At 38.5% G+C, this 481,640-nt stretch overlaps 1 protein-coding gene and 1 long non-coding RNA gene across 4 annotated transcripts; one reads left to right on the forward strand and one right to left on the reverse strand.

Annotated features, from left to right (window-relative positions):
- Nucleotides 1-98,890: 98,890 nt before the first annotated feature.
- Nucleotides 98,891-351,629, forward strand: CNTNAP4 (contactin associated protein family member 4). 3 transcript variants are annotated; one of them, XM_039227582.1, is made up of 24 exons: nucleotides 98,891-99,040; nucleotides 134,267-134,377; nucleotides 172,255-172,448; nucleotides 227,133-227,280; nucleotides 243,092-243,295; nucleotides 243,841-244,025; nucleotides 244,836-244,979; nucleotides 247,951-248,212; nucleotides 256,225-256,374; nucleotides 261,955-262,126; nucleotides 268,842-268,948; nucleotides 272,320-272,439; nucleotides 283,850-284,047; nucleotides 288,629-288,785; nucleotides 294,233-294,360; nucleotides 312,190-312,360; nucleotides 313,078-313,296; nucleotides 328,997-329,236; nucleotides 331,832-332,056; nucleotides 333,470-333,603; nucleotides 334,278-334,365; nucleotides 344,308-344,526; nucleotides 344,844-344,915; nucleotides 349,407-351,629. In XM_039227582.1, exons 1-24 carry the CDS (start codon nucleotides 98,956-98,958, stop codon nucleotides 349,598-349,600), a joined length of 3,927 nt encoding a protein of 1,308 aa, XP_039083513.1. In that variant the 5' UTR covers nucleotides 98,891-98,955; the 3' UTR covers nucleotides 349,601-351,629. The 3 variants fall into 3 exon arrangements, with proteins under 3 accessions (XP_039083513.1, XP_039083520.1, XP_039083527.1); XM_039227589.1 differs by lacking the exon at nucleotides 312,190-312,360; XM_039227596.1 differs by lacking the exons at nucleotides 243,092-243,295; nucleotides 243,841-244,025; nucleotides 244,836-244,979; nucleotides 247,951-248,212.
- LOC120228935 lies at nucleotides 224,098-226,490 on the reverse strand. Its single transcript, XR_005527628.1, has 4 exons — nucleotides 226,196-226,490; nucleotides 225,916-226,035; nucleotides 224,765-224,861; nucleotides 224,098-224,251 (listed from the first exon to the last, which is right to left on the reverse strand). It is a non-coding gene; the product is annotated as an uncharacterized LOC120228935 (long non-coding RNA).
- Nucleotides 351,630-481,640: the final 130,011 nt, after the last annotated feature.

Consider the following 481,640-nt stretch of genomic DNA (forward strand, 5'->3'; position numbering starts at 1 on the left):
TCAAGTTCCTCCTAATCCTCCTATACGTGCAAACATATGATATTTGTCCTTCTCTGCCTGACTTATTTCGCTCAGCATAACACCCTCAAGGTCCATCCATGTTGCTACACATGGCCAGATTTCATTGTTTCTCATTGCCATGTAGTATTCCATGGTATAGATAAACCACATCTTCTTGATCCATTCATCCGTGGATGGACACTTAGGCTCTTTCCATGTTTTAGCTATTGTGGAGAGTGCTGCTATGAACATTGGGGTCCATGTGCTCCTATGCCTCAGCATTTCTGTATCCCTTGGGTAAATTCCTAGCAGTGCTATTGCTGGGTCATAGGGGAGTTCTAGTGTTAGTTTCCTGAGGAACCTCCACACTGTTTTCCAGAGGGGCTATACCAGTTTACATTCCCACCAACAGTGTAGGAGGGTGTTCACATGCTCTTTTAAATGGATGTTAATTTAAACATTAAATGAACAAAGAGATTTATTTTCCATCACATCAATTTCTTTTTAATACAAACAATAGAAAAGGAGCTGTTACTACTCGTTACTAACCGTTTGTATTAAGTTATGATTATTTAAATTTTAATAGCATTGCTAATTCGGAAAAATATTTTCACTTTAGAGTAAATTTTAATGAAGAAAAACTAACCATTGTATTTGGGAAATAAACTTTATTGTTTTCACTAACACCACCAAGGCAAAGGTAAACATCCACTGAATAACTAGACAATGCAACATTGACAGAGAAGAGCATCATTAAACTAGGAATTTTGTAAAAATGCCTCAATACAGCAAAAATGAGCAAAAAAATATGAAGTCAACATATTTCAATTGAGGAAGATTCCTTTTGAAAAAATTACAAAATAGAAATAAACTGCACTAATAATAAAAATAAAAAGCAATTGATTCATAAATTCAGAAGCTAAGAATATAAATGGACAACAACAGATGAAACCCAGGAAGAAAGAGAGTTTACTGAACAAGGGAAAGAAGTGGAAGAAAAAGACAGGACAATGTCACAAACAGATAATAAATTACAAAATGTCCAAGGAAGAGTAAGCCGAAGTTAAGCTTTCATTATAAGCATTGTAGAAAGGCAGGACAGCAAGCAACAGAATAAAAATGAAATTTTAAAAAAGGAATAAAAAGGATAAAAAAGAAAGTATTGGGAATGGAAGACAGGAGGAGAAGGAATAACATACACATTATTTTAGTTCCTGAAGAATAAAACAGAATGATGCAACAGAAATATTTAAAACTCGAAGGAAACTTTCCATACCTTTAGTCACATGAACCCATTCACACTAATGTTTTGTGTGTGTGGGTGTGTATATACACATTGTGTATCATGGATATTTATACACATACACATGTGCATACACGTGCACACACACACACACATCTAAAGTCGTTCTCTTATTTCATGAGAGACAGTAGTGATATTTCAACTAAGAACAAGGCAAATATACCTACAATCTCTGCTACTAATCAGTACTTTAAGGAAAATAATAATATTTGGTCAAGAGAAATGACTTAGAGGCGTAAGAATAGGTAAGGAAGGAGTAAAACTATCTTTCCTTTTTCTTTCTTTCTTTCTTTCTTTCTTTCTTTCTTTCTTTCTTTCTTTCTTTCTTTCTTTCTTGCAGCGGACATGAATGTATATCTGGGAAACTAACGACTCAATGATGAAACTAAAAAAATTCAAGAAGTTACAGGATATATAATTGACATGCAAAAATAATGGAAACAGAGTACCAGTTGAGGAAAGGTTTGAAATACTTCTGAAGGATACAAAAGTAGACTTGAACAAAGGGGAAAACATCTCCTGTTCTTAGGATAACTTAATGTTACACTGTTGTTAGCACTGGCCAACTTACTTTCTAAATTTTAACTCCAAACCTGTCAAAAAGAAAACTAACAGCAATCATTTTTCTTAGAGTCAGACTAATGGGCACTAAACTTTGTATAGAAATAAGAAACTGTGGAAGAGCAATGAAAATAATGAAAAACTATGAGGGGAACAAGCCTTACCAGGTATTACTATGAATTCTCTGTAACTCAAATAGTTTGGCACTGGTGCATGGATAGACAAATAGGATTGTGCACTAGAACAGAAAGTCAAGAAATAGACCCAAATACATATGGAAATTTAGTATGTGATAAAGGCGACACATGAACTTTATAATCAGTGCTTGAAAACTGAGTACATGTTTACAGGAAGAGAAAATTAATTCATGATGAAGTAGAATGCATTATTCCCCCAAAATATGAACCAAAAGAGCATAAGGAATAAATTGTAATGTCACATAAAACATAATTTAGAATAAAATGTCAGAAAGGAGAGACAATGATGTTGCTTATTGATAAATGTTACAGAAGATCAAAAAGTAAATATTGGTATGTAACATTATAGACACTATAACATGTGAACACAAATGTATTTCTAAATTCAAGCATATACAAATGAGAGAGAAGAAACGATTCTCTCTTACTGTAGAATGCTATATAATAATTGTAGCAGGATTGATGGTGTTAAAAAATCACCAGGTTCAACCATCATAGTTATAATTTATTCAGGCAATAAATAATATTGGATTGAGGCTGAAAACTAGTGGGTGAAATTCAGATGAGAAACAGGATATTTTTGTGGTTTCAAATATCTCCACAAAAAGTGCTTGTTAAATTACAACAGGTAGATGTCATTCTACTCAAGTGGTCAAGGTTAACATCACCAGTGTAGAGAAAACCCATCATTTGATGCATGATATGTTGCACCTCTGTAGTATTCCTGCTACAAATGCATAAGCTTGATCTAATCATAAGGAAACATCAAATAAACTCAAATTGAAGGACATATTATACAAAATAACTGGCCTACATTCCCCCCAAAATGCCAGTGTCGTGAAAAGTAAAAAAAAGTTAAGGAATGTTTAAGATTACAGGTGAATAAAGAATTATGACAAATAAATGCAATGAATGTACGATTCTAAATTGGACCTTAAGCCAGACAGATTATCTAAAGAGCAATTAATTTTGACAAATTGTGAAATCAGAACATGGACTGCATATTAATACCAGTATTTAGTCAATGTTAATTTCATGATTTTTATAATGTTTGTGAATATTTAAGAAAATATTCTTGTTAGAGAATAAACATTGAAGTGTTTATAGGTAAAGGAACATAATGTGTGCAAATTCTCAGATGGTTCGGAAAAAAAATAAAGAATGTGTGTATGCTGTGCACATTTGCACATATATAAGAGATAGAAAGGAAGAGAGAGATGGAAAGAATAAAGAAATATGACAAATATTTACAGTTAGTGAATCTAGCTGAAGGGAATGTAGGGGTGGCTAGATAAAATTCAGGAAACCCAGTTAAATTGGAATTTCAAACATAAAAAAAATTTTTAGGACAAATATGACCCAAATATTGCTGTGACCTCCATATACTAAATAAAATATTTGTTGTTTATTGGAAATTCATGTTTAATTGAATGCCCTCTCCCTCCTACAAACTCTCTCAATCTCTCTCTCACTCTCCATTTCTGACAGCTCTTCTGACTGCCATTATTTTGTAAATGTGAAATATTAGCTGATATGGTAAATAATCTGTGTAAGATTAGAATAACTAGAATAATATGTAAGAATAATTAGTAAGAAACTGAGAATAATATGGATTCTTGAAATTCTAATTTCTCTTAACTAATTTACATATGTTTTAGAAGGTGAGGAGCAGATGAAGTTGGCAAAATTTTTTTGAAGTTTTTGTTTTTAAATTTACATGTTAAATTTAAATTTATATTTAAAGCTTATTTATCTATTTTGAGAGAGAGAGAGAGAGAGAGAACGCGTGTGTGAGTGCATAGGAAAAGAGCAGAAAGAGAGGGAGAGAGAGAATCCTAAGCAGGCTCCACACTGTCAGCACAAAGCCCAATGTAGGGCTTGGACTCACAAACCATGAGATCATGAGATCATCACCTGAAGTGAAATCAAGTCAGATGCTTAACTGCTTAACCCAGACACCCCTATGTTTTTAAAAATTTTAATTGAATAATTGCTGCATAATATTTTATTAGTTTCAAGTGTACATAATTGGTTTAACAATTCTGTGTTACTCAATGCTCACCACAGTAATTGTAGTTAGCCTCTGTCACCAAACAAAATTACTACAATATTATTGACTATATTCTCTATGTTGTACTTTTCATCTCAGTGACTAATTTATTTTATAAATGGAAGTTTGTACTTCTTAATCCCTTCTCCTGTTTTGCCCATCCCCCAATCCCCTCCCCTCTGGCAACCACCTGTTTGTTTTGTTATACCCAGATCGCAGTATCCTCAATGACCAGAGACCACAGGGGAGACCGAGTCACGCATGCAAAGGCAAAGGGCTTTATTATGGGCTCCCAGACCTCACCAGCGCAGTGGATCTGTGCTGAGAGCCCCGAACAAAGGCAGAGTAGGGTTTTTATGGGGTTTGTGACGAGGGAGTTACAGAAGTTGTGGCAGGGGAACAGTGATCCAATCATAATTATTCAACATTATTGACAGTGGGTTTAACCATACACATTGTCTAGAGTATTCGTTAACTTTTGGCGGGATCCAATTACAACATTTAGAGTACCTTTAAATTCAACCAATCACAGAGCGAGCCTAGGGTCTTGTTCGGAGACTAATGGGTTAACTTTAACATTAGATAACAGGGTCCTATCTATAGTTTCTATCTCCAGGCCTCTCCCTTAGTAATGTGGAGAGTGGTCCCTGGCCTTTGCGGATTGGGTGTTGCAAGGGTGATTTCTCCTGCCTTGGGCAATGTGTAACTGCCTGATAGTTTCTGGGAAGCTGAAACTTAGGCCTTCTAGTTTAGAGGGGAAACTTAAAGCCTGTCATGGAGTCAGTTTGGTTTAGACTTGTGTCCTTACAGTTTGTATTTATGAGTTTCTTTCTTTTGTTTGCTTGCTTTTTAGTTTTCTTTTTAAATTTCATATGTAAGTGGAACAATAAGGTATTTGCCTTTCTTTGACATTTCTTTTAGCATAACACTCTCTAGGTTTAGCCATGTTGTTGCAAATGGCAAGATCTCATTCTTTTTTATGGCTGGATAATAGCCCATTTTGTGTGTGTGTGTATGTGTGTGTGTGTGTGTGTGTAAATATATATATAAATACATATATAAAATATATAATACATACATAAATACATACGTATATAAGTATATGAATATGTATATATAAATACATATACAAATATATATATACAAATATATATACATACACAACTCTTTTATCACTTCATCTGTTGATGGACACAGTTTGCTTCCATATCTTGGCTATTATAAATAATGCTGTAGTAAGCATAGGGGTGCTTATTATCTTTTCAAATTAGTGTTTTCATTTTCTTTGGATAAATACCAGAAGTGGAATTATTGCATCATGTGGTATTTTTAATTTTTTGAAAAACTTCCATACTGTTTTCCGTAGTGGCTATATCAGTTTGCATTCTAATCAACAGAGGATGAGGATTCTTTTTTCTTTACATCCTCAACAACACTTGTTGTTCTTTTTGTTGTTAATTTTAGCCATTCTCAATGGTGTGAAGTGATACCTCATTGTAGCTTTGATTTGCATTTCCCTGATGATGAGTGATATTGAGTATCTTTTCATGTGTTTGTTGGCCATCTGTGTGTCTTCTTTGGAAAGATGTCTGTCTATTCAGGTCTTCTACCCATTTTTAAATTAGATTATTTATAGGTGTTTTGGTGTTGGCCTCTCCATACATTTTGAATATTAACCCTTATCAGATATATCATTTGTAAATACCTTCTCCCATTCAGTAGGTTGCTGAAGTAGGTACATTTTTTAGGCATCCCCATAAAAAGATATTTTTGCGTGTTTAAAAAATGTTTTATTTATTTTTGAAAGGGGGGAGGAGAGAGAGAGAGCTTGCGCGTGCGCGCGCGCACACACACACACACACGCACGTGTGCGCGCTTGTGGGAGGTGGAGGGGTAGAGAGAGATGGAGACAAAGAATCCAAAGCAGGCTCCAGGCTCTGAGCTGTCAGCACCGAGCCCGATGTGGAACTGGGACTTGAACGCACAAGCTAAAGAGATCATTACCTAAGCCGAAGTTGGGTGCTTAACCAACTAAGCCACCCAGGCACCCCAATGTAATTCTTTTTTTTTAATGTTTATATTTGAGAGAGAGACAGTGTGAATGAGGGAGGAGCAGAGAAAGAGAGAGACACAGAAACTGAAACAGGCTCCAGACTCTGAGCTGTCAGCATGAGATCATGACCGGAGTTGAGGGTGGATGCCTAATCTAGCCACCCAGGCACCCCTGCATATTTCTTTATAAAGCAAATAACCATATTAGGTAATTACTACTATATCTATTATACTGAGCGTCAATAAAGCTAATTAATTTTTCTGAGGTATTGGAATTTAGCAAGATCCTCAGAGCATATTGCCAAAGATAACCTTTAAAACAGTAAGTGAAATATCAAATATATTTCCATGAGTTGATTTTTTTCACTCACTCTTCCATCAGCCATTATAATCTATAGATAATTATTAAAATATTTTTATATTAGGAACTATGTCAATTAATATGTTAAATATTAAAGCTGCCTCTCAGGTAAACTGAGTTTCAGTTAATAGTTAAACTGAATCTATATAATAATTAATTAATTAATAATTAATTTCTATCTAAATTCATTGAAGTATAATTTAAAAACTCGTGTATCAACAGAATAGAAATTAAGCATGATGAATCAGTGAATTCTACTCCTGAAACCAATATTATGCTGTATATTAACTAACTAGAATTTAAATAAAAATTTAGGGAAAAAAAGAAGAAAAACAAAATCCTCAAGAAATCTTAAGAGGTACTTTTCAGAGGCTAGTTAATATTAACTGAAATTAAAAAATGGAATTTGAATTTATTTACACAACTTATGTTTCAGTAGGATTAATATGGCTCTATCATCCTTTATTAGATTATATTAAATAATCATTTTGTTCTCTGAGAATATTCTACCTACTGCTTCAGCTCTTAAATGCTCATTTGTAACTCTAAAGTCAGACATTTGCCTGTGGTGAGAAACCCAGTCTGCTAATTACTACTATTAATTTGGATGGTGACTTTGCCTTTGTATATATGAAATATTAGCAGATGTGATAAACAATGCATTTTGAATCTAAAAAATTCAACAAACACATAAATGCTTTTTACAATTTTATTTAAATATGCCTCTGTATCAAAATGTCTATGTAACATTTTAAGACAGTAACATTTCTCAGTGTCTTGTCTTTTTACATAGGTGTTTATATATATATATATTTTTTTTTCTCTCCATAGGAAAATGTGATAACTACCTTTCAAAATATTTTCAAAGGTTTGAAAACAGATGTATTTAATGTCCTTTTAAAAATGAAGTTATAGGGGCGCCTGGGTGGCTTAGTCGGTTAAGCGTCTGACTTTCGCTTAGGTCATGATCTCACGGTTCGTGGGTTCGAGCCCCGCGTCCGGCTCTGTGCTAACTGCCACCTCAGAGCCTGGAGCCTGTTTCAGAGTCTGTGTCTCCCTCTCTCTCGGACCCTTCCCTGCTCACGCTGTCTATCTCTCTCGCCTAGAAATAAATAAAACATTAAAAAAAAATTTTTTTTTAAATAAAAAAAATAAAAATGAAGTTATATTTCAAGTTTAACACTGAGAATCAACTGATTTGTAACTGAGGGAACAAGGACTCCACTAACAAGAAATCTGGTTTTAGAGAGACCTTGACAGACATCCTCTGAGGTGGCCCCCTGTAATCTCTTCTTCCCAGTGTTCATGTCTTTGTGTGTTCCCCTGCCTTGAGTGTGAGTAGTCCTGTGACTTGATTCTAAACAAGAATATGACAAAGGTGATGGATATGATGGCACACACGGGATGCTCCTCCTGTGATTACATTCTGTAAAAGTTCATCTTGCGTGTATACTTGCTCTGGAGACTCCTTGCTGGCCAATGAAGATAAGCCACCAAACTGACAAAGTCCACAAGGCAATAAACTGTGGGTAGCCTCTGAGAATTGGGGGTGGCCTTGAGGAATTGTAGGCAACTCTTAGAAGATGAAGGAACTTCCAGCTGACAGCCAGTAAGTCTGTGTCTTTAGTTCACAGACGTAAGGGAATCAATTCTGCCTATAATTTGAGTAAGATTATGGAAGTAGTTACTTCCCCATTCTAGCTTCCAGATGAGATGGCAGCCTGGGCTACACCTTGATTTCAGCCTTGTGAAACTCTTAAGTGGCTGATTACCCAGCTGAGCTGACCCATAGAAACTGAGGTTTTGTGTGTGTGTGTGTGTATGTATGTGAGTGTGTGTGTGTGTGTGTAACTGCTAATTTGGTGGTAATTTGTTACCTAGTAATAGCTAACACAGATAACTTTCTTTCATTTTCTGTAATGCTGTCCCAAAGAGTTTACAATTAGAGAATGTCAATATGGCTAAAAATAAAGCACATTTTAGCTCTAAATTATTGATTAAAGAGGTTTTTGTTAATCATATTTTTGCTAAAATATTAGGCAAAATAAACTAAGAAGAATCCACTTTCAAATAATTCCCAAGAAGTTTTAATCTCTTTCTTAAAACAATTTTTTAATGTTTTTAAAAATTTATTTTTGAGAGAGAGAGAGAGAGTGTGAGCAGGTGAGAGGAAGAGAAAGAGGGAGACACAGAATTAGAAGCAGGCTCAAGGCTGTGAGCTGACAGCACAGAGCCTAATGGGGAGTACGAATTCATGGACCTTGAGATCATGACCTGAGCTAAAGTCAGAGACCCAAGTGACTGAGCCACCCACGTGCTTCAGTTTTAATATTGTAATTAGGATTTTGGGAAAATTATTAACTTTCAAATGGTTGATAGAGTATTAAACAATCTCTGTTATGGTTTTATGAAAGAATTTGAAAAAACAAAGCTTAGTACCTTTGAGCTGCAGATGGAATGATAATTGTTAAAAAAATAAAATGGTTTTGTGTTAACAAGGTCTGTATTTATATTTCACAATTTCCCACTGCAATAATGAAAAAACTCATACAGTATGGCCTTAACTTTTAAAATATTTTTTCAGCATGACTGTATACAAAAGTATATGATAGTTTAACTATTCTTGAAAAATTAGGAAGGGTAAGAGAAGTTAAAATTTACAAAAGACTTACCTGATATATTGGCAATGATGCCTCAAATAATTTCAAGTTCTACTTTGGGAAATAGGAATTTTAACTAGATCTATTTATGAGATGACAGGCTCATCTGAAGCAGTACTGTTCTTAAATATCGGCCTTAGTATCCTTGTAAGACAGCAACTATTCTTAAAAGTTCTAATTCTTTGGAAACTAGTAACTTAGAAAATAATGTCGACCAGAATCATAACAGATTGTCCAAATGAATTGAGATACAAATTGTATATTTACTCACTTATCAGTTTATTTGTTAAAAAACCCCACAACCATGTACCCATGTATTCATCAATCTGATGCACATTTAGGTATTGTATTATACTTCCTTGTTCAATACTGAGGTTAGGCCATTAAATCACCTTTTAAAATACCCGCTATCTATGCCAATAGAAACCTGGTTTGCAGGTATACTACATTCATAAAAACCCAACTGCATTAAAACCCACTTATTTGGTTGCCGTCCCATTCTTTCCACTAGATTCTAGAAATTTTTTTTATTCCCCTTTTCATGCTCCTTTTCATCAACCCCTCTCCCTCCCCGCACCCCAACTGCTATACAGTCTTGGTCATTTTCAAATTTCTAGAAGTATTTTATTTTGATCTTTTTAAAATAAAATATTTTTATATTTTTCAATGAATGATATAATTAAACATTAACCAAAAAATTAATATACTCTACAGAAAGCAAATCCTTTCGGGTTGTGGTTGGTTCTTTGAAACCATGTAATTCGTGGCCTTTTAGGTCAGATCAATAGGCAATTTTCAAGGCTCAGAATTTCTTTCTAATATTTTCTCCAGGCACTCTTCTTGAGTACAAAGCCCCTGAATGTTGCCCATTCAGTTTACATCCCGAGGTAAATTGTGAACTTGTCAAACACAAAACAAATGCACCATATTCCTTGTGACTAGCAGGTGGGCTGAGAGGGGAGCTTGTTGCTTATACAGACACTGAGGTGTACTGTTCAGCTCAGCAGGAGGGCAAAAGATGAAGGCAGCCACCAACCTCCCTTAGAAAATCTTTGTTTTTTCAGCCTTGAGAAAGTCAAATGCAGCACTTAACCCCATTTCTAGACATTAAGTGCCCAAGTGTGCATGTATATGCCATCTCCTGCTGGTTCAGGTAAGGAACAACTGTTTAAGAAACATTCATTGCCTCTCTATGTAGGCAGAATGCAGCACAGTGTCACAGGCACTTGTACTAAATTCGCTTTCTGGTTCCTGCTGCTGGGAAGTGCATCCTTTCATTTCAAAGATTAAATTTTCTTTTGTATATATCTGGTCAAAGTTGAGGAAAGGATAAGTAACCAATCACAGTCATCATCATCATTATTGTCATCTCTCTGTACATTTCCATTCTTGTATCCTGAGTGATATTAAAGGTATACTTTGTTGTAAGAATGGGTTTTCCATTTTCACAGCTCTGCAGACCAGACAAGGATTCCCAGTTATAACCAGGATGATGGAGATCACCCTTTATTTCAGGAAACTGTTCCTGGAGTAAAGTTGGTTTTGGAGCCACAAAAAACCTTATATTTGTTCTGTTTAGATAATACACTAACATTTGGCCTGCCTGACATCAGGAGTGTATGTTGGGCTAACCCGTGATGAGAAATCATAGATGTCAACTTTATGTACAAACAAAAGTCAAAACTTTTCTCATTTAGAAAAGTTTCTCTAACTTAATGGCTCTGTTCTGTTCTCACATCATGTGCTAAATATACGCATTTATTAGTAATTTTGCCTCATAAAGATTTTATAAAAACGATTCATTGCCAAAGGGAAAGCATTTTGATACCAGAAACACTTTGAGAAACATGTTCCTCCTTCTGCCCTATTTTGTAAAGAGTTTCCCCACTTTATGTTTTTCATTAATATTCTATATTATGGTATACAAACATCAGTGTGGATCAGAATTTCTAAGTTAACATGCATTTTAAAGCCATTAGAAAAAGCACAGACTGTGGTTGCTCTTTTTATGAGAATGGGGATTGAAGGCAGCTGTTTCAAAAGCACTAATGTACTTCAAACAATGATGTAATATCTAATGTACATAACCTTTTTAAGCCTGGTAATATAGAAGACTTTTAGATTTACTATGAAAATGTGTCTCAATTTTATTTCCTGCAAAAAAAAAAAAAATACAGAGAGACATGTGGAGCTTTGTTTTTCTATTTGTCATCTAAATGTCATGACCCATAAATAAAACTACATATAACCCAGAACAGGGATAAATTTGGAATTACTACCCTAGTCTAACAAAAAGTATAAGAAGCTATTCAGGATCATTTAAGATCATATATGGTGTCCCTGTAGACTAACCAGAAGACCCTTTAGACTTAAGTGGGGACTAATTAAACTGTTTGCTGGCTGTCAAAAAGTCATCCCTTCTATAAATATTAATTGAGCATCTAATTATTTCCAAAGACATCTGTTGGAAACAAGTAGACAAAACCATAGTCTGTCATCCTGGAGCTTCCCATATGGAAGGGAAGACTTTAATCAGGTCAATACAAGATGTATTAGTTTCCTATTTCTGTTGTAACAAATCACCACTAACATAAATTTATTATCTAAAAGTTATGGAATTCACAAGTGTAAAATTCTTTTGAATTTTATAATGGGTTGACATTTTCAATGGATTAACAGTTTGTGTTCTTTCCAGAGGCTCTAGGGGAAAATCTGTCTCCTTGCTGTTTTTGGCTCTAAAGTCCCCTCACATTTCCTGACTCTTGGCCTTCCATCTTCAATGTCAGCTGCATAGATAGCATCTTCAAATCTCTCTGGCTCTGCTTTTGTCTTCACATCTTATTCTCTGATTCTGACTATTCTGTCTCCTTCCTATAGTGTCCCTTGTGGTTACATTGGACCCACCCAGATAATGCAGGACAATCTTCTCACCTCAATATCTTCAACTTCATCACATCTGGAAAGTTCCTTTTGCTATGTAAGGTGATATATTCACAGTGGGTGTCTGATTGGTGGGAAGGCATATTCTGCCTAGGACACAAGGTAATTGTCTAAAATGCTAGAGCAGTGATAAGAAACAATATGGAGTATCTAAAGGTGGGAAATGGATTGGAATGGGTGAGAGAAGCTAGTGCTGAATGGGGCATAAGAAGAGGTCGGTATAACAGGAGGCATTACTAACAGAGCAAACTATACTACCCAAAGCAAGAAGGCAAAAGATTCAGATTATGTCTCTGACGTATGTGTTTATGAAGATGATGGGCAGGAGGAAGTCTGTTAAATCCTTCTTTTAGGAATATAATGTTAACAGTAACATAGAATTATGTGATGTGGCTCATCTTGGTGGGATATGGGGGATGCCAGTGAACTGTGGTTAAGGGAATACATTTTTGAATTTTAATTCTTACTCATTAGTATATTCATTTCAATTTCAAATTGTTTGATTTCTAAGATGCAAAAGTTAAGTTTAGCAGAACATGAATTACATTATAAGTACTTAATATACATATGTTTATAATGCATGTATTTTTTTTTTTTACTTCATTTCTAATGGCTTAACCCCAACAATATCAACAATAACAATAGTAATACCCTGCCCTTATGATGTTAGAGATTACTGGTTCAAGGTACACCTCAGATGGGAGAGAAATGGGAAGTTAAATATTGTATTATATCTACTACTACTTTGTGAGTTATTGTATGTGATTTCTTTTTACTGTAAGTCTGAGGAATGTGAATCCCGAGACAATTTCAAAATCTTAGACCTTAGTGACTAGGAGTATAATCTGAATTAAGGCACAGAGTGTAAAATACAAAGAAATCAAGGGAGAAAATAATCCTAAAGAAAGGATCTCAAAGAATAAATGTGCCATACATTCTCCTTAATCTGCTAAGCATGGAGTTTTGGTGGATAAATGGATAATTCAGCTCTGTGTTATTATATCCTAAGTTCCTTTAATCAAGAGATGGAGATGGTTAAAGAATGGTAATTCTAGGGCAAAGTGCACTTCCCATTGTTTTGACATTTACTTAATCAATGACTGCTGATTATAAAACACAGTTTCTTTACTATAAGATGTGGATTATACTATTTCCCATGTCTTATTGTTGTTTTTAGAAACCAGTGAACTAATAACTATGTATTACAAATAATTAGTACTCAGATATTAGCCATTATAAAAGAATACCCTTAAAAAATGTTTAAAAATAACTATCACATAAATAAACAGTAAATGTTTATTCCATTATGAGGAAAACAGAAAAATGTTTAGCTGGTTAAAGCAAATTCAAAAGACAGTGTATATACAAACACAGAAACAAAGAATGTTGACATGAGATCATTAAGTAATAGTGCAAAACTGGTTAATGCCCTGAAAGACAATATAGCCTTAAGTTTTGGGGCTATCTTTCCTACTAGACAGAAAACATTGGCAGCTTTAACAGACAAAAATCAATGAGTTAACATAAAACTTCCTAGAGTCTGGATTCTAATAAGTAATAAGTGGAAAGTAAAATAAAGGTATATTTCCCTTTAGAATTAATAATTATTATTTTGTGGAGACTCGTTTGATAGCGTTCCAGTATTGTCATTTTATTGTTAATGACACAGAGCCATCATTTCACCTCATTTCCAAGTTTTAAATAATAACGCTCTTAAGTTCATTATACAGTGAGAAAATTGAGCTCTAGAAAAGATGTAACTTATCTTACATAAAAAAAAAAAATTATAAATGCAATGGAGGAGCCAGGATTTCAACATAGTAGTTTGGATCTAAATAATTATTAATAAGGTGGCTCTGTGGTGCAATGGATAGCACATTGGACTTCTAGTGTAAATAATTATTAATAACAGTGGCTACTATGTACTGCGTCTTTTTTTTCTTATTTGAGAGAGAGAACGAACGAATGAGCTGGGGAGTGGCAGAGAGAGGAGACAGAGGATCCAAAGCAAGCTCTGTTCCAACAGCAGAGAGCCCGATGTGGGGCTAACTCACGAGCTGTGAGATCATGACTTGAGCCAAAGCCAGATGCCCCACCAACTGAGCTACCCAGGTGTCCATTGATGTAGAGTCTTAACAACATATTGCAGACCCACCGAAATGTTTTACACATATTAACTCATTTAATTCTTGCTGTAAACGTGAAGTAGATGCTGGTTCTATCCCCATGGACTAATAGAATACTACTGGTTGCCAGTTCTGTGTGTTAATTGTAATGACAAAAAGCTAAGCCATGGAAGTACATGGTGCACTGAGAATTGTCAGTCTTCATCCAGCTGTATTGCTTGAATAGAAGATGGAAGAGTAGATGTGATGTTCACAGCACTAATTGAATTTGCCATGTCCTGCAAATTACCATGATGAAGAGATTAAAGAGAATATATGGATTATTTGTTTTTTGAGAGTCTTAATTTAGCGATCCATACATTCCCTTGATTTCCTTCCTTTTTTGAACTTTATTTGTTGATTCATATCATATTAGTTTGATTCATGTCTAAGCTTTGAAATCATCTCAGGGTCTCCATCTTCTCCACCTATTTAATTATATATATGTATTGACCATATCTTCTACTTCATACAGTTCTATTTCTTCAAAGCAATAAGAGCATGAGATTAATAGCAGCATTTCTCTAACTCAGCCTGATTCCATTTATCCCTTTCCAGAACATACTCTATATCACTTATCTCCGATCTCAACCAAGATGGAGATAGGACTGTTGTTGGTACTGGTGATGTTAGTATTTTTAGTATCAGGTGTGAGATATACATACAAATTTATAACTTATGTACATGTTCTACTGTCCTAAAATATTGTGCACATTATAACATAATAACACATTTGGAATAATAGATATGAAGTAAGAATAAATCAACCCCAGTTGATTTTCTTTCTATTTGTCTCTATTTAGGTGTCCACAACTTCACTTAGGAGATCATAACTCTAAACTGCTGCCAAGTTATCTTTCCCAAAGGAGTATCTGATGGTTCATCTTTCCTGCTCAATGTCTTTAAACATTCCCCAAGACTCAAAGTTTCTTGCACCTAATGTTTCTTTATTTTTTTATGATATGGTCCTCTCTGTTCAGAAAGGCCTTTTTCTCGTCCATCTTTCTCCACAGCTGTCTCCAGATTAATTAAACACTACCATGTTAACACATGTTTCCTGATGGTTCTTTCCCATTCTCTGTTATAATGATCTTTTCCTTGTTTCCTTTTTGTTTTTTTCAAATTTTTTAATGTTTATTCGTTTTTGAGAGACAGAGACAGAGTGCAAGTGGGGGAGGGACAGAGAGAGAGGGAGACACAGAATCCAAAGCAGGCTCCAGGCTCCAAGTCAGCACAGAGCCCGGGGTGAGGCTCCAACCCATGAACTGCAAGATCATCACTTGAGTCGAAATTGGATGCTTAACCAACTGAGCCACCCAGGCACCCCTTCCCTACTTCTATATTAAGCACTACCATTGTTATAACAGCATGGTAGTGTACACTTTGGTGCCACTGTCAAAGTCTTTATCTCCCCAAGAGAAACTCTAAGAAGTTAGACTGTGGCTACATTTTCTTTGTTTTCTTAGCAATACTTGCACATAGTAGATACCCAATAATGGGATGTCAAGTAAGTACCTTGTTTTTAGACAAAAAGAGTCACACTTGAATTAGTTCCCACTTGAATAAGTATTTTAATATTCACTTGTGATTAAATCCCAGAAGTATCACCGTCTGTGTTTATTTCATGATCCTTATTCATTTGTCATATTTTTGATCGATTCAGATGGTGACTTGCAGAGAGATTCATACTATTGCTAGCGGGTGGGTTTCTATAAATGGGTCAAGATATTATTGGAGGAAAAGTTCACATAATTCTCAATTATTCTCTTCAAGAAATAGGATTGAAACAGGGACTCGTACTGAATCTAAACCCTCTATATTGCTGTATTTGAAAATGTTGTTTGAAGGAGTTTAGTAATTTTTAAAGAGCTTTCTTCTATCTCCACTTACATAAAAACAGCAACCACAACCTCTTTGCTTTTTCTAATGGTTTTAAAACGTAACTTAGACATTCTAATACACTGTCATGTTTTCATATCATGATAAATTTTTAATGTTAATGGAAAAGAGGCATATATTTTGAACATAAGTGTGGGAGAAATCTTTAAAAAATAGAGAAAGGAGAAATTTAAGTTTCTAAAGGTATTTTATTTCTCAAAATGCTTTCCTACTGCCAATGAATCTGGTTTTAAAAACCATTATGATACAAAATTACTAATGAATGCGTGTTTAGTACAGGAACAAAGAATAGAGCAAGCAGCTGCTTTTGAGAAATAACTTTTCAGGTCTAGAGGACAGTTTCTGTTCATTTGTGTCTGAGTTGATCTCCTACCTTAAAAATTCACATGTTGGGGCGCCCTAGTGTGTGGAGTGTTGATGAGCATAGGGCTCGTGGCATTTGAGGGTTGCCTAAAATATTCAAATATAAGGACTTTTATGATGTTAAGATAGACTTTCTTTCCTTTGGCAACATTCTCCCAAAAGAATGGGCACATATCTAGTCTTTGAAGAATATGATCTCCAGGTTCTTATGTAACTGAGAAATAATAAGGAAGCCCAGCCTTTAACTGGTTGCACAATAGGGAGGATCATGAGACATCACTCAAGAGGCAAGGATCAAAACAAACTAGAAGTTTTTTGCTTATTTTATACAACTTTACCCATTTGGGGAGAAAAAAATACCAAAGAAAATCAATCCATTTGAAATGAAAGTTTGAACTGGGCAGAAGTAAGACTTAGTGTCAAACCCAAGAGAAAATGAGCACTGAGATCCTCCATCTGGTATTACTTGTGCCTGAAAGGTAATGAGCATTTCTCCAGTGCCTGTGCTTTACCTAAATTACCAAGGTGAGGGTATAAACATGTGAGCTTCATGACTACAAATGGGGCCACATCTGCTGTGGGTACTGATACTGAAATAAATTGGGGGTAATTACATGCATATTAGGGAGCTCCAAGGGCCTTTCTTGGTCCTTCATCTTCATGCAGACCTGAGCATCATTATGTCAGTGTCAGCATAAGCACCAAGGACTGATCTGTCACCTCTTCTCTATCTCTACTCTCTGGCACCAGGAGCTGATTTCATGAGCTTCACAGTGTGCTTGTTTGGGTCCTGACAAATTTATAGTATGCCTTGGGATATAAATTTAATTGACTATCATTTCAGGCTTTGTCATCAGAAAGGTCACTGGAAAAAAATACATAGGGAAATTCTGAAGTTTGAAAATCGTCAGTTAATTTGAGCTTTTCATTTTACTAGGTCTTATTTTTAGGTTCAATTTTACTGTGCTGTGCCAAAGGCCATTGTAAAACTTGATAGAGAAATAATTTCCTTTCTAAAATGACATAACATTTAATTGTAATTCTAATTATATTTAATTTAGTGGTAATATTAAGGTAGATGTGGAATGGAGGCTAAGAGTCCTTTTTAGTTTTACTCCTTGGCAACAGTGGAATTGTGAAGCTACCAAAGTTGAATGGCATTTGGAATTATGTACTGACCACTGACAGTGCTTTGGATGCTAAATTCTCTGCCCTGGCTGGTGTGAAAAAATGTTTAAATATATGCACTTTAGGGATTACTTGAATTTCAGGTTATAGGAAAAAAAGATGCATAATTAGAAATGTGGTTTTCTTGGACCCCCTATTTATTTTTATTTATATATTAAGGTATTTCTGTGGTATAGTCTGTGGGTGGCATTTTCCTTTCTAATCATTTCCTAAAATTTATGCACAACTGTTGTCTCTAGTCTTCCTCATTTCTGCTATAATTGTTTTACTTATAGTGTTTAATAATTCTTCTTTTCATGGGTAACTAAATAGAAGTAGAAGTAAATATTAATTTACTGTCTCCAAAGAAAAGTCAACATAACAGCCTCATCTTATATCCCCTCATTCACATGTTCATTGTTTTTGCTTTTCAATAAATACTGAGTGCTTCTTGCATATGTAATTTACTGGGTGCAAGGAAGAATTAAAATAAGGTATATGGCTCATACCAGCTTTTAAAGAATTCCTGAGGAATGTAGACACTCTAGGATGTGGTGACACATCAAATAATAAGAACAGCAACAATAAAGAAGCTAGTTTTTTTTTTTTAAAGGACATGATGTGCTATTAGAAAAGACTTTTCTAAAGACTATTGGAAAATGTTCATAAAAAACAGGAAAGTGTTGTAAGAACTGAAGAATGAGAAGAATTTGGGTAAGTCGCAAGTCACAGAGGGAATTACAGGAAATGAAATCAGCAAAAGCCAAGGCAGAATTAGGAATAGGGTGGGCAACAGAGAAGTAGGAGCGAAGACGGTTTGTGTGGAAAGAAAGAGAAGTTATTGAAATGGAAAAGAACTGATTTTTTAAGACTTTGATTTCCTCTATGGAAGACATAGTCCTAAAGGATGATGGTGCAGGACACTTCAATTTCCTTTTGTAATAAAACCAACAAAAACCCTGTGGTACTTTTGCAGCACATGAATGATCACATGATACGTTTTGAGAAAGGACATTGTTTTCTTAAATAGATTATTCCACCCTGAAACTAATGGGAAGTGGGAGGCCTAGCATTATGCTCAGACATACTTTCCTATCAATGCTTTCATCATTTTTAAAAGATTACTAATTGTTGCCTCAATCACAGATACAATAAAGCAGGAAAGGGTTATGCTAATTGTTCTTCCTTCTCTTTTACATTATTCTTATTTTATGACGATGATTTTTAAAACTTAATTTTTAATTATAAAAATGAATCATTTTATATTTCTCATATTCAGAAATGAAACTCAAACGTGTTATTCAGGTATTCTTTCTTTTCCTTTTTCCTGTCTTAAAAAAGCTAAATGTAACACTTGCTTTAAAAAAAATGCAGCAAAGTTGAGGCGCCTGGGTGTCTCAGTTAAGCATGTGACTTAGGCTCAGGTCATGATCTCATGGTTTGTGGGTTCGAGCCCCGTGTCGGGCTCTGTGCTGACAGCTTGGAGCCTGGAGGCTGCTTTGGATTCTGTGTCTCCCTCTCTCTTCCCCTCCCCTGCTCGCACTCTATCTTTTTCTCTCTCTCTTCTCTCAAAAATAAACAAACATTAAAACAATTTTTTTTTTAATGCAGCAAAATTGATATTGATAGGCCCTGGATTTCTTCTGGCTTTTTTCCCCTCCTGCTGGCTGTCCTAAATGATTGTATCATCAGGCAGATATTAGAGCTATATAAACACATGCATTTTGCTTACAGTCTTCTAAGTCAGGTCTCATCTGCTAAGGGGTAACCCAATTCTCTGATGTATTTAAATCCATCTGGTGCTTTCCATGTTTCTCTGATGTATTTACTCACTGCTGTTATTTAGGTGTCAGCAACATACTTCTCTGTCTTGAATTATCCACTTTTGTCATTCAAATTATTAGTCTGTTAATTAAATGAGGTTTCATTTACATATGACAATGCCTTTGTTACTACTTTTAAATCTCTTTAGGAATTTTGAGATGTATATCTAGACTGTGGATTATGACCCAAATTACTGTTCATCTATCCCCACTAAAGAGATATACCATTGCTTCATATTTCTGATAGCAAGTACTTGCACATCAAGATTACTTATAAATCACCCAGGGGAATAAATGCAAAGCCAGTGGTGAGAGATTAATTAAGTAGGATGCTACTAATGTCCTTCAAGAGAATTATTTATGTATAAATATAGAGCTATAAACCAGACTTTAAGAAAATCAAAAGGAATCATCCATTAAGGGAGTGAAAATGACAAGTGAAGCCCACTCATCCTAATGATTGGCAGTTATCTAGAGCATGAAATAGGGGAAAACATGGAATATGAAGTAGGATCCAGTGAACAGTTGACTTTTCAAGAAAGAAACATCTGTGTATCTACAAAAATGAGAGCAAGGACTGATAAAGGATATTGCAGGCATGTAGAGAGAAATATAATTATAGGGAAAGTCCATGGAATGATGGAAGGTGATATGGGTCAAGGGTGTAAGTAGAAAGGATTTAAATGTTATTGAGATGGTCAGGTTGATTGAGAGGGAGATAAGATCTTAGTGTATGGCTCTGCCTTTTAAAGTAAATATGTTGTCCTCTTAGCATCTTTTATCTTGAATGACTGAAACTCTATACCCATTCAACAGTAACTTCTCATTTCCCCTTCCCTTCAGCCCCTGGCAACTACCATTCTACTTTCTGTTTCTATTAATTTGGCTTATATGACCTATGTCATATAAGTGGAATTGTGAAGTATCTGTCCTCCTGTGATGGGCTTATTTCACTTAGCATAATGTCCTTTAGGTTAATGCATACTGCACCATATGACATGATTTTCTTCTTTTCTATGACTATATAATGCTCTGTTGTGTGTATATACCACATTTTCTTTATCCATTGATCGGCTGATATTTTGGTTGTTTCTTCTGCTTAGCTATGGTAATAATACTGTAATGAACATGGGAGTGCAAATATATCTTAGAGATTCTGACTTCAATTCTTTTGGATAATGTTGGGCACTGTTGCTATTATCAGGAGAAGTCTGAGCACTTCTGACCTCTGCATTGTGGTATTGGAGTCAACAACAAAAATGCAATGGCAATTGAGCATTGGGTGGAAAAGCACTTTACTCATTTAGAGAAGAGACAAAACAAGATCAGTTTCAATAGTGGATGTCAGTTCCCAGTGGCTGTTACATCCCTTCGGGCAGCTGATGCAGGTTAATTAGCCAGTGCTGCAGCAGAATGACTCTGTGCCTCCTTCCAGGGTACATATGTAGTCATGGGGTTGACCAGGTGCCAGATGATGCTTAAATAGAACAAAGGAATGCACACAGAGCCTGAAACAGGGGAAGGTTTCCCCACCTAAGGTACAAGTGCAGCACAGATTGTCAGGACTCTTTGTCTTGGTAAGAAAGTGTTCTAGGCCTAAACACATTCTTTTCTTTTCTTTCTTTTTTTTTTAAGTTTATTTATTTTGAGAGAGAAAGATAGGCAGAGGAGGAGAGAAAGAATCCCAAGCAGGCTGCACACTGTCATAGCCTGATGCGGGTTTTGAACTCATGAACAATGAGATCATGACCTGAGCCAAAACCAAGAGTCTGATGCTTAACTGACTAAGCACCCCAGGCCCCCCATGCCTAAAAACATTCTTATGTGGTAGAATGTGAGTTGAAAGACTGCATGCATGAGACTAACTTCGCAGACAGATGGATACCCAGAATTGGGATTTCAAGATCATATTGTAGTTCTATTTTTAATTTTTTGAGGAAGCTCCATGCTGCTTTTTATAGTACTTGTACCATTTTACATTCCCACCAACTGTGCACAAGGATTTTAATTTCTTCACATCTTCACCAACACTTGTTATTTCTGTTTTTCTGATAATAGTCATTCTAACAGGTATGAAGTGATACCTCATTGTGCTTTTGATTTGCATTTTCCTGATGATTAGTGATGCTAAACATATTTTTCATATTCCCCTTGGCCATTTGTATGTCTTCTTTGAAGAAATATCTTTTCATGTCCTTTGCTCCTTTTAAGATTATTTATTTGTTTTGTATTGTGTTATTGAGTGGTAGGTTTTTCTTTTTAATTTTTTTTAAAATTTTTTTAAATTTTTAATGTTTATTTTTGAGAGAGAGAGAGAGAGAGACAGAACATGAGTGGGGAAGGACCAGAGAGAGAAGGAGACACAGAATCCAAAGCAGGCTCCAGGCTCTGAGCTGTCAGCACAGAACCCAATGTGGGGCTCGAAATCACAAGCCGTGAATTCATGACCTGAGCTGAAGTCAGATGTTTAAGTGACTGAGCCACCTAGGTGCCCCAGTTCTTTATATATTTTAGAAATGAATCCTTATTCGATATATGGTTTATATATATTTTTTCCATTCTGTAGGTTACCTTTTGATTTCATTGATTCCTTTGTGTTGCTTTTTTTTAGTTTGATGTACTCCAGCTTATCTAGTTGCAGATCTTACATTTAACTGTTTAATCTGTTTTGAGTTGACTTTTGTGTATGGCATAAGAGAAGGGTCTTATCCAATTGTATGTTCCTGGCACCTTTATCAAAGATCAAGACTGTATACATGTGGGTTTATTCCTGGGCTGTCTATTTTGTTCCTTTGGTCTATATGTTTACCTTTGTGCTGGTAACATACTGTTTTGATTACTGTAGTTTTGTAATATGTTTTGAAATCAGGAAGTGTAAGGTCTTCAGTTTTGTTCTTTCTCAAGATTGTTGTGATGATTTAAGGCCTTTTGTGGTTCCATATGAATTTTAGGATTTTTTTGGTATTTCTGTAAAAGGTGCCATTGGAATTTTAAGAGGGATTGCGTCAGATCTATAGATTGCTTTGGTAGTATGGACATTTTAGCAACATTAAGTCTCCAAGTCCATGAACATGGGATGTCTCCCCATTTATGTGTGTCTTTTTAAATTTCTTTCAGCAGTGTTTTGTTGTTTTTAGTGTATAAGTCTTTCTCCTCCTTGGCTAATTTTATTTCTAAGTATTTTATTCTTTCTGATTCTGGGGTAGTTTTCTTAATTTTCTTTTCAGATTGGTCATTGTTAGTATAAAAACACATTTGAGGGTGCCTGGCTTGCTCAGTGGGTAGAGCATGAAACTCTTGGTCTCAAGGTCATGAGTTCAAACCCCATGTTGGGTATGGAACCTACTTAATAAAAAGGAAACACAACTGAGTTTTGAATGTTTTTATACTTTTTGACTTTAAAAAATGTTTTAGCATAGAATCAGGAGAAGAAAATAAGGAAATTGCAAAGACCAGGTAGGGAAGGGGGGGGCGGCGGTGAGTGATGGCAGAAAATCAGTGGAGATCTGGGCATATAACAGGGTAATATAAGCTGCAGTGTCATGGATAATCAGATTCAGACCTTCAACAATGAGTTCATCCATCTTCCCTGGGTACCTGCCATCTACTATGTGACAGGTAGTGTGATGTGCATTGGAAACACAGTGGTGAAAGTCCAAGGACAGATGACAGTAAGCCTGAATATCTGAAATTTTCAGGGATGGGAGATATTTTTAGCATAGCTGAAACACAGAGTGTTAGGTTAAGGCAATAGAAGATTTTAAGAAGAGAGGGGTCAACACTGCCCCAGGCTGAAGAGATATTAGTTAAATTAAGGGAGCATGGGCTTTGTGTTAGTGATAAAGCAGGCAATAGTGATATTGACAAAAGCAGTTCTAGTGGATTTATTTTGGGTTGGAAGCTGAATTATAGAGATGTGGCAGGTAAATGAAAAGAGTGGAAATAAGTGGTGAACTGAGCCAAAATCAGATTAAGACTTAGTGCCTGTAAGCATAAAAACAATAGAGCCTACTCTCTTAAAGGTTATTTTCAATACAATTGTAGTTTTCAAAATGACATAAAATTTACATGACTTCTGGAGTTGGAACAGCTTTCTTGTACGTTATCTAATTGCACAGTTCTGCATGAATACACTGTAATGGACTCCTTGGTATTTTTGTGCTTTTACTTTCTTGATGCCATGCTTGCTGCTCACCACATGTGTGGTTGTCTAGCACTGACAGGGGCTCATTTCAGGGGACTGGACTTTGAAGGAGAGGAATTAGATGGACAGAAAATGAGTCGAGAAATCAGGACTGAGGGTTTATCAGGGAAGCAGGGTATTATTTTGTTTTTCATTTGGGAAAGGCTTAAGAATATTTAAATGTTGAAGGAGTGCAATCCATAAAAAGAAAACATTTGGATATGCCTAAGAGATGACAAGATTGATGAAGCAAAGTTTGCTGAAAATTTGGAAAGGGCAAAATTGGGAGAATAAGTAAAGCTACATACACTCCATTGGATGCACCCAAGGTGTCTGCTTAGATGAAGGTGCATTTAAGACAAATCAACAGAACACAACAACATAGAGTATTCAGTGGTTTAAAATGTATGTGTTCCTGCTTAGTTCACATACATTTGGTTTGTGTAAATGGAAACATATGCACGTGTATTCATTTATTTTTAGTGAAGTGCATTATGTTTTGAGGAATTTGATTAGAGAAATCAGTTGAACTAGACCTTATGTAGTGTTATCTTAGAAAACTTAAAATGATAGCTAGCAATTTTTAAATGATCCCATGGACTAGGCACTCTGCTACATACTTTACAAGCATGATCTCACTTAATTTTCCTCACAACATATCGGTTAGCGACTGTTAATATTGGCAAAGGTCATGTAGCCAGAATGTAAACAAGGATTTGATTGTAAAGGCCCTGCTTTTATCTTAGTGACATACTGTTGCCAATCATTTGGCATGTTTAAAGTAAGATTGAACATGCAGAGAGTGTTCCTATAACCAGTTTTGTAGTCACTGTGTGTCTCAGACTGAAGTGCAGCTAGATGGGACCACAAAAGTAGAGGGCTGATTGGAATTCAAGAAAGGTTTGGTTACACATTATCAAAACTCTGTACCTAAGCATTAGTTGAAGGGATGCTTTATAAGCAAAAGATAGAGATCATTTTAAAAAGTGAATTTTTCATGGTAATTGACAGATACGTAAAGTAATTAAGTGATACCTACCACAAAAATATCTACTGAAACTCATAAAGAAGCTTGTTTGAAAGGGGCTAAGGCAAAAACTCAAAGGCATATAACTGGTGTCATGTATTCACCACCCTGTGATCCCTGAGGCAGTCTCTACAGAGTGGTTCTCTAGCTTCCTGTCTGCTTTCCTCTGGTCCACTTCTCTGATGCTCCCTGCTCCCTTCTCTGTCCACTCAGAGGCTGTATATTCTTGAGTTGTGTTCCATTATCCCTTACTCTGTGTCCGTCATAGACTCTGAAATCTATACTCCCCTTGCACAGACACGCTTCCATCTTAGCAATGATTTCAGTTCAACCTCCAGCTAAGAGGCCTACTTCATATCATTTTATTTAGGCACATAATTTTTCTGGGCAGGGTGGCCTACTATTTTCATTTCCCAGTTGATAAAACTGAACCTGGGAGTGATTTTTCCAAGGTCCAACCCAGAATAGCTCGTGTTTATAGAGCTTAAATTTTTGCTTCCTAATACCAAGTTTCATAGCTTCCAATAGGAAAATGTCACCTGGATGTAGAATTCTCCCAAGACACTTTGGTAGCACAGTATAATTTGCCTTGTGAATCTCGCTCATTTAGATCATAATTCTTGGGTTTGACAGGTAAAGATGCTGAACTGTGAAGAGTGATGGAAACAATGTGTGACTATAGATAAGGGCACAGATGGTTGCTGAAAATGATAAAATCAAGGTGCCAGGGGTTATGAAGAATCATACCCTGAGTCTACATATTTTGGCTGTTCTCAAAATGACAGAAACTTATGATAAATAGATGAATGTATGACATCCTTGATGTTACTTTTTCCTATCATATTATTATCAAATGTTCTTAGTGTCTAATTTATCACTATAAAATCTCAATAGACTACAGTATTGTAGAATACATATAAAAATATTACTAGTGCAAACCCACTATGACACAATGAAAAATAACTAATATAATAAGAAATATCTTTAAGGATGCAAAGGAGCCCATTAGAAGCATTTGACTCTGCTTTTCTGTTGCTGTGCTTTCTATTTTTACTTTACTTTCTCTATAATTACGAAGAGAAGAAACTACTATTACCACCTACTTAAGAGTCTAGAAAGGAAAATGAGTGACAGATTTTTTTTCCTGCATGCAACAAACCAATTTTAGATGACTTTTGTTGTTTAATTGTTAAAAGTTCTTCTGATAAACTATTTCAAAAGTATCACACAGTGCAAAAAACATTAATTCAAAAGAAACTAATGCACTAGTATTACCCAATCTATAAATTTCCTGGTTGATCTCTATTTCTTTAAACAAAATCAAATGCTTTTTTCTCCTTATTATTAAGTATTCTGTTAATGAATCAATCACATAGCCACATAGAATAATACCTTTTCCTCTTGCGTATGATGCGCTAATTGTGTGCACTACTTACTTTCTTTCTGATGCAGCAATGTAGATAACCAGTTGGAAGTCTAAGATTCATTTTAAATATTCAATATTCAATAAATATTTATTGAAGTGAATTTAAAGTAGGAGAGTCTCTATTAATGCTTTGCTAAGAATGGAAGTGCAAAATGTACCAGCTCAGTTACTAATTTGTAAAGCCTAAGGAAGTTAGTTAACTCTCTGAATTCAATTTTCTTCATAAGAATAGCATAATAATTTTTTTCATAATGCCAAGGATTTCAATTTTTATGACCTTGTATTAGGCAAAAGGTTCTCACCAAACACCAAACACAGAATCCATAGAGGAGTAAATGGCTATACCTGACTTTAAAATTAAAGTTTTGTGCTCCAGAAGACATCTGTAACGAATAAGAAGACAAGAGACAGACCAGAATAAGATATTTGCAAATGATATATCTGATAAATGATTTGTATCAAGAATATCTAAAGAACTCTTACAACTTAACAATTAAAAAAACAAAACTCAATTTAAATTTTTGGGGAGAAATGGAATGGAGAGTGATTAGGGGTACAAGCTTTCTTTCTGAGATGATGAAATATTCTAAAATTAGGTTATGTTGATGGTTGCACAACTCTATAAATATACTAAAAACCATTGAGTTATACTCCTTTAATGGGCGAACTACATCTTATGTAAATAACATTCAATAAACTGCTAAAATGGGCAAAATATATGAAAAGACATTTCACCAAAGAAGACATATGAATGACTAATAAACATGAAAAGATGTTCAACGTCATTAGTCATTAGGAAATCATAAATTAAAACCACAATGGAACAATACTTCACATTCACTAGAATGGCTGTAATAAAAAAGGATAATACAAGCATTGGCAAGCATGAGGAGAAAATGCAATCCTCAGACATTACTGGTGGAAATGTAAAATGATATAGCTACTTTAGAAAAGAGTATGACAATTTTTTTTTTTAAAGTTAAATGCGAATGTATCATACAACCCAGCAATTCCATCCTAGGTATCTACCCAAGAAAATTAAAACATATGTTCACTAAAGACTTGTATGTGAATGTTTATAGCAGCATTATTCATAAGAGACAAAAGGTGGGAACACTCAAAATTTCTATGGCTTGGTGAATGAATAAGCAGAATATGTTATACCCATATGATAGGATACTAGTCAGTCATAAAGTGAACTAACCACTGGTACATACTAAAACATGAGTAAACCTCGAAATACTATGATAACTGATCGGGCAAAATACTCACAAGACTACTTGTTGTGTGATTCCATTTATATGAAATGTCTAGAAAAGATAAATCTATATGGACAGAAGGTTAGTGGATGTCTGGGGCTAGGGTGGAAACTGAGATTGAATGCAAATGCACAGGAGAAGTCTTTTTGGGGTGATAGAAACACAAAGTAAAAATAAACTGGAAGTTATTTAGAGTATTAAAGAAGTACCAGGGTGCCTGGGTGGCTCAGTCAGTTAAGTGTCTGACTTCGGCTTGGGTCATGATCTTACAGCTCATGGGTTTGAGCCCCATGTCGGTGGCCTACTTGGGATTCTCTCTCTTTCCCCCTCTCTCTGCCCCTCCCATGCTCTCTCTCTCTCTCAAAATAAATAAGTAAACTTTTTTTTTAAAAGAATCACCAGGAAGTTTGTTGATTTTCTTTATACATCCAGATCAGAGTGTTAATCACACAAGTATATGTATAAATACATATATATATATAATTGAATTATATGACTAATAGTCTGATGTTGATATGCTATTACTCTTATATTTCTATAGGAGTACTGCTGGTTAAGTAATGGAAAACCTTCTTAGGAATAGTTATAAACAAGAATAGGTTCTTTTAAAGGTAATGAAATCAGGAGATTCTGTAATATAGTATAGAACACTTACCATCTTTGCCTTATGACTTATTGAAAGATCACTGTTGATAGAATGATCAATTAAACAACCTCCTGGGGTTTGCTTCAGGGTTACGAGTTAGGTAATTGTGATGATTAAGAAAAGATGTCTGTTTACTGACATGGTGAGGATTGTTCATTTTTCTTTTATTCTTTATTACTCATAGGAGGAGGAATAGAAAATTTGAAAGATATTGCATTCAAAACTCAGATTCTTGTCCCTTGAATTGTATTTTACTTACGGAATTAATTCCTGGGAGATGTTAAGAAAAACAGCTGAGTTGGCCTATATAACAGAAATATAATCTTTTGGATTTTCTGAGACCTAAGAGAGACGTAAGCAATTTGGGAACTGTTAGGAGTCATTTATACAGTGCAGAGAAGGGGCCCAATGGTGAGAAGCCCCATCCTGAGTCACTGAAAAAATTCTAAGCTGAGTTGTGTGTGCTTGGCAGGTTGGAAGGCTCCAGAGGAGGCATATGGCTCAGCATCTCTCACAAGCCGTGTCTTCCCTTTCTAACCATCCCTTGACCTCTGTCTGAGTAATGTTTCAAAAAGTGAAAATTATACTTCCTAATGGATGTATGTCATTATTCCTCTTGGGAGAAGATTCCCATTGTTCTCTGGTGTAAGAAAATGACAATCCAGGATATAATGCCCTAGAATTTACAGTCCGTTGGCATTCTTCCGGGGTTGAGTATTCCAGATGGTACAGTCCATGTCTCTGCATGTTGAGTTTCCCCTAAAGTTACTTTTTTGTGCTAATGAACTTGAATATCAAGTGCATATGCACTGGTGACCTCCTAACATAAAAAATTCAAGGGTGCCTGGGTGGCTCGGTTGGGTAAGTGACAGACTCAGGTCAGGATCTCATGGTTGGTGAGATCAAGTCCTGCATCACCTGCTTGAGATTCTCTCTCTTTTCTGCTCCTCCCACCTCCTCAAAATAAATAAACTTTTATAAAAATACGTATTCCCCCAAAAAGTGATGTGTAAATGTATCTTGCTCTATAGTAAAAGCGTACTTCATCAAAAATGCAGTAGAATGTCTATTTTATGATGTTTGTTAGAATTCTGTGAGAATAGAAGAACATTTCCTGAGCTGAGACTATTTGGTTTGCAATTTCCAGACAATGTATAGACATGCTGTATAGTATGAGTAGGAATTGCAGATTCAGCTAAATTGCTAGGATAACAGGATAACATAACAGGGTCCGTCAGTCACTATGCTGTAATTGCCGAAGGTAACAGCCACCTAACGCAGGAATAAATTACGCCCAATTGTTAAGGACAATTACGTGCCTTATCAGCTGGTCAGCAACAAGTGACTGGAGTATATGGGCCATTAATCTGTATGTGAGCAGCTGTTCTAATGTTCCTTCCAGAGAGAAAGTGAGATACCTCTTGGCCTCCTTTGTCAATCATTGGCAAATTAAAAACAACCTAACTAGCATCTTCTGTATCACAGGTTATTTTTTAAAAGAGAATATTAGCCTAGATAATAGACCTACATTACTGTTTTATTTTTTAAATTTTATTTATTTACTTATTTTTTTAGAGGGAGAAATTGCCTGTGAGTGGGGGAGAGAGGCACAGGGAGAGAGAGAGAGAGAGAGAGAGAGAGAGACAGAGATTGATTGATTCCCAAGCAGGCTCCACACTCACTCAGCTCAGAGCCTGATTCTGGGGCTCAGTCCCATGACCATGGGATTGAGGAGATGACGTCAGGGGATGTCAAGAGTCGGATGCTCAACCCACTGAAACACACAGGCGCCCCAGACCTACATTACTTTTAAAACCAATCAATGTTTCAGAACCTTTGCCTTCAGTGCTCCCTCATACTCGGTAACTAAAACATTTCAGGGAGAAAGAGGCTCAAAACCAGGAGATTTCTGCAAGTCATCATGACCTTAATTCTGTCTTTCTTTTGCAGCCCAGCCTTGATCCTAAGAGGATACAAAACTGATCAAATTATAACTAAAACAAATACATATTTTAAAAATGAGGAACAATGGGAAAATATAGGTAGAAAGAAGGGAAAAAACCTGGGAAGTTAATTGCTAAATTCATTCTCTGAAGTTCAGTATGTTTTCTAAGTCCAAGTTTTAAATTACAGTTTAGAAAGTTTGCCACAAACTCACCTGGTTTTATAGTAGCAGAGGAAGGATAGAAATGATTCATACTGTCTTTATGACAAGAGCAACCAGATGATAAAGAAAACACAATTCTTAATACTGCCACTGGAAAGAAATTCATCACGAAGAGACTGTTCTGTTCTGTAGTGACTCATCAGCATCAGCAACCTTATCCATGAATTCTGAGAGCATCCAGATTCTTTTCTTTTTATTTCTTTTAACATTTCTCAAGGGATGGCATAGAACCAAAAAATTGTTAGGTAAAATAATTGGTTCTGGAGAACACTTGGAAGTTAGACCATGTTTCTAATGAGCTCCAGGGGCAGGGGTTGGCAAAAAGAACCTTAGTAATGCATGTTGGCATGCATTATGGACTCAGAAAAGGATTGGCTGTTCTACAAGGAGGAAAAGACCAGGTATCACCTGGAGAGGAACTGAATCCAGGGACTGGGTGGCCTCTGGGTTAACCCCCTTGGAAGAACGAGTGTTTTCATTGTTTGTGAGGAAGAGTCAAGTGAGGATTTGGGTATGACACATACAGATGCATGATGGGGCAGCGACTGGCAAGAGAGTCACTAATCTCATTGGGATGTCTAGACATTTGAGAAAAACAACATGTCCCAGTCTCCCTTACAGGTAAATTGGGGCCCTGGGCAAGTTTTGAACAGTGGAATGCAGTAAGGGGGTAATACATGCTTTCTGTAGGTCTTGGCCCTTAGAGAATTTGTGTATTCCATGCAAGCTTTTCCTTTCTCTTATCTCTGTTGCCCATGTGCTTTAAGGTGAACATGACATGAAAGAAGACTGGTTTTCTGAGAAACCATATGGGAAGGGAGGGGATAGCCAGCCTTTTACACCAAATTGTGATGTGAGCCAGTGGGTGTTACCCTGACTAATCTAGTTGATGAAAAGAGTAGTCATATTTTTTAATGAAGAAATACCTAAGAGGCAGAATTTACCTGTCATCTTTAACATTTGTTATCATTGTTTAGTCTAATATTACTGATCACATTTAAGTTTTGTATAATTTCAGACTTATTTAAAGTTTTTCTTACCTCTATTATTATCAGAATTTGTTTTGCTTTCCATATTTGGAAGGTGCAAATATGTTAAGTGGCCTATCAAGTTACAGAGTTCATGGAATTATCTATTAAATTTTTGGCCTTTTAATTTATTATTGTTGTTGCATATTAATTGTTTTTAATGTTTATTTATTTTTGAGAGAGTGAGAGACAGAGCATGAGCAGGGGAGGGGCAGAGAGAGTGGGAGACACAGAATCTGAAGCAGGCTTCAGGCTCTAGGCTCTGAGCTGTCAGCACAGAGCCTGATGTGGGGCTTGAATTCACAAACCATGAGAACATTACCTGAGCTGAAGTCAGATGCTTACTGACTAAGCCACCCAGGCATCCCCTATTATGATTATGATTATGATTTTAGTAGGGAGTGACTTGATAGCTTTTTCTATTCATTGGTAATTTGTTTAGATTATATGTTTTTCATAGGGTCGATTGTGGTTTTATTATATTTCTTAAATGTTGTATTTATAATTATATTTTCCTAGATAATTCATTTTATTAAGGTTTTCAAGTTTATTTGGGTAGAAATTAAACAATGTATTGTCAGGTGGTATATGAATAAACATTTTGACCTGAGTGGGGTTGTCTTTACCATTTAATGTTTGTATGAAATTGACAGTCTTTTTGAAATGATTGAAAAAGTCTCTGTTCTTAATTTTCTTTATTTTTTTAAAGCGTAATATTAGTACCTACTATACATTTGTTATGAGAATTAAATACATATATGAAGTCATTAGAACCCAGTAGGAGGTCGCTGTATATTAGGTACTCAATATCTCTAGTGATTTTTCTACTTGCATGATTAGTTGTGTTCATTTGCTCCTTCTCCATATAAAAATTTAAATTAATTAATTAAAATTAGACTCATTTCCCTAGTCCCACATCCCATCAATTCTCTAGCCAGATGGGAGGCGCATCTCTCTCTCTCATTGCCTATGGCAAATGGTGGAAGGGCAGGGGAAGGATGCAGAGTGTGTGTGGTACATGGCAGTTCCTCTTGTGGGTTCCTTACTGATTACAACTGATCTTCAAATCCTTGAATGGGGGAAAGGGCATTCTTTTTGTCAGCAGGCCAAAAAAGAAATGGGAGAGGTTGACAGAGATGAGCTAAATTTAAGTTTTGGAATCTCAATAACATAAATTCCTTTTTTTTTTTTTTTTTTAATTTTTTTAATGTTTTATTTATTTCTAGGAGAGAGAGAGAGAGAGAGTCAAAGACTCTGAAACAGGCTCCAGGCTCTGAGCTGGCAGTCAGCACACAGCCCGACGCGGGGCTCGAACCCACAAACCGCGAGATCATGACCTGAGCTAAAGTCGGACGCTTAACCGACTAAGCCACCCGGGCGTCCCTCAATAACATAAATTCCTAAGGTATATTGTAGAGAATGAGTAATTAGAAGGAAAGTGGTATAAATATTAATGTCTAGGACAAAGGGTTTGAATTACTTACATTAAAAAATAACATATTTAATGTACCAACAGCCTGTCATACAACCTAAAAACAAGGATCACTAACTTGTCTTTTGGTAAAGATACACAAAACAGAGTATTTTAGGAAGCAAAAGTTTTTATAAAGATAGGGAAAACTAGCTCTCTGTTTTGATAGAACAATATTAAACATTGATTGGACATTTCTAGCCATGCTGTTTGTTAACTATATAACCTTAAGCAGGTCCTCTTACAACCCTGACTCTCAGTCTCCTCATTAATATAACAGTAAAAATAATAATTTTTAATGAGATATTGAATCACTGTATAAGAAGTACTATATATAGCACCTAGAGGGGAACAGGAGCTTAATACATGTCAGTACTCTTTTCCTTTCTTTATTATTCCTATCTTTTATAGATAGACTCAAGGTGAGAGTAATAAAGAAAACTTAGCTGTGCTATGTATTGCAGCAGTGTGTAAGCGAATAATATAAATAGTAAGTTATTAATGGAATTTTGATTCCAACTAAAATAGAGGTCACAGCATAAACACTGAAAGGGAGAAACTATATGAAAAAATTACTAAATGGTTCCAGGCAGGATTTTGTTTATATTTTTCTTACTCAAAATGTATGATTATGCATAAGGCCATCAGTCTTTGAAAGTGAAAAAGAAAACAAAAAATATCAATTGAAGTACCTTTCCCATAAGGAAAGCAAATATTCTAATAGAAAATATAGAATCTTTTTTCTTTAGGGAGCATTCTAAACAGAAAAAACATTCTGTTATTTGTAAACATTGTATGTACATGAAATTTTCCAAGATGACAGCTGTTTTTTGACTGAGACATAATTGACATGTTTCAGGTATACAACAGAATTATTTGATGTTTGTGTACGCTGTGAAATGATTACCATGGTAAGTCTAGCTACTATCTATCACTATACAAACTCACAAAAATTTTTTTTTTCTTGTGATGAGAACTTTTAAGATTTATTTTCCTTTTTTAAAAGTTTATTTTTGAAAGAGAGAAAGAATAGGGGCAGGGAGAGAGGAGAGAATCTGTACTCAGTGCAGTCTGGTGGGGGGCTTAATCTAATCTCTTGAACCATGGGGTCATAACTTGAGCTAAAACCAAGAGTCAAACGCTTAACCAACTAAGCCACCCAGGCACCACTTAAGATTTACTTTCTTAGCATCGTTCAATTTTGCAATATGATATTACTGAACATAGTCACCATGCTGTACATTTCATCCCCAGTAAATAACATTTATTTTATAATGGGAAGTTTGTACCTCCTGACCCTATTCATTCATTTTGCCCACCCTCCTGCCCTCTGGCAACTGCCATTGTTTTCTCTGCATCTATGGGTTTTGAGGCTTTTGTTTGTTTTATTTTTTATTTAAAAATTTTTTAAAATGTTTACTTATTTTTAAGAGAGAGAGAGCAAGCGGGGAAGGGGCAGAGAGAGAGGGAGACAGAATCCAAAGCAGGCTCCAGGCTCAGCTGCCAGCACAGGGCCTCATGTGAGGCTTGAATTCATGGACCATGAGATCATGACCTGAGCCAAAGTCTGAGACTTAACTGACTGAACCACCCAGGCATTCTTGTGTTTTAGATTTTACGTATGAATAAAATCATACAGTATTTGTTTTGCTCTGTCTGACTTATTTCACTTAGCATATCCTCAGGGTCCATCCATGTTGTTGCAAATGGCAAGATTTCATTCCTTTTTATGGCTGAGTTGTATCCCTGTGTGTGTGTGTGTGTGTGTGTGTGTGTGTGTGTGTGTGTAACACATCTTTATTCATTCATCTATTGATAGACACTTAGGTTCTTTCTGTATCTTCTTGGCTATTGTAAATAATGCTGAAGTGGACATAGAGGTACATATATCTTTTCAAAACAGTGTTTTTGTTTTCTTCAGATAAATACCCAGAAGTGGAATTGCTAGATCATATGGTAATTCTATTTTTAATTTTTTTCATATACTAAGTGTTAGAAATCCAGAAGTTTTATACTTGTAGTAGACATTAATTTGGACTAGGTACGTTTCAGGTCCTCAGTAGCCACATGTGGCAACCAAATTGGATGTTCACACATATCTGTAGCATTCTTAGTTACACTTGTCTGTCTCAAGTAAACAAGGTTGAAATACATATTATTTCCAAAATTAAGCACCTGATGAGACCAATTAACTTAAGATTTTGAAGTATTTATTTTTGGATCTACCTCAAAGATCCATCAGATTTTGTAAACTGTTGTTTTGAAATGAGATTTGCAGATTACTCTGTCAAATGGCAAGGAGAGGTGGATCTTACAGGTGGTGTTCCATCTGGATTGATCAGTAAGTAAAATAATAATCAACTAAGAGGAAATTGAAATAATAATAAGATAGAAACACCAAAAACAACAATGGAGAAAATAATACTATAGGTTGGAGTAATAATTCCGGGAGGAAATAAATATTAAACACAGATGAAACAGAAAATAAACGGACAGAAAAAGTAGGCAATGTTTCACCACCATGTAGAGAATATTATCTAGAATGATTCAGTATTGGTGAGCAAGTGATCCATGTCTTCTCTTTTCACATCCCCAAGTAACATGTATAATGAAAAAAATTACTTTTAATTGGAGTTAAACAGAAAATAGAATTAACTAGAGTTCTTTTTTTTTTTTTTTTTAAAGTAGGCTCCATGCCCAGCACAGAGCCCAGTGCGGGGCTTAAACTCATGACCCTGAGATCAGGACCTGAGCTGAGATCAAGAGTCAGATGCTTAATCCACCAAGCGCCCCAGTTGCCCCATGTAGAGTCTTTTAAAAATGTTGATCACTTCAGTTGCCTACTGATATTAGAACTTTGAGTCTTATTCCTAAGAGTTTAATAGGTCTGTTTTCCTGTTTAGAATGTTGTCTGGATTACCTTTTGTTTGTCTCTTATAGTTTGAAGTTAAATCATTGTGAGTACTGTTGGCAGAGTTTCTGTACCTACACACTAATCAAGGTACAGAAATCATGATAAGTGACACCACCTTAGTTCTCTCCTTCTAGTTAGTAATATAGTCATCACAAGTAGATAAAGAAGTAGAAGGCACTCACTGAATGATTATTTCAAATGTTAAGGACTCAGTGCATAATCATGGATTGGCTATGAAGGATAAAAGTCTACATTTACTTGAGTTTCCGAAATAAGATTTTGGGTGCCTAAGATTAAAGTAAGTTTTTTTTTTTTTTTTTTTTTAACTCAACTTACCTTGTAATTAAAAAAAAAAAAACCTGGTGTATTAATTAATCTCACAGTGTTCAAGGTAGGTGCATGAGATAAATCATGGGCTTAGAATGACTTACCTTTCCCACTTTAACATTTTTTGAAACTAAAAAGAAAGGAGCATGTTTGTAGGTAGTGTCAATGAGAGAGTAGAAGTAATTCTGCCTTAAGAATTTGAATGAAATTTTCAGTTTAATAGAGTAATAGATCTTTCTTTTTCTTTCTTTTTTTAAAATATTTTTATTTATTTCTAGGAGAGAGAGACAGAGAGACAGAGTGAGCAGGGGAGGGTCAGAGAGAGAGGGAGTCACAGACTCTGAAACAGACTCCAGGCTCTGAGCTGGCAGTCAGCACAGAGCCCGACACGAGGCTCAAACCCACGAACCGTGAGATCATGACCTAAGAGAAAGTCGGATGCTTAACTGACTAAGCCACCCGGGCACCCTAGAGTAATAGATCTTTTATATGCCATAGTAACTCCAAAAAGGATAATAGATGAAAAAAAAGCTATCATGACTCTCATGGTAAAATCATGAAAGTGATTTTATTTGGCTGATTTCAAATAAAATAAACATATAAAAGAAATAGTTTGAAAATCAGAGTTAAAAACTGTTCAGTGAAAGGTTTTATTAAAAGGTACGCCACTTTGTCTTTGAAGATTTATAAACATGATTGTGTATGTGTAAAATATATTGTGCAACACAGAAAGTGCTTTCTTTATAAGACTGGATATACTCTTTTCTCTTTACTTTTGCAAACCTTTTACTATGTTTACCAAATTGATCATGAATCAGCCTGATAGGAAAAAAATACATTTTATTTTTTCCTCCTTTTAAAATCAGACTCTTCACTTTGAGATAATTATAGGTTCATGTGCAGTTGTGAGAAATAACATTAAGCAATTTTGTGTACTCACCTAGTTTTGCCAATAGTACCATCTTGCAAAACTGTAGTGCAGTATAATGACCAAGAAAGTCAAATTGACAAAATTCACTAATTTTATTTAGATTTCCCCAGTTTTACATGTATTCTGTGTGTGTGTGTGTTTATGCAATATCACATATATAGGTTGGTGTATCTACTACTACAGTCAGGATAGAGAATAGTTCCATCACCACAGGGAGCCCTATTACAACCACATCTATCTTTCTCTTGTCTTACATTCCCATCCCTAACCCCTGAGAATCCCTAATCTTCTGTCTCTATGATTTTGTGATTTTAAGATGATATAAATGGAATCATACAATATATAACCTTTGGGATTGGTTTTTTTTACTCAGCACATTCCTCTTGGGATACATTCACATTGTTCTGTGAATCAGTAATCTACTCCTTTTTATTGCTGAATAGTATTCCATGGTGTCGATGTACCACATTTATTTCACCATTCATCTATCAAAAAACATATGGTTTGTTTTTAGTCTATGGCTATTGCAAATAAAGCTGCTATGGATATGTGTAGGTTTTTATGTGTTCTTTCTCCTTTTTTAGGCATACAAGTGTAAATCCTATGGAATTTTGCAATGTGGACTTTAAATTTTCTGGTTTTTAAAATTATAAATTAAACAATTGTAAATTAATCAAATTGAATAATTTCCTTGAAGATAGTTAACAAAAAGGTGTTCTGGAATAGTCATTTAAACATAGTTTTTAGATTTGTGCATAAAACAAAATTATGCATATTTGAGATCAAAATTTCCTTGAGAAGAGAAGAGAGATGAATCTAGAGAGAACCTTCTAGATGAAGAAAATTAGAGGGGTGCCTGGGTGGCTCAGTTGGTTGGTCGTCTGACTTCGGCTCAGGTTATCATCTCACGGTCCGTGAGTTCAAGCCCTGCATCGGGCTCTCTGTGGACAGCTTAGAGCCTGGAGCCTGCTTTCAGATTCTGTGTCTCCCCATCTCTCTGACCCACCCCTGTTTGCACTCTGTCTCTCTCTCAAAAATAAACAAATGTTAAAAAAAAAAAAAGGAAAAAGGGAAAAAACAAAAGAAAATTGGAGTTTGGGGGTTCTTCTTGAATCAGCCTGTAATGCCTGTGAACTCCTCCTAAGCAGGATGGGCAAAATGTCCCTGAGTGGTCTGCTCTGGGAGGACAAGGACAGCAAAGGTCGGGCCTCTGGCACCCTTACTAAGTTGAATCTTTCCTTTTGCTCTGGAAGGAAGTGAATGAGAAGTTGGCATAGGACTGATTGTTAAACTAATTGAGGATGTCTCTCTACTCTCTCTGTGGAACATAATAGCAAGCCTTAGAAACCATTGTTTGTACTCTCAGTGAGCTTATAATACCAAGTATTATCATGTGAATGAATGCCATTTTGGATTCCTTTAGAGTTACTTAAGGGTGGTTTACAATACTAGAGATCTCATGAAGTCATGTTTCTCTTTGTTCAGCTCAGGGGCAAGACCTTGCTGAGGCAAAAGCTTTAATACTGTTTACAAGAGATTCACAATAAGAGTGACATCTTCAGAACTTGGAGTAAAGCAAGTTAGATGTTTTTAGATCATTCTTTGTGTCGTTAATAAAGTAGGGGACTCTGCAAACTACTTGCATAAGATAAAAGTATATTGCTTTCATCAAACGAAACTAAACAGTACAAAACCCAGAGATGTGACATATTTTAAAAAGAAAGTTAAAAACCCACAAATTCTATACAAAACCCACTTGCTTTCTAATACAGCTCTCTTTCTACAAATAAGTTGGATGTTTGAGTACTGCATTGAACTGTAAAGCTGAACTCATCATGGTAAATCAGGTAGATGACAGTAAGATTACATGTCATCCTTTCCTCATTCAGTTTTGAAGAGGAAGCAATTCCTAAACCTCCAGTCTGTCTGTGTGTTCAGGGTAGAGGCTATATGTTGCCCTTCAGAAGTGGGGACTGTTGGGTTTTTGTGTTAAGGTCATTTAAGTCACAAAAAAACCAGAAATTTCTCTCTTTCTGCAAATTAAACACACTCCCCTGTTGTGTGGTAATGGATTTCAGTCCTTTGTAATTAAAGATCCAACTGTTCACCTCCTGAAACCAAGAGCTTTTTACCACATTGTTGCTTCATTTATCTCTGGGGAAAGACACTGATCCAACCATTTGCTATTGGAGTGACACAGCGCTCTCAGTATTGCTGGCAGTAACACAGTAATAAAAGCAAACAGTAGACGTTTTGGAGGAGAACCATTACCTCAACTCTCTAATGAGTTTTGTTTTTCAAGACCTTTTCAGTAAAAAAGATTTACAACAGAGGAAACCTCAAAGTAAGATGACTGGCTCTTCAGAGTATTATCTGCTCAGAGTGATTAAAATATTTCCTCTCAAGTTCTTCAGCTGGACTTTGTTTCTTTTTTCTAGTATTTCCTTTCATTTTTCATTACAAATTTCGTTCCTTGTTTATTTTCTTCTCTTTCACTTCTGACTCATTTCATGTTTCCATATGACCCATGACAAATTCCTCTTTTTACCGTGTCCTATTCTGGGTTCCCCAGAAAGCAGATCCCAGGGCAGAGGGGATATATTCTATTCCCAAAGGAAGCTTGAGTGAGCAAGAGGGGAGGGAAGCAAAGGAAAAAGATCGAAGGTGAGGATGTGTTTTCTTGCCGATGTTACTAAGTTTATTGAGTGTTGACAGAGTCTGGTAGCGAGCCCCTGAGAAGCTGAATAAACTGCCTTGCAACCAACTTTAGAGTTGAAGGGAGAAACTTTCATTGACTGGATCCCATCTCTGGTTGTTCAGAATTTCACCCAGTGTGGTCTCACATTTCTGGTGATGCGTGTATGAACATATACACACTGTTTGTTCTCCTAGAGAAGTTCACAAGGAGGGTTCACAATGAAGTAGAGGTGCTTTGAGGGGGATGTTTTTGAGAAGCCAGCCAGAGCTCCTGCAGAGCTGGACATCACAGGAGCAGTTGGACAGAAGCAGAAGACAGTTGAAACCTGGAATATGTAAGGTGTTGCCTACTATGTGTCCAATGCACATGGCAGTTACTTGCTATAAATTGTTAGTCCATGCAGAAGCATAGATAAAACTAGCCCCTGCAGTTGAGGAGGATTTAAAATAGACTTAGGAAAATGGTCTTGGAATTCTGTTCTTAAATTTCAAGAGATCATGAGTTCTGTCTCTCTGAGCAACTAGGAAACAGGGATCATACATGATTCATTCTGCATTTCCAAAATGAAACAAAAGATTTGCCACAAAACAGATGCTCAATACAATTTTTAGTAATAATGAGTATTTATGCCTAATTTGCATTTTAGGAACACTACAACTTTAGTTATCAAAAAAATAACTTCAGTAGACTTTTATGACACTACTTGATATGACATGACCAACCAATATTGGAAGCTCGGTCTCTGACATGCTAGGGCATCTAAGAGGACTACTCTTAATAATTGTCATTTCAACTCAGAAATCTCTGGAGACCATAATGTGCCCATTTTCATCTGACTAGTCTGGTTTGTTTAAGCCCTCAAGTCCTAGACATGGAGAGATGTTGTCCAGTATATGAGCTTGATGGCATATGCAGTAGCTCAGATAATAGCTGCTCATGCTTATTTGTATTGATATTGCCTTAGGGAATTGTAGTTAAAATGATTCATGAAGAACACCAACATACTATGTGCAAATAGAGGTTAGAGAATAATTAAATAAGTATATAAATTAAATAGGTATGGTAGATCAATATTATGTTAGGCCATGTTTATTTGGCTTTTTATTTATTTATTTATTTGGCTGGTGCTGCTGAATTATTTTTTTAAAGATAACTGAATTATGTGTGGTTTGAATCTTAGGACATATTTTGCTGTTAGATTAAATAATCTGATCCTTATTGCTATAGAAGTATTAATTTGTATCAACCAAATGATTTATGTCTCCTCCCAATAAAATTCAAGCAACAGATTTTTTTCAACTCTGTTAACAGAGCCTTTACTTAGATCTTTTGTATTCTTTAAAATTTTTCTTTTTCAGAATATATCTCACATTCATTTAAAGACATATAAGAATTTGAAATCATATTCTTTGAATAATGTTTAATAAGATGGATGGCTTTTGATTTGTCCAGTAGCAGAAATGAAAAAAAAAAAATCAAAAATTTATATTCCCAAATCTTCATTTAAAGACTTACTTGTCCATAAAATCTTCTGAATTCAACCATCCAATTGATAGGGGAGGATTAGTTACTTTTTTGCTCATTTGCTGTTTTAGGAATAAAATAGTGGAAATAAGCATGCTACATGGGAATGAGAAATGTAGCACACTCATCCCAATATCTACACATTCTCAGACAAGAGACTTTGTAATTTCTCTTGAATATTCTATCTATTGGTATAGATATAGGTATGATTTTTTTCCATACTTCATAACTCTGGGTTCCACCATATAACCAAGAAGGTCATCTGGAGGTGATTATGCCTGTCCAAACTGGGAAGACACATGAAGGAGTCCTTGTATATTTCTGCTTGCTCTCTTGTGCTTCTGATACTGCCATTAGAAGTATATGCTCAGGCTAAGCCACTGGCCCCAGGAAGAATGAGAGACACAATGAGCAGAGCTGTCCAGCTTCCATCACATTCTTCCACCTGATCCACAAGCACATGAGCAAGCCAACCAAGATCTTCACAGCCTCTCAGCCAAGGCCACTCTAGATAAGATGACCCCCAGTTAACCCACAGACATATAAGACATATAACAGTATTTAAAACTGGTATGTTGAGAGATAGATAGGAAACTGATACGATAAATATGCATCTGCTACCCACAGTTTTCATGAACTCCCTCTAAAATATGTCATTATGTTGAATAACATTTTTGCCAAAAATATAGCTATTATTTTACCTATAGGTACGACATAACTAGCATTGGAGATATGGTACTCTCCATCCTTTACTGGAGGAGTCTCTTAAATGCACATATAGAAGGGTATCTTCTGATAACACTAAAGTAAATTTAATTAGATTCCATTCAATGGGTGAATTTGGAAGTGGTATCATCCATAATGGCCTATCCAGCCTTAGAATGTTTTCGAGTTGATGTAGAGCATTTGTGGTGTAGCATTACTCATGGGGATGGTTTCCATTAACCAGTCTAACTTATTAAATCTTTATAGAATGCCTGCATAAAAATACAAATATCAAAGGACTAGCCAATGCCTTTGAGAAGAATATATTATCATTGTAGAGATCAAATGTAAGTTAAGTTCTATGAAAGAATTTGAGAAATATGAAGACTCAATACCATTTTGGAGTTGGCTTAAATAAGAATGTTTAGATACTGGTAAAGTGTGGTATTTTCCAGAAGATATTTGACATGGTAAAAGTAGTTTTTTGGAGACCGAGATGATTTTCCTTTAATAAAATATGAGAGAATGTATACCTTAGTTTTCAGTGTTAATATTGGAAGTTTTCAACAAGTATTTTTTTAACCACTGTCAAAAATGCCACAAATGAAAAAATTAAAATGATTTTCCTCTTTTCATTTACTTTTTTCTGTATTTACTTCATGAACATCTGTCTTCCCTTGAAGTCAGCCTATTTCAATACCTAAACAAATATCCCATTCATTGTAGAGTCTCAGAAATTGTTTCTCAAGTAAATAAATCATTTAATATCACATTATTTGTGGGATACCTACGTTCAATCACTTGAAGTGAAGTCATTGTTTTGAAAGAAATATTTTAGGGCTCCACATGTGAAAAACACATGTTATGATAAATTGTGCCCAGATCCCAGGGGTGAAATCAGTGGCACCTATTTAATATTTACCAGTGTTGCTTGCTAATCAGAAGTGGCATCAAATACTTTCTTAGGAGTACTTCTGGTCCCTGTGTGATTTGCTAATAAGTCATGGCACATTTATGGAATACAGACATAGGAAAACCTTTCTTCTGAGCCGCTACCTAAATTGTTTATAGATAAAAAAGAAGCTCCCTATTTCCTAAGCAATAATAACAGGACCTGATGCCATCTTTCATATTGCAGTAGCAGAAAGAGGAAAGTGTAGAGGATAAAATTTGGGGTTCCAAGACACAGGTTGCCTCCAGGCAGACCTGGCCTGCACCATTCACTAGCTGTGATGCCTTGTTCCTTGGTTTCCTCACCTGTAGAATAGGTATCTAAAAAAAGCCCACAGGCTGTTACAAGGCCCTGATGAATTAACACATGCAAGGTGCACAGGACAGTGTGGTGCAGGGAGCTTGTTTTCCACAGGGCTGAGCTGTGAGTTTGCTTGGAGTACAAGACATCTACTTCCATTTTGGGGCTTTCTTCTTCATAAATCAGCCCTCTCCATGGCTTTGAATGTGTTGGATTTTTGTTTTTTTGTTTTCTGCCTGTGTCTATCAACTCCTCCTTTGATATGTTAATAGCACACAGAGCTCATCTTCCTTTTGTAAAGGCTGATAGGAATGTAAATAGTTCTGCTTTCTGAGTAGAGAGGGAGGCCACATTTGGGAAGAGGCACCAGACTGCCTTCAGTGCTTTTGCCTTGCAGATAACCTCGGAGAGTTTAGGAAGAGAAAGTGTGGCCTGGGGAAGTGGCCATAGCGTTTTCTACTATAACTCAGAAGAATCTAGAAACAATGCACTGTTTCTAGTAAGCATTGCCTTCTTCATTTGTAGGGGGCAGGCTCTGGAGAGTCTTGTGAAAACAAAGCATAACGTGCCTGAATGCAAAACCCTTCAGTCTGTTCTTTTCTCTAAACATATCCCGTTTTCAGTACCCTCTCTATTTTATTATGTCAGGGAGGAAAACTCAACTGTGCACCGTTGTGACTTGTGAGTGGGGTTACATTCTCACGTTGCACTCTTTGTTCTTGGGCTAGGGGAGCTCTGTGTCACATGATGGAAGAGTAGGGGACTCTGGAGAGTCCTTCATGGGGCAAAAATCTCATCTAGCAAGAGTTTTGAACTAAGCAGTCTACCTTTTTCTCTGAATCTTGTGTCAGCAGTGGTGACAGGAAGAGGTCCTGAGGATGAGGGAAAGGTCCTACAGAGCTGACACAGGCAGTTCTTTTGTTCAAAATGTGTTTTCTGGGTAAGTGTTGAGGCCATGAGGGTCCGTGGCAGCATCAGAAAAACCAAAACAGTGTTTTCGTTTGTTTGTCTTTTAAACGCAAGACACATGAGAATCACATTTTTGTAACATTTCTGAATTTAATGACATGATTTATGCTAGCCCCCAAAGTGAAGGAACAATTAATAGACCGTTATCTTCAGTTGGGACACACATGATTAATGGTTCGAAATTCAGAAACCTGTCCTTGTTGATGCTCGTCGGAAGCCTTTTACCTGGTTGGTGGTCAGAACCTCTATTACATTTTGTCACAGATCATAAAACAGGTCTGAATGCTCTATTTCCACAAAATACAGTGGACAGAATGCAGTGGTGAAATAAAAATAACATCTGACAAATCCAGACTTTGGTAATATTCTCATTGCAATATACTCTCTGTTCCTAAATGCTCTGGTCAAATGTGTGAACAGTTCAAGAGCACATACAGCAGCCCCCAGAACTAAACATATGTTTCCTGATTGGCTGGTACGTGCATGCGCGCAATGCGAGAACACACACACGCTCGTTCTTTTTCTGTCATTTTATTGCAATTGCTCCTTTGTTTTAATTTTACTCTTTTATTCAAAACTTTGATGGATAAATGTGTTCAAAGATTAAAGAAGCATTATGATAAATTAGAAAAGTAAGTGTTGGTATCATTGGCATCGATTCTTAATGACTGCAAAATAATTTGATCTTTATTCCTTCAAAGTATCTGACCTTGATCTCCCTTTACAATGCAGGAAAAGAGAGATGAAGATCTAAAATAGGACAACCAGCTGTTCAGTAACTCTAAAATAAAGTCACCAGTTTTTTTTTAATGTTTGTTTATTGTTGAGAGAGAGAGAGAGAGAGAGACAGAGAGACAGAGAGCACAAGTGAAAGAGGGGAAGAGAAAGAGAGAGGCAGAATCTGAAGCAAGTTCTAGGCTTCTTAGCTGTCAGCAAAGAGCTGGATGTGGGGCTCAAAATCATGAACTCTGAGATCATGACCTGAACTGCAGTCTGATGCTTAACTGATTGAGCCACCCAGGGGCCCCTAAGCCCACCAGTTTTAATAGAGTTTCTAGTTTTAAAAAGTAAGCCTAACACATTCAGGATAAACAGCACAGCTTTCTAATATTATAAAATTTGCAGTCATCATGAAAGTTTATGAGAGTCACTTGTGAATAATTTTAACACATACATGCACACACACACACACACACACACACACACACAAATTAAGATGGGTATTTATATATGTTGATATACAAAGAAAAATTCCCAAATGTTTTAGGTATATTATTGCCTATCTTCTTACAAAGTTACTGTCATTTGCCAGAGCAAATTATTTTTAAACATTTGCTTATGGGTTGGTTCACTAGTATTGCCTGAAAGAGACCAAAAGAGTCCCCTGTGTGAATTTAAGTTGTTTCCTCTAAATAAGGTACCTTTTGTTATGCTCCATTGTGTCATTCTTGCAAATTCTCTTAACTGACTCCTCTTTAAAGTGATTTGGTAAAAATAGTCACAAAGTAGGTTGGTATGGTGTTGGCTGCTAAGAAGGCATTAGTGTGTGTGGTTGTAAACATCCCCATCCATCCTTAATTGTATTCTTTATCACAAACCCAATATGGGGAAAAACTATATTACAGCAAAGCAATGTCCAGTATCATCTGATACTCTCAGCCTAAGAACTGAGTAACAAGTTAAAGACATTATTATTATGATTATTGCTCTTATTATTATACAGATTAATAAGATGAAGGCAATACAGTTTTGGAATTGGTTTAATCTTCAGTTGAAAGAGCACATGTATATAAATTTAGTAATTGTTCTCCAAGTCATATGTTCATCAGTGAGAACAAAGTTAAAGGAGAGAAACTCAGCTCATCGAAATAAATAATATTTTGCACAGCTCTGAAGATAAGGCAACCTTTCACCAAAGCCTGTTCCCCCCCCCCCCCGGGGTTCCCTAATATCCCCCCCATGTTGACTCATTGACCAGAGGAGCAGTCCCCCATTTTGCAAACGCCTACCACTAGGGGCACCTTTAAGGCCAGAGTACTTGTCATCAAACCTGCCCACAGTTCGGGTACTAGGGAGTGGGCAAAGCTGAGAGACAGAAAAATACGGATCTAAATTCTAAACCAAAGATATGAAACAGCTAAAGGAGGTTTTATTATTTGAAAAACCCATTTTGGAAAGTTGGTGGTCTGGCCTTAATCCCATCCTAATACCCTCCCCTGGCAATTGTGCCATTTTTGTAAGATGTCAGAGGCAAACATGATGCAGCTCATTTTCTCTCCTGTCGGATCAAACAGAACAGGGACCAAGAGCCACAGTCCTGGGAGCAACACCAGCATGGAGTAGACTCACTGTCCCCAGTAGGCGTTGTAAGCAATGAAAACTTAATATGCAGCAGGGTCCTTCCTTTCTTCCGGCTACAAGTAGGAATATTCATTGTGGTTTCTTAGCTGTCCCATCATTAGTCTACATTCCATGTGTCAGAGTCAGTGAGATGATCATTTGGCCATTGGTAACTAAATGATAAAGAGTTACTTCTGGATCTCTGTAAAAGGAATGTGCATCACCCTAAGGTCCTGGACCAAGTCCTGGAGCAGTCTGTGGGCCAGACTATGGCAGGATTATTGTGCACTTGAAATGCATGTGGGAAAGTTGCATCATTTTGTTCAGAATTATTTGTTACATTATATATAGGAAAGGGGAAAGTGAGGATACTAAGAAGGTGAGGAATAACACAGTCACATTTTTGTCTGCTGAACTTTCTTTTTTCTGTTGGGAACCCTTAATGTGAGCTATGTGGTGCTGTTATCTGTCAGGTGGGCTGGCCCAATGGGTGTCTCATCGCAAACAGGCAGATCAGGGCATGTCACCCTTGGGCATGTTGATTCATATGTAGGTGGACACAAGAAGAGTCATCAGGAGTTTCAGGGAGACGGATGGGGGAAAATGGAAGCCAGAAGGTTCCACGAGCCTCTCCTGGCTGCATGGAAATGGCCATGAGAGTGAAGGGAAATAGAGTTTGCATATCCAAGAAATCCAGCCATACCCCATGCCTTACCCAGGGGTTTGTGGCAGTAAATTAACCATTGTATTAGTTTCTTATTTCTGCTGTAACCATTTATAACAAACTTAGTGGCTTAAAACAACACAAATGTATTACCTTATAGTTCTGGAGATCAGAAGTCTAAAATTGGTCTTATATAGATTAAGTCAAGAGCCAGAGGGTCTAAGGGAAAATCTGTTTCCTTGCCTTTTCCAGCTTCTGGAGGCTGCCTGCATTCCTGCCTCATGCATGGCCCCTTCTTCCACCTTCAAGATTACTTAACGTAGCATCTTCATCTCTCTCTACTTCCAATGTCACATCACATTCCCTGACTCTAACCCTTCTGCATCATTCTTGTAAGGACCCTTGTGATAGATTGGGTCCACCTATTTGATACACGGCAATTCCCTCATATCAAGATCCATAACTAATCACTTTCAAAATCCCTTTTGCCATGTAAGATAATATATTAACAAGTTGTAGGGATTTGGACATGGACACCCTTGGAAGGCAGCATTCAGTCTAACACATCTATTTTCAGCTGTTTGAGTTGGATTTTGTCATTTTCATCCAGGAGAATTCTAATTAAGGCATAATGATTCTACTTTCTTATTTCCCTTAGAAGTCAACTGTTAATAATATATCCTCCTGCATTTAGTGTATATGGTAAATTCTAAGAAGCAGAAATATTTAGAAGACATGACATTAGCCTGTGAATTATTAGTATTTTAATTCACACTAGAGCAAATTACATGATTTCAGGCTTAGTTTATTCATTTATAGTATGCAGATAACTCCTGATTTGCCTGATTCACAATGTTATTGTGAAAATCAAATGAGATCTTAAAAATGCACTAAATTCATACTGCATGCAGATAGAAGTTGCTTTTGTTATTTTATCTTATGTATGTGTCAACCTTTAGGATAAGTCATTTGCCGAACAATATTAATGTAGTTTTTCAACATGGAACTTGCTTTTATGTTTGTTATGTTTTATAATTGCTTTTATGTATTCCTCCTGCCTAAGGGGGGAAAAAGCTATGTAGGTGCCCTCTGGTTAATAAAGGCAGAGGATATTGCATCTTTTCCTCTGCTTCAAAATTCACTGGAAAAAAAAGCAAAACAAGAAAAAATGTAGAAAAACCCAAGTTTTATGGGGGCAAGGAAATAGACATATCCCAACACTAAAAATTGGGAAGAAGATGTGTTGAATATTGTGAAATATGCTTGGAAACAAGTGAGGACCAGAGGAGCAAGAACATTCCTTTTCAGATATCAGGGAGGCTAAAGATTCTCCTGTGAACCTGTGAGATCATGGCCTGAGCAGAAACCGAGTCAGACGTTTAACCGACTGAGCCACCCAAGCGCCCAAGGATTTAGTTAATCTTGGAGGATCAGTCTGTACCAGTGTCACCGAGGTCCCAGATGTCTAAGTATCCAGAAATACAGAAAACAAAAAAAAAGATAAATATAGTTTATAGTAGGAGGGCATTAACAGACGATGAATTACAATACAAATAAATGATTTCTCATACTATGCCAAAATTGACATTTATTATACATGTAATATTTGAAGTCTAATGAAGATGCATTATATATTATACATTATGAGTAATATACATTACATATTAGATCATTGACTAACAGGAATATACTTTTGACAATTTAATGTTGTAGTTTTCAAAAAGTAGTTTATTTTTTCTTAAAATTGGATATTCTATGAATGTTCTGTTTTATGTTTTCAAGGCAGAACATTGGGAATGCCTACTCTGAAATTTGTATTTCGCTCTATGTAAATTAACACCTGAACAAAGAAGTAAGACTAATACATTTTAATAACAAAAAGTAGCAAAAGAAATATATAGATGGATATATTTCATGCATATACCCCCAGACTCCAGGCTCATAAGAGTTTGCATGTAATTGGAACCTCGGATGTGCAAAAATCTGGCTCCCTGCCACAAAGATAAAAAGGAATTTAGGATTCCAGACAAAAAGAGGAAAGACAAAGGGAAAGAATATTTATTAAGTCAGTGGGAGAACTTTTCATCCAGACTCAGCAACATAAACAATTAAACCTACTCTGAAACAGACTTCTTTTGTTAAAATAAATGCTTTTGGTATTAGGAATCTGGGAACTGATCAGATGCCATGGTAGAGAAGGAATGAAAAAGAAGGAATGCAAAACTACTTTATTCTGCAGAAATGACTAGTCAGTTTACAGCATTATGTAGACCGTATAAGTATGAGATAACTACTCAATAAAATGACATTCAGATACTTGTCAACAGAGTAAAAAAAAATCACTGGCACTGTTCTTCAGGGGGCAAGGATTTAAAAATAGGTATCAGTGACAAAGGAAAGCATTGGGGATATTTCTCATTAAAATCACAAATGGCACTATGTTAGATGTGAGAACATACAGTCTGTAATGTAGAAATACGATTCAAAATTTCCTTTATAAGTTGGAGAAATGAAATGAGCCATCAAAATAGAATGAAATTGAAGAGGGACATCATTGGCTCATTGACTGTGCACTTTCATCGTTAAAGTTTCTCATCTGAAAAACAGACATAAAATCTGTAAACAGACAAAGGACAAAATCCCTGGTCATGGCATAGTTACTAGTAGCATGAAAAATTTTGATATAAAATCTATATGCATGCTTGACTTGCTTCTAAATGCCATGTGTACTAAATTCTTTTAAAACTCCATAGAGTAAATTTCAACTATTTAATTTTTGTGGAGGATAAAGATCTTTGTATTTTCAACAACTTTAAAAAACTGTTAAGATAATTGGCACTTCTTACTTTTAGATTTGTGACTTTATTTTAAAGAGGGAAAGAAAAAGATAATTTGAATGTCTGCAATATTTGATATCCAGCACTTACTTTTTTGTGTATTCATGTGTATTCTGTATTTACTCTGATGAGATTGCAAGCTCATCTGTTTATACTGAAACCTAATCAATAAACTAATTTATGCAGGATCATTGGGAATATTCTTAAGAAGCAATTGATACGATATAGATGTGTGCTATGTTTGGGCAGAACATGTATCTTCTTATACATTTTATTGGTGTGTCTCGAGGATCAGTTATGTTGCTTAAGCAACTTGAGGGGTTATCTTGTTTGTTCATTGTAGAACTTTAAGGAAGGCAAGGTAGGAGTTAATGTTTACTTAAAAATGAGAAATTTGGAGTTTAACAGTGGGAAACTATGGTACAAGAGAGGCACTAGATATTAAAAAGAGTACCAGATAATAAACCAGGAAGAGGTCTGACATTAGTTTTCACACCAACTGGATGGATGGACATCTCTTGGTATCCCTTGGCCTTAGCATTTGCTAGTGTTGCTCTCACCTGCTGATTATATCTAAAATATGTAGTAATTTAACACATCCTCACCATTTCCTTGCCTCTGGGGTTCTTCCCATCACATGTATGCTCCCCTGCTTTGTCATTCATGTAAACATTTCAAATAGTACTACACGCACAGGGAGTAATAAATGCCAATGCTTAATGTTGTAATTATTATTTATTCAACAAGTATTTGTTGAATATGTATAATTATTCTGTGCATCATATTTAAAAAGGGGAAAACACAACACACACTCATGATTTCTGTTTTTATAGATTTCTGTCTTCATACTCTAATGAGGCTACAAAAGGCATCTATTCAAAATCTAATTCTCCCCATCACGCTGCAACAGCTGCTCAGGTTTTATGTGACAGAGTTCATTGCTCTGACATGTCCCCCAAAGCCTTCCATAATCTTACATTTCCCACAACTTTAGCCTTACTTATTGCCGTTTGCTGTTTTAAAATCATAGCTTTCAAAGCACCCATGTTTTGTTAATTTCCTTGTCTTATCTGCAAATTAGTCATGCAGAATCTTACCTCTTTGCCTTTGTGTATGATATGTCCCTTGCTTAGAATTTTCTGGAAACAATATAAAACTAGCTAATCGATGCATATCCTTTAAGACTAGGCCCAAATTCTACTTTTTTTTTTTTTTTCAAGTAGGATTCACACCTAGTCCAGAGCCCAATGCTAGGCTTTGAAATCATGACCCTGAGATCAAGACATGAGCTGAGATCAAGAGTTGGATGCTTAACTGACTGAGCCACCCAGGCACCTCAAAGTCCACCTTTTTAATGTAGGCTTCTCTGATTTTTTCTCAACTTCCAACCCTCGACCGTATGTTATTTCTGAATCTGTCATATTGGTGTATAACAGTGGTTCTCAACCAGGGGTGACTGTACTCCATAAAGGACATTAGGCAATGTCTGGAAACATTTTGGTTGTCACCAAATGCAACTGGCATCCACTGGTATAGGCCAAGGATACTGCTGAATGTTTTACAGTGCACCAACCAGCCTGCCACAACACAGAACTTACCTTGTCCTCTATGTCAGTAGTGCTGGGGTTGGGAGACCTCATGTTGCTAATTCTGCCTCATCTACTATGATATCAGCTTCCTGTGGCTAGGAGCTCTGTCTAATTTGTCTTTATATCCTTAGCCTCAAGTCCAAAGCCTGCGGCATGCTAAGTTGATATTTGCTGAATAAATGAAAGAAGGGAGTGAAAGGTGCATGACTATATGAATAGTCAGAAAGTGTTCAGTAATAGACATTGAGTGTAGTTAGACCAGTAGCAGTGCTTCCCAACTTGGGAACAAAACTTTTGAATAGGTGGGATTTGGCAGAGGGAATAGGGATGGGGATAGAGAAATCACTGTAATTGAGGATTAAAGTCCTATTTGCAGAAAAAGAAAACTAAAAAAATATTAATTAGAGACCCATGTGTATAGTGACGTTCTCAGTAGTTTAAACCCTCATATATACGGATGAAAATGTTTGAATAATGTTTATTATTGCATCCAGTCAAGATTAATGATATATAGTTCCAATAAACATGGTTATTTATCCTTTTATTAAAATTAGAGTTAATATAATTTATCTAAATATTAACACAACATTGATTATTTAAGATGTGCTGTCTCAGTCTTTCCCTTTCTTTATTCTAAGCATAAAATTCCATGTAAGCAAATGCTTCCTTTTTATGACGTTAGTTGATGGTAGGTGAAAGAATTCTTATAAAATAAGAGCTACTTTAAACTGTCAAACTAAAACCAAATGGAAACAGTTTTGAAGTTTAAAATAGTTCTTTAAATTTTTATGCCTTTCTGAAGTGTGTTATTTCCATCAGTATCAGCCAGGAAAGCATTGAATTACCACCAGAAGCAGTTCTTGAAATGCTTCCAGGTTGTGTAGAGAAAAATCCCCCCAAACTTGAAAGGGCTGGAAATCTCATGGGAAACAGGTAGGAAGAGAGAGTTAAAAAGCTATGACAATTAGAGAATCTGAGATCCCAAACTTCCTTACAACTTTTAATAATACCACATTTTTCCAAAAAGGCTAACTGAAAGTATAGTGACAATTTCCCATTCTTGCTCATAGATAATTAGGAAAACTCACTTATTAATGTATCTCCATGACATCTCATTCCAGAATTGCAGGCTTCCCCCTCTGTGCCTTTCAGGTTCGTAATGTATCCTTTTCTCCCATATTCTTTCTTACCCTTGTTTTTTAACTTCAAAAAATAATTTGTTAAGTTCTTACATATGAATAGTCTCCACATAGATCCATTTTTTAAATGGCCTCCCTTTTGAAAGCATTTAACTAAAGCTACCCATCAAGGAAATGCTCTCCACAGATGTTGCCTGTAGTCTTTCTAAACAATGTTTATTATATTTTAAATCACCATTTTCATCAGCACTTAAGTTTTATAAACAAAATATTCTCTAAAATTCTTTCTTCTTTGGTACAAAAGAATTTGTGTCTAACTCTTAATACCACCTATTGGTTATCACTTAATTGCAGTTACATAGAAATTTCTGACCTTAAATTTGTACACAGTTGGAGTAACAGTTAAGTCATAATGACTTACAGTAATCTTCTACATGCCTGTAGGTGCCTCTGTGGCTGCCCACAGATACCAAGTTTGAAACCCCAGAAACTGTAATTGTTACTTTATGGGGTAGAAAGGTCTTTTCAGATGTGATGAAGGAAAGGCTCTTGAGGTGAGAAGATGATTTTGTATTATCAGTATGAGCCCTAAGTGCAAACATAAGTGTTCTGTTAGGAAGGGTACAGGGGACAATTTGATACAGACAGAGGAGGAGGCAGTATGGACATGCGGGCATAAGCCAAGGAGTGCTGGCCGCCCCCCGACGCTGGAAGAACGGATTCTCCGCTAGAATCTCTTGGGGGAGTGCGGCTTTACTGACAGTTTGATTTTGACCCAGTGACACTGACTTCAGATTTTGGCTTCCAGAAGTGTGAGAGAATTAATTTCTCTTACTTTAAACCCTTAAGTTTGTGGTAATTTGTAACTGCAGCCTCAAGAAATAAATACATGATACATAGCATCAAAATATATCTTAAGAAATGGGAAAAAAGGACAAAAAATGAAAACTCCACTCATGGGTCAATGTATGAATGTTAATGAGGCCAATTCCCCAGTATATATGGAGCTCTAGAGTCAGGTTTGAAAGAGGATTGGGAAATCATTTAGTCCATATTGCTTCCCAATATAGGAACTCTCTGTAATAACTTCTCTATTGGTCGATCATCAAGCATTCACATGAGTCCTTTCAGAGCCAGCAAGCTCACCACTTTTAAGATAGTACCTTTAGTGGTTGGCCAGCTGTGATTCCTTGAAAGATGCGTGCATCATCATGAAAATGAAGACAAGACGAAGTTATTATGTGACAGATACTAATTGAGCATCTGGAATATATCAGTCAACTTTTCAGGACACGGGGGTACAGCACAATGAAGATGAAAAAGAGAAAACCATTTTGTAACTTGTTACTGCAACCATAGGAAACTAATACATGCCTGATATAAATTAAGTGGAAATAAAGTAGTGTATAGTGACCGAAGTAAGAAATCAATAATGAGAATAAGGGAATGCTAAAAAGAAAAGGAAAAAGAAATGGGTTGTTGACAATAAAATAATGGGCTTCATACATATAACAAGGTGTTGAGGGAGGATAAAAAAATTTTTAAGTGGAATATCAGGCCTAATGTTAAAGCAATTGCTTTGTCATTCATAGTAAAAAGTTATTAATAACCTCTGGGTAGTGGAAAGTAAATGGGTTTTCATACAAGTATAGTTGTTTTAAAAGTACTTATATTTAAAAGTATAGTTGTTATAAAAATACTCACATTAGTTAATTATATCATGTTCTTCTAAAAAAGGGAAAAAAATCCTGAACATTATTTCATAAGATTAATATAGTTTGCTCTTCTGTTTAATTTTCACATTCTTAATTCAGCATAGTGCTGAATAAAGTTGCTTAGAATATTATATCATGGCCTCTCTTAATACAGTAGAATCATATTAAGGGAGTGAGCTTATATGGTATTTGTGAGGAGAGGCATGAGCAACAGTTGTAAGACTTACACTGTCTATGCCTTAACGACCAGATGAGCCAGATTATGGAGCACTTGCATGGCCAGATTGAGGTTTTAATAACTGGGCAACAGGAAGGACTTGACTTTAAAAGTTAAGAAGTGGAAGAAGGACATGGCAAGAGTATCATTAATGGAAACAGCTTAAGGCAGATGAGAAATGCCGGAGATGTGAGGAAATGATGAAGGAATCAGTCAGTGAGCACTTGGTCTGTTTTGTACAGTAAGAAACATGGGGGAGTGAGAAAGGCAGACAATCCAAATGAAGACTCTACAGAACTTAATGACCTTTTGGACAAAGGGGAATGAGTGAAGAAGAGTCCAACATTTCTCCAGATTTTTTCGTAGCAGATGATTAGGGAAAACATGAAAGGGAAAGAAAAAGTATGGAGGCAAGATGTGGTCTGATAAAAAATAATGAACGTGAACTTCCAAATAGAAATATTCAGTGAGTAATTAGTCATGTGGGAATAGAATAAAATAAGAAGCTAGAATTTTGATTTTCCCAATAGAAACATACCCAGGGGCATTAATCAATTTTATATTTGGACTTATTTTAGCTGATGGGTTTCAATTCCTCTGTGGCTCACTTTGTCTGACCCTGACTAATAGAGAGGAAGGTGAACATACGAGATTGAGCCCAAGAAGACCATGTGTGGCTTTGGTGAAGTGTTCTATTGGCCTGTAGGTAAGAAAGAATTTATTCAAGCTGAACCTGAGAAACAATTTTAAAAAAAGTCTGACTAACATGAGGAATAGTATTTGTAATGATAAAACTCATTAGCAGCAGTCTTGAAAAACAAACTAGTGGAACTGGATTATTTGATCATGAGAAAACAATTTCACTGTGCATGCCAACTTAGGAAGGTAGAGAGACAGACCATGGAATCCCATTGGAATTGGAATTCCAGACCTCTGTTTACAAGGTGTGGGTATTGGGCAAGATACTTCATCTGTCTGTATTTCAGTTTCCTTATCTGTAAAGATAAGTGTTTTCTTCACAGGGATACTGTGAGGATACACTCATACTGTGAAGGAACAACACGGCAATGTCTATCACAGTGCCTGGTTCTTTATCGGTACTCAATAAAAATTAATTATATTTTTCATACCCCTCTCACCTCCCACACACATAAAGAGAAAAAAATCTATTTTTAATAGGTAGTGCCTGGTTAAGAAAAATGATCATATTTATATTGCTTTGTGAACAGAGTTTCAGATCAATATATAGGTAATAAAACTCTACCCTCAAGCTTATATTGTTGTACCTTTGAATCTATGGTATTGACTAAACATTTCTCAGGTTTTAGATTACACTGAGATAAAAGAATTAGAAAAAAATGTGGTATAAAACAGAAGACTTTCATTTGGAAATGTTGAACTTTAGTGTTCAAATGTTAGCCTTTGAGAATTTATTGGACTGTAAATTGATTACACGAGCACTTTTCTGCATATGTAGTTCCATAAAAACTTAGCATTTTAAACTTTCTTAATTTAAAAATTCAGCAAGAGTAACAATAGCTGCCATGTATTAAATAGTATGTGCCAATTGTGAATATGTTATCACACTTAATCCTGGGAAAAGAGACTTTTCTCTTCCTACTTGATGAAATAGTGTCTGATTTAAGCAAATGGAGGCAATATCTACATGTTCTAACACTTGAATAAAATAACTTCACTGTGCCCACACTTAGGTCTAGGAAGCTTAGATGTATTTAAAAGTGTTGTTTTATATCATAGACACTCAAGAGGGCAGGCATATTAGCCCATTCAGAGCCTAGAAGAGAAGTGAGGACCAACATATTGCAGGATGAAGAAGAATTGCTTAAAACTGACTTTGAATTGATAGTTTGGTTGGAATCCAAATGAGTTGTCATTAGAATTGACTTAATCCAGTGTATCATCCAGCATTTTATTTGAGGTGTATTTTAGGAGTTTAACTTTGAAGGCACACAGGATTAGAATTTTTTAAAAGGGTGCAGTCAGGACTAACATCGAGAGGAGTGATGAACTCTTTTCAAACACTGGGTCCAGTTAGAGTTTTGGTCATTGGGAGACTTAATGCAAAGTCTGAATCTCCAGTGATGAACTCTTTTCAAACACTGGGTCAGTTAGAGTTTTGGTCATTGGGTGACTTAATGTGAAGTCTGAATCTCCAGTGCAGCTTCAACAAATAAAACATCAGCTGCATTTTAAATTTCTCAGTTGGAAATGAAACGTGTCTCTGACATTTTTGTGAAACAAATCCTGTGATTGTGTGTTTGGCCTGAGGAAGAGTAAATAAAGCACATCTCACCATTTGTGGCCACCTCTGTTTTGTTATTTAAGCATACTTCAGTCAAAATGTTTTAGACCAGTTCAAGCAGGACCGGTTCAAGACAGAGCTCTAGGAGATGGCAATCAATAGGGATTCAAATTACTCTAAGACTTCAATGTTTGGAACATTTAAGGGAGAAAACAATGTGAAATTAGGTAAACAAGCAACATGCTTAACAGAGGGTGGTTACACAGTTCATTAAGACAGACCATTAAGTCAATAATGCAATGGCTCTGAGCATTTATTTGGGCCCTTTTTCTAGCTTTTCATAAGCTGATCTCGGCTTTGCAATAATTTAACTATTTTTTTCTACAAACGAATACAGTAAATCAAATGTGCAGACAATGAAAAATCAATGCATTCTGTCATATGTTCCCACCTGTCTTCAGATAATTCTCACTTTGGAAAGAAACCTAAGCCAGCAGATATTATGTTTTTGAAGAAATAAAAGGACAAATTGAAGGAAAAAATCATGTAAGATGTGAGGTCAGTACAGGAAGTGTATTTGTGTATTTGTCTGAAAGCACCAGTAATGTCTTCTCTCATATTCAAGTCACCTTTTTTATTTTTTATTTTTTGAGAGAGATAGAGAGCGAGTGAGCAAGCTTGTGAATAGGGGAGAGGGACAGAGGGAGAGAGAGAATCTTAAGCAGGCTCCACACTGATATGGGCTCAATCCCATGACCCTGGGATCATGACCTGAGCTGAAATCAAGAGTCAGACACTCAGCTGACTGGGCCACCCTGGCACCCCTCAACTTATTTTTTAAAAAATCATTTTAATGTGCATTTCCCTTTGTAACCAGTTTTTTTTTCCCACATAGATTCATTCTCTACATTTAAAATGATGTGACTTGAACCTCAAAGGAGCTTATTCCTTCAGCTGTCTTCCATTTGTAAATACTGGCAAGTAGTTGTCTTTCTATCCGTTCTTTTTATTAGTTTGCATATTTTATGGGTTATTTATTTGTTAAATCACCAATGAAAATTTATTTTCTGGATTTCTGTGGGTCTAAGAATTCAGAAGTGGCTTAGCTGGGTGTTTTCAGCATGGGGTCTCAGGAGGTTGTAGTGAAGTCAGACAGTGCTACAGGAATCTGAAGGCATGCCTGGGTCTGGAGGATTCTGTCTGAGAAAGCTTATTCATATGGCTAGCAAGTTCATGCTGGCCACTGGCAGGAAACCTCTGATCCCTGTCATCTGAACCTCTCCATAGGGTTGCTTAAGTGTCCTTGCAATGTGGCAGTTGCCTCTCCAGAGCAAATAATCCAAAAGAGAGCAAGATGGAGGCCTCAGTGTCTTTTATCACTTAGTTTTGTCAGCCCTGTTCAGTGTGGAAAGAAGCTACACGGAAGGATGAATACTAGGGAGTAAGAATCACTGGGGACTGCCCTGGAGGCTGGCTCCACAGGCCACCTTCTGGCCCCCTTGACTCAAGTCCTTTCCATTGAAAAACCCCCCACCCCAAAAGCCCCCGAAGTCTGATCCCACTAGAGCATCAGCTTGGAATACCGAATCTTGGCATCTGTTAGTCCAGATATGGAGGAGACTCCTTGGGTGTGGTTCCTTTACTACAGCTCCTGTAGTACATTTCCTATTGATCTGAAGACAGTGGCAGTTCTTGGTCAGGCCAGGCCCAGTACCAGGTACCAGCGTGGTCTCCCTGGCAGATTCCTCAGTTCTCTGGAACTCTCTGGCAGTGACTCAGCCCTGCCCTGCAGGTAGCTGAGGATTGTACCCAAGGGGTGGCTGCCCTGGTCCATCAGCACCCAACCTATCACGTCATTGGGTACCTCCACGGCCAGTGAGAGTACACAGCATAGTGTAGGCAGCGAGCCGCCCACATTCAGCTTTATGTACTTATTAGGGGTCAGTGGCTTGAGATCTTTGCTGGCGGAGCCAGGCTTGAGACCCTGAAGCTTTAGGGGCTTCCAAGGACGTGGCCTTGGCCGACAGGCCAGGGAGTGGTGGTGGATGGAGATCCTAGGCTCTCTCCATGCACTCGTAGGCTCCCAAAGATACCTGAGACCCCTGCCCTTGGGCCACACTGCCGGGCCCACACCGCCACACTTAGCCGCCACACAGCTGTGCTGGCCCTCTGCCACCACCTCCTGTGACAGTTATTTTGGAAATATGTTATTAAGAACATAATAGTTCACTTAGTACATACTTTCATCTGTGTTACAACTTTGCACTTCAATCTGATAGTTTAATTGAAAAATGACCTATTTGAAAAAGGAAAAATGACCAGAAGCACATGGAAAATATTTCATTGAGAATAGTAAAATACAGACATGAAATTTACTTCAACAATATGCAGTGTTTATTTCAAATTCCTGTGCACTCTCAGAGTTGATATGAACTAAAGAAAAAACCAGCCAATGTTCTTTTTTTTTTTTCATGTTTCTTTTGTTTTCTAAACAAAAATGTAATGATAAGTTCCAGAGAAGGTGTATTTATTTTTCCAAAAGTGAGAAAAAGCACCTCCCCTTTCACAGAATGCCAGCCTGTATCCATTATTCTGGGTGACTCACAGAATTCTAGGACATATTTGCCAAACCTGGAAAGTTCTGAGCTTGCTTGATGAAAGAAGCATGAAAGCACTATAAAATGATTTTTAAAAATCCCATCCATATTTCTAGAATATATTACCTGCTGATTTGGGATTCTTGACTGTACAGACTTTAGTGTCTATTTTAACATTATACCATGTAAGAGGTAATAAGCCAATTTTTCAGAAAGGAAAACAGACACCCAATTACACAGCTTTCCTGATGCTAATTTTGGTAACATACATCTGGTGATTGTTGGTTCATATAAATAATCATACATGTCTATGTTGAGACATGGAAAAGAGGATTAGTTTCTAATGATGTCTGTTTATACTGTTACTAATTCCAATGACTTTATTGTTTGGATAGGCTAAATATCTTAATTTACATATCTTGTATTTCACCTAACAGTGTTTTAAGAGCCGTTGTTACATAAAACTCTGCTTGCTTTGCTGAATTCATAACTGTGAGGAGCAACATATTTATGATTAATGATGGAAAATATGCTTTCAAGATGTTTTTATTTGCATTTATAGATATAATTTGCTAAAGGATTTATGTGAGCACTACTCATAAATGTTCTGATCAGATGTTTGACTATAAAACATTTCTAAATGCCACACTCCACAGGCTAATGATCTATTCAACTGAAATAATATTCTGACTCACATAAGAATATCCTGCTGTTTTAGCACATCCTAGAACAAGAACATGTTCCCTGGACAGTTGGGAAAATTCAGGATAAAGCTGATGACGGACCCTGACCTATGAGTCAGGCAGGACTTAATGAAAGGCCCAGGATAACTAGAGATTAATCTCCAAAATCCAGGTCAGAGTTCACACACAGCTAGGAAGGCCAAGAGTACATGGAACATTCAGAGTGAAAAGGGACAAAATGAGGAAGTCAGTTACATGATGACAAAGTATCGCATATGATTAAAGACATCCATGAGAAATTGAAAGACATCCTACCTAGACAGATAAAATGAGTGATATGCCTGGACCATCTCAATTTATAGATAAGGTTGTACATTTCAAGACAATATTTGTAAATTGATTTTTTCCCCACATAACCACTGTTACCCCGGGTTGGCTTGTAATATCATATCCTATCTTTTCCCAGTGATTACTAGGTAGCTTTTTTCTCATGGCCATAGAGAAAAGCTCATAGTCTTTTTTCTAGACTTTTCAAGGCAGTTTAGCTGGCTCCATTATTACCACCTATGTTCATTTTTCTCTACTTTTCATTCTATGTCTGATGTTATTTAGCTCTGCTTTATTTCCTACATTATTTTTGGAGCTCAGAAAATTATGCTTTAACAAATTGTGTCAAAACAAAAATTGCACCAAAGTTAAACAGGGAAGGAAGACTTTATTTAGGCTGCTGCAAAAGGGGAGGGAGACGGAACTCATATCCTCTGAAACAAAAGGTGGGAGGGATTTTTGAGCATTGGAGGAGCTAGTGAAAAAATACTGGAAGACATTAAGGGGGAGGTTGATCAATGGGATGTGTTGAGCACATTAAATTATTCCTGAGCTTACAAATGTTTTTCACTGTGGTTAGGCCATTTGCTTACTAATTGGTGTCCATCAAAGTTAGACTCCCACTCTCCTACAGAGACTGAGAGAGAGGGCTGCTGTTTCCTTAGATGTTTACTTTCAAAGAGATGATTCCCACACACTTGAGAAATATTTCCTTGGTTGTAAAGCCCCTAAGAGCTGGAAGAGGATTTGCATACATTTCAAAGGGGCAGAGAAAGAATTTATAATTGCAAGTTTTTAAAATCAGCTTCCTAAGAATAAGGAAGTCAGGGCCTATGGTCAGGAAGAAACCTGTCTAAAGTTTAATGAAACTGAGGAGAATACTCATCTTGTCTTTGTCAAGTATTTATTAATGTTCAAATATTAACATTTATATGTATAGTGTATCAGCTGCATATTTTGTATTTGAATATAAATTTTGTAACAAGCAAATTTCATTTCATTCTTTAATCTTCTGTCTGTATTCTTAATTCCATTTCCTGCTTATAGGGCTCCATCATCATTTGTTGAGCCAAAATTCACGAGAGGGCCCCCAGTGCCAAACACTGAACAGCTTAGACACAGTCCCTCCTCTCTAGGACCTTTGTCAACTGGCTGCAAAGATGCTTGAGTCTTATCACCAAAAGATCACTCTGGTCATAGTGGAGAAGGGTGGAATAGTGTATTATCCAGCAACCTTACTGTAAGCTGAACCAGAGTCCAGAAGAATATACAAAGCAGTTATTAGTCCCTGTGCCCGTTTTCTATATTCCAGGGCAGAAACTGTCCACAGTGGAGAAATGCATTGTTCAGCTTGTTCCTGACTCCCCATAGCCTGGGCAATCTGTTCAAATCTCTAGAGCTGCACTAGGCACATGTGACTACTGAGCACTTGAAATTGGACTCGTCCAATTGAGAAGTGCTATAATTATAAAATATACCTCAAATTCCAGGAGCTTATTATAAAAATAATGTAAAATATTTCTGATAATTTTTATCTATTGCCTTCTAAAATGATATTATTTTGGTTATATTGGGTTAAATATTAGAGCAAATTTTACTATTTCATATGATATGACTACTAGGAAATTCAAAATTATAAATGTGATATGCATCATTTGTCAATGAGGCTTTGGAAAGTCAGATTTCTACCTCGCCAGTACCTGGAGTATTCCTCTCCTTCATTTTGGTCTCTGTTAAGGGACTTCCCGTTTGCATTTCTTTCTGCTTCTCTAATTCAAATATCAGCTGAAATGGTACCTCTTTCCTACAGCACACAGTTACACTAGTTTATCATGTATAATGGCCATAATATGTATCGTCTTATTCCTTATGCTAAAATATACTCCATTTTGTGGGCACCTGGGTGGCTTAGTCGGTTAAGCATCTTACTTTGGCTCAGGTCATGACCTTGCCCTTCCCGAGTTCAAGCCCGTGTCAGGCTCTGTGCTGACAGCTCAGAGCCTGGAGCCTGTTTCAGAGTCTCTTTCTCCCTCTCTCTCTACCCCTCCCCCACTAGCTCTCTGTCTCTCTCAAAAATAAACATTAAAAAAATATACTCCTTTTTGTATCTAATCCCCCTAGACTTTATAATTATACACATGTAAAGCTCAATAAATATCCATTTAATGTCTTAAATTCTGATTAAACAGCTAGCTGAAAACCCACTGTCTTCAATTTATCACCACATTCTTATCATTCACTTGGGGGAAAAGGAAGATGTAAATAAGACCTTTAAGTATGCTGCTGCTCAGAGTTCAGAGAATCTGAGAAGACCCAGAATTCCCTCCCTCCCTACCCTAACCTGGTCATTAGGCCTCAGTGGAGGAGTTGGTGCAAGTTACCAGATGGGATCTGAATTCTTATTCCTCTAAAGGTGCTTATGCTGAATTCAAGGATAAGTTGAGTAGAAAGTTTTCTACTATGTGAAATCAAGGAAATGATGAGAAATACATTTTTTATTGATGTGCAAGGTTTTTTTTTCTTCACAAGGAATCTTACTCAATGTTGTGATTGTTCCTTTCTTGTAAAAATGATGTCCAAAGGCAGGATTCTATTCATGTAAACTGTCAGTAAGCATCCTTGATAAATGAATGAAAGAAATCAGAGTATTCACTGGAAAGAATTTCAACTCCATGCTGACTTCAAGCAAGTACAATTTAATGGAAACATCAATGACAAAATATTTCTATGGTCAATGTGCAGACCTATAAATTATTAAATTCTCCGAGGCTGTGAAGGAATGGTAAAACTCAGTTTTCAAAGTGTTTTAGGTAAATGTGTTTTAAAAGAGTTGCTGCTTGGGGCACATATAGAACAGCTTACTTTGTTGCCTTGTAAAAGCCTAATCGACTAGCCTAGAGCGTCATAAGGATGATCATCCCCACCCCGGGGAATGGAAGGCACCACTTTATCTTTCACATTTCCATTCTGGGCACACAAGGGAATTATACTTACTGCTAATGCAGAAGATGAATAAGCCCTCACATAAAACCACCAAGAACCAAGATTTATAGAGGCAGATTTTATAGAGGACTTTAAGATTACGCATTAGTTCACATCAACTGTCCTCTAACAGCTGACCCTGCATCTCAGCAGAGTCCTCCATGTCCTCCACACCATGTAGACCCACTTCAGACCCCAAGAGCCCAGTGTGAGGAGCCTGGCCTAGAAAGACATGCTAGAAATAGAAGCTTCCTTCACTTTTCTCTAGTTTCGAGGATGACATTGAGTCTATATGGATTGAAGTAGTTTGATGAAGCTAAACATTTTCAGTTCCAGCAAAAGGAACCAATACATTACTTGCTCTGAATAATAACATATATCAAACATGTTAAGTTAGGGGAAAAAACGTTTTACACTTCTTCTGTATTTAAAATTTAAAGGTCATGGTTTCAGTCAAGATTTCTTAGTCTTGGCACTATTAATATTTTGGGCTGAATAAGTCTTTCTTTTGGTGGTGGTGGTACATTGTAGGATATTTAGCAGTGCTCCTGACCTTTATCTGCTAGAAGCCAGTAGCCTCTGTCCCTGGGTTGTGAAAACCAGAAATGTCTCCCGACACTACCAAATGTCCCCTGGAGAGAAGGGCAAAATTGTCCCCTGAGAACCACTGATTTCACTTACACCTGTGTACATGTATATAATGCAAATACTCACCTACACTGGATAGTTATCAGGGCATAGAGGTACATATGATTACATAACATTATAACATATCTAAATACTTGACAAAATACATGAAATAAAACTTTAGTGCAATCAGTGTCAAGGAAAATCAAGAGGGACAATAATGATCTTCTCAAATTATGTATTCACGTGCCAAATTTTTTTGTTGAAAATTTGCTTTGAATATCATTATGTTAATTATAAAGCACCTATCATTATAATTAAACAACATGCAATATTCTAAAGGGGTATATTGAGCAAATCGAACGAGCCTGAAACTCTTGCAAGATTTGGGCTGAAGTACAGCAACGACACAAATGGCAGCCTGCTATCATGAAGCTTACAGTATAGAGGTATCATCTAAAAATCAAATAATCATGCAAGCAAATATGAAATCAAGTTAACAGTTTTGACATGCACCCTCAAGATAAGGTTCATGGTAGGAATATTTATCCAAAGAAGTGAATTATAATGCATATGCTATGCATAGCCATACATATGTCACAAGTCAACAATGGCTATTATATCACTTAATTTAATGGTGATGCTCATGGAATTCCGACAGAGTACTGGAATAGTTGTTTGGAATTAAAGGAGAGATAATCTCGGTTATCCATGGAGGCAGACGATCTCTTGGCTTCAGGTAAGAGGAAGAAAGATTAGGGGTCAAGTTAAAGTATCAGTCTATAGGCTGAAAGAGAAAATGGAGAGCGCAACAAGTAAGAAGAATGATATTATACAGTAAAATAAAAAAAGTCTAATGCGTTATAATAAGAACTACAGTTAGAATAAACACATATATTTGTATACCCATCCACATACATACATATGTACAAGATTTTAAATAATACTTCTATCTGGTAAAGATCTTATAAAGAAAAGGGCTTGGGGATTTTTTTTTTTTTTTGTCAGCCTAAACTTCCCTGGTCAGCATGATAAAGAGAGATAATTTGTATAGTGACTCATAAACATGAGATTCAGGGGTACAGTTATATTTACAGGCTGTCTACTTAGTGAGCACCCCAAACCCCATGGACCAAATGTCATGACAAAGGTGAAAATGTTTCTTGATAGTAAATTATTTTTCACTCTTGCTGGAAGTCCACTGCAGGTTAGGATTGAGGGGTTGTGAGGGAAGGTTCGCATTCACGTAGCCAGTCAGATGGAAGCTCCTCTATCTTGTGGAAACTTCTGGAACATTCAGATTCCTGGTTACCATGGCAGGGCAGGGAAAACAAGGAGGATCAAATCGTGGACTTTGCCTGGCCATTTCATTGGATACAGTAGTCACACGGTATTGCCTAACCACACAGCGAAGAAACAGTAATGTATGGAGAGTATTAGTATGTCTACTACATATGCTGAAATGTATATTTGCAGAAATATCTATACACATTGCAACAGTGTTTTATCTAGTATTATGGTGTTAATGACAGAAACAAAAGAGAAGGAACTAAATGATCATCAGTATAGACAGGTTAAATGCAGTTGTAACATGTAATACTACAGGGTGGGTTCTCCAGTGATTATTTGGAAAATAGCTATGAGATGCTTGTTAAGGACCAAATTAAATAAATAAATAAATAAATAAATAAATAAATAAATAAAACATAGAGACAACTCTGCTGGCAAGTTTGGGGATTGGTGATCAAGAGAGAGACTTTTATTTATTTATTTATTTTTTTAATTTAATTTTTTATTTTAATTCCAGTACAGTTAATATACAACATTATACTAGTTTCATATGTACAGTACAGATTCAACAGTTCTGTACAGTATACAGTGATCATCATGCTAAGTGTACTCTTAACCTCCATCACCAATTTCACCAATTCTCCCATCTGTCTCCCCTCTGGTAACCATCTGTTTGTTCTCTATAGTTAAGAGTCCGTTTTTTGGTTTGTCTCTCTTTCTTTTCCTTTGTTTGTTTGTTTTGTTTTTAAAATTCCACGTATGAGTGAAATTATATGGTATTCGAATTTCTCTGAGTGGCTTATTTTGTTTAGCATAATACACTCTACATCCATCCATGTTATTGCAAATGGGAAGATTTCTTTTTTGTGGCTGAGTAATACTCCATTGTATATTCATATACCTCTTTTTTTTTTTTTTTTTACAAATAGTTTATTGTCAAATTAGTTTCCACATAACACTCAGTGCTCATCCCCACAAGTGTCCTCCTCCATGCCCATCCCTCCTCCCCCGCAAATCCATCAGTCCTCAGTTTTTGTCAGCATTCAAGAGGAGAGACTTTTATTTTTAATTCGATAGGCTTCTCTACTATGTGGATTTCTTTCTGAGTTTTTCATTTTTTGCATATGCATTTAACCGAGCATTACTGAATTAATAGGTTAAGAAAATATAAAGGTTGCATTTTGACTCCTCAAAAGAGAGATATATTATGAATGTAACAATATCACTAGAGCCCATTCAGAAATCATAGTGCATAAAGGAAGAAATCTTTACAAGCAATACAAGCTTAGAGCAATTTTAACTTGTTCTTTTTTCTTGAGCCTAAAATTGTTCAATGTGCTCAGATCCCAACTGGCATTTTGACCATCAATTATCACTGTGTATTTATAGATATGCTCTTTCCCAGCTATTTCAGAAGGTTAAAGCAAATGTATATAATCAGTCTATTATTTGCCAGAAGATAAAGTGCCATTGAGATTTGTGTAATCAAAGGAAAATGGTTCCAAAGATAACTTCAGCACTAGCTGGTGTTAAAATGTTGAAAGAAAGAGCTTTTCAAATATAAGATAAATGTATATATTTACTTTTAAATCTAGTCAGATTGGGACTTAAAAAATACAGTTCTTCATGTATGAATATGGTTTTATTGATGCACCATCACAGGAGTATATTATTGGAATTGTGCTTTGCAGGAGTGATGGATGTGTCTTGAGTCTGTCTTATTCAGCCTTAGAATTGGAGCAATTCTAAGCCTGAAGAGATGCTTCCTTTGGTCACAAGGTTTCCTCTTTCACCTAGTCAATACTTATGGTTCAGGTAAGAATTCAGTCGCTTCCTCAGGGACACATTCTCTGACCCCAAGACTAAGTCAGGTCCCCCTGTGTGGACAATTTGAACATGCCTGAATTGTCTTTTGCTCTACTTATTACACCATCCAGTTAAAGATGTGTGTTTGACATGACTTGTCTGCCTCACATGACCAGCTCCAAATCTGCTTTGCTCACCACTGTAAATATACCCCTGATCACAGTGGGTGAAGCATAAGAAGTTTCTAAAGATATCTATTGAATGAATGTATTTGGGCAAACAAATGTGCATGTCCTATCCAGAGCAACCTGAAAGAGGCTGGCGGTACTGCAGGTCATGTCTTTCCCTCTTATGTGGAGAGAACTCACAAAGAATGAGTGTCAGAGCCAGCTCTGAACCATTCTGAAGGATGTGGAGAGTCAAGGCAAATTGCGCACTGTCCTGCCCAAGTCCAATTATGGCTTGATTTTTGAAATCATGTCTCAGATTTGGGAAACATGTCGTGTTTCCCATAGACTGATTATATGTATGATGTTATGGACTGCTGTGTCTACCAGGCTGTCCTGGTTAGAAGTGGGTGGGGAACACATTAACTGATGTTAGTAGGAGTTGGATTTTCCTAAAGAGATAAAGGTATTATAGGCTGTGGTGCTATTAAAACATGGTTTTAATCTAAGGGGTGAGAAACCATTAAATAACATGGAGAGAGATGATTAGAATTAGTGGTGGGGGACTCCATGAGAAGGTCTTGGTCTTCTTTTCTCTTCCTGTAGATAGTCACATTTCATTTGCTATATAGTAATTTCCTCTATCCCTAAACCATCAGTAAAGTCTGTTCCTCATACTCCAGCCTTTCTCTCAGTAACAGACTGAGGAATTAAGACAAGGTTATAAAGTGATGGTGCTGTGCCCATCTAGGAAGTTCTGGGATCCTGGCACTCCAAGCTGGCATGTGTCAATTAGGTAAGCTCAAGGCTGATGATGATGGAGGTAGATTCCTGAGGAGGGCAAAGGAAGAGTAGAGAATGGATGGCACAGGAATTACAGGGGTGTTGAGGGGTGAGAAAAGGCTATGTGGAATTATATGTAGAAAGACAAGGCTGCACTGAAAAGGTGCATTAGGCTCTATCTTTGGTAAGGAGTTTGAATATCATTCTGCAACCAAAGGGGGTTGTAGGTTTCAGAAAGATAATTCAAGAATCAGTGTAGATTATATAGAAGGAGGACAAGACCAATGCCAAAGTCATGAAAAAGTCACATAATAGCAAGAGAGTAGTTTCTAGAAAATGGAGATTCTAGTTTCTTATATTCTAGTTTTTTACATATTGTAAGTTGATTTTTTTTTTACTAATGAAATAAGAAATTATTTTTAGGAAAATTATCAACTTAGAATGCTTACCTGGGTTAGGAAGGGGTATTTCACAGGTATCAAGATTTTACTAAAGGATACCTGTTTTGTGACATTAGAAAACAGAAAAAACAGAAAATGTGCACAAGCTTAGGATTGATGAAAAAGAAATAGCCATGCATTTCATCCATCGATCAGCACTCGACTACATAGTTTGATCAACTGAATCATGAAAAGAGATGTATTTGTATGGTTAAGGAATGAGGCTTTGTTCTAGCGCAGGAAAAGGTATGTGTGTGCGTGTGCACAGTACACACACACACACACACACACATTCATCTCCATGAAATCCATCTTCAGAGATTATAAAAATCTGAATACTGTAGCAATGTTAGTTTTATTATCTGACAGAACTTCTCTTCCCAATAATTGCTCTGCAAGAATTAAATGCTAAATCAGCAAACTTCTAGAGTATTCAGTCGATCTGCTATTATGCAAGATTATGTAATTTCTGCTAAGTGGTTCCCAGAGGCTTACAAAACAAGTTAACTTTGTCCTAAATGTGGATTAATTTCTTCACTGTTTTCCAGCCTCATTTAACCTCTTGAGTGTGAAACATGATTAGTTCATCTAATATTTTATGTGATTTAAATAAGAAGAAAATTAAATTGCAGAAAAATTTAATTCCTTCCATATATTTTAGGTGGCATAGCAATAGAGGTTTTGATATGGACTTTTGTCAGGTTTTTCTCTTTTGGCTTTTTTACCTCCAAACATATATATATTATATTGTATAATTTCTGATGACATTCGGGAAAGATTATTTCACGTTGTTATAGAAGAGTTTCTCCTGTGAATAAAGAATATTTGCTCAAGGAAATAAAGGGAATGGCTGCAAATCTGGCGTGACCTTTTGTTCCGTGTTCCCTGTTAAGTTATATATGTACTTTATTTGGCCTCTGCTTCCTTGGTATATAACTCCTTCAAAATATGAGAATATAGCAACATCAGCTTGCCCAGAAGCAGTGCTATTAACCTGTGTGGTCAGGGCAGTTGGGGACACGAGGGAGCAGTTAATCAGCTAACGGGCATTTCTGTAGGGAGAAGGTGTCTAGTGATAACATATGAGTCCCGCAGCCCCAGCGGACAGCATCATGCTGCCTCCACTCCAGAACTAAATCCCGTTCTCCGGGTTGTTTTGCAGCCGGTCTCTGTGGACTTTCCTGCTCCTGGGCCTCTTTACCATCCACCCCCATTAATTTATTAAATATGTTGTTCACAGAGTTACCAAATTTAACAATAAAATAAAGGACGCTTTGACTTCACAAAGACACAAGTGAAATTTAAATCTGTCCGTCCATAACTTGTACTGAACTAAGACTAGTTTTTAAAACATTACAGTGTATTTTCATTACTCAGGTAATGCATTTTGTAGTTTTATTTTAATACAAGAAACTACAATAAGCAATAAATAATGGGTGCCAATCTCACTCCCCAGGTAAACCCTGAAATCACCCTTTCTAGATGTCCTCACCTTCAACTTCCACTAATAGGGCATAGGATATAATAACACATTTTAGTTTTTACCTTTCTGAAATAGGAAGAATGGAATTTCATTGTTGTTTTCATTTGTATCTACACATGTGATGTTCTCTATTCTTACTGTCCATGGCCAAAAATGTTTACTGCATCTAACTTAGGTGTAAACACTTTAAAATCTGCTTTTTGGATAGAGCTCTCTATTACATGAAACTCTCAGGATATGGGACAATTTTCATCTTGAATATATGTGTAATGAATAGACTTTAATAACCCATTCTTCATGATAATTGGTAAACTCTGGGAAAACCTATGAATAGTATCAGTTATATATGTTATATATCAAAACATGTTTTAGATTTCTCATCAAGCAGAAGAACAAAGCAGTAGGCCATCAGTATGTTATAAAAATCTGTTGAGGCCAGTGGTTCTCAAAGTGGGGTCCCCAGACCAGCAGCATCGGTATCACCTGGGAACTTGTTAGAAGCCCGAAACAGGTTACACTAAAGCCTAGGAATCAGAATCCTGGGGTGGGGGGTCCTGCAACCTGTGTTTTAACCAATCTTCAGGTGATTATGAAGACCTAAACTGAAGTTTGAGAACAACTGGACTAGATCAACATTAAGGAACCTCATGCGAATGCTGCTTCCGTTACTTTTTATCACTCCCTGCAACTTGTCACTATGCACATTTTCTGATAAGACCTTCTCCTCTCCCTTCTTTCTTTCTCTCACTCACACACACTTTCCATCTATTTGTGTCTTTATTGTTTAATCTTTTCTGATAATAGCTTCACTAATGTATTGCTACATGTGGAGAAATCTATTAACTTTTAAGATAAAAAGTTCATTTGCTAAATTTTCCCCATATGTTCAAACTCATAAAGTGCTTGCTCTGATTGCTATGTATAAACAAGAAGCATATCACTCAATTTGGCATAACTTTAAGAATACTTTCGTGGTCTTGCATTATCACAGGGTTTTGAACATGAGCTATTAAAATCTAGAATCTTCCATACTAGAGGTCATTATAAAAGCCAAAGTGTATATCTAGATTTTTAAATTAAAAACCTCAAAGTAAAGCATATTTATTCCTATCGGCAATAGGTGGAATGTAAATACTATTTTTACTTATGTTATTATCTTTCCATGCATTACTTCCTTCAGTCCATACAATAGTTCTCATATTCTCATTCTGCATGTAAGCCCGCTAAAATATACATCATCAGAAAGAATTGGATAGACACTCGAAATTTAAAATTTGTAGAACTGGGACTATTTAATTAAATTCTAGGGGCACCTGGGTGGCTTAGTCGGTTAAGCGTCCGACTTTCGCTTAGGTCATGATCTCACGGTTCGTGGGTTCTAGCCCCGTGTCGGGCTCTCTGCTGACAGCTCAGAGCCTGGAGCCTATTTCAGAGTCTGTGTCTCCCTCTCTCTCTAACCCTCCCCTGTTCACGCTGTCTCTCTCTCTCTCTCCTAGAAATAAATTTTAAAAATAAATTAAAAAAAATAAATTCTATTCATTACAACAGATTCTAAATAGACTTTAGGTTGGTTTAAGGCTTTCAGTGAAATAAAATTATTAAAAATTTTCATTTTGGGGTACCTTGGTGGCTCAGCCGTTAAGTGTCTGACTTTGGTTCAGGTCTTGATCTCATAATTTGTGAGTTCGAGCCCCATATCAGGTTCTCTGCTATTAGCCTGTTTCGGGTCATCTGTCCCCCTCTCTCTCTACCCGTCTCCCCCTCACCCACTCTCCCTCTCAAATAAGCAAAAACTTCTTAAAAACTTAAAAAAATGTTTATATTTAGCATTTATGAAATTCTCAAATCTACTATTGTTCCAGTTAAAGTTGGCTTTCTCTAATAAGATTTTTAATTTGTAAAAGGTTTTAAAATTTTGATTTTTCTTTCTATGTAAATAATTATTTGGAAAGATTATTTACATCCTAAGGAGTTATATAACTATGGTGTTGTGAATTTCTGCATCTTCTAGACTGGGAAGTTTCTGGAGAGATCATAAAAATTCCCCTTTTTATAGTACATTCCAGTCCAACTCATCATTTTTCAAATGTTAAGGGTCTACACATTCATGGACTTCAAGCATGGTACAGGATTGAAAGTGCAATAAAGTATAAGAAAATGGAGCGCATTCTTTCCAAATAAATTCACTCTGGTCCCATTAAATCTAATCAGAATTTAAGAATACCGTAAGAGCACAGTGCTAAATATTAAGTGTTACATTATAAGTTATGCTTTCATAACTAAACTGATAAAGAACTACGTTTACTTTTGCTATTGCTATGGAGTTTCACTTCAGAAGACAATGCAAAGACAATTGGAAGTACACATTTTCTCTTTTGCAAAAAAAAAAAATAACAAAATGGGGTTTTTAGACAAAACTGGAAGACAAAAACAATTTGATAGAGAATGGTACTTCTCATATTAAATACTGGATTTTTTGGAATTAAAGTTTGAGATATTCTAAACACAGATAAACTAAGAGATCTTGGTTTCTATAAACAGTTGTCAAATAGAGAGGAAGTCTAAGATACATGAATCATCTTTTAAGGAGAACTTAATTAACTTAGGTACTTTAGGATCATACTAATGAAAGAAAAATGGAGATCAGATATAATGGTTTTACAGGAGAAATGGACATGATCTAGTGAGCCTGGGCTAATGAGACCTTGCTTTCTATGGAGGACAAATGTGCATAATTTTATTTGTAAAAAATCTATTCCATTACATTCAAAGGAACATTCTTGATTGGAAATGTAATATAGGATAAAGCATGTGTGAGGTTACTAGGCAGTCAAGTTATAATTTTTTGCCTGCTTAAGATTTACCCCCATCCTGGTTTGGGAGATTCCCCAGTGGGTTGACTGGTGAGAAAGAGAGGGCTTCCTTGCCCAGAGGGAAGTGTCCTGGAGGACCACATCTCCCTTCTTGATTTCCTGGCAGCTAGCATGTGAGCATGCATCTGAGATTTGGCTGGTTATTTGCTCCCCACTCCGGCCAGGTACTGGTGAGTCAAAGCCAGGGGGACAGCTGGATCCTAACTCCAAGCTCCTCGGGGCTGCCTTGGCTTCTGTGCAATTTCTAACCCAAGTCCTTAAGAATCTTGTGAATCGGCATTATCGTTCCACTGTATTTCCTTCGTGCGTACATATGGTGGCCAGTATCAGTTTCTTTTGCTTGCAACCAGGATCTCTTATTTTGAAAAAGTATTTTTGCATATAATTCTTAAGGGTTTACTACAGTTTTAGTAATGTGCAGATGTTGCAGTTTTATTTCCTAAGGAAAATTATGGTTTATGCCTCCAAAAATTTAGAACCTCAAGTAGGAGGTGAATCAGTATGGAAAGTGCTATGTACAGAGTAATAAAATAATCTGAATGTTAATATACATATTAAGAAACCAAATATTATACAGGAGTTTGAGGCAACTCAATAAAGTACCAAGAACTTTTTCACACATGGTAGCCCTACTTTCATTGGGAAATTTTGCAAAATAACTGTGTGTGTGTGTGTGTGTGAGAGAGAGAGAGAGAGAGAGAGAGAGAGAGAGGAAGGGAGGGAGGATATTTGAATATTTTAGGTTGGTTAAAAATCTGTGCATGGCTTCCTCAAAGCTACCCAATCCAAAAACTTACTTTTTAAATGAACTGCTGTCTCCAGAAAACAAATATAATTTGAAAGGAACTCTTAAGATTAAGATCGAATGACTTCTCCAATAAAAATAAAATCCATGCAATTTTTTTCCTGCTTTCTCATGTCTGAAAACTTCTCATTTTAAATACTAACAATGCAAGTGGTTTGAAGCTGATAAAATCCAGGGAAGTTTGTTTGCCAGATGTGCTGATGACTGAGTGCATATGTGAGTGTACATAACCTGCCTGCTAGCATGACCTCTTACTCGAAATGAATAAACAGATATATGTAAGGCATATTTCTTCTTTTATAGACTCCGAACTTAACACAGCTCCTGTGTAAAGATAAAAGGGAAACTACTGTTTGTTTCTGAACACTTTCATCTAAAATAGATAAAGTTATAACTACCAACTTTGATTCCAGGCTCAACAGTGAGACCTGGTTACATGTTTACAAATATGAAGATTCCTGGCATCAAAACTTTCAAAGAAATGACTCTTTTATAGTCTTGCAGGGAACTGAGTAAGGGGAATGAGTAGGGACTTTTTGAATCTTATAATATTTAATCTGTAACTAAATCTGTACGTATATTATTTTCTTCTCTAGCATATCTTCTTCCTTAATAGAAATAACAAGATATCTTTGTCTTCAAAAATGTTGTCCAGAAATAGAAAGTAGACAATAGGATACAAAAGTATGAAGATTTTTTGAAAGACTGTTTTTTATAATGCAAAACATTCACTGAATTGGAGGTTGATAAAACCTACATCCAAAACTGTTGCCCATGGCCAATTGCCTGGAATGAATAATACCTAGTTTTAAAAATTAAGTTTATTTATTTATTTGGAGAGAGAGAGAGAGCAGGAGCACGCACAGGCAGGTGAGGGACAGAGAGAAGAAGAGACAGAATCCTAAGCAGGCTTCCCACCATCCACACAGAGCCCAATGTGAGGCTCAAACTCACAAACTCTGAGATCAAGAATCAGATGCTTAACCAACTGTGACACCCAGATGCCCCAGTAATACCTAGTTTAAAACTTATTTTCATTCTAATACCCATGGTACAGATGAAGTCACTGTGAAAGAATAGATGGTTATTTGAAATAGGAGGTGACTTGTTTTAGACAAAATCCTTCATTAACTAGGGCATTGTTGGCATGGAGAGGGGCGGTGATAAGGTGAATATTAGAACATCCTGAAATATTAGATATCTGGCCAGCGATTGGAGTTTTGTGTTGTCCAAAACATATGGTCTCTCACAATCTTGGGTATAAATGATGGGCAGTCATGTATTCTCTAATTAAAGCACATCCTTCATATGGGATAGCACCTGGAATTCTGTATTTATCATTCCTTCTGCCACTTAAGTCATTTTCAGGATCTACTCTGGACTTCTAGTTGAAAATGTTGCATCAACACTTTTTTTTCCCCTTCTCAAACTTCACTGCAATTATAGGAATGTAATTTTTAAAATAATCAATGCATATGGAAAATAGAGTTCTGAGAGTCTACCATTGATTAAAGATATGAGCTTCATGGAGAATCAGAAGGCAGCTGAGGAATGGTAACTAAGAAAGCAGAGTAATTCTGAACCTGGAACTTTCTGTGGTTGAACAGTCAAGCCATTGGCTCCAGAGGAACCCTTAGAAGCTCAGTGCACAGGGCTTTCCAGGACCCCTTGTCGGGGGTCAAGCACAGAGCTGAAAAGAGAAAAATTTGGCTAATATTCTGTTGACAGAGCACTTGTTGCAAAGGAAATCATCCTCCACTCTGCATAGCTCTTCCAGGTGACAGGAGTTCAGTTCTTGAGCTCACTCAAGGCAATTCCTGGCTTCTCTCTTAGATCTGACTACCTTCTTTTCCAGGATGTCATAGCTTTGTGAAGCAGGATTTCAAGTGATTTTTGTGATATGTAGAAAGTACTGCATGGAAATCAACATGGAATACAAAAGAAGGAGTTAGTGTCTAATCTAATTTTAAAATTCAAGAAGTCTACAATGCCCAACAGGCTTACACTTCGATTTATTAAAAATTGTTATTTTACAAGTGGTGTATAGTGTTTACTCAAGTGGCTACTAAGTTATAAAGGATATGAATATATATCACGTTTTTTGGTCTCAACTACTTAAGAAAGGGGAGTTATTGGCATTTCTTTTGCCTAGGGGCACTGTGAAAATAATCACAGAAATGCCACTGGAGCTGCAAACTGACAAAGTTTGGGACCCTTTGAACTAGGCCAGTTAACACAATGCCATTCTTTTGTGTAAGATCCTGACTGCCCCAGCCTGCCTTAGAGTAAGGGGCCGCCATAGGATTCAGTATTGGTCAGTGAGATGCAGGAGAAATTGTACTGGCTAACTTTTTAGGAAGTTACTTCTTTTCCTAATAAGAGCAGTCCACAGGAGATAAAAGGGTTTTGCCACCCTGGCTCGCCTCTGCGTTCCGCTTTTGAAGGTGGTCCTGTTGCCTGGAGCAGAGTCAGCCATCATGCAATGTGATTTGACAACTGTAAAAATACAAAGCAAAATACTGAGGACCGCAGGGGACAATAGTAACAATGTACCTCCAAAATTACTGTTAGATGGAAGTAGAACCTCTGCTTGTTTAAATCACTGTTATTGGTTTTACTATTACTTGTGTCTGAAATTTCTAACTGATGTAATGAGATACTAAACACGGATGAATTGCACATTAACCAAAACTATAAAATAGCAATTTAGTATGGGTAGTTTGAGGGGCACTGGGGGATGGTGAGGATGCACTGTGGTGTCCTCTGTCGGAGTCCAGAGAAAATAAATAATGCACAAAAGTACATCACTTTTTAAAATATGGAGGTAAGTACCAGGGGAGGGATTAGGGTGGCTGCCATGAAAATTAGGACAGGGAAGATGGGGGTCATGATGATAATTACTAACATTTATTTTGTGCTTACTGTGTTCCAGACATTGTGCATAGTGTTTTACACATCTGTTCACAGCAATTCTATGAGGTAGGACTTTGTAATATCTCCATTTATCTGATGAAGCAAGTGGAGCAGAAATATATCAAACGACTTGACCTAGGTCACAGTTAATGAATGTGGTTGAAGTAGGAGACGGCTGTCGTTTGTTGTAAACTTTTTAGTGAAATCTCACTTTTTCACAAAGTACCTTTATTCATGTAATGAATACAAAATAACCATTTAAAAGATTCCAACTACTAAAGATTTATTCACTTCTTTTTTTTGAAGAAATTAAGTATTTGTGAATTAGTATCCTTGAATCATTACTTTGTAATATTATAGTCTTAAAATATAATAGAATGCTGGATCTGAAAAGCCTAATATAAGGCTTTAAGTTGATGTTTGTGATGTCAGGCAACAGGTTTGGAAGTGGGCTTTGTCAGCCGGAAATCTCCTGGTGAACACTATTCTAGAATGTCAGGCATCTTGCGAGAGAATCATGAGTTTGGCAAATCTTGGATTTACACATGACTTAGGTAATTGTTTCTGTTTCATTGAGCACAACATATCCAAATAGATTGAGTTAATTTTAAATTAAAGTCAGATCAGATAAAACTAGGAACAATGTAAAATAAATTAACTTCATTTAAACTTTTACCCAGAGAAACCAATGTTATTTCTTTAAGATAATTTCTCATAATTTCTTCAAAAGTAATTTCTTCAAAAATAATCAAGAACGTAGATACTTGTAAATATAAACTTCTATTCATAACACTGGAACCTAGAACATTGGATCTGAATAAGGCTTTAAGCATTGCTTAGTCCAACTTAGATCAGGTCTACATATATTTTTGCAAACAACCAGAAAATGAGTACCTGTTAAATGAATTCTATAAGAAGGAAATCAAACCTTTTGAGGTCATCCACAGGCAATCCGATTATGTATTAAAGACTCTGACTTAAATAGGAATTACCTTTAGAATTAATAATCTTGATTAAGAAAGCTTGAAGTAACACATATTTATTTAACTATTATACAAAGATAATTATATAAAAGGCACTGGGGGCTTTCACAAGATCTTTTTTTTTTCCCCATTAGAGTTTATCCAAATCAAAGTGGCTACGAGGTATAGTTAGTCACAAAAAACTTTTCTTTGGAGGGGAGATGGAAAAATAACACTGAACACTCGAGTTTTGTTGTTACTGTTTATGTAGGGAATAAAGTAAGTGATTTAATCCTGTCTTTATGATAATTTAAATCTTGATAATTTGTTTTATCTATGGCAACAAACTTTGTTTTCTTCCATTTGAAAAAATTACGATCATTAAGTCATTCTCAGTATCCAAGAATATCTTCTATATCAGCAATGGTTTTCACTACATCTCCCTCATGGAGTGCTACAGAGTTTATGGCAGTTTTGTAAAATAGAAAACCTCTTTAAAACGATGAAACCATCATTTCGTGATTTTCATTCTTGAATACATTCTTTGATTTCACTGATTATATCCAATATGATTTTTTACATTTTACTAATCTAAGAGAAGGCAAAGAAAGGGAGACAAGATGGATTTTAAAGTTGTATATGGTACAAAACCTGCATCTTAGCCTTTTAAAAATAGATGTTTATACATCAGAAAGAGTTGTCCTTAATTGATTTTACATGGACATGGATTTAAAAAAATCATTAACTCTGATGATTGGAATCAAAATTTAGGAGTAGAGGAAAAGACAACATTTGAACATAAAAGGTGGTTTTCCGTTTTCACATTTATTTTTTAAACAGTAGAATCACTCTTGTTAAATGTGGTCTTGTGACATTTCACTACTATAAGCAAGAAATAGCTCTTATTTGAGAATGAGGATTGAAAATGGATGATGATAGAAAAGAGTCAGTGTGTGAGAAATAGATTTAGTGAGTTGAATTTTTTACTGGTTCACCTTTAAGTTACCTCCTTTGACTATTGATAACTCTATAAAAGATGAAGTAAGCTTGTTTGATGTGAAGACTTACCTTTCATGCATATGTAGGAACGATTTCAGATATAGGAGTCATTCTAAGTCTATTGAAGCAAAGTCATCCTAATGAGAGGTCATTTATGTACTTTAATGTAGGTGTTCTTCCATAGCTTAGGGAGCATTAAGCATGGTCTTCATGTACACTGTGAGGAAAGCTTCCTAAATGTATGACTTATACACACAGTGGTGGGTCATAAGCAGCATTTCATGACATTGGATTTTAATAATAAAAATAATTAAAAATTTCAGAATCTCTTTAATATTAGGGTATAAACTATCTCTGTTGCAAACTAGTATTAAAAGTTTGAATACATTACATTTATATATATGAGATAGTGAAAGGGAACACACTTATCCAAGGTGACATCACCGTAAATTGCTATTTTAACACCCAGAGAGTCAAGGTGAAAGACTGGTTAATGTTCCAAGTAAGTGTCTAAAGCCATCTACACATTAGCTCTTAAGCTTAATTCAGGATTCAAAGAGTCTTACATTCCTCATGGATAAGAGGAAGAGAAGAAGGGAGGAAGAGACAGTAGGGAGGGAAGAGGGGAGAAAGGAAGGAAATTTTATAGGTCTAAGATGTATCCAAAAATTTAGTTTTCACTATTTTTAATGTACACATAGGCAAAAATATAAAATAACACATTTTTTCCTGTAAAAACAATGAACTCAAATAATCTTCTTATGTGTTATTTATATTTATAGCATGTTTAATAATAACAAAGCCATTATGTTGTGACGTTGGTTTTTCGGTGTGTCCTTTGTTTTCCCTGGCTTTAAAATAAATGTTACGCAATTATTTATTTTGCATTTCACTAACCCAGTAGAGCACAGTCATTATGCAACTAAATACACAAAATATAACAAAGAATCAAAGCAGTGGTAAACCAAAATAACATGGAGTTCATTCTGTCCATCATCTTCCTCTGAGGAGGGGATGTGAGGTAATATTTAGACATGCTTGTGAAAGTGTATCTTGTCAGTAATTTTCCTTCATTTCATTTCTATAACAGCCACGTATAGTAGATATTTTATAGATGGAGAAATAATGGTTCATACAAGGAGGCTAGCAATGAAGTTGGATATAGGATCAATACATAAAGCGAATAATTTTTAAAATCTACCATCAACAAACAATTAGGAAACACACACATATGTATATATGTATATTTAAAATATATAGTTACAACTAAAATTATAGCAGGTCTAAATAAATCTAACAAAAATTTTGTAAGCCTGGCACAGATGTTTTTGAAACTTTGCTATTGTACATTAAAGAAAATGTTAACAAATGCACACGTATTCCACGTTCATAATGGAAACACTTATCTCCTGAGAATGTCTGTTCTCTCTAAATTGATTTATGGACTCAGGACTTATCCAGTAAAAACCTACAGGACTTTTCCATGAAACTTGACAAGCTGATTCTAAAGTTTATATGGAAGTACAATGGTCCTAAAAGAGAAGTTGTGCCTGAACACAAAGATGGATAACGCATAATTTAGAGAGCAAGATTTTAAAAACCAGGGTAATTAATATAGTGTGCCACTGGTAAGGGTATATAAATTGACCAACATAATAGCATAAAAAGCCCACAGATGATGCCAGTAAAATTATGGAGAAAAATATGAACTTGTACTTCCTCAAAAGGAAGGATGTATGTTCAATAAGTAAACACTTGAAGGAAAGTTTAAATTGAGCATAGTCAGAAACATACAGAATGACCCACTATGTTGTGCTCATTCAACTGGCAGAAAATTAGAAGAGGGGAGAATTCCCAGTGTTTGAGAGGATGTGGATCAATGGAATTTATTACCCATTACAGCAATTTAAATTGGCACAACCCTGTTCAAACTGGTTTAAAAAAACTAGTTTTATATTAGCTTATGAATTTGAACATATATACATTTATCCATCCCTCGACACATCGCATGTAAAAATTTTACACCTTGCACCAGGAGACATAAAGAGGATAATTCATAGCAGCGGTGTTGGTAATTTTAAAAATCCAGAGATGACCTAATTAATTGTAACCACTGAGTGTATATTCACAGTACAGATAGCAATGAAAATGAATGAACTACACTACCCGAAGGCAACAGGATAATGTAGTTTATTCTTAGTAACATCCTGTTGCATGGAAAATAAAAAGCCAAATGGCATGCAGTATGACTTCTTTTACATCTTCAAAACTAAGTAAAACTGGGGCTAGTTCAGGTGTATTCCTTATAATAATGATCATATAATTTTTCTTTCAAAATTAAGAAATAGACTCAAGGGTTCCCGGGCAGCTCAGTCGGTTAAGGGTCTGACACTTGGTTTTGGCTCAGGCCATGAGCTCACAGTTCATGAGTTTGACCCCCACATTGGACTCAGCTCTGATAGTACAGAGCCTGCTTGGGGCTCTCCCTCTCCCTTTCTCTCTGTCCCTCCCCAGCTTGCTCGTTCTCTCTCTCAAAAAATAAATATATACACATAATAAAAAATTTAAAAAAAGAAATATACTCAAAATATAAATGAAATTAAAGAGAGAGAGGTGTGTGAACTCCTGGTGACATGGAATTATGAACCAAAGATTATTATTAATCCCATTCTGTGTAGCTGATAAAGAAATTTTTAGAGATCAGAGAAGTTATTTTGTCTAATGTCATACAACTATAGTAGTATAGAGACTGAATTCAGTCAGTGGGATTTAAATCCAGTATCTTTCCACCATCTCAACTTACCACAAAGAATGGGGGTATAGAAAAGAGAAGTCCTTTAAGACAGCTTTGCACCAAAGTTCTAAAATTATAGGAAGTGAACACTAGGTAACTATTCAGTATAGTTCTCTAAGACACCTATGTCTAATTTTTACAAAATTTGTCCCCCCTTTTATTTTTCTATCCTCATTTGAAAAGAAGAAAATAGATATACAACAATGCTGAGACCAGAACTGACATTTTAAATATTTACAATAAACTGAAAGCACATTTTGTAGTGCATTCTTCCATGCACTCCAACTCAGACATCTTTTAAAGCATTTTCATAACATTTTACCTTATCAGAGCTGAAAGGAAAATTTGAGATCATCTCTTCAGATCCTTTTATTCTACAGATAAAGTTCCCCAAGGTTACAGTGTTCATATCCGAATCTGGACTGAAGGTCACTGCTGGTATCTAAATCCCATGGCGGTTTCTAGCCCTGATCTAGTGACCTGAGGGATTTCTGTCATTCTGAACAGAATAATGCTTTTAGAAGCAATTTGAGAAAGAGAAAGTGAATGCCAAATATTCTAGTGTATTCCTCACCCGGGAGATAGCTCTACCACAAATGTATTCTGCTTCTACCAAGTGCAGTCTTAGTAGAATTAGCAGGTGCTCCCACTGAGCTGGCCCCTCTGCTGCTTCAGGTAAAGTTTCTTAAAAGTAGTGAGGATAGAGAAGTCAATTAGTGATCTCTTATAATATGCAGGAATGAAATTAGTATAACAAGGAGGAAAATGTTCTTAGTCTAGGAAGTGTTTTAAAATACTTTATTGAGGGGTGCCTGGGTGGCTTAGTCAGTTAGGCATCTGACTTCAGCTTAGGTCGTGATCTCACGGTTCGTGGGTTCGAGCCCCACGTCGGGCTCTGTGCTGACAGCTAGCTCAGAGCCTGGAGCCTGTTTCGGATTCTGTGTCTCCCTCTCTCTCTGACCCTCCTCTGCTCACGCTCTCTCTCTCTCTCTCTCTCTCAGAAATAAAACTTTTTTAAAAAATAAAATGCTTTATTGATGTATTTGAAAAGGGATGCCACTTTGAGAAAACTCAAATTTAACTTCAATATCTTGTCAAAAAGTTTTTTATTCCTGTTAATAACAAATAAGCCCTTTGGATGTTATCTGGTTCAAGAAATAACTGTCTTTCAGATATTTCAGGCTTGCCTAAAAAGAAAACAAACACCTTAAAATGTCATTTCCTCTATCTGGAAATCCCTTCTGCCCAGATGGTGACTTAGACTCTTGTCTATCACTCGAATTCCAGTTTATATTTTATCTCCTTTGACCTCTCAGTTTGTTAGAGGTCTTTCCTAGAATTAGTCTGGATCCACCTCAGTTGCACCTTAACGCAGTCATCATTAGAAAAGAACTTGCCTTAGGGGAGCCTGGGTGGCTCATTTGGTTAAGTGTCCAACTTTGGCTTAGATCAGGATCTCACAGTTCGTGGGTTCCCGCCCTGTGTCAGGCTCTGCATTGACAGTTTGGAGACTGCTTGGGATTCTCTCCCTCTGCTTCTCTCCTCCTCTCTCTCTCTGCCCCTCCCCCGCTTGCATGCTCTTTCTCCTCTCTCAAAATAATAAATAAACCTAAAAAAAACTCCAAAAAAAAAAAAAAAAGACAGAACTTGCTTTAGAGTTACTCACATACCTGTCCACCATTGTATTATGACAGGTGGAGGTAGGTAGTATGTCTTAGTCTGCTTGTCATTTGCCATTTTATCTGAGCCTCCCGGCTTGCCTCTCCATGTTCTGCCTTGTGTTGTAGGAGGTTGGAAAACTATAGGCCACATTTCCCAGGCTCCTGTAATTTGTTGTTCTGGTTAGCTTCAGCTAATGAGAGGTAGAAAGAGGGAGAAGATACTCCTTTCTTGAACTTTATCTTTTTTTTTATGGTTTTTTTTTTTTTTTTTAATTTCTAAGAGAGAGAGAGACAGCGTGAGCAGGGGAGGGTCAGAGAGAGAGGGAGTCACAGACTGAAACAGGCTCTAGGCTCCGAGCTGGCAGTCAGCACAGAGCCCGACGCAGGGCTCAAACCCACGAACCGTGAGATCATGACCTAAGCGAAAGTCGGACGCTTAACCGACTAAGCCACCCCGGCGCCCCTTGAACTTTATCTTAAGAGCAGCAAGAATGGCACCAGGAGTGAGGGAGGCTGTAGCAGCAATGGAAGTGCTTGGAAGGGCAGGCACATTTCCTTCTGACCCCCCAGCCATTCCAGTACCCACGTAAGCAAGTTCTGTAAAACTCCCTGTGTTTGAAACTCATAGAATGGATCTGTTTATTCATATTTGGAAGTAGTGGAACGTTTAATACAAAATAAGTAGTAAAAAAATAATAATTTGGTTGAGAGAGAATCCTTACTCATAAAATATGGTTTTAGGTCTGCAGTTGCAAGACTTTCTAGGGATACAAACTCTTAATAGAAAAGCAGTCATTTAAATAAAGGGTTATTTTGGGGCGCCTGGGTGGCTTAGTCGGTTAAGTGTCCAACTTTCACTTAGGTCATGATCTCGCGGTTTGTGGGTTCGAGCCCCGCGTCAGGCTCTGTGCTGACTGCCAGCTCAGAGCCTGGAGCCTGTTTCAGTCTGTGACTCCCTCTCTCTCTGACCCTCCCCTGCTCATGCTGTCTCTCTCTCTCTCTCCTAGAAATAAATAAAACATTAAAAAATAAATAAATAAATAAATAAATAAATAAATAAATAAATAAATAAAGGGTTATTTATTAAATCAGACACCTCTCAATTACCATTTTTCCATAACACTAGAATAGATACCCCCTCACTCACTGTTAAGTCATTTGTAGGTTAGTTGGTTCATTGTTGAGTTTAAGATGTCAACATTATATATACACCCAGCAAAATGAATATAAATGTATTTTAGACTTCAAAATATAATGCTTTGACTATCAAAAGACTAAGAAAGGCCCTTGGAAAAATTGATGAAGACTACAAATATTTTTGCAAAGTTTACCTTTTGTGTTTATGTTGTTAAAGTCAGACAGATGCGCATGATGTCTTATCATGTTGTCACGCAGTTTTGTCAGAAAAATAACACACTGATAAAGAAAAAGAAATATTAGCATGAGTTAGATTATTTAATGGCCATGCATTCTTCCTATCCTCTCTTTGCAATGCGACATTGCTGCTCCCCCAACACTGAAGTGGAATCTCTTTTTCCAGCCCCTTAAATCTGAGGTAGACTCGTGACTTGTTTTGACGAATAGAATGTGTTGGCAGTGACATATTGTGACCTCCAGAGATTAAGCTTCAAGAGACCTTGAAGGTTATATCCTCCTCCTCTTTGATTACTGTTCTGAATCATCCACATAAGGGAGCCAATTTAGCCATGTGGAAGAGAACTGAAATGCTCCATCTGGCACCAAGTCACCAAACATGTGAAAGAGGCCATTTTGGATTTTCAAGTCCGTCTAAACACCAGGGATAGGAGAAATAATAAGTCATTATTTTCTTCAACCACAGCATTTTGGGGTGGTTTTTACACAGCAAAATTTGGCTGAAACATAATCCTTGCTTCAGTTTTAGATTATTTTAATAACTAGCAAAAGAGTTGGAATATTTTCAAAATTGTTCCTTTTTTAAAAGACAGTGCCCTTTTTCATATAAAACAACAAATAATTAGGTAGTTTACCAATCCAAAGCTATTTTTATAGCCAGTTTTATATTATCTTTGGACAGTATTCCATGGATGAACAGATTTTTGTCATTGTTATAAACCTCCATTTCTGAAAGAAAGTGAATGGACAAGAGGAATGGGCAGGTTTATGAGTGGTCACAATATTTATCCCAATACAGGTCCACATCTTGAAGGAAAAAAAATGATTGTTTAGTATGCAGACCAGTGATTTGGATCATATATGATACGATGTGATATTTTCAATAAAATGTATGAGTTTCTTAAAATTTTCCTTTATGCGTTTAATGAAAATTAGGAGAGTCGTTGGTCAAAGGTACAGTTTGTTCAAGAATGTACAGCTTTATAAATTACATATCTCCCTCCTTTTGAGGGAGATCCTGTGACACTGAAATTTTCTTGAAAATGAATTAGGTGAAGAGATAATACCTATAAAATTACACACCCAAAATGTTGAAAGGTTGTTAGATATGTAACTATACGTTTATATACGTGTGTTTAGATATATATGTTATATATAACATATATAACACATGTACTATATATAACACATGTATCACAGTTGTGTTTTATGACTTGTGAGAAACACAAAGTTAAGAAAAAACACAAATAATAAGAAAATTAATAATACTAACCTGATACTCGATCTGTGGCATGTAAGTGGAGGTCCTTAAGCAAGAAAATGTTGACTTAATTCAACCAGGGCATTCAGTGAAGTACAGATCTTCCTCAACATAGGATGGGGTATGTTCCGATAAATATATAGTAAGTTGAAAATACTGTTATGTTGAAAATGCATTTTATAAACTTAACCTGACAAACAACATGGCTTTGTTTAGCTTACCTTAAATGTGCTCAGAACGCATACATCAGCTTGTAGTTAGGCACTACCTTCTGAGTCAAAGCCTGTTTTATAATCAAGTGTTGAATATCCCATGTAATTTATTGAATATTGTAGTAAAAGTGAAAAACGGAAAGGCTGTATGGGTAAGACAGTGGCCATTCTATCCATTCTTGACCCCCGTGATCAATTGGCTAATTAAGTGGGAGCTGGGGCTTGCCACTGCCCTGCATCACGAGAGTCTGATTGCATATCACAAACCTGGGAACAGGTCCAAATTCCAAATCTGAAGTACACTTTGTATTAAATGAGTATTGCTTTTCCACTATCTAAAGCTGAGACATCCTAAGGTGAAACATTTTAAGTTAGAACTGTTTGTAAAGGAATTTCACAGGGACTTTGTAACTTAAAAAGGCTCACATCATTTTGTGGGTATTTTTTGCAGTAGAGAACATGAATATAATGGACTTAAATATTGTAATATTTTTGGTGCAAAGATGGACTTAGGGTAACATCATCTGAATATACAACATACAACTATGGGCATTTGGGGGGGGATCTTGGATGTTCTATTCTACCTCACTGCCCTTTGACAAATATTGTATCTATGATATGTATTTTAAAATCTAAATGTGAGTATATTAAACCTTTGGTTTGGGCTAAACAGTGACATCAAACGCTTTATACTAGATTTTTGGGAAAGTTTTTAAAAGCAGTTTTCTGGATTTATTTTATTTTAGTTTTTTATTTTTGAGACAAACAGAGAATCCTAAGCAGGCTTCACATCCAGCACAGAGCCTAACATGGGCCTCGATCTCATTTCTATGAGATTATGATCTAAGCCAAAATCAACACTTAGACACTTAACCAACTGAGCCACCCAGGAGCCCCAGGATTTATTTTTTTAAAACTTTATTGAGGTATAATTGACACACATAAGGCTGTATATATTTAATATATACATTATATATAATATATAAAAAATATATAATTATAATATATACAAATACATATATTATTATATATAATATATATTATAGAAATATATATTTAATATATACAGCTTAAGTGTTCATGGGTTTATTTTTATATTCATAATGACAGGACACATTTATTTACCCCTCATTGTGTTAAAGAAACTAGAACTTTGTATTAATTACTCTTTTTTTATTGAGGTATAACTGACACTATTAATTATCTCTATATAATATTCACAACTCACCTGGAAAGCAGGTATAAATATCAAGGGTGAGAGAGATTTGGTGACTTGCTCATGTAGATGAAAGAAGAAGAAATTGAGAACTCTTGAGAACTCTTGATCTTGGGTTTCTTCTTCCCATTTCATTTAGTTGGGTCACAGCGCTCTCTGTATTTTAGGTATCATCAATTTTACTCCATTTTCTAGTGTTCCACTTTGTTTCTTTTATTTCTTCATGTCCAAACTACTCTGTTTTAAAATGTTAACCAGAGTATGTACACTAATCTGTATAAGAAGACTATTGTATACTTTAGTTATGCCGCATGCAATCTGTCACTTTTATTTATCACCTTCGTAAGAGTATTCAACACACACCACCAAAATATTGTCTATGTATACTCTAGGTGGTTATTTCAGGCAGTCGAATTCACTTTTTACCCATAAAGAGCATAGCAACTTTTTTCCTCTTTTGAGACATTACAATCTGAAATTTTAATGTACCTAGTTTCAATAAGATTGGAAGGAGAATTGCTTTTTAATGAATTTAATGGAAAAATTAGCTATTGAAATATTGGCATATTATAAAAATGTTACCCAGCCTTTGCAAACATCAAGAGCAGCACTGCCCAGCATGACTTGCATGACTTACTGCTCAGATGGAAATGTTCTCTATCTGCATTGTCCAACATGTGGCTAATGTGACTGAGCAACTGATCCTAATGTTAATATGGCTAGTGGCCATGTTGATTAGCAGGTCAAATAAAAATGACCACGCATCTGACCACCTCCTAAGGCTTTTGAGGCAATACAAAGAAAGGGAGCTAGTCTTTTTAAGATTGTGTGTGAGTCTTACAACAGTGCTCTTCCTTTTTCTTCTTTTTTTTCTTTTTTCCTTTTTCTTGCCACTGTAAAGATGGCACCATTACCATGTTTGCAAAAGTAAGGACCAGTTTTACTTGTAGGAAATTAACCCCAGGTACCCTCTGCCTTCCATTACAGCAGTTTTCTACCTGCAAGCTGGAGAATTGCTCCCTTAAGGCACTTTAAGGCACATCAGCTGCCAGGCATGAAGCTTGCTGTGTGTTGTGGATCTGAAGATCTAGGTAGTGGGTGGATTTGATTTTCCTGGACCTGCCTGAGGCCAAAATTGTTTCCGCTTCATTATTCTGAGAAATGGAAACATTCCATGAGGCAGTCTAGAGTTCTGAAACATAAATGCTAGTAGATATAAGAAAATTTTCAAAGTCCTTATCTACCAAATTCTTTGTTTTCTGCAGTAACTGTGTTCCCTTATGCTTAAATCTGTTCACTATAAAGATATCACAAATCTAAGCATGACATTTTCTAGCATTATGTATTCCTACTGGGATAAGCTTTTTTTTCTGTCAGAGAAGTAAAACTGAATGCTGTAGTCACAAGGTTTCACCAAGACAAACTGTGCAGGAGGCAGATCTTGGACACCTACCTACCCCTTTCTTCATTCTCCCCGTTCCCCACCGTTCTCTACCCTTTATTCTGTTTTTCTTTTTTGTCTAACCATCTGGAGTCTGGTGATCTTTGACCCTTCCTAAATCATGATCAGTTCCTAGGAAAAGTGCTGAAATTCAGATGAAGGTGATCAAAAGCAATATTTTCTTTAGAGTACTTGAATTTTAAGCATAATGTTCTATATGTTTAAGAAATTGAGCATTTTTTTAATGCTAAAACAGTTTGATGGAATCAAGGATTTATTTTCTAGCTCCTGAAGTCTCACCCTAGTTTTATGTACCTGTTGCTATTATGTGTAAAATTAACCCTGATTAAGGGTCAGCCTAAGCCTTCTTTATCAAAGAAGACATCTAAATCATGAATGATAAAACAGGAAACCTACATGTCAGTGAATGTTGGTGTAATGACTTATGATATTCAATTAGACATGAGATCATCCATATAGTACCTAAAGACGCATTCAAGCAAATTGTTTAGAAAAGAGCTTTAAAAAAAAAAAAAAGGAATTTTTCTCTTTCTCTAATCTCTCAATTCCTCATGGATAGTGAACTGACTTTTGGTCAGGGACACCATTTAGAAGGAATTCTTTATAAAACAGCATGCCTATCTTATGTATAACAGAATTATGTAATACCATCATTTAACCTGCCACCCAATGTGGAGGAATAGGCATTAGATTTATCTTCTTAATTGGAACAACCAAAATAAACAGACAAAATACATAAAATAATTGGTCTTAAGACACTAGATACCAGGAGACAGAGGACAGTGATCTTTGAAAGCTGAGAGATAAACAAAGTGAAATCTATAGTGGCCTCAACGTGTTGCCTGTAGAATATTTCCAGACAGTGGTTACAGAGAGGAGAGGCCCAGACAGAGTCTGGTGGATTCTCTGAGTCAAGCAATTGGAGCTTGGAGTTTGAGACCAAAGCGGTTAGAATGCACAGGGGAGAGCACCAAGGAGGAAAATGTTGCACAGGGGGAAACTCAAACATCTGTGGAGGGTTCTTCTAGAGTATTCAGCAGAATGCCAGTTAGTACATGTGTATGAAGAAATTATCAGAGACCAAGAACAGACATTCAAAAATACTGGAGGGAAGAAGTTTTGGCACTTGCATGGAGTGTGAAAACATGTCTATGCCTACCAGCCAGACAAGGAAAACTTATAATTCACAGGGCACTGGATAGAATATTCAGGAAGGTCTTGCCTTAGTAGTGGAGAATAATTAGTCCCAGGCTAAGGACTATTCCCCATTCACCTAAAAATCATGAAAGCAAGACCTGAATGGATCAACTTGTTTCTAAGTAATTTGCATCTCAGAATAAAGCTAAGAAGTTTTATGCAAAAATATCCAGTAACCAGAAAAGTAAGATTAATTTCACACAATATCTGGCATCCAGTCAATGATTAACAGGCATGTGAAGGAGCAGAGAACACAACCCATAATGAGGAAAGTAATCAGTAATAATCTAATTATTATAATCAAACATGTTAGAATGAGCAGATAAGGACATTAACATACTTAATATAATTGTATTCCATATGTTCAAAAGGTCAAGTAGTGTCATGGAAGAAGTACAGAGGATGCAAATTGAAGTTCTTGAGCAAAAAGTTTTAGTGCCTAGGATAAAAAATACTCAAAATATAACAGCATGTTAAATATGGCTGAACAAGAGACTAGTGAACCTAGAGATATAGAAATATAAGCTATTTAAAATAAAATACACAGAGGGGTGCCTGGGTGGCTTAGTTGGTTAAGCATCCGACTTTTGCTTAGGTCATGATCTCGCGGTTCGTGGGTTCGAGCCCCGCATTGGGCTCTGTGCTGACTGCCAGCTCAGAGGCTGGAGCCTGTTTCAGAGTCTGTGACTCCCTGTCTCTCTGACCCTCCCCTGCTCACGCTGTCTCTCTCTCTCTCTCCTAGAAATAAATAAAACATTAAAAAAATAAAATAAAATAAAATAAAATACATAGAGAAAAATGGAAAATGAAAAAAGCATCTGTGAGTTGCAAGACTATCTCTACTGGCCCGATATACATGTAATTGGAGTCCCTGAAGAAAGTGGGGGCAAACAAATGTGAAGATACAGTAATGACCAAAGTTGTCCAAATTTGATGAAGACTATAAAATGTAGATCCATGGTGCTCGTCGTACTCATGGGCTAGAAGACTCAATACAGTTTAGGTGTCCTATCTACCCAAGTTGATTTACAGATGCAACACCATCCCAAATAAATTCCAGAGAGGCTCTGTTGCAGATACTGGCAAACTGATTCTAAAGTTTATACAGAAAGAGAAAAGACCTAGAATAGCCAACACAATAATACTAAATAAGAACAAAGTCAGAAACTGACACTCTCCAACTTTAGGACTTAAGATAAAGCCATGGTAATCAAGACAGTATGCTATTGGTGGAAGAATATACAAATTAATGGAAAAGGAGAGAGAGAGCACAGAAATAAGCCCACACAATATATTCAACTAATTTTGAAAAGGAGCAAAGGCAATACAATGGAAAAAAGGTAGTTTTCAAACATTTCAACTTTCACAGAAATGGACTCAATAGGGACTATAAATCTATATGTCAGAAGCAAAAATATAAAGGTGGAGGAAAATTTTGGAGAAAATCTAGATCTCCAGTTTGGTGAAAAGTCTATAGATACCATATCAAAAACAAGATCCATGAAAGATCCACAGATGGGGAGAAGATATCTGTAAAGCATATATTTGATTCATGAATTATATTTAAAATATACAAAGCTCTTAAACTCAAGAATAAGAAAAAATACCCAATTAGAAAATGGCAAATGACCTGGACAGATGTCTCCCCAAAGAAGGTATACAGATGGCAAGTAAGCATATGTAAAGATGCTCAAGATCTTTTGTCATTAGAGAATTGCAAATTAGCACAACAATGCAATACAATTACACTCTTAGTAGAATGGCTAAAATCCAGAAAACAGACAATAAAATTGCTGGCAAGGATGTGGAGCAACAGGAACTCTCCTTTCTCGCTAGTAGGAATGCACATTGGCACAGTCACTTTGAAAGACTGGCAATTTCTTCAAAAATTAAGCATCATCTTACTATATGATCCAGTAATCACTCTCCTAGAAATTTATCTGAATGAGCTGAAAACTTGTGTCCACACAAAATACTGCATGTGAATATTGATAGTAGCTTTATTAATAACTGCCCCAAACTGGAAGCAACCAAGAAGTGCTTCAACAGTAAAAGGATTAACAAGAGCGGTGTATCCACGCAATGGAATATTATTCAGCAATAGAATGAAAGAGGCTAATAAGCCATGAAAATTATGGGTTTAATCTTAAATGTGTATTGCTAAGTGAAAGAAGCCAGACTGAAAAGGCTACATAATGTATGATTCCAATTATATGACAATCTTGGAGAGGCAAAACTATTGATAGTTACCGTGGAGTTGGAGGAAGAGTAGGAGAAGGTTAAGTAAATGAAGCATAGGAGACCTTTGTTAAGGGCAAGAAACCATTTTGTATTGTCTTATTTATAATTATGGACACATGACCCTATGCATTTATCAGAAGAGTTAACCTTACTGTGTGCAAGTTAAAAAAAATACGTAGCAGTGTAGGATTACCCGGATGGAATGCAAAATGTGACAAAACAATTATCTGTATTAGAAATATATGAAAAACCTCATTTAAGGGAAGGAGTACAAAAGATTCTTAACTAAGTAACTTTGGAAGTGAGTAGAGTCTGCAAGACTAAAGGAATAGTACCTAATCACTGTAGTTTAGTTGATAAAAATTTCTTACATGAGAGTACAGTTTAAATATTGTGACACTGCTCCAAAGCATATTGAAATTGAACAGTTAGGTAAATGAGGGTGGATGGGAGTCAAATTTCTCATCCTTGGAATGGTAGTTTACAGATAGGAAAGAGAAGGATGCTAGAATCCACATGGTAATAGACTGAAGTTGGAGACATGACTGTGAAATTCTATTTAGCCTAATATAGATACAAATAAAAAATGACACAGAAATATTTATAGATATCTGGATATACACAGGTTAGTATATACATCTGTATATCCTTGCTCTTTCAGCAGAGAGGATTTAGAAGTAAGGATACTAATAGCAACAAGCACAATTAGGATTCAGATCTTGGTTTCATTTCTAATACAGATAATTGTTTTGTCACATTTTGCATTCCATCCAGGAAACCTACACTCCTACATATTTTTAAAAATTATTTATTACAGAAGTCTTTTTCATTCAAAGATGGAACAATTTGAGCAACAAAGTAGGGTAGTATTGGATTATAGACCAATATATAACATATGAGTGATTAAATAAATAAATTGGGAGAATAGATGAATCTCTCATGCAGAACAATTCCACCTGGTTTGTACAGATATTCTGCTCTCAAGTAGGTGGAGTATAATTCCCCATCCCTGAGTGTGTTCTGCACATAGTTCCTTCCTTCCAAAGAGGAACAAAGAAAAAGATGAAAAAGAAGAGTAATCTGACAATGGGGAAATCTGACACTTTCTCCTCCGAGTGATCAGGTTCAACATCATCAATAATAAGTTATGTTAATGGTACATACTCGATATGATCCGATCAAAATGGCACTTTACCTCTGCAGTCTTCTCCTCAAAAGCTCCAATTCTAGTTTAATCATAGAAAAAAAAACAAAACCAGACAAACTCATTAGAGGCTCATTGTACAAAATAGCTAACCAATATCTTCAAAACTGTTAAAATAATAAAAAATAAGGTAAGTCTGAGTACCTGTCACAGCCAAAAGGATCCTAAGGAGGCATGGATATTAAATGTAATGTGGTATCCTGGAAGGGATCCAAGAACAAAGAAAGAAGATTAGGTAAAAATGAAAAATATCTTAATAAGATGTGGATTTTAGTTAATGATATTATGCCAGTATTGGTTTATTAATTATAACAAATGAACCAAACTAATGTAAGATGCTAATAATAGGGAAAACTAGGTATAGAGGGTAAATACGTACTTTATGTATGATCTTTGTAATTCTTCTATAAGTCTAAAACTTTTTATATTAAACTTTATTTTATTAAAATATTTTATAACTATTAACTATTTAAAATATCTTAAAATATTTTTAAAAAGGGAAAATTTCAAGTCATTAAAGAACCAACACTCACTGTATAATATATAATATTTTAATCAGACCATCTAAAAATCTTACTTTCTATTAAAAACAAATTACATGTAATCGTAAATATTGTTAAATGATCTAAACTATATGCATGTAATAGATGCCTATGATAATAAATATATGCATATTATATTTATACACACATTATATGGGATACATAATAAAATAATACACATCATTACATAACTCAGGAAGGCAAGAGTTACAAATTTTCTTCAATAATATTAAGAAAAAAAAGAAGTGAAGATGCAATACCACATAAAAAACATGCATATTTTTCATTATTATTTTTCTGAAGAGAACATCCAGTGTTGCCTATAATTTTTATCTGTATCTGCCAATTAAACCCTTATTATGGAAGGGTTGTGTCAGGTGAGATGTTAATAGAAAGAGTGCACTGCTAGAGCTTCCCATGCTTGCAAAGTTGCAAAACTCAGTATGTGTCTTATTATCAAAGTCATCACTTACACGATTTGTAACATACTGATTAAAAGAGAAAATAAAATAGTAGCACTTAGGGCAATAAAAAGTCGCTTATGAAAAAGTGTGTTTATGTTACAGAATGTTAAATCCCTTTACTGAAAATGCAATACAAAATAAAAGTAAATACCATTAATAAAATATTCACTCAATACAGGTTCAATCCCAACAATGACAACAATGAATATTTTTGTATGTTTACTGGTTATAGCAGAGAAAACATCGTTTATGTTCAATATAAATATATTTGGGAAGGGTCTTTGGCAAAAATTTTATTGTCTCATAAATAGCTGTTCTGAGATGAATTTCAGTGGGTGGGGGTTGGTGATTCCTCAATACCCCCTACCGGCAGACAATTCTCAGGACGCCAGCAGGGTGTCCAAAAATTCAACTCAATTCTGACACTGTCAACCCAGAGATCACATCAGATTAACACAGCTTAAGGGCTCAGTTACAAGACTGCCCTCCCTCCACTACTCTACTCTTCCTGTACTTCTGACCAACTGGCAGTATATAAATTAGAGGTCCCCACAACCCCCTCCCTCCTCCTTGGGTTTGATTATTTTGCTAGAGTGGTTCACAAAACTCAGAGAAATCTTTTAATTATTAGATTACGGGTCTATTATAAAAGGATATAACTCCAGAACACCAGACTGAAGAGGCCGTTGAGTAAGGTATGGGGGAAAGGATGCAGAGCTTCCTCGCCCTCTCCAGGCGTACCATTGTCCTTGAATCTCTACATGTTTGCCAACCTGGAAGCTCTCTGAACCCAATTACATGGGCATGATTAATTAGATCATTGGCCCCTGGCAACAGAACTCTATCTCTAGACTCCTTGTCTTCCTCAGAAGTGGGGAGGCAGGGAGGGACTGAGAGTTCCAAGCCTGGGGCGTCCAGTCTCAGTCCTCAAATTACCTAAGGGTTTTCCAAAGGTCATCTTGTTAACATAACAAGGATACCTTTATCACCCTTTATCAGAGGAAATTCCAAGGGTTTGGGAAGCTGTGAGCCAGGAACAGCAGAAGACCAAATGTAATACGAGAAATATATTTTGGTCATTTGGATGACCAAATATATTATTTGTTATAAACCACAGTATTGTACCTCAAGTATATTTTAGTTAAAAAAAAAAAACTATTTTGAGTAGTGACATCAGCAAAATTACAGAATAAGAAGCCTACCTTGAAATCCCGAAACCAGTTAGGAGATTCAGGCACCAGATAAAACAGTTGTTACTTGAATAAAGTAAACAAAGGAGGGGCATCTTGATCTCTTTCTAGTCTTCTGATGTGACTTTGTTCCACTATGGCCTAAAGGTCTTTTTCCAAAATAAAGTATAACCTAGGAGCCTCCTCGTACACTGTGGTGGGACACACAGTTCTCTGGCAACTTGTACCAACAGGAAATTGCAAGCCTTATTTTACAAATTCTAACACTTTCATTTGATTTACAATGCTTTCTCAAGCAGGGCCTGGCCCGTAATATGCATGTGCCAAACCGTAAGCACCAGCAGTTGTGTTAATCGGTGAAAAATATAACCACAAATGCATGCACAGGGAGAAGTGCTTCGTGGAGTCTGAATCAGCAGTACAGTAATGTGCAAAGTTAGGGCTCTATGCTTTTCTGATTTTCCCCATTCAGACTTTTTCCCCCCTGACATTAAGCACCACCTGGTGGGGATGTAGAAAAGAAACACAGGTCAGTAGGTCTTGATGACCAACCCTTTCCTGCCACTAATGGGTCATGGCCTTCTGGTAAGTAGAATTCCTGTGCTCATCTGATTTCTCATCTGTGCCAGGTGAGGTGTAGAGTACAGTCATGACAAGAACGTGATGGTTGTGTAACTCCTGAGGGCTTTCACTCTATGGCATTGTCTTGGCCATGAGGTTGATGGTCTATTTATCCTTGGTGCACAGATGAGGAAACAGAAGCAGAGGTGATACACAGCTTGTCCAAGAGCATGTGCTGGTCAGTGGTATAGGCGGGGCCGACATTGAACCTGGGCTGCCAGACTCCAGCACTGCCTGCTCAAACCACTACTCTATATGGTCAGAACGCAGAGATCTAAGGCCAGTTTGTAAATGAGGACTCAGTTAGTGCTAAGTACTTAGTAGGAGGTTGTCAAAAATGATAACACAATGGCTCTTTAGTCATTATTCCCTTATTTTGTAAAAAAAAAAAAAAAATCAAAGATCAAAGTAATGGAGTTACTTAATTAGAACCGTAAGTGAAAGCTGGATTCATATCGAGGCTCTTCTGTTTGCAAAGTCCATGTTCTCTCCCTGGCTTCACATTACCAGGCCATCTCTCCCCTGTATGGTCATTAGACGGGGACTGGGGTTGCAGAGACTTGACATGCTCCAGTCTTGTCTCCAGGGCCAGCCTCCATCTCATTTTGTAGCCACAGCCCACCAATATGGACATATCCATCATTTGTGGCTGCTATGATAATTTATACTTTGTCCTAAAGAAGTTATTATTGGCATGAAAGGTTCAATTATTTTTCATTTATGTGTACTGATCCTTTTAAAATGTATTCTCTCATTTGTTTTATGAGAACAACTAAGTATAAAGTTTTCATAGGAAGATAACTTTTTCTTCTGGAGAGCCCAAAAACCTGTGTGGAGTCATTGAAAGTAATGATTTTAGAGCTTTGCAGAGCAGAATGCCACACCCAGCCTTCTCTCCTACTCACTGTGGCACTCTGGGCATACTGCTTGCAGCTTTCCTGAGGTTCAGTCTCTGCTGTGTAGACACAATGATATTTCCCTCAAAGATTGCTATAATAATTTAATTAGATAACAAATGACATATAGTATATGTTCAATAAAATTTAATCCCCTTCAGTAATTACCTATCAGAAATTGTCAATTTGTATCTGGTTTTGCTTACTCTATTATATTGGAAAATAACAAAATTAGGGATGTAGGCCTAGGAATACAAGTAAACAGTCAAGCAATGACCTTTCTTTTTTCTGCTTTTTTTTTTTTTTTTTTTTTTTTGCTGAGGCCTCTGGTGTTAGCCACCACTGATAGGCCAGGGAGGTGTACTGTGATGTGAGGAGCAATGAGTTCCGGGCTGAGAGCATTAAAACTGGAGTCAGAAAACCAAGCTGCAATGTTTAGTACTTTACTTAACTAGCTCTATGACCTGTTCAAATTATTTAAATTCTCTTTTCTTGTTTTCTCATCCGTAAAATAGGAAAAGTAAAAATATCTGTTCTGCTTTGTTTGTAGGCAAGAGCTAAACTTATTTGTTTAGCTCTTATGGCTAGACAGGAGGATGCTTCTGTCATTTTTCTCCTTATTTCATTCATTCCATAGCAAGGGTACTGCTGCTCCAGGCTTCTGTTTCTTTTAATTTGCAATCACCAAGAGATGCTTAACAACTCTCGGATTCCTGTTCTTATAAAATCTAGCACATTATCAGTTAAATATCTTCACATTTCTTTTAAAGAGATTAGTTACCCTCTCTGATACCATGTGATATACTCATCACTGTGTATATAACTCCACTATTTAAATATTTTAGTATTCTGTTCAAGAAATAGCAGTATTCATGGATCAGCCATTAGAAGAGTAATTTTTCTGTGGTTGAGGATCTTCTGAATTCAACTTTATTCCTCTCTCCTTTTGAGCATTTGAATTGCATCTTTAAATTGTTTAGGTTTGGTGTGTGCGTGCGTGTGTACACGTGCATGTGTGTAGGGGTTCCCCTTCTTTAGTATCCCAGCATTTTTCATTTCAGGCCTTTGGGGGGAATTGTTATTAAAGAATTTGTAGGATGCAGCTGCCTGTTCACAGCACGATGCGTTCATCAAAATAAATCCATCCAAAGCGTTCAATTTGTGGATTTGTCCTCCTGATGCACTAAAATAAGAAATGTTAATTTCTCACAGACTATTACCAGATGATTCTAAATATCTGCCAAACAGGAATGTCTGTTTCCTTGTGAGGAATTTCCATAATAAAATCCTGGCACCATAGCTGAAGAGGATAGTTTTATATAAACAGAGAAAAACAGCAGCAAGTATTTCCCCTGAGGACAGTTTTAGCTACAATTTACCAATACTGCCTAGTTTTTTCTGTCTTCTTTTATGATTTTGTTTTGAAACATAATGCAGTTTTACCTGGATGCCCTCCCGGATATTCAGGAATTAGCTCAGTGTGTTGACTGGCTCGGCTAAAGGCAAGACCTCCAGAAAATCGGGAGGCTCCACCGCCTCGCCCCTTCCCCCACCCCCACCTCCAGAGGGGAGAAAGGGTTAAGGACTGTTGGAGAAGAGCGGGGCTGGGAGGGAGCCCTGAGGAGGCCTCGGAGCAGCAGGCCGCGCCTGCAGGTGCAGCTTCAATCAGCGGCGCAGCGCGCGCGGTGGGCTCCGAGCGCCGCTGTGAATTTGGAGGAGGGACCGCGGCCACGGTCGGGGACAGCGGCGGCGAGGAGTGGGCGTGGCCTGGTCGGTGTGGATGCTTGTTAGGAAAGATGCTGGGTGCTTTTCAGTAAGGAAGGAGCCAGGGCTGTGTGTGGGGAGCGTGTATGTGCCTGTGTGGGGAGCCAGTGTGTATGTGTGTGTGTGTGTGTGTGTGTGTATGAGACAGAGAGAGTGTGTGTGAGAGAGAGAGAGAGAGAGGAGGAGGGAAGGAGGGAGACCAACTGAGAGACCCAGAGGTGCTGAAGACCTAGACAGCGTGCGGAGAGCCACTCAAAATCTTTTGTGGGAGCCCAGTAAATGTGAACATGGGGTCTATCACCGGAGCTGTCCTCAAGACGCTACTTCTGTTATCTACTCAAAATTGGACCAGGGTTATAGCTGGGAATTCCTGTAAGTATACGGCAAATGATTTAAAACTTGCAGTGGTGGTAGTGGTGGTGGTGGTGGGGCTCTCTGTGAAACTTTAATTCTGTTGTTTTTATGATTATTATTTGCAACTGGAATTGCTGCAAAGCATATTGCTACAAATGAAGCCTCACTTAAAAATCATGCGAATATGACTGGCTTTACACATGTCTTTCCTCCTGGTCTGGTCAAAATATGCAAAGTGTCATTTCTTTTTTGTCCATGAGCACACTCTTATCTTCTTGCCTTTGAATATTCATTGAGAAAGCTCAAGTTCTAGTAAAACATTAAATTAGCATCTTAACCAGGGAATAGCCTGTGAATGTCTTCATTTCTTCCTTTTTAAGGATTACTGAATTTTATTGGAATTATGTCTAACAGGAAAACAACTGGCAGACTTCAAATTATGCTGCATTAGCTTAGTCTTCTGAAGTTTGCATTGGCAGACTGGTAGCTGGCTGCATCTTTAAAATGATGCCAGGCTAATAACTGAAATGCACTGCAGAATTCAGGAGCAAAATTGGTGGAGTGAACCTCAATATTAAGAATTGTGCCCTCACTTCCTATAGAATGAGATTTGAGTACTCTTGAAAGAGGGGGCTTGATTCCTACATTTTGCCTAAGGGAAGAACATTCAAGTGTTTTGTCTAAAGCATTGATTCTTAAAAGTATTATTTTTAACTATACATTTGTGATTGAATATTCTAAGTTATTTATTCAGGAAAGATTTATTAAGACCTTATTTCTCATTTAAGTATCATCCAAAATAATTTGGCAAAACTCCCTTCATCCACTTTTTATTGGAGATAGAAAAAGTTTTATAAGTTGTATTTGGCCTAAAATCTCTAAATGAGAGACTTTCTACCTTCTCCATGAATGATACATAAGCTCTGCACATTCAACTTTTTATTTCTTTCTCTGATTTAAAAAGAAAAGCTCATTTGCTTTTCCAGGAAGGGCAGTGAGGCCTGTTGAGGAATTTACCCTGCTGCTGTATAACCAGGGTTAGGTTTAGGGGCTACAAACAAGCCAGTAGTCAGGCATTTGGCATGGCCCATCCCTTGGGCACACTAAAGCACTTTGATGTAGGAGAAACATGATAAATGATCCTCGTAGCACACGTCAAATGCCCATTTACACTGCATGGCTACTGTGATTTCAGGCCTCCATGCAGTATTAGCTCATTTAATGGCACGGTGTATTTATCACTCTGCATGAAGAGAACATCCCTCAGATGCTGACTGTGTTTCAGATTCAGTTTTAATTTGGTTGTTTAGGAATTCCATGAGACCAGAATATTTGCATGTTTTCACCTAGTCACAATCTTGGAATGCTGTAATGGTAGCATTTGACAAGCATTGTAATAGATAAACAGTAACAAGACAGATACGCAGCCCCCTGCACACAAAGTTTTGCAGAGAAGGCATAAGTTAATTCATCGTCCAACTACAGAAGTTCAACAAAAAAGGAAGGCACTAGAGGTCACTCTTACAATGTAAAGCACATCACTTGAAGCATCCTTCCCTTCAGAAAATTAGAGCTCAAGCCTGGCCTAGACAGTCATGTCTTCCCAAGACACTGCCTGCATTTGGGTTTATAATATATGAGTACGATTGATATTTCTTTGATTGCTGTTTGTTTATTTGATTGATTTGCTTTCTTGAAGTCCAATAAAAGGCAGATCAGATCGACGTTAGACAGCTTTCTTTTTGTAATGCATCTTTTTAGTGAAGGGCTGAGGAGCTGCTGAGACCTGAGGAGAGCAGGAAATTCAGGGGTGCATAGCTTTGGTTGGGCCTCTGGCTGACACTTAAAATTCTAGCTCTGGTTCTGTATTCTCTCAGCTTTCGTTTGTTCACCAAGTGGTTTAATGCTCATCTGAGTATTTGAAAGCCTTAAAGAACCAATAGAATTTTAAATTATTAGGAATTATTTAAATATTAAAGTTGGAGTTCTTGGTTACCATATATATTGAGTTGACAGTCCTTAAAGTGTCAAAAATGCAATAAGTGCCCTCCTGTAATTAAAACTGCATCTAGTAATTTCTTGTTAGTATCACTTAGGTGGTATGGTTTGCAGTAATATATAAAAGAGAAACAGTCATTGCCTAATTTTTATTTCATTCTTTAATACTTAGTAATTTTTTTTTTTTTTTTTTTTTTTTTGGTAAAGAAGCAAGGTCTACTTACTTCTTAGGTGCTTCATATGTTTTGTCTTGTTTGGAAGAACAAATGTATACGTTTACCATCAAGGGTGGAATTCAGTGTATGGAAAAGTGACCATCAAGCAGCATAAATATTTTTAAAGTGTTACAATAACTCCAGTAATTCTTCTGGAGAAGGCTTTGTATTAAAAAATATATTAATCTCGAATACCAATATTAAAAGTCAGGGAGAACTGAATATAAATAAAGAAAATTAAAGGTCAGTCTCCCAGATGAATACAAAGACCTTCTCCCTTTATTTACAGCTGATTCCCCAGGAGCAAATCTGTTATCTACTGAGTCAGCCCAAGACTACCCAGGGCTGCCAATGTGTAAGCTTTCATGGGGCAGCCCTCTGTAAACCAGGGACAGCTCAGGGATTAGGTGCTCTTTAATGTGAATGTTAGATGATCTTGTTAATCAGCACGGTGGCTTTACATCAGAAGGGTTCTGTGCAAACACACACAAATATACATGTATATATGTGTATGTGCACGTGTATATACATATATAAATCTGTATAAACCACCAGACCCATGTGTTCACACATATTTGGTGGCTCTGATTACTCCTCACCTGTCTAAAGATGAAATATGAATGGGCCACATTCTTTGCCTTCCAGCGTCCTACTTGACACTTCAAAAGCAGTGAACCAGCCCCAGGTCTTTCCTCTCTGTTCTGGTCAAGACAGATTTTTTTCTATATTGAGATGTTCCTTTCTTGAAAGTTTAGAGACACATCATGGTGGAAGGGCTTGCTCTTTGATCCACTGCACAGGCTGTTGGTTTCTTCAGTTGCTACTAAGAGACATGAACTGAGAAGAAAGATATCTATTTTTATAAGTGTTCTTATGGACTCATAGTTTCTTGCTGAACATTAAGATGCTTTGAGGGGAGAGGTTGACTCACCCCAAAAGAAGAAACAGGTGCATATACTAAGACAAGTAAGAGTCTTGTTGTGATTTTTTGTTCTTGCAGATCATGTGATGAAGGTTTTCTGGCCTCTTACTGAGCCTTACTTTGAAAATATTTAATACTCACCAAGTAGCTTATGAATGACTTAATTAGAAGTTAAGTTCTTTCTTTTATCTAATTGGAAAAAAAAGGCTTATATGATATCTACCTTAAAAGAAGCATGGAAAACATGAAGGTCATTGAGTTGATGATCATCACTCTTGTGGGCTCTGGGATGCTATGTGAATGCAACTGGACGGATTCCCAAATTGTTGAATTGTTGTGATTCTTTCCTGAAGCTTCCTTCTTTTTCCTCCTTCTCCCAAGAGTTTGTTTCCATGGCAAAAAATAACTAGACTGGAACAGTAAAGTATTGATGACATATAACTCTATGATACAGTGCATAAATAGCTGAGCTTTGGACATACAGGTGAGCGTGCATTTTTCCCAGTTCTCTAGCAACAATTTGTTTTCATCGGTTTGGTGCATTCTCCCTACTTCTTATTGTATGCATCCCCAATAATTTCTAATAAGGGCAGCCTCCAGCTCTGGGGATAGGTAACACAGCTCATAGCTAACATGGGATCAAAAATATGACTTCCACATTATACATAGTGCTTACTCTAAGTAATAAGCATTATTGTCTTCTAAAATTAATTTCAGAATTTGTATCAGATACAAAAACTTCCTTTATGGGACCTGGTCTCTGTATCAAGATTGAATTAATTTACCTCTTCAGTGAAAACAAATTAATAGAATTGTACAATATCAGTTGTAAGATAACGTAATAATATTTAGCTCAGAGGTTGGCACAGTATGGCCCAGGGGCCGAATATGGCTTGCTGCCTTGTTTTGTAGTGCCTGTGAGTTAAGAATGGTTTTATATTTTTAAATGTTTAGAAAAAATAAAAAGCAGAATTCTTTGTGGTACAAAAAAGTTATATGAAATTTAAATTTCAGTTATCCGTTCTTCTCATTATTAGACCCATATGGCAAAAATTTATACTCAATTATTATTGTTATATTTTGCATTCTATTGGTAAAATGTTCTTAAAATTGTTGTCCCTCTATATAAAGACTTACATGGTAGTCTTTACTCTCTGGCCTTTTATAGATAAGGCCCTTAATTTAAATAACATACAATATAATGGTGAGACATGGGCAGTATATACATTATACTTCTATGATAAAATTCAGTCTTAATTATTTAGCACAGAAATACATACTTGTGGGATCATGATACTGCAAGTAATGCTACTATTACCAGGAATTATTAAAGAAGAGACCTTCAGATTAGTATCTTCTTAAAGATATCTTCAAATTGTGTTTCTTCTTAAAGACTTTCTTGTTCAGAAATCTTGTTATTTCTCAATAACATATGGGTTTGAATTATTTGTAACTATTTGTAAAGCTTCAGCAGTCTTGATTGCTAAAGGGTCACCTTCAATCTCAAATAATCCCATTAATATAAGAAGTTAAAGTGAATAAGTAATTGCCCCTTAGATATTTTAAATGAAAAATCTGTTGTTATTTTATACTTTCATGAGTGTAAATGATCCCATTTCATCCTCATCAGAAACTTGCATTTGGAATCACTGATTGTTTTAGGGAGATGATCTCACTGGAAGAGTATTCTTGTCTCTGTGACTTTTACAGTAGCAGCTTCCTACAAATTCTGAAACTGGCAAACTTTCTAGAATAAATTAAAAAATAGATTTTTCATTTAAGCACTGCCCACTGAGAATTCATAATAATTAAGCAGGTGCCTTTCACCTCCTCATGCCAACATAATTAATTTTTATGTAAATGTCTTGTCCATTTGGAGTTGTATTTACTTTTCATTTCCAAGAACTGCTCATTGGCTTCGTTTTATTTACATTACACTGTTTTAATGTAGTTTTTTTTTTTTAAGTTAAAAATTTGATGTAGCATCCCATTTTACAAATTCTTTTCACTGAAATTCCAATGTGACATTTTTTCCCGAAGTAAATAGTCATATGTTAAAATACTTTATTTTTCAGAATTTTGTTTTAAATAGCTCAGCTTTAGTGAAGATTTTTGTCTTATCACCCAAAGACCAGTTCCCAAATCAAAGACAAGCAAGGACAATCTCCTGGAGCTCACTATAACATGACTTACTCTAGGTGTCAGCAAGAACTGTGGCTGAGCTCATGACTACCATGAACTGATCAGGGCCAGCGACACCGCCATTTCATGGCTCTGAATTTTTTCATAGTAGAGTATCAGTATTGCTCTGTAATCTATTTTTCTCAGTTGGATACCGTATGTAGAATATGAATCACTTTTACCTCAGATAAATCAGTATTAGGGCCTTAAGATGATCAACTAATGAATTCTGCGACCTTTGGGTTGCTAGCTAGTCGGTTTATCTAAGTCCTCCATTCTCCTTTTAAAGTCTCTTCCTTTCCTCCTTACTAACTGGAAATTCAGACTGGCCCAGCCGCTGGAAATAGTAGGGGAAGAGTTATGAAAGCATATCCAACATTGTTATATACATCCCAGGTATGCATATCCAAGTGGGTAGTGACTATCTCTGGTGAAATATTAAATAATGCAGGCTTTGATCTCATTTTTTCAGTGGGCTGGTGTTTCAATTCTTGCTTAGCCTTTTTTTTTTTTTAATTTTTATTGATTAAGAAGTTGTGGCCTCCATTACTTATTTAGTATTTATCTAGAATCACTGCTGTTTTTCAAGACAAAGAGTATGATAGAGAAGAGGAGGCATGTGACAGAATATTTGCTTAGAACAGGAGATGTTTGAAGAATAAGCCACATTTGAGAGGTGAAGTGAGCTGTGGTGGTGGTGGTGGTGGTGGTGGAGTGAATGCTCAGAGCATATATGGATAATCGTTTGAAGGGCTATTTCAATTAGGAACTTTTAGAAATACTTTGTAGCAAACGAATCTGTAAAAACAAGTCTTCAGTTGTAGGATCTAATGCTAAGGTCACTTAAAAAGGAAGATCTAAGAAAGAGAAATAAATGCCCCAAACTAAGGGAAGACAAAAATTATGGAGCTTTAGGAGACCTCATGATTATCACTGAAAGTCCTTCTTAAAGAATGAATGCATTGGAAAGCCTCAACTAACTAAATAAACGAAATAACTTACTCCGGAGATATATATTGTAATTTGAAGGCTTTGAGGGTTTTTTCTTAAAAACAGATTTAAAACTTCTCAAGAAATAATAGTTTAACCAAAACTCTAAATGACAGTAATTTGCATTTCTAAATAACAGAGGTATCATTGACCATTGTATAAATTTCTTGACTGCTTTTTGGGGGGAAAACTGATGTCTCAGTTTGCAACATTCAGACTTCTTCCATGGGTTCTAAGGCTGTAGCTGTCTCTGCGCCTCAGTTAGGTATACATGTATGTGTGTATGCATATGTATTTTTTTCTTTGGCTTCTAGAACCAGCTTTCCTTGTTTTTTTAATCTGTGAATTTAGACTTTCCACAAAGCTGGTTGCTCCAGGCTCCATTTGGTACAGACCAAATCTGATATGCTACTGCACAAGTAAAGATATTTTTGTTTCCTAATTGATTTCTGGAGGATAGCGTTATTGTCAAAATGTCTTTTGCTAAAGTATTCATGTACATCATACCTGAAACTACAGTATTATTGAATCGTAAAGAATGTATATGTGAAATCCATTACAAATGATCATTATTCCTTTAGTCCTCTTGAAGAAAAATGTATTTGAAGAGGAAGAGTATGTGTTTGTTTTTGTTTTTTGTTTCTCCCAATGAATTTTTGTCATGGTTCATGGAAAAGTGGTACTCGGGTAATAAAATCAAAGACATAGCGTAACAGGAGGTAAAAATGGGTCTGTTTATGTTATAGTTAATGAGTCATTCCAATGTAATAATTGGGAAAGTGAGTGAAGCTTGAAAACATTTGACATTTTAAGTAGTTTAAAATTAGCAACTATAAAAGTTTTTAATGCCGTAAGTATTTAATAGAGCAGTGATGAAATTTACCTCTAAGGTTTTTAAATCACAAAGGAAAAAAATAGTATGATACATATCGGTTAGCTATAGCTCTAATTACTTTCTTTTATTAAGTAACTCTCATAGGGCAGCGCTCTAGAATAAGATATTATGTGCTTCTAAATCATAAAAGACATATTTGTTTCTGTGACCATTTTTCCCCCCCACTGGCAATTATGGTGCTTACAGCTGAGGTCATAGGTTGTTACTAGTTTAGAAACAGCATGTAAATATATAAATTCGCCTGCCTTTCTAAATTGCATTCATCGTATAGTTTCAAAGCAAATTATAACTTATAATTTTATTACTTGATTTACTCTGCAGTTATAACCTATGTATGGAGATTTTTTAAAAATGCCCTTTGACTAAGGGCATTGATAAACTCTTTTCACAATTGATCACAAGCCTTAGATTGGTAGATGCCTGAGTTAACATTGAATAGATGTCTAAATTGAATGACCCACAACTGAGAGTGCCACAGTTTCCTGTCAGTGTGACCTTTGCTCTATCAGACTCAAGAGATTTTGGGGGAATTTTGAGAAAGTTAAATTTCTCCCTGGGCTAATAGTTGTGCTCTAAGGGGTGTGTGTGTGTGTGTGTGTGTACGCGCGTGCACACATACATATACATGCACATATGTGTGTGCATACATGTGCATGTATATGTATGCACACACACACATACACACACACGTATATTTAGATCTTCAGGACATCCTTGGTTTTCAAAGATACTGATATGTGTTTGTCTTTAAAATATGTTGATCAGCAGATAGCCAAACAGAAAGAAGGAGCTAAACTGAAAAAGGTCTGTAAGGGAAATGAGTTGCTGAGATGAAATTGTCATTGAGTGTGTGTGTGTGTGTGTGCGTGCGTGTATGTGCGCGCACGCGTGCACGCACATGCATGCGTGCTCACATGTTTATGTTGGAGGATACTGTTGGTGGAAATTGGGGAATGGTTCATATTGGTAGAGAAATGGAAAACATTGCCCCTGAGTCATACATTTTTAATTAAGTAATCTTGGAATATAGAATAGGATTATTTCTTAGTTGCTACCATACCAGAATAATTTCTAGTATGGTTTTAAAACAGCTTGTGGGATTAAAAATTAGCAAGAGGACTCTCTGGATTTAATTTAAACTCATCCCAGAGGGAGGGGCAATGTTGCTCTTTTGTGATCCCACATTGCTTTATTTTCTATGAAATGACATGGAGAACTCAGAGACCCCAGCATTTAACTTCTTTTTTTAAAATTTTTAACGTTTTTATTTAATATTGAGAGACAGAGAGGGACAGAGCATGAGCATGAGAGGGGCAGAGAGAGGTGGAGACGCAGAATCCGAAGGAGGCTCCAGTCTCTGAGCTGTCAGTACACAGCCCAATGCGGGACTCGAACTCACAAACCATGAGATCACGACTTGAGCCCAAATCAGACGCTTAACCTACTGAGCCACCCAGGCGCCCCAACTCAACTTCTAACTAGTACCACATCGCTAGTCTTTCAGAACATGACAATGAAGGCAGAAAATGGCTGGGGAGATTTTGGCTTAAATGCCACTGCATAAATTGAAGCAGAGTGTAACTTTCGAAGACAGGGCAGTAAAGTGACATGGTGGCAAGAGAAGGGCATTATAAACAAAGTTTCACGTTGTTCACATCATTCATTTATTATCTCGAGTTTAGCTGATTTTAAACAAAAAGAGTCTATCTCTAAGGCGGGAAGCTCCATGAAAGCTTAGCGATCCTCATAATTAAGGATTTATAATACATATTTACATTTGCCATGTTTTAGATGTTTAGGACTTAATTAAAAGAACATTGCTGAAATAAAAACAATTCTATCTTAAGTGGTGGTGAGGGAATTCTGTGTGAGGTTATAAAGCTGCTCAGATAGGCTCTTTTGTTCCACTGTGTATAGGATTTCTTTGCTTATTTGAAGTGTTGTGCTTTAACATGGAGCCTGTATTATAATCCTGCTAAGAAAACGTCAGGCACCTGTAAAATGTCAAAACACAATCTTTTAAGTATCATAAGATGTGTAGCCTTTCCTCAAACAAACAAAAGAGAGGATGATTTGGGAAAAGAAGTAGGATACATTTAAGAAAACCAAGAGCAAACACTCAAGATAACATTAGGTTTCTTAATCTCATAGCATCTTATAGGACCTAATTACAAAATAGAACACAGTGGAATAAAATATCCCATAGTCAGATATCTATTAGAGGAATGGGAAAAGTGGGCTAATGAAATATGATATAGAATTTTAGGTACTAAGAATAAAATGATGATCATAATAATTTGCTCTGCTTGACGTAGAAAACTGAGCCATTTACTGGTGTGGCCTTGTAAATGACCACATTCATTTCTTGAAAGCCTTGCTGTGTGCTTGCCTATGGAATGGTGTCTCTCTCTCTGTGCGTGTGCGTGTGCGTGTGTGTGTGTGTGCAGTTGCAACATGAAATAGATTAGCATGAAAAGAATGTATGTAGTACTAGTAATCAGTGAGATATTCTCCAGAGAAGATGCTGGCAGTTCTCTGATTTTCTGAATTAGCAAAATTGAGCCTTGATCATTTTCCTTTTTCCTTCTCCTGGATGTGAGGATGATCTGGCTGTGGCATCTGTCATCTTACAGATTGCCAGGGTTGATTTGGCTGGTAGGACCAGCACAGCAGCTGTCTGCCTCTTCCCCCATGACTTCCTGTGACTTCAGTTCCTTCCGTTCCACATCATGCATGATTTTCAAATAGTGCACATATTATTGCATTTTGAAGGAAGCCTGCCACAACACATTGATATCTTCAATCAATTTTAAGGTTTTTTTTCAAAAAATAAAGTAACTCCTGCCTTGTAGCTCTGTCTCACTGTTAAGTGTTTCCAGCGGTAAGTTCAGCCTTGCTAGCACAGCAAATATCTTTGTCCTCTGTATTCACAGATTGCTCCACGTTTGTCTGAGCTGCTGTGTCTCTGTCACGGTGCAGCCCCTCCCCATGTCCTCTGCCTTTATCACCTGGCCTTCACATCTGCTCTTCCCTTTGCCTGATGGCCATCAATCACTTCTCTCTAAATTCTTCTGGAAAACATCTACCTAAAGCAAGCCTGACTTCCTTCTTCTGTAGAGTCTTACTTGATCAAACCATCTCACTGTCACCATCTTGGCAGATACCCCGTAGCACCTTGAGTGTTTGCCTATTCCTGCCCCGATCACAGACTCTCAAACTGTATTTTTAGAGAAGACGTCTCCTTTACAAAACGGTGAAATCTCTGAAAGGCGAAGGTATTATTTTAATCATTTCTGTGTCTGCAACATCTGGCACAGTGCCTGGAGAAAAGGGGATATTCAGTAAATGTGGAAAGAATACACCAAAAGGTGTCTTATCTGTATTTTTTCAGTTGAAACACCCAAAAAGAGAGGAATTGAGCAGAATCAGGCTAGGTAAACTGGAGCAATATGCGTTATTTTAAAGATAAGAAGCATTTTATAGCGCCTGGGTGTCTCAGTCGGTGAGGCGTCCGACTTCAGGTCGTGATCTCACAGCTCATTAAGTTCGAGCCCCGGCTTGGGCTCTGTGCAGATAGCTCAGAGCCTGGCGCCTGCTTCGGATTCTGTGTCTCCCTCTCTCTGCTCCTGCCCTGCTTGTGCTCTGTCTCTGTCTCTGTCTCTGAAAAATAAATAAACATTTATTTAGAAGACCACCTATTTTTGCTTTTTCTAAAAACACTTTTTTTTGGACTTTGTATTTATCTCTGTTATATTTCATTTAGATAGGATGAGTAGTTGATTCTGGTGTATCATAAGCCATTAGGATGAATGTAATCATGGCCAACAGATGCTTACTGGCTCTTTGCGATTTCTCTCTTTCCCTCCCACCCCCTTTCGTGTTATAGTTTGAGGGGCCACTGTCTCATATCATGTTTGGACTGAGGATCCTCAATGGACAGGCAAACACAAAACACATCCCGAGTATCCATTGGAAGTGCACCTGCCCCTGTCTGGGTCATCCTCACACCGCCCCATCTTCAGCCCCGGCCAGGTGGTCTCCTATGATTTGGAAGTTGTACCACAAAGTTGTCTTTGCATTCTAGAAAGAAATCTTCAACTTCTTCATCTATCTTGGATTTTGGTTTCTTTATGTTGGCTTTTACATTTTCCCATTCGAAGACTTCTTTCCTTTTGAGAGGGTAGAAGGAAAATAAAACTAGTTCTTTATTTTTTAAATGTTATATCATTAACTTTATAAAGACTGTAACTGCAGCTTCCTTGGTCTTCTCTTGCTGACAAATATAAGCAAAAGTTTTCTTTATGGCCTTTACCTATCTTTACAAGCACTCATGAGTTCCGAGCTTTTATTTTCCTCTCTGAATTGTACATGTATTCTTTTTGTTAATTTCCTATAAATCTTCATCACTCTTTATAGATTCCCATCATGTTCTTTACTCCTCAGTGTGTACCTTATGATTGTCATTGCCAGAATTGTAGAGTTCATAGCTTCTCGCATATGTTGACCTACGTTATCATTAATATTGATAAATATTCCTTTTGCGTGGCACTCCGTGGACTCTAAGGTGGTGGAGGCAGACATTATCATTATTTTACAAAGTAGAAATGGAAATTTAGGAGGTCCTTCCAAAGCCATGGGTAAGGAAGAAGAGAGCTAAGACTTGGACTCAATTTCAGTGATGCCAAATCCATTGCTCTTTGAAATGGAATACACTCGTGTTCTCCATGAGCCTTGGAATCACCTCCCTTGAGTAAGAGGACCCACATGTGCTTGTTCTCAAGGTTCCCTCTCTGACATGATAAATTATAAGGTACCATGCTTACTTTCTTCCAAGGATTCTGTTACTTGCGTTTTATCAACAAGCTCTTTTTCACTCTTCAGAGGGACATGTCAAGCATCACTTGGTGTGTATACCTGTAAAATATCCTCCTCTGAATGTCCATTGATTCCTCTTGCTTCTTGGTACCAAAGACCTACCCACTCAGTCTAAATTCCTTCTTTGAGTCAACAATTCCAGTAACAGGTTATAAGGGACTGAAAATGCTCAAATTGCCAAGGAAAAACAATTCCTTTCTGCAAGATGGCAACACACTGTAGCCCGGGTCTTCTGCTAGTATTGTTTCTTTCTCCATTAAGCCCCTATCCTTCCCCATTCCCTTCTCTATTCCCTTTGGGTATTGTCTCCGTCTGCGAAGGCCGCCATAACAAATACCACAGACCAGGAAGCTTAGACAATGGAAAGTTATTTTCTCGCAGTTCTAGAGGTTTGGACTCAACAAGCTAGCAGGGCTGGTTTCTGGTGAGGACTTTCTTCATGGCTTGCAGATGGCCACCTTCATACTGTGTCTTCAAATGGCCTTTCCTCTGGGTGTGTGACCAGTCAGAGAGAGACCTCTGGTGTCTCTTCTTCTTGTAAGGACATCAGTTCCATCCCACTAGGAGGGCCTGTCCCACTGAAGGTCCTACTCTTATGATTTCAGTTAACCTCACTTATCTCCTTAAAGGCTCTGTCTCCACATAGAGTCACATTGAGGGTTAAGGCTCCAATATATGAGTTTTGAGGCAGAGGGACACAATTCAGTCCACTATGAATGCTCTCTTTCTGTCAACTGCCTGAATAAAATGAATCTTCTCTCGATATTTGGGAGAATTTTTGAAAATTCAACAGTAGATAGATTGCTTTTACTGGTTGAAACTTAGCAGGTGTGTGAAGTCGTCTTCCAGTTGAATCCCTCCTCAGTGGCATTGTTAGGATGACACGCAGGTTGCTCATCCATTAGCTTCTGCTGCCTGGTTACCATGGGTGCTAGCTCCCACTGCCCTGTCTCTTCAACGTCTCCTTCCTTTTAGCTATACCTGGTGCTCTCTACCTGTCTGCCTGAGACTTTCTGATACCCTTTAGAGGAACGCATCTTAATGACACCAAAGAATGCCTTCCTATCATTTCACAATGGGTTTATAGCTTTGAAACACGTCATTTTCTTTGTGTGTGTTATTTTGTCCTAAATTCTCCTTCCAGCAAGTCTTAGAGATACACAGGATGATAATTTACTTCCCTTTATCACAATTACCTCTTTATTTGTCACCCACACTCCCACATCTTATATCACAAATATTATTTTTTTAAGTTTTGTTTTATTTTTAATGTTTGTTTATTTTGAGAGAGAGGGAGTGAGAGTGAGTGAGCACAAGTGGGGGAGAGGCAGAGAGAGAAGGAGAGAAAGAATCCCAAGCAGGCTCCGCATTGTCAGCACAGAACTTGACGTGGGGCTTGAACCCACGAAACTTTGAGATCATGACCTGGGCTGAAACCAAGAGTTGGTTGCTTAGCAGACTGAACCACCTAGGCACCCCGATCACAAATATTATTTTATCCCTCTCCAAATTACTTTCTCCTCTGTGTTCCCCAGCTACAGTTGTGTTCTGATTTGCTCTGTGTGTTTCTCACATCCCCTTCTCAGAAGTTGATTTTGCAGGTTGTTTTTTTGGTACTTTGCTGCTTTCTATCTGCAAATCTCAGAGCTCACAGATTCTCTCTTTTCTTCCTGGGATCCTCTATGTCTAGCCACAAACAAACAAGACATAAGTAAAATGAACAAACAACCACAATTCTAATAACTTCATTAAATTCAATTTAAAATTTGTCTGATTTTAAATTTGTGAAATGCCTTTGGGTATTGGGAACTGGAACAGATGTTTGCCGTACATTATTTCACTCAATCTTAACACAGCATCTGTTCGCGCCCAGTCTTTCCTCTTATGGGTGTTTTTCCATCCTCTCCAGTGCATTTCTCTTGTGGCTAAATAGTCTTTGTATTTATCTTTTTTAATGGTTCATAATAATCTATCAAGTGGATGCGCCCTTATTTAAACATTCCTCTATTTTGAGCCAATTGATTGTTCATTGATTGATTTGTAAATTCTCCTAGTCCACCAGTATCTGTCCTGACATGTGGTGATCTTCAGATTCGTTACACTATCTTAAGCCATTAATAAGTGTCAAGGTCACGAAGTGTTCCTTGTCTTTATGCCACTTCATCTGGCAAAATATCTGAATTTCTTCTGGAAGGAGAAATTTAAAGCAATAGCTGTCTTACACCCTTCCCTTTCTTGCTCCAGGATTTATAACACTTGAAGATGGTTCTGTGTCTCTTCTAGTGGTATCATTTATTCAAGCCTGGATCAGAGGAGGTGGGTAGAGATTGCTGCGTCTGACACCTTTCTGAAGCGCATCTGTCATGCTGCAGGAAACCCGTTCACTCATCAATTGGTCTTGTCAGCTCTACACACTGCTGTCTCTTCTCTGCAGCCCTCAGCAGCATTACTGATCCCCCCTACGTGTGTCCTTCTCAGGAGCTCCATGCCCCAGCCTCTGATGGGCTGTTGCAAATATTGCTTTTCTATTCTATTGTCCATGAGCCTCGTGTTTTCTCTGGAAAGCATGAGTCACTGTTAATGGAAAGAACCTCTTAACTGCCATACCACTCCTCCCTCGGTACTGATTTTGGTAATCCTTCTGGTGTCTTAAGAGTTTTGTCTTCCTTTATACAAACCTTATGATTTCTTCCATCTTTTTGAGAAAATTTTCAGCATCTCATGAAAACACACTAGTATTCCTCAATATTTTTATTCCCTCCAAAATCAAGGAAAGCGACCCAAATTTATTGAAGATCAAAATGAAAAAGAAAACATTTCAGATTTACAGTTTTGAATGAGAGCTGTTTCTGTTGTTTAACCAATATCTATCTGTACTACTTGAGACTGTCTCCCGGAGAGTCGACAGGATTGTGTGAAATATCAGATATGTCTTTGAATGGGGCTCCTCATTTATCCAAACTATATAAATCCAACCCATTTATCAAAAAGAAAAGTATCAGAGGCATTAAGGGCACTTTGTGCCTCCCTCTTTCTCTGATTGTTGACCCCTATTCATCTAGCCCAGTTCTTTTTATAGTTATGCCTGAGGCTTTTAAAATTTCCTTCTTACTTTGTACAAGCAGTACACTACACCTTTAAATATTTGCCCTCTCAAGCAAAGCAATGAGGCTCCCATTTTAATACTATTTTCTTGGATATGACAATATTGATGAGATGCTTTCTAGTTCCCTTATCTTCTTGATTACACAAGTGAAAAATATTAAGGGAGAATGATTTCATCAGGCATTAGTTAATTGGTCTAAAATGAATTTCTTAATTTGTATAATAAATTTGTTGGGTGGACTTCTGTGATTCTGCACTTAAGGCAGTCTCTCGCAAAGTATACCTTCATAATTTTATAGCTTGGAACTAATTGGATATTGTTGAAAATAAATGTATTTAATAACGTATTTCATATGCTTGGCAAGATACCAGATGAACTACTATAAGCAAATGTTTAAACTTAGCGTTGAAATTTATTTCTTCTCCTGGAATGAACTATTTTTTTTTTAGTTAAAAGACAAAATTGATGCCCAGAACCAAATGTAGCATTTTTAGTGGAGTGCTTGAAACCGAGAGTTGTGATCAGTCTTGTAGTTTACATTCAATGGATGTTTCTCAAGCTATACCTTCTTCTAAATGCGAGAGGTGCAAACAGAGTAAGTCCCTGCCTCTCTATCCAGTTGCCATTTCAAGGATTCTGCTTATTTCTAAACAAGCTTCCAATGAATGAGATGTACAGAAAAACAGATAGCAGAGTTACCCTAGAGTTTCTGGATTTCGGTGGTTGGGTAAGCAAATTATCCATCCATCCACTCAACCTCTCAAATAGCTACTTGTGAGTTTCTTGTTTGAGTCAGGGTAGGGGAATAAAATCATAAATCCCTGTGTTCAGGGAACCAAAACCAAATGGGGAAGACAGAAAGACGTGCCTTACAGTAACTAATAAAAGGCAGACTGTGACACATAGTCCACTTCAATCTAGATTCCTGGTGTAATGCCATACTGACTTACTTGGTAAACTCTTGTTTACCTCTCATGTGCTTCCTCTCATGTCCTTTAAAAATCAATAAATGAGCAGTAATACTAATCGAGTTGATATCAGATGAGTTTTTGTATTTTTCACTGACTTAGAGTTTGTAGTTTGGAAATTTATCCCCACGAATGGCACTGGGTGAATATGTTCCCTGTTAAATGAACCCTGAAATTGCATGTTCTGGGACCCTGGTTATTTTTCAGTTGGCGCTGATGATTCAGAGGATTATGCTTAAGAAAGAAATACTAGTTAAATATATTATACAAATTCTTGGTGAAATAACGTTTACAATCCCTGGATGTATTTGGTTTCATACAATTACTCTTCACTGGGTTATGTGATTGTTCCTTCCATTTGTTAAAGCATTCCTTACCCTTGTAATTTCTGAAGCCTCTTGGGGTTTCAACGTGCTCTACTCATTTTATTCATTTATTCACTCAACAAATATTTAGTGTGTTACCTATCATTACACATGTCTTCAGCATCAGTGGTTTTGAAATGTTAAAATGGTCACAATCAGTAACTTCTTGCTAACAATTTGAGAATGGAAGTTTTGACTCCCAGGTATGTCAGCCTTAGAAATCATATTTTATGCCTAAGGTTTTGCTTTCCTTTACAACAAAATGTCACTATCGTTCAGGGTGCTGATAGGGTGACCGGTGACATTACAGGCCATGTCCTCATTGCTGTTTTGGCTTCAGGCTCAGCTTTGCCACTTTCTGGTCCTATCCACACAACACAGGGTGAGAGGCAAGGCATTTCGGTGGTTCTAGGCAGAGTGCCGGAGAAAGCTTTTTCTTGAAGGATGAATAGGAGAACCAGGAGGGGAAAGAAGGGAGAGGCGCATTCCAGTCAGAAAGAGCCCCATGAAAGCATGGAGCATCTGAATGTGCCACAAATAGTCCAGAAGGACCGAGGGTGAGGAGTGGCAGCAGATTAAGCTGAAGGCCTAGTCAGGAAGCAGGCAGGTCATGGAAGCCCTAAGTATTTGATCTCTGTGGGTCATCTTAATATTTTAAGTGTTATGTGCACATACATGCATGGCATTGATGAGATTTGTATTTTGTAGAGTTAAAACTCCTGGCAATATGAAGGATGGGAATGATGAGGGAAAGGAAAGGCCATAAGATCTAACCTGGAAACATAGAAAGCAGATATTTAGCCAATAAGTTAATTCATGTAAGAAGTAATAAGAGCTATGGAATAACCCAGATAGTGCCCATGGCGATGAGGAGCAGGCAACAGACTTGTTCCGTGTGAGCATGTAAGACTGACAAAATGTCAAGACTGATTGAAAGCAGAGATACATCAGAGCAAGGAGAGGTCAATTCCAGCTCATTGTTTCTACTTTTGTTTTACTATTAATGTGTTTACATTCCAAGAAGTATAATATGCTATTTCTGTGTAGCTGCTTTCTTCCTGATTAAGGAATGTTAAGTGCCTTCATATTTGTTTCTTTTTTTTTTTTCCATTCTTTTCTCCAACCTGCCTATGAAGGATCATATTTAAATTTTCTTGAGATTGTGTGTGATATATATAATGTAATATTTTACAAAGACTCATGCCATGGCGACATATTGAGTAAAATCTTTCTGAGATAAAGCTCATACAGAATACTTTCTGGTGTCACACATGGTTGCATTTTAATGAAGTCTTTTACTTTTGGCAGGAACAAGAATATATCCTGAATTGAGGATTTCATGGAATATTCTTCTTCCCTGTGACTGATGACTATGATGTTTTCTTGTCTCCCTCTCAAATACCTACTCCTACCCCAGCCACTTGGCTTACACAGTAGAGATTCAGTACTCGCCTCTGATGCCAAAAGGCTGAACTCCTATAGTTAGGTTGTTTAAATACTTCGGGACAAATACATTCTGGGTTGAAGTATCTATCACTTAATGTGTAAAAGGAAGATGCAGATAAAATGGAATAGCAAAAGTCGATTAAAACTTTACCATGTTCTCTTCAGGTTATGTTCATTTTAATTAAACATTTGCCCAGCGCTTGCCCTGTTGAAGTGTGTGCTAGAGAACAGGCATACAAAGATGGAAAGACTCTGTTCTCAAAATAGAAGAGGAAAAGAGAGAGAAAAGGAAAAAAGAAGTGGTACAGTTCATTGCATGTTACTGATTGTACCAATTGTAGATATGCCACATCATTTTGAACACATTTCTTTCACTGTATCTAAGGATTTGGAAGCCATAGGTGATTTCTGTTGAATTCTTGACTATATTTGATATCCCAGGCACTGAGAAGAGCCGAAATAACTGCCCGTCTAGAGAGCCTCCATTCTCCAATATGTTCTGTAGTGTTATACACTCTTGTGAGATTTAAAAATCTGAAAGGAAGCATCTGAGGCTTCGAATTGCCCTCTAATGGCAACTATTACATTTTTGAAATATGGTCCTGGACATGTCCAGCTGTGAAGAAAAACCCAGAAGGTTTTTACTCAACAGTGTTGTAAAGAAATAACCTTTACTAATATATAAGTGAACATATAGGATTTACTAAGAGTAAGAAGGAAACCTCTCTTTTTTTAAAAAAAAAATTTTTTTTTATGTTTTATTTATTTCTAGGAGAGAGAGAGAGAGACAGCATGAGCAGGGGAGGGTCAGAGAGAGAGGGAGTCACAGACTGAAACAGGCTCCAGGCTCTGAGCTGGCAGTCAGCACAGAGCCCGACGCGGGGCTCGAACCCACGAACCGCGAGATCATGACCTAAGCGAAAGTCGGACGCTTAACCGACTAAGCCACCCAGGCACCCCGGAAACCTCTCTTTTGAAAAGTGTTTTAATATTTGAAAATCCAAATTTCAAGTCCAACAAAACCAGCAGCTGGTCTTTAGAAAGCTATTTCAACTGATGATCCTGTTTAGCTTAACTCTTCTTGGTAATTTACATTTCAACAGTGGTAATACAGTATTATTTAAATTTTGCTTGAAAGCAGAAAACAAATATACAAAATTCCAGTAGGTAGGAATGTGCCCGAATAAAAGTTAACTATATTGCAAACAACTTGAGTTATTGAATGGACTATAATAAAAGATTATTATTTATATTTATTTTTATTCAACCACAATACTATATACGATTTGTGATGTGGTAGCTCTAAAAAATAACAAAGGACCTGTTCTTCCAGATGTGCATATGATGAGTTAATTTATAATGGTAATTAAATCCTTAGTACTAAAGAATGAGCTAGGAAGTTTATAAGAAGATCTTGATTCCAGTCCATCACTTAAACTTCCCTCAACTTAATCGAAATGTATATTTTCAGGCTATAAAATAGTTGGTTGTTAACTCTTAAGTTTGTCAACATTTGCTAAACAAAAGGAAGCCCCTAAATTTATGATCAATCCATTGATTGATCAGTCAGTAGATAAACTTTACTTTGTTAATGGTCATATGTAAATCCTCCAGCATGCTGTTTTCAGGTCACCTTAGCCAAGAACTCCAAACAACTTGTCCTTTATGATTTTGTTTGGCATTCGCAAGACATAAAAATGTCTGTTTTAAATATTTTTTTAAAAGTATTATTTATACTCCAAGACCTGATAAATCAGATACTAACCTAGAAGCCAGAAATCATGTCTGCTATTCCGTCCCCCTCATCTTTGTATCAGATGCGTCATCTTTTTCTGATAATCCACCATTAGAAACCCTACCATGTTTTCTAAAAAAAAAAACCCACCTTTCTCTGCTACCTTCACCCATCTATTTGAGTAGTTACAAATTACTGGCTCTTCATCTTTCAGTGTTGCTACACCCACATTTTTCATTTTACTGCCACAGCCTTTCTAGCTGCACCTTGGGGTTGAACATTGAGCCAGGGACAAGAAACATGTGAACAGAGAATTTCAATGTAATAATTACTGTGCACTAGTCTTACACAGGGTGCCAGCAGGACGAGGAGGACATTTGACAATGAGGAGGTCAACCAGTGGCCCCTGGTGGAGATTACAAGCTGATGGTCTTGCAGCAGCACAGAGCAGTGGACCCGAAAGGAACTGCTCATTTAATCAAAATGTAATGGTCTCAGAGCATTCATATGAAGCGTTGATGGGACAGGGTAGTAAAATTGAAGATAAGTTTAGAATGAAAGTTCTGGGTTTTATGGAGGGCAACTAGATTAGTTAGGTTACCCCATTCATGTGTGTAGGGGTGGGGGGGGGAAGAAGAGCAGTGCTAGAGGTCGCGAGAGCCTCAATGCTAGCCTCAGCTTTCAATCTCTGTGAGAAATAAGCCCACTGACCCAGTCAGTGGAGGAACACGGAGACTTGGGGCACAATGAAGCAAGGGTTTAGTCAGTGTTCTTGCAAAGGCAGGCGTCTGATGGACAGGCACACTCGGGGCAGTTACAGCAGACAATTTACCTCCTAGCATGCCTGTCCCTCCCCTGATTCCTCATTGGCTGAGTACTGTGGAGGTTACAGCCTTACCCAGATATCGCCTATGCCCACGTAAGGCAAAAAGTAGTCTGATTGGAACAAATGTACATTTCCTGAAGTGACGCAGAGACTTTCAGTCCCCCCTTTGTACTTTGGCACTTGCTCATTGCAAAGCCTGTGAAAATAAGTCTGTGAAATGGAGAGGGGAAGAAGAACCAGGAAGTGAAGTGTCCAAGATTTTGGGACTCCATTATGGGGGGGTGGGGATTCATGTATATTATTTCCAATAGGTTGTAAACTACTGTTAACTAGACAGCACAGCTTTTATTTGGTATTTCTGAAAATGAATCATCTCCCTTACTTCTCAATCTCCAAGTGGAGAAATCCATTAGAATGTGAAATTTAGGCAGAAAGCCAGTGAGTAGAGTGACCACATCCTGGAAGTGATGATGGCTGCAGGCATAGAATGCTCTCCAAGGACTTGACTGCCCACAGGGATACTGGCCAACTGGGATGCAAACCATCTCCAGGAGAACCACACTTTTACAAGTTTTCTGATATGCAGACCCTCAGGGTCTCTTTAACCAAGCAAAGGAGTGGACCAAAAATCTGGTAGAGATTTTTAATTTGATTTATTACAGTGTTTTATCTTCAAGAAGTTAAATAAGCCAACTTTTTGCAAGTGATGTCTGTAGTATCACTGATGTACATTTAAAGAAATGTCACGACAGAGGCTATGTTCCATTGTCTGTTATTTAAGAACCTTACGTATCCCAGGTTGGGTCTAGCCTTCAAGTCCACATCTAGAAAATGTAGATAATGTTTTCCTCACAGTGTTCTTGTAAGGATTTAATGTGGCTGGAACATAGCATGCAATACATATAACTATTACTGTTCTTAGCAATTTTCTCTAGAGGGCTCCAGTTAAAATGTCATTGGTGTGGATCAGTTCATCCTACTAATGCTTTAGCTGCTATACATGAAGATGTAGTAGATTAGAAGCAGTAGATTAGATGCTATGACATATGTCAGGGAAGTATCTGAATGGTGGGTCAAGGAGAAGATGTGTTTTATATTGGAGAGGTCAGGGTGTGAACAAGTAAACAAATACTGGGTCAACCCAGCAGCACTTTGTAGGAACTAACATGAAAGTGATAACTTCTATACATGAAAGCAAAGTAAGAACTATACATTATTCTGATTCCAGAGAAGTGTGGGTAGAAGTATACAAGCAATAGCATTAAAAAAGAAAAATTTTGAATGACACAGTTGAGTTTTGTCTTGTGTTACAAGAATTATCAATTTTAAGGCATGGTAGTCTTCAGAAAACAAATGACATATCCTGGCAACTTGTAATGCCATCAGCATATTCAAAGTTCTAAGGAATATTTTAAGCTAATTATTTATTCTAAGTTCTAAAGTCAAATGGCAGCTGTTCAAAGGTTTTTTTTTTTTTTAAATTATGTTTTGAAGCCAAAAGCAGATGATGGTGGGATATGTGAAAGAATGGAAATGTGTGTTTTCTATTTTTAAATAATTTCTGATCTAATTTGAGACATAGTACATACATCTAACTAAGATAACGATAACAGCTAATAAAATGGTATTTGTGAATAATATGTGAACTCAGGTATATTGAAAGACCTGGACATAAATGAGTTTCTAGTATTTGGTATCAGGAATGTTATCAGGATGTTGGAAGGGTTACAATAGTTTTAGAAAGAGATGACAGACCTAGAAATACTAAGGGTGCATCCTACAGTTTCATCTAAACCTTGGAGTCCTCTAGAGCTTACATATTTCTTAGCAGAGTTTAGTTCCTGGCAGTTGAGGCCCTTGATTTTCTTGCTTGCTGTCAGTCTGGGTCTCTTCTTAGCTTTTAGAGGCCACCCACCATTGCTTACCATATGGCCCTCACCGCAATATGGTGGTTTGTTCCTTCAAGGCCGGTGGGACCAATTTCACTCATGCTTCACGTCTTTCTGACTTCTTTGTGTCTTTGACCTTCAGGACTTTTTGAAGGGCTCCCTTGATCAGGTCATGTCCACTCAGGATAATCTCTCTTTTGAGTCACTAAACGTTAGCTAAATTAGGGATCTTGATTCATCAACGACATCTGCAAAATACCCTTTGCCATTTAATGTAACATGATCATGGGAATGATATCCCATTGGATCCACAGGTTTTGCCTGCACTCAAGGCGAGAAGCTTATCCTGGGTGTCCATATCAAGGTGCTGCCTTTCAATTTTGCCCACTGAGGGGTTCACACACTTGGCTGTCTTTCCAGCAAGGAGGGCCTGTGTCCTGGCACTACTAATATTTAAGGAGATAAAGGGCTGGAAATACCCAGGTGTCTTTGCACGAGCGGTGGTTCTGTGGTGGGGGTGTGGCCTTGTTGGAAAGGAAGAGTTTCCGGGGTTCAGAGCAGGTATCATCAGTCTGTTCTCTTGTTGAGCTAACTCACATCTGCTCAGCCAGCTTTTTTAATTAAGCTGCCAAAACCAGGGGAGTGTACCCCATGGCCAGCAGAGCTTGTCTGTTGCTTGATTATGAAATCAAACACAATAATCTCAACCAATGAAACAGAAATATCCTCCATCTAATTTCATGTTATTACTCAGGGAAGCTTATTGTTTCTAGTTGGCTTGGTACCTTCTCTCCCACCCTTAGTTAGAAATAGCTGTTTATCAAAATTGCTTTATGGGCTTGCCTATTAAAAAGCATTTATCTGCAGAAAAACTCCTCATCGCTATGAAGCATTTTAGCCTTCATCTTTAAATGCGGTATTTTGAGATGCAAATAACAACTCTCAAAATAATTTAGTAATAAAATGGAGTATTTGCTCAGAAATGCCGAAATACCATCTAATATGACTAGAATAGGAACTGAATTGAGGCTTAGTCAATTTTCCTGCTAGGAATCAAAATCTGAAACATGGCAATTTCAGGTGGAAAATACCAGTTAATGGAAATAGCACATACTTAGGAGGTCATCATTCCTGTGACTTCATGCACGTGTGATACAGCTGGGTACAGCATGAAAGCTCTGAACATTCTAACTACATCACCAAAGGTGTCCCATGAAGAGATGCCTGTATTCTCTGAATTCTTCTCCATTTTCTTGGGAATTGTGGCCACTCTATTTCTGCATCATATGGTGCCTTAAATTCTATTTTTCCAGAATAAATGAAACACATCTAAAGCTCTAGAGACATTAAGAAAGATATGGCCTTTTGGAACATTAAATATTATTTCTTAATAGGAAAACAGTGCATCACAAGGACATTTTGCTTCCTTTTTTGGGTTAGTAATTCTGTGCCAAATTTTTTTTAGGTGGAAGGATGACACTGTGGTTAGGCGTATTAAATGCCAACCTCTTTCTTTTCTCCTTCTCGAGGGAAAATTCTGATAATGAGATTTTGTAAGAGATATCCAGCTAAATTTTATTCATTTCCAACCCCTGAAGTTTTTGAATTTGTAATAATAAACACATAAGGCAGCAATCACAAACACATAGCACTTACTGTACACCAAGTGCCACCAGCAGTACTCTATCTGCTCACTCATTTAATCCTCAGAAAGTCCTGTTTACCTTAGTATAATCACAATCCCCATTTAGAGATGGGGAAGGCAGTTTACATAAAGTGTTTAAGATCAGTCAGTAATTGGCAGAGGCAGGACTTGAGCCCATGGAGGATGGCTCTGAAGCTGTACTTGAAATCACTGTGCTACACCGTAGACTGGCTTATGCATGAGGTGACAGGTACCACGACACTGACCCTCCAGACGCTTTCATCTAAGGAAGTGGAGACCAAGACCACCTAAAAGGTGCCATGATAGATGCCTGTTCAGGTTAAGGAGGTACCTTCCAGAAGAGTGTGAGAGGTGGTGGCTCTCAGGAGGAGTATCAGTGGAGGAGGGGAGAATGGCTGAGACTTGGAGAGGAAGCAGGTGCTTAGAATGTCCCAGTTTTGTGCACTGAGGAGAGGCTTGGGGTAATCTCCTAAATGGCTTTGGGAATGAACCAGTCCTGTCTCTCTCAAATTATAACCCTAGGTGTGGATTCCATTATCCCTAATGGCTTACTAAAAACAGGAGGTTTCATCATTAAAGCAATATATGTGCGTCCCTACATCAGACGCAGCAGTGCTCTTTAACAATCGGTGGGCAATAATTTGAGCCACAGAATCTGAAAAAAAAAAAAAAATCCTTTCTTGATTCTACACCTGCAAATTGGTAACTGTGGTAGGCAGAGTAATGGCCTTCCAAGGAGGCCCACATCTTACTCCTTGGAATCTTTGACTTTCCCCTATAAGGCAAAAGGACTTTGCAGATGCTATTAGATTAAGGCTCTTGAGATGGGGAGATTATCCTGGATTATCTAGGCAGACTCAATGTCAGAATTCTCATAGGTGAAAAAGGGCAGCAGGGGAGTCAAGGGAGAGGTGTGATGGTCAGAGGCCCTGAGTAAGACAATGGTCCTGTGGAAGGTGGAAGGGGAAGCAAACAGATTCTCCCCCAGAGCCTCTAAAAGGAACGTTGCCCGACTGAAACCTTGTTTCAGCCCATGAAGCTAATTTTGGATTTCTGACATCAGAACTGTAAGATAATTAATTTGTGTTGCTTTAAGAAGCCAAGTCTGTGGTCATTTGATACATCAGCAGTGAATAGCAAACTACTATAGCAGCCATTTACTTCCTCTGCCTCTGTTCCTGGGCTATGAAAAACAAACAATTGTCTATAATAATTCACTCAAGAGTTTTTACAGAAGCCTATTAAAAAAGAAGAAAAAGGGATGAAAAATCCTTTATAATACACACTAAAGCCTCTTTTCTTTTAAAGACATGTCTTGATTCCCATTTGACTTTAGCTGTTCTATCGTAGATTTAAAGTCATTTTAATCTATGTTGTTTGCAATACTTGGAGGGGTCACATAAACTTCTATGTAGGAGTTTAAACCATAAATATTTCAGAATCTGTGTCTGAGCAACTGTGGACAGAACCTCATTGGATTCATATATATGTGATATTTTCTATTTCTTTCCTCCTTTTCCTTGCTCGACTGTTTTGTATTTAGATTGTCAATGACATAGACCCCATGTTTGCCAAACTTCATTTTCATTTGCATTTATTATCATTTTTTCTAACCACCAGTTTTTAACCTACATGTGAGTTTGGTTTAGACTGGGCGTCAGCTTTATTAATTTGAAGCATACTTTATCTTATCCAAGTTACACCCCTATTATTGTTCTGAACCCCTCCCCACCCCAACTCCATACAAATTCTAATTTTGTCAAAGGACTCTATCACTGTTTTAAACATCTTACATCCTACAACCTATTGGAATTATTTCGGATTTTATACTCATGTAAAGTTTCTCTCTTTAAGTCCCTTTGTAATCAAAAGTCAGTTCTGAAATTTATATCCAGTCATAAAAGGAACTAGTTAGAGATACGTGAACAAGCCGTCAGTCTATTCATGCGGGTGTCACATGTGACCATTTTGTTAGGAAGAGTCTGTGATGTGTGCAGATTCTTGGAGCCCTCATACTCTCTTTGCTTTTTAATTATTTCTTCTACCCTTTCACCTTTGGTTGGTTTTGTTTGTTGGATTTGTAGGTCTCCTTGTCCTAAAATCTGGACTTTAAATAGTTGCTATTAAGCCTCTAAAATCAATCAGCCTCTGGCTGTGCTGTCATTAAAAGTTAACTGCCTTCCCATTAATCCATTAATTGTGGAGATTAATTGGGAAAGCGATTCAAACCAAGGATCTAACTTGGGGCACGTAGGCCAATGTTTGCCTCCAAGTGAAAGCTTATCCCATTAACATCACAGAGTATTAACAATTATGTATATAATCCACCCATGGCTTATGAAGGAGAAAATGCCTAGAAACAGAGAGGCTGTTCTAATAATGCATTCTTGACAACTAGAAAATCCCCCATGAGTCTGACTCCGTTCTAGAAAAAATGCCGGTATGTGCTTGCTTGTTTTAAATTGTGGCAATATGTTATTTTTAGATTTAAGCCACTGACTGACAAAGTTAGAAGCTCATGTTTGTCTTATTTAATATATCCAAAGCTAGTATCCTCAAGTGAATGTTAATTTTTATGCCGAGGTCAAATTTAATACTCAAAGAAGCTAAAAGAATTAACAACAGTCTAACTCAGTGGTATTTAATTGAATTGAAATGTTATTTTGGATGATGATGAAAGATAAATCTGGATTGGCCTATATTTTGTTACCCGCTCTTTTGAAAAATTATATTTTATTTCAGCCCAGTTGTACCACTATTCCTTAAAACTTTTTCTTTTATTTTTTTCCTCACCAGAATGTGACTGCAGAGACTTTGCCTCCACACACTGTCAGTTGACTTAGCTATTTTGGGAAAATGGGGTGGGGTGTAACACCATAACCATTTTTCAATCTTTAAACAGCCTCATAAAGCAGTAGGAAAAGCATAAAGGGTCTGTGAAAGGAACAAAACTCTCCATTAGATAGGAATTAATTTGCAAGTCTATTTTGCCAGTCTCCAAACTAACATGGTGTCCCGGCTAAACTACACCCCAGACAAAGTAAGTCCGAATGACCTGGAATGGGGCATAGCCACAGGCAAGTTTTAAATCTCCCTGATGTGATTCTGCTGTGCAGCTAGGTTCACAGAAGAGACAACCTGGAGCTGATCAGTATGTTTTTTATCAGGAAGTTGATGGTGTTTTTCGAATATTCCCAGGTCTTCTGTAAATTCTTAGGATGGACTTCTGTGGCTTTTCTTTGATGTGCTGAGTGAATGCCTGGGATGGTTACAATGAGGAGGCAGCCCGCTGAGTTGGGAAGAACTCATTATCATGGAAATAAAGGAGACCCTGAGACCAAGCAAAGGCTAGTTATTCAGAGTTCACTATAGCAAGAAAGCCAGCCACCATCACTGTGTTTGGCAGAGACTCAAAGGCAGGGCTTGGGGGGGGGGGGGGGGGGGGGGGGAGCTTTATAGTAGAAAAACAAAAGGGGAGGCTTCACGTATGCCTGGATTGGAGGCTGCTGGCAAGAGGCTGCCTGAAAGCAGGTTAAGTAGAAGGACATCCTATGTGATTGATTAGATGTGTGTGTTTGGTTTCTTCTGTATTTGGTAGAGATTTAGAAATCTCTACTAAATACATTTATCCAGTGCTAAGTTGGAAGCACGGGCAAAAATTAGGGAGGTTGTAAGTTATTGGGCCAGTTGCTACAGGGGTTATTGTTTGGCTTTTTGGGCTTGTTACTGTAGATAGTAGGTTGACTTCTTGGGTTGGTTGCTGTAGATTATGGGTCAAGAGTTCTATTTTTGTATGTAGTCTGGCCATTGCCCACTTGTATATCCAATTTCTCACTAAGCAAGAGTCAAAGGTGCATGAGGGACTGGATCCTTCGTCATGCCAGGGCAGGGAGATGGAATCTTGGAACTACTCCTGGACTCTTGAAACTAGGCCTGGACTATTTGTAGAACTCACTCAGACCGGGCTTATGGTTAACTTAGACAATATTATTGTCTAATTTTTCAGATAAGATCTTGGCTTGTATACAATGTTTTTGATATATGTTAGCATAATTCCATACTTTCTGAAATTAGTTGATGATTTCTCATTTCAGCCGAATGACAATTTCAATAATACAGATTGGAGTAAAACATTTTGTTACAGGAAATGGATTTCTTGAAGGAAAGGTCATTCCTTAATCCTGATCCCGTCACTGGAATATTTGGACTAGGTCTTTCTGAAAAGACTGAGATTCTACTGTTTCCAAAGCTTCATGTCAAAGGTCCCACCCCTGCTTCTAGTTGTATGGGAATTTTAAAATATTTTAAGTATGTTTGCTCTCTATTTTATCCTGCCCCATCATATCCAATCCTGTCCTTCTCCAGTGAATATTCCTCTGGGAACCATGATCGATTAGCAGGCATGCAAGCAATTTTGGCAGGTTTTCCAAATAATAGAGAAGGCAGCTAAGCTGGGTGCTACTGAAAATTAGCTCTATTTTTTCGTCAAGCATAGTTTAGATTACCAGCGTTTGCTTCAACAGTGTACAGAATGGAGTTCTGTGTCGTTGGATAAATTATTTAACCATGGTGTACCTTTCTCGTCGAGTGCCCATTGGAGTTAATACTATCAAATAATATAGGGTATTTGTCAGGATCAAATGAGTTAATACATGTGAAGCACTGAGAACATAAGCAGCTAATAATATATACCTATTATCTTAGTACAGGTAGTATTACACAGAGATTAAGAAAATTGAATTACTTTTATTAAAAACTGAACAGCTTTTACTTACTTATGAGAATTATGCATTAAAGCCCTTTGTAAAATAAAATTAAATTACTTTCGATCGAGCTATATTAAAATACTTTCACTATAGCTTGCATCTTTATTTGTAAGAGGCTATTGAGTTTTTATATACACAGTTTGCCAGAGATCTAATTTATCATTGTCTTTTTAATGACAATTTTAAGTTTTCCTCTCGTGTGAAGAATAAATGGTGATTTTTCTGAGATATTGACCTGAAACCTGTAGGTGTCTGTGTGTGTGTGTATGTGTGTGAGAGAGAGAGAGAGAGAGAGAGAAGGAGAGGGAGAGGGAGAGGGAGAGAAGGAGAAAGTCTCAATATAAATTAGGTTACTAAGGATATTTTAACAGAATTTATTAAAACTGTCTTCTACATATAATCAGTGTATAGAATTTTTTTTTTACAAAAACATAAAAAACTGGTTTCACATTTCTAACTATATCAAGGCTAACTTGGAAATTCTAATATGACTATGAAAACGTTGAATAAAAAAGTAGTATGATTTCGGAAAAACAGAGAGAAATAAAAGAGATGTCCATTTCTTCCTCTAATAGAAAAAGACACTAATTAACCAAACATGCCTTGCTACCATTCTGAATAGTACAAGCCTTCCCCCTTAATGACTGTATTTTTAAATGTCATTAGTGACTAGAGTCTTAATGAGCTCCTATGCCCCTTTGACCTAGATGTGCTCCCCTCCCCCATGGGTTATAAAGAGATCAGCCTGTGCTCTGGGTCCACACCTGGTTTCAGGGAGTCGGGGCAGCGCCCCTTGGCTGCCTAGCCATTGCCAAGCTCAGTGAGGGGTGGGGTGGGAGCTGAGCCCCGGCTTGTCCTGTGGCAGCCCAAAGCCTGGGTGGAAGCGAGTTGACCCCTGCCACACCCCCTAGCTCTTAGGGCGATAGATTGCTGGAGGCAGGCCAGAGCTGTCTTGCTGGGAGCTAGACAGCTAAGTCTATCCCATGTGCACATGGTGGGGACTACAAAAAGCAGCACTCACAGCTGGGAAGACCTCAGTCCCCCAGGACCTGTTCTTTAAAAAGTTGGGGAGGGCAGGGAGGAAGTTCCATCCTGCTCCTGCAATTTAGAAACCTTCCTTCTCAGCGTCAAAAGACAGCCGGAGAGGAGCTGGGAGTTAGGGCCTCCATACCAACGCAGAGCAAGAGCCGGACAGAAGGGGAGTGAGGGACACACACGTGCCAGTGATGTGCCGGAAGTGGAAGAGAGTGGCCGCAGCATTGGGAGAGAAGTGGGGCGAGGTCAGGGCCCCAGGCCTAGTGGCTCATCTGCTCACAGTGCAGGGTGGGTGGCAGGCTGCGTCCTCTCCCTGCTTGGCAGCTTCTGTGGCGGGGAGTCCCCTGGAGACTTGCAGGGGTGGATGTGCGATGACACTGCACTTGAACACTATATATTTACATATGTACATGTGTATATTGTATCTGTAATACATGTGTTGTATGTATAATATATGATATGTATATGTTTATATTATATAATGCATATATGTACATATTATATAGCATATTTAGACATGTGACTACATGTGTGCTAATATATATATAGCATTGTAAATCTACAAAATACTTACACATATAAATGCATACATGTATATACTTATACATACATATGTATAAACTATGTAATATAAATGTATATTTCAAGTATATATGAATTTATATTTATATATGCATAATACATACATAATACATATTATTATATATTATTAATATGTACATACAAAAATATATTGATACATGTTTATATAAGGATACCATGCACTGAATGTATGCCATCACTTAGGACTTGATGGTTAACTTAGCATTTATACAGCTTTTAGACACATTTTATACATGTATACATTTTAATAAATGCATGTGTACATACATATGTGTACATATATGTATTATAATTATGTATTCTTAATATATATTATATACATATTATACATATATAAATACACATTTGTACATATCCAAATAATACAAATTTATATATACATACATATATGTATACTATATATACTATATATGTATAGTATAATACATGTAAACTATTATGTATATAATAATATAGGTTCAAGAATTCCTTATTATATAAATGGGTTAAGAAAACTTAGGCCGGAAAGTCACCACCATGGAGAGAAAGGGCCCAAGTTAGTGAGTGAGATATTATAATGGGATCACAAGTAACTTGTTGTATCACTTATTATATCCATCTGGCATCAATATACTTTGATCACAAACTCCACTTGCCCCCAGGACCCTTTGCTTCTTATACACATGAGTTAATGACTACTATCTGATTGTTTTCTCCATTTTCATAATGTGTGTAATATCTTGAGAGGTCAATAAATATGGAGAGGAGCCCCTGCTTGGGGCTCTTGTCTGCTCCCAGATATTAGCCCCTCTTGTATTCAGTTCTGCATCTGCTCTCTTGCTGGACAAGAGAGAACTGCCAACTCATAGTATGCAACACATATAGATGTCCCTAGTGAAGGAACCAGGATGGTAATGATGTGATACAGTATTTTATTTAAAAATAATACAATTATCTTTTGAACTGAAACAGTATATTATTTCACATTTGAAAGCTCATTTCTTACTTATGTATTTATGCACTCTGAACAATGATCATATGCACTCTGAGAAACTGTAAATCAGAGCTAATAATCATGAGAATTTGAGGAAACCAGTAGTTCTAGATGAGAGAATACTCCAGAGAAGACGAATTCACCCAGTTTCTTTTACCAGAGTCTAGGCTAGAGTTTCTCAACCACTGCACTATTGACATTTGGGACTGGATAATTCTTTGTCATGAGGGCTGCCTGTGCACAATGTTTAAGCAGCATCCCTGGCCTGAGCCCACTAGATTCTAGAATATGCTCAAGTTGTGATGATCAGAGTGTCTCCAGATATTGCTAAATGTCCCCTGGGGATCTAAATAACCTCCTTTTGTGGTTCTCAGCTCTGTCCAGAGCCTGAATTTCACTGCATTTGCTGGTACAGTCAGAGAAAACTTGTTTTCTGGAATTAAATTCACAGGAGACTGAGACTTAATCTAGAATTCCATTTTATTAATGTCCTGAGGGAAATACTCCTTATACTCCAGACACTTACTGCAGTCTGAGACCTTTAAGACTACTGAAGATCAATAGTTTTGTAGTTTATTTATTTATTATTTTATAGTTTTTGGTAATAAGTTGCTTGGCACATCTGGAATTGAAGTATACAGTTTCTTGAGAGATATTTTATTTATGTCATTATGGTATCTGGTGAAATTTCTATACTCCAAACCTAAAGAAGTAATCATTGTAGTTATAGTGTTCTTATATACTGGATTCTAGACCCCATCTTACTTTTTAAATTCCATGGCTCCAACCCAGGGAGACAAGCAAATTAACTAAAGTTGTATTTCAATGATCTCATCTGTGAAATAACAGCAATATTAGTATTTTAAAGAGGAGTAGTAAAGATTAATAACTGTGTAAAATGGTTGTTAAGTTCTTAGTACAGAGTACTCACTGAACATGTGTTAGATATTAGTTTTTTTTAAAATGTTTATTTGAGAGAGAGAGCGAGCACACAATCAGGGGAGGGCACGGGGAGAGAGAGAGAGAGAGAAAGGGAGAGAGAATCCCAAGCAGGCTTCATTTTGTCAGTGCAGAGCCTGATGCAGAACTCTGTCTGACAAACAGTGAGATTCATCACCTGAGCTGAAATCAAGAGTCGGATGCACCCAGGCTCCCCTTATTATTAGTTTTATATAAGAATAACCTTAGAATATTTTATTGCCAAATAAAGATACTATAGATCATGGGGAAATGTGTATGCTTGTAGCAAAACATAATAACACCATGTAATCACCACTCAGGCCAACAGCTGGAACGTTACCAAACACCAGTAGCCTCCCTGATCCATTTACCATACCCTATGTCCTTTTCCCCATAAATTAAATAAACACCCCTTCTCTTATTTTAATCCCATTTTTGGCTAAAAATAGAACAGTATTGATTCTCAGTTTATAATGGCAAAAACAAATGAGCAGTAAATATGTGCCTTCAAGAGTGATTGCACTGGAGAGGCATTTTACATCTGAAACATCGATTTGAATCTGCATAATTGATTGAGAATTGCAGTTAAACATGCTTTTTTGGGTCACATGTACACCTGAATACCGATAATGATTCAAAAATGACTGTACTTCTGGTAAACACACACCCATACATGCACCCCCCTGTAGAAATAATGCACTCATTTGTACGTGCAGATGCACACATTGTCCTTCGCATAATGTATGAAAGCCATTTGGTAGTTGCTCCTGGTTGGGCACAATCAGAACTTTCTTCGTCACTCCATGGATTGTGCGTCTCTTTATGTCTCCACTCCTTACTACTTGAGTTACCTCCAGATCGACAGTGTCAGTACTTAACCCAATCAACAGACATGCAGTAACTGTGGGCCAGTTATCAAGTCTGTCTAAAGAGTTAGCTAAAGAATTCAAGGTGTGCAGGAAGAAAGAGTGTGCTTTAAATGAAAATGAGACAGTCTTAAAAAGTAAAATGCCATCTCAGGCAAATTCTTCTGCAAGGCATGCCAACGTTACGTTGGCAAATTTTTGCTTATCTCTTATATTTGAGACATTTAGCTTTAAAGAAAAACACATTTCAAATAGAAGGACTGTGGGAAAATATTGTAGTTTGAATGCTTTAGCAATGAAACTACCAATGACCATTTTTAAAGCTGTTCAGGCAGAATAAGCTTAATAAAAATTTCAGACGAATTTAGATAATTCCTAGATTAATTTAATTTAAATTAAATTGTTTATTGGTAATTAAATAATTGGGACAAAACCCTGCCTGATTTTTAATTACCAATTGTGTTAAATCCTAAATATGAGAGAAATACTTTTTCTGATTAGGGTAAAAAAATGACAACTTAATAATCATATAAAATAAAAGACAAATATGTAAGGTTGCATGGAATGAAGAATTACCTGAATAAAATGAAGCATGGATGACATCGTGGTCTCCACGAGATTATTCTTATATTTTCCCTCTCTCTTCATGCCTTGTTTTAATTTTATATGTGATACACATAATAAGGTAGATGATAGACAGGTGTATACTTCTGTGTATATCCTTATGTGCATATTGATATATACATACAGGTGTGTACACACACACACACGTTGCCTTCCTCTAGAAGTAACCACTGTCCTGAATTTTATGTTTTTCATTTCTTTTTTTTAAATTACATATATTCTTAAGCAACATATCACTTAGCTTTGCTTACTTTTAAGATTCTCAAACCTATGAAATCTGTTTTGTTTCTAAGATCCAACCTTTATCTTTGGTGTGCATTGATGTAGTTCCTTTGTACTGCTATATATTTTTCCATTTTGAAGAGTACTATGGTTTATCGATCTGTTCTGTGGTCATTGGATGTCTGGGTTGTCAACAATTCTTTCCTATTAAGAGCATCGTTGCTGGAAATTGCATGTCTCTTGGGTAAGAAGGCAAACTTCTTGAGACCAGCATTTCATTATAGGGACGTTCTGCCCAGGAAGACATATGAGTCAATGGAATTGGAGGAATGTTGGGGTACAGAAGTTCAAATGCACAAGCTGGTGAGAAATTGTTTTTTCTAAGTAGGTGCTCAAATTTACACTCCCACTAGCAGCTGTTGGAACTTCTCTTGGCCCACATTCTCTGGATGATCTGGTGTTGTCACAATTCTAAAATCTTGTGAATATACTATCTGTAAAATAGTATCTCATTGTAGTCTTGATTTACACTTCTTTTTACTGATGCGTTTGAACATCAGTTTATACAGGTTCTTGTCTATGAACTCTCTGGTCTTGCCTTGTGCCATTTTTCCAAGTGTGTTTTCTAATCGATTTAAAGGTAGTTTTTGTCTTTCTTTATTTTATTTTGTTTTCCTTAATTTTGAAGACTGGTCACATGCTATTTTGCATGTACTTTCCACATGTGACGTTTCTTTTTACGCATCTTTTGGCAACCATAATTTCTTAATTTTAATATAGTTTTATTTATAAATCTTTCCTTACCTAGATTTATTTGTAAATTTGTATACTGATTAGGTATTTTTGTTTCTTGCTTAGGTAAACTTTTTCTACCTCAAGATATTAAAATAGTTTATAATTTCTCTGAAGTTTTTCTTCCCTATTTTCATATTCTCTTGTCTTTAAGGTTTTTTTTTCTTTTCTTATTGAACTTAATAGACCTTCAGTAGAAAATGCATATAAGCAGTGGGCACATTGTTAGAGATCCTAGTATTGTTTGTTTTGTTTGTTTGACGTATGGAATCCAAGAAAGCCGTCAGCACTGTACTAAGCTGAATGTGGATTTTCCCTTTTGGCAGATGATTGTGACAAGCCTCTGGTGTCTGCCTTGTCTCCGGCATCATTCAGCAGTTCATCTGAACTTTCTAGCAGTCACGGTCCTGGATTTGCAAGGCTGAATCGAAGAGATGGTAAGTCTGCTTTTTACCTTAATCTCTTTAATTTTCTGTTCTCTTTTAATGAAGTCATTATACGTGCCGTACTGTAAAAGGAAGTACATGTCTTAATAAGCAAATGGCTGAAACTTGTGAGAAGTATATGACTTGAGACTGGTACTGGGATGGGCAAAGGTTCACATCCTGTTTTAAATCCCGTGTCATCTTTGGATGCTGGAAGCATCCAAAGAATGGAATTCCTTCAGTATGGTGAGCTTTTATACTTATCTTATGAAGTAAACCTTTCTAAAACAATATCTAATCATTATGTCTACAGTAGCCATGAAAACTTAATTGAGCCTCTATTTCAAGTTAAATAGGAAGCTTGTGAGGAGAAGTAATTTTCAAAGATGCTAGTTATGTAAAAATAAGGAGCCTTCAGTTTGTGTAATTTTCAGTGTGGATGGCATGAGTCTCTCTCCTGTGGAGGAATGGGAACTTAATAAGTTTCATGCTCCTCTAGGAATATGCAGTTCATATTGTTGACAGTCTCATAGGTAGGTTGTGTTTGATAGCTTGAATATGTTTAAAGGAAAGCGCAGATAATTAAAAGGCAACTTGCCGTTGAAGTAAGAGAGAATTTCAAAACTCTGTGCGCTTAGAGACAGCATTGCATGGCCCCTTTGCATAGTACATGAAGGCAAAAGCCATCTGCACTCACGTTCTATGGAAAGAGGCTTTGGCAACCCTAACACAGAAAACATTTTTAGCAACTGTGGGAAAAAAATAGACACCGACATCATATATTATTGAAACCGTGATTTGCTCATTTATTATCCCCCTCTTGCATGCCATATGTTAGCCACTTCTTTTCATTTTTCTCCTTGATGTTATTCTTGGCACTGCTGTAGTGTTAGAGCACAACGAACATTGGATGGAACAAATAGATCAAATGTGTGTCTGTCTGTCTGTGTTTTGCCATCTGGCACGCATGATAAATATCTAACACCTTAGCATGACTTTAAATTTGTTTATTTTAAAATGTCGTCTCATATTATTTGAGACAGTCACCTATGTGTGTCTCTGAGTATGAAAGCGTCAATGGAGAGTAAGAATGGAGATCCTTGTATCGGACAGGGAATTTGTGAGGCCTTGAATATGTTTGTGCGGATACTGCTTTGTCTGTTCCTTTTATTTGCCTTGTAGTTGAGTGTTATTGATCACTCTGGACTCTCTCTCTCTATTTGCAATTCTGAATTCCTTCCTGACCACAGGCCAGTGAACTCTCCTAGCCCCTCTGAAGACCAATCCAGCTCTTACAGCTGTGTTCTCCAGGCAGGAGTGGTGACATCACAGTGCTGATCTTGCAGTGAAGTCTCTATCTTATACCCTTTTCCAAAGTAAGGCAGGGTGAAACATACACATACCACTCCTCTGTGTGAGTAATAAGAATGTTCCTAGGATTTGGCCCATGGAAGGATACAAAATTTAATTTAACTGTTTATTTCATTTGCTGAGATTCAATAAATCACACAAAATGTATATAAGTTATTAATCGGATCAAATTGTATTTTTTATTAATTTATAGACTCGTCACAAGTCTCCACCAGTGAGACTCATTTTCATTCTTAATTCGTTTCTCTGGCTCTTGGTGAACCACAGTATCAAACTTCATGAATCTCATTTGCATGTTAATGAAATGGAGAAACAAAACAGGATCGTTTTAATTATCTTTTGCTGGTTGTCAACCTACTTGATTACATTTTTTTCTTTTTTATTTAGTTTTTCTATTTTCTTCCCTCTTAATTACATCAAGTGTTCACAAAGGAATGTCAGCTTTTGAGTGATTTATTAAAGGCTAGATATTATTTCTACCATCAGCATTCCTTACAGTGTCTTTAGATCGGGTGGTGAAAGGGTGTTTAGCCAAGTCAGCAGGTCACATGTAAATAAACTGAATCAACAAATAAAGATCTGAATACCCCAGAAACAAGGATAGAGTGACCCCTTTCCCATGAAATCTAGAAAACTTAGAGCCAAAGAAAAAACAAGCAAGAAACAAAGAATCAAGCTTATCTAGCTGCTGTTCTCCATCCATGAGACAAATGCCGTGGGTAACTGTGAAAATCACTAGGCCCCGTGGTGGGAGAAGAAGACCAGAAAAAGATACTGTTGAACATGATGAGTCTCTCAAGAGGGAGGAAGAAAAATGAATATTTTTTTGAGGTATATTCATTTAATTTTGCCACTTGAGTGCTGTTGTGGGTTGAGTTGTGTCCTCCAAAAGGATACATTCAATTCTAACCCTGATACCTATGAATGTGACTTTATTTGGATCTAAAGTCTCTGCAGTGTGATCAGGTCAAGGTCATATCGGCTTAGGTTGTCATGGATTAGGGTGAGCTCCAGATTAGGCCTTATAAAGAGAATGAGATTCGGAGACACACAGAGACAGAAGAGATGGAGAGAAGAAGGCCATGCGGAAATGGAGCATGTAGAGATGGAAGCAAAAATTGGAATGATGGGGCTTCAAACTAAGAAATGTCTGTATCGCCAGCAACTTCTAGAAGCTAGGAGGAGGCAAGGAAGGGGTATTCTCTCAAGCCTACAGAGGGAGGAGCATGGCCCTGCCAGCACCTGTATTTTGGATGTCCAGGCTCCCAAACAGTGAAACAATAAGTTCTCTTGGTTTCAGCTGCCCAGTTAGTGCTATTTAGTTATAGCAGTCCTGGGAAGCTGGGAAGAATGCTCCTGAGGAAAGGACTTCTGCGTACTTGGTTGTACTGGGAGGACTCCTCCGAGTCTGAATCTGAAAGATTTCATAGCTCAGAAGAGTATAATCCAGATATAAGGGTAGACAACACAGATGAACAAAAGCCCATCACTGCTAATGGAATGGAATCTCTCTCTGCCTTTGTATACTACCATATTGCTGCAGGTTCCATGTAGTTTGAATGATGACGGGCAACTAAAGTTAACTAGTGTCCATGTCAAGTTCACACAGGCTCTAGGGTACCATTTCATAGTCCAAGTGTGTTCTTAGGACAGAATATAAAGAAGCCACAGATGTAGAACTACTCCTCTGGCTGCAGTGTAATCCAAATGAACGTTTCTGTTGTGATGTACTCGAGAAACCTAGGAAGTAGGTTACTGCCAACTGATATATTTGTATATACATGTAAAATCATAAAGCAGTAAATAAAACTATCCTCCTTGTGTGTATTTGTATATATGAGTGTAAATATATATGTGTACCTGTGTTTATTTATATAGCACATTGCTTCCATAACTGAAAAATTCTGCAGGTTTTCTCTCATCTATTCTGTAAGGTCTAAGTATATCCTATTTTCCTAAAAAGTTGAATGTTTGTCTGTTTTCTCATTATTTATCTTTGTTTTTTTTAAGTTTTAAATATTCATTTTATTTTTGTGTGAGAGAGAACATGAGCCGGGGAGGGGCAGAGAGAGAGGGAGACACAGAATAGGAAGCAGGCTCCAGGCTCTGAGCTGTCAGAGCAAGCCTGACATGGGGCTCGAACTCACGAACTGAGATCATGTCCTGAGCCAAAGTTGGATGCTTAACCAACTGAGCCACCTCAGAGACCCCTCTATTGTCTATTTTTCTTCACTGCAGCCAAGCCCTTCTACTTTAAATGCCTGCCAAGCAATGTTTTCCCCATGCCCACAGAATTTGTTGTTAACATCAAGCATCTATTGGTAGAGATATTAGCATATTTGGTTAATTGGCAGAGAGAACTCCCATTTTCGGATATACTCCTAATGAGAATAATTATGACGTTCTATGCAGAATTATTTGGTGATTCTTACTGCCCTAAATCATTGTGCTTGTTCACATACGACTATTATGCCTAAATTAAACCCCAAAAGATAAATCCCCAAGGTATGCATGATACATGCCAGTGCTTAAGAGGTCAGATGAGGTGAATGTTTCCTGCTGTTAAACATATTGCAGAAAGTCTTTTTTAATTATCACATTTTAAAACAATAGCATTAATATACTTAACAACCAATACTTTCTTCATGAGAAAAATAATGCGATGAGTTTTACACAGCACCAAAAGAACTCAAACCTAAACAAAGGGGAGCCTCGTTGGCACAGTGGGTGTGGGTCAGGAATGTGCCTGCAGGTCCCCAGGACCAGAGATGGGGTGGGCAGGCTTCCTGACTGAGAAGAGTATGGATTTGGTGCATCGGGGATGGCCTTTTCTTATCTTTCTTTCTTTCTTTCTTTTTTCTTTTTTTAATTTTTAATGTTTTATTTATTTCTGAGAGAAAGAGAGAGAGACAGCGTGAGAGGGGAGGGTCAGAGAGAGAGGGAGTCACAGAATCTGAAACAGGCTCCAGGCTCTGAGCTAGCTGTCAGCACAGAGCCCGACGCGGGGCTCGAACCCACGAACCGTGAGATCATGACCTGAGCCAAAGCTGGGCGTTTAACCGACTAAGCCACCCAGGCTCCCCTGGGATGGCCTTTTCTTACAGTTTGTTAGACAAGAGAAGATACCACCAGCTTGCTTGCTTCTATATCACCTGCTTCCCCATTATACCCAGAATCGGAGGTGCCTGAGTAAGCCCGTGGCACCTGATCAATTATCTGAATTACAAGGGGCACACACATCCCTGTTGAGTCAGGCTGTGAGTCTATGACTTCTTACCAGCTCTGCCTGATTCTTCTGTCTTGTGCCCTAATTTATCTCCAGGATTAAGAGATGTACAGTTCTTAACACTGAGATGAGAGCACTGAAACCCGACTAGATCCCTGAAGAGTCAGGTCCCTGAGAAAAACCCCAGTAGTCACAGAACGTGAGCTTCCCCAGCACACTTGAACCTCAGCTAACCTACTCTCATACTCAGGGGATCATAAAATTTTAGGCGAAAAGCCGACATATCAGTATTAGACATTTCTTAGGCCAATTCACCATTCTTGGGTTTAAATTACTACTACCTCTTACTGACTAAAGGACAGGAAAAGTATTTCACCACTATGCTTTAACTTCCTGATTTTCTTTTTTTTTTTTTAAATGTTTTATTTATTTCTAGGAGAAAGACAGAGAGAGAGGGAGACAGCGTGAGCAGGGGAGGGTCAGAGAGAGAGGGAGTCACAGACTGAAACAGGCTCTGGGCTCTGAGCTGGCAATCAGCACAGAGCCTGATGCGGGGCTCGAACCCACGAACCGTGAGATCATGACCTAAGCGAAAGTCGGACGCTTAACCAGCTAAGCCACCCAGGCGCCCCATAACTTCCTAATTTTCTATTGGAAGAATAGGGATAGTACTGAAATGGTATTGGCTTTTTTGAAACTGATCATGGCTCTGGTATGCCCGACAAGAAAAGCACAGTCCCAATAGAATGTTAAACTGTTTCTAAGTGTGCCCTGCCAATTAACCACATTTTAGCAAACCTCACAGGACCAAATATATAAATTACAAAGACAATCTCAGGGAATTCAGGCTTCCATATAACTCTGGTAGGAAGAGTTGGGTTTTTTCCTGATTAATTATAAAGCAAAACAAAAACTATATTTTAACTGTTCAGTATTAGCTTGAAGTACCTTCTCCTATATCTTAGTCAAAGTCCGTGAACTAGGGTGACCTAATGGCTTTATTTAAAATATTTTACATTTTTAGCAGTTGAAAATTGGTTTATGAAGTTAAAAAAGAACTTCCAAGGAGATTAACATTTTGAAAAAGGTTTGGAAAATGAAGTTCTAGATCAATTTTATGGTCCGTGATGTGTCATTCATGCTTATAGATTATATTTTGTATGCTGGCCTTGAGAAAGTAGAATAAAAATGAGTAAAGATTTACATCTTATTTCTCCATATACCTATATCCTCTGTTCATTAAAGCAGGGGAGAATTTGCTGTCATTTCTCTGATTAATATAGAATCACTTCTACTCTTCCGTTGATTCACTTGACTTAACACCAGAGGTGATTGTCCACTTGACTGCTTGGCCTTCTCTTTACTGTGGATATTCCCTTCCTTTCTGGGCCCCCTTCCTTCAGGGCACGTTCCATTCTCTTCTCATCTCTCCTGCCAGGGTGTTGGTCATCCTCTAGCTTATCTTTATCATCTTTGTCTGCCCTGTAGCACACTCTCTTCATCTCTAAATCAACCTGATAATGTAACCCGAGTGAATGTGCCAAGTAGCCAACCCTAAGCAATTTATAGTGAAAGAAAATCTGGTTTTAGAAACATGAAAACTAGATCATAATACCAAATTGTGAGTCGCCTTAAGGAAATGAAATTACCTCTTCTTTTCTCCTTTCCTATAAAAGTATGGGGTTGAATTTGAGGACCTCTAAATTCTATGACAATACACTCTTTTCATTTCTAATACTCTATAGGCAATATCTTTTCTTTCGAACTCACTCTGATAATGGAGATTTTTTTTCAAAGCATGTGAGTAGTGATATTGATGGTCCTTCAATAAGAAGGTAAAGAGAGTCTCTGAAGGCAAATTGTTCTTCTAAGTCCCTCAAAGTAGGAGACACGGAATGCTCCTGGCTTAAGAAATGTCTTAAGCAGACTTAAGATCTAGGAATTCAAGTTATAAATATGATCCTACTGAAATTGATACAGTGGCTCAAATTTGGTCAATTAAACTACATTCATAAAATTTACAATTATCATTAATATATAATGTATTTCTTTGTGTATAACAGTTTTCACAGTGCTGAGTAGGGAAATTTCACATATAGATAGAGAAAAATGTGACTTAAGTAATCAGGTGGTGTGTTAGGTAGGAGTCTCCCAGAAGCACACTCTGGGTGATGACTGAGGTGCCAGTGGTTTGTCAGGGGATAATTCCCAGGAGAAAACAGTGAGGGAGTGGAGGAAGCAGGGTGAGGAAGGGGAAGCGACCAGACAATTTCAGGTGGAGTTTCACACACTGCCTGAGCCCCCAGGAAACTCTGGATGGTCAAATTCTACCTCAGATTTCTGTCCTACCTCATGGTAAATGAACTGAGCCTAGCAAGATGGCTGGGTGTGTGATCGGTTTAGAAAAGTTAGTGTCTCAGCTTGGGACGCTGTAACACAATACCACGGACGGGAGGTCTTAAATGATAGACATTTATTTCTTGCAGTTCTGGAGGCTGGGAACTCTGTGATCTAGATGTCAGCGGATTCAGTTCCTGGTGAGAGCCTACCCTAGCTGTAGACAGCCACCTGCTCGCTGTGTGCTCACAGGGCCTTTCCTTGATGTGATTGTGTGGAGGCAGCCATCTCTCTCTGTCTTTCTCTTCTTAAAAGGCACTGTTCCTATCATGAGGGTCTTGTTCTCAAGACCTAATCTAAACCTGAATCCCTCAAAAAGATACCAAATACCATCACATTGGGGGTTAGGGCTTCAACTATGAATTTTGGTGAGATACATTCAGTCTGTAACAGCTGCATTTCTAGAAACTAGTAAACCAACCAGAAAGTGTTAACTGCTTGAAGACAGCTGATAAAAACCCGAGATAGCCAGGCCTTCAGGGGCAAAGATCCTGGAGAGAAAGGAAATACCATATAGTGAGCCTGACATTTTCTGCACCAAATAACAGAGCTTCAAAATATATAAAGAAAAATGGACAGAAATGATAGGAGAAATAGACAATTCAAATTGAAACACAAAACATAGTGAAGGATTTTAATCTCCCTCTTTCTGTATTTTATTGAAGAAGTGGGCAAAAAAAAGTAGTGAAAATACAGAAGATTTTAACAGTGAAGGTAACAAATTTGACAAAATATGTAAATAAGTAGTCATTTATATTTATATAATGGACAGGATGCATACAACTCTACCCCCAACAACTATAGAATATAAATTCTTGCCCAGTTTACCTTTGAATATTTACTTAAACTTATTCTGGGCCCATAAAAATTGTTTGAACAAATCTCAGAGGATTTAAATCAGACAGAACAAATACTGTGGGTATAGTTGAATTAAGCTAGAAATAAATAATTAAGAAATACTAAAAAACCTAGAAAGGTGTGGAGTTTAATTAATACACTTTCTAAAAAGAAATCTCAGCAGAAGTTAGGGAATATTTTAATTCAATGGTAACAAAATGCTATTGGGTCAGAATTGAGATGCACCTCGGTCCAAACCGATAGCTTGACTTGCACAAATCGCAAAAGACAGAAGACTAAATACTAATAATCCATTTATTGCCTAGTTCTTCAACTTCCCAAGAAAGTCTTTAAAAAGTAGCAGATAAAACCTAAAGGAAAAAGAGAAAAGTGCATTAGTTAATGAAATAGAAGACACGCAATACAATCAATGAGACAAAAATATAGCAAGCATATACTTTGACAAACTTTATGCTAATGATGGTGAAAATTGAAATGAATTGAAAAAAAAATTTGAAAAACACAACCCAAAAAGTTGTACCCCAGAAATAAAATGGAAAATTTAAATATCCCTCTGTCTGTTAAAGATAGTGAATCCATAATTCACACGCTCCAGTGGAGAAAACTCCAGGCTAAAATGCCTTCGTACGTGAATTCTCCCAGATACTTTTAAGGAAGATAAAACTCTAATCTTAACATACTCTTTTCCAGAGGACAGAGGAAAAAAAAGTCAAAATACTTCCCAACTCCTTCTGTGAGGCCAGCATAACCTTGATACCAAACCCTGTCAAGGACAAACAAGAAAGGAAAATTAAAAGCCATTCTCTCTCATGAATATAAATGCAAACTACTGCCAACAGAATGTTAGCATATATGTGTGGAGGGGTCTGGGACTCAGCCTCAGAATGAGAATGCACGCTCTTGGCTGGAAGGCACCCAGGCTCTGCTAGCATGGGGGGTTGTATAACCAAAGAAACAGTGAAAGTGGGGACCCGGAGCTTTCTAGTCTGGTAACAAGCATAAGAATCATGAGAATCTTCTCGAGGAGAGGAAGTGTGAGGATAGCTAGCCTTAGAAAACCATCTTTTTTGTATATACTCATTTTAAAGACTATTGTAATTAAAGATGTGCTGTCACCTCTTGGGTGACACGCCCCTTCAGCCACACGTCCTTCTCCAGCCAGCATGGTAAGGAACCAGTCCACTTCCCGACAGGTGCAACAGGGAAGGCCTCGTCTGAGATTGTACCGCTTACTGTAGCCCAAGGCTTCCTGGATGCTCCCAGCAAATCCACCGGGCATTATAATTCTGGGAGCGGAGTGTGGGGAGTCCTATCTGCCTGTGAGGCCAATCTTGACCAACAGAGGACAAAAACTGACGGATAAAATCTTCCTCACTTTGTCCTCAGGCTGGAAAGTTTGGAGATGCATCACAATGAGGCTGCTCAGGAGTGTTAAACTTCTCATTTTTTTCATGCATTGTGTTCCTGATTTTGTTCAGTTGTCCCGTGTTGTCTTGTATCTCCCTGAGCTTCTTTCTGATGGTTGTTTGAATTCTTTGTTAGGCAGTTTGTAGGTCTTCATTTCCTTGGGTTGAGTTGCTGGATGTTTATTCCCATCTGTGGCCTTCGGTGGTGTCATGTCTGCCTGACTTTTCGTGATCTGTCTAGTCTCGCGTTGTTGTCTGCATCTGAAGGAGCATCACTCGCTAGGCCCCGGGGCTGCAGGATTTGTCACACACTGTCTGAGAGAGCTGAACTGGTTGAAGTGGCCGCCACAGGGTGCACAGCCTGGACCCAGGTGTGCGGGCCTGCTTTCAAGGGCATGGAGGACCATGTCTCCTGCCAGACCCCTGGATGGGTGTGGCTGTTCTGGGACTGTGGCTGAGAGGGCCTGGAGCCAAGTCACAGGGCCACCTCAGAGTCCAGTACAATCAAAGCAGCCAGGCCTGCCTCTGGAGGCACGGGCGGGTGAGGCGCGAGTCTCCCTCAGGGTGCCTGAGTGGGCACGACTGCTCCTGGGCTGCAGCTGAGAGGGCTTGGAATGGGGCCCAGCACCCCTTCAAGATCCACAGTCAGACCGAGGTTAGAGGGCTGACCTCCTGGAGGACACGCGGGACTGCTTCCTGATGGGGCCGTGAGGAGGGGCTGGTGCAGTCTCTGTCGGGGCGGAACTGCTCCCCGGAGCCCCTGGGAGGGGTGGGGGCGGGGGCCCAGGCACAGAACTGCTGCAGGACGGACATTGGAGGGCCTGGCTCCAGGGCTGGGGTCATGTGTGCCTCCCCGTGGGCCCCTGGGAGGGCAGACCTGTTCCTGGACTACAGCTGCGTCCCCAGAGGTGCTTTTGTCCATGGAGGGCTGCCAAGTACTTGTCATTGTGGAGGTATGAGCAGATTTGCTATTCTGCCATCTTTTTTTTTTTTAATATTTACTTATTTTTGACACAGAGAGAGCCAGATCATTAGTGGGGGAGGGGGGAAGAGAGAGAGAGGGAGAGAGAGAGAGAGAACGAACTCGAAGTAGGCTCCAGGCTCTGAGCTGTCAGCACAGAGCCTGACGAGGGGCTCGAACTTGTGAACTGCAAGATCATGACCTGAGCTGAAGTCAGATACTTAACCCACTGAGCCACCCAGGCGCCCCTCCTATTCTGTCATCTTGCTAACATCACTTCATATATTCTATGTCCGTCTGTCTGTCATTATCATCTCCTGTCTAATGATCTGCAATTTCTGTTCCCATAAATTATCTCATTTGATTTTTAACTGTAACCTTTTTGAAAACTGCCATGTAGATGTAATTCCACGAGAAAAGATGTGGGAAAATTACACGATTTTGTAAGGATTTCTCTATGTTTCTTCTCAAACAGGACTTTATATCAAAGATTTTCTCCCTCAATGGGAATTGTCAGGTCCTTAAAGGTCTAATAATTTAAGTAGAAAGCTAGCCCCAAATCCTATTTAAGTGATTTGAGGGTTGTTATTTTTCTCTTATCTTTTGTACCTTTTAAAAAAAGTTGACATGTAATGAATATTAACACTAGGAAATAAAAGGGACACATGTAAGATGGACTATATAATTGGCCATATAAAATGTAACTGATTTAATAGACTATATAAAAATATCTGACTATATAAAAATGAAAAACAGGACCAGAGATTCTGTGCCAGAATGAGAATGTTTATGTGAGTTTTTCTAAAACCTCATCCTTGACCTTGGCATTGTGCATGCCCTCCTAGAATGAGCTGATCCACTGCCAGGGCCTCCAGGAGGAGGCCTGTGCAGACAATTTCCACATTTGCGCTGGAGGAGAAACATGTCTAACAATCTCCTTTCTTGTATTTTCAACTGCCTGCTAGAATTTTCCAGCTGCCTACTAGATGTCTTGTCTGTACGAAAAAGCCTAACATATCTGAAGTTAAATATATCACCTCCAAGCCAGCTTCTGCTTGTAATTATTTTTCTTCCTCTGGTTCCTGGTGGTTATCTTAATCGCCATGACTTAACATTCTTAGAATCACCTTTTATTTTTCTCTTGATCTCTCTTCCTGAAGATGATAAATTCTGTGGATGCATGGTTTGCAATCTCTGTCTCATATTCCTTTTTTTTTTTTCAGATTAGCTACTAACCTGATGCAGTTTTGGGATTTCGTTACAAGGTTATTTTAATAGACCCATAACTGGTCATGTAATTTTCAGACTTTCCTCAGCAAAAATAAATTTTCAAGTGCAATTGTGACCATGTTTTTGCCTGTTTAAGATTTTTCAATGCCACTTTCCTTGCACGTGTGGAAGTTTCTGAATGTGCTTTCTAAAGTCCAGCTAATGGGGCTCCTGGGTGACTCAGTCGGTTAAGAGCCTGACTTCGGCTCAGGTCATGATATCACAGTTTGTGACTTAGAGTCCCGTTTTGGGCTCTGTGCTGACAGCTCAGAGCCTGGAGCCTGCTTTGGATTCTGTGTCTCCCTCTCTTTCTCTGCCCCTTCCCTGCTCATGCTCTGTCTTCCAAAAATGAATAAACGTTAAAAAAAGATAGAAAAACAATGAAGTCCAGCTAATATTCTGCAGTGGTTGAGCAGATAATTTGGTAGTTAATTTATTATAATTTGTTAATTATATATTATTTACTATTTAAATATTATAGTTAATTATTATAATTTGGTAATTAATTTTTAAAGAAAAAATAATAAAAATACTCACAAGTGTTTCCAAATTAAGCTGTAAGGTAACCTATGCATTGTCTACCCTTTACTAACAGAGTATAGTTTCTCTTAACTAACCCATCTTTGTTTAATTTGTGTGCTAATGCTTGTTTTGTTCTCCACATCTAATTATTTAATCAAAATAAACCTAATAAATACTATATGGCATTAATTCTATGGTTAGCACAAATACACAAAGAACTCCTTGATGCATAAAAGGATGAATGTAATAAAAAAGTAAGAAATAGAAATTTGAACAATGTCTTAAATATAAGAAGCCGGCCATGATTTTAAGACAAAAATAAATCCACACAAGCTGGGATATGTGAGTATTTGAATGTGGTGATTTCATATGAGCATCTAAATAAGGAAAGCACTGGATAGACAAAGCAAAGACATTGGGCCTAGTAGACAAATACTTTAAATCAACTCTTTTAAATATGCTCAAAGGGCCAAAAGAAATGCAAATAATGTCTCCACAAATAGAGAATATCAGTAGAGTTACAAACAGAAATAAACTAGTGTTTTCTAATGTGAGTGTTAAGGATTTTTTCTATAATGGAAAAGAACAGAACTACGTATGCATCCAAGTTGCACCCTTTATAGCAAACTCTCGTCTCATTATTGATATTCTGGGAAGCAAAGTAGTATAAGCTGTTTGCAGAATTTCTCTAGCAAAGGACACTATCAAAACCTGTATTTTTTTAGTGGCTCTGAATGTGGAAAAGTAGCTATTATGAGAAAATGCTAGTAGCCTCCTGCTTTCTTCGGTGTAAGAACTACCTTGATTATGGAGTCTTAATCCTGCTTCAGCCTACATAAGAGCAAAAGTGCTCATTGATCTTTCTGTCTGGTTAGCCTTGGTGACCCACTGTAGGAGAAACACTTTTTCTGGACCATCTGGTGTGCTGTGTTGCAGACTGGACAATACGATGGAGCAGGACGCAGGTGACACTGGACAGAAAGGAGAGGCTTCATTCACAGAGGATGGTCAGCAGACAGTAATAGGCGTCCGTGTCACAGCCTCACCAAACTGCAGTCACTGGGAAGTGGGAGTAGGAGTTTGCTCTATTGTGCAGACACGTGGGCAGTCCTTTCTGCCTTTCTGCATGAAAGCATGCTGGTTCATGTTGGGAAAGGTGAGCATATAAATTCCTATAATGGAGGCAAAAACATTTTTAATGACAATAATAATTCCCTCAGAGATATGTCTGTGTTGGGATGATTTGGGGAGCAGAAATGGATATGACCTCCACACCTGTCTCCTTCTCCTCTCCCGTCTCTGAGATGCACATGTCACCCGAGGCTTAAGGAAAGGGGAGGTCACTGCACAGCTTGGGAACAAAGTTAAGTGGGTACTTTTTAAGTCTAGAATATAAAGAACTTAAAGTGGAATGAGCAGCCTGAAGGAATCTTTTTTCCTCATGTCCTGCTGATGGGAAGAGAAAAGAAGGGTTTAGAAAGGGAGGAAGTATGAAGACTACGTTTCCCTGAAATCCTGCCTCAGGTTAAGTCCGCAGTGGGAAATGTTTCAGAGCCCTTCATTCATGTGCAGGCATCTGCATGTGAAGGCTGTGAGTAGGGTAGGTGATGGAGGGGAGCCTGCTGGCCCCAAGACAAGTCACCAGCTCACCCTCTTGCCGGAAGTGGAGAGATAGTAGTGTGGCAGAGACCCCGTAGCCGCCCCAAGTGGCATGTGAGGGGAACCAATGGCTGCTGTGGGTCCTGGAATGGATGCAGAAGGCAGGGGGTGGAGCAGTGGGTGTGGGCAAAGGGTCACCCCTGGGATGGGAGGGAGGAAGAACACCCGAATGCCCTGATAAAGCACGGCGCCCCTGGCCATTCACCATGGAGCAGACGGGAGAGGAGGCTGCTTGAATGTGTGTGGAGAAGACCAGGAGGTGGTCTTCCTCTCCCCGATTCACAGGACTGGTGGGAGGGGAGACAGACCCCTGCAAGCATTTTGAAGCTGAAGGTGACAGAAATAAAATCCTGACTTGACTGAGTAATCCATGAACCAGACTGAGTTTCTCTGAAATGATGAGATTGATTTTCTACATTAGACAGAATAGAAACTCAAGAGAGAAAATTAGATTGAGATGGGGGGAAAATGCATTTTTCATACCCAAGGCTGTAACAGAAATTCCTGAGTACGATATGATTCTAGCATTGCCCAAGTCGCTTATCTGAGCTGTGGTCAGTACCCTGCTGGCTTGTGGGAGCCTGCTGTCTGCAGCTCTTCCCAACTCAGCAGTGTCAGGTTGGGAGCTTGAAATCTGCCATCAAGGGGACATTTACACCACAGGAATTGACAAATGCTATAAAGCAGGACTCCCTCCCCTGGGACCTCCCCAGGAAACAACATATTAAACACTTACCAACATACCGCTTACCTGAATTTATCTCCTCTGAGCCAGCATATAATGATCTTGGGGAAAAAAGTATTAGAATATATTTTACAAATTGGACTATGATGCAAAAGACCTGACCAAAGAGTTTGATATGCTCCCAGTACTTGTTTGTTGCTAAATTTTAAAAAATAAATCTATAAATATGGTGGGTTTTTTGTTGTTGTTTTTGTTTGTTTGTTTTGTATATTCACAATACAGCTAAATTCTTTATCCTGGTTTAAAAAGCTTGTTTCTAGAACCACATACAACAAGTGAGTGAATTAAGAATGTACATCCCAGAGGACCTGGGTGGCTCAGTTGGTTAATCGACTCTCGATTTCTGCTCAGGTCATGATCTCACAGTTAGTGAGTTCAAGCCCCATGTCAGGCTTTGCACTGACAGAGCATGGCCTGTTTGGGATTCTCTGCCTCTTTCTTTTGCCTCCCTTCCCCCCGCTCTCTCTCTCTCTCTTTCAAAATAAAAAAAAAACATTAAAAAAAAAAAGAATGCATATCCCAAGCTGAAACATTCAAACTTCCAGCTTTTGGGTTTGTATATGTTGGTTGCCCTACTGTTTGATTTTATGCTAAAAAGAGAACAGCTCTCCATTCAATGTCTATCTTTGATCAAAATATACAGAAATCTCTAACAGATCCGCAAAATCTTCTCTTTTTCTCAGTGACTTACCAATATGAATTAAAATATTTTATACAGCAAATATCAAGAGTGAGAAGTGAAAGCAACTCGCTACAGAAGTGGCCCAAACAGGTCAAACTATCCAATTAGTCTGGTACAGCTTGGTCAAAGATTGCAAATAATATCTTCACGTAGAACAGTGGGAATAAGCGTGCATATTATTAGTGACCTTAAATACTGCTTATTCTATACATTTAAAATTGTAGATGGTCTTTTTTGATATTAATTTATCTGAAGTTGGTGGTCCATACTTGTGCCCAACACAAAACACATGCTAAGTGGTCCTCAGAGGCTGAAAGTTTGACCATTGTTTTCTTAGCTTTGAATGAAAGACTTTCAACAATCTGGCCCCTCTTTCTTGTCCTTGCCTTAATGACCACTGCCCTCTCCATGCCCTCTCTCTCCCTTCAGTCCAATTACTGCCATTCTGAAAAATATGCCTTGCATCTGTCTGCCCTCAGACCATTCCTCTGCTTGAAGGGCTTCAACCCTCCATTTTGACCATCGGAATCCTACCCTAGAACCTAAATGGAATGTTTCTGTTTTCCCTAGTCACTCCGCCAGCGATACTCTCCAGATCCTAAACTTCTTTAGTGTATATCCTGTTTCAGTTCCTCATATAATATGCATCACTTGCTCTCGTGTCCGCTTACCGTTTCATAAAAGGCAAACTTCTCGAAGGTGGAAGCCTTATCATCTGTGATGAGAAACAGGCCCTGGAGTCAACTGTGTTCGAGGCTTTACCGGATTTTAGTATATTCTGTGACCTTTCACAGGTGGCTACCTCACTTTGCCTCAGTATCTTCTTGTCTAAATTAGGAAAAATAATAGTTTCCATTTCATAGGCTTGTTGTGAGAATCGACTGAGCCAGGACAGGGAAGCACATAATAGAACATGTGGGCAACTTCTATTCATAGCTGGTGATCCTGAGTCATTCCTAGCATTTACTTTGACTCTGTATGCACCGATATAGTGATCACATTTGGTCCCCTAGTTTGGGTATTCATGGTGGTGATGAGAGTGATACTGATATTTTCTTATATACAGTAGGTTTCTCTGAAAAATTTCTCTGTGATCCAGCACTGAAAAGCATAACCCATCTGTGTGATGAGGGAGATAAATTCTATATTCTTTGTTATGAGGGATGACATGTAGAGATTTTTTAAAGAAGGTAATATTTCATACCCTTCTATTTCCTTGTGCTTTTATAGTTCTAATTAAGAATTAGAAACATCCTGACAGTAAACTATTAAAACAAAAGAATTAGAAACATCCTAAATTTCATAGCCCCTCCCGGATTCAATTTTTTTGACATTTTATTTCTGCCTTCTTCCTATTTTTAAAAGGTATGAGGAAAATTTAATAGTGTTGACATCATTCAAAAACATAAAATCTAACCACTTTGTAATCGACGCATAAACCACAAGAATTTAAATGTTAAGATATTTAATTAAGACACTTTATGGGGTGCCTAGGTGGCTTAGTTGCCTAAGTGTCCAACTTCGGCTCAGGTCATGATCTCACAGTTTGTGGGTTTGAGCCCTTCTTTGAGCTCTGTGCTGACAGCTCAGAGCCTGGAACGTGCTTCATATTCTGTCTGTCTGTCTCTCTCCCCCTCCCCCACTCGTACTCTGTCTCTCTCTCTCAAAAATAAACATTACAAAATTTTTAGAAAGACACTTTATTAAATCAGTATTCCCCAAATATTCATTTATTCATTGGAATTCAAGACACATTTCAGATACTCCAAAAAAAAAAAAAAAAGATTGATGAGAATTAATCAGAACTGTTTCTTATACAAGAAATGGCAGAAAGAGTTTAAGATCCTTTGAAATGTCAACTTTGCTCATTAAAAAAGTCTATTATTTTTCCTTTGTTACTAGAAAGCAAAACTCTTACAGACCTTTGACCTTCTGAAGTCACCTCAGCATCTAATTTAGTTCTTGTTGCTCTGAGTTTGGCCTTATTCGAACAGTAACAGCTCAACTAATGGCAAGCCTCCCTTTTATGTCTGACCAGCTCACAAGAGTTTTTACAAGGTCAGACTTAAGTGTGACAATGGTATTCTAATATGGAGTCTGATTCTTAATTATTAATCTAACAAACACATAAGCTCTGTTCTTTCATATTACAAAGTTCTTGTAAACAGCAAGCCAGACTGCGGGGAAGGTGCTATGTGAGCCGCCACAGGGAGATGGAGGAAAGAGAGTCCAGCGAACTTGTGACTAATGGGAATAGACTTCATAGAAAACTGTACTGTTTTGTGAGGCCCCAGTGCCTCCAATGCCAAACTGAAGTTGTGTTAAATGACATGCCTAAAAGGATTCCTTTTGTTACCAGAAAAATTATTCAACTTGCTTTTACTAAAGCAACTCTGGGAAATGACAAAAATAGATCGGTTCTTTAGGAGGCACGTACTGAAGATTTCCAGAAGGGTAGCACATCAGGCAGGAGCACAATTGCCTGTCTTCCTCTCCGAAGCCTTTAAATGTAGCCACATCCCACTGGCCTTGCTTCCTTCATTGTCACTGGCCTGAAAGAGTTGCCCCTCTTTCTCCCGTGAATCACTGCACGGTATCCTGTATCTTCCGTGCTTCCTCGGGATTCCTGTTGCTTCCATTTTACATCTCCCAAATTTCCCTTCCACTGATGACTTTACTGTCAGCGTCACCATCTAGAAAGTTTTCCAAGCCATCATCCTTGACTTTATAAGCTTCTCCTCGCCCTACCAACATCCGATATCTAAAGGGGTACCCACAGGTGACCAAGCCTTGCCAATGTCACTTCACTAAAATCTCTAGAATGCTTTCATTTCTTTTCATTGTTTTATTTACCCAATTCAAGATGTGCTGCCGAAGCGAGCACATCAAGATTATATCCCTAAGCAGCTAACAAATGTAGAAAGTAAGTTTTTAACCGTGTGGTTGAAATACCAAGGGCTCAAACCAAGGTAGGGATCATGAAAAGGTAAAAGCCTTAATGAACATCACTTAAGAGCTAACGTTAACCAGATTTGGCGATTTCTACACATGTAGAAATTTCTATTTCTGTTATTGAAGGGGAATAATTAGAAGTGATTTTAAGATTTCAGTCTGAGCAAAGATTGGGATGATGTGGCCATCTGGTTCTGACAGGAGGTAAGGCATCCATTTTTGGAATGGTGAGCTGGAGATATCTATAGGGCATCCATGAATAGATCTATAGGAAACATTCAGGATTCGGGTTACAGATTTCAAAGGAAAGTCAGAGCTTAAAAATAAAGATTCAGACGTCATCATCCAAAAACAAAAAACTAATCACTGCAGCCATAGGCGTGAGAAATGCAGTCTATTGAGAATTTTGAAACGTAAAAGAGGAGAGGAGACTTGTATTAACTTTTAAACAAAAGTAGAGAAAGGGAGCTCTGTGAAGGATACTGAAAAAGACTGGACAAAGGGGCTGAGGAAAGGAAATGAGCTAAAGAAGAAGGGTTTGTTTTAAGTGATTTGGTCATGACTTCTGATCTAGAGATGTTTCCTGATGGGTTTGTCTCAGCTCATTTATTGACCTAGACAAATTTTCTATTCTAAAGATGCAGGATGTCAGCCTAGCAACAGCAAAAAACTATTGTTCTTTTTTTGAAAGCATAATCTCCTAAGAATTATGCAAATCATGAATTTCTTATTAAAACCCAATTTGTGTATTACCTGGGAATTCCATATAGTGTCCATACCATCATATTGTTCCTGTGTTTATATAAAGGAATGTAAAATGCTAAGAGTTTATATCAAGCTTGCATATAATTTTGTAAAAATGATAGACTTAAAAATTGTACAGAGGGTATATAGCATGACACAATAGTCTTCTCAGTTATGCATCTGTTATAGGAAAGATCTGATTTATTTTATTTTTCTAATTCCAGTATAGTCAGCATACAGTGTTATTTTAGCTTCAGTAATTCTATACATCATTGTGTGTTCCTCACAGCAAGCACACTCCTTAATCCCTGTCACCTGTTCCACCCATTCCCTCCCCTTCCCCCTCTGTTAACTCTGTTTGTTCTCTGTAGTTAAGAGTCTTTGTTGATCTGTCCTTCTCTCTCCCTTTTCATTTACTCATTTGTTTTACTTCCAAATTCCACACATGAGTGAAATCATGTTATTTGTCTTTCTCTTATTTTCTTGGCATTATACTGTAGCTCCACCCATGTCACTGCAAATGGCAAGATTTCATTCTTTTTTATGGCTGAATAATGTTCTATTGTATGTATACTACCTCTTCTTTATCTATTCATCATTTGCTGTATACATGGGCCATTTCCATAAATTGGCTATTGTAAATTATCCTGCTGTACACATAAGGTTGCATGTATCCCTTTGAATTAGTGGGGTTTTTTTCTTAAAAAAAATTTTATGTTTACTTTTGAGAGGGAGAGAGAGAGAAAGAGAGAGAGACAGAGCATGAGCGGGGAAGGGGCAGAGAGAGCCAGAGACACAGAATCCGAAGCAGGCTCCAGGCTCTGAGCTGTCAGCACAGAGCCCAACACAGAGCTTGAAGTCACGAGCTGTGAGATCATGACCCGAGCTGAAGTTGTATGCTTAACTGACTGAGCCATCCAGGCGCCCTTAGTGTTTTGTACTTTTGGGGGTAAATGTTCATTGATACAATTATTGGAATATAGGATAGTTCTGATTTTAACTTTTTGAGGAGTCTGCATACTGTTTTTCACAGTGGCTGCACCAGTTTGCAGTACCACCAGTGGTGCAAGAGAGTTCCTTTTTCTCCACATCCTCACCAACACTTGTTTTTTCTTGTTGTTTTTTTTTTTAATTTTACCCATTCTGAAGGATGTGAGGTGATATCTTATTGTAGTTTTTATTTTCTTTTCCCTGATGATGAGTAGTATTGAGCATCTTTTCAATTATCTGTTGGACATCTGGATATCTTTTTTGGAGAACTATCTGTTCATTTCTTGTGCCCATTTTTAATTGGATTATTTGCTTTTTGGGTATTGAGTTTTATAAGTTCATGATGTATTTTGGATACTAACCCTTTATGGGATATGTCATTTGCAATTATCTTCTCCCATTCCATAGGTTGCATTTTAGTTATTTTGATTATTTTCTTTGCTGTGTAGAGGCTTTATATTTTGATGTCATCCCAAATGATTATTTTCACTTTTATTTCCCTTGACTTAGGAGATATATATAGAAAAATGTTGCTATGGCTGATGTCAGAGTAATTACTGCCTTTGCTCTCTTTAGGCTTTTTATGGCTTCAGGTCTCATATTTAGATCTTTAATCCATTTTGAGTTTATTTTTGTGTATGATGTAAGAAAGTGGTCCAGTTTCATTTTTTGCTTGTTGCTCTTCAGTTTTCCCAGCACCACTTGATGAAGAGATTTTTCCCTATTGGATGTTCTTTTCTCCTTTGTCAAAGATTAATTGGCCATATAGTTCGAGGTTCATTTCTTAGTTTTCTATTCTGTGTTCCATTGACCTGTGCCAATGCCGTACTGTTTTGATCACTACAGCTTTGTAATGTAACTTGAAGTCAGGAATTGCAAGACCTCCAGCTTTGCTTTTTCAAGATTGCTTTGTCTATTTGAGGTCTTTTGTGCTCCCGTATATACTTTAGGATTTTTTAATTCTAGTTCTGTGAAAAATGCTGTCAGTATTTTGATAGAGATCGCAGTAAATGTGTAGATTGCTTTGGGTGGTATAGACATTTTAAAAATATTTGTTCTTTCAGTCCGTGGGCATACAATACCTTTCCATTTCTTTGTGTTATCTTCAATTTCTTTTATCAGTGTTTTATAGTTTTTCAGAGTACAGGTTTTTCACCTCTTTGATTAGGTTTATTCCTAGGTATCTTACTGTTTTTGGTGTAGTTGTGAATGGGGTTGTTTTCTTAATTTCTTTCTGCTTCTTCATTATTAGTGTATAGAAACGCAACAGATTTCTGCACATTGATTTGTGTCCTGCCGCTTCACTGAATTCATTCATCAGCTCTACTAGTGTCTCGTGGAGTCTTGGGTTTTCTATCTATAGTGTCATGTCATCTGCAAATAGTGAACGTTTTCCTTCTTCCTTGCTAATCTGGATGCTTTTTATATCTTCTCCTGTTCTAATTGCTAGGGCTAGGGCTTCCAGTACCATGCTGAAGAAAAGGGAAGAGAGTAGGCATCTTTGTCTTCTTCCTGACCTTAGAGGAAAAGCTCTCAGCTTTTCCCATTGAGGATGAGGTTTGCTGTGGGTTTTTCACATACAATCTTTATTATGTTGAAGTATTTTCCCTCTAACTCTACTTTGTTGAAGGTTTTTTTTTTTTTTTTTTTATCATGAATGGACATTGTACTTTGTGAAATGGTTTCTGTGCATCTGTTGAAATGATCATAGGGTTTTTTGTTTTTTACCCTTTCTCCTGTTGATGTGATGTATCGCTTTGATTGATTTGCAAATAGTGATCCACCCTCACATCCTGGGAATAAATCCCGCTTGATCGTGGTGAATGACTTTTTTTAACTGTATTTTTGGATTCAGTTTGCTAGTATTGTTGAGGATTTTTGCATCTATGTTCATCAGAGGTATTGGCCTATAGTTCTCTCTCTCTCTCTCTCTCTCTTTTTTTTTTCTTTTTTGGTCTTTTTTTTTTTTTTGGGTGGGGGACTTTGTCTGGTTTTGCTGTCAGGGTGACCCTGGTTTCATGTGAATAATTTGTAAGTTTTCCTTCTTCTATTCTTTGGGATAGTTTGAGTAGAACACGTATTAACTCTTCTTTAAATGTTTGGTAAGTTTGCCTATGAAGCCATCTGCACTTTTGTGTGTTGGGAGTTTTTTGATTTCTGAAAATCAGTGCCTTTAAATAAAATATAAAGTTGTTGACATTAATGGCTGACTGTTGAGCCAAGCTGACTCTGGAAATATTGCATTCATATTTCCTGAAATTACAAATTGCTAATTTTTATAAGTCATTTTGAGGTATGAAATACAAAAACCCATACATATTCAGTGTTGACAACTTGATGAGCTTGTTGATAACCATATGCCCATGATCCATACTGCCCAAAATAATCAATTCAATGCAATTGAATTACCTATTTCTATTGAAATACCAATTGCATTTTTTACAGAAGTAGAAAAAATAATACTAATGTTAGACCTCCCTTTCCAAAGGAGAATCACTGAGAACAAAGCCCACTAAACACAAAAGGAGTTGGTTATTCAGGTTTGTTTTAGTCCAGCCGGATGGCCCCTCCGGAGTGCCTGAAAAGTCTTCAGAAGAGCGCCCAGCTCCAAGCCATAGCTCAGAGTTTATATAGGGAGAGGGGTGAAGCTGGTGTATAGAAGTGAGAATTTTGTGGTTAGAGGTGGGGGTTGCTTAACAGTTGCTTGAAGAACATGTTTGACCATTCTAATCACAATGTTCATTAAGGATTTACATCTCAGGGACTTGCTGGAGCCAGGAGGAGCTAGGTTGCTCAACCCCTGACCTTTTACCAGAATAGAGTTTGAGATAAAACAATGGTTGATATTTCCTCATTTGCAAGCCCCTCACCTTTTGGCCCAAGGGAGTTTTTACACTAAAATGTGTATGGAACCCCAAAAGACCCTAACACCTAAAGCAATCCTGAGAAACAAGGACAAAGCTAGAGGGAGCACAGTTCCAGACTTCGGGATATGCTACAAACCTGTAGTAATCAAAACAGTGTGGCACAGACACAGAAACACATAGATCAGTAGAACAGAATACGGAGCCCAGAAATGAACTCACAATTATATGATCAATTAAATATGATAAAGGAGACAAGAATATACAATGAGGAAAAAGTTCCTTCCATCAGTGGTTCTGGGAAAACTGGACCGCTACATGTAAGAGAATGAAGCTGGAGCACTTTCTAACAACATACACAAACTAAACTCAAAATTAAAGACCTAAATCTGACACTGGAAGCCATAAAAATCCTGTAAGAGAGGATAGGCAGTAAGTAATTTCTTTGACATTGTCTATAGCAATATTTTTCTAGATATGTCTCCTGAGACAAGGGAAACAAAAGCAAAAATAAACTGTTGGGACGACAGCAAAATAAAAAGCTTTTGCACAGCAAAGGCAACCATTAATAAAAAACAAAAAGGCAACATAGTGAATGGGGGAAGATATTTGCAAATGATATATCTGATAAGGGGTTAATATCCAAAATCTATAAAGAATGTATACAGCTCAACACCAAAACAAAACAAAACAAAACAAAACAAAGCAAAACAAAACAAAAACTCAAAAACCGCCAAACAGTCCATTTAAAAAATGGGCAGGTGACCTGAATAGACATTTTTCCAAAGAAGACCTAGAGCTAGCCAATAGACACATCAAAAGATGCTCAGGGGTGCCTGAGTGGCTCAGTTGGCTAAGAATCTGACTCTTGTTTTGGGTCAGGTCATGATCTCACAGTTTGTTAGATCATGCCCCCCCTTGGGCTCTGCACTGACAGTGTGAAGCCTGCTTGGGCTTCTCTTTCTACCTCTCTCTGTGCCCCTCCCCTTCATGCTCATGCTCTCTCTTTTTCAAAATAAATAAATATTTAAAAAGAGATGTTCAGTATTACTAGTCATCAGGGAAATGCAAATTGAAACTACAATGAGATATCCTCTTATACCTGTCAGAATGGCTAAAATTAAAAAAGACAAAAAATAACAATTATTGGTGAGAATGTGGAGAAAAAGGAACCTTCTTGCATTGTTGGTGGGAATGTAAATTGGTCTAGCCACTGTGGGAAAAAAAAAAAAACAGTATGGAGATTCCTCAGAAAACTAAAAATAGAAATTCTGAATGATCTAGTGATTCCACTGCTGAGTATTTACCCAAAGAAATTGAATACACTAATTTAAATATGTATAGGCACCCTTATGTTTATTGCAGCATTATTTACAATAGTTAAGATCTAGGAGGAACCTAAGTGTCCACCTATAGAAGAATGGATAAATAAGATGCAATATATATTATGCACCCATAAAAAGGGATGAGATCTTGCCATTTGTGACAACATGAATGGACCTAGCAGGTATAATGTTAAGTGAAAAAAGATGGAGAAAGACAAATACCATGTGATTACTCATATATAGAATCTAAGAAACCCAAAACAAATGAATAAACAAACAAAAAGAATCAGACCTATAAGTAGAGAGAACACACTGATCGTTGCCAGAGGTAAGGGGGTGGACAGATGGGCACAATGGGTGAAGAGAAGTGGGAGGTATGGGCTTACAGTTGTGGATTGAAAAAGTCACAGGAATAAAAGGTACAGCATAAGGAATATAGTTCGGGGTACTGTAATAGCGTTGTGGGGGGGTAGCTATACTTGAGGTGAGCACAGCATAAGGTATAGAGATATTGAATTACTGTGTTGTACACCTGAAACTAATGTAACATTGTCTGCTGGACTCAAATAAAACAGTTAAAAAAATGTATCCATGAAACCATCACCATAATCAAGGCCATAAACTTATTCATCACCTACAAAAGTTTCTCTCCACCCCTTCAATTCATTCATTCATTCATTCATTTTTATTAAAATTTAAAAAATTCTTTTGTGGTAAATTAGTTTTTTAATGTTTATTTGTGGGAGGAGAAGGGCAGAGGTAGAGTGAGATGGAGAATCCCAAGCAGGCTTCATGCTGCGAGTACAGAGCCTGATGCAGGGCTTGAACTCACGAACTGTGAGATCATGACCTGAGCAGAAACCCAGAGACAGATGCTTAACCAACTGAGCCATCCACGTGCCCCTTTTGTGATAATTTTTAAAATGAAGATGGAAAATTCTGAATCCTGAAGGTACATTCCAAACAGCAGCAGCAAATTGCTCTTTATTATTTTTTTTTATTTTCAGAAAAGAATACAGCAAAGTAATAATAACTGCGATATAAGAATCCATGGTGGTAATTGACTTTCCATTGTGCTTATCAAAGGGATTTGCATTTTACAGTTAATGTAGCCATCATCATAAGCATGCGCTGAACTGATTCTGCTGGGATGCTTTTTTCCGGTTGCTATCATTCTCCTTGGTAGTAACAGAGTGTGTGGAAAATGCAGGGGTGTGTGGATGAGATTCACAGTATCGCCAGAAGCAATTTGAAATTGGCTAGGCAGCAGCATGACCTATTTTTTTTTGTCCGTCTTTTCTGATCTAGAAAATGTTTGCATTAACTCTCATTCCCAGCTGGAAACATTGCTTTATTATGACTCAATGGATCAATATACATTGGGAGCCATGAACTTTGATAGGTGGCCTGACAATCGTGTGAAAGGCCTCACTGGTTTGAGTGGAAATGAGGTTGCTTTGTGAGAAGCAACTTTCTTTCTATCAAAAAGGACAATTTAGAACTTTCCATTATGCATTACAAATAGAAATAAGATGGAGATAAACAGAGCAAAATGATGTGCTTTTTTCCTCAGCTGCCTGCACTTCCCCACCTTTTGCATCCTGACAGACTGGATTCTGCTCCCTCAGACTGAGATGATTTTTATCTCGGTCAAGCCAGGGAAATGGCCTGCTCTTTCTAATATGGAACAATTAGTGGTCTGTCATTTTTAGAAGTTATTTCTTTCTCATTGCCAACATTGCAAGTTTATAACCATAGGTTAAAATCAGATTAATAAACAAAAGTGCTTGATGGGAAAAATCACCAGCAGTGGTTTGTTACACTTGGATCTATTTGTTTTCTTTAGTCTTTGAGCACAATATCCCCAAATTAAATATGTTGAAGCTTGATTTGTTCTGTATAAAGAGGTAAAGAAATCACTTAAAATACATGTAGTAATTGAGCCTAACTCAAAAAATCCAAATGTCTGTCAATCACTGGCAAAATTAGTGGTAATGTATCACGTTTTTGACATAAAACCCATAACAGCATATTTCTTCTCTGTATTTTTCCTAAAAACAGAACTCTTGTGCGCTGCTCTATTTGTACATAGGCCAGGAGCCAGATGGAGCTGGCTAGGGTGCTTGGATGTTAGAGGAAGCAATTCATTTGTGTAGTGAAAGGGCCTGCAACTGAAGGCATTTCTAGAATTGAATGTGTTAATGGGGGAATATAGTACTAGCTGGCTTCAGACACTAAATGCTCTTTGTATCCCGCTCCCCCATGCTATTGGGGAACATCATATCTATTAAAAGCTGTGTGTGTGTGTCTGTGTGTGTGTACACACACGCATATATCTATATAATATAATAATTATATATAATATTATATGTATATATTTTTTTGCTTCTGTGTCTAACTTGTCCCAGTACTACTGTGGTGCTAAATGAATGTTGAGTGATTTTGCTCTAGAGTGCAGATCTGGAGTGTACAATCTATACATATGGCAGAATGTTTTTTGAATCAGATAGAAACATTGCTCCTGGTTGACCACCCAATTGCACATGCAAATACCATTGTTCTTCACAATCCACATGTAGTTTTATAAAATCATACTTTGCATGCATGATTGGCAGCTTTGGGGATATTAGGCATGCAAACATTTACTCATAAAGATACTATAGTACATTAATCATTCAGATTTGAGATATTAGTTGATCTGATTCTCTCAGCCAGTTTCAAATCTCTGAGTTTGCAGGTTATGTGAGTTGAGGAATAACATGGAAACACCCTACATATTTTTCAGTACTGTCAACACGTTAGCACTGGTGAGTATTGTTTTAAGGTGGGGAGATTCTATTTGCTTTTTAGTTTAGAAACTCTTTCCCATATGTGCCCACAAATCAGATCACGTCAAGCCCCCTGGTGTCTGCTGGATAGAGTAGCCTCCTTTGATTGTGTCAGTCCCTTCCAGATAAATGCTCAGACTTTTTTTTAAGCTCATTTTTTTTTTTTTTGTTTAGCTGAGAGAGAGAGAGAGCGAGAGCGAGTGCAGGGTAGATGGAGAGAGAGAGTGAGTCCCAAGCAGGTTCTGTACTCACAGCACAGACTCCGATGTGGTGCTTCATCTCACAAACAGTGAGATCATGACCTGAGCTGAAATCAGACTTTCTGACTTCCTCATCTTACCTTTAGTTCTTTCCAAAGTGGTAGTTGGCATATGAGGAACTCAGATGATACATGGCATGGCTGGGTAGCAGCTCCCCTGGCATATGTTGGTTGCTGTGTTGGTATTTACCACTAGATCATTGTTTGGATCCTTGTATACCAGGTCAGTGATATCTGCTGAGTGCAGTTGGGTTGGTCCAACCCTACATGTTTGTGGACATGTACTGCCAGTTTTAGTGGCTGATCCATCCCTTGGTTGTTTTCTTGGCCAAGGCTAAAGGAAGCCCATGACACCTCTTGTTTCCATTCAGATTCTCTGAAACTGGCTGTGATATTCTTTGGTTAATAGATGGAGTGGCTGTGCAGTTGTCTCTGGGTGATGTCACTACCATGAAGAATTCCTCAAGTGAGCTTCTAGTCAGACCCTCATTCACTTCTAAGCATTGCTCTTTATCTTCTCCTCCTGGACTCTGATTGTGGAATGGTTTCAGGAAAATATAATTCATTAGGCAGAAAGATGAAAAACACTTTGTTTCAATTAAACCCCCCTCCCCAGTTATCTCCTGCCAAAGAAAAATTGCACTAGAACAAAATTCCAGTTACAAAATTAAAAATTCACAGAGATTAAAAGTACAACATAGGGAATTTAGTCAATAACATCGTAACAACAGTATATGGTAACAGATGATGACTATGTTTATCATGGTAAGAACTGCGTAATATATAGAATTGTTGAATCACTATTGTGCACCTGAAACTAATGTGATATTGCATGTCAACTATACTGCAATAATAGATACAGTTTAAAAAAACAAAAAAATAATTGCACGGATTGGATAAAATTGTATATATTATAGACTATATATTAAATAGACTTTCAGTACTATAGCAGTGAAGGTCAAGACTAGTGCAATAAGGGAGAGATATTGAACCCAACTCTGGAAACGAAAAGTAGGAGAGTTTGTAAGCCCTGGGTTGAGAGAGTAGAAAAGTACTGGAGAACATTAGGGGGGAAGTTGGTCATTGTGATCAGAAGTTTCTGTTTGCTAATTGGTGATTACAGAAGTTAGGCTCCTACCCTCCCACAGAGACTGGGAAATGAGGCACTATCTTTCCTGATGGCTGCATTTCAAGGGATGACTCAGGTCCTTGAGAAAGACATTCTTGGATTATAGACCTGGAAAGAGGCCTGCTGAAGATTTATATCAAGGGGGATAGAAAATAATTTATAGTTGGAAGTTTCCTAAATTAAATGCTCTAAGAAAAGGGAAGTCAGGCAGCTATCGTCAGGAAGGACCCTGTCTAAAGTTTAGTCAAGCTGAGGTAAACGTTAAGACTGTCATGGTCGCAAGCATCACTGATAGTTTTTCCTGCTGCTTGTAAACTAAAAGTTTCCACAATGAAGTATCACTTAAAAAGGAATGAATCATGGAGTTAAATAAAGGATGTATATTCAAGACTGAACTCAACAAGTACATAAGCCTAGAGGTAAACATATCTCTGTAATTGGGAATATGATGTTATCTTAATATGTCTTAGCTGTTTTTACAAACTGAGAAGGCATTAAATGATTTAATCAATCAAATGCTTGGGATTGGTTTTGCACTTTTTACCTTTTTGATATACTGTGCTCCAGTAACGCCGCCTTTTGCAGTCATTATGTGGAAATGATGTCTGTTGGTACAAGAGAGTGACTTCAGTTTGTTGACCCAGAAGGAGTGATATGAGGACATTTGGCTCATGACAGCTTATCATCTCTGTCTGGCTAAGGAAGATAAAAAAAAAAAAAAAAAAAGACAGTACAGAAGCAAAAAATGGTTTTTAAACCTCTGGGATATTGTCAGTATGCTCTTTTTGATGCATGATGTCATTTACTGAAATGACCTGCCTCCCTGCAATAGATCTAAATCGAAACTTTGAGAAAAGCATCGTAATGGGTTTAGAAAGCAAAACATGAGCAAGGCCTGATTATCATTTGAATTTCTAGACATCATGTGCTAAAAGTCATTTTCGTAAAATGACTAATTTGAGTGAAATAAAACTTGCTGGCATGGAATTTAGTGTTTTTATAACTTTTTCCCAGCTTTCCAGAGTAAATTTGGCTGTCACAAAATTTGCAAATCAAATATACAAATCAAAATGCCCGAACAGAGAAAGGGTGTAAATATTTACTTTTCAATCCACTGAATTATTAAAGATTTCAGAAATGTTTGCTCTGGCAATACATGAAGTAGGATGGAAAGTCAGTCTGCCAATTTGCCGCGAGGGAAAAACGGATCAACAGCAAAGAACTGAAACCTCAGAGAACTGAGTGAGGTATTATTAATTTAGAGCCTTTCTGGGGAAATGAAGTGAAAAGCATCTTTTTCACTGTATCAAAAATCTAAAAACAAAGCCCTACATACATCTAGGAAATGTAGTTTACAAGTGGTTAAACTATATAACTTTGGGGCTATCAGTGTGTGTGTGTGTGTGTGTATGTGTGTGTACTTGAGCTTTCTCTCTGAGAACCTCACTCAAAATACCTCACTGCAAAGAAACCTCATTTGACTACAGTTTCCACTTTGCCGCTAGTTTGGTGTATGAATTTACAGTCTTATTATACCTATATGGCTACAGACTCATTTCATTCCTTATGCAGTACATATTTATTTAGCATCCACTGTGTGTCGGGCCATGTGCTAGACAATTAGGATCTATCCGTGAATAAAACAGGCAAAGACTCTTGGCCTCATCGAGCTTGTGTTCTAGTAGGGCAAGATAAAAGATAAAGAATACATGTAGGAAACAAGAAAATTGTGTGTTATGTGTAAAAGAAAATCATAGACTCTGTCAATTCCTGTCAAAAAAATGAAAAAGTGGTTTTGGGTAAGACAAATGGGAACAGGATTGTTGCGTAAGAAAAATTGTGACAAGGGAGGTCAGGGGATACAGGCCTCTATGGGAAGGATCAGATCTGAGCAAAGACTCGAAGGTGGCAGGATGTTAGCCCAGTGTATCTCAGAGAGGAGCACTCCAGGCAGAAAGGATCACTTCACAGAGCAGGGACTGGGAGGTAGGAGAATGGTGTTTGTGCAGAGAACCTCAGGGAGGGAGGCCCTTGCTGCTGGTGGGGAGTGAACTGGGAGAAAGAGGGCCTGGGCAGACAGGAATGGGAGTGGTACAAGGGGGCAGATCAGATAAGATCCTGTGGTCCATATAGCGGTCACTTTGTCTTTCACTATGTGTACAGTGGAGAGTTATTGCAGTGTTTTGAACACAGGGATATTTTAAACCTGTTACATGGAGAATGGAGCCTCCGTGAGCTAAGGAAGAAGCAGAGAGACTTCATTGGTGGCCTTTGCAAGAATGTAGGGTAAACTCATGTGGCTTGAGCCAAAGAAGTACCAATGAAGATGAGGAAATAGTCTGATGCTGGAGAGGTGAGCAGCGCCAAACACATTTTCTGTTGTTTTGGTAATATGGTGAAAGAGGGGAGTCAAGAATGACTTTTTTGTTGTTGCTGTTCTGGGAAACAGGAAGGACGGAATTATCATGAACTGGGCTGGGGAAAAATGTGAACAGAGTAAGATTGTGGGGGAGAAGGGGGTTTGGTTTGGAACATGTTACAGATATCAAGTTGAATGAAGTTCAGGAAGGAGATGTGGGGTGGAGAAGTAAATCAGGGCATTATTGATATGTGGGTAATAGTTAAATCCAGGAGGTCAAGAGAGGTCATGAAGGGGTGCACGGAGACAGAAAAGAGCCAGGGCAAAGGACTGAGCCCTGGAGCATCTCAACCCTCAGAGGTGATAATAGATAAAAAGAACTAGCAGTGGAGACTGTGAAGGAACAACCAGTCAGCTGGGAGCTCTTGTGCAAGCTAAGTGAACAAAGTATACCGAAGCATTAGGAGGGGCCAGAATATTCAAATATCTCTGGTGGGCCAGCTGGTAGGAAGGCCAGAATCTGAGCATTCTATTTAGTGACATGGAGTTCTGTGATAATCTTGGCAAGAGCAGCTTCAGCTGAGTGGTGCGGAATGAAAGGCTGGTTGGAGTGGCTTGAGTGAGAAAGAGATGAGAAAAATTGCAGAGCATGAGTATGGACATCTTATTCGAAGAATGGTAACATAAATAGCAGAAAAAAGTACAGTGGAGTCAAGAGAAACTTTTTTCTTAAAAAAAAAAAGAGAAATAACAGCATGCTGGTACATTCTTGGGAGTGATCCACTAAAGAGAAAAAGATAATGAGGCAGGAGGGAGAGGAAAATCGCTGAAGCAGCGGACCGCAGCAGGTCCGGCACAAGTGAAGGAGGCAGCTAGTGGCTCATGGCACTAGAAGGCACAGGAATGGACTCTGGGGCACTGACTGTGCCAGCAGAGCTTGGTCTCACTTCATCTCCCACCTCTCCCTCCCTCTGTGTTGGCTTCACTCAGCCTTTCCACAAAGATTGCTATTGCAATGTGATGTCCAAGTCCCATCTTTTTAGCTTTCTAAGCAGAGAAAAGGATCCCTTCTTCAGGAGTCCCAGCAGACTCCTGGAACCACTGCACGGGCCTGGCTCAGGTGATGCATCCAACCCTGTAACAGTCCCTGGGGCCAGGGGAGGCAATGCCAAGATTCCAGAGTGTTCTGTGAAAAAAAAAAAAAAAAAAAAAGACCAGCAAATCACAGCATCTATAGCTTCGTGTTTTCCTTTTGGAAAAAAAACAACAAAGCAAAACAAAAAATAAGCTGATAACACAAAGTTGTTAAAAGTTCTAAATTGTGACACTACAGTCCATTTAAGGGAGCCAAACAAATATTGGCACAATGTTCTTTTTGTTTCCTTACATTATTGTAATGTAATGTCAAGAGCAAAATGATCCAGGCAAACTTAGACTCTTGGGAGATATCTAGTTGCAATCACATGTGAAAAAAAGTAAGTATCTTAGAAGGAAACTTTCCTATGACAATTTTAATTAAGCTAATCCTGTTTTTAGAAATGTATGTGGTCTAATGGTGGCCAGGACTATCATTCAACTGTGTTCACTGTGCTTTGTGTCCTTGAACATTTGTGTCTTTCTACACTTTAAATATTGGGAAAGAAATATGGCTCCTTCTTTCTTTTTTTCTTGGCATTTCTATACATTTCTTTTTTTTTAAATTTATTTATTTATGTATTTATTTTTACAAATAGTTTATTGTCAAATTGGTTTCCATATAACAGCCAGTGCTCATCCCCACAAGTGCCCTCCTCCATGCCCATCTCCCCCCTCCCCCCCACATCCATCAGTCCTCAGTTTGTTTCTCAGCATTCAAGAGTCTCTCATGGTTTGCCTCTCTCCCTTTCCCCTACCATTTCCCCCCTTCATGGCTCCTTCTTTCTGAGCAGTTTATACCTTTACAAAGTTGACAAGACTCTATGCCACATCATCTCACTGATGACCACCAGGAATGGCAGACATGCCCTTTTTAATACTAGTAGGGAATAGAGGCTATTTTAAGGCTTTAGCCAAGAATATTTTTTTCTTCAATTTTTCTTTTCACTTTCCTGAAATTGTAAAATGTGTCTCTGTGAGCAGAACTAATTATTATTGATATCTGACAAATGAGATATATGAATCTTAAATTTATAATTCAGCCCGCCAGTTATTGATATTTAAATAATATTGAAGAAGAGTATCTGCCTGGCTCATTGGTAGGGCATGTGAGTCTTGATCTCAAGGTACTGAGTTCAAGCCCCCCATTGGATGTGGAGCCTAGTTAAAATAAATAGTCTAAAAAAATTAAAGAAAAATAAATAGTATTGAATACATTATTTAGATATATTCTTGGAATAAAGTTATTCCCACTATGGGCAATGACACTTGTATAATTATTTCAGGGGTAAAGAATTGAGAAGGAAGTGACTTTTAAAATGAGATCCTCACAGGGATTTAAATTATTTTAAAAATAAGTTAATTTCTCATCCACATTGAAGTGATTTGTATAACATTGGGAAAATTTAATTTGCATAATATTAGGAAAATTCGCCTCTGTAAATCTTTTTTTTAAGTTTTATTTGAAAAGAAGAGGTGTTAAAACATTTCATTTCACTAGATAATTTTAGTAATTAAGCTTAATATGGTACATAAAATTTCTAGTAGAGTATTTGACATAAAAAGGTACCAGACAATTTATAGTTTGCTTTTCTTTCCCTACAGTTCACAGCCACATAGTTTATAAAAGCAAGTTCCCCAGGAAACTGATGTTTAAAATTGGTAGGCCACAGGAGCACCTGTGTGCTTCAGTGGGTTAAGCGTCCAACTTTGGTTCAGGTCATGATCTCTCTTGGTTTGTGAGTTCGAGATCCACATCGGGCTCTGTGCTGACTGCTTGGAACCTGCTTCAGATTCTGTGTCTCCTTCTCTCTCTGCCCCTTCCCAGCTCACACTCTGTCTCTCTCAAATATAAATAAACATTTTTTAAAAATTAAAAAAAAAAATAGAACTGGCGGGCAAGAGATGCTGTGTTTGTGGTCATTCAGGAACTAAATATTTTCAAAGCTGAATTTAGTGCTGTGATCATAAATCTGTATTTAGAGTCAATAGTAATAATAATTGTTCTGTAATTCAAAACGTCACAACTACCATGTACCCACATGCTTGCTATATATGAGAGAAATCAATAGGCACTTTAATATGCTTTTTGAAATTAATTCTCAGAGCAGTGCTACAACATTTAATTTAAAAGTCTCATCAGTTGGGAGGATTTTTATCTTTAAATGTGAGTTTTCAGGCTGTGCTATGAAGGATCAACAAGTGTTTTTGTTGGGATAGATTTATCACACTTTATTATGCCAAATCTTAGTGATGAGGCCAAAGAAGGAGAAAAGGGCAGGTGGAATAGGAAGAAATAGAGCTGAGGGGACAAGACTCTTGTTTTTATCTTGTGGGTTAAGTGTCAGTAACCATGGACTAGATGGGGTTCTAAAGAGATTGTCTTTGGTCTATAGGTATTGGCCTACCGTAATGGCGATCACATGGCATATTAAAAGCATCACTAAAGACGAATAATACTTGACCAGCAGCTAAAAGGTTTGGTTAATAAATAAGGAATTCTTTTATTTTATAGTAATTCAGATTTTACCACTGGCTGGAGTTAGCTCTCATTTCTTCCATTAAAAAAGTAAATACAACAATAACATGGCTCCACAAGGTTACATGGTTAAGTGGTGGCCTTATGGCTGGTATAACGTAAGGTCAGCTTTTATTTCATGTTGGTGTTGTTCCTACTTGTCACCATAGGCTGCCACTACCAAAGTATGCCATGTTCTACCTAGATCTGTATCTATATCTACACCTATAAGTTTGCATTTTCCATATTACTCTTCGACATTTGTTTTAAAATGAGAACAAGCATATCACTCCATCACACACTTAGACCATGTGCATCTGCAGAGCTAAACAGCTTCAGACCCTGTGGGGAATCTCTGGATTCCCTGGGGGTGATTTAACTTGGTAAAGCCCAGGAGCATCTGAATTTCCATTACTTTATTGGTGTACCTCGTTAATGATATAGCTTAATTTGCATATTAGTAGTACCTTTTCACCACAGGTGAGAAATTGAAATGTTCAAGGTCAATTAACTGCGAATGTTTCAAGTTGGGTAGTGCAGCTGTAACAGTGAGAGGTGCTGGGAAGAGGGAGAGGTCAGTGAGAGGTGCCTCTTTCTCCTGATGAGAATTGATGATCCAATTTTAACTTACCAGAATCATGCTGATTCTTTTTTCCTTACTGTGCTCCTCTCATGTGCTCATTTTTTAAATACTGGTCTATCAAGGAGTGTCAAAATACTAGAGAAAGATTATGAAATTCTATATTAAAAATATATATAGACCATTGAAATTAACTAGAAAGGGCAAGACACAAAATAAAATAATCAGCATTTTCCCAGAGGTATAAACTGATATAGACAAAGTTCCGAATGTCAAAATGTCAGGTTAAAATGATGACCAGCTGGGGGTTCTTCATTCACTCTATCCCAACTTTTCTACGTAGAAAACAATGATATGGGGTGCCTGGGTGGCTCAGTTGGCTAAGCATCTGACTCTTGATTTCAGCTCAGGTCGTGATTTCACTCTTTGTGAGATCAAGCGCTGCATCAGGCTCTGTGCTGACAGTGAGGAGCCTGCTTCGGATTCTTCTCTCTCCCTCTCTCTCTCTGCCCTTCCCCCCCACCCCCCACACTCTCTCTCTCAACCAAAGTAAATAAATAAACTTAAAAAAATTAAGAAATGACAAAAATACAGAGAGATATGCAGTTGTAGTAATTAGAGGACTGAGGATGCTTGGTTAGCATTAGACCTCAGGAGACTTTCAACTTCCAAACTTGGATAGATCCTTAGGAAGAATAATACGCTTTAGGAAGGACAGTGGAGGGAAAGAATTACCCATAATTACCCATTCACCATTCCCATCATGTCCCTGTACTTCAGAGACATGGTCTTTGTTAACTTGAAGGAGGAAAGTTGGCTCTACTGCCTGGTAGCTAAATTCTAGGGTTCCCCCACCTCTATCAGCACCATCTTTTCTACATCCATTGGGAGCTACTGATTTCCATTTATCATAACAACATGAGGGGCACTGTTGGTCCTGGCTAAGAGCACCGTGCCTCCTCCTGCTTTGCAGACTACAGCCAGGTGTTCAGACTCTCTGTATATGACTTATCCTCTATTCAGTAGGTTGCTCTGAGAATTAAATAACAATACCGCCATAGAATGCCTGACACAAAGTACTCACATGCTCAATAAATAGTAAGTGAGAACCCAGTAGAATAGGTAGAAATGGTATGCTGGAGTTTTATTACATCCTGAGAAGTGAAATGTGGAGGAAGAGTTGGCTTGGCTTTAAAAATAATGCCTTGGGAACAATTCCCACTGAGGGTTCAGGAATTTCCTGAATTATTTATGGAAGGCAATTATTTCAGATGTCTTCAGATCATTCTTCCATGTAGATAACTGGCTGCAAGAGTAAGAGGTGCCCTTTGTGGACAGCAGAGCTGTGCTGGATAAATGACACCAAGACACAAAACATGCAGCCAGAGCATGTGTCGACCAACAGGCCCTCTTGCTCAAAATATGAGAATATTCTTCTCTAACCTAAGCATAGTCGATGGTACTGGTGACCAAGAGAACTCCACCCATTCAGGTTACTGGCCCAAACTACAGAGAATACAGAGAAAATTAAAAGTAAAAACAAGCCAACAAAAATTACGGTATGTAGAAATAAATGTTTTGGATGAAAAAGAGAGATGTATGGAATGGAACAATGACTCATCCCAAGAAAAAATGAATTAAAAAAAAGTCTCATTCTAAAGACAATGTAGTGAGTAACTTGGGAATCATACTCTAATACAAGCAGGAGTTAGTATTATACATTAGGATAGGATGTTGTTGTCATGTGATTCTTTTTTAATATGCTGTATTGACTCAGTTTGGGGTCCTACGTAGAGGATGGTGAGTTCCCTTTCATGAGCAATTGATTATATCCTTGATCTGACCACTTCCCTTGTTGAGCTTACAGCCTCAAGGTGGATGATGAAAGAATGGGGGAAAGAAAAACATGTGCTAATATTCTTACTTGGGGTGTTATGTAATAGATGTTGCATTTTAATGGCTATTGGATATTAGATCATTATGGATTTAAGAATCCATTAAACCTCATTTCATGAATTTTATAATGATTACATATTACTTACATAATTATCAATGTCAATATTACTTAAATAGGTAAAGTCCCCAAATAAGGCTTTTTTGTATTAAACCGGAAGAATGAAACATGTTAACAAGACATCCAGTAGTCACATCTCTAATATTTTGATGTGAAGCAAATAAAAGGAAACATGATAAGTTCTGCTTTACCCTCAGGTCCTTGAATATACAGTAGGTTCCTATTTTTCACTCTTGAGTGCTCAAGCACACCTTACTCTAGGACCTTTTCCCTGAGTGCCCCTCCCCCACACCTTACCCCCCCCCGCCCCCCCTTCCCCCCCAGGCAGGGTAGAACCAGTGGTGTGTAGGTAAATTGGCTGGGTGGGAATGGGTGCTGGTTTGTAGAGTTTGTCAGTTTCTGTGGTTTAAATACTCCAACCATGGTCAGTTGCAAACATGGCTATTACTCAGCAATCAGCTTGCAAAATTCCTGAACATTTAATTGCCTCTCCTACACTGTTGCCAGCCAGTTCCAGCTTTCCACTGGATAGAACTCTCCTCCATCATCTGTTGTATTATTGTTCCCTGCCCCTGCCTCACCATTAACCTTTGTGTTTCAGACATGCTTTTCAGTGTCTGTCCTTCCTATAAGCTTCTTGACCGTCTGTATTCTGAGTCGTATACTTCTTTCTCCAGGAGGTCTAAACATGATCTGATACCACACATAGTATTCTAGTTCTACCACACTGTGAACTATGATTGAAGGTCAAACAATTACCTAATTGTGTGTGTGGGCAGTAAACCTGCTAGTGCCAAGTGTAGACATGAATGTCCACCTGTCAAAGTAAGCACTTTCAACATTCAGTGAGATCCTTGGTTCTCTCCAGTGTCAGGAATTACGACACCTAGAAATGAACATAATTAACACGGGCTTCATCCAATTATACTAAATTCTTTTTTTCTGTATTATTCTACAATTACAAGAAGTTTCACGTTTTGGAAATTTGACTTCATTAAATTCCATACAGGAATACAGTCTTACTGGCATTTCTCGTCCACTAACAGATTTTGAACTAATCTTTTGCCCATTTTCTCCTGTTTCTATTTTCATAAAAGGAGCTGGTGGCTGGTCTCCACTTGTGTCAAACAAATACCAGTGGTTGCAGATTGACCTTGGAGAGAGGATGGAGATCACGGCTGTGGCCACCCAAGGGGGATATGGGAGCTCCAACTGGGTGACCAGTTACCTCCTGATGTTCACTGATAGTGGCAGGAACTGGAAACAATATCGACAAGAAGACAGCATCTGGGTATGTTTTTTTAACAGAATGCCTAGTCTCTAGGCGGAAAAGAGCAGAGTCATCCCTGCGTGTTGTTCACAAACCTCTTAAACTAAGTTGAGAAACAGAAGCTTCAGGATTCCTTAGGAAACATTTTTCAAGAAAAATATATTAATATTCATTTTCTAATCCATTTCATGGTATAACTTATGAAAATAATAAAAGTGAATGAACTTATCTCAGAAATTGAAATTGAAAAAGAAATCTTATCTGTCCACTACATAGTGTAGAAGTCTAAGAAATAAATACGACCTCTAAATGTTTTTTAAGTTTGTCCAATAACATGGTGGTTTTTGCATGCTCTTCATTTAAGGTTGGTTGTAAGAATTTGTTCCTTTTATTTCCCATGATAACTCTGAGGTTTCTGAACAGCTCCTTCTCTCTCTACTATTTGGAGGCTGGTATATATATATTTGGAGTATTATATATGATATAAACACAATATACATATACATGATTTGTATATTAACCATCCTCTAGTCTTTTAAAAGTATGTAAGTGTGTAAAGCACGCGTGTTCTTGGCCGGGGCATGGCTCCTGGAAGAGACACTGACAGGGAGGCAGTTTGCAACACAGCAGGTGGTATTTGTAGTTGGCTGATTGCATAGAAACACCTAGTGGAAGAAGGAAGCCACAAGCCGTTTGCTTGGTGGTGAAGAAAGGACTTCTTTGCTAGCAGAAGGGTATCAGTTGGGATCTTATGTGGACCAAGGGCAACATGCTGCAGTCAAAGAACTTTCTTTTTTTTTTTCCTCTGGCTGAGCTGCTAGAACCAGAGAAAATGAGTAACTTAATGAAGCATTGTTCTTAGCACACAGATAATTTGGAAGCCTATTTGGGCACATAATGATAATTTTCTTTGATCAGTCAATTGCCTCTCTTTTGAAAGTTCCTAGAACTTCGTTATACATTATCAACTCATCAAAGAAATGGACTGTGATTTACTCACCTTTGTGTCTCCGAAGCACTTGGTGGCCATTCAATGCATGTTTATTGATGTAAATTGAATTGAGAAGAAGTTACCCTGTTCTTTTCTAGAGAGAAAAACAGTAAGGCTGGAAGCAGTTGCCCATAAGCATTTTTAAGAAAAGCTGCCTTAAAATCTAAAGCAAGCTGAAGTGTAGAAGAGCGAGAAAAACTGGATATTATGGTTGAATTAATTTCATGAAAACCATTCAGACTAGGGATAAAATAAACAGTAATTATGAACCAATAACAATGAAAGCTTAATGAGGTATTTATTTTAACTAAGTGTTTGGATTATCCTTTACTCTTGTTCTAAATTAAGCATTGGATTTTAAACTAGATAAGTAGAGGCTAATTCATGCTAACATTTAGCTGTGTTAAGTAAAATGTATGTTTTTGACATTTATTAAGATGATAGATCAACCATGAAAATTGTTTCTCCGTTAATCAATTTTGGGGAAAGTCAGACCTAGATCACGCTGCTTGCCTTCCTTTGCTTACTCTTATTAAAGGTGAGGTGCTCAGGGTGAAATAGAGGCATAATGATATCCTTAACCAATCCAAACCAATCATTGTAAAGACAGATGGCATCTATAATCTATAATCATTTGTTGAGGTATTATTTTTTAGACTATGCTTTGATTTGTTCATTTACTCACTGTCGTCCTCTTTTGAGTGTGAACATCCTGAAAACAGAGGCTGTACCTTCTACCCTGTCATCTTAGCATCCCAAATCTTACTTATTTATTTATTAAACTTTTAAACATTTATTTATTTTTGAGAGACAGAGAAGGACAGAGCATGAGCAGGGAAGGGGCAGAGAGAGAGGGAGATAAAGAATCTGAAGCAGGCTCCAGGCTCTGAGCTGTCAGCACAGAGCCCGTTGTGGGGCTTGAACCCACAAACTGTGAGATCATGACCTGAGCTGAAGTCAGACACTTAACCAACTGAGCCACTCAGGTGCCCCAAATCTTTTTTTAAATGTTTATTTATTTTGAAATGGGACAAAGGGGCAGAGAGAGAGAGAGAGGGAGAGAGAATCCCAAGCAGGCTCCACGCTCAGTGTAGAGCCTGACATGGGTCTTAATCTCAACACTGTGAGATTATGACCTGAGGCAATGTCAAAGGGCTGACATTTAACCAACTGAACCTCCCAGGTGCCCCTCAGCATCCCAGATCCTAAGAGTTCCTGGCTTGTTGTAGGTAAATGCTAAGTGTTTGTTGAATGAATGAATGAATGAATGAATGAATGAAAAAAATGCATTTTATTGTACTGACCCCTTCCTCCACAATCAGTTCTGTCTTTTAATTTATTTATGTGTTATTAGTTTGATATACTTAGAGTTAGGATGCTCATTTCTTTCTCTCCTATAAGTTCTGAACTTTTTTTTTTAATGTTTTATTTATTTCTTGGAGAGAGAGAGAGAGAGACAGCGTGAACAGGGGAGGGTCAGAGAGAGAGGGAGTCACAGAATCTGAAACAGGCTCCAGGCTCTGAGCCAGCAGTCAACACACAGCCTGACGCAGGGCTCGAACCCATGAACTACGAGATCATGACCTAAGCGAAAGTCGGACGCTTAACCAACTAAGCCACCCAGGCGCCCCAAGTTCTGACCTTTTAATGGGAGAGGGTTTATCTCTTTTATCTATATTTCAAGCATTTAGTACCCACTGTGCCACATGGTTTTGTGTTGAGGGTATTACAGAAAAATAAAATAAATGTATGAATGAATGGATTTGAAGGTGTTGATCTCCTAATCTGTGTCTAACTTTGTAAAAAAAAAAAATTCAGGCGGCCTTAAAAGAGATCATGTTAAAGTCATTGAAGAGATAAAATACATCAGAACAAAGCAAAAAATGATTCAGAGAAGTATGCAAAGGCGGGGTACAGAATTCTAGAAATTTGGAAATGGAATATGCAGATTATTGTAGATTGACTTTGTCACAAAAGCTGGGCTCACCTGGGTATTGAAAAAAGCTTTATAACTTAGATTATGGAAGGCTTAAGGAAGCTATTCCATGTAGCTGGAAAAGAGTAAACAACAGCTTGGACACTGGAGATATCCAGAGATACAGTTTCCCACAAAATAGCCAGGAAATCTACTGGTCAGAATGGACTGTCAAGTTCCAAGTTCGGGAAGGTCTGAATGATACTTTTGGATATGGTAAAGAAAATTGATGGATGACTTTGAATGTCAAGTTCAAAATTAAGACTTGGTGCAGCAGGTACCATGACTACACATAAAATAGGTGAAGTTATGGTGTATGTGAAACAACGCACATCGTGTACCACACACATTCTCATGCTGCCTACTCATCCCAGGTAGGCTGCAAAATTCTATTCTGCTCCTAGTCACTCAGGTACCACTCAGGACAGCTTTGTCTCTGTGAATCTACAGTTGCCCAAGCAGGAAGAATGAAACATGGTGAATTACACCCACTTCTTGCCATCTCACCTGGAACAACAATAGATCACTTCAACTTGGATTGTTTTGTAGCCAAAGTACAATTTTTAATTGATAGATATAGTAAGGACTTTAACCCTTTGTTGTATTTTACAAATATGTATTTCCCAGAGTCTTTTTATTTGTTTGGTATTTTTTGGCCCATTTTTTAAGAGGTATTCTGGGTTGTATACAGACTGCACAAAACATGCCCATTTTATTTAAGAGCTTCACATTGTGCCCCAGATGACAGAAATAAATCTATGAAAGAGAGTTAGGAAACACATAAGCCACTATGCAAATATGTGATGGAAAAAGGAAGAAAAGACAATTGTTGTAAGTTTAGAAACAAATAAAATAAATCCCATCAATGTGGATTGAAATGCTGCAGTGAAGGATCGTCATTCTCCTTTCATTTGATCCAACCTCGAGTGCTGGAGAGAACAATGGCTTCTATATACCTGAAAGATTTAATAAAAGGCCCTGATGCTTTTTACAAATAATCCTTAAAGAGAAAGATGAAATATTTATCGTCTATACAGGTCATGCACATATTTGATAGAACTTTAAACTTGACAGATATGTGACATTTTGTAAAATCATGCATTAGAACATTTCTTTTGAAAAAAATTCATAGTCTGGGCCCATAAATATAATTTATACAAAGTACTCTAGTAGTTGGCATGTAAATATTTCACAAAAATTAGAAAAATTGTTCCTCTTAAAATGAAGATAAAATAAAATCCCTCAACATGTACGATCAAAAGACTTTTCAGCCAGTTTTATTGTAAGTGATTGAAAAAGCAAATGTAAGGTGTAATTTCTGCTCATTTAAGAACAATTGCTAAAATATCATGAAAGTAACATCTTAGAAACTATTTTAAATAGATCAACATGTGCAGGAACTTTATAGCTAAATTATCCAAATGGTCCCTGATACATGCCCAAGATTCTTTTACACTCCAGACTAGACAGGCAAGGAATGGAAATGGTACCAATTTTATAAATTGTTTAGGTAACTATGATTGTTATACATAGAACAGTTTGCTTTTTGATTTTTTTATGGATTTCATTTTTCCATAAAAACCAACAAAACTTTTGGCATATTTCTAAAGTTAGAGTAGTTTTATTTTGCTCTTTCTTTTTCTTTTTTTATTATTAAATTTTTTTTGATTTTTAAAAATTTCTGAGTGAGAAAGCATGAGCTGGGGAGGGGCAGAGAGAGAGAGACAAGGACCAAAGCAGGCTCCATGCTGACAGCAGAGACCCTGATGTGACGCTTGAACTCACGAGCAGTGAGATCATGACCTGAGCCGAGGTCAGACGCTTACGTGGTTGAGCCTCTCAGGCTCCCCTTGTTTTGTAATTAGAAGTGTTTAATGTCATGAGTCTGGGTTTGTTTTGTAAAAAACACAGAGCCCCTGTGACATAGTAGCATAGTCAATTAGGTAGAAGTATCACCTGTCACAGAATAGTCGCACCATTATCACTGTGACTGACTGAGTTGTCAAGTCTCAAAGCCACACAGTGCAGAAACACTACCTGCAAAGATTTTATCATGTATTTGTTTCAAATCGAGTAAACATGTGACCAGGGGAGTTTAATAGAAAACCCCAGGAGGCACGAATACCAGTGGGAGGGGTGCTGTAAGCTTGCTGGACTCCCTCCCTTGCATTGCACGTCTTTTCTGGCCCTTCCCCTCTGCTGAGCTCTTATTCTAGGGACTTAAGGCTGCAAAAATCATCGGTGGTGTTACAAAGCACAACAGTACTCATGCCACGTACGTCAACATGTCAAACCATCAAGCTTCATGCATCGCAAGCCTTGCCTCAGTACTTGGACAGAGGCCCAGAGAATGCCGTAAGCGGCATCTGTCTTTCAGGGTGGCCTCTGCTCCGATGCCAAAGACACTTTTAATGAAAGTTGCCATTCTTTGTGTGTACCCTCAGTAAATCTCCTGTTTGTATTCCTAGTTAGCTATGAGTTCTTCACCCTTTTGAAAATGATTAACCTAGCAGTGCATGCTTGAGGTGGCTGCATTTGGGTTTTTAATGTGGCTTCAGTCATGAATCAGGACAGTTAATTTGCTAGGCACCTTCTCTGTCATGTAGTGTGGTTACTTTCACCTCCATGCATCTGTGCTCATTCTCTAACGTGCTCTGTAAGTCCCTTCTTATAAACTTCTTTGGACACACATATTGGAACTTTATATCAATCTGTAATGCACAAAATACAAATATGGGAACTCCCATGAATTTCAGGTGCACATAAACAGTGATAATAAGATAAATGGTAATGTCGTTTCACGTTCTTCAAAATGATCTGTCTCTAAGCAAGCAAAGTAAAAATTATTTGAACAGACTGATTAGAGTTAGCAGGAGACTGGATTTGGTGCCCTCCTCAGAGGGCACACTCTCATGTGGGATCATTCTCAAATCATCAACCAGGGAGTAACATGTGTTAACGACAGTTTCCAACTTGTATCTCACATTCTGCCATGCCACAGTTCAGTGACAACACCATGACCTCTTTTCTCCATTCTCTCTTGCCATCGCTGTGGTCTGGTGTTGAAGATGTCCGCTTCTGGCTTTTCTGGTTCCAGCCTCGGGAGACGACGTTTGGAGTTCGTCTCTCCTGGAACAAGTCTGTCCTTTCAAAATGTCTCTTTTGTCGTTAAGACATAGGCAGCTAGGTCTTTCTGAAAACCAATGCATTAGGCTCTTTTTCCTAATTACCTTTTTTTTTAAAGTTCTGAACTTACAAGCATTTTTTGATCAGAGAAAGAGATAGAAAAATATATAGAGCTAGACAGGAAGAGATAAGATTTGACACTGATACAGTATAATCCTTAGGTTTTGTAAGGTTTCCAATGGCTTCAGATCTTTTCCATGTGATGTATGGGCGCGAGTGCAAGTACGGAGCTCCTTACTTCTCCGCCATCTTGTCCCTAATCCTTAAAAATCTAAGAGAATCATTTTACTATTTTCTAAGATGATAACTCAGTAATGTGCCTCACAACAAAATTAATTTTTAAAATCAGTAACTTATCTTACCACTTATGAATAACTACATAGTATAAAAGGAATACATACTCCACTTAAACTAGAACCAAAAATGAATAAAAATCAAGGAAAAACTTAAAAAAATGTACAAGATATATAAAAAGGACAGAACAGAAGACTTGATGAAATGCAGGTCATCTGTTTTGAATTGGAAAATAGTATCACAAAGTTACTCATTCTACCTAAGTCATAAAAGTGAAATCATTCTGAATTTCATGCATAGAAAGTATGAGAAAATAGATAAGTTAACAAAAATAACAGTAGTAAGGAGAACCTACATGTTCTCTTACATATAAGAAAAGTTTATACATCTATATTAATTAAAACATGTTGATACTGGCACATGAAAACATAGTGAAAGAATAAAAGAGAACATCCATTACTAAGTACAAATACATTTAGGGATTTGCCCAAGATACATGTAGCATTGAAAATATGTGAGGAGGGGCGCCTGGGTGGCTTAGTCGGTTAAGCGTCCGACTTTTGCTTAGGTCATGATCTCATAGTTCGTGGGTTCGAGCCCCGCGTCGGGCTCTGTGCTGACTGCCAGCTCAGAGCCTGGAGCCTGTTTCACAGTCTGTGTCTCCCTCTCTCTCTGACCCTCCCCTGTTCACGCCGTCTCTCTCTCTCTCTCCTAGAAATAAATAAAAATATTAAAAAAAAAAAAAAAAGAAAATATGTGAGGAAATGTACCTTGTCAATAATGGACCTTGGTAAGCTATAATTTCTAGAAAAATAAATAATATTTTTATATCAAAATGGATTCCAGATGAAATGAATATATAAAAATAACATAGGGGCTCCTGGGTGGCTCAGTCATTTGAGTGTCCAACTCTATATTTTGGCTCTGGTCAAGATCTCAGGCTCAAGTCCCACGTCAGGCTGCACATGGCATGAAGCCTGCTTGTTATTCTCTCTCTTTCCCTGTGCCTCTCTGCCCTGCTCACCCACTCTTTCTAAATAATAATAATAATAATAATAATAACGTAGACATAGAAAATGTAATAGAAGAAAACACAAGATGATGAATAGATAATATTCCAATAGATAATATTGGAAGAAACATGTCTTTCTAAGCAAGAGACCCAACACAGATGCCACTGAGGAAAAGATGAAAAATAAGACAATATTTAGGGACCTGCATGAAAAAATAGCATACACAACATTAAATGGAAGAGTAGAAATTGAAAAATATTTCTAGCCTCTGTGATGGCAATGCCCACTTTGATTTACCAGCAGCAATGGTCCTGGGTCAAGATTGATACTCAGAATGACAATGACTGAATAGACTTCATTCACCTGCAAGTTTTCTTAGATTTTTAAAAGAATAAAGGGCAGGCGATAGCACAGCATGCAGAGAAACAGCATAACGGATGCTTAGCTATACTGAACAGCTTCTAAATATCCCCACTACTTGAATTGGGAGAAACATGGTCATAACGGACAAGGCTGAGTGGGTGTGAACACCACAGATCAGGAAAGCCATCAGCTTCAGGGGACCTTCAGCTTTTATACCTTGCCAGTGACATAACTCCTCAGAGATACCTGCCAACACTTCTTTTCAGTGTACCTGCCTCTTGTCACTCTCATGTTACTCATGATTACAGATGATGTCTGTCGTTCCCAAATTTTGCAGCTTATTTCAATTCTGATGCCCAGGCAGCATCCATGGCAATTAAATAATATTTGGGGTGGGAAACCAGGTATTGGGACTTAAAAAAAAAATAGTACCAAGTCATTCCAGTTTGCTGCAAAGTGTGGGAACCCTTGGATTACTCAATAAACAAACTTGACAACCAAGTATAGATTCTTAGTTCAGTACAAAGCATAATCAGCAGGATGCCATTGTATCTTAGATCCAGTAAACTCCTGTGCATTCCTCGAGTGTATGTTGCAAGAAGGATTTGGCTAAAGATCAATGCTAGGTAAAAAGAGCTATAAACCAGATGTTAACTGAGTCCTTCTAATGAGAAAGACGGTCTTCTATGGTAGCCACTAGCTATATAGTGCTATTTAAATTTAAAACGCAATTAACTAAAATGAAATAAAATAAAAATAAAGTTTCTCAGTTGCATTAGCCATGTTTTAAGTGCTGAATAGCTAGATGAAGCCAGTGGTTACTGTATTAGTGCAGTTATAGAACATGCCCATTATCACAGAAGATTCTATTAGCACAGGTACAAAACTTTCTTTAAAATGAATAATAAAAAACAAGCTTTAATTTTTAAACAAGGAAGCAAAATATTAACAGGCACTGCATGGAAAGGAAAGGATGAATGTAAATATGTGCAAGTGTCTTCCACCTCATTCACTATTGAAGACATACACATTAAAACAGGTGTCAGGTGGGGCGCGTGGGTGGCTCAGTCGGTTAAGCATCTGACTTCAGCCCAGGTCATGATCCTGCGCTTTGTGAGTTCGAGCCCCATGTCAGGCTCTGTGTGACAACTCAGAACCTAGAGCCTGCTTCAGATTCTGTGTCTCCCTCTTTCTTTGTCCCTCGCCTGCTTGTACTCTGTCTCCCCAAAATAAATAATCATTAGAAATTTTTTTAAAAAGGTGTCAGGTAGCATTCCCCAAAAGACTTGAATAAGTGAGAATATTGGAACTACTGTGTTATTTGAGACATACTTTGCCAAGTTGTTTCATGTAACAAAATAATGTCTTCTTTAATTTTAATAGTTAGCATTTAATATGATGACTTTTCTTAAAAACCTTTTTACTATATCAAAACCATGGTATTATGGATACTACTTTTTAACACAAGAGAAAGCTAAAAATTGATTTTAAAGAAAAACATTTAAAAAGCAAGAAGAATGAACACTTTTTATGGCTATAGGTTTGTAAATAATCTAAGTTAAAGTCTATAAATAAAAGAGTGGAAGGACTATTTGCTGAAATAAAAAATATGCCAGGCATTATTCTATATGCATTATATATTTATGTAGTTAATCTTCACAACCCAGTGAGTTGGGAACTATGATGATGCCGGTTTGTGTATAAGAAGACAGGGATGTGGAGGTTATTTTCCCAAGGCCACACAGCTAGATGGGGCAAGATATTGATCCTCAGGAACCTGGCTTATGTATCCCCTTTGCTGTGGGTCAAAATATTATGTGTATGAAATCAACATTTTGAAGGAGAACCTAAATGGCTTAAGACACAGAAAACATTGCCATAGGGAGTCCAAAACAGTGTTGCTGGATGCTTTAAAATCTATCCCAATAGATAATCTGCACCAAAAAGGAACTCAAACTCTAGGGGTTTATCCTGCAAGTTCACTTGCACTGTGTATTTGAAATGTATGCAAGAATATTCACTACAACGTTGTCTGGAGCAGCAAAATAATATCGATCCAATCCAGCGGCAGTAGATCACTTGCTTAAATAAATTATAGCACCTCCACACAATGGAATGACTTATGGCCATCAAAAACAGATGATGCAAGAATACACTGGCGGTTTCTGGAGTAGATTCCAAAACTGATGTGAAATTTTGAAGTGAGCGGACATTTGACACCAAAGAGCAAATCTTAGGGACTGAAGAGGAATAGATGGGGGGGGGGGGGACAATGGATGGAATATATGTTTATATATGGAAAACACAGGTAAAGATTAGATTTATATGAGGTTTCAAATAGGACAAAGTAATCTGGATGTGGAAGAAACAAAGGAGAACAAATAGAGGAGAACAGGTAGGAAATAATTCAATTATTAAATATTTAAGAAAAATAGTGGATATATCCCATTTGTTATATAATGCTGTAACATTTATTGATACTATAAAGCCTATGCGAGTTACCAGTCTGAAGCATCATATGTTATTTGTTAATGTTAATTTTAGCAGTAGTTTAAAAAATATGTTTATATAATGGATGGGTGGCTGTCTGATGTGTATGTCATCTAGTCTTTGATCATATTATTACAGATCAAAAAATACTTAAGTTCTGATGCTAAATTGACCCCTGAGTCAGTGCCCAGTCACAAAAACAGGAATCGCTCCAGGCCTCTGAAACTGCACAGTCATCAGAGGAAATTGGTTACAGGTGATGGAAAAGCTGTTGGGCCAAATGTGAGGCGGTGAGACGACTTGGCCTTAGCGACAGCAGGAAGATGCTATCATGCCGAGGGCCTGAGGGAAAATGGGAAGGTTGTGCTTCCAGAGCTTAGAGGCTGACATTGTCTGTTAGTGCTAGAACCCTGGCAGTGGCTGCCCAGTAGAGGCTTGTGGAAGCAAGGGTGTCCTTTGGGAGCAGGAGCCTTGTAAAAATCTCAGCCACTACCAAGAAGCTGGCCAGGCAGAGCAAGAGTGAGGAGGAGTATCCTGGCTCCTCCCTGCCCTTCACCCGCCCACTCTCTCCAGTGCTCGGCTGGAAGGTTCCTAAGCCAGGAACCTACGATTCTCAGTTTCAATCACTCAACCCTCGTATGCCTCAGAACAGAGCAGGGAAATGGTGATACGTGGTTCTAAGTGAAACAAGCAGATGACCAGTACAGCCCTAAGCACAACTCACCTCAAGGAGCTTCTTTTTCTTTACTTACAGAACGAGGGTGCAGATAGAATCCAGGTACTTGCTGAGTGGTCTCATTCTCTTTCAGTTGCAAAATTGCATGCTTCGCCATGGACCCATAAAGAAAGTAGATCAATAATGTTTTGATACTGAAGAAGCTGAGATTTAAGATCATAAGTTCCAAACTAAATTCATGTGAGCTAATTAGAACATTTATAAAGTTTTACATTTAACTCTCTTCATTGATGCCAATATTGGTAAGTATGCAGAGCTAGCAAAGGGCATTATTGTGAGATACCAAAAGAAGGGAATCCATGGCAAGTATTCAGATCATTGGTTTAGGGTCATATTTTACACGTGATCAACTCTCAGGTAGTAGGATGATGCTGACTTTAATAGATTATGAATTTAGCCTTTTTTGTTTCTCAAGATATATATTATAGTTCAAAGTATAGATTTGCTTTCAATGTGGGAGTGTTAGCATAGCTCTATTCCTCAGCAAGCATTGTGCAGGTGAAGGCAAAGGCCCACTGCAGAGGAATAGGTAGAAGGGCATATGCGTGTATTAATACACATTTGTTGTTGCCTCTGGGTTGGGGTAATTACATGCATTTGGTGTACAAAAATAGCATGACACTGTATTTTACTGGAATGTTTTTCTCGGCTGGCAGACCTGAGGGCCTGTCCAACCCCAAACCTGGTTCATTTCATTGACTGCTCCCTTGTGTACCACGTACCACACCTCTGGACCCCCACACTCAGTGGTTGCTCTTAGGACATTCACCAGAGTGCCTTGTGCTCTCACACTTCTCTTGTGGGTATACTCTTCATTTATCTGAGGCATGCTTGCCAAATACGCTTCATTTCATCCCTTCCAACTTGGGGCTTCCCAACCACTTACTTTCTGGTCCCTCCTGCCCTATCACTTTCCCAGTATTCACTAACTCATCACCAGGGTCTTGTTTCCAATGACATCTGCGATAGTGTCATTTCCAGGGAGTCATTATGGATTACTTTGCATGGTTTGTATAACCTTAATTGACTGAATTTCAAACGCATTCATGTATTTTTCATTCTCTTTCACTGTACTTACACATTTCCCTTTATTCCAAATTATACACTCGCTACAAATAAATACCCAAACGCTACTGGCTGAACTGCCTACCATTTCTTAATTAAGACTGTGAATTTCTAGGAGATAGAAACCATGCTTTTTTTTTTTTTTTTTTTTTTGCTAATGTGGTTTAGAAGAGATATTAATAGTACCATAATAGTAAAAGGAAACACTTTTGTGATTACTTACTTCAGGTCCAAAGTACCTGAAGTGTCTGCTGGTTTACAAGGCAGAGGTATGTGTATGTATGGAGAGGAGGCATCCATATAATATCCTGTATGAATATGTACAAGAAAAACTCTTAGTCGTAAGAACCAGAACTTGAACCAAATGGCTTTTATCCATCCATATTCCCAATTGCCTTTAGGAGTTATACCTCATTGCCTAAGGTTTTCTTTGTATATAATTATCCGCATCTAACTACTTTGAGAAGCGTTCACAAAGAATAATCCTTTGGTTGATTTAGAAGAGTCGTGCTTTAGGAAAGATTCAAATGTTAGGGCATTTGTGCAGAAGTAGCTGTGAGTGTGGAAAGGAGAACAGAGGAAGCAAAAATACTAGGAAATATTCTACAGAGCTGTGTCTATAAATCAGAGAGATGCAGCTCGAAAGAAATCATATTTGATTGTATTCTGCAAATGAAATTTTTATTTGGCTTTGAACTCCTACCTTCCATTCTGTATTTCTTATTGTTATTATTAATCTCTCATACCGAGAGGTTGTCTTCTCTTTGGAATCTTGAACATTTTAAGTACTTAATAACAGGGTTCTTTTTCAATAAGAGAGAGAGAAGAGAAAAATTGCTGGAGCAGTGCAAAGAGATCCTCAGGGAGCAATGGCTTTATTACAATATGTCAGAGTCATCATGAGTTGGGGGTGGGCTGGGGAATAGCATTTTCAGGAAAAACTTGTATTTATTTTAGCAAGTTGGTGGAAAGTTGCAGAAGAGTGTCCCAAGAGCTGCAAAGCTATTATGGTGATAGCAGTTCCATCCTTACCCTCTGAAATAAAAAGAGGTAAAAAATTTTTTTTCACTATATCACTTTGGAAATAGATTTTCTAACCTCAGATTAGAATAAATGCATGGATTAATTAAGCTCACAGTGGTGTTTATGCTCTGTTTTGAAAATCTGCATTTCGGAGTGCCTGGGTGGCTCAGTCGGTTAAGTGCTGACTTCGGCTCAGGTCATGATCTTTCTGTTCATGATTTTGAACCCCGTGTCGGTCTTTGTGCTGATAGCTCGGAGCCTGGAGCCCACTCAGATTCTGTGTCTCCCTCCCTCTCTCTCTCTCTGCCCCACCCCTGCTTGTACCCTGTGCCTCTTTCTCTCAAAAATAAATAAAAACATAAAAAAATTAAAAGTAAATAAAAATCTGCATGTCAAAGATGACAGGTGAATACTGAAATTTCTCTAAACTGGAAATTGTTCTGTCCAGTCCCCTTTCCCCATAAAATCAACCCCTGTTGGATGTATGTGTAGACAAACATTGAATCTCCAAGGTACTGACCAAGAAATGAACCCGCACATAGCTCTGAGAGCCCAGCTTAGGCTGGAGACCACAAATGGGTACCTGTGGCTATGCGTGTGGAGGAGGAGAGGGTGTAGATTCTACTGTGGTGGAGGACACCAGGGCAGGGACACTGTGGGCTGGCAAGAAGGAAAAGAGGAAGGAAAGTAGAGTTAGCACCATAAGAAGGAGGAAGTGAAGTCAAGGGGGCACTGGCAGAATTTCATATTAGTCAGAGTTCTCCAGAGAAATGGAACCAACAGAACGTACATAGATTTATTTTAAGGAATTGACTTATATGATTGTGGAGGTTTGACAAGTCCAAAATCTGCAAGGTAGGCTGGCAGGATAGAGACCCACAAAAGAGCTGCAGTTTGAGTTCAAAGTGGTCTGCTGCCAGAATTCCCTCTTTCAGGGAAATCGGGCATTTTTCTACTAAGGCCTTCCTCTGATTAGATGAGGCCCATCCACACCCTGGAGAGAGAGATGCTTCATTCAAAAATCTACTGATTTAAATGTTCATCTAAAAAAAATGCCTTCACTGAGACATCTAGGATATCATTTGACCAAATGTCTGAGTACCATGACCTAGTCAAGTTGACACATAAAATTAATCATCACAGAGATGGAAAGTGTCAAAAGAACAGTGGAGTTATTGGAGCTAAGCAGCAAGAGTGGGAGAGAAAGATCCGGTGGTCTAGGATCAAAGAATAGAATATCAGCACTTAGTGGTGCAATCATAAGAAATGATTAAGGACGAAGATATGCGCAGGGAAATGTTAAAGAGGAGCAGGCAAAGGTGGTTTATGTCCAGGATGTTTTATAGAGAATCCAAAGGATATAGATGCAGAGAGTTGCTGAGAGATTGCCCTGGACATGAGGTGACCTGTTGTTTGGAGAGCACCTGAGCCAAGAGGGGCAGGATTTGCTATTTTCTGCTGATAATCATAAAAAAGAGAAAAGAGTGTTTCCTCTCTTTTTTTCTTTTTCTTTTTTTGACTTATTTTCATGGAGAAGAAGGAAAAGTTATATGAAATTGACAGGAGACCTATAAAAATACTTACTGACCCCATGGACATATAGCATTTGGGAAGAGTGTGCAGACTTTACTTTAGGTCCCAAAGTGCTAATCTGGATGTCGCACAACATGCCAATCTCTTTTGGAAACACCCTCACTGACACACCCAGAAATCATATTTTATCTGCTGTCTTAGCCAAGAAAAGTTGTTATATAAAATTAACCATCACAGATGCCTTTCACACCGCAATGTACCTCAGCTATTATAGGATCTAATTAAATTCAAGCCCTACTTTCTGGTCCTTAAATCACTCCAATTCACAGAAAGACATGGGAAATAGGAGAAAAGAATGTAAGAGGGTCACGATTTTTGGAAGTGACTGTGAAAGGCATCCCAGGGAAGTTGACATATCCTGAAAGAGAATGAAATCAACAGAAACACTTCCACCTTACTTCACTGCATTACAGTGTAGAGGTGAGATGTTTTTCTTCTTCTAGTTGTCATTCTATTTATAATTTTCTTTTTCGTTAAAAATTTAAATTGTAAAATTCATTTTATCTCTTAAACTGTCTTTGGAGTTTGGAGTTGGCATTGGTTTTACTTTATGTCTTTTTCCATTTCTGTTTTTAGCTGAGTTAACTCCAAAATATGCTACTCTTCCTCTTACCGATTTTGTCTTATTATTGCCATTATACCTTGTACATTGCAGCCAGAGGTCACACTCTAATTACTCAGATGCTATTTTATCATTCATGTGAGATATGTCTATTAATCATGCTTTTCCTCCCAATAGAACTGGAGATTAACCAAGTGGTGGCATTATCTTTTGAGTGACTTCTGATATTCTACTGCTGATTTAGTAGTTATGTGCACACACATCAGTTTCAGTCACTACTGACTGATCTTAGCTGGTTCTGACCAGGACAATGGTCCTCATCTTTTCTCTAAATTGATTCATGGATGTGTAATATTCTGACTTCCTGTACTGTACTTGGGTTAATGATATGTGAAGGATTTCTCTATGCATAAGTTCGGGTTTAAAAAGATATGCTTAACATCTTTATAATGGTGTACATCTTGATGACCTTAGGGTATGAAGTCCTTGACTATGAGTATATTTGTCTGTCTAGTTTAGTGATATTCACTCAAATACTTCATATAGGGAGTCAGAGTTATATAGTGAATGTTCTACATATTTTTTGAGAAAAATATTCTATCAACTAAAACCCAGGTTCACTGCAGTATCTCAAGACATTCTAGGTCCATTATATTTGCTGGAAAGTGTGTTCCAAATGACCCTATGCATTTAGGACTAGATATGCATAATGTATATCTAGTATACGTATATACATTATATATATAATATATAACATTATACATTATACATGTATATACATTATACATATAACAACATATAACATATACATATACATTATATATATAGTATATGTATACTAGATATACATTAGTATATCTAAAATAATGTATTTTAATTTGAATAAGAAATAATATCTAGAGGGTTTGTGGCATGTAGTACAGAAGTCCGGTGGGATTGTGGGTGGTGATGTTTATGATTACTGAGGACCAGGATTTGTTTTTGCTGACAAACTCCAGATCTCTCTGTATCACATAATAGGTCTTGGTCTCATTGGTGAAAAAGAACATTATAAACTAAGTTCATGTTTCCTTCAAATTGCAAGATAACTTCGAAGTCAGTGCTACTGTATTTTAAAGGAAAATGATGGGCTTATTGTTTATTCTCTATTTTTTTTCTGCTCTCCTCTTGTTTGTTAAAAGCTCACAATTTTGTGAATAGACTTAAGCAAAGTATAACAATAAGATGACTCAAGAAGCAAGAAATGGCTCAAGCTCAAGAAATGAGCTTGAAACTAAATGTGATTAGGAGATTTTTTTTTTGAAAAAAGTCATCAATTGCTTATTTGTAACTGTAGATACTACTATAATTGAGAAGCTGTTTTCTTACCAGTAGGCAATACTTGGAAAATAACAATATGTACTTGAGCCATGCATAAATATTTAAAGATTCTGATGATGTAGCAGTTACCAAGGATAGAGCCAATGCATGCTCAGGAAGTCATATATATAAGATGCTTCTTCCACACCACAAGCATCAATATTGTGAAAAATTATGCTAAGGAAAAATTATGATCCGTCATGAACTCAGTTACTTTAAGTTAGATGTCTGCTATTATAACTATTATTATACTGTTATTAACTGTTGACTGCCCTGGACCTTGTCTTCTATTATTCTCCTCTGTAAATGTGCTCTGCAACTTCTCAAGTTTTTCTCCATAACTTAGAACCTCTTTATCACCCATTGTCATTTACCCACAATTACTTTGACGTAAAACCAAAGTTATCAGTACTTTCAGCACTTTCCTTCCCCAAATGCATTTCATCAGATGGGCTGAATTTAAAATCTAACAATTTTAATGAGAGGAAACATTTTTGGAAGCTGACATTCTTCAGATGCCAGCAGTCCCTAGGGACATTAACACAGAGGCCACTGAAATCCCTTTGGAGAGATTCCCCAAAGCTGACACGTGACACAAGACACAGTAATCTCCCTGTCTCCCCGCCCAAGTCTTTTGCTAGCAGAGACTCTGAGAGCTGTATAGCTGTGTCCATGAGAAGTCCTGATAATAATTCTGACGTCATTCTAATGGAAGGAGAAGGCAGGTGGCCAGTGATACCTGAGGAGCTGGGCTGGAAAGGGCTAGCTTTTCCTTTGCTGTAGGATTTCCTGGACTGTTGCTCCTTCCTTCATAGGATTATCGCTTTCATCTGGATAATGCTTCAAGGGTGATGACCATTTAATAAGATGAACATGTGGCTTACTCCTACCCCTCCCATTTGTTTAATAACCTTGACAAAGACAAGGTGAAGAAAATGGGCATGGCCTACTACCATCTATTTAAATATAGGGAACAGAAATGTATACATATATTTACATATTAGTTTATAATTTTTAAGTAAATGGATAAGCAAGACATTTTTAAAAAGCTACTTCTGTAATAAGCTCTATGGGAGAGATATAGTAGGAATAGAAGCCACGCTTTTCTGAATATACCTGGTTTTTTAGATTTGACTCTAAAAGTGGTATGCACAATTTAATAAGTATACACCAAATTAAGTACAAATTTAGGAGCTATTTCTAAAAATTAAAATGAAACAAATAAACCTTTATGTTGGTTTGTTTATACACAGAAATTATTTGAGTGACTTCAAAACACAGCACTTTGTGTATCCTTAGTTTTAGATCCTGTTGACAAGAAAACTGAAAGGTCCTTTCAATAATCACATTTTGTTAATGATGCTTGTTATATTTTATTTAAAATATATTATGATTCTAAAACTAATTCTGATAAAACAGTTAAGTGATTTTATTAGTATCATTAGAAATCATAATTTCAGTATGAAAGAAAAGAGAAATCTAAAATTTGAAGAGGCTAAGTAAATATCCTACAGTCCTAAACTCCAAATTCCCCTTTATCCAAACACCTCCAGGCATCAAGTACCTAGACCCCAAATACCACTTACTCTGAAGGGATCAAAGACTCCCTACAGAGAATGCCTGAATCCAGATCTGGGGTGTGTAATACACAAAATATATGTGGGATATCTTATGCCAGAGCACTGAGCTTTTATCAGACAATTGGGGTCATGCCAAAAAGACCCAGAAACTGACTCAGAAAGTATTTCACTGGCCAAAATGAAACAATTAGAACATTTAAAAGAATAGTACTGGAAATGGATTAAAACACCTAGTAAGTTAAACATTCATGAATTCACAATAATATGAAAATTTCCTCAGTCACCATCAGTGGAAGATGTTAGGGAATTAACTCATTATTCTGGACATCAGTTCATGAAAAGAAAAATCAAATATTTTTCTACTTTTTCTGATTAAATTGCATCAGAGGATAACCAAATACTCAATGAGAGGAAGTTTCTTTTTACAGAAGTATTTTATTTAGATTTTTTAAAAAAATGTTTTGAGAAAGAGATGATAGAATCAGAAGCATATCACCATTTTATAACTGCTAATGAAATAATCTACTGATCGCTCACACTATAAAAACAGAGACAACCGGGTATAACATCGCTCCTGATAGATGTATACACAGTGTTCTTTGAACAATTCTTGCTAAAAAGTCCAACCAAGTCAAATCAAGTCTCAAAATCTACCTCCAGGTTTATAATCTGTAGGGCAACAAAGAGATGTATCTGACATCATAGAGAGGCAATCAGCAAACTGAGGAAAACAATAAGACGAATGGTCAGGGGGGTTTCGATAAACAGACTGGGAGAAAATGAAAGGGAGATGAGTTATAGGTAAAAGGACACAAGAGGAACATTACCGAATGAAATGTGCGGAAATCTTTGGTATTCTTGTTCGAACAATAGTGCATGCACACAGCCACTTTCCAGAGATAAGCAGTCATCACAGGATGCTGATGATATTACAGAAGTATTGTCAGCATTTTAGATGTTGACATTAAATTGCAGTTTTGTTTCAAAAGGAATCCTTATCCTTTAAAGATCTATTTTGAGATATTTATGTATGAAATAACAGCATGTCTGAGACTGAATTTAAAGTAATCTTGTAGGAAAGGTGATGAACTGAGAGGGGGTGTGGGTATAGGTAAAATAAAATTGGCCATGAGTTAGCAATTTTTTATTGTTTTTAAATGTTTTTTTTAAATTTCTTAAAATTTTTTTATTTTATTTTTTTACAAATAGTTTATTGTCAAGTTAGTTTCCACATAACACTCAGTGCTCATCCCCACAAGTGTCCTCCTCCATGCCCATCCCCCTCCCCCCCACATCCATCAGTCCTCAGTTTTTGTCAGCATTCAAGAGTCTCTCATGGTTTGCCTCTCTCCCTTTCCCCCACCATTTCCCCCCTTCTTCTCCCCCTTGTTCCTCAGTTAAATGTTTTTTTTTTAATGTTTATTTTTGAGAGAGAGGGAGACAGAGCATGAGTGGGGGAGGGGCAGAGAGAGAGGGAGACACAGAATCGGAAGCAGGCTCCAGGCTCTGAGCTGTCAGCACAGAGCACAACATGGGGCTCAAACGCCTGAACGGTGAGATCATGACCTGAGCCCAAGTCAGATGTTTAACCCACTGAGCCACCCACTTGCCCTGAGTTAGCAGTTGTTTTAAGTCAGATATATGTGACTTTATTTTCTCTTCTCCTTACTTGGATATGTATTTGAAAATGACCATAACATTTTTAATGCCAGATATAGGTTTTCCCCTCTTTAGGTTTTTCGTAGCTAAAGTTCCTATTCTTACACAATGTAATTTTACTTGCAGTAAAGCTGGCAACAATGAACACCATCAGGACCAAGTTGAATCAAGTATCAAGATTAATGAGAATTTGTTTGCCTCAGTTGAAAGAAAGTAGTCCAGGCCCAAGTGAGGCCATTTTTTTTTTTTAATATTTTTATTTATTTCTAGGACAGAGAGAGAGACAGCGTGAGCAGGGGAGGGTCAGAGAGAGAGGGAGACACAGACTCTGAAATAGGCTCCAGGCTCTTAGCTGGCAGTCAGCACAGAGCCCGACGTGGGGCTCAAACCCACGAACCGCGAGATCATGACCTAAGTCGGCCGCTTAACCAACTAAGCCACCCAGGCGCCCCAAGTGAGGCCAGTTCTGATAAAGAAGCATTCAGGTCGGGAGTGAGGAAGGAGGAGACCAATGTTTGCTGCTGCCACAAAATAGAGAAAACCAAGGAAAGGCAGGTCTGATAGAGAAGAAAAAGGAGAGAAATGGAGAAAAGAAGGAAAATAAGGGGGTGGCCATATCTTCTCTTCCCTCTCTAGCCCCACATCTCAGGCTAAGTGACATCTGACCCCATGGGCCACATAGCTTTGGTTGTGATTGACTTGCTTTTCACTTTCTCAGCCCGTCTTGAGATTGAACTCTCTGTTATCTTCACAATGAGGTAGATTCCTTCATCCCTCTTACAGGGACACTCACGGATGGTGATGGAAATGGTCACATCAGCCAGCCTTTATCATAACCTCAAAATGATCTACATTTGTCCAGGCCCTTAAAAATAATTTCAAAAATAAAAAAAAATAATTTCAAAAATATAAAAGCATACATGGTAACACGTTTTCAAATAGTTTTCTTTTGTTAGGATTAATCAACATCTAATTCATAGTTGCGCCATTTTTTCCTTCTAAAATAACTAATATAATGTAAAATTAGAAAATAGGAACCACAGGGAAAACATATAGCTTAAATCATGAGTTACATTTGAAGTGTGCATTTAAAATATTCAAAAATCAGTGATTTCATTTATAGTCACTATTCAACTGGCTACAATAGTTTTAAAGAAAAATAGTCTAAGGCATAAATATAGTGAACATACACATGTGGATTATTCTGACACCTGACAGGTGCAATTTGTAGCATTTGAAACTTATGTTAGAAGCATAGTTATAAATCTTTAAAGATCATTTTTATGACATTATAATGTATTTCATTGATTTGTCTTGATTCTTACTCCAGATTTTCCTAGTCTACTTAAAACAGTAAGAACTATACAATAAATATAGTTAATTTTCATTATTTGTGACAGTTGTGTTTTGTGAAGTCTCCATGAATGTGGAATTCGCAAATACTGAGCTGCACTCCTGGGAGAAATACATGGTTAGGATTCTTTCAGGCTCTGGCCACATCTATCAGTCAATAAATAATTTATTTTTCGTGTGTTTCTGTTTGAAGACACTTTATTTAATATGTACTATTGACTCATTACCACTGAGCACATGACCCACAGTAGTGTAAGTCATGCCTGGACAAAGGTTATCTATCACACCTATTTTCTCCATGAGGCACATCCCAGCCTCTCTGCACTTAAGAAGACAGCACTCTGACACTAATGCTTAGCTGATATTTTAAACAACAAAATCACCAACAGAAGTATAAAAATGCAGAAATGTGACGCTAAATAGACCATGAAAAGACACTTGTTTACTGTATGGGAGTTGAAGCAGGAAAGCAGAGCACTGGCTTGTTTGAACTTCATTGGAAACTTGCATCCTGGCCAACCCAAATTTTTGCCTCTCTGTGCATGTTTACAGAGGACCACAAAAACACCATGGATATTGATTATGGGATCACATGTAAATTTTGGTGAGTTGATGAGTTTGTAGATACAGAATCTTTGAATAATGAGGATTGGCTTTAATTTATTGTTTGTCTAAAAAATATAAAATAGGTCACTAGCTCTGGTTCATTCTTTCTGTAACTTTTATTATGTTTATACAACCAGTTTCAGGCAAAATTATGAAGTGAGCATATTTTTGTCTCTTGGAAATTGCCTTTTGCCTTCTCTGTGGTACACTTAAAAGGAAAACCCATTCAATCTGTGTTTGCTGTCAGTTAGGAATTAGCAAGACTAAAATTGAAAATACAAGGTCCCAAAGATAAAGATTGTATCTGTCTTGTTTACATTAATTTTCTGACTTGGTATAGGAAACATAATAGATGCTCAGGAAATATTTAGAAAAAATAAATTAATGTGTACCAGCCAGTAAGTGCATCCTACCATGGCAAGCAGAATGGCCCTCCAAAGATGTTCACATCCTAAATCATAGAACTCATGACTATTCCATGAGGAGGAGATTTAATTGCAGATGGAATTAAAGCTGGCAAGCAGCTGATTGTAGAAAGGAAGATGGCCTGGGATTGTATAGGTCAACCAAGGGGCCTTAAAAATCAAAGAATGAGGGAGAAAAAGAGATACAGTATGAGGTACAACTGGGGAAGGAGGCCAGAGTTGTACAATGTGAAAATGACTGAATCTACTGTTGCTGGCTTTGAAGATAGAGGAAGGGGTCCAGGAGGCAAGAAATGTAGGAGGGCTCTAGAAGCTGGAAGAGGCAGGGAAATGGAGTGTCTACCAGTGTCCCCCAAAAGGAACATGGCCCTGCCTAAACCTTGCTTCTTGCCCAGTGACACCCGTGTCAGAGTTCTGCACTCCAGAACTGTTAGATAATATATTTGTGTTTTAAGCCATGAAATGCTTGGCAGTTTGGTACCCAGCCATGCTGTAGAAAATTAACACACTCACCAAATGGCATTTGTAGTCTAATAAGTGACATCACACGTTTGAAAAGCCTCTCAGACCCCACAGTGAATATTTAGGTGACAATGTCAAACATCACAGTGAGGACTGGAACTGATATTTGCAGAGAAGTTCATTCCCAGTCTTCAAATCTCACTACATAGTTTGGCAGCTCTTCATAAAATTGATTGATTGATTTTGTAAATCCTTTGGAACCAATACTCTATCTTGCTTTCTGGCTAAAATAATTGATTTTGTTATCTCACTGTTTTGTCATTTTCGAGTGTGAGATAAATTATTGTTTTATGTATTTATAAATCATGTGCTAAGTAATACCTCTTTATTTCTGAAATTTCTATAATCAGGCTTTGAGTAAAATATGAGAAGATCAACTTCACAGTACTCCAAAAAGAAAGAAAGAAAGAAAAGAAAGAAAGAAAGAAAAGAAAGAAAGAAAGAAAGAAAGAAAGAAAGAAAGAAAGAAAGAAAGAAAGAAAGAAAGAAATTGCCTTCTGAAACTTGAGAATTAATATTCAGAATTAGTCTAGCAAAGAAGTAATGAAAATTAATGTTGTTTTAAAAACCATTGAACACGGACAAAATTTTGATTGCATGTTGTCAGCCAATATGATTTAATGGAGGTTTAGGTAAGGATGATTATGTTGTCAAGAGAATGAAATAGAATGATACAGAGTAGTTATTTCTTTTTTTTTTTTTTTAATTTTGAGAGAGAGAGACAGAAAGAGAGAGAGAGAGCATGTGAACAGACAGGGGAGGGCAGAGAGTGGGAGAGAGAGAAAATCCCAAGCAGGCTCTGAGCTACACTTTGAGCCTGTTGTGGGGCTCAAAGTCATGACCATGAGATCATGACCTGAGCAGAAATCAAGTTGGGCACCTAATTGAGCCACCGAGGCACCCCCAGAGTACTTATTTCTATGGCCTGATACGTAGGCTGTGCTCAGTAAATAAATGCAAAGCTATTGTTACTGTTGAGGGTGCCATTTATTATTATGTAAACATAGTAGGACATAACGCCCTCTTGCCTTGTTTTCTAGGCTAATGAAAATATTTCATTTAAAAATATATTAATTTTACTGAAGCCCAAAACTATATAAATATTAGTCACTAAGATGTGCTTGTGGGTCTATTTTGTCCCAGAGTGAAGGGTTTTATATTTTACTATCAGTTACTGACTTGAGAGGGTGAATAAAAATGACCCTTAAATGCAGGTGGGTAGCAATTACTTTACATGTTCTCACCATGTGGATTTAGCTAAGTCAGCACCTTATGGTGTCAGGAACATTACTGAGACATTTACCTGGAGAGTTCGTTACAGTAGTGCTGTTGATTTCATCCGTCCTCAGAAAGGCAGCGGCATTGTGTACTGCCAGGAATTTGCTCTCCTAGGAAGTCAGCAGTTTTTAAGCATTGGTATCATAATTGAAGCGGAAAAACGTATTTTCCCCTACACAGCAAACCACCGTTAGTTCTTATTTGGGGGCAGTGATGAAATGGCTCTGAAACATTTAGAAATGTACGTTTAGTAGACTATTGATTCAAAGGATTTGAAACAAATGAAGGAGACAATCTGGTTCTAGAATCTTCATGTATTTGTTAGTCAGTTCACACAAGATAAAACAAACACAGAGTACAAGGACAAACTTGAGATACTCGAAGTTCTTTCATGTGTTAATACTATGAGTTGTGATATTATCTCCAGTGTAATAATATGACTTCCTGTGATATACAAATATATACCTATTGATTTATTGCCTGTCTGTGTCAGATGTTTTATTTTTTTTTATTTATTTATTTTTTTTACAAATAGTTTATTGTCAAATTAGTTTCTACATAACACTCAGTGCTCATCCCCAAAGTGCCCTCCTCCATGCCCATCCCCCCCTCCCCCCCACATCCATCAGTCCTCAGTTTTTGTCAGCATTCAAGAGTCTCTCATGGTTTGCCTCTCTCCCTTTCCCCCACCATTTCCGCCCTTCTTCTCCCGCTTGTTCCTCCGTCAAGTTCCTCCTAATCCTCCTATACGTGCAAACATATGATATTTGTCCTTCTCTGCCAGTGTCAGATGTTTTAAACAGTTAACATGTATCTCCATATTTCTCTTTGAAACCTACATTAACAGAAATATCATTTATTGACATTCTACATACAAGGAAACTGAAATCAGAGGAGTTAAATAACCCTGCCAAGTCATACAAGGTGCGTATTCACTATCTGACACCAAATTACACATCTGTCCCAGCATGCTCTGCTGCTAGTGTAGGATCATTTGTTTTGTGCTTCAAACTATACTATTTAATAAGTACTCCTGTGTCCTTATATCTATTCTAGAAAAAAAGGAAAATAACTTTTTAATAAAAAATTACATGTATGTAATGAATATTATATACACGTATCTAAGCCAAAATATTATATATTGATATAGTGTAAAGAACACTGTCTAGTATATAACAGAATATAAGTGTGCACAAATATATTCACTAATGGGTAGAAAATGAATCTTGCTGGATCCTAGAGAAACTCAACCGTTAGGAAATTACTGAGCAGAATAAAGCTTTCTTTGTGTGTGTGTGCTCTCAGGTAGCGCAGATGGTATCATTTAGGCCACATGGACGTGAGTGTGTGTCCTGACACATGTGTATGCACACATACACATATGTGCCATTCAGCCATTCAGCCTGTTTTGTGTTTACCTCTGAAACTCAGATCAGTGTCATGGGCGTTCTTTCTGTGGCATTGCTGACAGCTCCTCTTCCACCCAGACCCATTGGTGGGAGCTCATTGCCTCAGCATGGTGACCTGCCCTGTGCTAAGTATTCTAATTCTTCTTTCTGGTATACCTACCGGAACTAAGGTGCTTTAGTCTGGGTTCCCCCTGCAGAATTGGAATGCAAGTTATTTATTTGGAAGGTGATCCCAAGAAATAATAGTAGGAGAATGGGAAGTGAAGCAGAGAATGGAGAGCAACTAATAAAACAGCAGTTTGAACTGGGGCTTAATCCCAGCAGGAATTCTAGGAGCCAGTGCAGTTCATGGCTTGGTGTCCTCCACCCAAAGGTCAAACTGTCCACTGTCTCTGTTCAGTCCTTGGTTGAGGGCTCACCCTTTCTCCCTGGGAGACATACAAAGCCCTAAGATGAACATGCAGTGCTAGCAGCTGGGATTTAGCAAGATGTATGTGGAAGCAAAGGCCTCAGATATATGGTGGGTTATTGACATTTCTTGCTACGGTGGTCCTACCTTATCTGTTAGAGCTAATCATTTAAAGCCATCAAGTTCTTTTCCATCATTACACTTGAGATCTATTGGGCTGGACCATGATCTGAAGACCAGGGTCTGACAGGACCATGGTCTGACTGGACCATGATCTGAAGACCAGGGTCTGGACTGTAAACCTTTGTCAGGACTCTTGCCTCCTCCTTAAAACCTCAGTGTGTGGTTACTTCTCTAATAGAAGCCCAGTGTTCCTTCCTTCATTAGGCTTTCACAGCAGAGGCTCTGTTCATGGACTGGAACTCAACTCTCTATCATCTGGCCTGAAAAATAATTGACACTAAAAACTCTACATGTTCTAAGCAATCATCAGTCTTTCTCATCAATGCATTACCAAGGGCAGCCCATATTAAAAGCCTAGGGTGTGGCTTGAGACCAGTATTATCCCTGTAGCCCCACTCCTGGTACCACAATCTGTATTACTGGTTCTCCAGAGAAGCAGAGCTAGTTATATATATACATAAAACATCACATACCTTTGTATATATAAGGTATTGGCCCATGTGATTATGGAGGCTGAGAAGTCCCCTATCTGCAAGCTAGAGACCCAGGAAAGCTGGTAGTGTAGGTCAAGTCCTGAGAGCCAGAGGGCTGGTGGAGTGGATCCCAGTCCAAGTCTAAAGGCCTGAGAACCAAGTCTGAGCCAGGAGAACATCGTGTCCTGGTTCATAGTGAGGCAGAGAGAGTATGAATCTAACCTTCCTCCACTTTTGTTCTGTTCAAGCTCTCAGCAGATTGGGTGATGGTCACCCAAATTGGGAAGGGCCACTTGCTCTACTCAGTCCACCAATTCAAGTGCTCATTTCTCCCAGACTCATTCTCACAGATGCACCCAGAAACAATTCTTACTCAGTATTGGGACATCCAGTGGCCTAAGCAAGTGGACGAAGTTAACCGTGATGCACTGCTTATTAGCTTGTCCATCCTTACTCTTGCTGGGTTTTCTTAGCCAAATTAAATTCTTTTGATCACTTCTGAGTTGAACCCTAGGAAGTTTGGAAAGTATAGAGTGTGCTATTTCTTTTAGTTCCCATTGACTGCTTTTGACTATTGATGTAGACAGGAAGTCACACTGACTTTTGGCCAAAATGTAAAGATTACTGCTGCCCTCCTTGTGTGTAAGAATTAGATGTGGTAAACATTTCCGACATAAGTGACCTGAAACGTTACTTTATTTCGCATCTCTTATTATTTTCGGCTGATAAAGTCAACCCACCTCCAATTTCCTTTCCCACCAGTGGCAGTGTTTCCAATTTGTATCTGACTTGTAGAAATTGCTTTTTTATGGGTGAATGTTCTGAAGCACACTAATGTTTATTTATCTAAAATTTCTTGTTATGACAAAACTGTATTTGGCCTAGTAAGGGTCAGGCAGGCATTTTATGGCTCAACTGCATTCCCTTTTATGATATTCAAAGTCTGATTTACTAATTAGCAGTATCGGCATCACTTCAGAGCTTGTTACAAATGCACAGTGTGAGACTCCATCCCAGACCTACCCCATCAGAACACCTGGGGAAGGTCCAGGAAGGTTTTACCAACCCCTCCATGTGATGTTATGCACGCTAAGCTTCATTAGCACAGCTGTATAGCTTTGCTCCTCAAAATGTGGTTCTGGGACCAGCAGCATGAAAAGCGTCCCCAAGGAGCGCTCCCTGGAAATGCTGAATCTCAGGCACCTCTTCCAGGTCTGCTGAGTTGTCCGTCTGTTGAGAGCCGCAGGAAATGCATGTGCAATTAAAGTTTGAACAGCACTATTCCGAGAGACTCAGCTTTGCATTTTCAGTGTCAGTAAGTGGTAAGATGTGTCAAGCTAGTCAATAAAATTAGCATTCAAAAATGCTGTTGCAAAGGAAAGTATTTTAAAAGAAGAGTTACGTTAAGGAAATGTTCCTAAACTCACCCAAAAGGAGAACCAATATTAACTCTGCAATCAAAGTTCTTATTGGAAAGCTGAGAACTAGGATATTAAATATCTGTAATATGGGTCCTATAAAAAGGCTACCAGAGAAAGAAGGGTAGAGGAGGTCATATTGCAGACCTACTTTCTACTTTACTCCTTTTTTTTTTTTTTAAACAAGACACTATAAGTCTACTCGAAATGATTGGAACACATCCTTGAGGAAATAAGGGGGAAAATGTCTTCTCTCGGTGCATAGTGCAGAGATTTATTTTCCAGCAAACACTGCCAGCTCTTGGCACATATTGTCATTCGGGAAATGTACCTCCGTCAAACACAAAGAAAAAATAGGGTTTTGGTTTTTTTTCTTGAGTGTTGAGTCCTTAGGGAAGAACTCTTATTTGAAATAACAAATGGACATGGCATTTGAATTTCTAAAGCTTGCACATGTATGCGGATACCTGGGCACAGGCTTCCTCCTTTGGCACAGATGTTCCTGAGTCCCCATGTATGGTGATAGTGTCAGCGCCACGACGGGGCAGGTGACTGTCAAGATGGTCAGCTCCAGGGGGAAGGAAGCCAGAGCCTTAAACCAGTGTCTCTGCTTTATACCTTGCCGTGTCATGATCACATTAGCTGCTTGTCACGCCTGAGAAATGGGATCTTAGTATAGTAGGGTTATCAGTTTTATCACAACGACTTTAATATCTATAAGCCTGTGAAGTGGCTATCACAGCAGCGATGGTCTCTCATTCCAGTATGGAGCTCTTCCTCAACTGCCTTACAACTTTTAATCCATTTAGGGTAAAGAAATGGCCTATAAATGGATACATTTCTACCGCTATGGTACTCTTAACAATTGAGAACAATTTGCATATCCACTGAGAAGCTCCAGAATGAGCCCTAGGTAGGATGTGTGATAAATTGGTCATATAGATCATATCCTAAAATGGGGGAGGGGTGTCATCAACTTAACCCTATTTGATACAGTATCCCTTATTTCACACCCTTATTTCTCCCAGTGAGAGTGCTTGTAAGCTTTGGGCTGTCACTCAGGGATTCAAATGTCCATTCATGCTCAGCATGTATTGAGCACTGGGCACCTATTATGTGCTGCTGGGTGTATAAAGATGACTGACACAGAGTCCTGGGCTCCAAAGAGATCCCAGCCTGGGGGCGTTGCTGAGAAGTTCGAAAACAACTGGGAGGAATATGGTGCAGCAGAAAGAGTGCCCTGACTGTGGGCCTTCAGGCAAGGCCTAGGCAGGGGGTGGGGGAATGAGAGGAAAGCCTGTGAATTTAGGCAGCAGAGAAAGGCTCACAGGGGAGTGGAGGGCACATCGGGGAAGCCAGGAGAGATGGAGCAAATGGGTCGCTTTCATGTTGAGCTGAGTCCCCAGCCCACCTCCTGAGAAGAGACTTCAGCCCTCTGTGCTGAGATCCAGCTAAAATCTCGCAGTCTTTCACGCCTCTGCAGAGGACTGCTGGGTCCATCAACTAGCTATAAAATAACTTAAACATTAGTGCTTAAATGAAGTCAGAGAAAAATATAGTCAATACAAATGACTTATTTCATTTTTTTCCAAACAGAAACAAACTCTATTAGACTGTGAGCACGTTAGTGTGTCTGATATTTCCCCTGATTGTTTCTCCTCTGGATATACTTCTTCATGGGGATGAACAGGCATGCCAAAGGAAAAAACTCAAATGGAGCAGGAAGAAAAGTTCTGCCTATTTATTATGGCATGCTCTGGCTTCTACGACATCTGAAAATTCATGAGAAAATATGTACCTTTTAAAATTCATCTTATTGTTTGACATTCATCATGAGAAGCTCTGATCTTAGTGGTAGAATAGAGCTGGTCAGGAATGTTTACTTGTTTTGCAAGTTGACCTTGAGCAAGTTATTTAAATAGTGTCTATTTAAACGGAGTTTATTCTGTAAATCATAGATGCTACGTCCTTTGCTGTCATTGAGATCAGGAAGGTTGGATTTGCAACTGCACACACATGTGCACACCTCATCATGTTTGGAACGTGTGGAAAGAGCGACTGTACTTCCAAATGCTAATTAACTATAATAAAAATGAGCAATATTGTATTTGCTTGTGCTAAATTACAATTGTAAAATGATTTAATAGTAAGACTATAACTATAAACAAACAGCAAGAGGAGATGGCCTAATTTTCTGCTAATTTTGAGAGTGATGAAATGGAGTGGGAATTTTCTTCCTTTCTCCTCCCCTCCCCCTGAATTTTATAACAAATATATTTAAATTACTTTTATAATGAAAGTTTTCATATTTTCAACATAAATTATACTTTGAAATAAAACAGTTTTATTAAAATTAAATTTAAACACTCTCAGTGTCTATTTAAATATTTAGTTCAATCGAAATGTTATCATTATCAAAGGAGCCGTAGGCAATGCCAGTAAACAAATGTGTGAAACACGGGCACGAGTGTGTATCATTCATGTCTCCCTGCTGCGGAAAGTGCCAACGGGTTGAAATCCTCCGTTCATGTCTTCTCCCCCAATCAACATGAACAGATTATTATCCCATTTACTCACCTTTTCACAAAGTGATGGCTGGATAACATGATGGATAAATTTCTGCCAATTAATAGAACAACGAGGCAAATCACTGTGACCAGAGCCCCCAAGTATTCCCCTGGTTTTAAAGACAGTTGTATGTTGAAATGGTTTACTTCTGATGACAACACAAGACTCTCCTGGAGGAATGACCATGATAACAATAAATGAAAACTGATTGGAAAGCACTGAGATCCGGCTTTAGGGAGATTGTGACCTATCGAAATTGCTTAAATCGGATTCTTAGAGGGCATCAGGGGAGTTGACATTATTAATTTTTTTCACCTCACTATTCATTTTATAGGCAGGTTATTAAAATAGTGTGATAAATTATTTCATTTAAGGAGAAATTATATTTTGAAAGTATCTTCAGTAAAAATAAATGGATAAGGACAATCTTCTGGCAGTTCTTTCTTGGTCATACTAACTGGTAACAGGCCCCAGCAACACTACGGCCTTCAAAAAAGATATGTGGTGTTTTGTTAACCTGAACAATGGGTAAAATAAAATAATCTTGACCACAAATAGTGAAAGATCTCAACATCAACTAAAAATAAGATATATTTATAAATGTGTTGTGGAATTCACTTACAATTCTGCTTCCTTAAACTTTGATTATTAACTTCTTAGGCATTTATACATCTACAAGAACAGGAGGGGTGATTTCACATCCCTTGAAACCCACACGATATACATTTAATTCAACAAATAATAGCAAACATACTGAGCTCAATAATAGCGGCCATTGCCGGCCCCCAGGAAGACCCCACCGGAAACAGACTTGTAGTCAGACAAGGTTGGGCCTGCTTCCTGTTACAACAAGAGAGAGGTGCACCATGTTTGAGTATCTGAATGTTTATGGAGGAGGTGGAGAAATGGGACAGAGTTAAAGCTTTGGTAAAGAAGGAGGAATTGATCGCTCACACTAGTCCAAGAAGTGGACGTTGGATCACTTATGTGCATCAAACGTTGTTTGAGTTTGGGGATGCATTCCGACAGGATTACAGAGTGCTCTTATTTTCACCTCACTCCATCACAGATGGAGTGACCTTGCAAGATGTTGGTGTCGTGTGAAATTATGTTGAATAGTGAAGCACCAGCCTGGCCCCCAGCTGAGAGCAGTCAGGGGTGCTTTTATCTTTCTCACTGTCCTTCACCTCATGCATCCTGTGTATCATTCAGATCACCGGACCTGCACACAAATCACTCGTGACTCTTCAGAACAACCGTGTGAGCATAGGAGGCATCATTGTCCCCAACTTATTCACAAAATATCTGAATCCCATGGAAGCCCAGTGGCTTGCCCATGGACATGCAGTGAAGAACTGAAGCTATTTATTATAAAAACATAATTAGGTCAATAAGTAAACACACACAAAACAGTGAGAAGTTTCAAAGGAAGCAGAGACACAAGTGGTCGAGGGGAAGCTGAAAGTCTTTTGAGGTGTTGTTAAAGTAGTGAAAGAAATTCACGAAGAGTTTTCCTGGGTGGGTGGTATCTGGGAGTCATCCAGGTCCACTGAGCAAAAGCCAGAGGAAGAGTGAGAGCACAGGAGCAGCACAGCAGAGTGACAGCTGGTGTAGACAGAGTTAGGCAATAGTCTGGAGCTGAGGATGGGGATGCCAAGCTGGGGTGGGGCTGGAGCAGCGGGCTGGAGAAGAGCATGCTGAATTTATCACTGCATGTTTTTGACCCAGGACTGAGGGCTGTTCCCAGCTGGGTGTGATGTCTGCAATAAGAATGAATATCTACTGAGCTTTTAGTGTCAAGTGTTCATTTATTTATTCAGCAGGCACTTATTGAGTATTGTGCCTTAAGCAATGAGATGCATTCAAGGGCATCAGTCATGGATATGACACTTTCCTTTTTTTAGACAGTATCACCACCGGACATTCGAATAGTAGTTATAATCCAGCCTCTATTCTATTGAATGTATGAACAGAGACCCAAGGGCCTCCAAAAGAAGGAACAACAAACCCTTCGTGGGCATGAGAGAAGGATTTATGCAGTAGGTGATATGGGGCCTGGAGTCCAAAGATTGAGGGGGCAGTTTTCAGGCAGAGAACCCATGGATGATGCTGGGGGCGGGGCGAGGGAAGAACAGCGGAAGGACCAATAAATAAACCATGAGGACTGAGAAAAGTGGTTACAGACAATGGTCAGAAGGATGCTGGAGATCCCTGAGCTATTAATGTCAGGAGAACGGGCTGGGGGAGGGGGAGGAGATTAAGGCACAGGGATTACATATTTTTTGGAAATGGAACAAGCAGGGACAGTGGCTGTTGGCCCCCTTCCCCAGGAGAGTAGGCATGGGCATATGATAGAAGGGGAGGAAGCTTTGGAATATGCACAAGGCACACATTGGATATGGAGTGCGCAGGTCGGTTCTCATTAAAACGACTTTCTAGGAATAGTATAAATAGCAGTGCTACATTCCTGACAGTGTCAGCAAATAGCCAAAAATAATAAGGCCTGAGCCATAAAATACTGGTGTGAGGCTCAACTCATAAATTCTGACATTTCATGAATAAAATTTCATGATTGCAATTACAAAGTTATAAATAAATAAAGCAATAAAGGAATATATATATGTATATACACACATATATATGTGTGAGAATGAGAGAGAAAGAAGAATTTTATGCTAGAGGATACCTTAGATTCATGTGTACAGAGGTCCTCAAACATTGTTTAGCATGCATCAGAATCATCCAGAGAGCTTGCTAACTGCCACACAATACTGCAGGCTGGGTACCTACCCTGCTTTAGTGCTCATTCCCCCAGTCATGGACGCTCAGATTGCTTTCAGCCATCAGCCACCATGATGCAAAGAGCATCGTGCATATGGCCTTTAAGTACCTATGCAAAAATTACTTGGGAATCTATAACTAGAGACAGAATTGCTAGGTAATAGGGTATTTGCACACCAGTGATTGATCAGTGATAATGCACTCATTGATCATATGCAAGGGTGCTCTCAAGAATAGCTGTACTGGTCTGCATTCCCACCAGCAATACATGAGGGTCCTTACATTCCCACATTCCTGCAACACATGGTATTATCCGCTTTCAGACTTTTGTTAGCCTTTGAAACACAGAGTAGTATCTCATTTTTCATTGTCTTTTTAATAAAAGGTGAAAGATTTATATGATCTGAAGAGAAACCAGAGTATCTCATTGTCTTTTTAAATAATAATCTTGAGCATCTGTTCATCTCTTTGGTTTTTCTACCCTAACTTGCTAACTGCATGATCTTAGATGTCACTTCACCTAAGTTGTTTCTTCTATGAAATGAGGAAAAAGTAAATCTCTCTCTCATAGGAAGGTCATGAAGTGAGAACAATGCATGCAAAGTGATTTGTACTAGGTCTGCAAAGTAGTAAGCTCCCCAGAAAAGTTATCTACATTTGTTGTTATTCTTGGATTTTTGAAAAATATGTATGTTTTATCAAAAGGCAAATATAGAAAGCTTTTAGGCAATTGGGTTATTTGAGAGTTGCCAATAATCAGAATTCAGTTAGAGGATATCTCCTGAGGTCATGGAACCCACGGTGAAGAGATCAAGAGAAAGTACATAGTTGATAACATCCAGGTAGTTGATAGTGTCCAGGTAATTGATAACGTCAGGACAAGGGAGTTTTGGTAATGAAAAGAGGCTAATGGTGGATGAAAAAAAGAATGATATATTTTGCTTTTCCTTTTTTTGTTTACATTTCTGTATGTAAGTATTATAATCACATCATTAAAACTTGCCACACAGAGGAAATTAAAAAACAGAAATCCACGAGTTCATCACTTAATAAAACCAGTATTAAAACTTTGATGTATCATCTTTATTCTTATTATGCTTAACTCTGCTTATAAGTATGCTGATCACACAATCATGTATCATATTTAAGTAATGAAGAGGGCATACTAATTTTTCAATAGTCTGCAAAAATCACCATTTTAATTGCTTCATAATATTCCATCAAGTGCATGTGCCAGGGTAATTATACTTCAGAGGTTGGGACTTGAAAGTAATTCAGTGCCCTCAAAAATGTATAGTATAAATTACAAATCATTTTAATTAAATGTATTTAGATGTGGTAACATATCTTAGTGTAAGCCGATGTGCTGAAAAATACCTTATATTTGTAAAGCCCCGTAGAGAGTAAACACTTTCAGTAATATTATCTTTAAGTGTCACTGTGATCTGGGCAATCTTGGTACTATTACTGTGTTAGAGATGAAAGAACCATCCAAGGCTCTGTGTTTAGAGCATGCCTTAGATGGGACCCTTGGAAGACCCCCTACAAGGATTCCATTCCCCAGTGCATTTCCTTAATACAACATCATTCTACTTCTTAATCGAAACAGCTCAAAGTAAAGTTAACCGAGAGACTGAATTAGAATCTCTAGTGCACGTGGGTGTTTGGAAGGCTTGAGTAATCCTTCTTAACTCTCAATAAGTGGTGTCTTTTTGTAAGGCTCTGTCAGGATTTTTGTGAGTGTCAAATGAATATGTGAAATTGCTTAGCACAGTGAATAGACACATTAGAAATATAAGATTTAATACAAGAATTGCAGTGTACATTATATAAACGCTTACATTCTATATACTTCAGAACTTACGACAATGATATTATGGTAAAGAGTTTGTGATAAATGTATGACAAAAGCATGTATTTCAAATAAGGAAATAATTTAACTTATCGAATTCCGAATAGAAAATGGCACGGAATTCGTAGATTGATCATATGCAGTTGTTGTTTTTTAATTTTTTTAATGTTTATTTTTGAAAGAGAGAGAGAGAAAGAGAGAGTGCATGAGAGAAAGAGACAGTGCATGAGAGAAAGAGAGAGTGCATGAGTTGGGAAATCCAAAGCGGGCTCCAGGCTCTGCCCTGTCAGCACAGAGCCCGGTGCAGGGCTCAAACCCAGGAACCATGAGATCCTGACCTGAGTCGAAGCCGGAGGCTTAACTGACTGAGCCCCCCAGGCGCCCCTGATCAAATGCAGTTGTTAATGAGCTTCTCATCAACAGAATTGTGTTTTCTCAGTATTACTCCTGTGAGCACTTAGCTTCAGTAGCAGAGGTGACATTAGGTCACATTATTGTAAAGACCACCATAAAACCGCACGGGAGTTGCAATTACTCCTTCCCTGTGGTCATTGAGGTCTGACCAGTATAATTGTTGAGCAGAATAAAGTGGAGAATTGCAACTTTCAATATCATCAGTTTCTAAATGAATTACCTCAGAAACATAATGTATAACATGTAAATGGCCCCCAGATTACACTTTTTTACATAGCTAAAGAATATAATATATGGAAACTGAGAATTTTATCAAGCATAATCAATCTTGATTACTAAATAAAACATTTTTGTGGTGCATTGAGAGCTTTTAAGTTGACTAGATACATTAAAATAAATTTCTTGTCTGTCCATTAGGAAACTTACAATATATACCTGATAAGTAGAAAGTTAGAAAGGGAAATATTAGCTTATGAATAGACTAGGCTTCTTATATACACCAGTTTATTTAATTTTTGCAGGAATCTCTGCCCACATTTATTCAGTATACACAAGTAAACAGAATAGCAAAATGAACACTCATGGACACATCCCCCGGATGTCAACTAATTGCCAAGCGCCTCCCACCCATCTCCCCCATATACTGTCTCCCATTAAATTATTTTGAAACAAATAATATACATTCTAATCTTTCATCCTTAACTATTTCAGTATGAATCTCTGAAAGGTAAAAGCCTTTTTCTTAAAACAGAACCTTAAAAAATTCAACGATAATTCATTTACATCATTGAATATCCAGTTGGTTTTCAAATTTCCAAGTTAACTGAAAAATGCATTTCATTTTGCCAGTGTACACATAGACACTGCAACTTTTCAAAGACCTCAATCTAATAAAAAATAAAGATTTGTTTTAAGGACTGTTGATACCAGAGCCTATTCTCTGCACATGTGCTCTGTGCAGTATTGCCTCATTTACTACCTGTTACTCAATTGAAATGTGAGTCCCTGGGGAATTGCAGAAGGTGCACTTGGTCAGAGGAGACACTTCCTCCTCTTCTATGGAACGTGATTTTCATACCTGAGAGAACAAAGCCAGAATAGGTCATGGTGTCTGTCATTCCTTTATTCATAAATGTTACATTTGTGGCCTAAGAATTTCTGACTGTTTCGGAAGAAGTCGAAGGAAAATTTGAGTGTATTATAGAACAATAAACATTAAACATTAAATGTCATTTAAGTATTAATTAATGAGCCTCAATACTGTGCCATTCTAGTAGAATTCACGTAGAGGTTGCCCTCAGATTCATTCATTTTAGGTTTTTTTTAAATCTATGGAGAGGAAGGCATTTTATCAGTTTCTTAAGGAAATAATTAATGGCTGTTCTATTCTGTATTATAAATAATGGAGTTTCTTAAAACTCAAATAAGGAGAGTTTGAAAACCTGTACAGTACCATTGAAACCACATGCATGGTGTTTAATAAACTGACTTTGAGGATGCATACAAATATTTCTAATAAAAGTTATGTATGTTTCAATTTATTACACACTTTTGAAATATTTTTAAAATGCTCATCAACTAATCTCAGTTGCACTGAAACAAATAATATGGACATTTAGGAATCTTCTATGGCTGCATGGTACTAAAGTTACATGGACTCAAGTAGAATTCCCCAACTTTTTATTCAAATGCAAACTAGTTAAAAAAGAAGACTTTGCCTTCAAGAAATTAAAACTATTTTTGTTTAAGCAACTTTTCTGGGAACTATTTTCTTAATATTTTTGTCTTGAGGTTAAAATAATATTGTCCATAATCCCCAAATAAGTATTAGGCTTTATTTCCTAAGTGGGATTGTCACTTTCATCAGGGGACATTGGAGAAGTTGCTATTTCTCTTTTGACTGTTTAGCTAGGAGGCTCAGGTATTAAACCCAAATAATGCCATTCAGTCCCTCTCATTAGCTGTGAGTGACAGTGTGCCATGTGCCAGCATGAGATCACCACACCACAGCAACCACAACTGCAATTTATTGAGGTTTATTGAGCCAGGTAGATGTTAACCTCTTTACTTAATTTGTAGTTCAAACTTCAGAAGTAATTATTTCTATCCCCAATTTATAGATGAAGACATGGAGGCTTAGGAATATAGCTCCTTCAAGTTTCTCCAGCTACTCAGGTCCCTAACTATTCTGAGCCACACTTGTATGTGATTGTCTGTCCTTTTCCAGGGAGAACCAAGGTGTCTTGGTCAAAAGTTTGATGGACATCCTTAATTTCTCTTTATGGAGTGGGATTGAAGGCATTATTAATGTTTCAGTTGTTGTTGGAATAATGATTATTGGGGCTTGAAAAAAGTTGTGTATAGAGATAAAAGCAGTATTTGTTTGAACACAAAACAAATGAGTTTATGTCGTCTGTGTTGAGTAGAGGAAATAACTTCCCAAATTGCAGACATCCTAGCATTAAAAATGGAGCACATGCATTAAGGCATTTAAGTTCTCTGTGTTCTTTGTTCCATTTATCTGTATCAAGGTGCCCATGGGTATGGGAGCCATTTACTGGTTTGTTTTGTTGTTTTGTTACGTCTGGCAGTGTTTCAAAAGGCAATGTAAGTAGGCAGGTGTTATTATTGATTGAAATAAAAACACTTTTGTGCCAGTCTCTCTAACCCATTGTCTGGTGCATGCATTTATTTATCCTCTGTTCCCAGAGGGCATACGGGTATGTTTCTTTGGTGAAGAATAGGTTAAGAAAGTCCACATTTTGCTCCCCGATTATGTTATTACTAAATAAAGTAGTCGCTTCTTTGACTGTGTAATGAAATTTTAATTGTGTGACCAAATTATACAGGCTCTGAGGGTCAAACAACCCAAAATAATACCACATTGTATTTTAGTCCAGGTGTTCTAAAAATATTTGGTAAAATTTAAAGTTGGCACCAACTTAAATACTTTAGAGGCCATTCATCTTTCTATCTGCTAAGACTGACGATTACAGTTAGACATGCCAGGTTATATGGCTTCTTTGAGGGACAAGCTTCTATAAAAGTTTAGGTTTTGGTCTAAGTGAAGATACAGTGTTTAGCAGTTAAATTTTGCATACAGTATTTAGTGTACATCACAGTGTACATTGCAATATACATTAGTGTGCATACAATATACATTAGTACTATAATGTATTTAATGTACGTTAAATAATGAATGGTTTCAGAGACCAAAATGAGAACCTAAAGCTATAAGGAACCCTGAGGGCTGACTGAACTCTATCCAAGCTTTTAAATGTTTCAGTTTTGCAAATTAAGTATAATGAAGTGGGTATTTTGTTTTATTCTGCTGGAAAGATTGGTTGCTTTTTAAGTCTCTTTCTAAAACACATATTTAAGTTTGTACTTGGAAAAAATGATTAACAGTCACTTAATAAATAAACGGCATTTTGAAGCACCCAGAAGACCAATCAATGTATTGGAAAGACTGTATAAAAACATTAATAGAATGTAGAGGTGAGGAATAATTTATTTTAAATTTTATAATATCTCTAATAGAGAGCAGTAGTTTTCTTTCATCACTGAACAATAGTTATTTTAATGGTAATGGTCATAAGAATGCCATTATTCTTTGTAATATTAATGGTAAAAGGAAAGATGTTAATAGAGCTCTTTATGGTATAATGCATGAAAAATTATATGGTGTCTAAAATCTGAAGCTGAAAGGTACTTCTCATCGTGTTCTTAATGATCTATAGAAAAGCACAAAAGTGAAAAATACAGTCTTAATGAAGTATTCTTCAGAATCTTATCTTTTTGCTTTTGGATAAATACATGCAAGTTTAAATCTTGATTGTCTTTGGGCGCCTGGGTGGCTCAGTTGGGTAAGCATCCAACTTCGGCTCAGGTCATGATCTCATGGTTCATGACATCCAGCCCTACATTGGGCTCTATTCTGACAGCTAGCTCAGAGCCTGGAGCCTGTCTTGGGATTCTGTGTGTGTCTCTCTCTCTGTCCCTCCCTTGATCTCTCTCTCTCTCCCTCAAAGATAAATAAAACATAAAAAAAAAAAAAACTTGATTGTCTCGATTGAACTATTTTTTTAAAGCATTTAGGACTTACATTTTGACGAAGTTAACATTATTTTCATTTAACTTTTCATAGTGAGGTACAACACACATCCTAAAAGACAAAAGCTACCCACATGCGTGCATGCACGCACACACACACACAAACACATCAGTGAATTATCAAAAAGTGAACATACTTATGTAAATATTACCTAGGCCAAGAATATTACAATATCTCAGACCCCTCCTTTCATCCCTTCCTGGCCACTACTACCTCCCTCTTTTCCCTAAATCACTATCATGACTGTAATGGTTGTTTTGAATTCTGTACAAAACAAGTCATGCAATATACGCCTCTTTACATCTGACTACCTGGGTTAACATTCTGTTGTGTATAACTGATTTGTTTTCATTGCTTTACAAAATCTCATTATATAAACATATCTGAATGCCTTTATCCATTCTACAAATAGACACATGAGCTGGATTTGGAGACTATCCTGAATAATACTTAAAGAACATTTCTATGCATTTGCTATACAATGCCTGCTTTCTGTGGGACACACTCTTGCGAAGGGGATTGCTGGCGCCTAAAATAAGTGTGTGTTTACCTTTAGTGGAATATGTGAAAGACTTTTTATGGACATTGTGTTAATTTACACTACTAACAGCAGTGTAGAAAATTCCATTTCTTCCACATTCTTGACAACATTGGTATTGTCAATTTTCTTTTAATTTTAGCTTTTTATTGTTTCCCTCAATTTTAGCTACTCTGGTTGGTGTGCAGAACTTTCACTATGGTTTTAATTTGCAAAGCCCTGCGCCTAATGAGGTTGGACACCGTGGCATAGGTTTGTTAGTCATTTAGGTATTTCCTTGTCCCCCCCTTTTTTTTTTTTATCGCTTACTAGTTCTCTCCTAAATTCTGACACTGATATACTGAAAACTAGGTTCTTCGATTCTGTGGCTTCTCTTTTCACTAGTTTAATATCTTTAAAGGTGTTAAAGGTGTTCATTTAATGAACAGAAGTTCTTAGTTCCATATATTCTGATTTTCAACCTTTCCCCTTATGTGTCAACCTTTCGTTTTATGTCATGTTAAAGACACCTTTGCCCTCCTCCGGGGTGTGAAGATATCCAGCTACGCTGTCCTCTAGCACATCTTTGGCTAACTTTTTTGTTTCGCCTTTCACATTTAGATTTACAGTCTTACTGGAATTCCTTTCTGCGCATGATTTAAGGTAGTGTCGCCTTTCCTTTCCCCCCTCTTTTCTTTTTTCTTCTTTTTCCTCAGTGTAGATGTTTGATTGACCCAGCACTGTACATTTAGAAGAGGTGGTTTATTGCTTGTTTGCTGTTCTTTCACTGCTCTGCATCACAAACATTGTCAAAATCCATTCTTTATAGATGTTCAGTCAGTTTCTGGATTCTCTGTTGTGTTCCATTGGTCTCTTTGAGTAACCTCCTGCCAATATGACATTCTATTATTTTTGTGCCATTTTGAAACTTGATATCCAGTAAGGAAAATCCTCTAGCTTTGTTTTTCTTCAAGAGTATCTTGGTGATTCCTGTCCCTTTATGTGTTCACTAACAGTGGATGCAAGTTTCTATTACTTCACATTCTCACCAGTATTTGGTGCTGTTAGTGTTGCGGATTTGGGCCATTCTAATAGGTGTGTAAATTCAACTCATATTTATATATAGACTTTCATTCATCAGAGTTGCTAAACACACTCTAGGGGGTAAAACATTTTCTATACATAATCATGCAAACTATGAATGACAGCAGGCTTCTTTCTTTCTTTCCAATGCATATTATTGTTAAATATTTTTCTTACCCTAATTAGAATATTGACTTCATGTTGAATGAAGGGGCCTATAGAGAACATACTTTGATTCCCAAACTCAAAGCAGATCTCCACACTTCTTCTAGACTGTGACAGCTTGCTGTAAGGCTTTTTACAGATATCCCTTGCAGATTTAGAAATTCTCTTTTTGGCTACAAGTTTTAATCATGTTTAGATGTTGAATTTAATCAAATGCTCTTCCTGTATCTGTTTAGAAGATCATATTTTCTTCTGCTTGATTAGTTACATTGAAGGATTATTTTTTTATTTAATACAAATTTTTTAATGTTTTTTATTTATTTCTGAGAGAGCGAGCGAGCGAGCGAGAGAGAGACAGTGTGAGCAGAGAGGGAGAGACAGTGTGAGCAGGGAAGGGTAAGAGAGATATAAAATCTGAAGCAGGCTCCAGGCCCTGAGCTAGCCGTCAGCACAGAGCCCGATGCGGGGCTCCAACCCACAAACCGTGTGATCATGACCTGAGCCAAAGTCGGATGCTTAACCGACTGAGCCACCCAGGCGCCCCACGTTGAAGGATTCTTAAATATTAAGCAATTCTTATGTTTCTGGCAGAAACTTGATTAAGGTATGTACTATTAACCTTTAATTTCTATATTCTATAGCAATTTTGCAATTAATTTTAAAGGACAGTTGGATATGTGATTATGAATAAGATTGGCTTTTATTTTCCTTCTTGTAAGTTTTTGTCAGATTTTGATATCAAGGTTAGGCTAGCCTCACAAAACAAGTTGGGAAGCATTCTGTTTTTCTCCTCTTTGGAGGTGTTTGTATAAGATTCCTGTTACTTGTCCTTAAATATTAGGAAGAATTCACAAGGGAAGGCGTCAGGGCCTGGAATTTTCCACGTGTGAATATTTTTTAACTATGCATTTAATTTTGCCAGTAGAAATATGCTACTCAGATTTTCCTGTTTTTCATCTGTTTTGGTACATTGCTGTTTGTTTGAAATTAGTTCACTTAATTTTCAAAAATCATTAAAAATAACCTCTTATTATCATTTTAACTTGTATGGGATCATAGTAGGATGCTCTTTAGAATTCCTGATATCGATTATTTGTGTCTCTTTTTTTCCTTGATCAGTCTAGCTAGGGTGTCATTAATTTCAATGTTCTTTCAGGGCTTTATTTTTATCATTTACTTTGTGTTACATTCTTGGTTTTAATTTACTGTATTTTTTCCCTCATATCTTACCACCCATCCTTATTAGCTCATTAACTTTCTGCCTTTTCTCTTTTGATGCTCATGTGCTCAGTACCAGTGACTTCTCATCCACTTGTGAAATTGGTAATTTGGGTCTTTCTTATTTCCTTGGGCAGCATGAGTAGGGATTTATCAATTTCAGCAAACTTTTCCAAGAAAGAGCTTTTGATTTTGTTGATTTTCTCTGTTTCCCTGTTTTCACTTTCATTTATTTGCTCTAATTTTTATTATTTCTTTTCTTCTGCTTATTTTAGACATATAGCTCTACATTCTCCAGTTTCATAGGGTGGAAACTGATTTACTCAGATCTTTGGGGTTTTTAAAAAATATATGCGTTTTTGCTCCAAATGCTGCTATATCTCACAAATTTTGATAAATCATATTTTTATTTTCACTTAGGTCAATTTTTAAAAATTTCACTTGGGACATCTGTCTTAACCTTTGAGTTATTTCCAAATATCTTGGGGCTTTCTAGCTATCATTCTGTTACTGATTTCTAGTTTAATCCTATTGTTATTTGAGAGCATACTTTGTACAGTTTATAATTTTTTTTAATTTGTAAAGGTGTGGTTAGGGCCATAACATGGTCCATTTTGGTGAATGTTTCATGTGATCTTTACAAGACTGTTTCTGCTGTTGGAATATTCTAAAATGTCAATTCAATCCAGTTGAGTAATACTGATATACAGGTCTTCTATATTCTTACTGTTTTTCTGTCTTTTTGATGTATCAACTACTCCAACTATAATAATGGATTTGTCTATTTCTCCCTGAGGTTCTATCAGTATGCTTCATGTATTTTGTTTGACTCTTTGTTGTTACGTGCTATACATAGAGGATTGTTATACCATGTTGGAAACTTGATTGCTGTGCCATTATACAATGTGCCTGTTTATCTCTGATAATCCTTCTTGTTCTGCAGGCTGCTTTGTTTGAAATTAACATGGTTACTCCAGCTTTCTTCAGATTGGTGATAGTGTTAGGCTAAAATACAAAATGAAAACCAAACTTGAAAATTCCATGAGCAGACAAAACCATTTAAGCCACATAAGCAAAACTAAATCTAGATTATTTCATGAACGTAAGTGAAATTTAAGTCATCGTCCTAAAGATGGCATAAGATAACTACTTATAATCAGTCCCCTGCCATCTGGAAAAACCCCCATTGTAATAACCAATCATGTAAAGTTAAACATTAAACAAATTCCTCATTTTTACTTTATACACCATCCTTTAATGCCATGCTTCCAAGCCTCATAGAGTTTTGGTTTGAAAGCTGCCAGTTCTTTTCTTTCTTTATTTTTGTAATGTTTATTTATTTTTGAAGCAGGGGGAAGGGCAGAGAGGGACAGAGACAGAATCTGAAGCAGGCTTCAGGCTCCAGGCCGTCAGCACTGACCTCATCGCAGGGCTCAAACTCACGAGCTATGAGATCATGACCTGAGCTAAAGTCGGACACTCAACCAACTGAGACACCCAAGCCTCCCCCCCCCGAAACTCCTAGTCCTTGAACTATTCTGATATGCAGTTTTGTTGATCTGATGGTTTTAATTTTGCTATTTTTAGATTTTTGACATTAGCATGGTAAATCTCTATCCTTTTACTTTTAATGTATTTTAGCCTTTATATTGAAAGTGAATTCCTTGTAGATGAAATATAGTTGGTCTTATCTTTCTTTATATTCTGACAGTCTCTGTCTTTTAATATAGTATTTAGACCATTCACTTTTAAAGTGATTATTGATATATTTGGATTCATATCTACCATGTTTGTAACTGTTTTCCATTTGTTGCATTTGTCTTTTTGTTTCTTGCTCCCTACTTTATAATGTGTTATTTGAGTTTGAGAATTTTATATGATTCAATTTTATCTCTTTCCATACTGATATATTTAAAAAAATTTTTAGTGACTACCCTTGCCTGTCAAAGTCCATCTTCAAATAACAGCATACTGCTTAATAAGTAGTGCAGGTATCTTAGAGTATTCCCAATCCGTCCCTCTTGTCCCTTGCAGTTTTGATGCCATCCATTTAATTTATCCAAATACTATCATCACCCAACATATTTTTGCTAATCTTTCTTTAGACAGTTATCTTGTAACTAACAATGAGAAAAATTATTTTATCTTAGCTTCTTTTATTCCCTTCTCAAGTGCTCTTGCTTTCTCTGCATGTTTCTGACCTGTATCATTTAACTTTTGTATAAAGAACTTCTTTGAAATATGTTTTGCAGAGCAAGTCTGGTAGCAGTGCCTTCTGTTGAATTTTGTCTGAGAAAGTTTTTATTTTTTTCTTCACTTTTGAGGGAGAATTTCTCCAGGTATAGAATTCTAAGTTTATTTTTGTTTCTTTCAATACTTTAAGTATTTACTTCACTCTCTTCCTGCTTGCATGTTTTCTGATGAGAAGTCCAATATAATTCTTACACTTGTTCCTCTTAGGTAAGGTATTTGCTTTTCTCTGCTTCTTTAGAAATGTTCTCTGTATCTTTGGCTTTCTGAAGTTTGATTATATTATGACTCAGTATAGAGTTTATTTTTATTTATAACCTGCTTGTTACTCTTTGAAATTCCTGGGCCTACTTTGGGGTCTGTCATTAATTTTGGAAAGTCATTGGCCATTATTCAGATATTTCTTCCACTCCTTCTGATATTAGAACTTATGCACATGTTACAGTTTTTGCAATTATCCACCTGTCTTGGATATTCCCTTCTGCTTTTTTCCTTTTGGCATTGTAGTTCAGGAAGTTTCTATTTTCTTATCTTCGAGCTCACTGATTCTTTCCTTCGTTGTGTTGAATTTATTGATGTGCCCATCAAAGACATTCTCTGTTTCTGTCATGTTGTTTTGATTTATGGTATTTGCCTGTGGTTCTTCCTTAGAATTTTCATCTCTCTGTTATCTTACACATCTTTCTTGCATGCTGTCCACTTGTCCCATTAGAACCTTTAGCATATTAGGCAGAGTTGTTTTAAATTCCTAGTCTGATAATTCCAACATCTGAGATGTAGGTAAGTCTGGTTATGACTGTTTTGTCCCTGCAGTGTTTTTTTTTTTTTTTTCTTGCCTTCTGGCATACCTTGCATTTTCTTTCTGAAATCTAGACATGTTGTATTTAACTTTTTGTTTGTTTAATGTTTATTTTTGAGAGTGAGAGACAGAGCATGCGCAGGGGAGGGGCAGAGAGAGAGGGAGACACAGAATCTGAAGCAGTCTCCAGGCTCTGAGCTGTCAGAGCCCAGTGTGGGGCTCGAACTCATAAACTGTGAGATCATGACCTGAGTTAAAGTCAGACCCTTGACTGACTGAGCCCCCCAGGTATCCTTGGACACGTTGTATTTAGTAATGGGAACTGAAGTGAATAGAAGTTTTGTGTGAGGGTTTATATAACCTGGTGAGGAATTGGGCTGTATTTAATGTTTGCTGTAGGCGTCGTAGGTGCCAGAAGCTTCAGATTCACTCAGTACTCTTGTTTTTGTCTCTCCTCTTGACATTGGGGTCCTCTTCAGAGGTGGGCCATGTTTACAGTGCTTTCAGCTGTTCCCCAGTATTATTATACTGGAGTTCTATTGGTTTGATGATAGGATATGAGGGTATGAGAGCATTCTGTGATAGTCCCACTAAATGTCAGCGTTTGTAGTGGGCTTCTGTCTGGGGAATGTGACCTTCACTAGTGTTTCTCTGGGGCATGGCTCATTCCCCTCCTGCCCCTTACTTCTTTTCCTGGCTACTGACTCCTGTTGACTGTTCCTTAGGTGGGACAGGGAGAGTAGGGAAGCCAGAATGGGAAGAATGTTCTTCCCTAATGGGGATGAGGCTCTGGCAAAGTCTTTTCCCCTAGACAGTAGGCCTCAGTTGTGCAGAACACTGAACACTTGGAGCATATTTCACAATGATCACCTTTCCCTTTCCCTGCAGGAGACAGGAGGGAATCTTTCTGATCTTCATGGAGAACATGGAAGTTTCCTGAAAGTCAAGTTCACAAAATGTGGGGGCCCTCTAAGACTGTGGTTCCCAGGAGTTTCTCTCTGTCTTGCCAGTCCACACTTAGCCTCCATGAGTTTGTCAATATTATCACATAAGCAGCCCTATCAGTGTCTGGTACCAGTGGCTTCTGCTGTAGGTGAACAGACCTCAGGTCTGACTCTTTGGTTAGTGTTGTCTCTCCAGACACTAGTTTGCCATATGCTTTAGTCAGCCTAGGCTGCGGCCACAAAACACTGCAGACTGGGTGGCTTAAACAACAGACATTCAGTTTTCGCAGTTATGGAATTTGGAAAGTCCAAGATCAGGTTTCCCGTGGATTCAAATTGTTCCTGATCGGAACCCACTTCCTGGCTTGCAGACACTTTTCTCATGATATGACGCTAATCCCATCGTGGGGACCCCACCCTCATGACTTCATCTAAACCTAATGATGTCCCAAAGGCCCCACTTTCAAATACATCACATTGGGGTTAGGGCCTTAATATGAATGTTGGAGGGACACAATCCAATCCATAGCACCAAAGAACCTCAGTTTTCTGACAGGACTAAGAAAAGTCATTGATTTTCAGTCTGTCCAGCTTTCTTGGTGCTTAGAGTACAGTCATGATTTCCAAGCTCTTTAAATACAGAGCTGATGCCTTTCCTGTTTACTAATATGTGTATGTGTATCCACGACTCCGAATTTCCCTTTAAGAACAGTTTTCACTGTTGCTTTCTTACTTTCTGTTGTGTGTAGGACATTATGTATGAAAAATGAACAATTTGCAACCTAGAAAGGTATCTTTCTCCAGAATCTAACTACATTTGCTTCTATAGGTAGAAATGAGCAGGAGACATCTCTGAGCATCTTAATGTTATTGCATAGATTGAGAAGGTAGGAAGCTGAATTTTAGGTCCTCTAAGGAGTTGTCTGTCTCTGATTTACCCTTTATCCTAAGCCGTAGACCCTTAGAGTTCCAATACAAAATCTGTGGAAGCTTACAGGCTGTTCTCATCCTTGGGGCACCTAGAACTAAAATTTTGGCTTTAACCCTATGAAGTTGTAAAAAGGTCTCATGTTCAGGTTCTTTGTATCGCAGGTTCTCTCCAGGAATCCTAGAAAGAGAAAAGAGTCTCAAAGGTAGGGCTCTATCCTTAGGTTTTCTTCTTCTTCCAGATCTTGGACATTTGATATTTTATTATCTTTGAGCACTTCATTCCCTATTTTTTATTTTGTATGACTTTTCTAGTAGGAGGAATGTTCAGAATTTCCTAGTCTACCATTACCATACTATGAGGATTTTTTTAAAGCTGAAATTTATTTTCCATTTTAGTAAAATTTTAGTCTTTCAAAAAACTAGACATATTTTATCCTAATATAAATTTAAGAGTAATGACCTATCCATGTGTCTTCCAATTTATTGCTGTCTCTGAACAATAGTTACAGACTCTAGCCAAGGCTGTATCTTTCACATGCTTTTTGGCTCTTGCCATCTGACCTTTCCATCTTGAGAACTGAAACCTTTCTATGCTAAAAGGGCTGAAACAGTGTAGTTTACAACTTGGTTTCTTCACAGAGTCTAATATAATGGCCAAGACATGGGGCCTTACTGAAATATTGCCAATAGTTTGGTATCCTTCTTATAAATATTTTAAAGGTAGTATTTTCAGAGCAGAAGGGGTGGTAGAAACCAATTTTATATTAATAAAATTCTGTATTCTTATATTGAAATTTGATACTTATCATATACACAGGACAAACCTTAACTTTCTAATTTGATTTCTCTACCCTCATTGCTGTTTCTCTATTACAATAAATGAATGCCATTCACACTCAACTTAAGAGAGAATCAGCATTTATACATACAATTACAAGAAGCTCGTTCAACATATGTCTACAAGTTATTCTTACCTGGGTTTATGCTAGCAAATTCCCCACTTTCCAGGAGTTCTTATTTTTTCTTTGCTTTGTAATTATTTATTTATTTTTTTGGTTTTTTAGACGAGACAGTCTCCTGGGAGGCACACTGGCACACGTGGTAAATATTTATAACCAACATCATAAAACAAAGGGCTGACTTCCATTAGATAGCATGTTGTTATAATGCATTTAGTGTCTGCATGTCAGCTGACTGTGTCAGAATGAGTTGTTCTTGGAAATAGGTCATATGTAAGTCACCTGAATTCTCGTAACAAGAGAGGTCAGAGGATTTTCATGTTTGCTTGCTTGTCATGTTGAATTTATATTAGTATTGCTGTTTATTTTGGTGGGAACTAAACCAATTTTTATGCAATTACACAGCCTGCTATATAACTACATGTAAGTGGTCCCATGTTTCTGATTTATTACAGCAGTGTTTTGGATCCCCTTATGAACTGCCATATGGGCATTTCGCTTTATGCATCTTGACTTTCATAGATGAGTTGCTCAATTAATATTTATAAAATAGATGAATGCTATTATACCTCTTCATAAACTTTAGAATCATTATGGAAATACTTAAAATCTTGTGAAAAACTTTAATTCATTAACTTCATAAATTATCTCGGTTAGAATGCATTTTTAAACCATCTATGAATACCTCATTGAGCTTGAAAATGAAGTCTCAAAGAAAAGAAAAATACCATTAAGTCTTTTTTATTTTTGTCACATAAGACACATGACCTTAATTCTACTTGTAGGTGTTTCATACATTTGCTGAAATACTGGCATATTCTTTTATATTTCGTAGCTGTTAGGAAGTTGTCATTTTATGCTAGAGTCCTATTGATTATTGGACATTTGTCTTTTATTTTTATTCTGCTCCAATAATTTTGAGAAAATGTAAAGTTTATGGAACTGTCCTTTTGTCTATAAAAGTTAACTGGTAGAGCTGTGCTCGGCAATAATCTAAGTTGCCTTACTCTCAACGTGTCAAAGATTTTAAATGTAAATTACGAGAAAGAGCAGGGGAGCCTCAGATAAAATATCAAGCTTTCTCTAGGGTGACTTGTTTGCTTTCATGTTCTGTTGGAAGGAGGGCTATTGACAGCTTAGCTAAATTATGTGCTCTGGAGTCAGCAAAGCCTGGGATTAAATTCTTACTCTGCTACTTCTTAGCCATGTGGCTTTCGGCAAACAACTTCTTTAATTTTCATTATCCTCAGTTTTAAAGTGGGTACAAAAGTGACTACCTCACAGAGTTGATGGAAGTATTACAGCTGCATAATATATTTCTCTTGCACTTGACCCGGAGTCACAGAATTGCACACTGAAGACCTTTAGATTGATAACACAGAGCACATGTGCTACCTATTTCTCCCCTTAGAAGTTAGCCCTGGTGAACCATTCTCCTAAAATCTTTTCCCTCTCTGAAGTTTTGCAATGATATAAGGAGGGGGAAAAAGCAAGGCTTATCCACAAGCCAGAAAAAATTTCAAAACCAGCTAAAGACCAGAAGCCCAAATTGGCTTGGCATGCATTAGAAATGCAGATTCCAGGGCCCCACTTGCAGATTGAGCAAGGATCAGGATCTAGAAATTGCATTTTTTAAAAATATAATTTATCTTCAAATTGCTTACATACAACACCCAGCGCTCAACCCAACAAGTGCTCTCCTCAGTGCCCATCACCCACTTAAAAACTGGATTTTTAAACAGTTCCTCACGTAATTCTAATAGACACCAAAGTTCAGAATCTACAACAAAAGGAAAGAATCTAAAACAAAATCAATACATGTTCATTAAAAAAAATCCAGATATGACTGAAATTTCCTAAAAACCCCGTATCCCCCACCTCATAATTTCTCTTGCCCTTTGTAAGAAAGGGCACCTGGGTGGCTCACTCAGTTAAGGTCTGACTCTGGCTCATGATCTTGCGGTTTCATGGTTTGAGCTCCTCATGGGACATCAGACTCTGCATTAACGTTGCGGAGTCGGCTTCAGATTCTGTGTCTCCCTCTCTTTTTGCCCCTCCCCCATTCATGCTCTGTCTCTCTCGCTCTCAAAAATGAATAAACATTTTAAAAATTAGGGAAAAAATGAAGGCATAAACATCCACATAATGAAGTTATTTATTTTTTTTAAAGAGCAGTTTAAATCAATGCATTCTTCATGAATTTGCATTGGTTTGAAAAAGGTATTCGTACCAAATTGAAGAATATCTCTTAGGCAAAGGAAATACCTTTGAGACCTGATAGTATGCATAGAACTTTTCATTTATAAGGTAATGTAACATCAACCGCATCCCTCATTCACTAACATTCTGAAACAAATGCCTATTAAATACAGAATTCCACAGCAAAGTCTTTATCTTATGTATTGAAGAAATTTCACCATGAGGAGCAAAACAAGACAAATATTATTGCTCAGTTAACTAATATTTAATCACTAGCAATGATTCATGTTCTCTTGATGACATTGATCCTAGGAAGTTATTTAAGGTACCCAGAGCATTCCACCATAGTGTTCTGCCTGTAGTGTTGCTGCACCTACTTCCTGTATCTATGTTTTACTTCATTTTACTAATTATTATAAAATTAATACACGTTCATTTTTTAAAAACCCAGATATAACTAGAATATGCTAAAAATCCCATATCCCCCACCTCATAATTTACCTTGCCCTTTGTAAGAAAAAACTACTTAGGGGCACCTGGGTGGCTCAGTCCGTTAAGCGCCCAACTTCGGCTCAGGTCATGATCTCACGGTTCATGGGTTCGAGTCCCACGTCGGGCTCTGTGCTGACAGCTAGCTCAGAGCCTGGAGCCTGTTTCGGATTCTGTGTCTCCCTCTCTCTCTGACCCTCTCCTGCTCATGCTGTCTCTTTCTCAGAAGTAAATAAAACATTTAAAAAATTAAAAAAAAAGAAAAAGCTACTTAAAAGTTTAAATGTGCCAAGACATTTTTATTACATATATAAGCTAAGCATCTTATATTTCTTCTTTATGTTCTTAAAATTTAAATAACTCATGAATTGATCAGGTAAAATGTGAACGACTGCCACTCGTAGACCTCCCCATTCCACCTACCTGTGTTGCCATTGCCACTGTGTATCTTTTCTCCTAATCCCTTAAGATGTTGAGAGCATCATAGTGGCATCTATCTAAATCTGTGAATGTACATTAATGTTGAAAAAACATGAGCTCTTTTGGAAGGTTATCTAATTCATCATCCAGCTGTTCACTGAAAGAAATCAAAATTGTATTAGCCTGCCAGTGGCACCTAGGAAAATATAATCGAAGTGAAAGAGGGCCTGATTAGGACTGAATGTCAGTGGACCAGAGTCTCGACCCTAGATACACATTTCCCTGATTTGGAGATTGGAGAGCCTGGAAACACACACAGGCACATGCACTCGCACACACGTGCACATACCTATGCATGCGCGCACACACACACACACAGAGACACACACCAACGCCCAGAGATGAAATTTTGACCAGTGAGAAGACTGGAGCTTTCTGGAAGGGTCTGACTATCAGAGTTAAAATACTGTGGGATTAAGCACTATTCTATTTATGTTCTGGGAAACAGTAGCTAAGAATGAGGGCCTAAAACATACTAGATAACTATCCCTATCATGGGAGATATAGTTCACATTAGCACATTCACAGTTGACATGCTCTTAGAGGTTCTGTACATAAGAAACCTGTTGAAGTTTGTTTCGTTTTTAAGCTCAGTCTTTCCCAAGCATACACATCAAACATATTTTATCGCGAACCACTTTGAGCCAAGCCATGTTCTAGGTACGCTGGATGGAGGGCACAGGTCTTCCCTTTCTGGAGCTCATCCTCTAGTGTGATAAGATAAAGAAACAAACAGTCAAATAGAAGAAGACCCCAAATAAGGAGTGATATGAAAAAAATAACATAAGAAATAAGATGCGGAGGTGTGCCAGGTATACTGCTGTTGAAACTGTGATTAGCAAGAGCCTGACTTAGGGGGGAGTATTTTGACCAAAGCCTGAAATGGCAAGAGATGCTGGTTGTGCAGAGACCTTGATGAGAGAACTTGCAGAGTAGCAGGGACAGCTGGCGCAAAGACCCTAAGGAGGACTGAGCTTGACTGTTCCAGGGAGTCTGGGTGGTGCAAACATGATGGAGGGTGTTGACAAAGGATATGTGTTTGATAAGGAGCTTAGCTTTTGTTCTCAGTGCTAAAGAAAGCAGTTGAGGTTACATGGTTTAATTTACCTTTAAAATTTTTAAAAATTAATGTTTATTTGTTTTGAGAGAGAGAGAGACAACGCGAGTGGGGGAAGGGGAGAGAGAGGGAGACACAGAATCTGAAGCAGGCTCCAGGCTCCCAGCTGTCAGCACAGAGCCTGGCGCGGGGCTCAAACTCGTGAACCATGAGATCATCACTTGAGCCATAGTTGGATGGTTAACCAACTGAGCCACCCAGGCACCCCGCTTTTAAAAATTGTTCTGACTGCTCAGAGAGGAAGAGATAAGGGCTGCAGGACAGGAGAAAAAAAGAGATGAGGAGGAGGTCATTGAGGCAGTTCTTTCTTGTGAGATAACACTTTGTTGAACTGGGTGGTCATAGCTGAGATGAAGAGAGGTGTCCAGGCTTGGGATATAATTTGGAGGTGCCATCACAGAACTGCCTGTGGTGTGTGAGCCTAAGAGCTGATGTATGGAATATTGGTGGGGTGGGAGCAAGAAGTAGGAATTAATTGATAAGGGGAGTCAAAGTAAATTAATTTGACTATGAAACACCCAGCCTTTTGAAAAAATGTTTAGAAAATATTTTGGTAAATGCTGCTAAAGGGATATCAGTGAAGTAGAAAGAAAAGTAGATAAATGTGCAGGCTCCCTGTCTATTGGTATTCTTAACGTATTTACCTTGGTCTTGTGAAATCTATATGAGGCCAGTCTTATTTGTTGATCTGGTCACGGTCAGCAAACTTACCAAGAGCCTGAATAGACCCCTTATTTTGTTCCTACATTTGCTGATTGTTACAGCTGAAAAAAAATCAAAAGGGAGGAGATGAAGGGGAAAAAAATGAAGTAAGAGGAAGGGAGGTTGGGTAGGGGAGGAGGAGGAGAAGACATAAAAAAGTAAATATAAATTATTGAGAACAACTTCTGCTTCCCCCTAACTTTTTCATTTATGAGGCCTTACCCTTCGTCATGGAGGAGAAAACTAAAGCTTCTTAGGTGTTAGGTGCTGTGGTTTGTGGCTTTTGCAGGTGAGCTCCGTGTCAGGCAGATGCATGCTGATTTTGCGGAAGGAAGGCAGCTCTTGGTCTTACCATACGTACAGCAGTTTTACAAATACCAGAGGGTTATTTTCTACCTTTCTGACCTTTCATTTCCTCGTCTTCACTTTGTGCTAGCTCAGCATCATTCCCAAGGTCTTTTTAGCTTTCAGTTTCTAGAGTCTATAAGTCTAATTATAGGTCTTTCCAATTATTATTGCTTCTAATTTCCCTCAACAGTTCTTTTTTTTTTTTTATACAGGTACTTTTGTTATTTTTTTATTAAATTACTTTGACACGTAACAGTTCTTCATCTGTGTACTGGCAGTGCAGTGAAGTTGAACAGCCTGTTTTCAGAGTGTAGTTTAGTAGTTCTGAATGGAATGTTGGGTGATACTTTTGTTTATGTTACTTAGAGGAGAAAATGAAACAATGGAAACAGGTTCCTAACTTTTATCATTCATCAGTGATGCAGGCAACTTCTTTGCTGAATCAGATCCTACTTTTTTAATACTGGGAGATTTTCTCAATATTTTTGTGCTGTTAACAATGTTAATGCTTTTAAGTATAATTTGTACTTTATAGAAACAAAGTTTATTGAGGGTATCATGTTGAAAGCTGGCTTAATGGGGAAGATGGGATTTCATCTACTCTCAATGTAAAGAACAGCTTGACCCATCATGACTTCTGTGGAAAGAAGGACATTACAATGTCCTGGTAATACAATTTTTTTTGAAGAAGGCAGCCATTTTTATAGTTAAAAAAAAAACACATCAGACATTGCTTGTGGACACTATAGGCCACAGGGTGCAATGGATATTCTCCAAATGCATTGATTTCCTTCTTTCCTTTTCCTTTTAGGGCTTTTCAGGAAATGCAAATGCAGACAGTGTTGTGTACTATAGACTCCAGCCTTCTATCAAAGCCCGATTTCTGCGCTTCATCCCTTTAGAGTGGAACCCCAGGGGCAGAATTGGAATGCGGATTGAGGTGTTCGGATGTGCATACAGTAAGTGTTTGTTTATCCAACACACTGACGTAGCTATCAAAAGAGATGTTTTAAAAGCCAACCTGCACACCGAAGTTGACTTTATAGCTATGTCAAGAGATAGGAAAACAGGAATGATTTTTGTAGAAAGGTTTTGTGTGTGTGTGTGTGTGTGTGTGCGCACGTGCGCCCGTGCATGGCAATATTGACCTTAGCATTTAGTGTTCCATTTTAAATCAGAAGTGGAAGCATTTTATAGATCAATCTATATGAAGATAGGTCCAAACAGATACCTGTTTATGGACATATGTGAATCCATTTATCCAAATATCATATTGTTAACTAGGTCCTAACTTTCAAATATTAGAGTTACGCCCCTCACTGGACTATATCTGATGATGTTTCACTTAGGCACCCTGAATTTAATAAAAGATACAGTGTTCCATTTAGTATAACCAGTCAAATGTTAGAGCACCAAAGAATGTTGGTGACTCTAGCCTAAAAGTAATATGCCATGTAGCTAACTTATACACATGCTGTGCCCTCCACATAAATTCGTAGAAAAAGTAAAGACCTCTGCTAAAATATAAAATGTGTTTGAAATACTTTCACATAAAAAATGATAGAAACCACAGATTTCACTTCGTCTCCTCTTAATGAAGCAATTTATTATATCTTTTTGTGGGCCAAGGGCCCGAGAGTTATTGATTGCCTACCTCAAGTCACACCATCCTGTTAGATTCTCTTTTATTATAGAATAAGGAGTTAGTTAATATGATCTACAATTACCAGATAAGCAGTCTGAGGTTTGGAGAGACTCGGTAATTTGACCAGTGTCTCACGCCTAGCACACGGAAGAATCCGGAAAAGAGTCTGAGATTGTTCAGTTCCTCTATATCACGATTCAGCTAAAAGCTAAAGCTTTTTAGCCACTAAAGCTTTTGTCACACATAGTTTATCACTTTTTGATGTAAGTCCAGTTAGGTTCTGGTTTGCTTCATTTGCATGCTGGCAGGCAGGTCATACAGAGAGCAGGGGACGTGTTGGCGTTGTCAAAACCATGTCACACAAACCACATTGTCCAGACTGCACGTCTCCTTGCAATAGTTAGTGATGTTCCCGGCATCTTCCTCTCCCATTAGAAGTAACTGACCAGCCTTTTGTTCCCGCCGGAGCCTACAGAAGAGCGATCACAGTGTGAATATCAACAGTAATCACAATCATGGCAATAACACTAATTTTAATAGTACTAAATTTTTAAAAAGTCTAGAAGTCGCGACGTTTTCTTGAGTGCTTCTCACAGCGTTATATTCACAGTTAGTTTATAATTTTTTTACAAGTCCAGGTAAACATTTTTAGGTTACTACTCCATTCCCTCTCCTCCCCCCGCCTCCCTCCCCCAGCCCACTTTGCAAACAGGGAGGCTAAAATCTCAGGCACTAGGACGCGTTCAAGCCACGCTGATGGGAAGTGATGTCACTGGGTTTGCAGCTGGGTCTGGTGGACTCTGGGACCCATGCACAGGCTCAGGCTCCGTCCAGCTGTTGATTCGCAGAGAGGAGTTGAGGCAGCATGCTTCTCACCATCTGCCCACTTACTCTCTTGTCTCCAACAGCTCAGCTCAGCAGTTCCTGTTATGTGTTAGCTCCTTCTTCACAATGATCTGTTTCAATAAAATCACCCTTTAAAAAATCATCCTGCCCCGAAGCATAATTCTGACACACAGAACCCAAAAGTCTGTCTTATTTGTCTTTGGATCGTAGAGTTTAGCAAAGCCCATGCTGCACCATGGATAAGCAGCACAACAAACTTCAGAGGCTTCATATTTATAGTCATACCTCTACTTACTCAGAGCATCCGCCTTGCAAAATATTTATTTAACACAGTGTAAAAATAGCTAACAGTTCTTGAGCCCTTACTCTGTGTCAGATGCAGTTTTTATAGACATTCTAGTTTCATCCTAAAAATCACCCATTTAGTAGAGTCTTAGAAATATTAAACAGGTTTCCCAGTTGTACACCCTTGATACACATTCAATCTGGGGTGTAAATCCAATGTTCGTTGGAAAGGTCTGTTGACATTGGTTTTACAAAACTAAAGCACGGCTCATTATGTCCCCCTGGAAGGGGCTGCTGAGGAACAGGGTCCTTTGAGTTCTTTGCTATCATATGCAGCATGATGACCCACATCTCCCTCCACTTCCGTTGATCCGCAATCCCGTGGAACATTCTTTTTCCTGTGACTACATTTGCACTCTATTGCAGTGAGAACATTGTCTACGCATTTAATCAACTTCCTTTTTTTCATTGACCTGCAATTAAAGTAGCAGTACTGAGAGCCAACAAGAATTTAAATTCAAACATAAACATGTATGGTAAAGTGGTATGACAGGAGTCCATGTAAAATGGCTGTGGTATAAAAATGGCTGTGGTATAATTTTGGATAAGAGAAAACATTATAAGCAACAGAAAAGTTTTATCAGAGATAAGCTAAAAGAACCTCAGAATGGGTTGGGTGTGAGTGCCTTATTGAGTGTATTTGATCAAATATATTTTAATTCTTCAGTTATATTATCCACCTGTTAATGGTATCAGCCTTGCAACCTATGAATTTATTAGAACATGATTTTATGTAACTATCATTTATTAAATAGTTAATAGGTATCAGATACTTTGTTTTTAGGCATTTTCTGATTTAAACCTCACAACACAGTGAAGTAGGGGCATGAATATTACCATTTTATGCTGGAGTAAGAGGAGAGGAACAGAATTGTCTGCTGAATGAACCCCAGGGCTTGCTCTCAGTTCTGGTACAGATATAAGTGGGGACCACCAGCTCCCCTTTTCCTCAGAAGGAAGAGCTGCAGGTGCTCTCTGCACAAGAGCACAGCCACGACATTCTGTCTGCCACTCCCCAGAGTAGCCCAGATCCAAGATCAGTCTGGATTTTCTTCAGATACACAAGGCCATTCTCCTAAAATCCTTATATAAAAAAGGAAAAGTGGTTTTGGGGAGTGGTCAAGGTCTCTCTCCTAGATCACAGTCACAGGATTCCTGTCCGTGCTGGCAGTTAAGTGAGCCTCCTGGGAAAACCTGGAGGATTGCATGCATCCCATAGCCTGTGTGTCTGATCGCTTGCACCAAGTTAATGTGACTCTTGGCTTTGCCTGAGCCGCTCCTCAAGAGTGCTGTAGGCCAGGGTGCTTCATGTCCCCTGACATGAGGGAAAGTGAACCTGAGAGAAATTAAGAACTTTGTCTAGCATTACGCAGACTGCTCGTGTGAGATCTAAGATTTAAATTCACATCTGTTACTTTCCAAAGCCAGTGCTCTTGACAACTCTATGAATCATACATGGGTTCACCTTTTAAGTATTTATTGACACTTGCTGAAAGAGAACTCTACTAGGTATGGGGTATAGGGAGAAATTCTAAAATGATGTAGATTCCTTAATAAATGGGAATTATTATATATAGTGGTGTTTTTTGCATTCTAATCCTAGGTTTATTCAATACAGTCCTTTTACTCTATACAACAAAATACAAACACAACATTATATCAAATGCTGCAAAGTTACAAAACACAAAGGAAAATTTATAGTATTGACTGTACAATAAAAGCCAAAAAAGCAATGTACACATTGCCAAGGTAACATACAAGACCCCCATGAATAACAGCTCCAGCCCAGGGATCCATGATGACCCTTATAGAGCTGGCTCTCAATTTGCTTGTTAATTTCAGAGAGAGAAAGGGAGATGCGGGGTGTGGGGGTACGTGAATGAGTACATGTGAAACGAGCAATTTGTGGCAACATAATACAGGGTATTTGACCCTAGAGGTCAGAAGGGGCAATGTCATAAAAATTACACAAACTCAGTGTAAAATATGGTAGCACGAGTGTAGGATGGGAGGAATAGTGATTGAGATATTGGGATTAGTGTCAGAACACTTCTAGCAATAGGTTTGAAACTGAAGTGCACATATTTTCACTTGAGAGGCTGGAGGGCAGTCCAAATAGGAGAAGGGGCAGACCCTCATCAAGCACAGAGCCGAGAATTGCTTAGAGGATCGGTTTTTATTGGAGAACGGTCATTCAGGCTGAAAATAAGGGCACACGTGTCAGGAAGCTTCTAGTCTCACATGTGCAAGTGACAATGAGGACCTGAGCACCAACAGTTAGGAGAGAGGCTTCTCTTGACTTACATCAGACTCACATACATTGAAGCTGTGGATTCAGAGATCTCACTGATTGCACGTGAGGCCTCCTGAGTTATCAGATTTGAACAAGCATCTGGAAAGTGGTGCCATGTGCTTGGAGGGGCAATGGAGAGCAAATGAGTTCTGAAAGGGCACAGGAGAGAGAATTAATTCCACTATTGACTCATTGAATTCAAGCCTGGGGAATTTGGAAGGTTGGAACGCTAAGCCCTCTTAGTTGAAGGTATACAATTGAAAGCCGCACAAATATTATTGCTATTAAATCATAACTTTCCACTTAGAGAATTACTGTTAATAATAACAGCATAAAGTGCTGTGTTTGGACAATTGCTCATGTCTTAGAAAAGGAGAAATGCATTTCTATCATCATTAAAGCGGGTCTTTAACGCTGTTTTTTCAGGTAGCATGCATTTTTATGCCGTCCCCCTCCTTGTGCCTAATGCGTGTGTCCACTGACGTTCTAGGTGCAGGCTGCCCTGATGAATTTTGTAGAGACAGTGGCTATTGTGAGAGCCACACATAATTTTATTAGCCTCCATCCAGGTGAGTTAGGGCAGTAACTTGTTATGAAGGTACATCAAGTGAATGGAAAATCCATATCAAAGAGCGTGTTCTACTTTTATGTCTGAAAACTTGGAAGTTGTTCCCTGAGTAATGAGAGAAGTAGAAGCTAAATTTTATGGGTTCAAAGAGAAAGTATAAATTTCGGATGCCTTGGCCATAGCAGCTGTGAACATGTTTATAGATCTAGACGAGAGAGGTAGGTAAGGAAATAACTCGTGGAAGAAAGAACAAGAAGAGAAAACGTTTGGTGGTAAAGAAACACCGCCCTACGGAATGTCCCAAAGGAAAGTAAACAGTGGTAAACAAAGGCAGAGAAAGGAAACAAAACTGAATGGAAGCAACTCTGTCTGAGATGTCCTGGGGAAGTGGCCGTTAAGCCACAGGAGATAGTGTTCTCTCATGGTGGATGAATTGCTGTGACAGTTGCCCTCAGTATAACTACGGAGCTCCTTCTCTCCAGTTCTTGTGAAAACATCCTCATTTTGCAATCATTTTTCTTCCTTTCCTCATCCTCAACAGAAGAAGAGCATCGAGATGCCCGGTCACCCTGAGCAATTTCCGTTTCTTCAACACGCCATGATTTCATGATTTTTGTAGACTTGGGATGTTTGCACAGTGCTCAGGGAAATCACATGTGCGGGCTTCACTTGTCTACATAGATGAGTCTTTCACTCAACACCTTTTCTCAGCATAGAAATCACTGTCTCTGACACCTCACTTTTGGGTCAGAGGACATTTCCGCCTGTTCCTGGAACAGCCATTCCGCTCCCGGTCATACCATGCACACATTACACTGTATTGTAGTGAGCTGTTCCTTCTTTGTTCTGAGTCTTTGGAATCTGTGAATGAACAAAGGGAGGGGGGGTTGGTGAGCCTCAGGAAGGCTTTTCCCGTGAACCTGGATGGGAAGCGTGCAGCCCGTGAAAGATCAGATGTAGGAACACGAAAGAACTAACAAGATTGAAAGAGAACACATACATAGAAGTATAGAAACTACATAGAATATAGAAACTGTTGTGTTTATTTTCTTAAATCCAGACTGATTAAAAGACAATCATGGATTCTTTTTAACAAACTGAAGTAGGTCAACAGGTAGAAAACTCACGCCAGCCTAATAAAAATATGCTTTTTATCATGTAGAAAGTATTGAAAGTTGGAACTGCTTTTACCAGTGGATTTTAATTTGGAAAGAACATTAATAGGCAATGCAAGAAAGTAGCCTGAGAAGAGCAGCTGACAAATGAATCTGAGTCTTCTGTCTGTTACACCACATGTCTGGCTAGGGGGAGAAATGAGAGGCAGTAAATTTGTTAGATTTGCTCTAAAGAATAGTTCTAATTCAACTCAGTATGTATTTATGAAGCAGCTCCTCCCACATGTTAACAGCTAAAAGCTTGACTGAGGTGAATTACATACAGTCCCTGCGCTCAGATTGTTTATCAGCTGATACTTGGAGCTGAGGAATCCTGGCTGATGCCAGAGTTTGAAAAAGAAGATAGATTCTGGTGGGCCTAAAATCAAAGAGGGTAAATTCTAATTCTTTGCAGAATTAATAGCTGTAAGATTTTAATCTGATGATAAATGAACTTATATTAAATTGAAAATAAGGTGAGCTGTTATGATACCAGAAAGAAAAAAAAAAAAGCAGCCCTGAATTATGTCACAAGGACTCAGAGCCTTCCAAGGAGGCCCTTACTGACCAAAAATAGAAATATTGTAGCATCAGTAAAGATAGGAACTGCAGTGCCACAACATGTTAAATATGTTTAAGTGAATGGGTTCGTCGGGCGCCTGGGTGGCTTAGTTGGTTAAGCATCTGACTTTCACTTAGGTCATGATCTCGCGGTTCGTGGGTTCGAGCCCCGCGTCAGGCTCTGTGCTGACTGCCAGCTCAGAGCCTGGAGCCTGTTTCAGAGTCTGTGACTCCCTCTCTCTCTGACCCTCCCCTGCTCACGCTGTCTCTCTCTCCTAGAAATAAAAAAAAAAAAAAATTTAAAAACAAACAACATTAAGTGAATGGGTTTGTGACAATACTAAAAAGCAAAAATCTAATTGGTTACCTATGAGACAGATGAAGGAACCAACTCATTATTTTGAAAACTAATAAATGAAGGGAAACATCAAGAATTTGTTTTATTTTCCTCATGTGATCTATACTTCAAGGTACAGATCAAATAGAAGAACCAAATAGAAGATGAGGGGGAATTTCTCTTTGCAGGTATTCTCCAGGTAGTAAATAAAGAGGGGATAATGGAATTAGTATAGTCCTACTTTGCAACCCTGAATAAATTAATAGGCCAAGTCAATGACTATAAAAGTTCACAAAGTGACGATTTGTTTTTCAGTATCCGTTACAGCAGAGTCACCGTTTAGTGGACTATCTTGCTACAGTTGTAATCACTGGATAGAAAATACACATTAAAAAACGTCCCTTAGGGCTCTGAAGTTCAGCTTAAAACAGGATGAACTTTGACAAGATTTGATAGTGAGAGAAGGAAAGCAAATTTGGGGAGATTCACGTTTAACTGACTTTTTCCTAAAAAAACATCCCAGTTTGCAGGGCATCATAATGTTCAAGCAGAAAAGTAGCCACATTTTACTGGGCTGAGGCAGCAAAGTCTAGAGTTCAGTGTTGCCAGAGTGGCTAGAAATTTAGGATGGAATCCGAAGAAGGAAGGGGTCAGAGAGGGAGCGCCTCAACTCCTGCATAGGAACTCCCCTTGAGTCCTCGGCTGATCCACGACTGGCGCATGCCCAAGATGGGGTACCGAGGAGCCCAGGGGAGAGCAGAATGGGAGGTCCAGGGGCTAAAGACTTCCGCATTTGCCTCATGCTGGAAGGAACACTTTTGGAAAAAATCAATCCTGCCAATATTCAGGGACTTGTTGGATGGCTTGGGCTTTTAACTGAAAAGCCAGAGGGTGTTGCTTTAGGAGTAAAGACCAATCTTGGGACCAGTTGATACGTCCCAGGGCTAAGGACAAAACCAAAATAGATCCTTCCCCTCAAAACCTGGAACTAAGCTTTCACAGGATCAAGGTGATCCATGGACCACTTCTGTCTCCTTCCTGCCACCATCATCCTTCCGTCCTCAGGCTCCACCATCCCGCCTCTCCTCACCCCTCCCCAAACTTGTACCCTCCCTTCCCCACCTCCTCCTCCTTTCCTGATCCTAGACATTTACAAAGGTGGGCATCTACTCAGAGTAAGTTTCATTTCCTCCAAGTGTTGTCCCCAGACAGCAACCTAATTCACATCTCCCTGTTCAAAACTACCATGCAACCTGCCCTTTTTCTTCATGCTCCACTTAACAGTTTGTCACTATATCTGTACATGTAGGGGGAGTTGCTTGATGTCTCTCTTTTCCTTCATCCCGAGGGATCTATGAGGACAGAATGTATTCGCTCTCGTAACACCAGCTCCTACCGTAGGAGTTGACACAGTCAATGCTCAGTAACTATTTGCTACATAGAGAACTCAGGAAAACATCCAGTTAGCCATGATAAAATCAGAAAAATGAATAAATGTATAGAAACCACAGATTTATTACACTCCTCCAGTAGCAGTTGATTACAGAGCTGTGAGAGGAACATGTGAGCTGTTGAATGTTTGTTATTAATAAAATGATAATAACAGCATATAAAATATGTAATAAATTAGGCATTTTGATACTTTTGTTTGAAACTCACAGCTTTTTGTGTGGTATGAGAAATTGGAATTTTTTTCCACATATTCCAAGTAAGGAAATTGAGAATCCACATTTATGTGACTTCCATGGCATTACAAAATTACAAACAAATATTAGAAACAGAAACATGTCCTCCAGTGACAGACTCAAGTGTACTTGATGTCGTAGATTATTACCCATTTCAAATATGTTTAAAAAGTTCACTTAGATTGATATTTAAGTGGCAGCGAGCCTGTTTGTCCCTATAACATCCTGTTTGTCCCCTGATCTTAATTCAGTCTATTTAAAACCCTGATAGTAAAGTCACCTTTTCCCTGTGGTTATATGCAGCACTTGATCCTGTACCTTCTTCCTTTTTATTGTATTAATTTTGGTTGTTTTAAACTTAAGAGTGCCTTAAATCACTCTGTGTTCTTTTCTGCTACTATGCAAAAATAGTCCAGCCCATTTCCTGTTGATTTCTCAAGTGCTTGGTCTCTCCTCGCCATTTCTTCAAAACCCAGTTCAGTAATGCAGATCTCAAGTGCCAATACATCATGCTGTTGCTTTAATATTTCACTATATAATAGTTTAACGGTGACTCAGCCTGATTTACGCTTCTTAGAAGTCAAAATTGGACCTCTGTTTAGAAATTCATAGGTAGTAATTTTCAAATAAAGAAGCGGTATGATCAGTATTGGAGACTGACTTCTTGTTTAGCCCAGAAGAGTTTGGTCGATTGTTCTTTCTCTACTTACAGCACTTTTTCTCTATTTATATTTTTGGGGTACTTCCCACAGAATTAATAGAAGGCTTTCATGTCTTTTTCAGGAACTCTTTCATGACCTTTAATAAAAGCTGTTTTCTGTTATTCAAGGATTTGCTTTCCAGTTCATGCATTTTCTATTTCAAGTTTTTCTCTTTTGCATTTCTTAGCCAACTGACCTCATCAGTGATGCAATGATTTATAGTTAATTCACAGAGCAGGTTTCTCCCCTAAAACATCTTTCAGGGACAAGCCGCTCCCATGTCCACAAATTTCTTCACGTACCACCCACAGTGTAGATAAACATATTCATTTTCCATGGGACAATTCACTGTGCAATGAGGTTATTCATTTTCAAAGAGAAGGTTTCTTTTTTTTGTTTTTTTTTTAATGTTTTTTTATTTATTTCTAGGAGAGAGAGAGAGAGACAGCGTGAGCAGGGGAGGGTCAGAGAGAGAGGGAGTCACAGACTGAAACAGGCTCCAGGCTCTGAGCTGGCAGTCAGCACAGAGCCCGACGCGGGGCTCGAACCCATGAACTGCGAGATCGTGACCTAAGCGAAAGTCGGACGCTTAACCGACTAAGCCACCCAGGCGCCCCTCAAAGAGAAGGTTTCTATAACCTTCTTGTTCTTGTCAGATAATCCTGATGCTATCATCTGCTCAGGGGTCACTCAGGAACCTATTTTCCTGGGTGTGGCCCTAGAAGCTCCTAAATTGGTGGATATAAAGCAGAACCCAGGATGTTGAATGCTTCTGGAAACCCCACGAGGAGTACCTCATCAACCTCAGTTGATTCTAACATGGTTAGACCATGGAGCTCAATTTAAGAAAATGTACTCTTGTATATTTTTTTCTTAGTAATCCACTTGGAGTGGTAGGGAGGGCATTGCTTTTTCAAATAACAACCTCTCACATTTTGCGAAGCCTCAAACTTTGGAGCAGGGGTAGGATGCAGATGCAAAGGAAGGATACTGGGTCAAGTGGAAGATATTTCACTGAAGGGTGTATTTGCATGTGACATATGCCCAGCTAGAAGAATAATTTGCTGCTCACAGAGGTAAAGCTGCAATTTAGTTGACATCCTTCTCACAGGCTGAGTGGATCCACTTCTCCTGCACATGTTAGAAATCGTTCAGACCCAGCCCTGATGCAGAAGCAAAGCTCTAAGCACGGGCATGAAAAATCACATCTCAGGGATGTGTGTCTTCCCCATTAGAATGGAAGCTCCTTGAACAAAAATGTGCTTTGTATTTATGCATTGGTGTGTCTACCCCTGTTCACAGGGAACTCTCCATAAATACGAGCTTGCAAAGAGGGGAGTGAGTACCTATTTCAGCAATACCACTTCTGACACAAGTCCTGGAAAGGAATTTGAATATTTGTATTGGAAATCTCTTCGTTCTGTGGGAGATTGTATTTCTGAATCATGCAAATAGAGCAGACTGTCCCTCTTTCCTGGGGTCCCAGGGAGAATTGATATGAGAGTAGGGCCTACAGTCTCTGAGTCTCTTCTTTCCTTGATTCCTGCTGTAAATGAGAAGATTTGAGATGGGGGTATTCACTGAGGAGGATTCAGGTCACCAACAATTGCCATAGTGAGTCAGCTCAAGCATTAGCTGACAGACAGAGAAAAAGCCACAGAACCCACAGATGGCTCAAAATCATTCTTGATATATAACCTGGCAGTGACATTGATAATGGAGCATTCCTCGTGCTCTTCAGAAATTCATTATTTTTTAAAGAGTTTAGTTTTAAATACACTGAATGTATTTGTTAAACTATTTTCTCTGTACCTCTTTCCCTGCCCAGTGTTCTAGCAATAAAGTAATAGCAATTAGCAGTAACGGTAATTAATGTTTATTCAGTTTTAATTATGCACCAGCAATTCTTCCAAAGATTATGCAGATAGATATTCATGCAACAATCCTGTGAAGAATATACTATTGTTATTCCCGTGTTACAGATAGGAGACAGACAAATGGGTTAAACAACTTGTGCTGCGGAGGGAGTAATGCCCTGTTACCTGTAACTGTGTTACATTATAGGACGTAGGCACTTACAGTTGTGATTAACCTAAGGATCTTGAGGTAGGGAAAGTAGCCTGGATTATCTAGTTGGGCCCAGTGTAATTACAAGGGTCTTTTCAAGAGGGAAGTGAGAGGATCAGTCAGAGAAGGAGATGTCACTGTGAGAAACAAGGTGGGGGATTTGACGATGCTATGATACTAGTCTTGTACATGAAGAGAAATCTGAACCAAGGAATGCAGATGGTCTCTCCAGGCTGGAAAAGGAGAAGAAGGGATTATCTTCTAGAGACTTCCAAAGGAAAACGACTCCTGCCAACATCTTTTTTTTTTTTTTTAGGACTTTTTGAATTCCCAAACTCCCAAGAAGATGATAAATTTGTGTTGTTTCATGTGACTGAGTCTGTGGTCATTTGTTACATCAATAACAGAAAACTGATACAGTTGCCCAAGGTAGGGCGAAGATGCAAATTCCCACTGACTAGTTATCTTGACTACTGGGCTACACTGTAATAAAACGCTATTAAAATGGCTCAGAAGGGGGCTAGCCTGAGGAGGATAAATGTGTCATAACAATTTGCAACTTATTACTAGAAAATTAGAGTTTATGCCCTCCCTCTGGTGAACAGGGTATGACGGGGTCACAATATTAATATTGATAGTAATCTAATCATTAGAGTGCAACCTGAGTAATAAGCCTACTAATGAACAAATTTACAATTAGAAAAATAATTCCTTCAGTCAAGTAACACGTCTCTTCCTACATCTTTAGCTAAGTAGGTGTTTGATTATTATAAACTTTGTCAACTTCTGATTTCTAATTGTTTTTATAGCCAGTTGTCTAGTACCTCTGTTTCTCCTATGTATACATTTCAGTCATGTACAAAAGATTCTTTTTCTGAAAATATTTGACAAAAGATGGGCATAAGTGTGAATCCATTAATTGAAACATGAATATCACTTGGATGCTTAACTTAGTGCTTCTAAACAAGTGAATATTGAGTTAGATTACTTTCATGAATGCCATACATTCATTATATCTTTCATAAGTTAGTTTCAATGCAAAGAAATATTGTTATGAATCATCTGAACTTTTCTTTTGTGAGAATGTATTTGCATTGGTAGTGTCCTTTGTGGAACAGCAAAAATAAATGCACCTTGAACGTTACCGGTGACGGCTCAGACATGAAATGTTGCTTCCCCAGTCAATGATGTGAAGCCCAGGTTGTACTTTAAAAGTTAGTAATGTTGTAAGTAAACATTTCAAAAGCAAACAAACAAACATGACTTTCATTTAAATACAGAATAAACATAAGTGAAAGATTAATTAAAGAAGGAATCAGAAAGATGGTAAAGCTAGTTGAAAGAAGATTCAAAAGCCTGAGTGTAGATAGGAATCCAAGGAGGTATGTTGGGTTACTCTCAGTAGGTTGGGTACATAAATGGTTAATGTCCAACAGGGCAATAAAACCAAAAGCTTTTATTTTCTATCACACAGAAGTCATTTGTATTTCTACTGGGAAAAAAAAGTTACAAATTAACATGTAACTTAACGGAGTCTGGCCCTAACCCATAAGAAATAGCAAAATCAGACCTTTATTAAGTCACCTAGAATTAAATAATCTTCAGATGGGCCTATGAGAAAATGGTCCAATGATATTGAAAGGAAGTGGAGTTATTGCTTTGGGATATATCCAGTGTTCCCAGTTTTTCTTAGCAGTGGGTAAGAGCATTTTCCAGAGAGACTACAACCTCTCTTCCCAACCAGTGTCCTTGGACAGATAGATTCTAATAATGAATTCAAATTAATTCTTGCTGTGTCCCTCTCTGTCTGTCTCTCTCAAGATTCTTTTTCATATAGTTCCAGATTTTTATATCATTAACTGTATGTGCCACAACAGAGAGATTTGTGATTATTGTTTAAAAGTATATGCTGCTTATATATCAGATATATATAAGCATATATATAAGTTGTGTAAATTGCTTTTTATAACAGTGAATTTTATTAGACCCATTATAAGTGAGTTTTCTATCGAGGGTCATACTGTTAGGAATCATCCTGAGCTTTTTCTTTTATGATAATTCTTGTACATATATTGCGCATACGTAAGATGAAGTTATCCTATACTGACATTGTACTCACATTCTGAATTATATTCAGCTTTTCTTCCCTGAAGGGATTGTTCATACACACATGAAGTCCATAATGGTGTGGCAGTGAGTTTGTTGGCTTCCCTACTTAAACTACTTTCTCACTTTCAGACCCATTTGCAAGGCAAGCCCCACTCCTCTTCCTCCTCTGAGAGCTGAATTACTGACTGTCACCGTATTTCTTTTCATTACAGTGAAGGAGAGAAAGTTTTGGGGGAACATCTAGGTCTTTGGGAATTAAATGTCCTAAGAGTACTTCTAGGAGCTTATGGACACGTGTAAGACTTGAAGACTGTGAGAAGTAGGAAGGTTAGCAGTGAAGTTTCTAGATCAGAGAGATGAGTTTCCCCAACTACCTTAACTAAGGAGACAGTCTTCAGTTGACCTTGATCAGTCTGTCATGGTTGTTCACTTGCTAAGCAATATCCATCTTCATAGAATGTCAGCTCCATGAGGGCAGGGGCCACGCTGGTGTTGATTACTCTCTTGATCTCAGCATCCATCACAGGGCCTCACAAATGATTTACTAAACAGATACTTACTGAATGAATGCCTCAGATTTTAGTTAATACCTATGGAGTAAGAAGATAATAGGTAAGAATGAGAGACAATGGCAAGTGGTTCATTTTAAGAGATGAAGCAGTATACCATTGGTTTAGACATCAATTGTCTGATACACTTTTCACTTGCCTTTGTTGCTGATGGAAATATACTAGGCAAAAAAGCTTTAGGTGCCATAAAGGGTGGTTATGACCATTATAATGTGATAATAATAATAGCGAAGAAGAGAAAAAAAAGAAAGAAAAAAAGAAATAGTGCGGTAAAGTAGTAACACAGGCTAAAGCTTTACTGGAAAAAAAATTACTTGGTAGCTAATTCCAAAAATAGACTTTAAAGTAAAATCATTATTATGATGGTTGCCTTTAAGCAATACATAAGCTCAGAGATAACTGCATTGCTCCAAATGCATCAGCATTTAAAGTCTGTCTTATTGGAATTTTTCTTAATTTATTGTAATCTAATAATCATAGAACACGTTATTTGTATTTGACACAGAGTTATGTTTTTACCAGGCACATTCATTCAGCTATATAACAAGGAATAATTGTTCAGTTAACATTATTCTTTCTACAGAATGCAATGTTTATTCATGTGCATTTGCTGAATGAACTCTTTATAAGCACATTAACAAGATGTGGAAAAATCAAACCTCTGAATTTTCAAAAGATAGCTGCGTAAGATAGTTGAAAAAAATTTTGGGAGGGTGGTGAATATAAATGGTTCACATTAAATATGATGGATAATCTGAATGAAATGTATATTTGGGCGTACAAGTAGCGGTAATAATTTTGTCAAATGAAACAAGATGAGTAAACTTTAATGTCATTTCATTGACTGGGACAAGTCAGCTAACCAGTTGAAAAATAGCTTCATTGGGTTTCCCTAACCTCTTCATTTATTACATAAATGTACTCACAAGGGTAATTGCCTTAAAAAATATCTTTGACTTGCAAAGTGTAGAAAACACTGCTAGGCTTTCTATTTTGTGTCTGTTGTTTGGGTGCAACTGATTTTGACAGATGTGCTGTTATGTTACTGGTATAACATGACATCTTTTTTCGGATGAACTGAATAAAAGTGATCTTGACAATGAGTAGATAAGACACTGTCAGAAAGCTAAAAAGACATGTCAGTGTCACAGTTTTGACACAAATGTGGCAGAACAGCCCTTATAATATCATTAAGTGACTATCTTTCCAATGATGCTCTTTAGAAGACAGAAGATAGCATTGCTCTTAAATGCTATTACTTAGCCACAAAAATAATAAAACAAAACACAAAGGTCAGGTTAATATATACTTGAGATGGCATTTTATGAGTCTGATGGATGTGTTTATATTTTTATGCAGATCTTTTATCTACAACATGTATGAGAGAATTTTTGAGATATCAAAACCATTTTTTCAGGAGCTAAAAAACCATTTGACTTCAACACTTCAGGAACATGATTAAAAATACTGATTGTGAAATACACAAAGTGGTTTTATGGATATTGATCATAACCTTTTTCCTGATTTTCTTTTTTTATTGAATGAAAAGAAATAACTTTCAGTAATATGAGAAAATTAGGAATACGTTTTGAGATGTATTTCTAGATAATTATTTTGTAAATAGGTTAGCAAAGACTGAAATGGAATCAATCGCAGGCATCAAGTGGGAATTAGACATTGGAGCTTTTATTTTCCCTCATGACTGGCTTGCAACTGAACTATACGTGTATGTGTGTATGCACAATGTTTTATATATGTGTATATATGTACATGTGTATATTCATATGTATATGTACATTCATATGTGTATATATACATATACACATTTAAAATGCTTTAATAAAAAGTATATTTATCCTTTAGAATGACTTTTAATATCTTTGTCTCTAGGATCAGAGGTGGTTGATCTTGATGGAAAAAGTTCCCTTCTCTATAGATTTGATCAAAACTCCCTAAGCCCAATAAAGGATATTATTTCTTTGAAATTTAAAACTATGCAGAGTGATGGAATTCTGCTCCACCGGGAAGGGCAAAATGGAGATCATATCACGCTGGACTTACGAAGAGGAAAACTCTTTTTACTTATTAATTCAGGTAAATCTCTTTGGTGAAGTGATTGACAGTCTGGCCATTTGGATATCACTCAGTAACTTTATGCTTTTATAGCTTACCTTGTAACACTTAAGATGCCTTATTTCCAGATTCAGGGGCTTATACGTACACCAGTATCGCACTTACATGTAAAAATGGATCTTTGCAAATTGTACGAGACCCTCATTTGATGCGTTTTTGCGTAGTGCCTAGAGAACTACATAGCTGTTTTCAAACCTCATGAAGAAGGGGATGGGTCACTGAAAAATACTGAGCTAGTAAAAATAATGAGGTTGTAGCAAAGGAACATTTTACATTGCAAATGGCATGTGATGGGAAACACTAATAAAAAGAATTAATGGTAGAAGAAATTCCAGCAAGGTTGAGAGGGTATTATATTCAAACTTCAGGTAAATCCATACTAGTGTTTTGGATGGAAGGCAAGGGAGAAGATTGCAATTATTATGAGAGATCCTGGTCCCCAAGGGGAAACTTTTTTTTATATGTAAGAATGGAAATAATGGTGCTGTTATTTTTTCTCTTCTAAGGTGAAGCCAAACTGGCCTCTGCTCACACGCTGATCAGTCTCACCCTGGGCAGCCTGCTGGACGATCAGCACTGGCATTCAGTGCTCATCCAGCGCTCGGGCAGACAAGTAAACTTTACAGTGGATGAGCACAGGCATCGTTTCCACGCCCAGGGAGAATTCAGTTACCTGGACCTTGATTATGAGGTGTGATCGTTATGTTTCAATTAATGCAGATTTTTACAATGTATATGTGAGGCAGCCATGCAAAAGAAAATATACTGTAGGAAGTACCCCTTCCCTCTTTCAGAGTAAATCAAAGTCCTGGTGAAGTGTTTCCCAAGGTGACCTAACTCACAATAGCAGATTTGGGCATATACTACTGAGGCCTCATCTTTCTGACAATGTGTTAATCTATTATTAGAGAGAGCGTTTTCTTTTTTACCTGAAGTGTATAGTCACAGATTATCACATGTAAGAAATCTCCAAGAGATCATATTACCACTAGTAAATACAGAATGTGTTGCGTGATTTTGTGTGTGTGTGTGTGCTATAGGGCACCCTCGAGCAGTGTAGATTTATGGAGAGGTTTTATAACTAATAGATTAATTAATTCATTTTCGGTCGATTCAAATGCACAAACACCAATGTGTGCCGGAAATACATATAAAACAAAACGTCATTATAGCCAGTTATGTTATTAAACAGAGATTTACCATGGATATAAAGATGCATTTTTATTAATCAACCAATAAACATCACATCCAGATGTGATTAGTAACTTGTAAGAATAATCAGGCTCTAGTGTAAATGAAAATGAATGCATGTAAATTTGTTTCCAAATCTGCATTTCAAGTTTTTAAAAATATCCATATGAAGTTAGCAACATGGTGGTGTAGGGTGTTGAGAAATTGGTTTATCTGTGATGATTAAAGCTATAGTTACTAATCATGATTATTTTAGCAAACTATCAGAAAATCACTAAACAATATTATTGATGCCATTTTTCTTTCTAAGATCAGCTTTGGAGGGATTCCAGCACCTGGAAAATCAGTGTCATTCCCCCATAAAAATTTTCATGGGTGTCTAGAAAATCTCTATTATAATGGAGTAGACATCATTGATTTGGCCAAGCAACAAAAGCCAGAGATCATCACTATGGTAAGAGAATCTTCAAGTAAACGAATGAATGAAATCATGTTGCTTTTCCACACAATAAAATTGCCTCCTTTTGGAATCCCACTTGATATGATGTTTTAGAGATTACTCTCTCTCTTTTTTTTTTTTTAAGAGATCACTCTTATAAAAATTTTCTCTGCTTGGCAGTATGCATGTAAGGGATTAATTCTATTTAAAGGAATTATAATTCACAGAGCGTGATTATTTTCTTTTTATATGAAGTAAAACATTTTTACAGTCAATAGTTTAATTTTCTTGTGATGTTATTACTCCAGGGAACTAATTCCCTTTGCTCTGTAACTTCCTTAATAAGATATGGCCTGACACACTCTCTTCATCAAGGGAATCAGATAACATCCACGTGTGTTAGAGACACATTTGGAAAACTATATTTTGCCATAGTCATTCATAACAAATAAAAGAAGCGAACAGGCTGTTAGGACACTGCCTCGGCCAGTCTGTCCCAGTGGCCAGTCTGTCCCAGTAGCACTGTCGGTCAGGCTGTGTTATATTCTAATTCTATGGAAATGCAGCAGATTTTAAATCTAACCGTATTGGTTGGAGGACAGCCAGGGAAATAGCACCACTATGAGTTTTATGCACAAGGAATCTATTTTAGGACTTGGATCTTCACAATTGTCAGAGGGGCTGGAAAGTGGAGGCCAGCTGTCAGGAAGAAGAGATGGAGCAGGGTGAAGGAGAGCCAGGATGAACCGGATCAGACCAGCTCCTCTGTGATCATCCCTCACTGCGCTGTATCACAGGGGGAAGAAAAAAAAAAAGTCCTGTCGAAAAAAATGGCTGGCATTTCACTTTTGACTCAAATACCACACAGGCTCCGTTTTTGACTTTTAACCAGAACCAGACAGGAAAGGGGATTCTGGAAGACATGGTTTCCCGTTTAACTAGCTCCATGAAAGAAAAGCAGACACAGAGATCCTTTTCAATACACTTCTTTAATTGTTCAAAATTCAGGAGATACAGATTCAAGCTCATGTTGTTTCAGCCAGTCCCGAAGCACGTCACGGGAGGATTTGTTTTTTTTACAAGACATTTTATTCCTAATTCTCTGTGTGAATTGATGGTATCTATAGGAGTATGCCATTCAGAAAGATTTTTAGTTATATTTTTATCAAAGGGAAGACGATTTAAAAGGAAAACCAAGAAGCTGTAGGTAGATGCGTTTCATTAGCAAACGACCTTCCAGAAACTGCCCATGCAGCTAGCACCTACTTTTCCCAGGCAAGAAAGAGGACTTGCTGTTTGCTGGGTAGCAGGCTGAGCTCCAAATGAAACATCCGACCAAACTGCAGCTGGTAAAATGTTCCCCGTTTTACAAGGCTTGTTAGTTCATCGTTGTTTTTACATGATGGATCAGCGTTGCTTACTCTTCAGCATTTGCTGTTTCATTCACTGGGACAAGATACTTGTCCACAATGAAAGCTAATTAATTCACTTTCAACAGAATCACAATCTAGCCAAATATCTTTGTTTAACCAAGACCAAATGGTTTACTTCCAATGTGTATCCTTCTAAATATAGTTGATTTCATTGACTTTTCAAATCTCTCTTTGGAAAACATGTTAAAGATTATTTTCAGGAAAAGTAAAAGTATTTATCTTCATTTCTGAAGCCTGTTAAGGAACACACTTAATTATTTCTAGATAGTTCAGAACGTAAAGATTTTTTAAATCTTTAAATATATACTTTACTAGTGAGAGAATTTTTACACATAGTCTTTTAATGAAAATTTATGCAATTCTAAGGTATCTTGAAACTATTTTAAAACTATTAGAGGAGAAATACTACATGTAAATCTGATGATATAGGCATAATGAGAAAAAGCCGGAAATGTTTTAAAAATAAAGGAATGTTGGGACGCCTGGCTGGCTCATTCAGTAGAGCATGAGACTCTTGATCTCAGGGTTGTGAGTTCAAGCCCCACGTTGGATAGAGAAGTTACTTACAAAAATAAAAAGTAAAATCTTTAAAAACATTAAAAGAATGTAAGTAGTACATTGTAGTATCCAATGTGAAACATAAAAGAAAAAAGGAAAAAAATGGGGAAAGCTAGTCCAAAAGAGCTACAAACTCCTGAAAACTGCACAGGTTTGCTATTGGTCAGGTAAATGCAAGATAAATGAGAATGATCTATCACTTTGGCAATTTGTCATTGAACTTGTGCAAATTTAAAAGATCTGTAGTACCTACTCCTACCAAGGATGTGGGGACAAGGATATGCTTGTATATTACCGGTAGAACTGTGGAGTAGTTTAACTTCCTTTTGGAAAAGAAGCTGGAAATATTTATTAAAACATGTAAGTATATATAGTTCTGTATTTAGAACCCTCTTCCATAGAACTGAAAATACACAGAAGAGCACACCAGGTTAGTTATTATAGCCTTGCTGGTAGAGACAAAACCTGGAAACTAGGTTTTATATGTATACATATACAGGTATATGTATATATAAAAGAGATCCAATGGGAAAAGAGAAAAAATATGAAATGGTACAGAAGGAAAAAGAGTAGCTTGTTAATATTGGTTATGTTATGGGGTGGATTAGAACCAAAGGCAGCAAAGGATGAAGGAGAAAAGGATTTTACCCAAGGAATGGAAAGCCAAGAGAAGATAAAAGGAAATAATTTGCTTACATAAATTTTTATGGCATTCCATCACATTGAGTTAGATGCCTTTACAGAATTCGAGAGTGGGGGACAAATGGATTTCACCCAGAACCCAGGGAAAGATTTGCCTGACCATATTGTCATTGGATTTTGAAGAACCTTTAAGATATATGGCAAGGATTTGAATTTTCATGTTGATAGCGATTTGTTGTTGTTTTAAATCAAGGATAACTTGAGATCCCTAAAAAGTCTTTGTGACACTTCAATTTCTATTACTGACGTGATGCGAGTCATTCTGAAAGCCTTTTCTTTTGCTTCATTCTCAGGGAAATGTGTCGTTTTCTTGTTCACAGTCACAGTCTGTGCCTGTGACTTTTCTCAGCCCCAGGAGTTACTTAGCCCTGCCAGGCTTCTCCGGGGAGGACCAGCTGTCTGCTACTTTTCAGTTTCGAACCTGGAATAAGGCAGGACTTCTGCTATTCAGTGAACTTCAGCTGGTTTCAGGGGGTCTCCTCCTCTTTCTTAATGATGGAAAACTTAAGCTGAATCTCTACCAGCCAGGAAAATTACCCAGTGACATCACAGCAGGTAATAAGTGTATTCCTGCAGGCACAGCATATGGGTTTGAAAGATTTCATTTTCTCTCTGTCCCTTTTCCATAAACTTTTATGCATAGCCAAAGAAATTAGTGTTTGTTTAATAAATGAATACTTGAGTTAATAAAATTTTCAGTACTCTTTCTTTCTTCGAGGACCTTGATTCCGATTTCCTTTTAAGTATGGTTTTAACACTAGCAGTTCTTTTTTTTTTTTTTATCGTTTATTTATTTTTGAGACAGAGAAAGACAGAGCATGGGCTGGGGAGGGGCAGGGAGAGAGGGAGACAGAATCTGAAACAGGCTCCAGGCTCTGAGCTGTCAGCACAGAGCCGGATGCGGGGCTTGAACCCATGGACCGCGAGATCATGACCTGAGCCAAAGTCAGATGCCCAACCGACTGAACCACCCAGGTGCCCCTCTAGCAGTTTGTATTAACCAGAATAATAGTTATGGGGGAATAGAAATTTCCTTTCATGACCCTCTTCCCACTCCAGATAAATCAACACATTCTGAGGAAATGTGTTTGGGGAAAATGCAAAAGACTTTGAAATGGGCCCAAAAGTTTACTGGGTGTCTTCAGTGGAAGACTAGGTTTTGTCTAAAATGGCTATTAGCCCAATCTGGTCTGTGAGAGGAAAGGAGTCTTTGTTGGATCTGTATTTCTATATCTGTGTGTGATGTCAAACCCAATCACTTAGTCAGAGTAAGTTTGCTGGACGATGCATTCTGTACAGAGTTGGATACATTGGGGAGGATGAAAAGATTTGTGCAAACTTCGTCCTTTGGGCACCACATGGGATTCTCTCCACTTCTAGACAATACGGTATCATCTTAATGATTAGAAGTGCTATAATTAAGGAGACTATATGAGTATTTGGAAAATTAATATCTAATTTAGGTCAGCGCTTTGGGTGAGGGATATTTTTGTCTCTTCATTAAAATTATATAGTTCTTGACAAGGAATCTCCATCACATTTTCATATACGTGGAATAACACCCAAGCCAGGCAACTAGAGGTCACATTGGGGTGAATTGCTACATCAGTTTAATAAATGATCTTTAAAAAACTTTAAAGATGCCATTGTACTACTCGTCTGTATTAACTATGACCAAAATTAATCGAATATGACAGAGAGGAAAATCGGCTGAAATATAGTTGGAAACTAACTATAGAAAGAACAAGTGTATTAATGGACAGACAAATGCCTAGTCTCTATTGTTCAGTCTATCACTGCAGTTTAAATGTGGGAGCTGAAAGTTCAATATTAATTATAATTTTTAACAGCTACTGTGTTGTGACTTTTTAACGTGATGCTCAAAATGTGGTAGATTTGCAGCCCTGACAAAAGGAAACAAATTAATCAGTGCCGTCTAAATAATTAATAGGCTCCCTAAAATGAGGGCCTAAAAATGTAAGCTTGTCATTAATGTGTAGTTTATTGTGATTTATTTGACATCCTAAGAAGGTGGTTATATTCAAAGCCTTCTTTCAACGTCTTAAAGAAACTGCTTCAGTACAATGTCACTGTGTGAGCCCCATGAAGCTAGTTCATTTCTAAACACTTTTCAAGCATGAATGTTTAATAAATTACTAGGTGTAAGTCTATATAGAATACTCTGATTTGAAAATCTCTAAATTAATGTTTAAATTCCTATACAATATAATCCATTATGGCGTCGCAGGACTCAGTGTAATTGTTTCCATAGCTAATAACAAGGAGCTAGACTATGGATGGAGGAATGCCAAGCTAGGAGAGATTGTTGAACTTCACATTACCCAGGTGGGCCTTGACTTTCCGACTCCCCCACTCCCGTTTTCCCCGTTTCTCTTAAGATACTAATTTTTGCCAATCTCAGTGGGGCAAGTACCTTTTGCACTTGAAAGGGAACTATGGAAATGGTAGTTGGGTGGGTGGTTCATTTGTACAAGGTTCCAGAACTAAGTCATTTGTCAGAATGTATTATAATGACTCCTTAAAGGGAATCAAATATTTATTGATGGATTGATATCATATCATGTTGAAGCTTTCCATTTTATAAGGGTGGCTTAGTTTTTCTTAGCTCCTGAGATATAAATTCTCGATCTTGTGTGTTTTAAAGAATCAACATTTTCGTATCTTTTGCAGTGGAATAAAAATTAAGTTGTGGAAGAACTGAATTGTTCAAATCTTTGAATTAGCAGGATAAATTTTTAATGTGCTATATAGTTTGGCACAATGTCACTTGGAATTCTTTGAAAATATTATGTCAGCCTATATCATTTTGAAATATTAAAGATATTATATTAGTCTAAATTATAAAAGATATTGGCGGCATTACAGAATCCCCCATGACACAAAATATTTCCAGTCTTTGACACTTTTACAGATGTCAAAGCAAAAATCATTCAGATGGCATCAAGAACCTAACGAACAGCGTGGTTGTATTTTCCTATTTAAAGCAGACTCTCTTGTAGGGTTTGAGATTCTGCTATGATTTAGAATTTCTGCTGCTGCTTTTGCCTGAAGGTGAAAATCAGGTCTGTAAACCAGCTTCTTGTTCTCATGGGCAGGGCCTGGCGGTGTGGGCTTCCAGAGTAGGAAGCGTTTCTGGCATTTTTCATTTACTGGACCTTAGCGATTCTTGTGACCTCAGCAGAGGACCGGCCCTCTTGATTTGCCTAACCCAGGAGAAGCCTTGTTTTATTCCACCTTCCTCCCCTGCACTCTCCCTACCTTTCAGACGGTAAACCTGTCACTCCCCGAAACTCCCTCTTTCTCCTAAAGTGACTGGCCCCAGTGATCTCCATATTTTCATCTTGACAAAAGCTATCTGGAGGCCTGGCGCTTTAGTTCTGATTGGCGAATATAGCTAATGGATGCAGGAGTTTCTGACACTGTTTCAGAGCACTTAAAGATATTTAAAAACAGGAAAAACCCTTCAGTTGTTCCTTTAGCAATAGCCTACCTATAACCGCCTTTTGCACCTTCGCAAAGTACCTACTCTGCATAGCAGGGTTTTCCTTCTTCATACATCGTAGTTCATGGATGCCTGTTCTCGTCTGAGGAGCGAGTGATGGCAGCTAAGCTGTCACAGTATTTCTGTAGCAATTTAGGGTTGCTACGAGAAGGTTACGTACATGAGGAGCAGATATAAATCTTTTTCCTCTTTCTCTATTTTGTGAGACACAGAGAGAGAGAGAGAGAGAGAGAGAGAGAGAGAGAGGAAGGGAGGGGTGAGGAAGAATGGAGAAGAGAGGGAGAGGGAGAGATTTCTGGTGAACAGCCGTGTTGTCCCCTGTGACCTGCCATTCCCTCTTACTTCTTATTCTGTTCTTCCATCATTCGTTAGGGTAGCCCGTGCCTTCCACGCAGCCCCCAGTGCACTACCTGTAATCAGACAAGTCGGGCTGAGTGCTTATTGCAGCAGTGGGAGCACACACCTGGGGAGCCATGGGTGTGTCTCAATGTTAAGGGGTTAAGGATGATTTATTATAAGATTTGGGATTGTTAGTTCATTTGGGGGAGGCTTCAAGGAAGTGGAAAATTGCTCTGGATTAAATGCTGCTAGGAGGGGAGGGTAATTGTGTGATTAGGTATCTTTGTATATCTTGTCTAGATGGATGGGGGAATGAAATAAGGTCATTGATGTAAACAAAACAAAACAAAACAAAAAAAAGAAAAACCCATCAGTTGTCATTCATATTATCCAGAAGAGGAAGTTTGGTCATTTTTTGGTTTTTGCAGGAGCCTTGTTATCGTCGGTGCTTAGACAGGATAATAAAGTAGTCTTGGCTTTTTTGGGTCCAAGTTCAGTGTAATCATAGAGTTACCTTGTCTCATCTTGGTATTCTATGAGATCATGTTCACTGGGAGCACTCCCTTGTGCTGAGCGCTCTCCATCTTCTAAGAGCACCACCCAGCTGAGAGAGCGAGGCACTTCCTAGCTGTTGGGGGCAGCTTTTCTGTTTCTCAAGTTTGATTATTTACAAAAGCAAAAGAATAAAGGGACAGCCTGTCCTGCAGGCAGAGAAGAGTGTGGGTTTTGGAATCAACTTGCCAACTCGACCCTCTGTGGGTAATTTGATCTTCTTACTTGAGCCTCATTTTTTCCATATTTAAAATGAGAATGATAGTAGCAGTGTTGAAGATTAAATGACACAATGCACGTAAGGCACACAATTCCTGTTATGAATACTAGTTCAGTAAAAACTGTTATTATTATCTTATTATTATACCAATAACACGCCCCTGCCCTGCCTCAAAATTTATGAGTGGTGGGAACAGTACTAGAATTAGCATTTACCTACCCAATATCATGAACAAGAATAAATGCAAATTCTATGATTCTTCTCTTTCCATTCTTTTACAGCGTGGTGGTCTTTTAAGGGGCTGCCTCTCATCAGATCTAAAAGCAGGAAGGAGTTGTACACTTAAAAACATAGAATCTTGGGGGCACCTGGGTGGCTCAGTCAGTTAAGCGTCTGATTCTTGATTTCCGCTCAGGTCATGATCTCACGATTTGTTGGTTCAAGCCCTGCGTCGGACTCTGTGCTGACAGCATGGAGCCTGCTTGGGATTCTCCCTCTCTCTGTGTGTGTGCACATGATGTCTCACTTTCTCTCTCAAAATAAATAAACTTAAAAAAATAGAATCTAATTTCAAAGATTTTTAAATGTTTTTAAAATTTATTTTTGAAAAAGGGCATGATTGGGAGGAAGGGAGTGACAGAGAGAGATCAAAAGCAAGCTCTGAGCTGGCAGTTCTAAGCCCAGTGCAGAGCTCATACCCACAATCTGCAAGATTATGACCTGAGCCGAAGTCAGAAGCTCAATCAACTGAGCCAGCCAGGCATCCCGTAAAAAATAGAATTGAATTTTAAAATTATCCTTTTATTGTGTCGACTTAAGAGAAAGAAATTAAATGGATTTTTCATTATTTAATTTACATAATAAATCCCATTGATGAGTAGCAAGCCTCCTCCTTGTAAGTGAATGGTGTCTGTTATAAATGAGGCCTGAGAATGGCTTCCCTAAGCTTCTCGCACAACCATAGCACAACTTCACAATGTGCTAGCTGCCTAGATGGGTGATTGAACTGTGTCACATGACAGCGCGGTGGTCCTGGGCATCTTTTTTTCCTCATCTAAATCAGCTTCTGTACTGACAGAAGAAATTCCCAAGCCTTTGACTTTACTCCAGGGGCATCCTTCACCCAGCAGATCCCTGGAGCACTGCTCCTCAAAGTATAGTCCCTGGAGTAACACTCAGTCAGTGAAATACTTGTTTCCAGATGGAGTATAAAAATTGGGAATAAGCTCTAAAACACTGCTAGAGCAGCAAGATCTTGCTGCATCATCCAAGCACAAGGTCGTTGGACTCGTATTTTATGTCTTCTTTATTTAATTTTTAGTAATTCTTTTCGCTGAGGTTTTTGAAAGTATCAGTCTGCAGTAGATGAGAAAAGAAAATGTTCGTCACCGCAGGTGACTTGGGAAGCACTGTCTTAGACTGCTAGAAGTCATGGCTATAGGCACATCCAGCCTTTGAAGAGAGCTGATAGGAGGCACGTGGTGGGGGAAGGAGGCTGGGAAGTGTGTGTATGTGTGACGCAAAGCTCAGTACAAAGGCTTTCACTCTAAATGTATCCTCTTAAAGGAAGCTCTGGATGACAAATCTGGGGCATTTGATTTATTTTAGTCCAATCTCATACCGTCAGGGATTACATAACTCTTCAGTCATCTATTTCAGAACCTACTCTTAGAAAATGTGTCTAAAAGCATCTAACCTACATTTTTCATTTTTCAGTTTTTAGGTCTTTCTCATTATCTTTCACAAACCAAACCAGTTGGGTCTTTGAAAATCTTTTCCTCTTCCTGGATGTAGTATAAAAATGAGCTTCGGTGCCCAGGATGGAATTTGCGTTATACTAAATAAATCCAGGGCAAAGAGCTTAATCGCCTAAGGGAGCTTCTACACCTTTTCTGTCTGAAAGCTTGTGGTCAAAAATAGCTGAGGAAGTAAAGAAGTTGTACATTGTACACACCATCAGAAAAGAAGCCATGGCCTTTGGGTATAGTAGAGTGCTAGTATTTTAGTTTACTAATTTGATCCACAAAGTCATAAAGCATTGAGTATTCAATAGATACAATAAACCTTGCTGGTTAATCCACAATAGAGGTGCTTCGATTCCACCTATCTGCTCATATTCAACCACAGAGCCTTTACAGACTTAATTCCCTTCAAGAAGTAAAGGGTTAACTCATCTCATGGATTCATGACACTGGAGTGCTGCAGTGGGAGGGGTGGATGATTATTTTTTAGAAGTGATGAGAAAACGCTGATTTTTGATTCATGCAAATTTTGGTCATATATATAATCTTGAAAGATCCAAGGAAAATATAAAAATGATGAAAACCACAATTCTCCATGATGAAAAAATTACTGTTTATACATTGGGATATTTCCTTTCAGCCCTTCCCCATATTTATACAAAAAGTAGGAGTATCATTAGAATTGTATATATGGAGTTGATTCTCATTATTTGCAATAGTTCTGTTGTAGAAAGTCACTGTGAACACTGAATTAACAAATACTGAACCATCACTCCTAGAGGAATTAAGAGGGTTTGGTTCCTGTGACTTTCTGGTCACAACATTTTTGTCAACCAATCAATACATAACCTTGTTTTATGTGTGATTCTGCCTAAAGATACCTTATTTTATATATATTGTTGATCTATTAACATTGAACTCGTGGCCAACTGCACTGTAAGCAACGGCTGAGTGAAGTTCATCCAGCATGTGTGTTTTCTCTGTGAGACACATCATAGCCTTCTTGCATTTATGAATAGCAAACTACTTCATCACTAGGCCTGATGTCTTTTATTTATTTATTTATTTATTTATTTATTTATTTATTTATGAGAGAGAGTGTGTGTGTGTGAATGTGTATGAGCAGGGGAAAGGCAGAGGGAGAGGGAGATAGAGAATCCCAAGCAGGCTCCGCACTGTCAAGGGCTTGATCTCACGAACCCGTGGGATCCTGACCTGAGCTGAAATCAAGAATATATCGCTCAACTGACTGAGCCACCCAAGCGCCCTTGAGGTCTTTTAAATGGCAAAGTCACCAACCCAAAGCCCAAAACTGTGGTAAACATGTTTACATATGAGAGTTGAAACAAGCATCATCTCCTTGTTTAACCTCAGCTGGTAATGTGTGTCACTCAGCTCCTTTTTTTTCACTGTTCTGTATACATTCCTGTGAATGATTCCAAAGATGCCCTGATCATATTGAGTTTAGGGCTACAAATAAATTACGGTGACTTAGGTGGATTTGCAAATATGGAATCTAAACAACATGAGGATCAACTATGTAAATGTAAATTTATTTTTATTTTTTAAATTTATCTATTTTGGAGACAAATAGAGACAGTGTGTGAGCAGGGGAAGGGTGGAGAGAGAAGGAAAGAGAGAGAATCCCAAGTAAGCTCCATGCACCAGCTCAGAGCCTGATGTGGGGTTTGAACTCACAAAACTGTGAGGTCATGAGCTGAGCTGAAACCAAGAGTTGGACGCTTAAATGACTGAGCTGCCCAGGTGCCCCCCCCACGGCTTTATTTTTTAACTTGGTATTATGTAGGCAGACTTTCAATATTCATTATAGTCTCTCCAAATATTTTTGTAATGATTGACTTGATATACTTTGCTAAATATATAATACTGTAAAAGATGACTACACAAAAATATTTTTAAAAAGCAGATAAATCATTTTATTGGGTTAGACTTGGCCCAGTGTTGGGGATTTTGTTCCTTTTATTGAGACCGTCAGGAAGGAATCATATACCATTTTCCACAGGAGGGTACCCACTTGTCTCCTTTTCCTGTCTTCCTTTCTGTTTCCTTTTGTTAACATGTGAGTGCTATACTTGATGGGGTGATGTGTATATTGCTTTTTCTAACCAACTGCTTATACTGTTTTTCCTGTTGAGAGATCACTCTCTTAACTGATTTTTATCTCTCCCAGGTGTTGGATTAAATGATGGGCAGTGGCATTCCGTCTCCTTATCTGCCAAAAGGAATCACTTGAGTGTGGTAGTGGATAGCCAGGTGGCCTCTGCTGCTTTTTCCCTGGGCTCCGAGCAGATGTATTCCGGTGGTACCTATTATTTTGGAGGTAAGAGAAGAGGTCGGGCTGTACGGGACATTGATCCCTATTTGCAGTTACTTCCCCTTTTGTCTTGGAGATGCCATCGTGTTTTCACCAGTGTCAATAGTTTGGAGTAATTTCTCACTCTCTTTGAGCATGGAAATGTTGAGTGAATCAAGATGACCAACTATGACCTAACATGCATTTCTTAGAGATAGATTTACTTATGTTTACAGTTTCTACATGGGAATGATTGCAAATAAGCCACCCTCTTCAGTTCTTACTTTTGAACTTCGTTATATTTTCCTAGTGTTAAATGGTTCTTATATGGCTTTTTCAGATTTTATGGCCTGATTTTATGACAGTGTTTTCCTGAACGTGGCTCTTAGCTCCTCTGGAGCATCCTTATTGCTTTTCCTACTGTCCAATGCAGAAGAGTAATATTATGCCAATGGCAAATAATCTAACTCAATTAGCCATAGAAACCTCTGCTCATTGCTAAGTAATAATGCACTGATACAGATGATGAAATGAAGACATCAACCTTCAACACCAGGTCATCTCTCTAAGAGAACAAAAACGAATGAAGCGTTTATCTGTCCAATGGATGTTTGATTGAACGAAGAGTTTGGAAGAGAAAACCTTAGAAATGGAAGTGGATCTTTAGCATGGAAAATTAAAATAAAATGTGATTCTCCATTAGCAAGGGAAAGTTGTAAACCTGTTAGCAGTAGGACTTATTTCTTATCATGACTTGGTATGTTTTTTATTGCTGCTGTTTTGAATTTTAACAGTTACTTCTGTCTAGAATCACTTTTGAATTTGGTGGCAAGTAGCCCAATCTTTATTATTAATCAGTAAACTAAAGATTTCCTTTCTGAGAGTTGACAGTAAGCACACAGACCATGCATCGTTCATCTGATATTAAGAACAAACAAAAACTTTCCACGCTACCCAAGGAGGGGTCCTTGTAGCGTTGTTCTGTGTTTCCATCGTGACTTAAAGGCAAACTTGTCCAGAGCTCTTGAGGTCTGACAATTGAAGGAGGAGGATGCCCTCAAATTTTTGCAGCAGGAACCCACTTGGGTGGCACTGACCTTAACTTGCAAATCGAACAGCAGTACATCTACAGAAGGAAAATTGGTGGCGTCTACCTCATGCATCTGAAGAGAATTTGGGAGAACCTTCTGTTGGCAGCTCGTGCCATTGTTGCTGATGAAAACCTGGCCAATGTCAGTGTCGTATCATCCAGGAACCCTGGCCAGTGAGCTGGGCTGATGTGTTCTGCCACTGGAGCCACTCATATTGCTGCCACTTCACCCCTGAAACCTCCACTAGCCAGATCCAGGCAGCCTTCCAGGAGCCCAGATTTCTGGTGGTTGCTGATTGCAGGGCTGACCACCAGTCTCTCATGGGGTGTCTCATATCATCCTGCCTACCGTCGCTCTGTGTAGCACAGACTCTCCTCTGTGCTCTCTGGACATCGCCATCCATTGCCACAGCGAGGGAGCCCACTCAGTGGGTCTGCTGTGTTGGATGCTGGCCCGAGAAGTTCTGTGCATGTGCAGCACCATTACCCATGAACACCCATAGAAAGCTGTGCCTGGACTCTCCTTCTACAGAGGTCCTGACGCGATTGAAAAGGAAGATCAGATTGCTGCGAGAAGCCTGTGACCAAGGAAGAATTTCAGGGTGATGGACTGCTCCCACTCTGAGTTCCCTGTCACTCAAACTGAAGTCACAGACTGGTCTGGAGGCAGGCAGGTGCATCCTGGGCCTGTGCGGCGGGTCCCTACTGATTGGAGCGTTCAGCCTGCCGCTGAATGGGCACGAACCACCGCCAGGTGGTCTTAAGCTGCTCTTCCACAAAGGCCAACAACATGGAAATAAGCCTGATGGAAAGTAAACAATTTCTAAAAAAAAAGAACAAAAAACCAAAATCCCCTACATAATCCATTACTGTGAATGGCAGCATAGTGGCAACAATCCCAAAAGGTGTAATTGCCTCCTTAAGCGAATCTGTGCATTTCTGAACCAGCGTTTATTAAACCTCATGGAATAAATGATGGGTTTTATGGCAATTCGTAGGAGCGCATTCCTTTAATAAATGGTAAGATACAGAGAACAAATTAACTAAGAGCTTTCACTTCAAAGGAAAAGATTTAGAAGCACTAAAAGAGATTTTAAAAACAGCCATATTGTTAAATGTAAAAAAAAAAAAAAAAAAACGACTAGATAGAAATGAATAGATTGGGTAAAAGTGTAAATCATGAAAATAGAATCATCATTCTTACAGTATTTTGCATCCTTTATGTTCATATTTAATGAAGCCTACCTTTTTTTGTAGAAACTTTTTATTGCTATTATTCATTCTGTGATATTTTTTATGGGAAAACCTATATCACATATGCACTCTGTAATTTTGCTTGTTTTTATTACGATACACACCATTTTTTAAAAATAAACTTTTAATCTTTGAATAGTTTTAGATTTATCAAAAAGCTGCAAAGATACACAGAGTTCCCATACCCCCTGAACCCATTATCCTCGGCTGCTCACTTCTTACATCATGTGTGCATTTTAAAGAATACTAATTAGAATGCTGTGCATAGCTACATGTGCACTTCCCAGCTTAGACAATAGTATCAACATCCATTTGTCCCTCCAGGCCATGTCTCTTCATCTCCCCAGATAAACACGGTCTCGAATTTGGGGTATATTCTCCCTCTCACGTTCTTTGTGATTTGGCATCTACTGAGGTGTTTCTAAGTTCCTAACCAATATACTGTGGAAGGTTCCATAACAGAATGCAGTCATGTTCTCGGTTGGTGTCCTTCGGTACCAGAACATTTTGAGCATGAGATTCTACTGATCTCATGCCCTGCAAACTGTAGGGCATCCTAACATGTCCAGAACTGGGAACAAGGGGCCAAATGAAAGCAGGAGGCCTTCTGCTGCCCAGCTACCCCCTCCTCTTCCTGGCTTTGTGCGCCAGAGGCCGAGAGAGAAGGTCCATCCTTCTGGAAGCTCACTTGGGGCTTTGGGCTGGGAACCCTGGATTCTGGAAGTGGACTGGAGGGCAGTGGGGTGATCATCTCTTCCCACTTTTAGCCCTGGATGCCCTGAGTGCCAAGACAAACTGTGACAGTTGTTGACCCTACAAGACCTTCGACTCTTTAGGCATGAGAGCCCCCTGTCTTACTAGGACCTGCTGTATAGAAGAGGTAGAAGGCTCTTCTTAGGTCATTACTTCTTCAGCCAGTTTATCTTCAAGTAAATAAATATCCCACGTTCTGAGATGGGATCTCATAGGTTTTCTTCCGCTTGTCTCTCAATTCAACTGCAAATTGCCAGTGATCTTATCCGCCTATAAGCAGCCCAACATGGCTGCAGTGCCCCACCCTTTCACCAGCCTGCATTGTACGTCCATTCCAGGCCTTCCTGGAAGGGACAGTCATATTGGGTGAGGGGGATGCTCAGAAATCACAGCATCCTGCATCTGCCATGCCAGATCCCATTATCTGTCCATCGTTTTCCACTCTTTCTCCCCCCAGCCCCAGCTGAGTGCTTTTCAAAAATTTGGACTGCATTGTGGTGCCTTGTGCTCAGCTTTTATCATTTGTAAATTATAAATTTTAAATCTGGGTTCTCCAGATTGAGGACAGATAAATGTCTAATTTCTGTATGTTCCCCCATGTGATCTTTGTGCTACTGAATAACACATTGTGCGGTGCAAACTGGAGGCACTAGACCGTGTGCAGAATTCTCACACCCCCGCTTGTGTAAATCAAACATTTTCCGTCCGATGAACAGGCTAGACCGCGGTGAAGTCAAAGCCGACATCTTACTTCTGGTGCAGTGACATCAAGTGATAAGTTATCTGTCATCTTCAGAGGTGCTTAACATGCCTCCTGCCTCCAGGAATGGATCCATCCATTAATTCAACATTAAGTATTCCCTAGAAATCTTCATATTTTAGAACTTCCATCTCAAACAGGTTCAGTGCTGAACTTCTCCCTGTAACTGCAATATATTAACTTGTGGGTGCCTGTTATCATAGACTAATGAGACTAACCTGGCTTGAACTTTTCTTTATTTTCTTGCTTATTAAACATCGTAGCTAGGAATACCAAGTGTCTCATGATACGATGATGTGCTTTCTGTAAAGTTCCATAATCTTCCTTGGTGACTGAGTTTGCTTAGTTTTATTCCCTACAGCCATATTGCAAAATTTATTTTATTCTGAAATAGTTGGAAATGTGTCAGGAAACACTACCTGGAGAAAAGGAGATTAGCAGAGCTGTTTATATTCCTGGCATATTGTGGTCAGCCCCAAATATTGTTGAACTATTATCCTCTCAGTTTTTACTTTAACATTCTTAATTGGTTAATAAGTCATCTAGAAAACATATCGAGGTTATAATAACAATAGCCTATACTACGGAAGAATTCTAAGCACTGAAAATGTGTGTGGTGCCCTGTACAATAAATTGATACTCAAAGAGCATTCATCACCTTTTCTTGATATATCAAATTTGAAACTTCAGAGTCTCCCTTGGTCGAAATATAGTATTTCAATGTACCTGATAACAGTTTTAAATATGAATCGTGGCCTTCACTTGGAATATAAATGGGTTTTGTTAGGAAAACAAGCATTAAGGGGAAATATCTTCAGTCACAATATGTAATTATAATGGAAATTCCCAGGTAGAAAAATAGCGTGGGTTGTATAGGAATTAGGAAGTTGCTGATTCATTTCTTATTCTTTGAAACTGTAATAGTGCTTGACAACCATAACGGCAAAGAAAGATTAATGAAAAATACATAAGTATAATATATGTGTTCATACTCCATAAAATTATTTATTTCACTTGGATAGAGAAACACTTAGAACATCATTAAAACTCAGAGAAAAATGGTTAATATTATAGTTCTTTATTATATAAATAATTAGAAACAGATCTTAGGTAAGTGTTAGAAAAAAATCAATATAAATGGAACATTCTTTTATGAGTCAAAGAATAAATAAAATCACAGTGAAATGTTTTTGGCATTAAGTCATTATGATTTATTAAAATGCATGTGTGTATGGCTTTTATATGCATGTGAAGATAAAGTAATTAAATAGGTGGTTGGTAATTTTATTCCAAGTCAATATAGCTCTTTTCCCAAATAGTTAGCTTTAAATACCAAGGTATTTCACAGTTATTGATTTATCTTTTCTTATGTACAGTGCACATTTTCAATCTTTATGCCTTTTCTTGCATTCCAAAAGACTAAGCTCCTGTATTTAACTTTAATACATAATTTAATATTATGTAATAATAATATAGTATAATAGTTATATGGTAAGTACTTTAACATTATTTCATAAGAAACCTATGATAATAATGAGAAACACTTTGTATAATTGCAATTTGTCATTTAGAGCAAACTAATGATGACTATAAGGTGCTCTTCCTCCCTTTTTCAATTTTAAGAAAATAATCAAATGGCTATTTCTTTTCATCTTTTTTTTTTATATATATAATGAAACAGTCTATGATACTAAATCCTGATTCATTGTGATGTATCCTGACTTACTTTGTTTTATTTTGTTTTGATCAGGTTGTCCTGACAACAGCTTTGGATCCAAATGTAAAAATCCAGTTGGTGGGTTTCAGGGATGTATGCGACTCATTTCTATCAGTGACAAGTTGGTGGATCTGATTTCAGTGCAGCAGGGGTCCCTTGGGAACTTCAGTGACCTTCAGATAGACTCATGTGGAATCACAGACAGGTGCAAATCTCATTTCTTCTTTTACTTTGACCTGTCCATTTCCCAGTGTTTGGCAGCATATTAAAACTTATGTATAAAATGAATATTTTTAAACTCCTTTTCCCACCATCACCTGTTCCACAGGATATAGATGATATTCGTATTCGAAATAAAAATATGCTTTTAGTTTTATACTTCATGTTTCCAGGGATAAAACTTAGGTGGGAGACATGTGGCCGTGGTATTTATATGTACACATGCTACCAGTTTACAAAAGTTAATGTTTATGCTGCTATAATTTTATTTTACTTATTATTATATTTATTTTAATTTTTTAATTTGCATCCAAGTTGGTTAGCATATATTGCTATAATGATTTAAGGAGTAGATTCCAGTGATTCATCCCCTGTGTATGAACTCTGAACACCCAGTGCTCATCCCAACAAATGCCCTTTACCCATTTAGCCCATGCCCCCACCCATAATCCCTCCAGCAAGCCTCTTTTGTTCTCTGTATTTGAAAGTCTCTTATGTTTTGTCCTCCTCCTTGTTTTTATATTATTTGTGCTTCCCTTCCCCTATGTTCATCTGTTTTGAATCTTAAATTCTTCACATGAGTGAATTCATATGATATTTCTCTGTCTTTGACTAATTTCACTTAGCATAATACCTTCTAGTTCCATCCACGTAGTTGCAAACGGCAAGATTTCATTCTTCTATATATATATCTCACAAAGAAAAAGAATGAAATCTTGCCGTTTGCAAGATATATATATATATCACATCTTCTTTATCCATTCATCAGTCAGTGGACATTTGGGCTCTTCCCATACTTTGACTATTGGTAATAGTGCTCCTATAAACAGTGGGGGGGGGGTGCCCCTTTGAAACAGCACACCTGTATCCTTTGGATAAATCCCTGGTAATGCAATTGCTGGGTCATTGGGTAGTTCTATTTTTAATTTTTTGAGGAACCTCCATACTGTTTTCCAGAGTGGCTGCACCAGTTTGCATTCCCAGTAGCGCTAAAGAGATCCTCTTTCTCTGCATCCTCACCAGTATCTGTTGTTGCCTGAGTTGTTAATGTTAGCCATTCTGACAGGTGTGTGATGGTACCTCATTGTGGTTTTGATTTGTATTTCCCTGATGATGAGTGATGTTGAACATTGTTTCATGTGTTGGTTGGCCATCTGGATGTCTTCTTTGGAGAAGTGTCTATTCATGTCTTTTCCCCATTTCTTCACTTGATTATTTGATTTTGGTTGTTGAGTTTGTTAAGTTTGATAAGTTCTTTATAGATTTTGGATACTAACCCTTTATCAGATATGTTGTTTACAAACATCTTTTCCCATTCCATTGGTTGCCTTTTAGTTTTGCTGATTGTTTCCTTCACTGTGCAGAAGCTTTTTATCTTGATGAGGTCCCAATAGTTCATTTTCGCTTTTGTTTCCCTTGCCTCCGGAGACGTGTTGAGTAGGAAGTTGCCGTGGCAATGCTGCTATAATTTTAGACGAGTATAAATGTATCAAAAATATATCACTAAACTCAATAAATTAGTGCACTCTAACAGTAGTATTGATCGCCAGTACCAATAAGTCAGAGACCTGTGTGGCTGTTTATCAAAGTGTCTTTGGCTTCTCTGTCAGCTGACTAGTATTTTCAGCAGCATAGCAGTTTAACGTTTGCTGTGCCTGCTAATGTGTACCGTTACCAGCGCATTACTCTCTCATCTGCAGGAAAAATCAAAAGGCACCTCTCCTCTGGAAAGTTTGAAACTATAGCATTGATCAAGTTATAAAGGAGATCCAGTAGTTTCAGTAGGAGCTCTGGTACAGGACATGATAGCACAAGATTTGGGAGTTAATTGTAGAGAACAAGTAAATTTTAAAGCAACAATTGATAGTTAATAATTAAAAAGTATTTTCAGGCATGGGCAACTATAGCCAAATAATCTTGCCAGTCATGCTTTAATATGAAGGTTGTTCATTTTAATTATTGAGTTTAATGGAATGTCATGGTCATTGCAGATAAAAAAAAGTAAACATTGTAACAGACTTAGCCCCCTACACTGTAGTGGTGTTCAATATATATTTTGAATAAATATAAATACTGAGCTTAAAAAATAACTTTTTATTTGTATGAGACATTTTATCAACATAAACATATATATATTATCTGTTATTATATATGATATGTGTTATATCTAATAGACTGTTAGTCTGTCAATGTCAGTGGATCCTATTTTGAATACTAATAGATATTGTGTTATGTGTAGAAAAAATAATCATAATCTCATTTAGCAATGGATTAGAAGGCCATACTTTCCTCTTTATGAATATGCATTTATTTATTTAACTCAGTTTGTAGATAAAATAATTCTTTCTATAATGCAAGATGATATGTAAAGGAAGAATTTAGACAGTGAACCTCAACTGGCTTGATTTTGATACTAAATGACAGTGACCTTCTCCATAGTTATATCCACACTAGCTCTCAAACCTTAATTCCGATTTGCGGAAGCACATACCAGCTCTGAAGAGGTAGGGCTCACTTCTCCGTGGCTAACAATCATTGGTACCTGCGGGGAAATTCAGTCATCCACAATTAGTGACAGTCGTGTTAACCATCTTAGATTGCAGACCACTGTTTTGGTGCCAGTAGATCCACACTTTTCTGAAGTAGGTTTCTCTGAAGCTGCCATTTTACTCAAGGAAGCTGGATTGCCTGCTTTCTGGAAATACACACTTGTAAAACAGAGGACTGTGATAAGCACACTTGGAGAATGTATGGTTTTAGTGCCACACCTTGAGAAGGCTTTTCAGAAAGAGTGAGCAAATCATGGATAGATCTTGGCTATCCATCTCTTTTAAAGAAAAACTTATGACTAATAGTAACCCTAGCAATATTAAAAATAATAGCAAAAATCAAACTAATTTTTATAGTGTTTACCTTTCAAATTTCCAAAAGTATTTCTCGACTCACTTTCTTATATTCAGAAGAAAATGTATATTCATTTATTTTGGTCTTCTGTGCTATACCAATTGACATCACTTCCAAGCATTATTAAATAAAGTCTTCTTTAAAAAATCTGTTTAGGGGCGCCTGGGTGGCTTAGTCGGTTAAGCGTCCGACTTTCGCTTAGGTCATGATCTCGCAGTTCGTGGGTTCGAGCCCCGCGTCGGGCTCTGTGCTGACTGCCAGCTCAGAGCCTGGAGCCTGTTTCAGCCTGTGACTCCCTCTCTCTCTGACCCTCCCCTGCTCACGCTGTCTCTCTCTCTCTCCTAAAAATAAATAAAACATTAAAAAAAAAATCTGTTTACCAGGCTGTGTTCTAAGCACTTAATATGAATTAGTATTGAAGTTTGTGTGTTTGAGTGGCTCTGTGTAAGGATGATGCGAGTGTGTAAGGATTCTGGGAATGCGTGTGTGAATGACCTACAAGGGTGTGCACGTGTGTTGGGATAGTGTGGGTGTGTGTGAGTGTGTGCATATGCACAAGTTAGCACGTGAGGAGCTGTGTGATGGTGTATGGAAGGATTTGTGTGAGTGTGGAAGGTGCTTTTGGACATGTGAGTTAAGCTTGTGAGTGTGTACGTGTCTGAGAGACTGTGTAACAACTGTGTTCTAAAATGAATTTTGCTTAATTTTTTTTTAATTTTAAAGATCTCATTGGGTATATGAAATGATTTATGAATTGCGCAGTGTCCCATTTAGCAGATAGAGGGGCGCTCCCTGAAATGAATTTTAAATTAATTAATGCGTATTTAAAGTAATCCTCACAAAACCCTTAGAGCCTGTTCTTGGTAGTGTTTGCTTCTTGTGACTATGAGGGGTTGAGGGTGACGAAGGGGACGTGGCTCAGGAGCAGCGCCCGCCTCAGATCTCACATCCCGCTGAGGTGCCTGCCTGCCAAACTGCACAGCCTCCTGGGTGCGCATCACCTCCACTGCGGTTACGATTCAAGCTACATGTAATAGATACAGAATTGAATGGTTTAATTTTATTAAACTATGAAAAGCACCAGGAACATGAAAAATATACTTAAAAATCTGACAGGAACTTAAAACAATATAGCTCTTTTTTTACTGTAACTTTAAGTTGGATCAGACCTGCATGCAAAGATGTACATACATTTACACACATGTTCACACTCACATTTATACAGTCATTCCCACATGCTCTTTACACACAAACGAACAGCCTTTCCCACATATGTACACATTTGTGTGCTCACTCACATACCCCAAAACTCTACCACAAGCGGTCTTTACACATACACTCCTTATACACACATTCCAGCACCTCCTTACTTACTAATCCATGCACATGCACACTCACACGCATGCACACACAAGATCATTCCCACACCCCTTAGATGCTCACATCTTCCTTATCCACATTCACACACACACACACACTCACCTGGAAGCCCTGCCTTTGTCCTCTGTGGACGTACAGGGGAAAGGACCCTAAGTCAGAAGTCTGGGTGGAGGGTGACTGAGGGCTGAAGGCAGTCAGTCCCTCAGGGGAGGTGAGGACAGAACCACAAAGGGAGCTGCTGTCCGTGTCCCATGCCCATTGTGAGCAATGAAAGTAGTGACAGAAATATCCACAGAAAAGTGGTGGAGGCTAGAGAGCATGACTAAGTAAAGAAAAAAGTGTAAATTGTTTAGAACATTGAATGAAAATCAGTACTTCACGATCCAGTGTAATTTGCTGCAGGTTACTTACTCTTTGTCAGGCAGAGCTACCACACGGTGAATCTAAATTCCACCCACCATCCGGTCTTCACATTGTACTTACAAAATGTGAAAAGTCAGGTCTAACAAGAATCAAGGAAAATGAATTCAGTATCTTTCAGCAGCAGCAAATCAAATAGAAATAGCACGTGTATCATCCCACTGATTATTCATTCTTCAGAATCTTAGGTATAGCACTTAAATCCGCCCCCTTTAAAAACATGGCGGGGCTCTGCGAACCTGGTGTCCTTTTCTGAGCACCAACTAAGATCATTATTGTTTTAATTTTTTTAATCTCCCTCTTTAGGCCCTGATTTGACAGGCCTAGAAACATTAAGTACAGCATGAAACATTCTTGAATGGATTCCTGTGAATCTATAAAATTACTAAAAAAATATATATAAAATTAATTGGCATGAAAAGATACCCACTATTTATTTTTGAATCTTTAAAAAGGAGGTTTCAAAATAACATACAATTTTACTTATGAACATAATCACACACAGCTGCGTATATATGTTTATATATGCACACACATACGCATGTATGTATTTATAATGGTGATTTTTATATATGAGATTATAAACTATATTTCTTCTCTGCTGTGTCCTGGATTGTTTGAATTTTGTACAGCAGATATCTATTTTTTATAATCAGGAAAAATCAATAACATTGTTTTCAGTTAAAATTGGAGAAATCCTATGAGCAAAGCATGAAGTTCCCATCCTTAGTTTTAATAAAGGAGGTGGCAAAACGCCCAGCACGAATATTCTTGACAGGCTTTGCAGTTTAATTTTTTATCTTGGAGTAAAGGAGAGCTTTGCCAGCTTTGGTCTCAATATATCTTTCAATCTAAATACTAAAAAGCATCCATAATCTGATTAGGGCTATTCAAGTCAATACCAGAAGCTCCCCAACTTTTTTGTTCATAGTGCCTTATAGAGTTCAGTCATTTTTTCATAGTTTTCCAAGCCAAAATATATAAGTAACACTTCCATTTAAAATGTAACTTAGAAAAAAAATAAAAATAAAAATAAAATGTAACTTAGGTCCAAAAACTTAATAGATATGTCCTAAAATTTAGTAACTCCTTGAAAAAAGAATATCCGTATATAGTATATAATATATAGCTTATATACCTAGATTGTATATATAATTTGAAAATGTTTAAATTTTATTTTGAATTAAACACAGCTACTTCATTTTACACATGTCTACCTCTTGAGTCCTGCACAACTTTTCAAAGCTTGGCATCAGGTCAGACACTGCCACCCTCATTTTTGTTCAACACTGATGTCACACAGTACTGGTTTTTTAGCAACTACTGAAAACCCAGCTTCTTTAAATATAGGACATCACTGAAAGGAATGTATTCCAATGTAATATTAAAATTGAGCTACCTCAGCCTAGGAAGTTGTGCCAGGTTGGGCAGATATTGAGTATGCTTATATCTCTTGAAAAGCTAAAATATCCTGGGAGCCCCTGTGAGTTCCATTCAGCACCTTAGGGCACCCTGACACACTGCTGTGAATTTGTGTCTGTCCAATGAATCTTCAACATTACTGAAAAAGTGAATAAAGATGTCCTTCCCTCTACTTGCTTCTTTTCTTCTCTCTTCTTTTTTCCTTCTTTCTTTAAATATTCAGTGTGGTAAATCAATAAGATTGAGTGTTGTTATTTTATGTAAGCTATTGATATTTCTGGCAGCCTATTGAATAAGTGTTATGTTACTTAGGGAAAAGAAAATGCTCTGATGTAACAGGACATGTTGAAAATTAAGCAGTCACAACTACTGAGAATTGGTTGAAATCTGATGAATTTATTGATCTAAGGTTTGGTTCTGTGATTAAAGTACCTTAATGACAGACTGAATAACCATTAGTCATGTTAAATGTACCCTTTCGGCTACTGTTGACATTCTTTTCTCACATGGTCATGACCAACAGTTTAGGGTAGCTCAAAATGAAAAGTAGTAATTGTATCTGCACTTTTTTGCAGGTGTTTGCCCAACTACTGTGAACAAGGCGGTGAATGTTCCCAGTCCTGGAATACTTTTCACTGCAATTGTGCAAACACTGGTTACTCAGGAGCTACTTGCCACAACTGTAAGCCGAGCAAACTTGCTTCTTCTTGCCTCTGTTCCGATTTCCTTGGTCCATTTCCCTTTTTGTGACTGTGCATGTATATGTCCATGTATTGGAATGTAAGACCCTGAATTTTAGCATCCAGTTGATTTCTGGTTTATTTTAAATCCACGCCTCTTTGCACAAAGTTGTCAAAGTAGCTTATAGAAATAGATAACGTAAAACAGGACAGAAAAGAGTAGGAGAGCTGGCAAAGGGGAAATGTGTATCGAAAACAAAAGGCAGCTAAGGATAATATAGTGAATAAACACAGATAATGAATAAATAATAAAAAATACAGAATGGGTAATCCTTAAATTCCCTTACAACCCCATTAATGAGAATAATGAAATAAGGATGGCAGATAATGATGTTAACCATAATAGTTCATTTTATTGAATATTTTCTACGTGCTAGGTACTGATCTAGTATTTTATATGTTCCAGTTCATTGAATTCTGATGTTCCTAATACACTGAATTAGTAGGTTACTGTCATTATCCCTAGTTTACTCATGAAATAACAGAGGGAGATTAATCACCTTGCCCAAGCCTCCTTCAATAACTGAGGTGCACTGAGTATGTGACACTTGCAATTATGCTTCAGAACCTGGAATCACAAAGAACAAATACTCTTGGTATATTGGAAACCATGCAGTTTTTCAGATGAAGTGTTTGCATGTGTCGTAGGCTCATATGTCATTTTGATGTCCACTTTTATCAGTACAAGAGATGGGGAGATCTACACGCCCATTTTCCTCTCCCATTTTTTTCATGTTATCACTGACATTGCTGAGCAACTTCTCTCCTACTACGATGTCCCATAGCCTTGACTTCAGGCAAAGGCATTCTGTGCAGTCATCGAGTCTCTCCATTCCCCGTCTCTTCACTGTGTGCTACTTTGTACTCCTGCCAGAGGAGAAATTTAGCATCCCAGGCTCCCAGCCCTGCAGGTTCTGGAAGAGACCCTGAGGTCCACACTCAAGGCTGGCCAGGGTGTGAGCGGGAGGGTCCCCTAGTCCAACCCTCATCCCTGCACCGCTGCAGCCAGGCTCATTCCTAGGCATCAGCTTATCTTCACATCATGAAGGATGCCTACTGTTGCTAAAGCCACACCTCACTAACCAGAGACCGAGTTACTTGAGCCAGGTCCGGTAGCAGAAGGCCAGTCTAGTTTACTTTTTATATCCTCCATCTTCCTAATTGTAATAACTAACTCCAAACAAAAAGCTAATTGAATGTGTTTTCATTGGCCCTTTATTTGTAATTGTTATCAATGACTGAATCTAAATCTTTATATTCTGAGGGAAAAAAAATTGGTTGATAAAGTATTTTCATTTGTGGCCACAGTTTGATCTAAGCATAGAGTTAACTTGCTAGGTTCTTGAACAGGCAGTCTGAATGGTGCTAAAGGGTTTTGGCCAATAAACATTCTGAGAAATGGAGCCAGGAGGACAAACTTGGTTATAGTGAAGGCTTCACTGTCATTAGCAGAAATAGAGGAAGGGGCAGGAATGGAGTGTTTAAAAGGTTTTATTAGAAAATAATATGTTATAGACATTCATATTATAAAGAGTCAAGCCATACACATAAAGCAAATATACTCCCAATTACCCTCAAACAATCATGTGTCCTTTCTTTTACAAAGTTTACTTATTTATTTTCAGAGAGAGTGTGAGTGGGATAAGGGCAGAGAGAGAAGAAAAGAGAGAGAATCCCAAGCAGGCTCTGCACTGTCAGTGTGGAGCCCAGTGTGGGGCTCAAACCCACGAACCATGAGATTACCACCTGAGCCAAAATCGCGAGTTGGACACTTATTACTGAACCATCCAGAAGCCCCAGTCATGTGTCCTGTCTAGTACCAGCCCTGATTCTCAAGTTATGTATATATCCTGCCAACCACCTTCAAAGAATTTATGAACATATGTATGTACATGTAGAAGTGAATAAAATAACCATTTTTACATGCCTGTTTCACTGCACAAAATATAAATGTGACTAGAAAACAACCCATTCTTAAATTTCTGTCTATGTAATATATAATAGGAACAAATAAAATCATTAGAATGTGGAAGTATGGAGAAGTAAGTTTGTATGATTATCTGAAATTTCAGTAACATTGAGCAAATTAGTTACATTATTTCATATTGCCTAAAAAGTCATTAACATAATTTTCAAAAATTTAGACTAGATCAAGGAAAGACTTTCAGGGCATGACTTATTTCTTATTTCATAAAATAAAAAGCTTTATGAAAATTATCAGTATATTTGACCAAGTACATTTGGCCAAGTACATTTGACCAAGTGTTCAATGAGACATGTATACAGCTATTAGTATCAAACCTTGTCCATGGCAAATGTATAATTGTATAATCAAAAACATCCAATTATGGGGATGCCTGGGTGGCTCAGTCAGGTAAGCATCCAACTCTTGATTTCTGCTCAGGTTATGATGATCTCATGGTTTGTGGGATCAAGGCCCTCATCGGGTTCTGCCCTGATAATGGGGAGCCTGCTTGGGATCCTGTCTACCTCTCTCGGCCCCTCTCCTGCTCATGCTTGCTCTCTCTTCTCTCTCTCTTTCAAAATAAATAAATGAACTTAAAAAGAAACTCATCCAATTATGGATCAAAACATATGGAGACCACTTGAGGGAATATTTAATATAGATATTTCTCCTGCTTCCAATTTTAATTAGCTTAAGTTCTCATTACAGAGCATTAGAGAAAGTTTCTTTTGTAAATTACTTTTAAAATTATTGATGAAGAGCTTTGCCAGTCATCACTTTTTTAAAAAGATTTTATCTATGAATAATTTTTGTGAGAAAGGAGAATTGTTACAACATGATTTAAAACTTTTCTCTTCCATAATTATTGGATAATAGAAGATTATTTAAGGAGATTACACTATTGTGTTTCAGATGTTAAGTTATTACAAGGTGACACTAGAATTAGAAATTCCAAAGTGGATGTCAGAAGATCTATTTGATGGATGTCCAAAATGGATGTTACATTATACTTATAAGTATATTAACATTTAAAACACATACCTTCTCTTTTGTTATTTTACCTAATGTAAAAATTTTTTTTTGTTTTGACTCAGTAATCTCATATTCCTTTAATAACAAAAAGAAATGTCACAAAATTCAACCTCATTCTGCCTTTCTCTATATAGCGTACTTTCATCCATATTAATTTTTTTAAAAAAGAATGAGTTTTGTTTTAAAGTAGGTTTTATCTTTATATACATATATATATACATTTCAGCACTTGGAGTATTTTGTGTCCATGTTAAAATTTGAGAGATTCATTTATACTATACTATTCCATTTATGAAGATCCATTTTTTTTTACAGCTGTCTATGAGAAGTCATGTGAATCCTATAAACACAGAGGAAATACTTCAGGGTTTTACTATATAGATTCAGATGGAAGTGGTCCCCTGGATCCCTTTCTTCTATATTGCAATATGACTGGTGAGTTAATCAACTTTCATTTAATAGTTAAATTTGCATGAAGCTTTAAATACACAAAATTAAAATGAAACCCGTAGAAAGTTGGCCTCATTTGCAGCTTGATTAAAATGTATATTGTTCAGTGAAAGAACTTGACATAATTCTTTAAAAAATAGTTTAATGGTAATGATTCTAAATGTTTTATTTTCGATGAATGTGGTGTCTGTGTAGAACATCTAACAATAAACATATCTTATTAAGTCACCAAACAAAAAGAATAAATAGACTTTACTTCTCTGAGAAGATTGATACGTGTGAAAACTTCGGAAAATATTTACTTTTTAAAAGTAGGGAAACACGACATGTATTCTTGAATTTTTTTTATTACTTATGTACATTTAAATAGGAATTAATAGTCATGGAAAGTGCATTTGATTAAATTCAACATCCACTTTTGAAAAGAGAGAAAATGAAGACTCAGTAAATTACCAACAGAAGGAAATTTCCTCACTTTGTTAAAGAGTAGTCACAAAAATCCCTCCAGCACATTCATACTCCATGGTGAAATATTGAAAGCTTTACCTGTGTTACCAGCATTAACACGGGACGCCTGCTCTTACCCTTCTGTTCATCAGTGTGTTGTATAGAGGTCCTTGCCAGTGCAATAAAGCAAGAGAAAGAAAGGAAGGATCTAAGTGCTGGAGCGGTAGAATGAAGATTCTCTTGATTTATCCATGGCCAGGTTATATATTGAGACTCTTCTCAATAATTTACAATAAACTTTAGGGTGATCACTGGATATCAAGTTAATATAAAAACTGATATCATTTCTGTATGCCAGCAATAAGCAAAATGAAGTTTTAGATTTTATTTTCAATAGCATAAAAAAATCTCAAATACAAGGTAATAAATCTAATGGAAGATATGCATGGTTTCTGCATATATAAGGATAAAATGCTCATGAGATAAATTACCATTCTAAGTAGACGGGGAAATGTAAAAATTTCATTGATTAGAAAATTCAGTGTAGTATAAATCTCAATTCTTCCCATGTAGGTATTGATTCCGTGAAAAGCTTAATTAAAATTCCATTGGAGTGTTTGTTTGTTGATGTAATTGCTTTGGTGAAAACCAGCAAGCAGATTCTAAGATTTATCAGCAGATTTGAAGGGACAAGGAGAATCATATGGAAAGCTGACTTACTCCAAAGGCATTGATATACACTGAAGGGGATGTGGTCTTTCAACCAGTAGTGCTGGGGAGCCAGCAGGATCAGGGGGCGGGGGGGGGGGTGTATATAAATGTCATAAAAAGGAATCTTGATCCCTTCATCATCAAACACAAAAAATGGATGGATTCTGGATAAACTGTGCTGTCTAGTATAATAGCCACTCACAACAAATCCTATTTTGATTCATTTTTTTTTTAATGTTTATTTAGTTTTGAGAGACAGGGAGACAGAGTATGAGCGGGAGAGGGGCAGAGAGAGAGGGCAACACAGAATCCAAAGCAGGCTCCAGGCTCCGCACTGTCAGCACAGGGCCCGACAGGGCTCAAACTCACGAAAAGTGAGATCATGACCTGAACCGAAGTCTGACACTTAACCAACTGAGCCACCAAGGCGCCTTTGGATTCAAATTTAATAAAAACTAATTCATAAAGCTAAATGAATTGACATAAATTTTAAACTTAAATTAATAAAAACAAGATTAAGCTAACTGTCCATTTTTGCAGCCTCCCTGGCCATATTTTCACTGCTTAGCAGCTGCCTCTTCCATCATTGCCAAAAGTTTACACTGAATAGCTCTGTGTCAGGAAGTCACACTTTCGGGAGCAAAACAAACAGAAAAAGGAAATATTATATTGAAGTAGGAGGTGTTTCAGAGGAAGATGCACTACTTGAATATCAGGCAGTGAATATCTGGGGCGAGAGCATTCCAGGCAAACGAAATAGCAAGAGCTAAGTGCTGAGAGCAGTGATCTTACCAGGTGCTTTCAGAAAACAGCAACCAATCTCGTGTGCTTGGAGTAGGGCAAGTTGTCAGAGAGTAGTGGGAGAGCAAGAGAGTCGAGTAAGGCAGGGCAGGAGGGGAAGTCATGAGGTCCTTACACAGTTGTAAAGTCGCTGATTTTTACTTTGAAGGAGATGCGAAGACACTGGGGAATTTTAAGCACTGATGGATGCAGTCTGACTGTCTTTGGTGGGATCCTGATGGCTCCTGTGTTAGGAAATGCCCATCTAGGAGCCAGGGTCCCCCTACACACAGACACCCCAAAGGCATGGCTATATAGAAGATACAGATCTATGCGTATATGTGGATAATGTATGTGTCTCTGTATGTCTGTCATAGGAGTGGAAACCTGCTTGGACACCAGTTCAAGCAGTGCGAGAATCCGTGCCAGATGATGGTGGTGGCTTGTACTGGATAATAGTGTGGAGGGGGGAGGTGGTTTTGACTTTCCCACCAGGTCCCCTTGAGGTGTGAGAAAACAAAAGGGAACAAAAATAACGCCACAGTGTGGCTTGGGCGGCTGGAGGAGCTGAGTTGCCACTATTTGAGAGGTGGTCAGAAAAGGTTTGGGGGAAAGACTAGCGGCTCCATTTGACACATTTTGAGTTTGAGATGCCTGTGACCCATTCAAAGGAGATACTGAGAAGGCAGGTGAATATGGGAGCAAAAGTTCCTTTGGATTAATGTGTAATTCTCAAAACTGGAGGATGGTGCTAAAACCATGGCAACAGACGTTTGGGAAAATTAGAAAATTAGAATGTCTCTTCAAAGATTTTTCATGTCACACAAGCAGGGGTCTTCCATTTGTTCTCACAGCCGTTGAAGACATTGACTGTCTAACCGCTGTAGCAAAGTAACCGTAGACTCGGTAGCTTACAAACAACAGAGATTTATTTCTTACAGTTTTAGAGGCTGAGAAGTCCAAGATCATGGACTCAGTCCGCTGAGGGCCTCTTCTGGGCCACAGACTTCTGGTATTCTCATGTGATGGAAGGGGGTCTCTGGGGTCTCTTTTACAAGAATACTAATCCCCACCCATGTGACCTATTTACCTGATGATTCAGCATATGAATGGGGGGGGGACACAAACATTCAGGCCATAGCACTGTCCCCCACACCAAAGCAACCTAAGACACACGATTCCCACATGTGTGTCCCCTCAGTGAAGTTCCATCTTGCACACAGCACACACCCCCAGGCAGCACTTGGGTCAAGTTATGACAAAGTGGTTGCAGTGATAATAGAATCAGTATTTTATAAATCTTCCCAGTTGACTCTTCTGTGTACCCAGCTTGGAGAATCACTGTTTTGGACCTGTGGTTCTCAAACTTCACAAAACAGACTGTTCTATTATGTGAAGATAAAACATAATACATTTGAAAATAGTTCACAAAGAGGAAAGGAAAACTTTGCAATGAAAGATAGGAATTTAAGTGTCAAATAATTTTTTGATTTTTTCCGTTTGTACAGCTTGGATTGTGAGTGATATTTAACAATCTATCCCTGCATCCTTGTGAGTCCTGTGTTCCCACAAATGCATCCTAGAGTATTCACAGGCACATGCTTAATAAGGTTTCGATTCTATAAATCAGATACCTCTAACTTGCTAAGTATCTATAATCTTTAAAACTTTAAGAAATATAAACACACACTACACACACACACACACAATTCTCATTATCCATGATGATAACATCGTTATGTTCTGCAAAGCTTCAACAGACATTGAATTAGCCAATATTGGACCATTGCTCCTAGGGGAAATGCAGTAAGATTAGGTTTCTGAGAACCTTTAGTCACAACATTCTCATCAACTGATCAATACATGACCTTGTTTGACTTGTGTTTCAGATTAAAGACACCTTACTTAATACATACTGTTAATTCATTAACATTGAACTCACAACCAGCAGCACTGTAACTCATACCTCAGCAAAGTTTATTCTAACAAAATTTTTAATGTTTATTTATTTATGAGAGGGGGTTGGGGAGCGCAGAGGAGTGTCAGAATCCAAAGAAGATTCTGTCCTGACAGCTCAGAGCCTGATGCAGGTCTTGAACTCACAAACCGTGAGATCATGACTTGAGCTGAAGTTGGAAGCTGAACTGACTGAGCCACCCAGGTGCCCCAAGGTGATATGAAACAGTGAAATCATCAAGAAAAAGCATAGAAATGGGGTTACCTAGGTGTCTCAGTTGGCTAAGCGTCTGACTTCGGCTCAGGTCATGAGCTCATGTCCCTGTGTCGGGCTCTGTGCTGACAGCTAGCTCAGAGCCTGGAGCCTGCTTCAGATTCTGTGTCTCCGTCTCTCTCTGACCCTCCCCTGCTCACACTGCTTCTCTATCTCTCAGAAATAAATAAAACATTTAAAAAAATTTTTTTAAAGTAAAGAAAAAGCATAGACATGGAAAAAACATGGCACTGAATAGACCATAAGTAAGATACTTCTTCCCAGTATGAGAGCTAAAACAAGGAGAGTATTGCCCAGTTTAGCTTCATATGGATGCATGTAGATTGGGCAACTCAAGCTTTTTGCTGCTGTGTACATGTCTGTAGATGTACAAGAGGGCCTGGAGTCATGATTCGGGGGTACAAATAAATTTTAATCAGTAGGCGATTTCCAGATAATGAGGATCTGCACATAGTGAGGATTGAATGTATACACATACATACATATATTATCTTTGTATGGATAAAAATTCCAAAATTTTTAGGCCACTTATAACATGCACTTATATTATCCGAATGATAAGAAAATTATCAGCTGCATTTTACTGAACAAATTATTCCATTTCTATTAAATCAACATTTACCTCATCATATTACTTTACCAGTTACATGCCTTATCGTAGTCAGTGAAGTCTCATGCTAGCTCTATAACAACTCTGAGAGACGTGAAGGAAATATGTATATGCATACACACACAGGTTAATTTTGCTTCAGCAAAACGATCAGGAAATGTTGATGCTGAAGAGGGCGTTCACAACATTTAAAGCCGTTTGAAAAACAAGCCGTTCAGAGCAGAGATACAGATAATCCAGTTAGGAGTCAGCTAAGTGTCTTCAGAAGCCCCAGAATATTGAAATACATTCACGCTAAAGTGACAATCCCAGAATGTAACAACCAGTGAAAAATAATGTTACAGCTTGAAATGTTCCCTATTGATCTGGTTTTGCAAATGAGGAAAGCAGGGAGGTTGGGTAAGACAAGCTAAAGAATCATTAGGGAGCAATCAGGGACTAAAACCTTGTCTCCTTTCTCCCAGTCTGAACATTTTTCCCCTAGAAAAGGCTGTGTTCTATCAATGTCTCATTGCTTGTAGCCAATAACATATCCTCTCATTCTATAAATCAAGTATTAACAATTATAAAAACAAGACAAAATGTTGAATCAGTAACTCGCAAATGGGTAACTTAAAAAAATCCAGTTATTAGTTTAGAATGGTTGTCAAACAAATGAGTCCACGTGGATTTAAATACCTTTAAGCGTTACAAGCTAAAAACTACAAAGGAAACTTCATTTGAATGGATAATTTCCCAAACTATGTTAAAGGCTGAAAATTATTTCTAAACAGAGTACTATAAATAAAATTTAAAAATAAGTAGACATGATAATAGGAATCCCAGTGGCTGTCCCTATAGAAATGGACATGGCTCTTCTACACTAAATCCACTTTTTCTTTTCTTTCTTTTTTTTTTTTATTTTTTTTTATTTTTGAGAGAGAGATACAGAGTGTGAGTGGGAGAGGGGCAGAGAGAGAGGGAGACACAGAATCCAAAGTAGGCTCCGGGCTCCAAGCTGTCAGCACAGTCCCCGACGTGGGGCTCGAACCCATGAACCGTGATATCATGACCTCAACCAAAGTCAGATGCACTGAGCCACCCAGGTGCCCTTAAATCCACTGCTTTTTCTACAATGAAATAGCTTTACTCAAAGTGTTGTTTCTCATTATCAAACATTGCATTGTAAGGACAATTGTTTCAGTGAGGAGCAGTTGATGAGCGCTTGAGCTGGAGCTTTTAAACTTTTATGATAATGCTAATTCCATGGCTTAACCTCATTCTTTCTCTCTGCACCACCACCACGACTCCTGAATTTAGGTTCACTGACTCAGTCAATTTCAAGACCAAGGCCTGGACCTCTGCCCTCTAAACAAGCTCTGAGATCGGGGCTCCTGAGACCATCCCCTGGGAAGGGGGGAGAGTCATTAGATTTACAACAACAAAATTATTTTTACTTTAGGGATTTCAACAATGAGGCCTTCTTGTTAGCCCTGAGAGTTAATAACCAGCTACCGTCATTCGGGTGCAGTCTTGTTTCCATCCAGTTTTGCTACAAAACACTAGCCATTCTTCCCTTTCATCTCCGAGGCTTTCCTGAACACAGCACTTCCTACCTGACCTCACAGCTTTTCATCACTTCTGTCACCCTCTGCTGTTAATCCTGAAGGAACACAAGCTCTGCAAGTGTGTTGCTTCAATGGCACATTTTTTCTTTACACTGTTATCTCCCTGAAAAATAGCAGCCAGCCTAAGATAAATCAAGTTCTTAATTACTCAGGTGCTTTACATACAATTTATATGTGAGAAATCTCTTCGGGGAGAAACACCGGTGGACCCAAACTGCCTTTCAATTTTTTAAGTATATTTATTAAATTTCATAGATCTGCTGCCCATTTCAGCCGTCTTTCCTTACTCCTGTCCCTGCGTCTCCTTACCGCAACAACTTAACTCTCTTTGCCTTTGGTAGACGATAATTTTAAAAATATATGTACAATCATGACTCTTAGGCAGATATAAAAATAAAAGCTAAAGAACACATTGTAAAGATTTTAACACATTACTAATGAGGAAACTGGCAAGATGTTACAACTAATTCAAAGGAGAACGCAAAGAACAGACCTCTGGGAACACTGGTAATATTGAAATTGATGTGCAGATGGAGGAAGAAAAGGGGAGTCCATTGAACCTCTGCCACGTGGACTTTGCATGTATATGGACAAACGTTACTTGTTGTAAGGAAAACAATGCTTTGCTTGCTAAGCAAATATGTAAGACTTAATTAACCAATTAGATCTGGAAGCCTGTGTTAAAGGATAATTTCATATGAATATGTCTTGGGAGTTAGAGATAGTGAATTTCTCTTGAGAGATTTAGAAGGCTAATCTCCCCCAGATGCATTTCCTGCACTCTAAAGGTCATAAAAAACCTGTGGACTGGTGCCTGTCCTCAGAGATCTGTTGTATTCCAGAACCGGAATTCCTCTCTCCCTCTATGGAGGGGAGGAGAAGATGTGCCAGTCATCGCCCGTAACCTCCAAGGCCCCTACTTTGGGGGTTTCCCCTCATGGTGTAGACCTGGCATGTGCGGGCGTGCTCTGTATCGGCCCACAGGAAATTGGGCTGTAGGACATAGGTGCCGCTAAGATCTTCTGTGAGCCGATGGCCCCTGATCCAAAGATCCTGTGTCTGTAAGTGCCCCTCTTCATCCATCTGTCTAAATCTAGACCTAAGCAGACAGATAGAGATAAGTGATTGGAATTCACACAGGAGGCAAGATAACTAGTTAACTTACAAGTAGGATAACATCTCATGCGCTCCGCAGTGTCAGACTTCTTCTTTTGCAAACCTATCAGTTTACAATTTACAAAGTTCTAAAACACCTAAGAGGCAAGGAAAGACGGCCACGGTAGAACCTAACGGGTATACTCTAGTCGGGACAGAATATTGTTTCTGATTCGCTCGTGGGTTTACTCCCTCAGTTCTGTAACTAATGTCTGCTGGGGCCCGTTGTGCCAGCCACCGTGCTGTGTGCTGCAGATTCGGTGCTTGGCAAATCAGAAACGATCGCTCTTCTCAGGGAGCCTCCAGGCGGGTGGAAAAGCCCCATAGAATAACTCACAAAATGCTGAGCTACAAACTGTGATAAAGTCTGTGTCCTTAACAGCTGCAATTTCTAAACATCAGGTGGTACAATCATGTCTGAAAGAGCAGTAGAGGGGCTCTGGGTTAACAGCTCTGAGAGTCCCCTGTTTGCAAAGCCCGTGAGATCTGGAGCATGACTGCCAGGCACCCATTTTCTTATTGCTCATGGTGGTGGTTTTGTCTCTGTTTCGCTCTGGAAGTCTAGGTTGTCTCATAAACGCAGAATCTGTTGAACTTCATGCTTTGTAGCACTTTTTATTGAAAAATGAAATCAGCAACACCTAAGTGGCTCAGTCCGTTAAGCATCTGATTCTTGATTTTGGCTCAAGTTGTGATCTCATGGTTCGCGAGTTCAAGCCCCACGTCAGGCTCTGTGCTGACGGTGCAGAGCCTGCTTGGGATCCTCTTTATCCCTCTCCCTGCCCCTCTCCTCCTCTCAAAATAAATAAATAATATTTTAAAAGAATGAAATCACTTAAAGAAACTACCATAACACTGAAATTTTAGTATTTCAAAAGGAAACATTTCTGTGCATGGTCCTTCAAAGGATTGTTGTGCACCATGGCCTTGGATTTCTTCCAACACCTAAAAGCCCTTTGGAATCATGTGTTTACTGTGACCCAGTGGATGCTAAGTGCTAGGGAAGCCCCTCTCTGGGTGAGCCAAAAGGCAAAGAGACAAAGGCTTCAAGCAGACATATTGTCCTGTTCCTTTGGCAGCTACTCAGCCAGAGTCGAACTTCCTCGTGCTGTCCATTGATTCGCCTCAAGGAAAGAAGAATGTTTGCTGAACAATGAAAGCAGAGTCCAGTGGAGGCTAGCTTAGTGGATTTGCTTGGCTAATGATCATAAATTTCTTTTTTTTTCTTAAAGATTATTTTTTTATTTTGAGAGAGAGTGCAAGCGAACACACAAGAGTGAGGGAGGGACAGAGAGAGAAGGAGAGAGAGTCTCCCAAGCAGGCAAAGCAGAGCTCAATCCCACAAACCATGAGATCATGACCTGAGCCAAATCAAGAGTCAGATGCTTAACCGACTGAGCCACCCAGGCGCCCCAATCATCATAAACCTCTAATAGCAAAGGTTGGGTTGGCTAAAAAATAGAGTTTCAGACTTACGATATTGTCTCCTATATTCTGCCACTTTATTTTCTAAATTTGGAAATGGAGGCTGTGATTTTACCTGACTTTCTTAAGGGCACATCTACTCCAGATCTGCAACTCTTAATATCCTGACGATCTCTATACTGTGTCACTGTCTGGCCATCCATAATTCATTTCATTAGCTTATACATCATGTCCTCTTTAAGGAAAGTAATTTACCGATCAAGCTGGATGGTGAGCTGCAATGCAAAGCAGAAATAAAAGTAACGGCTATTGTTTCCAAGCGAGATAATGATACACTCTCCCATGGAAGGCAATAAGGCTGTCAGAGTTGCCTCACGTGTTATTTAGCAGACAGGCCTTTCTATTGAAAATTCTGGTGACCTGGAGAGGGATGGCAGTGAAATTTCTTACCTTGTTTTGATTGCCGATCCATGTGAATGTATTAGCTAAAGAGAGAGGAGGAAATTCTACCTACTGTTTCCTCCAATTTGGAATCGTCCTCTGTAATACAGAAGAGTTATATGACTTAATGGCACATAGATAGCGGAGTTTTGACAACCTCCAATCTCTTTCTTACCTATTAAATCAGAGGACTTTGGATTAATCTGCTCTTGCGCCTGTATCTATCACAGTAAATATAATGTGAAGTCAGTTTCTGGGAAGGTTGAAGGCTAGACACAATATGTCTATCTTCTGTTACAAACATTGTAGGATTTTTATTTCATTTCATAATTTTGGTAATCATTATGATGGTAATGTTTATAGACATCCAAGTGTCAATAGGGATTGCTCTAGCAGGGACTCAAAGATATCTTATTTTTTATTTTAGTTGAGTTGCTGATGCTGTATCAGATGTGTTCAGCTCAAGAAAGTAACATCCTATTGCATTCCATAACTATACACATCACACAATACCAAAATGAGTATTTAAAATTTGATTTAAAAAGAAATAGATGGGCACTCATAATTAAATGTTGTCTGGACACATGAAACGATGCTCAGCATCCCTCCTCATCAGGGAAATACAAATCAAAACCACACTGAGATACCACCTCACGCCAGTCAGAGTGGCTAAAATGAGCAAATCAGAGAACTCTAGATGCTGGCGAGGATGTGGAGAAACGGGCACCCTCCTGCACTGTTGGTGGGAATGTAAACTGGTACAGCCCCTCTGGAAAACAGTGTGGAGGTTCCTCAGGAAACTAACAATAGAACTCCCTTATGACCCAGCAATAGCACTGCTAGGAATTTACCCAAGGGATACAGAAATGCTGAGGCATAGGAGCACATGTACCCCAATGTTCATAGCAGCACTCTCCACAATAGCTAAAACATGGAAAGAGCCTAAGTGTCCATCAACAGATGAATGGATCAAGAAGATGTGGTTTATCTATACCATGGAATACTACATGGCAATGAGAAACAATGAAATCTGGCCATGTGTAGCAACATGGATGGACCTTGAGGGTGTTATGCTGAGCGAAATAAGTCAGGCAGAGAAGGACAAATACCATATGTTTGCACGTATAGGAGGATTAGGAGGAACTTGACGGAGGACCAAGGGGGAGAAGAAGGGCGGAAATGGTGGGGGAAAGGGAGAGAGGCAAACCATGAGAGACTCTTGAATGCTGACAAAAACTGAGGACTGATGGATGTGGGGGGGAGGGGGGGATGGGCATGAAGGAGGGCACTTTGGGGATGAGCACTGAGTGTTATGTAGAAACTAATTTGACAATAAACTATTTGTAAAAAAAAAAATAAATGTTGTCTGGAGATATATATATATATATATAATAATGTATAATATGTATACAATATGTATACAGCCCATAAAAATTTGACCTTTTTTTTTTTTTTTTGCTAGTAACAGGAATGATTTTTAAGAGTAGAAAATCATCACGTATATCATATACTATAAATATTTCAGAAATTCACAGATACACCTTTTTTTACATTATAACATCCCTGAATTCAGGGTGTGTCAATAGTCAACAATGTTTGATAGTTAAAATAGGCAGGGTTTTTTTTTTCTTTTTTAAAATAAAATTACAATGTATCTTTAAAAAACAGAATATTGGATTCGGTGAAATGAAATGTGCCGCAAATTTTAATAATTCGTTTTCTTAATATTTTTCACCATAAACATTTTCTGGTTAAATTATATGACAAAGTAAAATAGCAGGGCAATCATACAAACTTCAGGGAAAAGAGTCACTTTACTATAATTTAAACATTTTAAGAACCCATTTGTGTTGATTCTACCTCTCAGAGAGGTTTGATAACTAGAACAATTTGACTCAGATAAAAGGTGATTTTGATTTTCTTTATTTATTTTAACTTTTGCAGACTAGTGATGGTCTCCTCTCTTTCTTCCCCATTTCCGCATACAAGAAACTGCATGGACCGTCATACGACACAATGGCTCTGACCTAACGAGAGTCAGAAATACTAACCCAGAGAAACCGTACGCTGGGTTTTTCGAGTACGTGGCCAGCATGGAGCAGCTCCAGGCCACCATCAACCTGGCGGAGCACTGCGAACAGGAGCTTACCTACTACTGCAAGAAGTCACGGCTTGCCAATCAACAAGGTGAGGAAACTGAGGCATCCATGCCCCTGGCACAGTGCGCTTTACTTAACCAGCCCCTGAGGGTTTGAATTATGCCAAGGAGGTGGCATAGAGCCGCAGAAGAGTGTCTACCCCCTGTGTACTTAGCAAACGGGTCACAGTCTGGAAGTCACAGCAATGCTTGTGCCCGAAGAAAGAGCAAGGTCAATTTACACTGAGCTTTGTTCAAAACCTCGATTGCCTTTGGAGTCTCTTGCTGGCCCGCATCAGATAACTCTACAGAAAGGGGCTTCGTTCTGATCCTCCGTGACTGCTCAGTGTTTACCCCTTAGAAAGGGCAGGTGACACACATTGGGTTTGTCTTATCATGGAAAAGAGCTAATGAAAATATGACTCGCTTTTCTCAAAGTGACTGTGCCGTGTGACTCTTTGTCATGGATTGTTGGCAGTTAGCCTCTGGGTAAAATTGAAAATTAGAATAGGCTGCTGAAAACAGTTTATTCAGCAGTTTAAATAGGAAATCAGAAAACCATCTTTTAACTCTTTCTTCTGTTTCTACTTTTCATAACCAGTCTGCTCTTAAATTCTGGTTTTGGTTTTGTTTTCCTGTTAGAACATCTCATTATGTGACAGGATGTGGGGCCACCACTCCTGCCTTCGCGACCTGCTGCTTGCATTCCTGCAGGCGCTTTCCGGCTGGCCTCCCCTAGGCATCTCTCATAGCTTCTCGTCACCTGAGGCGTCACGTAGATATTAATCTTTATGAAGGGAATGAAGCTTTGAGAAACACCGCTTCCATCACGACACTTTTCTACGTACGAAGCTCCAGGCCTTCCTCTTTGCTGTCTGTCCAGAACACACTCTTGTCTGACCCGTGCCATTCCCCGACACACTGTTTTCTAGGAGCAATAGCGAGGTACATTCTTCTTTAGAAATTAGAGAAGATCCTGAGACATCTCTACAGTGAAGCCACTTGTGAATGTTCACCCCTGTTTGTTATCTTAAGAGAGGTCTGGAGAGCATGATAAGAATTTTAAAAGACATTCATTTCATATGTAAGTATCCTTTGTCGTATGGATCAAGCAGAAAGATTTTGAACCCTTTTTTTTTTAAAGTTCATTTTTTTATTTGGAGAGAGCACAAGCTGAGAGCTGGGGAGGGACAGAAAGAGAGAGAGAGAGAGAGAGAAATTCCTAAGCAGGCTCTGCAGAGTCAGCACAGAGCTTCACATGGTGCTGGGTCTTGTGAACCATGGGATCGTGACCTGAGCCCAAATCAAGAGTTGGCAGCGTAACTACCTGAGCCACCCAGGTGCCCCAGGGTTTTGAACTCTTGGGATGACATTTGAACTTGTTGTTTCTAGCTAAGCAGCAATGTTACTTACTCTCCACCCACGTAATACAACCGGATTATTCTTTCCCTTATGCCTCGCTTCACACCCTGTCCTCCTTTTCCTCCTTCCTCTATTTCAGAATGTCCTCATTTGGCCGTTTACCCGCACCAACCCTTCCCATATTGCTGGTCTCCTCTCACATCCTGCCCCCCCCCCCCAACTGAAACCTCAGTCCCATTTGTGAATGACCAACAGATAGTATAGTGCAAAGAGCATAAGACTTAAAGGCAGGGAGAGATATCAGTTCAAATTCCAGGGCTCTCATTGATTAAGTATAGAGCTTGGCTAGGTGAATCTTTCTCTTCTGTAATATGGGGCCAGCAATACCAGCCTCACAGGCTGTGGCGAGAATTGGGTGACATAACACAGCACATATAAAGTGCCTGAAGAGAGCTTCTCTCTTCTCAGCTCTATGGTCCATCACGGTTATAGTTAACATAGCAGTTTAGTATGCAACTGATTGTTCATTGTTGCTAAATATTGATCTTAGAATCTAAAAACATAGATAAGCAAATATGGATGTGTACACTAACAATGAGAACCTTATTTATGGATGGGTAAATGAATGAGACGCAACAAAATGAACTGAGTTGCCTAACTAGAAAAGAAAGACAAGGGGCGCCTGGGTGGCTTAGTCGGTTGAGCGTCCAACTTCCGCTTAGGTCATGATCTCATGGTTCATAGGTTCGAGCCCCGCTTCGGGCTCTGTGCTGACTGCCAGCTCAGAGCCTGGAGCCTGTTTCAGTCTGTGACTCCCTCTCTCTTTGACCCTCCCCTGCTCACGCTGTCTCTCTCTCTCTCCTAGAAATAAATTTAAAAAAATCATTAAAAAAAACTAGAAAAGAAAGACAAAAGGAAAGACAAACATCAAAGTCACAAGTCAGCCAAGCTCTGAAAGAAACAGAAAACAAAATCCTCAAGGGGTTGGTGAGCAAGTGCCACCCAGAGTAAAGACAATATTGCGCGTGAAGAAACCCCTACCTTCGTGGCCAGTGGTGCCCATACTTCTGGCTGTTTCACCCAAGCTTGAGAGCCACTAGTAAAGAAAAATTCTAGGAGGCCTTAGAACAAAGGATGATGATACTTGTTAAATACACAGATTTTCGTCTAGCTCATCACCCTAGAATTCATATGGAGTGAACTTGATTTTGAAAATAGAACAATTTGAATTTTGAGTTCACAATAAGAAATACATGGGAAGAACAGGAAGGTGGTGTCAGACAAGCTATATTTACAGTTTTCGATCTTGAAGGTAGAGCAGTTTCAAGTAATAATGGTGCCGTAATTGTGGATGAATAAAGTGAGATGTGTATGAAAATAAATTTTCAGCAAGCTGTGGAGCTGTGACTCAGCACATTGAAAAGATGATCAATGTGGATACATGATCATTTGGAATTTTAACTTAACTTAGAATTTCTCATGATTTTCTTCATTCTTTCCTATACTTATTTAAATTCTTTAGGACACTTCAAAAAGTCTTAAAGGAAACCACATGTCCTTGGTACTTTAAAACAGTCAGTGGTTTCAAGGAAGATCAGTGAAAATATTATTCAATATTTAGAAATAACTTATTTTCTTTTAATCTATGAACACATAATGTTTAAGCAGTATATTGAAATATATCTGTTAAATATTTCAAGTTGGCTTCACCTTCCATTGATAAGTTAATTGTGCAGTTAAAAAAAGATGAAAAATCTTGATTTTAATGTCTTTATCCAAAACACAAAGTTCCAGTTAACTTGAGTTTTTGGGCATGGTAGGGGCTGGTATGTGAAGTAACACTGGGAGAGAGGTTGTCGACCTTACTAAAGATTTGATCAAATAGTAGTTGTAACGAGCACCGACATTTGTAAATAAGGGAGAAATTAGTACGAGTCCCATGTTTTCAATAGGGCTCATGGCAATAACTTAAAAGTTTTGAAAGTCAACAGAAAAATGATCTAACACCTTTGAGGAGCGGACTGATATGATGTCACTTTCTTCTCATGCCCTGATTCTCAAAGACTATGATTTTTCCTCTCGACCTATTGTTTTTTGCGAAGACAGATTGCCTGCATTCCTCACCTGAATGTTCTGTCTATTCTTTGCTCTAGTTCTTTGGCATCATGTTTAGTCGTAACTCTGAGAAGGAGCTGGAAGCTGCACATTCATCATAGAAAGCAATGCATTTGGCTACGGGAAACTTTGTTTTTGAGTGTAGTGTTTGCTTCGGGCATAAAGATCTTTCAGTGTTACTTCTGTAGTCTCCAAATAAATAGCCAAGCCATTAAATGGAAGAGAAAAAAAACCCCACCTCCGCCCAAATAGATCCTAAATCATAATGAGGGGGTGCTATACCATGCCTAGTGTTTAAACAGCAAATGTGTTTTTTAATTAATAAATGTATTGAGATCAATCACTGACTTTCCATAACATTCCATAGTGTTTAAATAGGCATTTCATGATCTCAAATCATTTTGCTTCTGATACCTTAATTACTAGGGTTTTTACTTTGATGCCCTCTTGTTTCAAAAATTGTTTTTAAAGAAATTACATATGTGAACTCCTCTCAAAACAATTTTTTTTTCTTACAAATAGTTTATTGTCAGGTTGGTTTCCATATAACAGCCAGTGCTCATCCCCACAAGTGCCCTCCTCCATGCCCATCTCCCCCCTCCCCCCCACACCCATCAGTCTTAGTTTGTTCTCAGCATTAAAGAGTCTCTCATGGTTTGCCTCTCTCCCTTTCCCCCACCATTTCCCCCCTTCTTCTCCCCCATGGTCCTCAGTTAAGTTCCTCCTAATCCTCCTATACGTGCAAACATATGATATTTGTCCTTCTCTGCCTGACTTATTTCACTCAGCATAACACCCTCAAGGTCCATCCATGTTGCTACACATGGCCAGGTTTCATTCTTTCTCATTGCCATGTAGTATTCTATGGTATAGATAAACCACATCTGTCATGCCTGAATTAAATAGGAACTGCTGGTTTCTTTTCTCCTTAAAGAAAAATATATTGACCATTTAAGCTTAAATAATAAAATATACTCTAGAAGCTTTCCTAAGGAAATGCCATCAATAGCCGTGTTTGGAATATCACTACATCAGACCGACCTTTCTTTTCCTCCTTTCGCTCTTCTGACTGATTTGGGAAGGAAGGGGAGGGACTGGCGTGGAGGGCAGTGGGGTCTGGAGCCGATGTCACATTTCTCATGTTCTTCTTTCAGACGGAAGCCCTCTGAGTTGGTGGGTTGGAAGAACCAATGAAACACAGAAGTACTGGGGAGGTTCTTTGCCTGACCCTCAGAAGTGTACTTGTGGATTAGAAGGGAACTGCATTGATTCTCAGTATTATTGCAACTGCGACGCTGACCGGAATGAATGGTGATTGCCATACGATTTCCTTATGCAAAATAAAGGCTATTTTTTTTAATTTTTTTAAATGTTTATTATTTAGTTTTGAAAGAGAGAGATTGAGACAGCAGGATCAGGAGAGGGGCAGAGAGAGAGGGAGACACAGAATCTGAAGCAGGTCCAGGCTCCCAGCTATCAGTGCAGAGCCCGAGGCAGAGCTCAGACTCGTGAACCTGAGATCATGACCTGAGCCAAAGTCAGACACTTAACTGACAGAGCCACCCAGGCGCCCTGAAATAAAGTTTATTTTTAAAAATGAATCACTCAGAGCATACAGCAGAGCAAGGCAGATACTGAACAGATTAGTACAGTGAAGAAATTAGATAAAGGTATGTTTTGATGAAATGTGTTACAATCAGTCTGAATCCTAAATGTTAAGGCCAATATCTATTTATTTGAGTTTTTTGGTAACAGACCACAAATCATTACATTTTATTTTTGTAGTAGGATGAAACAGAGACATCCGTTTCATGCTTCCTCTTCATTGTAAGTCAGTTATCATTCTCTTTAAAATTTAGTATGGTTAAGAAGTCTATTTTTCTCAAAATATATTTACAGCCATTAATTACTAAAGCACATTTCTTCAATAATTGGCCTCTAAAACCTTTAAACATAAGTCTCACTATTATTTGAACATGTAGTTTTTAAATTTTGTTTAAGGACAATCATGCCATGAAGAACTAATAGTCTATTTATCATGTCTCGAAAAAGGAAATCTAAAACATTTAGGGATTTGAAAACTGAACCTGAAATACTCTTTTAAGTAGAAAAGAAGTCTTATGTGTATGTTTGCCTTTGAAAATTAAAAAAAATATATATATATTTATTATATTTGAGATTAGAGTTGAAATGTACATTGGCTTTATTGTGAAATGAAACATTTTTAAATTTTCCTATTCACATTTCAATATACCATATGCATGTTTTACATCACGAAGCACCTGGATTTGTACATAAGAATTATTCAAGAAAAAAGTTTTTAACATTTGTTTATTTTTGAGAGAGAGGGTGTGAGTGGGAGAGAAGCAAAGAGAGAGAGGGAGACAGAGAATCCAAAGCAGGCTCCAGGCTCTGAGCTGTCAGCACAGAGCCCAATGCAGGGCTCAAACCCACGATCCCATGATATCATGACCTGAGCTGAAGTCGGAGGCTCAACTGACTAAGCCATCTAGGCGCCTCAAGAATTATTTTTAAAAATACTAGTAGTCAATCTGGCTGTAAATGTGATTGATTTGGTTACAGAATCTACATTAATTTCAGTAATCAGTCCGTTGTTAATTGAGCTCACATTTTGAATTATAGGATACTCTATGTATTTATTTGACAACCATCAAGACTACAGTATATTTCAAAACAGATTGTTTTAGAATACTCTAATAGGAGGTATCTGTGTGGAGCCACGATTCTATTTTTAGTGTTACATGTTTCATAGAATATTGTCTTTCTCGCTCAAACTCCAATTTTGAAGAATATCTACTTCCTTTGGAAGGCACTCTTTTCCTCACTGCCTTCACACACACACACACACACACACACACACACACACACACACAATGCCTACACAATTATAGTGTATTTTAAAGTGCAAATAAAATGTTAATGGCAATGCTTACCAGGAAAAAAAAAACCTAACTGAATCACCAAATTTCTCTAATGCCTCTATAACATATTATTCATCAAAAATAATTTTTAGGGGCACCTCGTGTGGCTCAACCTGTCAAATGTCCAACTTGATTTTGATTCAGGTCATGGTCTCAGTGTTGTGGGATCAAGCCCCATATTGTGTTCTATGCTGGGTGTGGAGCCTACTTAAGATTCTCTCTCTCCTTCTCCATCTGCCCTCCCCACTGTGTTTGCTCTCTTTCTCTCTCAAAAATAATAATTTTTAAAAATAAGATTTTGAGAGGCACCTGGGTGGCTCAGTAAGTTAAGCATCCGACTTCAGCTCACGTCATGATCTCACAGTTCGTGGGTTCCAGCCCCGTGTCGGGCTCTGTGCTGACAGCTAGCTCAGAGCCTGGAGCCTGTTTCAGATTCTGTGTCTCCCTCTCTCTCTGACCCTCCTCTGCTCACACTGTCTCTCTCTCTCAGAAATAAATAAAAACATTTTAAATAAATAAGTAAAAATAAGATTTTGAAGCTTCTCATATTAAATTTTGCTCATGGTGATGTAGCTTGCATAGAGTTAACCTTCTTCTAATATATTTATAATCTGAAGAAATATATTTATAAAAACACCTAGTTGAAGAAAGTGGAGAACAACCAAATGTAGGCAGAACCTGCCAAGGCTGAGGGACTTTGATTCTTAAAGAAGGGAATTTAAATGGGTGACATAAGATGTTTACATGCTTTTTACCCAAGAGGGTACTTACCAAACCACATGCCCTGAGGTGGTTAGCACTCCCAGAGAATACTAGATTATTTTGGCTCCAGGGATTGAGAAGGGAGTGGAAGTCCCCTAAAGGAGAAAACTACCTGGGGCGGAGTTCACTATATCTACTCCCTGCAGGGCCGTGACTGCCCTGAACAGCATATGCACAGGGCAAGTTTCTGGGAATCAAGCAGAGAGCGACAGCTCAACAACTGAACAAGCTCCCAGAACATTTCACTGGCTACTACCAGAGCAGAGACAGAATTAGGAGTTTAAGTCTCATTAACTGAGAAAGGCTTGTAAACCTCCTTGGTTCTCATAGAAATGACAGAAGATCCATGTCTTTATAGCAAAGAATGTGTCCCAGAACTGCATGTGACTGGGAACGAAGAGCACAATGGATGTATACCCACCCTGAGGTAGCATGAAACCAAAACTCCACCATTTATTATGTTAGGGCTGTGATTTAACTGTCCATGAAAACAAGAGAAAATCTTCAGATAATGATAACAGAATCCAGAGTCTCAACACTGTATGACCCATAATGTTCAGAACATTATAACAACTATTGCATTTTCCAAAAAAGAGTAAAATTTATCCAAAGTCAAGAAAAATAATAGTAGTTATTAGAAATAGACCCTGGAACACTTATGTTTGACTAATAGGCAAAAACTTAAAGCAACTATTATAAACATGCTGAAGACAAAAAGCTAAAAATAACCAGATAAGTGAGACAAGTGAGATAAGCAGATAAGTGAGAACTGTAATTAAAAAGCAAATAAAATTTGGAATAGGAAAGCATAACGTCTGAAGTGAAAACTTCACTGGATGGACTAGAATATAAGATACAGCAGAATGAATTCTCAATGAACCTGAAGACAACTTACTAGAAATTAGTTCATCTGAAGAACATGGCAGACAGGGTGAATGGGGGAAGATTGGAAGAAAAATTAACAGAAACTTTATGGATTGTGAGAAGATATCAGTGATTTAACAAGTAAGAAATTAGAGTCCCTGAAGGATAGGATACAAAATGAGGCAAAAAATTTTGAAGAAACAATGGCTGAACATTTCTCAAATTTGTTTAATAAATGTCTGCAGTAGTAAATCTCCAAGATGGCCCCCCGTGATCCACACTGCCTGTTTTTCACACCAGTGTGTCATTTCCTCCTTTTGATTGCCACCTGGACCTTGTGACTTGCTTTAAATGAATAGAACATGGTCAGAGGGACGAGAGTCACTTCTGACATTAAGTCACAAAAGACTGTGATTTCTGATTTCCTTGCAACTCTCTCTGAGACTGGTTTTGATAAAGCAATCTGCCACGTTGCGAGCTGTCCTGGGGCAAGGGTCATGTGGCAAGGAATTGAAGCTGACCATCAGCCAAGACCAGTGAATAGCCAGGGTTCTCAGTCCATCCACTGGCAAGGAGCAGACTGCTGCTAACGACCAACCACATGAGTGAGCATGGAAGCCAGTCCTTCCCCCGTCAAGCACTGAGATAGCTGCAGTCGTTGCCAGCATTCTGGGTGCAACTGGGCGGGGGACTCAGGGCCAGACTCTCATGTTAAGCTCTGCCCAGATTCTTGACACACAGAAACATAGATCATAAACGTTGTCTTAAGCCGTGAAGTTTTAGGATAATTTGTTCTGCCATGGTGGATAACTAATACAACATCAACATACAGATTCCAGAAACTCAGAGGATCTGAAGGAGAATAAAAACGGAGAAAAGTATACCTTGGCCTATTATTCAAATTGCTAAACAACAACAAACAAAACAATGATAAAGATAAATATTATAAAAGCAGCCAGGTTGGACAGATCTGGTGGAATACATTCCACGCAGGAAAACAGAGATACCAGTGAAGGCTCATGCCTCATCAGAAGCACAGGTCAGAAGACAATGGACTGGCCTCCTTAATGTGCTGAGAGAGAAAGCAATGTCAACCTAGAATTCTATACTAAATAAATAGATATTCCAAAAATGAAGGTGAAATAAAGTCCTTTTCAGATTAAAGAAATGCTGCATTTGTTACCGACAGAACTGCACTGTAACAAAATACTAACAGAAATTCTACAAGCTAAAGAGAAAGAATACCAAATGAAAGCTCATCTTCAGAAAGGAATGAAGAACACTGGAAATCATGAACATGTCAGTAAATCTAAAAGCCAGCATTTAAATTCTTCTTTTAATTAAAAAAGTAAATTAAAATTTACTGTTTAGTTGTATTATAACATTTATAACACCTAGATTTAAAATATATTACAGCAATAATCAAGGAACATGTGAGTGTGTGGTGGGGGGAGAGGGAGGTTAAGACTATTATCCCATAGTAAGCTTCTGACATTTTATATTAAGTAATATAAAATAAAATCTAAGTGGATGAATTAAAGATGCATTATGTAAGGATCCATAAAGCAAACATTAAAAACTATAAACAGACATATAGCTAAAAAGTGAGTAAAAAATAAAATTGAATACAATGAAATACAGAATAAACCAAGAGACTTGGGAAAGAAGGCGCAGAAATATGCCTATGGGAAATCCATAAGAATAAATAAGAAATAAATAAGAAATCCTATGGAAAGAAATAAGAAGCAAGTAACAAAATGGTAGATCTAAGAACACAATATCAGTCATTATACTAAATGTAATTATTTAGTAATTTGTTTACTTGTTTTCTATGTCTTTTGTGTTACTGAATTATAATTAACATAGAAGATTATATTAGTTTCAGGTGTGCAACGTAGTGATTGATAGTTTTGTACATCACAAAATGATCACCTCACCATAACCGTTCCACCGAAAAGGTAGAAGGTGGTCAACTGAATTTCAAAATCACCGACTAGAGTCAGTTTGCAGGCGACGTGAAAATGTGGCCATATTTTCATATGCTTTTAAATGAGCAATTTGTTCCTCGCCCTTTTGTGTGTGCAGCTTTAGCACAGAAGATCTTGGCTTCGAAACGCAGTAAGGATTATTGTTTCCTTTATAAATACAAATTACAATTTTAAGAATTTTGTTGTTGTTCCTTTTTTTTAGGACCAATGACACTGGATTCCTTTCTTATAAAGAACACCTGCCGGTGAGGAAGATCGTGGTTACAGACACGGGCCGACCGCACTCGGAAGCAGCTTATAAACTGGGGCCTCTACTCTGCCGGGGAGACAGTAAGTGGTGGCATCGTGCTGTAAACGTATGTGAGGACGCCGATGTCACTTAGGACTCACGTTTCTATCATATAATAATTCGTCAGACTTCTCTTGTGACACCGAATGAGCAGTGTCTGAAGTCTTTCTTTCAGTCAGTCAACAAAGAACGTACCCTCGTAAAGGGCAGAGCCCTGTAACAAAGGCTGTGACACCAAGTCTTGTTTGGCTCCCAAGAGAAAGAAACCACTTGGCATCTTGATTTGATTGGCTGAGAAGCACATCCCAGCTTTCCTAAATGTCTACGTGCCATTATCCATATAGGAAAGCCTCAGTGCTGCGTAAAACTGTGAAGAATGTATGTGAGTTTCCTACTGGTGGGCCCGTGGTGAAATTAGAGCAGGAATAGAATCAAATGCCAGTTTTAGCAAACATATTTCAACTTTTGATCTCATTTTTTTTTTCCAGTTTGTGTGTCTAACTCTAAATCAATGGGACATGCTGTTTTGTATATTCAAGGTATTAACGCTCTAAAGCAGAATTTTAAAATTCAAGTACAGACTCAGAAAGTATTTCTTTTCAGCAGGGATTGAAATGAGCATATATATCCATATGCATGGAGATTGATGCATTAATTATTTGTGCTTTTAGTTATTTCCAGGACTGGAAATGGGAGAAATATTGATTTACATTAAAAGTATACCTTAAAATAAAATTTTATTCTGGGGGTTCCACAGAGAAAGAGACGATCCAACAATGCAGGGGATTTATGGTGATACATAGCAGAAGCTGCTTAGTTAAAAAGCAAAGATGATACTGGCCCATAAAAATTTATATATACTTGTAAAAAATGTTTGCCATTATACCTACCATCCCTAATCTTAAGCATCTCTACTTCCTGTTCTGCTAGGAGGCCTTACACAATCACATGAAGCTGACATAGGATATTTCATGGAGAGAAAAATTATGTGCAAAGAGATGAGGTTGTAAACTCAGGATGCATCCAGGGGAGTACGATGATTTTGTGACTGTGGAGAAATTGTTCTGTATGTCACACACAGTTTTCCCTGCTGGCTCGGATCTTAACCCCTCAGGGGCCTGAGCTGGCTTCCTCCCTCCCCCTTATTTCATTTGCCACAGTCCCCGGGGAAGTGTCTGTTTGACTCGGGTCACTACCACTAGCACTTAGGGCTGCTTCTCACAGACTTCCTGCCATGAACTTAAATACACTGCACTTTTCACTTAAAACAGACATTTTCCAGGCAAGGCAGTTGTTGCCCCTCGGTGGACATTTGGCAGTACCTGGAGACATTTTTGGCTGTTAAAATTGTTGGGAGGTTGAACACTATTGGCATCTAGAGGGAGAGGTCAGGAATACTGCTAAATATCCTATAATGCGCAAGACAGCCCTCTGCAATAAAGAATGATCTGGTCCAAAACGTCAATGGTACTAAAGTTGGGAAACCAGAGCATTAAGTGTTTGTGACCATGGGGATGCAGAGGGAGGAACAACATTAGGAATAAGAATTTACAAACAATTTAAGTATTTAGAGACCTGCTAATTTCAGACTTTTAAATGAAATAGTAATAAAGATTTTCATTGTCCTTCTTGCCTTGTACATCTGTTTTAGACCTGAGGCTCATCCTCACATAACGTCATAGGACTGCTCTCTGCATAGAGGGCTCTTCCTTATTTTCTCAGTCAGAAGAGCAATGGCTACAGAATGGTGAATGCCCCCCTTTCTCTACATGGGAAATCTGCACCCCCGAAAGTGCAATGCCCTCTGCACATTTTGTTTTCTTTCCAAGTGAGATGGACTGGGTTGATATGGGACTTCTAGGTATGGAATCATGCACAATGGGCCTTATAAGCAGAAGAAGATACGGTATGCCGACGCTATCCTGAAGGCAGTGGGACCTGAATATTGAATAATTTAAGGCTTAGAAATAGCTTAATCTTCACAGTCCAATTGAAAATGTGAATACCAGTTATAAATTTAAAGACCAGCAAAGTGACCTTTGATGTAAGACAAGGAAAAATGATGAGGACTTGAACCAGGCAGTAGTTGGCATAGGACTTAAGGAAGGGACTCCGATAAAGAGGTAAACTGAGTATGATCTAGATGGGAGTGGAGGCTGAAAACGTGTGAGATGATCTTTCTGATCTTTCTGATCTAAATAAAGTCTCTGTGGCAGTAAGGATGCTAGTACTCTTCACTGAGACAAAGGGGATTTTAGGTTTTCTTGACAGAAAAATGGAAAAGTGAGTATAAAAAATAGACATTTTGATTTTATCACACAAACTAGAGATGTTGAAAATTTTATATCTAGCCATGTTTTTCTAGGAAAGAGGACAGAAGCTTTGAGAAGACAGGACGAATAAACAAAAATGAGTATGAGACCTATTGGTACCAAATAGGAGCTTGCCCCTAATTAATTGATGTCTTTTTCCAAGGTCTTCTTTTATTTTTTCTTTTCTTAAATGTTTTATTTATTTCTAGGAGAGAGAGAGAGAGACAGCGTGATCAGGGGAGGGTCAGAGAGAGAGGGAGTCACAGACTGAAACAGGCTCCAGGCTCTGAGCTGGCAGTCAGCACAGAGCCCGACGTGGGGCACGAACCCACGAACTGCGAGATCATGACCCAAGCGAAAGTTGGACGCCTAACTGACTAAGCCACCCAGGCGCCCCGTCTTTTATTTTCTTTTTAACCTAGGTGGTTCTGAAGTCCCATGTGACCACTGCTATTGTTGTTTGGTCCCAGAAGCATAGGTAACGTTGTTAGGTGCCTGTCCTAAAGCACAACTGGTATGAATGATCAAGCTGCCTTTAAAGTTGTGCTACAGACACAAAACTTAGTAAATACTGTTGTCCTTATGAATGTATTTATTTATGAATATAGAAATAAATTGAAGATATATGTCAAAAGTAAATGGCAAAATTTGACATCCTATTTACAATAAATGCAAAGTAGGAAGTAAAGAGAACATCCTCAGTGTTTTAAAAGACATATATGGGGAACCTGGGTGACTAAGGCCATTAAGCATCTGACTCTTGATTTAGGCTCAGGTCATGATCTCATGGTCATGATTTCATGGTCACTATCTCATGGTCGTGATGTTGAGCCCAGGCTCTGCAACTGGGTGTGGAACCTGCCTAAGATTCTTTCTCTTTTCCTCTGCCCCTCCCCTGCCCATACACTCCCTTTCTCTCTCTCTCTCTCTTTCTCTCTCTCTCTCTTTCTCTCACACACACACACATACACACACACACATTTTAAAGGCATCTATAAAAATCTGCCAGCTAATATAATACTGAATAGTCAAAGACTTGGAATGCTTTCCTTCTGAGATCAGGATCAAGGCAAGGGTGTCTGCTCTCACCTGTCCGATCCAATATCATACTGTCAGTCCTCACACATGCAATATAGATCAAAAAGGAAGATATAAAATGTTCTATTTATAAATGATATGGATTTCTCGGTAGGAAATTTATAAGAATTTCTTTTTCTTTTAAGTGAGTTTAGCAAGATCACAGGATGCAAGATCCATATTCAAAAATAAATTATATTTCTGTATTTTATTAATAAAAACTGTTAATTAAAATATTAAAGTACCTTTTATAGTAGCACCAAAAATATTAAGTTCTTTGGCACAAATATAACAAAATTACATAATATTAAAGAGAAATCACTAAAGAAGAACTAAATAAAAATGTAATAGTTGTAGATTGAAAGATTTGATAGTGTTAAGACATCAGTTTTTCTAAAATTGATACACAGACTTATTAAAATCACAGTCAAAATCCACTAGGTACTTTTTTTCCCGTTCTTTGTAGAAACTGGCAAGCTTATTCTAAACTGTGTGCAGAAACACAAAGAAACTAGAATAACTAAAACATTTTGAAAAAACACAAGTTTGAGACTTACACTACCTGATTTGAAGACATGTTACAAAACCATAGAATCAAAGACAGTGTGATACTGACATCAAGGTAGAGAAATAGATTGATAAAACAGAACAGAGAGCCCAGAATATATGTATTCAATTCATTTTTGACAAAGCTTCCAGGGCAACTCAATGGAGAAAGAATAGTTACTTTCAGGAACGAGTGCTGGAATAATTACAGTGCATTTGAGAAAAACAAAAGCAAACAAAAATCTCAACACATTCTTCAAACTGTATACAAAAAATAACTCAAAAGTAATCATATACTTAAATGTGAACCCACAAATGATAACATTCTTTAAGAAAATATAGGAAAAAAATCTCAGTGACTTTGAGTTAGGCACATATTTCTTAAATACAACACCAAAGGCACGATCCATAAAATTGTTAAAAATGATAAATTGAATTTGACCAAATTTAAAAACAAACTACTTTTAAAATGACATTAACAAAAGAAAAGACAAGTCACAAACTGGGAGAAAATATATACAAAATATATATGTGATAAAGGCCAGTGTCCAGGAGATAGAAAGAACACTCTCTCTCACACAGTTCAATAATAAAAAATATTCAGATTAAGAAATGGGCAAAAATTAGCACATACACTTCTTCAGAAAAAATATACAGATTTCAAAAAGCACATTAAAAGATTCTCAATATCTTTAGTCCTTAGGAAAATGTAAAATAATACCACAATGAGATATCAATATATAACTGTTAAAATTGCTAAAATAAAAAAAGACAGACAATATCAAATGCTGGTGAAGATGCAGAGTAACTGGAACTCTCATTGCTCGTACAAATGCAAAATGCTTCAGCTGCTTTGGAAAATAGTTGGGCAGAGTTTTTTGCTTTTGTTTTTTTATAAATGAAACACACATTTTCCATATGATACAGCAATTCCATTCCTAGATACCCAAGAGAAATGAAAAACCTGTATGTAAAGGTTTATACTGGCTCTATTCATAGTCTCCTAAAACTGGAACCCACCCAAATGTCCGTCACCTAGTGAATGGATAAGTTTCCCATTTTACTGTGGTATAGCCACTGTATACTATGGAATACTTCTGAACAGTAAAAAGAAATGGAGTACTGATACATGCAATAACATAATGAATCTCAAGTGTTTTATGCTAAGTGGAAGAAGTCTTAAAATACTACGTGCTGGATGATTCAGTGTCTAAGATATTTTGTAAAAGCAAAACCATGGGAATAAAAATAGGATCTTGGTTGCCAGCAGCTTCAAGGTGAGAGGAATTCTGCAAAGCGGAACAGGTGAAGGACATGTTCTATATCTTGAGTGTGGTGGTGGTTTCATGGCTTTATGCATCTGTCAAAATTCCTACACAAAGAAAGGATCATTTTTATTCATGTAAATTATCCTTCAGTACATCTGACTCCAAAAGAAAAAAACAAAACAACTAAATGCTAGTATGAACCAAATGCTCTTTTTAAAGAGAAGTTTTAGATTTAAAACAAAATTGAAAGGCAGATACAGAGATTGCAAAAGACTGAGTAGCCAAATCAATCTTGAGAAAGAAGAGCAAAGTGGGAGGTGTCAGACTTCCAGATTTCAAGTATACTACAAAGGTTTAGTAATCAAAACAGTGTGGTACTGGTACAAAAATAGACATGTAGATCAGTGGATCAAGATATAGAGAGCCCAGAAATAAATCCACACTTAATCTACAAAAAAGGAGGCAAGGATATACAATGGGGAAAAGACAGCCCCCTCAATAAATGGTGCTGGGAAACCTGGACAGCTACATGCAGAAGAATGAAACTAGACCACTTTCTTACACCATATGCAAAATAAACTCAAAGTGGAATAAAGACCTGAATGTGAGACCTGAAACTATAAAACACCTTAAAGAAAACAGAGGGAGTAATCTCTTGGACATCAGGGTTAGAAACATTTTTCTAGATATGTATCCCCAGGCAAGGGAAACAAAAGCAAAAATAAACTAAAATAAAAAGCTTTTGTACAGCAAGGAAAACCATTAACAAAACAAAAAGGCAACATACTGAATGGGAGAAAATATTTGCAAATGATATCTGATAAGAGATAATATCCAAAATATATAATAATCTTATACAACTCAACACACTAATGCCCCCAAATAATCCAATTAAAAATGGACAGAGAGGAGTGGAATAGACATTTTCCCAAAGAAGGCATAAAGATGGTCAATAGACATGTGAAAAGATGCTTAATATTACTAATCATCAAGGAAATGCAAAACAAAAACACAAGGAGATATCACCTTACACCTGTCAGAATGGCTAGTATCAAAAAGATAAGAAATAACAAGTACTGGCCAGGACTCTTGTTCACTGTTGGTGGGAATGTACATTGGTGCAACCACTGTGGACAACAGTGTTGATGTTTCTCAAAAAATTAAAAATAGAATTACCATACGATCCAGTACTTCTGCTATTGGGCATTTGCTTAAAGAAAATGAAAGTAGTATTTGAAAAGATGTATGCATCCCTATGCTTACTGTAGCATTATTTATAATAGGCAAGATATAGAAACAACTATCCACTGGTAGATGAATGGATAAGTAGGAAGAAGCACTATATATTATGTATTACATATGTAGTATATATATATCACTCAGCCATGAAAAAGAATGAGATCTTGCCATTTGCAACAACACGGATGGACCTAAAGGGTATTATGCTAAGTGAAATAAGTCAGACTGAAATAGACCAATACCATATGATTTCACTTACATGTGGAATCTGAAAAACAAACAAAACAGAAACATACCCAAAAATACAGAACAAAATGGGAGTTGCCAGAGGGAATAAGGGTCGGGGGTGGGTGAAATGGGTAAAGGGGACTGGTGGGACCAGGCTTCTAATTATGAAATGAATATATCGGGGGAACAAAAGGGACAGAATAGGGAATATAGTCACTCACCATGAGTGCTGCATGGTGATAAATGGTAGCCTCACTTGTGGTGAAAACAGCATAAGGTATAGAGTTGTCCAATCTATGTCGTACACCTGAAACTAATGTAGCATTGTGTGTCAAGTGTACTTCAGTTTTAAAAATCCCAGAAAGAAATTCATAAAACAGCAAAGGTTTTAGTAACATGATTATTCTCCAGGATACTCATAGAATCCTGCTGAATATGTTTCTGACTTATATTAACTTCAGCAGCAAATGAATCAAAGAAAAGAATTACAGGAAAATATCTGGGTTTGCTGGCTAATACATTATAACTAGTCAGAGGGCTTACTCATGTACTTCCCTTTCTCCCAGAAGCAGTGGGAACACCCTCGTTTTGAGGCTCTATCCAAAGGCTTCTTGACCAAAACAAAGACTCATGACGGTTGGCATCTTCTTTCTGTATCTGTGTCCATACGTGCTATCCATGGGAGATATCCCTCAACTTCGGCATGCATAAAAATTAACTGGAGAGCATGGCCACTGTGCTTGCAGTGTCTTCAGAACTCTCCCCAAATACTAAAGAGAAAGGACGCATACCCAGTATTGACGCACAGGGTCAAGAGGACCTCTGCGGAGACCTTTCCCTGCTTCTGCACGTCCTGCAGCACAAGGAAAACTCATGGACCCCTGATGGCATCTGTTTCTAATGCTTTTCATTTCCTTTCCTTCATCTGCAAAATCTCCCCAAGCTAAACATTTACTGAAACTTTTCACACTCAGATTCAAACCTTCCTCCATGAAGCCACCTGTAGGTCTCTAGAGGACTTAGCCTTATACTTTCAAAGAGTATTGAACAAATTACAGAGATATATTTTCATACTAGCTTTTAATTATTTTTGAGCCTCTCAAGAGCAGATCCATTGCTCATTTATTATTGTGTTCCTGGCACCTAGTACATTACCTGTTACATGAAAGATAATCAATAAATAGCAGTTTGTGAAAGAATGAGAATGATCCATCATATACAGCTCAAGAAACCTATAGCTTTGAATTATTTGAAAGAGACAGGAATAAAGTTTTGATGTGTAAGTAATTAAATGATGTGCAAATATATACTTTGAATGAAAAAGTTTAGCTTATATTGAAAGATGTATCCCAATTGAAAAATCACGTAGTACATAGAATATCTAGTTCCATCTGAACACTTTTTCATCAATACACTTGGACTTGGGCAGTGAAAGTGCTTTCAAATGAATACATGATTTTACTTAATATTAATGATTTTGATTTTTACTCTTCTAATAATCCAGCACTTTTATAAAAAAAAATTTTTAACGTTTTATTTATTTCTGAGAGGCAGCATGAGCAGGGGAGGGTCAGAGAGAGAGGGAGACACAGAATCCAAAACAGGCTCCAGGCTCTGAGCTAGCTGTCAGCACAGAGCCCAACGTAGGACTCGAACCCACAAACAGTGAGATCATGACCTGAGCCGAAGTCGGACGGTTAACTGACTGAGCCACCCAGGTGCCCCACCGGCACGTTTATAAAACTGAAATACTTTCTACTTCTTGGAGAAAAAAATGTTTTGTGGTGCATTTTGTCTGTTTTCTGCTCTGTTGAAATGACTTACATTGCTCACTAGTAATTAATACTCAAGCAGCTTCACAGATGTGAGGGAACATTCTCTCCAATGCTTTCAAAAATATTTCCACTTTTCTGAGACCAGAAATCCTGATAATGTTCAAGACTGTGATAATTTTATATACGTGCATACCTTTATTTATAGTTTTAATATTAAATATTAATGATTTAATTGATATAGTCATTATAGAATTTTAAAGTATACAGAAATGTATAAATGTCAAAGAAAAGAGTATACTACCCCCCCAAGAGTCACACAGCTCAGAAATAATGATTAATACCAGTGAATATTCTTCCAGACATTGCTAGATATTCCAAGAGCAGGGTTTCCCAACTTTGACAATCCTGACATTGGGGTCCTTATGTTTGGGGGCTGTCCTGTGCATTGCTGGACATTTAGCGATATCCCTGGTCTCAACCCACTAGTAGCACGTCCCCAAGTTGTGACAACCAAATATGTCTCCAGAAATTTCCAAATGTCCCCTGGTGACAAAACCTTCGCATGTTGAGAGAAGCGCTACTCTAGACAGAAAACTAGAAAAAGGGATTGAGAAATAAGTTTGTAAAACTTTATTAGTGGAAATTGATGGAGAAAGAAGAAACCAAATTGTAGTCACAGGAATTACTTACATTATTTATATATCTCATAAATAGATGTTCAACTTGAATGATCCCACTAAACCTTAAAAAAAGATAATGAAAATTTAAAAGGTTATAGTCACTAAGTTTTATATTAAATTCATTTTTTAAATTTTAGACAGTATTGATCTATTGTGAAAAATGGGAAAAATCACACTCATTTGTCCTGTGCTCTCCTTTTCTCCCCCACCTTCCCTTGTTGCTAGTTTTGCTGTTATTTGTATATTTTTTATTTCTGAATGCTAACCACTAGTCTATCATCTTAGCCTCTCTATTCTTGAATTTTTTTATTTTGATTTGCTTCTTCTCGGATTGTGTTGTCAGGTAGCTGATGTTTTCTGTTTTTCCTCCAGAAAGACTCATGAATGTTGTGTGTCTTGAGTATGCACGGGCTTGGGAATATTTGTTGCGTCAGAACCCTAAGATAAACTTCACGAGTTTACCTTTATATTATTTTTTTGGTAACAGCTTTAGTGAGAAGTAATTCACATGCCCTGCAATTCACCCATTTAAAGTGTACAATCTAATCATATTTTAGTATAGTTGATCATTTTGGTATATTACAGAGTTATGCAGCTATCACTACAACCCAACCAATTTTGGAACATTTTCATCACCGCAAAAAGTAACCTGTACCCACTGAGCAGACATTCCCTGTTTCCCTCCTGCACTAACTCCAACCCTCGTCAACAACATTTAGATAAAAACACAAGAGCATGTGGTCTTTGTGACTGGCTTCTTTCACTTAGCATGATATTGCCAAGGTTTATCCATGTTGTACTGTGTGTCAATGCTTCATTATTTTTTGCGACTAGATAATGTTCCATTGTATGGATAGACGACATTTTGCTTACCCATTAATCAGTTGACAGACATGTGGGTCGATTCCACATTTTGGCTATTATAAATAATCCTACTGTGAACATCCATGTATGTATGTATGAGGTTTTTTTGTGGACGTATGTTTTCATTTATCTTGAGTATATTTCTAGGAGTAGAACTTCAGGTGTGTAAGGTAACTCTACATTTGAACTTTTTATTTATCTTTTTTTAAATTTTTTATGTTTATTTATTTTGAGAGAGAGACACACAGCATGAGTTGGGGGCGGAGAGAGAGAGGAGAGAGAATCCGAGTCAGGCTCCACACTGCCAGTGCAGAGTCCTATGTGGGGCTCGAACTCATGAAATCATGAGATCATGACCTGAGCTGAGATCAAGAGTTGGACACTTAACCGACTGAGCCACCCAGGCGCCCCTCGAACTTTTTAGAAACTGACGTAGCATTTTAGTGGGTCACATTTTGTGACTCGCCATTTGTACACATTATCCTACTTTTGCCTGCGCTGAGACATGCGGTCATCCTGTCCTTTCACAGCTTTTCCAGGTTATCTTTTGGCTGCTATTTCATTACAAAGTAGGCTTTTATTTTTATTGTTCCTCAAAAGGGTTTGTGTGTGCTTTATTCTCAGATTTCTTTCAAATATGAGAATGTCTGCCTATTGCTTTAACACACAAAAAAATTAGGCTGGATATATTTTCTTTCTCTCAGAAATTTGCAGAGTGCTCCTTTGTCTTCTGATATTGAATATTGCTGTATTCTGAAGCCAGACTGATTTTTTCATCTTCTAGAGGAGTGGCTTTTTCTGACCAAATACTTTACTTTTCTCCCCTCGAGGTCAGTAACTTAACAAGGATGCATCTCAGTGTTGTGCATTGGCCTTAATTTTTCCTCAAGTTGGATGTCATATGGTGAATTATATCAAATGTATATTTTTAAAACTGGTGTTGCAAACATGATCTAAATTTCTGCTTTCAGTTCATTAATCTGACAAAGGTAGTTTCTTAACTCTGGCATTTGAATTTTTCTAACTATGTTATTCAATGTATTTCTTCTCAGTTAATCTGTTGTGTTGAAATTTTATGTCAATCAAGGAACCACCAAAACTTACATAGTTAAAAAAGATTGTTCTAAGTTTCTTGTTCTAAGAAATTCTTGTCATTGAAATTAGTTTTTTCATTTTGTCTGCATCGACTTGTTCAGCTGTCTGAGAAATCACAGCTGCCCAAAATGCATTAAATAATCAAAGGTGCATGTAGGCAATAAATAACTTTGCAGAAGTTACATTCATAGACTGGAGAAAGATATTGACTAGTGATTTGGTTAATTTCTCTTCCATTCAACAGAGTTCTGTTCCATTTGGCAGACTACATATAAACCATTAAAAAGAGTGAGGATCAATTCCATTTTAACAGATAATCATATAATTTTGCAAACTCCACTATGTCTGATAATCCTTTACCAATGGGAAATTCTTTTTAATTTTTATATTTTTATTTTCTTTCCTTGGGTTTTCTTTATTTCATTTTCCTAATGTTTCTTCACCTTTTTTTAAAATCACTTCTTCCTTTTCCTCTTCTTCCTCCACTCTCTTCTGCTCCCCTCTTACCCTCCCTCTTTTTACTTGTCTACCAAAGAATTTGAGTGCATTTACTGAGAAGTACAGTAAGCTGTCTTATTGCTACTTTGACAAAGGAAATCTTATTTTTTCATTCAACAAATATTTATTGAGCCTATACATTATCCTATGTATAGAATAATACACATCCTTCTCCACATCCTAAAAGAGAGAGAGAGAGGGAGAGAATGCAGGCAGTGAGCAAAATAGACAAAAGTATCTGCATTCTTGGGGCTTGAGTTCTCTTGGAGGAAGATAGATAATAAAAAAGTAAAATATATGGTATGATAGATGCTAATAAAATGTGTTGTGAAGACAGTATAGTTGGTGTGGGATTGGAAATTTTAAATACAATGGTCAGAAAAGGCTAAGAAGATGGCATTTGAATAAATGTTTGAAGGGAATAAGGGAGCAAGGCATGTGTTTATCTGTGAAAGAGTACTCTAAGACAGAGGAAAAAGCCAGAGTAACCACGGAGAGATGGGAATGTAGCTGATATGCTTATGGAACACCAAGATGTTCAGAACATCTGGAGCAGAGTGAGCAAAGAGAATGGCAGAAGACATTAGAAAATCTGGTAGTCACATCATGGAGGGTTTTGAAAGGTCTTTATTTTTCAACTTGAATGGAGATTGGAAAACATTAGACAATTTTGAGTAGAGGAGTGATGTGATCTAACTTACATTTTAATGAGATTTAACAGGGAAGGTGGAAGCAAGAAGGCCATTTATGAGACCTTATCACCAACCCAGCTGAGGAATCACAGTGATTTGGGCCATGGGCACAATGACAATAGTTGTAGAATGGGAATAATTCAAAAGGAAAAGCAATACAGTTTGCTGATGGATTGATGTAGGTTGCAAAAGAGCCAAGAACGATACCAAGGTGTTTGGTCTAATAGTCAATTAGAGGCACAGAACTGGCATGTTCTCAAGATAGAGAATATTGCTGCTAGGGTCAAGGAGTTGAAGAAGAATATAAAGAACTCAGCTTTTGAACATATTACAGTTGAGATGACGTGTTCAGATAGAGATGTGGAGTTGTTAGTTTGAGAGCTCCAGGCTTCCGATATATGTTTCTAGTCATCAGCATATTTAGAGCCATGAGACTGATCAGCAGGAGTTATTGTGGATGGATAAGTGGGAATTCCAATATTAGTAGGGATTGGAGGCCTTCTAGCATTAGTAGGTTAAGGAGGGGAGGAGGAAGGAAGGAAGGAAGGAAGGAAGGAAGGAAGGAAGGAAGGAAGGAAGGAAGGAAGGAAGAGAAAGAGAAAGAATTATAGCATTAATGAGAAAGGCAAGAATGTAATTCTGGATCCAAGTGAAGGAAATATTTCAAGGAGGGGAGAATAATCAACTGTGTTAATTGTTGATAGGTTAAGATGAGGGCTGAGAATTAACAAAGGACTAGTATCTAGAATATATAAAGAATCCTCGAAAATTAACAGTGAATAAAAAAGAAACAATGCAATTAAAATATGGATATTATGGGCTGAATTGTTTCCCTACCCCCAAAGTTTATATGTCGAAGCCCTAACCCTAGTTTAACTGTATTAACTGGTAGAGTCTTTAAAGAGGTAATTTAAGTTAAATGAGGCCATAAGGGTGGGGCCCTAATTTGATTGGACTTGTGTCCTTATATGAAGAGGAAGAGACATCAGACAGTTTCTTCCCACCCATGCACAGAGGAAAGGCCAAGTGAGAAGGTGGCCATCAGCAAGCCAGGGATATAATGGGTAAAAGAGATTTCAGCAAAGGACCACAGATGGCAATTAGGCACATGAAAAGATATTCGAAATCATTAGCCACTGGGCAAATGCATATCAAAACCACAATGAGATGTCAGTACACACCTTTCAACATGGCTATAAAAAGTGATACAGAATCCTGACCAGGATGTGGAAAACCAGATCACTCACACATTGCTGTTGGGGTTGTAAATGATATAGCCACTCTGGAAAGGAGTGTGGCAGTTTCATAAAAATTAAAACAGGCAACTCTCCTATGACTCAGGGATTGCACTCCTGGGCATTTATCCCAGAGAACTGAGAATTTATGTTCATACAGGAACTTACACGTGGATGTTCATAGCAGCTTTGATTGTAATAGCTAAAAACTAGAACAGTCCAGATGTCTTTAAAGAGAACAGTTAAACAAATTTGGTACATCCGTACATGGAATACTGCTCAGCAATAAAAAGGAAGGAACTATTGATACACACACTAACCTGGTGTATCTTCAGAGAGAAATCTGAGTGAAAAATATGTCAGTATCAAAGGGCTACCTACCCTTTATTTATAGAACATTCTTCAGATGACAGTAGAGAATGGGAGGTGGTAATAGGGTTACAGAGGGGTAAGGGCAAGAGGGAAACGGATGTGGTTATAAAAGAGAAGCCTGAGGAATCCTTCCAGTGATGTCCTGCATCTGGACTCCTTTCAGCATCAGTATCCAGGTTTCAATACCATGCTATGATTTGGCAAGATATTAGCATGGGGGAAAGCTAGCTAACGGATACACAGAATCTTTCCGTGTTATTTCTTACAACTGCCCGAGAATCTACATTTATCTCCAAATAAAAACTCAAATGAAAGAAATTATGTTTCCAGCTTTTGAAATGATTCTTACACATTCAGAAAGATCCATTTGACTAATAAATTATCCCTTGCCTTGGTGTTTCTATATTTTACTTCTTTTTATTTACTTTTAAGAAAGGTAGTGTTAGCAAACTTACCGAGTTGTATACATTAAATAGGTACAGCTCTTTACAATTATACCTCAGTAAAGTGGTGCAAGAAAGAAAGGTAGGGTTAGCATGTCATATGTCTTTTGCTTTTAAAAGTAAAACACAGTGCCTTAAAAAAGAATAGCTTTTTCAAATATTGTTCTTTTTTAAAAACAGCCTGATTAAGGTATAATTTACACACCATGTAATTCGTGCATATAAAGTGAACTATCCAGTGACTTTTAGTATATTCACAGCATTGTATATCCATTACTATAATCAATCTTAGAACATTTTTATTATGCAGAATGAATTCCCACCCCTTAGCCCCTGTTATTCTCTAATTGCCTCCTCTCCCCAGTTCTAGAAAACCACTAATCTAACTTTCTGTCTCTATAAATGTTATTTTTTTTAAGTTTATTAATTTATTTTGAGAGAGCGTGAGTGGAGGAGGAGCAGGGAGAGGGGGAGAGAGCATCCCAAGCAGGCTCTGTGCGGTCAGCATGATGCAGGGCTCATTCCCACGAACTGTGAGATCATGACCTCAGCCGAAATCAAGAGTTGGACACTTAACTCACTGAGCCACCCAGGTGCCCCTAAATATGTTATTTTTAATGGATAGTCTATTAATGATATAAATAAAAGTTTACCAAAAAGACTTTTTTAAATTCTTTTTTTTTTTTTAAGTTTATTTATTTTGGGGGGGGGGGAGAGAGAGAGAGAGAGAGAGAGAGCGCATGAGTTGGTGAGGGGCAGAGAGAGGGAGGGAGGGAGAGAGAATCCCAAACAGGCTACCCTGTGCTGGTGGAGGGCTCAACAAGGGCTCAAACCCATGAAACTGTGAGAACGTGACCTGAGCTGAAACCAAGAGTTGGACGCTTAACCACCTGAGCCACCCAGGCATCCCTTAAATTACTTCTAATCTTAATATGCTACTAAACTAATTTACCTCAACGAGCTCTTTTTTACTTTGTGTATGGAATTCAGTCCTTAGTACATCTCCCTCTTCTATGTAAATAACTATCTGGATCCCAGTATCCATTGCATTTTTTTTTTTTAATTTGGGAAAGATAAAGGTTAGAATTCCTGAAGGACTATTTCCAAATTTTGAGTACCCTGTATTGACTTTAATTGAAAAGATGTGAATTATTAATTACTGAAATTATTTTTAATTATTAGTTAATTACATAGAATAACACCTCATGATTTGTTTTTGTTGGGATGATGAAAGTGGTTCTCTTCTCCTGCCTGCAAGGGATCGCATTCCAATCTGCCACTGGGTGCAGCTTTAGGATTTTTAAACCACTTTAGCCTAGAGCTCTCTCTTCAAAAGACGTTCAGCTTCCTGCTGGGGCCCACCTGCTGGCTCTGCTCTGCCTCCCGCTCTTTCCCCTCCCTTTTCCGAGGCTGCCCGCGTTCTCCTGGGTGCTTCTTAGCACTGTCTGTAAAGAGCGGAGATATCATATGCCATAAACATGATTTGATCATGGAAATATTGGCCTTTCCTTTGTTTATCATTGTTTTGAATTAGCGGCAATTTCTTAATCCAGTAAGATGGTGTCTATTTTTTTACCTAGTGTAAATCTGTACAGTAAGGTTTGCTAACTAGGCTAAGTAGGCATGGTGATGTATGTGAAAATGTTTAAGCTACCTAAGGTAATAAATTGTTTTCATTACTATAAAAGCATTCGTTGTAAAGATAGCAGCAACAGCAATTCAAAAATTGCTTTTTTGTTTCAAACACATCCCTGAAACCTTCTGCAGGATGCTTTATTGGGTTAGTTGTGATAGAGAAATGAAACAACTGAAATATTATGGCTTATAATAATATTATCAAATTTAGACCTGTAAGGAATTCTGAGTGTTCTTTTTAATCTGACCAAATGAAGATTCCGTAATATTCCATAATTTAAAGTTACAGCGTTAATTTTCATATATATTACATTTCAACAGAAAAGGCATTTAATTCCTTTTAAAAATAGGTCAGGTTGGAGCTTTTAAGAACACAAATGTGTTGTTATCCCCGATTTGATATTTTGCATTTCCTTGCATTTTTTCCTAGAGATCAAAATGCCTAAGTGTGGAAATAGCTGTACAATGGAAATAAGAACTAGGCTTGGCCAACTCAGATAATATACAGTTTCATTTGGCTGTAGGGAAAAAAAAAAAAAAAAAGCCCTCAAAGTGTATTCTCAGCTGAATAAATGCAGCTCTAAAATTGTTCACAGATGAGCTGAGAATTGACTTTTGAATCAAGTCCATAAGAAAAACAGAAAACGTAAAATGGATACAGCCACCGCTTGTTTGGTCCAGAATTTATAGAAAATAAATTAAAATCTAAGGAACAGGGAGAAGCTGAGGCAAGTCTGTGATTTTTAACTCTAGGTATCTATTCCCTGCTAACATAATGAACCATTGTTTTGAAATTACTGTTTTCTAACTTCAGTGGATCAATATGTCTTCCAGGAAGGTAATTTAGATAGAATTTAACCAATGTTGTGAGTGTATATGGAGGCAGTTGCTTAAAACTCAAGATAGATATTTATATTCGATGTGTCGAGAACTTGCTGGTGGCAGCAGCAATACATAGTTCATTTCTCGGATAGTGCTTCTCATCAGCCACACATAGCCACTTGGATTTCACTCTTGCCACTTCATGTCACTGCATTTATATTTTATTTCCCATACTGTCTGCTGTATAAGTCCCACAATAGTTTCTCAAAAGGAAGTTGTAGGTATAAACAAAAAAAATGAATGGGAAAATGAAGATTTAAAGTTGCATGTGGACAGAAATTATAATTCAGCTTATTGTCCACATATTTTTTTTCAGATCCCTTAATTTATACCCCAACCTTTACACACTTTCTCTGAATATTAAACATTTTTAAACTTTTCGAGAGCCCTTTCCGACTGTTGATCACTTCACTATTACAAGCAAAGTAAAAGATAACTTTAAATGAAAAGAGCATTTTTGTGAGAAGATCAGCAGAGTAAGTCTGTCTTGATCTTTAATTAGTTGAGAATATTTTGAATGCCAATCTCAGTTTAAGAAAATCACAAGGCTCATTAATGAAAACAGTTAGTTGAAGGTGTAACTCTGTGAAGTGTGTGTTTAAAAGTGTCAGAACAACAACCAAAAAAACCACTTTGAGCTTCTTTAGAGTTTTGTTATTCAAAGGAATGAGGTGTTTCCATTTCAAAAAAAAATTAAGTCTAGTAGTCAATACTTGGAATATTCTTATCACATCACTTTGGCAGAGGGTGGTGTTTGGGTGACGCTATTTTTCTTACATTCAGGCCATTTCTGCAGTGATCCTTCCTCTCCTGGGTTGGTAAGAATCCAGGATCACAATCCTTGTAAAAATCTCTAACCTTAGGGCCATGTCCTGTACACTATATAGTTCATAGAAAAAAGAAAAGCAGGTGTGTGTACATTAGCCATATTTTTAGTAGCAGAAATGCTAAAAATTGAAAATGTAATTATGCCATTCATTTCATGAATTTTTCTTTTTGATTTTTTCCTTTTTTTTTTTTTTTAAACAGGATCATTTTGGAATTCAGCTTCCTTCAATACTGAGGCTTCATACCTTCATTTTCCTACTTTCCATGGAGAACTTAGTGCAGATGTGTCTTTCTTTTTTAAGACAACAGCTTCATCTGGGGTATTTTTAGAGAACCTGGGGATTACCGATTTTATAAGGATAGAGCTACGCTGTGAGTTTCCTTTTCCTTAGAGGCCTATTGAATTCTATTTAGTAGTAAATCCTTTAACTAATTGCTAAAGTACTGTGTTTCTACTTTATCAGCTGAATCTTTTCATTGTGTCCTTTAGAAAAAGAAATCTGATATTAAGTTAGCCTTTTTGCAAGAAAATAATTTAATGCTTAACACGATAATTTGGGAATATAATTGGTATTCTCTAGAACCAATTTAATAAGGGTTTTAAAATTCAAATAATTAAAAATTTTTTAGAAACTAAATTCTCGGTCAGTTACAGAATTACTTAATTAGATGCGCCAGCCATAGAGTTTTGCTCTACTCTTAGACTGCCATTAGTCTCTTAATTTCAAATGTATTTTACATACGCTTAAAATTATATAAACTTTGAATCATTGTAAAAATTATTTTGACATAAAAAGCCAGAGCCTATTAAGTTTTCTTATTCTGGCCCAATAGCTTTGCTCTTTTATCAATATGAAAAATTAACTCTGAGGGTGAATTTTTTAAGATCTGAGTTGTTTTCCAAATGTGTTTTACTGTCTTCTTCCATGTATGTCTTTTACTGACGTCAGCAGTTTCTTCCATAAAATTTGAGCCACTATCTTTATATTTCCTGATGGCTGTGCGATGGTGCTCTTCCTAAATGTATTGAGGACTCCGCTTTCCACCACATGGACTAACTCGAACAATCTTCATATCTAATATTTCCAGCGCCGGCAGTAGTGACCTTTTCATTCGATGTGGGAAATGGACCTTTTGAAATCTCAGTTCAGTCACCCACTCTTTTCAATGACAACCAGTGGCACCACGTCAAGGTTGAAAGGAACATGAAAGAGGCAACTATTCAAGTGGATCAGCTCTTGCCGAAGACGCAGCCTGCCCCCACCGATGGGCATGTCCTTTTACAGCTCAACAGTCAGCTCTTCGTGGGTAAGCTCTGTCGTTAGGTGCTTTGTCATTTAACTGTATGATGTAAGGGCAGAGGTGAGCCAAAATGAAATACTACCAGCTACAAAAATAGTGGTAACGGCAGCAGCAAACCACTGTTTACTGAGGGACGAGGTTCTAGGCTGTGCCAGGTGTTTTAGGTCTTCTTGGTACCCAAACCTGTGAAATGAGTTAACCCCATTTTACAGATGAGGTGACTGAGGTACCGGGGATTGAAATGCCTCGCCTTCAGAAATCTACCTACTAAGTGAGATTTAAATTTGTATTTGATTAATGCTTAATCTGGATTCTTAATACTGCAGGTTATGTAATCTGTTTGTTTTGTTTGTTTTTACATTAGTGCTTTTAGTGTTGTGTTGGAGGTGTTTATCTCTGTTCCCAGAGGATTTAAGGAACTCTCCCTGTAATTCCAGCTGATGCCAACCAGGGACCCTCATCAAAAACCAGGCCAGTAGAAGAAAAAAAGAAAGGCAGGAACAAAGTGTATAAGCCATCAGTTCTTCTGCTGGTGTCTCTCATTTTGCTTATTTTTCAGATACCTTCTGATCACCTACCTCATACTTATATCCAAATGTTCCTTTACTGCCTAAATGCATTCGCTTGGTATCTATAGACTTGATAGCGGAATCCTTCTGGAAGTGTTTCTTTTTAATCTTGCTAATTACTTTACAGAACCCATCGACCATGAAGTACAAGGAATTATTTCTTACTTGATTACTTTTCATATATTTTAATGCAAATAAGGGCACACCAATGCTATAAAGCAGGATATATTATAAATGATCAGAAACTTTTTTTTCAAGCATTTTTAACAGTTTTGTTGTAGAATAAAATTCAACACACCCATTTCATCTTTTATTGCTTAAAAATCTTATTTTATTACTCTCACTGCAAAAGAAAGCCTATTTGTGACTTATTTGATGAAGACATATTAGAGATTTCTAATGAATTTATATTCTCCCTATTTCTATCACTTATTCTTTCACTCAATAAATATTTAAAGAAGAGATTCCATGAATAGGGCACCGTGATAGACAATCAAATCATGATCTGTGGCCACTAAACTGACTTACTTAAAAGTATGGAAATAATGAGGAATACTTGAAATTCATAACTTTTAGTAACATGCTAGAAACTCGGGAAATTGACACAGATATTTCTTGAATTACAAAAACCGAGAGATCCTTGCAACCAAAGGTAGGGCAATTTTAAATCTGTCAGTATCTAGGAAATAGCCTTACTATTCTTGGAAATTGAGAAGGCTGAAACAGGCCTCGAATTTTTCAGGGAGACCTGTTGCAGTTCGACTGAACGTGACCTTTTATCCTTTGTGCGAATTTTAACTTCATAGAAATGAAGTCACTATATATTGTGTCTGATAGGAATCCAGACCTTAATTTGATTTCAGGTAGTTGTAACAGTTGGAAGTACTATTATTATATCAGAAGACGGTGTTGGAACAGACTTGAGTCTTTTGCCATCAATCATGTGTTATAATTTTAATAAATATACCTGAGAGATTTCATCTTTACGGAGGCAATTGCTTAGGCTTTTGACATCCCCATATGTGTTCACATCCAAGGGCTGCCTTATGTGAAAGTTTTATAAACTAAAATCCTTACTATGTTTAAGTCAAGTCATTGAAAATTAAAAAGAAAAGGCAGAAAGAAAAAAAATGCTACATCTACTGTTAATAAAAATCTTTTTATACAATTCCCTTCATTTCACTCACAGGCAACTAAGAAAATTGACATGGTTAATGTGATGATATTGAGAAGACTCATGTTTTATTTTATTTTATTTTACTTTCTTCCAAGATTTTATTTAAATTCAACTTAGCTAACATATAGTGTAATATTGGTTTCAGGAGTAGAGTTCAGTCATTCATCACTTACATACAACACCCAGCGTTCATTACAACAAGTGCCCTTCTTAATGCTCATCACCAAGTTAGCCCGTCTCCCACCCCCTCCCTCCATCAGCCCGTTTGTTCTCTATGATTAGGTCTCTTAACTCCCTCATTGTTTTATCTTAATTTTCCTTCCCTTCCCCTGTGTCATCTGTTTTGTTTCTTAATTCCACATATGAGTGAAATCATATGGTATTTGCCTTTTCTCTGACTGATTTATTTCGCTTAGCATAATACACTCTAGCTCATCCACGTTTTTGCAAATGGCAAGATTTCATCCTTTTCGGTGGCTAAGTATGATTCCATTGTATATACACACCACGTCTTCTTTATCCATTCACTAGTCAGTGGACATTTGGGCTCTTTCCATAATTTGGCTATTGCTGATAGTGCTGCTATAAACATTGGTGTGCATGTGCCCCTTTGAATCAGTATTTTTCTATCCTTTTGATAAATACCTAGTAGTGCAATTGCTGGGTTGGAGGGTAGTTCTATTTTTAACTTTTTGAGAAACCTCCACACTGTTTTCCAGAGTGGCTAAATCAATCCCACCAACAGTGTAAGAGCATTGCCATTTTTCCACATCCTCACCAACATCAGTTGTTTCCTGAGTTGTTAATTTCAGCCGTTCTGACGGGTGTGAGGTAGTATTTCATTGTGGTTTTGATTTGTATTTCCCTGATGATGAGTAATGTTGAGCTTTTTTTCATTTATCTGTTAACTATCTGGATGTCTTCTTTGGAGAAATATTTGTTCATGTCTTCTTCCCATTTTTTCACTGGATTATTTATTTTTTGGGTGTTGAGTTTGATAAGTTCTTTATTTGGATACTAGCCCTTTACCCAATATGTCATTTGCAAATACCTTCTCCCATTGCCTAGATTGTCTTTTATTTTTGTTGATTGTTTCCTTCACTGTGCAGAAGTTTTTTTTATCTTGATGAGGTCCCACTAGTTTGTTTTGTTTTCTTTACTTCCATTGATGTGACTAGTAAGAAGATGCTCCTGCCAAAGTCAAAGAGGTTAAGGTTACTGCCTTTGTTCTCCTCTAGGATTTTGATGGTTTCCTATCCTGCATTTAGGTCTTTCATCCATTTTGAATTTATTTTTGTGTATGGTATAAGAAAGTGGTCCAGTTTCATTCTTATGTATGCTGCCTTCCAGTTTTCCCAACACTATTTGTTGAAGAGATTGTCTTTTTTCTATTGGATATACTTTCCTGCTTTGTCAAAGACTAGTTGAGCATATAGTTATGGGTCCAATTCTGGGTTCTCCATTCTATTCCATTGATCTATGTGTCTGTTTTTGTGACAGTATCTTACTGTTTTGATGATTACAGCTTTGTAATACAGCTTGAAGTCCGGAATTGTGATGCCTCCCACTTTGCTTTTCTTTCTGCACATGACTTTGGCTATTTGCAGCCTTTTCTGGTTCCATACAAATTTTAGGATTTTTGTTCTAGGTCTGTGAAAAATGGTGGTGTTATTTTGATAGGGATTGCATCAAATGTATAGATTGCTTTGTATGGTGTAGACATTTTTACACTATTTGCTCTTTCAATCAAGGGCATGGAATGTTTCTCCATTTCTTTGTTTCTTCTTCAGTTTCTTTCATAAATGTTCTGTGGTTTTCAGAGTACAGATCTTTTGCCTCTTTGCTTGGGTTTCTTCACAGGTATGTTTTTTGGTGCATTTGTAAATGGGATAGATTCCTTGATTTCTCTTTCTGCCACTTCACTATTGGTGTATAGAAATGCAACCAATTTCTGTACATTGATTTTATACCCTGCAGCTTTGCTGAATTCATGTGTCAGCTCTAGCAGATTTTTGGTGGAGTCTTTCAGGTTTTCCACGTAGAGTGAAATCTGTGAAAAGTGAAAGTTTGACTTCTTCCTTGCCAATATGGATGCCTTTTATTTCTTTTTGTTATCTGATTGCTGAGGCTAGGACTTAAAGCACTATGTTGTATAAAAGTGGTGAGCGTGGACATCCTTGTTGTGTTCATGACCTTAGGGGGAATGCTCTCAGTTTCTCCCCATTAAGTATGATCTCATCTGTGGGTCTTTCATATATGGCCTTTATGATGTTGAGGTTTCCTTCTATCCCTGATCCTTTGGGGGTTTTTTATCAAGAAAAGGTGCTATATTTTGTTGAATGCCTTTTCTGCATCTGTTGAGAAGATCATATGGTTCTTATCCTTTCTTTTTTCTTAAAATTTTTAATGTTTTATTTATTTCTGAGAGAGAGAGAGAGACAGCGTGAGCAGGGGAGGGTCAGAGAGAGAGACACACACAGAATCAGATGCAGGCTCCAGGCTCTGAGCTGTCAGCACAGTGCCCGACATGGTGCTCGAACCCATGAACCATGAGATAATGACTTGAGCCAAAGTCGGACGCTTAAGCGACTGAGCCACCCAGGCGCCCCTCTTATCCTTTCTTTTATTAATGTGGTACATCATATTGATTGATTTGAATATGGAACCACCTCTGCAGGCCAGGAATAACTCCTACTTGATCATGGTGAATAATTCTCTTTAATATACTATTGGATTGGATTTGCTAGTATCTTGTTGAGAATTTTTGCATCCACGTTCATCAGGGATGTTGGTCTGTAGTTCTCCTTTTTAGTGGGATCTCTGTCTGGTTTTGGAATCAAGGTAATGCTGACCTCATAGAATGAGTCTGGAAGTTTTCCTTCCATTTATATTTTTAGAACAGTTTCAGAAGAATAGGTTTTAACTCTTTTTAAATGTTTGGTAGATTTCCCCAGGGAAACCATCCGGCCCAGGACTTTGGATAGTTGGAAGATTTTTGAATACTGATTCTATTTATTTGCTGGTTATGGCTCTGTTCAAATTTTCTGTTCTTCCTGTTTCAGATTTGGTTGTTCATATGTTTCTAGGAATTTATCCATTTCTTCTAGAATGCCCAATTTGTTGGCATATAGTTGCTCATAATATTCTTTTATATTTCTGTGGTATTAGTTGTGATCTCTCCACTTTCATTCATGATTGTATTTATTTGGGTCCTTTCTGTTCTTTTTGATAAGTCTGGCTAGGGGTTTATCAGTTTTATTAATTCTTTCAAAGAACCATCTCCTAGTTTTGTTGATTTTTTAAAAACTTTGTATATCCTTTATTTCTGCTTTAATCTTTATTATTTCCCTTCCCCTGCTGGCTTTGGGCTTTATTTGTTGTTCTTTTTATAGCTCCTTTAGGTGTAAGGTTGGGTTGTTTATTTGAGACTTTTTCTGCTTCCTGATTAAGGCCTGTATTGCTATATACTTCCCTCTTAAAACCACCTTTGCTGTATCCCAAAGGTTTTGGACTGTTGTGTTTTCATTTTCATTTGCTTCCATGTATTTTTAAAATTTCTTCTTTAATTTCCTGGTTAACCAATTAACCTGGTTAATAGGATGTTCTTTATCCTCCATGTATTTGTAGTCTTTCCAAATTTTTTCTTGTGGGTGACCTCAAGTTTAATAGCACTGTGGTCTAAAAATATGCATAGTATGGTCTCACTCTTTTTGTACTGGCCTGATTTGTGACCCAGTATGTGATCTCTTCTGGAAAATGTTCCATGTGCATTCTAAATGTGTATTTTGCTGCTCTAGGATGAAATGCTCTGAATATATCTGTTAAGTCCATCTGGTCTGGTGTGTCATTCAAAGCCATTGTTTCCCAGTTGATCTTCTGCTTAGATGATCTGTCCATTGCTGTAAGTGCAGTGTTAACATCTCCTACTACTATTCTATTATTACAGTGGATTTCCTTAAGCTTGTTATTTAATGATTTCTATATTTGGCTTCTCCCAAGTTGGGTGCACAAATAGTTACCATTGTTAGATCATCTTGTTGGATAGACCTTTTTATTTTATTATGATATAGTGCTCTTCTTCATCTCTTTTTACAGTCTTTGGTTTAAAATCTAGTTTATCTGATATTGGCTACAGTATGGCGACTCCAGCTTACTTTTGATGTCCATTAGCATGATAAATGGTTCTCTACCCCCCTCACTTTCAAATTGGAGGTGTCTTTGGGTCTAAGATGAGTCTTTTTAAACCAGCATATTGATAGGTCTTGTTTGTTTTTTTTTTTTTTATCTATTCTGATACCCTCTGTCTCTTGATTGTGGAGCATTTAAGGACCCATGTTTTAAAAAAGGCTTAGGGAGAGGCAGGTCACTGGCTGTAAAGGGAACATCAGGGTCTTCTTTTATATCTACTTCTACCACATGAGTGGACCACTCTCTTAGGAACAGGCCCCAACCAAGTTAATAAAAAGTGACACAAGACAAAATATCAACTTATCAATTTATAACATTACTAATAAACAAATCAGAATAGTTTAATAATTTAAAAGGTTACAGTTAATTAGTGCAAAGTGGGTGAAAAACTAGTAAAAAGTCAGTAAAAATTAGAGCTAATTTAATGTAGCACTTATTAAGACCAAAAAGTAGCTCTCTGCATTCCTGATAGTGTATTTCAGTGGAAGAGACAAGAGACAGCCACTAAAAGAGTAAATAGTAAGATAATATAGTTATTATTTATAACATGTAATGTTATTAATATACATATATTATACACACATGCATGTATGCACACATATCTGTATGTGTGTATATATATGTATATACAGACACAATTTCAGATAATGATAAGTTCTATAAAAAGTCAAGCAACGATTTGGGTTGAGGGACTTCTGCTTTAAGCAGGGTGGTCAAGAGAGTGCCCTCTGAGGACCTTACATTTGAACAGAGGCCTGCGGAAGTAGAAGAGGGAACCTGTGAACATCTGAAGGGAAAGAATTCACGGCAGATGAACCACGCTAAAAGTGAAGGGAAGGAGCTTATGGTGTCAGGAAACTAGGTGGAAGCCATTGTGGCAGGAGGAGAGAGTTGGTCTGAGGGAAAGCCTGGTGTAAATCATGGTCAGTATATATATATTGGGTCTTGAGACTGTGGTGAAGAATTTGGATTTTGTTCTGAGGCTCAGAGGAGCGGCATGATCTAATGTACCTTTCCACATCTTCCTTGCCACTGCAAAGAATGTGGATGGAGGGAACGGGGTAAAAGCAGGCTATGGCAGCGGTCCCTGTGGGAGATCACGTTTACGTGGGCTGAAGTGGACATGGTGAAATGTAGCGTTGGGCCATACTTTAAGTGCAGATACACACAACTTGTGATGAATTTGTTGTTGCTGTTAGTATGTTACTACTTAGCCCTGCTAACACTTCTCTGTTGGTCTCTGGGATTCTCACATCATTTCTCAGTTTTTAATTTCAAGTGAAGTTGGCTTCTCTTGTTTTCTTCCTTTATCCTAACTTGTAGGATGATTCAAGATGTTCTCTGACCCTTCAGTCTAGATTATATACTATAAACCCTATAAACCATACTCTTGCAAGCCTGCAAAAGACTGGTGGTCCTTCTTCACACCCCAGAGAAAATATCTCCCCTTCTTCCTTTTCTTCAGTGAGATCCCAGCCACCCCATAATCACACTTTCCCAGGAAATCGGGCTTCTTTGTTGATATGTTCTGTGCCAGAACATGTCAGATGTAGAAGGCATCTTTTCTTGGACACTGTTTCCCCATGTAAGCATACCTTCCAATATTCTGGAGTTAAGTCTGTGTGCAGAGCCATGTCTCTGTGGGCGACTGGGAGTCTCTAATTCAACAGAACTGATCTTCTGGTTCAAATTTTAAAGGCTAGTTTCATTCTCTTTACTTACAAGTTCAAGAGTTTAATTTGTAGTTCACCCATCCATCTTAAAATTAATTATGGCTAATTAGTAATTTTAAGCATGCATAATGACTATCATTTGTTTGGGCATATCAGTATATATTAATGAGATAAATATAACTGTAAAGAGTAAGTCTATAGTTCAGTATAACTTTTTTCTCCTAAAAAAATGTTTAAATCCAGACACCAGTGATGATGATGATGATGATGATTTAAGTTATATAGAAACACAATCTTTTTAAGACATTTTTTAATGTTTTATTTATTTTTGAGAGAGTACAAGTGGGGGAGGGGCAGAAAGAGAGGGAGACAAAGGATTCAAAGCGGGCTCTGCAATGACATCATCAGTGAGCCTGATGTGGAGCTCAGACTAATGAACCGTGAGATCAAGACCTGAGCCAAAATCAGATGGTCAACCGACTGAGCCCCTCAGGTGCCCTGAAATCCAATCTTTTAAACGTAGGACAAAACTCTAAGACTAAGCTAATGTTAGTCCATCTAAGATAGATTATGTTAGGATCCCAGCATTTAGTCGCTTTTACCAGAAATGTACCTTCTTGTTTGTAAACAAATTTGGCAGAAAACATGAACACTATTGTGGAGTATTTCAAATACCAAATAAAGTCATTTTTATAATACTACAAATATGAAACATTAGAAATTTTGATAATGTAGAAATATATTTGTTTGAGCGAGATCTTTAACACTTTTACCTACAAGTAAAATGTTGTGGATATCTGGATATATGTTAATTTTGATTCCAGTTATGTTGTCCATCTCACTGCCCGATCTATGTTGATGATATTCGTGGATATTAGGGTTTTGGTTTTTTCTGAGATCAGAGATTTGGGTGCTGTCTTAGAAATGACTGGTAGGATGGGATAAGGTGGAAAACATCTAAGGTGTTTTATCTATTACTGGCTTTAAACCTTCCTGATGATCTAGTGGGTAGAATTCAGCACTCTCTCCATTGCTGGCCTCACTCTCTTTAAAGAGCAGTCATAAAGTATGTCTGCATCTCCGAGTGTAACTCTCAGTCAAGACTAATGCTTCACCTTCTGAACAAAATCAGGAAGAATAAGTAGAAAGCATGATACAAATGTGATTCAGCTGGGCAACAATGATGTATAACATTGAAATGGAAATATGGAAATGATCATTTCAGAGATGGAACTACTGTTAGTCGACATCAAAGAATTATAAAACAGAAGGTTTTTAAGAATACCTATAATTCCAAACATTAAAACAATTATCTTCACTTAAACTATAGGATGCCATGCAAAGTGAAGGAGTAGTGAAATAATGAAAACAAAGCCCTGTATGAGAAGGTGGAAACAGTTAACATGAATGCAATGTGATTAGGAACAGTGAACACTAGTGCAGTGACAATCTCCTCCCCTTCCCCAAATATCCCAACTATCACATGGCTTTTCATAATAAAAATGGCAGTTCACCTTCTAGTTCTTTCTTCATTCTTGTTCTTATTTATGGCACTGAGTCTTTACCAACCTTTTCACATTCTTTCACTTTGTCCTTTGTGAATGTATGTGATTTATGACGTAGCTGAGTTAAAAAGTCCTATTCAGACATTCTTTTTATTACCTTAAAAATAAGTTTAGTGACATGATGTTAATTGGTATATTAAACATATGCCCTTGACCTTGTTACACTGAAGACTCAATGTCAAGAGTCATTGCTGTTATCATTCGCCCGCAAACATTCTTCAACCACGAAAAGGATGAAGAGAAAAGAATCAATCTTTTTTTTTTTAAGCTGAAATGTGACAGTGGTCATTTTCTATTTTGGTTTGTAAACTCAGCATTTTTCTTAGAAGCTTCTTAAATTAGCCTTGAATTGATTTTCATTCAACTAGCTCTGCAATTTTTGTTTGCAGTCTAAATTCTTTTACTGACAGGTTTTTTAAATGGGGCAAACTCCATCCTAATACCTTGTGACTAGGACCTGAAGGAGAAGTAAGAATTCCTGACATAGGTGCATAAGTCATTTGCATTGCATTTGAATTGTATCAAATCCACAAATATTTATTGGGCTTCTAGAGCAAACAATTTCTCAATGCCAGACACAAGGGTTAATGTTGAACTCTGAGCCTATTGAAGGTCTGAAGGTTGGTTATCACCTTTAGTTGCACGTCAGTATCACTCGGGGATCTTCTGGGAAACTGACATTACCGATACACAGATAGATTTATTTACTGTGGATGGGCATTTGTGCACTTGCAAAGCTGGATATCACAAATACATCCTTGCACTGGTCTTTTGATGAACATATGCTTGTATTTCTGTTGGGTCCGTACCTGACAGTGGAGTTACTGGGTCATAAGATGTGCATATGTTAAGTATTAAAAGACACTGCCAAATAGCTATTGACCATTTGGATATCCTCCTTTGTGACGTGGCTGTTCAAATCTGTTGCCCATTTTCTTTTTTTTTTTTTTTAATTTTTTTTTAATGTTTTATTTATTTCTAGAAGAGAGAGAGAGACAGCGTGAGCAGGGGAGGGTCAGAGAGAGAGGGAGTCACAGACTCTGAAACAGGCTCCGGGCTCTGAGCTGGCAGTCAGCACAGAGCCCGACGCGGGGCTCGAACCCACGAACCGCGAGATCATGACCTAAGCGCAAGTCGGACGCTTAACCGACTAAGCCACCCAGGCGCCCCTGTTGCCCATTTTCTACAGGGTTGTCTTCTTTTATTTTTTTTTAAAGGTTTATAAGAATCTTGTATATATTTTGGATTTATTTCAGGTAACTTTATTACAGATTTCTTCTCTCTGTGGATTGTATTTTCATACACTTTTTTTGAGTTTAAAAACATTTTAGTGTTTATTTAATTTTGAGAGAGAGAGAGAGCATGAGCAGGACAGGGACAGAGAGGGAGACATAGAATCTGAAAGCAGGCTCCAGAATCTGAGCTATAAGCACAGAGCCTGACACAGGGCTTGAACCCATGAACTGTGAGACCATGACCTGAACCAAAGTCAGATGCTTAGCCTACTGAGCCACCCAGGTACCCCTGTATTTTCATATACTTAATATGTCTTTTGATGAACAGAAGTTATTAATTATAATATATTCTATATTTTTTCTTTTTACTTTCAGTTTACTTTTGTTAGGCTAAAGTAGTTATGGGAAGAGAATGGCAAATAGGTGTATGTTTGAATAATTTTCCTTTCAATCTGGTTTTCTTTTGTAGTTAATATGTCCCCACATCACCAAAGTGCAATGCAATGAAAGTCACATTTCTCTTTAATGCAATCATATCATTTACTTCAGTTGTGTTCTCTCTTCCTTGATATGTCTTTTTCACAATCAACTTAAGAAGTTCTCAGTGTTCTTTTTTTTGTTTACCTAGTGAACAGATCTTGGTGACTATTGACCGAAATCAGAATTCAGATGGGATCCCTTAAGAGCAGAGATGATGACTAATACCACCAATAGTTAATTTCTTTAAAATATGCCTTAGTTCAAACCAGAGAGGTGTAGCTTTGGCATATAAGAAATCTAAATAGACACACATTTTTCTGCTGTCACTACCATAAGAACATGTCCTTAACCATTGACTTTGGTTCAGGGAACAGCTCCTGCGTTTTCTGTACTTTGACAGCGTTGCTTACACAAGCTTCCTATTTCAACCATAACAGTTCTTTGAACATAAGAAAGAATGGTCCTCCTCCTCCCAGTTTTCCTAGGGTTTTGCTCAATGAGGAACATCCCATGGCAAAGTTACCACTGGGGTCCAGTGTCCTGGGTCTGTACGTTAATGTACCATTTCTATGATGCTAAGTCTTCCCCCAGGATGGTTGAATAGACCAGGTCTAAAGATCCAGTACATAATCAACAGAAGACCATGTTTTTCCTTCAATCCCTTCACTTGGACCTGGACCCAGCATGCATGTGCAACCACCTTCCCGTTCCAAACTGATCAGTGGTTAGAGCCTTAGCGGCCTTTCTCCGTCACAATGCCATGGTCAGGGAGAGCCCCTGTACTCTGCCAGACAAGTTTCTGTAACTTTAAATTTTGAAGAGAATCTTGATTTCTTTTTTTTCCCCCTAAGGCCCCTGGGCACATATGCCATTGTTCCCAATTAATCCTCAATAATATTCAAGCACAACACATAAATAATTTGCCATTAAAAAATTAGAGGTCTTCCTGCTCCCAAAAAAAAAAAAAAAAAAAGCTGGCATAGGAAAGAGCCAGCTTGTATTTCGTGACGATAGCATCTGTCACTTAGACTGACTTCCTGAGGGTAATGAACATGATAAAAGGGTTGGACTCAGTCTCTGTTCATCACCTAGCACACCTATTAGGTGCAGATCCCAGGACTGGTATGTAAGTGAACAGATTCGGTTTTTTATTCCTTCACATAGGAAGGTTAGGCATCAGTTTCGCAAGATACCTAGTGTTTGTGAAGTTCCAGAATTCATTATATCTGATATAGCATGGCAGGTAAATTGATAGGAAATTAATTGGAAGACAGTTCCAAACATAATAGCTCAGTGGAAACATCCAGAATCAATTAATCAAACTGCAGCTCATTTTAATTGGACCTACTCTAACCCTGGAAAGTCGTTGGAATCTTTAATTAAGCTTTCAAGCTCAATACTATTTACACTTGGCCGTATTCTCCAGAATAGTTCATCTTAAAATAAGAAGTTATTAACTTGAAACCAAATGGTAAAGTAAAAATCCTCAACACATGTATGACACATACGTTTATGTTTAATTAGACATTTTTTTGGATAATTTGAAAATGTAGCTTAAAACTATTTGGTTAGGTAAACACTAACTTTTCACAAGCCCACAATTCAGAAGTCCTGTTTACAGTACTGGGTGTTGATTTTCTTCTCACTATTACAAATATAGGTATTTCATACATGCATTTGAGGGGGGGTGTTTCCTGTTAATGTCCTGGTCCTCTGACCTTCTTGTCCACCAAGTACCTATTTCTGCCATTAACATCATGTGATAATCATGTGCTTCCCTGTCTAAATCTGTTACTAGATCACATGCTTCTTGAGGGCAAGTTCAGTTGCATATAATTCTGTACCTCCAGGGTCAGACTCCATGCCCAGCAAAGAGCTACTAAGTTGAGCTTGCAGAACTGAAATGCTGTTGAAACCAAAAATGATCTAAGTAGAAGAAAATGAAGATTATCTTTTTTGACCATAGTTTGGTGTTAAGAGAAAGGGACTCCCTTGCAATAAACGGCCAGCTGTAGATTCTTGCCCTTTTCTGCCTCAAAGTGAATGTGTTTATTTTAATATTTCCTCAGCTATGCCCATGGGCTTATCCCTGGAATTCTTTATGCCCCTTGTTCCTCATCATCTGGAACAAAACAAAATAAGTAAGAATAAACAAGCTGGGACAGATGAAAAGGAATTGTGTTCAGTTGTTGGACTCCCAAGTTATTTAGTTCATACAATGTCTACTGGCAGAGGGAGGTCAACTCCTAAATCACAGAGACTTGATGTTTCAGAGTGACAAATGCTTAACAGACCACGATTTAACGTGACTGTATTCTATACACTATATATCACGATTTAAAGAACTCTAACGTGAAGTAAATTAAATACACCAGGAATCCACCTGTAATCCAGACTTCCCAGCACCTGACCCTCCTCCAAAGAGTTCCTGGGCCAAAGCTGAAAACAAGGCTGCGGGCTCCCTTACCCAGGAAAGAAAACTCCAGCAAAGATACTAAGAGCATTTGGTCCAAGACTTAACTCTGAGCTCTTGATGTTCTCTGGAGATGAGTTAGAGAGTGTGAGAATAGGGAAATCTGAAGCTCAGATGAACAGCAGCTTTAATGCAGAAGGAAAAAAAGAAGAGTCCTAGAATAAGGGAAGGAGAGAGACTTCAGGAATGAAAGGAGACGGAGGAAATGCAGGAGTGTGGGAACAGGGAGGCTGTCCATTCTGAGACTCCGTTGAGATGAGCTCCTTTTCCCTGCCACGCCCATGTAAACTGGAATTGGAATATATCTGGCTGCATACCTCGCAGCATCTGGAGTTATAAGTAGCAAGTACGACCTATGCCCTTAAGACTTTTATTTGCTTCGTTGAAGAGGCACAATGTCAACTGAAGCAACTTCAGTACACAAATTTAAGTCCAGTTGTTTCCATGGAAACCCTTATGTCTATGAATCTGAATTCTAAATACCATCAGTGTTATGAGCCCTGAATTCTTAGGATTCCTTTGAGTTTCCCCTTCATGCTATTTTATTATCCAAAAATATAGAATTAATGTATTCAGAAATGTTCCTTGGGTTTTATCCTCATTCTCAGTTTCAGGGACCCAAACCAAATCATGTGGCCAGTAGCGTTCCTCACTCCAGCCTTTGAAGCACCTAGCCCCCACTCCTATGGCCTAATCCAGTTTAATGAGCCAGTGCATTCATTAACTGATCATTAATACCTAATTATTAAGCATCAGTTATTATTGTTATTATTTATTGTTTTATTTATTATATTATTATTGTCCATTGCTGATCAGTTAGTTATGATTATAAATAATTATTGCAAAGCTATTAGGTGTCAGGCACTGTTCTGAGTGCTGGGGTGCAGTGTGCCTGAAGTGGCCTTTCCCAAAGTGTATCTAGTGGTGGGACTCTGATAATATACAAAGTAAATTGGTAAAATGTAACACCTGGTACCTGGTGATAAAAGGCCAATTCATTTAGGGTCTTTCCAACTTTTGGTTTTGAAATTTAAAAAAAAAATCGGTTTAATCTCTGAAGATAAGGAGATGTTAAGTAATGAAGCCTACATCAGGAGCTAGCTAAATGTGGTGGTAGAGGAGGGAGGAAACATATTCTAGAAAGAGACATGTACAGAGCAGGTCTTAGATTTTTGGTGGTGAGACAGCCTCATCCATTCACTAACAAACCTCCTTTTTTAGAGGACCCATGACCATCTAATAACGCCTCTGAGTGGAATTGTCTAGACTATTTAGATTAGAGTACTATTTTCCCACTTTGAGTTCTGAGTATTAATTTATGGGGGTTCCTGGGCACAAATTCAGGTGAAGATCCTCTTAGAGCTTGTGTTCGTATTAGGATAGTGCGTATAAAATGTGGTACTCACATGACCACCTGAATCAGCTCCACCTAGGAGGCTTGTTGGTAGTTTCGATTCACAGCCCTATCTCCAGCCCACAGAATCACTATTTCTTAGAATAAGCCTGTATTTTTAAGAAAACTTCCATGTGACACCTTAAAGTTGAGAGCCTCTGGCATAGAATATCAGGGTCCGATTCCACTCAGACATCGTAAACCTCTTCAGGGGTGACTTGATAAGTGCATATTGTCATGTATTATCCAGTAAATGCTACACCGCTGTCTCTCCATCGACCCCCTTTCCCCAGTTTGTTGAGAATCATTCTGAGCTTAACACAACCCACCCTGGACAAGTATTTAGAAAAAATTCACCTGGGAAATATGCCAGACAAAAGCAAATAATCTCAAATTACCATGTTTTTGATGGGAGAATAAAACCCAAAGACCCCACTGAGTGCACAGTTAAGTTAGAAGAACTCAAGGTGTCTTTCACAATTCTCAGTAAATTAAAACCAGCATCAGGATCACATTTCAATGTGAAGAACGAGTGCACTCACCCACAAATATGTGCTGATTTCAAATCGCCAAAAGCAAAATTAGCTTCTACATGAGAATATCAATCCATCTCACTGTTACTTTGCATGAAAGATATAGCCTTATTTTGTTCTCTGAAAGAAACTAAAAAAGAGAACCTCTCCGACTTATATTTTAATCAATCGTTTTTAGAAAACCAACATGTAACAAATTCAGCCTTCCGAAAAAATTGAATTCATGTTTTATCTTCTTAAATTCTTTCAATATCCTGTCACAAATTGTGCTGCCTGAATTATATTGGCTCATCCAATGCTTGCCCTTCCCTGTAAGGCCACAGCTTTCACCATCGCTGTGAGGCCTCAGTTTTGCTTGGTCTTTCAATCCTGAAGCAAACGCCTGGGAACGCGTTTCCATATGCAGTATTTCCCTTTTAGGTGGAACGGCCACCAGACAGAGGGGCTTTCTGGGCTGCATTCGGTCTCTGCAGTTGAACGGGATGTCCCTGGACCTGGAAGAGAGGGCTAAGGTGACCCCCGGCGTGGAGCCCGGCTGTAGAGGGCACTGCAGCAGCTACGGGAAGTTGTGTCTCAATGGCGGCAAGTGCAGAGAAAAGCTCAGCGGGTTCTCTTGTGACTGCACCTTCTCTGCGTATACGGGGCCATTCTGCTCGAAGGGTAAGCATGGCAGGGGGCAGCCTCCCAGAAACATCCCCTTCGTATGTTTTCATCCCATACGAAGAAAACATCTTGTAGTCATTTTCTGGGTAGCTATTTGAGCCCAAATATTTCCATTTCTGATTTTTTTTTTGCCAATTACCTGTTTCATGCTAATCCTATTTCATTTCTTAGACATTGGCCTCAATTCTTAAGAAAGGAAAAAACTATTAATGATAAATCCTCTAAAGTTGCCTCTCAATGTCTTTTTAAAAATTTTTCTAATCTTTATTTCTGAGAGAAAGAAAGAGAGAGAGGGGAGAGAGAGAGAGAGAGAGAGAGAGAGACCAAATGTGAGCAGGGGAGGGGCAGAGAGAGGGGGACACAGAACCTGAAGCAGGTTCCAGGCTCTGAGATGTCACCACAGAGGCCACATGGGGCTTGAGCTCACAAACCGCGAGATCATGACCTGAGCCAAAGTCAGATGCATAACCAACTGAGCCACCTGGGCACCCCGCCTCTCAGTGTCTTAGAGTGTTAGCTGCTCAGTCTGCTTTTATTTATCCAGTGTTGATGCTGTTAAATAAATATGCTATCAACAACCTGTCTCATGGGGCAGTTCTCTATTTTAAAATCTTGAAAGGCTTTAATGTTATTTTTAATGAAGATAGTCAACAATGCAAAGAAATTTAGGAAGTATTGCTATTTTGGGTTTTTTTTTGCCAAATATTTTTTTCAAAATAAAAATAACTTTGGGGCGCCTGGGTGACTCAGTCGGTTAAGCGTCCAACTCTTGATTTCCACCCTGGTCATGATCTCATGACACGGAGCCTGGTTGGGATCCTCCCTCTCTCCCTTGCTCCTTTCTTTCTCTTTCTGTGTCTCAAAGATAAATAAATAAGCATTAAAAAAATAAAAATAACTTTTCCATTAAGTATGGATGTGTAACAAAATAGAGATACTCCAGCATTTTGCTCTGTGATGTGGCCAATGTCTGTGAAGTGGACTGTTTTTCAGTTTGTCTTGTTCACAGACCCATGTCATAGAAGAAAGAAAGGACTGAGTATTAGTGTACTCTAGCAGTCTAGATGGACTTCTCTGAGTACACGAACATTTGTTATGCTTCCATAGTTGCTCATAGAAAACTGTCATCCAGCTTAATTCAGTTGCTTTATTTGCGTGTCTGGGCTGCTGAAGCCCTCCCTAATGGAAGCTAACAAAACTCACCTCCAAATTGAAGCAACCCAGGCTTTGCAAAGAGAGCATTTGGGATTATTTCATGAAAAGTGGATTAAAAGCCTTCTACTTTTGGCCAGAACTAAGTTATAATTTGAAATCTCCCTGTGATAAACAACTCACACACTGCTATCATTCTAGAAGGCTCTTCACATGTAGAGTTAGAGCGGAGACCACTTCTTCCCAAGAACTTGCCTTCCTTTTCTGAATTGAAATGATTTCTAGTTAAGCTCGCTAAGTGCAGTCAGGAATCCTACTCTGCATCTGCATATCATATTGACTATAAAAATTCATTATAATAACATAATGAAACAAATAAGCAAGCAAAATACTCCTCTGGTGCTGAGGGAACGGAGACATCGCTATGTTACCCCGTAAGCATCATCTGCTACTCGCATCCCACAACTGGTCTTTAATAGTATTGGAGAGAAGCAGGGTTCAGGGATCCAGTGCTAATTAGTCTTCCAGATCCTCCTCATTTTCATGCATATATATGTGTGTGTGTGTGTGTGTGTGTGTGTGTGTGTGTGTGTGTGTGTGTTAATTTGGGATATTAATTTCATATAGGTAAAGTACTATGATTTTGTAAAACTGAAAGAGGCTGGACAGTTCCTTATGTTGACCACCGCTACACAGATACCCACTGCCCTCTCGTATTAATGCAGGACTTGGCTGCTTCTCGTAGGGCACAATAAATAGGGTAAAGTGACATTTCTGCCTGTTGATCCTGGAAGGTAAAAGGACCCCTCAAACTTCCTTCCTTCCTATTATAGGAAGACTGGTGTATTGTAGTTACAAACTAATACATGGGACCAAAAATTTAAATAAGAAAATGGATGGTAAGGAGATGAAAGCCAAGAAGCCTGGTTTATGTCTGACATCAGAGAGGAGAACATTATGCTTATAATAAGAAGGTTAACTAGAGGGGCACCTGGGTGGCTTAGTTGGTTGGGCGTCTGACTTTGGCTCAGGTCATGATCTCATGGTTCGTGGGTTCGAGCCCCGCATCGGGCTCTGTGCTGACAGCTAGCTCAGAGCCTGGAGCCTGTTTCAGATTCTGTGTCTCCCTCTCTCTCTGACCCTCCCCTGCTCATGCTGCTTCTCTCTCTCTTTCTCTCAGAAATAAATAAAAACATTAAAAAAGAAAGTTAAAAAAAATAGAAGGTTAACTAGAAAATTAATTACATATAATTCTAGCATAAAGCCATTTTAAGAACCACCATAAGAGCTCTATTAATTTTCTGTGTTATTTAATTCTGGTTTGGGGGCGATTTGTTATATCTATACAATTCGTTATTTTTAATTAAAAATATATCAGTATAACTGAAATAAGATCCTTGTATTTAATTTGTTTAACGTAAAATTTGTGTGTCATTTCAGAGATTTCTGCACATTTTGGAACTGGCTCATCTGTGGTTTACAATTTTCAAGAAAATTATTCCTTAAGTAAAAATTCCAGCTCCCACGCTGCTTCGTTTCATGGCGATATGAAGCTGAGCAGAGAAATGATCAAGTTTAGCTTCCGAACATCGCGAGCGCCAAGCTTACTGCTTTATGTGAGCTCCTTTTATAAAGAATACCTTTCAGTTATCATTGCCAAAAATGGTGAGTGCTTTTTAGATGAGAGAGAGAGAGAGAGAACAAAAAATTGAATTAGAACATTAGATTAGTAATATATGGATCGTTCTCATGTTCTTGCCTCTCAAACTTTAAACAGGAAGAAAAGTGTGTCTGTGTTTTTTATTCAATTTTGTTTTTCAATGCTGTCCTATGAATTTACTCTAAAGGGATTATTTAAAATTGTTAAGATAGTTTTGTTATAATTTTGATAATTTCCCATATTCAATGTTATTTTATTTATTTATTTATTTATTATTGTTAGAAGTCCTTTATTGTCGCATATAATATCAGTATCAATTTTGTGGTTCATTGTGAAATAAGATGCATATTTGCATTTAATAAATATTTCCTTCAATTAAAAGTAGGGGAGTTTAGGGGGAAATGTTAACAACCTAGCATTATGTACAAGAAAACTTCCAGAAAGTGATCTGGCAGTTCTAATTGTCAGCAATGAAATAGTCATGGGAAATGCTGGTATCAGTGCAGAGCAAAGGATTGTGAGTTAGGACATGTGTATGCTACAGAAATCTTGTCACGGAAAACCACTTATGGATGTTTTTCTCCTCCCTATATCCAGCTTAAAGATAAGAATTCTGTAGATAAATTGTCCAAGTGAAGAAAATAAATTTATAAACCTGAAAATATCATTTCAACTAAAATAAATTTGGCCCGAGGGCACTGAACACTAAAATGAAAGTAGTATTATTTAATAGGTATATTTACCTTCACTGTGTACCTTTTGAGCTTGAAGCTTATCTCTACATTAAGATATTTTCTTTGTTAAATTGGAGATACCCTGTGAAATAAGTTAATTGGCATCTTTGCAGGCAGCTAAGTGAGTAGCATTAAATTTCATGGTAAGTTTGGCTAAAAACTGTTCATTTTATCCTAATTTCATTCCAAAGTCCATGACCATAACCACTTGGGAATATTTCTCATCTTTAGTAAAACTCCATTTGCTTATAAAAATTCCATTAATCAATTGCATCGTAGTGTGGTAGATGTATTTTTTAAAAGACGAGATTATAGAAACAATGTTACTGTAATATTCCACAGTAGTTTGGCATTTCATAATATACTAAGGGTTTGTTTTTTTTTAAGGTAGAGGCTAGTACAGAGATTTGCTTATGCTTAACCACACCTTTGACTTCTAGGGGAAAAATGAAAGATTGATGGGAAATACTGCCTATTAGTAACACACTTGGTCTTGATCTCAAAAACAGTGCAGTTTGATATAGAAGCTGACTTCTAGGTATTGTGAGGAAAGGAGACATCCAAATAAGCTACTGTGAATTTTCCACCAGAAATTAATAACTGAAAAGAGTACTCTTGAGCATTTATAAGTAGCTCTTCAATGACAGTTTTAACTAAAAATGTAACTTTCCTCCCCTCCTTTAGGAAGTTTGCAGATCAGGTACAAGCTAAATAGACATCAAGAACCTGATGTCGTTAACTTTGATTTCAAAAACATGGCAGATGGACAGCTTCACCACGTAGAGATCAACAGAGAAGAAGGAATGCTGTTTGTAGAGGTAATACAGGAAATTCAACAGAAATGGTGGTTACAGTTACAATTCTCCAGCATAAAGGACCGTGGGCAGAACCATGATCATGAATAGACCGAAGGCATTCTTTCTAAGATACTATTAATATTTGATACTGAAAAATGCCACACTCTCCTCATTTGTTTTACGTCGCTCAAGAGGGAAAGCCGACTAGTTTATCCTATGTACCAATAGTGGGGCCATTGCTGCTCTAATGAAAGAGTGGAATTTATTCACTCTACCAGCTTTTGAAGCAAAGCACGAATGTTGTGGCTCTCTCCATACAGGAAGATTTCTTAGCTGAATGACTCAGGTGAAAGTGCCAAGCTAAGTAAAAGTATCAAGGTGAAGATAACTCATATATGTATACATATATATATTGTTCAGCTTTACCAATTTTGGATTTCTCATACAATGGAGAAAATTAAAGGGATACAGGGGGCTAGAAGGTAGGGTGCACTATTATCTGAGGATAGAATAGAAAATTTAGAAAATATTCACCTTTGTAAATGGCTCTTTAAAATTTATTTTTCTCAGTCTTTGGGGCCACACTAACAGTTGCCCATTTTAATCATTTTCTTTTGTCTTCCTTTGCTTTCTGTCCTCTCCTCAACAAAATGGCATCCGTTTGGATGCTTGCGCCTCGTATAACAATTCTATAGATTGATGACAATGCAAGGAGACAAGTCCATCTGTCGTCAGGTACAGAATTCAGTGCCGTCAGGTCTCTTGTACTGGGCCGGATTTCAGGTAAGTAAAGGCATGGCCTTTCCCTAATCATGACGCATAAAGATCAGAAGAGTCACATTGGACACGTGTATGCGCGCACATAGGCCACACACACATTTATCCTGCCAAAAGAAATCTTGTTTTATCTTAATTATAAATGAAGGCAGAAACCCTGCCTTCTCAGAGGTTTTTGGAACCCTGTGCAGGGACCTCTTGCTGAGCAAGCACCGTCCTTTGATCGTAATGCCACTATGCTCTTGCATAATGAAACGTGATGTTGTTCTCACACTTCAAAAATATCAAACAATAAAGGTAGAAATAATAGCCTATGTATCAATCAGCTGCCAAATAAACAGGCTGTCATCTAATGATCAAATGGGGACTAGGCCTAAAAGAGAAGGGAGGGGAGAGCAATGGTTTTCTTCTCGTTAGTAGACGTGCATTAGGTTCTAGCTTGGACCCTGTTTGCCTTGCGGGGACGTGGTGGTGGCCGCCACTCTTGCTGGAACCCCGTGTCTGTGTAAATGCCTCATGATTGTCATTTATATCCAACAATTACTTCTGATATTAGCATTGAAGTAGAAACATACTCTTGCCATTTTAACATCAAAATATATGTACATTTTTTTTAACTTGCCAGCAGAAACTACATGGAAATGGGTGGTAAATTTTGAAAGGGTTTTCTTTCTAATTACCAGTAAATTATAAAGAGGAGTGATATTTCACCTTATTTGGGAGGGTTGGGGGACTTCTTGTAGCCTTGTTTTTATTTCTTGTTTGATATTTGACACTAACCTGCAATATTTTGTCCCAGAGAGTAAATGGAATCTTTTATTTTTTTGAACCTTTCAGCAATCTGTCCCCTTATGATCAATTCCTTATGATCCCTGTACATAGTTCAGAATCTTGCGAATGTTTGATTAAACCCATGGGTGAACGATCAAAATATTGGCCCTTGAGAAGGTTAATAGTTAAATTTATAAATATTTATGGGCTCTCTAGGAGTGTGATTAGCACCAAAATCGTGTGCTCTCATCCTCCAAACAGGAAATGTGAATTGCATTGTCCTCTCTCAGTATGCGAGAGTGGACATTAAAAATATGTGCAGAGTGCCTCTTAGATATTTGGAAGCCTAACTGAAAAATTCCAAGTGAGTTTCATCGTGTAAATTATGTAAATTCAACTGTAGTAATAAAAAGAATCAAATAAATATGACAAATCCTGATCTCAAGAGTTCCTCCTCCAGCAGGGTCTGAGATGAGGCCTTACATAAAAATGTAAAACACAAGATAGAAAATTGTAATAGTTATGCATAATGTTAATACAATCATATTTTTAAAGCAATAAAATCCTCAAATTTAATGCCAGCATTACTGATGAAAATACTTCTTGTGAGTAGAAATATGTTAAATATATTATAAAACAATTGGGAAACTTATCTGCTTTCTATTAGGAGGATTGTATTAATTAAACAGTAGAATAATAACATTCATTATATAAATATTTGTTTCCCTTTTTGTAAGGGAGTGGGAAGATTAGTAGGGAATTAAAGATGTTAATATTTTTATTCAAGTATAGCATATCATTAAAATGCATCTCACTCATATGGAAAAATAAGATTAAAGTCCAAATTCAGCAGTGAGCTTTATAGTCTGAATCAGCTCATTCTCCTAAAAGTGTAGGTAAGAATTTATTTGGCATGCGCCTAAGGTGTGGATCTTGACCAAGGACTAACGGTCTGTTCGATCATGTGTAATTCAAAGGAAAGTAATAATTTGTGGTCAGATTTGGTGTGGTATATGAATTTACAATAAAATATATGTAGTATATTATTATATTTTAACATAGTATATGAATTTATAGTAAAAGAGACACTAAAATGGAACTATTAATTTTCCAGAGAGTTGCTCAATCTTGAAATTTCTTATTATGTTAGTCCGCGTCCTCCAACAAGCAGTTGCCGAGACAAAATTAACCATGTGAGGATTTTTATTCAGGGAACACTTGTAAAATAGGAGGTGGGAAAGGAGCTGGCCAAGAGTGGCCAGGCCATCAGATGGCCATGCACCTCTGCCTCCAAATGAAGTCGAGAAGGAGGGAGTCAGAAGTATCCTGGAAGTCCGTGCAGTCTAAGAAGGGTTGAGCAGTCTTTGGGGAGCTCTTGGGTTTGCCAGCTCTCAGAGGAATCTCCTGTTCCCCAAGAATGAGCCTGCCTTAGGAATCCCTGCTTTGATTAACCACCGCTGGAAGCCAGCCACCAGAAGCATGGCCTTGGCTCAAGTATAAAGCTGGGTTTCAGAGCCCAGCAGCAGTGGCCCTTGGTCAAGTATTCTCCTCTAAGGTCTGCAAGGCACATTGTCAGGGCCCCATGCTTATCAAATACGTTTTTCCTTTTTGGAAGCCCCTTTGGCTCACTGATTCACTTAGCATCTACTCTGTGATGCCCTGTTGTATTCATAGAGGGTGCCATTCAACAAGGCAGACGTTGCACCTGCCTCACAGAGCGTATGGTTAGCGGGCATACACGTTAACTGTCAGAAGGTTCCTGTGTTTCTGATGGAGTATAATGTACCCTATATTGCTTTTGATAAAATAGTTCCAAATTACCCTCCAAATTAAAATGAGTTAAAATATTTGTATCATTTTATAATTTCTGAATATTTCTATTGAGGGGGAAGAATATAGACATTGATCAATTATATATATTTTTGGAGTTGTCATTTGTGTACCTTTTCAACCAAAGACAAGGATATGAGCATTCACTGCCATTTTAGATGGAAACCCAGGAAAAAGGACATCTTTTCCTCCTTCAACTTTCTCCATTATGCATTTCTTAAATTTTGGAAGAACTATGGAGATAATTTTGGATTGTCGCCATGAACCAACGTTACTAGTAGATATTCAAAAGGAAGGTCAATTTTAGAAACAACCTCAAACTGTAATATGACAGCATGGAAACCATCTCCAACTCCCTGTTACACTTAAAAAACTAAGGACTCAATAACTCTGACAATAATGCACATTAATAGTTGGGGGCTGTGGTGGGGAAGTCGGGGCATTAGCCAAACAGCTTAGTTCAGATCCTCCTACAATCAATAGAGTACATTAAATCTGCTTTTCATGTTCATAACTCACTGTAAAAGTAAGCTCAGAATTGTGTACCTAGATACTTTTATATGTTATAATAGTTTTATGATTTATTTTAGTAAAAGCTGGATGATTATTTTCACTTACTCTGAGCCGTTGCTCTTGCATATTAGAGGTCTTGATCAGTAGTGATTATTCCTCTCCTCTGATGACAAAGAGCCAGAAGGTACCTCAGAGTACTGCAGTGGAGATGAGGCCAGATGTAAAATAATGTCTGTCGTCAGCAAGGAAGGGACAGCCACTCAGTCTCCACTGAAGAGCTGTAGGAACAGTTTCCAGTGTGTCAGGAATCCTTTATGTAAAGCTCTCTTCGGTGCCAAGAGGTGAGGAAGACTCAGATGACCTAAGTCCTGTTTGTGTAAATATATTGTGAAATGACACTAAAGATAATGATTATTTTATAAGCAAGTTTTAAAAGAGAGGTGCAGCTTAGAACAAGAGAAGTAAGAAATCTACTTAAATTTTTTTTCTTCCTCAGGTTGATTTTTTACTATTTCAACAGTTAAAATCTCTTAGCCTATCTGCAGTGCATACTGTGGCTTTAACCTTCTGGAGGCTTTGTTTCCAGAGAGTTAGTGATATGTTTTGAACTGGCCGTAATTAGAAACTGAAAAACACCTTTCTTCTCATCTTGGTACGTGAGCATCAATCAAAATGTCATGTCCCAAACCCAAGGAACACTCATATTGCTGAAACATGTTCTCTGATTTTAATTATACAACAAATGGCATGGTAGACATTGGGATTTTCAGAGGCTCGTGTAATCATGAGGATGCTCCAGGTGGGAAGGATAAATGTGATCCTTTGACAACAATGTCACCCTCCTTGCTTTCACTTGGTACTCAAACATAACAAAGCAGAGCTCTGCTCACACTTAAAGCACACACACACACACACACACACACACACCCCAAATGATAAAAGCAAAAGCCACAACTCCCAAATTATACATTTATCAGCTGCCAGATCTAGAAACCTTTGTACAGAGATAAAACTAGAATAATTTCTGAAATAAAAAAGAGAAGGCAATTGTTTATCCCTTTAATTACTAACATGCTTTAAAATGTGCCTGCACCAGGAATAATAAACAGTAAAGCCACTATCAGGGACTTACACCATTGTGTGAGTGACTTTATTAAAGAACAGGAATTGATGGAAGAGAAAGAGAGAATGAGGTTGGCAGGAGGGTGGCTACAGGAGCTTTGGAGACAAAGCAACGAGAGGTTGGCCAGGCCAGCACAGTGATGAGCTGTGGGGCTGCTCAGAGTAAGAGCAGTGAGATGTGAATTCTGCTAGTGTCGTCTCTTAAGTATAATAGAGGGTTGGAGATGGTTTCCATGTCATCATAGTACAATTTAATAGTATTACCTAAAAAATTACACTCCTTGCTTGATATCTGCTAGCAATGCTTGTTAATGATGATTGGAGTTAAAAATTTGTTCCTACGGTCCATTTCCTCTGTAGAAATGAGTGCTAGAGGACAGAGAGGAAGTAGTTTTATTTCTTTCTGGTCTTCCTTTTAAAAAGGCCAACAGTCTGATGTCATCTGTCCATCAAGTACGTTGTTCATGTGTTAAGTACTGATGCCGAAGTGAATGATTACTCAATCAGCTCCTTTAAGAGAACTATTAACAGGAACAGTATCTAAAAAGAGATCTCCCTAAGAAGTAATTAATCACAGGAAATATGCAGGTGTAAAGTTGTTTTGCTCACTCATGAGGTTTTGTTGGGTCAAAATTCCACACAAGAAAAAAATCTCAAGACCATTACATAATCGTGAAATCACATAAAACCTTTCATGGAAAAATGTGCTCACGTCTTGAATGATATCATTTAGCCTATTGTAAAATGACTGAAAAATCACTGTTCAAAGGCTGAGTGAAGTTTACAGTTACTGTCTATTACTTTTTTATGTCAGACATTTTATGGCGCAAGAACCCTGACAGCAGAAATTCGTTGTCCGCCATGGTATGGGAAAAACCAGTCTGCATTGAGACAGACTTGGTCCACAGCCCTCCATAATTAATAGGCTGCCTTACATTCATTTTTACATCCAAAGCTCACTGCAAAATCAAGTTCTGAGATCTGTTTATGGGTTGTTTTTATGTTAGAAGAGTTTTCTAAAAGGCCGAATATATTTTTCACTCATTCTGTGCTGAGCAGTAGCTTTGGTATATTTAGAGGCAATGACCCATAGGGATCATTTATCTCTTCTGAGGCTATAGAGCCAGGAAGTAGCTCAGATTTCGGCTGTGGAGATTTAGGCCAGATGTAAATAAAGTGTGTGGTCAGAGGGGAGAGGGTGTCTAGTCCGGCTCTTAGAAGAACTATAGGAACAAACGTCAATCTCAATGTTATTTAATGTAAAACCTGCTTCAAAGCCAAGGGGGTACGTAAGATAGTTTGATTAGATTATTTAAAGACCCTGTGATTTTGTAAATGTCTTATGACACTTAAGACAAGTCATGTTGAAATCAAAAGAGAAGTACAAGTCACCCAGAAATATCTAACTAGAAATACTTCTGTATTAATCAGATTTTTAAGGTTGTATCTCAGAGCGGTAGGTTTGGTTGGCAAATACATACCTTTTATGTAAAACTGCTTCCTTATCCACGTAGTATTTGCTGTCAGCTCTGCCATTTTACTTTTCCACTAACTCTTGTTATAGGCTACTGGCTATAATGGCATATAATGGTAAAAATGCCCTGCTCCCCCTCTGATTTTTTTTAAACAGTTTATTGTCAAGTTGGTTTCCATATAACACCCAGTGCTCGTCCCCACAAGTGCCCTCCTCCATGCCCATCACCCCCTTTTCTCCCCTTCTGATTTATTGCACCATGTTCCGGCAAGACTTTTAATCTTGATCTTCATAAAGATACTGAGATTCTTTTTAAATAAGGCCCTGCTTCATAGGTATGGCCACACTACTTGGTACTGTTTTCTGAGGTCTTCCGTTTGTTTGTGAAGGAGAGCCACAAGAAATTTCAAGAAGCACTCTTTGTAATTATTCTTCTGTTTACCTCACACCCTTTCCAGAAACAGTGCTCTTACCACATATGGAAAGGCACTTCAGACAAATTTTAATTCCCCCATACCCTATTTTTCTTGCAGACCTTTTGTTAAAAGATTTCTTCTCTAATAAAGCAGGAGTCATCCCTTTGGTGGAAAATACATTTGAGGCTGAGGTTTTAATAGGCAAGATGACTCAAACACCCGAGTCAGATAAGGATTTTTACTACCAGAAACATCCGAAATATGCCTGTCCTCTCAGGATTTGTGTAAAGCCGGGGGGGGGGGGGGGACAGTGGTCTTCAATTCCTCCATCTTCCCTGTTCTTTACATTGTGTCCCTAATCTTTACATTGTGTTGGCATTTCAGGAGTCAGGAAAGATCAATATTTTTGCTCACTGGCTTTATTAGCGCAAAGATATCTAATGCTATGTATTTCTAAGGCCAGCTTTGCTTATGAACAACATATTATAGCTGTTAATTTTGTTTGGTCTGGGGAGGTGGCTCCAAAGCCCCTGTGCTCTGCCTTCACTCCTAATTCTAATTCCCACCCATTGACTCTCCTGCAAATAGGAGTTGCTGGTCCAGCCCAGCAGGCAGGGGGAGCCTAGAGGTTGTCAGTGAAGAGAGTGTTGGGCGACTCCTTGCCCCCTGGTTGGAAGAGTCTGGGCCAGCCTATGAGAGTCTTTGGGGAAAACTGAATTGTGTAGATCCCTCCCCCACACTTGGAAATGATTGGCTTACAGAGATCTCTGGACTCCTGTGGGGAAAGGTCAGCACTGAGAACTTCAGTGTGCCCACTTCCCCTTTTGCCAAAGAGGGAGTGACCTAAAACTTGAAGAGTTCCTGAATCTTGCTGAGGATGATCTGAAGTTTGAGTCCTCTCTGGCTGGAGGTTAAGGGTGCTTGGCCTGCACCCTCCCTGATATGGGGCAGCCACATTGTCTGTCTTCTCTAGATGTCAGCCACCTAAGGAAATCAATGACTGACAGTCGCCCAGCAGATGAGAAAACTAGTTCTATCCTTAAGATTCAACAACAATGAAATGAGAGAAGAAACAAAGTCACCGAATCACTCCCTGTCACAAGAAACGTTTTCGGGGAGACAGATGCCATCCTGATGCAGCTTAGGAAGAGCACTTGCTTCCAACAAAGCAAAAACAGACCTTGAGGAACTAAAAACGTCTGATTGTTCCAGATTGAAAGTCAGTAGGAAAGAGTGATCTTTGTTGAAACTTGAACTCATCACCTAGAAGATCAAGGGAATGAAGTACTTGACTTACACAATATTAAGTCCTAAAAGATAGACATCAGGTTGGAAAAGTAACATAGCTTAGAGGAAATGCAGAGAAGACCCGGTGTGAATAATCAGCAGACGAACAGAATAAAGAAGATGAAGAGGGAGCCGTATATGACACCTTTTCCAGGCTAAAGAAAACCCTTGCATCTCCAGATGAAAAGGCCCCACCATGTTCTATGCAAAATTCCTGACTCATAGGGAATCTTACAAAATTTAAGAAAGAATTGATAGAGCCAGAAGATGCTGGAATAATATCTCCAGGCCACTAAGGGAACAGGGCTATGAAGAGTCAACCTTAAAATAGATGAACAAAAATCACCTAATCCATCAAGATAAATTTCTCTTCCAGACACACTCCATCACATTTTCTAATTTATTTCTTCAGAGCATTACCACTCTTCAAAATTTTCATTAGTTCCTGTTTCTATGTTTATTTTCTGTCTCTGCTGCTAGAATGTAACATGCTTGATATGCACGGAATTTATTTCCTGTATCTGTAGCTCTTAAAACAGAAATTAATTGATTAACTGCCCACTTTATGTTTCAAGAGTTTAAAGTCTGTTAGACAGTAACTTGTAATATGAAAAATGTTTTTCACTTAAAGGTGTAGTTTTAAAAATTCATCTCATATCAGATTTGTACCAAAGAAGTGAATCCTATCTATTTGCATTTGGTGTGGGGGTGGGGGGGTGGGGGGGGAGTTCAAAAGGTAAGATTTTTTGAAAGTCTATAGAAATTGTAATCAAGATTTTAACACTGTAGAATAAATGTGAAAAGCACTGTCCTGATTATGTTGTTTGTAATGTATATTTCCATTTCCTTTCTTATTTAAGTAAAAAACTTCCAGAGCAAGAATGCTGTCTTTTTAAACATAAATATGTTTGCATGTGTATCCATTCAAATGAGTGAATGCTGTGTGTTGGAACTAAGTTAGTTCTTGGTTTCTACACAAGGACGACATGGCTTCTGTAGGACAACGTCATGCTTGGGGGTTGACAGTCACCCGTACGTTCAGAGAGCCAGTCTGTGGGCCGTGAGGCAGGATGGCCTGGTGGTATGGTAAGAACATGGCTTTCTGAGGTAGAGCCCCAGGGCCTGAATGCCATGTATCTGGTGTATTCAGGTCAGGCTCAATCAGAGCTGACTTGCCAAGAGTCACTTCAAGAATAGGGGCTCTGGAGCCAAACAAAATAATAACAAAATAAATCAGCAGCACTGCGGAAGATATGAAGAGAGTAAAGAAAACAATGTGTCAATCAGAGAGTGGTTCATAAATAGAAGAGTCTTGTGATTTGGAGCCCAACAGGCCTGACTCCCAAGCAGAATGCCAACAGCTCTGTGGCCTCAGGCCATTACTGCAATTCTGAACCCGCACACCTCGCCTGTGTGACTGGGATAAGACACTGGCGGTTACCCGAAGCTGTCAACACAGACCTGCAAATCCCTTAGAACAGTGCCATTATAAGCACCCAATAAATACTTAATATCTATTATATTAAAAAAAGAGAGAGACGAGTGCACATTGTGTCTGTGTCCCTGTGTATGCAGTGCAGGGGACACTAGTCCTTTTTCGTGGTCATACTGGGTGGGTAGGTGCTTTATAGTCTGGTCACATTTGAACCTTAAAACTATATCTGGTCCTCCTTGTTTAGATCCCAGGCTCGCCACACAGAAAATGTAAATGTATTCTTCACTGTAAAACCATAAATTAATATTCTGGCATTCAAGCTGATCTCTGTTCCGCCACAGTCCCAGATAAACTCAACTCTGGTTAATGTGGGGGAGGGGTGTTCTGTCTAGAGGGGCCACGCATGTTTCTGTCTGAGTGACAGGTGGCCGTGAAATAGGGGGTGAGGTAGTATGGATGCTTTCACTGCTATGTATGAGGAATTAGGGCGACTCTCTAAACACTTTGGGGTGTAGCCTTCCCACGTGAGAACATCTTGCCCCTGCGTGCCTGGATGGGGTCAGAGAGTACCAGAAGGCTTTCGGCCAGACCCAGCTGTCTGCTTGGCCAGTAAATAGCGGAACCGCAGAAGCTCCACTTTCCCCCTAGCGCCTGTGATGTTCGTGACTTCTGTCTGAAGGGCTGACTGAATTCATTTCCAAATCAGGAAGCACTTTAATCTCTTGAGCATTGACTACAAGCCCTATCACAAATCATGTTCATCACCTATTTTTAAATGTAACATCTCACGAACCTTCATCAGTTCGTGAACCTTCAAAACCTGGCCCATGCTTATGGAAGCTTCGATCACTTCCGGATCACCATATCATATTAAATTAGCCAGACTTAAAAACTTGCCTTCATTAACCTCAGGAGGCTCACCGTGAGTGGCGGAGAGACTTAACGGCTCTGCCTCTTTTAGTAAAGACCCCACAGAGGGGAGTTTAGTCTGCTGCACATCTGTTGTTACTGTATTATCAGACTCAAGACTTTCCATCTGTCGCCTTGCCTGTTTGCTCTTGCACGACTATTAATATTTCGGTGTTTCTTTGGATTTCCAGAGCACAGCGATGTCGACCAGGAGACAGCCATGGCCGGTGCGCAGGGCTTCCTGGGCTGTCTCTCTGCCGTGCAGCTCAGCCATGTGGCCCCTCTGAAGGCTGCGCTGCAGCCCAGCCACCCGGCCCCTGTCACCATCTCAGGACATGTGACAGAGTCCAGCTGTGTCTCCCAGGCTGGCCCAGATGCCACGTCAAGGGAGAGGACACATTCGTTTGCAGGTAGGGGAATGGCTCTTCCTTTGCAGTAACAAACACACTTGTCCCCTGGGTATTGAATCTTCTGATGTGCCGTTGCGATGCCTTCTCAAGATGGCTTCCCCAGATTGGTTTTGTTTAACTTCCAGGTCTCTTTCCCATTCCTTTTCTAGATCCTCAGTGCCTTATACATGTGGGCCACTGCAGTTGATACTGCTGAGGTTAAAAAAAGTCATAGAGATCCCACATTGATAAAATGTTTTAAGATTTTTGTTTTCAAAATTTCTTCTTTTGACTTGGGTGTATCACTCCCTCCCTCTTTTTTTATCCTTCTACTGCAGATCATTCTGGAACAAGAGATGACAGAGAACCCCTAGCCAATGCAATCAGAAGTGACTCTGCAGTAATTGGAGGTAACAGAAAGCATGAATGAACTCTTTGGTACTTCTTATCTCTAGGAGTGGTGAATATTTAGCACTAGAGAACCTGTGGAGGATCCACACGTATCTCCAGTGTTGGGCCCTGAATCCTGAGGTCAGTGGCAGGAGTGGTTTATTATTTGTATTTGGATTGTTTTTTTAGAGTCTTCTTTAATTCCTGAATTCCTTGAGGATTTTCAGTATACATAATTGATAATTTCACCAAAGTGCCACACTCCTATAGTTGCTTCACAGTGTAAAAATGAGTATCATTTAGCTTGAAAATGGCCTTCTACAATCCCTAGGGAATTCTGAATGTATTTGAGGAAATACTATTTTTGTTGGCTTCTTGGACTTTGTTGTATTGCTTCTACAAGAGTTTATGTAAAAAGTGGGAAAAACCTGAGATTAACATTGGGAACATACATTTTATGTTGTGTTAATGCTCAGCAAAATGGGTATTTCTATGGTTTAGATGCTCACATCAATGATTATAGCACTTTTAGTTGCATTTTTATCAAATACTAGGCTGATGGAATCAAAGTGGTTTGTAGTTATTTTAAATTGCAGAATTAACACAAAAAAATGCTAAAGTATATCTTCCTGGCAATGAAACAGCATATTCTCTGAGACATAATTTATTCAAAACCAGCCCCCAAAATGTACCTTTTTCTCCCTGATTAATGATCTTAAGAAGGTAATTAATCAGATAATGGAAATGCTAAGTGGCTCACCTTTTCTTCACACTTTGCATATGAGATGAACGTAAGAAGAAAACAATTATTTATTACATTGCCAGATAATGTGATTTCTCTTTTACTTGGGCAGTTTCTGTGGGCTTTATACCTGGTCCATTTTTTGTTTATTGTTTACCCTTTTACTCATTCAGACATCAACCTCCTTTAAGTAGTTAGGATTTTACTTAAACAGAGAATAGTACTAGTCAGATCTTCGTGAGGATGTTAACATCATTGCCATTTCAGCTGCTTTCTTTTGATCAGATTAATGGTGTATAAATTAAAGATACATAAGATAGAATTCCGATTTGGTCATATAATAAGCAAACAGCAAATAGCAACAAGAACCTCCTAGAAGAGCAGTTAGTAACTGCCTATCTAAAAGAAAATACATTAATATATTATTATTAACACATTATATGGTAAAAACTCATTTGAAGCTATGGCAGTTAATGTGCTTAACATTTTATTTTTTTATTTTTTAAATTTATTTCTGAGAGAGAGAGAGAGAGACATGTGAGCAGGGGAGGGTCAAAGAGAGAGGGAGACACAGAATCTGAAGCAGGCTCCAGGCTCTGAGCTAGCTGTCCGTTCAGAGCCCGACATGGGGCTCAAACCCATGAACCGTGGTTTCATGACCTGAGCCAAAGTCAGAGGCTTAACCGACTGAGCCACCCAGGCGCCCCTGTGCTTAACATTTTAAATGACGATTCCTTATCAAACAAATGGTCTCAGTCTCCTAATGGCGCTTTTTCCATACATTTAACTAATATAGATCTAGGGAGACGCAGATTCAAAGATATACATAGAGAATGACTGGACAGTCCAGCCAGTATTAGAGCAAAATATCAAATCTTTAGAATATTGTTGCTTTGGGCAAAGATCATCGGTAAGATTTGCAGAATAAAGGAGGGGTGTTTTGATAAGTCATTCTCTGTTATTCTGGAATGGAAACATGTTATAGGTCATCTGTGAAATCTCACTTGGCTCAGATACATAGAGCAGAGAAAGACAGCGTGGAAGGTGTGCAGCTTGGGAACTGAGGGTCTGGGAATCCAGTGGTGTCTGCTTTTGGTCATTCCCGAGACTGAGCTTCAGAAGCAGAGCAGCTGGTCATGGCCATTTAAGCTCGGAAGGCCTTGTCTTGGGACCACGTGCAATTTATCTGCTAAATCACAGAATATCATCCTCCAGGATGTTTCTCCATCTGGTAGCATCATGGTATAATTCTTCGCCGTTGTCTAGTTACTCGTAAATTGTGCCCACTGTGTAACAATAATTAATCCATTGAAAATTTCTCCAAATTGGCTAATCGCCCTATGTTCTACACCTTAGATCATCTTTTTCTTCGCTTACAAACCCTGAATAATGTAAGTTGGAAAATTGTTTAAAAAGACATTTAAAACTGTGACCCAGATATTATAGAGGGTTTCTAGCCAGGCTACCCAGATATGGATGGTCAGATTTAGACAAAGAGAAAGCTACATAATTTCCTCATAAAAACATTCACACAGAGCCTCAGATGGCAATGTCACAGAGCACAGTGGTTTGCCATATTTTATTTAGGTTTTGTTTTTTTGTTTTTTTGTTTTTTGGTATAGCAAGTTAGATCAAGGCTTTTGTTGAATGTGACAAATCCTGACACGACACCTTCCCCAAATTAAAGGAGATAAATCACATATATGGGACAAACTGGTTTCCGAGTCCATCCATGATTATGACGGTCTGGATGTCCTGTCTGGGCCACTGCCATGTTGATGTTTATTTTATAATTGCTGTAGCCTGCTTTCTAGTACACCTTGTCAGGTTTTCACATTGAAATAACTCAGAATATCTCTCTTGAAACAAGAGGCCTACATTAAGAGGCCAGACAATAGAGCTATGTATAGCAACTTAACTGATGAGAGGCAAAGTATATAACAACAAATGATATTTTGATTAAAATTCTTATTTATTAATATGACTGGTAATAACAAAAACAACCATATCCAGTAGTAAATTCTTCAGATTTCAAGTGCAGAATTTGATTGCCACATTTATGTTTGACTTATATGAGCAAAGAATTACTGTCCTTCTCAGGTAAGGCTGACCCAGCCAAAAGTTGGTTTAGCCATTGGCAGTATTATATAATTTGCTGTAGTGAATCTGCCCATTAAATCATGTGCTCAGGAATCCACTGTGATTGGTGAGAACCTTCAATGTGTTGGCTTGGTTGGTCTCCATTAGAGTTGTATGCACCTGATTTAAACTGAAGGAAGAAGCCTAGCTTTCCAATATGACAGTTGATCCACATCGCTGTTTTCATTGTGCCTATTTTTGTCTGAAAACAACTTCATCAGTTAATACCTCCACCGTTTTCATCAGAAAAGTCTAAGTATCAGTAAACTCTCAAACTCATGGTGACAGGCAGTAGTTTTCCAAATTCTCTTTTTCATCGGAAAGCTTGACTTTTATCACTGGCGACATACATTGTCAATTGTTTTTCTCGAAGTGACAGACTCACTTCACTCATTTTAGAGAAAATATCTGCCAAATATCCAAGTCAAAACAAGCATAGTTTGTCAGTCATTCTTTCAACTAAAAATGGTGTTCCATGAAGCAAAAAGTAAGTAGTTGAGCTCACAAGTCAGCTGTTCATACAAGCACTTTTCCTGGAGACAATTGTCATACTTGGTGATACATCCAAAGTACTTTCAATTTCGTTGCCCAAAATGTTAAAAAGGCTGATAGCCAAAAGGTCAGGATTTCATAAAATAAGTAATTTTTAGGACTTCATCAAGGACACTCTTAAATGAATCTGGCTTGACATTTTTTTCTTTTTTCTGAGATTGCCTGGCAATGTAATGCCTTTTGCCTTATGAATTCAGTGACCGCTTTTACAGTTCGATAGCCTTGTCTTAATTCATGCTAAGGTACCAGGAATGTTACCGAACCTTGTTTTACATTAATAGTGGATATGTCAACACAATGAAAGAGGCACCTTAGAATAATTATGAAAATAGCTTTGACCCTGTGGACCTCCTCAAAGTGTCCTGAGGACCCACAGGGATTCACAGAATACGCCTTGAAGATCTTCTAGCCCAATATATTGCAGGGGTCAATAACCATATATTGACATGGCTAATAACAGTGGTATTTAAATGTTTTACTTACAACCAGATGTTTCAAAATATCAATATTTCTCATGTAGAAATAATGTAAATAATCTATATTATCTGTATAAATATGTTTCGCTAGTCAGGATTATTCGTATACATATATCCTGTTCCTCCTATTCAGGAGTATGACAAACTATTGAGAATCTGCTGAATTACAGTGTTTAAATATTGAAGTAAAAAACCACATTAATTATTTTTCAATATTACTACTATCTATAAACTTAAAATAATAAACATCTGTGTACTAATATGCAGTGACATGCCGGTAACATCTTGTGTTATATGTAAGTGCACTAAAAAATTAAAAAATGAATGGAAATGCACTAAATACACCCAGTATAGTATGCGTGCAGCATAAACAGAGGTGAGCCCCCAAGGCTGATAGAGGAAGCAACTCAGAAACATACTCGGTATATTATGATACTGCCTGATCCAGAAATACCTGAGATTTTCATATTTTTAATTCATATATGATAGATGCTCGATTTATGCAGAACATAATTTTATCATGACTTATTAGTTATGAAGTCAGCAGGGCTTCCGTTTGGACAAACATTCTGATGTGGCGCTGTTTTCTCTTCCCTCCCCAGGTCTGATAGCTGTTGTGATCTTCATCCTGCTGTGCATTGTTGCCGTAGCTGCTCGCATTTATCAGCAGAAAAGGTTATACAAAAGAAATGAGGCAAAAAGGTCAGAGAATGTAGACAGTGCCGAGGCTGTTCTGAAAAGTGAGCTTAATATACAAAGCGCAGTCAGTGAAAATCAGAAAGAGTACTTCTTCTGACTGGCAGCTGCATTTTACCGTATAGTCCCGACAGTCTGTTTTAATAGCCGGGGGCTCTCACCGGACAAGAACATGTTCTTCCACTGAAGGTACAGGCAGTTGATTTGCAGCCCTGCCGTCTTACTGTATCCAGACCCGAGATGGCTCCAGGAGGCCTCATCCAGTGATGCGTTTCCCATAGCAGTCGTTCTATAGAGCAAGGAATTAGCTATTGCTCTTAATTTCCGACCGTTCTGATGGGATCTAAAACGAAAGTTTAAATCGCTTGGACTACGGTTTACTGTGTCCCGGATCTCTCAGCCATGTGATACATAAGTTTGGTTGGAGGTAAAAACCAAAATTGGACAATACTGACCTTGCTTTACTGGAGAACATGCTCGTGTTTGCTTTAGTGTCCCTGTGGTGTTATTCATAGACCCGGAAATGCTTCTAAGATCCTGTTTGGCTGGTGTTTGCATCTTCAGTGGCCAAAAGTATATAAGCCCCTTTGCCTTTCTCTGTGTTACATTCAATACAATTTACCAGTAGTCTTGAAAGATGTTGTGTTGTCATTGGTTTGTTTATATTGCTCTTTTTCTATTGGGCTTCTCTTCATGATTTTGAAGACATTAGGTTTTGAGCGTCAGACTTCAGCTCTGAATGTAAAATTCATATGCAACCAGACTCAGAAGGCGTGTTGGCTGTCAGTGACGTCTTGCCTTTTAAAATTTTCATAACCTGTTATCATTGTTCAGTAGTGGCGGTAGGGAAGACCCGGGATAATGCCAGTTTCCCAAAGAATGTGAAATGTTTGCAACTCCTAAACTCGCCGATACGAAAGACACAATTCTTAACAATGCAAAAACCACTTTTTATTTACAGCTGTAATATCTCATATGGAACATTCCTTTGAGAATATTTCCCCCAGACCTTATGCCAGTTTTCTTTATAGGTTTGTTTCTTCTGTTTTTCTAAAGTTTATCACCAAATTTTCTTTGATCTCCCTTGACTCTATTCCATGGAGCCTGTTTCTTATGAATCAGAAAAAAAAAGACAGCTTGAAGTGGAGAGCTCCGCTCCCCATCCTAAATCATGTACTCCTTCAGGCATACATTTTTCTGTGCACTGACCTCCAGGACAGACTTTGTGAAATATAAGCTGCAGCCATGCCTCCTCTCCCCAAAAGCAGTGGAGTGGTTACAGAGCGCCCACTCTGTGGGGGGATGGCATATAATATGATCTGTGCTAAGTCTGCCATTCTGTCACTTCTCATTTATGGCGATGGGGTAATTTCTCGAAAAGAACCAAAACTCAATATAACCTGCTAACTAGTGCATTCTGATTAGGGTGTCTCTACACACCAAGAGATCAAAGAATTTTCAGTGACCTTATGAAACCTGTTGCAATAATTGACTTTGAGGCAGAGTAAACGAGGTGCATGCATGTAGTTATCTTTAAATTTCGTAAGCCAGTTGTATAATAAAGGCACTTTGCTATTTATGATCACTCTGCCCAGGTGCCTAGCAAGGAACAATTGGACCCTTTAGTTGGTGCACACCAGAACAGTTTGGAAATACGTAAATTAAGCATCTTATTTTCCTTCTTAATCTCCTTACAAAAGCTGCCTGTCTTTTCCTTAGCTCTGTATCCATTCTGCTGTTTCTGTAAATGCCTGACTGAATCTTAGGATATGAATTAACATAGTAGTTTATGAAGAACTGATGTTGATAAATGGCGTACCTTTTTTTTAATCGAAAGACTTGAAGAATTGAACACAGAAGTGGTAGTTTTTATCTGATGCAAAGCTGAATACAGGCATCCTAACAGTCCTGAATCTGTTACAAGTGTTCATGTGATTTAGCAGCCGCATTAACCTGGTTGGGAGTGTAGACAGGTTTATAGATGGTGAAGCCTCATGGTACCATGTGGTCCATACTGCTGGAAACTGCAACGTGATGGCATCAAAACGCATTGATTCATCATTCGTCATGATTTTCAGTTCCTGATTTGTGATTTATTCTTTCTTTTTTTCTTAATAAAATGCATTTTTTGAAGTAAAATGCAGACTGTATTTTAAGAGACGTTGTATAAAAGTTTAAAATAAGGGAATTATACTGGATTTTCCTTTTCTTAAAACAGTAAAAAGATGTGTAGATGTCCACCTTCTTTACTGGCGGTCTGTGTTTTTTAAGCCTTTTGGTACATCCATGATGATGATGAACTATTAACAAAAAGTGCATTTATTGTGCATTTTTCTTTTAAATGGACACAGCAATGATGAAGAAAATAGAAAAAGGTTTACTGATTGTAACAGGTGAGGGCAGTTAAACAACATTTAAAGCTTTGCCAGAGACGAGACTTGGTCAGCAGTTGTTTGTTGAAACGCTCTGTGTATTTAAATGGGGTGATACTTTTTACTTCTGCAGAGAGCTTGGCCGGTGAGGCTACACTGATAGACATGATTAAGTCGAAGAATACTGTGCACGCTTCTATAATATAAAAGTTTGAAAAAGCCCCTTATCTGTGATTTCACAGGAAAACAATATGTAATTAACGTTCTCTTTTTAAGAAGATTCTTTATAAATCTCATTAAATTCAAATGTGCAAATAGGCAAATCGAGTAGAGTTAATGTGGCATTGAAGACTCACCTGTATGAAATGGGGATCATCTGTGGGAAATGACATCTTTATTTTGTGGAGGCCATGCCACTTAAAGGGTCCTTGACCACTCTAGCAAATAGCTTCGTTTTTTAAAAATTCCGTTCCCAAGGGGGCCCCTGGGTGGCTCAGTTGGTTAAGCGACCAACTTCTGATTTTGGTCATGATCTCATGGTTCCTCCGCTGACAGCGCAGAGCCTGCTTGGGATTCTCTCTCTCCCTCTCCCTCTCTTTCTCTCTGCCCCTCTCCCCCCGTACCCCCACCTTGTGCTTGATTTCTCCCTCTCTCAAAATAAATATTTAAAAAAATCCTTTCTCGTGTCACTCTTTGAAACACATTTAATAAATTCTTTAGACGGCAAAGTAAACAAGAAGCAGCCAGCTGACAACCAACCAAACAGAAGCCAATTATTTAAAATTGTTAATGTTAAAAAATAAAACTTCAGTTATTCTACCAGTAAAAGTGGGCTTATTCAGGAATAGCAGAGATACAATCCGGGACAAGCAAGCTATGGAAATGATAGGCAAGTTGCTGGGACAAAGGAGAGGAATGCTGTCTGTAGAGGAAAGGGGGTGGGGAGGTTGGAAAGGCTGTTGTCAACAAGTCCATTGGAGTTAACTGGGAGTTCTGAGTGTAGAAGCTTCTCGTTGGCTGAGCTGTGACTGCCTGTCATTGGCTAGGCTGCAGCGGTATGAAGGGGGAAGTGGGGTCAGGGAAGAGGAAATTCTTTCTTCCCATTGCTGGGAACAGTGAAGTAGTTTCCCATGCAAGGTGGTCTTTTCCTCTTGGGTCTGCAGTTGAGAAGTGGTAGGTCATGGGTGGGCCCCTTCTCGTCTCCTCCCTCCATTCTAAATGAGGTTCCCTTTTATAAACTTTCACAAAATCCTCTTTCATTAACTGGTGCTGCCCTTCATATATAATCAGAATCTTGGAACAGAGTCCATCATGCAACTAGAGAGCACAGATGTGTTATTATATGATGACATATATTAGTGTGAACAGCTGAGTTTTACCGATGCAATGTCCAGGATGCAGATATATGATGTCCCCAAAGGGACACATAGCAATGTGGAAATGGTGAAGCTGTGATGGAAATTTTCTTTTTTTTTCAACATATTTCTGATCTTAGTACTTCCAAAACCTGGAGTTTGGGCATTTATCTAGTGGTGTAGAAAAATTGAAGGATCTCGGTGTCCCATTTGTCCAGAATGACCGATCATTCTAGATCTCTCCCATATTCCTTCAAATGAACATAAATCTTTATCCAATAGGTTGTTACCATTGATAGATTTGGTTTTCTTTAAAAAATATGTAGTAAGCTTATGGCCCTCGACTCTGGGAGAGACAATTATAACTGGAGCACTTTTATATAGTTGTGAAATACACAATACGAGTTAGGCCTGATGGATCAAGGCATCGAGTATCTTCATTATAACAGAAGAAACAGATGAAATAGACCCAACTCACATCAACAATGTTCGGTTGATTGACGGATTTTGCAGTCCTTGTGTTGACGACGAGATGGATCTATCAGATACTTTCAGGATGTTCCGGTGGTCCTTTATTTTTCTAAAGTTTGACTGATGGAGAGTGGTAACAGGGAAGAAAAAGAACAAAGGGAATAGAAGGCAACTGTCTGTGGACTGGGGAAGTGTGTGAGTGAGCACATGCATGCGTACAAGAAGGAATACCAAATGAGGACAAAGGGAATATGAAACATGAAACAGTCTGCATATAATTTAGTTAAGAGAGCTGGACTTTTGGTGTGGCAGGAGCTTCCCTGGGGACTGGTTTTGAAGATTTGCAAATGAAAATACATGGGATGGAAAACAGTCTGACCCACGATTATAGTGGCTTCTCCAGTGCAATAGCTTTTTAGTCTTTTCCCTATTTATAACATTATATCTAAATTTATTGTTAAACAATACATGAATATTTTTAAAAAATGAAATAGTGTAAGAAATCTTACAGGGAAAAGTAGCTCTCTGTTACCATACCCCCTCCCCATCCCTTTTAGCTCTTTTAGATGTCTCTTGTGAGCTGCCTCCATCTCTTAATCAACATGCTGTAGCAGGCCAGCTTCCTTGGGAAGCAAACTCCAAGACGGTGGTTGTCACGAAGGACGTTTATTGGGGAGAATTGTTGGGATCAACGTCTGCAGGGGAGAGGATGAGGCGGGGTGGGGCCCATCACTCAGCTTGTGCTGCCATCACAAGGGCTCAGCCAACCCTGATGTCCTGAGTGGGAGTGAGGGGGCTGGGCATTTACAGTATCATATCAACCAGGCACTGGATGTTAAGTGCCTGGGGAAGTGGGCATGAACTTGTACAAACAGCTCTATCCAGCTTCAGCAGTTCCTAAAGAAGGACAAATGCTGCTCAGCATCTGGGGAAAAGAAATGGTTCAGTCCTGCCACAGGGATCTGGGTGGCACAGCTCAGCATCCCGGAGGATTCAGCCGTGGGAGCGGCTCCTTCCGGACTCTGGTGAAGCTCATTTCCCGGAAACTTACATGAGGAAGGAGGACAGAGTGAACCACAGATCCTGCCCCTGCAGGTGATCTCTTGGCTGCCACTGGGGCCCGTGCAGGACTCCTGTAGTTCCAGCTAATAGCGCTGCAGAGACTTTGAACCATTGCCTCCTATGACCTCTCAGGCTGCAGCTGCTGTTCTTTTGCATTTGTCATTAAAATTGTTCAAAGGAGAATCTAGATGCCAAACATATTCCTCCTTGTCCCCAAAGTGTAAAAGCAGCTCTCTCTTATCACTGGTCTGGGACAATGACTGCTGACAGAGCCGCCCGCATAACGCTGCATCAGCCAGAGATCCATGTTACAGCAAAGGATGCGTGGGGGTGAGCACATTTCCGTGAGATTCACTGGTCCTTTCATGTCATACCCTCAGAAGGTCTCTGTAGATCCTCGACAGGTGGTGTTGGCTGATACCTTATAGGCAATAAAGACAACTCATCTCTGAAATAAGTAGTGATTCCAATCAAAAGTAATCTCTGGTCCTTTCAGGGTAGAAAAGATCTGATGTAGTCAACTTGCCACCAAATTGATGTTTTTGTAGAGGGGAACCATTCGGGGGAATGGACACTCGTCTCTGTTGCCGACCACTCGACCATTCAGGAGTGGTAGTAGTTCTCAGTCCTGACGAGTGGGAGCTCATGTTGCTTGATGAGGCATAGCTTCCGCGTGTGCCTCCACAGCTACTCTGTTCATACATCCCTTGTACGAGCAGTTCCTTCGGTGCCCAGTGATTGTGGTGGGTTGATACTAAATCACTCTGTCTGATTTGGTTGGCTAGTGATTATTTTAAGCCACCATATGCTTTCTGGTGGGCAAAGATCTTTACATTTCATGCCCATCCCATAGGTCTATCCATCTGCTTCTCTTTTAGACTTCCTTCTCTGATCTTCCCAATCTCCTTCTAGGTCCTTGACAGACTGGCCAAATTACTGCCCATAAGTCCATATATATTATAACCTTGAGCCATTTTATTTCACACAAAGTGGATGACCATGGCACCATCCAAGGGTTCTGCTCATTTGGAAGGTTTCTCCTCACCACCAATTTTCTGTGATCCTCTGACCAGGATGGTAGTTTTACCTTCCGTTTTCAGCTTCCACCCCTATTCTAAATTTACCCATCCATGCACCCAGTTCACATGTTTCCCTTCCCCAGCAGTTGGTAAAAAGGCACCATTCGTGCAACTCTAAGCATGAGCTGAGGGAACAGTGCTGGGGAAGAGTAGTGGATAACTTAAGGATCTGGACGGGCGGCTTGTGCAGCGTGTTAGTGCCTACTCATGCTTGATCTCCCATATGCTATCTCCAATTTGCATTGCCTTTCTTCTGAGCCCAGATAACTTGTGACTTGGTGGGTCTGAGAGAACCCAGCTTGGGCAATTTTGCCCACAGTCAGTGTCCCAATGTGAGGAACTTCCTCTCTACCAGAGCTCAAGTGCATCAGATTTTTTTAGAGAGTTGTATATTTCTCTGCTGCAGATGACATGGCATTGCTCTCAAACCTTGCATTTCTGCAGGGCGAAGTTCCCATTGGTGATGGCCAAGGAAATCTGAATAGCGTCTTTTTCCACCAACGATGCCGCTTAGGGTCTGCAGGGTTGTGTGGTTTGAGGGCCTGGACCACATGCCTGCTGTTTGGACCCCACTGTAGAACCTGTTCTTATTCAGGCCCCACTGAAAGCCATCTGAAGCCTTACATGCCACCCAATATATGGTCACAGCTCTATTCCCAAGTGTGGAAAAGACTGCTTCCAGAACCCAAAGAAGCCTACCAGGCACTGCACTATCTTTTTCAGAGTGGGAAATGAGAGATGTAATACTTTGTTACTGGCTGTGGAGAGAGGTCCCAGCATGCCCTAGCTAAGGGGTCAGCAAGCTTTTTCTGTAAAATGCCAGATAGTAAATCGGTTAAGCTTATGGGCTGGATAGTCGCTGCCACAAATCCCTAACTCTGTCATTGTCACATGAGAGCACCCATAGGCAGTCTGAGGGAAAAAAAAGAAAAAAAAGAGTATAGCTGCATCCCAACAAAGCTATGTACAAAGTAAGAAGCAGGCTAGATTTGGGATGTCTGGGTGGCTCAGTCAGTTGAGCGTCCGACTTCGGCTCAGGTCATGATGTCACAGTCTGTGAGTTCGGGCCCTGCGCCGGGCTCTGAGCTGACAGCTTGGAGCCTGGAGCCTGGAGCCTGCTTCGGATTCTGTGTATCCCCCTCTCTCTGCCCCTCCCCTGCTCATGCTCTGTCTCTATCTCTCAAAAATAAATTAATGTTAAAAAATTTTTTTGAAAGTAGGCTAGATTTGATCCATAGGTGATAGTTTTCTGACCTCTGCCTTAAAACACTAGATTTTTAATCATTGTGCTGATTGAGTGGCCGATATAATAGACTAGTGTGTTCCACAGGATGTCCAAATGACACAGGTCTCTTCAGACTGTACCATGACAGAGGGAGGAAGTGTTCACATAGCTTTGGGGCAAAGCTGTTGTCCATTCCAGGTGACTACAGACTGCCCCTAAATCTCCTTTCTGATAGGCTGGAAAAGGACACATTTTTCACATCAGCATCCACATACTCTCTGCCTGAGACCATGTTACTCTAGCAAAAGTACCAACATCTGGCACAACAGCTGCAGCTGGGGCTTCTGCAATCTACTTCCCCTCTGTCAGGGAAGGTAACATAATCACAGGTTGCAGGGGCTAGGACGTGGACGGCTTTGAGGGGGCCATTAGCGTGCCTGCAACACCCCCATTTCCTGAGACTCTCTCCTTCCAACTGGCCTGATGTCTTTTATTCTGGATCCGTTTTGTTTGAACTTTTCTAGAAAGAAATCTATATTCAGGTGTCTCTTTATGGTTTTATATGTAAAATGCCTATGAAGTAACTATCTGTCCCCATATTTCATGAGTTGGGTATGTAATGTCTCAGCCATTCTTTTTTCTCACTTTCCTTATATGGAAGAAATGCCAAGGGTCAGTGAATCTAGCCTCCTGTGGCCCTGGCTTCCTGCTTACCCTTCCCTCCTCCTGAGAAAAGTTTAACAGTACTCTTAACTTGATTTGCTTATGCCTTCATAGTGCCTCTGACAATTAGGGGCTTTAACAATTCTTTTTTGAAAAGTCAAGAAACCAGTATGGCTAGTTAAGCCATAAACTAGCAAAACCAGTCCTTATTATAATTCATTATGTCATGCCACACTAAATTGGGTTTACTCTTGATAAAATAATTTCTTTAATCCATGTGTTGATACTAGGTATGGTTTTAGACCCATTGAACTAACACATCTGCTTCCAAGCTGTTCATGGGAGAAACTTTCTGATAAATTATGTTGTTGTGAATGAGTTCATATTTCCATTGAAAACAAGCTGTTACAAATGACTCATGTTCTCTGCATCTTCAACAGGAACAAATTAATTTTTTAATTGAGCAGTGAAATGACCTGTTCTTCCAAAATACATATTAAAAGAAGATGGTTACAAATGCTCAGGATGATTTAGACTCTTTGCAATAATTTTTTTTATTTGCTTGCAATATTTTACAAACTTTTCTTAGTAGAAATCTATAGCACCAAATAAATTATTATAGAATGGCATCTTCTGGAATAGGATTGTAGTTATATGAAAGAACATAAGTTAAACATAATGAAAGCACCACATTTTATCATGCAAACAATATTCAGAAATTAAAACAAATGCTGACCAAATTCATTTCTACTTAGATAGAATCTTTATATTATGAATTATACTAGTGATAATGTTAATAATAGTTGCTGAATGGTATCACGTTTTCTGAATACACATTTATTTCCTACCTGTAATTTGTATAAGATATTGAAAATGTTTTATCTTTCCTGATGACTTTCTTAGTGGAAATTTAGTACACTTCGGCCTTAGCATAGTTGAAATTTCATGATGTATGAAATTGATATGGTGCTAAAGTGCCTCTAAAACTTCTTTAAACAATTTCTACTTTTCTATTGGCTTCTATCATGAGATTGAAGCTTAGCTAGAGAATTTAAGCTATAAAACATAATATAAACATAGAGTCAGTCTTATCCTTGAAATCCTTAATTTGAAGGGAAATATCTTCTGAGATATTAATATTGAACAAGCAAAATTGCCACTAAATTGCAAAACAAATCATAGTTACACACATGCAACTATTATTATTATTATTATTATTATTATTTTTTGTCATGTGAATGTTTGTCTGCTGAAGAAGTGGGTCTGGGGAAGGTATAGAATCTCCAACTGGCTCCTGGACAGCTCGGGGAAACCAAGGCAGACTTCAACCTAATTCCTTCAGCCTTCAGTTACCATCCTTTCCCTTAATATCCAAATAAAACTAGATTGAGATCCTATCTTGAGCCTGTAGGAAGTTGGATCTTTTAAGTAGGTATCTCCTCACCCCAAGATGTTCTGGAGGCCCTGGAAGAATGGTGTCATAGTCTACAAACCCGTCTTGGTCATTAAAAGTTATTTCAGCCAGCTGTCCACATTGGACCATCAGTCTCATGACCAAAACATAATTTAAACTCCGTAGATTATTTCTGTTGTTCATGACCAGCTTCTGTCTGGCTATAGTTCAGGTTTTTCCATTAATTCACCAAATATAGGAAGACCAGACTACAACACTTCAGAAAAAATTATGGACATCTTGGAAATAATATAAAGTAATTATAATGCAAGACAAGTGAATTCAATTGGATATCAACTATCAGTTCTGAGTCTACCGATCATGCCGCTCCAGTGGGTTGTTCTACTCAGTCTCCTGTCCGGCTGTTCTGTCACCCAGCATGATATGATTTCCTGGCCACTCCCCAAACATAAAGACTATAGCCAAGTGGAAAGGCAGTTCCTTGCCAACACCTGATTTTTTTCTGCCTCAGGGTGAACAAAATTTATATTATTTAGCGGAAACTTTTACCCAGACACAGGATAGGGTCGAGCTTCCAAGCCATTGCCAGGACACAGTGAGAGACAGCCAGTTTCCTCGAGCACAGAATGTTCATCCTTGTAGAAGGCCCAGGTGGAAGATTTTGACATACTCTCTCTGGTACATTCTATGGACTCACCGTGGAGTTACCCTGAAAATTCACCTCATCGTCCACATGCTAAGCCTACACCTCATCCCAGCAAAGTGTCTACCTGCAACTCCCTGTTGCTGGCCTCCTCCACTGCTCCCTGCCTTGTGGAATAGCATCATCCGCCTTGTTGTCAGAAGCTGCAATCAAACCAGAAGGCCCCTTTCATCATAATCCCCATCTGATTGATCACCGGGCTGTGTGTGCTCATCCCTTAAATATATCATAAATCCATCTTCCCTCTTTTCCCACCCCTCCCATCCTTTGGATAGTCCACTGAAGTGGCTTCACCTCAGGTGGGTGCCCTCCCAGCCTCCTGGCGATTCTCTGCACTGCAGACCTCTGCTTGTCATCTCACACCCTCACTGTTGAGGAGTTTCTCTTTGCTCTGGGGATAGAGGACATGATGACTGTACAGCCCATATGGATTATGCTGATTGTCCCAGATTAATTATAAATGTAGCAGATTTCACTGTCGAGTGTATGTTCCATTTTTAATGGGAAGTTACATGGCTAACCTAAACAGAATCATGATCTGGTCCCAGCTTCATTTCAGACAGAGATACCCCTGTTTTTTCCCTCACGAATATATTTTCAGTTCAGTTTTATTTATTTTTCATTCACTCCTTATCCCCATCACATAAAATTTGAATTTGCCATTCCTTTGTAGTAAATCCCTTTCTCTTTGACCTAATTAGTTAATTCATTTCCATCATTTTGAGCATCATTGTTTTCAGCAAAACTTTCCCTGGTCTCCATTTCAAGGTCAAATTCTCGAACTGAGAGACCAGCACTTGTGTCCTTTCTCCACGTGACGGAGCCCCACGAGATCAAGAGATGGGCTCTGTGTTTCCAATTCAGTCCCATTACCGAGCACACGGCCGGCTGTTTTACAGCCACCCAACAGAGTTAACTGAATATACATCCATTAAATACAAAATGACTTAGAACTGGTTGTTTTCTGTATACATGTAATTGAAGGGTCAGTTTCCGGTGACCCACCCCTGACAAAGGAAGACAGCTGCAGACAGGCATCCCTAGGCTTACCTCCCAGGCTGGATCACTCGCCACATTTAAATGCAACTTCTGTTATTACAAAACCGATTTCCCCACCCCCACGCCACTGTACTTGTCAAGAAAGCTTCTTTAATCAGCGTCTCATGTAATACTACGCCGTCACTAAAGTCAATCTTTTACTATCTTCCATGCTAACACACAGCAAAACAAAGGGCAAATGTGTGTGCATGGAAAACTTTGTTCTCTAGTTACAACTCTTACATCGTCTGGCTCTGTAGCTCTCATTTGCTCTTAACAAAATACATTAGCCTTCGCCCCACTTTCCTGTATTTCATAAACAGAGTGCTGCCGAAGCCATTTACTTCCGTCCGTTCTGTATTCTCCAGGCCGTTATGTAGAATCGAAAGCTACTCGCTCAAAAGTCATCTGATGCAACTCTCTCTCTCCTTGAGTCGATGTGAGAGGTATACAATATGTGGTCACAATTGCAAACACTGCCATGAGCCTTTGAATTAGTTTAAAAGAAAAAGGGTACCGTTGGAGCATAATAGATGAGACCATGTGTTTGAAGTGGAAACACATCAGAGATGTTAATATTGCAGTGATCTTCCACAATTTGCAGTTATGTGATTTGTGTTTTCTTCTGTAAAATTCGGGTGTGTTTTGAAATGTGAAAATTTTTGTTTGGTTTGGAAATTGTTTCGCTTGAAATCCACATGGACTGGGGGAGGGCGGAGGGAGAGAGGGAGAAGGAGGAAGGGAAAGAGAGAAAGCTCTTATTGGATGCTTCCCGTTGCTTGGATGTTTGGCTCAGAGGGGAAGCTGGAATCCAGCAGCCCTGCTCTGGCGCACCCGAGTCAGCGTGGCTCCATTTGTGAGTGACTCTGGCATGCAGGATGATTGAGGGTGATTGCTTTTATTTACTTGATTAAAATTGGTAGAAACACAGAGAGCACTCCTGTTATTTTTTTATGCAGCTTGCTGACTATTGTTCTTCTTTTTAAATGGACATTTACTACCTATTTAGAAGAATAAAATACCTCAAAGCAAACATTAAGCAAAATGTAGCTTATCTATCACATGCCCAGCTCCTCTTGATACTAATAACCATGAATACAGTGTCCATTACATGGTAAATTCTACATTTTTACAAGTTGCTTTATAGATTCATTTTGTGATCACTAATAAACCTATTTAGAAAGTATCCAATTAAGAAACCCTTAATGAAAGCCAATTACTCAATGCCCTAAATTTGCTAAATTTTATTTTTGAGGTACTGAAATGTGTTTTAAATGGGTCACATTATATACATTAGTGCTAAAAATGTCGCCCTTGTTCAATACCAGTTTACCCACAATAACACTTATGGGCAATTAACATTTCATTTTGTGTGCTATATTCATCAGTAATTTTCTTTTACTTATTATAATGTTTAAAGAGTGTAACTACATTTATAATAAATGCATTTTATTAGTAATCAAGCTGGACTTTTTACTTATCAACGGACCTGGCAGTTTACATGGGAGGGTGTGCCCATTCATATCCCAGCAGAACTTTCAGAAGCAAGTGCGTTTTCCAGGAGGGAAATTAATGTCTCCATTGTGTTCTAGGTTTAATTTGCAAATAGCACAAGAAAGGATAGCACCATGAGGAAATACTATGTCTCTTTTTTAAAATATTTTTACTTAAAGGGGCGCCGGGGTGGGTGGCTCAGTCAGCTAAGTGTCTGACTTGGGCTCAGGTCATGATCTCGTGGTCTGTGAGTTGGAGCCCTGTGTCAGGCTCTGTGCTGACAGCTCAGAGCCTGGAGTCTGCTTGGGATTCTGTGCCTCCCCCTCTCTCTGTCCCTCCCCCATTGGTGCTCTCACTCTCAAAAATAAACATTAAAAAATTTTTTTAATATTTTTATTTGAAATAATTTTAGGCTTACAGAAAAGTTGCAAAATTGGTACAGAATCCCCATTGACCCTTCACTCAGATCCCCCAATGTTAATAACATTTGGGAGAACCAGGAAATTATTATTGGATACTAACCCACAGATTTTATAGAAATTCCTCCAATGTGCCCTAATATCGTATTTTTGTTCCAGGATCCAGCCCAGGATCCCTGGTTGCATGTAGCAACTGAGCTCTTTAATGACTTTCTATATATGATAGTTCCTTAGTCTACCTTTGTCTTTCATGACCTTGACTCTTCTGATTTTTTAAAAATAGCTGATCATTCTGTAGACTGTCACTAAATTTTGGTTTGCCAGATATTTTCTCATTGTTAAATCGAGCTTATGCATTTTTTGGCCAGAATACACAGAGGAGATGTTGTGTCCTCAGTTCATAATAGCCTGGGGTACATGATGTCAGTATGTCTTATTACTTTCAATATGGGCCTCAGATTCTTGGTTAGTGTGGTGTCTGTCACCACTGGGTTTCTCCTTGGTAAAGGAGGCTGATCTCCTGTTTCTCCTTAAATTTTCACCCACTGATTTTAGCATCCCTTAGGGGATCCTGCCTACTACAGTTATCACTGAGGTGTATTCTTTACGATGATCATACACGTCCCTCATCCCTTCCACATTTATTAATTTGAATTTTTCTTTAAAGAAGACCTACCTTTTAGGGGCGCCTGTGTGGCTCAGTCGGTTGAGTGTTTGAGCGTCGGAACCTCAGCTCGCATCATTATCTCCCTCTTTGTGAGTTCAAGCCCCACATGGGGCTTTCTGCTGTCAGCCCAGACCCTACTTCGGATCCTCTGTCCTCCTCTCTCTGCACTCCCCAATGTGTGCTCCCTCGCTCTCAAAAATAAACGTTTAAAGAAGAGCTACCTTTCTCTACCCTTTCACTGTTAAAGGATTTATTTGAGTATGGACACATGCATATTTATTTTACTGGATGAGTTCTAATCCAGTTCCCTATTTACTTTGTTACTCAGATTGTTCCAGATTCAGCCTCCTTGGTGATGGCCGCCAGGCAAAGCTTGTGGTTGGGCACTGAGTATCATATGATCAAATCGTGGGTTTTTGTTAAAGAAATTATTGATTTGGATATTTAACTGATCACAAATACTTAACCTCTGTGAATTTCTGGGAGAAAAATACCTAATGGAGAGAGAGAGAATAGATATGTATTCTCCACGTGCCACATCTTTCACTCTATACCTCTGCAGTCCTGAGTACATTTCAGTTTAAGTCTGATTTTCCTTCCCTCCTCCTCTATTTTTTTTTAATAGAGAGAGAGAGAGAGAGCGTGCACAGGAGGGGCAGAGGGAGAGAGAGAGAGCATCACAGGAAGGCTCCACACTCCGCATGGAGTCCAACTCAGGGCTCCATCGCATGACTCTGACACCATGACTTGAGCTGGAATCAAGAGCTGGATTCTCAACGACTGAGTGCCCCAGGTACCCCCCACCCCACCTCTTCTATTTTAAAGGGAAACCTGGGACTTCTCCTTCACCCTAGCTGTCCATATTGCTATCGTCAACAACAAAGCCAGACCCTAGTTAAAATGGAAAGGATGAATCTTAATCAGAAATAACTACCGCAGTGGGGGAACAAGTCTGGCATGAGCTGAACCTGGTTTGGGTTTGCACTGAGGTGCCAGGGTGTTGAAAGGGAGATGAGGGAATATGGGGGGGGGGGGCGCGGGTTCCGTAGCCAGGGGGAAATTACAAAGGGCTAGACTGTGCAAAGGCAGTTGGGCCGGGTGTGTCCACTCACTGGCAATGATCGAAGCTAACCTGTCACCCTGCGGTCCTCAGGTATTGGCTGTAACAAACAGTAACTCATATCAGCAGCCATAAGGTTTTTCAGGCCAGTGCTTTAAGGGGGAAAGGGGAGGGCCATCCCTCCAGTGTTAGAAACCATGTTAGCGTCAGTTCAGCTGTTTATGGGACAAGGCTGAAGCCTCATCAAGAAAAGGGAGCGTGGCTAGAATTTGGTCAAGGAGAGAATGTTTGTTACTTTCTCCTTCCAACTGTGTGTCTTTTTATTGGTGCTAAGTGTTCTGACACAGAAAGACCATTATGATTTTATTCTGCAGACACTAGATGGCTGAAGTTTCTGAGTCTGGTTTAAGAACAGCTTTTTTTTGGCACAAGACTTTTTATCTCATCTGCCCACAGTCTGGCTCTGACCTGTGAGCCTGTGTCCACCACAGAGAGAGGACTCCAGGCGCCTCCCGTCTACTTTCCCTGCCAGCAGCTGCGGTTAACCAGACATGATTTGTATTTTCATGGTGTTTCAGATACAATGTATTTTGTGAACCTGAATTTTTAAGGAACCCAAAATGTTCCTCTAGATATTTTAAAACATACTTGTACGAGATACCAAATACATGTATCATATAGCACAATATATATATTTGGTGTTATATATACATATAAAGGTCCATCTCTACGTATACACATATGTATTTGTGTCTATGTATATAGCTATTTACATATATGTATATGCTTGTGTAGTTAATGTTCAGCATGTTTGTGTAATTTCTTTTATAGTCAGCTGTCTGAATTATGAAAGACATTTTTAAAATCTACTTTGCTAGAGATTCATAAAGGCAGTTAGATTATTTTCCAAGCGAGATGGGTCAAAGGGTACATTGGAAAAATCTAGGTACATCCGTAGACTCATTTGGCCTGCAAAGCTTTGAAAGGGACTTTCTCTTCCAAAGTAGGTTTATCTATTTAACAGCACATATTCCAAAGCCTTCTGTTACAGCCTCCTGAAGATACATCTTATAAACGCTAACACTGAAAGTAACTTTCGCTCTTAGCTGTATCCCCAGCCACATCAGGGGAGTCCGTGTGTGTGTGTGTGTGTGTGTGTGTGTGTGTGTGTGTCAGCTTGGCATATCCTAAGTGCTCTGTAAGTTTCATACCAATAGAATAGGCAGTTAGACAGGAGCTGGAGGCGAAGGCGACGATAAATAGGTGACACATGAGAAGCCTGAGCGTACAACATCCTGACTTTGTGGCTCTTAATGTCCTGGCCTTGCCACTTCCAACACCCCGAGGCTGACAGACAAGAGCCACAGGTATAGAGAGCATGCGCTCTCCTCGTAAACCTCTGCCCCAGGGTAACCTGTAGCTTCATTATATATATTTGCATTGTGGTTTTGACCCCCATCCCTATGGGGGAGGATGGCCTCGGCAGCTCCAGTACAAACCTAGTAGGGTCAAAAACGCTCGCTCCCAACCTGTGGGAGGGGGTCCCCCAAATGATTGTAAGCAGCCTCATTTAGAGACCACCCTGTCCATGACCCAAGATGCCTTTTTGACTCTCCTTTCCTGAGAGTGTACAGTCCTTAATAAACTGCTTTGTGCTTGCTGCCTTCCTTGTGGCTGTCTTTATTTGAGCGCGGATCCTCATGTAAACCATTTCCAGGGAATCCAGGAACAGAGCCCTTCATTCACACAACACAGACTCTCCTACTGGTAACAATACCTATGTGCATTTCATCTCAATCCAAACAATTGACTCATGGGTTATATATAGGCAATAATAATTTCCATGCATTATTTAATATCAATAGGGGAACATTAGTTGTTTCGCTACAATCAAAGCATAAACTCCAAGAATCTTTTCCAAAGCAATTTCTTGGCAAGACAGGACAGGGAAACGGGCAAATCTAGAGGTGTCTGTGACTTTGATCCATGTTATCTATGTATTCAATGCAATAGTTCTCAAAATTTAGTGAAAATAAGTCATCTCAGCTGTGCATGCCCAGACCCCAAGTCAACTGATTCTGGTTCATTGTAAGCAACAGGAATTCCCATTTTTTCGGGAGGGGCAGAGAGAAAGAGGGAGAGAGAGAATCCTGAGCAGAATTCATGCAGTCAGCGCAGAGCCCCACAGGGAGCTCAATCTCATGAACCGCGAGAACTGCGAGATCATGACCTGAGCTGAACTCAAGAGTCAGATGCTTAACAGGTGAGCCACCCAGGCGTCCCAGGAATTTCCATTTTTAATCAACCTCTCCGTGCTGGGAAGCTGAAGCAGAGTTGTGCCTTGGGAGCTGTCCTTGGGGTTTGCTCCCGGCCTGGAGGGGCGAGGCAGGAGAGCTGCAGGCAGGGGATTTAGGCTTATAAGCAGCAGCTCCTGGTGGAGGGGGTAGACCTGACTAGGGACGACTTCCGGGAGGTGGAGCCACAGAATCAAGCTGAAGCTTCCCCAGTGCCAGTGCGAAGACAGATACACCCAACCTCTGCATTTGACCTCCTCTGATTCAGTGTTGCGTTTATTGGCAGGTAAGTTACCTCAACATTGATTTCGGGAAGAGGAATAAACTAAATGTGCTTTTTCAAAATGAGTACCCACCCTACACCAGTCACACTTCACCTAAGAAAAAGCTAAGACATGAACATCTAATTTTTTTTAAGTCGATGGCAATTTTCAATTTGATTTTTCTAATTCTAAGCAACTTGTTCATTCTGGCTTGTGATGTGGTTAGAGATCAGGGGTTCACATGATTTGTGTATGATCTAAATAACTTTTTTGCAAACCATTTTTTTTTTACTCCCTAGTTCCTATTTATTTTCAAACTTGAATAAAAGAGATAATGTAGCATTCAGCTTTCCCTTCAAGCACAGTGTAACTCCTTTAGTATATGAGCTAATGTGTGCTGACTAGTGTGCTGAGTAGGCTGATGTCGAATTCCAGGTATCTTCTGAGCTGTAAAATGTATCAGGATTCCCTAGTCCCTGGGAATTAAATACAAGTAGCAATAATGTGAATATAAACAAAGATTTTCACCATGGGCTACTAGCATGCTCTTAAAGTGGTATAGTAGCAAAATATTATCGTAATTAAGAGGTCAAAGTTCAATACCAGCTATGTTTTCCAAAGTTATTTGGAAAACTGGAATCCTCAGTCCTCTAAATTAGAATTTACAAGGCTTCTGACTTCTAATTCAGTGTAAGCCTATCTATTTGTTAGGCTACGAATGTAAGATTTCCACCACCCCCGCCAGAGAAACCTCCCCAAAATTCAGAATTTAAAACATTGTTGCAAAGAATTATATTAAGATGCATAATACACATTGAGGCTAGTGATCACTTACTTCAAAAAGCTGGGTGCCTATTTGAAAAGGAGAAAAGCAATAGTGAATATACTCTTAAATTTTATTGAAGTGGGCTAATCATTAGAATCACGTGGGAATCTCTTGTTATAATTATTATTTTTATCACTTGTAATACTGAAAGGGAAGCATCTTAAAGGCAGAAGATAATTAGATTTTAGACCAATTGGTTTTTAATTGCTATAGGTCTATCCCGATGAAACTATCTAATCAGCATGTCTTAAATGTGAAACTGGAGATTGAGGTGAGCAGAGATGTAAGAAGGCAGATAATTTGCATCAGCATTATGGGGAAAGACCTAGGAGAGTGAGAAATAACCAGAATAAAATAGAACTAGAACAGCTGGGAAATCATTTGTTTGCCTTGCCTGTTGTGAATTTTTCCCCCAAATCACGGGTTTTGAAGTAGGATAGAGGAATGAACACAAAAACTTTAAATATATGAAATGCAAACAATACGTATCCAGAGAAATCTGAAGGGCAAGTTATCTAGAGCTGTGGTGGTCTATTTTAACCTGCGCAGAGATCACCAGGGATCTTGTTAAAGCGGTTTCTGATTCAGATGGTCTGGCGCTCACCCGGGAGTCTGTATCTCTAACAAGCTTGCAGGGAAGCCAAGGTTGCTAATCCACGGGCCACATTTTGAATAGTGAGGTGTTAAACTGAGTGGGTACACGCCCGCGAGTGGCTGCATTTTGCATGACCAGTTAGGGAGGGAATGCAAATACCAGAGAATGATATTAACCTTCCTTGGTTACAGAGAGTTTTATTGAAACCAGTCCTTTGTAAGACTCCATATCTTTTCTCCTGTAAGGAGACCAGAGCACCAATTAACATCCCGATCTTGAAATCACACAGTCCTGAAATCCAGCTGGTGCGGCCCAGTGGAGAAGCCAGGGTGTGACATAGAGTTGATTGGATAGAATCTGGGGAGGGGGGTGGAGAGAAGAAGATTAAATGTGTTGAAATATATGAAGGACTAAAAATCCTTGGGATTTTTAGATTTTGGAGATTTCTGGGTGGAATGAGTTTGGGGGTGGGCACATATCATTTCACCTGATGGGATATTTCTGCTGGAGCCTTATTTATTTGCTTGTGATGTCTATTTTCTCTGCTTTGGAGACAGAATGCAGTGAGTTTCCTCAGCAAATGGCATGATCTGGTTTAAGCAGTATAAAAGTCTTGACATTTTCAGACACTTGAACACTCATTTTAAAAAAAAAAAAAAAACTGCTTAAAGTTTTCTCCCAAAACTAAACCCGGGTCTCAATTATAGAGCTCCCCCCACCTCAACTGTGGTCACAAGGTCATGTGGATGGTTGCTGGACATTTTTACAAATGTTCCTTCTCTTTTGTGAAAGGTCTGAAACCTGAAAATCCCTGGGTAAAAATAAAAGTTCTAAAGAAGCCTTCTTCTAGAGTGAAACAGCCAACATGGTGACTTAACATGAAGTGACTTTGGTCTGTGTGGTCTGCACTGTGGCAGAAATCGCTGCCATTTGTATAATATTTCCCGTTTGGGTGTGACTGGTGGAAGAGTCCTCAAATGGATTTTGTTCTGTGACCTTCCAAAGGTTGGCTGTATAGAAGACTCTAGAATATCTGGCTTAACATATCTAAAAGAATTATTTAAGACCTTACAAGTGAACAGGTCCTTAGCTAAGACAGACTGTTGATGTTAGTAATTGGTGATGGGTGATATGTGCATCTCTTTGCTGTTGAGCCTTGGCAGCACATTTATACGCGTCGAGTCTGATGAAGTGGTGCCCCTGTGTTCCCGCCATCTTGTATCTTTGCTCGTTCCCGGCCAGGTCCCATCCTGGTCCTTAACTCTTGGCCGCACGGTCCTCTGTACCTTGTCCAAGCTTGACCATCCCTGTGAGTGGCGTCATCCCCTTGTTCTGTAAGTTCTCTGAGTCCCGTCGTGATACTTGTTTACACACTGTATATTCTCGCCCCTCAGTTTTCCACGTAAATTTGATGTCCTGGGGTTCCTGATTTGTGCTGTGTTCTGTGTCTATTTTCAGGACTTTTCTGGCCAGCTGCCTCTAACACTGTGCCTTGGATTCTTTTATTGTCTATGGCAGTGATTTTCACATTTTTGGGGGGGGGGATTTAAAAAGTTCCCTAGCTTAGACTGGACTCCAGACATCAGATCAGAATCCTTAGGGTTGGACCTATGCATTTTTTTTTCTTTTTTGAACTCCCTGTGAGATTCCTGTATATAGCCAAGTACGAGTGCCCATGTTCTAAGGGGCTCTTCACCATTACATGCACGTGGCATCAGTGTTCTCACTAGTCACACGCGCTATCCTCTGTGGAAGCCTCTGGACAACAGACGGAGCTGACCACACTGCCTTTGTTGTGTGGAGTCACTCTGAGCCCTGAGCCTACAAGCCAGTTTGACTCCACAGTGGCCATTACAATTCCTGACCGCTCTTGACCTTTACTGATGGATCTGCCTCCTGTCATACTCTTCTTCAAAGTCATTAACCTAACCCCAGAGAGAAGCTCCAAGTTTTCAGTTGAAATAATTGTGCTTTGGGGACATTCAGAAAGCTATTCTCCTAAGATAATAAAAGAAAATAAAATCTATCTCATCTCTCTAGTCTTCCATTCTCCTTCCAAACTTTTTTTCTTTTGCCAAAAACAATCTGCCAAACCTCTAGCTGTATTTCACAACCGAAGGTGGCGGGAACATCCCAGAGAAAAACAAACTAACTCAGTCTCTGTCCATTAGAGTAAATTAAAATCGGGCCATTTTGTGAGGCTTTTATTTAAATTTACTTTTTTTTTCCTCTTTGTGTTGGTAGGAGAGGGAAAAAGAGCCAGTTCGTTTGTTCAGGATTCTATATATATAATATATATTTAAATAATATATATCCTTTAAATAATATATATCCTTGCTATCCTTTGTTTCATTGCTTGTTGGAAGTCACCGCTGCACTGAAATGGGACTGCTTGACCCTGGTGGACTGTAACCTCCTGCGTCTGACTTGTCTTTATATCTCCAGTAGTTCACCTCATGAGGAAATCTCAATAAGTGCTGCTCATAAGCATTTCTGCTAATCCTAAATTTGGTTAGAGATTTGCCTCTCCATTCCAATTTACTGAGTAATTAGTTAGTGAATATCATGGGCCGGACACTTGCCTGGCTATGTTGCTGCACATGATCTATTAGGGATCCCGCAATAACAACGCAAAATGTAGAAGGGACTGTGATCCCACCTGTGGCTGTAATTTCCACTAGATCCTGAAGGACAGATGGGATTTTGACAGAAAGAATGTGATGGAAAGGAACAGCGAGCATCACCGGTGAAAGTGGGTGCGCTGGGGACCGGCGCGGGGTGTCAAGTCTATTCTCCTTTCGTTACGTGCAGATGTGGAGAAGTTGGATAAATGAAAAGGGAGATTAAAACTGTACAGTTTCAGTCAGTCTCTCAGCAGGCATCTCTCTGAAGGTTGGTTCTGTAGCTGCTGGCAGGTGGCCAGCTTGCTAAGTCCTCTTAAATTGACAGAAGCCAGATAAATATCCACTCCTGGCATCACTTCCCTGACAGATGGTCTGGCATCGATGGTGTAATCCAAGACCACAGCGGCGGGGCTACCGTAGCCTAGCGTCTCCTAGTTACCACATGCGGTATGTAGCTGGCATTTCACTCTGCTCGCAGACACCGTGGAGATGGAGCCATATATAAAAAACCAAGAAATCGCATCCACATCTAAGAGGGTGGGGGTTTTTGAAGGAAGGGGCTGCATAAAAAGCTGCCTCCCAGGCTGAAAGTGCAAACAGAGAAGAAAGTGAGCGTCCTCGTCGCTTTTCTCAAAACACGCACTGGCGACACACTCAGGACCCCAAATGAGATGGAAAATAAATGACCTTCTAAGATCTTTCACTCAGTGGCTTTTTAAGTCTTCTGGTCAGCAAGCTGCATTTTAGTACCGAGAAAAATGTCCAACAACTTGTAAGTGTCCTTGATGGCTGTCATTATTTGTACCGCTATTTTCTGACAGTCGCCAGGCTGTGCACAAGGGTAATGGATGACGTGGGCTGGTCACGGCAGCGGGAGCCGAGGACATAGACAGCAGAAAGAGCATCATCCCTTAAACTGGGTCCCTGGACAGGTCACTACTTCTCTGGTTTAGTTGCTGTTTCTCTTAACAAAATGTCTCCTTTGCCTATCTTACTTTTATTTTGGAGAAATTAGTGTGTTTTACCAGAAGCCAAGTGTTTCTATTTCCTATAGAATGACTTAGCTACTTGAGACAGAGACAATCTTAAGAACACATCAGCTAGAATTCCATGGATAGTGAATGGATGTAAATAAATGCCTAGAATAATGAAGATATTAAGGAAGGTCTCTGAAAGAGTGAAATTGATGCCTCAATTAAGATCTTGAGGAGGAAAGTATGAGACTGGATCAGAGATACAGAGCAAAAAGAATGATTGGTGCTTCCAAGCCATTTAAAGCCTTGAAGCCATCTATTAGCACAATGGCTAATCTTGAAATTAGAAACAGAAATTTCTAGCTACAGAATAATTAGAGTCATGGAGCTCTCGTTTGAAAGGAGGCCATGCTCAGTGGTGGGATCCAATGACTTGATTTGAGTTTTGGCTGGAAGTTGATCGTACCTGTTTCCCCACCAGATCTAATTAGCTTCTTAAAAAATGGTGCTTTAAATTGATATCTTTGTCTCTATTTCATCTATTAATGAGAAGCCAGGGTAAAGAAAGAAATTTCGGTTCATGCTTACAGTAGACTCATAGCTAAGGAGAAAGTCCATCCTTAGTTCCAAGTTCAATAATGTGAAGTCACTTAGGAAGGGACCTTATCCAAAAGAGACACAGTGTCCTCCAGGGAGGCCCTTCAGACTCTGTTTGCTCCTGATTTATTACACAGTCTGTGTTAGCAGGGGAGGAGTACTTCATCCAGTGAGTGAACAAAAAGGTTCTGAGCCCATGCCAGTCCTGTCTGAGGAAGCAGAGATGTGGTAGTGAACACACACAGCAAAAAGTCCCTTCCCTCCCAGCCTCTCTGCTCTGAGGTTGCTCACAAAGCTGCCGTCAAGATGCCGACCAGAGGTGGGGTCTCACCTGAAGGCTCAACTGGGGAAGGATCTGCTTCCAAGCTCATTTGCCCATCTCTTGACAGGATTCCTCTTGTTAAAGACTGTTGGGCCAAGGGCCTCACTTCCTCCCTGTGGGCTGCAGATCACCAGCCATTACTTGCCCTGTGGCTTTTCTTTCATTGAGCATCAAGGCTTACAAGAGGCAGAGTGTGCTGGCAAAACCCAAGTTAGAATCCTTGTACCCAGTCACAGAAGCGACACACTCTCAAAGTTGAGATATTCTATTCATTAGAAGTAAGGGGTCGAGTGGGGGGGATTCCAAGAGGTTTTGAGTACCAGAAGATGGGATCATTTGGGATCATTTTAGAGGCTCCTACCAGTGTGTGTGTGTGTGTGTGTGTGTGTGTGTGTTTGCGTCCGTGTGTGCCCTATTGGATGCACCCAGTATTTCCAGAAGGCGAAAAAATAGTTGCTTGAGTGACAGAAGAGACACACGTGTATGTCTGTTTATTCAACTTTCTTTTGTTCCCTTTAGACCTACAAAGCCAAGGCTTGAGATGTGAGCTGGACCTCCAGCTGGAACTATCAGTGAGCAAGTTCAAGGATCTTTAAATCTGGAATTCATAGAGAATCTGGAACTAGGTATAAGATGTGTTGTCCTGAATTAGAGGATGATCCTTGAAGCCATAATCCGAGATGACCCAGGAAGTAGGGTCAATAGGAAAGAGAAGAGGTCTGAGGTTTGAGGCTGGGGTGTTTTCTTCCATTCCTTTTAAGGACATATATTGCTAAACCACACAGCTACCTAATAAGAGTTTCTTATAAATGATTAAAAATATAAAAAAAGGTTTTGTTGAGAGTGCTGCTGTGAACATTGGGGTCCATGTGCCCCTATGCATCAGCACTCCTGGATCCCTTGGGTAAATCCCTAGCAGTGCTATTGCTGGGTCATAGGGGAGTTCAATTGTTAGTTTCCTGAGGAACCTCCACACTGTTTTCCAGAGGGGCTGCACCAGTTTGCATTCCCACCAACAGTGTAGGAGGGTGCCCGTTTCTCCACATCAAGAAGATGTGGTTTATCTATACGGTGGAATACTACATGCCAATGAGAAACAATGAAATCTGGCCATGTGTAGCAACATGGATGGACCTTGAGGGTGTTATGCTGAGCGAAATAAGTCAGGCAGAAAAGGACAAATATCATATGTTTGCACGTATAGGAGGATTGGGAGGAACTTAACGGAGGACCATGGGGGAGAAGAAGGGGGGAAATGGTGGGGGAGGGGGAGAGAGGCAAACCATGAGAGACTCTTGAATGCTGAGAAACAAACTGAGGACTGATAGATGTGGGGGGGAGGGGGGAGATGGGCATGGAGGAGGGCACTTGGGATGAGCACCGGGTGTTATATGGAAACCAAGTTGACAATAAACTATTTGTAAATATATATATATATATAAAGGAAAAATCTTTTTTTCAAAAAGTCTAAAATTGTAATGCATTGAGGACAGTTGTACTGTGATTAATTGGAGTTTGGTTTGCCACCTACAGGTTCAAATATTATCCAGACTAACCATTTAGGGTGAGAAGTCAGGATTGAAGAGTTCAGAAAAATAGGGAAGGCAGAGAAATGTAAGGAATTAGAGTCAAAAGGGCTGATATGCTTGATTGAATTCTCAACCTTGAAAAACCCACAGAGCCCTATTTATCTGCAGCTCGTGGCTAGGTCTCTCGTCCATGACCCTGTCGGGACTTAGGTTTATTAGACTCTCGTTTCTCCCACTTGTTCCCATGGCAGGTGATATTACAGTTCTCTCTCTGGGATACTGTTATTTTTATTCCCATGAAGGCATAGTTGTCAGTGGTACCTGACCAAGACCATGCAGTTAAAATGCAAGTATCGACAAGTATCTGAGTAACAAACTAAAACCTCCCTGAACGTCATCTATTCCACTGCCCAGTTGCGGAGCAGAAGTAAATTACCTTAACAATCACCCTAACCTTTAGGATTTCATGATTTAAAATTTGTTTAGTGTTTATTTTTGAGAGAGAAAGAGAGAGAGGGAGGGAGGGGCAGAGAGAAGGAAACACAGAACTCGAAGCAGGCTCCAGGCTCTGAGCTGTCAGCACAGAGCCTGACACGGGGCTCAAACCCACGAACTGTGAGATCTTGACCTGAGCCAAAGAGGATGCTTAACTGACCGAGCCACCCAGGTGCCCCTAGGATTTCAAGATTTTAAACAGAAGAAGGGTTATTAGTGCTGGCGCTAAAAGAAGGCACATGAATTAAAGGTGAGGGGCTATGGTGAGCACCAGATGAGCCTCTGAAGCTGTTGAAGCTCTTTAGAAGTCCACCTGCCTCCCAGTCTCTCCCCTGACAGCTGCCTCTGCTTTTACGCCGGGAGCCCCTCTCCAAGGGAATTGACTAATCGCTGCTGGGGCTAAGCAAGCCTCGGTGCATAGCACTCACCTGTACCCACATCCAAATACAGCATGTCCACGTTCAGACACCCCACCTCCCCCGTGTCTGTGGTCCCAAATCCTTATACTCCTTACAGTGCCCCCTCTCATGGCCCCAGTCTTTACACACCTGTCTCTCCTCAGTCCCCAAATCTCCACCCACATTCCTCACAGGTCCCTCTTGGAATTCCCTTCCCACATGCATCTGTGTCTCCTGTGAGTGCCTCCCCCACACTCCCAGAAACACATCCGCTCACGTGTATACTCACTAGTAGACCGACATCTGCACTCCTGTAAACTCCAGCCTGTACATCTAGACTCAGGGCACATGCGTGAGCACATGTCTGTACACACACCCCACACACATGCACGTGATCTTTAAGATTTAACAGGCTGCTTATGCAAGCTGGTTTTATTCAAAACTGTATTTCATGAAATTAAAAGAATTATGAATAATTATGAGCTTCCAGAACAGCTAGAGCCCTCTCTGCTTTTACTCGTTTCAGATGTCAGGGTGAAGGGGATGTGCTGTGTATCCCACACACTCAATAAAACTAAGCTTCTCTGGTATGCATTTAAATCAGGTTTTCAGTTTCCCATTAAAAAAAGCTGTGAAACTACCTTGTCAGCGATGGTTTTATGGGATCCCCTGTCCACATGGAAGTTAAAGTTAATGCTCCCTAAGTTGACATACGGAGCTAATTTGATGGATGTGTGTTCAGATGAAATATGGCTCAATGGTTCAAAGCTGGGCAACACCAATGCACTAGCTCACATTGCATGGTTATTTTTTATATTATTTTTATGAAGTAAGTACTTAGGGGAAACTAGGAAATTGGGACCGTAAAGATAATGTTTCTTTTAAAAGACCACTAGCCCTGTCCATTTGACTTACCTTTACTAAAATGTACGTGATATTAGGTATGCCTATAATTCTGTGATCACACCTATATTAATGTGGAAGGATATGTTGATTTTGTGGTCAAAGCACTGTATTTCTGGAAGTGTCCATGAACGGTATTTCGCCCATTCTCTCGGGACCATGTTGACTAGAGTCTGCATAACACAGAAGGCATTTTATGAGACGCATTCTTCCTTGGGACTTTACCACTTGCGATCGGAGTTTTTTGAACCTGCACACATGAACATAGATGGAAGGTCTTTCATTCTTTAGAAAATGCGGTGGAATATTAGGAATCAGAACTATGCTAAAAGACACTTCATTTTAGGGGACTGTTTATGGAGCTCTCACGGTGTATGGATGGATACGATGAAGAGAAACTGGTTTGGAGCTGACTTCCGGAAATCACATAGCTTTTGTGGTAGTTCTGATTGTTGACAACTAATTATAGGAGTATTAATAGTACCTGTGATGTGCACCAACCAAAATCAGATTTTTGTATCACATTATGGTGTCACAGAGCTCTCAAAACAGTTTATATTCATGTCTAGAAATTACAATAGTTATTAGACTGCCACAAAACTTGCTATTTAATCCAATAAACATACATTTAGATCAAATATTGTGATACCTCTATGTCAATATTATTCTGAGACGAAGCCCACAAACTTCCCTAGACTAAATGTGGTTAAAAACCCACACTCTGGATGAATTTGCTGGGAGAGGCTTGTCATTCAGTTGTTTCCCATAACAAAAAGTTTGATTAAAATGTAGAAATTAAAGTATTTAAACCAATGTGGGAGGGTCTTCAGGATTGGAAAAATCTCACTGCAGAGAAGAGGAAATGGAAGGGGATGAGAATACCCCGCATGTAAAAGCCACCAATCAAGGTTTATACTAATAAATATAATATAATATAAGAAGTAAGGCTTAAAAGCATACCTCTGAGAGAAGACCTAGATTTTTCCATTAACTAAATTGTCCCAAAGTTAGTCCTTAAGTCATTATCATACAAGGGTGGCAGAAGTCACACTAAGAGCTGTTTGAAAATCAGTTGAGGAGAAAAGAGCTTAGATAACAGGGTGGGATCTCAAACAATACCGTGTGTCACGTGCATTACCTCTTTTAGCCTCATGGCATGTAGTCACCATGTAGAAAGTACAAATGTAATCTTTGCGGACATATTTAACTCCCATAGTGTTAGATTGGTATGTGATGTTTCTCTATTGATATTAGTTGGTTTTATAAAAAGGGAATTCTCTATTAACTGACCCCATGAAAGCATGTCCCATGATGAGGTTACTCTTACTAAGCACAGCGAAGATTCCTGATTTATAACATTTATAGGGGCAAGGGTGTGTGTGTGTGTGTGTGTGTGTGTGTGTGTAGAGTCATCGTCTAAAACTGAAGCATACAACATTTAGTGTCCAAAATGATTTTAGGCACACCTGGGTGGCTCAGTTGAGCATCTAACTCTTGATCTCCAGTCTTGATCTCAGGGTCACAAGTTCAGGCCCCACCTCTGCAGCACAGAGCCTATTCTAAACAACATGATTTTAAAGTGTTGCACTTGTATTCATAATATGTGCATGCCTCCCATTAGCGTATGATCTTCATCCTGGCATGATTTGTTGTCGGTTTCAAATACTGTACATTCAAAACGTTAATAAAGCTCATTTTGTTGAGAAAAGTTTAAAGAAGGAGTGTAAGAAAGAAACTTTGCATCATCCATTATGCATTTGCTTTTCGAAAGCAATTGTCTTTGTGCGCTTGATCCATCCGGGAAGCAATTTGTCTATTAATAGTATTATGACACATTAATTTCAAATCTATAAATGGTGCTCCATGCTAATTGCTACTGGATTAAAAGTGGGAATTAAATTCAGTTCCATAACTGGTGAAGATCATGTTTTCCCTGACATGAGCATTTCTGCCAGTTACCCGTCTATTTTTCTTCAAGTTTTTATTCTTAAAAATTCTCTACAAATAACCGCACTCATTGATACCTTTGACTCTCCTTCAGGCTGTTAAAACAGGGGCGCCTGGGTGGCTCCCTGGGTTAAGCGTCTGACTTCAGCTCAGGTCATGATCTCGCGGTTTGTGACTTTGAGCCCCGCGTCAGGCTTTGTGCTGACAGCTCAGAGCCTGGAGCCTGCTTCAGATTCTGTGTCTGCCCCTCTCTCTGCCCCTCTCATGCTCATGCTCTGTCTCTGTTTCTCAATAGTAAATAAATGTCAAAAAAATTTAAAGACCATTAAAACAGTGATAGCTAAATTATTTAGATGATCAAAAACAAGTGAGTTAGATTTACACAGCTATGTCAACCCTCAAGGAACTTGAAGATGTGTAATTGTGTGTCCTCTGGATTCTGCTGAGTTCACTAGGTGGGCTGTGATTGGTCACACCGATGCAATGGGAGAGAGGATTGGGCCATGTACACAGTTATGACCAGGATCAAAGGATCAGACCTACAAGAGGCAGAAGCTGTGATTGTAAGTTTTGCTTTTTAAAAAAAAGAAAAGGAGACCAAACTATGTCCAATCTTTCAGAAAATTTTCTGATAAAATCCTATTTCTCTACCCCTTTACACCTATATCTTTTTTTTTTTTTAATGTTTTATTTATTTCTAGGAGAGAGAGAGAGAGACAGCGTGAGCAGGGGAGGGTCAGAGAGAGAGGGAGTTACAGACTCTGAAACAGGCTCCAGGCTCTGAGCTGGCAGTCAGCACAGAGCCCGACGCGGGGCTCAAACCCACGAACCGCGAGATCATGACCTAAGCGAAAGTCGGACGCTTAACCGACTAAGCCACCCAGGCGCCCCTACACCTATATCTTCTTATATTCCACTTGAAGCCACAAGCCTTCTTAATTCTGGTATTCCCTTCCTCTTCAACTGAATTGTAAGGCCCTGTGGGCATGAATGGTGTCTCTCTGTTGCATCTGTTTTTCTCACGGAGCAAGAGGAGGCCTCACACTGCTTGCTGGGACTCTTAACGATGGGGGTTGGTGCTTGAGTGGACTGGAATGAGGGGAAGCTGTGGACAGTTTGAGAACAAAACCTTCATCGACCTTCTCAGATTCCCACGAATGCTTTCTTCTTTCTCTCTCTCTTGGTTGTCATTTCACCTATGCCAGACCTCTGAAATTGGGGGCAAGGAGAAGTATCCCTCTTTAGGGTATGAGACTTGGGTTTTTCTTTGTGTTGACGGGCATTAGCTCGTAAAAAGGGACAGCTTAATAGGAAATGGGAGATAGAAAGGAACCAAGTAGATAAATTTCCCCTCTATTCTCTTCCCCCACGTAAGATTCGTCCTTGGAACTATTCTGGAGAATTCCCACATGCTGAATGAACACCCTGTGACGTGAGTCATCCGTGGACCCGTGTGAAGCAGTCCTCATCCTATTGCAGAATGTGTTCCGTGGCCTCACTTTGTTTGTCCCTCCCTTCCTCTTCTCTGGGCTTATACCACCCAACGCACATGGGGGGAGAGTTTACTTAGAAGGAGATACTAGCTTGTGTACCTACCCTAAGAAATTCTGGCTATCCATCAGCATAAAGGAGTAGAATGGCTTTTGACAAAATTATAGACAGATGTGACAATCTTGGGGCAGACAACTGCCAATTTAAGACAGAAATTTTTGTGAAATCCAGAGGGCCTCAAATGGAGCTTCGAGACTTTTGAGAACCAGCCCCAAGGAACCACATACTGGAAACAAGGCTTAGACTCTGGTTGTGAGAGCACAGATCTGCAAACAAAACTAAAGGTATGATCCCAGTAGATTTTCTATGTCAAAATCAGGGCCTGATAAGGAAACAAATAATTCCTCTGACACCTGGGGATACCTGGGTGGATAAATACAAGGCCTTTTTATCTTGAAAGTTCCCTGAGTTCCCTACTTTCCAAAGGCTATTAGCTTTCCCCTGGTCTGGAGACCAGGTGAAGGCCTTACTGAAAGCAGGTGCCTTGTGGGATATAAAACTTTGTCCCCGTTCTCCCTCATTGCCTCCTAGTCGATAACCAGGGTCAGTTCTCACTGATGAAGTGCAAGCCCTGAGCCCAGGATGGAGAAGGAAACGGCACAGCAAAGCAGATTCAGGGCATTGCTAATGTGTCACAGCTAGAACTGGGAGTATGTGTGGTGTGATATGAAACTGAATATGACCCAATTCATGGACAGGAATACGTTCCCCCATAATTCATTTTAGTAAAAATTCTTGACGGTGATCCTAATATTTTTCTTTGACGGAACCATGCAGCCTAGATCAAATGATTCCGAATAAGTGAAGCGCAAATCCCTCTACACCGTGCAGAAGAAATCGGTGGGCATGTTGGAATGACTTACAATGCAGTGTTGAGTTTTCCCCAACCTGATATAATTGACCTGCTCACTCTGCATTCTCTCTTCTTTGAATGATGTGAGAAAAGGAAACAAGATGTAGAAGGCCAACTGATTTCTTCCCAAATGTAGACAGTAGTGGTATAGTAGACACATTACATACGCTCCTTGATTTCTTTTTTAAAGATCCATCTTGCATGTTCAAAGTTGCTACTCAATTGTGAATTCTACAGTGACGTCATCTGAAGGTGTGCCATGGAAGACAAAAGATTGAGACTAACAAGATTAATTTATAATTCAGTCCATTAGCAGTTATTGGCAATTGTAGTAAAAATTGAAACTGTTATAAACTTAAAATATGTAGTTTTCTTGAAGTGAGTTCATGCTTGAGAGTCATTATGTCTGAATTCCAGTACTGTGCCACTTAAAAACAAGGTGAGTTTAGGAGCACCTGGCTGGCTCAGTCTTAAGGGCATGCAGCTTTTGATCTCAGGGTTGTGAGTTCGAGCCCCACATTGGGTATTGAGATTACTTTCAAAAACAGAATCTTAAAAATAGGTGATTTGAAGCAAATTGCTTCATTCAACTTATTTGTAAAATGAGTTAGGTTTAAGTCATTTCAAAGCGTTTTGGTTACATGTTATGTAGTATTACATTAATGAACTGATTCATGTGGAGGTTATTTGTGTGGGTTGAAAATTTGCTGACAGTCACCAGTAAATCAGGTATTAAGGAGCACGTCACAGAACCCAATGGCTTCTGAGATCCCTGAGGAGAATGCTAAGATTGTGAAGTTCTCTAAGTAAATTTACAAAATCTACTTCTAAAACATGTTTTGAAATATCAGATCTATGGCTTGAGTGACTGAATGCTTTTAGGAACAAATCTGAGTTATTCCTCAAGGACAACTGGTTACCTTCTGTGCTATCATTAATATACTAAAGATGGATGCTATCAAAACCTAGTACTTCGACTAAAAGAGAAAAGACCACCTTTGTTATTAAGTAACCTTTCAGTAAGATAATTGGCATTGAATTTAAACAACTGTCACATAAATTATGCAATATACTGGAGTACCAATTCTCGCTCTAGTTTTAGATAGCCCAGTAGTATTGGCCAAGTATGCATGCCTACTTTACATGGCTGCAGGTCAGAATAAGTTAAGAATATTGCTGTCCTTGGTTAACATGAAGAAGATAGTTAGGATCGTTTCTAAGAATAGGAATACAGTTATTATGCATCTCTGCATGAAGTGATCAATTAGTTCTTGAAATTTGCATCTATATTTATAAATAAAATCATAATAATTATACTCGTGTTGACAGAATTTGTCAAGAAAAGTCTTTTCTAGAGCTACTTTCATTAATGCAATTTATTTCATTGATATTCTGCACAGCGAGGTAAAATTATTTCACTTTTTCTTTTTAATTAAAACAAAGTATTTTCATTCGGACCTTTTTTGTGTGGTTGTACAACACACTTGTTTCATAATGGAGAATTTGCATGTATATCAATTTTTCTGATTACCATTACCAGCCTTGTGAATTTCTTTATGATGACTATGTGACCCAACTCAAATTATCCAGGGCCAAATTTCGCAATTATACTTTGTGTGGACCACTCTACTCCTTACCTCCATGTACTATGGAGCTGACTATCCACTCTTTGCAGGATTTTAACATACCAATTGTCGTTAAACCCTGGATTGCGAGTAACTTGTTCTGCGAGTGTTCCACGAGACAAGCAAACATTTCTAATTTTAACTGATAAACGAGTGATGTCTTGGAATACGAGTAATATGTGATCTACTGAACATCACATGATCACAACTGAGCCAATGGTTCTTGAAATTCACAGGTGTTTTGGATTACAAGAATGTTTCTAGAACGAATTATGCTCCCAAGTCATGGTTTTAATGATTACTTTTTAAAAATTTGATCTGTATAGTCAAAAAGAGATCACTGCCAGTGATTACTTATGTATCCTAATAACTGTGCTGCCTTCCTGAGGAAGTAACCCTGCAGCATTTATATGCTGCTGGCCGTGTCTCTTGTTGGAGGCCAGGGAACTAAGATGGGGTCAAATTCGGGGGTCAGAAAGAATTGAATGGAATTAGGGAAAGTTCATTTTGTAAAGCCACTAATTCATTTCTAACATTTGATCTATTTTTAATCTGGCCGGAGTTGTACTGAGGATCTATCAATAATTTATACCATTATTTGTCAAAAAGTAGGTTATGGTTATAAATGGACAGGATAAAATGAACTTAGTTTTGAAACAATTTGTTATTTAAACTTTCTTCTAACAAAATTTTGTGATGGGTAAGTGGTATTGAAATGGGAAGTATGAAGAGGTCTAGGTGATCACCCACACTGGTTTTTGCCACAGAATGTCAGGATCTTTGTGGCCACCACGGTCCTCATTCATTCATCCACTTATTCAAAATTGGCTCATTGAGGCACTATACTAAGTACCACAGATACAATGATCTGCAGGACTGAGATCATTCTTTTGTGGGTGTTACAATTGAAGGGAGATAAGCACTAGTGTGCTAAGTACTAGGACTCCAGAAATCTAGACACAATGGTATATTTAACCCAGGCTCAATGAGGTACCCATGGAGAATGTGATCCCAGGTCAAGACCGGGAATGTAGACGCGCTTAGAGCTTTCCCATCCCAGACAATTCAAATGGCTCTACGGGTACATCTATTCTCTGGGGATCACCAATAATCACTAAACCATGGGTGCCTATTATGTGAAATAAAATTCCAAATAAATGACTTATTATGGGGATCTGAATTTCTAATTAGACCATTGGCTGTCCATTCTTGGAGACCTCTTTTTCCTGACACTGAGTTCAATGCTCAGCCTTTTTTTTTTTTCTTTTTTTTAATTTTTTAATTCTTAAGTTAGATAACTTAACACTATAGTCTTGGCTTCAGGAGTGGAATCCAGTAATTCATCGCTTACATACAACACCCAGTGCTCATCCCAGCGAGTGCCCTCCTCACTGCCCATCACCCATTTTCTCCTCTCCTCCACCCCTCATCCACCCTCAGTTTGCTCTCTGTATTAAAAGAGTCTCTGAGGTTTGGCTCCCTCCCTCTCTCTTTGTAAATATTTTTTTTCCCTTCCCTTCCTCCATGGTCTTCTGTTAAGTTTCTCAAGATCCATATATGAGTGACAACATATGATACCTATACTTCTCTGACTGACTTATTTCACTTAGCATCATACTTTCCAGTTCACGTGGTTGCAGATGGCAAGATTTCATTCTTCTTCATCACCAAGTAGTATGCCACTGTATGTATATACCACATCTTCTTAATTCATTCATCAATTGATGGACATTTGGGCTCTTTCCATACTTTGGTTGTTGTTAATAGTGCTGCTATAAACATTGGGGTGCAGGTGCCCCTTCGAATCAGCACTCCTGTATCCTTTGGATAAATTCCTATTAGTGAAATTGCTCGGTTGTAGGGTAGCTCTATTTTTTATTTTTTGAGGAACTTTCACACTGTCTAAACCCATTTTTTAAGTTTATTTATTTATTTTGAGAGACAGAGGGTGTGAGCAAGGGAAGAGTAGAGAGAAAGAGGGAGAGAGAGAGTCCCAGTAAGGGGCTCAATCCTGTGAACCATGAGATCATGACCTGGACAGAAACCAAGAGTCAGACACTTAAGGCACCCCACCCAGGGGCCCCTAAAGCCGATATTTAATTAGACAATTCAATTGTTTTTGTTGGAAAGTTGGAGAAAACCATGATAAACTCTGAACTCTCATCCAGGACTCTGATTAGAAAGTCCATCTTTTTACATAAATGACTGCACCTCCGTAATTTTTTTCCTCTCCTCTGATTAGTTGAGGATCTAGTTTGTCATTCTTCAATACGAACTGCCTCTCCTTTTTTCTGTTTACACATCCTTCCTTCTTGCTTGTTCCAATGCTTAAAGGTGCCCTTCACCGACACCAATCCGGGCATTAGCACATCTCCCAGTCAGGTCACTAGACGTCATGAATGCTGGGGGAAGCAGGAATAAAAAGTGAGTTCAAATCCTTGTTCTGTCACATAGTCCTTGTGTGACGTCATCTAGAATTATCACCTCTCTTCAGTCGGACACCATCATAGCCATACCTGGCGCCTGATAGGATTGATTTTAAAAAATAAAAGTTGTAAGACAGTGTAGAGAAAGGAGCATGTGGTACCTAGGGTTTTTTTTTTTTAAAGTTTTCTTAATGTTTATTTGTTTTTGAGAGACACATAACACAAGTGGGAGAGGAGCGGAGAAAGAGGGAGACACAGAATCTGAAGCAGCTCCAGGCTCTGAGCTGTCAGCACAGAACCTAATAAGGGGCTCGAACTCACACACCATGAGATCATGACCTGAGTCGAAGACGGACGCTTAACCGGTTGAGCCCCTCCAGGTGCCCCGTGTGGCAGTTACTTTTCCGGTTGCTGCTATCCCCAGTCCTCTGCTCTTTCTTCTACTGGCACCACTAATTTTCTCATTCACGGTGGGCTGAATTTTTATGCGTGAGGCTCTTAAAGAGAAACCTACTTTCCGACATCTAGGGGGACTCTGTCTGATGTACATAGTGACCATGGGTGGTTATTGACAAAGGTAAGAAGTGAATATCCATGGAAGTTTTTGGAAAAGAATGATAAAAGTATAAAATAGGGTAAGCAACAGGAAATTTGGTGGGGGGGGGGGAGAAAATACTACTTCTAGGAAGCGTAGGTGGTAGGTAGTAAGGTAAAGATAAAGTAAGAAAGAGGAAGGGATGAGAAGCAGTGGGTTTTTTTCAGATAACTGTTGCGTTTATCTGGTCAATATTCTTCCCCAACTCTCTTTCTGGCAGTAAATCTGTTTTAACTCCATTTCAGATTTGCTTTTTAAAGTAGACATGTGTACTGTTATGTGGAAACTAATTTGACAATAAACTATTTGTAAAAAAAAAAAAAATAAAGTAGACATGTGTTGGTAAATAGATTCTCAGAGAGAAGAAAACAAAAGAAAGGGGAAACCCCATCCTGATTTATAGCTTTTGCCAATTTCCGTGGTGTAAATACTCCCAGGTGCTTCTAGGGTTGAAAAGAAGTTCACAGAAGTGGCTTTTTCCGGGCTGGTACAAGCTGGCTCCAGCACACTTCTGCTTTTAAACCTTGTTTAAAAGTGAGTGCTTATAGCATTGTATTTTTAACAGCGACCACAGAATGAGCTTTAATCCGCATGCTAGAAGTCTAAGTGGACTCTATACATATTATGTTGCTGTCTCTTCATTGGCTTTAAGGCTGCTTTTTTAGGGACTGCTCTTTTCTCCCCAAGCTCCATGGCTTCAATTACAGTTAATTGTGACCATAAAGACTATTAATCATTTGGCGAAGGCTACTTCTGTGTGTGGGGAAATCAAGAGAATAGATTAACACATTAGGCAGCTAATAATGGCTTTTCCACTATAAAAATTTTATTAGAAAAAGCAAAACATAGCATCTAACTCTCAACACTTATTATTTATATTAACATTAAGCAAATTTTAAAAGAATGCAAACACAGAGCTCCGATTTGGCTCCTACACGGCATCCATCTGATTAACCTATGAATGTTATTTCTCCTAAATCTAACGGTCTTTCCCTTAATATCTTTAAAGAGATTTCTTTAGTGCTTTCAGGTGTCAGAAAAACCAAGGTCTTGACATTTATATGTATTTGCCTGAAATCACCACTTATAGCTCTCCTTTTGACTATCATAGATTTCCTCAGTACCTGGTCTAAACATGGCTTGGGGAAGGGCCCAAACGTCTGTAGGAAGGGGGGACCCAGCCCAAGGGAAGAGAGGTAAAGTCCTGCAAGCAGTTGCTGATTATCTACGCGCACAGCTCTGTTGAGGCAAATAAAAATTTCCCTTCCATCTGCCATTAAGGCAGCAGCGCAATGGACAGGCTGATCCGAGCGCCCGCACGCTACCGTGAGGCACAGAGAAACAGGAGCGGGGATTCTAGGTGTTTGACTCGATCTTTGTGTCAACATAAGGGGCTTCATGCATCGACCAGGGTCACAAAGAAGCATTTTTTGAAGGGCGCCTGGGTGGCTCAGTGGGTTGAGCATCTGACTCCCGCCCAGGCCACGATCTCACCATTGGTGAGTTCGAGCCCCACATCTGATTTGCTGCTGGCAGTGCAGAGCCCACTTTGGATGCTCTGTCTGTCCCCTGTTTGTGTTTTCTCTCTCAAAAATAAGTGTAAAAATATTTAGAAAGAAGTATTTTTTTTTGAAAGAATTCTAGCATAGAGGCATGCTTTCCCTCCTAGAGATTCCAGCTCACTGCCCTCAGACAGGGGGATTGACAGGTCAGTAGAGAGTTGCTAATTCTGAAAGTCAAGTACTTTCGGGTAAACATGGGACACTGGGTCCTCCAGGACATTTGTGCCACTAGAGGCACTGGCGGAGGGGTCAGCCTGAGGAGATTGCAGGAAGCTGGAACTGAGCACCGGAACCCCAGCTGTGTTGGATGGCATGGACCATCCGTGGGAGGGAGTTCGCTGTTGCCCTGACATCCTGTGGGGTGATCTTGGCTTTGCTGTCCTCCCTGTAAAGGGCAGCAGCTCCCATCTGGTCTTCAGGATCTGAAGGGAACGTGGGACATAGTGACTTTTTCCTTCTCATCATGCTCTTTCTTAAGCTTAGATAAAAACTACTTAAACTTAGGACTCCTGGGAGTTTATATTTAAATACATGTTTATATTTATATATATAATTTTTTAAAATTTTTAATTTTCAGTTTTGAGAGACAGACAGACATAGCATGAGCAGGGGAAGTACAGAAAGAGAGGGGGGGCGGGAGAGAGAGAAACAGACAGACAGACAGACACAGAATCTGAAGCAGGTTCCAGGCTCTGAGCTGTTAGCACAGAGCACAACATGGGATTCGAACTCAGGAACTGTGAGATCATGAGCTGAGCTGAAGATGGATGCTTAACCAACTGAGCCACCCAGGTGCTCCAGGAATCCTGGGAGTTTTGTTGCCAGAAACTTCCTGCAGAGGCTCTGGCTAAATCTGTCAATCAGACAGGATGACTAAGGTGCTTGGACCCTGTGGTGTAGAGATTAGTTAGCACTTAAATATCCCAATAAGGTTTCTGCCTTCTCTGGGGGTAGAGTTGAGACTTAACAAGCCCTTTGTGGAAGAATGCTTATATATAGCATAATTAGAATGAATCATTCTTTTTTTTTAAATTTTTTAAAATGTTTTATTTATTTCTAGGAGAGAGAGAGAGACAGCGTGAGCAGGGGAGGGTCAGAGAGAGAGGGAGAAACAGACTCTGAAAAAGGCTCCAGGCTCTGAGCTGGCAGTCAGCACAGAGCCCGACGCGGGGCTCGAACCCACGAACCGCGAGATCATGACCTAAGCGAAAGTCGGACGCTTCACCGACTAAGCCACCCAGGCGCCCCTAGAATGAATCATTCTTACCCAGCACACTTCTGGTGTGCTGTTGAGAGACCCATATGCATTACTCTGTTTAGCCCCCACAATCACAACAGACTTGGCTTGCTTATTTATTTATTTATTTATTTATTTATTTATGATGTCCAAGTAGGATGTGGGGAAAACTCAGTTTAGCGGGAATATGTATTGTGCCCAAGGATTTAGTTAGGAAGTGATTTGCACTCATGTATTTGAGACCCCTGAGAGGCTAGTGCTTGTCTTACCACATCCATGTGCCTGTATTGGACATTTATGGAAACTACCACGTGAATTACTCAGAGCATTTAACATCTGTTTCCTTGGGGCACCTAGGTGGCTGAGTTGGTTGTGTCTGACTCTTGAGATCTTGACCTGAGCCCAAATCACTTGTTCATGAGATCAGGCCCCACACTGGGCTCCGTGCTGACAACACAGAGGTTGTGAGGGGTTCTTTTCCCTCTCTCTGCCCGTCCCCTGCTCTCACGTGCTCACGCTCTCACTCAAAACAAATACACTTTAAAAAAAATGAAAAATTTTATTTTCTCTCTTTTACTTCTGCTCTCATCTCTCTGCGGTTATCAGACAATTCTAGGTTAGGATCTATACATTTATAACGAAGGGGGGGAAAGGAAGGAATGATTGCCTGCGTAATTCAGACCTCTGGCGCAGTTTTCCTTTACACAGTTGAATATTTGAAACTACTTTTTTCTTTCTGGTTTGTTTTCAGCTCTGCTTCTGGCTTTTTGTTTGGTTGATTGTGTTTACTCCGTGGCATGGGGGGTGGGGAGGGTTGGGCGGATGCGTACAAAGCTTTCGAGTCCTGGCGGAGAAGGGAGAAAAGGCCGAGAAGCGCTAGTGAAGAGGCTCGAAATGGAAGTTCATCTACAAGCAAGTGGGTATTTATGGTTTCATATCTCTGCAAACCAGTTTTGAGGAGCCGATTTAGCATTCCATCACACAGAGAATCGATCCACTTGTCCTTGCCTGAAGTCAGATGGAGTTAGGTGAGATGGAGCTGATATTGTCTGTCTGCAGACTCGCACGAGCCGAATGTTACCCAGCCATTAAAAACTCAATGTTATCTCTTCCCTGTTTTTGAAACGACAACCATAGCAGAGCCACTCAGCGTCACCCCAACATTCTCTGCCTCTGGAGTGTTTAGCTAATTGACTTGATTCTTGAAAATGTATTTTCTACTGTAAGCACCTATAAAAAGGATTACCATAATGATTTGTGCCTACGGCAAAGTATGAAGAGTGCCCAAGCCATGGGGTCTGGTTATTTTTTCTACACAGGCAAACACAGCAGTTCCTTTTACATTTGACTACCCAGCAATTTCCATAATATTTTCACAATTATATATTACATAAATGCTTTCACTACATAATGAATATTTTTATTTCCTGATTCGATTTTATGGCAGAGAGACCATAATGGCATTAAAAATGTGGAAAATTTCTCTTCCTTTTAATGCCATCTGGGTTTCTACAATATATGCCAAGTGGATAGATGAATTCTAAAAATTATATAACGTTGCTTACATAATTTGAATCTTGTGATCTTCAGAAGGCTTTGATGTGTATAGCAGACCCATCCAATCTGACCTTTTGTTGATTTTTAGATATTTTCAAAAAAGATTGTGGGGGGGAAAGGACTAAAGAATCCATATTTTCCATTTAGAGACTATTGCCTGCCATTATTTTTAGTGATTAATGCCTCCAATTCAAGCAACAATAACAAAAGTATACAAATAAAAAATAAAACATTTCCCCAAATCTAACCATCCAAAAATCTATTTACTTTTGGTGAAACTCATTCTGGTCACTTTTAAGAGCACATACACAAGTAGATGATAGGTTTATAGAAGAAAGTATATATATATTTTTTTAAATTTTTATTTATTTCTAGGAGAGAGAGAGAGAGAGAGAGACAGCGTGAGCAGGGGAGGGTCAGAGAGAGAGGGAGAAACAGACTCTGAAACAGGCTCCAGGCTCTGAGCTGGCAGTCAGCACAGAGCCCAACGCGGGGCTTGAACCCACGAACTGCGAGATCATGACCTAAGCGAAAGTCAGACGCTTAACCGACTAAGCCACCCAGGCGCCCCAGAAGAAAGTATATTTTAACACTTTTAAAGATTGTTTATTTTGAGAGAGAATGAGCACAGGGGAAGGGCAAAGAGAGGGAGAGAGAATCCCAAGCAGGCTCCATGTGGGGCTTGAACTCACAAATGGTGAGACCCTGACCTGAGCTGGAATCAAGAGTCAGATGCCTAACCAACTGAGCCACCCAGGCGCCCTGGAAACCATATATTTTAAAAATAAGTTACATTCTTTATTTTTAACGAAATTACTTAAAACTGAGACAAATGATAGAAAATGTGAACTTGCCAACAATGGTCTGTCATCTGGTCATCAGAAAAGGTTTTTTGTCACCAATGGAGAACTTTTTTTTTTTTTTTTTAAACCCAGGAGCAAGGAAGCAAATCCTGTTATTTATACTCTGCGAATGTCTAAATTAAATGTTTATACATATGTTTAATACAAATCTGTATATTTATTTTTATTTTAAGTGAAAAATAAGCAGGTGAAACTAAGGAAATTTCACTTAAGCACAAATGTTTTAATACAAGTTTAAAAATAAAGTGCCTAGCATTAAGAAAAAAATATCCTAATTTCAGTCCCTTAGAAACTACATGACCTTATACCTAAAGACCTCTGTGTAAAGAATTCTGAGACTGATGATAAAAAGAATATAATTTAGTTATCCTAACTTGGATGTGTGTTGCTTTTTCTCTCTGGAAATTTATCGAATACTTTTATTCTTGAATATCAGGAACACTCTGTCATTTTAAACATAAAATGGTTGCTCAATTATTTAAAAATACTTAGTGATTAGTACAAATTGAATGCTTACTAAATTGTTCACATAATGAATAATTTATCATTTATAATATCATTGAGAATAAGAACGAGGTTGGAAATAGAGGACTTTTCCCTATTTTGATTTTTTAACATGAAAATTTAAATGCCAAATCTAAATCTACCCTGAGATTTAAAAATATTTAATAACTGGCACTCATTGAATATTTACCCAATGCCAAATACTATCCTAAGCACCTTAATTTGTTCCTGAAACCAGACACTGAGTCAGATCCTGATGAATTAGATTTAGAAAGTGGTTCCAAGTTACACTGGAGGGGGGATGGACTGTAATTCACGCAGTTTGGCGACTGATTCCACACTTGCAAGTGCTATGTATATTTGCTCAAAGTTTTGGTCTACATTACAGCAGATATTTAAAAGCAGAAAATAGACCCTACAGGGAAGGAGCTCCTAGAGACAGAGACCTGAAAGTACAGCACAGGAGCAGTAAGAAGGGGAAAAAGAAATACTTCAAAGAAGAGTTTTCAAGGTAAACAATGTGTGTGTGTGTGTGTGTGTGTGTGCGCACGCACGCGTGCGTGCAGGTGCATGTGTGAGTGGAGGTGCGAGTGGCAGCGTTCCTGTGAAGCCAGAACATCAGGTGTGATATGAAGGCACAAGGTAGCATGAAATAATTGGATACATTCAAGGTTAGTGGTAGAGATGCAGTGTAAGATACAAGCAACTTAACCAAAAGAAAGCAACTTGGTGAGAAATCGGCTAATAGAGGGCTGTGGGTGCCTTCCAAAGACCTCTCATTCCATAGGTGACGTTGGGCAATAGAAGATTCTATTCAGTGAAGGAAACGTTTCTGTTGTAGAAAGATGATTGACCGTTTGCAGATGAGAAGAGATGCGTGGTGGAGGCACAAAGGAAGCTATGAGGTGATCATAGTTCTTTTAGTGAGAGTGGACATGGTGCTTTGTCTTAGCAGCCTCCTTAGCATTGCTTAGGAAACACACGGTGAAAACAGTTGAGGGACAAATAGTGAACTGTACCATGGAAACAAAATACTGCCTAAAATGGAGAGAAATGTGGTTCTGGTGCAGGAAGTTTGTACCGAAGGGATGTTTTGTTTTTTCAATATGAAAAGTAAATAAAAGAGAGGAGAGATAATAAGCAGTTAGAACTTAGGAAAATAAAGGTCTCTGCTCAGAATTTCTAGATAATTGGATATCGTGTTTCTGTATGAAGGAAAATTTCAGATGAGATGCGCAACCTCTCCAGGATGGGTTTTCACCAATGAAATAAGTGAGGTGTATTGCCAAGGTGATTTCATCGTCCCAACTATGGACACAGAATTTATCCCAGAAATCATTTGAGGACCATGGCAACAAGGGTAACTTCAGTCTGGTAAAAACTCTGGTATTCAGTGATATGCCAGTTGGTTCAGCGTAACCTGACATTTAACCTAGGATGAGAATCTGTGTCTTCTAGCCGTCATCATTGTCATTGACATTATCTTCATTAAGTAAATCCTAGGCACTTACGTTCACTTGACCCTATGGCACCTTTAAGAATTGGACGCTATCACATTGTCTATTTCCTTTGGTCTGTTTTTTTTTCTAATTTGTTATTTATTTCACGTTACTTATTTATATGTAATGTTTATTTATTAATGAGAAAGAGAGAGCACACAAGTGGGGGAGGGATGGCAGAGAGAGAGGGAGACACAGAATCTAAAGCAGGCTCCAGGCTCTGAGCTGCCTGCACAGAGTCTGACGCAGAGCTCAAACTCACAAACCGTGAGCTCATGACCTGAACTGAAGTCAGAAGTTTAACCAACTGAGCCACCCAGGTGCCCCTATGTTATTTATTTTAGAAAGAGAGAGAATGAGTGAGCAGGGAAGGGGTAGAGAAAGAGAACCTTAAGCAGGCTCCACACTCAGCACAGAGCCTGATGTGGGGCTCGATCCCAAAACCCTGGGATCATGACCCAAGCTGTAATCAAGAGTCTGATGCTCTACCAACTGAGCAACCCAGGAGCCCCTCTCTCTGTTTTTGAAGTGATCAGGCAACATGGAGGATTTAGTTACTAGATCAAGTAAATTCTTATTCCCTCCCCTTTCTGTCTGAATTTGGAGCCCATGCTGAATTCCATGACTTGAAGAATTCAGGGAAAGTTGGGATTAAGCTTTTGCTGTGTGATTTTAAGGGACAGGATCAGAAGAATAACAAAGGGTGAAGAAGCTCCAAGGAGATGCGTTTGGCCTCAACAGAAGCACGATCTCCTTGACATCTGTGCTGATCCCAAATAATGGGCCCCTTGGGGGTCCCCCAGCTAAGAATAGATCCTCCCTGTGGCGCATGAGGAAGGGTGGGTGGGTACCGACCCTGCCCTAAATGTCCTAGCTCATCTAGTCCATGTGATGATGGCACAGAGCAGGTCTGTTACTGTCGCTGCCATCTTACATACGAGGAAAGTAAGGTACGAACCGGTTAGGTAACTGGCCTGATGCCAAAAGCCAGTGAAGGGAGAAGCCAGCATCAAAACCCACACAGCCTGGCTCCAGAGTTGGCCACCCTGTGGAGATGCTTCAGGCATCAGAACATATGGCTGAACTGAGTGAGTTTTGCCTTCCCTTCTAACCTTGAAACTTGCTGATCACATGCACTCCGCTGACTGACACATTCCTATAGAAAAGCACTGCATCTCCTTGATGTTGGGCTGCCTGTCACATTCGGAAATTCTGGGGGGAAAAAATTCTCTGAAGGTCATGCATGGGCAGGTGCTATAATGTGAAAGGAATTGAAATCCTAATTTGAAGGAATGCTCCATTTGCATCTACATGCTGCTGTATGATTTATGACAGGGAGACTTTTCACTAAGATAGAAAGTTTTACAGTGCGAGTGATTTTTCATTTTCCAATCTCAACAGGGGCTTGGAAATCAAAATAAAAAATTAATCACCTTATTTCGATTTAAATTAGAAAGTAATTTAAGATAACATCTCCCAAGTTTTCTTATTTGACACGCTAGTTGTCTTTTATTGTAATCACATTATCACAAGTAGGTGAAGTCTCTCAAAGTGACCACACAGGGACGAAAATATTAAAAGACCACATAGTTGTGGTCTGTGGGTGTGTGAAGTGGTTGGCCGTCGTGAGAATAGCCTTATGTGCTCATAGATGACTCAGTAACTTAGGCTCCTTGGTACAAGGTGGTTGTTGAGACATTTCATGAACCTTCATGGGATTATATCCTTGCTAAATGATCTTCGAGATCCTCTTTCTTTTTCCCCAATTACTGCATATGGAAATATCCCTAATAAGAAAAGAACAGAGTCCCTAAAGTGTTACTTCCACCTCTGTAGATTGCAACAAAATACAAAGAATTCAAGACCCCAGTCATTCTATGCATTTTTAAATTCCTCTTCCCGCAGATTTTCATCCGAATATAATAAATAGATATTTTGTCATTCTCATGGAATAGCATGTTTATCTCCCTTCTCTCACAGTAGGCAGAGAACACAGTGGTAGTTAGGGGAAGGAAGGCCGTGAGATATCCGTGTGAAAGATAACGCGCACCTGGTTCATCTAAATAGGTTAGGGAATTTCATTTCCACCATATAATAACTCCTAGAGAGTCAGCTTTCTATTTGAGATGAAAACTCTCCCTGTCATAAATCATGAAGCCGCGAGTAGATGTAAGTAGAGCACACCTTCCAATGAGTGGTTCGTTTCCTTTCCTATAAAAAGGAAATTCTAGGATTTTACTTCGATAGGTCAGCATAACTTGTCCGAGTTCGTTATAATCAGTGCTAATAATGTATCCACTTACATTATGTTCTTCCAAATGATGCAGTTTTACATGAATAAAATAGAAGCTTAATGAACAACAGACTGATACCTGATTTCAACCGGGTCCCTGCAGTAGAGATGATGAAGTGATGAGTTTTGAAGGAGCCTAAACTTGAAATTATGTCAGTATACATACAAGAGTTTGTATTATTTGTTATTGTTGGAAATTTCAAAATTGTGATCACCTTCTTTTTCCCTATAAAGACTTTCCCATGTTGTGCTGCTTCATTTTTCGCACAGTTGGCAACAAGGTTAGCGCGCGGTGGGATTTTCAGAGCTGGATACTTTTACAGCTCAAGTAGCTTCAGAGCTAAGTGGTCGTTCTAAAGAGGTCCGTCAGGTGTGTAAAGACACAAGGTGACGTGTGAGGGCTGTTGCCATTCCATATGCTAGTGTAGTGCATTTGAAGATTAGGCTGTCTCACAAGATTTACCCCTCTTAAAATCTCTGCTAGTGTGGAATTTGCCATGTTTGTAAATCGGCAGAGAGGAAGCTCTGATCGCTTCTTTCCAAACTTCAGGTTAAATGGAGGGGCAAGAAACTCCAAATTGGCTCGACTCTTAGAGAAAAATCTTTGTTAAATACTCGAAATGTGTGGGTAACTAGGAGTCCTCGGGAAATTGCTAAACCATTCACATTTTTTTGGCAGGCGGACGGCAATATGACTTAGGGATTCACCTACTTCAGTCTAACCTCCAATCCCATTTTCCAAAGCAAGTCTCCCATTTTTCTAAATATCCTTAATACTCATAAATAACGTCATGAAAATGACCAGCAATCCTTCATCATAACTACAAACGGGAGACGACTCATTGTGGGCTTTCAATTTATTTTACAATATATATTAGATGCCTAGAACATTTATATATGCATGTGTGTATACACACACATATGTGTTTGTATGTTATATGGATACATAGAACACTTCACTATCTAAGGAATAGTGTGAGCAAACAAAAACACTTCTTTTGCCCTGAGAATGGGATCCTAACTCTACGGAAACAATTCCAGCAAGAAAAGGTGATTAACAGCCATGTATCAATAGCTGTATTAATCCAAAGCCTCTACTGCCAGCAGTTTTATATTTGTCTCTCTGAGTTTCCAGACGGATGGTGGCCGAGAGGACATTGTGTTTCACTGAAGCAATTAGTTTTTTCTTAGGATAATTTTTCAACCGTCAGAAGTCTTTATGCTTAGCAAGAGATTCATTGCATTTTTCCGTGTGACAGGAATGGCGTGTCTTTGGTAGTTGGCCATTTTGTCCAAAGCACCAGCTGGGGAACAAATCAAGATAATTTTTGTTTCTTTTCTTGGCTAGTTTCCTATACATTGCATGTGGAAGAGATACTTTTTAAATTATGTTACTGAACAGAAATGTTGGGTCCAAGCCTGGAAATTTATTAATGGTTATTGAGATATCAGATCACAGCATGGTGTGTGGTTAAAGTTCCAGACAACAGGTATCTGTTTTCTCTTTCCTACAGTGGTGATCGTTGTGTTCAAATCTACCTAAAAATTATGTCTTAGTGCAGCAAAAAGCAGATGTGAGAGTAACAGTGGCTTTTTAAAAAAATTTATCAATGTTTATTTCTGAGAGAGAGAGCGAGAGTGAGCATGAGAGCACAAACGGCAGAGAGAGAGACAGAGAGAGAGAGACAGAATCCAAAGCAGACTCCAGGCTCTGAGCTGTCAGCCCAGAGCCCAACGTGGGTCTTGAACCCACGAACCATGAGATCATGACCTGAGCCGAAGCTGGATGTTTAACAGACTGAGCCACCCAGGCGCCCTCAAGAGTTTGTTTGTTTTGTTTTAATTTCACAATACTTTTTGCCCAAAGCTGTATAGTGTCAGAGTAGACATTTTAATGCCTTGTTAAAATGTCTTCCAATGCTTCAGGAAAATGGGCATTTTAAGAATGAGGTTAATTTCAGAGCCTGGGCCACTGAAAAACACATGTGCAGTCCTTGAAATAGGACCTTTTGTGGGATTTAAATTAGAACTACTTTTCCGCCTGCACGGCGGGGCTGTTCAAATGAGTCACCATCAGCCACTGTAGAGCCAGCCTCCTCGCCCCTCTAAGACTTGTGCCCTCACCTGTAACCAGAGTGTCCTGGGTACCAACCGTTCATGGTAGATAGGACTTTGATGCTCTGCACCAGAAGCAATGGCCCACTTGCTGGCATGTGGTGGTGTGCGACATTACACTTGCACGCGTGCACAGACGACTTCTTTGAAACTTGAGAAAAGCCTCTTCACTGGCATGCACCAGGCATTGTGGTCAACATTTATACACATCCATTCGTGTAGTCCACAAAACGGTCCCATACCTATCTATATTTTTAAAGCCTACAGAATGTTACACAACATGTCCGAGGTTCTATAGCCATTGGGCAGCGGCTCTGAGATTCACATGTTCCTTGTGTTCCAACTCCACGCTCTCCATCAGTGTTCTTTAGCTGGTTGTGATAAATATCATCGATAGTGGCATATTTAAGTATATAAATGCATATATATATATACATATATATGAAATAGAAAGTAATTGCTATATGTGTAAATTGATTGGTTTCCATTTATAATTTTCTTATATATAGATGTGTTACCATGAGATAGAGAAGAAAAGAAGCCTGTGTTCTTTTCACTGCCACAGTAAAGAATATAGGACAGTAAAAGGAAAGGAAAGCAGAGGGAAGTTTTATTAAAGTACTCCTCCAAGGAAAGTAGTCACAGGAGACGATGGGGGGGGAAGGGAGATAGACCAAGTGTGGGCTTCTATGAATTTTTCTCTAGTGGGTGGGTCGTAGGGTACAATATTTGAGTGACAGGCCTGGATTACATAATAATTAGCATAAATGGGTGTCCCTTCCAGTGATACATTTGACATGCCTGCAGGGGGTGGGGAAAACTCAACCTTGTTTCTTTCTTTCTTTTTAATCTGCAGCATAATTTTATTTTTTTCTTTTTAACAACTTTATTTTTTCATATAATTTGTCGTCAAGTTGCTTTCCATACAACACCCAGTGCTCATCCCAACAAGTGCCCTCCTCAGTGCCCATCACCCCCTTTCCCCTCCCCCCTCCATCAACTCTCAGTTTGTTCTGAGTGTTTAAGAGTCACTTACGGTTTGCCTCCCTCCCTCTCTGTAACTTAAAAAAAAAAAAAAAAAACTACATTGTTTCTATTCTAGGGACAAAGGTGAGATCAGAGCAAGTAGCTGCTTTCTGGGCAAAGTGTAATAGGCACAACAAATTTAACTCTTCCTCTGTCAGGTCGTTGTAACCGCAAACTAACTGCTGGGCGGGTGGATTGGGGCTTCCCCTGGGCTGCCCTCAGGTCCTCATCTGGGGCTCTCATCAGGACGTCTAAGGTCCATCCTCCTGTCGCTCAAGCCTGGCTCCCTGCCTGACACGTAAATGCGCACATCCTATATAAAGGATCCTAAACAGCAATAGCATGTGTGCGTGCGTCCCTCTGTGTGAATGTAAATTGCTTTCTTTTCCCTTGATTGTTTTCATAGAGTTTGGGGTTATTCACAATGTTGCCCAGACTTTGGCGCTCACTTTCCAGGAGGCCCTACTATTGGCCTATTGGAAAGGTCACTGGGCTGGGAGTTAGGGCTCTTTCAGGTTGGAGCTTTACTTTCTGCATCTACCTAATGAGGGTCTTAGGTCAAAGGGTCATTCAGTTTCCAAGATGGCCCGATCGTAGGGAGATGATAAGGATTTTCTAGCCCCGCGCTCTGGTGGGAGAGGAAAGGCGCCGGGTATTGACAGACGTTTCAAGAAACATTACCATCTGCCATGACTTTTACAACAATTCAAAAAGAACAATAACAACCGCAAAATTCCTGATCAAAGCCGTGGCTGAATTAATGAATTTGATTTTCATGCAAATTCAGCTCTGAACACGAAGTGAGTTGTGAAATGGAATTTGAAGGGGTCGTGCTCCGCGCTCATGACTGACTGCAACATCCATCTGCCCCGCTCCCCGCGCACACCCCCATCCTCACACGGAAGAGATCATTCAGGCTGATGTGTGTCAGATGCTGTAAAATGGAGTTAATCATTTGAGAATGGAAAAATGAAGTTGTTTTTACACCGGTAATGAAACTCCTGTTTGTTTTAGAGATTCCCGCCCCCAACCGGGAACTTTAAAATACTGCAAAATCTTACCTATTAAAAACTATATATAAATATATATTAGGAATATGCTTGAATGCCTGTAGAAAAGTCTGTAGAGAGAATCAGAAAAATTCTGATTTTCTGCTAAAAACATTGTAAACACTTATGAAAAATAATAAAAGGCCAGGAGGAAAGCTACATTAATATAGAAATTTAACATCTTTTATTCCAGCAATAAAGGTGAGAAAGTAAGCAAACATCTATAGTAAATAGAGCTGTAATATATCCCTAACCTTAGTATATGGAACTTTTAATGATTTAGGATAATGGTGTTTTCAAGGGTAGTGAATGATTTATAAATTTTAAATGAACTGCTTACTCAGGTTAATAATTTTTATAATTTATTGCCTACTTAATAATTCTTATCTTCCATCCGAAGGATGAGTCTTCAGTGTTTTCGTATTGTCTAGGTAAATAAGACTCTCACATTGAAAGAACTTAATTAAAGCTATAATTTACATGACTTGCTAAATTGTTACTTTCTATTTTCCCCTATCCTTGGTGATTGAGAAGTTTCAAGCATTATTTGTCCTGAAAGTTTATTACCATTTTGTCTCGTAAATTCAAAATCAATTTATTATTGTGTGTTATGACAGGCTGTGTCCTATTTCACCGGGTAGATAGTCTTCACCCGGGAACGCGTGCCATTATACTTCTCAAACAAACAAACATAAAAAAGAAATATGTCCAAGTAACTCCAAAAACTGAAATCAGTGTTCAAGCTCTTTTTATATCTAAGATACCTGAGATAATAAATGATCAGCCCCGAGCGCGTGCACAGTGATCTCACAATTAGAAGGGGAGCATTTGTGTTTCAAACAGGATTTGCAAAACATGGCCTCCTGTAACTCCTCTGTGGTTTTCCCCATTCAAACGGTATAGCGTTTCTGTTTCTGTCAACCTAGCAACCAGAAGAGAACATGTAATGGATTTCTAGACTTTGTTTAGGTTTTTTAATTTCTCTCCTTTACCATAGTTGTATTAACATTATTTAATCATAGGCCTGGATGTTTACTTTTCTAACAACAGGATATTATTCATTCCAAACACACACTTTTCGTATTAGCCAAAGCTTTCTGAAATCACTCTGGTGTGTCAGTTGAATGTATAATTAGGCATTTTTCTAAATACACAATAATTACCCAGCAGAAAATTCTGCCACTTCTGTTCCTTAGTTTTAACATACCCAGAGTGGTTAGTAACCAAAAAAAAGAAAATAATAATAAGACCCAAACACTTTTTAGGTAGATTTTAAAGTAAGCGTTATGTTGAAGCATAATGCCCATAAAGAAAAATGCACAGATCCTAACTATACAGTTCAGTGAATTGTCACCAAGTGAGGGCACGGAGGTTGCCACCAGAGAACGTTTCCAGTCTAATTCCTTACGGTGGCTATAGTAACCCACGTGCAAACTAGACACTGACTTCTGCCACCATTACACCTCTTTCATTAGCATCCTATGAAGGAAATCGTAAAGGAAAGGCTCTTTGGTTTTAGGCTGGTTTTCCCCAACCTTCTGGTGGAGGTCTATCCAGGTTATTATGTAAGACATGAAATACTTTTCTCCCTGCTCCATAGTGCTGCGTCATAGAAATACATACATGCGGGATACAGCCATTCTGGCATCGATGGGGCTTGATCAGCTGCCTGATATACCTGTTCCACATATTAAATGCAGATCTATGGCTATGTGGGCAATGGACTGAACTGAGGCGCAGCACAGCCCACTAGAGCAGTTGTAAGAGGTGGGGGCAGCTTGATTTAAGAATGTGGTGTTAGGGAGGAGAGAATTGAGTGACTTTTTTTTTTTTTTTACATCAATTACAAGGTTTTTCTGATTAGCTGGGTGTAGGAGTTGAGAGTAAAGGAACTGTGAAGGCTTGTTTTTCTTTTGTTTTTAAATGACTTTATTGAGGTATGACTGACATACAAAAAACTGAATGTGTTTAACGTATACAGCCTGATGAGTTTGGAGCTGACTGTATATTCATGAAGCCATCACCACAGTTACTTAAAGCAAAAACAAATCAAAGTCTTTATTTTTTATTTGGAAAAATTGCTTTAGAGAAAGAACACAAGCAGCAGAGAAGAGCAGAGAGTGAGGGTGAGAGACAGAGAGACAGAGAGAGAGACTCTTAAGCAACCTCCATGCTCAGAACAGAGTCCAATATAAGCTTGATTCCATGACCCTGGGATCATGACCTGAGCCAAAATCAAGAGTCAGACATTCAACTGACTGAGCTACTCAGTAGCCCTCCCCCTCTTTTTTTTTTTTTTTAATTTAAACAAAATATTAGGTGAAATTCTTTTTATTGCGACCAGTTTCAGAACATAAGGAATGTCCAGGGGTCCATGCTGGGCCTGTCACATGTGAGCTGTCTATGAGATCTCTGTATGCAAGTATTGAATAGGCATTTGGCTAAATGAGCTTGGAGTTCATCAAGCTGAAAAATGTAACCTGGGAACTGCTGATTTTCCGGATAGTATTTAAAACCATGGGAATGGTCACTACATCTAGGAATTGAATAGAGAAGGAGGAGAGAAGATGTTACCTACCTGAGTCTTGAAAGAAATTCAGTATCTAAGGGATCGTATGAAAAGGGAAGCTTGAGAAAGAGACGGAAGTACTTCACAGTTACAGGGGGGACCATGGCCCGGGTGATAAACCAAAAGCCAAGAGAGGTAGAGAATGGGAGAAACCAAATCCAATATCCGTGAGCTGTCTGGTAGGATCAGGGCTAATAATGGCCGTGGATTTTGCAGAACGGGGGTCTGAATCTGGCAGCTTGATTGGAGTGGGATAGGAACACTGAGCAAATGGAGACCATTGGGTGTAGACTACTCTTTTGAGAAACTGCAGACAAAGGGAAGTAGAGGATAGGGTGGTAACTGGTGGGTGTGAGGTTCAAGGGTTTCTTTTTAAGTTAGAAATGATTAAGTGAGGGGCGCCTGGGTGGCTTAGTCAGTTAAGCGTCCGACTTTCGCTTAGGTCATGATCTCACGGTTCGTGGGTTCGAGCCCCGCGTCGGGCTCTGTGCTGACTGCCAGCTTGGAGCCTGGAGCCTGTTTCAGTCTGTGACTCCCTCTCTCTCTGACCCTCCCCTGCTCACGCTGTCTCTCTATCTCCTAGAAATGAATTAAAAAAAAAAAATGATTAAGTGAACTGGATGCTGACAGGAATGATTAAGTTGAAAGAGATCCAAGAGCCTGAACAGACAGACAGGTGACCCAGCACCCGGGAGAAATTACTCTCCAGCCCCCATCATCTGATGGAGCTCCAGAAGCAACTTCGGGTGGTTGGAGAGGGCCAAGGGGTTGAATTTCCCCAAAGTATGACTGAAAAGCTCCCCAAGGAAGCTCTTAATCACGTGTGCTGAGAGAGTAGTCGACCCATACGCAAAGCATCTGCAATCACGTCACCAGGAGTGGGATCGATGACTCCCCCTGCCTCATTCTGCCCCTCTTGCTTCACCTCTCCTATTGCCTCTGGGGAGTAAATGCCCAAAGTGTCTCATCACCCACATAAACCAGGCCAGTAGTGAACTTTTTTTCAGTACTGAGTTTTAATATTTCATATTAGAGACCGTTTACTTTAGCAGCTTTGCTCTGACTGCCTAATCCGGGTGTGGCACATCTGCTCCATGTGTTGTTTGCTAACAGTCTGGTTCTTATCTGTATTCTTCTCTGCTCTGGAAGAGAGCCCAGAGACAAAGTTCTAGGTTTTGTTCTTCCATTTATTCAATACTAATTTAATTTTTTTCATTGTTTATGTATTGAGAGAGTGCATGAGCATGAGCAGGGGAGGTACAGAGAGAAAGGGAGAGAGAGAGTCCTAAGCAGGCTCACATTGACAGCATGGAGCCCAAAGCAGGGTTCCATCTCATAAACCAGGAGATCATGATCATGACCTGAGCGGGTATCAAGAGTCCGACACTTAACCGACTGAACCATCCAGGTGCCCTGATTTAACAAGTATTTACCAGACATATTTTTAAGTTCTTAGGGCACTTGGTAATGGCTGACCCACAGAAGGCTCTACAAGTAAATTTGTTGAATGAATAAATGAATGCATGCACACATGGATGAATGAAGTCTCGTAGAAGGAGTAATCGGAGTTGTGTTTGCTATTAATTATATGTCTAGAGTACATTATTTTTTAATGTTTTTATTTATTTTGAAAGAGAATATGTGGGGGAGGGGCAGAGAGAGAGAATCCCAAGCCGACTCGGTGCTGTCAGCTCAGAGCCCAACGTGAGACTTGAACCCAGTGAACAATGAAATCATGGCCTGACCTGAAATCAAGAGTTGGAGGCTTAACTGATTAAGCCACCCAGGCACTTAACTGATTAAGCCACGAACGAGTGCATTCGTTATTACCTTGAACTTTGATGCTGATGTACTGTGAACAATGTTTTATCATATATTTACTTAAAACAGTTCTACCCTTTACAAAAATTTTAATCTATAATGGGATTACACGAATATTTAAAACACCATCTTTATTTCAAAATCTTTCAAACACTTAATTGCATTGTTTTATGAAACAAGCTAACATTCCCCAGGCCCACATAATATGCCAATATAAATAGCACGTGAGAATAATTCTAAGATTTTTAATATTCTAAAATCCATTAAAAAGAAAATTTCAGTGACCAGCTAGGGTTTCCATTAAGGTGCTAGAATGGAGAGACTCTTCTGGCCTAACCAAAGGTCCAACTAGAATTGCTCAAGAACTTATTTGCTGTTGGGGGCTCAAGATGATCACCGAATACTCCAGTTAAGCACCTTAGAAAGTACATTTTCTATTTTCTGGCATTAAGGTGCCCATTTTCTGGTATGCGGCAAAGAAGTCCAAAGGTAGAGGTCTGCGATCTCCCATTTACTTTAGAAACAACATGCAAATATATTGGAGTGGTACTGTATTTACTGCTATTCTCTTTTTCCTTCTTAAAACTACCACACAATCCCCTCACCCCATCCCCCCATGTCCAATCTCAGAAGATTGTCCAAGCAGGTGTGGGGTTGGTTATATTGTGAAACATTCTCCCCAAACTTCACCCCAAATCATGTGTGGTTTGAGAACAGGAAACATGTTTAATTCATGCTTCCTACCCAGAATTTAGAGTAGCATCTGGCTTTTAGGAAAAGCACAATATTTTCATTAACTGAATGAAGATCTAGATGAAGTTCTTCCAGCATCAACTGATGAGCAATAGATTGAATGGTGAAGTAATGAATCGGGGTTCAGAACTGTCCCCAAGGGCTATTGCCATGTGTGCCTTATCACCGGCATTCAAGGGAAAGAGATAAAAGGGAATGTCAAGGTATTTCCCTGACCTTGGGGACTTGCGGCTTCCAGGTCAGCACGTAAGGAGCTTGGAAGTCTCCACTGTGCCCTAACAGCAAGCGTGAAAATCACCAGCTCTTCTTGGAATCAGCAGAGAGAGAGGATGCAGGCAAACAGCGGGAGCACAGCTTCCCAGAGCCGGAGTCAGGGGTGGAAATCAGGCAGGAACCGGGCCTGCGGTGGGGCGCCTGGGCTGTAACTGACCAGCTGCCGGACAAGTCAGTTACAAACTCCAGGGGGCCCATTCCTAACAGCGTCCCCGCAACACTGTGAGATTTTACCTCCGGGAGCTCCAGCAGGCACCCGCGGTCACTACCCGCACGGACAGCAAGGAGGCTGACATGGGGCTTGATCTCCTAACTGTGAGATCTCGACCTGAGCTGAAACCAAGAGTCAGTCGCTTAAATGACTGAGCCACCAACGCACCCCCATGCTTCTTTAAAACATGTATCTCCTGTACATTTTGCACATTTCTTTCCCAAAATTGATGTCTATTAAACCTTAAACCTTTCTTGCAACATCTAAAAGGCATGTGTGTTTATACCTGCTCCTACTCCGGTGTGAGTGTGCACGTGTATCTCCTTGCATACTTGCACCAGTGAGAGGAGGGGAGAGGAAGCAGAATACAAGTGCAGCCATGGACGGAGGTGATGACAGGCTCTGTAGTTTGTTGTACTCTGTACTGTATAGTTAGAGTACTCTGTCATGCTCTGTACAGTATAGAGTACTCTGTAGTACTCTGTCGTACTCTGTACTGTATAGTTTAGACTACAATTGAGCTTTTCAGTGGTCACACCCCATTCAAAATGCACATATTTTATGGGAACATTGGTGGCTCTGTTGGTTGAGCATCTGACTATTGATTTCGGCTCAGGTCATGATCCCAGGGTCATGGGATCGAAACCCACATCGAGGCCACTGAGTGTGGAGACTGCTTAAGATTCTCTCTCTCACCCTCTCTCTCCCTCTCCCTCCCTCTCTCCCCCCCAACCCTGTCTCTCCCTCTGCCACTATTCCTCCCTCCCTCTCTAAAAAGAATAAAAATATTTTAAAATGCACATATTTTACACATATATAACCAAGTAAATGCGAAGCTCCAAGTGCTAACTACACAGCTATCATTTTTAAAAGAAAGCCTTCTACCAGTTCAAGAGAACAGAATGGTTAGTGAGAAGCCACTAGGTTTCTCAGCAGTCCTGAACCTGTTAAGCTCCCTGGTCTACACGGTCCCTGGGGCTTTGGCAGCAGATCATACATTTACAGACACTGCACGTGGGCATGGACACACATGTCCCTGAGTGAATGATTACATTCTACCATAGAATTTTATGTAAACATTTCCATTCAGACTCTTACCGGTCTCTTCACCACTCTGAATGATACACAAAGAATAAAATGAAATTAACAAAAGTGATTGGTTCACACAAGGGGCATAAGAACTTCTGGGCAACGTAAAAACGGGCTCCCTTGTGGGCTGTGGCTGGAACTGAGGCAGAGTGTTGGTGGAGTCATGAACCCATCTCCACTGGAGCACCGGGTGTTCATTTAAAGTAACAGACTCTACACAACTTTTTTGCACTGGTGGTTTGAGGAGCCTTGAAAATCCACTGAGTGATTTTTTTCCTTTAGCCAAATATCTGTTTCTTAAGGCATGAAAACTAAGAGTATCCACAAGAAGTAGGGTCGTTATTCCCCTTTGGTGGCTCTATGTCTGCTGTCACACACAGTGCTGTGACTGCATGTAGCTCTGAAGGATAGGAGATGTGACTGATCCAAATGAAGATGTGCTATAAATGGAGAATACACACTGAATTTTAAATGTTTCATATGATTTTTAATGTAAAATATCCATGTTTTAAAAATATTTATTACATATTGAAATTCCATTTGGGATATCTTGCTTTTGTTAAAAATTTTTAACGTTTATTCAATTTCGAGAGATGGAATGCAAGTGGGAGAGGGGCAGAGAGAGAGGGAGACACAGAATCTGAAGCAGGCTCCAGGCTCTGAGCTGTCAGCACAGAGCCCGACGTGAGGCCTGAATTCACTAACCGTGAGATCATGACCTGAACCGAAGTTGGACGCCCACCTGACTGAGCCACTCAGGTGCCCCTTGGATATCTTGAATTAAATAGGATATGTTACTAAAGTCAATCTCACTTCTTTCTTCCTACTTTAAATGTGGTTACTAGAAATGTTTACATGACCTACGTGGCTTGCTTTATACTTCTATTGGTCAGGGCCTCTCTGTGGAGTTCTATTCTTCAACAGTAAAAAGGCAAAATGAGCTAAGTCATTCTTGACCTTTATGTTTTTCTCGGGCAGAGAGCCCATCTCCTCCGCACTGTCTAAACCCTCATACACCATGCCTGAGGCTGTGGCATGGCTGGAGAGCCTTCAGATGCTTCCTAGTTCCTGTAAAAATAAGTAGCGGGGTCCTTTTAAATCTAAATTTTAGCCCTTTTGCTCTCATACCCCTATGATTTATCCTGCAAGATACAAGTTGGAGCAATATGGTTAAGGACCTTTTCCTGATCGGTGCCCTGCACATGTGTCAAGTCCGGTTCGCTCTAGAATCTCATCACCGTGTCATTTGACCACTGAGGCCTGTTGGTTGCCTGCAACAGAAAACAGCTGTGGATAATGGAAGCAGGAAAATGAATCCACTGGAAGGACATCTAGTGCCTACAAAAGTGCCCAGAAGGTCAGGGAACAGGCTTAGAGGGTTCGCGGGACCTGAAAGAGGGGACAGTCCCCTCCACTAAATAATGTCCATGTTTTCACTGTCCTTCTGATCGCCTCTCACCCTCAAATCCTTCATGGGAGCCCATGATCGGAATGGCATGGTGATCCATGCCCATGGTCTAACCACTACAAGAGGCTTAACCTGACCCGCTGGTAGGCAGGTCCCCACCCACCGTCTGGACTCACACGATGGGGCCTGTCCCAAATGTGAGAAAGGCATTCAGACCCTGGGTATTAATTTTTATTAACAAGTATCCCTCCAGATCCCTCCAGAAATAGCCCTTCTGTGGTACAGAATAGCAGACAGTACATTTGAAAGTAGGGCTGACACAGAAATTTGAAATTCATATTTTTAGTGGAAAAGATGCTGGTGTATTAAACACAGCATGGTTTTAAAAGCATCAGCTTATGAAAATAAACTGTGATTTAAACTGAACAAAAATTTCCCGTGCTTCCCAAAATTAAACCGGCCCCCTCAATGTGTTTCTAATGAGGATTGAATCTGAGTTTCAGAACCTTTCGATTTTTTCAATCTACAGACATTTATTGACCTATTAGTCTTAGTTCAGCCTCTAAGAATGAAAGATCAAGGAACAGCAGATAATTGCATATAGACATTTCCATTAAAGGAGACCATGTAGGGCTTTCTGCAGTTGTTAATGGTCTGTTGACACTCAGTAGGAGAGAAACTCGTTATATTCCTGACTTTATAGAGAACTATGCCTGTAATTAACTAGACATTGCTAAGGGTACACATTTAATTGTAATTATCAAATTTTAAAAATCTCCCTTTACTTTACTTAAAAATATATACCATCAGAGTAACCCATGCACATCCAAAGAATGAATAGCACTCAAGGGCTGGCGTATCACAAGAAGCCAAAACTCTTCTAATCGGTCATTTCTTGCCCTCACCTACTTTAACCATTTTTTAAAATTTCTCTAATTGCAGAAGTTATACACACAACTTTAAATAAAGCATTCATACTGCAACTTAAAAAAAAAAATCTATTATCTAGACCCAAGGCACCAAATGACAACATTCCCACTTTGTATCTCGCAGTCTATTGATTCGAGATCATCACAAACAACTGTAATTGGTGGGTACAAAGTAAAGACCACAATGGAAGAAGAAAAGGGAGTGAATCAGAGGTTTTCCAGTGGCCATTATCTGGTCTGATTAGGCATCACTGGGTCTCTTCCTGCAAGGGGAAGACTTGGGGTAAATTGTCAAGATGCCTGAGCATGCGTTGGGTCTTTCTGTGGGAATGGAGGGAACCACACCCTTCATCCTGAGCTGCTGTGTGGCCCAGGGGCTGTTACACTGTGTCCTTCGGGAACCGCCGGAGCAAGAGCTACTCTATCCCCAAACTTGGTCTAGTTTCTGTCAGGACTGTTGACGGCTCAGCAGCCAGAATGCAGCTGCTGTTTGCAGCTCGGCTGTTTTCCCTTAGAAAACTCAAGCCAAGAGAAAAATGTGAAGGAAGCAGAATATTTATTTTTGGCACTTGCTCATCTACTCAGGCTTTAATGTCATAAATTAGAAGAATCTGAATGGCAGGACATACTAAGCCCCGTCGTGTGGATGTCAAAAACCAAATCAGGGGACTAGTCCTCTATTATTTGAAGCCTAAGCTAGAATTTCTCTGAGTTTTGTTGCCGTGTGGGTGTGCGCACGTGCTTTGTTGTGCACACACGCAAGAATATTGGTAGAGATAATGCTCTAATTAAATAGGCTTTGCAATGATACTTTGGAAAACACGTAAATGAATAGTTTAACATTTTAAACTACTTTATTATCTAGGTGATAAAAGCTATGGTGTTGGTAAAATTTCTGCCCTCTTGACACAGAATCTGATTTCTTGCACGAGGTCCCATTTGAATAGGTGGCAAGTGCCATCCCTTGGATGGCTCTGGTCAAAACATGTGGAATTATCCTAGGTCTTCTGTGTTTTGTCACTAGCTAAAACCAATCCATCGATAAAACTGCTCAACTGTACAATCCAAATATGTTCACAACCCAACCACTTCTCAGCACCTTCCACAATTAGCTTCACGGCCCAGCACCATCTGTTATTGGAGTTTTGCGTGAACTATTCTCCCTCCCTTCACTCACAGTTGTGTTAAATTCCCAGTCTGATCATTGTAATGTCCCTGCCATGTCTCCGTCTCATGCTGGCTTTCTGTCTTCAAGTTGTGTTTTTTTGTCTTTTGGTGTGTCTTATAATTTTTAAATAGCCAGACATGATGCAATGGGTAAAAGGAACTGCTGTAAACAGGGAACGTAGCTGGGAGGTGCGGGTGGAAGAGAATGTTCTATAGCCTGTGCCTCTGGCCGGTGAAGCTTACATGCCTTCCACTCTTCTCTCTCCCTGTCAAGCACGACAGGATGGCCAGAGTGGGCTGGTTAAGGAGTTTCTCCTGAAGGCAGGCCTCCTTAAGAACATTGTGCTCCAGCATGTTTTTAGTTTTATTTAGTTTTTAATACTCATCTAAATTATAGTTAACATACAGCATAATATTAGTTTCAGGCATACGATACAGTGATCAACAATTCTGTGCAACCCCCTGTGCCCATCACAACGAGTGCCCTCTTTCATCCCCACCCCCTACTTCACACATTCCCCTCTATCAGTTGGTTCACTATAGTTAAGAGTATTTCTTGGTTTGCCTCTTCTTCCCTTTGCTCATTTTTTCCCCTTAAACTCTACACATGAGTGAAGTATTTATCAGTCTCGGACTGACTTACTTCACTTAGCAATAGTCTCTAGCTTCATCCATGTCATTCCAAATGGCAAGATTTCATTCTTTATGGCAGAGTAATATTCCATTGTACATATATATCTCACATCTTTATCCATCAGTCAGTCACTGGACACCGAGGCTGTTTCCATAATTTGGCCATTGTAGATAATGCTGCTTGGTGTGTTTTTAAGCATGTCTCACCCCCTCCCCACTTCTGATTCCAGAAGAGAAGCTTGGGATTCTCTCTCCCTCTCTCTCTGTCCCTCCCTTGCTTCCTCTTTCTTTCTCTCTCAAAATAAATAAATATAAAAAAGTAAAGGGGCACATTTTATTTTTAAAAGAATTTTTAATCCTTGAAAAAATGTTCCAGGTTTATTGAGGTATACTTAATATAAGTCTGGACATGCATGTACCCATGATACCATTGTCACAGTCAGGGTAGTAAACCTATCCATCACCTCCATCGCCTCCAAAAGATTTCTTGTGTCATTTGCTGTTTTAATTTTATTACTATTTTTTGTGGTAAGAACATTTCACCTAAGATCTAACTTCTTCCTAATATATTATCTTTTGCTGCCTGTACTCCTATGTATTCCTTCCACAGTTACTAACTGCCAACTTTGTTTCAGGCTTGACTCAAACATGCATTATGCCAAAAATAAGACCCATACCATCCCTACCTTTAGGAAAGCAAAGTATGCCTTATTAGATAGGCATTTGAAATACATCAAATCTGAAGCATAATATGACTTATACTGAAGAGTTTAGCCTTTGTTTAAAGGCTTTGGGAAGGATTTAAAGAACCTAGCTGACATAATTACATGTGTGTACAGGAAATATTAGTCAGGCTACAGGTGAAAATGAAGGAGAAGACCAGAGTGAGTCAGGTGGCAAGACCAGAAGGAAACGATTATGTTCACAAGGTGCGACGCGGTGGTACATGAACAAAGGCATGGGAATATGAATGAAAAGAACTGTAAAGGTTTCAGAAATATTTGGGATGTGAACTGGCCTGACTTGGTGGTTAGATCTATAGCTGAGATGAGAAAGAAGAAAGAGACAAGATCTTCCCACAGCGAATTTAATAATGTGTGTACTGAAATTGAATATACAACTATCCAGATACAGTTTAGAAACCTCCTAGGGAGGCAGGCTTCTGCTTGTCAGTCAGGATTTCACATATGTAGCATCATAATGAGCCAACAGATGTCATTGTGTTACGATTTAGTATTTAATAAAGTGACAGGAGACAAGAGGTTCTAGTAAGAAACTTTTCTCAGCTTTCACGGGTAAAAAGTTGCTTTTGAAACCTGGTACATTAGCTAGCTGTCACTAAAACAACCTACATTTATCATCTCACGTTTTCTGTGTCAGGAATCCAGAAATGACCTAGTTGGATCCTCCTGTCAGTGGCTAATGAAGATGCCATCAATCTGTCAGCCAAGGTATCAGTCTCATCAGAGGCTCAACTGGGGAAGGATCCCATTTTAAGCTCCCAGGGTTGTTGGCAGCATTCAGTCCCTTTGCAAGCTATTGGGCTTTGCAGCAACTTTCCTCCCTCCCTCCCTCCCTCCCTTCCTTTGTTTTTTTGCTGGCTTGTGGAAAGAGGGTGCCTTCAGGTGTTTCCTCATAGGCCAGTCCACAACATGGCAGCTGGCTTTTTCAAAGGCAGGAAAGGAGAAAATGTCTCCTTGTGAGACAGCCATTATAATCTTACATAATGTGACCACATCTAGCCTGTCATCATTCCTGTGTTCTACAGGTTAGAAGGAAGTCACAGGTCTGGCCCACACTCAAGGGGAGGAGGTTATACAGGAGAACTGGGAAGTGGGGAATCATGGGAGTGACCCAGGTGAATGCAATTCCCGTAAGCCCCTAGGCTGTTACTCCTATCAAACCCTCAAGCATTTAAGGATAAAGTAATACCTAATGTGAAACAATAGTATCGTACAAACATATCTTTCTTGTCTATGCCTGCCTTATCTGTTTCTGTTTAGTATATCAAAAGTTTTGTTTGTAAACTTCAACTAAGTAATTATCCAAAACTAGTTGACTCATAGAAAATAGAACATTATCTTCCAAAGCGCTGAAAATTATGTCGCTGGAGCTCTAGGGACATCATTGTGAGCAAAGAAAATAGAAGCTTACGGGGGAAAAAAATGTGTCTTAGTAACAGAGTTTCCAGTAATTCAATTCAACTTCTTGAAGCCTCTTTCTATTCTAATACCCTTTGGTGTAATCCCTGATGAGTATTCTGTATGTGCAGTAACACAAACAGGCATCCATTTGGCACAATTTGAGTACTGACTGGCACGGAATATATAGAAGAGATCACAGAGCGGTTATTCCCATTAGCTGTTCATTTTTTCTACCAAGGTTTCCTGAGCAGGATGAGAGGGAAATAATAACTCCTAGTGTTTCTTTTTTTTTTTTTTTTTTAGTATTTTTATTTATTTCTAGGAGAGAGAGAGAGAGAGAGAGACAGCATGAGCAGGGGAGGGTCAGAGAGAGAGGGAGATACAGACTCCGAAACAGGCTCCAGGCTCTGAGCTGGCAGTCAGCACAGAGCCCGACGCGGGGCTCGAACCCACGAACCACGAGATCATGACCTAAGCGAAAGTCGGACACTTAACCGACTAAGCCACCCAGGCACCCCAATAACTCCTAGTATTTCTAATACCACACTTGCATCAGCAGTGAATGTAGATATGTTTGGTTCCACACATGTGGTCATTTATGAAATTCACCTGTAACAACCATGTCAGAACCCAGCTAGCAAATGGCACAGCACAGATAGTCTTGTGTATGGTGTCTGTTCTCCATTTCTCGGCCATTATGGGCCATGTCCTTGCCTAAGACTTTGCTACAATGGGTAGGCTGACTTCTGTTTTAATGCCTTCTTTTTCCTCTGCTTGGCTTCAAAAGGTAGGTAGAGGTAGCTACCGTCAGGTGTTCTGATAATTACTTAACTCAGAATCCAAAGAGCTTAAAATCCATGCTGAGGGGAGCAAACACACAAAGGTAGAACTCTAATGGGAGAGGATGCCTATATTTATCACACTTTAGTGATCACCATCTCTTTACATCTCTGGACTGAAGAATATTGTTAACCGAGGGCACAGGCCCATGCATGAGTATATAAATACTAGTCAATATTTTTTACTTCTGTTTCCAAAAGCCCATTCTCTCACCCTTGCTATTCCATGTGCATGCAATGACCTTCCCATATATCCGGGAATATCAGGTTTAAGTACAGTAGACATTACTTTAACTTCCATTCGCCAGTGTCCTGGAACAAACCAGATTCTCCATTGTATTTGTGCCAGTGTTGGCTTGTGCCAATGGTGCTCTGCCTTTTAGCCTGCCCTCACCTTTCCGTGTACACCAGCTGAGCCACCTTCTCCTCAAGAGTCAGTTATGTTCGCTTCAGAACCACTTTTGCCACTTCAGTTGTTACCTTCATTACACGTTGTAATTAAATACCGCCTCCCCCCCCCCCCATTGCCAAAATCAAAGCTGAAAGTAGAAGTCAGTGGTTCAGTTGAAACTAAATGAAAGGCTTCAGAAAGTCTCGGTAAAGAAAAGGAGCTTTAAAATAGCTGTCAACTTAGGTGTTGATGAGGTAACTGTAAAAGACTGGGAAAATATTTAGACAGATTCTGCCCTCAGAATGATCCAAAAAAAGTCTTTCTCATTCAATTTGAAATAACTGAAAACTAAGATTTTTAAAAAATGTTTATTTACTTTTGAGAGAGAAAGAGAGAGCAAGAGCAGGGGAGGGGCAGAAAGAGAGAGAGAGACAGAGGATCCAAAGTGGGCACTGTGCTGATAGCAGAGAGCCCTACATGGAGCTTGAACCCATGAACTATGAGGTCATGACCTGAACTGAAGTCAGACACTTAACGGATTGAATCACCCAGGCTCCCCTAAAACTAGGAATTTTAAAAGCTACATTATGGATGTAGATTATGAGACAATTACACAGGACAATCGTCAGACAACATTCATGGAAAGGGCTCCTTCTCTTGCCAAACATTAGGAAAAATACACACCTATTTAGGAGTTTAAGTTAAAAATGTTGTTATCGTTGTTATGATTCAGCTTTTAGTTACCTTTATTTTTTATTAACCTCTATAATTCACACATCATAAAAGTCACCTTTATTTCATTTTATTTTTACAGTTTATTTATTTATTTTGAGGAGGGGGTAGAGGGGCAGAGAGAGAGAGAGAGAGAGAGAGAGAATCCCAAGCAGGCCTGGCACTGTCAGCACAGAGCCTGATGCAGGGCTTGAGATCAAGAAGGGAGTTGAAATCAAGAGCTGGACACTTAACTGACTGAGCCACCCAGGTACCCCTGAAAGTCCCCTTTAAAGTATTGAATGTAGTGGTTTTCAGTATATTTATAAATCCATCAATCATTACTACTAATCCTAGATTTTCATCATCTCCCAAAGAAAGCCCCTACCTATTCATAGCCCCTTTCATTCCCCCTTCGTCAGATCCTGGTAACCACTAATCTCCTTTCTGTTTCAATGGATTTGTATATTTTGGGCATTTCATATAAATGGAATCATACATATGTAGCATTTTGTAGCTGGCTTCTTTCCCTCGGCATAATATTCTTAAGGTTCATCCATGTTGTCAAATGAATTCATCCTTTTTTTTTTAAATTTTTTTTTTAATGTTTTATTTATTTCTAGGAGAGAGAGAGAGAGAGAGAGAGAGACAGCATGAGCAGGGGAGGGTCAGAGAGAGAGGGAGTCACAGACTGAAACAGGCTCCAGGCTCTGAGGTGGCAGTCAGCACAGAGCCCGACACAGGGCCCGAACCCATGAACCGTGAGATCATGACCTAAGCGAAAGTCGGACGCTTAACTGACTAAGCTACCCAGGAGCCCCTGAATTAATCCATTTTATGAGTGAATAGTGATTCATTTTATGGATATGCCAAATTTTGTTTATCTAGTTATCAGTGGGCAGACAGTTGAGATTTTCCACTTTTTTTGGCTGTTACACAATGCTGCTATGAACTTTTGTGTACTATTTTTTTTTTTTTTTGCAAGGCCATATATTTTCAATTCTCTTGGGTGTACACCTACAAATAGAATTGCCGAGTCATATGGAACTGTATTTCACTTTCTAAAAAAATAACCAAACTCTTTTCCAAAGCAGAAATACACCATCTTATGTTCTCACCCGTGATGTATCAAAATTCTCATTTTTCCACATTTTTGCCAACATTTGTTTTTTCTTTTATTATTATTATTATACCCATTTTAAACTAGTATGTTATTGTGGTTTTAATTTGCATTTCACTAATGACTAATGGATTTTAAGGATCTTTCCATGTGTTTATTGGCCTTATGTATGTTGTCTTTGGTGAAATTTCTATTGAAATTCTTCGCCTTTTTTTTTTTTTTAATCCCATGTTATGGGTTGTCTTCACCTTCTTGATAGTGTCCTTTAAGTCACAAAACATATTAATGCTGAAGTCCAATTCATTGGCTGCTGTGCTTTTGCCGTCATATCTAAGGAAATCATTGCTGAATCTGAGGTTACCCATATTTACAACTGTGTTTTCTTCTAAGTGTTTACAGTTTTGTACTTACATTTAGACTTTTTATGTGTGTGATTTTTGAGTTTTGTATATGGTGTGAGGTAGAGACCAAAACTCATTTTTTGTACATAATATTTAGTTGTGCCAGTAACCATCTGTTGAAGGACTCTTCTTTCCCAATTTAAGCATCTTGGCATTCTTGTTAAAATGTATGAGTTACTTAGGTCTCTAAATTCTACTCCATTGACCACATATGTCTATCTGTCTGCCAGCACTGCCAGAGTCTTGATGACTGGTGCTTCATAGGACACATTGAAATTGGGAAGTGTGAGTCCTACAACATTGTTCTTAATTTTTAGATTATTTTGGCAATGCTGGGTGCTTTGCATTTCATTTAAATTTTACAATTACCTTATTTCACACAAACAGCAGTTGAGGTTTTTGGTAGCGATGGTGCTATGTAGATTATTTTTGGGAATATTGCTATCATTGCAATATTAAGTCTTCAATCCATAAACATGGGATATCTTTACATTTATTTACATATTCTTCAATTCCTTTCAACAGTGTTTTGTACTTTTCAGTGTATATGTCTTGCACATTTTAGTTAAATGCCTTTGTTAGTATGTTATTTTGGTATTCTTGAAAATGGAATTGATTTCTTAAATTCATGTTCAGATTATTTATTGCCAGCCTATAGAAATACAAGTGATTTTTTATATATGGATCTTGTAACCTTCAAACATCCTGAACTCCTTCATTAGCTCTATTATTAACATGGATTTCTTAGAAATTTCTACACATAAGATCATGTCATTCTTCCTTTCCAGTGTGATGGTCTTTTGTTTCCTTTTCTTGTCTAATCACCCCAGCTAATCCTGTAATACAGTGTTGAATACAAAAACTGAGAGCAGACACTTTTGTCTTTCTCCTAATTTTAGGGGGAAAACTTTCAGCATTCATTATTAAGAATGATTTTAGCTTTGAGCTTTATAAAGATATCCTTTATCAGGCCCATTTTCTTGCAAGTTTGTGATGGTTTTTTTTTCTTAATCATGAAAAGGTTGGAGTTGGTACCTTAAGAAACCATTTCCTTCCTCTTTATTTCTTCATTTGAATTAAATTACTCTCTAGCCCAGTTTTCACTTTAGCCTGAAGGAGTCCTTTTAGTATTTCTGATTAAGAAGATAGGCTTATGACTTACATAGTTATTCCTGCCTATTTAAAACAAATTGATTTGTCGAAGAACTCAGGACAACTGTCTGTGAGAATTTCTACAGAATGGACCTCATTTTTTAATCTACTCGTGGTTCCACATGTCCTTCTGTCATCTGTAGTTCTTTGAATACTTGGTGTAGGATCAGGCTTCATCAGATCCGAGTTCCATTCTTCTGGAAAGACTCTTGAGGTGGTGTTGTGTTCTTTATTCAGGAGATACATGCCATTTATGGGTTGTATTCTTGATTATTTTAGCACTCATTGATGTTCAATGATTAAATTCATTAAGTTAATTTTGCAGTGCATCTGAGTGGCTCAGTTGGTTAAGCATCTGACTCTTGATTTCAACTCAGGTCATAATCTCATGACTCATTGGTTCAACAACCCCTGTGTTGGGCTCTGTGCTGATGGCCCAGAGCCTGCTTCAGATTCTCTCCCTCCCTCTCCCTCTCCCTCCCCTGCTTACCCACTAGCATGCCTGCTCTTTCTCAAAAACAAGTGCATTTAAAAAAAATAATAAGTTAATTTTGCAAATGGTGGCATTTTAATTGTCAATTCTTTTAAAAATTAATTTGCTGGGATATTGTTATAAAGATACACTTCCCATGATTTGCTCTTTGACTACCAGTGGCACACTTCACACAGATAAAGTAGAATAAATGCTTGCTTCTTTCCTTTTACTTACCACTTTCCAAGAAAATAACTTGTTTTCTTACCGTCCTCCAAAGATGACCAACGAGTTTTTGTTTGTTGTTTTATTTTTGTTTGTCTGATGATTTGTCACTCTTATTTTTTTATTTCCGCACTCTTTTAGGGACTAGAGCTATAAAGCCGAACACTAAGTGTCTGCTTTCAAAATCCTTCCAGTTTACTTCCAGATTAAGCCACATTAAAAAGACACTTAGTTAAGCGTCTACAAACAATGCGGTATTTTCTTTGTATGAAAATTTCTATCTTACTCATCTCCGGGACCTAAAATCACTGAACAATTCCTATAATCACCAGCATCTCTATGTATTAGAAATGAATGAGATAAATACAACTAGAGGGGGACAGATAATAAGCAGGGGAAAAATTCTTATCTGTAAATACATAAGATGCAAATGTTTTAAATGTTTTGAAGGAGTAGAACGTGGTATGTGGCATAATGTGTAAACTTAATAAAGAATACCTCATCGAAACACAGTCATGATTTGGAAGAAGCTATTTTTAAATTGGGGCTGGAAGAATGAGTAGGAGCCAGGTAAGCAGATGAGGGAACAAAATCCAGGCCCAGAAAGCAATACGAGTGGGAAGAACTGAGGCATGAAATAACTTGGCGGAACTGGGGAAAAGACCGGAGGCTTTACCTCAGAATGCCAATTAATTTAACCTGGGAAACACCAGGTACAAGTTGAAATACAATGATAACATTCTTTCCTTCCAGTTTACAAAGAATTTTTTCTGTGTACAAACATACGGTGGATAATAAGAGAAAAGAAAAAATGACACTAACACATTTTTTTAAGTTTATGTATTTAGAGAGCATGGGAGCACGTTGCCAGTGAGCGTGTGTGAGTCGGGGATGGGTGGAGAGAGAATCCCTAGCACTGGTAGCCCAGAGCTCATGTGGGGAACCTTGAGATCATGACCTGAGCTGAAGTCAGACACTTAACTGACTGAGCCACCCAAGCGCCCCAACAAATTCACAATATAATACGTTTTGGTGAAACTGCTCCATCTGATGTTAGATTGATAGCAAGCTTCCAAATCTCTAAGCACATAGATACACTTGCTAGACTATTAGAAAGGTGAAGCTTTCCCTCAGATTTTTCACAAATATTACCAACAACTGATAGTTATGAACCAGCTCATGTATTAAGGACAGGGTATCTTCTTGGTATTCCCAGGATGAAAAGAGGCGTTATTTTTTTCTATCCAGTCTCTCTGATACATCATCTACTAGTCTTTTCCAATCATGTGCTTTTACAGTTAATGAGTTTTGAGAAATATATACACCCATATAATAATCACAGCAAAAACAGAGAACATTTTTATCACCCCAAAATGTTCTTTTATGTCCTTTAAAAGTCATCCCCCTCAACTCCTAGCCCCATACAAGCACTGATGTTCCTGTAGTTACTATAGGTTAGCTTATATTATTCTGCATTTCATCAACAGAATCAGAACATATGAACTTTGTGTGTGCATTTTGCCCAACATAATACTTTTGAGGTTGATCCATGTTATTCTGTGAATCAGTAGCCCATTCCTTTATTTACTAAGTAGTATTCTGATGCATGGGCATACCATAATTTGTTCACGTACCAGAGGAAGGACTTTTGGAGTATTTCCAGTTTTGGTCTATTATGAATAAGGCTGCTGCAAACAGTTATGTAGGAGTCTTTATGTGGACATATATCTTCATTTTTATTGGGTCAAACTCTAGGGGTGAAACTGCTGAGACCTATAGTTAAGTGTATATAAAAGGAACTGTCAAACTGTTTTCCAGATTAGTTATCTGGTTTTCTATCCCCAGAAAACATATACAAGATTTAGAGTTTTCCCACATACTTTCAAACACTGTTGACAGCTTTCTAAATTTGAGCTTTCTTAGAGAGATCATATTAATATGCATTTTCTTGACTAATGATATACTTTTTCATCTGTTCATCAGTCACTTGTAATTCTTTTGTGAATGATTTGTTCAAATATTTGATACATTGTAGATCATTTGCTTTGTTATTGCGTTATTAGGGTTATTTATATATTCTCGATGCAAGGCTAATTATATAATTTTTATTGTCTTATTGAAGACTTAAAATTTTGATGAAATCTAAACATTAGGATTCGTTTGTTCCTCTTTCAAATATATTTTTAATGATGTGTGCTTGCTGTTGTTCTGTATAAAAATTCACTGAGCTCATGAATGCTATGAAGATATATTGTTTTCTTCTAGAAGGTTCATAATTTTACCTTGTAAATATTGAAGTGTATCCGTTTTAATTTTGTGTCAAGGAACTAAGTTATTTTTTTATGTAGACATCCAGTTGTTCTAATGCTTGTTGAAAAAAAAATCTCTCCGCTACTGACTTATCTTGGCAACTTTGTGGAAAATCAATTCTTTTATACACATAAGTCTATTTATAGACACTCCCTTTTCTCCCATTCATCTACTTTTCTTTGTACCAGTACTATACCATCTTAATTAGTATTGTTTTAAAATAAGTCTTGAAATTATAATTCTCTCTCTTTGTTCTTATTTTTTAGAAGAGCTTTTGCTTTTTGAGATTTTTCAAATAGCCATATAAATTTTATAATTTGCTCAATTTCTACTGAAAAGCCTGTTGGGTGTTTGGATAGGATTGCATTAAATGTGATGATCAGTTTACAGAGAACTAGGTTCTTAACAGTACTGGGCCTTCTGACTCACAAGAACATTCTATTTCACCATTTACTTTAATTTCTCTATGCAGAATTCCTTTTCTAGTTTTCAAAGTACAGATCTTTTATCAATTTCAAATTTGTTTCTAATCATTTTGTGCTTTTGGATGCTATAATAAACTGTATCCTTCTAATTTAAATCTCAAGTTCTTAGTTGCTTATTTATAGAAACACATATATGTCTACCTTTCCAGCTATGTCATTAAGTTCACCTAATAGTTCTAGTACATTTTAAATGGCTTCCTTAGGATTTTCTCTATACACAATCATGTCTTTATTTCTATCTTAATTTCCAGTTAAAAAAACCAGAGCCTCTTTTGCCATGAAATTTGTATCAGACATTAAAAGTTCCTTGAGAAGCAGCAATCTGAATGTAGACAGTAATCTGAGTTCCTTCTTTTTTTCCCCCCCCCTGCTCTGTGTTCTATTTTTTTCTTGCCTTATTGCATGGGCTAAGACCACCTGTACAATAATGAATAGAAGTTGTAAAAGAGAAATAGTTGCTTTGTTCCTGATCCTAAGGAAAATGCATTTAGTCTTTCACTGCTGAGTATGATATTATCTGTAGACTTTACTGTAGCCCTTTAGCAGCTAGAGGAAATTCTCTTTTGTTACTAGTTGGCTGAAATGTTTATCACTGGTATTAACAGAGCATACGTTCCTGGGCAGGGGAGGGGGGGATGTCTGTTGTCATGATGTATTATAATTTTATATACTTCTAGATTCTTTTTTCTAAATATCTGTTGAGGAATTTCATTTCTGTATACATGAGGGATGTTGGTCGGCAGCCCGATAGTTTTGTAAGTTTTTCTTGGCCATTTTCTATGATACTGGCATCATATAATGTGTTGATCAGTAGAGAAAAATACAAAACAAAAATGGCTGTGAGTAGACCAATTAGTTTAGTGTGTAGGATACATTTAATATGGAAAGCCCCTGGGTATGAGGAAGATAAAGCACAAGACTTATTTTAATAGTACAGAAAAGTAGGCTTCTTTGCTTGGAGAAACAGTAATGGTAGAAATAAAACACACAGATAAATACTGATTATAGATAGTTAGGAATATGTATATTCAATTGAACCAAGAATTGCAAATGATGCTGAAAATATAAATTGTAGTTATTGTGGGACGAATTCAGCTGAAAGGTTTCTAAACAAGAGGATTCTGAGGAAGAGCTGTGGAGTACGTAAGCTTTGCTACATTCCTCTTAATTGTAATCCCAACTCCATCCTCTCATTTTGAAAGATAAAAATGATTTACCTCTGTTCAGGTTTTTTTTCCAGTCAGATTTATTATATCTTACTTTTGAGCGATGAGATCCTAGACTCTTGCCATGCACATCTTACAGATTAAAAGTTAAGAAGAGACCACATGAAAAATCCAGTTCCCCATCTGTTCAATAATACTTTGCATTTTGTTGTTTAATCTGGGAAAATGTTTCTGGATATTTCAGAAGTGTTTTATGGTCAAATGAAGAATATTATGGTAATTATATTAATCCAAAATATGACCAAGTTTTACATCTACACCCTTCATCTTCAAATTTTACTTCACATAGAGAATTTTCCAGAAGCCGGTCCTTCAGGAGTTCCTCTGTATGTGTGTGTATGCACATGTATGTGTATCAGACAGGAACTTTGTTCTCATTTGACTGTCCTAATGGTATTTTAAAAGTTGGGGGCGCCTGAGTGGCTCAGTCAGTTAAGCATCCAAGTTCAGCTCAGATTATGATCTTGTGGTTTGTGAGTTCCAGCCTCATATCAGGTTCGCTGCTGTCAGCACAGAGCTCCCCTCACTCTCTCTCTCCCTCACTTACCCCCTCTCCAAAATAAATTAAACGACATTTAAAAAATAAAAATAAAAGTTGGTATTTAACAGATTTTTCCTTAAAATGCCATCTTGCTTGGTAACACTGTGTCTTGGGTTTTTCCTTTTATTTACTGAATTTCCTCCTTTAACTAGGGATCTCTATTGATTTTCTCACCTTGATTTGATTCAAAAGCCCTAAATTCCCACCTGTAATTGCAGCAGGTGCCCCCTTAAGACAGGGTCATTTCTGAGTCTCTTAAAATAACTTTGTATTTATTACATTCTTCTATAACTGATATCATTATGAAAAAAAAAAGTGTAACATTGAAAATCTTTTACGTTCTCCATAATTCCACTGGTCAGAGGTAACACAAACACATGAGTTAAAACCAGTCATCTATCAATTCATAACTTAGTTAAGCTCTCCATTATGATTTAACCTTGACCTTACATCCATTTATAACTTTACCATTTCTTCCCCTCTGATGTTTCTGTCAATACTATTCCATAGTCTTCTGTTTTAGTGAAGAAAGTGAAGTCTTGATTTTCATTCAGTGAACTTAAACCTGGTTTTTATAATTGGAGGTTTGTAAAATTTCCATTTGTTTTATTTTTTTCCCTTGTGACTTGAATAACTTTCAAACCTTGGCATTTCATCTCCTTATATTTTTTTTTAACTCATTTTGCAAACTTTCCTAATTGTCAATCTCTGTGTGTTTGTGTCTTAATTCAATAAATATTATTAGTTAATTCTAACTTCATTATGTCTGTTTAATGGGAGGGAAGGAATGCCCATTCTTAGCTGACTGCACAGGCACAGCCTTGATTATTGTTCATGGTCAAGGCATGTTGCCTGTTCTCTTGGTCCGTGCTTACCCTGGATATGAAATCAAAGCTAGTTTCCTTCTAACTAGTTGCTAAATAGTTTGACTATCACCCCGGTGGAATGTTTTCTCTCTCACTCTCTCTCTACCTCTATTTTTCTCCTCTCCCCCTCTTTGTCTCTCTTTCTTCTCCCTTCTCCCTTTCGAGAATATTTTCTAGAATGCTTAGTTGTAGTCTAAATGGTTCAACCTGTGGTCCAGTTTTGCTGTTTATGATATTTATTCATGTAGATATCACATGAATGTCTAGTAATGTTTGCTGAAATCAAGTCCCCTTCTTTCCTGTTTTCTTTGCTTTCTGAACCAGTTTTCCCTGACATTTTCCTTTAGATGTAGACTTGACAGATGTATGAAATCAAGAAATTCCAGTGCTACGAAACAACTTTTACAGTCCCCATGAAGTCCCATAATCTTGAGCACATTTATGCTACTGACAAAAAAAATCCCAATCAGAGATGTCCCATTCAACTAGCATTAACAAAATCTTGTCTAGATCTACTATTGTTCTAGATGATAGCTTTTACATGTCTCATCTTGCTGTGTTTTCTCTCAAAATCCCCATTTTTCTAATTCGTGTGTATATCAAGGAAAAAGTATTTACACATAACTCCAATTACAAATAATGCACTGCTCTAAAGTTCCCTAATAATATTAGACTGGATCTTTCTTTCTTGTGTCTGTCTGAAGTTTCTATTAACGCTTGTTAAAGCCTTCCCATATTTTGAAATTCTCTCATTTAGAGTTAAGAGACTGCCTTCCAGGGGCACCTGGGTGGCTCAGTCAGTTAAGCAACTGACTTTTTTTTTTTTTTTTTTTTTAAATTTTTGAGAGAGAGAGAGATAGAGACAGCGTGAGCAGGGTAGGGTCGGAGAGAGAGGGAGACACAGAATCAGAAGCAGGCTCCAGGCTCTGAGCTAGCTGTCAGCACAGAGCCCGACGCGGGGCTCGAACCCACGAACCGGGAGATCATGACCTGAGCTGAAGTTGGACACTCAACCAACTGAGCCACCCAGATGCCCCTAAGTCTCTGACTATTGATTACTCAAGTCATGATCTCAGAGTTTGTGAGATCAAGCCCCACATTGGGCTCCATGCTGACAGCAAGGAGCCTGTTTGGGATTCTCTCTCCCTCTCTCTCTGCCCCTCCCTCATTTGCTCATTCTCTCTGTCTCTCAAAATAAAATAAATAAACAAACATTTTTAAAAAGACCTTCCAGTAGCATCCTGGGCTCTGGCCCCTTAATGGAGAAGGTATTGATATACTCTATTTATTACAGCCTCTCCTTCTGTTAGATTTCAGTTGTGTACATGAGAACTTTTTTTGATCTAGAAAATGTGGGACATGCCCCACCTTTTTCATATATTTTATGAACATATGAACCCATTTGCATCTTTTCTCCTTTTTCTGTCTTGATTTTTAAAATCTAAAATTTCTAAGTTCTATATCACTCATCTAGTTTATTCTGCCTGTCTTCTTAATGTATACATACACACATGTGTGTGTGTGTGTGTGTGTATACACACATATATACATACATTGTGTGTGTGCATGTGCGTATATATATATATATATATACACACACACACACATATATATATGTAGTTTCTTTTCAAATGTCTATTTTTCCTATCATGAAAGTGAGATTAAAGCCTGTAGTTTTCTAAGCAGGTCAGTCCTTCCCTCCTTACCTTCCTGAGAAAACCTAGCTAGAAATCCTTTAGTTTTTAAATAATTCCATCCACTTTCTATTCCACCTAAGAAAATTTCCTATTATTTTAATACATTTTAATGAATGATCTCATGTCCTTTTTTGTTTAATAAAAAATTATCCTTCTTTTATATAGGAATGAGTTCCCTTCTGTGGAGAATAAGGTTTCTAAATCCAAGAGCTATAGTCAGAGGATATGTCCCGGGTCATGTCCCGGGAGGTGACTGCAGATAAAACACATGAGTTCAGGGCTGTTTTTTTCACAGACCTGTTTCATGGTTCTGTTCACAGTTCAAATACTGCACATCAGGAATGGATTTCAGGTGGCCTAATAAACCTGTCGCCCAAGACCAAGTATTAGCAATGTCTAACTGAGCTTGATGGAGGGAGAAAGGGAAAAAAAAAAGACATGACAAAACCCATAAATGTTTCAACACCTGTGCAAATACAAAGCTCAGATTGTCAACTGGATTCACTGGAAACCTGTCCTACCCAGTGTCGAGGTTTACCGTAATTAACAAACGGCACACGGCAGGCATGATGCATACTCCACGTCACCATGGAAGAAACCCTAGACTTGAGAGATAATCCTAACTCCCTTTTACCAGATTAGGGCATATTCTAGTTTCATAGTGGGGAGAGCTGGCCATGTGTGGACCAAGTCAGCACAGGGAGTAGCTGGGTCTGGCGGTCTGCCCAGACCTGGTCTTCTTGTAGCCCTAATCTAGCTACATGTGCACCTTCAATTTTCAGCCCAGTTGAGGCCCCTAACTTACAGGGGTGCTTACAATCAGTCTGGATGGGTACCGTTCAGAAAAATAAAATGCATGCCACACATATAACTCTTTGGAGGCACACTTTGAAAAGTTTTTAAAAAATGAAATTAAATAATGTATTTATCCAATATATCCAAAGTAATTCAGCACGTAATCCAAATGAATTAATGAGCTGTTTTACATTCTTTCTCTGTGTTGTCTTTGAAATTCCCTCTGTATTTTACACATATGACACATCTTACTTGGATTAGCCACATTTCGAGTGCTCAACGGTCATACATAACTTGTGGCCACCTCATCGAGCCATACAGGACTGACATTTTTCGACTAGCACCACTGTCTCTTAAATACATCTGATTTCATTACTATTAAGATGTCCCCTGAGTAAGGGCAGATGCTCTTCTCCAGAGTTGCTGGCAAGACTGATGTTTGATGAGTCTAATAATACAGACTGTATTCTCAGCACGCTTTACCAGGTCTCCAGATTGATTGCCAGCCCTGTCCAGTCTCCTGAAGGATAGCTCCCTCTAGTGTCTCTCCTTGGGTTAGCAAGTTGTTTTCAGCACAACATAACGCTTCTCGCAATGCCATGTCCGCATTTTTCCTTCTTCCACCAACGATATATACCATGCGTAGAACACATAAGAACTGATTTCCAAATAGCTTCATGACTTTCAGTTTAGGAAATCCAATCAGTAGACGTAGTCAGGGGAGGATTTGGGAGTTTGAGCAATCCAGAAGCCACGGCAGAGAGGACTCTGGAGGGTTTTCACCAAAGGCTTCAAATGCAGTGAAGAAATCCGTGCATAATTGCAGTGAAATGCTTTTGAACACTGGCTGATGTGTGTTCCTGAGGATACCATTTACCTCTGTCAGTGCGAGCCATTGAGATGCTTCCTCAATTTGAATGTGTATCTGCCATCAGTCACCCAAATCATGATGGGTATTTCTGGTTTCAGGATTGTCTGAAGCTTTCCTATGGTAGAAGCAATTCCTACCAATACCCAACAGCAAGCTTACAATTATGTTTCTAAATGGCTGCATTGAGCAGCTGCATCGGACCGTTTTCAAGTCCAAAATCCTTGCCTTCTCCACTGAGTAGCTGTATCGATTTCTGCCAAAGGCTTTGGTCTGTGTGTGTTCTAGTTGCTTACACTTCCGCAGTCATTTGTGCATTGGGGTCGTAAGGCTCAAGAGGCAATGCCTGATTGGCAGTCCTTTATAAATCTTTTATTTGTTTGTTTCTGTCAGGGCACAATTCAATCTCTGATTTCTTTCTGGCGACTTTGTGAATAGGACTAACAATATCCCCAAATGGGAGAGATGATTTTGCCATAACTCAAATAGTTTCTCCAGTCTCAGGACTGTTTAGTGCAGGGTCAAGATCAGATCATAAATTATTTCTCAAGCTATAAGGAAAGCTCTCTGTGGTTCTAGCTCTAGTTATTTTTCGAATTTTCAGAGACTAGGTGAGTCTTGAATTTTAATGGAGTCTATCTGCTATGCTCTATTGGCAGATGGAAGATCTCAATCTCTAAATTCCCCTGTGCTTCCTCCTCTGAGGAGGCAATTATATTTCACTGATGCTACCAACTTACGCTTTTCTTTAATTTTTTAATATTTTATTATTTATTTTTGAAAGAGAAAGAGCACAAGTTGGGGAGGGGCAAAGAGAGAGGGAGACACAAAATCCAAAGCAGGCTCTAGGCTCTGAGCTGTCAGCACAGAGCCTGAGGCGGGGCTCAAACTCACAAATTGTGAGACCATGACCTGAGCCAAAGCCCGAGGCTTAACCAACTGAGCCCCCCAACCTTTAATGGTTATTATAACTATGTGTAGCCACACTAGATTGTGACTGGTGAGCACATGAACACAAATTGTACTTGACTGGCTTCTGAAATAAGAATAGAAAAGCAAACATGAACTAAATCGATATTGCATATTAGTCTCCTTTGGCCCATTGCCTTTTGGTGAAAAGCTTTTTTTTTTTTTTTTAAATCATATCTACAGTGCATCTGAGGTAATTGGTAGATGTACCTAGATGAATTCCCAGTCTCCCGCTATCAGTATCTGCAAATCATCTGCTTTGTCTTTTGGCTTGAAAGAGCTGTTAAAAAGAATTAATGGAGATCAATACACCTGCTCCAACCATTAATGGTAACTAAGGCATTAATCTCCTCTTGCACTCCTGGAATTCTATATTGTTTAATATTTTCTACGGAGGAGGGCTTGGGAATGGCAAAGATTCTCATTTAGCATTTGAGTTGAGACCAGGCTGAAGGTGGACATGGAAGACATACCATTTAGAAATGGGGGAGACATCCTCCATCTGCACGTGGTGTCCATCCCGGTTCTGGCATTTTAATACAGGTGGTGCAACCAGAGAACACTGTCTCTCATCAAGTTTTCCAAGTTAGAGCTTAACCTTTATCTGGTATTATCTACCATGGCATGTTCATAGTTTCACCTTAACGCCTTCTGGGGTGTCCCATCCACCCCCTGGGGATTATGTTACACTAGGTCCCAGGAGCAATCATTCTAAATACTTTAGTTATTTCCCAGAGGCCGTTCCACCCACATAATTTTCTAGTTCCTTGGATTCCCCCTCTGAGTGTTACGTGAGCAAATCCCAAACCTTCAATTTGCTTTAAAAATGTTACCATTTTAACCAGGGAATAAGTTCAGTCCCTCTTAAAGTCTTTCCTATTCCGAACCGCGATCTGTATAATTGGATTTATGCTTATCCATATTAGGTGATATGCAGTGAATCTGAAGGGGCTCTGAAGGTTCGTGGGTGTCACAGCCAGAGCTGAAGTTGGTTTTGCGCCTCTCAGGCCACAAGATTTTGCCACCGGCACCCCTACTGGGATCCTGTTCATTGCTTCCTTTATCATTCTGCCTTCTCAACAGAAATAAAGCAACTCCAGCAGACTAGGTCTATTATCACTTCTTCCTTCCTCCTTTATAATTTTCCCCTCAGTCTACACTTTCTTTTGAGTAGCACAGGCATCTTGACACCATTGGATTCCCTTTAGAGTCCCTGAGCTTTGCTGTCTCTTGAGTCTTTTCTTAACCTCTAGATTGCAGTACAACACGAGGAGCCCGAACCTGGGGAGCACCTCACACCACAGGATCTATCATGGTTTGGGTCAGTGGTATCAGACTAAATGTGCCCATTTTCTTGATTGTGGCAATGGTTTCCTGAGTGTATACCTGGGCCAAAAGTCTGAAGAGGTGTGGTTTGCTGTGTGCCAATTATATCTCACAGCTGTTACGTAGATACGTTGCTCCAACGGTCGTTTAATTCCTCTAAAGTTGCATCTACGTTCGTCATTCCTCCTGCTTCAGAAAGGTGGTTTCAATTTGCCCAGCACCAGGCTGATGCATAGTTATCAATGGGCCTGAGACAGGAGCAGTAACATGGATAGTCTCTGGGAAGCTCCAAACCTAAAGATAGAGTTTCCCGAGTGTCCCTTCCCACGCCAGACATATCTTGGCTTGGGACCTTGTCAAGAATATAGGACAAGTTAGCCAGGGAGGCTGCTGAGCTCCAGGGCCTCACTAGGCACCAGACCTTGCTCTGGCTCTGTGTGTAGCCTCCATGCTTTAGCAGGGCTTCAGCCTGTGATCTGCAAGACAATTCAACACAAACAATTTAGACGGACCAGGATACAATGCTAAAATCATTTCTAAATTAGTAATCAGTGCATAGCAAACCCTTTCAGGACCTTCATTTATCTTTTAGCTAGCATATTTGATCAGCTGATATTTGCAAAGAATTCTGGTCAGGGTCAAACTTCTTCAGGGATCCCCTAGGAGGGAGGAATAAATTACAGGCCCATGGTTACCCTTTCACATAATAGCTAAAAGACCATTATGTGGAAAGATTCTCCCTGAAATCTAATTCTTGCCTCAGCCAGGTCAATTTAGGAAGACTAGACTGCCAGCGGCTAGCTCTCAAATGCTGTCCAAACAGAAAAAAGCTAGTGGTTCTGAGTAAGGGCCAGACTGTGCTTGCTGCCTCTATAGAAACAGATGTTATTCTGTGTGAGAACAACCATTAACCCATGGACAGAGCTTCCATAACCTAATAGTGGACAGGGAAGTCGTCACTGTTTACTTTCCTATGTTGGTGCTGTAGACAGTAACTTCTAAGGTGACCCCCGGTGATCCCTGCCTCTGGGTACAAGTCTGTTAGTCGCTGTGTGTGTGTGTGTGTGTGTGTGTGTGTGTGTGTGCGCGCGCGCGCGCTGGCCTAGAAATTTGTTTCTAGCCAAAAGAATATAGCAAAGGTGAGGGGTTATCACTTCTGTGATGAAGTTACATGATAATGTAACTTCCATCTTATTGCTTGCTTTCTCTGGAAGCAAGTTGCCATGTTGGGGTGGCCCACATGCCAAGGGCAACTTCTAGCTAACAGCTAGCTAGGAACTGAGACCTTCAACCCAACAGCCCAAGGGAAACAATCCTGCCAGTGACCACAAAAATGAGCTCAGAAGCTAATTCTTTCCCAGTCAAGACTTCAGATGAGACCACAACCCTGGCTGACAGTGGGGTTGCCAAGTTTGTGAGAAGAGGGCTAAAGCAGAGGACCTACCTGAGCTGTGCCCAAATTCCTGAATCACAAAAACTAAGATAATAAATATGTGTTGGTTTGGCCATTAAGCCTATGGCAGATGGTTATAGAACAATAAATAATGAACAGAGGCACAATCTCAAAAGTATAAAGGCAAAGTGCCTGCGTTATGACTTTTCCCCTCTGCTCATTTTATGGTTATTTTCCCTTTAGCTTTGAAGATGAGCTCATTCACTGAGCAGATCATGACTTGAGGTAAATAGCATGAAAAATAAAACTGCTTTGTAGATCAAGAAGAAAAGGTCACTGCCTTGTAGGTCAAGAAGGAAGTAGTTAAGAGAGATTATGCAAAAACACAAAGAGTCAAGGGGCACCTGGATGGCTCAGTTAAGCATCCAACTCTTGGTTTCAGCTCAGGTCATGATCTTGCGGTTCTTGAGTTCAAGCCCTGCATTGGGCTTTGCACTGGCAGTGTGGAGCCTGCTTAGGATTCTCTTCCTCTCCATCCTTCCCCACCCCTCAAATAAATAAACTTTAAAAAAAAGGAACATAAAGGGTAAAGATTATGATTGAAGCTGGTCCCAAACAATTAAGGCATCAAATACGATCTGGATTTGCCCATTAAACTCTCCAAACCTTTGGTAGGGACTGAAGTATAGCAGGATCTTCCCAGGAATGGCTTTAGACTGGGAATCTGGAGCGAGGACCTACTAAACAAAAATGAGGAAGGACATTTCACAGTGGTGTAAGGTACATGGAAAAAACAAGAGGGAGGAAAGTGTAGTCTTGGGTATAAGCACAATTTAAACTGAAATCCTAATGGGAACTTGTGCCCATTGAAATCATGTAAGGTTTATAATTAAAAGCACAGGTTCCATTGGCTTGGCAACTGAAAAATAACAGGTGTTGCATTGTGAGCAGTAGGTGATCAGTTTAGGCCAGAAAAATGTCTACTTGTTTCAGGAAATGAGCAAAAAAAATCCCTAAAGTGAATTTAAAAAATATATGTCCAAGAGACAAAGGTATTTGGGAAAAACATAACTATATTTTGGCATACTGTATACTTCTACATTTAATTTTTTATCAACTTTGTAAAGAATAACACAATGGCAGTCTCCAAAAAAAAAAAAAAAAGAATAAATCAACAGAAACAAAACATCAGTTTTTCAACTTACCATCCTCATTATTAAATATATAGAGAAATAGGCCATTAAATTCACCTCTCGCCACTGGATGTGTCTATATCCAAACTTTCATAAAGTTCTCTGAACTTTTAAAATTTAAAGATATTAAAATCTGACCCTGACTATGAATATGAATATTTTTTTCATATTCTTTGGTGGAATTTTTGGGAGAATGTCAAGTTAACATGGGAATCCTATCTCCCCTCTTCTTTCTCCTGCATCCTGATGGACATCACCAAAATAAGTTCAGAATATGGTAAGAATATAGGTATACTTCCATCAAGGCTAATAGGAAGTAAAATAACAATTTCGAGGCTTTTCTGCTACCTATAATAGAGATAGGATCGTTTTAAACTAAGAATATAAGGGTAACCTAGCAACTCTCTCTTTTCTAATGAAGCCGTGTCATGTCATTTCTGTTGGATGTACCTAGAGTGTTCTCTAAGAGGTTTTGAAGAAAAACAATTCATAGCCTGGGGGTTAGGGAAGACTGAGCCCAATAATAGATATGCCATTTGCTAATCTATCATTGGATATCAAATTATTTGGGACACCTGGAAAAGTACCAGGAAAATAGCAGGTCCTCAAGAAACATGTCGAATCACTGAAGGCATGTCTGTCTGATCAGAATCAAAAAGCCATGGCAGACGCAGAGCAGGAAGTCTCCCTGCCATTGTGCTGTTCACAAGTGAGGCTGTGGGAAGTGGCCAAGTGATAAGTCACTGTTATGACTCCTCATTGCGCCAGGAACTTCTCATTGACAGAACCTGATGGAAGTGAAATGTCATTGTCGTTTGCGGGATTATCTGTTAATTGTTTATCAGACTCTGCTTTGTGTCTAACACGGGATCCTTTGATGGCTAGAGCTTGAAACTGACGGACTGAACCCCATCCAGCCAAGACATTCATTCAGTTTCCTGGACAGAACTTCCTTAATGCTTGCAAAGTCTATGACTCAGTGAAATTAATCTTAGGAAAACAAAGAAGAAAATCTAACAAATCAAAATTCTTTTCGAGGCTGACATCGTCTGGTAGAAGTTGACTTTCTGGACTCATTAAAATAACCTTCATATTTTTAAATGACAGTGAGAGCCAGAGTAAGGGGTGTGTGTGCGCACATGCACCCATGGTTGCATGCTTCACTTCTCTGGCTTTAATTTGCAATAAAAGGTAGTGAGAGTATGTGGATATCATGTTTATATGCACATGAGCATGCATGTAATGTGTGTGTGTGTGTATACTTGTAAGAATTTTTTTTAAATGCAGAAGCCCAAGAGCTACGGACCTATGATAGGATATATTTTTTGTACATTAATCTTGGTTATACCAGGATATTTATTTTCCCACTTTGCTATTGTTTGGGTCCTTATTCAGAGATTCATGGCCTTTGTATATCTGCTCTAAACTTTTCCAAGGCTATGCTTTATGACAGAGTTCTGAGTTTTTAGTCTACCCAGTACGTGTGTGTGTGTGTGTGTGTGTTTGTGTGTGTGTGTGTGTATATGCATGCACACATGCATATGTGTTGAACACCACAAGGCTCTGCCTACCTGTCCTCCATGGGAAGATAGGAGGCTAATTTATACATGGCCTGTGGCTTTATCAACATCTTCTCCTGACAAAGGATGAAATTCCGCTGTGGCTAGCTGGTATACTTAGAAAGGGTAAAACAGAACACCTGCACACCAGTCATTATCAATAAATATAACTCCGTTCCTTGAAATTTACAAAGATTGCAGTTGAGACCTGAACTCTTTTAATCTATTTCCCTGGGTGCTCTAAACTCTATCCTTATATTGATCCAGAGGAGGATTGAACCAAGAACCCAACCTGCTGATACCATCATGGGGCACTTTTCCTAAACCGTAGTTTTCCATCACTGTCATTACAATTTTGAGGGCTGTTTTAACATACAAGATGACACCTACATAATTTAGTATAAAATGTTGAAAACATTCTGCACTGTGATGGTTCTGTGATGCTCATGGGTAAAGTTTTTCTCAGCAGAAGTGAGGGTAATTGTGTTTTCTTTGAGCACTGACTTCGATAGCTACTTTAGGATGTAGCCAAGCAGTAGGGTAATGTGCTCCCCTCACTACACTGACTGATGGAGAAAAGGAAGTCAATTTCAACTGTCCCTTCTGGAAACTTTACGCGAACCAGATTTTATCTTGTATTCTGTATCTTTGTTTTAACTTTAACTGATTTTCCCCACTTAAGTGTCTTATTAATTTCATTATTCTCCATATATTTTGAAAGTTGCCATAAACCTGTTTTTAAAACTTTTTAATCATTTTATTTTTGAGAGAGAGAGAATGCAAGCAGGGGAGGGGCAGAGAGAGACAGGGAGACATAGAATCTGAAGCAAGGTCAAGGCTCTGAGCGGTCAGCAGAGCCTGATGTGGGTCTTGAACTCAGGAACCATGAGATGATGACCTGAGCTTCAAGTGGGATGCTTAACCAACTGAACCACCCAGGCACCCAGCCATAAAAATCTATTTTTTGAAGAAACTAGGATAAGTTTTAAGACATCAGGAAAAAGTATATGAGTAAATAAATTGTGTCCAATGTTTTTAAAAACATGTACATTTAAAACAGCTATTGATTTAGTTTTAGAAATGTATATTATATTAAACATAAATAAATATACACATTTAAAATATATACCTATATTTAAGACTTATATTTTCAAGCACTGGACACAACTGTAAAATATTTATGAGGTGGTCATAGAGACAAAATTATAAAGAGTTAGGAATATGAAGAGGTTGCTATTTTAAATAAAGTCAAACAAAGCATCATTTCATTAGAAGAACAGGTAAACTTTCAGACAGAGAAAAACAAATAAGGTATTTACACGTCTCTCTTCTCCTGTGCTTTTCTGTTAACTCTGAATACACCAAGGATAAATATTATTGAAGATAATGACTTGCCTTGGGAAATATCATGGGTGTTTCCCCCCTCAAACACAAACAATAGCCTGTTCTGTTCCATCACACAATTTCTAAAATCAATCTTGTGAGGAGACAGCACAGTCTTCAGCAATGTTTAGGATGCAGGACACTGACTTAAATTAAGCCTCAAGATGCCTGAAACAATGACTGCTGGGAGTGAAAAACTTAGAAGGTCAATAATCCTCTACATACTCGCGAAAGAGAGAACTCGCTCCTAAAAAAAGGACTCCTTTCCTCAACAAGAAGGAGAAAGTAGAGCAGATTTTAAGATAAATATTTTCTTGTGCTTAGGGTTGTTTTTGTGACAATTCCCATCATGCTTCAGAATGAGACAGTCCCGAAATGCAAATTTTTTAAAGTAAAGCTGCTGCATTTTCTTTTGGGAAAAAAAAAAAAAAAAAAACCTAAACAAACCAAACACGTAGAAGTATCAATGCGAAGATAAATTATTTTTTTCCCCATAATGTTGCGGAAATACCTTGGTACTTTTGAAGCGAGGTCATATATATAAATGGGTTGATCTGTGGTTTGCCTTTTTTGAAGTAGGGGACATTGCTAGTCAAGAGGCTGGAGTTATTTAGCACGGTCTGTAGGTATGAGATTTTGCATAGTGTTAGGGATAACACAATATAGTAATATGCTCTACATATGCATACATACATCTATGTGCATTTCTTAAGTGTGTATGAAATTTTATTTTTTTAATGTTTATTTTTGAGAGAGACAGAGTGCAAGTATGGGAGGGGCAGAGATAGAGACACGGAATCTGAAGCAGGCTCTAGCCTCTGTCTGAGCTGTCAGCATGAATTCACGAACCAACTGTGAGATCGTGACCTGAGCCCAAGTCAGATGCTTAACCGACTGAGCCACCCAGGAGCCCCCAGAGTGTATGAAATTTTAAAAACACTTGAAAATTCAACACTGCAAAATTCTCGATCCTTGAGATATTTGTTTCTTCCCACCCTAAAATATAGATTTCCTCCAATATTTAAAGAGTGCAAATCATTAGTAAGTTCAGCGACATTGGAGTCAAGAATTTCTCTTGGTCACAGATAACACCAGAATTGCATTCTAAACAATTGGGCAAAATCAAGTGTTTGCAAGGATATGAGACAACAAAAGCTTTTGTCCACTGCTTATGGGAGTGTTTATTCACACAACCTTTTTGGAAAAGAGTTTGACACTGAGATGAGAGATGATTGTTCAGATGATATTTGGTGAAATAGAGCTGAAAGATCAAGAAATAATATTTTTTTCAGTTTATTAATTTATTTTGCAAAACAGCTTTAATTGTACAAACACATAAAGGGACTGATGTGATCATCTGGGTAGTCCTTCCGGCTAGAATTCCCAGCAAAGTGTCCTGTAGCACTTTGACATTTTGGACATTCAGCTAGTCTTTGGGATGCAAAGCTTTAGATAAAAGAGGGCAGGATTAGAGAATAGAGCTAAATATCAACCATTCTCAGTAAAGAACAGTCTTTTATAATGTAGAAAAGAGATCTTTGATTGACAGCAAAAAGAAATTAAGCAAAAAAGGAAATTATTTTGAGCTCAGAATTTCCCACTGTCAGAAGTCCGAGCTGCAAGACTGAGATGTCTAAAAGCTAAATTGTGTGGCTAAACTTTTAATATAATCCCTGAACTTCATGAGAAAAAGAAATCTAAGAGCGAAAAGATGTGAATGAATTGAAATTATGATTTAAAATAAAATAAGAATGACTTCTTTCCCGAAGTTTCTTTGACAAATGGTCCTAGGAAAACTGGATATCCATATGGAAAAGAATGAAATATTTGACATTTATTTGATACCATATAGGAAAATCAGCTTAAAACAGATTAAAGATTCCAAGAAAGCCCTGAAACTATGAGACTCCTACAAGAAAACAGGGGAAAAGCTACATGACCTTGGTGTTGACAGTGGTTTCTTGGACAGGACACCAAAGACACAAGCAACAAAAGGAGCAATAAACTAATGGGACTCCATCAAACTAAAAAGCTTCTGTACAGCAATCACTCATGAAAAAACAGTCCATAGAATGGGAGAAAATATTGGCTAACGCTGTATCTGACAGGGGTTGAGCTCCAAAACATACAAGGCACTTATACAACTCAATAGCAAAATAAATAATCCTAAATAATCCAATTAAAAAATGGACCAAAAGGAGCCTGGGTGGCTCAGTCGTTAAGCATCCGACTTCGGCTCAGGTCATGATCTCACGGTTTGTGGGTTCGAGCCCCACATTGGGCTCTGTGCTGACAGCTAGCTCAAAGCTTGGAGCCTGCTTTGGATCCCTTGTCTCCCTCTCTCTCTGACCCTCCCCTGCTCACGCTGCCTCTCTCTCTCTCAGAAATAAAGTATTAAAAAAAATTTTTAATGGACCAAAGATTTGAATAGACATTTCTCCAAAGCAGACATACAGATGGCCAATAGACACCTAGGAAAGATGCCCAACATCACTCATCATCAGGAAAACGCAAATCCAAACCACCATGTGATATCATCTCACTCCAGTTGGATGGCTATTATCAAAAAAGAAGATAAACATTGGTGGGGATGTGGAGAAAAGGGGACACTTATACACTACTCATATGATGAGAAATGGTGTTGCCATCGCAGAATACAGACAGTATGGGAGTTCCTCAAAAATTAAAAATAGAACTACCATATGATCCAGCAATACCACTTCTGATTATATATGCAAAACAATTAAAATTAGATCTTGGGTAACTCAGTCGGTTGAGTGTCCAATTCTTGGTTTCAGCTCAGGTCATGATCTCTCACAGTTCTTGAGTTTGAGCCCTTCAGTGGACTACATGCTGATGATGTGGACCCTGCTTCTCTCTCTCTCCATCTCTCTGCCCCTTCTCACACTCTCATTCTCTCTCTCTCTCAAGATAAATAAATAAACATTTAAAAATTAGATCTTGAAGAAATACCTCCACACCCATGTTAACTATAGCATTATTCACAATATCCAAGATATAATACAACCTAAGTGCCCATCAGCCAATGAATGGATAAAGAAAACGTGGTAAATACATACAATGGAATAATATTCAGCCTTAAAAAGGAGGAACTCCTGCCATAAGCAACAACACGGATGAGCCTGGAAGACATTACGCTAAGTAAAATAGGCTGGACACAGAAGGATGAATACTGTAATATTATACTTTTGGGAGGCATCTAAAATAGTCAAATTGCATAAAAACAGTAGATGGTGGTTGACAGGAGCTTGGCGGAGAGAGAAGTGGGGAGTTGCTGTTCAAAGGGCACAAAGTGTCAGTCCTATAAGATGAGTAAGTCCTGGAGATCTGCTGTACAACATCATGCCTATAGTTAACAATACTGAACTGTGCACTTAATAAATTACTTCTGGTGACTGATAAATTATAAAATAGTTTCTATTCAAGCAAAAATTCTGACACAGATTTTGAGGAAGAATTTGTTGTGTTTTGAGTGAATGAGAAATTATGCCATATCTCCAAAAGTCAGTTAAAAATGAATTATTGATAATGAGAGTTCATGCTACAAGCTATTGGCTGGATATATAATAGCGATTCACTTGGAAAACAATGTGAAAAAGAAATGGAGTATCAGAAGGAAGTATCACTCTGACCTACTAACTGCTTTTAAGTGAAATAAACTTATGTTTTATCTCACTTTTAAAGAAAACTAAGGAGGGGCGCCTGGGTGGCTTAGTCGGTTAAGCGTCCGACTTTCGCTTAGGTCATGATCTCGCGGTTCGTGGGTTCGAGCCCTGCGTCGGGCTCTGTGCTGACTACCAGCTCAGATCCTGGAGCCTGTTTCAGTCTGTGACTCCCTCTCTCTCCGACTCTCCCCTGCTCACGCTGTCTCTCTCTCTCTCTCCTAAAAATAAATAAAACATTTAAAAAAAAAAATAAAGAAAACTAAGGATATGTGGCTAAAAAAACCGAGGAAGAAATTCTTTCAGACACGAACTATTTTTAGAAGATCATTTAATCAGTGTGATTTCTTAGACTTAAATTTTTTAAAAAATTTTAATGATTATTTTGAGAGAAAGAGAGAGAATGTGTGAGCAAGTGGGGGAGGGGTGGAGAGAGAGGATCCCAAGGAGGCTCCACGCTGTCAGCACAGAGCCCGACGCGGGGCTCAAACTCACAAACTGTGAGATCATGACCTAAGCCCAGATCAAGTGTTGGATGCTGAACAGGCTGAGCCACGCAGGCGCCTCCTTAGACTTGATTTAACTGGCATTCAGTGATTGACACAATCCACTGAACAAGCCAGGTGACTAACCTGCCAGAGGAAGGGTTCTTTTAGGAAGGGAGAGAGAACACCCCTTTCTCATGGTGACTCTCATGACTAAGACTTCTGTTGGTGCTGGCTTGTGCCCATGCATCCCTGGGGATAAGAGCTTGAAGAACTCATCCATTCACATAAAGTGCTAACGTGGAATCATTTTAGTAATAAACTCCGAGGAGTGAAGAGATACTGATGTTATCTCGGGTGATGGTTAGTCTCCAAAGCGAGCCACCTGCCATTCCTTTCCTCTGTTTCCACATAGCGCTTCTCACATCAAGAGATGGCAAACAATTCGCCCCATCTCCAGCACTCTCGAAATTGGGTCGTCCTAAGTGACTTGCTTGACCACTAGAATATCAATGGAAGTGATGTCCTGCGATTTGGGAAGCGAGGGACAAGAAGCTGGCGGATTCCATCTTATCCTTGCTCTGGGGAAAACCAGGCCATGTAAGGCTTCTGGGCCACTCCCCAGATGACCCCCTTATCCTCAGTGGAGATGCCTGACATGTGAGCCTCTCGTTCCAGCCACCATTTGACGGCAACTATCTGTGAGGCCCTGAGTGTGTACTGTCTAGTTGAGTGCAGTCAATGCATATGACTATGACAAGTGATAAAGTATCATGTTAAACCCCTCAATTTGGGGGTGGTAGGTTAGGCAGCAATATATAGCCAAACATCTTGACTTCAAATGGGAATATTTAGCATTTTATCCCATCCACTCAGCATCTAAAAAAAATCTCCAAAAGTATCTTCTTAGCATGTTTCTTGTTGTTGTTCATCTAATTAGCACCCTGTTAAATGATATGCCAAGAGCGTCTTTCCTTCAGGCTACATTTCTTGTGTAGGTGTATGTTTTCTACAGGGCTGTCAACTCAGTGAGGCTGCAAGCCTCTAAATTTCTTCAAGACGGCACCACACATTATTTTCTGGCATGCTCTGATTATATCCCCTCTGCTGTCTGTCCCTGAACTATTTATAGTAAAAATTGATGTTGGTGAAGGAAGCCCAAAAAAAAAAAAAAAATATATATATATATATATATATAAAGAGCCTACAAATAATATCAAAGCAAAATATGAATTTCTCTCTCTCTGCATCATGTTAGCCATTAATAACACAATCTGTTGATTCTCTCCTAAGATCAGTTTCCTCAAAATATACTACAGTTTACCCTATGAAAGACTGAAATATTGGCTTCAATTTGCATTTTTCCCGATTACCGGTGAGGCTGAGCACTTTCTTGTTACGTGTTTATTGCTTTTCAGGTGAATTGCTCATACGTATTTTGTGCATTACCGATTTTTAGGAGTTCTGTATACTGGCTGCTTGCATAAGCTATAAAGACCCTCCTTGTCTGTGTCTTACATTTTGAATCTGTTTACAACTTATTTTAGTGTCACAGGATTTCCTTTATGATTGTGCTGCTTTAAGAAAATCTTTTTTACCTTAATATCCTAAGGATAATTATCTATATATTTTCCAGACATTTTAGATTAGCTTTACTCGTTGAGGTGGTTAGAGTATTTGGGCTGGACTCTGGCATGTAATATGAACAAGGAATATACATTTTCTCCTACGGATGTTAAATTTTCCCATTAGCATTTAATAAGAGAACCATCATTTTTAGTGATTGGTAATAATGCCTCTTTTAGAAACCAGGTCTCCACACACACTTGGGTACAATCTGAGGTCAGCATTGTCTTACTCTGTCTCTTTATCTATTAACACCATGATCCTTTAAAAGGTACTATTTAAAAACTGTTGCTGGGGCGCCTGGGTGGCTCAGTCGGTTAAGCATCCGACTTTGGCTCAGGTCATGATCTCACGGTTCGTGGGTTCGATCCCCACGTCGGGCTCTGTGCTGACAGCTAGCTCAGAGCCTGGAGCCTGCTTCAGATTCTGTGTCTCCCTCTCTCTCTGACCCTCCCCTGTTCACACTGCCTCTCTCTCTCTCTCAGAAATAAATAAACCATAAAAAAATAAATAAAAACCATTGCTAGTTACCTCAGAGCATGTTTTGCTATTATGAATGAAAGTCTTTGGTTTTTTATATTTTGATTTTTATTAATGAATAATTATTATTTTTCACATTAGTCTATCAAAGGAAATCGTGCATCCCACCAAAGGCAGTGATGCCAATACTGGATTGCCTGATTGTAAACCCCAGCATTATACTTGGTAGTTGAGTGGCTTACGATTCTGCTAATTTTTGCTTTATGTAGTCTCGGGCTAAGTTAATAGAAGCACTAGTATTTCTGGTTATACTACTAAATGACTTGGAAATCCCTAACAGGAGGCACTTGGGTGGTTCATTCGGTTAAGCATCCAATTTTTGGTTTTGGCTCTGGTCATGATCCCACCGTTTGTGAGTCTGAGCCCCACAAACTCGGTGCTGACAGCACAGAACCTGCTTGGGATTCTCTCTCTTGCTCACTATCGGCCTCTTACCAGTGCTCTCTCCCCAGATAAATATACATAAACTTGAAAAAAAAAAAAAGTCCCTTTTAACTATGTCATTTGCTAATTTTCTGTGCGGCAGGCATTGCAAACTTGAGCTAGCAAGTATTTCCATTAAAGGAAAGAGCTATGATTAATCCTGATAGGTGAGACAGAGTTTTGCTAAATGACATAGGTATTATTATATTGTGATTGCTCCAGCAGAGGGACCAGGAAAAACAGTTTATTTATTTATTTATTTATTTATTTATTTATTTATTTATTTATTTATTTTTTTTGTGTGTGTGTGTGTTTTTTTATAAAAACAGTATATTTAAACTGAAATTGAAATCTATTTTTCCACTGTTCCATGTCACCTAAGTTCCCCTCCAGTTTCAGCATGTTAATATAACATTTTTCTCATGCCATGTACCTCCGCACATGCTTTTGTCTGATGCTGTTTTAGAACAAAAAGAATGGTTTTCCAATTTAACTATTAACTTCTGAAATCCTGAGGACTTTTGGGGGGATAAATAAACCCCCCACAAATGTATAAATCCCCCATTCAGACTGGCTCTCACATGTAAGGATCGCATTTCCAAACACACATGAGATGGACTGGCATCACGTGACTTGTGATACCAGGTTAAGCAGAAGCGGCCTGTGCTTCTGGTTCAGAGAGTTTCGTGTTGGTTTGAAACCCCCCAGAGGCTTTTTTCCCTTTGCTAATAGTTGAAAAGATGGCGGCCCAAGTGACCTTGTATCCCCGATGAGCAATGTGCAGAGTCACCTGCCGCTTGGATTGGGGAAAAATATAACTAAGCCGCTGCGATTTGGGGTGATTTCTTCCTACACCTGGCCCATTCTGAGTAGGAAGGGCTGCTTTCATGGAAACTAACCTGTGGCATCAACACCAACGATAGTTAATAGGGAGACTGGAGGTAAACTGATATTGAATAAGTACTAATGGCCATTTATCTGTGATGAACTTTTTGATAAAACTGAGTGTGGCCTGAAATAATTTGGGAGGTAAAAGAGTTTAGAGCCCATTAAGGACATGTAGAACTGAAAGAGGCAAGTGCCTTTTATCATCAAGTGGTAAAAGATAAAATTCACAAGGTCTTTGTTCAAGAAAGGATGATACAGCTTAGATGGCAAGGATCAAATCAAGGGTATAGTTTCTCTCCATTGTTAGAACTTCTAAGTGGATTAAAAAGACACCTAGTAGATTTTTTTTTTTTTTTTTAGATTGAGAGACAGAAGTTGTGTATAATCCAATGTATCTTTTGACAAGTTCTTTTGACAAGGTCATGCTTTTATTTCTTGTAGATTCCAAAGTAGTGTGGTCATATCTACAGCATATTCTTTTGACAAAGTTTCTTTGATTGAATAGATCCTAAAGAACCTCCAGTGACTTTTTGCAGGCTTAACTTACTGAGTCGTCTTACTCCTAAACACGTCGTCTTTCTTTGTGTAAATATTTAATTTTTTCCTTCCAAACTGGTGTGATTCCTTCTGGCAACAGACTGATTTCATCTAGTAGTTACCCAGAATTTCTTATGATAGGAGACGCTGACTTTTCAGAGGTATTTGCATCATCTTAATAACAAAATCCATACTTAAGCAAATATTTTTGCTATACCCTAAGCCTAGGGGCTTCTCATATTGGATATTGCAACCTTCTAAAGTACCCTGGGTACATGTATTTTTTTTTTTTAATAATTTCATTTTGGCTTATTCATTGCTGGTGTATAGAAGTTAAAATTGATTTTTAAGATATTCTAGTGTCCCATTACCTTGTTGAATTAGTTTATTTAGACCTCTGTATATAAAAGATCATACCATCTTTGAATAGAGATATCTTTCCTTCTTTCCTTCAATCTGTATGAATTTTGTTACCTTTCTGTTGCCTAATTTTCCTGACTAGGTCCTCTAGTCACACAAAATAGAGAGATATCTTTCTAGAGCAGTTTTAGCTTCACAACAAAATGAGGGGAAGATACAGCCATTTGCAAACATTTTCTCCCTGCACGGGGCTTGTTTTCTCATTCTCTTGAAATTATCTTTCCTCTAGTGAGTTTTTTTTAAATTTTTAAGAATGTTTATTTTTGAGAGAGACAGAGAATGGGTCGGGGAGGGGCAGAGAAAGAGGGAGACACAGAATCTGAAGCAGGCTCCAGGCTCTGAGCTGTCAGCACAGAGCTCAACGCGGACATCGAACCCACGAACTGTGAGGTCATGACCTGAGCTGAAGCTGGATGCTTCACCAACTGAGTCACCCAGTAGCCCCTCCTCTAGTGAGTTTTTTTAAATGTTTATTCTGAAAGAGAGAGAGGGAGGTAGGGGCAGAGACAGGGAGAGAGAATCCTAAGCAGCCTCCGTGCTGTCAGTGCAGAGCATGATGCAGGGCTTGATCCCATGAACCACAACATCGTGACCTGAGCTGGAATCAGGAGTTAGACACTTAACCCATTGAGCCACCCAGGCGTCCCTCCTCTAGTGAGTTTTTAAGTTTTGTTATACTTTTCAGCTCCAGAGTTTCCATTTATTTCTCTTTAATAAGTTCTGTCTTCTTGAGACATGGTCATATCTTCCTTTAATTCTTTAAACATGATTTTTTGGTCCTTTTAACATCTTTGATGTCTAATGTATCTATGATGTCTAATAGCTGTGCTCTGATTTTTAAATTATATTTTAGCCTGAAAAGTATTAGATTTGATCAAATGCTGCCTACACATTAACCCTGGGTCAGCATAAACCACATTTGTTCAACATCTGTGCTTAAGCCCTCTTGGCCAGCCAGATCTTAGCCTCTACCATTTTATGGGTATATGGCTTAGAAGCTCCTACTTTAGTTCTAGTTTAGATCTTTGTCTCATGTTCAGCCAGGGATGATCAGAAGTTTGGACATCCCTCTCCAGTCACTCCTGGAAGGCACGATCCTGGGCATGCATGCACTATTCCAGAGCCCCAGAAACGGTTATGATTTTACTTTTGAGCCCAGTTTTTTAAGCGTCGCCCCTGAGTTGCTTACTGTTCAGCCAGTGTTTGGTTAGAGCTTGCGCTTGTTCCTCTAGTGACAGTGAGGCTTCTGTCTTTTGTTGATGGACATATGACTTGGGGACTGTTTCTTACATCTGTGTCACACAAAGTTCTAATTTCTCCTGAGCGGGTTCAGCCTAGCACTTGTGCACAGACTTCTCTCAACCCTCAAAGTTGCATGTGAACCCAGAATGGCTCTTAATGGCTGTGTTGCTCCTTGATTGTGTTCAGCCTCTAACTGGGCCACCATTGTGCTGTTTGCTACCGTTATCATGGAGCTACGGGCTCCCTCTTAAACACTCCACTAAGATCTCTGTTGTTTTGTCAATCTAAGAATGGTTATCTCCGTATTCTTTCCCAAACAAAGTCCCCTTAGGTAGAACAGCAGAGTCCTTGATCTACCGGGCTTGCCGTTCTGGGGCATCATACAGGAGCTTTGGTAAAAAGAGCTTCTGTGACCTTGTACAGGTGCTGGGGATAAGGACAGTGACCCCCTTCTGTGGTGGTGACAACTTGCTCTAAAAGCGGGTGCTGGATGACTAGTGTTACCTAGTTGGCGTGGCTTCTCCCTCCAGCATGAAACTTCCACCTTAAGAGCAAGCTGAGGCAAAGACAATTAGGGCCAGTAGGAACTCCCATCCTATGTGGAGAGAGGGAGCCTGGTGCTTTCGGCTATGTCGTCTAGGGAAATTGCTTCTGCCATCAGGAGCTAAAGGAAATTAGAAATGCTAGTAACTTCCTCCTTTTGCAAAGAACTAGAGTCCTAGTCTGTGAGCTATAGGAAGAGGGAACCCTATATTTTTAGCTGCCCCACACAGAGTGGTGCTTTTGCCACACTGACCTGTGGGCATGTGGGAGGGAAGGGTCAGATGCCACAGATTTTCATTTTTCTGTACAAGCACGCAGACCTTGATTTTTTTTTTTTTTTTTTTTTTTTTTGAGAAAGTATATGAGTGGGATTTAGGGGTTGGGCAGGGAGACAGAATCCGAAGCAGGCTCCACACTGACAATATGGAGCCTAGCTTAGGCCTTGAACTCACAAACCGTGAGATCATGACCTGAGCTGAAATCAAGAGTTAGACGTTTAACTGAGCCATCCAGGCACCCCAGACCTTGGTTTCTATATGTCAGTACCCACTAAAAGAATCAAGGATTCTTGGAGAAGTGGAGAAACTTCAAGGTAAGCCTAGAACATTTTGTGCCAAAAAGGAAATCAGTGTTTAAAGTAATATGGGGACACATCAGGAGACAGTCTGGAGGGGTTCCCTGCAGGCAAAATCTGGAACAATCTGAGCATAAAAACTGAATTAAATAAGCAAATATGAGTCTATACTGATGTAAATAAATGAATGTGGGGAAAGAGGAAGCTGTCATGTAGAGCAGAACCTAATAAATATAGAAATAATGGCTTATTATAAAATCATGCGCTTTTTTTTTTTTTGCCACCATCACAGCAATGACTGATGCAGGCAAGTATCATTAATAGATGGATAAAACGGATAAAATTTTAATGAGCAAAGTATTTACATAATCTCAAAGTATCTCCCTCGAGTTACTTATTAATCACAAAGGAAAAAATAGTAATTTTATAGGGAAGGAAACTGGTTGACACCATCTAATGATATGATCACCTTCACATCACCAGCAAATGGACAAGCCAACAGGCTGTGTCTTCTAAAATAATGCTCTGGGAAGACACGGCACGGAGTCTGTGGTGTCCCTACTGAGAATGCATAACCTGGATCTAGTCAGAGGGAAACATCAGGCAAATAGAAGTTAAGGGACATTTTGCAAAATAACTGGCCTGTGTCCTTCACGAATCTTAAGGCAAAGGAAAGGCTGAAAACTATTCCATACGAAAGGTGAATAAAGGTACTTAACAACTGAATGTGATTCTGGACTGGACTTGGCCCAGGAAAATATTATCATGAGGGACATTGTTAGGACAATTGGTAACATCTGAACATGAGCTGTGGCATATATGATAGTATTATATTGGTGTTAGGCATCCGGATTTTTATTTTGTGACTGCGTAAGAGAAAAGCCATATTTAGGAAACAGTCACAGATTTATTTATGGAAAAAGAGATGTGATGTTTATAAATGATCTTCACGTCATTCAGAAAAATATCTGCATGTATTTGAAAATTCATAATGAGTCATCAGAAAAATACAGAGCATTTGACCACTCTATGAAATTTGTTCTAAAATAAATGGCAATGGAGAAAAATCCATTTGCACTGCTATTAAACAACAGGTTAATTTTGGTCATTTGTTTCAGTAAAAACAGCTTCTCTTTGCACGACCAGGAATAACAGAATGTTTAAGGAAACTGCTTAATCGACCTGATGTAACATTATGTACCCACTAAATATCATTACAAAATACATGGTTAACATAACCATATAAAACCATTGATGAGAGCTGTATATAAAATTAGTATGTGAACTCGGAGTGGAAAGAAATTTGAGAATAATTTAATTTATGATGCAATTTTGAGCATCTTCCTCTACTTTCTTTATCCTTGGGTTAATGTTCTTTAATAGCAAGTTCAGTAAAAAAAAAAAAACCCGAAGTGCTCAGTCTTAGAGTCCAGCACAAATACACTGCAAATGTTCTGAGCCTACAGCCACTGAATTCAAGCGAATTCATTTTTATGGGCATTAAATGAAATGGAAACAGGGAGGGTTGTAGCGTTTAACCAGTTCAGATTGGGGCCGGATTACCCACGTGTTAGGAAAATGTACCTCCAATCCTTGCCTTTCCACATTCTCACATGGCCCCCACGACAGCCCGTGGCGTCCATGAAAAGACCACTCCAGTTTATTTCCTTTCTTGGGGAAGCAGGCACAGAGAGAAGCACTTCCCAAGTTCTATTTATTTTGTTTGATATAATTGAGCTCAGTTGGACACATTCATGATATGTACTCTCTGCAGCAGAGGAGGAAACAAAAGTTTTGGCAAGGAATTTTTTTAAAGGCTCCAACTGTAACAACAAACACAAACCTCATCTGCAAACCACTGGTGTGCTAGCCACGAGCACGGAAGAGCGAAGGAAGGAAAAGAAGGCTAAAAATTTCGGTTTCTGAATTTGTACTGACAAAGTGATCCGGGATAGGACAATTGTTCTAAGAAATAATTTTTAAAAGACATTGATAACAATTTTTTAATTGGCAGAGTTGATGCTACATCAAACCTTGACTATAGTGAACTCCGGATTTGTTCTTGTAAGTATATTTTTCAGATCTATTCAAACCCTAGAATCAATTAATATCCTGATTCTAGGTTTCAAAAGTACTGCAAAACCAACCCGAGCCAGTACAAAATTTTTAAAAGCTTGCTGTATTTATTTATTGGCCAGTTTTAAGAACATACCTGTGAAGAATCCTATGGAAGTGTTAGACCCTGGGGGGGTGGGGAGGAGGAGTCTGGAAGGGAACGTCCTGGGGGAAGTTCCCATTAAGGATTGTGAACTCTCCCCCTGGGCAGGCAGGAGGCATCCATTGGTCTTTCAGGATTCATTAACACAAATATTCATGCTCCTTGGTCAGGGAAGAGTCTTCAGTCAGGTCCAAAGCCAGCCTAGCATATGTGGGGTCACTCAAAGTTTACGACTCTTTAACAAGGCTGGCAGGTTAGAATAATTTTTGAGAAGCCGTTTTCATCTTGCTATCTCCTAGGCAAGTGCTCCTGCACAGGGAGATTTTTCCTTTTACACAATTATAAAGAATGGTTTCTAGTAAATGTGATCTTTGAGAAGTAATATTATGAAATTAAGTTGGAGAAAGTCTATTTCAAAAGCAATCCAACTCATGAATTACATAAACAATGATGAAAAATGACTAAAGGAAAGTCATCTCAAGGGAGAGGACTGGCCCATGGTCTATCCAAATCAGAAATCAGCCCATACAAATGGATGTCATTATGAAGTATATATATATATATATATATATGAAATACGTTGTACGTATGTATGCGTATATGCCTAAATTTACAATATAATGTATGTTTTATATAGATATAGCTAACATACTTGTAAAGTATAAGGGTAATAATACAAGAAAAACCTAGGGACCTCCTACTCAGTTCAAGAAGTCACACACTACTGATTCCTTTGAAGTCCATTTTCTCTGCTGATCACTGACTTGCTTTACTTCAGTTTTATCATACTTCCTTTTAGTTTTAAGACTCAAAAATCAGGTTTGATCCCACACTATTATTAAATTTATGATGTATCATGCCACTGATAAGGTTTGCAGAATCTAAGAAATAAGGTCAACTAGGCATTTTTATGCACTCCAAGAAGGAAAAAACTAGTATTCTAAGTGAGTAGGGGAAGAAAAAGATTGTAATACACAGGAAGGTATTTCTCCTCCCCTTAAATACTGAAACTTAAGAATTTTTCCTCTATGCTTCTAGGTTGTCTGGGGCTCTGCAGAAGATCAACGAGGGAAAACAGAAGGTTATTAACACATGTCTCCCATACACCTGCTGGTACTCGGTGATCAGGAACGCAAAGGGGTGGCGACAGTTTGGGGGGTGTATGCATCAGGACAGAAGAACCATAACTTTTTAGTGAATCAACAAGACAAAGGAAAAGGACTTCGAGTTTCTAGGGCGGGAAAAGGTGGGAAGCTAAGGGCTAGTCAGTCGTGTTTATGGGGCGCCCCTAGTGGCGTCTCTGAGCTGATTGGGGCCTTGAGATATCTCAAGTGACTCACACCTCTGTCCTTCTAGGTAGAGAATGGAGAGGGGAAACTTTTGCTTTTCGACAAACGGGAGGCCATTTCTTGTCTCTACTTCTCAGTTGCCTTCAGCTCAAAATAACCCTTATGCCAAAGTGACATAGTCAACTATTCTTCAGTGTCCAAAAAAAAGGCATGAAGAAAGAGGAAGAAGGTGGAATAGGAAAAAGCAACCTAGGGCTAGGACTAGGGTTAGAGTGTATGGGAGGGCTGGGTCGGGGTTAGGGCCCGAGCCCGGGACGATCCAGGCCCTGATCCGCTGGCAGTGCCATGCTCCACCGGGAGGGCTGAGCTGAGGGCGCATGGCACGGTGCCAGCCAGGCTTAGTGTTTGCATTCCAGGACCCGCTGTCTTGGTGGGCCCAGCTACGGCTGGGCCTCCTGACACTGGTCACGCTGCTCTTTGCGGACTCGGAAAACACTGTGGTGATGTTTCACTCTCCATGCCTTGAAGTCTGTGCCACTTGTGGGCCCCAGGTGGGTGGCATTCTCAAGCCAGGGACTCAGCTCCCCATGGGGCCAGACTCTTGGCTAGGGTTAGGGTGGCGTCCGGGGGAGTGGCCAGGGCCAAGTTGGCACCAGTCCCGTGATCTCCCAGGAGGGCTGAAGTGAGGGCCTGTGTGCAGGGCAGGCTCAAGTGTAGGGTTCCGGTGAATATGAGGGGTGGGCTAGGGTTAGGGCCCGAGCCTGGGACGCTCCAGGACCCAATCCGCTGGCAGTGCCTTGGTCCACCCGGAAGGGTGAGTTGAGGGCGCATGGCACACTGCCAGCCAGCCTTAGCGTTCGGGTTCCAGGGCGCACCCCCTTGAGGGACCCGGCTATGGATGGGCTTCCAGAAAGCCGTGGTGTCTCCGTTTCCGGCCCTGGCAAATATGCTGGTGATGTTCTACCTTCTATGCCAGAAACACCGGCCCCAGGTCCAAGTGGATCTCAGATAGAGGACTTGGCTCCCCATGGGGCCAGAGGCTCAGCTAGGGTTAGGGTGACGTACGGGGGAGAGGCCAGGGCCAAAGCAGCACCAGTCCTGCGATCTCCATGGAGGGCTGAAGTGAGGGCCCATGCACGGGGCAGGCTCAGGTGCAGGGTTCCAGTGAACCTGAGGGGTAGGGCTAGGGCTAGGGTTAGGGTGTGGCAGAATGCTAGGGCTACGGTTAGGGCCCGAGCCCGGGATGCTCCAGGACCCAATCCGCCAGCAGTGATGTGGTCCACCCGGAGGCGTGAGTTGAGGGCTCATGGCACGGTGCCGGCCAGCCATAGCGTTTGGGTTCCAGGGCCCGCTTCCTTTGGTGACACAGCTTCGGTGGTGCCTCCGGACACCTGTCACGCCGAAGTTTCTGGGCTGGGTAATGTCGTAGTGAGAATCCACGCTCCATGCCGTGGAACCCTTCACTGTATCTGGGACCCAGGTGCAGGGTGATCTCAAGCTGAGGGCTCGGCTCCCTATGAGGCCAAACCCTTGGCTAGGGTTAGGGCGGCATCCGGGGGAGCGGCCGGGGCCCAAGCGGCACCACTCCCGCGATCTCCTGGGAAGGCTGAAATGAAGGCCCATGCTCGGGGCTGGCTCAGGTGTGGGATTCTGGTGAGCCTGATAGGTAGGTCTAGAGTTAGGGTGCGTTGCAGAGCTAGAGCTAAGGTTAGGGCCCGAGCCTGTGACCCTCCAGGACCTGATCCTCTGGCAGTGCTGTGTTCCACCTGGAGGGCTGGGTTGAGGGTGCATGGCATGGTGCCGGTCAGGCTTAGTCCAGGGCTCGCTGCCTTAGAGGGCCCGGCTATGGTGGGGACCCCGGTACCCATCGTGCTGACATTTCCGGGCTCGGTGAACGTCATGGTGATATTCCACGCTCCATCCCGAGGAAGCATGAAAGGTTTCTGGGCCCCAGGTCCATAGCGTTCTCAAGCCAAGGACTAGGGTCCTCACTGGGCCAGAGCCCTGGCTAGGATTAGGGCAGCGTCCGGGGGAGCGGCAGGGGCCGAAGTGTCACCACTCCCGCGATCTCCCGGTGAGCCTGAAAGTTCGGGCAAGGGTTAGGGTGTGCTGGAGAGCCATGCTTAGGGGCGGAGCCTGCCACACTCCGGTTCCCATTCTGCCCCCAGTGTGGTGGTCCACCCGGCGGGCTGACATGAGGGCCTGTGTGTGGGGCCAACTCAGGTGCAGGGATGTGGTGTGTCTGAGGGGTAGGGCTAGGGTTAGCGCTCTGGAAGGGAGCAGAATTCGTGTCATTATGCAGATTGCCGATCTTTGAGTTGTGATTAAATAGCTAGCAAATTTGTCTCCATAAATCTGTGTCTTAGAGTGGTTTAATTTCCTTCGTGCTAGAAGTTTTCATTAGCAGATTCTCTAGAGCAGAACAGGATAGGATGATGAAAACTACAGGAGGAGGAGGAACCCCATGGGAACGGAGGAGGGTACCCTCACCTTTCTTCTGATTTGGGGTAGTTGAGAAACAAGGCCGTGGGTAGGAAGCCAAAATGATCTTCATGCCTGTGTATGAGACAAAAAATTGCCAATATCTTGAAAAGAGCCATTTGCATTTGAAGGTGTATCCAGTGATCTGAGAGAGAGCAGCACTTCGGGTGAATAATAACTTCACCTGCTGCAAGCTCTTCTTAACATCTCTATTTAGTGCTTGAATGCACCCTTCTATTTTGTTCTATCTGCTACTCTCCCAAAGTACTGAGCCCTACACAATATCCAAAGCCCTCATTTTCAAGGCTAAGTACGTCTAATTCTTAGTACAGGTTGTAGGTGTGTAGACTAACTCTATGAAAAGCTGTATTTCCACATCGCTCTTTTTTTTTTTTTTTATTTTTGCCATATCACAGTGAAAATGTAAATTCCAACTCTCTTTACGTCTCAGATTGTGTGCTGGGTCCCCTGCAGTTGCAGAAATAGTGCTCTCTTATCATCAGAAGGTCAGAATCTCCTTACCTGTGTGGCCATGGGGAGCACTGCTCCTACTTTCCAAATTGGATCCTTTTCTTAAAAAAGCTGCATCTTCTTTGCCTGAGGGCACTCTTCTGATATTCATATATTTCAAAGCAAGCTTCATTATCCAGAAAAGAAAAAATTATGATGGTCTCTGCTTCTCTGAAACTATAAAAACTCACAAGAACCAAGTCTCTGTCAAGTCACCTGAATTTCCCCCCATTAAGTAGCTGATTTATTCAACACTAGTGGTACAGGAATATTTCTCAGACACCTACTCTACAGAAACCCATTATCAAAATTCCATCTAGACCTGTAGAGGGTTTTTCTGGATACTGGGTTTACAGCCTGTGAGGATTCATTTTGTGTGTCAACTTGGTGAGGTCATAGTACCTGGACAGATGGTTAGACATCAGTCTAGATGGGGCTTGGAAGGTTTTTGCTTTTGTTTTTTGTTTTTTTTTACATGAGATTAACATTTAATTCAGAAGAATTTGAGTAAAGCAAATTATTCTCCATAATGTAGGTGGGCCTCATCCAATCAGTTGAAGGCCTTGACAGAAAAAAGACTGAGGTCTCCCAACGAAGAGGGGATTCTGTAAAAAGCAGACAGCTTTTTATATGCAAACTGCAGCATCAACTCTTCCCTGGGTTAGCAGCCTCCCCGCAGATTTCAGACTTCCCAGCCCCCATGGTAACATGAGCCAATCCCTTATTGTAATTGTGGTAGTTGTAAAACTACTTCCTGTCCCAACAGTACTATAATTTATGTTTCCTTTGGGTAAATCCAATTAGCAAAGACAGAGGACTTGGGTCCTGCCTCTCACTCCAGCACTTACAAACTCTTTCTTGCCCTCATCTGACTTCAGTGAAGTTGAGCTCAGTGACCTTGAGCTGAGTGTGGTCTCTGTCCCCTGTTGGAAACAGCCTAGAACGAGGAGAGTCCCTCTTCCCCATTAACGTTGCTGCGGCTTTTGCTTTGGCAATAGCAAGAGACCCTTCTTTCCTGAATTCGATACTGAAGTTACTCGTAATTGGTCAGAAGTCAAAAATGAGGTTTCCGCGATCTAGTCAGATCTCTTTAGTCACTCAAAAATTGTGTACTTACCTGAAAGTGAAATTTCTTATTTAAAAAATTTTTAAAGCATACCCTGCGTGGAAGAATAGTGAATGTAAGCCTAGGAGTTAAAAAACATTTCCAGTAAAACTTTGAACCTAGAGAAAGTCTGGTAACCATATATAATGAAGGTCAAGGTTCTCTCTTTGCTCTACCTTTCTCAGTTCACCGGAGGAGGGTTAGATCCTTTCTCCTGTGGCATCCATTTCTTCCCCTCGCTCCATTCATCAAAACGTAACTCTGCACCGTAACAAAGATTAAAATCAAAATGTTGAAGCTGGATCTCTAAAGTCCAACATAATGCTTTTTATCCAAAATTAAACACTCCTAGGAAATGAAGGCTAAGGTGTCATTCTGATGTTGGAGGACATTGTGCTGTTTGTGAATGTTTATTGGTGAATGCCTAATATCAACTTTAGCCTTTTTTTTTTTTTTTTTGCCTCTTGTACTAATCTAATTCCCCAGAGATGAATATTTAAATATTTTGTCTGTGGGATTTAGTCTCACAAATTAAGCATTTATGAATTACAGACTAGAATCCTCTTCATATTGTGAGATAATGAGACACAACGGCCTCCTCTTAATCATATTAGAGAGGCCAGGGCCCACTGTCTGGACCATAAGTTGGATGGTCAATTTGTCTTGACCCGCTTTGAATTGAAAATTACTGTGCTAACGGGTGTCATTTGCTGTGATGATTTATAGCCTTCCAACACAGTGTTCCCACTGCTTAGTCATAACCTTCTAGAATCTGTCTCCATGGACAGAACATCAAGCCATGTCTAGACTGGCCTGTACTCCTAGAATTTATACTTCCAGAATTATTTACTCAAGAGCTGTATGTTAAGACTCAGTTTAGAATCCATGTGTCTACTCATTCAACAAAGAAGGTGCATATACTTCGTATATGTGCTAACTCTACATACCAGCCACAATGTGTTCACAAACTAGAAAGCTTCACTGAATTGTGTGTGTGAAGTTTTTTGTGGGCTTCATTATGTAGTCATGATTTATGAAATCACTGGACATGTAATTGAACTCAGTCTCCAAGCCCCCTCCTTTTCCCTGACGTCAAGCTAGCTCAAAGTTACAACACTGTAAGCAGGGGTTGGCCATGAGTCCCCTCATTAACATAATATATACATACCTGTTACTCCAAGAGTTTTACAAATTCTTTGCCTGGAACCAGAGGCAAAAACCAAGTATATTCTTTATTATATCACAGATTATAGCTCTAAAAATTTAGGGTAGATGAGATCTACAAAGGTGACTAAAGATTGACCCTTTAGAAGTTCTGACCTCAGTTCATATCTACAATTTTCAAGGGCATATAAAGAATTCTACGTGGCTGACGAGGGTGTAAACTGACATAATCATTTGAGAACAAGTATCTGTGAATAGCCACTAACCGTAAGCATATGAATACCCCTGGCTTAGCAAATCCACTTCTGGGTAAATAGTGGATAAAAGTGTCCACTGTCAGGAAAAACTGACACATTTGAAATGCACACACACCCACACCAAAGATTACTGGGTTTGCATCTAGCTCCCCCTTCCCAGTCTTCTAATTCATTGTTTTTGAGCTATTTTCTCATCTGCAGGTGGTAAGAAACTCTAGTACTGTAAATGATTGTTTCCATAATAATTTAATGAATTTAGTGTAATGCAATGGATAATTGTCCTGTAAATGTTGACAAGTTTAGCATTTACGCGTAGATTCATTTCCGCATTTCTGATTGCCTATATATGGGTTTGAATTCTCCTTTGAACCAATGGAGGCCACTGTGCTGGCCTCCTGCTTGAGTTATATAAAATCTATGGCATGTGTTCTTTTCAAATTTGCATGAAATTTATGAATTTGCCCTTTAAAAAAATGTATCAATTACCACCACTGAAACCAAATGCTGGACAATTCATGGAAATATTACATCTATGTGGGTGAGAAAGGGTTAACATTGGGTCTGCAAGTCTGCTCCATCCTCCTTGGGGCTAACTCAGGCAGTTTGTCCTCTTTTAAACAACTGATGGAATTTACTAGCTGGAAGATAAATGAGGGTCTTCTGGGGCTGCTGTATACTGATTTCTTACCTTCTTTTTTAGCATGCTACACCTGGTGTGTCTGGGTTGTATATTGTACATAAACCTCCAGCAGGGATGTGCGGGGGCTGGGAGTTTTCACTTCATCCCCCTGAACCCAAAAGGCATCTTGGTGTAGAAGACAAGTTGACCTATGGAGCTGCATCTAGAAAGAGACAAAGTAGTGATTACTTCTGACATTACAGCATTTTATAAAAATCCTGCTGGACCCTCATCTGAGACTCCTGGAGGTGTAACTTTGTGGTCACAGTGTATTTGACTCACAATCCACAACTGATAAATGTGCAGGTAGTTTAGAGCTCAATAAAGTTAGAGGTTAACCAGAAAATATTGATAATATGATTTATTGGCCTTTAGACAGCCAATCTTATACATAATTTAGCAATCTTAGACATATTTAGACATTTCTTTCCTGACTAACCAGTCTCCTTCTTTCTCAATTGTTAAGTGAGCTCTTATAGTCTAGATGGTTGCCTCACTGATGAGTTTAATAAAATTTTGAGACTTGCCCTTTATACCCTGTTATCATTAAAGGCTAAGTAAAAAAAAAAAAAAAAAAAGGCATTCTAATAAACTCTCATAAAGATGGAGGTCGATATTTCATTAGATACCATTAAATATTATTTATTAAATACTGTTTAAATTTCTCTCTTTTTTGGGGCGCCTGGGTGGCTTAGTCGGTTAAGCGTCCGACTTTCGCTTGGGTCATGATCTCGCGGTTCGTGGGTTCGAGCCCCGCGTCGGGCTCTGTGCTGACTGCCAGCTCAGAGCCTGGAGTCTGTTTGTCTGACTTCCTCTCTCTCTGACCCTCCCCTGCTCACGCTGTCTCTCTCTCTCTCCTAGAAATAAATAAAAACATTAAAAAAAAATTAAAAATAAATTTGTCTATTTTTATGACTACATGCAATGTTCTTCAACTGAGAAGTTTAGTCAAGAAATGTGCTTGTAGGAAGACAAGTTCAGTATTTATCTCAACAATTTGGATTCATAGTTACATTTTTAGGATATTTATGGTTAGGGCTACTGTGGAGTTTTGTCTTTCTTATTTATGGTCCTAAAAGGAAAAGAACAGTTTTTTATAAAGCTACCCGTTTCTATTTCTTCACACCAACAGCAATATTCACCTTAACAGAACTTTGTGCCTCTGTGGGGTGGTTAACATCTTAACTGACCTTTTGTTTATGACAAACAAAACAAAAACACCCTACATTTTGGTTTGGATGGGATATTTGAAGAACATGTAGAAAGTGCTATCCCAGAAGGAACCTACTTAAACATCATCAAAGCCATCTATGAGAAGCCTTCAGCTAACATCATCCTCAACGGGGAAAAACTGAGAGCTTTCCCCCTGAGATCAGGAACACGACAGGGATGTCCACTCTCACCACTGTTGTTTAACATAGTGCTGGAAGTCCTAGCATCAGCCATCAGACAACAAAAGGAAATCAAAGGTATCAGAATTGGCAAAGAGGAAGTCAAACTTTCCCTCTTCGCAGATGACATGATACTCCACATCGAAAACCCGACAGACTCCACCAGAAGCCTACTAGAACTGATCCAAGAATTCAGCCAAGTTGCAGGGTACAAAATCAACGTACAGAAATCGGTTGCATTTGTATACACCAACGATGAAGCAACAGAAAGAGAAATCAAGAAGCTGATCCCATTCACAATTGCACAAAAAACCATAAAATACCTCGGAATAAACCTAACCAAGGATACAAGAGATCTGTATGATGAAAACTATAGAAAACTTAGGAAGGAAATTGAAGAAGACACAAAGAAATGGAAAAACATTCCATGCTCATGGATAGGAAGAATAAATATAGTTAAGATGTCATTACTACCCAAAGCACTCTACACATTCAATGCAATTCCAATCAAAATTGCACCAGCATACTTCTCAAAACTAGAACAAACTATCCAAAAATTTGTATGGAACCACAAAAGACCCCGAATAGCCAAAGTAATACTGAAAAATAAAACCAAAACGGGAGGGATCACCATCCCAGACTTTAGCCTCTACTACAAAGCTGTCATCATCAAGACAGTATGGTATTGGCACAAAAACAGACACATAGACCAATGGAACAGAATCGAGAACTCAGAAGTGGACCCAAAAGTATACAGCCAACTCATCTTTGACAAAGCAGGAAAGAATATCCAATGGAAAAAACTCAGCCTTTTTAACAGATGGTGTTGGGAGAACTGGACAGCAACATGCAGAAGAATGAAACTAGATCATTTTCTCACACCATGCACAAAAATCAATTCAAAATGGATAAAGGGCCTGAATGTGAGACAGGAAACTATCAACACCCTAGAGGAGAAAGCAGGAAACAACCTCCTTGACCTCCACCGCAGCAACTTCTTACTTGACCCATCCCCAAAAGCAAGGGAATCAAGAGCAAAAATAAATGATTGGGACCTCAACAAGATGAAAAGCTTCTGCACAGCCAAGGAAACAACCCGGAAAATTAATAGGCAACCAACGGAATGGGAAAAGATAGTTGCAAATGACATATCAGATAAAGGGTTAATATCCAGAATCTATAAGGAACTCACCAAACTACACGCCCGAAAAACAACCCAGTGAAGAAATGGGCAGAAGACATGAACAGACACTTCTCCAAAGAGGACATCCAGATAGCCAACAGACACATGAAACGATGCTCAGCATCCCTCCTCATCAGGGAAATACAAATCAAAACCACACTGAGATACCACCTCACGCCAGTCAGAGTGGCTAAAATGAGCCAATCAGAGAACTCGAGATGCTGGCGAGGATGTGGAGAAACGGGCACCCTCCTACACTGTTGGTGGGAATGTAAACTGGTACAGCCCCTCTGGAAAACAGTGTGGAGGTTCCTCAGGAAACTAACACTAGAACTCCCCTATGACCCAGCAATAGCACTGCTAGGAATTTACCCAAGGGATACAGAAATGCTGAGGCATAGGAGCACATGGACCCCAATGTTCATAGCAGCACTCTCCACAATAGCTAAAACATGGAAAGAGCCTAAGTGTCCATCAACAGACGAATGGATCAAGAAGATGTGGTTTATCTATACCATGGAATACTACATGGCAATGAGAAACAATGAAATCTGGCCATGTGTAGCAACATGGATGGACCTTGAGGGTGTTATGCTGAGCGAAATAAGTCAGGCAGAGAAGGACAAATACCATGTTTGCACGTATAGGAGGATTAGGAGGAACTTGACGGAGGACCAAGGGGGAGAAGAAGGGCGGAAATGGTGGGGGAAAGGGAGAGAGGCAAACCATGAGAGACTCTTGAATGCTGACAAAAACTGAGGACTGATGGATGTGGGGGGAGGAGGGGATGGGCATGGAGGAGGACACTTGTGGGGATGAGCACTGAGTGTTATGTGGAAACTAATTTGACAATAAACTATTTAAAAAAAAAAAGCTAAAAAACAAAAAAAAAGTGCTATCCCGAGTTAACAGTATTTCAAAGGAAAAGAAGTTTGTTTCTGTTTTCCTTTTATGTCTTGTAATAAAAAGTTCCATATTCTAGTCTTACATGTAAGGAGCTCGTACATGATTATTATTTTGACAATAAGGAAAATCATTGAACCAATCAACAAATCATCTCACATCTGCGAGAAATGAGATCAGTGGGCAAACAGATGCACCAAATTTGGAGACATAGACGGAAACAGAGAACCACAACTTACCAGAATGAAACCCACAAGCGGAACCAGAGCTAGGTTCCTTTTACCCAGTACATTATATGCTAATGGCAAGAAAAAAATCTCAGAGTACTAAAAGGTCAAAATCACAGTCTGAAGAAATAGGACAAGTATTAGAACCAGACTAATGTCAGGGATGTTAAAATTAGCCAACCAGGATTTCAAAACAACTCCATCAATGAAAAGAGATTATACAAGAGGAGATGTATAATGTTAAGCAGTGACGGAAATTCTATGAATCAATTAAAAGTATGCGAGATCAATAACACGTTAACAGAAATGATACAACTGAGAAGAGAGTCTCTGAACTTGAGGACATTTCAATAGAATCTTCCAAAACTAAAAAGCAAAGAAAAACTGAAACAACCCCCCCCCCCAACACCACAGAATATGCAAGAACCCTAGGGCAACTACAAGAGGTGTGATACATGTGTAAAGGGAATACCAGAAGAAGAGGTAATAGAAGAAATATTTGAACCAATAATGCCTGAGAATTTCCAAATATTAATGTTGGACACCAAAGCACCACTCCAGAAAGCTCAGTGAAATAAATTTAAAACAATATAAATATAAAACAAAAAGCTACACTTAGGCATATCCTATCTAAGCTTCAGAAAATCAAAGATAAAGAAAAACCTTGAAAAAAAGCCCAGAGGATAAAAACACCTTATCTAGAGAGGATCAGAGTTAGATCTGATTCTCAGAAACCATGCAAGCAAGAGGAGATGGAAATGAAGTATTTAAAGTGAGGAGAAGAGGAAAAGTCATCAATTTAGAATTCTGTACCCGTGAAATTATCCTTCAGCAGTTAAAGAGAAATTTCTCACACAAGTAAAAATTGACCAAATGTGTTGCCAGTAGACTTGCTTTGCAAGAAGTATTAAATTCTCACTAAGTGGTACTGAGGGAAGACATCTCAATAAAATAACGTATATGACAAATCCACAGTTAACATCATATTCAGTGGTGTAAACCTGAAAGATTTTCATCTAAGATCAGGAACAAGACAAGGATGCCCACTCTTACCACTTTTGTTCAAGATAGTATTGGAAATCCTAGCCACAGCAATTAAGAAAGAAAAATAAAAGGCACTAAAATTGGAAAAGTAAAACTCACTATTTGCAGATGACATGGTACTATATATATAAAAAAATGCTTAAGACTCCACCAAAAACTATTAGAATAAAGGAATTCAGTAGAGTCATAGGATACAAAAATAACATACAGAAACTGGTTGCATTTCTCTACACTAAAAATAAGCTATCAGAATGAGAAATTATCGATGTAATCCCATTTACATTTACATCAAGCAGAATAAAATACCTAGGAATAAATTTAATCAAGGAATAAATTTAATCAAAATAAAAGACCTGTACTCTGAAAACTCTGAGACATTGATAAAAGAGCTTGAACATGGCACAACAGGAAACATATACCATGTTCATGAATTGGAAGAATATTGTTAAAATGTCCATATTACCCAAAGCAATATACATATTCAATGCAATCCTTGTCAAAATATCAGTGACATTTTTTACAGAAATAGAACAGGGAATCCTAAAGTTTGTATGGAGCCACAAAAGGCCCTGAAAAGTGAAAGCAAACTTGAGAAAGAAGAAAGCTAGAGGTATCACACTGATTTCAAACTATGCTTCAAAGTTGTAGTACTAAAAAAAGTATGGTACTGGCACAAAAGCAGACACACAGATCAGAGGAATAGAACAGAGAGCCCATAGATAAATCTATGATTGTATGATCAATTAATCTATGACAAAGGAGGCAAGAATATACAAGGGGGAAAAGACCATCTCTTCAATAAATGGTGCTTGGAAAACTGAATCACTGTATTATACTGTATACAAAAATAAATTCAAAATGGGTTAAAGAATTACATTTAATACCTATCTGATACCATATACAAAAATAAATTCCAAAGGGATTAAAGGTTTGCATGTAAGACCTAAAACTATAAAATTCCTAGAAGAAACCATAGGCAGTGAACTCTTTGACATTAGTCTTAGCATTTTTTTTTTTTTTGGATCACTCTTCTCAAGCAAGAGCAATAAAGGCTAAAATAAACATATGAGTAGATCAAACCAAAAAGCTTTTGTACAGGGAGGGAAACCATCAACAGAATGAAAAGGCAACTTATGAATGGAAAATTATATTTTCAAATCATAAATCCTAAATATATAAAGATCTTGTAGAGCTTAATATAAAACAACTAACCCAATTAAAAAATGGGCAGAAGACTTGAAGACATTTTTTCCAAAGAAGACATCCAGATGGCCAACAGACACATGAAAAGATGCTCAACATCACTGATCCTCAGGGAAATGCATATCAAAACCACAGTGAGCTATCATCTCCTATCTTTCAGATTAGCTATTATCAAAAAAAAAAAAAAAGTAATAATAACAAAATAACAAGTGTTGGCCAAGACGTGAGGAAAAGGGAATCCTTGTATATTGCTGGTAGGAAAGTGCAGTGGTGCAGTCAGTATGGAAAATGGTATGGAGATTCCTCAAAAAAGTTGAAAACAGAATTACCATGTGAGCCAGCAATTCCACTTCTGGGTATTTATCCGAAGAAAATGAAAACACCAGTTCAAAGAGATACATGCACCCGCATGTTCACTGCAGCATCATTTACAATAGCCAAGATATGGAAGTACACTAAGTGTCCATCCATAGATGAATTGTTAAAGATGTGGCATACAAACACAAACACGACAGAATGAAATCTTACCATTTGTGACAACATGGATGGGAACTGGTGGGTATTATACTGGGTGAAATAAGTCAGATAGAGAAAGACAAATAATGTCTGATTTCAATTATACATGGGATCTAAAAAGCAGAACAGGTGAACAAACAAAACAGACTCACAGACAGGAAACAAACTCGTACGTTTGTACAAGTACGTAGTAAGTAGGTGAAGGGGATTAAGAGGTACAAACTTCCAGTTATAAAAGAAATAAGTCATGAGGATGTAACGTACAGCACGCTATATATAAGTTCTTCAGAGATAAGTAAAATGACATAGGTCAGAAACTCAGATGCAGGGCCATCTGGGTAGCTCAGTCAGTTAAGTGTCCAAACTCAGCTCAGGTTATGATCTCATAGTTCGTGAGTTTGAACCCCACGTGGGGCTCTGGAGCCTGGAGCCTGCTTCCGATTCTGTGTCCCCCCTCTCTCTGCCCCTCCCCTGCCTTCACTCGGTCTTGGTCTCTCTCAAAAATAAATATTAAAAAAAAAGTCAGATGCACATAAAGAGCAAGCATCAGAGAAGAAATATGTGAAGGGAATATAAAACCATTTAATTTTCTTTTTCTAAATTAACAGATAACTGTTTAAAATCATAGCAACAACATATGTGATTATGTATGTTTATATGTTTGTAGATTCTTACGTACAAATGAAATGAAGGGCAGCGATAATACAAAGGATAGGGAGAAAAAATAGGACTATTTTGTCATTATAAGGGCATCTCTAACACAGCATCAAACTATAGGAAGCCAAAACTGAGAGAAATGCAAGGAAAAAGAGATGGATCTGCTGTCAATGTTGGATACTTCAACATTCCTGTATCAGAAATGGAAAGATCCAGCAGGCAAAAAAAAAAAAAAAAAAAGGACATGCTTAATTCAACACATCAGACACTGGATATAATATTGTCTGTAGAACACTTCATCCAACAACAGCAGTTACACAGGCTCACAGGCAATATTCACCCAGCGAGCCCCATTCTGGGCCATAACACACCTTAACAAATTAGAAAGAATAGAATCCATACAATGTCAGCTCTCTGATCACAATGGAATTTAACTAGAAATCAGTACCAGAGAGATAGCTGAAAAGTCCCCTTAATCGGGAGATTGAAAAAGACACTTGTAACATGCAGGTCAAAGAAGAGATCCCAAGAGAAATTTAAACATATTTTGAATGAAATGAAACGACAACTTGCCGACATCTCTAGGATGCAGTGAAAGCAGTGCTTCTGGGAATCTGAATCTTCCTCTTCGTGGAACAGACCTGCTGTCCCTCTTCCTCCCACAGGGTCCTCGCGGTCCCCAGGACTTTCAGGCCACATGCCCGTTGAGCTCCATCATGCGAGGGCACCTGCTTCTCCTGCAAGACACTCCCGTGGTCAGAACTGAGGACATCGAGGGCGTACATAGGTGCCTGTCCATCCTCAGGTTCTAGCTCAGGTTTGTGGGTTCCACCTTGTCCACAATGACCCCATTCTTCACTGTTCTTCCTTAACTGCCTGTCATCTTGATTTCAACCTCAAGCATCAAAGACAAACAGCCTTAAGGAGACTGCTTAACCAGCTCCCACAATTGCAGAAAGTCAAATCCCCATGACAGGCAAGCAGGCAACCTACCAACAACTTCATGCTTAGCGATGAAAGACTGGATATTGCCCCCTACCTTCAGGAACAATACAAAATGTTCACTTCACTTTTTTTAAAGAGAGAGTATGCACAAGCGAGAGAGTGGGGGGAGGGGCAGAGGAGGAAAGAGAGAGACTCTCAAGCAGGCTCTATGCCCAGGGCCGAGCCCAATGAAGGGCTCGATTCCAAAACCCTGGGAACATGTGTCCTGAGCTGAAATCAAGAGTCAGAACTCAACCGACTGAGCTACCCAGGTGCCCCCAAGTGTTCACTCTTACAATTCCATTCACTGCTGTGCTGGAGCTCCTAGCCAAAGAAATATGGTTAGATAAAGAAAGAAAAGGCACACTGCTGGAAATGAAGATATAGAACCATCTTTACAAATACCCTGATCATCTATGTAGAAATTCCTAAAGAATCTACATGAAAAAAAAAAGTGAGTTTAGCAAGTGTACAGAATTTAAAGCAAACAGGAAAAAGTACATCAAATATATGTATATGACTTGAATTCTACAAGAGAGAAATGTAGTCTATCCTGATGGAGAGCAGGTTAGCAATTGCCTGAGGCTGGACCCTGGTGTAGGTTTGATTAGGCAGGATCCCAAAGAACCTCTTGAGGTGAAGTTCTATATCTAGAGGTGTTCGTGCTTATATTAGTATGTACATTTTTTTTTTAGTTCATGGAAATCTGCACTTAAAATAGATGTATTATGGAAATTATATCCCAATGAATTTTAGAAAGTTTTTGTTTTTATTAAAAACATTTTTTTTTAGTAATATCTACACCCAACATGGGACTTAAATTCATAACCCCAGGGGCGCCTGGGTGGCTCAGTCGGTTAAGCATCCTACTTTGGCTCAGGTCATGATCTCATGGTTTGTGAGTTCTAGCCCTTCGTCGGGCTCTGTGCAGACAGCTCAGAGCCTGGAGCCCACTTTGCGTTCTGAGTCTCTCTCTCTCTCTCTGCCCCTCCCCGGATCACATCCTCTCTCTCCCTCTCTTTCTCAAAAATAAACCTTTTAAAAAATGCTTGTCCTTCAAAACACATTTAAAAAAATAACCTTATAACCCCAAGATTAAGAGTCACATGCTCTACTGACTGAGTCAGCCAGGAGCCTCCTAGAAACATTTTAAAAATCACATATCTAAATTCAATATTTTTTAAAATATTTTTATTTCTAGGGGAAAGAGAGACAGTGTGAGCAGGGGAGGGTCAGAGAGAGAGGGAGATACAGATTCCGAAACAGGCTCCAGGCTCTGAGCTGGCAGTCAGCACAGAGCCCAACGCGGGGCTTGAACCCACGAACCGCGAGATCGTGACCTAAGCAAAAGTCAGATGCTTAACCGACTAAGCCACCCAGGCACCCCTAAATCCAATATTAGGACTACTGATAATCTCCAATCTTTTTATAACAACATTCAAGAATATATATGCTCATACCATTACAAACACAACCAGATTCCATTTAAATTTAGTAATTTAAGTAATATGAACTTGAACAAGTCACTGATGTTTTTGGACATAGAATTTGATCTTCATATACCCTGGGATCTCATCTAGAACAACAGGTTCTGAGGGGCTATTGAAAGAAGCTTCTGTGATGATATAAATGTTCTGAATCTACTCTGTCCAGTAGAACAGTCCAAAACTTCATGTGGTTATTGGATACTGAAAGATAACTACCTGGGGCACTGGGTGGCTCAGTTGGTTGAGTGTTCCACTCTTGGTTTTGGCTCAGGTCATGATCTCCTGGTGTGTGGGATCAAGCCCCACATCAGGCTCTGCAGAGCCTTCTTGGGATTCTCTCTCTCCCTCTCTCTTTGCCTCTTCCCCACTTGCATGTCTCTCTTTCAAAATGAATTTTTTAAAAAATAGGACTTAAAAAAAGAAAGATTACTACCAAGCTAGGAAACTGACTATTTAGTAGCATTTAATTTTATTTACTTTAAACTTAAATAGCCACACATGACTGGGGGCTACTATAATTGACACCCTGAAATAAAGTATTTTTTCATCCGAATGTACTACTGTGAGTCTAGAGCTATAGAGGTAATTTAAAAAAATCATCTCTTAAGTAACCTCAAAGTTTTGTTATATGCAGCTTGCATTGATAGTCTGTGATACGGTGTGAATTACAGAAGACACATGCCATTGCAGGGATAGATGGCGATATATCGACTATAAATAAGCTATTTAATTGGTACGTGTGTGATTTCTGACTCTTTTACGTGTCATCACACACACAGCCTGCTGGATGGATCAATTTCACCAAGTGAAGCCTGTGAAAGAAGAAATACCACTCGGATACATTTTAAATGGTGATCACTGTAGGTAAACAAGAACAATGGTGTTAAATTATTTTCAAAGAAGCAAAATGTAAAATGACTTGCATTTGGAGAACACCACCCAGTGAGCTTAGTGGCACGGTTTTGACAGTTTGCCCGAATTTACTCATTCCTAGAAGTTGGCTCATTAAAATGTTTTCTCCACAGATCTGCTCCTTTTCTACAGTGGTTTAAGATGTGCACAGTATCCTTAAATGTGAACGCTCATTTTCAAATAGACCTTCATATAAGAAACAATACTGAAAAATAATATTTTTTTTATGATGTGTGAATCAAGACCTCAAAGCACATGTAATCAATTGACTTACCTTTAATACACCTACAAATCTTCACCTTGTAGAAAACACAGTGATAAAAAAGGGGTCCCTGAAATAACCTATAATGTTTCACTGTCATTTATGATCTGATTCATCCTTATGAAATGTCTATCCTATACACAGGGCAAGTTGAAATTAAACTTTTATTGTTCAGGTAAGTCTGGACTCAAAAGATTTGTTCCTATAGAGGAAAATAAAGGGTCTGTCTAGAAACTGTACTTAACTCTCTACACAAATACATTCCCTTATATTTATACTCCTATATGTATATGAAATATGTCCACTAAAGCCTTATAGAATTAAATGCACAGATCACACATAACATGTAACAAATGACATGTGTCGACAACATAACATAAAATAGCTTACACAGATCTTCCAAGGAACACAGCTCTTGTGAGATCCTCTGTTACATAACACTCTCACAGTCAAATGGAACAGAGAATTGCTATCTACCTTCCCTCTGGGAGATGCACTGAACTCTTCTGTACCCTAAAGCAACTGAACTCCTCCTATACAACAGTGGAAAGTGGATAATGCTGTCCAACCAAAGAGTTTATAAATGTATTTGGCCAAAGTACCTCTTTCCACTAAAATACTTATTATTAACCTGCTCTAAGACTAATGGTCCAAGGAACACACTGTGGGGAAAAAAATCATCATAGAAAGCTCCATTCATTTTTCAATGTAGCTTACAATATTCATTTCAGTACGGATCCAAATGCAATGGCCATAACTTGTGGTGTTTACCTTATTTTCCTAAGTTTGTGGCAGCCTTACCTAAGATGTGTCTTTCTGTATTTAGCCAAAATGGACTCCATTATAATAATCTTTGTAAGCATTTTTCTCTGAACATGACATCTTTTCATGCACATGAGCTTATGCATATAATGTAATACATCCTGTATTAAAACATACTTTTGGATATTATTTGTGACCTTACAGATGAAAAGATTCTATATATAGTTAATGGGCTGCAGTTTCCTGTTGACTGAAATGTACAAATAAACAGGAGACACACCGTAAAAAGATCCCCAGGCCTCTGGGGCTTCTCCTAATTTCTGATTGTCTAACTCTGTGCCTGGCTGAGTGAGCTCATCTTTCTAATTTTTATATGCAAAAGAAGGATACAGGACATTAAAGTAATTTATCTATATATTATCCTGTTATAAAATAAATTTCAAGGGATTTCTAGACGTATCCTTTCTTACACATAAACAGATTTATCTTAGGGGTGCTTGGGTGGCTGTCGGTTCAGCGACCGACTTCAGTACAGGTCATGGTCTCATGGTTCGAGCCCCACGTTGGACTCTGTGCTGACAGCTCAGAGCCTGGAGCCCACTTCTGTTTCTGTGTTAACCACTCTCTGCTCCTCCTCCCTCATGTGCTGTCTGCCCCTCCCCCACTCAAGTGCTGTCTTTCTCTCAAAAGTAAATAAACATTTAAAAAAATGATAAAAAAGATCTTACAAGAATATGTATCTCACACAGAAGATAAAAATAATATAAATGGTTAAAGGGAAAATATTAGCAGAAAGGTAAAAAATCAGAGCAAGGCTGAGGAAGACAATCAGTTCATCCCCAAAAATGCTTTTCATTCTAATACTCTGGGATGCTATATTTGCAAATGAGTATATGATTTATTTTACTTGAGTTTTACTGGCTCTCTGTTTTTCATGCTTTTCTAGTACAGTATCTAGCAACTAGATAAATGTGCTGTGAAACCGCATCTTTAAAGGAAATTATACTCTGAATTTATTTAAATCAGAGTATATTTTACAAGAATTGTTTTCAGGACTTGAGGAAAATTAAATAAAACTGCAATATTTAGGAATTTACTCTGTATCTCTGAATATTAAATAAGTTCATTCCACACTGCTTATAAATTTATATGCACATTCAAATTCTGTATTTGATTAATATGTATTTTACTGAGTCTTCAGTGCTTCATAATTATTCTGTTTTGGGAAAAATCATTCTTTTAAGTCACAGATTTAAAAAACAATCTCAATATCTCATTTATTTTCCGGTTTTCTTCCTTTATCATATTGACTATTCATTTTAGGAATATTCTTCTAAAGATGTTTTCATTGTATGAACATCTTTTAGTTCACTACTTGTTGCTTTTTTGCTTTATTATTTTTATTTAGAGGAAATAAATTCATTGATCCTCCTTATATATGCTTGAGCCCCTCTTCATAACGTTACATGAGAATGAGGTGATACATAGGACTCAGCCCTTATGCATTTCTGGTTATTATTCTCAGCACATACTCCGGGCAGCCACCATCGTAAGATAATTCAGTGTATCTGAAAAGAGGGATGTGGTAAGGTCTGCTCTGGGTGAGAGGCAGGTATTTTGGCTCCAATTACTCTGCATTTGTTCTCTCTGCTTCAGTATTCCTCAAATACTGTATTATCTGCTACATGGTCTTCTTCAGATGGATGTTATTTTGTTTGGATTACATATTCTATGATTTAGCAATGAGATTGTACAGGTTCACAATTTTTTTAAGTTCATTGAAATATAGAAAGTAGAAATTCCTAAATGGTTCTAAGTTATTCTCTTTCAATAGCGATAATAAACCTTATACCTATATTTTTAACTTGGCACTGGATGGCACTTGCTTGGGCAGACGGAAAAGGTATATAATTCAGTGTTATCAGCCAATTTCAGTGTACTATGTGCTAGGCACTGTGACGAGTGATTAACATGTAAGCTGTAACATTTACCTCTCATAGAAGCATTTTAAGAGATTCTGAAAAAAAGAGATGCACGGGGATTAATTAACTTCCCAAACCATAGCCGCAGCGAGGCAACAGACTCTCTCCCTCTCTCTCCCTCTCTCTCCCTCCCTCTCTCTCTCTCTCTCTCTCTCTCTCTCTCTCTCTCTCTCTCTCTCTCACACACACACACACACACACACAGCCAAAAGATACAGTTACTTGTACACTTGGTAATTAACCTATGATTTTTCCTCTACCATCTCTAGTCTAGTACAACTAAAAGTAATTACAAAATAAATATAGAAATTTAGCTGTGGGAGTTTTGAGCCAGTAGATTTCCATGACTAGGAGAAATTAATCATGTTTGGGAAAGTAGAGCGGGTTGGAAAATAGCTGACAGAAAAAAAAGAACATTGAGTTCCTTAAAGAGATAAAAATTTTACGGTAATGAGAATGTGCTCAGTTATAAGATGTTTTCAAATGTATTGGCTTTTTGATAATACAAATATCAGATGAAAAGCAGTTGGGTCTACTGAAATGCAGAAAATCACATATATTTTTCCATGTTTCTGTAATGGAAGTAAACAGTAAATTAGGATTTGGCTTAATTTAATTTTAGGAAAATTGCACAGATATTTTATATCTGGTCCACAAAACAGGATTCTACAGTATCTTCCCAGAGATGTTGATGTCGAGATTAGTCTAGTGCATTTTAGTATTAAGTATTTGTGTGTGTGTGTGTGTGTTTTGAAAGAGAGAGACAGAGCGAGTGGGGGAAAAGCACAGAGAGAGGGAGACAGAATCTGAAACAGGCTCCAGGCTCTGAGCTGTCAGCACAGAGCCCAACACATGGCTCAAACTCATGAGCTGTTAGATCATGACCTGAGCCAAAGTTGGATGCTCAAATGACTGAGCCACCCAGGTGCCCCATGTTCAGTATGATTTTTAAGGATCAAATCCTTTATTATGTTCAGGACAAGAAAACATATTAATTTTGTCTATCAAATCTGAACAAACTAAATTAGGCCAGCTTCCTTTTATCCCTTCCCCAGCCCAGCCTTCATTCTAAGGCTGCCGTTACTTTTATTTCACTCAGGGCTCATAACAGAGTTGGAAAACCTCCTCTCTCTTCTTTGGGCCCTCTTTATGGTGATGGAAATACTGGCCCAAAGAGGTTAATGATCTATGGGAGGTTGTAAAAGTAGGCTGTGGCTGCTGTGCCCAGCCCAGGATTCATACAGTGTCCTCCCCGCTGGGGATAGCTCTGTGGTACATGGGTACAAATGCAGAAATTCCACAGATTACTGAAGACAAAACAGCAGCAGATTTTCCTGAAAATCTGTTCCGTCACAGGAATAACAGCCTAAAAACTTCACCGGCAGGACTGAGGAAAATATGGAGAATGGAGACCAGTTAGAGGTGACTAGAGTGAAAAGCACATCAAGGAAACAATTTATGCAAGCATGTTGTGTTTCCAAATAGAAGGAGTTGTGGTTAGTTCATGCCTTGTCCATGCCTGTAGTTCAATAATTCACTTTCTTTGAGAAGAGACCCTCAATGAAACCAAAAGGAGGAAGAAGAAGAAAAATCCAGAGACTAAGAATAAGTCTCAACTCAAGGTCTGGCTCTTGTATAGAAAGCTTTAAAACTCTACTAAGATAACAGAGGTACACGAAAGGGATTCTCAAATGGCATAAAGACATCTCTTCTTCCTGGAAAGGTGCATTAAACATCATAAAGATGTAAATGTTTTCCCATCAGACACTTGTCACCTCAGACCAGCAATTGGGTACGTACACATACTGTGCTGTAGAAAATTATACATTTTCATCTTGATTGGTAAATGGGTACAGGAGCGTGCATGAGGAGTGTCTGGAAAGATGCACACCTAACATTAATGACAATTTAAGAACCAGTACTAGAATCAGGAATTGTGGCAGATCTGTGAACTAGGGTCTAACACGCTTCATGTCCTGCCTGATTTTTTTTAAAATCGAAATTATACACTGTTTTTACCTTACCATTTTATAGTCAAGCAAAACCAGAAATGCGTTCAGCTCAAATATAACAAAAAGTACCTTTTCCCCCTTATTATTTTCTCTTTTTATCCTGTTTAGATTGACTTCATTGATGACCTGGAAGCTGAGTTTTCTTTCTTCTGAAAAGAATGATGGACAGTACGAGGACAGAGGCGTGCAGGTTAATGCTAATAAAATGTGAATAAAATCTGTGCCAGCATGAAATCCTCCCTCAATTTCCATTTCTTCTGCAAACAATCTGTTGATCAGATGCTTTTATTATACCCTGTGTGCGTTTCTCTCACGAAAAGAAACAAGGCGGTGTTTTGAGAATACTAACTTTTGAGAGGAAATTTTAGCCACTGATCTTGGAAGACCTTGCTTTGTAGAGTTCCTGTGTGTGTGTGTGTGTGTGTGTGTGTGTGTGAGAGAGAGAGAGAGAGAGAGAGAGAGAGAGAGAGAGAGAGAGAGAAAGTGTGTGCTAGGTTTCCTCTCTGTACCCTTGAAAATTAAAGAACATTTTCAATCTTCACTGTTGTATTGCTTTCTTTCTCTTCCATTTCATTCCTCAGCGTGATAGTTGGCCTTCAGCAGGAAGCAGGATGAAGAATCCCCAACCAACAAGGACTGTGTCCTACTTACTAGATCCCGTGGATTTATTACCTTTCATGTCAAAGGGGAGTTTAAGTTGCAGATACCATTAGGGTTGCTAGCAAGCTGACTTTATAATGAGATTATTCTGGATTACACGGGTTGGCACAATATAGTAATGGGGTCCTTAAACTGGAAAGTGGAGGCTGACAGTAGGTAAGGGTAATGTCATGTGGTGTGAGAACGGGCCTCTCTACTCTTGGTGCCTTTGAAGATGAAGCAAGAGGCCATGAGCCCAGTAATGGGGGATGGTCTGTAACCGGGAAAAGGAAATAGATTCCTCCTTAGAGCCTCCCAAAGGAACACAATCCTGATACCATGATGATTTTGTGTTCATTGAGACCCATTTTAGATTTCTAACCTCCACAGATCTAAGACAATACACTTATTTCATTTTAAGTCTGTGGTAACCTGACAGCAAAACTGAATATATCAATCTAGAAAGCAGAGGACAGGGTGCTTTCCTGCAACCTGGCTCACCAGACTGGACTGCATGCCTCCTCTGAGCTCTCAGACCCCCGCACCCCACCCTGTGTTAGTTTCCCTTGGTGTAGTGGTTAGAAAGGAGCTTGAGGACAAATCCTTACTTGTCTGAGGCCCAACCTTTAATCTCTTGGATCTCTGATGAGTGTACTTCTAGTTCAGAGATGCTATAAAAATACATTGAATAGAACTACTGGTTGCTTTGTCCAAATAAAGTTATTTTTAGAGTATAATTTGACTGTAATCTACTTATTCTAGCAGCTAGTGTTCTGTTTACCATGTTTCTGAAGACCTTATGCAATGTCATATAATGTCTGAAACAACCCTTTGAGTAGGTACTACTGTTATTGCTACTATCACTCTCCTCATCATTCCTGATTTATTTATTAGGAAACTAAACCGAAGCACAGAGAAGCTGCTGACGGACTCCATGGCAGTATGCTTTACCACCTTGTTTTTAACCTTGGCAATTTGCCTCTTGAGTCTGAGTACTTAATCAACACAATCTGACAGTTCTTCGATATGTCCATATTAAAAAAAAAGTCTACCCCCATAAATCACCTGTGATGTTGAAAGAAGAGGCTTTAGCTAAAAATGTTAAGGTTATCATACCCAGAATGACGGGCCCAGGCAGGGGAGTGGATGACTGAAGTCATGTCACAGCAAGGTAGGTACCCTTCTGGATGGCCTCCGGCCCAGAGTGTACGGGAGCTTCCTCCTGAAAGAGATGCACAGACTTGAAGGCAATCCTACGTGCACTCCTGTTTTCATTTAGCAGGAATCCCAAGTTCACAGGGTATGGTTTGAGGAGGACCTCAGAATGCCCCTGAAGCCTGCTGATGTGTTCCTGCTACAAGGGCTGCAGTCTCAGAAATGGAAGGTCTCAGGGAGGTGCCGTGGGTACCGGAATGCTCCAGCAGATGCACTTTAGGGCCAATGTGATGGGAGTAGCAGCTGCCCACAGCTCGTTCTTGATAGAGTCCATCTCTCCAGGCTTAAGCCCAGATCTCTTTTTACTTTCTACATCCTTTTCTAAACCAGAAATATTTTGCCCCAGTCAAACCTTGTTAATCGGCCACTAACTCCTTTCTTGCTGACTCTAAACTTAGCCGATGTATGCCATTACTATCAAGCACAAAAAAGAGGTAGGAAAAAAATCTCCCCAAGCACAACAAAATTTCTTACTTTCACTGACCCTAGACTTAAGAATACTTTCTACCATTTGCGTATTCCCTGATTTACAATCCCTAAATTCAGAGGTTTAACAAAATAACACTTTTTATTCAGTGACTTTGAAAGACAGTCTTCTAGTATGTTCTAGGAAAAACTATTTGAAGCATTCAGAACGCAAACTGGCATATCACCTCAGTGGTGATGATGTTCTGAATGGGCTGTTAATTGAGGAAGAGAATTATTATGTGTGTTAGCTGCCAACACAAAACCATCCTGGTGAGGAAAATAACAGCACTATCGACTCTCTTGTGACATCTCTTTAACCTCTCTTTGAAAAGTAAACCCATGAAAATTTTTGCCCAATATATACTGAAAAATAAAAACAAAGCCCAGAGTACCCACAAAGGTTATGAGATTTCCATAGTTTTTCTTCAGAGACAGTCAACCATTGAATATGCATTCTCATAAGACAAATTCATGGAAAGAGACTCCAAATACCAGATTGAAGTTTGTCTCAGTTCACTGAATGTGAACAGAACTGTTACAATATTCATAGGCCAAACTCACACTGAAAAGGAGATTTTTTTCCCCAAAAAAGCAGCACACAGCATTTTATAATGCATCAAGTTATAGAATATATTCATATTCAATAAACCTAGTTGTATTTTATGATTACAGATAATATAAGGCTTTGTATGAATGACATTCTTGATGTATTGGAAAAAAAATAAATGTTTAATGGCATGAAAGCCTACAATTTAAGGACACAGTTTAAGTAGGCCCCATGCCCAAAGTCGGGCTCAAACTCATGACCCTGAGATCAAGAGTCACGTGCTCTGCCGACTGAGCCAGCCAGGCGCCCCAAGGACACATTTTTAAAAAGCAGCTTTTTCTTAAACAATTCAAATATAATGTTATAAAAAAGTAATGTTTATGTAAGAAGTGCCAACTTTTACCTTTAATTTAGCAATTTGATGTCAGTTGTCTGTTTGCTTTAATCTCCCCACTTCTTTCAAGAGGGAAAAGAAAACAGTAGATCTGTGACCACACTGCAGTCATTAAGACATCCTGAAGGGAACAGAGGAGATGAGTCCTTCTCAAGTCTTGACATTTTCAGCCCCTGCAGAGGAATCAGAGGAACAACGATCACAAAGAGGGTAGCTTTCGAAGGTAACCTAACAGCAATAAAAACCTAAACAGTTTCCACTTTTAAAAAATGACCTGAATTAGGTATACTTAATTCTGAAGGTATGTATCTGTCCCTATCTACCTAAAAGTTAGTTTTTGTGATACAGAAGGAAACTAATTCCTGCCTCTTAATGGAAACAGAATACAGAAAAGTGTTTATTGAAATAGTTAAAATATTAAGAGGTGTGGAAAAATCCTTTCAATTTACTTACATTGATACTGTCTCTGAATATGCAGAATGTATTAGTAATTTATGTAAAATGAAAACACTGAAAAGTCTCAACAGCAGGGACCCGAGTACATATATAGGATGCAGGCAGATTCTATGTTCACTCAGATTTAAAAGGTTTTCTACTATTTCAGAACAGCATAAAATATGGTTTCCTACCATCCTTGGTAATGAAAATCCAGCTAGACAAATGGACAATTCCTGAAACTCACAAAGCCACTGATTGATCTACCATATCATAAACTTGCACATAGATGAACCCAAGACACCAAATGATCTTAGCTAACTTCTACCTTATTTTCCCTTTATTGTTCTTTGATTTGAGAACCAAAGTTCAGTGTAATGGTTAACAGGGAAATTGTGGGTAAGCAAATATTCTGCATAGAAAAAAAAAAAAACCCAGAAAAATCAGTCTCCAGAAAATGAAAAGCCACTTGATATTTTTCACAATTATTGCAAAATATGTCAGCAGGAAGAGACCACCAATTGAAAGCTCTTCTTAGTTACAAGTTGATTAATAATATGTAGAATTTGAAGCAACATGTAAGCAGTGATTTGTAAACTGCAACCCACAGACGAAGACCCTAGGAATCACCGTTTGGGATGCTGTGCCCGTGCCCCTTGCCGGTGCTCGCTGGAGAAGCTTCACAAGCTCATTTCATCCATCAGTGACGTTGGTCCTAAGCATATGTAGCAATTTCTCCTATCTTGGATCCAGGTGACTTCGCAGAGTGCGTGCTTAAACATCATCCACGTCTCAAGTGGGAGTTTAAACAAGGCATATGATATACGGTCAAGCACACGGGTATTTATGCAACGATACTGAGGCACATTATGGACCTTAGTAAGTAACGTATAGGAAGGTAACTAGGTTCAAAGAAGTTTACAAATAGGTCCTCTCTCGGAGATAGTCCAATGTTGTGCTTGTCAAATAGAAAGGCAGTAATACTGATTCAATTCTTTTTGCTTATTGTGCAACACCAGCTAGCAAAGGTTTATTATTTTTTCCTTGGGTGATATTTCTAGATGAAGTGAAGTGCCTGATAATTTCTTTTAACATATTTGCAAAGCTGAATTCAGCCCCATGATTCATTGTAACTGCTTCAGAACACGATGTGAGAATTAAAAAAATGAATAAAAAGGCCGTAGAAAGGAAAATTCAAAGCACGCCATTTGTTAGAATCAATTTTTTTTTCTTTTTGCAAGCATAGCACTTCAATCTCAATAGTGTTCCAAAGCCTCCAAACCTTATAATGGTGGGGATACACGTATTTTTCTCTCTGAAAAACAGGCCGGGAGATAATGAAACTATAATTTCAGAATACTGCAACCGATATAAAATGGCCACATGTGTGGTGCTCAAGCACTCTGTAGGAGTACTTTCTGTAAGATAATCATATATTAAACTCAAGGAGTAAGGAAAACGAATTTTAACAAAGCCAAGGAAAAGCAAGGAAATATTAAATATTGTGGGATCACATTCTAGTCAAATCAGAATTTCATTAATCCACCTTGAATCAATTTAATTCCCTCCTACATCTTAATCAAGACAGCTTTGAAGTGATAGAACCTTTGAGACGGACTTTAGAAGGCAGTGAATTCAGCAAAACCAATCTGTTTCTTTATATAAATAATTACATCAGTATCAAAGGCCTTTTCTGACTATCAGACAGGTGTGCAATTTAAGACATTTTTAATATAGTCATTAGGTGTTTATGGAAAGGCTGTTTCAATTTACACATGCATATTTACCTGTAGTTGGCTTATACTGGGTGAAAAGAGGAGACCTAATATTTTGAAGTTTATTTTTATTTTTCAGCTGTCAAAGAGTTAACCTGAGGTTCTAGTGAAAGATATGTTTGAGAACAAAGTATATGCATACATACACACACATATATTTGGTTTCTTTTTGTTTTGTTTTGTTTTTGAGAGAGAGGGAGGGACAGAGAGAGAGGGGGGCAGAGAGAGAGGGAGAGAGAGAGACTCCTAATCAGGTTCTGTGCTGTCAGCACAGAGCCTGACGTGAAGCTTGAACTCACAACTCTGAGATCATGACCTGTGCTGAAATCAAGAGTCGGGTCCTTAGCTGACTGAGCCCCCCAGATGTCCCACAGTATATTTTTTGCTTCAGTGTTGTTTCCATGCTCTAGAGAGTCTTGCACACATTGCCTGGAAACCAGTAAGATGGTCCTACTCTTTGTAACCCATATGGAAAAAGACTTCCTTGACTTGCAAAGGGCTTAAACAAAGCAATCAGGAAAATACAATCTATATGTAAATTTAAATTTATTAACATTTCTATATATCATATATTTATACAAAATTTATATATATTACTTTTATATAACATGTATAGTTACAAATGTTTATATATAACTTATTTATATATTATATGTATATATATGCATAGAAAAATAAATTCTAATGGCAATATTATAATGAAAAGATATAACAAATTCTCTAATTTGAGTCTACATTATCGATGAATTTGATACCATGTGATATCAAAGTGTTCATAATCTCTACTGTATAGAAGAATGTAAGAATATATGCCAACCTACTAGTAAATCAGGGTTGGGAATGACCCAGCAGAGAGGCAACTATGGGTTTGGAAATACTGGATTTATGATCTACAAAAAGGTTTCACATAAAAATGGTTTGACCTAGAGGTGTAAAGATATGCACTGGCTTTTCCTAGAAACTGCTTTAAAATGTTTAAGTATTTAAAAAGGAAAACTGGAATTGAGCTGTCTAAAGATCACATGTATTTAAAGGAATAATTTTAGTTATTCTCAAAATAGGATGATTTCACCAATTTTAGTTGTTCTCAAAATAGGGTGATTTCACCAGCTAGTGTGTGGAAGGTCCTGTCCCAGAAGTATAAGTGCCCAAAATATTTAGGTTCATACAACTCTTAAGTCTGCCACCCTATATTCCCTAAACTGCTGATTCTGATGTACTGTTCTCATTATTCACATAATATTTATTAATGTCTAATCTAAACATAGATTATCAGTCTTGCTTTTTAATAATATGATGCAAAGAATCACCAGTTCATCCTAAGCACAGTGACAGATGTAGCGTATGTACTCCACAGGTACTTAAATGAACTTAAATGCTTTTATCTTCTCCTTTTTATTGGGGTCTTTGTTGGGTTTTGAAATCAAGATAATGCTGGGCTTATAGAATGAATTTGGATGTTTTTCTGCCATTTCTATTTTTTTGAAACCAATTCAGAAGAATAGGTATTTTTTTTTAAAAAAAACAATTATTTTCATTTTTGTAACAATTATAAAAAATTTTTTAAAGTTTATTTTGGGGGGGGTTGGGCTGGGGGTGAGGGGCAGAGAGGGAGACACAGGCTTTGAAGCAGTCTCCAGGCTCTGAGCTGTCAGCACAGAGCCCAGCACAGGGCTCGAACTCATGGACTGGGTTAAACGGACGTTTAACCTACTGAGCCACCCAGGCGCCCCTATTAATTCTTCTTTAAATATTTGGTAGAATTCCCTTGGAAGCCATCCAGCTCTGGACTGTTGTTTGCTGGGAGATTTTTTTCTAATTTAAATCCAAGTTCGTTAACATTTAGTATAATAATGATTTCAGGAATAGAATTTAGTGATTCATCACTTATTTATATCACCCAGTGCTCGTCCCAATAAGTGCCTTCTTAATGCCCCTCACCCCTTAAGCCCATCCCATCACCCAGCACCCCACTAGCAACCCTCAGTTTGTTCTCTGTATTTAAGAGTCTCTTATGGTTTGTCTCTCTCTCTGTTTTTATATTACTTTTGTTTCCCTTCTCTTATGTTCATCTGTTTTATATCTTAAATTCCATGTATGAGTAAAATCATGTATTTATCTTTCTCTGACTTATTTCACTTAGCTCGATACACTTCAGTTCCATCCACATCTTGCAAATGGAAAGATTTCATTCTTTTTAATCACAGTAATATTCCATTGTGTGTGTGTGTATTCCATTTGTGTGTATATATATACATATACACACATACAAATATATTCCATTGTGTACACACACATTTTGTGTGTGTGTGTGTGTGTGTGTGTGTGTGTGTGTACCGCATCTTCTTTATCCATTCATCAGTTGATGGACATTTGGGCTCTTTCCACACTTTTGTTATTGTCAATAGTGCTGCTATAAACACTGGGATACATGTGCCCCTTTGAATCAGTATTTTTGTATACTTTGGATAAGATATCTAGTAGTACAATTGCTGGGTAGTAGGGTAGTTCAATTTTTAATTTTTTGAAGAACCTCCATACTGTTTTCCAGAATGGCTGCACCAGTTTGCATTCTACTAGCAGTGCAAAAGGGTTCCTCTTTCTCCACAACCTCACCAATATCTGTTGTTGCCTGAGTTGTTCATTTTAGCCATTCTGACAGGTATAAGGTGGTATCTCATTGTGGTTTCGATTTGTATTCTGTTGGGAGAGTTTTCATTACTGAGTCTATTTCTTTGCTGGTTATAAATCTGCTAACATTTTCTATTTCTTCCTGTTTCAGATTTGGTAGTTTATATGTTTCTAGGAATTTATCCATTTCTTCCAAATTGACAAATTTGTTGGCATATAATTGCTGATAATATTCTCTTATAATTTTATTTCTGTAGTGTTGGTTGTGATCTCTCCTTTTTCATTTGTGGTATTATTTATTTGGGACCTTTCTCTTTTCTTTTTGTTAAGTCTCACTAGGGATTTATCAATTCTGTTAATTCTTTTAAAGAATTCTCTTATTTTCATTGATCTGTTCTAATGTTTTTTTGTTTGTTTCTATATCATTTATTTCTGCTCTAATCTTTATTATTTCCCTTTTTCTTCTGGCTTTGGGCTTTATTTGTTGTTCTTTTTCCAGCTCCTTTAGGTGTAAGGTTAGGTTGTGTATTTGGGACTTTTCTTGTTTCCTGGTCAAGGCCTGTATTGCTATACACTTCCTTCGTAGGGCCACAACTGCTGCATCCCAAGAGGTTTTGGGCTGTTTTCATTTTCATTTGCCTCTGTGTATTTTTTACTCTTCTTTAATTTCCTAGTTAATTCAGTCATTCTTTAGTAAGAGGTTCTTTAGCTTCCATGTATTTGTGGTCTTTCCAAGTTTTTTCTTGTGGATGATTTCAAGTTTCATAGCATTATGGTCTGAAAATATGCATGGTATGACCTCAATCTTTTGTACTGGTGAAGGCTTGATCTGTGACCCAATATATGATCCATTCTGGCAAATGTTCCATGTGCACTCGAAAAGAATATGCATTCTACTGCTTTAGGATGAAATGGTCTGAATAGATCTATTAAGTCCATCTAATCCAGTATGTCATTCAAAGCCACTGTTTCCTAGTTGACCTTCTTAGATGATCTGTCCATTCTGTAGTGGGGTGTTAAGATCCCCTACTATTACTACAGACCAATATCCCTGAAGAACACAGATGCCAAAATTCTCAACGAAAGACTAGCAAATCGAATCCAACAGTACAGTAAAAGAATTATTCAACACAATCAAGTGGGATTTATTTCTGGGCTGCAAGTGTTGTTTAATATCCACAAATCAATGTGATACACCACATATAAAAAAGAAAGTATAAGAACCACATGATCTTCTCAAGAGATGCAGAAAAGGCATTTGACAAAATACAGCATCCTTTCTTGATGTAGGGATAGAAGGAAACCTCAACATCATAAAGCTACATATGAAAGACCCACAGCTAATATCCTTAATGGGGAAAAACTGAAAGCATTTCCCCTAAGGTCAGGAATACAACAGGGAGGTCCACTCTCATCACTTTTATTCATCATGGCACTGGAAGTCCTAGCGTCGGCAATCAGCCAACAAAAAGAAATAAAAAACACCCAAATTGGCAAGTGAGAAGTCAAACTTTCACTCTTCATAAGCAACATTATGTTATACGTGGAAAACCCAAAAGACCCACCAAAAAATTGTAGAACTGATACATAAATTCAGCAAATTTGCAGGATAAGAAATCAACATACAGAAATCTGTTCAGTTCCATACATCAATAATGAAGGGGCAGAAAAAGAAATCAAGAAATCAATTCCATTTACAGCTGCACCAAAATAATTCATAGCTGTACCTATGAATAAACCTAATCAAAGAGGTAAAAGATCTATATTGCGGAAACTATAGGAAGAAAAACATTCATGAAAGAAAATGAAACAGACACAAAGAAATGGAAAAACATCCCATGCTCGTGGATTAGAAGAACAACTATTGTTAAAATGTCTGTACTACCCAAAGCAATCTACACATTCAACACAATCCCTATCAAAATAATACCAGCATTTTCACAGAGCTAGAAAAAACAATCCTAAAATACATATGTAACCAGAAAAGACCCCAAATAGCCAAAGTAATGTTGAGAAAGAAAAGCAGGAGGCATCACAATTCTGGGCTTCAAGCTACATTAAAGCTGTCATCATCAAAACAGTATGGTACTGACACAAAAACAGACATATAGATCAATGGAACAGAATAGAGAAGTCAGAAATAGACCCACAAATATATGGTCAACTAATCTTCAATGAAGCAGGAAAGAAATCCAATGGAAAACATACAGATTCTTGAGCAAATGGTGTTGGGAAACCTGGATAGCAACATGCAGAAGAATGAAAGTGAACCACTTTCTTACACCATACACAAAAATAAATTAAAAATGTTGAGGGACTTAAATGTAAGACAGGAAACCATCAAAATCCTAGGAAAGAACACAGACAGCAACCGCTTTGACCTCATTTTGCAAATGACATATCAGAAAAAGGGTTATTATCCAAAATCTATAAGGAATATACCAAATTCAACACCCCAAAAACAAGTAATCCAGTGAAGAATGGGCAAAAGACATGAACAGTCACTCTTTGAAAGAAGACATCCAAATGGCTAACAGACACATGAAAAATAATGCTCAACATCACTCATCATTAGGGAAATACAAATCAAAACCACAATGAGATATCACCTCACACCTGTCGGTATAGCTAAAATTAACAACTCAGTAAACAACAGATGTTGGTGAGGATGTGGAAGAAGGGGAACCCTCTTACACTGTTTGTGGGAATGTGGACTGATACAGCCACTCCAGAAAACAGTGTGGGTGCTCCTCCAAAAGTTAAAAAGAGAACTACCCTTCAACCTGGCAATTGCACTACTAGGTATTTATCCAAAGGATACAAAAATACTGATTCAAAGGGGCACATGCACCCCAATGTTTAAAGCTTACCATCAACAATGGCCAAATTATAGAAAGAGTCCAAACGTCCAGTGAATGACGAACAGATAAAGAAGATGTGCCACGTATATACACAGTCAAATATTACTCAGCCATCAAAAAGAATGAAGTCTTGCCATGTGCAATGATGTGGATGAAACTAGAGTGTGGCATGCTAAGCGAAATAAGTCAGTCAGAAAAAGAGAAATATATCATCTGCGAAGAGTGAAAGTTTGACTTCCTCGTTGCCAATTCTGATGCCTTTGATTTCCTTTTGTTGTCTGATGGCTGATGCTAGGACTTCCAGCACTATGTTAAACAACAGTGGTGAGAGTGGATATCCCTGTCGTGTTCCTGATCTCAGGGGGAAAGCTCTCAGTTTTTCTCCGTTGAGGATGATGTTCGCTGAAGGCTTCTCATAGATGGCTTTTATGATGTTTAAGTAGGTTCCTTCTATCCCAACTTTCTCTAGAATCTTTATTAAGAAGGGATGCTGTATTTTGTCAAATGCTTTTTCTGCATCTAT

Source organism: Hyaena hyaena, unplaced genomic scaffold, assembly GCF_003009895.1.
Source record: "Hyaena hyaena isolate Hyena2069 unplaced genomic scaffold, ASM300989v1 scaffold_1, whole genome shotgun sequence".
Lineage (NCBI taxonomy): Eukaryota > Metazoa > Chordata > Mammalia > Carnivora > Hyaenidae > Hyaena > Hyaena hyaena.

Coding starts and splice junctions, on each gene's coding strand:
- CNTNAP4 (XM_039227582.1), top strand. CDS start 98,956: ATGGGGTCTATCACCGGAGCTGTCCTCAAGACGCTACTTCTGTTATCT. Junction 262,127..268,841: donor TCATGTGGAATCACAGACAG/GTGCAAATCTCA, acceptor ACTTTTTTGCAG/GTGTTTGCCCAACTACTGTG. Junction 272,440..283,849: donor TCTATATTGCAATATGACTG/GTGAGTTAATCA, acceptor TCCGCATACAAG/AAACTGCATGGACCGTCATA.